Consider the following 555,890-nt stretch of genomic DNA (forward strand, 5'->3'; position numbering starts at 1 on the left):
ACCAAAGTTAAGGGACTTGCCCATGGTCACACATCAGTCAGATTCCAATGCTAAGACCAAAACCAGGGCATTTTCCACTAGATTACAATGACCTATATTTAGGTTCTTGCTCCTTCCTAATTATGTGACCACTCTAAATATAGGAACACATGCAAATTTATTTGTATGTTAAATATTGTGTGTCTAGGTGTGTGTATGTATGTATGTGTATTTTAATATATAAATATATATATATGTGTGTGTGTGTGTGTGTGTGTATATATATATATATATATATATATATATATATATATACTTATGACATAGACTCATCTACATTCTAAATGTCTATATGGATTATTTGTGCCTGACCTGTGATAGTGCATTCCAAGCTAGTAATGATCTGATCAGACACAGTTGGACAAACTGTACCTTTACCCCAAGACAGTGATATTAATTTGGTCCTCTTACATGTTGTATATACTTTTTTATTGCATAGACATAATCATATATATATGCACACACACATAAATATAAACAAATAATTTCATTTTTCTAGCCCTCTTTCTTATCTAAAATGGAAATAATAATGCTTTCACTAGCAACCATCATGCAGGATTGTTGTAAGGAATTTATTATTTTTATTATCATTGCTGCCTCTAAAGATTATAATTCAGTAAGCCAAGATCTTATCACTGACCATCATTCCTCCCATTTTCAAAGAAAATTCAAGACTCTGACAACCAAGAAAATATAGAAATCTTGGGCTATCAAAAGAAAGGCAGTTGCCCAAAGGAAGAGGGTGATGGGCCAGCCAGGGTGAGACCACATTGGAATCACTGTTCTAATGCCATATTTTATAAAGGACATAACCATCCTAGAAAGGGTCCAGACAAGGAGGACCAGGATGATAAAGGGGTCTGAGTCTGTGTCACCTGCAAACTGTTGGCTGGATCTGGGAATGTTTAGCCTGGAGAAGAGAAGGTCTGGTAAGCTGAGGGAAGGGACAGGACCAATGAGTTTACGTCTGAAGATCTTCAGTGTAGAATAGGGATAAATTTGAGTTTTATTATTTTTTTTTTTTAGCCACAGAGAGTAATGGGTAGAAAATGGCAAGAAGGGGTGGCTAAGTGGCACAGTGGATAAAGCACCGGCCTTGGAGTCAGGAGTACCTGGGTTCAAATCAGTTGAGATGGGCTGCCTCTTTTGCTGGTGGGTTTGTCTCCATTTGCATTCGTTAGTTTCAGGCAAAGGTTGAATGATTATTTGTTGGATGTTCTAGGAGGCACTTCTTAGTCAGCTATGACTTGGATTAGGAACCCTCAAAACTCCCTTCCAACAGGGGAGTCCGTGATTCTGTGCATTTTCTCCAATCCCTTAGCTAGCCAAAACTCTTCCACACCAAAGTGTTCACCTCCAAGAGAGATTGGAACCAGGATTTCATTTGTGAAGAATGAGCTCAAAATGTCCAAGTCTGCAGAGTTAAGCTTATGCTCATAGCAGAATTTTCAAGGACTGTAACTTGAATCTAATAAATCATGAAGATTAGTACCCTTGATGGTGGGCACTGACTTTGGATAGATTGAACCCTCACCCACAGTTTGGATTCCAACTCTGCTTTTGCCTGAATTTCCATGAATCTCTGGGTACATCCTCTGAAAGTCCTGCTCCCTCTGAAAAATAGGATGAGTAAATACTTAGAAAGCTCTTACTATGGACCAGTACGGTTCATAGCAGCCTTTCTATTTTACTTTCTTTTTTGATACCAACAAAATAAAAACACAAAATAGATGGCCATCATTTGGAGAAGGCTGAACTACTCAGTACAGCAATAAAATAGAACATTACTATAAAAAAGAAAATAGAGCATGAGAAAATTCAGAGCAACATGGGTAGGCTTTCTGAAAGGCTATGGAGAAAAGTAAATGGGACCAGGAGATTCAATCAATCAATCAATCAACACTGTGCTAAGCACTGGAGACACCAAGAGAAGATGGGAATTGTTCCCACTCTTAAGGAGCCTGCAAAGAATAACATCTGCAATGACTGTAATAATGTAACCAGAAACAACTCTGAAGGAAACCCAACCTCTGAGTAAATGTACTAACCAGTCTTGGTCCTTTAGAAAAGTTCTACCTTCTTTAGGAACAGAGGTGGGGGCAATAGGAGAATATATATATATATATATACTGTCAATTATAGTCATTGCATCATTTACTTTTGTTCAGCTGTCTTTCTTTAGTACAACGAAGGGTCAAATGCTTGGGGTATACTCTTTTAAAATGACTGTGATATAAGAACAGAAGATGGTGACATAATTTTTAAAGAGAGGAGACACAGAATATTAGCTCTAGAAAGAACTCTAAAGATTATTTAGTCCTAGGTTCTTAACCTGGGGTCTGTGAACTTTGGCAAAACGTATATTTTGATAACAATTCCAATGTATTTGGCCATAGTGATATATACTTTATTGAAAAAGAATCCATTGGTTTCCCCAACCTGCCAATGAACTCTATGAAATAAAAAAGGCAAAGAGCCCCTGATCACATTCAATCCCAATATTATACCAATGGGAAAAAATGAAGCAAAAAAGAGAAGGAATGCCTATCCAGAATCATCTAGATAAATGGAGTAAAACCAGGAGCAAAACTCAAAGCTTTTCATTTCCTGGCCAGGATTCTTTGCACCAGTTAAGGGATGGTCTTAGAAATAGTGGGTACAATAGGCCAGAACTTTTGTGTTATGATGTAAAGGAGTCTGGAAAGCTTGCCTGAATCCAAAGTTGTTTCCACCCACTGTTACGGTGCTTGCAATTTTATTAGAGATATTCCCATTAAAGACTTTTAAGCAAGTCACTCAATCTTTCTAAGACTCAGTTGTCTCATTTATAAATTGGAATAGGGGAGAGTGGACTCCTTAAAGTGAATGTCTAATGACCTTTTTTAATTCAACTATTATATGAATTTAAGTTTCCTATTAAAATGCAAATACCCCAGAGAAGATTGATAACTTTAAACCATGTCCAGCTAAGACTAGAGGGAACTTGAGGTTACCATTAGCTCTTTGAGTCTAGAACACAGAATCCAATTGGGTAGGATTAGCTCAAGGGGCAGAAAAAATAAGCAAGGTCACCATTAATGGTTGACATTGATTGAGATCATCAATCAACCTAAGAGATAACACTTTGAGACAATTACTACAGGTGGTTACCCAAATTTTATTTTATTTCACTTTATTTTAACTAACTTTTATTGTTCCTGGACTGAAATTAGCTTTATGGTCATCTCTTTGCAAATACTTACCATCAGCACTATAATACAAGATGACCAAATATTCCAGGAAATGATGTCTCTTGTTGCCTTTGAATGTACAATAATAGCAACTTCACTGATTCCTTTAATTTACTTCTCTAAAGAGAATCTGTGAGCCAACTTTCCATTTAGCTAAAACTTCCTTTTGTCTTTTGATACCTTTTATAGTAATAGTGTCAAGCTTTATATAGTTCACTTCCTTTAATGGCATGTCATTTAAGAAGTAGAAAGAGAATGTGCTGGACCTATGTTAGTTGCCATTTTATATTTTTCTTTGTTTCATGGGTTTCCAGGACCAAAGAATTCATCACCATATGGCCAATCTAGTGGTAATGAGCCTCTTGATATTTTGTTAGGCCAGTCCTTAGAAAGCAGACTTGGGCTGTTTCCAGGACTAGATCCAAAAGTTGTTCCAACATGATAGAACTTAGTATACTTTAGACTCTGATAGAATAGACTTCTAGAATATGACTCTAAGTCAAACCCCTATCATGACAAGGTAGTGAAGAAGGGCTTTTGTAGGATAGTCAGTCTGACAATAAACATTTATCAAGCAACTACCATGTATCAGGATAAGTGTAGGAAGCACACAAAGAAAGGTGAAAGTCCATCCCTGCCCTCAAGGAGCTCACAGTCTAATGGGAGAGATGACATACAGCAACTGTGTACAGGAAAATAATGGAACTATTCATCCAAAAGAAAGCACTAGATTTTAATGGGAGAGAGATTGGCAAAAGGAAGAAAGGGTAATGAGGGAGAAAGATCCACCAAGAGGCCATTGAAATAATCCAGGTGTGAGGCAGTGAGAGCCTGTATCTGGCTGGTGGCAGCAATGAAGGAGTGAAGGAGGAATGTGTGCTAGGGAGTTTGTAGAGGTGGGACTGACAAGGGGTGCTCCAGAGGTCCCTGACAAGGGGTGCTCCAGAGGTGGGACTGACAGCAAAGCAACCACTTTGGATATGGAGTCAGGGGAGGGGAGGTTGGAAGGAAGAGGCAAAAGATAGTGAGGATCCAGGATGATCTAGGATTGTGAGTTTGAGTGGCTGAAAGAGTGAGAATACCCTCAATAGTAATAAGAAACCTGGAAAAAATTAGGTAACTAGGCAAAGAAATTCTACAAAAAGCTTGATAAGAATTCCCCAAATTAAATTAAGATATATTGTGGCACTCTTAGGCTTTCAGAGCAAAAGTGAGATTAAATGAGGATAATGGAAAATATGCTGGAAAATCTGGCTAGGAAAAAAAGAATTAATGTTAGGGTTAGACATGAACTAAACACTAAATAACATCACAAAAATGAAACTGATCATATTTTGGCAGACAGGAAATGATGCAATACTGATGTTGGAGTCATTCCTGAGTAAGATTTCTATGTATAGTGAGACCATTGATTTATTGGAACAGAAATCAAAATTACTATAAAGTTAGGAGAGAAAATAAAAATGAGAAAAAATATATAGCATGCAATTAAAACTCCCATGTGACATATCTAAATGACTTATTGAAAATTAAAATTGGAATATGTAGTACTGAAATAACATAGGCATGAATTACAAAAATTCCATACAAAAGTTAAATCACTGTAAATCAATTGCCATAATGAGATCAAAAGAGCCTCAGAAGACCATTGTCAGCAAACACTCAACTTATTTGCCAAGAGGAGAGATTTGGCAGCCAAGGGCAACAAAGGTTTAAAAAATAACCTCATTTGTAAAATTTTATGAACGATTATTAGCAGTATTGCCTCATAAAATGGGGAAGGGTAAAACCACTTTAAAAAAAATTGGCAAGAGAAGCAAGGAATCAAAGTTATCCTGAGAGCACTTAGCAATGAAGCTGGAAGGAGGACAATACACAAATGAAAGATGGATAAGATCTGCCAAGTTTTGTTTGTTTGTTTTAATACAACAAACTGTTTTCACCCTTGAGGGGGGATAGAGTAATTATATTTGTATCCTAATAACATATTCCTGGAATTACTTAGAAAAGAGATAGAAGTGATCCTAAAGAGAATCAAAAAATCATTTTTTAAGGAAAATGAACTGGATAAGAACAAATGGAAGCAACATAATAGGAAAAGAAAGAAAGACATATTTAAGCATCTTCAAAACAAATATCACAGTTGAGGCTCATACATAACAACCCTGGGGGGGGGGGGGTTATGATTGAGAAAACTGAAGCAGACCAATTAAAACAAATCTTCTAGGGTAACAAATCTATTAAGTATTGTTTGAACTCAGAACTGCCCTTCTCCAGGTCCTGCATATTGTCCACTATGCTACCTAGCTGCCTCTTAGTGGAAGATAAATAAGGGAGAATATGATCATAAAAGCATGGAAATATCTCATGATCCTACTGTTTTTTTCCTTCCAATTTTCTCTCTGTCCCTCTGCCCTGGCACATTAGAAGAAAATTACTTAGAGCTTAGATTTGGTTTATGTCTTTCTTCCCCAAAAGGGAGAGAGAGTTACATAATATAAAATGGAAATCCAGTAGAGGAAGGCTATTAAAAAACACCAAAGTAGTGCATTAGAGACTTACTAACAAAAATTAACAAAAACTTAAACATGTAGCAACAACTTCTAGTCATTCAGTCAGAAATATATAACTAAGCATCTGCTATGTGATAGGCAAAGGCACATGCTAACTTTTATATTCTGTTATATTCTCCCAGAAAGTTGGGAATTAAATTTCAAAATATGAAGTAGTTTGGGGATCTACTGAAGCAAACACTCGTTTCCTTTTGAATTTGCATTGTCCAAACAATTTCCTCCAGGTCCATGTCTTCTGATAAGCTAAGGCAGGCCTGGAGTTCATCCTCCAACCAATGGTCATCTTTTCAAAGGCGCTATTTTTAACCTCTCGTTGCATAGATAAAACCTTTAGGAGAATATATATTGGCAGACATAACTCATAAGATCATACAGATATCTAGAGACAGACCAGAGTTTTAATCCTGTTTTAGACCTGCACTAGCTGTGTGACCTTGGGCAAGTCGCTTAACTTCTGTTTGTTTCAGTTTCCTCATCTGTAAAAATGGGGATGATGCCTCAGGGTTGTCATGAAATTCAGATGAGATAACCATTGCAAACTACTTTGCAAATGATAAAATTCTGTGCAAATGTTAGCTTTACCAACATATAATTGAGTAAAAGTTAAAGAGAATACAAGATTCTACTTGTTAATTGATTGCTGATTTTACTTTTAAAAAATACTTTTGATTTAGAAAATCAAAATGCCATCTTAAAAACTCTCTTCTAGCAATGTCTCTCCTGGAGGTCAGTTATCATCAAAAAAAATATTATCAAAAAAAATTGATTTGACTATCCACACAGGGAAAACAAAGTGGATGAAAATGAGTGCTTCCCAGACAATAATTAGCAGTCAGATGCCTCTATAAGGCAGCTTATAGTGTTTGGCCATCTACTAGGTTCCAGATACTGTTTCAAATACTCAGGATACAAAGACAAAGTAAAATGCCTACCCTGGACAGAATCAAATATTAGGCTAGAAGTCAGGTCCAGAATTAAATAGGCTAAGAGAGCAAGCTGGGTTCCTCATAAGAAGCTACAGAGCTCCCTTAATGACTCCTAACTTCTTGCAAGGAAGACCCATCTTTATAATATCCTACTGTTGCTGTGCTGGTGTTAAATCATTTAATTATGTTTCATGTCAATGTTCATTTTTACCTTGATTGGGGTTTTCTTGGCAAAGACACAGAATAGTTTGCCGTTTCCTTCTGTATTTTACAGGTGAGGAAACTGAGGTTGACAGGATTAAGTGACTTTTCCAAGATCACATAGTTTAATAAATGTTTGAAACCAGATTTGAATTCAGAAAAATGAGTCTTCCTGACTCCCGGCCTGGCATTCTATCCTTAATAGCTTACTGGTGGTATTTTATAGTTTCAAGACATGGCGTTTGAAAGGGACAACATACAATAAGCCTAGGAAAATATATTATTTGAACTATTAATAATTACAATGCACACTTAATTAGCTGCATTGAAATATAACATGAACTTCATAATAAATTATACTTCTAATAGAAAAATATTTAAATGTTTTTTGAACTTCAAAGAAGAATTTTTAGAAAGTCATGTTGATATTTTATTAAGCTCCCTAAACTTTAGGCCAGATATGATGCTGAGTGATGGGCACACACAGAAGGGGAAAAGGGGAAAAGTTTCTTACTCTCAATGTCCCTACTCACAATCTAATGGCATAGACGGCATATAACCAATGTGCAAATAAGATATTCAGGACAAACTGGAGTTTATCTAGGGGTAAAAGCTTCTTTAAAAAGGTGGAATCTCGGGGCAGCTAGGTGGCACAGTGGATAAAGCACTGGCCCTGGAGTCAGGAGTACCTGGGTTCAAATCCAGCCTCAGACACTTAATAATTACCTAGCTGTGTGGCCTTGGGCTAGCCACTTAACCCCATTTGCCTTGCAAAAAAACTTTAAAAATAAAAGCAACTATAAAAAGTTGGAATCTTAGCTGTGATTTGGAGGAACTGAGGATGGTTGTCCTCCATTCTTAAAGAAGACTATGACAGCAGGGGAGGTGATACCATTACAAACACATGAATTGGATTGGGGGGGGACAAAGTCACCAGCTTCACTTTCTCCTCCAGAGTCATCTGGGTCCAGTGACCAGGTATGGATCAGGATAATTGGAGATGGCCCTGGATGGGAGGCAATTAGGGTGAAGTGACTTGCCCAAGGTCACACAGCTATTAAGTGGCAAGTGTCTGAAGCTGGATTCAGCCTTCTGACTCGAAGTCCAGTGCTCCATCCACTGTACCACCTAGCTGCAGGGCAGCTGGGAGGTGGGATCAAGAAGAGAGAACTTTCCAGTCACGGAGACTAAGCTGTCAACAGAGGAACTTATATTTTACCTTATCCATGTTGGAAGTGACCACATACATAACAAGTCATGGGACCTCTTAGTAATGGTGGGGGGGAAAGACTCAACCAACTAATTCTAAGAGAAAGAGGATGCAGTAGGAAATGAGGTTCTAAGAAGACAAATTCATCTTAGTTTGCAATTTTGATTAAGAAGAAATCAACTGCCCAGCTGGATGAATCTTTTGATGTGTGTCCAGTTAAAAAATGCAAAATTAAATAATTCTTATAGAGATAGAAAACAATTCTGAGTCATGGGGAGTCCTTAATGAAGTAAAGAAAATCAAACTCTATGACCCAGAAACTCTGGGTTTGGATCCTGGCACCAGCATGAGCTCACTGAATTCTTTGGGGCCATTCCCCTACTCCTACTGGGCTCCATGTTCTTTATCTGCTAAATGAGGTCATTGGGATCACTAATCCCCAAGTCCCTTTGAGCTCTGAGAGTCTCTACACCAAGGGAGAGATACCCTCACAAACATAAGGAAGAAGTTCTTGGAAGAGTGCCAGGCCACTGGCACTGATATTTGCTTCAGTGCCACCCAGACCCTGTCAGCTGGGCAGCTGACAAGGATGGATGACAGGAGGATTCCTTAGTGGGTGTTGGACAAAGGAACAGGACTTAAGAAATGTGTTGGAAAGGGATGTCAAGCTGAGACACAACAACACAGCAAACAGAGTCCCAGATTTGTAGAATGTCAGAAGTGGGAGAAACCTTAGAACTCAGATGTCAAGACTGAAAAAAAAACACCTCATTTCAGCAGGTGAGGATCCTTGGCTTGTGATTCCTTGGAGACCTGAGTTCAAAGTCCAGTTCTGCCTGAGCTATTCTACATAAATCACTTCTCTGGGTCTTAACATCATCAACATATAGAATAAAAGGATCATCCCAAGGTGCATACACAGGGATCTGCTGCCTTGTGGTCCCTTCTCTAGGGGCATTGTGCTCTGGTTCCTGCCAAGAATATTAGCCCCAGGTTGGCCCCTTCAGGTGAGTGACAGGATGGGGATGAGGAACAGGTCTATGTCAAAGAGGGATTGGACCAGGAAGAGCTACCACATTACAGTCTTAAATTTTTTTTGTTATTCTTAAACACACAACACACACACACACACACACACAATAGCATTTCCATACACAAGCAGAACACATGAAAAAGATTATAAATGAAACTATGAGTCTTCATTCCATTTGTTCTTTTTTAAATAAAGGAATAAATGCAATGTGTTATTTTCAAAACTGTACTTCCTTCAGAACATCTTTCTGTAGTCTTTTTGTGGTTCTCTTTTTGGGAGAGGCATATATTATGAATCTACTCCTCCCACTCCCACTAAAAACTGAGGGAAAATCATCAGTATAGTCAGGTAAAACAAATCCATCCAATTCAAATTTGGTCTCAGATACATACTAGCTGTGTGACCTTGGATTGCCTTGCATCCAGAGTGATCTCCAATCCCCCTGATTCATATCTGGCCATTGGACTCAGATGTCTCTGGAGGAGAAAGGGAGCAACTCCTCACTCAAATCCAATTCACTTGCTCATCATGACATCATTTCCCTGATGTCATGGTCTTCTTCAAGAATAAAGGACAAATAACATCATTTTTTCTTTCAGTCCATCTCTTTCCTCACCAAGAGGAGGAAGGAAATCATTATCAGGTCCCAGGAAGCAAGGTTGGTCAATAATTTTTAAGTATTTCAGATTTGCTTTTCTTTACAATATTGTTGCCATTGTGTAAATTGTTTTCTTGGTTCTGCTTACTTTACTGCATCAGTTCACAAGTCCTCCCAATATTATCTGAATTTCCTCTAGGTTAATACTCTTCCATTATTCCCTTAGATCAGAATTTGTTGTTCTGTTCCCTAATTGATGGATACTCCTTTAGCTTCAAGGTTGTCCTCCCACCATCATTTTAATACTACCTTCAGGATTGGTAAATTTATTTTGTTTGCAACTATTATGTCCCCTGTGTGCCCTCTCTCTTAACCTCCCCTCCCTATTCCGATTATTTCTCTGCTCCCTGATTTCCTTTACTGGGTTCCATGTATTCTAACTTCTTTCTAAAGGACATTCTTGACCTCTAATTTTCTTGATGAGGTAAGGAGCTTATAAATGTCATGAGCTTATTAAATGTTTAACAAACTACTCTCTGAAAAATAAAGATGTTTGATTGGCATTAAAGGACATTTTCTCCATCATTTTCTTATGTCTAATCAATCAACAAAATAGATAGATTTTTTATGATTTGCCAATTCCTGAAGGGTAAATTCTCATACTGAAAATTTAATTACTGGCTTTCTTGAGTCTGTGTTAACTAGCTCCAGCATCCCTTCTGGTGAAGGACCATCTCTCTCTCTCTCTCTCTCTCTCTCTCTCTCTCTCTCTCTCTCTCTCTCTCTCTCTCTCCAATTCTTTCTTGTGTCTCTGTCTCTGTGTCTGTCTGTCTGTCTCTCCCTTCTCTGTCCTTGTCTCTATGTCTTTGTCTCTCTTTGTTTCTTTCTCTTTCCCCCTTTCTTTTTCTTTGCATTGACTCTCTTGGGAGTCCACCAACTCTCACTTAGATTCCGCAATGTCAAGTTAAGGAGTCAGAGAGAGAGTATTCTCCTACTTCCAGTGATGGGTTCTTCTTCTTCCAACAGATCCATCTAAGAAGAGCCAGGACAAATCCATAGGAGCTTAAGAAATGCTAGAAAAATGCCAGTCAGCTGACTGGTGCCTGGCTCCCTCAGTGTTTCCTAGGCAATGCATCTGGGGCAGGATGAAGACCATGCTACAACCACAGTAAAAGTGTTGGTTTAGGCAATTCATATAATGCCTTTCAACTCAAATTCCACAATCCTATAGGTCAGAGGAACTCTAGCCCTGATTCTACATGTGAAGCCTTGGACAAGTCATTTTCTTTCTGTGTCTCAGATGCCTTGGTTACAAAGTGAAGGAGCTGGATCAGAGCAAAGTTCTTTCCAACTCTAAACTCTGCAATTTAATGGTCCTGACCTGGGAGTGTTAAAGCTGGCAGTAGAAACAGGAATACTAAGGGAATGCTGACCAGTTAGCCAGCTGGAAGCAGCATTGATAGCTATACAAAGATAATATTTCTTCCAAGTACTATCCTTGAGGAGGAGGTAACATGTAGGTGGACTTAAGTACATCCAGGGTGGGCCCTGGTCTCTACAACAAAAGAGAAGCTATCTCCAGGGAAAGATGTACCATTGGATTAACTGAATTAATCATTTTCAGCCTATAGAAGAGTCCACCCCCCCAAAAAAAAATGATTCATCTACCCTCTGGAAGTAGTTACTGGGAAACAAATAAAATGTTTGTGTAAAATGTAAGACTCCATGGTTTCATGAAGGTCCTCCCTCTTCACCTCTGCTTCTTGGAACTCAATTTCCTTCCAAGCTCAGTTCAGAACCCACCTCCTTCAGGAAGCCCCCTTTGATCCCCAAGTGTTTGTTGGTGGTCTCTGTCTTGAAATCTTATCTATTTGAAATTTATATCTACATTTTTCATGTTTCTTTATTGGGTATGTGTATTTATTGAATTTTATTATTTGCCAAACATTATTCAAAGTAAATATAGTCTGTATGCTCAATGAAATTACATTCTAAAGCAGTGGGGTGGGGGGAGACTATGTACAAATAAATAGGTACATAGAAAATATGGACAAAGTGGTTGTAGAGTGGGAGAGAGAGAAGGGGAGTAAGGAGAGCAGGAAGGTTGCATTTGAGCAGTCATGAAGGAAGTAGACCTAAGAAAGGAGAGCTTTCCATGCACACAGGATAGAAGTCAGGGGAAGGGTTGGTTTTGTTTTGGTGTCTTCATAATTCCTGGAATCCCATAGATGCTTACTAAACCACTGTGGACTTGACCTGAACCAAACTAAACTGAATTAAATTGCACCCTTTTATCTACAAGATTTATTTTACATCAAACCTTCTGATATTCCCTCAGGATGATTACAGAGTCACTGGCCTTTCAAACCACATCCCTTCACTGTATGCCTTCTATAGGAGCTTGTATTCAGAGGCAGAGCCTTATAAGCACTTCCGTCCTCTGGCTTCTTCAGCCTCACCTGTCCCATTCTCTCCAAGAAAAACTCTTGTCCTGAGATCCTTCTTCTGATGGTTGATTTCCTCCTGGGAAGGACTCCAGTCCTGCTTCCCCTAATTCCAGTCTGGATTCCCCCTACTGGCATTGTCCCCACCCCAATATCTATCCTCCTCCTTCTACCTCCCTAGCTCCCTTTTAAGTGTAGTTAGGGTGATCACCCATTAGACTAGAAGCTTCTTGAATCCAGGGACAGTTGGGTTTCCTTATATTTATGTCCTCAAAAGTTAAAAAAAAGTGTTTTGTGAATGCTGTCTGCCTATCTATCCATCCATCTGTCCGTTCATCCATCCATCTATATCCATGTATCCATCCATCTATCCAGATCTACCTCTGACTTTCTGTCTATTCAGCTATCTATATCTCACATCTAAGTATCTGTCTATCCATCTCTCCATCTATCTACCTAGCCATTCATCTTTAACTTCTATCAACTATGCCTTTATCTCATGCTCTATCATCCACCCAGTTACTCAGTAGCTAGCATCCAGCTCTATCTATACATCTATGCCTCTTTCATTAATCTCTGTCTCTGTCTCTCTCTGTCTCTGTCTATCTCTGTCTCTCTCTCCCCCCGTCTGTCTGTCTGTTTTTGTCTGTCTCTGTCTCTGTCTCTGTCTCTGTCTCTGTCTCTGTCTCTGTCTCTGTATCTCCCCCTGTCTGTCTGTCTGTTGTCTGTTTTTGTCTGTCTGTCTCTGTCTCTCTGACCCTAACCCTAAGAAGTTCTGCTATGGACTCAAGTATTCACATGCTGCAGCTTGTCTGTGTAGCATATATGTTAACAGAACTTCCCCAAGACACATAAAAAAGTGCAAAGGTAGACCATGAAAGATCAGCTCCCTCTGCTCATCAATCTTTTGTAAGATAGCTTGTAAGATCCTAGGCTCTGGGTCTTTTTATACCCAGACTCAGCATCCTGACTTCTTGGCCCTTCCTTGGGCCCTCATTGTCTTTGTGTCTGAAACCTCACTTGAGATCTCCTTTATATTGTGACAATTTGTTTGCCCCTTTTTGTGAATAACTAGGCTCCAGGATTCCGACATGATTGGCCTTTTACTACAAATGTCTTAAGGGCTTTGTAAATGAAGGAGATCATAAATAGTCCAAGATGCAATAAAGAAATGTCCATAATGTTTAAAAATATTTTCTATGCTTGACATAAATATTAAGATAAATTGTACATACATATATTTACTATATAAACATATAAAATGATATTATGACATCTTCTAATCTAATTTCTTTAGAATTTTCTTGGCAGAGATCCTGGACCAATGGGCCATTTCCTTCTCCAGCTCATTTTCCAGATGAGGAAATTGAGGCAGACAGGGTGAAATGACTTGCCCAGAGTCACAAAGCTAGGAAGTGTCTGGGATCAGATTTGGACTCAAGGAGATGAATCTTCCTGACTGGAGGCCCGGCACTTTCTACACTGAACCACCTAGTTCTTCTTCGTTGTGTCTAATTATAATACATATATAATATATATTTATATATACTCATATGTATTGTATTTATTTAAAAGGGATTCATTTTACACACACACACACACACACACACACACACACACACACACACACATGCCTATCTAGGTCAGTCTGAGCCTGGGTTGGGTCTGCCCCTTTGGGGTTTATTCTTTCCTGCTCTTGAGTGAATGAGTCGCTCTCTTAAGGTGAATTTGTCTCTGCTTGAAGACATTGTAAGACTGAGAGGCCCAGAGATCCTGAATCCCTTTCCTTAGAGCTAACTCTTGGCAGTGGGGAGTCTCTGGAAATTCTAATACTCCAACATTCTTGGAGAAGACAACCATCTATCTAATGGGCTGAAGCCAAGTCTATTTGTACCAGAAGATGCATGTATATAGAAAGTACAGAACTCAGATAAAATGTGAAATGTTTATCTGATCATTTCACAAACGTATGTTCTGATGACATTTAAATATTAGAATAAATATGGTTATAATTTAAGTAATTGAGTCTTCCATTTTTTTGACAACGCACATTGTGAATCCTTGATGATATTTAGCCTTTCTCTGCTATGTGGGAAATAAAAAGCTGCCCCACACCCAATTGATATTGTTCATTGAATCTCTCTTTCTACTTTTGTCTTTAGAGAGACTTAAATAGGAATTGAAAGCCTAGCTCTAAGGACTTTTCCCTGGACCAGAGCGGGGATAGAAAGAGCCAGGAGTATGAGAATAGGGAGCCTCATCCCTCTCATTGCTCTCATAGGATTGAACCCAGTTCTCAGTTTCCACTCCTGCATAAGTCCAGAACACAGGGGCCCTTTAGGAAGAAATGAGGCTACAAAATATCCATGCCTCTTGGGTCCAGCACCAGTTTCTTTTTTTGTTTTTATTTTTTTAGGTTTTTGCAAGGCAATGGGGTTAAGCGGCTTGCCCAAGGCCACACAGCTAGGTCATTATTAAGTGTTTGAGTTCAAATTTGAACTCAGACCCCAGGGCCGGTGCTCTATCTATTGTGCCACCTAGCTGCCCCCTTTTCTTGCTTTTCTTGCAAGGCAATGAGGTGAAGTGTGACTTGCCCAAGGTCACACAGCTAGGTCATTTTAAGTGTCTGAGGCTGCATTTGAACTCAGGTCCTCCTGACTCCAGGGCTGGTGCTCTATCCACTGTACCATCTAGCCACCCCAGCACCAGTTTCTTTTTTTTTTAGGTTTTATTTTTGCAAGGCAAATGGGGTTAAGTGGCTTGCCCAAGGCCACACAGCTAGGTCATTATTAAGTGTCTGAGACCAGATTTGAATCCAGGTACTCCTGACTCCAGTGCCAGTGTTTTATCCACTGCACCACCTAGCCACCCCACCAGCACCAATTTCTTAATGTTAGAGAAGGGAGCTAAGAAAAGTTGACCATCATTAAGTAAAATAAAAATCTTATCAAAATTACATATATTTCCCTCAAATAACCTAAGAATAAAGTCAGGTGATAATTATAACAGCCCAACAAAAAGTATGAAAAGAAAAATGTAGCATAGAAACTAATTATCGCAATGTCATACTACCTCTGACCTAAGTTATTTACCACCTAATGGTGCTTGGTGCATATTTAATTTTGGTAAAATGTTGATTTTGATACGTATAAATGATCTATGTAAAATACATACTTATACATATACACATATGGGTTTTAAATGACCATTGAGTCATTAGCAATTTTGCTCAAGGTCTACCCACATGTAGTCTTCCAAAGGTAGAAGGAATGGTTTTGTACATGCTTAGAGATGAACCTGCTTATACTTTATTTGACTAATATATCTCTTTACTTATCTTGAAATCCATAAAATGTTTGCATTTCTTGATTCTAGTTTTGTTTCTGTATTTTAGCATGTTCTCATGAATGACTTGTTCTTCAAGAAGTATGTATTCTAAGGGGCAGCTAGGTGGCACAGTAGATAGAGCACCAGCCCTGGGGTCTGAGTTCAAATCTAACCTCAGACACTTAATAATTACCTAGCTGTGTGGTCTTGGACAAGCCACTTAACCCCATTTGCCTTGCAAAAATCTTTTTTAAAAAGTATGTATTCTAGACTTGTGATAGTGATGTCATTGAGATCTTCCCATGTGAAAATTTCCTCTGCTGATGCAGATTTGCCATTCTTCTATTACTTCTAGTCTGTCAGAGAAGTTTGTTGGCAATGACTTGCCCACAGTCACCCAGAGAGAATATGGCAGGAATGGGACTTTAATCTAGATTTTCTTGGCTCCACATATGAACTTCTATTGACTTTTCATTGCTGCTTAGCTCTTTCCATCACATCCAGATCTCCATTAGCCCATTTAAAGCTTGCTTGGTGAAGATAGAGGAGTGATTTACCAATTCCTTCTCCAGTTCATCTTATAGATGAGCAAACTAAGGCAAACTTCTAGACTCTACTATTTCTCTGCCTATTAAAATACTTCACTACTTCAAGGATGGCACCTTGATAGAGCAGTGGGTTCAAATCAGGCAGACTTCACCTCTTCCTGCCTCAGTTTCCTCATCTGTAAAATGAGGATCATCATAACATAGATCACCATCATTTCAGAACAAGAAAAGACTAGAAAGCATCAAGTAAAAGATACAAAATTACAAAGGAATTTCAATCATATTGAAATACAGCCATTAAATGAGATTAAAGGTTCATGGGTTCCCATGATTAGAACCCCTGTACTACATACACCATCATGCTTCTGTATGCATAAGGCAAATAATAGAACAATACTCCTATTTTCCCTTTTTTGTTTATGGCATTTTTGAGGGGCAACTAGGTGGTTCAGAGGGCTAGAGTATAAGACCTGGAGTCAGGAAGATCTAAATTTAAATTTGGCATCATACATGCTAGATGTGTGATTATGAGCAAGTCACTTAACCTCAGTTTCTTCATCTGTCAAATGAGCTAGTGAAGGGCATGGCCAACCGCTGCAGTATCTTTGCCAAGAAAACCCCAGGTGGAGTCAGGAAGAGTCTAAAATGATCAAACAGCCACAACAATTTTTTGAGGCTCACCCGATATGATTTCATGGTTCTTGGTAAGATCTTAAATATTATAGCCCATGAATAATAAAGTTGGAGATTCCAGGGGCATAGATTCACACTCTATGAAACTTTCCCTAAGATAAACTAATATCAAATGAGATGAAATTTGTAAATCCATGTACATTTGTCATATTTTTTCCTTCTCCCCCCCCCCATGATGAAACCCGTATTGGGGGGAAACCACCTGGCTAAGACTCCCACCTTCTAACACACCTGTCCTCTTGCCTTCATCCGGCACCTACCGAACAGTAGGAGTAGACCTTTCAGGAGTATGCTCACATTCGCAAATTGCTACCTTTATCAATCAGTCCCCAAGAAGCATTAATCACCAATGTTGTCTCATTCCATCTTCTCACAGGTAAGGAGAGTCAGCCATTATGATCATTTCCATTTTATAGCTAGGCAAACAGACTAGGAGAGCATAAGCTATCTGTTCACAGTCACCCAGTGATTATTAAAGCTGGGGTGCAAGGTGAGTCCTTACCGCTGTCAGGTCCCACCTGGCCTTCCACCAGAACATGCCACTTCTCATTGGAACATATCACATAGCCCTCTTTAATATGTCAAGCGTGAAAAGAAATTTTTTTCAAGACAACAATGGAACTCAAAAAGATTAACGCTTTTCTCGGACCTTTCAGAAACCTGACTGTGACCTCCTTATCCTTCCAGACTTATTTCAATAAACATAATTGCGCAAGTCACATCCTCTTCTATTATTAAGGATAAACATCATCATTTTACAATTCAATAAAATCTCCAAGTTCCATCCAAACTGGTCTGTCTCCATTGCCCAGACTTAGCCTATCATCTCCAACCTCCATGACTATGATGTATGCTCTCCTCATCTCCACCCCTTGGAATAGATAAAACTTTCTTCAGGGTAGGTGTCACCTCCTACAGGAAGCTTTTCCTGATTTACTTGTCACTGTGTTATTGATCATGTCAGCTCCCCATTTGGGACCACAAACATCCAATGGGATGAGAATGGAAAGGGAATACATAAAGGATACAGGACCATGACTGGAAGGGACCTTAGAGAGGATGCCTAAGACTCCCCCTGCTCTAATGTCACACCTATGAGGATTCACCTCCAATACTGGCAACCTTTTCACCCTGACCATCTAACCTGGACCAATAGGTCCTGCAAAAGTCCTCATCTAGGCCTTATGGATTCAGAGGGTCTACAACTGGAAAGGTGACCTAAGAGACTATCTAGTCTAAGCTTCTTATCTTGAAGATGGGGAAACTGAGGCACAGAGACAGGAAAGTGACTTTTCCAAGGTTCCTTACCTTATTCTGTACTGAACACTTGCTTTTTGTTTGTGTTTTTGTAAGGCAATAGGGTTAAGTGACTTTCCCAAGGTCATATAGCTAAGTAAATATTAAGTGTATGGGGCTTGATTTGAACTCAGGTCCTCCTGACTCCAGGGCTGGTGCTCTATCTACTGCACCACCTGGCTGTCCCAAGTACTCAAGACTTGTACTCAGATCTTTAACCAAGAAAAGCCCATTTCTGTACTAATGTCCGAGGGGAAATCATGCCGCTGGGTCTCTGGCTGAAAATCTCCAGACATCCTTAACAAGGAAGCTAGCTGCTGAATGTTACTAATGGCTGGATCATATTGTACAACCTGCTTATCTGACAGATGAGCAAAGAGAAAGGGTGGCAGTGACTTTCTCAATAGTCTATGACTGGAAAGTAGCCTTGTTGGGATTTGAACCCAGATCTACCCTAGGCCATGCTATCAACTGCTTCTATAGCCAAAGACACTCCCTTTGTCTGCACTCCATCCATATGGAGCCACTTCTCATATGGGCTCCATCAGGAGAAAACCCTTTCCAGGTTGATGAGAGAAGTGAGACTGAAACTATATTGTCATCTCCTTCCTCATGATAAATAGTCACTGGGGCCATTTATGGATCCGTGTTCCAAAATTTAAAACTGATTTACAGATGTTTTCCAGTCTCTTTCTACCTCTGCCAAGGAAGGATAGGAGCAGGGTGAGTAGCCCCAACCCGCAGAGGTCACTTAAGCAGACTAAGAATAGCTCTGCGTTGCATAAGCTGCATCATTGGGTTCTCACAACAACCCAAAGAAGGAGAGACTATTATTATCCAAATGCTCCAGATGAGGAAAATGAGGCTGAAAGAGATGATTTGCCCTGGGTCACACACTAGGAAGGCTATTGGGACAGGATTTGAACTCAGGTCTTCTTGAATCCACATCCGACACTATTCACAACGCTAACAGGATGGCGATTGGAACCAACTTGGCAATCTGAGGACTTTGTAAGCATTTGATCTTCACCTTCATTCATAATCTCTCGACTGGAAAGATAACCAGAGAAAATAACCAAGGAGAATAAAGACAAAAAAGGGTCCTTCTCTGGTGCTCTTTGGGGGAGAGAAACACTGGTGACATAGTGCACCCCAAATCACTGAGCTGTGACTAAAGAAACTGAGACTTGTGAATGTAAAGGAATATTTTTGAACCAAAAGAAGCGACAATTGTGAGAAATTTAGAAAAAAACGAGAAGAATTGTTTGAACTGAAGCATGGTGATAATCCAGAATGAGAAGAGCAAACACAATGAGTGCAATGACAAAGAACATGCCCCCAAATCAAGTGGTCATTTCAGGGACACAGATGTGGGACCATGCAAGCCTGAAGGGACATTTGACCAATGGGTTGGAATTGGAGGACTGGAGTTCAGATTCTGACTTCTACCTGTTGTCAGCCCGGATAATCCCTTGTCTGAATGTCATTTTCTTCCTTGGATAGATTAGATGCCAAAAGCCTCCCTAACTCTAAATCTTTTGAACCCAGTCATACACAGATTCATGTATAGACACATATCCAGACTCGCATGTACAAACACAGGAAGACACAGATATGTGGACATGCATACATGCTAACATAAGAAAATATATTTTGCAAATAAGGAGTCAGGCATGCATTCATATAGACAAACATACATATATGCAAATGGGGAAACTTAGTTTCAGAAAACTGCTTCCCCTTTCTGAACCTCAGTTTCCCCATTTGCAAAAGAAAAATAATAATATTGACCTTTCTTTTTTTTTTTAGGTTTTTGCAAGGCAATGGGGTTAAGTGGCTTGCCCAAGGCCACACAGCCAGGTAATTATTAAGTGTCTGAGACCGGATTTGAACCCAGGGACTCCTGACTCCAAGGCTGGTACTTTATCCACTATGCTACCTAGCTGCCCCAATATTGACCTTTCTTTACAGAGTTGTGCAGCAGAATGATCTCTATAGTTCTCAAAGGGGTCTAGAAGTTTAACTCTTTGTTGTTTTTTATTATTGTCATTATTTTTTTTATGAGATGTAGTCCTAGCTGAGTGGTGAAAGAAATGAGAAGACCTGAGTTCAAATTTTGCCCTTGATATCCACTCACTGTGTGACTCTGGGCAAGTCATTTCCTAAGGCCCCAGGCAACTCTCCAAGATTCTTAATTGCATAGATGTTGCTGATCTGAAATGGTGGAGAAAGATTTCTCATCTGGGAGTTACCTTTACCTATGAATCTCAGGTTCAGTCCATTTTCACTGGTTATTACTACAAAAACATAGGGAAATATGTAAATGGACATATATAGCTAATAATCATTATTCAGGTGTTGCTAACTCTTTGTGACCCTGTGGACCATATCATACATGGAATTTTCTTAGAAAAGATACTGTAATGGTTTGCCATTTCCTTCTCTAGTAGATTAAGGCAAACAGAAGTTAAGTAACCTGTCCAGGCTCACACGACTACACACACACACACACACACACACACACACACACACACACATATACATTTGTTTCTAATGGCAGTCATCTCTAGTGGGGGGAAGGGAAAAAACTCTATTATATGGATTGAGGATGGATTTGACCTCAAATTTTTCCTGATTCCTGGAACTCTGTTGTGTCACTGTCACCCTAGATGCCTATAGATAATAATAGCTGAGATTTATATAGCAATTAAAGGTTTGCAAAACTCCACATATGTTCTAACTAAAGTCTCAGCACTGGGGATATTAGTTATTGGAAACTAAGGCTCAGGGATGGCATGACCTTCCTCAGGACACACTGCCAAATATAACAACTATAGAGATTTCTCATTCTGCCTCTTGGTCCATCTCGTCTCTGAAATGAGGAAATGGGTCTTCTGAAAGCAAGCATGGACCTTGGATGCATCAGAGATTTTGACTTTGAAGTTGTTTGTCTTCTCAGTGTTATGGTATTCACCTAATTTGTTCTTCCAGTTGTGCTCATTTCATTCTTCATCAGCTTCTAAACGGTCTCCAAAGAATTCATTTTTAGAAGAGTAATTTTAATAATATTCTTATCGCTTCACCCTGTATCTGTTCATTCAAGTCTTTCCATGAATCTCAGCTCCAACTCTACCTTTCCTTTCCCTAGGACCTCCAACTCTTTAAAAAAATTTAGATTTATATTTTATTTTTAATTTATGGATTTAAAGAGCATAGTATAATAAAAAGCTGATTGCACACGAAACTGCAAATCTACTATGCCCCACTTGCCATTCCTTTTAAAGACATAATAGAGTTGTGCAATTTTTTTCCTTCCCCCCACTAGAGATGGCTACCATATGACACAAGTCTGTGTTTGTGCATGTGTAAAATCATTCTATACACCTATTTATCAGTTCTTTTCCTGAATGCAGATGGGGGCTTCTTTCATAGGTCCTTTGTATTTCATTTTTAAGGACAGCTAGGTGGTGCAGTGGATAGATCACTGGCCTTGGAGTGAAGAGGGCAGGAGTTCCAATTCAGCCTCTATTTCTTGACACTAACTGTAGCCTTGGGCAAATCACTTCACCCTAATTGCCTCACATCAGGACCATTTCTAGTCATCCTGATTCACATCTGGCCACTGGACCCAGATGGGGAGAGGGGAAGTGAGGCTGGGGACTCAGCACAAACCCCCCCTCACTCAAAATCTGATTCATGTGCTCTTCACAGCATCCCCTCCTTGATGTCACCTTTGAGAATGAAGGACAAACATCATCATTTCAGTTGGATAATTATAATAGTCAAGATGAAATATTCACTCGTTCTTGAGACGATATCACTGATCAACCTTCGTTTAATGCTTTCCACTTTCAGTTCATCTTCCTTTACTCTGCATTGATTTTGTTTGATCAGAATTGTTGGAGCATCATCTTCCACCATTAGAGAGTGAGCAACTTGAGCACAGGGATGGTCTTGGGCCTTTCTTTGTATCCTCAAAGCTTGGGGTGTAGAAGGTACCTGATAAATGCTAGTGGTTGGACTGACACCTGTATATGCCTATACCTGCGTGTACTCAGACATATGTCTTTCTCTAGATGGGACAATGGGTGCACCTGTGTGTGTGTGTGTGTGTTTGTTCTGTCCCCTGCCTTTGGAAGCAGGGTAATATAATGACCAGAATGATGGATCTATATTCAGGAAAATCTCTGCTCCAGTTTCAGCTCCCACACTGAGCAGTTGGATGATTATGGACAAGCCACTCCAAGGCCTACATTTTTTTCTGCCAAACCACAATTTAACCTCCCCATTTTATGTATGAATAGATTGAGGGTCAGCAAGATGAAGTGAGTTGTACAGGGTCACACGGCTCAAATTAGATGAGACATTTCATCTGAGGTCTCCTTACCTGGTCCTCCTCTGCTTCCCCATGGGAGAGTACAAGGATGCTAGGGTTTGCTTTTCTTGCCTCATGGTAAGCCCTTGCTCTGCCTCCCTGAGGCTAAGCCCAGCAGCATCCCCAGGTGAGGCACGCATGACCCTCCAACCTGGACCATCCATTTCCTAGGCTGTTTGAGATCACTAATGAACATAATGCAGGCCTTCACTCTTGGTGTCTACCTTTGAAAAAGCTCCAAATTGGAACAAAGGCTGGAAAATGGAATGGCAGCTGATTCTGGGATGTCTGCCTTCACACTTCAGAGAGAGTTGGATTGTCTTTCAATATTTTCCTCTAAATGAGATCTGTGACCTCCAGGTTCCCCCCAGACGTGGGTCCTGTTGTCTGAGAAGGTGGCTCTGTTCTGGCTCCACTGTAGTTCTGGCAGTCAGCACAGCAAGCTCAGTCCAAGTCAGAGCCAGTCAGGTCCCCAAAGTGCCCTCTCCTCCCTCCAATTAGGATTCTGCCCCATCCCCTCTGGCTTTCCAGGGCTGACTAGAGGCAACTCTTCCCCTTTCCCTCCAACACAGTCATATCCTCATGGGCGTGCACACATACACACACACATACACACACACACACACAAACCAACACACAAACACACACAAACACACACACACACACACACACACACACTCACATTTACTTTTAGAGAAACAGGACAGGATGAAGTCACCTCCTCTCAGATTGGAGGAAGTCAAATGGAAAGCAGTGTAGTCCTTACATAGCACCCACTATGAGGTGCCAGCCACTGTGGATAGGGCTTCACTAGCTCATCTCATCTGAACTTCACAACAACCATGGAGGGAAGTATTGTTCCCATTGTACAGATGAAAAGTGAAGGCCCAGACACATGAACTGTTCCACACAGAGCAGGGACTATTTATTTGTTTTTTCCCTTTGTTTATATCCTCAGAGCTTAGCCAAAAATCCAGCACACATACACACCAAAGGTCTGATCTGGGTCCAGACTCTGTCTATGGCACTGGTTCCCTGTGTGACTTTGATCTTGTCTGACCAAGTCTGGACCCTGTGGCTTCTGAGGTCTCTTCCAGCCTTCAGTCTGGTATCTCCAGCTCTTACAACTTACCTGAAACTCCATTCCTTCAATAAGATACACCTTGCACCCCCGATGATTCCTGAGCATCTTGGGAAAATAATGTCACCCACTTTGAGCACAATGGGGAAACTTTAATGAGAGAGTCAAGCCTTAGGGAATTATCAGGCACTATGTACCAGTAGTAGTAGTAGTAGTAGTAGTAGTAGTGGTGGTGGTGGTGGCGGCGGCAGCAGCAGTAACAGTAATAGTAGCAGTAGCAGCAGTAGCAGTAGCAGTTGCAATAGTTCTAGGAGTAGAAGTAGTAGTAGTAGTAGTAGTAGTAGTAGTAGTAGTAGTAGTAGTAGTAGTAGTAGTAGTAGAAGACACTTAGATGGTACAGTGGATAGAGCACCAGATCTGAAGTTAGGAAATCCTGAATTCAAATGTGGCCTCAGTCACTTACTAGAAAGTCATTTAACCCTATTTATTTCGGTTTCCTTATTTATAAAATGAATTAAAATAGGAAATGGCAAACCATTCTATGTTTTTACTAAGAATGGTGTCACTAAAAGTCAGCTAAGACTGAAAGGAGGAGGAGGAGGAGGAAGAGTGGCAGAAGTAATAATAGAACTATTGCTAATAATAATAGCATTTCTACACCACTTCAGGGTTTGCAAAGCACCTAACAAATATTATCTCATCCTATCTTCACAATAACCATGACTAGTAGGTATTATTATTTTCTCCATGTTACAGATAAGTAAAGTGAGTCAGAGATCATGTGTCTTGCCCAGGGTCCCACAGTAAGGTAATGTCTGCAGCTGAATGTAAACTCAAGGCTTTCAAACTCCAGGTCTAGTACTCTATCTACTAGGCAATCTACCAGCTTATCATTATTAATAGTAATACTAACAATGGTACAGACATGTATATGAAGCAAGACCAAAGAATAAGACCTGTAACTAGAACTAAGAAGTGAGAATCATAGAAGAGACGTCTCCTGGGTGCTTGGTGCAAAGTAGGTACTTTGTAAAAATTTGCTGATTAAAATCTTAAGATGAATGAATGGCTAGATGGATGGAGGATTGAATGAAAGCACTTTATTATAGGAGAAATCAGGATATGACTTCATTCCATCATGGAAAGGGATCCTGTCTTTGAGCCCTGGCCTCTACCACCTGTCAGTAGATTGTGCACATGAGCCACTGCCCTCTCTCACTTTGGTTTCTGCTGGTCCCCAGCACAGCTAGATGGTAGTAGTAGTTCTAATGGGATAGTCTATATCAGCCCTCCTCATCATCAGGTCTCTGGAATCCTGGTTTGTTATTTCCTCGATGAGAACTCTTGGATCTTCTGAACATTTTTCTTATAGTGTTATTCTGTAGAAATTGTTTCTCTGACTTTCATCTCTTCACTCACACACCCATTTCAGTCTCTTGGTCCCTCCATGCTGTCCATCTTTCACTCATTGGTTTTACTCTGCAACTACCTTCTTTTCCAGTGTTTGTTTTTTCCTTCTCATGAGTCACTGGTAAAAATGATGCTGGCATTGACAAAGCCACCATACCTTTTGGGTCACCTCCCATTATGAGTCTTCCAAGTCAGTCAACAAACACTTATTAAACTCCTACTCTGCACCAGTGTGATAGAGGATACAAAAAAGGGCAAAAGACAGACCTGAACTTCAAAGAGCTCAACATGATGATGATGATGATGATGTTTGTACTTCATCCTTGAAGGATGAAGACATCAGGGAGGTGATGTCATGACAGGCATTGGATTTGAATTGGATTTGAGTGATGGGCTTCTGTGCTAAGTCACCAACCTCACTTTCTCCTCTGGAGTCATTTGGGTTCATTGACCAGATATCAATGAGGATACCTAGAGATACAATCAAGCAACTCTGGGCAAATGAGTTATGGTGGGATCAATCAGAGAGAGGTTAGCAAGGCAAGACACTTGAGTCTTGTAGAAGATGAGATTTTAGAAACCAAGATGGAAACAAGATGGCGATGTTGCAAGACTCACCTTCCCAATTCCACTTGGAGCAGAATGGGAGCTTACTGAGGGAAGGAACTGTTTTTTTATTTCACCTTTGCATCACAGAAATCTAGTCAAGAGCTTTGCCATCCATATATATATATATATATATATATATATATATATATATATATATATAGTAATGTGTGTTGAAGGAGATTGCTTTGGACTGGGTTCAGCTGGATTAGAATGGACTCAAAAACACTGGTGTTTAAGAGCCAAATTTGTGAGTCTGAGTCTGATATAGATGATCCCATTAGAGGAACAATTAAGAAATACAATTTTAAGTGGGCACCATTCGACAATTTTCTTATCAATCCTTAACAAATTCTGGGACAAAGAAAACAATTAATAAATTCTTATTGATGGACTTCCTGACAAATCAATCATTGATTACTTTTAGCTTAATTTTATCCCAATGCTCTTTTAAAAATCTTTTCCCTCTTAAAACATGTGATTAACAATTGAGGAAAAGTTAGAGGAATGGTGGTATATGAATTGAATGGAATATTAGTGTTCCATAGAAAATGAGGTATGGACAGTTCAGAGAAACTGAGGGAGATGTTTACGAATTGATTCAGAGTGAAGAGATAAAAGTCAGAGAAACAACTTCTACAGAATAACGCTATAAGATAAATGTTGAGAAGATCTAGGAGTTCTGATCGAGGAAATGACAAACCAGGACTGCAGAGACTTGATAAGGGTGGGGGTGGGGGTGGGCTGCCCACCTATTAAGGGAAGGATGGACTGAGATGCACAATATGATTTGCATTTTTGAACACAATCAAGATAGGAATTTTGTAGAAAGTTCTTTGATAGTTTGTTATTCTTTTTTTCAAATGGGAAGAGGGGTCTCAGAGGAGAATAGAAAATAAGGGAAGAAGAGGATAGTAAGAGGAGAGGATAGTGAGAGGAGAGCAGAAGAGGGAAGGGAGAGAAGGGGAGGAGAGGGATCAATGTATTATTTTTTAATGCACAGAAGAGAAAACAAGGAAAGTCGGAATCACAGACAAGAAAAGCAGCTTTAGAAACTCTATATTTATCCTGAATCATTGTTCAAGAAAAGCAAGTCCTATAAGAGAGTTGGAGTTTCCTAGAGAATGTCCTTCTTCTGTGGTATTATGCTTATGGAAATGCCCTTTGTATTTATGTTCAAAAGAAAAACCAAATTATCCTCCAAAAGGAAAACAAAAGACTCTTCTTCCTAGCTCATCTTGGCCAAGCCTTCTCTGACTCTGACTGCTCCTAGAAAGGCTTCATCACAGCTCTGAGCTAAGAGCCCTTCCCAGCAGTCAGTTGGCTTTCATTAGCAGTTCGGATAATATTAGGGACCTGTTTGGCCCCTGAGATCAGAACCAGGGTACCTCTCTCACACAGCTCCCCTTCTTTTCCCTCATCTCTGGATCCTCACTGGTTGATTCACTTCTTGGATCCAGGTACCAGGGTCCCAGGAGGCTGCCATCCCCAAGCTGATTGCCACACCTCATCCATCAATCCAAGGCATTCATTAAGTATTGACTGTAAGCCAGAGCCTCCACTGGGTGCTATAGATAGAGAGTAAAAATGGAAGTGGCCCTGCCCTCTAGGAACTTGGGCATTCTATGGTGGAGGCAGAATGGGTACATCTCACTATGGTCAGCAGGAGGCACTCTGGCTGACTTCCATTTAGGAGAATCAGACCCTGTTACCAAAACATGGTGACTCTTTGGAGGAGAATGAGTAAGGATGACGCAGATATTAGAAACACCTCCCAATCACAAGTCGCTAATCAAACCAGTTGCATGGCTAGCATGCCTCAAATCCAAGTCCCAATTCCTTCTGACTGATTCTTTCCTGCATCTTGATTCCATGGCACCAGGTCAACCTTGGTGCGCATTCAAATTTGGATTCCCTCATGTCCCTTTGGACTGACAACTGACTTCTCCAAAGGTTCCCACCCTCTATCAATCAGCTGACAACCGATGGATGACCTCCCAACAGTACAGTTAGGCTTCTGCCACTCACAGTCAACAAATGGCATCCATATACCCATTTTCCATACTGATCTGCAGAGGAACACTAAAATTGAGAGATTTACCTGAAATAGCTCAAAGGGTCATTGAGCAAGCCAGAAAAACAATCTGCCTTCTAGCCTGTACCCCCTTTCTTCCTTCTTTTTAAAAATGTGGGGTGAGGGGGTTTTGTTTATCTAAATTCCCCTGCCATTTACATGAAACTATTCTGGGCTGGGACATGTTCAATTCTTAACAGCTGCCCAGCAACAGCCATTTAGAACAAAAAGCAAATAGCATCTTATCCTAGTCAGACCACAGGGGAAATCTGAGGTCAGCGGAATGTTAGGACACAGCCAGGAACTGGGCCAGCAACTGCCTCCTGGACCAGTGGGGGGGGGGGGCGGGGAGGGGGACCTTCCTTTACAATCCGCTCAAATGAAAATGAAAATGTTTTGCTTAGAAGAACAGATCGTAAGCTTAGAAATGGAAGATACCTGAGAGGCCATGGAGACCAACTCGTTCATTTTATAAATAAGGAAACTGAGGCAAAAAGAAGTGAATAAATGACATCCAGGGTCAGGCAGTTTGTAAGGGGCAAGATTTGAGTCCACTCCAAATCCAATACATCAAGTTCAACTTTTAGCTTAAACATTATTAAAAAATCTATTTTTGTGTGTCTGTGAATGTGTTTATATTTTTATATACATATATGTGTGTGTATGTGTGTGTTTATACATTTATTTTTAGAGACAGTATAGCATAATGGTTAAATGAAGGAAGGGACTCTTGATTTTCTAATGAGGAAACTGAGGCAAAGACAAGCAATGTGACTTTCTCAGGGTCATGACACCAGTGAGTTCAACAAGCAGTTTTCAACTCATGGGACATGCACAGGTGGGGTCAATTAGAAGTATATATTTAGGATAGTCTTGCTCCTTGTGTTGCCACATCACAATTCCACCGAAAGAGATCTAGAACTAAGGGTAGAAGATCTAGACGTGTCTCTTCCACCTCTGAGTTTTATTGTTCCATTGATTTCCTGGGAATCCAGGCTTTGACACATTAACTGTGACCCAAAGAAGACCCTTCTCCTCTCCCCACCTCAGTTTCTTCCTGGGGAGCAGGGGATATCACCTCACCCAAGAATCAGGGAGAGTCGAAACTATGTAATAAAGGCTCCTCAGAGAGTATAAAAATATTTAAAATAGTTGTTTCTTTTCCCTCCTGTGGTTGTTGTGAATAAAGGGCTTTATAAAATATAAAGAAGCTCTCTGGGTGTGAGTTAGGGTTATTATTCTCATTAATTCCCCAATGGAAGAATCTCAGCAGAGACTGGACAACCATTTGTGAGAAGAAATAACTTCTCTCTCTCTCTCTCTCTCTCTCTCTCTCTCTCTCTCTCTCTCTCTCTCTCTGTGTGTGTGTGTGTCTGGGTGTGTGTGTGTGTGTCTCTCTGTCTCTCTCTCTCTGTCTCTTTCTCTCTCTCTCTCTCTCTGTCTCTCTCTCTCTCTCTCTCTCTGTCTCTCTCTCTGTCTCTGTGTGTGTGTGTGTGTGTGTCTCTCTCTCTCTTTCTCTCTCTCTGTCTCTCTCTCTCTGTCTCTTTCTCTCTGTCTCTGTCTCTGTCTCTTTCTCTCTGTCTCTTTCTCTCTCTCTCTGTCTCTGTCTGTCTGTCTGTCTCTCTCTCTCTCTCTCTCTCTCTCTCTCTCTCTCTGTCTCTCTCTCTCCATCCTTTCTCCAGAATAGTAGGCCATGGCCCACTCTTTCTTCCAACTCCCTTGAGGGAACGGCTTTCCGTATTTTCCTCTTCCAATCTAGCAGCACTGGTATTCCAAGATGGCGGCTAAAGCAAATGCCGCCTAGATGATGACCACAATAACTAACATTTATATAATGCTTTTAGATTTGCGTGTACTTTACCAATTGCGTCTCATTTTATCCTCACAACAACCCTGGGAAGGGAGTAATATTATTGTTCCCCATTTTCAGATGTTAAGTATCCAGACCCTAAGGCTGGACTTGAACTCAGGTCTTCCCACCTCGCCACCTCACTTAGATGAACACCCCCCCCCAGACCTCTGGCTGCCTCTTTTCTCTGTATGTGTTTCTCCCAGAGCACAAGTGACCAGTGACTTGGAGATGAACATTTCCAGCCTCAGAGTTGAGAACTGAGATCTCTCAGCCAGTCCTGGCTACTTTTGAAAAAAAAATGTATTTATTTAAGACAATGGGCTATTTAAGGCAATGGCTTATTTTAAGGCAATGACTTGCCCAAGATCACATAGTTAGGTAATTATTAAGTATCTGAGGACAGATTTGAACTTGGGTCCTCCTGACTCTAGGGCCAGTGCTCTATCCACTGCCCCCCCCCATCCTGGCTACTTTTAAGGAAATTTAAACTATAACTACTCATGGGAAGAAAACATGATTCCCAACAGGGGAAGAAGCCCAAGCTTTGAAATAGTCAATCAGAAAACATGGATCGTGTAGAGGCAAGGTGACAGAAAAATGACTGTTCATCAAATCCCATGAAATGTCCCAGGGCCTGATGCTTTAAGTATTTGTCTCCTAGAAAAATATAACAAGAGTGATGGATTATAATGTTATGGTCAAGTCTTTGTAAATGAGCCGTTTTATTTTTGTTCAAGACTCTTAGGAGTCAGGCAGCCAGGTGGCGCAGTGGATAGAGCACCAGCACTGGATTCAGGAGGACCCGAGTTCAAATTCAGCCACAGACACTTAACATTTACTTAGCCATGTGATTTGGACAAGTCGCTTAACCCCACTGCCTTGCAAACAAAAAAGACTCTCTTAGGAGTCTTCTGAATTTTTATCATTTCCTTTTATGTAGAGGAAATAAATACCTGTCCTATTGCCTCTTCTATTTTCTATTTCTCCTCTCTTTGGGGGAATGAATGAATGAATTAAAATTAATTAAAATTAAGCACTTACGATATACAACATAAACTAATGCCTGTTCTCAAGGAGCTCATGCTCTAGGAGAGCCCATAGACATGAGTCAGACCAAACTGTAAGTGCTAGTTCCTAAGGGGATTCTGCACCAGCCCATAAAGAGGTCATTGTTTTTGTCCTTCACTCTCAAAGGCCATGACATCAGGGGAGGTGATGCCATGACAAGCAGATGAATTGGACTTTAGTGAGGGGGGCCTGTGCTAAGTCCCCAGCCTCACTTTCTCCTCTGGATTCATCTGGGGTCCAGTGGCCAGATACGGATCAGGACCACCGCAGATAGCTCTGGATGGCAGGCAGGCAGGGTGAAGTGACTTACCCAAGGTCACACAGCTAGTAAATATCTGAGGTTGCATTTGAACTCCTGTCCTCCTGACTCCAAGGTCAGACATAAAGAGCTAGTGAGTTTGAGAAAAAAACTATTCTAACCTCTTATTCAATGGTCAGAACCCAAATTAGAACTGAACCCAGGACCCAAATGAGTCCAAATTAGTGGAAGAGAGTGGAGTATCCCAGCTCCCTCACCCCTTTCCCAGCTCAGACTCTGTTGTTACAAACTGAATTCAAATCCCAAAAGGTGCTAGAATCAGCTATAATCCTCCCTCACCACCTCAAATAAAGAAGAAAAATGCCTAGCAATGGATGAAATGGAAATCATATGTCTGTTATTGTTATCTCTCTGGTGACCTCTTCAAGCTTCACTTTTCCCAAGGAAAATCCTTTGGGCTTCCAGATTGGACTAGGGAAAGTTCCCAGAGAGCTCAGAAAGTCTCTCTGGACCAAACATCAAGTCTTTATCAAGGACCCACCATGGGCCGGTCACCCCACAAGATGTGAGGGACCCAGAAGAAGCCAATTGCTGCTCTCCAGGAGCTTCTAGTGGAAGGGAAGAGGCAATCGGTGCTTCTAAAAGTCAGTGGACATCAACAAAAAGTGACTAAAGACAAAGAAATGGTTGGCTGCAGGAGCCAGCCGCCCTTCTCGAAATGAGGCCCACAGTCTGCCTGGGAAAATAATCAGGCCCAATCAGTCCACAGCAAAGCAAGAGGCAATCACCCTGCGAGAGAAAAGATAAATAATTCAACAAGTTGGAGATGCTCCCGTTCCCCCACCCCCTTCTGGTGTTTGAATCTGGATCATATTTCCTGAAACCATAAATGAGGAGATGAATTCACAAGCTGAGAAAAACTATCTGGGCCAAAAATGCGAGGATTTTATGACCATCCCTTCCCTGAGTCACCCCAGCCCACATCGACCTTTCCCTCAATTATAATTCTCTTAGCTGGGAAGAAGGGAGGGAGGTGGGGGGAGAAGGGGGGGGGGGGTTGAAGGGAGGAGGAAGACAGGACTCCCTATCAAGGTTTGAAAAGTCTAGCCCTACCAGTGGCCGTCCACTGAGGTTTTGTCCCCACGCTGGATGACATCTCAAAATTATGAACCAAGAACCAGAGGACAGAAAGTCTTCAGGCATTAAGCATATTTAAACATTTACTGAGGGTCACATTAAAAATAAAAGGTTTTGTTTTGACCCTTTCCTACACACACACACACACACACACACACACACACACACACACACACACACTCAATGTTGTTATGCCCTAGGCGACTGCCCCCTTTGCCCAGCCCTAGTTCTATCTCCACCCATGGCATTACAAACACAGACTCTATCAAGATATGACACACATACTTGATTCCATATGGTCTCTGGATCTCAGGTCATAGGGCTGAAGCTGGATGGGGCCTCAGAGGTCAAGTGGTCTAACTCTCCAATTTCCCAGATGAAACTGGTGGAGAATACTCCACAGAGGGTAAAGGACTCGCCCAGGATCACAAAGGCGGTATCAGGTTCAAGATCCTTCTCGGGCTATTTTTCATGTGATGCGTCACTTCTCTTCAGTTAGATCATGCCGTCCTCAAGGGCAAAGATGGCATCTTCTATTCCCTTGCTATTTCCCATAGTGCTCAGCAGAGTGGTGAGACCCAAGGAAGCCTTCAGTGAATAATTATGGTTGACATGGCAAAAGGAAGGCAAAACAAGAAGACACAATGATGAATGTAACGTAAATGAAAAGAACATTGAACCCTAACCAAACTCTGAGTCACGTTGACCAGCCTTGGTTCTGGAAGACAGATCATTAAAAAATATCTCCCTCCTCTTGTCAGAGAGGTGGTGGACTACAGGTGTAGACTGTTCCTTAGACTGTCAGCCTTAACCCCTGGGTCAGACGGTTTGACTTGGTTCTTTTTCACTGTTATAAAAGAGAGTTCTGTGCAGAGAGTGGCGAGGGGGCTATATCTGCAAATACAACATCAAAACAAATCACAGTTTATTTTTAAAACAACTTTTTAAAATAATAACTAATACCCACATGGTGCTTGAAGCTATGCAGAGTGTGATGGTTTGAGGAGTGGAGACTGAATCTGGATCGAGAGGACCTGGCTTCACACAGCACCTCTATCAAGACATGACACAAGTCACTCACTCTCCTGCATCCTCACCTTTAAAATGAAGCTATTGGATTGAATGAATGCAAAGGTCCCTCCCAGCTTTACACCTATGATCTTCTAAAATTCCCCTCTCTGATACTAACGAGGGGCAAGTCACTGAATTTCAGTTTCTTCATCTGTCCAATGGGTATAGTAATCATAATGAGAAGAATGGTTTATGTTGCAAAAAAAAATTACAAATATTATTTCATTTGATCCTCCTAGCAACAATGAAAGTAGGTGCTGTATGACCTCTTTGGACAGATGAAGAAACTGAGGCAGGGTCACAAAGCTGTAACTGTCTGAAGTTACATTTGAACCTACATCTTCCCCTAGTGCCCTATGGATTATGACAGGTTGCTTGGCAAAGAAAGACAAAAGGATCAGATCTTTTAAATCCATGTCTTTCCTGAGTAGAGGGATGGTGCTCTTACCATTATACCACAATATCCCCCTACAAAATCTGGAGTAAATGCACTTCATTGACTTCCAGTCTGGGTCTTCCATGAGTATCCGACCCTAATGCTTACTGCTCCCCCATCCAACCCTCCATCATCTTCCCTTGAGCACAACATGCCTCTAAGCCTTCCCTGGTCCGGAGCCTCCTGACTGCATCATGCTCTGACTATCTGATGCCCAGCTGGCCACTTCAGGGTCAGCAGATGCCAAGAGCCATACTGGACCCCCCCATTCCTGCCCCAGTGAGCTCTGCCTACTCTCCAGAAGCATCTGTCTATCTCTGCAGCTCCTCTGAAACTTAATCCAAGAATGTCTCTTCTCCTTAATTTATTATTTGGAATCAAATTGCAGCTAGGTGGCACAGGGGATGGAGCACTGACCCTGGAGTCAGGAGAACCCAAGTTCAAATCCTACCTCAGACCCTTCCTAATTGCCTGGCTATGTGACCTGGGGCAAGTCACTTAACCCCATAGCCTTAAATAAATATAAATTTTAAAAAAGAGAATCAAACTGCAACACCTCCATGTTCTCCCAGTCCAACCCTTTCATTTTGCAGAATAGTAAACTGAGGTCTGGAACCGAACCATCTTGATTAGTCAGATGCAAAGGTAAGAGCAGAATCAAAACTCTTCTCTAGGATAACGGACCCCTGAAATAATGCAGTTCAAGTACACCATAAACACCTATTAGATGGTCACTGACTAAGTAGGAAGTCCTGGCCCAGAAAGGTTCAATAATCTGGCCAGGGGTATCCAAGCCAAGATGTAACCCTAAACCCCTCGGCTCCAGAGGGATCCTGCTTCTCTGGTGCCACCGAATCTCCCTTATCAGGACCCAGAGCTGAAAGAGACTCAGAGATCAAACTTTCTAACCTCATCATCCATTTATACATCAGGAGACTAAAGGTCAAGGAAACCCTTAAAATGGGAATATTCAAATCCCAGACTTCTGACCTAAACCCAGCGCCATTTCCCCTTGATGGGCAAGAAAGGTAGAATGGCCTGGACTTTGGAATTAGCCTCCAGAAGGCCTGGGTTCAAATCCCATCCTTGAACAAATTATTTAACATCCATGTGCCTCAGTTTATTCATTTTCATGATAAAAGGTTTGCCCTTTAGCCCTAAACCCTTGCTTGGTCTCCCTTTCTTTTCCAGATTCCCAAGAAAAACCAGTCCTTTTCTTGGGGTAGGGCGAGCGGTCCATAAGTTTAAAGACCAAAGAAACATTTTCTTAGCCATGAGTAGCTATTTGCTGCGCTCACAGAGGAGATGATGAAGGCCCGCTCCATCCCTTGCATTCTGTGGGAGTTTATTTGGAGTCAGTCGAGGCAAATACGAAGCCTCAGGCAGCTTTCTCACTTGATCAAAGATAAGCTCTCCACTAGCCAAGGCTGTCTAGAATAAAACGGTCAGGAATTCCATTTTATTTTAATTAACTGACTGCTCACATAAAAGTTGGGAACATTTGGCATCAGGGCTCCAGAGAGCAGCAGAGCCAGGATCAGGGCCCCATTTCACAGTGGAGTCATGTCAAGAAAAGCATTTGGAGAAGCATGGAGAGCTAGGATCAGTGGATGACTGGGAGGCCAGGGCCTAAGGAAGATGACCTAATTGTACAAAGTTGGTCCTCCGGCTACACTGGCCAGAAATAAGGTCAAGCTACTCCCATGGCCAAATTCTTGGGAAGGGAAGAGCCTAAGTGATCATGACTTCCCCCAAGAAAGATCTCAAATTAATTCTGCAGGCCAGGGATCTGAGCAGAGATAACTGCTGAGGTTTGGAGAAAACAGCTAGATGAAATTGGGCAGGGAAGAAACTCAATGGAAACATTTCAGGAAGCTGAAGCAAGGCCTCTCAGGACCAGCGATTGAGGAGAAGGGCATGGTACATTACCGAGGCAGGGCGATCAGGGCCATACACCAAGGCGCTGAAGTTTAGAGGGTGTGGACATTTAAAATGATCGTTCAAAAGACTGAGCAACTTTAAGTGGTAAATTTGGAATGTTTGCATTAAAGTGGAGAGGATAAAAACCAACTCAAGGATTTACACTGTGCTAAGCTCTAGGGATAAAACTACATAAGAAAGACACTGATCTTGGAGTCAGAAGACTCCTATTTTTTTTATGTGTGACTTTGGACAGGTCATTGACCCTCCCTCTGTTTCCCCATATGTAAAATGCCTGGTCTGTACTAAATGGCCTCTGAGTTCTCCTTCAGGTCTAAAAATCACTGATGTTATTATTCTTTAGCAGCAGAGAAAGAACTAAGCCTAGCCCCCTTCTTCCCCAGGGCAGCAAAATCTCGACTTACACTTCTTATCATTTAATTGATGTTTATCCTTTGTTCTTGAAGAAGACCACAACATCAGGGAGGTGATGCCATGAGGAGCACGTGGATTGGATTGGAGTGGGGGGGGCGGTGCTGAGCCTCCCTTTCTCTTCCAGAATCATCCAGATAGGAACCAGGACAACTAGAGATGGCCCTGGATGCAAGGCCATCGGGGTTAAGTGACTTGCCCAAGGTCACACACAGTAGGTAGCAGATGTCTGAGACTGGATTCAAACTGACTCCAAGGTCAATGGTCCACCTAACTGTACAGTTGTGCAGTTCTTATACATTAAATCAAGAAATCCTATGCTTCTCACCCATAGATAGGATCCTACTGAAAGAATAGTCATGAGGACAGACAAACTGATAGAGCTGAAAGAGGTGGAATCAAGAGGAAACCTGGATTCAAATCCTGCCAGAGACCCTTATTTAACTGTGTGTCCTCCAGTGAGTGACTTCAGCTCTCTGGGTCTCAGTTTTCTCATCTGTAAAATGGGGTCCTAAAAGCACCTATCTCCCAGGGTTGTTGTGAGGATCCAATGAGCTAATATTTGTAAAATATTATCCAAATCTCTTTCTCTCAACACATTCAATTTTGATCAATGCATAGCATGGAAACAATGTAAAGACTATCAGACTGCCTTCTGGGGGAGTGGAGGGAGGGAAGGGGGGAGAAATTGCAAAATTCAAAACATTACCCAAAAATGATAGGGAGAACCCACTATTGTATATATAATTGGAAAACAAATGGAATATTTATAAAAAAATTATCCAAATTTTGAAGTGCTAAATAAATGCCAGGTCTTATTATTAGCAAAAATACCAGATAACAGGAAAAGCCCTAGATAGGAGGGTAGAAAACCTGAGCCCTAGCCCTAAATCTATTACTACCTAGCTATAGAAAGTTTGATATTTCCCCTCTTGAAGTCTTAGTTTTCTCATCTATAAATGGTTTGCCTAATATTGTCACGGTTTCTTTCTCAAGATTACTGTGAAGACTATGCTCAAGAACCTTCAAGGGTCCTCATTTTTCTGCTCTGTAAAATGAGAGTAGAAAGACCACATGGCTGCCAAGGTTCTTCCTGGCTCCAGTTTTCTAGAATTCTAATATGGATGGCAAGAACTTATTCAAATGAATAATTATCCAAATTTTCTCCTTTGTGTTACCAATGAAGACCTTCAAGAGCCGTTGCGTTTGTCTTAGCATATAGCCCATCTGTGGTATGAGTTATACGGCTCTCACACTAGCATGTAGAATTCTAATCACTTTCCTGTTAATATAATCACTGGCAAATGTTGGTCATAAATATTAAGTGTTAACAGGACCAGATTACCCAGTGGACATTCAGGAATGTGCCTTGTGGGTCATGGAGTCAATGCTCTACTTTCAGGAAGGGACAGGGGAGCCAACCACCAAGTCCTACCTCCCCCTGATCCCCCTCAGCTATTAGGAGGCCCCCAAAGTTCCCCTCCTGCTCTCCTTATAGAAGCCAAGGCCTAAGACCATGGGAATTTGTCCAGTTTGCTGGGCAGGAATAGTTCAGCACTCTGTGCTAGGCCCAGCTAACAAAAGAAACATCCAGACCCTGTCCACAATGCCCCTAAAGGGATCTCCCTGACTCCATTCTCTCATCCATCCTCCACCCAGTTGCCAAAAAGATATTCTCAAAGCATAGCACCTTCCCTGCTCCAAGAGGTATCATGGCTCCCTAGTTCCTCCAAGATAAAATACCAGTGCTTCCATTTGGCATTTGAAACATTCCACTATCTGGTTCCAGCCTCTCTTTTTCCATCTGATTCCAAATGAATTGCCTTCGTTCACTCTACATGCAACTAAACTGGCTGACGTCATGATATATCCCAACCATGTCTGTCTATGGAAACATTCATAATTCTGCCTCCACATCTTATGACTCCAGATTTGTAAAACTCAGCTCAGGAGATTTTTCCTGTTCTTCCCACTTGTTAGTAACACACCTTCACCCAGATTTTAATTTATTTTGTATAGGCTTATTATGTATATCCTTATAGTTTATATTCTGACTGTCTCCCGTGCAATAGAAGAGAAGCTCCTTGAGGACAAGAAATGTTCTTATTTTTATCTTAGGATGACCAGCCCCTAGAACAGTGTTTGAAAACTTATATTTCAAAATAGTTCTTGATAGGTCCTTAATAAACACTTCTTAAATGGAATTCTCTCTTTGGCTGTCTCTAACTAACTCACTCTCCAGGTTGTGAGAACAGTGTCTTTGCAAACTCAATAATCCTATAAAAATGTGTGTTATGATTACTGCTCTTGTGATTATAGCAAATATTATTAATAGTAACCTAGAGTTCTCATAGAAATAACATCGCTAGGCTTAGATTATTAGTTTTTCATTTAAGTGATCATTTTAATAAAGGTTTTTTGTTATAAACTTAATCATTCTGGAAACATAAACATTCTAAATATAAGGAAGAACACGAGAGAAAACTATAGAAAATGAATTTATATCATCTAAGGCTTGGGGAAATAATAATAATAGCTGGCATTTATTTATCGCTTTAAGATCTACAAAGCTTTACAAATATCCTTTCATTTCAATCCTGGTTTGTCATTCTTATTTAACAGATGAGGACACTGAGGAAGGCAGAAGTTAAGTGCCTCATCCATGGTTACACAGCTAACATCTGAGGATGGATTTGAACCCAAGTCTTCCTGACTCTAAACGCAACTCTATCCACTGCAGTAATTAGTTGCTATATTAAACAATTTGGTAATAATATCTGAGTTCTTCAGTTTAGAATATAATCAGCAGGGGCAGCTGGGTGGTACAGTGGATAGAGCACTAGCCCTGAAGTCAGGAGGACCTGAATCTGATCCGGTCTCAGATATTTAACAATTACCCAGCTGTGTGACCTTGGGCAAGTCACTTAACCCCATTGCTTTAAATAAATAAAAAATTTTTAGATTTTTTTTTCAAAGCAGTGTGGTTAAGTGGCTTGTCCAAGGCCACACAGCTAGGTAATTATTAAGTGTCTGAGGCCGGATTTGAACTCAGGTACTCCTGACTCCAGGGCCGGTGCTCTATCCACTGTGCCACCTAGCCGCCCCAATAAAATTTTTAAAAAAATAGCCAGCTTCGCAGTATGTAGAGGCAGGGTGGGGGGGTGCTTATTTTCCCAATCCTGGGTCATTCTATAGCTGAATTTAACACTGTGTTGTAATGACAAACCCAGATGGGCATGCATCAGGAGAGGTGAAAATCAATTGATTTTATTAAGCACAATATACAGTATTGTAAATGGCTGTGTATCAGAAAAAGATCAGATCTGATACCTGTCATCAAGCATCTTATAGTCCAATGAGAGAGACAGAATTCATTCAACTATTGTTTGTATATATAGTGTTCCTCTCTTAGAATGTAAGCTAGGGGCAGCTAGGTGGCACAGTAGATAGAGCACCGGCCCTGGAGTCAGGAGGACCTGAGTTCAAATATGGCCTCAGACACTTAATAATTACCTAGCCTCGTGGCCTTGGGCAAGCTACTTAACTCCATTTGCTTTGCAAAAACCTAAAAAAAAGAAAAAGAATGTAAGCTATTTGAAGGCAGAAACCATTATCCTTTTATCTTTGCAACCTCAGAACTTAACACAGGGTCTAACACAAAATGCCTAGTTTATAATTACTGATTGATCAAAATAACCCCTTATAGTAATACTTACTAACCATGTGACCCTAGGTGAGTCACTTAAAAATCGAGTTTACCTCAGTTTCCTAAACTGGATGATGGAGATAAAAATAGCATTTGCCTCAGGGCTGTTGTGAAGATCAAATGAGAAAATGTTTGTAAAATGTGCTTAGCAGTGTCTCTGGCAAATAGAAGGTGTTCTATAAATGTCTATTCCCTTCCTTCCCTTCTATCAGAAAGAAAAAAATTCGTATCATCTAAGTGAAGTCAAGTGAAACAAATAAAAACCGACTTCTCCTAGCGCTCGTTTTGTCCTAGGCAGTTAATCAGTGTTCCTCGTCTTCATCAGTTTCGGCAGTCAGGATTGATGATTTTATTGATCTCATAGTCTTTTAGTCTTCCAAAGGGAGAGATGTCCTTGAAATAAGAATAGGATGTCAGAATTTAAGGGTTCAGAGGGGATCTTTGAGGCCACTGAGTCCAACGTGTATTTGAAAAAGGGTGCTCTTTAGCAGACACGAGCAACCTTCCAAGGCAGCCCTTTTGGAGTTTGGGGTCTAATCCAATTCTGAGGACACCTGGCTCCTGCCCCTGTCTGGCCATTGCCCCATTTTCTTCTGGGGACAAGTAGAAAACAAATTAAATCCCTCTTCTTTCTGTTGCTGTTCAGACTCTTCATGACCCCATTTGCAGTTTTCTTGGCAGTTACTAGACTGGTTTGCCATTTCCTTCTCCAGCTCATTTTACAGATGAAGAAAATGAGGCAAATAAGAGTCAAGTGACTTGTCCAGGGTCACCCAGCTAGTAAGCTCTGAGGTTACATTTGAACTCAAGAAGATGATGTCAGGCTCGGTGCACTGTGGTACCCCCTGTTGCTTGACCTTCATTTTTGAAGAAGCCTGGGAAATCAGGGGGGTGATACCATGACAGGCAAGTGAGTTGGATTTGAGTTGGGGTGGGGGCATGCTGTGTTAAGTCACCAGCCTCCCTTCCCTCTCCAAAGTCTTCTGGGTCCAGTGGCCAGATAGGAATCAAAACAACTGGAGGTAGTAATCAGGGTTAAGTGACTTGCCTAAAGTCACACAGCTAAGAAATGTCTGAGACCAGATTTGAACTCAGATCCTCCTGACTTCAGGGCCAGCACTCTTCCACCTGTGCCACCTAGCTGCACACCAGCCTGCCAAATAGTTGAAAATGATTCTTCTGTACTTTCTTTTGTTAGGTTAAATAGCCTTGTTTCTTGGAATCAAGCATCCACCATCCTGGCCACCTCTCCTATGATCTTAACTCACTTCACCTCTCTGGGCCTTAGTTTCCTCATTTGTAAAATGAAGGAGAATAGACTCAATGGGACTCTGAGGTCCTTCCAGCCCATTTGGTCCTTTGGCACTCTGCAGATTATCAAGGTCTTTTCTGAAATGTGGAGCTCAGAATGGAACTTGGTAACATATCATTGCTGTCTGTCTGTGGAGTTTCGAACTTAGTGTCTGAACTCTGGGAGCTCAGAAGGGGGGAATCAGTGAGGAACTGGAGGGACCAGAAAGATGTCATGGAAGGGGAGAAAACTGGTTGTAGCTAAAAAAGGGAGACTGGGGTTTGTACCCATGGAAAGGGGAACTGAGAGGGTATCATGCTAAAGAGATGATATAGACAGTTTCCCATTCAATTCAATGCAGCAAACATTTATTAATCACCCAGATATGTGTAATACTTGATGACTCCGGTACTGAGATTTAGTAACTTACCCAAGGTCACAGAACCAGTAGGTGTGCTGTTATTTTTAAATTTAAATTCTATTTTTTAAATGTGAAAAAAATCAACTTACTCTCTTTCCCAAGCTCCTGTTTTCCTAAATTTCCCATTCTGAAGAGAGAATTAGAAAGAGGAAAGATAATATAACACCAACAGCCACAGTACCAACCAAGTCTTTTTTGGTTTTTGAGGTTGGTTTTCTCGTTATTGTAGCTAATGCCTCTGCAGCCAACACCTTCTCTTTTATTCCCTAAAATTAAATTTCCAGTGTCCTAGAGTAGACATTCTAAGAGGAGGAGGAGTGACCAAAAACACTATGTTGAGAAAAAGGGCTTATGATGGCCACTTCAGTGGCTAATGAAAGGTCCATCAGAGGACTTGTCACCAACCAGGGAATTTGTATAGAAAATGATTTAATATGAAAACATTTTTGAATTTTAATAATTTTGACATCTCATTTCTCTGATACTTTGCAGTCTGCTTAAAAAATCTTATGTTATATTTTGTTTGAACATTACTTTCACTAATAAATTTATCTCCCTTCCTCTCCATCTCCACTCCACAAAGAATTAAGCAAAGAGAAAAGGGGGAAAAAAACTATTTACCAAATCTAACCATGGTCTTCAAATCCCAACTTAAAACTCATTGTTTGTATGACCTTGCTGAAATCACTTATCTCCTTGGGCCTCAGGATCCTTATCTTAGACTAATGACCTGGAGATATCCTTTCCATTTCTATATCTATAAGAGAGTCTGATAATGCATGAAAAGCATGCCCCTCCCAAAAGTGAGAGACACTAGCAGAATAAAGACAGAGAGACTAAGGGAGAGAGGCGAAAGAAGGGAGAGAGGAAGAAAGAGAGAACCCCATTGTAACTTTTAAGGTCATTTTCCCGCTAAAATCCTGTGAAGCAGATAGTGCACATAGTACTGCTTCCATTTTATGTCTGAGGAAATTGCAACTCAGTCTATTGTTAAAATTGCTTGCTAGAGCCAATAGTTAAATTTACCTGCTAGAGCCAATTTTAAAATTTTCACTTTAATGATCACTTTAATCTGGGGAACTGGCAAGATAAGTTATGGCTAAATTTATTGCTCCGATGGTTCTCTACATGTAAGAAAGTGATGGAGAGAATGTTAATGGTATTATTTAAACTTAAAAGTGGGTCATATGAATTAAAAAATTTTTTTTGATCTGACAGCTGATTGTTAAGCATTGACTAGCACATTCCTGCTCAAAATGGGGAGGGGGCTTGCCTAGTGTTCTAGGTCCATAGAACTCATAAGAGTGAAGCCTGGAACCCAGGGCTTTTCCTATACTATTTCCACATTGCTATCCTAATAGAACAAAAAAATATGTAAATGTCCACATCTTCAAGATCACCTTTGTTTCTCTCCCTTCGGGCCTGCTTTGATCCACTTGGCCACATCCCCTTCCCCCTTTCCCCAAGAAGTGTTCTACAGTAGGACTGCTCTGTGGATCTCCCACATCAATGTCTTAAACACCCCTTCTTTTCTAATGGATCAAGGCTGAGACATGGCAGGAGGAATGCTGGCTAGGAGCAGGAAAAAAAAAAGATTTCATTGCTATCCTTGTAAACCCTATTAGAATTTCCCTAATCTAATGTTCTCATTTTCTAGGTGAGGAAACTGAGGCATACAGACACGAAGTGAGTTATGGTCCCAGGACAACAAACCAGGTGCACTCCCACCCCAGCCCAGTCCACCTTTCTCTCAGCTCTTTCACTGCATAAGAGACCGGTTTGTTGGCAAGCTTTCAGCTCTTTATCCAGCCCCCGCAAAACTTCTTCATAAAACTGTTTTAACCAAATCAGCAATTATACCTTCCCCGAGACTTCACATAAAGTTTCAAGATAATTGCATAGTTCTCTTTGTTTCTCCCTTGTCCCTAAACACTTTGGATTGGATTCAGTTCAAATACACACACACACACACACACACACACACACACACACACACACACACGTGCACCATATTCATACAGAATTACAGAAACAGAGGCCACCTTCTCAAACCTATAGCAAAACACAAAAACCCTGTAGTATATAATCATCATCATGATCATCATGGCTAATACTTAGGTTTTAAGGTCCTCAAAGTATTTTGTAAATATTTCACTTGATCCTCACAACCAACATGGGAGGGAGAGATGTGCTATTAATTTTCTCATTTTATAGATGAGGAAACTGAGGCAGACAGAGGTGGAGTGACTTCCCTGTGAACATGAAGATAGTAAGTATGTGGGACTGGATTTACAGACTCCAATGCCAGTAACAACACCTAGCAACTCAACAGTTGGCTACCTAGAACCTTCCTGAAGACCTTCGGGGGGGGGGGGGGGGTGAGGTCATTACTTTCCTTTAGTAGCCCATTCTACCTTGCATAGCTTTCAGTCATATGGTCTCTTATGGAGAGAAAGAACCAGCCGAGAGTAAGGTAGACTGGGCTAAGGTTTGTTATCCTGAGACTGTAACTAGTGAGAGAAACTCACACATTTCATGTCTTTGTGCCTTAGTTTCCTCATCCAAATGAGAACTTTGGATTAGGGAAATTTAACTGGGTTTTATAGGATAGCACATCAAGCAATTTCCACCCATTGGTCCTGTTTATCTCCTGTGGGGACAAGGAGTAAAAATTTATTACCACGTCTTGTAAAAATCTCTTTGCATACTCGGAGATAAAAATTAAATGCATACCCCCCCCCATCTCCTCTCCTCTAATCTAAGCATCTCCAGTCCCACCTATGGGAGACAATGAGAAGGCTGTGATTGGCATCCAATCTATGACCCTAACTGACCCTTGTGGTCAAGGACCAGCTCTCAAATCACAATCCTATACTGTAGCAGCAGCAGCAGCAGCAGCAGCAGCAGCAGCAGTCTTATTCTCAGACCCAGCTTCCTTTGGAAGATAATGGACAGACCAAGGAAACCTTCCAACTGGTAAGTTAGAGGAGCAGAAGGAACATGAATCTTGGAGCATGGTTGCCAAGAAACTCTATAGGATGCAGGTGCAAAGAGATTTTTTTCCCCCCTTTTCAAATTCAGACTCATTAAAATATGTATTTTGCAAAGGGATTACATTCAAACATCTGGGAATGGGGGAAAATATCCAAAATTCCCAAAGAAGGGTGGGCTTATTTTTCCTTCCCCCCCCACCTCTCTAAATGAAATGAAACTTGGTTTCAGAGTTGACATGATTTTCACCCCCTATTTCTTTATCGTCCTTATGGGTTGTTTGGAGATGGATCAGAGATGGGTAAGAGAAGAGTGAGAACTCAAAATCCACTCTGAAGGGCCCCCGGCCTTCTTCATCAACAGTCATAATTGTGGGAAAGTAACCTGAAGATGCCAGGCGACAGGAAATTACTAGAGAAATCTGTCAGCGCGATCAGCTGCTATTTTCATTGTTCTTTGGCAAATTTATACGCAGTTGGGAACACCTGGGCTGGCCGGCGGCCCAGGTTTGACTAATTGCCAAGGGAGAAGAGTCGTCATTTGTCTTCGGAGGGGTTTCCTCCGTTAGCTCCTCCAAACATGTGGTTTCACTTTCCCCCTCTCTCTGCAGGAAATAGCAGGACAGTGAGACGGGAAATAAATGAGTTCACTTCCAAGAGGTTGCCTCCTAAGAGGCCACTCCAAAAATAACTGTCTTGTGAGAGGTTGTTAATAACTGAGATTCGAGAGACTTGTCTTCAGAAAACAACATTTCAAAGCCCTAGCAATCCCTTCCCCCCCCCTCCTCTTTTCTTCCAGACTCCTGCACATTTAAAAAATAATCATTAAAAGGAGGGGGAGAAATGGTAGAGGGCATCAGGAGTCATGGCGGTCCTCAGTTGGGGGAATGGGAATGGCAGTCCTCTTTCTCCTTTGAAAATTCTTCTCCTTAGGTTGTCGGGTTTCTTTCCCACTTTGACTATCCTCAAATTTGTTTTTCTGAGCATGGGGATATAATGTGGGCAAAGGGTGAATTGGGGGCAATCATCCACCGTAGCTTTCTACCATGGACTGGACTGATCTCTTCTCCTAAAATGCCAATTAGATTGGGGTTGTGTTTAAAAGCATTCAAATTACTTAGGAACAGTAACCACCTGTCTTGGGATTTTAGCTCTGACAAGAGTGGGTTTGGATGTCTTAAGACTATTTGTTCATCAAGAGATCACGTCTTTATAAGAACCACCTGCCGGGATGACAGCCTTCCTCCTTACCTTCCTGCCATATTGTTAAGGTTAGCATACCACTATACACATATGCATGTGAACACACATATCTTTACTCCCTCTCATTATTCACTTCCATTCAGAGTCATAACTAGAGTTGGTGACCTGGGTTTTGTCCCAAAGCACCCACTTGCATGGGCACTGAGTCTTTTATTTTTTTGCAAAGCAATGGGGTTAGGTGACTTGCCCAAGGTCACACAGCTAAGTGAGTATTAAGTGTCTGAGGTCAGATTTGAACTCAAGTCCTCCTGATTCCAGGGCCAGTGTTCTATCCACTCTATCTATTCAGAACAATAATTAGAGCTGGTAACCTGCCCTTAACCCCAAAACACCTGATTTCATGAGCACTAAGTATTTCAGTGTCTTTTTTTTTTTCATTTTTGCAAGGCAATGGGGCTAATTATTTACCCAATGTCACACAGCTGAGTATTAAGTATCTGAGGACAGATTTGAACTCAGGTCCTCCTGATTCTGGTGCTTTATCCACTGCCCCTCTTTCAGAGTCTTTCAGAAGATGGAAACAACAGAATTTAGCACCCAATTAGCAAGAAGAATTAGTTAAAATAGGAAACAACTAGTCAACAGGCTGCTCTGGGCTCCTTTTCTACCCTGACTACTTCTTCCACCACCACCCTTATTCCAGCTCCATTGGCCATGCTTTGTTTATCTCGCCTAGGTGCCATTCACAAAATCTCTAGTCCAGGTTCTGAATCTACCCATCTAGGTATCAGAGCCATGTTTTCTCGCTATCCAACTTTCTTTATTGCTCTCCTTTTCACAAGGCTAACTGGGGAATGTCACAGTGGCCATAGGTGTGTTTGAGATTGAAACATACATCCGCCTTTACTCTATTTTCACCTGCATCATGTTCCACTTCCCCAATGATTTAGAGGGTTTGGCATCATGTCAACAGAGACTCAACTGCCATTTTCTTTTCTTTCTTTCTTTCTTTTTTTTTTAAAGCATTTAGAACACGCGGCCGGCCGGTCGATCATTACTAGTGTGGGTGAAGCCAACAACATTTGGGTTTCATTTGGTTTCTGTGGCAGACCTCTTTCCCCGAGTTGAGCTGCACTGTAATTCTAAACTGACCCACCTTCCCCCTTGCAAAGGTGAAAAAATGTTATGGAGCATTTTACAGCCCACAGCCCATCATTTATGCGGAAACACTGGTAGAGTTCAGACTTGGCTGATTTTTGCTAAATCAGAGATGTTTTGACATGTTTATTTGTTTAATTTGTTTATTTTGACTAGCTCTGATTATAATTGGCAGCAGTGAGCAGAATTAACATTAGACAGTGTCTTAGACTTGTCTGTTACAATAATGCAAAAAGCATGTGAAGGAAAATCGACCAGCTAAATAACAATGGCGGGCGGGCAGGAAAGCCTTGGTGGACAGTCATATAAACCTGATTCTAACAAATTTTTTTAAAAAATCACCACAATGAAAAATGTGCAAATTACAAGCTAGCAAGACCACCAGCATGAAGCCCAGTAAATACATCTGCTTATCCCCTTGTAGTTATGTTTAGACTCTTGGCTTCCCAAACTGACATTTTTAAAAATCAAGTCAACTTGTGGAATTTGTTTTAAGATCCATTTTATCAAGGGCCATTTTATTTGCCTAAAATTAAAATTACACTGCCACTCAAATAGCATAGCAGTAGAGTGGTCTCTGGAATCAATTCAGCTAACTGTGCTTCTCTAGGTTCTACACTGGATTTCTGAAATATTTTGATCATGAGCCTGGGCCAGGGAGGGTTGACTTCCACACTGCAGCAAATTAGGCAAATAAGGTACGTCCACACCTGTTCCTGGCCCCTGGAATGATGGCCACGTTTTCCAGTTTATTCTCTCTCCTCCTCCTGGATTGAAAGAGAAGCCCTTGTGAGCCGCCCACCAGAATGCAAAAAAAGATTCTATTTCCTAAGAAAATCCCATCTTCATTGTTCCCTTGGAAGGGATGGGAGAAGTCAAAACACCCCCAAATGTTTGGAAAGCATGAACCTGGACACTAAGCAATATTGTCCCCTTCAGCCCAGTTTGATCTCCATCCAGAGTGCTGAAGAAGAATCATCTCTGATCTCTCTGAGCTCATCTGATGAGACACATGGATGATGCTGCTAGGGCACAGCCCCTCAGGCGGGATCATGAGAAATCCATTTTCTCTCCATATTTGCCTGCCAATTATGCAGAGTGCACAAACATGCCTTGCTCACATTTATTCCCCCATAAATATTTTCCCAGTACGCAGTATGGTACGCCATAGTGTGTGATCCTGAGTTGGAACACCATATGTGCTCCGAGACAGGGGCCAAGTCAAGGTTCCATATCTACACAAGACATTCCAGAGGTCTCCTGCTACTGAAGATTTGTTATTGGGACCCAAGCTGTTGGTCCCACTGATCCAACTCCAAATGACATTCCTTCCTATTTTTTCTAAGATATCACAACCACCACCCAAGTCCATGAGAGCATGGGCCAGGATGGTTGCACGATGCCATCCCAGGAAAGGAGATTGCCTTCATTCATTTGTTCAATTCACCAAACATTTATTAAGGATCTACCGTGAGATAGATATTGTGCTATATACTGGAGAGAGAAAGATGAGAACTCAATAGAAACTGCTTGCACCATATTCTGTAGTAGTTCTCCTTCTATCTATGTGAGAAAGATGCTTTGGCTGTTCTCTAACTGGACCATGAATCAGGAAGACTTGAGTTCAAATACCCCATATTCCTACTAGCTAGATGACTTAATTAGACTTAGATGACTTAATTTGAGTCTAATTCGGTTTCTTTGATTATAAAATAAGGATAATAATAAGTTAAAATATTGTTTCAGAGACTTAAAGCACAGTGTCATTCTTAGTATATCATTCTTAGTAACGACTATGTGTAAGTCACGACATTATACGATCTGGATACAAAGACAAAACATGAAAAATCTCTGGCCTCAAGAGACTTAATGTCAGTTGGGTAAGAGGATGGGGAAGGAAATATGGATGCCACAGAGAGGCCAATACAAGGAACTTACAATGTAATTAATATAGAAATTCTAAAATTGAACAGACAAGAAACCTAAGACCTAGAGATAACTGAACAAAAGGATGGGGGGGGGAAGGAAGAACAAGAAAATCATCAGATAATTGGTGGCAGCTGAGCTGTGTATCTTCATGTATTTGCCAGTGAATCATCACCAAGCATTTATTATCAAGTCTATACCATATCCTTGGCAGTGTTAAGTGGTGGAAGAAAATTACCATGGAAAAGGAAAGAGAAAACCTAAAAAGGTAGTTGACAATAACCTTGGCCATTTTGGTGATGGTTGCCTCATGGAGGCAGACTGTTCAATTAATCAGGTTGATCTGATTCCTTGAGCACTCTATTGTCAGAAGAAATTGGTCTATGCCAACAAAACAAGAAGACCCGAATTCAGATCCTGCTTCTGATACTTACAGATGAGTTAGCATGGGCAAGTACCAATAGCACTTCAATAAAACTGAAGTAACAATCACATTTTATCTTCAGTTAATCAATCAAAAAGTTTTTGTTAAGTCCCTACTGTGTACCAGAGACAGGACCTGAACTCATCTTCCTTTCTCTAAGGCTGTCTAGTTATCCATTACACCACATTGTCTCTGCTTCTCATGTTGTTATCTGTTATTGACTGTAAACTAAATCATCTACTTAATTATTTAACTTAAAAAGCACTGGATTTCTTTTTTGGTTAACCTTCAAAATGAGGCATGAGCTCCTTAGAGACAGATGTTATATAAATACACAGTATTCTTATTATTAAAGTAAAACTTCTTCAGAGTACTTACCAGGGGACCCAGTTTTCAGAACATTGTGCACAGGAACAAGATTAAATAGGGGATATTCTAATGAAGTCTTGCTGTACGGGGCTCCAGGAGGGCCAGTTCTAAATCCAGTTGGATATCTATGTAATTTAAAATAAGGACAGCCAAGCTGGAAAAGTGACTGCTCACAGGCAGAGCCTGAAAACAATTTTATTAACTTCAAATAGAGCCTGATGACTTCAGCTAGTCACCAAGATCTTATGGTCAAAAATCTGGAGGCTTGCTCCAAGCATCCTTCATGAAGAAGTAAAATTTTTCCTGTGATGAATGTCCATCTGAAAAAGATCAGTCCTTATTTTTCTGGCAAATAGCTCTGTTGTTTGGAGATAAACTCCTGCAACCTCTCAAAATCACAGAATCTGAGTTGAAAAGTGACTATCTAGTCCAGCCCACACAGGGACAAGAGTTCTCTTACCATCATTCCCAACAAGAAGCAATCCCCACTTTGCTTAAAGGTAGAGGGGATTAATGGAATCTATTACCTTGTCAGGTAACTCCTTCCTCTAAATAGGCTCCAATATGTCTATGTCCTTCCTTTGATAGAAGGACTGAACACAGTTCCTTCAGCTGTGATCTGACTAGGACAAAAACTACAATGGTGATATAACTTCCTTCCTTCTGAATACCATTCTTAATATGATTTAAGATCAACTCAGCAGTTTTTGCAGCTGTGACCTATTTTAACCTTCCAATTCACAAAAATAGCTCTCTCGCTCTCTCTCTCTCCTCTCTCCTCTCTCTTTCTCTCTGTCTCTCTTCTCTACTTGAGCTGTTTCATAAGCATATCTACTCCATTTGATACTTGGGAAATTGATTTTTTGAACCCAAAGCTGAGACTTTACATTGATCTCTATCCAGTTTTATCTTATTAGATGTTAGCCATCATTCTTGACCTCTGTACTCTAAAATCTGAATTTTAAGAGTTAGATGGAATCTCAGTCATTATCTAACCCAATCCATATTTAAAGAATCCTCATAATGTCTTACTATGCCAACAAGAAATCAGGTCCCATTTCTGGCAATAGGGAACTAGGCAAGTGATAGTGCAATCAGTTGAAGAATTATGACACAACATATTTGTCCTAATATCAAAGGAAATTGGGAGTAGTTCAGTCTCAGTTCAACTATGTGGATGCCATAGGCCTACTTTTGACCTAACAACAAATATATCATGATATATACATATGGCCTGATATATCAATGCCCCATCACTTAGTGGGGCCTAACATCATATCCCTTTCATAAGCTCATGGACTCATATATTTAAAGCCAGAAAGGATTTAAGTTCAACCTTTTCATTGCATAGACAAGAAAGCTAAGATCCAGAAACTTCTTACCAAAGGGTAGCAGGTAGCCAAGAGAGGGTTCCATTCTAGATCTTCAGATTTCGAAGAAAATGTTTTTTTCACCATATTATACTTTCAATTCCTTAAACATATGACATCATAGAACAATCTAGAAATCTGATAAGATTCAAACTCATAGGGTATTACCACCCTTTACTTGTTAAGTTATAAAAAGATTAAGAATAGGAGAAAAGTGGGTGCCCATTATTTGAAGAATTGATTGAGGCAACTAGGGATTTTATTCTGGGCCTGAAGTCCTGAAAACTTGACTTCAGAGTGGACCTCAGATATTTAATAACTGTGTGATTCTGGGCAAACCACTCAGTTGCTATTTGCCTCACTTTTCCTTATCTGTAAAATGAAAATAATAAACATTTCCATAGCAATAATAATAATACCTCTCAATAATACCTATTGAGAATTAAGTGAGATAATATTTGTAAAGAGTTTTGTAAACCTTAAAATTTAGACTTAAGTGCTAAATATTTTACTGTATGTGATTATAATAAGGAAGGAAATATAAGCTCTTACATATTACCTACTATGAGCCAGGGACTGTATATGAAATAATTTATAGATATTATCACATTTGATCTTCACTACAATCCACAAGAGAGAAGTAACTATTATCCTCAGGTTGTTATCGAAGAAATTGAGGCAGAGATTAAGTAACTCGCCCAAGGTCATATTAATGATGATGATGATGAAGATGATGATGATGACAAATAACACCAACATTTAAATAGCACTGGCTCATCTATGAAGGGAGGGATACATCAATGACTGATTGACTTGAGTGAAATTGTTCTACAAGTGACTGGTTTGAATATCAATCAATCAATCAAAGTACATGTGTTAAACACCTACTCTTTGCCAGGGATTCCAATAGGCCTCAGCACACTGGGGATTCAGAAACAAATGAGAAGTTCTAAATCTCAAAGAGTTACATTTTATCTGTAGAAACTACATGTATATGTTTAAGTATCAAAATGACACACAGTAAACAAAATAATTGCAAGACAGTGGGACAAGTCTCTTATTTAATAGAAATAAATGTAAAGTTCCACACTTGGGTTCAAAAAATCATTTTCATAATTGACTTCTAGAAGATCTGGAGGAGGGAAGGGCAAACCACCCCAGTATCTTTGCCAAGAAAACCCCATTTGGGGTCATGAAAACTCCAACCCAGCTGAAACAACTGAACAACAACAAAATGTTTCTACATAAATCAGTGAAGACCTCATATAGGAGTCAGTACTGTGAACCCTAAAAAAAGGCTGATTTTTTGAAAGGAGTTAGAGAGTCTAAGAGGTAGAGATGTGGAGGAAGGGCATTTAAGCTATGAGTTGACAGCCTGGATAAAGGTATAGAGATGAGAGAGAGAGAGAGAGAGAGAGAGAGAGAGAGAGAGAGAGAGAGAGAGAGAGAGAGAGAGAGAACACTGTCCATAAAAAAAACAACCATCATGTCTGGAATGTAATTTGAGGAAAAGAATTCAATCTTGGTTAGTTGGTTGTTGTCCTTCATATTCAAAGAGGACCAAAATGACATCACTAGATTGGACTCAGTGTATCTGACTGTGACTGATCAGACCCATATGAGCTCAGGAGACCATAGTTCAGAACAAACTGTCCAGATGAACATTTGGAGTGGAGATAGCTTTTATTTTGAGTTACCATCATTTTGTTTCACTAATAGAGTCCATCATCCTCTTTAATGAAGGCACACCTTGCCAGTGCCAGTGTCTCCCATGTCTCCCATGTCTCCCAAACAATACCAAAATTCTCTAGAGAGAGAGACCTTGAGGGAGTTTTGTATTACTTTTTCTTATCCTCATGTGAGTACTTGCCTTGTATAAGTTTTTCATAAAATAGTCTTTTCGGCAAATATATGTTTGGCATTCGAACAATGTGACCAGCCCATCGGAGGTCTGTTTTTTTGTAGTAGAGTTTGAATGCTAGATCAAGAAAAGACCTCAGTGTCTGATATCTTATCCTTTCAGGTTATCTTCAGAATCTTCCTAAGCCAATTTAATGGAAAAGATTCAGATTGAATTAGCTTTGCCAGTTACTTTTCATGTGATCTTGGGCAAGTATTTTCCACTCTCTGGACCTCCATCTGCCCTTCAGAAAAGAGAAAGTTAGAATTCATAACTTGAGATCTGTGAACTTTAAAAAATAGTTGGATAACGGTATTTTCAAATAATCAACTTCCTTTGTAATCAAATATATTTTATTTTATTTAAAAACATGATTCTGAGAATGGGTGCCTAGGTTGCACCAGATAGCCCAAGGGGTCTAGAACCGCCAAAACAACCCCTGGCCACGTGATCCCTCAGGTGCATTTCTGCTCTAAAGTCAGGGGCTTTTCCCTCTTTCTAATCAGATGCCCACCCAGGGCTCTGTCTGAGTCTCGGCCAACCATCTGGATTTCCACTCCCAGCCCTCTGCCATGTTTCTAACTTCCCAAAAGGCACAGTCTGGCTCTTTCAGAGAGCATAGTAAACAAAGTAGGCTCGGCCACCAGGCAGATGGCAGCCAGCCTATGCCTGCCTAGTGCATGGGGACAGCCAGCTTCAGGGTGGGAAGCATTCCTCATTCCTAGCAGGTTGGCTTTCCAACAGGCCTGTAGAGAGAGGATGGGGGAGACCTGCTCACCCTCCCCAGTGAACAGTTTTTCTCTCTTTGCTCTTATCTCTCCTTCCTCTGGTCTCCTCCCTACCTCCCCTACTCCCTTTCTTCTTGCTCCCACTTTTGTCTTTCTCACCCTGATATCTCATGATTTTGGTTCCAATCATGCCAAGGTTCAAGTATTCCCTCTCCTCTCTTTCAGAGTTTTCTCTTTCATCCCTAGCTCTATCAAATAGACTTTGCCTCCAAGCTAAAGAGGCAAATACCAGTAGTAGAATAGAGATCCTGGATTGGCAGCCAGAGGATGTGGGTTTGAATCTTGGTTCTCCTATTTGTGACCCATAAGTGATTGGGCAAGAGATTCTCTCTCTCTCTCTCTCTCTCTCTCTCTCTCTCTCTCTCTCTCTCTCTCTGTGATTTACTTTCCACAATTTAATTTAAAAATCATTTATTGAATGCTAATGACAAGTAAGGAAACAAATGCTAAGGATGCAAAAGGAGGAAAAAGGAGTAGAAAATAGAACAGAAAAGAACAGAAGAGAAGATCAGGAAAGGAGGGAAGAAGAAAAGAATAAGAGATATAAAGGGGAGAAAAGAAAAGAAAATCTCTGCTTTAAAGGAAGTTGCATTCTATGCTTGTGATAGAACATATTCCCAGATGAGTAGATGAATCATGGGGTGAAAGAATAGTGTGAAATGGGAGAATAGCAGGATCAGAGGACCCAAGTCCGAATCTTGATTCTATTTACTATCTTTGTGCAAGTCATGTAACCTCTATGAGTCTCAGTTTCTCCCTCTGAAAGAAAGCATAGGGAGGTAGGGAACTCAATGAACCTCTTCTAGATCTAAATTGGTGATCCCATGAATGATGACAAATGGGAAGGGAAAGGCAAGACTTCCCATGCTGGGTGTCTTAAGCTGAGCATCCAAGGGAGACTACACTTCTTAGAGGCAGAAATGAGGAGAAACAACTCTCAGTCATGGGAAATCTGATTGGGAAAAATGTTCTGAGGTAGAGGATAAAGAATTCAGTTTGAAGAATAACCGAGTCCAATTTGTCTGGATGATGGAAGTCACACAAGGAAGGAGTAGGAAATAAGGCTGGAGAAGAGTTGCCATTTGCATCCAAAGGTAATTGGGCATCACTGCAACTTTTTCAGCAGGAGCATGACCTGATCAGACCAGTAAGAGAAGGAATTATTTTGGCTCTTGGGTAGAGAATGAATTGAAGAAGAGGCAGGGGAACCAATTAGGAGGAGACTTTGATAAAAGTCCATGAGCGAGGTGATGAGGGTTTAAAGCCAAATGTTGGCTATGGGCTGGGAGAGAAACAGAGAAGGGAGTTTTTGTGAAAGTAGTCATTCACCTAGTATTTATTAAGGCCTACACTATGCCAGGCTCTGCATACTTGGCAACTGCTTGGATGTTGACTGGGTGGAAGAAGAGGGAAGAGGGAGGATACCTGACTTGGAGGTTTCCTGAGTGACAGAATAAAATGAAGACTTTAGCCTGAATTACCTCAAAGCCCCTTCCTTTCCTGCTCTAAATCCTCAGATCCTCTTGGACACAAAGATCTTAGACATTCCAAAACTATCCAGCTAGTCAGGAGACTCCTCAGAGTGAGTCTTGGTAAAAGTCAGAGCTTATTATTCAGACTTACTAAGCTATAAACCATGTTCCCATCCAATGACTATGGGTCCCATGGTCTGTGTCCCTAGAGGTAGTCATTGCTACATGGTGGACTTGGCATTGAGATTCCTGGATTCAAAATTCCATTTCTGATGCTTGCTAGTTTTGTGATCCTGGGTAAGGCTCTTCACTTTTCTGATCTGAAAAATGGGGATGATCAGCCTTTCCCCTCCCCAGTTATGGGAATAGCAATTTGTAAATCCTACAGTCATATAGAAATGAAAGTTATATCTCCCAAATCCTCTGGCTTAAAGAAAGGAAGGTGAGTTTTACCTATATAAAAAAATATGTTTGGTGGATGGAAAATTTGGAGAGACAATGAAAACCCAAAGGAAGTGACCGACAGGCATAATGAAAAGCATGTTGGACTTGCAGTCAGACAGACCTTAATTGGAACCCTTCCTAAGACACTTGCAAACTGTGCAACCCCTGGCCAATCACTTAAGTTCTTTAGATATATGCCCAGCACATGGTAAATGTTAATAAATCCTTGTTGGTTGATTAACTGGAAAACAGGGAAAATGATAGCACCTACCTCACTGGGTTGTTGTGAGACTCAAGTGAGATCATGTGCTTTGTAAATCTTAAATTGCCATATAAACGATAATGATGGCGTCCAAGACCGATTTCCATAGTGATCCATCTAAATGCAACTAGAACTAAATTTAGTGGTTAAAAAAAAGTGGGGCAAAGAAAGGGGCAGGGGCATAAGGAGGGGGAGTCACCTCCCGAGCTTCGGATATCCCTCAAACAAATACGCAAGGTCTCCTTCCATTGAAGAAGTCCAGGCAATTTTACCAGAGCAATATTCAAGAGTTGGAGGGGCATGAGAAGCAAAAACAGCTCTCTGTTGCCATCTTGTGACCGAAGGTCAGAATGATGGAAGGACTCTCAGCTGAAAGCTTCCAGCTGTCCTCATCTGCATAAGACTCTGTTGTCTTTCTAGAGGATTACTTAGGAGCACCCCGCCTTCCTCATCCATTAGCTGCCTCTGTTTATCTTGGAGATAAAGCGTCTTAGCCAAGCTTCCCCCTTGCTGATTGAAAAACTCAGAACTCAAAAGGACAGTTGGACCAAATCTGAAGTTTCTTTAATTGATTTTCAAAATAGAGCAAGGTGGAGGACAAGGAATGAGAAACAAGGGAGCCAGAGAGAACCCCTCATGTCATTTCAGTGCCAAATGGCAAACAAACCCCTTTTATTGATTCCTCTGGCTGGATTTCGGTAAAGTGTGCTGAGGAAGGCAATCGGCCCTAATTAAAGAATTAGAGAAAGGCAGTTATAAATGACATAAAATTTGTCAAGAATAGGGCCAGTCTGGGCATTGCCATAGACAACAGACAATAGGGATAAAATCTGCAGTGAAGCAGTCAGGCCTGGATTTCCAGAAGGAATTTGGGAAGTCTCTCCTTTTTACTCTTTTGCCCCAAATGGAAACTTAGGGGTGTGGGTGGGAGCAACCAGAACCTGTCTGACAAAATTCTTTAATTATACAAGTCAATAAATATTCCTTAGATAGTTGAATGACCCAGATAAGATGAAGGAAATAAACTCTAAGAGTAGTTGTCAAGGATTCTTCCATTCAGCTACCTGAAGCACAAACCCCCTTACTCAATAACCTCCAGTGGCTCTCTATTAGGGAATATGGAAAATAGGGTGGGTGGGGGGGGAAGCAGTTATATGTTGCCAAGCACCATGTTTGGTCCTTTACAAATGTTATCTCATTTGATCCTCATGGCGACAATGAAAGGTAGTTGTTTATTATTATTACGTCTATTTTATAGATGAGGAAAATGAGGTAAAAGATAAGTGACTTGACCAGAATCACAGAACTAGCAAATGTCTAAGGCAGGATTTAAACTCAAGTCCATACTCAGGACTCTATTCAGTGGACCACCTAGCTCCCTCCAGTCAAAGATAAAATCCTTCATGATGTGGTCAAAGCCCTTCATGACCTGGTCTCCTGGTACTACCTCTACCACCATCACCACCAACTTTCCAGGTTTGTTTTATACTTTAATCCTTCCACATCTATAGTCTAGTGACACAGGTCTCCTTGCTTTTTCTCCCACATGAGACTCCATATTTTCCAATTCTTGGAGTTTTCCTTACTTCTCCTCCTCCTCTTCCCCTAACCCAGAGACCTAGAATGTTCTCTCTATTCACTTCTCCCCCCTGAGTTCTCTGGCTTCTTTAAAGATTCAACTCAAATCCTATCTTCTGAAGAAGGTCGCCCTGCACCATCTTGCCTCTGAGATCACCTCTGATTTACTTGATATATATTATGGATGTATAGAATAGTGTGCCTATTAGCTTCCCCATTAGTATCTGAACATCTTATTAATTTATTGACTGAATTGAAGTCAGACTGGAGAGGGGTCTCCAGTTGAGTCTCCAGGGATTGCATGACCCAGGACAGTCACTTTTCCTGACTTCTCCCTTTAGATTAGTACCCCCTACCCTGTCATTGCTTCAAGTTTAGTCTGTTTACTCCAGTTGGAAGTAGGCTCCTTGAGGACAGAGAATATTATTTGACCTTTTATTCCTGGCACCTAGCACACAGTAGGAATTTCATAAGCACACATTTAATTGAATCACATTGAATTATGCCCTTTTAACATTTTTGTCAATTGCTGAGGAAAAGACATCAAAATATAATGATCAAATCTTCAAAAGAGATTAGAGAAGGAGCAAATATGATATTACGTGTAAAATGCTTACCATAGTGCCCAAGTAGGAACTTCTTCCCTTTCCCTTCTTCAGATGGCACAAAAGGAGCATGGGCATTGATTCATTGGCTGAGATTTCAGCAATGGGCTAAATCTGATAAGAGCAAATGACCTAGGGATCAAAAGAAAAGCCTACATTTGGATCAGTCAGGCAGGCAACAGGTATTAATAAATGCTCCCCTATGGGCCAGGCACTGTGCTACACCCTGGAGATTCAAAGAAAGGAAGACAAAACAACACATGCTTGAGTAGAGTATGGGAAAGCACTGGCCAAACAGGTGCTGGGTGTGGAAAAGATCCAGGATTTGAATGGACTGCAAGTTCTAAATGATTGATTCAGTGGTGTGATCCAACAGCAACAACAACAAAATGAAGGTGATTCACAGTTCGGAAGGAGGGAGAGGAGTGTCCTGCTGTCCTCTGCCTTGGTCAGAGCACATCTGGTGTATTATGACCAGTTCGAGGAGCAACATTTTTCGAAGGACATTGATAAAATGGAAATTATACACAGGAGGGTAATCAGAATGGCAAAAGGGCCCAAGATCATGTCATTGCAGGCTCAGCTGAAAAAAATTGATAATGTTTAGTCTGGAGAAGAGAAGACTCAGTGGGGAGGGATGATGACTGCCATCATATATTCAAAAGGATGTTATGTGAGAGAAGGATTGGACTGGCTTTGCTTGGCCCTAGAGCAGAGCCATCACTTGGAATTTTTGTTTCTAGAAAAAGTTCAGATGGAGAATGAAGTAAGAAAGGTGATGGTAGCAAAGATATAGTCTGACTGTGAGTGCAATTGTACCAGTAGAGAAAGTGGTCCATTCCTCAAATCCAACCTTCATTCCTTTAGTAGCAGTAATGATAGGGTACTGGGCCTGGAAGCTCTGAGTTCAAATCAGACTGCAGACAAAAACTATGTATACACAAACATTTCTCTCTGCCTTAATTTCCTCAACTATCAAATAGGAATAATAATAGTACCTGTCTTACAGGATTGTTGTATCTAGTGAGTACTGGCTCCCTTCCCCTAATTTCTTTGGGGGTTTGGAGAGGAAGTCAGAATCTAAAAGTAAGGCACCAAGATAATAAGACCCCAGAGGTCATGGCCCTAGGGGACATTATATTACAGGTTACCTAGGTCAATATAGAACCAAGGGCAAGGCACAGAGATGGAATTGTTGCTGCAAGAATCCCAGATGTTGGTACCCTGAGGAAAAAGTTCCACTTCCCCCTTCACTAGTTATACTTCTTCCCTAGAGGACAAAATTTGCATTGGATGGAAGTTGCAAAAAATGTAAATTGGAATTGTCCTGAAGTGCTATGGGTTGACTTGGAAGGTTGTGAGTTTCCCTAGAGAATGGAAGATGACTTTTAGGGAATATTGTAGGGAATGCGGGGGCTGCTGTTCAGGCATAGGTTGAACTCAAAGGGGAAAGTTCCTCTGGAGACACTTCCAGAGGAGCTGATTCCATCACAGATGGCCTTTTCATGCCAAGTATCAATTTATCCTATAGATAAAGTATGTAGTTTAAATTGGTCCTGGGATTTGAGGAACTAAAAAGTAACTATTTCTATTTTTTTCCTTCTTGATTTTATACTCAGTTAATTTTCTTTGGGTTTTGAGTCCCACAACCAAAACCTGTATCTCATTGGACACTGTGGATCATAAAAGTATGACCCTTAAAACCTATACATTGCCTTAAAGTCTGTCAGACCTATGTCCTTGATAGGCTTCACTTTGTGTTAGTAAGAGTTGTGATGCAATAATCATGCATAAATCCTAGACATTTTCATATGGTTAAGCTTCTGATAATTACTTACTGAAACTTCAGAAAATTCTTGTAACATCTAGGAGCACGAGGCATCTCCTTAGGAATTCCAGAATGTGAGAACTGGAAGGGACTTCATCTAGTCCAAGCCATGTCCAAGAAGGAAATCTCACCATAAAGGAATCCCCAACTAAACTCTCTCAAACGCCATCTTACAAGGTCATGGAAGGGTTTCCATTGACATGGATGAAAGAAATTCTCACCTTGAGAGTAAATCATAGAACCATTGAAATATTTGGTATTTAGGAAGCTTTCCCCTGTGTCACATACCCCTCTGCCTCCTAGATCTGGTGTCTATCATTATTACTTTCTAGACTACAGCTGGTCTCCTGTTTTCATTTTGCCCATTGTTCTTTAGGAGAAATAGGAAAAATTATCCCTACCCAGCTTCTCATGACAGTAGGCACTTTGCACAATGAAAATGAGCTATTAGCATCAGGGGATAAGGTAAGCACTATGTGGGTAGATATTTAACAATCAGCTCTCCAACAATTTCCTTCTCTCTTCTAAGGTTCCTTCAAGCTTGTACCTTCTAGGATCCTATGAATTGCTAAAATATGCTTCTCTGCTCTCCTTCATCCAGAGGGCAGTCCCTGTTTCATGTGGAATGAGGTCCTGAAAACAACAGCTTGGCATAAGAGTGAGCAAGACTGGATTGCCTAGGTGGCACACTACAAACTAAGAGAAGTTAAATTGGCAGGTGCTCATGAAAGGTTTCTCAGTCTTTGTCCACGTGCTGGCCAGACACCAGACCTTCTGCCAGCCATCCTTCCCCAGTCTCTGTCCTCCTCTTCCTGACTAGAAACTTGATGCATAGGCAAAACTATTATTGTAGGAGTAGTTTTCTCAACTTAGGGTTCCCTAAAAGAGATCACAGATCTAGCTCATCCCTGATGTTCATGTTGTAAGAGAGGCAGCAGTCTGATGCAGTAGGAAGCGCACTGAACCAGGTGTCAAAATACAAGAGTTCAAATCCCATCTCTGATACCCATTAACAGAGTCTGGTCTTTTAGTTTCCTTATCTGTGAAATAAGGATAATAAAACTTGTACTGCTCTAGTTCATAAGGAGGGGACTTTAGAAACTTTGGAGTATGACATACATCCAAATTATTATTGTCATCATTATTGATGTTTTTAAAAATATTTGGTGAATATTTTAAATTTAAATTGACTTTTGTCAACATTTCTCATAATCTTTTCATTAAAAAAAAAACAAAAGAATGATCACTTCCTGTATTTTTCCATTGACTTCCCCTCCTCCACATAAAAAGTAGTTACCTTTGGAACAGCTGGTCCTGTAGTCAGGAAGACCTGAGTTCAAATCCAACCTCAGACACTTAATACTTACTAGCAGCGTGACCTTGGGCAAATCACTTAACTTCATTGTCCCATAAAAACAAAACAAAACAAAAGTAGTTACCTTTAACCTAGTGAAAATGAAGAGAGAGAAAAAAATCACATTGACGAACAAACTGTAATCACTAAAATAAGAATTGCCAGAACTTCCAATGCTCAGGAACAGGCTAAAAAAACTGAGAAAACACATACATACACACACACACACACACACAAACACATTTTATTTTCTTACATTAACTGCCCTGGATATCAGTTTCTTCATTTTTCAGTCAGTTCACATTTAATAAGCATTTAATATATTTAAAGGCAAAAATGGGTCTCTGAGGGGATTGACTAGATGACCTCCTTCAAGTTTGAAATTTGTGATCTTGTATGATCTTGTATGATCCTTTGTGATCCCATAATCCTGAGCCATGATTTCATGGTTTTGCACTTCTCTCTGATCCTCAATAAGGTTATTTATACAAGGGGAATAAATAGTTCATTTATTTGCCAAAGGTAAAAGAATCATAGATTTAGAGCTGGAAGGAACTTTTGAAATCCTTCTTTCCTATACAAGAATGATGGTGATAGGGGCGGCTAGGTGACACAGTGGATAGAGCACTGGCCTTGGAGTCAGCAGTACCTGTGTTCAAATCCAACCTCAGACACTTAATAATTACCTAGCCGTGTGGCCTTGGGCAAGCCACTTAACCCCACTGCCTTGAAAAATCTAAAAAAAAAAGAATGATGATGATGATGATGATAAAAGTAATCTGTAATTTCTACCTTACTTCCAGTAAGAATTTATATGTATGTGCATGTCACTTTCCAAACTTTAAAGGTGCTTCATAAATGGCAACTGCCAGTATTATTATTCTAATCATCCTCATTATTATTTTAAAAAATAGTGAGGTGGCACAGTGGAGAGAACACTGGCCTTGGAGTCAGGAGGACAGGAGTTTGAATCTGGCCATGGACATTTGAAATTTGCTGGCTGGGTAACTTCGGGCAAGTCATTTAACACTGCTTCACACCCAGGGCCATCTCCAGTCATCCTGATTGGCCACTGGATCCAGATGACTCTGGAGGAGAAAGTGAGGCTGGTGACTTAGCACAGCGCCCCCTCACTCCAATCCAATTCATGTGCTTGCCACGGCCTCACCTCCCTGATGTCATGGTTTTCTTTGAGAACGAAGGACAAACATCAAGAAGCAGCATATATTTACATATATATGAGATAAGGAAAAATCGTCAAATGGGAAAAATGTATCAAATGTCTTATATAAGGGTTTGGAATATATAGACAACTAGTAATAATAATAATAATAATAATAATAATAATAATAATAATAATAATGTTTGCCCTTCATTCTCAAAGAAGACCATGACATCAGGAGGTGAGGCCATGACAAGCATGTGAATTGGATTGGAGTTAGGCCGGGCTGTGCTGAGTCCTCAGCCTCACTGTCTCCTCCAGAGCCATCTGGGGCCAGTGGTCAGATAAGAATCAGGAAGACTGGAGATGGCCCTGGATACAAAGCAATCAGGGTTAAGTGACACAGCTAGTGGATGTCAGTTGTCCAAATCCAGATTTGAATTCCTCTTCCCCTGACTCTAAGGGCAGTGCCACCTAGCTGCCCTTATATAGACAACTATATATAGATTCAGCATAAATTCACAAGAAATGCGCGCGCACACACACACACACACACACACACACACACCCCTTCAATCTCCAAAATCCATTTTCTAATAGATATGGAGACAAAAGAGATAAGCAGTTATCAAAGGAAGCATTCCAAACTATTAGCAACCATAGAAAAGAATGTTTCAAATAACTAAGAAGAAATGAAAATCCAAACAATTGAGATTGAGGCAGAAGCAGGATTGTGGATTAGCAACATAATTAAACTCTCCCAGCATCCCCCCCCAAACAACTCCAAAATAACTCTTCAAATCAAATCATCGAGTGACAGAGTCAACAAAAATCAAGTTAAGTCATTTTTCTAGTCCAAAAGTACTTAGGAGGTCTGCAAAAGATGTCTGTAGCACTGAGTAGGACTCAGCCCAGAGGCAAGGTAGCAGCACCAGCAGTGGTCTGGAGGCAGCTTCAACATCAGCAACTTTGCAAGTTTTCAACCCATAAACAGGAAAGGCAATTAGACAACTGGTCAGAAAGAGATTAGCGGGGACTCTTTGCTTGCATTGAGTGCTGTTGGTGCTGACTGGCAACTCTATTTCCTATACTTCTCAGTTCCAGCTCCAGAGTTGAGAGGAGAACTTGTGGTCAATCACAAGGGACAGGACCCTGGTCTCGGTTCCAAGACAGAGAGAAGTCCTAGCACATGTGACTACAGGAGAGCAGAGGGCCTGATCACAGATCTAAGATCAAGAGAAATGCTTGCACTTGTGCTAGAGGGGCCAGAGGGCAGCTCAGGAGAGCAGATACCATTAAAGAAAGAAAAGGAAGGAAGGAAGGAAGGAAGGAAGGAAGGAAGGAAGGAAGGAAGGAAGGAAGGAAGGAAGGAAGGAAGGAAGGAAGGAAGGAAGGAAGGAAGGAAGGAAGGAAGGAAGGAAGGAAGGAAGGAAAGAAAAATGACCATAAAAAGCTACTACAATGGCGGGGAAAACAAAGACACAAGAGAACAACAATATGAAACATTTGAATGAATTGATCAGTTTTATAGATTTTTTTTTCTCTTTTTTTCTTTGGAAAATAATTTTTATGGGATATGGGAGTGGGTTAGGGACACTGGGGACATTTAGATGATGTAAAACCAAAAGAGATCAATATGAACTTCTTGACTGAATGAATCAACAGATTAAATAAAGATTGGTTCCTCCTTGAATCAGCTCTGCAGTCAACCAACATTTTCTAAGACTTATTTTATACAATTAAATGGGGAAAAGTCTTTGCAGCAAATTTCTCTGGTATAGGTCGCATTTGGTATAGGTCTCATTTCCAAGAAAAATAAGAAACAGTTAAATTTCTAAGAATAGGTGCTATTGCTCAATGGATAGATGGTCTAAGGATATGAACAGGTCTTCCCTTGAAAAGTTTCTAAGGATGAAACATAGACCATATACAGTGTTAGCTGATGGCACGGTGGGCAAGATGCTGAGCTTGAGGTCAGAAAGATCTAAGTTCAAATCCAGCCTCAAATACTTATGAGCTATGTAACCCTGGGCAAGTTACTTTGGAAAAACTGTCTGCCTCAGTTTCTTCAAAAGTAAGAAGAGGGGGAAAGTAATATAGCACCTATCATCCAGGGTGACTGTGAGATCAAATGAGATATGTATAAAAACTCTTCTATCCTATTATATATTTATATTATATATAAATACTTATTCCCTTCCCACTATCAATAGCCACAATTTTTAATGTTCCAAATCACTACCAATTAAAGCAATTCTAAGGTTTTATTTCCTATTGTTCCTCTATTTTTATTGTTTGAAAAACTATTGTGCAGGTGGATAAAATGATTTTTTTTTTCTTAGTGTTAGAACCTAGCATCATATTCTGTAGACTATTACAAAAGCCTCTTTGGGAATAGTTGGAGATGATATGAACTCTTTGCTGGTCTCACATGGTTTTGATTTTTTACACTAGATCAATAGATTGTGAAGGTTTTTCATCCCAAGAAGTTTGGAAGTCATAAATCTAGTCTGGTGATATCTATTAAAAACTTTTTTCTTTTGCTTATGTGTTATATCCAATGATTATATGTGACATCTTGTCATTGGTAGGAAATATTCCAGTTCCGTTGAGCTTATTTGTTGAATTACCAAGAATATTTTGAATATATATATTTGTAGTATGGATGTTTTATCATGCTGTTATTTGTCATCATCATCATCATCATCATCATCATATCATCATCATCATTATCATCACCATTAATGAGAACGAGGATCGCCAGCAATTCAAGGTTTGTGAGTGCTTTAACTTTTTATTTATTGATTTGTTTATATTTTATTTTATGCTCTAAGGAACCCAGGCAAGTAGTTACTATTATTATGTCCCTTTTTAGCAGATGAAACTGAGGCAGGCAATGGTCAAGTGATTATATAACTGGATTATTATTGTTATGATTATTATGATTATTATTATTATTACTGGATTTGAACTCAGCTTTTTAAGATTCCAGGTCCAGTGCAGTTCATCACCTTCTAGATGAGTGAGATTCTGGGGAATATGTCAAGCCAGGTCCAGTAGGTGCTACATTTTTTTTCAGGTTTTTTTTTTTTGCAAGGCAATGGGGTTAAGTGGCTTGCCTAAGGCCACGTAGCCAGGTAATTATTAAGTGTCTGAGCCCAGATTTGAACTCAGGTACTCCTGATTCCAGGGCCAGTACTCTATCCACTGTGCCACCTAGCTGCCCCTAGGTGCTCCATTTTTATAAACTACAGTAAGATATTTCACAATTTATACATGACTAATTGGTAAGCCTGGACTCCTTAAGGATGCACTTTTGACCATTTTATCTGGTCTTGCATTGCTATTTTAAACCTCATCATTTCTATAACTATATCTGCTTAATATAGCCATTTATTTTACATTTCCTTGTCAGAATTGTGGATTGAGTTCACGTAGACATCATCCAGGGAGGACCTTTTAATTCTGCATTTGAGTCTTAGCTATTTCATTATTCTCTATCTAGAGGTGAAATAGTGGTTATATTTGAAAATTTTAGTAGTTTATATCTATCATTCAAATGTATCATCATCCTTTGAAGTGGTGCCCATTTAGGAAGTATTTTTATGACATAAAGTCTAAGATCACCTATAAATCCTCTTCCTCCTTTCTGATAAGGAAGTGTTAATAGTTCTATGGCTACTTAGGGGTGGTGGGTCCTGTTTTGAAGGACTGGTTCATTCTCCCTACCTCATATGGAATAACAGCTTAGATTCCCAGAGCTTAGCTATATACATCTTCTCCATTGTATAGATACATCAATCCTGAGGGACTGAATCGCTCTAATATTATTATTATTTAAATGCCCCTATGTGATGTGTTCCCCAAATATCAATTGACTAGCTAAAATTTCTTTTCCAGAATCATCAATTAATCCCTTGATATCTCTTCAGTGCCAGTCAACCAACTGACAGCAATTAAATCCTACCAAGGATGTTTACAAAGAAAATATAACAAGGGTCAAAAACCCAAAATTTCAGAAACTGCAAGTGCGTTGTTATGTATGACTAGGATTAGATGGGCTGGCGGAAACTCCTAGACACAAACTCCTGTCTTATTCACATCAGTTTACCACTTTGTTGATGATGGAGTCAAAATTCTGTTTTTAGAAAAAAACATTTTTAGATAGATGCTGAATCTAACAGGCCTCTCCTCAGAGCTGGCTTCTCTGTCTTTTGACCCTTTTTAAGCCTAAAGAGTCTAATCTCACCCATCCCTCCTCAACACTCATTCGCCTAAAATTAAAAAAGAAGAAACATAACAATGACAAGATTCATTGGTGTCATGTGTTCACAGCCATATGGTGACCTGGGTGAGACCCATATGGAAGATGCAGTAGCACCTCCTGCTGCTGCTATTTCTCCATTCAACCCAAGGCTCCCAGCTTCTCCTCCTCCCTAACAAACTACCAGCAAGAATGTAAGCTGGTCTAAGTTCCAGCTTTTGATTACTATGGAGGAAACCCACAGGAAACAGTCAGACAATGTTTACAAATGCTCTCAAGCAATAAGTCAAAGGATTCCTCTATCACACATTTTCAGAAGCAGTTTTGTCAACCCCCAAATATGGGCTGACAACAAGAAGATACTAGATATTCTCTAGGGACTAGTCTACCATTGGCCAGTCCCGTTATTATATTAATATTCTATATGGTTGCAGATTTTTAAAATATATTAATAAAATATTTTCCTTATTATTATTTAAAATTTTAATAGCTATTATTTTTAGGTTATCATTAAAAAAATGAGGATCATAATCCCTCAGCACTCCACCAATCAGAAAGATCTAGATTCAAATCTTAGCTCAGATTCCAAACTTTGTTAACCTAGATATCTCTGATACTCTCTCTTCTCATCTGTAAAACGTCAGAATTGGGACCAATAGCCTCTATGTTCACTTCCCTCTCTACAGCTACAATCTTATATTCTGCAGTAATAATGCCACACTCAACATGCTGTGGACCCTGAATAGGTTTCTAATCACAGAAATAGATGTTCTGTATGTTGCTGTTTTTTCCCCCAGAAGTCTGGTCTTCTACTTACTGGGCTAGGCTGACTTCAGTTCAGCATGGACGGTATCATTTGGAATACATCAAATGTAAAATAAGAAGAAAAGCCACCTACCTAACAAGAATACACTAGGCAGGCAGGGTTGGGGCTCCCCTTTGGACCGTACTGTAATTTCTCATGAAAACACTTTCGGAAAAGCCAGCCATATATCGTAGCCTAAGTCTGAAACCACTGGTCCCCCAACCACACAAACCAGCTGTGCCCTCATAGGAAAGGTCATCGGCTGTAGTCATGTTTCTTTTTACTTTTAAAGAAATGTCAGACCATTTTTCACATAGGCCCTATGACAGGGTGCTGTTTATTGTATCACCAAGCCACCATAACTCCAGGATGAGGAAACTGCCATTATTTGGAGAGCATATATCTTTCTGACTTGCAGGAAAGATGAAAATTAAGAACGGCCCTCTTTCAGAGCGGGCGTAAGTATTCTTTGACAATCTACTACAATAATTCAAACATCTTTGCCAGACCCATAAAACTCGATGTTGGGGTTTCCCCCCCACTGGGCTCAGGTTAAAACTAAGGTTAGGGTTACATCTTGCTTTCCAGTGCAGCCCTAACACTGCTGACCCACTGTGTGGACAAACTCATTTGCTCTGTTATGCCCCCATTTTCTTTCCAAGGATATTGAGGTATGGGAAAAGAATGTGGTCTTGCAAAGAGCTTCTTAGGGTTGAAGAGATTGAAGTGACCTCAGAAAATGTTTAGTTCAAATCCCTCATTTTATAAATGATGAAACTGAGGCCCAGAGAAAGTGATTTAGCCAAAGTCACACAAGTAATAAGGAGGAAGGGGATGCATATCCATGTCCTCAGATTCCAGTGTACCCCACTGCCCCCTGGTTAAAGCCATGGATATGGACTGTGTATGGAAAAATGGGCACAACTCATGGCTGTGGTTTTATAAATTCATATGGATTCAATTGTTCGCAGGATCCTAGATCTAGAAGAGACCTAATAGGTCACCCACTCCAGCCTTCTCATGTTATAGATGAGGAAACTGAGGCACAGAGGAGTTCATGAATTGTCCACCAGCCAAAATATAAATCTTCTTACTCCAGAATCTCTTTCTTTCCACTGGCTTGTAGGCTCCTTCTATATTATTCATGCATATATATACTGCAGACATCCATGCATACACTCATTCATTCAACAAACATGCATTAAACCCTTAGCAGCAAAACCCTCAGCGAGATGCTGGGCAAGAGGCAAAGACCCAGCCGCCATCTGGGATGATTGTGGTGAAGGATGGGATACTGAAACCACTTTACAACCTTATTACATTCTATTGCAACATGTCTTCCAAGAGTGGGCTCATAGGATTGCTCCATCCTCCTTGAGAAAGCAACTTGTATCTGAGCCAAATTTATGAGTTGGAGCTGTAGGAAAGTGGTTAATGAGTCAACTTTACCATTTTATTTAAATTCATCATATTTCCCCCAAGTAGCTGGGAATCCCTGTTGGGAGGCATGTCTGGATTGAGTTAACAAGAGGGCTACAAAACCTTCTGATTGGGGAAAGACAGTCACAAGGGCTTGGGTTATTGCCATGGAAGAATGCCACCTGTGGCTAATTTCTTCTGGCTTCTATAAAAATTTGAGCTTGGTCATTCATTCAACAAACACTTGTTAAAAATTCAGCTACACATGGAAACCCTAAAAGTCTTCTTCTCCTGGATTGGGTTTTTTTTTGGGGGGGGGGGGCTCCTTTTCTTGCTTTTTTTTTCTTACCTCTCTTAATCACCGAGATAACCTGAGTGTCTTACCCTCCCAACCATTGTTTTTCTTCTTTTTTTTTTGGAACTGGTCCTTAGAGACCTTAGAAATCATCCAATTCAATCTCTCTCATTTTACAAGTGAGGAAACTGAGGCAAAAAATAGTTAGATGACTTGCCCAGTATCACACAACTAGGAAGTACCTGAGGTAGAATTCAAGTTCAAGTTTTCGTAAGAAACTGAGGTGGGGAAGCCAGTTGCCAGATTCAATCTAATTCAACAAACATTAAATAAAACTCTCTTTGTGCTAGATATGGAACAGATATAAGTGTTAGCTAAGACATGGTCCTGGTGAACTTAGACTGGAAGTAATCTGTATAAACTCTCTGCCTCCCTGCCTCATCTCTCTCTTACCTAACCTTAGTGACAGAATGGGTGTTACCTTAGTCAAACTGTGACCCTGGGAAGACCTAGCTAAGGTCTTTCACTGCACTCCAGGGTTATCTTCCCTCATCCTGATCCATATCCAGTTATTGGACGCAGATGGAAGAGAAAATGAGGCTGATGACTTGTCCCAGCCATCCCCTCACTTAAAACCACTTCACTTTCATTTCATGGCATCATCTCCCTGATGTCATGGTCTTCTTTGAGAATGAAGGAACAACATTAAAAGTGGTTTAATAGGGGACAGCTAGGTGACCCAGTGAATAGAGCACTGGCCCTAGAGTCAGGAAGACCTGAGTTCAACTCTGGCCTCAGACACTTAATAATTTCCTAGCTGTGTGACCTTGGGCGCTTAACCCCATTGCCTTAAAAAAAAAGTGTTTTAATAATGTGGAAAGGCAGGGATAGATGGGCAGTTCTTAGAGTTGAAAAGATCTGGGTTTAAATTCTCTCTCTGATACACACACAGATTATATGACTCTGGACAAGTCACTCAACCTCTCAGTGTCCCTGGAAATTCTTAAGATCATAAATTGCACAGAAAGGGCTGATCTGAACTTATAGAGAGATTCCTCATCAGGAACTCTCCATAGCTCCAGTCTAAAAGAAGTATCACAAAGTATGATGCTAAGGCACCTGGCGGAGAAAGAGAGAAATAAGAGATGTGTTTTGGATAAAGTGACTCTATAGTTCTTTACAATGCTAAAATTCAGTGTGCTGTAGTAAGTAGCATTCTGGATTTGAAGGGAGGAAGACCTGGGTCCAAATTCCATTGCATAACCATAGAGAAGGCACAACCTCTTCCGAGCCTGTGATTCCTCAAACATAAAAAGAGGATGAGGCTACTTGGAATACCTGTCACAAGCCTATGGGGAAATTTAACATATGTAATTCATTGTTATTCAGTGATATCCTAAACACACACTCTCATGGAGTTCAAAGTTCAAAAGATGAAGAGAAATAGAGTGGGATACCTCATTGTTATGGGTGGTGTTTAGGTCAGCTTTAACATTCTCTGAAGGGTAGCTAAATGGCACAGGGAATGAAGCATTGGCCTTAGAGTCAGGAGGATGGAAGTTCTAATCCCAGACAACTGACACTTATTAGCTATATGACCTTGGGCAAGTCATTTAACCCTGACTGCCTCTTCTCCAAGGCATTTCCAGTTGTCCTGACTCATATCTGACCACTGGATTCAGATGGTTCTGGAGGAGAAAGTGAAACTGGTGACTCAGCACAGCCCCCCTCACTCAAATCCAATCCATGTGCTTGTCATGGCATCACCTCCTCTTCTTCAAGAATGAAGGACATACGTCATCATCAATGACATTGTCTGAGCATCACCCACCTCCTGTGACACTGCTAATATCCTTATTCCAACATCTCCTTGCTGACTCCTAGAATTAGAACAGAGTAGAATTAGAATTCTCAGGTTTCTTGAGAATAGGCATTGCTTCAAGTTTCCCTTGGTCTCTCTAGCACCTGGACATCACTGCTCAATAGCAGGCACTTGATAAATGTTTGATTGATTCCTAATCACACTCTTTCTATGCTTTTCCATTTCTCTCTTGAGCCTAAGAGCACAGAGACATGACTTAGTATGAGGCAGGAGAGCTAAGCCCTTCACATTCTGGATTTCCAGTGAGGATACATATGAATTTTATTTAAAAACAAACAACCAAGCAAAAAAAATCAAACCTTTTGCTCTTAAGCCTCCCCAGATTGCACATAACCCTTAGTTATAATTCTTATTATCAAACCTTTTGTTGCATAGGCCTTGAATCTCAGGGGTCTGCTAGTAAATGTTTAACAATCTGCTCTGTGAGAAGCAGGACATATTTGAATGTTAATCTATGCTATTAGCATTTTCTCAATCACTTTCTTAAACCCAAACATAAGTACAAGAATGTATGAATGAATGAGTGAGTGAATGAATGAATGAAGCCCAGATATGCAGCACATGCTCATTTCTTTTTTTTTTAAGTTTTTGCTAGGCAATGGGGTTAAGTGGCTTGCCCAAGGCCACACAGCTAGGTAATTATTAAGTGTCTGAGGTCAGATTTGAACTCAGATCCTCCTGACTCCAAGGCCAGTGCTCTATCCACTGCGCCACCTAGCCGCCCCACACATGCTCATTTATGAGGCAGAAATGCTCACCCTGAAAGATTAACAACTGGCTCTCCAGAGTTTGTACACGTTGCTTCCAGTCTATGCTCACCAGGGCCATGTCTTAACTAAACTTTCTATCTGGTCCATATCCAGCAAAGTACACTGCACAAAGGGAGTTTTATTTCCTGTTTGTTGAATTCGGTTGAATCTGGCAACTGGCTTCCCCACCTCAGTTTCTTAGGAAAATTTGAACTTGAATTCTACCCCAGGTACTTCCTAGTTGTGTGATACTGGGCAAGTCACTGAACTACTTTTTGCCTCAGTTTCCTCACTTGTAAGATGAGATAGACCGAATTGGATGATTTCTAGGTCTCCTTATAAGGCATCTTATAAGAAAACAGTATGGAAAGACAATATGCAATATGGAAAACAAAATGCAATGGAAAGATTGAGAGAGCTGAAGTTCAAATCTCCAATCTATCCTACTGTGTTAGTAATGCTCCCGAACACACACACACACACACACACACACACACACGCGAGTGACCCTTGGTGTTTTCTCTTTAATATAAGAGAAGTCAACAAGATGACCTCTAAGATCCATTCCAGTTCAAAATCTATAATCCATTGACCATGGTCACTCATCCTTTATTCTGTGTGTGGTCTTTATCAGGTTATTTATTCCTTTCTGGCCTCAGTTCCTCCATCTAGTAAATGAGGGGTCTCTGAATATGGACTCTGAGGTTCCTTCCAGTTCTCAAATGATAATCTGTGAAATGAATGGGCTGGACTCAGTTACGTCCAAATTTCCTTCAGTTCTACCATCTTATGCTCTATAAAGATGTGCATTTCTTCCCCAACCTGCCTACCTGGAAGGTTTATCCTTCCCATGATATAAGGAAGGAGGAGAGATAAGGAAAGGCTTCATGTAGAAAATGGACTGCATAAAAAAAAAGAGGATGTGGGAGGAAATAGAGTCTAAACATGAGGGTCAATGCAAAGGCACAGAAATACACTTCTGTAGGAGGAAACAGAAAGTAAGAAAGATGGTTGGTTGGTTGGTTCTTGTCTTTCATTATTAAAGAGGACTAAAAATGATATCACTGTATTAGAGATGAGCTACAGTGTGTCTGACTATGATTGATCAGCTCAAGATGCTCTACTACAGGTCAGGCACAAATAGTCCATGTGAACACTGGGGTGCTTATTCTAAACTTACATATCTCTCTCTTCCTTAGAGCTGATTCAATCCTGCCTTGTTCCTAGAGCATAGCACCCTCACTGATGAGGGCACTCTATGCCGGGTAATCCTGTGCCAGTGTCTCCCATGCTGCCCATTCAATTCTAAAGTTCTTAAGAGACCTTCAAGGTGTCCAGGTATTGTCTTCTGACCCCCTTGTGAGCACTTGCCCTGTGTGAGTTCTCCATGTAATAGTCTTCTTGGCAAGTGTCTATCTGGCATTCTAAGAACCTGCCCAGCCCATTGTGGTTGCACTCTCTGTAGTAATGTAGGAATGCTTGGCATTTTAACTTGAGAAAGGACCTCAGGTGATCTTCAGAACCTTCCTAAGACAATTTAAATGGAAGCGATTCAGTTTCCTGACATGGCACTGGTAGACTGTCCAGGTTTCACAGGCAGAGAGCAATGAGGTTGGCAAAGGGCTCTCAGACTGTCTAATACCTCTTCTCTCCCATACTTTCTTTCTGAGCCCCCCAAATATTGAACTAGCTCTGGCAGTGTGTACGCCAATCTCATTATCAAGGTAGTGTGAACCTATCACAGTCTTCAAAACTCCATTTTCTGTAACTGATAATTCCACATAGGGATGGTGTGGTGTTGGCTGATGGAGCACTGCAGAGAATCAATCCATACTCTATTGCATCTCAGCTTCAGAGGCTGCATTGAGGGCACCACCATCTGCAAGCAGAAGACCATGTACCAATATTCCCTCCACTCTGGCTTGAAACCTTTTCAAGTTGAAGAATTTGCTATCAATGCAGTAGCTGACCTTGAAACCTTCAACTCCAGTCGAAGGTATTTTATAATGTGGCCAAAAACATGCTAAAAATGCATGAGAGCAAGGTCATCTCCTTGTTTCACTCCACTGGTGACCAAAAAATCACAAGAGCATCACCCACTATTCAGAACCCAGGCAAGTACGCCAACATGGAACTGACATATGTACTGATGAACTTCTCTAGACAACTAAATTTTGATGCAATTTCCCAGAAGCTCTCATGACTGCTGGTATCAAAAGCTTTGGTCAGAGCTACAAATGTTGTCTAGAGACCTTTGTTCTGTTCTGGCATTTTCCCTGGTTGTTGGGCAGCAAACACCATATCGACTGTTCCTTGACCCTTTCTGAAGCCACACTAGTTCTCAGGGCAGTGATCATCTTCTAGGTGAGGGATCAGCTTATTGAGAGCGAGAAAGGAGGGAAGGAGGGGGAGAGAGACAGGGAGACCCAGAGAGAGAGAGAGAGAGAGAGAGAGAGAGAGAGAGAGAGAGAGAGAGAGAGAGAGAGAGAGAGAGATAAAGAGGTACATATGAAGAAATAGAAACACTTGAACAGACAGCTAGAAAGACAAAGGGAAGGGGATGAGGGGAATGACAAAGACAGTGAAAGAGGAGAGACAGAAAGACTTAGAAAAATACCACAAAATGGTCAATTAGTCGGGGCTAAAAAGCGCATATGATAAGGATGGAAAGGAAGGCTGGAGCCAAGTTATAGAGGGTTTTAAATGAATTGAGATCTTAGGGTATGATCTCATTTTCTGGAGGCTTTCTGAAAACATTTTTGGGGCAAAGCCAAAAAGAATGAGTTCAACAATTATATTCAACAAATGTTTAAGTGACTACTCTATACAAGATCCATTAAATTTGACAATTCAGAGAGCTTTGATAACTGTGAAAAGAGTGGCTTTAGGTGAGTTGAGGTTGGAAGCTGTATTTCAAAAGGATAAAGAATGAGTGAAAAAAAGAGGAAGCCAACTCTATCTGAACAGATTTTTTCCTACTGGTTGAGAAAGTAAGGGGAGGGTTAGGATAGGGTTAGGATAGGGTTAGGGTAGGGTTAGGGTAGGGTTAGGATAGGGTTAGGATAGGGTTAGGGTAGTTTGATGGGCTGGCAAGGTCAAGTGAGGGGTTTTTTGGTTGTTTTTGTTGTTGCTGTTGTTTGTTGTCATTGTTTTAATGGCTAGGGCTGAGTGGACCGCGTTTGTGTAGATAGCAGGGAACCACTCAATTGGTGGGGAGAGATTGAAGATGAGAAAGGAGTCATATTTTTCTGGAGACAATCTGCCGGAACAAAGGGGGAATGAGATCAAGGACACAAGAAGATGCATTGACCAAGGAGAGTAGTACCATTTCTTCAGCAGAGACTGGAATATTGGAGATAATGGGGCAATGGTTAGAGCTGATTTTGGGGTGGGGGGGCAAGATGTAGATAGACTAGTAGAGAAGGAGTTTACTGCAAACAGATAAAAACTTTATTTGATCCTTTAAAGCTAGTTTCTCAATGCCACTGTCTTCCCTCTGGAGCTTCCTTCAATTTATATTCATTCTCTCTCTCTCTCTCTCTCTCTCTCTCTCTCTCTCTCTCTCTCTCTCTCTCTCTCTCTTTCTCTCTCCAAGTTTCTCTTTTCTGTCTTTGTCTCTGTCTCTGTCTCTGTCTCTCTCTCTCTCTCTCTCTCTCTCTCTCTCTCTCTCTCTCTCACACACACACACACACACCTATACACCCACACACATACATACATACCTACAATGTTCATAATTATTCACATGTTTTCTCCACCATTAGAATGGACTTTTTCTTCAGGGCAGGGATTGTATTTTTTTTCTTTTCTTTGTAACCACAGTACTTTTCATAATGTACCTCACAGTAGATACTTAATAAATTTATATTTATTGCTTGCTTTTCTCAGTAATGCTTGTGGCCAGATCTTATGTTTGCAGGGTCCAGGAAAGACATGTTTAAGGATAAAAAGGCTTAGAGTAGTCACTGTGGTGGGAAATGTGATAGAGAATCAATTAGGGATGAGTAAAAGGCTTGCTTCAATTCACTGAGGGACTAGCTAAGATGTAGATAACACTTTAATTTGTAATGAAGCCAGTGAGCATACAAGACTTGCTCCAGCATCATTCACCAACATTCGAGTGAGCTATCGGTGGGAGTGATCCAGGGCTGGGATTTGGCAAGGGACGATTGGCAATAGGACAGAGAATTCTAGGATGAAAAATTTAAAAGTACGGACAAGTATAGTGTTGACCTGATTCACTCAAGGGTCAAGCTTGGGAAGAGAGGAAAGAAAAGCCAGGGCAACGATGGTGGCCTGGGAGAGGTTTGAGCAGTGGAGGAAAGGAAGGTCATGGTTACAGCAAAGTATAGATTTCAGAGTGAAACAGGGAGAGATGAAATGGTAGGAGCTTCTGGCCAGATAAAGGAAGTCCAGTTTTCTCAATTACAAGGTTCATACGTGCGGCTGAGATAGGAAATGGGAGACAAGTCATGCTGAAGATCATATAACCAGTCCGTATCAGAGGTGAGACTTACATCGTCTTGTTTTCCAGGTCAGCTCTTTATGCTCTGCTTCATGTTAGCTAGTCCCTCCATTCAGCAAGTACTAAATAAATGTTTGCTGTGTTAATGAATGGAATGATTCTGAGAGCTGAAGACCGAGTCATGGGAATGATGTGAGCACTGCCCATAGATACAAAGGAGAGGATTGGCAAATACAAAAACGAAAGGAGGAAGAAGATATTAAGTTTGGTCTGGAGCATTCATGAATCACTGAGCATTTAATAAATGCCTACAATTTACTAGTCAGTGTCAGGCTCTGGATAGACAAAGACAAAATCAAAATAGCCCCTGCCCTCAAGTTGCTTAAAGTGTAAGAGGTGTGGGAGGGGAAATGAAATGTGGGTTTTGAAGTTACTGCTGTTATTCAGTCATGTCCAACTCTTTGTGACCCTGTGGACCATAGTTTACCAATACTGTCCTTGGGTTTTCTTGGCAAAGATACAGGAGTGATTTATCATATCCTTCTCTAGTTCATTTTATAGATGTGGAAACTGAGGCAAACAGGGTGAAGTGACTTACCCAGGATCACACAGCTAGTTAGTGTCTGAGGTCTGATTTGAACTGTGAGGCTCCTGACTGCAGGCCTGGTGATCTACCCACTATGCCATCTAGCTGCCTTTGAGGTGAGGTTTCAATAAATCATCTAGGTGGAGCTGTCCAGCAAAAAAGGTAGAATTGTCTAATAGTTAATGACAGTTGACTTTAATAAGTGTTTGTTCAGTCGGTCGATGAGGATGAACTGAAATAATATTTGTAAAAGAGCCTTGTAAAACCGAAAGCATTAAATAAATGTTAATTATTAGTAGTATGACTCGTATATCCAATTGAAATAGATACATGCGTGTCTCATACAATAGTCTAGAAACGTAGAGCCTTCCATCCAAGCTCCCAACTGGGGCATCCTAGAAAAAGGCTCTTCGTGTGCTTCAAGGAAGCAAGCTTGGGTAGTTATGATGGCCCAAAAGATACTTTGGAGGCTTTTGACACTGTTCCATTCACGCCTGGCAGGTTATGCTTGCTTCTAAGTGGTGAAGATGGATTTGTGTTCTTCCATTCCTGTTTTCTGATCCTTATCTTTGCCATTCCTTTATAAGGCAGCTGCTCCAAGCTGGCAGGTCATCAGGACTATAATGAGGTATGCTTTGAGGGTACAGCTCCATTTGGAGACACCAAGCTCCAGCTGGAGAACCCATCCCCCACACACACACCCCAGTTATGTATGAGGTGACAGGGGAGATGCTAGACAGCAGTCTGAGGTTATGGTCCTGTCTTATTTTACTCCAATGATTCTCAGAGAAGCCCCCTGAGAATCTTTGCATTCTCAAGCAACTTAAGGGGATTCTCCTTTGTTGCAGCAGTGTATTGATGGGTAAGGGGAACAGAGCTCCTCCCAGCTTCCTTCCTCCCCTGGCACCACCTAGGTGGGCTGTCAGTTAGCTAAATCTGTCCATTAAAAAGCATTCATTAACACCTATTATGGGTCAGGTGTCCTATGAAAAGGATGAACAACATAATGACTAGACTGAAATTTGAAGTCAAGAAAATCTGGATCCAAGTCTTGTCTCTGAGGCAATTTCGGTGTGACCCTGAGAAAGTTACTTCTTTCTCAGGTCTCTGGCACCTCTTTAGGACTCTTAAGTTTCAAAGAAGGTATAGACCTTAGTAGGTAGAGTTTCTACCCAGGAATTCCCTATGTGAAATCAGAGGTCCAATCTTTGTGATTGCTACTGAGTTTAGTCAGTAAGTAAACATTTATTAAGTACCTACTGTGTACCAGGTGAGCAGCTAGGCAGCACGATGGATAGAGACCTGGGTCTGGAGTCAGGAAAATTGGAGTTCCAATCAGACCTCAGACATTTACTAGAGGAGCAAGTCATTTCACCTCTTTTGACTAGGTTGATTTATCTGTAAAATGAACTGAGGAAGGATATGGAAAACCACTCCAGTATCTTTGTCAAGAAACCCCCCAAAAGGCATCATGAAGAATCAAATATCACTGAATTGATTAAAGAACACTGTGTAGCAGGACTCTGCTAAGTATTGGGATGCAAAAAGGGATAAAATGCCATCTCTTTGCTTAAAGAAGCTTACAATGGTATTTGAGAGACAACATGCAAAGAAAATGTATCCAAAGCAAGTTCGATATATATAGAATAAATAGAAAATAATTAATGGAAGGAAGGCACTAGAATTAAGAGGTATTGGGAGAGGCTTCCTGAAAAAGATAGGATTTTGGTTCAGACTCAATGATAGTTAGAAAAGTCAGTAGGCAGAGATGAAGGAGAAGAGTATTCAGGCTTGGAGGTCAGACAGTGAAAATGGCCAGAAGAGAGATGAAATGTCTGGTTTGTAGAATAGCTAGGAGGCCAGTATCACTAGATTAAAGAATACAAGGCAAGGAGTAAGGTGTGAGATTGCTGGAAAGATAGGAGGAAGCTTCAAAGACAGAGAGTTTTGCTTTTGTTCCTGGAGGCAATAGGGAGCCACTGGAGTTTATTGAGTCTAGGAAGTTGACATGGTTGGATTTAACTTTTAGGAAAATCATTTTGGTGGTTGAAAGTTGGACTGGAATAGGGAGAGATGTGAGGCAGGCAGATCCAGCAGTAGCTATTGTAGAATGTGCAGATGTGAGGTGATGAGGGTATGTATCAGGATGGTGACCCTGTCAGAGGATAAAAGGGGGTGAATTGGAGAGATACTGCAGAAGTAAACTATATTGGCCTTGGCAATAGCTTGGATATGGGAGGTGAAGGATAACAAGGAGTCCAGGATAACTCCCAGTGTTACAGAAATAAGGAAGGAAGTAGGAGGGGAAAGTTTGTCAAATTGGACTATGTGGAGTTTGAGATAAACCTCCAGTTGGAGATGGCTGAAATCATTTGGATTGGAGATCAGCAGAAAGATTGGAACAGAAGTTAGATCTGAGAGTCATCAGCAAAGAGTTGGTAATTAAATTCATGCAAGTTGATGAGATCACCAAGTGAAGTCATTTCAAGGGAGAAGAAGGGAAGGTCCAGGACAGAACTCCTTGATGGGAAGGTATGCTCTGCAAAGGAATCCAGCAAAAGAGACAGAGGAGGCACAGTCAGAGAGGTTGGAAGGAAACCAGGAGAGAGGGGAATCTGAAACATAGACAGAAGAGATCAAGAGGGAGGAGAGAGTGATCAACAGAGAGACCAAGGAGAATGAGGATTACAAAAAGGCCATTAGATTTGGCAACTAAGAGATTCTTAGTAACTTTGGAGAGAAGAGTTTCAGTGGGATAAAATCAGAAGTCAGCTTATTAAGGGTTAAGAAGAGAGTGAGAGGAGAAAAAGTGGAAGCACCTAAGTGTTGGAAATATGAAATCAAAAGTAACGAATTTCCAGGTGGGGGAGACATTAAGTATAAAGCAATATATATATATATATATATATATATATATATATATATTCAGAACAGATATAAATATCAGCAAACAAGGTAAGAAGGGTGGACCCTAGAAATTGGGGAAATCGGGAAATGTTTTATGAAGATGATGGTATTTGAGGAACAGAGGCTCTCCAAAGTAGAAGGGAGCAGGGCATGAATTTCAGGAATGTGAGATGTCCTAGACAAAGACATGGAGATGGGAGATAATGTGAAGAACAAAGAAAAGGCCGCCTTGACTACTGTGAGGAGTCTAGAGGAATGATGTTTCATGAGGCTGAAAAGATAAGATGATGTCAGATTGAAATGGAGGAGAGAGGATTTTGAATTTTATTTTGGAAGTAATAGGACGTCAGTGAATTTTATTGAGTAGGGATCAGATCACCACTTAAGCGGTATCTCTCTGGCAGAATTAGTAGAGTGGAGAGGTCCTTGAGGCATGTAGCTCAGTGATGAAGTCATGGCAATGCCATAGTCTAAGCAAGAGGTGATGAGTGCTTTTCTCTGGCCTTCATGAGAATCATCAAATCCTAGACTCTCACTTTTGGAAAGAATTTTAGAGGTCATCAAATCCAGTGGTGAGAAGAACACTAGATCGGAGTCAAAGAGTTTGAATTTAGATCCTTCCACCATTTTTATCGGTGTAACCTTGGATTCTATTTCTCCTCTCTGGAGATGGAGGGGGCTGATCAAGATGGTACCTATGGTCCCTTCTAGCACTGAATCTATGATCCTATAACATCTGCAGAGATCCCTTCTTCATCCACCCCAACACACACCACCTACCTGTTTCCCAGAGGTCCAGTGAGGCTACTAGAAGAGGGGAGTCATGCCATGGAGGCAGAGTGGGCCACCAGACAGCATGGACTAGCTTCAAGTCCCATACGTGCTGGCTGAGCGATGACAGACAAGTCTTCAACCTCTCTAAGACCATAAGGAAATGCTCACTGATGGTGTTCCCTTTATGAATGATATCATAACTCCAGGACCTGGCCCTCATTTATTAAGTTCATACTCATGCCAGGAACTATGTTGAGTATCTGCCCCCCATTCTATTGTGTGTGTGTGTGTGGGGGGGAATTCCATGTAAAGAGAGAAGTGAATACTAAATAATTTTAGACAGTAAGGAATTAGTTATTGGGGAGCCCAGAACAGGACTGAGGTAGAAACTGATGCTTGGAGCTGAGGGATGGAGGGAGCTCAGGGTTCTGAGAATCAAGGGTGAGGAGGAAGAACATTCAAAGCATAGGAAGCAACTAGAGATGGGGAAATGGAATGGGACAGACAAGAACAGCAAATAGGCCAGTTTTTCTGGAAATAACATATAATCGACCTGTAAAGACTGTCTAGAGATAGATTAGAAAGAGTTGTAAAGGCCAAACAGCAGGGTTTGATTTTCTTTCCTCAAGGACAAGAAGGAATCACTGTATGCTGGGACAGCAGGGGTGTGACATGGTAAGACCTAGGCTTCAGGAAAATCAGTTTGGCAACTCCATAGAGGAGGAACTGGGAGAGGAAACAGGGGAATTTGCCCCATTGGCACCATCTGCAATGTGGAGAGCAGATATTCAATTAATGAATTGGATCCGATGGCGCTGCCCTCACACTCGTCGTACTGAACATTGGGGATCAACACAGATGTGATGTGTACTATGTTGAAGTTTCAAATCAAACTGGGATGACCCAATCCAGAACCTGGAGATTTCTTTTTTGGAACAAGTCCCAGATATTTGGCTTGTTTTATACCATATGATTCTCATTCCTGATGTCAGAGGATTGAAAATGGGGCTCTATTTAGATCTCACATCACAGATGAGAGACATCAAAGCTGAAAGGGCCCTGAGCAATCATCTATTCCAAGCCTCTCATTTTACAGATGAGCAAACTGAGCCCCAGAGAGGACCGGTGATTTGCCCAAGGTCGCACAGCTCGTTTGATTGGGTCAGGCTCCACTTTATCTGGGTTTCACCAGAGCTGCTTAGTGGGCCAGTAAGTAATGTTAGCATCTGAGAAAGCTCCTCTCGGACTTAGACCATCCCCAAAGAAATCTTTATTAAAAATAAAAATAATAATCTTTTTGTTAGCAACATGCCCTCTCCAGTGGCCTCTGGGCTTCAGTGTCCACTGAAGTACTTACTAAAGAAGGATCATGGGTTAACTTTTGCCTGCCCGGGATGGGAACACTGACAAGGGACCAAAGGAAAACCTTCATCCAATTTTTTTCAAATTAAATCAAGAACGTCCATAATTAGTTTCCATCAGAGACATCTAGTGGGAAATGAAAAAACTGAAAAAGCCATAAACTGCCTGCTCTCTTTCATTAATATTTGCTCCCCAATGCAGGCCAGATAAACCACACTTGCAGTTTCAAATGAGTTACTTTAAATCTGATGAATTACTTTCTCTTTGGATTTACACCACCTGTCCTGGCTAATTACTCCCACTCCTTTCTCCCATCACATTTGAGGTTTTCTGAAGAATGAAGAAACTAAAGTGAGTTTCTGTTGAAATCTTAATAGGTTTCTTTTTTTTCCTCTTAAAAAGATTCTACTCACCACCTTTCTTTCCACTCTTACAGCCCACACTAAGCAGCTTGGAACCCAAAGCACAGATCTGGGTCCCTGGTGCAACAACAATGCAGTTTGTAGACGGGCTGAACAGATTGGGGTTAGACCCCTCTGATTCAAAGATGCCCTCTGTGGTTTGGGGAGCTGAGGCACAATCTGTAACTTCTAGAGCTGATAAAGCTGATTCATTTGCAACTTCAAGTGATAACGACTTTACAACTTAAGGTATCTGAGGAAACATGTCTAATAGATAAAGTGCCAGACTGAGAGACAGGAAGGAGATCTGAGTTCAAACCCTGCCTCAGATATCTACTAGCTGGGAGACCCTGGGTGAGTCACTTAATCTTGCTCAGCCTTAGCTATCTTACCTATAAAATTGAAATAATCGTAGTATCTACTTCCCAGGGCTGTTGGAAGGACCAAATGAGATAATATTTGTAACACATTTTGCAAATTTTGCTATATAAATATGAGATATTATTATAGTAGAAAGAGAGTGGGAGGTACAGAGGAAGTGACTCTGTACAGTGGAAAGAATGTGGAAATCAAGGCCCTGTATTTGACTCTCCATTCTGCTACTTACCTGTGTGACACTGGGCAACACACAACCCCACTGGGCTTCAGTTTCCTCTGTTGTCAAATGAGAGGGTTGAACAATCTAAGCTCTAATCCACCATCATCTGGTTTTGGATTGAGAATCTGGAGGCAACCGAGTTCAGATCTCACTACTGATATTCACTAGCCGTAGAATCGTGGGCAGGGCAGCTAAGCTCTCTCAGCTTTGGTTTCTTCATTTATTAAAAAAAAAAAATACCTTTAGTGCCTCTCTTGGAGTCCCTTGTTATAAGAATCAGTGAAAACTATTATGTAAATGATTTTGAAAACTCGTCTCTGGGTGAGGAGATTAGTGTCAGTGTCCTTTGCTCCTTACTTAGATCAACATATACACAAGGATCTTGTTTTGTGCTTTAAAAGTCCAAGGACTCCCACTTTGGCAGGGGTTATCTCCAATCATCCTGATCTATATCTTGCCAGATGACTCCAAAGGAGAGATGGAGGCTGGTGACTTTGCATACTTTTTCCTCATTTAAATCCAATTCACTTACAGTCATGGCATCACCTCTATAATGTCACGGTCCTCTTAGAGGAAGAATGACACACAACAACAACCCCATTGCATCTATTGTTTTTTGCCTTAGATGGAGTAGAGTAGATGGAACAGATAAGGCTGTGACCTTGAGCTTTGAAAAGTTATGAGTGGGGGCAGCTAGGTGGTGTAGCGAATAAAGCACCAGCCCTGGAGTCAGGAGTTCCTGGGTTCAAATCCAGTCTCAGACACTTAATAATCACCTAGCTGTGTGGCCTTGGGCAAGCCACTTAACCCTGTTTGCCTTGCAACCCCCCCCCAAAAAAAAGTTATGAGTGAGCTGCTGGAGGTCAAGAGATAGGAGATAGTGCCATAATTAGTGGGCATCCAAGAGAAGTCTCAGATTTGACCCACTATAGCACTGGCTCTGAGATAATCAAGAAGGAGATGCTATTTTATCAATTATGACTCATTGGGAAGTGAACTTTGTAAGGGATGAATGCTTTACAGAATTGCTTTCACTTTCAACCCACCCTCCATGGATGCCAAAATCATATCAGGGAGAAGGATTGGGGTGAATATTCTTCTATTCTTATTATATCTTTTCAGTAAATATCCCTTTGTAAAAAATAAAGAAAAATAAAATAAAATAATGAACCTTTTACATGTAAGAAGTACCAGGTTGTTCAATCAAGGAATAGAATAATAGATTCAGATTTCAGCAAGATTTAGATTTGGCCAAACCTTTAATAATCTCCTTAGGGTTACAGTGAAGGGCTATATAGGCTACATGTTAAGTGAATTTAGAACTGGCTGGTCCACCTTACCTAAAATGCCATTGATTCCAAGGGATCATGTGACCAACAAAATGGTACACTCACCTCTTTCCCTGTTCCCCTTTATATCTTATAAGGAAAAAACCCTCCAGAGAAAAAAAAAATTGTACCAAATATAGAGCAATTACTTTGGAATATACAGGACAAAAAGCCAAGAATACCAACCAATCAAAAGCTTTATGAGTGTACATTCGAAAAAATAATAATCCTTATGGAGCTTACTTAGCACTCTTATCCCCATCAGCTTCCTCACTCCACAACAGATGCCTGAATCAACCCATGGACTTATGCTCATGGGCTACATAGGGATTTGCCTTTGCTACAGAAAGTACCAATAAACCCCATTTTCCTATCCATCCTTTACAACTCTTTGCAACTTAGGAGAAGATATTGATATCACCCAATCACCTTGGGGTTAGGGGAAGAGTTGGAATTAGACTTTCTTATTCCTAGATCAGCCTGAGTGAAACCCAAGATTACAAAGATTATGAAAAATGCCCATTCAAATCTCTGCCAACAATGCAGTGAGTAGGAGAAGTTGATTCACTCTAGTCAAAGAAATAAAGAAAGTCAAGGAATAAACATGTCTGAGGCTGGCTCAAAATTCTGTACCACAGGGCGGCTAGGTGGTGTAGTGGATAAAGCACAGGTGGATAAAGCACCGGCTCTGGAGTCAGGAATACCTGGGTTCAAATCCAGTCTCAGACACTTAATAATTACCTAGTTGTGTGGCCTTGGGCAAGCCACTTAACCCCATTTGCCTTGCAAAAACCTAAAAAAAAAAAATTCTGTACCAGACCTGAAGGAATGGGAACTGGAACCAGCCCTATCTCTCAAAAGACTACATAGGATAGAGAATGAATCTCAATAAAAAGTAATACACTCACACACACACACACACACACACACACACACACACACACACACACAATATGAGGAAGCTGAGGTAACTTTGAAGTCTAAGACTTTTGTCTACTATTAAAGGGGGAAGAGTCAGAAAATGAATAACAAGGGAATATTAGATAAAAATACAAAAATACCAGTGAGAAGGAAAAGGAAGAGGAGGAGGAGGAGGAGGAAATAAGACAAAGAAGGAGAGTGAGGAAGATCAGAAAAAGAAGGAAAAGAATGAAGAAGAAGAGGAAGAAGGGATGAGAAGGAAAGGAAATGGAAGAAGAGAAGGGAAAGAAGATTTCATTTTTAAAAATAGAATAGATATATCAACAGGGAGGATATTAAAATTAGACAGAATATGTAATAAATTATCAAAAAATTACAAAACTCTTAAGAAATCTTATAAAAAACAAAGGAAACTGAACTGATGCTTGAGGAAATACAGGACTGTTTCAAATCCCAAGAGTTTATGGAGCAACAAGATAACCAATAATGGTTCAAAAGAGAAAAGAAAACCATAAGAGAAGTTAGAAGGGAATAGATGTCAGAACTTCACAGCAGAAATTAACAGACTGGGGAAAAATTAAATACCTTGTAGTTTCTCCATAAAAGAGAAAGCACAATAACAGATTTGGAATACTAAAATATTGAAATGAAGAACAATCTGAAAAACAGAAGCAAAAGACAATAATACAAAAAAGAATATAAGATCCCCATATAGGAAAAAGTCCTTCATGCTGAAGACAGGATGTACAGAGCCAATTTAAAGATCATCAGTTTCTATTAAAAAATGTGAAAATAAAAAAAAGCCTAAGCACAGAAATTCAGGGAAAATACATTGCTAAAGAAATAATTAGGGACAGTTGGATAGTGCAGTGGATAGAGCAACCAGTCCTAGAGTCAGAAGGACCTGAGTTCAAATCGAGCCTCAGACACTTAATAATTATCTAGCTGCAGGACCTTGGGCAAGTCACTTAACCCCACCACCACCACCACCACCACCACCACCACCACCACCACAATTTCCTAGCAAAAACAAACAAACAAAAAATAAATGAATAATTAAAAGAAATATTAACCAATATTAAAAACCAAAAGTCTAAAGATTTTCCCCTAAAAGAGAGAACTTTCATAAAAAGTGCAAATAATGATTCAAAAGAAAAAAATGGACTCTCCACATGACTGCATGAATATCTGGAAGAGATTAAACAATTTTTTTAAATGAGATAAAATTTATTTAGTTTCAAGGAGAAGAAATTGCTTAGAAATGAAATTGATAAACCTTAACCAATAGAATAGATAAAATATAAATCAATGATTTCATAAGATAAAAGGAAATGTAAATGTGTGTTTATAAAACAAATGACCCGAAAAATTTAAGAATCTTTGGATGCTCTGAAAATCATGATTGGAAAAAAAAAGCTGCCCAGATCTATTATAATCAGGGAACAAATTGAAGAGAGAAGGAATAAACCAATCATCACCTGGGAAAAACCCCTCAAAGGAAAAAGGCAAAGCCAAAATCTAGAGCATCCATATGGAATGAAATAATCTAAGAAAACAGTCCAGAATTTTTGAATGCAAAAAACAAAGCACCAATTGAAATAATCCACAGATTGCCTCCAGATGAGGGCTCATGTGAATGGGTCAATATTGGTGTGGACAGCCATCTACAGTGTAATATTTTGGAAGTCATACCTCTGTATACTCTCTCCTTTTCCATCCCCACCCCACCCTTATCTTTCAGTGAGTTGACTAAAGACATAGAAAACATGCTTTTTAAATGACATAATTAAGAGTGAGATAACAACCATTTTAGAACAAGTTATCTCTGTGTTATCCAGTCATTGACTAAATAAAACTAAGGATTAAATTGACAACAGACTAGAAGAAAAGATTTTTAAATGTGCTGTGTGCACTTTCAAGGAATGTGAGCAACAAGATGAAAGACTAGACATTTTCTTGATCTCATTACCATTTAAAACTCTCCAAAACAGAATTAATGTACATAAAATAAATCAACTTCAGCTGTCTCCATGGGCTAGAACACCCAGAATCCAAAATAAGGTTTAAAAGAAGAAGCCCATGACCTGAAGCTCATTGACCTGGAGCACACTCAGTCCTCCTCCTCCATCTCTCACATTATCAACTGCAGAGAGGTTGTGGTAGTAGACCCAACACCCTTATACTTCAGCTTTTAACATTCTCATCCTCCCTCTTTCCAGGGCAGTGAATATCCTGGTTCCAGGTTGCAGAAGTTTGTTCCAGGAGAGCCATTAGGACAGGAATCTTGAGGAGCAGAAGGATACTGGAGGCTGTGACAGATAGCCAGTGCTTCAGCAAACAATGCCAATGCACCAGGACTGCAAAGCTATGAACAGCTGATCTTGGGTCAAACATCAGTGCATCATCTCCCTGAATTGCTGGTACTAGTCCAGAGAACCAAGTAAATGAAGAATCTAGAAAGGACATTATGTATTTGGGGGGGGTGTGGAGGTGAGTAGAGTTGAACCCCACTAATCCTAAAGAATAGTATTCAACATTCATCTGGAGGCAGTTTCATCTACCCAAATCACTTGGGGCAGAGACCAAGGAAGGTGCATTGCCAGTATAGAAAAAAGGTTGCGAAACCTTGAGACCCTATCTCCAAGGAAACCAGAGAGGAGATAGAAAATGAACAATACTAAAAGGGCTGGTGGGTACTGAAATTCCCTAAGATCTAAAGAAGAAAAAAATCTCAAACTTAAGAAGATAAATCAACTGGGAAATGATGGTTGTCATCTTTCATTCTTGAAGAGTACCAAAATGACATCACTATGTTGGAATCAAGGTACAGTGTGTCTGACTCCAGCTGATCAGATCAATCTGAGCTTGGAATGTTCTACCAGAAGTTGGGCACAAATAATTTATATGAACATTTGAAGTAGAGATGTCTCTAAATTTGATCATCTCGTGGTTCTTTTGAGCAACTGCAATTCCACTTCACTCAGAGCAAAGACTTCTTTGATTCAGGCATACCTTACTGGGAAGTCCTCTACCATTGTCTCTCATGTCCCTCAATTAATTCCAAAGTTCCTCAGAGAGACCTTGAGAGTCTTGATTGAGTCTTCTTGATTGGGTTCCTCTGAGGACCAGGTGAGCATCTACCTTACATGAGGTTATCATAAAAGTCTTTTAGACAAAGTCCGAAAGTCCTTCAAAGTTGTTCTTTCTATAGTAGAGTTTGAATGTTTGCAGTTTATCTCAGTGCCCTATACCTTCTCCTGCCATGTGATCTTCAGAATCTTCCTAAGACAATTCAAATGGAAGCAATCCGGTTTCCTGGCATGGAGCTGGCAAATTGTCCGGGTTTCACAAATATACAACAATGAGATCTGCAGAGCCAACAATGGCTCTGTAGACCTTCAATTTGGTAGTCAGTCTCATGCTTCTTTCTCACACTTACCTTCACAGCCTCCAAAACACTGAGCTATCTCTGGCAAAGTATGCATCAGGCTCTATACATTATCAATTTCTACATTCCTGAAAATCATACTAACAAGGTAAGTGAACTTATCCACAGTTTTCAACATTTCTGCATTTATTGTAACCAGTAGTCCCACATATGAATAGTGTGGTGCTGGCTGATGGAGTACCTGTGTTTTCTTGGAGTTAATCTGGCTAAAATTAACACAAGAAGCAGAGAACTGATCCATATTTGTTGTATCTCAGTTTCAGTGACTGAATGGAGTGCACAATCATCTACAAACCAAAAAGTTATGCACAAATTCCTCCTCCACTTGGCTTGCATCCTTTTCAAGTTAAATAATTTACCATCAGAACAATAGTTGAGCTTGATGTTACTTTTGTCTGCATTGAAAGCACCTGACCACATTGCTGAAAACATCATGTTAAAAAGAATGTGAACAAGCACATAGCCCTGCTTCAATCTACTGGTGACTGGAGAAATGAAAGCGTATCGCCCATTATCTATAACCCAGACAAGCATGTCATCATGAAATTCTTGTACAATACTGATGAACTTCTCTGGGTTACCAAATTTTCACATAATTCTCCATAAGCCCTCATGAATAATAGTAACAAAGGTCTTGGTAAGATCGATGAACGCTGTGTACAGACCTCTGTTCTACTTCTGGCATTTCTGGGAAAAAACTAACAGAAGAAAATATGACCTCTAGTTCCAGTAAATAAGTTCAGGGATCTATAAATAAATACTGGAAAACAAAGAAAAAATGATCCAACAATTGATGAAATATAAAACCCTATGAATGTGAGAGAACTTGTAACTGCAATATGCTCTTTCTTAAATGAGAATTGAGAAACAAAAATTATGAGAGAAGAACGTATAGCCTCCACACACAAAATAATGAAGAGAATAGAAAATTGTCACCAAAGAAACAAAAAAAGAGAGAAAATGGATTGGAAATGAGAATATTCAGAAGTAAAGGATAATTTAGAAGAAGAGGAGCATAAAAAATTAAAAGAATATATGTATACTACGGAAGCAAGCATTCTCATCTGAAAAACGGGCTGCAGAGAGACAACAAATGATCCTAGGTCTCCCAGAAGAACACAACTAGTTGGAAAACCTGAACAACATAATGCAAGAAAAGATGCACAACAACTTACCCAGGACTTCTAAACATAGGGAAATGAAATACCAATTAGAAAGAATTTATAAATCCCCTGTGGAAAAAAAAAGGTTTAAAAAAGCCCAAGACTTTAAACTAAGAGTATAGCAGTTAAATCTAACAATTCAATTTGGATCGAGACTAGATTAGAGAGAGAGAGGATAGAGGATAAAGAGAGTGAGAGGAAAGAGGTGCAGAAAAATGAAAAGCAAAATTAATGAACAAGAGTATTTGAAAGGGAGGAGAGAAAGGAATCTAACCAACTGACTGAGGGGAAAAGGGGGACAAATTATATAACTAGATAAAAGCAGGAAAGAAAAGAAAGCTAATAAGCAAAACCCCAAAGGAAAAAGGGTAACAGATAATAGGAAGGGGTCAAGGGTGAAAGGAAGAAAGTCAGTGGGAATAGTACTGTCTTTTTTTTATTAAGGTTTTAAATTTATTTTTATTAAAGATATTATTTGAGTTTTACAATTTTCCCCAATTTGCTTCCCTCCCCCAGCCCCCCCCACAGAAAGCACTCTGTCAGTCTTTACTTTGTTCCTATGTTATACCTTGATCCAAATTGGGTGTGATGAGAGAGAAATCATGTCCTTAAGGAAGAGACAAAAAGTCTAAGAGGTAACAAGATCAGACAATAAGATATCTGGGTTTTTTTCTAAATTAAAGGGAATAGTCCTTGCACTTTGTTCAAACTCTGCAGCTCCTTATCTGGATACAGATGGCACTCTCCTTTGCAGACAGCCCAAAATTGTTCCCGATTATTGCACTGATGGAATGAGCGAGTCCTTCAAGGTTGAACATTACTCCCATGTTGCTGTTAGAGTGTACAGTGTTTTTCTGGTTCTGCTCATCTCACTCAACATCAGTTCATGCAAATCCCTCCAGGTTTCCCTGAAATCCCATCCCTCCTGGTTTCTAATAGAACAATAGTGTTCCATGACATACATAGACCACAGTTTGCTAAGCCATTCCCCAATTGAAGGACATTTACTGGATTTCCAATTCTTTGCCACCACAAACAGGGCTGCTATAAATATTTTTGTACAAGTAATGTTTTTACCCTTTTTCCTCATCTCTTCAGGGTATAGACCCAGCAGTGGTATTGTTGGGTCAAAGGGTATGCACATTTTTGTTGCCCTTTGGGCATAGTTCCAAATAGCTCTCCAGAAGGGTTGGATGAGTTCACAGCTCCACCAACAGTGTAATAGTGTCCCAGATTTCCCACATCCCTTCCAACAATGATCATCATCCTTCCTGGTCATACTGGCCAATCTGAGAGGTGTGAGTTGGTACCTCAGAGAAGCTTTAATTTGCATTTCTCTAATAATTAATGATTTAGAGTAATTTTTCATATGGCTATGGATTATTTGATCTCCTCATCTGTAAATTGCCTTTGCATATCCTTTGACCATTTGTCAATTGGGGAATGGCTTTTTGTTTTAAAAATATGACTCAGTTCTCTGTATATTTTAGAAATGAGTCCTTTGTCAGAATCATTAGTTGTAAAGATTGTTTCCCAATTTACTACCTTTCTTTTGATCTTGGTTACATTGGTTTTATCTGTGCAAAAGTTTTTTAATTTAATGTAATCGAAATCATCTAATTGTTTTTTGGTGATGTTCTCCAACTCTTCCTTAGTCATAAACTGTTCCCCTTTCCATAGATCTGACAGGTAGACTAGTCCTTGATCTTCTAATTTGCTTATAGTATTGTTTTTTTATGTCTATGATATGTAACCATTTGGATCTTATCTTGGTAAAGGGTGTGAGGTGTTGGTCTAATCTAAGTTTCTTCCATACTAATTTACAATTATCCCAGCAATTTTTATCAGAGGGAGTTTTTATCCCAATGGCCGGACTCTTTGGGTTTATCAAACAGCAGATTACTGTAATCATCTCCTGCTTTTACACCTAGTCTATTCCACTGGTCCAGCACTCTATTTCTTAGCCAATACCAAACAGTTTTGATGACTGATGCTTTATAATATAATTTTAGATCAGGTAGGGCTAAGCCACCTTCTTTTGCACTTTTTTTCATTAAGCTCCTGGCAATTCTTGACTTTTTATTTCTCCATATGAATTTACTTACAATTCTTTCTAACTCTTTAACATAATTTTTTGGAATTTTGATTGGTAGAGCACTAAACAGATAGTTTAGTTTTGGTAGAATTGTCATTTTTATTATATTAGCTCTACCTATCCATGAGCAGTTGATATTTGCCCAGTTATTTAAATCTGATTTAATTTGTATGAGAAGTGTTTTATAATTGTTTTCAAAAAGATTCTGAGTCTGTCTTGGCAAATAGACTCCCAAATATTTTACACTGTCTGAGGTTACTTTCAGTGGGATTTCTCTTTCTAGCTCTTCCTGCTGTTTCTTGCTAGACATATATAGAAAAGCTGAGGATTTATGAGGGTTTATTTTATAACCTGCAACTTTGCTAAAATTGCTAATTGTTTCTAGTAGTTTTTAAGATGATTTCATGGGATTCTCTAGGTAGACCAACATGTCATCTGTGAAGTGAGAGTTTTGTCTCTTCCTTCCCAATTCTAATTCCTTTAATTTCTTTTTCTTCTCTAATTGCTGATGCTAATATTTCTAATACAATATTGAATAGTAGTGGTGATAATGGGCACCCTTGTTTCACCCCTGATCTTATTGGGAATGCCTCTAGCCTCTCCCCATTGAATATAATGCTTGTTGATGGTTTCAGATAGATACTGCTAATTATTTTAAGGAACAGTCCATTTATTTCTATACTCTCTAGTGTTTTTAATAGGAATGGATGCTGTATTTTGTCAAAAGCTTTTTCAGCATCTATTGATATGATCATATGGTTTCTGATGGGTTTGTTGTTGATATAATTGAGTATACTAACAGTTTTCCTAATATTGAACCAAGCCTACATTCCTGGAATAAATCCTACTTGATCATAATGTATTATCCTAGTGATGACTTGTTGTAGTCATTTTGCTAAGATTTTATTTAGGATTTTTGCATCTATATTCATCAGGGAAATAGGTCTATAATTTTCTTTCTCTGTTTTAACTCTTCCTGGTTTAGGTAACAGTAACATATTGGTTTCATAGAAAGAGTTAGGCAGAGTTCCATCTTTCCCTATTTTCCCAAAGAGTTTATATAGGATTGGAACCAATTGTTCCTTAAATGTTTGGTAGAATTCACTTGTGAATCCATCAGGCCCTGGAGATTTTTTTTTAGGGAGTTCAGTAATGGCTTGTTGAATTTCTTTTTCTGAGATAGGGTTGTTTAGGTATTTAATCTCTTCTTCATTTAACCTGGACAACTTATATTTTTGTAAATATTCATCCATTTCACTTAGATTATCAAATTCATTGGCATACAGTTGGGCAAAATAATTTCAAATTATTATTTTAATTTCCTCCTCATTGGTGGTGAGTTCACCTTTTTCATTTATGATACTAGCAATTTGGTTTTCTTCTTTCTTTTTTTTACTCAAATTGACCAGAGGTTTATCAATTTTATTGGTTTTTTCATAATACCAACTTTTGGTTTTATTTATTAATTCAATAGTTTTTTTGTTTTCAGTTTTATTAATTTCTCCTTTAATTTTTAGAATTTCTAATTAGGTATTTAATTGGGGATTTTTGATTTGTTCTTTCTCTAATTTTTTTAGTTGCGTGTTTAGTTCATTGGTTTCCTCTTTCTCCAATTTATTCATATAAGCATTTAGAGCTATAATATATCCCCTGAGAGTTGCTTTGAATGAATCCCATAGGTTTTGGTATGTTGTTTCATTATTATCATTATCTAGGATAAAATGGTTAATTCTTTCTATAATTTGTTTTTTGGTCCACTCATTTTTTAAAATGAGGTTATTCAGTTTCCAATTTGTTCTGGGTCTATATCTCCTTGGCCCAGTATTGCATATGACTTTTATTGCATTGTGATCTGAGAAAGATGTATTCACTATTTCTGCCTTTCTGCAGTTGATCATTAGGTTTTTATGTCCTAGTACATGGTCAATTTTTGTATAAGTTCCATGTACTGCAGAGAAAAAGGTTATCTTTTTAAAAAAGATAAAAGTCCCACTATTGTTTGGTATAGTTCTAGAAATGCTAGCAACATCAGTAAGTCACGTGAAAGAAAGCAAAGGCACAAAAATGTAAAGAGGAGATAAAACTAACTGTACAGTGATAATATGATAAAAATTCCTAAGGAATCAACAAAGATATTAATTTAAACAATAATAGCTTCAGCAAAGTTTCAGGCTACAAATCAAACTCTTAAAAATACAAATCAGGTATTCCTATGGAACAAATAACAAAATTCATGAAGCCTCTAACAGAAAAGAAAGATCTCATTCCAAATAACTACAAATAACATAAAATGTCTAAATATTGATTTACCAAAGCACACAGAGGATTTGTATCATTTCAATTACAAAGTTCTCTTTAAAGAAACAAAGAGGGGTGGCTAGGTGGCGCAGTGGATAGAGCCCTGGCCCTGGACTCAGGAGTACCTGAGTTCAATCCAGCCTCAGACACTTAATCATTACCTAGCTGTGTGGCCTTGGGCAAGCCACTTAACCCCATTACCTTGCAAAAACTTTTTTTAAAAAAAGAAAAAACAAAGAATAACTCAGATGGTTTGAGGAATATTCAGTGCTCATGGAGAGGCATTGCCAATATAATAAAAATGGCAGTACCAAAATTATCAGACTTTTAATGTTATCCTAATCAAATTACCAGGGGAAAACATTATAGAAATGGTAGAATAATGACAAAATTCATTTGTAAAAGCAAAAAATATAGAATATTAAGAGGAATGATGAAAAGAAGCAGGGGTAAGGGAGGAATAACAGCTATTCAAACCTCAAACTATATTATAAAGTAACAATCATCAAAACTATCTGGTATTAGATTAAAAGGTAGAGAGATCAATGGTACAAAATGCAAAAGGAAGAATCAGAGATAATAGAACTCGATAGCCCAGTGTTTGATAAAGTAAAATAACAAAAACAAAAACAACATGAATTACCTAGGGAAAAATTTCTCATATGATTTAAAGCTACCAAGAAAACTGTAAAGCATTCTGACAGAAATTAATTTTAGAGAAACACCTTAAAACTTACTTCACAATATATTCTAAATGGTTATGTGCTGTTAATATTAAAGATTATGCCAAAAAAATTAGCAGATGACATGCCTGTCATAGCAATGAGTAGATGTATTCTTAACCAAATGAGAAAAAAAGCAATTACAAAATATAAATTGGTAACTTTGCATGAAACTGAAAAACTTCTGCACAGACAAAATTAATGCACCTAAGATAACAAGGGAAGTAGTCAAATGGAGTAAAAAAAATTGTATCAAAATTTCTCTGATGAAGATGTGGAAGTAAGATTAGGGGAAAAATTGTAAAACTCTAAATAAAATCTTTAATGGAAGATGTGATATCATAGACAGACATACAGACAGATACATACAACTGTTTTCTGATAAATAAATGGACAAAGAATAAAAACAATTCTCAAAAGAAGAAATACAAAATATTACAACCCCCCCCAACAGAATGCTCTAAATTACTAGTAATAAGTGAAATATAAATTAAAGAAACTTTGACGTTTCATCTCACACTGTAAAATTAGCAAAAATGACTTTAAAATCATAAGTCAATATTGGAGGGGTTGTAGAATGACAGCCACCCTGATATATTGTTGGAACTGTAAAATGGTACAACTATTTAGCAATTTAGAACTATGCAAATAAAATAATTAAAATATCCATACCCCTATTCAATTATAGGGATAAGTTCCAGGAAAGACACCAAAAAAAAAAAAAGAAATCCCTCATATTATTCTAAATATTTATAGCAATATTTTTGTAATAATGTATCAATTGAGCAATGGTTGATCAAATTGTGGTACATGAATACAATGGAATATTACTGTGTTGTAAGAAATTATGAACATCATAAATATAGAGAAGCTTTGGACGATCTATATGAACTGATACAGAAGGAAGTCCACAGAGCCAAGAAAAAAGTATATGCACTAACTAAACAATGTAAAGGGAACGAACAACTAAACCCCTCAAGATCAAAAGTGAATGTAACAGACTAAAATGAAAACATTTAAATGTTCTGTCTATGTAAAACCTTTAGAAAATTACTTGCTGTTGTGGGGAGGGAGCAGGGAGAGGGGTAGAAAAATGAAGAACTCAAAATCTTACAAAAAGATGAATGCCAAAAGTTGGTCTTGAAAATGTAATTGGTAAATAAAATAACTTTTAATTTTTTAATGAATGTAACAAAATGACAAGATAAAGCAGGTTTCAAAAAAAGATATTAGAAAACCCCCCAACCAACCCCTTTCTGAAGGTGAGAAATTTACAAATATTACACATCTGAAAACCTGTGGCTTTCCTGACTTTTTAAATGTATTGATGAGTTATGTTGATTTTTTTCCTTTAAAAATATTATTTGTAACATGAAATTTGGGATAACTATGATAATATAAGAAAAAGAAGTTATTAATAAATGTTGGTTTTAAAATGCAGCATATCCATTTATAGCGACTTCAACTCAGGCTGTTCAAACAACATTAAAAAAGGAAATAAATACAAAGACATTTTCTCTATCTGCATTGAACCAATGTAAAACTATTGTCCCAGCTTGGAGCCTAAAGAGCCCAGAAATCTCCTCTCATTGTAAATCATTAATCTCTCCCAAACAGAGACATGGCAGCTGAGGGCAGTATTTGTTTAGATTATAGACTCATGAAAAAAGAAGTAAATAATTTATAGAAGAGGAAATTAAAGATTATGTTCGGAGTCATATGACAAAATAGTCAACAGCAACTGTTGGAAAATGATCCTGCAGAGAGTTTGGCAAACAGATGTTTTAACCTTTTTGTTTTGCTCTCTTCTCATCAGCCATGATAAAGTAACAACCATAACTGAACCTAGGTAACAATGTAAGGGAGTGGTCATGGAACTTAAGACCATGAAGTCAGGAAGAACAACTCAACTTGGACACAAAATGAAAACAAGCTGAAGTGGTACCAGGTGTGTTGTGAGAGCAAATGAGATGATGCATGAACAGTCCTTTGAAAACCTGAAAGAACTATATAAATGTCAGTTATCTTCATCATCCTTATTATTAGTATTAGTATTATTACTACCACCTCTAATTCCCAGACTGCCAATATGGTAATGACATCATTCTCTTAGTCTTCTACTGATCTTAGTTGAGCTTAAGGAAATTTTATAGATCAGCATAAGGATGTACCGCTAAATGTTTAACAACTGGCTATCTTGTGTGTGTGTGTGTGTGTGTGTGTGTGTGTGTGTGTGTGAGAGAGAGAGAGAGAGAGAGAGAGAGAGAGAGAGAGAGAGAGAGAGAGAGAGAGAGAGAAATGACTCTTTAATAAGGAATATTTGACATTTGTAAACAGAATATTGCTTCTTCCTTTCTACCTTTGTTCAGGAGGCTTCATTTTAACTGCTAAGGGTAGAAACTAGGTCTTCTCTTGTATCCTTTTTAGGGATGCAAGGAGATAAGTAATAAAAGGAAAAACCTCAGGTACATTCTAATATTTCTAGCAGCATTTTTCATAATAGTACAGAACTAAAAAAAAAGTAAATGCCCATATTCAGTAAGTGAGGAGCTAAATAAATAATCAAGTTTTGTTCCATGGATATATTACATTATTATACATTATTACATTGTAAGAAATGATGATCATGACAAATACAGAGAAGTAGGTTAAAAACAAGAACTGATGTAGAATGAAACAAGCAGAAGCAGAATAACAGATGCAATTTGGGGCATAATATAAATGGAAAGCACAATAACAAAATAATTTGAATACTGCTAAAGAATATTGATCAAGCTTGCCTAGAAAGGAATATATGAGAAGATGTCCCTCCATCCCACCTCAATTTCTTTGTGAAGAAGGGAGAATATGAGAATGGAACTCTGCCTGTAATATAAGACTTTAATAGCAGATAGCTTTTTCCTGACTTTTTTTGCCCCCTTTTTTTATTCTCTATTATAAGAAATGACTCTCTGGGAGAGCATGGAGAGAGAGGTACAGTGAAAAATATAGGTGATATAAAAACAATAGATAAAAATAAAAATTTATTTTCCAAAAGTGTAATGTGTTTCCTAAACTGTTGTTTCAAAATATGCTCTCAAACGCTTTGTTACTAAAAATTTATGGCAACTCATTGATACCAACAACTGTAAACTGGTTTTGAGCAGAAATAAAAATATTAATATTGTCCAAGGAAAAAAATTATATTCGGATCTAAAAGTATTGTAGGAGCTCTATTTTTTTGGTGTGGATTTAACAGCAACCCTAAGAAATATTATTTAATGTTTATTTTTTCTGTGTAAAATATATATAACATATTATATGCATTCATGTTATACATCTTAATAATATTAATCTCTGTATACATAGATTACAAAATTATATTTCTTTATATTATATGCCTAAGAGTAATCCTTTTGTGTATATAATAAAGCACATAAAATATAGTTTTATATTTGTTTCCCTAATATTAATCCTTTCTGGATAATAAAATAATTAATTCTGATAAATTTCTGTTACATAAATATATTTGTTTATGTTATATATGCCTAATATCCATATTTTCTATGTAACATATATAAAATATATTTTTATTAATTTTCTGCATATTTTATTCATTATATTATAGAAGTGTATTTACATATCCATACTAATATTAATCTTTTCTAAGCTTATGGATATGGATGTATATTTTTGTGAAATATATAGTAAAATATTTATATATATATAGTCAATATATGAGCATATATATAGTAAAAAAAATATATATATATATATATGTAAACATGTAATTAGATAGAAATCCTCAATCATATTAACTTTCCTGAAACTACTTTGGATTGCAATTTTCATAAAGGTAGAACCCGTGTCTCATTTATCTTTGTATCTGTCACAATACTTTGCACAATAAATGCCTGTTTAATATACACATGTATGTATGTTCTGTGTACACATGTGCGTTTAATGTGTGTGTCATGTGTTCCTACATGTTATATATGTATATAAATATACAAAGCTTGACTCAAAAAGAATATATTTCTAAAGGCAATTTGGGTTGCTAGATGGAAAGCTGAACTTGGAGTCAAGAAGACATGGTTTCAAATTCCACATCTGGCATTTCCTTGATGTCTGACCCTAAGGATGTCATTTAACCTCTCGAGGCCTTTGTGCCTTCATTTGTCAAATGATGCATTTGTACTGTATTGTCTGGTAAACCTTCTTTCCACCCTGAGATACCCAAAGCTGTGGTCCCTTAAGAAGGACCTCTTTGCAGAGTTGTTCAACTAATAGAGTAGAACCCTACAGACAATATCAGATTTTTTTTCATGTTTATTAGTTTTGAGGAGATATAGGGGGTCCCCCCTTTTTATTCTTTATTAGAAAAACTGGTTCTCTGGAGGGGAGAGAACTGGGCTACATTGGAAAATATAGGGGATAAAAGCAAAAGATGTCAATAAAATGTTTTGCAGTCCAGGTTTCCAACAAGGCTACCACTTAGACCATGACTCCAGAATGGTGGAGAGAACGCTGATACAAGGCTGCATGTCTATGGAGAGGAGTTGGTATGAGAGTCCGGGAGAGGAAACATACATTCTTTTGAGAATAATCATGCTTGCACAATTTTGGAGAGTTCATTTGAGGAAGGAGAAAAGGAAAAGCTTTCAGAATTTACAGACAAGTAGGCAGTGGGTGCTATAGCTGGCTCAAAATAACCTGTTTTTAATTTTCAGTAGGAGCAGTTATACTTCAGAAATTGGACAATTCTACAAAGCAGGACTTAATTTTTTTATATCATTGGTAATCTAGATTATTAAAAGTGTTATTAATGCAGATCAAATTTAAAAGTGTGTTCTATGTACATTTTCCACCCCAGAGAGAGGCTGCAGAACATTCACCAGTATACTCTCATATAGGACAGTGGCTGACAGACTAGGACCAAATCCTGCCCCCCCACCCCACCCCAACCTATTTTTTTAATAAAATCCCAGATAAGTATGGCTTTTATATTTTAAAATACAAAACAATTTTATTATTTTAAGTATGAAAAAAACCAATTTTTATTCTCAGCTTATACAAAAACAGAATGCCTGTTGACTTGCCTTTGAGGAATCATAGTTTGCCCAACCCTGAGAGAAGGGGACTCTCAATATGTCCCTGATATTTTCTGGCCTCCTTAGGGACCAGGGCATTTCTACCACAGGGTAAAATCAGTTTCATTTCTTATTGCTGTTTTGACTGAGTAAGGTGGGTTGATTTGTCATTCAATATTGATGATGGTACTTCATGTAACCAAGAGCTGGTAGGAGTCGTCGAATTGGTGAGGGTAAGTTAAGGGTTAACTACCAGAAAGTGATTTTTGTTTTGAACTAAATTTGTTCTCTAGACTAGCAAAACTTATAAATGCAGGAAGCTATAATTCTGGCCTAGTAGCCCACACAGAGACTGGAGGAAAGTGGATGCAGACTTGGAAAACCCTTGTCTCCTTCCCTCAAGGCAGGAATCCTTGGATTTCTTGGATAAGAGTGAGTATCACTCCAGAGATATCTATCCTTACTTCCCACTTAGATGACCCATGTGGACACACATTTATCCTTTGGGGACCTATACACTTTTTTTTTAGTTTTTTTTTGCAAGGCAATAGGATTAAGTGACTTGTCCAAGGTCACACAGCTAGGTAATAATCATCTGAGACTGGATTTGAACTCAGGTACTCCTGATTCCAGGGCTGATGCTCTATCCACTGTACCACCCAGCTGCCCCCTGACTCTTTTTAACGGTCTACCTAATACAATGCTATGCACATAGTACATCCATGATGAATAATGAATGAATGAATAAGGATGTGATTTTAGTCATGATCAACATCTGGGGAGATGAAGGGAAAGTGAGAGGCTGAACTATGCCTAGCAATAGCTATAGCAAATTGTGGGGCCATAGGTATTTCTATGATATCTTAGCTATTGGAAGTGATTGAAAGGTCCTTTAACAGATGGCTCCTCTTATCTGAATGGTAGATCTAGAATTCTAAAGTCAGGCTAGAAGCATGGGTCCCATCAAAAAACATGAAATTTAATTCAGATAAAATTAAAATTATATTAAAATTTCAAAAAACTCAATTTCACAGATATAAACTGGGAGAAGGAGAGAGATGCCAGGTGGAAGCATATCAAGACCAGATCTTAACTTTTTTGTGCTGTGGGCTGGTAAAGTATATGGATTACTCAGGGCCATGTTGACAAGCATTTATGTTTATCCACTATGCATCATACACTGTGCTAACCTCTGGGAAAAGAAAGAAAGGAAAAAACAATCCCTGCCCTCAAGGAGCTCACAATCTAATGGAAGATTGACATGCAAGCATATTTGTACAAACAAGTTAAATCCGGTATAAATTAGAAATAATTAACAGAAGAAAGGCACTAGGTTAAGACACCTGGAAAAAAACTCAAGATGGGACTTTAACTAAGATTTAAAAGGAGCCAGGGAAGCCAGGTAGCAGAGAGGAGAAGGGAAGGAGTTCCAAAGATGGCAGATGGCCAATCAGAATGGCTGGTATCAAGAGATGTTGTATTTTCTATCAGGAAGAGCCAGAGGGCAAGTGTCACTGGATAGTAGGCAATTTACATTTTTATAAATTTATGATTTTAGTAAATTGGAGATTTCTCTGAAAACCCATATGCTTATGAACCTTCACTAAATTCATCTGTTTCAGAAAGTTGTTTCTTTCCTTGAGTGACACTTGGTCCACCACACTGATTCATCATTTACTTGTTCAGGATCTTTCTAGAAAAGAAATTATTTTCCAAAGCAGTATCAATAACAGACCTCGGTCCTGTCTCCTAAATGATGACTAGAAGTAGGACCAGATTCTCTGTGTGATACCTATAATCAAATACTCACATAGTTCTGAGCTAATAATTTTGATGAAGAACCAAATTCCCAATTGACAACTATGGCATTGCTCAACTGAAAAGACATTATCAAGATGAGATTTTAAACTCTTTTTTAATTTTTTTAAATTTATTTTTGCAAGGCAAATGGGGTTAAGTGGCTTGGCCAAGGTCACACAGCTAGGTAATTATTAAGTGTCTGAGGCAGGATTTGAACTCAGGTACTCCTGACTCAAGGGCCAGTGCTCTATCCACCGAGCTACCTAGCTGCCCCAAGATTGTAAACTCTTGGGTCAAAGACTATGACTTCTCTAAACTTTGTGTCTCCTCCAGGAACTCATACATAAGGAGCTTAATCAATATTGTATCAAATTCAATTCAATTCACTTCCTACTCCCTGATCAGCTACTGCACGGCATTGCCAAACTTCTTTCCCTGTATCATCATCTCAGTTATGGTCATGATTAAATCAGTTTTCCCATTGCTCCTGTAAAAGGGATGTCAGGATACATTCCCATGGCCTCAGTTTCCACATAAACTGGAATGGAATTAGAATGGAAACTCTTTGAGGATCTGTCTGTGGCTTATATATTTGTTTTCCACACCAAAGAAAATTACGAGGGAAATATTAAGCACCTAATAATTTTTTCAGTTCATTTCTCAATGTTGAGATTAAAATATCATCCTATGTAATATACTGCATCCTACATAATATGTAACTACTGCTGAAACCGGACATTTATATTCACAAATCAGACGAATCTCTCCAGAGTTTGCAGCTGCTACTACTTTACCCTTAAGGTTCTAATAATGGTAACTCTGAGGAGTTGTGGTTTCTAATACTGTAGCTCTTGGGGTCCCCACCAGTGCAGTTCCCATTGGTATGTAAGAATTGAATGCCATGTCAAATAGGTACCTTTTAGATACTTGAAAAATCCTTTTCGTTTTTACCAAGGATTTCTTGATTTCTAAAACTAGTGCCTATTTCTCATTTCTCATTTTCGTTTACCTATTTGTTGCATTTGAGGCAATTAACCATCTTTTCCTCTTTTCTCTTTAGACTTGCATGACACTATTTTCTTCGGGTTATCCTCTAGTATGTAGCAAAGGCAGGATTGAAATCAGATCTTCCACTTTGGGAGGGAAACACTTTTATTCATCTTGTTGGAGATGTAAAAAACAAGACCTAAAATAAATTAAAATATAATTGGGAAATATTTAACAACAAAATAAATAAAATATGAGAAAAAATATATCAAATTTTAAAACTAATTCAATATGGGCCCCACAGAGAACCAAATTTATAGATTAATGCCTTACCCCTTCTAACTGAGCTACCTCCCTAGTTTACAAGAATCAGTCTCCAAGACAAATATTTTACCTATCACCATTCTCCACATCCAATAAAACTGGTTCTTAGTTAAGTCCAATAAAATTGGTTCTTAGTTAATCAATAGGGAACATCGAGTTAGCATCTCTTATGTGCAAAACCACATGATAGATTCCAGGGAAGAAAAAAAAGACACAGGGATGGCTTGATAACATTAGGCTTTCCTTCAACCTTAGATCAAATAATGCCCAAATAAGAGTCAAGGTTCTAGGAGGGTCATTCACACTGACTCTGGTTACCCTTTGCCTGAATATCACAAAGATGAAATAGCATTGCAGAAACATTCACTATATAGTCTCATACATTAAGCATTTAAACAACCAACACTGAATTCATCAACAATCATGATTTTATTTATACTTTGATTTGTTTTGGCTCAGCCAAAAATTTCCTGACCTATTCCAGATCTTTTGCATTGCCTTTCTGCTATCTTAGAAATTATTTTACCACTCCCGCCTCCACACCTACCCTCTACCTCCTAAAATTCCTCATTTCCTTCCAGACAATTCAACTCGAACTATTTACAAGGAGTCTTGCCCAGTTCCTCTCAACTGTTAGAGCTTTCACCTCTAAGAATACTTTCTGTCTTGCAGCTATTCAAATATAAGCTCCTTGAGAGAAAGATCTCTTTATCTTTCCTTATCTGCTCAGGGTTTTATTACAGTACCTAGTAGAGAATGAGGCTGAATAAAGGTTTGTTGATTGATTATTATTTCAATTCTGCAATAATCGATGGGTTTTATTAATATCAATAATAATGCATACAGAGCTTTAAGTCAGTCTTTTTTTAAGGGTTTTTTGTGGGGTTTTTTTTTTTTTTTGCACAAGGGTTAAGTGGCTGGCCCAAGGCCACACAGCTAGGTAATTATTAAGTGTCTGAGGCTCCTGACTTCAGGGACGGTGCTTTATCCACTGTGATACCTAGCTGCCCCTCAAAGTCTTTTTAAGGCTTGAAACCTTTTTAAAGTTACATCAGAATATTAGCTCTGAGGACAGGGACTGTGTTTTTGCCTTTCTGTTTAGTCCCAGGGCTTAGTAGAGTCGGTGGTGTTCATTTTGACTGGCTTTACCCATCATGTAGTATCTGAATCTCAACAAAACATGGGGTAGAGGCAGGTCAGAAGAAAAGAGAAGTTGCAACAATTGCACAAATAAGCCAAGACAAAGTATAAATCCAGCATGCCAGTGGATTCATTGTTGGCTGTTTTCTGGCTTAATGTGTAAGATTGTTTCTACTATTTCATTTTTGTGATGATGGGGTGAAGGGCAGTTGGATTCAGTAGGAATGGCTTTTCTGGAGCAATGTATAACCTTTATCAGATCACTCGCTGACAAAGGGAAGAGGGAGGGAAGAGAGGAAGGGAAAATTACATGGAACTCAAAATCTTACAAGAAATGAATGTTGATAACTATCTTTACATGTTAATAGAAAAAAATCAAATAAAAATAAATGTTAAAAAAATCTGAAAATGGGGCGGCTAGGTGGCGTAGTGGATAAAGCACCGACCCTGGAGTCAGTAGTACCTGGGTTCAAATCCAATCTCAGACACTTAATAATTACCTAGCTGTGTGGCCTTGGGCAAGCCACTTAACCCCATCTGCCTTGCAAAAACTACCTTAAAAAAATCTGAAAATGCTACAAATCAAGTCTTGACACATTAGATTTTTTTATTATCCAGATTTAAGGAATGGAGAAAATTTTAATAATGCAGATTACACCTGGAAAAGTATACTGAGTGTTGAGTGAAGTGAGCGGAACCAAGAGACCATTGTACACATTAAAAACAATATTGTGAGACGATCAACTATGATAAATGCAACTTCTCTCAGAAGCTCAGAGATCAAGGACAATCCTAAGAGACCCCTGGCATAGATGTGGATGGCATAGACAATGCCATCCACATCCAGGCAAAAAACTACGGAGTCTGAATTTAAAGCAAACAAATCATATTCACTTTTTAAATTTTTCCTTTCTTTCTTATGACTTTTTCTTAGCTCTCAGTTCTAATTCCTGTTTCACAATATGACTACTATGGAAGTATATAAACAACTTTTACCAGATTAAGCCGCCATGAGAAGGGAGAAGGGAAGGGAAGGTGGTAGAAAATGTACAACTCATAAAATTGCAAATAGCTGCATATTGAAAACTGCATTTGCATGTAGTTGGAAAAATAAAATAAAATTTCAATAAAAAAGAAATATATCACAAGTATATTTTAACCCCTTCCCCTCCAAAAGCCAGTTGTTAAATATTTTCTAGCATACTACTGGCCTGGGGACTCCAGAAGTTCCCACAGAGAATTTTTGAGACACAAGGAAGCTATTCCACTCCAAGCACATTGTCGTGCAGGACACTGGGAGGGACACAAGAGCTGGACTCTGTACGTGAGCATCCACAACTGGGTGTCTCTTCTTTTCTTTGGATATCTTTGAGTTTCCTGAAGACAATCAACAAATATATAAAAGCCACTGAGTTAAACACTACATAAATAAAAAAAGGTAAAAACAGTCCTTGCCCTCAAGGAGCTCACATTCTAATGGAGCAGTCATAAGATATATATATATATATATATATATATATATGTATATATGTATATATACATATATATATGTATATATCATATAAACAGATAATCTGGAAGACCTTGACTATGGTAGTGGATGGGTGGGAACCAACCAGGGAGTCTTCTGAAGAAAATGGGATTTGAAAGAAAGCCAGGGAAGCCAGGAGGTAGAGGTAAAATTGCTGCTATCAGAGAGAAATCCATTGGTTGCCATCACAACTATGAGTAGCTGAATTAGTTAGTTAGTAGCTAATTTTCTGTAAGGTGACAGGAGTGTCTAGGATCACTCTTGTACCTGTGGCTGGAGATTCAGGAAATCCACCAAGACTCTCTAAAACCTGTAGAACAGAGATGATCCAGATGTAGGAATGGGAATTCAGAAATCACTCAACCTATTTAAAGTAATAAACAAAATTCTCTACTCCTTATATATGTATCAGTTGAGCTCTCTTTTGAATCAATTAATCAAACATTAAACTAATGTATTCCCTGAGATTCCCTCTGGGTTTTCTATAAAATAGCAGGTCTGTTGGTACCTCTCATTTTTGTGTTTGGCAGCTTAGAAGAGAAAACAAATGTAGCCAAGCCTCTGAGGCAGAATCATTTAGGAAGAGCATTAAGGAAAAGAGCCTCTATCTCCTTCATATACTCTCTTGTCCAGAGAAGAACCATGTAAATAAACTTCAGAGGGTTCAAAGATTTGGACTTCTCATCAGTATCTTAGCATTGTCCCAGGAAGAGTAGATGTTGACAGTAGTGTCTGTATTGAGAGAGAGACAAAGTAGACACACTGAAGGAAGGCAGTTTTATGGCTCTATCAAGAACTCAGACTTTTCCTATAGGGAATTTTTTGAGGATTTCAGCAAGAAGCCGTCTAGGAGTTCCGGGTTATTTTCTCTGCTACTTTTGTTAAAAGTTTGAACTCACATTTCCCAACACTCTTGGAAAGTGTGACAGATTTTTGGAAAGACATTTCATACCAACTGCCCTTACTTTATTACCTTAGTAAAACAGTATCTTTCTAATAGTTATCTGTTAACTGATAATCAATAGGGGAACACACCAGTGGGGGCTCAGGAATGATAGCATTGTAACTACACCATCCTTCCCCACCCCGTAGTCTTACAGATTTTCCTAGAAACCTGAAGGGAAGAGTTCTTGGGACCTGCCACTGAGAGTGGAAGTTGTCAGAGAACCCCACACCTATATTAAATGGATCAATCCAAATTCCATCACTGGAAACTGCTATAGACAGACCAGTGATCTACAGGGGAAGAAAGTTTCTGTCACTGCTCTTTCCCTTGTTATCCCTGGTATAATCCATGAGTCAGAATCCTATTTCCAGACACCCAATTCCCTGTCTACACTCTGTGGACACTTGTGGTTCAGGAATTCCCCTGAACATAGCAGAAATGGGAAGGCAAACTCAAAGAGTTTGGAGGAGGCAACTGGTGGCAAATTACTTCACACAGAGCTTCTCACATAGTAATAAATGTTTGTTGATTTTACTCATTGGCCTGTCATGGGAACATAACTTTTTTCCTTCTATTTTCTTTTTGCTCAATAAATTATGTAGTCATAATATAATCTAAGTTCCATGAATACAAAGGATTGTGGCCAGGGTGAGGAAAGCCCAGTTAAGAAGTAGAAGAATTCCAAAGGACAGAATTCAGATTTTTTTTTATCTCTAGGAGGAAAAAATCCATTTTAGAATGGATCAGAGGTGTAAAACAGCCAGTGTGCTAATAATATTTCTAATGATGTTAGAATCAGATTAAAATGTAATTGGGAAATGTTTAACAAAGCAAATAACGTAATAAAATCCATATATTACTATGTGCTTTTCTTTTTTTTTAGGCTTTTTGCAAGGCAATGGGGTTAAGTGACTTGCCCAAGGCCACACAGCTAGGTCATTATTAAACATCTGAGGCTGGATTTGAACTCAGGTACTCCTGACTCCAGGGCTGGCTCTCTATCCACTGCGCCACCTAGCCGCCCCCACTATGTGCTTTTCTAAGTCAGTATATGGTCCACTGGAATCCTTTTATACAGTGTAATTCCTTGTTTCTATCTTGAACCAGTAAACCTAGATACTCTAAACCTTTCTAGTTCAGAGGTGAACATCGTATCATGGGAAGGGGTCCAGGTATCTGCAAGTTGAAAACTGGTAAGCAATAAGGTTATTTTTAACCTTGAGAAAGCTGTACCAGTAGGGGGTTCCAAACATTTACCATAATGCCTAGCACTTTGTTGACACTTAATAAATGTTTATTGAATTGATATATATATATATATATATATATATATATATATATATATATCAATCACATGCTAAAAATGAATTGTGGTGGCTCTAGCAAAGCATCACCTGCTGGTCACCTCGTGTAGTGCACTCCCTCCCTGGATAATTAAATAGTGACATTCTGCCTTCCTACAGACATGAAATTACACAAGCAGATTTGGACTGCCTTTATTTACAGAATTCTCCTAGGATGGTGTTATGATGAGGCACACAAGTAATCTATCACACTTTAACTTTTAAAAAATCCTTTGAGGTACATAAGGAGGAGATATATAATTACCCCTACTTTAAGAATAAGAAGACAGATGCAAGCAAGGAATGAGATTTTTCCCAAGTCCACAGACTCAAAACCAGGTCACCCAATGATCAGCCCAAGGATTTTTCACTATAGCACAAGGTTAGAGATTTAGAACAGATTTAGAAAAGTAAAGAATCTTAGAATCATAGATTTTGAGGTGAAATTATCTGTATTCATTTTACAGTTGAGAAAACTGAGGTTCACACAGGTTACAAAATTAACAGAGGGTCACCTGGATAACGTCTGAGGCATGATGTCTTGAATTCTTATTCATCATCCAATTTAACCGTGTTATCTTACAAAGTAATAAAATGAGAAAGGGATTTTCTCAAGTACGTGTAGTAGCAGAGTTAGGATAAAAAACCAGGTCCTCCAATTCCAATTCTAGGTCTCATTTCCTTTTCTCATGATCCCTGTGCTTTTTCCTCCCACTCACTGTCCATTAAACACCCCACTCTTAATGGGTTTCCTTCCTTATTTCCAATGCCTACAAATTTGAGCAAAGGACCACCCTGCTACCTGGGCAGCCATCCTTGCAGGGTCCAAGCTGGCTGGAATTCTCAAGAAACTTTGACTTCCACCTCAATGCCTTCTACTCTGATTCCCTTAATAATACACACCAGGCTCAAGTCTTCAGGCTGATGTTTACATGGATACATGGGTTATTTCCAGACCCAACCATTACCAGCAAATGCGGTGACATTAATATGAGTAAATGCAGGAAAAAGGATGAAATAAAACATATCCTATTGAAGGAAATGAGAGCTCCTTAAGAAAGGAAAACACACATAGGAAAAGACATGGGCATATCAGAATACAAAGAGGACCCTGGGGGATTCCAGATTCCACAGGCATGATGTTATTGAAATAGCTGATACTAGAATAAGCACCTGCAGATATGAATTACATCCTTGTTCAGGCCACTAACATCGAAGGACTGACATCTCAGGAAACACTCATGTTATATCTCAAATCCCCCTGCCAACTGCGCAAATATCCAATAAATCCATCCAAGATATAAAGGACATTATCTGAAGGGCTTAAAATGTGGAGCAAGTCACCTCTCCTGCCGCAAAGCCGCTGCCACTCTGAATTTATTGGGGCTTCCCATGTCACTCACACCTCCATCCCCAAAGCCTTCTGAGGAGAAAGGAGAGCAGAGGGCAAAGCATTAACTTCTTCAGTGCTGGGCTGATCAAGAACCCTCAGGTTTAGAGTCAAGATGAAATGCTCATGAGCTCATTTGGACATAATATAAAGCAACCATCTGTGGGCCACAATGTGGGTAGTTGGCTAGGTGGCACAGTAGATAAATAGACCACCCAGTCTGAAGTCAAGAAGACTCATCTTCAAAGAGTTCAAATCTGATCTCAGCTGAGTGACCCTGGCCAAAGCACTTAATGCCATTTGCCTCAGTTTCCTCATCTGTAAAATGAGCTGAAGAAGGAAATGGCAAACTTCCAGTTTATTACCAAGCAAACCTCAGACAGGATCATGAAATGATCTGAAATTTGAACAACAACAATAAAAAGAATTATCTAGCACTGCAAATATGTCCATCCTTTAAAAAGTCACATCACCAAGGGCCCCCTTGGTATAGCTTTGCCTGTCCCCCAGATGCTGTGTTCTTGCCTAATCCTCCAACACAAGACTCCAGATCTAGAGCTGGAAGGGCCCTAGAGACCATCTATCCCAACCCCTGCTTTTTACAAATGAGATCCAGAGAGAAGGGACGTGGTGACAGAAGTAATGAGGAGCAGAGGCACATTGCAGAATCATTGATTTAAAGCCTGAAAGGATCGTCTAGATCAATCTCTACATTTGAGAGATGACAGATGGAGTGACTTCTCTAAGACCACTCAGTGAGGGGCAGCTAGGTGGCATAGTGGATAGAGCACTGACCCTGAAGGACCTGAGTTCAAATTTGGTCTAAGGCAATTACTAATGACCTAGCTATATGACCTTGGGCAAGTCACTTAACCCCCATTGCCTTGCACAAACAAACAACAACAGACCACTCAGCAGAGCCATTAGTCCACCATAGTTCCCTCTAGATCCTCCTTGATGTGGTGCCTTTCCTCTGTCTATTAGCTTGTTTGTAAGTTGTTCCTTTGTCAGACTGTGAGCTCCTTGAGGGCAAGGACTTGCATTTGGCCTTTATGTATATTCCCAATGCTTAGCATGGTGCCTGGTCCATAATAAGACTTCATAAATTCTATTTCTCTTATAAACCAAACTTGGGATACAAAGGACAAAACAAAAAGAATCACTGCCCTCAGGTAGTTTACATTTTATTGGAAAACTCCTCCTTAGAGATAGAAATCTTAGAGGTAGAGAAAACATTAGAAATCATTCAGGTCACTGGCCACCTCATTTACATTTTAGGACACAGAGGGCCAGAGATAGAATTTGCCTATGTCTGTGTAGCTAGTGAGGTCAGAGGTAGGATTAGAATCCAGAGTCAAGAAGATGTGAATTCAAACACAGCCTCTGATATTTACTGCCTGTGGTCTCTCAGCCTCAGTTTCCTTGTGGGTAAAATAAACATAGAATGTACCATTTCCCTCACAGGTAAATGTTAAGAAGCTCAAAGTCAGCCAGTCAATTAGCATTATTAAGCCAAGCACTACTCTAAGAGTTCTAAAGAAATAATATAAAATGTAAAATACTTTAAAATTTCAAAGGGGGGGGTGAATGCCAATCTTTGATATTGGATCTTTGGTCAGTGCTCTAATCTGTGGTCCACCTTGCCTTAGAGAGAGAGGCAGAAAAAGCCTCCGGTCCCTCAAGGTCATTCTTGGGTCTGCCCAGCCTGTCTGTGAACACAAAACCAGAGTGAATCATTGAGCAAAGGAAGCCCAAAGAGACCACTCAATATTTCATTTCAGGTTTAATTCTGATGTAAATTCCCACCAGATCAATCTGCTCACCCCCAGGGAGAATTAAGATAAAAATTAATTGAGGGTTATCGCTCACACTCCCTTCAATTTGTTTCTGAAAGTATGTGTCTTATGGGTTCTTTAAAAGTTTTACATATGGAACAATCTTCCCTTTTAATAATAAATCAAACTTGTTTCTGTGGCAATGTCTATCCTTGATGGTTTTATCCTCCTAAGATTCAGTTTGATTCAATGGACACTCAGGGTTGTTTTATTATATTTATATGTACAGTGTCTGACAAATAGTAGGCACATAATAAATGTCGATGGATTGATTGATTTACTCAGTATAATGCTAGTCATTGTGAAAAAGGAAAGACACACGAGGCGTGAATACAGGGGTCATGTAAGCTGTCCCCAAGGACGGAGAGGGTTGTCTGTCATTCAGAAGAGAGACTGGACTCATTCTGTCTGACCCAGGGAGGAAGGACTAGGAGGAATGCTGAGAGGTTTCAGAAAGGTAAATTTGGACTTAAGAGTTTTCTAATGATTCATGATGTGATAGTACAGTCATGACCCCATTTGGGGTTTTCCTGGCAGGGATGCTGCAATGGTTTGCCATTGCCTTCTCCAGTTCATTCTACAGATAAGGAAACTGAGTCAAACAGAGCTAAGTGACTTTCCCAGAGTCTCAGCACTAGTAAGTGTCCAAGATTGGATTTGAACTCAAGATAACTTCCTGATTCAAGCCCAGTTCTCTGTTTTATGGCACCACCTAGCTGCACCCCATGATTTATACAATTGTGTGTATATGTATATGTATTTATACACATACATATATGTATATATATATATAATATAAGATGTAAAAAACATATAACATGTTCTCTTATTTGATCTTCATAAACAAGCCTGGAAAGAAAGTGCTATTACTATCACCATTTTACATATAAGGAAACTGAGGATGAGAGAGATTAAGTAATTTGATCAAAGTCACACAATTACTAAGTATGTGAGGTAGGATTTGATTTCATATTTTCCTGATTCCAAATCTCTCCTTTTCACCATGAGAGCTATCTCACACTAGAATGGGCTACATTCCATTTCATTAATGTAGTAAACTAGAAGCTTGATGGGGGCAAGTTTTTTGGGACACTTTTAGATTTCTTCCTTGCAGAAAATGTGGTCACCAAGGGGCAGACGATTGATGCCCTGATAAGCTAGGCAAGGAAAGAAGGATCATCATTGATGAAGTCAACAGCTACCACCAGGAATGAATCGAACAGAGAAGGAAGTGCTTTCTAAATTATCCATGTTGATGAAAATCCCCAACTTCCCCACCCCAGTTATAACTTCACTTCAGAGACAGCAGAAAGATGAAAAATGGACCCAGGGGATACACAAGTGGAAGCTGCCTCTGGAGGATTAAACGCCTTCTCCCTCTAGGTTTTTCAAGTCCAGGCTAGATGGCTACTTTGAAATGTGGTGTGTTAGAAGGAGGATTTTGGTTCAGCAACAGATTAAACTACTTGGTAGCTAAGATCTCCTTTAACTCTGAGTTTCTATGAAGTCACCTCACCTCCCTGAGTCACTTCTGGAAAATTTGGATAATATACTTGAACTTCCTCCCTCATGAGAGAAAGTGCTTTGTCATCTCATTCTTATCTGCCTCAGTTTCCCCCTCTGCAAAATGGGAATAATAATAGCACTTATTTCCTAGATTATTATAAAGATTAAATAAGGGTGGCTAGGTGGTACAGTGGATACAGCACTGGCCCTGTAGTCAGGAGGACCTGAGTTCAAATCTGGCCTCAGTCACTTAATAATTACCTAGCCCTGTGGCCTTGGGTAAGTCACTTAACCCAATTTGCCTAGCAAAAACCTAAAAAAAAAAAATTAAATGAGATAATAATTGTAAATCACTCAGAACAGTGCCTGTCTATCTATCTATCTATCTATCTATCTATCTATCTATCTATCTATCTGTCTATCTATGTCTATCTATCTATATAGCTATAGATATATCTATATGATATCTATATGATATATATATATATATGATATAGATAAAATGAGCATCAAAGAGGCAGCCAAAATTGATAGTCCCTTTGGAAGATACTGGGCTCCTCATGATAGGTCAATTTGTTACAGAAAGGTCTCCGAAGTTCCCCCCCCCGCCCCCCATATCATCAGAATTCTCCCTAATATCTTCCATGTGGAGATACCATCTGAACAAGCTAATGGGGTCTAGATATATGCCAGATCCCCATTATAATTACAGAATGATCAAATTAAGGGGTGTTTTGGAATGCCTGAAATCTTCAGTCAATGAGGAGATCTAAAATTAGGAAGACCTGAGTTCAAATCCATCCTCAGATACGTAGTAGTCTGTGACCTTGGAAAAGTCACTTAACCATGGATTGCCTCAGTTTCATCAACATAAAGTGGAGATAATAATAATAATAATAATAATAATAAATAATACCCATCTCCCAGGGTTGTTGTGGGATCATATTGGCTTTTCATTCATTCTTTTCCACTCTGGTTTCACAAAGTGGATTCTCCATTCTAAAAATGAAGGGGCAGAATCAGGACAACATTGCACACAGTAACAATAATATTCTATGTTAATCAACTGTGCATGATTTAGCTATTCTGAGCAACACAATGATCCAAGACAATTCCAAAGGAAGCATGATTAAAAATGAGAGTCTGAATGCATATCAAATTTACTATTTTCACTTTATTTTTTGTTCTTTTGTCTGTTTCTCCTTTTACAACATAATTAATATGAAAAAATGTTTTATATGATTATACATATATAATCTCTATTAAATTGATTACCAACACAAACCAAGTCAACAGCAGAGAAACGTGGGGGTTCAGATCTATGAAAGAGAAAAGGAATAGAGATTTTTAAAGGGGAGGGGGTATAAGACATCTGGTCCAGAGGCAGAGTAACCCCAGCCATAAACTTGCCAACTCAGTGCTGCAGATAATTTAGTAATCTGATGGACTGATAATTATCCCCTCCAAACAAAGCCAGGGCAATTTCTTTCTATCAGTTTTTGTTTCAGCCTGTCAACAGCTCATTCAAATTCTTAATCTTTTTTTTTATAGAAATGCCAGTGCCTACCTTCATTGTTATAGATCGTTTAAGATCTCTAGAAAAGCTTGTAATAGTGAGATTGCTTCCCCCCATTCCCACCCTGATCCTCCACCCCAGAACTATATGTGAGGATCTAGGGATTTGTCTTTCATTCTCAAAGTGATGTCAAGACAAGCATGTGAAGTGGATTTGAGTGAGGCGTGCTGTGCTAGGTCCCCAGCCTCATTTTCTCCTCTAGAGTCATCTGGATCCAATGGCCAGATAGGAATCAGGAGGACTGAAGAAGGCCCTGGATGGCAGGCAATCAGGGTTAAGTGACTTACCCAGGGTGACACAGCTAGTTCTGGGCAAGTGTCTGAGACCGGAAACAAGTTTGTTCATGTGGGGCAGGCAGTTTTAACATATATATATGGAAAGTTTCCTGCAAACCTTAAACTGCTTTATGGTAACTGAGACCTACCAGAAGAGTGGGCTGGTTTTCAAAGAGGAAGAGGAACTAGAGACCAAATTGCCATTATTTGCTAGATTATGGAGAAAATAAGGGAGTTCCAGAAAAAACATCCACTTCTGTTTCATTGACTACACTAAATCTTTTGTTTGACTGTGTAGATAACAGAAAAACATGGCAAAAGAAATAGGAGTACAGATCATCTTATTGTTTCCTGGGGAACCTGCTTGCAAGCCAAGAGGCAACAGAAGACTCAAACATGGAACAACTATATGATTTAAGGTTAGAAAAGGAGTATAATATGACTGTATATTGTTACCTTATTTATTTAACTTATATGCAGAGTACATCATGTGAAATGCCAAACTGGATATGTCAAAAATGGGAATTAAGATTGCCAGAAGAAACAACAATCTCATATATGCAAATGATATGACTCTGCTAATAGAAAGTGAAGAATGGGAGTGGATAGGTGGTGCTGTGGATAGAGCATTGGCCCTGGAGTCAGGAGTACCTGGGTTCAAATCCAGCCTCAGACACTTAATAATGACCTAGCTGTGTGGCCTTGGGCAAGCCACTTAACCCCATTGCCTTGCAAAAACTTTTTTTAAAAAGTGAAGAATGAAAAAGTCTCTTGATGAGGGTGAAAGCTGACTTGAAGTTTAATATCAAGAATATTACGATCATAGTAACTAGTCTTATCACTTCCTGGCAAATAGAGGGAGAAGAAACAGAAGCAGAATCAAATTATATAATCTCAGACTCAAGGATCACTGAAGACGGCAACTACAGCCATGACATTAAAAGATGTTTGCTCATTGAGAGAAAAGATAGTACAAATATGCACAGCTTACTAAAAATATATATAGTCCAAGGGGCCGTATAGTAGTCAAAATTATGATTTTTTCCAAGTAGTGATGTCTGACTGTGTGAGTTGGATTATAAGGAAAACGGAGTATTACAGAATCGACACTTTCAAATTGAGATGCTAGAGGAGATTTGAGAGTCCCTGGGACAGCAAGAAAATAAAATTAGTTAATAGTTAAAGAAGTTAATTCAGACTATTCAGTAGAAGATCAAATATTGAAGCTGAGATTTAAATACTTTGAGAAGAAAGGTCTTCCCGGAGACGTTCCTAGTTTGGGGAAAGATTGAAGACAAAAGAAAAAGGATGAAGTGGATAGATAGTGCTGTGTTGAGTCCCATGTGCCTAGTTCTCTAAGTTTAATTGGGGGACAGGGTGGCATTGCAAAAGGATAAGATAGAAACAGATAAACTATAAGATATTCTGTTAGAACATTTTGGAGGAGGGAACGACTTTGTGTGTGTGGGTGTATGTGTGTACGTCTGTGCATGTGTGTGTGTGAAAAGACATGGGGTAGTGTCCAATAATTGTGAACATCCTGGATGGACACATGGAGACAGAAAAGGTGGGATATAATTAGAGGTCAGTTGCCCACTTAAACTGTTTTATCTATCCAGAGTAGACAACAGGAAGGAATATGAAACTAAGCTGAATATTTAGGTCAGAACCAGATTGTAGGGGTCTTTCATTTTATTTTACTCTTTATTTACTGTCCCTCCCTTAGAGTATAAGCTTATCTCTGGGTAAAGACTTTCTTTTTTTTATATATTACCAGATCTCAGCAAGAAAAGGAAATGACAAGCTAACCGTTCCATTATCTTTGCCAAGAAAACTCCAAAAATAGAGTCACAGAGACTTGGACTGAAACAACTCATCCACAAAAATACTAAATGATGCTTGGCATACAGCAAGTGTATAATAAATGCTTGCTGACCACTTTAGGAAAGAGAGAAACATTAATTAATGTGTTCTGAGCAGAGACACATAATCAGAATTGACTTCTAATAGCTTGGCCCTTCATGGAGCCAACTTTGCTTAGTTGGGGGTAATCCCTCCAACCAAGTTAGTATCTTCCATAGCTCAGTAGACAATCTGTAGGAGTTCCTATGTGGGGGTGAAAAATGCATCCTGAAGCCAATCTGGCATTGACTTTTTCTGGACATATCTAGACTGATTCTGGGACAGGAGATGGTTTGTCCCTAGGCCTGTGCTGGAGACTTTCATAGTTTGGCAGGGTCCTCCAGAGTCCATGCTTTGCTGGCAGACCCTTCAAGATTTCCAGCCTACTGATTGAACATCATAAAGGAGACCTTGGAGGAGGAATTGGCCATGGTGCTACGCAATCAATATGGATCCTGAAAAGTCAGCCTTTGGGATTATGAGGTAATTGAATCTCCTAGCGCTCTTTGATATACTAGTTTGTTGACAGTGATAATCAGAGCCCTGACCTCCTGGCCCAAAACAGGGGAGATGATGGGCTTGCTTTGAGGGAAGGAAACATACCCTGACCTGGATACACAGCCAATACTGTCACTCTATTAGAGATCTATGAGGATCCTGATCATTTATTATTTTATTTGATCCTCATGACAACCCTCTGAGGAAGACACTATTATTGTCTTTATTTTACAGATGAAGAAACTGAGGCTCAGGGTCACGCATCCAGTATCAAACTCAGATTTTCCTGCTTCCACCACCCAACAGTATGCCTCCTAGCTGTGAATTTGAAAACATTATTTTCCTACAAGGTCCCTAAGGTCATCTTTATGAAATACAAACTTTGGAACAGTGCCTGCCCTCAAGGATTTTATTTTCTTCTAGGAGGAAGGGGCATGTGAGTAATACAAAATGAACACCACGTATAATGGAGGGGGTGATAAGGAAAGGCTTCTTGTAGGAGGCAACCCTGTAACCAAGGAACCTAGGTGTTCCAAAGGTAAAAGAGAGGAGGGGAGAATCCTAGGCATGGAGGAGCAGAGGCATAGAGTGGCATGAATGGGAAAGTGAATTGGATTGGCAGTGATTCAAAGGGATTAATAGGCAAAGTCTGAATACTTGTCTGCCTCATAGCAAGGACCTGGGTATGATCATTTTGAAGGTCCCACTAGTCCAACATTCAACAATTTTGCCCAAATGAGCCAGGTCATCAACTGGATATTATTAATACAATCGCTTAACTGGGCTCGAAGTAGCAATGAATTTTCATTTCCCAGCATGGGCATTTGGTGATGAAAGTCTTCTCTGATCATAATGTGCCCCTTCTGCCAGGTAGTTCCCTCACAGGACCTCCTTTCTAGTCCATCAGCCTTTCTAAATTACACTTTCATGAAAAGTAAGTAAAGCCATAAGATGACATTCAAAGGCCATTCCAACTTTCCTTCTCTACTTAACTCCTACTCTGAGCTGAGGGGTGGGGGAGGGGGGACCTCAACAACTCCCACATTTCTTGCTGCCCTGGTTACTGGAAGGGAGTTGTTTCATCAATCATTAACATCTTTCTCAGAGACCCTGTTCCCAAGGAAGAAGAAACTCAATCCCTCTTCCAGTATCCATGGCCATCATCCCACGCGACCACCCCGATCCTCAGCTGAGACTTGACAGCCCTCATCTTTCTCCTCAAGGGAAATTAAAGCTCCTTTCTACCCTCTGCTTCCCACCCCCCTGAAGAAGACAAAGGACATCCATCAAAGGCTACACCTTGGTGTCTGCTGCATCTTAGCCTAGCTCGGGATCTGGTGGCATCACCTAACTGAAAAAAAATTAAAGCAGTCCAAGGAAAAACAAAAACAAAAAAAAAATGATACTATTCCTTTTCCTTAAAAAAAATCCCCAAAACAAACTTCTACAGGAAGGGAGGAAAAAAGCACCCTGCTCAGCTGCAGTAAGGTGAGAGGTTAAATGTGGACAGAAGACTAATACATAAGCAGTTTCTTAGTTCTCTGAGGGGAATACTTAAGAAGCTAAGTATGCTTAGATCCAGATGATCTGTGATCGGGTCCAACTTCTTCCTCCAAGAACTGAACCACTTCATGATGTAATGCTCCAGGGAGAGCATACTTCTCATAAGAGAGGATCTTTATGGGGACAAGGTTGAGCAAAACATCTTAACAGTGTTAGCCAGCTTTGGCCTGGTGGTACTTTGCAGGAAGGGACTCGAGGACAGTCCGAGAGAGGCAGGGGAATGAGTGAAGGAGGGACCACGCACCTCTAGAGGGTTTGGGGGTCTGCTCAGTGAGACTGTTTCCCACCAGTGGAGAAATACATTTGGAATCATAAACAAAGGCTGTCAAAGCTGGAGGGATAATCTAGTCAACTGACTTCACTTGGCCTGGGAGCCCAGAGAAGGAGGGACTTGCCCAAGGTCACACCACAAGGACCTGACCTATGTCTTCTGGCTCTAAGTCAGAGTGTGACCAGACAGAAGCATGGGCAAAGGACTTTTCCTTCCTTTGCCTCAGTTGCTGCTGTTATTGTTTTAAAATCTGCACGAGGGGAATGATAATCTTGGTACAGTCTAACAAATGGACCAGTGTGAGAATGGTTCTGTGGGACTTAAATTCAATGTTTCAGAAACATGAATTGATGATGATGATGATGATGATGATGATGAATGGCAAAGTTGTAACTAGGATGGGGCAGTTGAGTTCTTGTCTCAGGGGTTCTTGGAGGGAGGGTCTGCCTACCTGCTGAGGACTAGAGATCACACCACACTGTGTCTTCTGACTACTGATCTTCCAATAGTGATGGAAGTAGAAAATGCAGTTGATCTAAGAAGAGGGGGATCCATTATCCCATCTCCCCTCATGAATGTACCTATCATCAGATTCTCTTCCAGAGCCCACCTGTCCAAGATTCAGGATTCTAGCTATGTGGTTTCTAGCCAGAATTATGAATTCTAGGACTGATGAGACCAATTACTAAAAGAACTGGTAACTTTAATGAAGGGCCCTAGAATTAAATATCTTGGTTTTCTGTTATTTACATCAAAAAGAAATGAATGCCTCAAGGAAAGAGTTGTCTTAATCTGTTTAATTTTAAGGATAAATCAAAGGAGCATATATTTATTTTTAGAGATGGCTGCCTGGTCTAATTAGCTCATTTTACAGACATTGTTAGATTGAGAGTTGGGCTTCGGTGAAGAAGTTCCAAGTTCAAATCTAGCCTCAGATTATCTGCCAGCTGTGTGATCCTGGTCAACTTGCAACCTCTCTCACACTCAGTCTCCTCATTCATAAAACAGTGGTAATAAGAGCGCCTACCTCAGGGGTTTGTTGTGAGGATTAGATGAGATAATATAAATTAAATGAGAAAATATAAAATAATTGTTTAAATTATCTCATTTATGTTTTGTATATTTTTAAACTTTAAAAGGACTTTTCAGTCATGTCTGACCATCCATGACCCCATTTGGGGTTTTCTCAGCAAAGATACTGGAACATTTGCCCTTTTTCTTCTCCAGGTCATTTTACAAATGACAAACTGGGGCAAATGATAAAGTAACTTGTCTAAGATCACACAATTGATAAATGTCTGAGGTTGGGTTTGAACATGGGAAGATGAGCTGACCTGACTCATATATTATCGAATCAAAGAAACTGTAGCCTAGAGATGTGAAATAATGAGACTCAAGGTCACATAGGGCAGGCAGCAAAGATGGAAGGGAAATCAAATTCTGATGATTGTAAGAATTAGAACAAGACTGAATAATTATGTATTTTTATTTAAGCATTAATTTAGCTTCTTCTCCAAATCATATCCTGACAATAAGAAACCTCATAGTTTACTTTCTTAGGAACTCGTGTGGAAAGAAAGAGCTGTTAGATGATAAAGCCCTTGAGAACAGACATTTGGTTTTGCTTCATCTATGCCTTATATAAAAGAGCCCAAATTCCCTTATTTGAATTCCATAGGAAACCCTTTAGTCTAGTTCTCATCTTCATCTGCCAATGACCAAATCCATCCAATTCAATACAATGGATATTTATTAAAGAAATTGGGAATACAAAGACAAAATGAAAAATTACCCCAGTCCTCCCTTGAGTGTGGATTCTAGCCAGGGGTATTTACTGTAAGAATATGACTAGGTATGCCTATGATAATATAGGAGGAAGGAGAAAGCCCTCATTGGAAAAGTTTCCCAACAGAGGCAGCCCTTGAGCTGACCCTTGAAGACAGGAAGGGATTCTAGGAGGTAAAGGTAAGGAGGCACAGGTTGGAGTTGGGAGATGGAGAGCCGAACTCCTAGCCAGATCATAGCTAACAGCAGGGATGCTAAGTAAACGACTTGGCTTCTCTGTATTTCAACTCTCATCTATAAGACAGAGAGCAATATCTCTCCCCTGATCTCTGGGAAGACCAGAAGGCAAATGATAGATTGACAACTGAGAAAAATGGAAAGAACAATAACAATAAAAAATGGAAATGAACAATCTTTTTATTATGAGTAAGTTGGGTCCTAACTCAAAGCAAAATGAGAATACAACCTCCTCTCTTCCTTGCTGGCTAGGGAGTTAAGGGTACAGACTGGAGTATCAGAAAGTTAGACTTGAGTAGAGCCTGCTTAGTTTAACTGAACTTTCCTGTCCTTATTTCATTCTTTGTTGTTGGGGATTCTATGGTTGGAAACAGGAGGGAGGAATATTTTATGAAATGAAGTCTAAAAACAAAAAATATCAAAAAATTTTAAAGAATTTTATATATATATATATATATATATAAATTATGTATACATATATTGCTTTCTTAGGAACCCATGCACAAAGAAATAGCTGTACTATATAATAATATATGCATAAATTCTACATACAACTAGTCTAAAAAATAAATAAATTTAAATATAAAAATTATGCATATATACACATGCATTGTCTAAAAATATTATATATTATATTGCTTTCTTAGGAACCCATGTGCAAAGAAATAGCTATACTATAGAATAATATATACATAAATGCATATATTATTATATACAACATAAATAATATATACATAGTCTAAAAATAAAAAATTAACTATATGAATTATGCATATATATACATAGTCTAAAATATATTATATTGCTTTCTTAGAAACCCATATGCAAAGAAAGTTGTACTATATAATAATATAGACATATAGTCTAAAAAAATAAAAAAATTTAAATATATAAATTATGCATATATACATAGTCTAAAAATATATTATATATTATATTGCTTTCTTAGGAACCCATGTGCAAAGAAATAGCTATACTATAGAATAATATATGCATAAATGCAGATATTATATACAACATAAATAATATATAGTCTAAAAATTAAATATATGAATTATGCATATATATACATACATAGTCTAAAAATATATTATATATTATATTGCTTTCTTAGGAACCAATGCACGAATAGTTGTACTATATAATAATATATATAGTCTAAAAATAAAAAAAATTAATATATAAATTATGCATATATATAGTCTAAAATATATATTATATTGATTTCTTAGGAACTGATGTACAAAGAAATAGTTGTACTATATAATAATACATAAATACATATATTATTATATACAACATATATAATATATATAGTCTCCAAAAATTAAATATATAAATTATGCATATGTATGTATATACACATGTATATCTATCTATTTTTATATGCATGTCTGTATGTATTCTGTGTGTATTTCATCAGTTTCCAATGTGATAAAAGCTTTGTGGTGAGTCTGGGAAAAATACAAAAAATTTAAAGAGGTGAATGAGGGAAGAGTTTTGTTTCTTTGATTTTTTTGGTTCCCTTTGAAGGGAAAACAGAAGAAAGCAGTGGTGGGGAATATGAGAAGGGCTCTGGATTTTGACGAGTGAGGAAACCTCAGTTGTCAGGGCAGTTAAGAAAACTTTACAGTAAACAGGACTGAAAACTTTACAATAAACAACATTAAAGATTCCCCAAAGAAAGTGACTCTGAGTGAAAAGCAATTGTTTAGCTCTCCTGAGATTCAAGATGAACCTTAGGGGAAAAGTTGAAAATATTTTCATTTATCTTTATTAGTTCCACCTTCCTCACTACCAAGAGGGTCCAGGAAACAACACTCTGTGAACCTTTAAGCATGGTAGGCTCAGGCCTAAGAAGTCAAAGAAAACGTCACCTTTGGAAAATCATCCTTTTAAGGCTCTTACATTGTTTTATTTCCATTCCTCATTGAGGAGCCTGGTCCTCATTGGAGACTTGACAAGCCTGAGAGACATGGATCTCAGCAATACCTACTCACCAAGGTCAAGTCCATCCTATTTCCCACAATGCCTGATCCTACAGAAACTCTATTTTAAAAAATCTCTTTAAAATGATTTATATACGCCGTGAATGCCACTCGGGGTGCTTTATAGCCACCTCCTTTGACTTCACGATTGTTGCAAGGGAAATCTGCAAGAAAATCTGGAACATTCCTCCCCCTGGATGGCAAGTTTCAGGCAAGGTTTTTCTCTGTAAGGTTATTTACAGTATGAAATATGAACCTATCAGTCCAATTAGTTGCATCCTGATCATTTCCACTCATCCAGATGTCTGATACCGTTCAGCTCCAATTTTTGATCAAAGTCCTTATTTTATTTTTTTTCAAAGGGATTATTTCCATGGTAGATTTAAAACTTTGCTTCCATTGTGAGGTATTTGAGCAGGATGCCTAGTCTGGGAATTTATGTTTTCTTGGTGAAGGTACCTAGAGACCCCTGGGCACAGGTAACTATAAATTAGAAGTTATTATTGCGATTAATAATAAATACATTTTGTCAGACCTATAAAACACAACAGGCCTCTAGAAGATGAATTATCTCGTATATTCAAGACAGCTTTCTCTCCATCCATCCAAAGGAAGGAGTGGATGTACAGAGAAGGGAATTGAGTAGACAATACTGCTTCATAAAGGCAGCTTTGACTTTGGGGGCTCCACTGAATGTTAGGGGGCTAATTACTGGGGGTTGGGTGTTATTGACAATTTGCTGGGCTTTATGTTCTCAGGACCCTGGTTCTTGGTTTTCTTTATTCATTTAAATTCTGGAATTTCGGCATTTATCACCCTTCGGGGGCCTATGCAGAATTTATATTCATTTGGGGTTGCCATTCTCTGAAACAAGTTAATTTAACAAATAACAAAGTGTGTATTAAAAAAAAAACCCTGAAATGGAGCCCCACAATTGCAGCGCCTTCACAAGCAACAGTGAAACTTTTTTTAAGAGAAAAATCAATGCCACCTGCAAGCTGTAAATATGTGTATTTAATTTTTTTTTCTTTTCAGTATTTGCTTTGGCTCTGACCTATTCTAACATTCAGCTGAACAAGAGCTAAAAATTGTCAAACTAAATTCTTGTTTGAGAGCAGGACTCGTATGACTGCCAGGTTCTGAGGAGCACGGATCCAGGCTTGGGGAATGTGTTTTGTTTGTTTTGGCTGTGACATAGGGTAGAACAGTTTCCATCCCATCCGAATGCAGTCAAAAGGGTTTGAAATATTACACAATAAAAGTCATTCATTATATCTGTCTCCTCTCCCTTCCAAAAACAAAAATGGCTGACCAGTTCCAAATCAGCACAGGGGGCAGGAAGATGGGAGTCAAAGGTTCACTGGAAAGGACCCAAAACTAACACCAGGTTTTTCAGGTTGGGACTTGGGAATCTGTTCTGACTCTCCAGCCTCTACAGAGGCTGGAGGTTTTCTCTTCCAGCTTGCTTGGAGCCGCTTGGAGTTGTTGTATGAGGTTTATAAGACCTAATTACAGAAGGAAAATGTCGATCTTGTTGGAGCCACAGAGATTAAGCTAAAAAAATAAAATAGACCCAAACTCTACTTTGCTTGGAGGGTTAGCCCAAGAGTCAATCCTACTTCTGTCTTTAAAAACAAAACAAAGCAAATAAAATCTACCTTCATATGATTCTCCTGGAGTGTATGGATTTGGAGGCAGAATACTTTGGGTTCAAATACCATTGCTCCTTGGCAAGTAGGGTCCCCAGGAGGAAAAACACTGGCTCGGGAATCAAAAGGGCCCAAATTCTACTTCTCCCTCCATAACCTTCATGACCATGCCAAGTCATTCAACAGCCCTGGATCTCAGTGTCTACATCTGTAAAATGAGTTGGCTTCTACCCATATATCTCTTATTATAACTGTGATCTTATAAATTGGTGTCACTTTGCGTCAGTCATTTGGACTCGCAGGGCTTCAGTTTTCATTTGTAAAATAAAGGGTTAGAGGTAAGGTAAGAGACTAGTAAGGACTAGCTCTTCATCTAAGACAAATTTTATGGAGAACAGCTTCAATCCATTGTTCCAAGGGGGTAATGGGGAAAAGAGGCACATGTTCTCTATAAATATCTTGAAAGCCACAGAGCAAATCACCAAGAATTTTTACCGTACAGCAGACCATCTCTTCCTTTACACACACACACATGTGTACATATATTTATATATGCTAATAATATATATATGTCTATCTCCATCTATTTATCTGTCTACACACACAAATGAAACTTTGCTTGCCCTCAAGAAGCTTGCAGACTACCGGGGAGGTCACTACATAAATCATATTCAGAATATGCATAACAGACCGGTGTCCTCTCCACCTCCTTATTTCCTTCAGCCTCACCTAAAAAATCCCACCTTTTGCAAAACGTTCTTCCTTAGTGACTCAGTGTTAAAGGCTTCTCTCTATTGGTTATCTCAAATTTATCCCATATATACCTTGGGGGCTCATAAGCACGTGGTCTCCCTTAGGACATGAGCTGGTTTTGCCTTGCTCTTTGCCCTGATTACCAAGTCAGTCAGTTTATGAGGACCTACTGTGTTCCAGAGGTTGGGTCACCTGTCCTCTGCCTAAACTACCAGATGGTGTTGGAGCATGTCCTACTTTTATGCTCATGATCTAATGACAAGTGGGTCCATGACAAATTCTTATCGTGTCCAGTGGAAGCTACTATTCATGTGACAAAACTTACTCTTTGATTCTCTGCAGCCCCCCATACCTTCTCCACTCCCCCTTTTAGTAGGCGCCCTTGTCTCCTTTAACTGAGATCATTCCCGGTAAACCTTTCTCCAACTTTATCCCTCCCACCTCCCTACCCACATAGTTCTCTTTTCCTCTCCCTGTCTCTGACAAAGGGGTTGCCCTTTTCTTTGCCAACCACATTTCCTTCCACTTCAGAAACTTGCCTCATCATTCTTTACCTCACTCTCCCTCCCTATGGTTCTTTCCTTGCTTCCTAAAGAACTTGCTTAGGTCTACCCTATCCTAAAAGAATTTTTTGTCATTCTAAGCTCTCATCCTTTAGCCCTTCTCCATTCGCCAAACTTCTGCAAAGACTTGTCTCCCTTTTGACCTGCCTCTTTTTCTCCCCACCGAGCTTGTCCTGGAAGGTTACCAACAACTGCTGGACCCTGAAACCTTTACTTCTTACCCTCCTTGACAAGCTAGTATCAAGGCTGCCTTTTGTGTCTAGGCTGACCTAGGTTCAAGGACCTAGCTGCCATTCAAGAATAGAAGTTGAAGAGATGTTAACCTGAATTGAGGGAATTTCTGCACATGAAATTATAGCTCCAGGATCTTCCATATTTATGCACATGTTCTGGAACATACTCTTTCCACAACAAAATTTTTTTCATGAGACTAAATTTAGAACATGTTCTTAGAGAACTTTAGAGGAAGGGTCATGGTTTCTAGGAAATGGAAGTGAGATGGTAATGCATTTTTATTGGGGCGGGGAGCAACTTATGCAAAAGAGGAGGAATACTGTACAAAAAGAATAAATTGGTCAGTCTACCTGGAACCAGAGTTGCATAAAAAGGAGGGAAGTGTAAGAAGCCCAGGAAGGTAGGAGGGAACCAGTATGAGATGGGCTTTAAAGGTTTTCATTTGATCACAAAGGTAATCCACCCAGCATTTTCTGAGCAGGGCAAGATATAACCTTAAAGAAAATCACTTTGGCAACTACATAGAGGATAAATTGGAAGGTAGAGACTGGAGACAGGGAGACCAATTGGGCCCCTTGAAATAGTGCAGGCAAGAGGTAGTATCTGCTAGTATCATGATGCTCCAAGAGTTCAAGCAGAAGGTTATCCTGTTCATGATGAGGGGCAACCAGATGGCTCAGTGGAGAGAGCACTGGTTTAAATCCTGCTCAAGGCCTTACTAGTCCTTCCACCCTTAGGCAAGCCACTTCTGTGACAGCCTTAATCCACTCTAGGAGGAAATGGCAAACTGCTCCAATCTCTTTGCCAAGAAATCCTAATGGGCAGCATGGTCCAAGGAGTAATGAAGAATGGGACTAAAGCCCATGAAGATTCACCTGTTACTCCAATTCAGATACTATACCAACTGCACAACAAAACTTTCTCAGCAAAAAATTCTTACACAATTATCTAACCAGCTACCCTGTGAAAACAAAGTGAGTAATTACATGTGGTCCAAACTCTTGCATCCAACTAGACAGGTCCATTAATTCCTTCTCTAACATGTACATCTTAGACAGGTGTTGAAATTGGAATGAGATGAACCTGGAACTAGGCTAGATATTGAGAAAAGGGGAATAGTGCCCACAATGAAGGGATTTGGAGCCATGACCTCTGACACGTTTTAAAGTTTCCAGTGACTGTCTCCTGTCTTGTATAAAGAATTCTGAGCTTGGATGAGAACTCTGTGACTTGTTTGCTGCATACAATAGTTGAACCATTTAATCTGAATTTTTCTGATCTATAAAGGTGAAGAGGTGCTTCTACTATCCTTCCCTCACAAAGCTGAGGATTCAGTGTTTTATTTCTAACAAGCTGTCATCTGAAGTGTGAAAATGATCATTTGTTTCACGAAATTAAAGCAATTAGACACCAAATAAAAAAACCTCTGCTGTGAGCAACTGCTACTTTAAGGGGCAAGATGTTACCTGATTATCTCCTATGTTCTCCTTCCTGATTTGTAAACCCCTTAACACTTTTGAATTTTGTTTAACTGCAAAGAAACTCATTTTATCCATATTAAGGAGCAGAAATGTCCTAAAAGCTATAGCCAATCTTGAAATCCTACGGAATTCCCATATGCTACTAAAATTTTTCAAAGCTATGATTATGATTCGACAAATATTAGCTACCTTTTAAAATTAGTGTCAGTGAAGTACGAATAGAGACAATGTACAAAAATGCATAATCTAGCTGGCTTAATACTACCAGAGAAGTTTACTATGGGAAGTTGGGGTTTAAGTTCATCCTAAAAAAAAAAAAAAAAATCAAAATAACACAAAAAATGGTGCTAAAGTTCAAGAAGAGTGAAAAGCAATTTGTTTTATTTTTTCAAAACTGAACCAAAATTCTTAGAAAGTTAATAATTACTTTCTGGTTAATCAATTTTTTTCTGGTGAATTTTTGCTTCAACCTTTATTATTTTAAAAAATGTTATCACTTACTGCTCACTAAAGTCCAGTAAAATGGATGAATTGGAATCTTCCCCTCCTCTTTTTTAATTCAGCAAGTTTTTCCCAAAGCAATGAAAGAAACAATTAAGAGGCTGGCAGGAATAACAACCCTCCAATTCCACTTTTCTTTCTTATTTTTTTTACAGGTTCATTGACCCTAGATTTCTTGGGGACAATAAATAGTGTAGCTCTCTACAGATGTCAATTATCCTAATCAGCCTTCTGGTGTACAAAGGTCAAGCTCCTTCTGTTTAGGAGTGACCTAAGATTAAGATCACCTCCCTATTCTCTGAGGGGTGAGGGAGAAGGGGAGGATTTTCCAGGGGAAAAAGGCAAACAACCAAATTAAAAGGCAGAGGAAAAGACCGGTTTCTAAAGTAGAGAACTCTTACCTAATGTAAACCCTAACTAGCTAGTGATGGAAGGCATGAGGCAAGAGTGTCTACATGGCAGGTCCAGAAATGGAAGGAGTTTGTGAGGAATGTGCCCTGATCTCTGCAACAGACTGGGAGAAGTCCATTTTGGTTTTTGGACCCAATGTGAGTTACATCAGCTTGTTTTCATGTGACTTGCCTCTTTTTTCCAATATAGATGAAGGATTAGTAAAAAACATTTCTAGTTAGGTGTTCCAGTTGGACATCCATTCATGTAACCTCTCTGCACCTCCTGAGATTCCCCCAAATTAAAAATTTATCAGCTGTGATCAAATGCTATCTTTAAAATCTATTCTAGAGGCGGCTAGGTGGCGCAGTGAATACAGCACCGGCCTTGGAGTCAGGAGTACCTGGGTTCCAATCTGGCCTCAGATACTTAATAATTACCTAGCTGTGTGGCCTTGGGCAAGCTACTTAACCCCATTGCCTTGAAAAATCTAAAAATAAAAAATAAAATAAAATAAAATCTCTTCTAAACATCAGCCTTCACGATTCTGTGTCAAGCTGAAGGAAGACTACTAAAACTAAACACGGAACCTGAACCTGCTGGCCAGGGTTCCCTCTGCAGAACATGAATGGGGGGGGGGGGGGGGGGCACAATTGAGACGATCAGAGAAAAGAGGAGTTGGGAGACTTAAGAAGACTGACAAAGACCGTGGTGTGGGAAGCTGTCAGAGGCTGACTTGGGGGATCCCCAGCATAAATATGAGAAATATTATTTCATACCAAATAATCAAGAGAAAATATGATGAACAAATACTCAAAAAAAATCAGATGCTGCCCTGGAATTGTAGTGAAATACACACACAAAAGTCTCTCATGCCAGGCTGCCATCTTCTGGTACAAAAAAGAACTGACATCAAGATGAAAAGTAATTCAAAGATTCTATCTTAAGATTTTCAGATCCGGGAGATTCCAACAAAATATACTTCAAGTAAAGATGTTCAGCAAGAGAGTCAGAAAAAATGAACACAACATGAGCACATCGTGATTTTTGTTTTTACCACCCATTATTGAAAATTAAAAACCTTGCAAACAACTATGATCAAATACAGAAATCTTAATGTTTTAAAATTTTTACAACACAGAGTTTGTTGGATGAAATGGCTTCTAAGCTGCTTTAATTCTTCGGATCTTCTTGTCTGAGAAAACTGCCTATTGTTATCTGTAGAAACCAAGTAAAATATATTGAAATATTTTGAAACCAATAGCAATTCAAAAGTGTATACAGTACAATATTTTATTTTTATCTTTAGTCATAAAAAGACAAGTTTACAGTGAAGGGTCATTATGAGGAAGAAAACATACACATACCAATTATCTTCCCTCTCTATTAGTAAAGGCTGGGAATTGAAACAGAGAAAATTCAATTTTAATTCTTAAGCATAAAAGTTATCTGACCCCAGATTAGACTAAAGAAAACTGAAACACTATAGATTGTCAGGTTTTGCCTTCATCATAAAACAATTAAGAAACACAAGACTGAAAATACTGAGTTACTAAATTAATTTGGAAAAAATATAGTACAAAATGGAGTATTTTTTTTTGAGATACAAATGATTTGCTAACCATATCAACCATAAACAGGAAAAAAAAGTCCATAAATGTTTTATACTCCCAAAAAAACAAGCTTTGGAAATAATCCACCCTTTAGCAGGAGTTGGGATCACTTTGAGTGTTAATGTAAAATACATTAGTCTTAGCAGCAGGAGTCCCAGACCTACTGGTGCCAAGAAGGTAAGACAGTCTCTTTACAGAAGGGAAAAAAATGCTCCATCACAGCAGGGAGGTTTTTTTTTTCCTTGTTGTCTTATTTATAAAGAGTTCTATTTGTTAACAAATTTCTGCTATCATGGTAAGAAGGTTTTAACAGGACTTCAAAGAAAATGCTTTAAGGACACAATGATTTAAAATGCATTTTTATAAGTTCAAGACATACCAGAGTCTTATTAGCTCCTTGTGTCCATTCATCTACTGACTGATGAGACCCCAGCTCAACTAACCAAAACTAAGCTCACTTCTCTCTAGTTCAAGCAGACACTCTCAAGTGGGAATGACCCGGGACAAAGGAAAGGATGCTGCTTTGGAGGACTAAGACTGGACCCACTGCCATCAACATACCGGCAGACTTATTGCTCTTGGGGCCCAAGATCATTTTAAAGTTTTTATTGCAAATTAAATATGACAGCATCACTTCATGTTGAGAAGAAAATTTTCCATTAGTCTGAATTAACTGTAACTATCTGGGTGATTTTAGAACCGAAAATTACAAAACACCACATCTTAGCTAACTACCTATTTATCTGAAGAGAGAGAGAGCTTAAACTGAAAGCCAGCAATGTCTTCTAGTCAAGCTCATTTAAAAAATCCTCAATGGTGCATTTATTTTTTGAAAATAAAAAAAAAGTCCCAGGATTTTTAATAATTTTATGCACAATTTTCATTTGAAATAGACATGACATCAAACTTTTGAAATATAAAAGCAAAGTGGAGTCTAGATTTTATCAACTGCCTAAAAAAATTATTCTTCCTAGACAAAATTTTATAAGGTTATCTTTTTATATTTAGAAAGTCTGTCTCAGCCTTCTTACAGTGTTTTAAAAGTGAACACCAGAACCCTTCTTCTTACTGTCTTTTACAGACTTAGGTTAATTTGATTTCAATTTACTCAAAGAGTTCCTAACTCTATATAATGGATATCAGTTATGACTTTTCTGGTTAATTATCTAATTAGTGAGATTTAGATATTTAAAGGATCTTTTCCAAAAATACCACTGAATTTTTTTTTGAACTTTTGGATATTTACACAATAAAAACTGACTTAATATTAATGGGCTAAAATTTTCATTCTTAGTTTCAGTCTCATTAAAGCATCATTTACCTTTAAGAAGGGGAAAAACTGAATGATTTTCCTTAAAAAAGGTCAAATATGAAGACACACAATCTATTTTTAACTGGTTTAGTTTGCGTATCTTCCAAAGCATTCTGAAGGATGCCAATTGTAAAGAAACAATCTCAAACACAGTTACCGTCCCCTTATAAAATGAATGCTGGATATGTCAGATATCATTTGGCTTCTCCAAAATTTCCATTTTTTCAAAGTCATTTGGATGATTTTCCTCATTCCTCTGAGAAAGGCTTGTTCTTCTGCAGTATCTAGGTCGGGAAGTATTTCTCATCTCTGAAAGAGTAGATGCACAAAAGCTCTTCCTCCTGGCTCGCTGAGAAGCACCAGACACAGACTCACTCTCGGAGTTTTCTCTACCTGAGATTGATGACAAAAGACAGGGCCCTGATACAAATTCTCTGGTATTAGATGAACACACTGTCCTCCTTTTGGCTTTCTGAGAAGTACAGGAAGTAGAGGGGGGGCTTGGAAGGGAAACCCAAACAAGCCCCTGATTTTGTCCATTTCTTCGAAATCTTGTACTGCGTCTGACTCTTACTCCACTCGTGTTTAACCTCCTAAATGCTTGCTTGATAGACTCTGTTAAATTGCTAACAAGTTCAGAATTGTCAAAAGGTAATTCTTCCACTGAACAGGAGACAGGCAGATGATTCTGAGGCTCTTCAAAATGGGACCTCTCATCAGCTGGACAATAAACAGAGCTTCTTCTCCGCTTCTTGATGAGATTTTTATAGGTTAGGATGCCACCAGTGGCTTTGGGTTTTCCTTGTCTCAAATCCTGGCCATGAATTAGGCTTTGTTCTGCATTCTCATTCAGGCTGGCATCTTCTATGTGATTCAATCCTGCCTGGGGAGCAGAACTGGGGTTCTCTTCAGAAGCCACTAAAGCATCATTTGGCTTTTCACTTGACCTACTGAACTCAACTACTTGCTGGGTGATAGCAAAGACTTCAGATTCACCAACACTTTCCACATTTGGAATAATAGCAGCCGAATGCAGGGGCTGCAACAGAAAAAGACTGGAGTTGGGGACAATTGGAGCCATTCCTTCTTCTGTTTTAAGAGTTAACAACGGAGAGAGAAGACAGATATTTTGAGTTTTAGTCCTTTTCTTTGAGTGGTCTGGATGCTCCAGCTTGTCAGCGTGTTGAATATGGCCACTTTCACATACTGCGATTGTGCTTACATTTGAACCCTGATCAAAAGACAGAGGACCCAAGGATGAATCACCTTCCATATCAGAACTGCAAAGTTCAGAGGTGTCATTTTCTTTATATGTTAGAGCTGAGGTTTCTGGATTCTGGGGCAAATATTTATTACTGTGTATTCCACCTAGTTTATTTGTGTCTGAGTTCATGGCATCTTCATTTCTGTCACTGGAGTTGTTGTAATCCTCTTTTGGAAAATCAAGAGAATCTGACAAAAATGTAACAAATGAAAAATATTTAAACTTTAAAAAACTGTTGTATTCACCATGTTTGCACCTTATAAAACTATGATGCAACCTATTTCTTCTTGTAAGACAGCCTACCAAAGCTTTCACCCATTATATATGCTCTCCTTACAACCCCCAATTTCTCCCCCATCCCATAACAATAGCTTAAGAGGTAAGGTTCCAAAATGTTCAATGAGTCAATCTATCTCCTAGCTCATGAAAACAGTTCCAAGTCATATAATGCTTTTCTGGTGATATCCCTCATGTAGTCTACCAAAACTTGTGCAAGACCCATGTCTGTCACATAGAGAGATATGACCAAGGAGTCAGAGCAAAGAAATATGGCTAAACAGACTTAGAACTGTAAGAAAGGCAGAAGGGAGATAAGAGTTTCTGCAATTCTTTGATAAGAGTTTGTCTAGTTAACTCTTTCCTTAATATTAATTAAGATGAATTGCTATTAACACTGTCCAGTCTAGAGTGCTAAGTGTTAATCTAAATTGTTACCATACAAAAAATGAAACTAGAAAAGATCAGTCCTTTCTACTTGGGCTAAAGACTCCAACACAAAATAACATATAACACATAGAATTAACATGGGTAAGAACCATTCTCTGTTTATGTCAACCAACCTGTCTATGCCAATAAGCTGGGTTATTTATACAAATTCACAGATATATGAATATTTAGCAAGTTGTCATGAATTCCTTCTTACATACTGGAAAAGAGATAAAATTTTAAAATAAATTACTCTACTAAATAATTTTATCATATTATGTCATTGGATCCATTTATATAGATTGAACTGTACAGTGACAAAATATTTATTTCCAGTCTTTCAAATTTCATCCAATAATTAATTTCCAATGCATCATGTTTAGTCATAGAAGTTGAGAGAGAGAGAGAGAGAGAGAGAGAGAGAGAGAACAGAACCATTGGAAAAAAAATAATTATATAAAACTTTGATAATAAAAAGTAGGCTCAAAGAGTCAAGGTGAGAATTAAAAATCTTAAGTTTTTAAATTGAAGACTTTCACAGATCTTTACAGATCATAATCATACTCTGAATTCTAGAAGATGGCTTGATATTAAATATACAGGATTCTCAAGGTCCAAACTAGTAATTTTGGGAATAATTAGAAGTATTGTGGTCCAATGGCTGGTCTTAGAGGCTGGAGATCTAGGTTCAAGTCTTGATTTTACTTCCTACTCACTATATGATGATGGAGAAATCATTTAATCTTTCAAGTGTGCTGGGCAACTCTTGAAAGAATTTTAGTTACCAGGGATTTGATTTGTATCACCAGAGGTTCCTTAACAGTGAAAAAATCATGAAGTCTCCCCCTCAAAATGAATCAAACATAAATTAGCCAAATGCTTTTTAAAAATACGCAAGTTATTTGACTTAAAAACTTATAAAATTTAGTATTAATATGGAAATATGTGAATGATTACACAGATATATAACCTCTATCATTTGCTTGCCTTCTCATTGAGGGAGATGGTGGCAGAGACTTTTACATGGAATTGGAGAAAATAAAATTTTAAATTAAAAAAAGTTTATAATCTTTAGATAATACAAGGCAAAGTAATAACGACTTGATTTCAATTTGCTTCAGTGTAATAGTCTTTTTTTTTTGCAAGGCAAATGGGGTTAAGTGGCTTGCCCAAGGCCACACAGTTAGGTAATTATTAAGTGTCTGAGACCGGATTTGAAGCCAGGTACGCCTGACTCCAGGGCCAGTGCTTTATCCACTGTGCCACCTAGCTGCCCCAGTGTAATAGTCTTAATAAATATCCAGCAGTTCCACTCCAGGTTTCCAATCCTATTCAGGTATCTAACCGTCCAGTGTAAGCACTTTATCATTTCTGCCCAATGGCCCTCACTCTCCCTCCCTTGTTCAGAGAAGAAGAACAAAATTCAATTATTATCATTATACTATCAATTATTACCACTGGAAAATGATAAGAATTTAAAGATCCATGGTCTCTGTGATTTCCTAGAGCAGTTTCCCAATTTCCAAAAAATTTATAAGTAGAAACTTGTCAAGGGTGTCTAGGGAGATCATATGGTAAATGGTTAGGATAGGTCTACTGAAATATTCTAATAGTAGTGTTAGTGAAAAATGTGGAGGATTAGAGAATTGTAAATTGTGCCTCAATAGTCAGCAGCACTTGGAGAAATGCTTACTGCTGAACAATGTCAAATAGCTGAAAAAAAAGCTAAATAAACCCACTGGGGGCAACCACCCCCCAGGTGCCAACCCACCCCAATGAAAGGCAAACTAAAGTTAATTTATTTCTTATATCCAACAAGTATGGTCAACTGTACCAGTTATTTCCTTTCCTATCAAATGGGATAGAGGGGGAAAGATAAGTGAAAGTTCCATGGGCAGAGAGGGGAAAAGGTTAGAGTACCCAGAGAGCCCTCCTTCCCTAGCCATTCTGCCTCCTTGGACTGCAGCACATCCTCTTGGAGAAATGTTAAGATCCTTCAGGACGTATTTACCGTAGTATCTCTAGCACATAGTTAAGTGCTCAATAAATGTTTGTTGAACAATTTTTAAGCCTGTAGAGTATTCAAAAGAGAATAAATATGGACAAGAATGATATAATATATGAGGTGGAAATGGGTTGCAATCTTAACTTACTCAATTCACAGCAGCTACATTGCCATATTTAATATTTTAAAACAACAGAGAAACAAAAGGAAAAGTACCACATATACCTGAGCACCAAAAAATTGACCTATTCTTTGCAATGGATGCTGTTGTAGAAGGGCTCTCAGGGATCTCAGGAATAGGACTCAGAAGGGGTTTCTTAGAAGCTACCTCTCTTAGTCCATAGAAGGTTTTCTGTAAACTCTTTCCCCTTCCTTTCTTCCTCCTGCAATTTTTTAAAATCTAAAAAAAATATAAACCAAGTTAGAAGTAGAGATATTATCCTTTCTAATTTTTACATATTTTGTCTCACTTAAATTATTAGGTAATCTTCATACATCTGAAAATTTCAACAAGTTACCCCCATTTAATAAGAACCTGATTTAAAGCGTCCCTCTCGATAATGAAGGCCTGTGCCTGGTTTGGAGTTGACAAAGCTGCTTTGATTAAAGGTCCAGAATCTTGCAGTCTCTTCCAAATTAAAAAATATTTTGCTTCATCTTCTACACATGAAAACTCAAGTCAAAACAATGTCCATGGTTCAGACAGGCAACTGGATGGAACAACCCTCAGCACTTAGCTGGCAGCAGTGCATCTCTTTTGGACATACATTGTATAATGATAAAAAAGCGGGTCCCAAAATTGAACAAAGAAAAAGAAGGGAACCTGAATTACCTTTAGGAAACTACATAATGATTCCAGTGGTAATGTTGAATGGCTAACAAGTTTTGAAACAGCATAGTTACCAAAAATCTTAAGTGGAGACACCCAAAGAACATTACCAATGAATAATTTTGCAGAAGCAATAATGACCAGGATATCATTAGAGATGCACAAGCAAATAAGGTCATCTGGTCAAAGAGGGAGAAGGGACAGAGCCCGAGTGCTCCAGCGGCTCCTGCTGTGTTACACCATATCCAAGACCTGTAAAATGCGGATAGAACAAAGCAGTCGACTAGGATGGAGGTGTGGGTGGGATACAACATCTCCACTGGTGGAGATGGAAGCTGCCACCATCCTGACTCAAAAGAGGTTTGCCAAAACAAAAAGCAGAAGAACTTCATTGAGAATTGTTGAAAGTTATTTTTTATTTCTGCAAAATCCCTGACAACCTTCCCTTATCTCCTTAGGGATCATATGGTGAAAAGGGGACTGGATATTACATATTATTCTTAGTAATGACCACAATAATAATACTGCTCTAGATAATAAAATACATCACTGGATTACCACAACAACATTCAAAGTACAGTTGGTGTAATGTAATCACTTTACAGATGTGTAAACTGAGACTGAGTAGGCTCAATGAATTTTCCCCAGTGTCCTAAAGCCAGAACCAGGTCTCCAATTCTATAGTTACTTCTCTTTTGGACTACACAATCTTAACTACTGGGATGAAGATAGCTCAAACCTCCACTTTAGAGGGAGTTTTTCTACAGATCTAGGCTCAACATTGTGCAAAAAAAAAAATGACAAAATAAGCATTCACAATTATCTCAATAAGAAAAGTAAAGGGTCAACTCAAAGCTGGACATTAAGAGGATAAGATACAAAGTCTTGAATTTAGCTGATGTTAAAAAAAAAAACTAATCATAAATTGGAAGAAAAACAGGCATTTATTTAGGGATTGCTAGGTACCAGACACTGTGTTAAAGCTCCGAGGAGACAAAAGGAATGAAATCACAAATTTAACAAGAGTCAAAAGTAATAATATATGGCTGCTAAAATCTATAGGCATCTATATTTTAGGTCTTACTATAAACAAGTCCAGTAGTCTCCTTGATAAGAAGTATCATGCCTGGGAAATACTTGAAGCTGACACAGTGACCAAGCTGAGCACATGGAAGAGGCAAGAAAAGCAGGAACACAAAGAGCCTAGGAAGCATGGGGAGAGCTTCGAAGAGGAATCAAAGAGAAGCAGACTCCTGTGCACTGAACAACCAGATGAGGAGGTCACAAGACAGACTCAGCTAACTCTGGTTGCACACACTTACTTGTATCTTTTTTGATGCTGTTCTGTTTGCTTTCTTTGGTCCTTGAGTTTTCTTCCTATTGGGTTTCCTTTCCTTAACATTCTTAACATCTATCCTAACTAGATCACTAAAATCAGCCTCTTCAGCAACACTGACCAATTGCTGTAATAAATATAAAATCTGACATTAGAAAGACAATATTAAGTTTTTAAACTCACGTGTAAGTTGTTAACGAAGAGAATTTAAAAAAAACAAAAAAGCACATTACATCAAGCACATATATACAGCTCTATAGACAGATATTTATTATACTGCCCCTTTCCCCCAAATGCAAATTCATGAAATGAGAAACAAACATAAGACTTGACTTGAAGGAGAAAACTGTTGGAATGCTACATGACAAGTTCTCTCAAAGTTTCCAACCTCATCATAAACTGACACATCAAACCAGTACTGTTATCATCTAGTATACCAATCCCATTTAAAGAAAAGAAGGAATAAATTAATAATCCATCTGTCCAATTAAAAAACAAGAAATCAGAATCTATTGAAGTCATGAACCAATATTTACTACCTTGAATACTCAAATAGAAATCAGGAGAAAGGGGTGTTCAATTATTTTGAAATTACAAATAAAATTCCATCAATTTAACTTTTATGGAAAATTCAACTGAAATTAAATTTTAACTATTAAAGCAGAAAAGAGCTATTCATTCTTTAATGATAAAGCAGGTAATAAGTTCCTTATCTAGATCTACTGCCCCCAAGGTTGCCTGCACCTCATTAAAATTTCAGAATAACCACACAGCTACAACAAAAGGCAAAAAGCGCACAACTGAAACAAAGTTTTCATTAAACCACATCACCTGTTTGCTACATTTACAAATATAGGGGAAAATATCAAGCTTAAAGGATTTATTTCTCTTAAGGATTTTCTAAAAGGAAATAAAGAAAAAAACATCCATTTCATAAAGAAACATTTTTCACTCGAAAGTCCATTAACAACCAAGCTTCAAGTAAAAATTTTACCTTTAAAAAATACAAACAGAACAAAAAACCAAAAACATTACCTTTCTGTTGCTGATGGATCGAGTTATTCTATCAACTTTGGGAGAGGAAATCTTTTCACACTTATTTGTAGAATTAACAGCACCAATGTCTGAATGAGTAAAATAAAAGGCAAAATCAGAATTTTGATTAAGTAAAGGAAGATCAGAAGATGTCTTATACACATTAAAACATCGAACTCATAAGTTCTTTTTTTTTTTTTTAAAGGTTTTTGCAAGGCAAATGGGGTTCAGTGGCTTGCCCAAGGCCACACAGCTAGGTCATTATTAAGTGTCTGAGACCAGATTTGAACCCGGGTACTCCTGACTCCAAGGCCGGTGTTTTATCCACTATGCCACCTAGCCGCCCCCATAAGTTCTAATATAATAAAGGTATTGTTACCCTGACATCTTCCAGATACCCAATATAACTGAAACCTGAGCTTTCTCAAACCCTCCCAACCCTTGTTTCATTCACTTAAAATTCACCATAGGTACTAGTGGACAGTAATATGAAAGAATTAACAAATCATAAAAAGTAAACACCACTGAGTAGCCAGCCCATCTCCTTTTTTTTTTTGCAAGGCAATGGGGTTAAGTGACTTGCCCAAGGTCACACAGCTAGGGAATTATTAAGTGTCTGAGGCCGGATTTGAACTCAGGTACTCCTGACTCCAGGGCTGGTGCTCTATCAACTACACCACCTAGCCGCCCCACCAGCCCATTTTCTAATGGTGAATCGGAGTCTTGGCAAACAGACTAGAGTTGGACCAGTACCGTCAACCCTTCCAGTCTGGCAGACTTTTGAGGATAAAGCCTTAAAGATTCCAAAGTCACCTCCATGTATTAACAAACTGAAATAGTGGAGCCAATAATTAAAATATTATAGAAAAAATGCAATGGGTTAACTCTCATAAATAACAACATGCTATAAATAAATATAATGTGTGTTCTGATTTCAAGCAAGTCAATACAATGACATGCTAATCAGGAATGAGTAGACTGTTAAGCCTTTTGTAGACAGTCATTTTCATTTCTCTGTCTTTGGCCTGTAACATAAACATTTCCTGAATTAACCTGCATTTGGACACTATACTTTTCAAGTTTATTATATGGTAATTAATTTACATAGGTTTTTGGAAATTTTTAATTCAGTTCATCAGATTGAGATTAAAATATTTTAAATAGTATTAAGACAAAGGACATAATTCTTTGTGGGAAAATTCTTGTTTAAGAGTTACCAGGACAGAGAAGATGAGGTCACTTTAGATGTTTCAAAGCTGTCTTATTTAGGATTCTCTACCTAGCCATGCCATCTTAATCAACTCACAATCTTCCTGTCATCAAGTTTCTTGACAGTAAAATCAAGGAGACTAGATTGACCCTTAGTCTTTTCCATGGCTTTATACTTGATGAGCAGTGCAGCTATGCCCAGGAACTAGTACAACAGACAATCTCAGGACTTGGGAAAGGAGCAAGGTGCAGACCAAGTTCAGCATATTCCTAAACAAGATCTCTTCTAGACAATACCCAACAAGTGGGCATTTATTTGGTCTTTCTCAGCAGCCCTCCACTACTTGGAACCTAACGAAGGGACTGCTCATTCATTTGTGGACAAGTTCAATGGCTAAGATATTTTCTTCTGACATTAAGCCTGAGATTTCTGTGCAACTTTCATTCACTGTCCCCAGTATTCCCCTCTAAGGCCAGAAAAAATCGGATCTCCCTGTGCCTGGGAAGCTCTCTAGTACTTAAAAGCTAGCCATTGCGTGCCCTTTCCAGATGAAATCTCACTTCCTAAAGTTGATCCTTAAAGGGCATAATACCAAGGGACTTCACAATCCTACTTAATTCTCCTTGGAATCCACTTCTAATGGCCTTCCTTCCTAAATGAGCTCCTCGATGAACAGACTTTTACAAAACTGATATGAAATAAAGCCCCAGAAAAAACAGTAATGGATCATCACAAAATCAATAGAAAGAACACAAAGCAGTATTGGGTAATTAATAAAGACCAAGTTCTGCCCAAGAGGTAGGAAGAGAGAATGCAATTTTCTAGTCTTTGCATTCTTTTTCAGAACTGCTTTGGATAAATCCATCCTTTCAAAAGTAGTAACTAGGGGTGGCTAGGTGGTGCAGTGGATAAAGCACCAGCCCTGGAGTCAGGGGTGCCTGGGTTCAAATCTGATCTCAGACACTTAATAATTACCTAGCTGTGTGGCCACTTAACCGCATTTGCCTTGCAAAAACCTAAAAAAAAAAAAAAAAAATCCTTAAAAGCAGCAACTAAACTCTGTGTCTCTATCTCCACCATTTGAGGGCTTCATGACACATCTAGCTGGAAGCCCACATGAGAAAAGACTGTGGAATACTTTGCTCCCAAACAGATCAAGCCAGTCTCTTGGTCTCAGCTTTGTAACCCTGCCAAGACAGGTGAATGGACAGTTATCTGTTCTTAAGTCACACAGCTCTCTGGGATAACTTCTTTTTTTTTTTTTTAAATATATTTAAAACAGGCTAGAACTTTCCTGGATCTCAAGATAAGCGGAGGTGACTTCCCCATTCCCTTAATAATAAAACATAATCTTCATTGTTTGGCTTCCAAGTTCTCCCTTGCCCCAGCCTCAGCCTATCTGTCGAGTGTCACCAGATGGTTGTCTCCACTGTTCCCAGTCTCATTTGAACTCCATCACTCATCTCCCCACCTCTGCACTTGGGTCTGGAATGCACTCCTCCTTCCCAACCAATCCTTGCAAGCACCCCTGCTCCTTATGCAGCAGAGACTAGGGACACACTGCCTCCCCTCAATTCAATCAAAATTCTGGCTAGGAAGGCTCAGTTCATTTTTTGAAGATGTGCAGCTCGTTGGGCCAAGCAGAGACTCCCTCCCAGGCCTCTGCACTGCCAGCTGTCTTCAGCCCCTGGATTCAGGACCTTAAACTCAAGGACGGCTAAATCCCTGGCTAACTCCCCACATTTAGCCATTTGGGCTTTTGTCTTTTCTCTTGAACAAACTTCTTGCCAAGGAAAACAGGAAGCCAAGAAGGAATGGAGCACTTCTCTCTCTCATTACTGCGTCATTCACCCACAACTACAGGCCTAGTGATCTCTCTTGCCCCAATACACTAAAAACCATGACCCTCAGCTCTCCTCCTCCAGCTCCTGACAACTTCCCTGTGACCTGACTGATCAGCCCGAGCTTCTCCTCCCAACTAGCATTCTCTGAGATTCAGGCCATAAAGGCGCATGCTCCCAAACCAGGGAGTGGCCATGAGGAAAGGAGGAGGATGGAAGCCCTGGTGGTCAGCCTCTGAAGCAGCTGTTCCACGCCACTGGAGTGAGTCACTGGAGGTGGCTGAGAAACTGGCAGAATGACCAGCTCCCTCACTGGGTCCATGTTGACTTTAAACTTTAAACTACTACAGCAAAGACTTATCAAGATTACTTGGGCAAGACTTCTTACTGTGGAACTGAGGATAGCCTCTTTCAGAGAATTCTTACTACAGAGTTCTTAAAAATCCCCAAATATAATGCCTTCAAAGTTACTTCCAGATAGGAGCCATTTTAGACTTCACTGCTGGGTTGAGGAAACACTAAGAATAGCATTAAAACCAATAAACCATACCTTCAAAAGAGGATGAAGAATCTGTGGCAGGTCTTGGAACTGCAAAAGACACGTCAAGGGGTTCCATATTTACCTGGACAAAGTGGGGGTGAAAGGAATGGGACATTCAGATGATGATGATCTAGAGAAAAACTGCTCACAAATAAAAGTCTTACTAAAGAAGGATTCAAGTATGCTTAACCTAATTTCTCTAATAAAAGGAAAAGACACAGAAAAGAGGAGCTGCAAAGACAGGAGGGCAGGGCAGAAGAGGCAGAGGTGGGAAGGAGTCCAGAGCTTGGGCACTTCTACAATGGTTCCATTGGCACAAAGTAGGTTCCTTCTTGAAGTTTCACTTCCCTAATCTATAAAATAGGGAGTATATGCTACTAAATAATATATGATAATAAAAAATAATATGTCTGTTCTTTTTCCTTAGTAAACTATAAAAGCACACTATATAAACTATTATGATGACAGAAAAATGTATTTTCTGGTACCTTTCTGAGTAAATTGAGTTTACAGACTCATTGGCAATACATCAAAACAAAAAATTTAGAATCTTAAGTGACAAAATGCCTTTATCTACTATATTTTATTTGTAAAAAAAATCACTTTCCTTACACTTTCAAGAAATATGAGAAGTCTTCTTGAACATAATAAACTACTTACACAATAAATGTACAGTATGAAAAATGGCCTTAGATTCAATAATCCTAAATCTTACTGATTCCATTATAGGCTGAATGAATTTCACCTCCCCACCCCTGAATCTGCCTGATGAGAAGAGGTTCTGATGATTGATAGATTGTATGTGTGTGTGTGGTGTTGTGTATGTATGAGAGTTCCAGAGAGATAGCATTTTAGGGGCATAGCTTACAAATACATTTAATATTCCTAATAATTTTCCCACAAGATTTTATGAAAATAACTGTATTAGAAAGTCAAATATTTTGGTCATATTTTGACCCTATTAGATATCACAGAATTTAAACCTCAGATAGAAAATACATTAACTATACGTGAATATTTTAGGCCGGGGATTCTTACCTTGGCATTTGTAAACGTTTTAATTGATAATAGTATTTTTCAATATAATTGGCTTTCTTTGTAATCTCACTATTTTATTGTGTACATTTAAAAAAAAATTTGGCAGAGCTCCACTGGCTTCATGAAGTGCCAAAAACTAGGGTGAAGTGCCCTGAGCAATCTGAACCTAGTCTATTTTAATCACACAAGCCACCCTGGCACTCCATCAGCCAATGGGCCTCTGCACCACAGGGAGCCAAGGGGCCTTTCTCACTTACAAGTTCCTGTTCCGGCTCTTCAAAGCTTGGTTGAGCTATTGTCTCCGAAATGGGCAGTCTTTTGATAGAGGGATGATAAATATAGTTTACATTTTTATGTCGAGCAGGTGTGCCCCCTTTACACAGCGGGGTATTTGCTGGCAAAGATTCGTCAAATACTTCTGGGCTAAGTTCTTCTCCGAAAGTAACTCTCTTTTGGTGCTGTGCTTTATGGATTTTTGAACTGCATTTTTCTGTGGCAGACAAAAAAAAAATGGAAATAATCTTATACTTTGAAGCCTTAGATTGAAAAATTATGGACCACTGAGGAAAAAACAGCAGCAATGTAAGGTGAACTGCAAGGAGAATTTGGAATTTGTCAACGCTTTTGAATTTATAGAAGATGCAAAATTCTATTTAAAGTTTTGACACCAAGTGAATGGAGAAGTTGGCATCTTTGCACAAACTCAAGACTTAAGTCATCAGATATCCAGGGACAGGGAAGCAAGGAGTTTCTGAGCAACCCCTTGGAGATTCTATCAATCCCCAGACTCCCACCACTCCATTTCAGGCTCCCAAATAAGCTGTCAGTCCTCCCCAGTCAACACCCCCCTCCCCACCTCATTCCTCAGTGACTAACCACTCCAGTGATTCTCAACCATTATTCAACTGTTCGACCACCCCCATATCCTGTGTTCTGTGAAAGGTTTGCTGATCCTCAACCAATCAACTTTCATCTTCAATCTTTTTCACACCGAGACCTGGCCACCTCCTGCCAACACAATTTCCCCACAAGTTCTGTGGCAGATCCACAGCCCTGTTCTGCCTTCATACTAGGGGACTGCGGCCTCCACACTTGCACTTTCACACCCTTTCATTTCCCATGACTCATTCCCCCGCTACCTCAAATCAGTCATGTCTCCTTGATCCCATGAAGTGATCTGACAATCACCTGCTACCATTCCACTTCTTCCCAAGCCTTGCAACTCCAACCTTGTTCTTCATGCTCTAATCTGATATCCCTCAGTTCTTTCCCAGGTCATCATCCCCCTACCCTGGTTACAGTCCTCTTGTTTTCCCCATCTTGACCCCTCCATCACCTTCCTCTGTGACTTGTCCTTATTTTGGGACTTTGTTCCGCACAGCCTGTGTCTTGTATCCCTCCCATTTCTTGTCTTCACTCCAACTCACATTCCATTAAACCCAAACTGCTCCCTGGGACTACCATCAATTTATATTCCAATATCTCAACTGAGCCCTCACAGTGACAAGGCAATTCTCTTCAATATTCCCTCTCCACAGCTGCTCTCCCAAACCTCTCATCCCTCCTCCAACATCCCGTGACCATCCTTCCCTCTCTGACAGCTTAGAACCTTTTCTATTTCACTTAACAGGTTGAGGTCACTCCTCTTCCTCATATCACCATGCACTTCTGCCACTCCTACTCCTTCACCTAGTCTCCTAAAAGACCTCCTTGACTAGGCAAACATTTGTATTTTTCTTCAGAAGTCTACACCCCCCCTCTCTCATCCCCACTCTTCAATCTTTCCCTGTCTCTTGGTTGCTTCTCTAGTGCCTACAAACATGCCTGTGCCATCTGACTGGATCAAATCTGCTAGTTACTGTCTTGGAGAAGGCTCTCTAAAATGAGATGCCTCAAATTCCTTTCCTCTGGCCTGCAAATTCAACATTCATGAAAATTCTGACTAAAATTACCAATGATATTCTAATTGTTCAACTTAAGACATTTTCTCCACCCTCATCTTTCTTGACCTCTCCTAGTGCCCTCTCCTTACTAAGTTTTCTCTCTTGGTTCCTTCCTATCTGAGCCATCACCTTCTCTGACTCCTTTGCTGGAACTGCATCCAGCTCACACATATAATCCATGAGTGCGCCTCCCCCAAGGCTCTGTCTTGGGCCCGTCTCTCCCCCTTTCTTCCTCCATACTATTTTGCTTGGTGATCTCAACAGCTATCATGGATAAATGACCAGTTCTTCGTAGAAGATTCTTAGACGCCATGCCATCGCCTCCCTGATAATATAGTTGTCTTCAAGAATGAAGGACAATCATTCTTAGATGTCCAGCCCTAACGCCCTCTCGACCTCTAAATGCCTATTAGCAATCTCCAACTGGATGTCTTGTAGTATCTTAAACTCATCATAAATAAAATACAACTCATGGTCTTCCTCCCAAGCCCTTCCCCATTCCTATCACTGGTAGAACCATCATCCTTCTAGTCTCTCAGGCTCCTAACCTGGCTGTTACCCTCAATTCTTCACTTTAGTTTCCCATATCCTGGCAGTTCTATCTTTCTAACATGTTCACCTCTCTGGCCCCTGTCCCGACCTTGGTGCAGACCCACATCACCCCAGGCCTTCCCCCGGACTACTTCCATAGTCTGTTGGGTGGTCAACCCCTGTCTCAAGTCTCCCCACCCCCACCTCTACCCACCTCTCTCCTCTACCCAGAAGTGAGTCTTCCTAAAGTATAGGTTAGTCCAGGTCACACATCCCTCCCTCTCCCCCAATCAATAAATTCTAGCCTGGCCACTTCTTAACTTTCCAGTCTTATTACATTTTCCTCCCTCTACGTACTCAGCAAACCAGCACCACTAGCCTCTATCTGGCTCTTCCTTGCATCACAGATCCTCACCCCCTAACTCCAGTTATTATCATTGCCTGCCATATCCATGTCCTTCCTCCTGGCAAAGTTGAACCTCCTGCAGTTTTTCTAGATCCTCCCCAGTGTTTGTGCCTTCCCTCTGTCACCCACAATTTCTCCTGTCTATACTTTGCACATCTTTTGGGGGGTATGCACATTTTATCTCCCATCAGATTGGACTCTCTGGAAGCTGTGATAGTTTTTTGCCTCTGCTCTTATCCCACTGCCTAGTTCTCAGGCAGGCCTTCAGAAACACTCAGCAGAAGTTCAAAGACCCAAGGGACATGGATTGAAAAGAGCACCTACCAAATAATTATTGCTAACAAAAAACAATTCTTGTTCAGAAAACAAATTTCCTTACCATTTTTCAGTTCTTCACAACCCTTTTTAAGATCTGAGAATGAGAATGATCGATTTCCATCATAACCAGTGGTGTCACAATGTTCCTAATAAAACAAAACCCAATGACATAATTTTAGATCCTTAACATCATTTTGGACAGCAATTTCAAAGTTTTTTCTACCAAGAATATCATCAATGTTTATGACCTATGTGAACTTCAGTGGAGGTATGGACTGAGAAGGACACTGTGGAACTCAGATTCTGCTTCTTACTAGATGTGTAACAACCTTAATTCAGAACTTTATTTTGAAACAAAGACCTTCAGAGTAGAATTAAAATGGGACTATTCTGCCTCTTCTCTCCACTCATCTTAAAGGGACTAAGCATCTCCTTGCTAGGGACACTTGTCCTTATCATCAAAATATTCCTATTCTTTTTTTCCTCTTTTCATTGGACAATCTTTGCCTACAAGGATGCTTCCTGAAGTGCTCCTGCTGCCAGATGTCAAACCCAGATTTGACCTGGAAGGTCTCCTCTCATCTTGGATCCATGAGAAAGTATCTCAGACAGCTTGGCTAACAGAATCATCAGGAAATGGGATTACAACTAAATCTTGGAAGTGAAAGCTCATAATGCAGTAAATGAAAAGACAAGGGAAGATTAGAATTATATGATTATATAATTTCTAACAAGAAGGGATATTTTAAAAGTCTCTCTGCCTTTCAGAGAATACTGGGATTCAGAAGATAGTGAAGTTATAGAAATCTCTTCCTGCTGGTCACACCTCTGGTCTGCATACCCCTATTAGTGGAGAAAATTATTCATGTTCAACACCCCTGATCCTTGGTCTTTGCCTCCCAACTATGGAGGACAGACACTTGACAGAAGAGGGAGGACCTTGGAAGCCTAGGAGCCAGCATCACATGATTTCACTAGGGGAAAAAAAAGACCAAAGGAAAAAAGCTACAGAACTTTCTTCAACATTCAACTAGCCAATTGGTTTTCCACTACTGTCAACTCTAAATTTCCTAAGTGTGTTCCACAAAGACCCAACTTCACTTAATGCATTTCCCCAACAAACTCCTTCAGCACAACACAACATCACCCCAAGCTAGATACAAATAGGCATCTACCAGCTCTGTTTAACAAATATTTCTTCAGCACCACCTAAAATAATATAATATTAACATCATAGAATTCTCCACCTCAACCTCTAATCAAATAGCTCTGCATGTATTTTCATTTTCATACTTGATATTAAATATTGGAATGTACTTTTTCATTAATGCATGCCTACAAATAGGCAAATACCTCAAACTTTGTTCAGTTTGATAAAAAAAAGTTATCTTTTCTTCCACAAGAGAGCAGTATGATTTGGTGGAAAATTGCTGAACCCAGGAGTCATGATGTATTAGAATCCTTCTGTGTAACCATCAGCTATCAAGAGTGTCAACTAATAGGCCCCCACAAGGTTACCTAGTTCATTGTGGTGAACATGATTCTGCTAGAGAGTAGGGGCACTAATATGAGTTCAGGGGAAGAAGGGTCTATTTCAAAAGCACAATGAAACCAAAGTCCATAGAATGGAGTGATCATCTCCTCAATTTTGCCACAGATTATTGATTTATATGGTATTGAGGAATATCAACTTCTTGACATCAAAGGAGGAGGTAGTACTAGGTGATGTCTACTCACTGACAACTGAATTATTCTTGTGATCCTAAGAGTCAAGTTTGGAAAAGAGTATGGAACCAAGGGTCAAGCTCAGACAGAAGATCTCATCTCCAGTGCTCTTCAACCACTTAAGTTGTCCAGTGGTCCAGATCACATTAGAAAATTAGGAATTGCAGAAATTCCTGATCTATGTTAGAAGAGAAGCTTCCTCACTAGAGCTTTCCTGTACTGCTGAAATTCATAGGACAGGCCAAAAAAAAAGAAAAAGCACCCTCATCAAGTATATAATGACTTAGCAGATAGACAAAACTTTGATATCTTCTATGCTACTAAAGGTTCTGGAGCTCTATTCTTTGAATTGCCACCTAAAGGATTCTCTCCTTGCAAGGACAGTTACCTGTAGGCTTTCCAGAAGCAGCTTCACGGGTGTCTTCTTCAGCACAGAGCGAAGGTAGGAGGAATCAGAAGATGAAAGTTCCCCCTTGTACACAGATGCAGTTAGTGGCATGGTCTCAAATGTTTCTGTGCTCAGTTCTTTCTCAAATTTGCCTCTCCTTCCACAATATCTGGATGCAGCATTACTTGCTGTTTCTTCCTCTGCACAGCCAGTTCCGTCCTTCCCTTCAAAAGAAATACACAAAAGCTTAGAACTTTAGGGGTGGGTCAGGCTGGAATATTCAGAGAAAAATAACCCAAAAGGCATTGATTTACAAAGAAAGGAAGCTTTTGAGGGGATTTCCCCCTAATCTTTAAGTGAAATAGCTACCTTTATAGGGGGTTCTTGTCTGGAACACTGGGGAGAAAAGCAGCTGGCTTTAAAAGTTTTCTCTTTTTTCATCTGAAACAGAAAAATGATGCTTCTCCTAACATAGCAGGGGTTATAAATAAAGGAAACTATGAAAGGTACAGAAAAGGGAAAAATAAAGAGTAATCCAATCAACTGAATAAAGATGTCACTGAGAAAAATCAAAAACAGAAGACTGTTTTGGAGGAAAGATAAAAAAAAAACTTCATTGGGAAATACTGCCTCCAAAGGACAGTACTGATGTCCTCTTGGCTAAGTGGATATAAACCTCGAGTTTAAGTGGAAGTCAGAGATGAAAAAATATATTTGGATGTAATCGACAATTAAAGAAATGTGAAAAGATGCTGGCTGAGGCTGGCTCCTCAGGGAATCTGAACAGGTTGCAATGAAGAACAAGAGGGCAGAGAAGACTTGAGAATGAGGGTTACAGAGTCTCCCATTAAGGGGCACCCGGGACACCCCTGGCCTAAGTCACCACCTCCATAACAAGCAGCCTCAGGGACTAGTCTCTACCTGAGCACATACAGAGTTGGGAGTTGGCTACCAACCTACAACTTCAATGAATTTTTGGACAATCTGAATGGTTAGGAAGTGAATTCCTTACAGAGATATAAACTATAACTGCCACTCACTGTTACTGTGTATAGCAGGAGCAGTCTGTCACAGTGAACTTGCCTTACAAACATTCAAAATTTACTCTGATTTTGAGAATCACAAGAATATGCTGTCATTCAGGTAAAGGGAATTAAACTGATTGTATCTAGAACAACAGTTAAAATCTATAATTTCTGAAGAAGAGTAGGAACAGAAGGCTGATAGCAAAAGGCACAGAAAAAAATAAGAGAAATGAAGGCATGCAAGTGCACATTAAGAGTTATTCAAGTTAAGAGTGATAAACACGTTCAGCGGTTTTTTAGATCTGAAGAGAACTGAACCATTTAAACACAGAAAGGAAGACAACAGAGTATGAAGGTGGTACAGACAACAAGGGGATGATGAGATATCTCAAGGATTAGCCTTAGTGGAAGGAATGAGTGAAGATGCTGAGAGTTTAAGAAGGGAAATGAGGGAACTCATCAGGCATCTCAATCTTTGTGGAAATAGGGGGTTAGGATGCAGTACTGTGGAGAGCAATGGGTCAGCAAGGAAGCTTTTGAGCCTAAGTAAAGAAGAGAAGTATGGTTAGTTGGAACGTGAGACAGGGATTCAATGAGATTGATTAAATATGATTACTGAAAAGCAGTCTGGGCCTAATATTATCAAAGTCTAGTTTGATAGATTGTATCATCTGATATGAAACCTTTAGTCACATACTTACTATTCAAACCATGGTATCTTGTCCCTAACAAATAGATAGTTCTCGATATATTTGATGGGTCTTCCACATATTAAGAGATGCTACACAGGACTTGAAATTATTTTAATAGCTCTGGCTGAAAGTAGAACTGGAGAACAAAATTGAAAATAACATCTTCCCAAAACAGAATTTCTAAAATAACTGCAAAGGGCACAAAGTGCTGGTTCTGGTCAGTCAGGAAAATCTGAGTTCAAATTTGGATTCAGCTGGATGACCCTGAGTAAGTCACGTAACCCTGTTTGACACAATCTCCTCATCTGTGAAAAGGGCCACCTATTTCCCAGGGATGTGGAGAGAATCCAGTGAAATAAAATGAGAAGTATTTTGCCAGCCTTAAAGTGCTTGGTAAATGCTAGCTATTACAAATGTATTTTAAATTAAAAGGTCACCTGTAGAGGCTAGGTGGCATAGTGGATAAAGCACCGGCCTTGGAGTCAGGAGTACCTGGGTTCAAATCCAGTTTCAGACACTTAATAATAATTACCTAGCTGTGTGGCCTTGGGCAAGCCACTTAACCCCATTTGCCTTGCAAAAAAAAAAAACCTAAAAAAAAAAAAAGGTTACCACAATAAAAATGGAATTACCCCTTGTAGCCCCTGAGAGATTTTTCAGTGGAGTGTCCTCTAAAACTGAGCATCCAGACTCTGCAACAACGGACAGATCAAAAGAAGATTCCTAGAGGGGGAATGATACTTAAAGTCAACTGACTAGAAAATACAAAAGAAGCAATTTCTTGCCCAATCCAGTCAAAATACCCACATTTCCAATTGGATGTGAAAGCGGTAGCTGGGCACAGGCATGGTAATGAAGAAGCTATCCGCTTCACATGAAACAGCCTAAAGGGATCTTTTCAGTTTCTAGGTCGAATTGAGAAAATAAATATCTATTTTCTAGTCACCCTCTTTCTACAAAGCAGGCCAGATATTTGCTCAATGTTAAGGTCCATGTAAGGAGCTGTTTTACTTAGTAAAACATGTCTACATTGTAAGAACTGAAATCCTCAACCATGGCCTTATTCTTCATCAGGATTCTAGTGTACACATGTCTATTTTCACTAAATGCAATAAATTTTTTTAAAGTGGGAAAGTTCTATTTCATTAAAGATGGTCTCCTTTCAGATGGGCCATCAGATGTAACTAACAATGGAACCAAAAAAAAAGTTAAGGGCACCCACTGTGCAACCACACATGTTCAACAATACCACCCTCCCCACCTCACTTCTGCTCCTCCCCATCACTAACATACAACTGTCGTAATTAAGCCTCATGTAATTTTTACCTTAGAATGATCTGTTGTACAAGTTTCACTGGTAAATGTTTGGTTTGTATCAGGAAAAGTGGTAATATGGCATATCTGGATATCAGTCAATGTTTTTTCACCATCAGCTATATTTTCTTTTAAATCTCTCTGATAAGATATTCGCCTGCGTTTGGATGTTAAGTCTCCACACAGTTTGGGCTGGTCACAATGTTTTGGACTTTTGTTCTTAGCTGAATCCCAAATTTGGAGTAAAAAAAGACAACATTATTTAAACAATTCACCCTTGATATCTTTAAATATTTAAAATATATAGCTACATAAAAAAGTCTTATATAGATACATAAATATACATACATATCAGATTATAACAACTTTAAAGTTCTCTTAAAAATTAAATCATAAAAATTTAAAAAAGGAAAAGAGAAAAATTACTAAAATAGATAAAAAAGGTGACTTCCTCAATACAGAAAATCTCAGTGGTTTCTTCACCAAGCTAACAGCTTGTATACTGGTTAGAACCATCAAACGTTGTGCCATCTTGCTGCAAGACTTCAACTCAACTCCAATGGCTCCCTCAGTCTGATGTTCCCAGGAATGGCCTCTATATCATCAATCACCCTAGTACCCAGGCCTACTTTCTTCCCCTGCTCTCCACTTTAAATTCTGACATCTTTACCAACCAAATCAAATAAAATTTCGACAAAGTCATCTGTGATTTCCTGTCAAAATTGCCTCATTTATCTTGACTGCTTATTTGTTACAACAAGGGCATTGGGCAGAAGGGCCTGGTGACAGGGAAAGATGGAGGAAGTAGTCTAAAAGGAGAGGTCAAGAAAGCAGTTTTTTTTTAAAAAAAAAATGCACAGAAGAGATAATAACAGATCATAAAATATCAGATAAGGAGCTTTGAAAGTTACCTGTTAAATTTATTTTATATTTAAGAAGAAAAGCATATATAGATGTGGAAAGATTTATACTTTCATGTAATAATTCTTGTTTTACTAGTTATATGAAAATTAGAATTCTCTAGATTTTTATCTGAGTCCTCTATTTCAAATAAAATCTATTGGATAATAGATATGAATTAGCTAAGCTTTGTATTTCTAGCACCTCCTACAATAGCTGGCTTTTAAAATCTTTTTTCCTTGAATTTCATTAATCCTGAGATAAGCTATATTATAATTCAGTTCCTCTTATCTTAAAGGAATTTTGTCATCAGCAAATTTTTTGTAATGATACAAATGACCAATAGGGCAAAAGTACTGAAAAATCATACAGTTGAAAAGTAGGCAAAAACTAAGAAAAAAAAAATCACCAATGTGAATGGGTAATGTTAATTTCAAAATGAATGCTCTGGAGCAAAAGGCCTCAGTTTTTTTTGATTGCTATTAAAGAGTATCAGTTAGAATGCACTAGACTTATATTTGAAGATGGTTCCTTCCAAGCAACTACTGGAATGGAAGCCACCAATACTTTATCACCATGACAACAAGCACAGTAATGTCAAGTTCATTTCCTCTATTCACAGTTTTTGTGCTTCCATAATAAAAGACATTCACTGGATGATCAGTAGAGTTTAAAAATTGAGGAGAGGGATTATATATGATTATTAAAAACTATTTTTATTACAAAGGTAAGCAGCTCAAATTTCAATAACTATTTGCTGGCTTTAATGGATAAACAGGATTACTTCAGAGTAGGAAGCTGATGGGCAATGCACAGTCCTCAGGAAGTAGTCAGCAAACACATTTTTATGCTAGGTATCAGAGTTTATCATTTAATCTAAATACACATTCTGAGCAAAATTGTTTACTTACTGCAGTGTGCTGCCTGAGATTCTCCCTCTGGCTTTCCTTCGTTTTCCTTTACTTGGTGAAAAGCAGATCGGAAGGCAGAAATTCGCTCTCTTAACGAATCACCATTTCTATATCGAAAAGGGCTGGACTGCTAAAGTATATGAAGAACAGACTAGGTCAATCCAAAGTGTATGTTCTATAGTCATACCTAAAGCTGCACCATTTAAGCATGAACCACCACTTAAGAGAGATGATGATAAACTGTATCAATTACAGGACTCATGCTAATATGAGTTTGTTGAACAAACAAATGAAGGCCTTCCATCCTGGAAAAACTATTTGAAAATATTCTGCATGCAAACTTCTTCCCCAGACACAAAACCCTCCTCCCACCATAACAGCCAAAGGATTACTTGCAAAAATGAATAGAAAAAAGTTGGTGGAACCTTAATTAAGCCAAGTATCTAGGTTGACTTACATAATCAATATGGTACCATTAGCTGCAGCTTATGCAAAAAAAAAAAAAAAAGCAGGGGTAGCAATCAAAGATCTCAGGCAAAGTTCACCAGTATTACTCAATAGCATTTAAAATAAGTGTAGAAACAGAAAATGCCTGAGTTAAAAATAATTGTTTGTGGGTAGGACAAAAAATGTATTTTACTAATATACAATACACAATGGTAAAGAACTAAGTGACATTGTTGTCAAATGATATTTAAGTTTTAGGATAAAAATTCATTATTTGGTAAAAAAAAAACAAACAAATTTACTGGGAAAGTTGAAAGCAGTCGGCAGAAATTGGGCATAGACCAATACCTTAAAGCATGTACCAACATACGGTCAAAATGGACACCTGACTGATACATGGGAGATATCACAAGTAAATTAGAATATGGAACATATCACATTCATGGATAGAAGAATATAAGAAAAAACAAGACAAGAGAACATTTTCAAGTATAAATAATTTTGATCACATTAAATTAAAAAGGTCTTGAATAACTAAAACCAACGTAGCCAAGATTAGATGGAAAGCATAAAATTGGGAGAAATTTTTCATAGACAACTTTTCAAATAAAGGTCTAATTTCTGAAACATATAAAGAACTTGGTCAAATTTATAAAGATTATAAGTTGGGATTCCATAATTGATAAATATTAAAAGATCTGATGAAGCCAAAACTATACAGTTATATAAAAAAAGGTTCTACATCATTATTGATTAGAGAAATGAAAATATCTTACAGCTATCAGAATTGGCTAAAATGATACATACACTTCAACTGGTAAATGGCTAAACAAGTTGTGGTATGGAATTGTAATGGACTATGACTGATATGAGATGATCAACTGCATGATTTTAGAAAAACAGGGAAAGACTTGGGCCTGTGAAGAAATATGCTATCCACCTTAACAACAAAAATATCAATAGCATGTACATAAATGTAAATTTATTTTTTATACTGAATCCTCTCTATGGGTCTGCTGTGAATATGGAAATTTTTTTTCTCATTTTGTACTTAAGTTTCAAATGAATTTAAAAATTTTTTAACACTTCTCATTTTGGATACTCTATCTTTTTTGAGACCTAAAGGAGTTTATTTTAAATATGTTAAGGTAACAACCCATCTATGAGCTTTATCAGTTAAGATTAGCCCTATTTATTTTAAATAAGAAATCCATTTACAGAAGTTCTATCCAATAAGGTGGAGGCTGAATTCTTATTATATTAAGTATATGATGACACCATGAATTCTACTACTAGTTGATGTTGCAAAGGTGGATGGGAAGCAGGAATCAGACCTGAGAGTTATGTTCTCCCAAAACTCCAAGCATTTTTTTATTCAAGTTTCTTACTTAAGATGTAAAATCATCTACAGATTTTTTAACACATTTCAACCTTCAAACCTTAATGTCTCTTTAATCAGATTAACAACTACCTTGAGATAACCAGAATGAAAAAGGAATTTCAATTTTAGGATGGGTAAACTATGAAACAAGAGCCTTGGACAAAATGTAGGAGAACACCAGGAGGCAGTCCAAAGAGAGGAAAAGAGATGAAATACATTTTTTTCATTTTGCTTTAGGCTCTGTTTGCAGCTAGTAATGGATTAGGAGCACCACCCCACCCATCCTTTGGCTATGTGGACAGCTCTGCTGCTCTGGATGGTCCGCAAAGTCACCAGCCTTGCTGCCGTTGCCCAGATCCTCCTTTCCAAAACAAGCCAGCTTTGCTCCCATGGAGCTAGAGGCCTCCAGTACCACACAATCAAAAAGTCAGGCCTGCAAGGGGTCTCATTTTAGAGGAGGAAAGTGAGGACCAGAGAAATTCCGTGACTTTCCTTAAGTCACAAAGGGAAGAATCGGGAGGAGGATTTGAACTAAGTGAGTGCCAGACTAACTCTTTCCCTGGCTCTGCAAAGAATGCACTTGATGGGTCATATCATTCTCAACTATTTTTCACTTTAAGAATTTGCATGCCAAATTACTGGTGGTTAAATGGTAAAACTGGGAAGGGAAGAGGTTACTAATAAAATTGCTAATGAAACATTCAAAAACCGAGTTCATGTAAAAATGAATATGGGAAGATGGCTACCTCCAGTTTGGGTTTATTTCAGTGATCCTTAAGTTTTTCTGATGTGTGTCCTTCATCAGGTAGGTGATGCCATGACAAGCACATGAACTGAATGGGGGGGAGCACGAATGTGTTAAGTCACCAGTCTCACTTTTTCTCCTGCGTCATCTGGGTCCAGTGGCCAGAAATGACCACTGGAGATGCCCCTGGATGGGAGGCAATCAGGATTAAGTGACTTGCCCAAGGTCACACAGCTAGTAAATATCAGGCTGGATCCAAATTCCAAGGCCAGTGCTCTCTACACTGCGCCATCTAGCTGCCCAAGAGTTGGTGATTCCTACAAAATGATTAAGACAGATCTATTTACCTCCCTAAAAGAAAATCATAAATTTTTTTAAGGCACTTAAATAAACAAAAAAGCATGATGTAGAATGCTCCTAATAGTCTTTTAGAACAAATCTGGACTAAAATCTCTTAAAAGCAGCATTATGTTTCATTACTATTATTAGTAGATATTTTTTATAACTATTACAGGTGATTTTATAAAATGCCAATCACTGGCACAATTGAGAATCTGTTTTAATGTGGAATTAGTTGATAATATGAAATAAGCCTTGGTCTAAGAGAGACTGAACATCCTCAAAGGAGAAGGGGAATTTGCCCTTTCCTGTGATTTTTCCCAAGCTAATCCCATGTTTTCATCTATTTTCCATAATTTAAGAAATCCCTACCTCATTCAAAGTCCAAGTGCACAGGCATTCCAAGTTTCGGCAGCAATCTGGGGATGGGGACTAAACCTGTGATTTCACTTCTATAGGGAATGCCCCTCTTCTATAATTTAGAGATTAAGTGACTTGCCCACAGTTACAAAGTGACACGTGAACTCAAGTCTTTCTGACTTGGAGGCTAGTTCTTTCCATACTTCCTCCAGATTCTTCTAAGATAAACATAAAATAAGGCAACACCATTCAATAATAAACAGAGTAAGTTGGTCAAGTACCTTGAGATGAAAATATTTTCAAAGCTCAGGAATGAAAATATATGCAAAATATCTCTCTTCAAATATCCATTCAAGTCTGGGGTTAGCCAGGTCATTTTCTGTTTTCCTTAAACCTTTCTCCACAGTTGCTTTTGATAATTTTAATGATTTCAGAAGTGTTCCATGCTCTACATTGTATAGATAATGATTTGTTAAGAATAATAGAACTCTGGAATGAGGAGGAAAAGGAAGAAATCATTTGATTGAGCCCCCTCATTAGGCCCAGGCAGGAGAAGCACCAATGCCACAGAAAGGTGGGAAAGGCAAGGAAAAGTGGACATCAGCTCCACTTTGATATGATTTTCCATTTAAGCTCAAGGATTTACAGGAGAGGAAAAAAAAGAGATGTGTAGAATTATTTACAGATCTGAAACTTTTCTATTATATGTAGAGGGCGGCTAGGTGACACAGTGGATATAGCACCAGCCCTGAAGTCAGGACTACCTGGGTTCAAATCCAGTCTCAGACACTTATTACCTAGCTGTGTGGCCTTGGGCAAGCCACTTAACCCCATTTGCCTTGCAAAAAAACCTAAAAAAAAATGAATATGTAGAGTAATGGAGAAAAAAATAGCTAAATTATATACAATTTTTTCACATTTTCTCTTCTCATCTATGTAAGTGAAGTTCCAAGATGCATTAAAATATTTTCCTAATGCTCCTTATTTTCTTCATTTCTGTTCTTTTGAAAAAACCTAATTATACTATTTTTTTCCATTTCTATCGAAAGTTACACTAAATTAAGAGCATTTTTCCAATTGCAGCAAAGTCTACAAATAAAAAAGTTCCACCAAGCTTTCAAATTACCTCCCATTAAGCTCTAGAGTAGAAGAGCAGGCAGTTAAAATCTTGAAGCCATGTTGTTGGTGATCAGTTCACATACTGACATTTTTCTAAGTCAAATATGTTCATGAAACAAGGTCATTGCTACCAAATCAATTGGATGTTGAAATTCAACTAAGGTCATGCATATTTGTGATGTAAACCAGAGCTTTATGACACACATATTAAATACTGCCCCCAGTCCTCCAAAAGCCAGTATTCAGTCATGTCTTCAACAGTGTTTGCTCATGGAGGGGAACAAAAAGAACTACTTCAAAACAGATTACTTCTGATCTAGAAAGTGCTTTTCTATCTCCACCTGACTATGCCTAAATTTGATATTCTGGGAATAGACAGCATTTCAAACAAAACAAGGACAGAGCTGCAATAGCACTGTAGTCATTTCTCTTTTGAAGGACAAGTTCTTCACATTTTCTTTCCAAATCTTTTTCCTACTTCCCCAGTCTCAAAGGGACTAGGGACTAAAAAGCCTCGCCACACACAAAGTTGCCAAGGTCCTTTCTCCTCACCACAATTCTATTCTAGAATTCTATCCCTCTACACCTCCCCCTAGGTTAGCAATCCTCGATGTGGGATTCCTGTCTGTTGGCACACTAATTCAGTTCCTACTTCCTGTGGCATTTTCATCCATTTCCTCAAGATGGAATGAATATCTAGAGTCAAGAGGCTGAAGACTTTCTTTCCTTTAGACTTTCAACATGCCATGGGTATGGGGGTAGCATATGAGGGGTTCTTTTCACTCATTACATGGCTAATTTAGTTTCTGGATGTTTCCTGGCTCAAAACCCCTTAAAATGCAGATTATAACCACCTTGCCTGTGATGTCAACCAGGTTCTCTTTCAAATCAATCTTATGAAATCTAATCCAAGTCCTGGGATAGTGAAGTGTGAGGGGAATGTTCCTCACATTCTCCACATAGCAAAGACACCAGTAGAGCACTACCTTCTAGAACAAGTTCATGTTAGTGGCTCCACTGTAGAGTTTTCTGATCATATCCTTGAATATCATTGTGACTATGTAAATCCACACATTATATGCTGCAACAGGACTAGACCTATCCAAGATGCCTCTTCATAGCCATTTGAGGTTTCCTTGATCTCAATAATCTTGGGAAAGGAAAGCTTACTACTGCCTATATGCCTTTCCCTTGTTCTCTGGGTTCATTAGCAAGAACCTATCAAGTGCTTGGCACACTGGCCCTTAATAAACATTAACTGGGATAATTAGTGGTTCAAGTTGGACAGCCAGATGACATCATTCAAAATGCTGGTGCTCCAATAACAGCCCTTTCAGTTCCAAGGATTCGCCTTACACCTCACACATCGCCTAAGAGTCAAGGAGAGTCTAGGAGTCCATGAACTGACTAGCCTTTATGAAGTACCAGTTCAAAAGAAAGGCAGATGAGATATGCCATCAAGGGGTTCAGTCTTCTAATGAGAGAAGCAACACTTACAACCTTATAAACAAAATAAAGAACAAGATAAACTGGGAGGTAGGGAGGAATTATTTCAGAGAAAGGGTATTACAAGGAAGGATAACTGGGAAAGGTCACGAAGTTGAACTAGAGGAGGGATAGCATTCCAAACTGGAGAGATTCCTGGTGAGAGGAGACAGAAGCAAGGAAGTTAGTGTCATTGGTGTTCAGAAGATTGAAATGGTTGGAAGGGCCCAGGTTACAAAGCGATATTCAAAGTCAAAGGACTTTATATCTGATCCCAAAGGAGTTTACTGAATGAATGGGGGGGGGGGGGGGGCTAAAGACCTTTCATTTTGGAAGATAAATCTGATGGCTGAACAGAGTGAATTAGAGTGGGCACAGACTTAAGACTGGAAGACAAACTGGCAGGCTTTTGTATTAACACCCTAAATGTGAGGTGATGAGGGCCTACCTGGCCAATGGAAGTGATAGAAGAGAGAAGGGGGTCTAAATAAGAAATGTTATGAAGATAAATTCAATAGGTCTTGGCAAATGATTGGATTGGGAGGGAGGGTGGGTGACAATGAGTCCTCAAGGATGACTGGAGACTGGCAGCCCAGGTGATCTCAATAATAGGGAAGTTAAAAGAGGGGAGAGTTTAGGAAGCAAAAACGAGCTTAGTCTTTGCCATGGTAATTTAAGATGTTTGTTTACGGGATGTTCAGTTTGAGGTGTTTAAAATGAGATAAGGAAAATATGTCCTGAACAAGTAGATCTAAGAATAAAGCGCACAGAAATAACTGAAATCATAAGAGCCCCATGAGAAATAGCATAGAAAAAGAAAGTCCAGGACAAATATTTGAGAAATATCTACTGCTAGGGGGCATGATGTAAATAAAGACCAAAGGATGGGAAAAAGAAGGGAATAAGCCCTGTACCTTTTATGTGGCCAGTCAGTGTGCCATGACTGACTAGACAAGTATAAAAAGGGAACTGGGAGAGAGAACATGAAAAACAAAAAAGAGAAAATCTGGAAGAGGAGAAGAGGATTGAGAAAAGTCTATTAAATGATCATTAGTAACTTTGGAGAGAGCATTTTTGGTTGAATGACATCAGAAACCAGAATGCAAAGGGTTAAAAAGAGTGAAATGAAAGATAATGCATTACTATCACACCTATTACAGCCTTCTGAGAACATTTATCAATAAATAAGAATGGATATAGAGGACCAATAGTGAGCAGGGATGGACAAATCCAGTGAGGATTTGTTTTTTTTTTTAAAGGATGAGGGGGAAGAGATATGGGTATGCTTATAGGTACATTGTAGGAAAATAGTTGATGTTGGAGTAGAAAGGAACACTAACATAGCTTCTGGAGCAACCATTCTGGAAAGCAATTTAGAATTATGTCATGACTAAAATATCCATATCCTTTTGGCCCGGAGGCATCCCGGCAAGACGCATACCTCAAGGAATCCAAAGACTCAAAGAAAGGTCCTGAAAGTGCTCACAAACCATCTCCCTAATATTCAAGTAGCAATTTCAATTCAATTCAATTCAAGTAGCCTACTGTTCAGGGAATGGCTATACAGATTATGACATATGAAGGTAAGAAAATATAGTATCATGAGAAATAATGACTATGAAGAATGTGAGAAAAGGAAGTTTTTTATGAACTGACAATGCAGGGTAAAAATATATATAATATATAAATATATATAAATATAAAAATAAAAATATATAATATATAAAAATATAAATACAAAAATGTATATAATAAATTTAAGTGAAAAAGAACCAAAAATCATGAAATCAAATGCTGTAATTATGAAAAAGTAAGCTGGTCTCCAAAGCAATACAGAGGTGGGTAAATATGGGTTTGGGAATATGCTAAGCAGATTTCTGTGCTTTGCTAGTTTTTCCGACTTTGCTTTTTCTATTTGGTTACGAAAGGATGGTGTAATTGGAAACAGGCTACCATTAAAGGCTCTCAATTCAAATGTGAAATTCAAGAGAAGCTCGGATGTTAGAGGACAGCACAGGATCCCAGGAAGGAAAGCGAAGTTTCCCAAGGGCATTCCCTGGGGTGTTCTCTTCCATTTAATGTGTTTTACTGGTTGGCTTCTGGGCCCCCCAGCAGTGTTTTTCCTGCACCACAAGCTCAGAGGGCTATTCACAGATGAGGGTAACTCTTCAGGAATGGATTTTTCACTTTGACCCTACTCCTTTCTCCAATCAGATACCTTTATATTGTGCTTCTATTTCTCCATTCTCTATACCCCCAATTTGTCACCCCTCACCTGAACTACAATAGCTTCTTACCTGTTTTTGAGCCCATCACCGCCACCCCCCACCCCCCCATCATCCCTGCTCATGGCAGGGATCATTCTCCCATAAACTTCATTCTGTGTCCACCAATCTGCAACTTGTTCTTTCTCCCTAGATGCCTGGAATCTCTGCTGCTCATATCTCCCAACTATGAGAGCTCCCTCAGCACCCCCCCCATCATCTTATATTTACTTTGAATCTACTTTGCATTTAACTTCTATGCATATAAAATGTACACACACACACACACACACACACACACACGGCATCTTTCATTCAACAATTCTCTGTGATTTTCAGAAAGAAAGGCTTTACATAAAGATTGTCACATCTAGGCAGGATCATGCCTAGATTCACAGTGGAAGAAGGAATTCTCTGTGGACGGTAGGGATGTGATGGTGTACCTTACTGTAGGTGGGCTACTGTGCCATCAAGACAAAAGAATTCAGGAGAGGGGAACAATTCTTTTTTTTTTCCATTTTTTTTCAGATTTTTCAAGGCAATGGGGTTAAGTGGCTTGCCCAAGGCCACATGGCTAGGTAACTATTAAGTGTCTGAGGTCGGATTTGAACCTAGGTCCTCCTGACTCCAAGGCCGGTGCTCTATTCACTTCGCCACCTAGCCGGCCCTGAGGGGAACAATTCTAAAAAGCCACAAGCACTCCTCAAGTGTTGAGATGTACAGGCATGGGAATAAGAAGAACTAAGACCAACCAATGCTTTATCCCATCGATGAGCTTCTAGACTGTGAACCAGGGAGGCCCAATAGCTGGGAATCCATGTGGGCTACACTCCTTCCTTTTACCTCTATGTGGCAATCATTAGCCTTTCTGGCATCAGCAGAGAATTATTGGAGGAAAGAAGACACATTTACACAAACATTAACAGTATGCCACACTGACTGTATACTAATCCTGTATACAATATACATTAGGAAATGAATTTACAGGACAGGAAAAAAGCTGCAGCACAGATGTCTGCCCATAACCAAAACTATCAAAGAGAACAGAACAAAACTGAGACAATTTATATTGTTTGTTGCTAATAGATCATTCCAAGAACTTACCTGAATTGAAGACTCTACCAAAGGAGACTCATTTGCATTTTTTAAATTTCTTTGCTGAGCAATGTATCTAATGAGAAGATTTGTTTCAGGAGAACCTCTGACTCCAATTGTGGAACGGCGTCTCGCTTTTTTTAGCAAGGATTTTCCTGGAATGAAAATTTTTTTATAACTTAGGAATCCCCCAGAAAAAATATTCAATTTTTAACATGTATAAATGAAGATTATCTTGGTTCGAATTTGGCCTTTCTTACTTAACTATATGACCTTAGGCAAGTCACTTAATCCCATTGCCTTGCAAAAATCCCCCAAAAAAAGTGAAGTTCTTGCCCTCCAGGACCTTACATTCCTTGGAGAAATCACCCCCTCACATTTAACCATGTGCAGCCTAGGGAGGGGAGGAAATCATTTGCAGCTGTAGATAACAGAAAAGATCTATTATAGTACTTGAGCTAAACTGAGAAGGAAACCAGGGTCCAAGAAAGCAGATATGGAGATGATAAGAGATTCTAGGCAGACAAGATGACTTCTTTTCTAGTTCCACTAAAAGACCAATGAGCCTGTAAGGTCCAGGTACCTATTCATTATGCTTATCCCTAGCAATGATCGATATCAATCTACTTCTGACACTACCCTACCTCCTGACAGAGAAAAGTTACAATATTAAATTCTCATATAGAAAATGTGAGAAATTGTTTTGATTTTTCATGTTCATTAATATTCTTCCCCTTAGGGGCAGCTAGGTGGCACAGTGGATAGAGCACTGGCCCTGGAGTCAGGAGTACCTGAGCTCAAATCCGGCCTCAGACACATAACTAACTAGCTGTGCGGCCTTAGGCAAGCCACTTAATCCCATTCATTGCCTTGCAAATATATATATTCTTCCCCTTAAATGGAGGAGTATAGGAAAGAGAGAGAAGTTAGAGAAAAAGTAGCCAAAAGAAGAGTCAGTAAAACATATCTTTTTTAAATGCACAGAAGAGGACAGAATCAGAAAGAATCATAGATAAGTAGGAAACTTTAAAAGTTATATATTGAATTTATATTTAAAAAGTAAAACACAGGAAAGGTTAATAGTGTCAGGAATGCTTTTCCTGTTCTAATATGTAGAGAGAGAGGGAGGGAGGGGGGGGAGGGGGAGAGAGAGAGAGAGATGCTTATTTTAGTGTTTATTAGTAAATTTTTAAAAGTAAAAAAAAAAGATAAAATAAGTTACTTTCTCCCTCAGAGTCAATTGACTGGTTAGTCAGATCATATTCACTAGCATACTGATCAAAAAGCAAATGAGGTGGCACACGTAAATCTCTGGTCAAAGAATAAAATTTTAAAGACATCTACTTGGTTTTTAAGTTCCTGGTAAGGAATACTTAATCTACTCAATTATTGTTTAGGATGTCCCAGAAGTGTTAATTTTTTTTTAAACAGAGCTTTAAGTTTTAAAACTATAATAAGGTTTTTGGGACACCATATAGTAACACATTCAAAAAATAGATATACTCAATTCATACAACATCTTTTACTTGGAAAATCTCTCTGAATTTGTCTAATCTATCAATCCATTACAGAAATATCCTTATCAACATCAGTCATCTATAGTGAAATCACTACTTTTCAAGTTAATCCATGCTACACTGAAAATTAATGTTTAGCCAGTACTGTTCCTAAATATTAGTGAGTTATTCCTTGCACAGATGCTTAATGAATGAAAGAAAAAGCACTTATTGGTTGTTTGCCATCCTTTGTTTTTGAAGAGGATCCTAAATAACATCACTGTTAGAGACAAGCTAGACATGGCAGATCAGAATACTCTTCCATGGGTTGAGCACAAACATTTAGGGTGGATTCTCTAAGTGTGCACGTCTTTCATTTCTTCTGAACTAATTCTTCTTGCTCATAGGGCACAGTACCCTCCCTATAAAAAACCTTGAGAGTGTCCCCGCATCACTTTTTTCTGATCACCTTATGAGCCCATGCCCTGTGACTGACTTCAACCTGAGATAAAATGATCAACAGCTTCATCAATGACTGCTGATGGTTTATTAAGTCTTCAATCTGTTTCTCAAGAATCATGTCCCTGTCACTAATCAATGTGGCTCCATCAGTACTGATTAGGTGAGTTGCACCATAGGTCTTTGGTCCCATAAATAGTCTACAGGACATCATAAAAGTGGTTTGGATTGTTACTATCCACACAAAATGGAATTTCATCCACCTTCTTACAGAACCAAGAATCCTATCTCTCCAAGCTTTGCTTGTACTTTACTTTTGATGGAATTAAATACTGCCTCTTAGAAGTAGAAAAAACTATACTGCAGCTTCCATTTTTCATCTAGCTTCTGAAATTCCCCATCATTTTCATTAAACCAGTCTTTCAATTATTCTGACTAGAGCAAATACAGTGTTGTACACCAAATCTCTGAAAACTCCTCACTCCTTTTCTGCTCCCACTGTAGTCAACTGTGTTGGTGCAACTTTTCTTCCCACTTTAAGATGCACTAGAATCAGTTGCTATTACTTTTTCTGGTGGCCATTTTGCCTTGGAACCACCACTTTGGTTAAATGTGTGAATATTTAGTTCGGAGAGGATGAGTCTATGGTCAGTCCAACACTCTGCCTTCCTCACTCTCACATCCAGTCTCTCTTCTCCTTACAATTTCATACTCTATTTATTAGGTGTCACCATTTGCTTTGAGGATGAATCCAGAAAGTAGTGGAGGTGATGAGGGGGTCACACAAGGCTTCAGTAGTAGATGGCCATTTCTGTTAGTTTCCACCTCCATTTCTCCCAAGAACTCCCTGCCATGTCTGGGAGTCTGAGTCTACTCTTGCATTAGTCACCCAGAACTACAAGCTTGTCCTCTTTGGGCACATGGATGATAAAGATTCTCCAGGTCTTCATAACATTTTTACAAAGGGCCAAGCACAGTGTGAGGGAAGGACCAGGGACCAGACAAAGAGATAAGCCAGGATTCCTGTCCTCCAGTTACCTTTCTAATTGGATGAGATAAGAAGAAGCAGAGAGTTCAGCAGCAGGGCAGAGAGCAAGGCGCAAAGGAAGGGAAAGACAAAAATTCACCCAACCTTCTCCTCACACCCCCTTCTTTCCTGGCAAAAACATCAAAAACCCTATTCAGAGTTCCTAAACTCTCAAGAGTCTTTGGGATCCTAAAATAAAAACTCTCCATTACGAAGGCAGGTGCCCTTGCTTCACAAGTTACAAAGCTCTTTGCCCCCATTTTGCATACATTTTCCATTTACTTATTGGTGTACTTGGTTGTCTTTTCCCATCACAATAGGAGTTTCTAACGGAACCTTTGTATGTCTAGCATAGTGTTGGTCTAGCAGAGATTCAGAATTTAGAGGTCATCAGGTCCAATTCTCCTCATTTTACTGTTGAGGAAATGGGGCCCCAAAGGGGTAAGGCAACTTGGCCAAGAATGAGCAGCTGAGACAAAATCCAAAATCAGTCTTGTAACAGCAGTCAAACTCCATTTGCATTTCAGAGACTGTCATAACTCATGGATTTGTGGGAACCCTGAACTGTCCACAACTCTTTTCTTATCCTCATTCTATCTTCAAATGTCTATGACAAACTATACAAACTCGTAAGAAATTCCAAACTGACAATCATTCTATCATATTTTCTCTTCATGAATAATTACATACTGAGAATGAATTCCAAGACCCAGGAGAGGACTTAAGCTCAGGCACAGAACCCAAGAGATCCACGAGAGTGGTCAGTGCCATGATTTTCTGTCTGTCCCAAGTAGAGCAAGCCATTCAGAGTGCCACAAGGATTTTCATAGGAAAATCAGCAAGGGCAGGGCAGGGTTTGCAGCACAAGAAGCCAATCCTCAGCAGCAGGTCAGGTTCTATGCATTCACCTTGTTCATCTTGGCTCTAGAGATCAGAACCCAGGTAGATTAGCACTTGAGTAGAAAAGGCAAAGGAAAAACTGAACCTTGATGTCAGGCACACTTCCTAAGGTACAAAACTGTCCCAAGGTAGAGGGGGGGGGGGCTGCTTTAGGACTAGGGATATTCCTTCCTCACTGAAGTCTTCAAGCAAAAGTTTGATGAATACTTCTGACTACCTAGTAAAGGTTATTTTTCAGAGGTGGATTAAGGCCTGGGTGTCTTCTAAAATCTCTTCACTCTCAGAAATTTCTTTGTATATATATTCTGTGAGCCTAGATCACAAGACTGCATTAATTATCCTGTGAAGCTTGAGGTCAGTCTTTCTAATTTGTTATTCAAGTCTAGCATAATCCTATTGTAACTAGATAAATGGGGTAAGAAGCGATAATGAGATTTCTCTCCTTTAGGATATTTTGGGAAATAATCTTCCCTTCCCAACCATAATAAAAATACTCAGGAGACCTTCAGATTGTCCCTGCAAAATAAGACTTGACAAGATAGGACTGGGCATTAGAGTTGGGGACCATCCAACCAACAGAGCTTCACTATTGTTATTTATTTATTGGGCATCTCTAAGTATTTCCATTTGATTTCTTGTGAGAACTTTCTTGTACAAAAATACCCTCAAATTAAGCAGATAGTATGCCAGGATCACTTTTATCCAAAGATATAGATATGTAGCAATACAAAGACATGTGTGTGTGTGTGTGTGTGTGAATTTTCAATCTGGCTTTGCCTGCTCTTGGACTTTTTATTCTGCAAAATACCATCCCCTGGAGACAAAGTATGTTATGACTATAACTGCTCTCCAATCTAGAATGACCTGACTGGGAATCTGAATCCATTTAAGAATATTAAGCATCTCCCCAAATCCTCTTCTACTTCACTCAAATATGGCGTTGACCTGGATTCTTGAAAACTGATGGCAGGCACCAAGCGAGGGAGGAGCTAATCCAACAGCACGGGTCTTACGCATCCAGGAGCCAAGTTTGGAGACCAAGCATAGCCAGCTTGCTGGTCACGAAGCTCCAGGTTCTTGTGGCAACAGCAATGAAAACTGGTCATGAAATCATAGATGAATTTGAGCGGTGGAAGGGGCTTCACTGGTCATCAACTCATCCATAGAAGGAATGGCCACCCAAGGTTCTCCCCAGGCAGCCTGCTCTACTTGTGAAGGCTTTCTGACATCAACTAAACTGGCTTCTCGGAGGAAAGACCGAAAAAGCTCACTTTCGTGTCTACTTGATTTCCCATCAAATTCTTGCCAACCACTCACGTGACCTTCCCAATCTTCTTTAGCCAATTCTCTCATGACAGGAGCACCAGGCCCTTCCCAGTCCCTGCTCTGGATGAGGGCTGGAGAGAGCAGAATGCCAGGGCACAATCAGTTCCCTTTACCTAGAGACTATGCTGCTCAGCACCGTCTTAAAACTGTCTTTAGGACTAGCACAGATGAGCCCAGATGCCTTCCAAGAACTGCTAATTCTAGTCTAGTCAACCTAATGCTCTAGAGTATCAACATCTTTTTGGATTCTAGCTATCATCTGCAGATCTATGTCACCTGCAAACCTGGTGAGAATGTGGTTAATTTTCTGAGCCATTGACAGAAGTAATAAAAAGCACAAGATCAAGCACAGAATACTGGGCTTACATCACTGAACCCCTCCCACCAAGGTGACATTGAACTATTAACAACTTTCCTTTGAGTTTGACCAGTCAACTAGTTCTGAATCTATTTACCTGTATTATCAGCAGTTAGGTGGCTCAGTCAGAAAGACCTGAATTCAAACCCAGCTTCAGACATTTACTAGCTGGGTGACTAAGCAAGTCACTTAGCCCTGCTGCCCTCAGCTTCCTCATCTATAAAACAAGCTGGAGAAAGAAATGGCCAACCATACCAGTATCTTTGCCAAGAAAACCCCAAATGGGGTCACAAAGAGTCAGATACAACTGCAATAACTTGAACAAACCTCTATTACCTTGTCTACATTTATGAGAGAATTTATCCAAAGCTTTGGCAAAAATTCAGTATTTTCCTCATCTACTATTTTAGTAATCATGCTTAAAAAGGCAACGAAGAGGGGCTGCTAGGTGGCGTAGTGGATAAAGCACTGGCCTTGGAGTCAGGAGTACCTGGGTTCAAATCCGGTCTCAGACACTTAATAATTACCTAGCTGTGTGGCCTTGGGCAAGCCACTTAACCCCATTTGCCTTGCAAAAAAAAAAAACCTTAAAAAAAAAAAGGCAACGAAGTCACTGGGGCTCACTCACGGCTCCCCTTTTTGTAGGCCCACATTATTTCAATTGTCAAAGATACTGCAGAAGAGTCACAGATTCAACTGTCAAGGTATCGGACTCTAGAAAAGGGAGACTCCAAAAGGAGGAAATCACAGATAGTCTGAAAAAATGAAGCAAGAAAATTCCCATAATCTCAAAAGCTTCCCCCCTTCCAATAGGAAAGGGACTAAAAAAATCTGGTTCAGTGAGAAACAGTATTAATTCCAAAAGGACAAATTGTCCTCAGAAAAAGACTGAAAATGTCTTCTTGTGAAAAGTAGTCTAAATGGTAAAATAAGTTATTGCAAACTAGATAACTGCTAGAGGCAAGATGGATGTTTAAAAAAAAAAAGGCTGCCCAGTATTTCAAGCTGTACTCTTAAAAAAGTGAACTAGAAAATCATCATTTGCTCTTACCTGGTGAATTTTTCACAAAACTGTCTGGTGTGATTCCAAGCTGCTCCACTGTTATAGTAGAAAAATTCATTGGGGTCTTAGGCTTATCTGGTGTCTTGAAGGTTGAGTCCATTGCTGCTTCTTGGTTTTGGTGGATTAAATGTTTCTCATCCTCTAAGGACCCATTTTCTAAAATCCAAGGCAGTACATTGTACAATATGATTACAGCACAAAAATGATTGATTCCCAACTCCCAAATTCCAATATAAAAAACTGATTCCCACATACCAATACTGCTAATAACAGGTTCCTTGATTTCAAGGCCATCTGTGACTTCTGCAATGACATCCATCTAAAAAATTAGGAATATGATGACTGCTGGAAAAGGTCTAAAATGGCTCTCTGATTAATTTAGGAGACTTAGCTAAATTCTTAGTATAATTCAATGGACATAACAACAACTCCATGCCCCCTTAAACCTAAGGAAAGTTTAGAACATAAAATAGAAAGGCTAGAAAGTAAAAGATAAGAGATCAGCAGCATAATATAAAGAATTTGATTTTAGCAGCTCTTTTTGAGGTTACAGAGTACTGCAAACTGAGGGGTCTCCATCAACTGAGGAACAGCTAAACATGTTATGGCATATATATGTGAGGGAATGCTACTGTCAATAAGAAATGAAGGAGAGAAGGCTAGAAAGCTTTGATTGATGGAGAACTGAATAGAGCCAGGAGAACAATTTATATAGTATCATTACTGTAAAGCCTTTCTGATCACAATGCAAATACATCAATTACAGTTAACCTAAGATTCAACATCAAACATACTCACTTTTTAATAGAGAGGTGATAACACAGAGAGGTCAGATTGAGACATGAATAATGAGGGAAATGTGTTTTTGCCTGACTATTTATGTTTGTACCAGTTTTGTTTTTCTTCCTTTCAGTGGCTTGGGAGAGGGAGGGAAGGGTTACAAAGAAGGGAAGGGGGGAAAAAGCAGTTTTTAAAATTAAAAAGATCAAATTTAATTAGAGTAAAAAAAGAAAAAATAAACATTGAATTTAGAGGTAGGCTCAAGTTTTAACTCTAAGGAAACATCTGGGTGGCTTTGATCAAGTCACTTGTGAGCCTCAATTAGCTCAATCAGCAAAACTATTTCAGTTGCTTTTCCAATCTTGACTGATTCATGACCCCATCTGGAGTTTAGTAAAGATACTGGAGTGGTTTGTCTTCTTCTCCAGTTCATTTTGAAGATGAGGCAAACAGGATTAAATGACTTGTCCAGGGTCACATGGTCTGATTACAGGCCTGGTACTCTATCCACTGTGCCACTTAGTAGTAGTGTTGGACTAAATGATGGCTAAGGTCCTTGTTAGCACTTAATCCTTTGAAAATCCCACTTTTCAAAGGGAAAGTGATTTTGAAGGCAGCAGGTCTGGAAGCAAGGATTTAGACCCAGGGGCCTTGGTTCCAAATGCAGAGCTCTCTCTTTTGACTACACTACACCTTCACAGCAAATACAAGCTATGTCTGAAGTGCTTGTGGAAGAGACAGAAATCACAAAGCTTTGATTCAGAAATAAAATACCAATATATAATCATGAATTGATCAACAATCTCATTCCCTATGAACATTCTGCTACACTACAAATCATACTCCATCCATTTTTTCATAGGGTAACCTTATCTCCCATACTCCCATAAGTTTTCTTTTTTTTAAAAAAACAGTGGTTGGTACCTCATATTCTATTACAATTATATACAGTCTTATATTCTGAAATCTATACATGATCACACAAACAAATGCAGTTTTCCTTTGTCAGCAGGACAGACTCAAATATTCTGAATTGCTCAGCTGGTAACTCCTGTGCAAGGAGGAAGGCTCATGTGTCACCATCAACTAGCTGAGAACATGATGCAGCAAAAATGTGAGGTCAAACATCCTGTGACATTTGATGTCTCCAGAAGGACAACAGGGGAGCTGTCCAAGGCAAGCAGGAGAGCTCAAATGAGACTGAGGAATAGTCCTGGGGCTCTGCTGACCACTCTTGACCCCCCCCCCCACAATTCAACAAAACAAAGGGAAGATGGAAGCAGCCACTTCAGAAACAAGGTAGCCAGTCAGAAGCTTGCTGCACAAAACAATGAGGACCACATGGACTGGGGGATGGTGGGGAGTGATGGAGACTGATCTCAAAAGCACTTTTTTCTCACCTGAGGAGTTCAGGCAATAAGCCATCTGTTATCACATCCAGTTATAAAAAAGGTGAGATGCCCCCAAGTGGGAAAGAGAACAAACAAGGATGGTGGGTAATTTTCTGAGCCTTTCAGTTCAACACCCTTGCCAAGTAGATCTCAAAGTCCAGACTGATTTTAAGAATGAGATACATTCATACTTGATAGGCCAACTTTAGTCTCATGAGGTCTTTAATAGCAATTTCCTATTATCAGACAGAGATTTGGTGCTCAACTTTAGTCTAAAGAATAAAAATATGCCATGTGGCAACTATGATGTCAAAGTGGCAACAATAATATATTAGAGGGAAAAAGCTCACAATTCACTCTATTGCTGTGCAGATGGACAAAAAACAAAATATAAACTTAGGATTTGAAATTCAATAATCCCAGTTGAGTGTGAAATTCAGTTATCAAGGAAATTTAGGTTGGACCAATGCCTGGGAGACTAGCAATCATATGTGGGTTCATGGTTAGTTGTGGGTTACAGGCTCATTGACAAAGGTTGGGGAAAGCAATTTTCAACAAGTTCTAAGATTGGACTTTCCTAAACTTAAGTTTCCCAAATATGACATTTGCAAAAGGCTCACCTGGCAGAATTAAAATCTGGCTTGAGACTTTTGGTCATTAAATGAAAAACGACAGTTTTCCTTTCCTATGTCCTTGGTCCGTGTGGGGAATTCTTGCAATCACGTTAGTGATCCATAGAAATTTCCTTGCACTAGTAAAATCACAGATCCCTTTGTCCCTAACCTTGTTGCTAATTCTGGTAAATGCTAAAAATAATTACACAGATATGATGCAACAAAACACACGGCCTTTGCCTGAAAGAAGCTCCTGTTCTAATGGGGGAGAAACAAATAATGTCATTTCCAAAGGGACTTGGCTTCCTGACTCCCACTGGAACACCACCTGCAATTCCCCAGTCCAAAAGATCAACACAGGGTTGGCAGCAAGGTCAGGGACAGGAAAGGGGCCACAAGGAAATTCCTGGGGGAAGAACCTCCTTCTAGCAGAGCGAGACCACTAGTACGTAGTCTTAAGAACAAAGGCAGCTTGGAAGAAGAAACCCCACCACCAAGTGTCCTGGGCCTGGAGGCGTCCCAGGTGGAGCAAGAGGCCTGACAAGTGAAGCCCATGAAGTCAACAGGGGCCAAGGAGAGAGATGGCAACTCAGCGCCAGAGAGTGAGGTGGGGACGCCCAGGGAGACAGGAGGAGACTGCTGGAGAGATGCCAGGAGGGCACAAATGATGCAAAGTGAGAGCCCGGAGCAGGAGGAGGCTCAGAGAGCAAGATTCCAATGAAGGAGATAGAGAAAAACAGGGAGGCGAGGGACAGGCGGAGCAAGGATGCTCGGAGACAGACGTGAAGATGCAGGTGAGAGACAGAAGGAGGCTCAGAGACAGACGGACGGACGGAAGGAGGCTCAGACCCGCGGAGACAGACTCGGGCGAGGGACGCGTGCAGGTGAGACCCCCCGAAGGGCAGATGCTCCGAGATAAGTGCACTGAGACAGGTGGGAGAAGCGACGGCCAAGGAATACAGATGAACTCTGGGGTACGGGGGAGGCCACGGGGGAGACGCGGGGAGCCCCCGCCCCGACCCCGGCCGATCGGGCGCCGAGGCCCCGCCGGGGGGCACGAAGGAAGCGGCCGCCGCGTGCCCGGGCCGTGGGGGCCCGCCGCCCCCGGCCCCCCGGCCCCGCCGCCCCCGGCCCCACCGCCCCGGCCCCGCCGCCCGCCGCCCGCCGCCCCCGGCCCCCCGCCCCCCGGCCTCCCGCCGCCCCCCGGCCCCGCCGCCCGCCGCCCCCCGGGCCCACCGCCCCCGGCCCCGCCGCCCGCCGCCCCCCCGGCCCCGCCGCGCCCCCGGCCCCGCCGCGCCCCCGGCCCCGCCGCCCCCCGGCCCCGCCGCCCCCCGGCCCCGCCGCCCCCCGGCCCCGCCGCCCCCCGGGCTCCCTCACCTCCGGCCGCCGCCGCTGCCATGTCCCGCCGCCGGGTTCAAACGGCCGCCGGCGTGCCCCGCCCCTCCGCGAACGCGGCCGTCTACGCGGCGGCTCTCGCGGCCAACGGCCCGACCTCCGCGGAAGCCTCCGCCGGCCCTCGCGCGCCTGCGCACTCCGCGGAGCCTACCTCGCGCCCCTAAGGACTATTTCACCTTCTCGGCGGAACGATCCTTTAGAGGGGCCGGCGACCGGGGACGGCTCTTCCCGCCGCCCGCAGACACTCCTCTCGGTTGGCTCCCGCGATTTCGAAAAGTAGCCTTCGGACCAATCGGCGCCGAACGCCGGGGCTCGATCGGAGCCAATGGGCGACGCTGGAGGGGCGTCGCTTCCGCGATTGGTGGGCCGAGGGGAGCGAGGGGCGGGACGGCGGGCCTGGCCGAGGAACGGGTCGCCGCTCCTCCTCCTCCGACTCCCCGGGTTCCCTCGCACTGCTTCACGATTGGACGGGCGCCGAGGCCATCACCCTCCGGGCTCCCGCCCCGAAGCTGCCTCGGCTTCCGATTGGCTCCTCTCTTGGTCCCACTTCGGCCTCCTCCCGCAGTCACGTTCCATTCGGTCCCGCCTCCGCCTCCTCGCGATTGGGCGAGCGGCCCCCGGCCCTGCTCTGCGATGGGCCCGAGGCGCCGCCGGTCTCCCCGAGGGCGGGGTGAGGGGAAAGGCCAGGAACGGGCGGAGTAGTGGGGTGTGGAGAGTGGGAGGGACGGCTCTCGGGGGTGTGTGTCGGGGTCCGGGGCCGCGGGACCCCTCCCCGGGGGGCGGGTCAGGCTGAGGGCCGCCTCTGGGCCCCGGGCGGGCGGCGGGGGCGCGGGGGACGGCGGGGTGGCGGCTCCCTCGGGCCCCGGCGCGGGCAGCGCGATGCGGCGGGTCACCCTGTTCCTGAACGGCAGCCCCAAGAACGGCAAGGTGAGGCGGGGGGCGTGGGGGGCCATGGGTGGGGGCCGGGGCGTGGGGGTGGGGAGCCGGGGCGGGAGGGGGGGGCGCCCTGTTCCTGAACGGCAGCCCCCAGAACGGCAAGGTGAGGCGGGGGGGCGCCCTGGCCCCCGCACACGTGGCTGCCCCCCCCGAGGTCGGGGGTCCGCGCCGCAGCCCCGGGGTGCAGGGACAGTGGCGGGAGGGGCGGGGCCCGGGGCCCCCCGGGAGCAGGAAGACCCCCCACTCGCCGGGCCCAGCCCAGCCTCCCACGTTGGGGCCCCCCGAGGGCCCCCCGGACCCGGCCTGCCCTGGCGCCCCCGCGCCTGCGCCCGGTGGGGAAACTGAGGCCCCCGGGCCTGGCCTTCCTTCTCTGGACTCGGGGGTCCTGCTGGGCTTGTGCCTTGAGTTTGGGTGAGGGCCACGGCGCCAGGCTGGCCCCCCTCCAGGAGCCCGGCTGGGAGGAGTTGGCCCCAATGCCAGGAATGGGGCAAGTGACTCGCCCAAGGCCACAGTGCCCGAGGCTGGATTTTAATGCGGGCCCGGACTGGTAGAGCCTCTGGGTCGCGCAGTGGCCAGAGCCCGGCCGGGCATCAGGAAGACTCCTCCCTGAGCTGGTCCAGCCTCCAGCACCTTGTGGCTGTGTGACTCTGAACAAGTCACTTAACCCTGGTGCCACGGCCTTTCTTTGGCCTGGCCAGTGGGGATGGCTGAGGGCAGGTTTGGAGTTCTCCCAACTCCATCCCCGGCCCTGCTCAGGTGTTGTCTTTAGCAAATGACTTCACCTTCCTCTGAAAAATGAATGACCTAAGGCCCCTAGATTCCTCAGCCTGATCTCAATCTTGCATATTTCATATTTCTCTTCTGTAAAATATTGATATTACTTGTGCTGAGAACGGTAATAGAGGCTAGCGCCCTTGGGGTTAGAAAGACCTGGATTTCAGTTGGGGGGGGTATCAGGTGCTCTGGGCTGAGCATTCTGAGGACTGTCTGCACTCCCTAATCCGCTCTTCTCCCCTTGGATCCCACACAGGGCTGGACCAGGGAAATCCACTTTATCTCCAAATTGTTTCTATAGCCCAGTGCAAATGGGAACCCTGTCTAGTAGTTACAGTTGTGAAATCTAGCCTTGTAGCTGGAAGGGATGGGGAGGGGAGCCAGACCCTGGATCCTCACCAACCATGTGGGAGTTAGGTGCTATTATGTCTCCATTTTATGGATGGGGAAACTGAGGTACAGAGATGCTAAGTGACTTGGCTAGACTCACACAACTAAGCTAGTATCTGTGATTGTGCTTGAATGTAGGCCTTCCTGACTCCAGGTGAACCATGTCAGCTAGCTGCCTTCCAGAGACAATAGGTGACTTCTACTTTAAACTTTGCATTTACAGCTGGGAGAAATGAGTCTCCAACAGGTGAAGTGATTTACACAGGGAACAACAGGTAGTTCCGGTTGCAGAGCCAGGATTCTGAGCTCCAATCCAGTATTTCCAGCTTATTGTTGGGGGATGGGGTTGGAGAAGGCATTGGAGGCCCAGAGGATTCTCAGGAAGAATTCGGCTGGCTGTAAGAAGAATCCTTTTTGATCATCTTGGGTTAAAGTTTGCAACATTTATCTGTCTCTGAACTTCTTGGCATTACAGTGGTCATAGAGTGGTTTACTTTGGAAACTTGGTCAGTAGATAAAGAAAGTATTCTTTTTGATGAGATAGAGGTCTCTGTGGATCTGACTTGGGGCCCAGAAGATACAGCCATGAGGAGGGCAGGTAGCAGGAACGTGTTTGGGATGCTAAGTCTGAATCACCCTGGGCAAGTCACTTAACTCTGCCTCACATCCAGTGCCATATATCCTGGTTCATATTTGACCATTGGACCCATATGACTCTGAAGGAGAAAATGGCATAATGGAGGACAACCAATCTTCATCATCATCATCATCAGGTCTGAATAGTTTGTGGTAGGATTTTAAGACTGGGGGGGGGGCCTTCCACAACAGACTAAAGTTAATGTGATTCTTTTTTTTGTTTGTCATTAGATTTTTGATATACTTGGACCATTCCTAAGTTCAATTAAACCTAAAATTCTGTTGGCCACTGGCATTTATTTATTAACTCTTTAGATTTTGCTACTCTCCTGGGCCCTGGGGAATCCAAAGAAAGAGGAAAGATAATCCTGTCCTCTAGGGCTTCAACTTTCTCTTTCTGGACATATTAGGTAAATGTATAGGTTTATCAGATATCCAGACTAGATAAAGGTTGTACTAAAGACTAGGAAAGGCCTTCTGCCTAAGAGGAAATGTAAGCAGCAGAAACTTTCCAAGCTTGGGGCCTACCCAGGGTAAAGTTTCTGAGATGGGAGAAGCAGCATTTGAAGGAGAGTAAAGAGCTTGGATCCTTGAGGTTACTGGGAACCACAGGAGAAGGTGACAAGGTCAGATTTATGATTGATTGAAGGTTGAATTAGAATCTGCAGAGACTGAGGGCCCAGAGACCAGTTAGAAAGTTATTTCATTGGACCTGGCTGCAGGTGATGAGGGCCTTAACCTAAGGTTGTAGTTATGAAATGAAGGGAAGGCCACACAGAAGAGATGTCATCAAAACGATAAGATTTGGTACATTTGAGTCAGAGATAGTAAGGAAGTATCACCAAGAAACTTAGATTCTGGGGAGGGAGGGGCAGTGAAATCTGTTTTCAATACCTTTGGAGGGCATGGCTTAAGGGGTTGTCATTTGCTCTTTGTACCCCTTGTCTAGCTGTGACATCCCATCTACTATCCCACTGCCCCTACCTTCTTGCCCCACCCATCACTAGAAACTATTGGTCTTTGGGGGGATGTTTGCTATATTTGTTTGGTCTCTGAATGGCAGAAGGGAAAAACTGGATTATTAGAAATTGTCTTGTGTCTGTGTGACTGAGAACCAGTCTTTGTATGGGACCATGCATTTAGACTGAAGCGTAACTTATTTCATTGACTAGAAAGTTCTGTTTTTCTTCTTCCTAGAATTGACAGAAACAGGGTTGTGGGGTACTGTTGAACGTTCTCCAATTTTGGGGGGGCGGCTAGGTGCCACAGTGGATAAAGCACCGGCTCTGGAGTCCAGAGTACCTGGGTTCAAATCCGGTCTCAGATACTTAATAATTACCTAGCTGTGTGGCCTTGGGCAAGCCAGGTAACCCCGTTTGCCTTGCAAAAAAAAAAAAAAAACTAAAAAAAAAGTTCTCTGATTTTCATAAATATTAAAACTATTCATAGTCAGTCTTTTTCAACATTCAAGTTGACCTTTACATTGCTATTTCCAAATACAAACATAAAACCAAACTAATAATAAAGTGGATTTTTTTTTTAATGTTCATCAACTCCCAGATTGTGGGAATGAAATATCTAATTAAAGAAGACAATTTTATGCTGCTTTAATTTGGTCTAAGTTTTCATCCTCTTTGAGCTGCTTTTTGCAGATCCCTTTTTCTATTATTCAAAATATGGAACCATTGTATTGTCACTGGAAAAAATGACTTAGTATATGCAGAGCAATAAAACATTTTTGTCTCTAGAAACAGGCCTCAGATCAACCTTTTGCTTATCTAACATCTCTGGTATGTTACTGCTGGTGAAATGCCAACTGGCTAGCCAAAATCCAAGGCCTGATCCTGGAGACTTAACTATATTCTTCATCTCCATGGAATTACAAGGGTTTTTTTTGTTTTGTTTTGTTTTAATTTTTTTTAATGCTAAAATTGGCTGAGTTATTCTCTACCTATATTTGTTCAAGGAAGTTACTTTTCTTTAAAAAGGGGTCCTGAAGCTTTTGAGGTTTTAGATTAAGAATAAAAACTTACTTTAATTTTCACTTTTTATCTTCAGAGAATTTTAGGATAGTAATCAGCATTTCTCAAGTTTTGTAGAAAAATATTTCCAGATGTGGCTAAATTTATTCCAGAGGGATTACTTTAGTAAAAGGTGGAGACGATTGATATTGCAAAGGAGCCTCAGAAATAAATCACACTATAAACCTTAGTTAACCCTTTTGTGTAAAATATCTTAAGATTTCTTCTGTCATAAAAAATTTTTGTAAAAATTTTATCTGTCATTTTTTAAAAAATGATCAGCAATATAGAAATGTTTTGCATGGCTGCACATATAATCTATATGAAATTTCTTGCCTTCCTTAAGGGGGGGGGGAAGGAAAAGAATCTGCAGCTCTAAATTTGTTTTTAAATGTCAATTTTTTTCCTTTCCATGCAAAGTAGAAAAACAAAAATGAATTAAAAAAAGAAATGATAGGAGAATTAAAATTATAGTTTCTTTTTTAATGAAACCCAAAACTTCCTGGCCTTATTTTAAATACATCTTACATTGTGTGAATGTGGCTTTGTTCCAGGACTTAAGCTCACTTAAACAACTCCTTCCGAACCAGCCCACAAACCTTTCCCTAATCCTAACTCAAGGGTGCTATGAACCTTTCAGTCTCCCTTGCTCAAAACCTAGGTGTCATCCTTGACTCCTTACCTTCATTTCCTGTATCTGTATCTAATCTGTTACATCCTGCCTATTTTACCCTCTTAACATTTTACAGATTATCCTCCTTGTCTCCTCAGCTTCTACCCCACTCTAGTATAGACCCTCATCTAAAAGCATTTAAATACTCTCCTACTCAATAAATTTCTGTGACTCCTCTCATCTCCAAACTCTGATACAAAATTTTCTGTTTGATGTTCAGAGCCCTTTATATTCTGATCCTGAGTTTTTTCTGTCTTCTTTCACCTTACTCCATGACATAGATCCTTCAGTCTAGTGGCTCTGACCTCTGGGCAATTCCATGGCCAAGATCCTCCATCTCCTTACTCTCCTGCTGTGTCCTCCCTTTTCATCTCCACCTCCTGACTCCCTCCCAGCTACAATTCCACTTTTAGCAAGACTCTTCTTAATGCTGGTGCCTTCCCTCTGCAGTTTCTCCAACTCTTGGTATTTTAGAAATTGGCTTAAGATCATTCAAACTCTAACGAATCTCAGCTGGGTCATTTCTGCCCTTATTTTCCACTAACTTTGGTCACAGTGGGCCCAAACAGCTGCATCCACAGTGCTGCTTCCCCAGAACTCCAGAAGTTCATGCATCATCACTGTGATTCCTATTTTTGGAGATTTAAATATGCTTTAACTTCATGGTACCTATGTTAGTGAAGGCCTCCCCTTCATTCTGCATTTTGACAGTTTTTCAATACCTTCTGGCAAGTAAGGACTGTTTCCTGTTCAGGTTATTGATGTTAAAAAGTACAAAATTATGAACTCCTGTTTTGGTAAAATAGGAGGTTTGCATTGTTGAACTATTTCCAGTTGAATATTGCACAAAAAACAAAACAAAACAGGGTGCTGTCACATTAATATCCTTTTGAGTTGGTCATCTTTTTGTAAGGAAAGATGGTTTGAGACTTCATTGTTTTACTTGTTATTTGACAGACATCAAAGCAAATTGATTTAACCTAACTATTAAATATAACCAGTGGTAGGTGAATTGGTTAGCATTATTCCAAGAACTGTTTTATGGAATGTGGCCTCTGAGGACTCTTCTGGGATTAGGTCTAGGAGTTAATAATTACTAATTGACCAGAGTCTTCGTAATATCGACATGCATTTTTCAACTTTTCAATCTTCAGTAATTTAAGTGTGCTATGTAGACAATGCATCTAAAGTGCATATATACAATTGTTCTCAACCGAGCAGGCCGCTGGCTCAGCCATAGATGGATGTGTTCTGGTCAGTTATATAATGAAGCCTCTCTTCAACTGTCAGAGAGTTGCTTTGAAATGCATTCTACAGATGCCCTTCCAAAGATGAAGTGCTTACTCTGCATATAGAATTCACTTTGCTAAGTGTTAGGCACAGATCTAGGTTTAACTTGGCCAGATCCCTGCTCTCCAGCAGCTGCCCTTCTGGGGAAGTCACCCCATGTATCTAGAGAGAAGCCAAATCTAAAGCAGCAGATGAAAGAACAGAGTATAGTCCTCATCTCCCTTACTCCCAAATTCAGTATTTTTCTTTTAAAAAAAAATAGTTTCTTGAAACTTAAATTATTGAAGTTTAAAAGGTAAAAATTAAACAGATATATACCAACCACTGCTATGTTCTTTCCATTACCAGATGTCTATTGAATGTATCCTAAATACTTATTGAAATAAATTCTAGCAGCCTTATCTAAGTAAAGGACACTATGAATACCAATATCCTAAGACTATCCATCTTTCCCTCCCTCCTCAAGCCCCCTGCAAAGCTGACAAGTTCATTCACTAGATTGCAAAATGGAGAGAGCCTGAACTTGGAGTCAGACATCTGGGGTTCTGTTACCTTGGGCAAGTTCTTGGACCTCTCAGACCTTGAGACGATCCTCCTCTGTGAAATGGAACTAATGATGGCCCTTGCCTCTCTCAGAGGTTGTTAAGGTCAGAAGAGGTCAGACTTCTAGAGAGTTTGCAAAGCTTAAAACTATAAAATGTTATTTAAATGAACCTGAAACCATTTGTCTTGTTACCATCCTGTTTTTTGTGGTTGCTCAACGTGACCCTCCGGTGTCCTCCATTCCACACACTTCTCATTTCTGTCACAGCCCTTTGGCAAAGTATGGTAAATAAAAGTGTCACTCAAGGTCTTTGGTGTCTCTGTATGGGAGTGGATGTCACCCCAGGCTCTTGAAGGCTGGGTCAGTGGTCAGTGCCATCTCTGACTCTGTTCTAGCAGACCAAAAAGAATTCAGGGAGGAGACTTACAATAGATTGGCTTAACGAACCAGTCTAGCTCGAGGCAGTCATGTCACCAAAAGGTCGTCCCCTAAGGTAACCCAGGTAGCACAGTGGCTAGAATATTGAGTCAGAAACATTGGATTTCAAATGTGACCTTAGAAACAGATCACTTCTTTCTGTCTGAGTTTCCTTATCTGTAAAATGGGAGTGATAAGAATCAATTCTATCTCCCCAGATTATTGTGAGGATAAATTATTTGTAAAATGCTTTACAAATCTTAAAGTATGTCTGAAATTGTTGTTCGGTGGGGTACAATTCTTAATGAGGTTTTAGGGGTTTTCTTGGCAAAGATACTGGAATACTTTGTCATTCATTTCCTTATCCAGCTCATTTTACAGTTGAGGAAATTGAGGCAAACAAGGTGAAGTGTCTTGCCCAGGGTCATAAAGCCAATAAGTGTCTGAGGCCAGATTTGAATTTAGGAACTGGAAACCCCTCATGCTATTTGTTGTGCTCCCTAGCTGCCCTAATCTGAAATTCTAGTTGTTCTTCTCAGGTAATAATTGTTTTGGCCACTACATTTTAGAAAACTCATTTTCTCAGCTCTGGAGGACTTGCTCCTAAAGACTACTTTGTCTAGTGAAAGTCTGAAATGAAAATACTACTATTCTCATGCCATTGCTTGTTTCTGTTCAAGTGTTTAAGATAAATATAAAATACCATTGATTCCTTTTCAGATAAATACTTTTAGAATTAAAAGGTCAGCCTTCTCTTTGAAACATCGTCTTCTTCTTACTATGTCAGAGCACTTTCTGCCTTTATCACACCCCCTGTGTGTTACCCCAGAGAACCACGGATTCAAAGAAACTTAAAAAAAAACCAAAACATACCTGTCCCTGTCCTGAGGGAGCTCATTTTTTAAAAGTTCTAATGTTCAATTTAGTTTATATTCAATGTCAAGGGGAGAATTTGAGCATGCCTATTTAAAACAGATTGCCCGTCAGAAATGTGACTTGTGGTATTAATTATATTGATCCATAAAATCAAGCTGGGATGAAAAACTATGGAAAACAGTATGGGTTAAGGCTTGCTTGGTCTAGCTTTGGGGAAATTTGTAAGTGTTAAGGCTTCTGCTATGATTGGTGTCTGTTTTTCAACCCTTTTCTTGAACTGGTAGTCCACTGTATATTTTATTGCACGGTAGATTCTCAAACTGCTAGACTTCATTTAATTAATGTATTTGTCAAAACTAGAAGCCTTAGGGAAAATGACAAATTTTAGACTAATCAAAAATATCTGACCCTGAGAAAAAGCTGGGTGCTTCCCAAGCATTAAAGCTGGCTCATAAAACTTTAAAACCACCATTTGGCCAAGTGGAGCCTCCCATTTCCAATAACTCCAAAGATATTTTCTAGATCTCAGGGGCTGATAGAGAACATAAAGCTAAATTAAATATAACACTCAGGAACATACTTGTTCAGCCATGCACATCAGCCTTGTCCTTAGCTATTTGCCTGTGTACTTTAAAGCTAATGATTTATGACAGTCTAAAGCCAGAGAATGTTGACCCATTCAGTACTAACTGCTTAGTTACAATAGAAATCAGATTGGAAACTATTTTGTGGAATGACAAATATGATAAATTGTGTGTGTGTGTGTGTGTTAGAGAGAGAGAGATACTTAAATGAGATGTTCTGACCCATCTCTCACTTTGGGCTTTGTTTTGGAACTATTTTGCTCCCTAGAGGAAGACTCCTCTTGGGCTCTGGTTGCCTCATGAATCAGCTTTTAGTGTGCTGGGTAGGTTTGGGGGTTTATGATAGATTTTTCCTGTTGCGTGCACTAATCTGACTTGAACCTAGGAGGAAGATGGAAACTCCCCAACTCTTAACCTAAAACCAGTAATTTGGTTTTGAAAGACCTTGTGTGGACTTCAGCAGCTTGTTATTGTGAGTCTCAGTCTATGCTGAAGAGTTATATAATGCAAGTTGCTAAGACATCTGGTTTTAAACTAGAATTAATGTGATTATTTCTGAGTATTGTGCTTGATTTCATTCTCTTCTTTAGAAGAGTGATGTGGAACTCTTTGTTTCAAGAATCACTGACTCTCAAAGGAGAACTAAATGGAAGGAAAAGTCAACTTAATTTCATTTGGGTGTTTTTTTTAATTCTCTCTTTTGAATGGTGAACTCAAGGGTCCAAAAAGTAAGAAATCACCTTTTTTTCATTGAAGAAACATATGTTTTGATTTGATAAAATAGTATCTTAAAGGAAATACTGTATGTAATGTCAGATGTCAGTCAAGGAAGGAATGGAAGGAATAATGGAAGAGAATGCCTAAAGGGGGAGAAAAATTAAGGGGAGGAATAACTACAGAGAGGCCAATTAGACCAATAGAAAGTGGGAGAAAGAAGGGAAGATTGATTGATAGTCAGGAGGTTCTGAAACAAATCCAAGTGCTGACTTTGTTAAGGGACCCTCTGCCATGTCATTCCTCCCTGTGCTTGAGATCTTCTGCTCTCCTATCTCCTGATTCTACCCACCCTCACTTCTCCCAAGATTTGGTATGGCCATCTCTGAACAGATATTAGTTTAGTCTTACCATCATCTTCCTTAGAATTGGACATTTGTCATTCTGATCCCTCCTGTTTCTCTTTATGACCCTTTTCTGGCCAGCTAGTATCTGTCTTCCTTACTCCCTGTTTTTAAAAAAAGGTGTTAACTCTAAACCAAACTTTATTTTCTTTACTGTGTAAGCTGCTACCCATCATTCCTGCCACATTTCCACCATCTCATGTTAAAGTTTCTTGTGTACATACAGTGTAGCACACTCACCGTCCTCTACTTTTCCCCTTAAAGATAAACAGTAAAGTCTTTGAGGACAGAAACAATTTGTTTTTTATATCTATCCCACAGGTAGCAGTCACTTAAGAAGTGTTCTTGAGTAGATTATCCTAATTTTCAAAATAAATCGGGTCCCTAGAGAGATTCTCTGCCCCTTGTTTGGTATTTGTAGATGCTTTCAATCATCTTATTGAGTGGTTGATCATAAAGGGTTTTATATATATCTTCTGTTTTCTTTCTTTCTTTTTTTTTTTTTTGCAAGGCAAACAGGGTTAAGTGGTTTGCCCAAGGCCACACAGCTAGGTAATTATTAAGTGTTTGAGGTCGGATTTGAACCCAAGTATTCCTGACTCCAGGGCTGGTGTACTCATTCCTCTTTTTTTTTCCATTCCCCTTCTGAACCGGAAGGCAGAGCATTCCCACCAGTGATGCCCCCCCCCCCCGGGTCCTTGCCAACTGCCCTGCTGCTGGGACCTTACAGACAACCAAACTTTTCCATCTATCTTGCAGTCAAACAGGTATCATCTGCCCTAATTGGAATAGGAGCTGCTAGAACTTTTCTCCTGGCCCCTAATGGCCCCATTACTTAGTCCAGGTCATGGCTGACATATTGTAAGCACTTGATGGAGGTCTAGTCATTCATTTGGATGCTCAACCTTTAGTCAGGAAGACTCTTCTACCTTGGTTCAAATTCGACCTCAGACACTCACTAACTGTGACCTGGGCAAGTCACTTCATGCTGTTTACATTTATTTCCTCATCTGTAAAATGAGCCAGAGAAGAAAATGGCAAAGCACATCTTTGCCAAGAAAATCCTCCATGTGATCACAGAGAGTGCATGCCTACAAGTCTTCCTCTAGGGATTATCATCACCAGACTTGTTTCATCTATCTTCTGTTACAAGTCTTGAATAGATTTGGTTTCTGGTGCAAACAGATTTATTTATGGGTGATGACACTGTGTTAGCTAACAAAATATTTTCTTTACAGGTGGTTGCTGTGTATGGAACTTTATCAGACTTGCTTTCTGTGGCCAGCAACAAACTGGGAATCAAAGCAACAAGTGTGTATAATGGAAAGGGTGGACTGATTGATGATATTGCTTTGATCAGGTAATTTTTATGAAAATTTAATTCAACTTTCATTGTGCTGCCAATCCCCAATTTGTCCTTCTAATCAGCTGATCATTTCTGTATCTGTCTCTGAAAGTGTACTCTAAACCATAAGGGTGGACTCTGCTCTAGAAGGACCTTTGTGGCCCCCTAGGCTAGTTTTTTTTTTTTTTTTTGGTTTCCCTAAAAGAATGAAAGTGAGGATGCCATTCTGGGCAGTGCAGTGAGCATAGGTACAGATGAATCAAATCATTTGGATTTTTCTAGGAGTTTGTTTAGAAATTGTTTTCTTTGTCACCAAAGCCATAATGTTTGGCAAATAACTTGTCTCTCCATTTATCTCTCCTGTTAGAACATAAGCACTTTGCAAATAGAGATTTAATGAATGCTTAGTGACTAGATACCAATTTAGTTATGCAGAAGTTAGCATAGGTAAAAGTTTGGTCACTACTATTTGCATCTAATCAGATGAAGTTGGGAAAAACAGAAATTAGATTCGTTGGTCTCTTAGTCATCTTATCCCTTTAATTCAAATGCTGGGCCAAATACTTTGGAGTGACTTTGGCTCTTATTTTTAGGATATACTTCTAGGAAATTTAATATTACTCCAAAAACAGGACTTTTTTCTTTTTATAAGAAATCATTTTTTATTTATATTTTTATTTATTTATACATTACTAAAATAGTCTTATAAGAGTAAACATAATTCGCCCCACACACAAAAATAAAAAACCTTTTGAGGAAAAAAAATGTGCTTCAGTCTCTGTCCTGATACCATCAATTCTGTCTCTGTGGTGGATCGCATTCTTTATCATAAGTCCATCAGAGAAGTTACTTCCACAGTTGATGTTGCTGATTGTAATTCCCTCCATCCATTTCTCCCCACTACCAATTTTATATTTTCTCTCTCTTTTCACTCTGTTCCCTCATCAAAAGTGTGCTATGTGACAGCTGAGTGGCACAACAGATAGAGCACTGGCCTTGGGGCTAAGAGGCCCCAAGCCTACATCCCACCTCAGAGACCCAGCACCCACCCATCCCCTTGGTCCTGGACAGGCCATCTAGTCCCACCACCTTGCAAAATGTAAAAGAGAAAATGTATTATATCTGACTATCCTCTCCCATAATCTACCCCCTCCTCCTACCTTCTCCCTTCCCCTTTTTCCCATCCTCTTTCTCTTTTTTTTTCTAGATTTCTATGCCCTATTATATATATATATATATATATAATTTCCTTTCTGAGTCATTTCCAATAAGAGTAAAGGCTCCCTCAATCTCTCTCACCTCCCCCCTTCTATATTATTTCTTGACTTTTTTTACATGCAATATTTTAGTCTATTCTACCTCTCCTTTCCTTTCCTTTCTCCCCAGTATATTTCCTTTTCACCCTTTGACTCCATTTTTACAATATATTTTACCTTCAAATTTGTCTCCTATGTCTTGACTATTAAGAGCTCCTTCTAACTGCTCTATTAAATGAGAAAGTTCATGTGAATATTATCAGTGTCATTTTTCTATGCAGGAATACATGCAATTCATCATCATTAAGTCTCTCATAATTTGCCCTTCTCCACTCTAATGCTTCACCTGAGTCCTGTACTTGAAGATCAAACTTTCTGTTCAGCTCTGGTCATTTCAACAGGAACATTTGAAATTTCTGTTTCATTGAAAGTCCATCTTTCCCCCTGAAAGAGGATGTTCAGTTTAGATGGGTAGTTGATTCTCAGTTGCATTCCAAGCTCTTTTGCTTTCCAGAATATTATATTCCAAGTCCTACGAGCCCTTAAGGTGGATGCTGCCAAGTCCTGGGTAACCCTGACTGCAGCACCATAATATTTGAATTGTTTTGTTCTGGATGCTTGTAGTATTTTCTCTTTGACTTGGGAGTTCTGCAGCTTAGCTGTAATATTCCTGGGGGTGATTTTTGGATCTCTCACAGTAGGAGATCAGTGTATTCTCTCAATTTCTATTTTGCCCCCCCACCCCAAACAGGGCTGCTTAATGGAAATATAAATTCTTCCAGAACAGAAAGTCTCAGCTGCACCTTTCTGAACTGTAAAAGGACCAACTCTAGGCTGCATAGGTAATAGGGTCTCCTTCCAATCATAGGCACTAGTGGAAGAGAACATATAGATAAAGATCATCTCAAGCAGCAGTGTGTGATTCTCATATCACTCGCCTTTGAGGTAAATAGACTTTAGGATATTGGTCTCATTGTTTTTTTTCTTAGTGAATTTTTCAATAACTGATAACTTGAATAATTCAGAAATATATATATATATATACATATATATATATATACACATACTTGCATGCATACCTATAGCTAGCTAGCTAGATATGTTTAATAAGGAAAAAATATTGATGGATTACTAATGATATATAGAAAATGTTAAGATGTGACTGTGGTTTTAACCATGTCCTTGGAATGCATAAGTATTTTTTGAAATTGATAAAATTAACCTTCAAATGGATGGTTTTATTGCAAGACCAACGGGTGACAAAATGCAAAAAAGTATTTAAAATTTTATATACTTTATTTGACTTCTTGGCATTAGTAGATGTGACGATGACTTGGACCCATAAATTTTTTTTAAAAATATTTTTAAACCGTATTTCAGTATGATTATTTCTTTTTGTAATGCCATCTATTTTATGGATATAAAACATTCTTCTGAGAAGAGATTCATAGGCTTCACTAAATTGCCAAAGTGGGCCAGGATACAAAAAAAGGTAAAGAACCCAGGCAGCTAAGTGGGACAGTGGATAGAGCACTCACCCTGAAGTTAAGAGTTGCTGAGTTCAAATCCAGTCTTGGACATTTAATCATTACTTAGCTGTGTGACCCTGGGCAAGTCACTTAATCCCAATATCTTGTAAAAAACAAACAAAAAAGACAAAGAACCTCTACTCTACCAAATCAGAACTAGTGAACTACTATCAATTTAAAACAGGCTGAACTAAATTTTACTGATAGGATTTTTTTTTCCCCCCTTCCAGAGATGATGATGTTCTTTTTGTATGTGAAGGAGAACCATTTATTGGTAAGTGACTTAAAAACTAAACTCTTTTGATGAAATGTTGATGAAATTAAATGAAAGATGTAAATGTTGAGATTGGGGAAAATTGGACATTGAAAAGGATTTTGTGATAGGCCTTTTGTACTTGAGTCAGTATTCTGACTTGGCAGAAAGAGATGGTAATTTTTTGTTGGGAATGGCTCTTTTGAGTGTTTAAAAATGTGGCAAATAGATCTTGAAATCAAAAAGAAGATTATTCTGTTTTTAGAAACTTTAACTTAATCTTCAGATTGTCTTGGTGATAATCTCTTTAACTCTTTTTAACATTTTGTGCTTTGCATGACTGAACATGTATAACCCATAGCACCATTGTTTGCTTTCTCAATGAGGGAGAGGGGAAGGAAGAAAGGAGAAGATTTGAAACTCAGAAGCAGTTGTGGCTGAGGAAGCAATGGAATGGGTCACTTTAAGGCAGGGAGTATTTGGGGGCAGGGCTGGCCTTGGAGTAGGTGCCTCTGATGTGAGCTGGGAGCCTCCAGAGTCAGGCAGGAGCCAGATGAAAAGTGTGAAGAGGCCACTTGAGGCAGAAATAAGTTTGATTGATTTTAGAATTTTGCCTTGAGCTAGCTCTGCTTTTGGGAAAGAAGGAGCAAGTTTTCCTGGACTCCTTTTATTCTTAACATAGTTTTAAAAAATTGTAGATTATAAAAAACTTTTGTGGGGCAGATTGGAGACTTCACCTTATTTCTAATGCCATTTCTATGGGAAAATCCATTCCTTGTTCCAGTGACAATAACTACTGCTTTTGGAAACCCAGCCTGCTTGCGAATTAGAACTCCTTATGCCTCCACTCTGCTCCACTTTCTCTGCGTCTCTGGGAAGTCAAATCCATACTTCTTTTATTTCCAGATTCAGGGTGATGGTGGTGTTCTCTCTTGTTCAGGACTGAGAATAATTAGGTACTATCCATAAGGAACCACAGAATTCCTTAGAGACAAGTCCAGATGATCTTCTTTCTCCCCTCTGTAGATCCTCAGACAGATTTGAAACTCCCTGAAGGACCAACGGGAGCTCACACAGACTGGCTAACCCTCAATGTCGGGGGACGGTACTTTACAACCACACGGTAGGAATACACCTTCCTATAATTTTTTTTTTTTTCAAAAACAGTAGGCTATCTTGGGTTATTTGGATTACATTGTTCTCTGCTTCCCAAATCCTTCAGGTGCTCTTTGCATAAATAATAGCAAACCATTTTTCCATCCTGGGAGTGGCTAGCTAGAGAGAGTCATTATCTGGGAGCCTTTGGTTCATCTCACTCATTTTGCAGAGTAAAAACTGAGCCAGGGAGGTGAGACAACCTGTCTTAAGATCTCCCAACAGAAAAAATGATAAAAGACTTTCTGTTGATGGGGAGCTTCACCTCGATCCTTTTCAGAGAGTATGGAAGACAGGTGAAGGGAAACTTTCAACATCAGTTAGGCTTCCAGAATGCATTGTCCCACAGCCTGGAGAATGGCCACTTGTGTCACTTATAGAGTGAAAGAATTCAGCTACTTCTCTGAAGCCAATGGGAAAATTGGGGGCTGTAGTGATCTCCCCTGTTGGATTATAATAGCTTCCCAGGAGGAGCAGTCCAAGCAAATAGCAGTTAGGACCTGCAGAAATGGCAGTTCACTCCATAGGAATTGTCTCAACAGTATTCCTATGAGGTCAGCTCATGTGTCTTTTGAGAGAACAGCTAGGGTCCCCTAAACTCTTAACTAAATATGTTTCTTTATAAAGACAAAGGAGCAATCATATATTTTCCCCTGAATTTTTAGGAGCACTTTAGTGAATAAAGAACCTGACAGTATGCTGGCCCACATGTTTAAGGACAAAGGTGAGTAGGACACAGCTTTACCAGACTTTGTGGGATCTCTTGGTGGGATGACTTCTATTATTTTCTAAAATCTAAAATTTTCTAAAATTTGATTTTGCCTTAATGGGACCCCAGGTGCTTGGGGAAATAAACAGGATCACAGAGGCGCTTTCCTGATTGACCGAAGTCCTGAGTATTTTGAACCTATTCTGAACTACCTACGTCATGGACAGCTCATTGTAAATGATGGCATTAATTTATTGGGTAAGTCTTTCAAGGTTTTAATTTCCTTTAAAATCCTCATGGTTTAGGAGCATTGTACTCTATACTGGTTTGGTTTGGGTTTTCCCCCCCACGATGGTAAAATTTCCTTTTATTTGAAAAGAGAATAGTGTTTGCCTGGATTCTGCCCACACATTGTGAGCTCTGGTCCGGCCCAGGAAGCTGAAAGGTTCTGGAGATGGGCCCCAAGGCTGCTTGCTGAGGCTTGGCCTTCCCAGAGGAGCTCCAGGAGGAGCTGAGAGGTAGGGCAACTGCAGGACAAGCATGGGTCCCCTCTGCCAAGGGGGCTGTGCTCCCACAGATGGCAAGCCCTGAGCCCTGAAGCTTTGCTGTGATCCTTCTACTAGATAGCAGGCATTATGACTGTGCAGCAAAGCAGTTGAAATGAGGGTGTCTGACTTGGTTCTGATCCAGTAAACAGCATTCTGGTTCTCAGGATTATCTGTGATTTCATCCACAATGAAGGAGTATTCTCTCTACTAATGCAGATTGCAGCTTATCCTGGCCTGCCTGTTCTGGGGAGCTCTCATCTGTGTTTGCCCCCAATGCTGGGAACCTTCCTTCAGCTGAACACCACCAGAGCCTATGGGGGGGGCAAGGCGTCATCCACCTCTGTGTCTTCATTCCTTGTTTGTTCAGGGAACACATTTCTCTCGGGGCATCTCTGTCTTTTATTTTCCTGTAATTCCTCAAACACATTGAATGCCTGATATACTAGAAGTGCTTTTGAGAGTTATAAGAAGTCTGTCTTGTGAGGCCTGAGCAGAGGTTGCCACCTCCTGAGGAGGTGAGGTTTGACAGAGGCCATGCCTGCATCAGACTCTAAAGGACGAGGCAGGCCCAGGAGTGAGCGCTGACCAAGAGAGGAGACCCATCCTCTGCCAGCAGGAGTGTCTCGGGTACAATGGGGCTGGAGCGACCCTGGGCAAGTCACTTCACCCTTTTTGCCTCGTTTTCCTCATCTGTAAAATGAACTGAGAAGGAAATGGTGAACCACTCCAGTTTCTCTGCCAAGAAAACCCCAAATGGTCTGAAGAGTCAGACACAACTGAACAACAAAAACTGCTGCTGCTCTTCTACCTCTTTCCTCTCTTGCCCTCTTCCATTTCTTCTTCTTCCTCCTCCTCCTCCTCTTTTGATGCCCAGGGTGTGGTGGCATTTTCAGACAAAGTTGGATCCCAAAAGGTACATCCACCTTTGGAGATGAGTCCCAAGAGTTCTCTCCTTTCAGAGCCTCAGGTCTCATCCCCTTATTTGCAGGAACTACAAAAGACTCTAGAGGCAGGCAGGGGCCCAGGCTACTGTAGAAACACCCAAGTGGCATCTCTGGCCACCCTGAGGAAGCCAGACTGGTTAAATTCCTGTCAAATCAAACCAGTTAAAATTGGTCAGAGAAAACCCAATGCAGGGGTCGTAACTTTAGGGCCAGATGTGATTGTAATCAGTACAACAATTTTAAATTCCCAGATGTTTAGTTCATGAGAGAATCTGTCCTTTAATAATCCTAATAGTAACATTTCTTAATTATAACATAGGACACTTAAAATACCATGATCACAGTTATGCCTTGAAAAACTAAAAAGCTTCAAGTTAATACAATATGTTTTTAATAATGCACAAAGGATCAGCCCATACATATACACGTGTGTGTGTAGATACATATATAATAAATATGGCTGTTCAATTAACAGTTAATAGGTAATATTAATAGACTGAATCTTGGCTCTGAAAAACTCCTACCACCTTTTTTTTGTTTAAGGTTTTTGCAAGGCAAATGGGGTTAAGTGGCTTGCCCAAGGCCACACAGCTAAGAAATTATTAAGTGTCTGAGACCAGATTTGAACCCAGGTACTCCTGACTCCAGGGCTGGTGTTCTATCCACTGCACCACTTAGTTGCCCCACCTACTTTAATTTCTAAAGGGAAAGATTATCTTTGTAGTTTCTGACTGAAGCGAAGACACTTATTCTATTAAACATTTCCTAGCAAGGAGCTAGACCCTGAAATCTTAAAAATATTGGCACCCTAACTTAGGTGGTTATTTGCGATTGCTTATTAATTTTAAATTTTTCTTTTTTTAAAACCTATCCAAATCCCAAGCATATAAAAGGAGTAAGTCACATTTTAGAACTTTCATTTCATTTAGACTGGGTTAGAAATGAACTCTATTGCCCATGAATTTTATTTCACAACTGTTATCAGATAGTTAGAGTAATGATTTAGCATGGAAGGAGCAGAGGGAAAGCTGTGCAACCAGGTTATCAGGACAGAAAAAAACAAGATTCTAAGAATTCTAATTTTTTTCCCCCTCCCCATTTTACAGCTGAGAAAAAAAATCATAGAAGGAGAATTACTCTATTTTCAGAGAGAGAGAAAGACAGGAGGCCACAGCTGGCCAATAGCTTTTGACTTTTGCTTGCTGCTTACTAGCAACTTTGGAGAAGGGAATGAGAGAGAGAGAGAGAGACAGAGACAGAGACAATACCATGCCCGTTAGTGGGACCAGAACTTAAAACAAACACCTTCAAAACACTGTACCAGAGAGGCCCCTGAATTCCAGGGAAAACCCACATTGCTCTCACTCTCAAAGGGTCCCCAAAACACAACACAAAGGCAGAAATGCCTCAAAGGTCACTTTAAAAAAATTATTTAAGGCAATGTGATTAAATGACTTGCCCAAGGTCACATAGCTAGGCAGTTAAGTGTCTGAGAATTTGAACTCAGGTTCTCCTGACTCCCTGGGTCACTTCTTTTTAAACAACACTTCTTTCCCCTCCCCTGCCCCCTCCCACCATTCCTTAAGTGATCTTTGTGCCCATCTCTCAGCTTAGCACTTGAGGATACATATAAAGAAGCAAAAAGACAAACAGGGCCTACTCTCCAGGAGGTTACAGGCTGAAGACAGCCCTGCCCAGCAGGCTGGAGAGCAGAGTGTATTGGAAAGGCTCCTGTACAAACAATAGTGGTCTTTTTAGACAGATCCCAAACTCCCCACCCTCTTCCTTTTTATGAGAATTATTTTTCTGTGTGTCTTAAGAATGTAATTTTTGAGAACTTTTCACCACCTTCTATATGAAGCACTTCCTGATCCTCCAACTGCTGGTAAATTTGCTCCCCAAACTATCTGTATAGAAGAAAAATTCATGTGATTCTCCACATTTTAGGCATGTCTGCCAGAAACAATTTGTATTCCTTTAACATTGTTCTAAAGCCAAGCCTTTCCAACAGAAAGGAAGAAATATCCAAATGGCTCAGTCTCTCCATGCCCTTGGGCATCTTTCTACTCTAAGGCAAATTGAGGTGACAGGTACAGGAATACTGAACCAGGCAAATTTCATATGTTATGATACAGTTTGAGGGAACCATTCCAGTGCTATAGTCACCTAATAATCTACTAGAATTCCTCAGTTCCTTCTTTGGCTCTTCTCTTTGGAAGGCCTTTTCTGAGAAGGTAAGGGAAAAGAGACCAGAGAAAGATGGATGGATGTTACTGTGAGCCAAGTACTTCGGTATTGCAATACAAACTCCAGGGAATAGGACCTTCCCTATCCTAAAGGAAGGAGGAAACAAAAAGTCTAGGGCAGAGCCTTTTTGAAGTAGGCAAGACTCCAGGTGGTTCTGACTCAGGAGGTCACAGGAAGGAAGTCACCACTGGTTTCAGTTTCCACCCTGGGTCCATTTCCTTGTCTTCAGCCTACTACTCACTTTCCTATGAGTCTCCTGGGGGGTGGGGGAGTTAGACCATAGAAGTTTTTACTTCTTAACATTATTAGAAAATAAGGTTTCTGATAAGCTTCCCTATCTGTAAGGAATGCTCCAATCCCAAAGTAGTCATCCAGCCTTTGCAAGAAAGCTTCCAGCAGGGGAGGAACTCCCTACTGCCCATGCCAGCCCAATCCACTTTGGAGCAACTCAAATTGTTAGGAAGTTTTTTCTGAAATCAAGTATGAATTTCTCTGTGAACTTATGCCTGGCCCTCTGGCCAAAAAGAACCGAGATGGATCATTTAAAGCAAAACCCCTCATTTAAATAGCATTCAGTAGTAGTCAAAACATGTTATTCTTTAGTAAATAGACTGCTCACCAGAGAAGGGAGTGGGAACACAGCCTATTGCAAGGAGTTATGAACCACGACTGGGGTTAGCAATGTTGGATCAGCTCCTTTTGGGGAAGATAGGGTTTCACCCTTTAGTCATATGCCATCAGAGGTTTGGGAAGTTTTTTGGGGTTTTATTAATAAAATTTCAGCTAAAAGTACAAAACTATTTCAGCATATGGCATATTTTACTATACACTTCTTAAAATCAACAGTTGTAGGAAAAAGAAAACATTGTCTTCCTCCCCATGTCTCTGGAAGATGCTACTGTTCCCCAATTGGCCCCCTCTGATTGCTCTTGGAGGAGGGATAGTGGAGCACCTAGATTGTTGGACTAGAGTCAAGAGTTGGACCTCTCTGACAATTAGTCACTGTCTGGACACAAACAAGGCAGAGGATAATTGCTTTGGATTAGAAGGAATCTTAGATGTCATCTGGTTCAATCCGTCATCTAACAGCTGAAGAAACTGAGGTTTGTCCATGGGTCCCCCAGAGATAAGTGGCAGAAATGGGATTCAGACCCAAATCCTCCAGCTCTAGAGTCTGATCCAATTAGTATTAGGTTCAATTAATATAAAGAGAAAATTCTACAGTCTGACAATCCTTCAGAAACAAATTTCATTGGCAAATCAAGTCAGCAAGCATTATTTGGTGCCGACTGTTGTGAGGTCTTGTGCAAAGCACTTAGCATATCAAGTGTGGCCACAGTACTCTGTCCTTGCTTTGGAGGGCATTCCCTTAGAACAAGTCAGCTGGCACTGCCCAGGGTCAATGGAAGGTAAGCTCTGAGGGAAGTGGAGACTTCCAAGCATGGGAGCCGTCTATGCTACGAGGGGACAAAAGATTACGAAGTCTAGAAAGGTAGGAAAGGGTTGGAAAGCCCCAAAAGAGGATTTTATATTTGTCGTTGAGGCTGTTCTAGAAATCTCAATCTAAGTGGCCTTTTGTCAATCCCCATCCTTCTTGACCTCTTTGGGCCTTTGACACTGTATATTGTTCCCGTCTCCTCAATACTCAACTCTTTACATTTTTGGGGTTCTTACTACTCTCTGCTGGCATTGGTCTTTCTGCTTTACTGGTTCTTCATCTAGGTCCTGTCTGCCATGTTACTTAAATATGACTTCCAGAGTTCTATCCTGGGTTCTCTTTTCTTCTCTCTAGACACTTTTTCACTCGATAATCTCATTAATTCCCAAGAATTCAATTGCCATCTCTATTCTGATGCTCACTGGGTATACAGCTGTAACCTCTCTGCTGACATTGAGCCTGACATCTCCAGCTGCCCTGTTGGGTGATCCACAAACATCTCACCCTGAACCCATTCTCTGTATCCTTTAACTCTATACTCTTCCTCTCTTTTTTATCATTGAGGGTGCCACCATCTTCCCAGTCACCCAGTCAGTTCCAAGTGTCATCCTTGGCTCCTCAGTGCCTCATCCCCATGTCCAATTTGTGACCCAGGTCTTTAGATCTTCCCTTTTGTAATAGCTCTTTCATTCTGCTCCCTTCACTCCTTGGACTCTGCCCTGTTGGATGCCCTTATCCCATCATGCTGACACTCCTGCAGTAGCTGCTGCTGGATCTACTGACCACAAGTCCATCCTTCACTCATCTGTCAAAATGTTCTCTCCAAAGTACTTGAGAACGTCCCATGCTACACCCCTTCTCTTCAGGAAATGCCAGTCTCTTCCTATTACCTTCAGTATCAAATGTAAAAGCTTTTCATAAGCTCTCCCCACCCCCATATAGACCCCACACCACATCATCTGCCATATATTCCCCTGGGCCTCCTTGCTGTTCCTCAGTTAAGATTCTCTTTATCCTGCTGCATATAACTTCCTCATACATGGCTGTTTGCACTTGTCCCCCCCCCCCCCCCCCCATCAGATTGTGAACCTCTTAGGAGGACAGATTTCTTTTTTTCTCTGCTCTTAGCACAGTGGCTAGTAATATGTGGTTATTACCCTCCTGACTCTTGAGAAAGGAGGAGAACATGGTCAGGCCTCCATTTTAGGAAGCTCTCTTTGTGAGCTGAGTGGGAGACTTCCCAGGTGGGAGATAGTGTGGGCCTGCAGGGAGGTAGGGGGAGGAAATGTCAGAGGAGAGAAAGGGAGGGCCGGGTCATTAAAAACCTAGAGAGAAGAGGTTGGGGGGGGGCCACTAGATTTGTGATTAACAGATCATAGGTAACTGGGTGGGACCTGCCAGACCAAAGAAGGTGAGAGAGAGTGAGGGGGGGGGAAAGTGGATGTGGAGAACGTAGATTGCTTTGCTACCAAAGAGAGGAGATATGTAGGATTAATAACTAGAGGGGATGGAGAGAGAGTGAGATGGGCAGAATTCTAGAGGGCAAAGAAACAACCAGTTGATAGAGCTTGAAGTTTAATGAGAATGGCTAAGACAGAAGGCAGGGGGACCCAGATGATTTGGCAGAAAGAAGGGCCACCTCTTGTGTGATGGGTAAGGGTATTATTGACTGACATGATTCCCTGGCTCATTTCCATGATATGACAAGGGATGGTTAAATAAGGAAATAAATCTACTAAATCATAATTTGTGTCAATTTAAGAAAAGTAGATGATAAAGTATTATGTATTTGACCACCCTTTAAGAGCTGTCAAATCTGGTTTCCAGTTTCAAAAATGTTTAAGAAGTGGAGGAGAGGGGCAGCTAAGTGGCTCAGGGGATAGAGCACTGTTCCTGGAGTCAGAAGGACCTGAGTTCAAATGTGATACTTAATACTTAAATATCTTTGTGATTTTGGACAAGTTGCAAAAAATAGCAACAAAAAAAGAAGTGGAGAAGAAACTTTATAAATCTTACTCATCTCTATTTTGAAGGTTAATGGGGTTTTTGGATTTTAGGTGTATTAAATATCTTTCTTAGAATCCCAGTCAAACAATATAATTCTATTCATTTTTGTTAATGAAAAATTTTTCCAATGTTTTAAAGTTACAGAAATGATCGGAAATTCATTTGAAGTACATACTTAAATCCAGTCTAGTAGTCTTTTAGTTTCATTTTTTTTTCTTACACAAAATAAAAACTGTTTCAGAGATTCATTCTCTCTAAGATTTTGTCTTGGGGATATGTGGAGCATCCCTAATTTCTCTCCTATGTTGAGTAGTAATCTGCTTGCTACACATTACATTTTTTTTTTTGACAAGGCAATAGAGTTACGTGACTTGCCACGGTCATGTCATTAAGTAAGTATTAAGTGTGTGGGACTGGATTTGAACTCAGCTCCTCCTGACTCCAGGACTGGTTCTCTAACCACTGTGCCACCTAGTTATCCCCACATGATGTTCTTTAACATATCCTGCATTAAATGATGAAGGTTCAAAGATAAATGGAGACTGTAACTTTTTTTTCCCCCCAAACACCAATTTCTTGTCATTGCTTTGGTAGGTGTGTTAGAAGAGGCCAGATTTTTTGGTATTGACTCATTGATTGAACATCTTGAAGTGGCAATAAAGGTATTTTTAAACACTTATTTATAATATAGTAGTATTTAGAACACGAAGACAGCATCCTAAGTAGCTCAGAAAAGACTGACATATTTATATTTCCTTCCTAAAGAATTCTCAACCACCAGAAGACCATTCTCCAATATCTCGAAAGGAGTTTGTTCGATTTCTGCTCGCCACGCCAACCAAATCAGAATTGCGTTGCCAGGTATTTGAGCAGCCTTTTCCTTCAGCCCTTGCTCCAGTTAGCAAAGCTTTCAATCATTCAACAGGATGTTTTTACAAAACAATTACATCAAGCTTTGTCTATTGTTTTCCCTTCATTTTGTTTAATTTCCTTTTGAACACAGTGTAAAAATCTTAAGCATCCCAGCATCTTAATCCTAAATAGTGATTCTCCTTTTCTTTCTTTTTACAAAAATTCTTTGTTACTAAATTATGCAGTTTCCTCATCTATGCAAAATATACCAGTGAAAAGCAAGCCCTCCCAATGACCAGTTGAGGTTGCATGTGTCCCTATAGTACATTGGTTGGAGCAGGCACATAAGATTCTTTTTTTTTTTTTTTAACAAACCTTCTTTACTATTTGCTAAATTGGAGCAAAATACTTAAAACCTATTCCTGTTTTTCACTTAAAAGCCTGCATCTTATTTAAGAACATTGAAGAGGCAATTTTTGTTTTCATATGTGGCCTTTTTACTAGAAGGAAGACTTTCTGTAGTAATTTCTTAACACACTCCCCCATTCTTTTCGCATGATGTCTGTAAAGACATTTATGGCCGCAAAATGGAAAATTAAATGGAATGTTCAGCTTCGCGAGTGAGAGTTTATTTGTGTTTCTTTTAGGGTCTAAACTTCAGTGGTGCTGATCTTTCTCGTTTGGACCTTCGATACATAAATTTCAAAATGGCCAATTTAAGTCGCTGCAATCTTGCGCATGCTAATCTCTGCTGCGCAAATCTTGAACGAGCTGATCTCTCCGGATCAGTGCTTGATGTAAGAACAATTTCCACTCCTTAAACCTGGGCTTTGGGGCATTTTCATGGTCTGTCCCCTGACCTGGCTTCCTTCAAGGCTCCCCAGGAGGTCTTCCCCAGGCCTCAATCTGGACTCTCTCCTAGGTCCACCCTTTGGACCATAGCTGCCTACATGCGGCCTTTCCCATTAGGCATGCACTCGGCCTTGTGCCTTTCTTGTTGACTCAACAGTCCTGGCTCATCCTTGCTGACTTATGATTGTGTCAGATTAGATGACCAGAGAGTAGGAAGGCATGAGTAGTGCCCCCATTGGATCAGGCCCTAGAGATAGGAATTTAGAAATGGAGTGGTGTCTGACCCCCAGGAGGTGATCCCGTCCACTATTTGATTTTTTTATGAAGGAAAAACTTCTAAAAATGATGAATCCTCTAGTGCCCTGCTGGTGTATTTAGTCACTCTTATAACTGGTAAGGTCCAAAGTGGTTGAAATTGGGCATATTTGCCATATATCTTGTCCATTATTTATCATGTTGTCCATGTGGTGGTGGTGGTGGTGGTGGGTGCCAGCTAATGCTAACAAGTTCAAATGATACTAAGTTTTAAAGAGCCTTGAATGAGAAGCCAAGGAGTTTGAAGTAATAGATATGACTTGAGTTTTGAGTATAAAAGTGACTGGATCAAAGACTTAAGAAGAAAAAATATTTTGGTTGTAGTATTAAAGATGCACTGGGGAGGAGGGGTTGTGGAAAGGCCTACTTAACAGAAAGACCTATTTCTTTAACCTCCCTGAGTTTAACAATATATGGAATGGGTGCCAGAGGCGTTGTGAAGGTGAGATCAACAAGCCAAAGTAAGTGAGTGATTGGATATAAAAGGTGAGTGAAGGAAAAAGAGACAGAAACTTTTGTTGTTGAGTCTGGGAGTCAGGATGAATGGGGGTACCCAGATAGAGTAAAGAAAATCAAAAGGAAGAGCCAGGTTAAGGGGAGAAGATCATAACCTACATCTTGAACATGTTGCATCTGAGATGCCATATTCTCTGAGGATTGTGGGATTAGAGCTGAAAAGCAGTGAGGGCTGGGGATCACCCAGATGGGGTGACAGAGAAAGCCATGATTTTTGCCAAGGGAGTGCGTATAGCCCGGAGAGGATAAAAAAATCAAGGGTCTCCCTTGAGTGACGACCATATTCAATCTCAGAAAAGGAAGAATGAGGTAGAGAAGTAGGAGAAGTAGAGAATTCAGCCAAAACATGAGGCTAGAAGCAGCAAAGATGACAAAGTCTCTGGAGAGACTTGAGCAGGTGATTACAAGAAGGTTGTTAGGGTTGGTTATTAGGTCTCTGGTATCTATTTAAATAATTTCATTGGTGTCCTAGGAGAAGACAAATTGCAAAAGGTTGTGGGGAGAGTGGCTTAAGAGGCATTGCAGGCAATGGACCTAAACTGCTTTTCTAAGAATTTTAATCATGAAGGGTAAGAAAGAAATGGGTGAATAGCCAGAGAATATAATAAAGTTAAGGGAAGAATGGAGGAGAAGCTCAGGAAGATGAGTGTCTGTGGATGGTTGGGAAGGTGCCAGTGGGAGACAGAGATTGAGCATGCAAGATGGGGGGGATAAGTTTTGGAGTAGGAAAGTCTTGGAGGAGTTTGGAGAGGGTGGGATCATGGATATAGTTGCAGAGATTCATCTTAGAGAAGAGCTCAGTGACTTCAGCCATCTCATTGAAGTAGGAAGTTCACCCACGTTCAGTCAATTGAGATATTGAGTTTGTGTGGGGTGGAAAAGAAAAGAAAAAAAAGTTTGGATTGGAAATCCTCCCCAAATTGAGTTCTGATGGGTTCTGGCTGGAAGGTGTTGAGTTTCAGGTGATTCTGGGATATCTAGCTCAAGATACCGATAGCCCCAAGCTCAACATGTCCCATCTTACAAAACTCTGGACTGGCTGTCATTATATGACACCTCACTGCCAGGCTCTAAACTATTGAGGCAAAAATTTGTTTAATTCTTAAATTCCAGGGCTTGTAGGATTTGAGTAGTCTTAGCTCGTTCCTCTGTCTTTTTAGGACAAAGATCATAGTTGCTATAGTCGTGCTTGATTCTGTGAATTCACCTTTTGAAAATCATCTCTGGTAGTCACTGTTAACCAACAGTGGTGGGCAGGAAAAGACTCTGCTTTGTTAGGTTAATTAATTGACTTTTCTTAAATCAAGGGTGATGATAGCCTCTTGGAAGTCCATGCCCATTTGTTGGTGCTGCCCATCAGGAAATCGGGGCCCACTCCTGGCACTGAACTTGACTGAGTTTCATGGCTCCGACACTTGGGACCTGGGATTGGAGTCCATTCTGTTGCTCATTTGCAAACCTCCTTCCTACCAACCAATTTGAAAAGAAACATTTATTATTAGAACAGAACCACTGTCCTCTGTACTCATTGCATCCAGTGCAGGGTGGGCAGAGTGGAAAGAATGCTTGCTCATTGTAGGGCCTCTGGAGTGGGGGGTGGGGGTGGGGGGCTCTGGGCAGGTCCTGACGGGCTCCAGGTGAAGAGGGCCCAGAGTGATGATGCTGAGTCTCCCCTATCAGAGCAAGGCAGATCCAGTGAAGTCCCATTGGTAAAGTGCCTAGCACATAGTAAGTGCTTCATGACTAGACCCATGATAAGAAATCAAGAAACACGCTTTGCAAATTGTAAAGGGCAGTGTCTAGATGAGAGAAATGTGTTCTACTGATTTTTAACATGAATTATCTTTCTTCTCCTTGAGCCATAATGTTCTCCTCCAGTTTAAACTGCAGTCTCCTTATAATCTGAGCATTTTCCTTTCTTTTGACAGTGCGCAAATCTCCAGGGGGTGAAAATGCTTTGCTCTAATGCAGAAGGAGCATCTTTAAAGTTGTGTAACTTTGAGGATCCTTCAGGCCTTAAAGCCAACTTGGAAGGTAAGATTGCAGTTCAGAGTCCTCTTACCACCATAGAGGAGTGAAATCAGGAGAATGAAAATGACTGATTCCCCTGACAGACTTGTGGAAGACTAGAGGCCTGGGCCTGGAGTTGGGAAGACCTGGGTTCAAATCCAACCTCAGCCACTTGATAGCTGTGGGAACCTGGACAAGTCACTTCAGCTCTATCTGTAAAGTGGAGATAATTCTCATCTGTAAAGTGGAGATAATTAAAGCCCCTTCCCCAGAGTTGTGAGACTCAGATGGTCTCATTTGTAAAGTGCTTATTAGCCTCATGCTTCATGTCTAGGCTCCTAATACATATTCCTTTCCTCCCTCCTTCCCTTGAATGCTCAACAGCAGGGAGAAACTCTAGTCCACCAGATTTGAGTTTGGGGCAGCTTTCATCTGAAAAACCAAACTTCATACTTTTCTCTTTTTTTAGGTTTTTGCAAGGCAGTGGGGTTAAGTGGCTTGCCTAAGGCCACACAGCTAGGTCATCATTAAGTGTCTGAGGCTGGATTTGAACTCAGGTTCTCCTGACTCCAGGGCTGGTGCTCTATCCACTGTGCCACCTAGCTGCCCCAAACTTCAACCTTTTCAGTACAAAAAGAAGAATCTTTGTTGTTGATGAGCAAGTCACTTTTTGTTTCTGTATGCCTCCACATAAAATTAATCATCCCTGAAAGTCATGAATAAGAGGAAATATATCACCATTATGTTACAAAAGTGACCAGTGAGACCTCATTGACAAGTACACTGCTTATTTCATGTCCCAAGCTCACAAAAAAGATTTTTAAATTCATTGTTAATCAGATTAGGTGATTTCAAGCTTGCTCCAGTAGTTCAAAAAACTGAACTTGTCTTATCATTTTAATCTGAAATGTTAATAAAATAGTGTCCTTTGTAATTTCATGTTTTATTTTATGCATATAAAAACATGGATTTTTTCCTGATTGTTTAAGACTGTTTAGTTTGACTTTTTATACTAAACAATTATCACCATTTACTAAAATTGCACTTTAATTTGTAGGAAAGTTTCTATCTTCTTGCCTATTCCCACTGCAAATTGATTAATCCTGTGTGGTTCTGGGAGGTGGGAATCTAGTGTAAATAGAAAAAATTCTCACAGTATCATCCCTTTCTAGGTGCTAATTTGAAAGGTGTGGATATGGAGGGAAGTCAGATGACAGGGATTAACCTTCGTGTTGCTACATTAAAAAATGCAAAATTGAAAAACTGTAACCTTCGAGGAGCAACTCTGGCAGGGACAGATTTAGAGGTGAGTCGGTCTGGAATGTTTGCTGTCCCGTTATTGAACAAGAGAACTGTGGTATGTAGCTTCAAGTAATTTGCTGGCACAACCAGAAGGAAAATGATCATTTCAATTGAATTTGGGTTTGTTTTTTTTTTTTTTTTAGTAAAAAAAATTTTGTTTCATATTACCTACATTTTCAATATGTCCTTTCTCTTTCCTTTTCCCTTTCCGGGGGGGGGGGGGGGGGGAGGCATGGCTAAGGGGGGGGAAAGAGGAAAAAATTCAGCAAAATGAACCTATTTGAAAAGAATTATGCCATTATATTATTGTGTCCCTCTGCAAAGAAGGAACATTTTTTTTAAACAAGCTTTACAAAGCAGAAATTAGTCCTGAGCAACATGTAGTTAGAATTCTAGGTACACATATAGAAATGTATATACATACATATATATACATACACACACACACACACATTTGTGTGTCATTGCGTATTGGGAATTTGAAAACTTCTCACTTTTTCTCCTGTTTTCCCCGAGGCTTTCATCCATGTGACCTGAACAGGAGCTATATAGTATTCTAAATTCTTTTAATTTTCTTAAGATTATTTCTTCAGCAGGACCAAATCCTTTAAGCTAGCTTAAGCCATTTCAGTAACATCTGGGTTTAACATCGGATTCCTGATACATCTCTGGTCATTCGTTTTCATAGCCAGACTTGACCCCAGCAAACAACCTGAACTCTTATCTTTAATCAACCATCTTGAAACCTCTGCTGTACTTCTCTATTTTGATGGTAGTGACATTGTCAGTGGGTCATCTAAGCACCAGGATTCAAGTGTTAACCAAGCCTGGCTTGGACGGATCCAGAGAGAGACTGACAGCTAAGCTTTGTTTGGCCTTTATGAGAGTCCTGATCAGTTGATGAATGTTGGGTGCAGGATATCATTCACAGTTTAAAAAGAGACCTGGATTCAGGGAGATGTTCTCATAGTAACATAGGCCAGGAGTGTGGCTCGCTCATTTCCAACTGCCCCAAAGTATTGGGTATCTCAGATCCTTGTGATGTAGATGCCCACAGACATTGTCTGATCTGGTGGGTCATGAGGGTGATAGCCACAGGGAGGCCTTCCTTTACTGTATCAGAGGTTCTTTACCTGGGAACCCTAAACTTGGATGTGGAAAAAAAGTAGCCTCTTCATTTCAATAAAATGAATTTCCTTTGTAATCTCATGTTACTTTATACATATAAAAACACTGATTTGGACAGCTGGGTGGGATAGAGCACCAGTCCTGGAGTTCAGAAGATGTGAGTTCAAATTCAGCCTCAGACACTTGCCACTTACTGTCTGTGTGACTTTGGGCAAGTCACTTTACCCTGATTGCCTCCCATTCAGGGCCATCTCCAATCTTCCTGATTCAGATCTGTCCATTGGACCCAGATGGTTCTAGAGGAAAAAGTGAGGCTGGTGACTTAGCACAGCACCCCCTCACCCAAATCTAATTCATGTGCTTCTCATGGCATTAACTCCTTGATGTTGTGGTCTTCTTTTAGAATGAAGGACAAGAGGGCAGGTAGGTGGTGCAGTGGATAGAGTTCAGGCCCTGGAGTTGGGAGGACCTGAGTTCTAATTTGGTCTCAGAAACTTAATAATTGCCTAGCCATGTGACCTTGGGCAAGTCACTTAGTCCCATTGCCCTAAAAAATAAAAATTAAAACAAAAAAGAATACTGAGAATGAAGGACAAGCAGTAAGACTAATCATAACCAAAAAAAAATTGTTTAGGGGTTTGCAGTTAAATTAAAGGAATGTATTACAATTTTACTTTTAAATAAGCTTTAAATGTCCAAACTCTTCCTCTTTCACCATTGTGGATCCCTGTGATAAAGAACTACAGCCTCAACCAGAGTTAGCAGGAGCCACAGTTTGAAGTTCAGGTGGAACTCAAGTCCACTGACTAACTTGGCTCTGGACTTTGGGAGAGAGGGTGAGAGAGGATTTACTATTAGATTAGAGTGGATGTTTATTTCCCAAAACATGGAAAGAATATTGGAGTAAGAAGCAAAGTGGGGACAGCCAAGTGGATAAGTGCATAGAGCAGCAGCTCTGGAGGCAGAAGTTCAAATCTGACCTCAGACATTTAATATAATTACCTAGCCACTTAACCCCACTACCTTGCAAAAAACCAAAACAAAAAAAGAAGCAAGAGTGGTATGCAAGTCCTGGTTTGGGTACATGCTTTGTTCCTTGGACTACTCATTGCTTCCCTGGAGCACCTGCTTTAGTGTCTTTATTTGTGAAAAGGAGGATCATGATATTGGCTTAACTACATCTTGGGGCTTTGTAACCTATAAGATGTAAGATGAAAGCTGCTCTCTATTTTGTGGAAATCATAATAATAGCAACTAAAGTTTCATCCGTTTTCTTCAGATTTTCACTGGTTTTTGTGGTTTCCTTGTAGAATTGTGATCTTTCAGGCTGTGATCTCCAAGAAGCCAACTTGAGAGGCTCCAATGTCAAGGGCGCCATCTTTGAAGAGATGCTGACCCCCCTGCACATGTCCCAGAGCGTCAGATAAGAGGGGGCTGGAAGCTAGGTGACTTCTTCCAAACAAGAGGAGATGCGAAGTGTTTTCCTTGTGACACATTTTCTCCATCTACTCAGTAGTCTAGAAGAAATAACACTGTAAAAGAATTACAAAGCAGTTAGACAATAATGTATATTCTCAGTAGTGCCTAAGGAAAAAAAATCTTCACTTTTTTTTCCTCAAGTTGTAAAGAGGAAGCATTTACTTAATAGCTGAATGGAAATTAGATTTTATTGCTGCCTTTCGAATGGGCTGGGAGACATGGCCTGGCCTAATAGTCAGGAATAGTATATAATAGTATATTTGCTTTGAAATCAGCATGTTATGGAAATACCATCTGGGTTTGAAATTCATTGAGGATTTTAATTTATGAAAAGCACAATATATGCAATTATTTATTGAATCTCTAGATGCAATATGGATATTTAAACTGTTAAAGTTTGTGCAATTGGGGGGGGGAGTTATTGAGGTTACAGCTAGCTTTAGGATCGCTACTGTTACTTTGATTGCCTGTAGAAATTATCAGAATATATGAATGTGGTGGAGCAGAGCTCCCCAAGCCTCTCTTTTCAGGTACATTTTTCATAATGTTTATTTTTTTCGAACAACACAACAGCTAAACTAAAGAAATTCTCAGTTCTAACTGAGGTGGGAGTGGGGGGGTAGTTGGATGGGAAGATTCATTATATATCTTTGAATTCAGGTGATGGGATGGAGTAGAGACAGCTTTTACAATGTGCCAGAACCTAAGTCAAAATACAGAAAGAAGAATTTCTTTTCTCAGAGTGGGGATTAGCTGGTAGCTCCAACATAACTGGATGGTCCTGGTTGAATAGGATTTTTACTCCAGGCAAATTCCCCTCATCCCCAAAGCAGAAGTTAAGTGATGTTCCCCAGACCCAGTTATTGGTTATCTCACAAGGTCAAGCACAGGAAGATGCTTGAATAACCAAAATACATATATACATTTATATGTAAATCTCAAGGTGCATCAATAATAGTCATTAATTTCAGGTGCTGATGAATCTAGACAATCACCACTAAGGAGTGTGGTGAATCAAATCCAAATACATGGCAATGAGTGTTGGGAAATAGGAGTGAAGAGGGGAGAGCGACGTTCTTGGGATGACTCCCGAGAACACCGTGTCATTGCAGTTTGGACTTTATAACAGGGACTCAAGGATTGAAACTGATGCTCTGATCACCCCCCACCCAAATTGACAGCTGGCTGATCCGAGATGAGATGCCAATCTGTCTGCACCTGTGGCTCTCCTTGCCAAAGATCTGGCCCGCCTGTTTGCAAGCGACCTCTGGTCCCAATTCTAGCTCTCCCAAGACCGGGTGGAGGGCCTGTTCTTGAGATTCAGAAGGAAAGACTCCTCAGCCCTGGGCAGTAAGCTATTGGACAGGTTTGCCTCCTGGAGGAGAAAGGACTTGGGTTCAATATTTATGTTGTCTAGTCTTTTCTACATATGCAAAGCTTTCCTAAATGATAAAGACCATGTGCATAAAGAGAGGAGATCTGGATCTCTCTAACTGAGGGAAAGCAACTTCAAAAATGAATTATTTTCTTTGATTTATCATTTTTTATTAAGACAGAGAAGTAGAATATTGTATTGAAAGAGATCTATTTTCATAATCAGTATGTGTATAAATTATATTTAAATAATTCATTTTATTGTTGTATTATATTTTCAGTAATTATAGAATGCATCATTCATTCACTTAAAGGTACCTCTTTAAACATGACTTAAAACTGCAGAAGACTCTAAACCTGGTATGTTCAGAAACTGCAGATTTCAAGTCTAATGTAAAGTGTATTAATAAAAAAAGCAATCTGAAACATGGTTTGTGTATGTTGGGGGTGTTGGGGGCCGGGGGGGGGGGCGGGAAGCAGCTTTGTAAAAGGCAGGAAAGGAAAAGGGCTGGTTCCAGAAGAGGAGGGAGCCAAGACCTTCCCTGCATGTTGGTGGGTGGATCTTGATAGAGATTCTCTGGAAGGACATGGAAGAGAATTGAAATGACAGAGGGTGAAGAACCTCTTAGCTGGTGGGGCATGTGCACCCAGTTAGATCACAGACTCCAATGGGAGCCCCTCCATTAACATCAGACCTTGATTTTTCCAGCCTGGGAGAACAGCTGGCCCTGAAGATCTAGGGTGAGAGGTATTTATTTGGTTTGGCCAAATACGCAACCAGATCCATCCAGCTCACCAAAAAGAATTAGTAGGTAAACTAAGGAAGCCTAGACATTGAAAAACAAAATTTTCTAAGAATGCCATGTTAACAGGCCTTTAAAGAATGGTCAACAGTTACCAAAGGAAGGTTAAGTGACTTCCTCACAGTCACGTAGCTACTGCATTGAGGTCAGATTTAAGTTTCTCACTGGTGGTGGTGCTTTGGCTTCAAAAGAATCTGTGACTTTGTGACCACCCAAATATTGCCCTGTTCCGCTACCTACCTGTCATTTGACCGAGCCTTTTGACATTCCTCTTTTCTTTCCATCAGGTCCCCTCTCTGAGTCCCAGTTTCCTCAGCCATAAAATGAGTCTCTCAAAGGCCTGTTAGCTCTCAAGCCTGATCTTTTTGTTCCAGTTTAATCCAACTGGATACCCACCTTGAATCTTCCTCTTAATGTGCCCCCTTCTCTTCCTCCCCCCAGTCCCCTAACCTTCCCTGGGAGGGACCCTTTAGCCTCTCTCCTCCCTGTTCATTGATGGGGGGCTGTTCCCCTCCACGCTCCCTCCCCTATGGGAGAGACCCACCAAGGTCCATGGCCTTGCCATCTGCCCTGCTGCTGTTCCTGAATACCTTATCTCTCCTGCCACTTTCCAATAGAGGATAAGCTCTTTGAGTGCAACAATACACTTCTTTTTCTATTGTATTGCCAGGGTCTGGCTTAATGCTTGGCCATAAAAGTGACTTAAGTTTTTTTCACTCATTCCTCTGCTACACTCAGCTGCCCAACCCCATCTCCCACTAAGATTAGTCATTTAAAGCCTTTTCATGAGCCGATGTGAACGTGAGATTGATTTTGGGCCAGTGGTTTATTTTGACAGCAGTGCATTGGATTGTCCAACAAAGTGGGGTGCTTCTACCCTTCCTACCTGTCAGATGCTGTCTACCTGGACAAAGCTTGCTGTCTCCAACATACAAAAATGCAGTCTTTTCCCTGAAGTACCCATATTACCACCGTTAGATGATTCTCTACATAGATAATATGCAGATAACTTGTCTTTCAGAAATTACTCTCCAGTTCCTCAGAAGGAAAAGAATTATTTTCTCACTTTTTCCCTCTTCAGCATCCAGCAAACAGTAGTAGTAAATTTAATTTTTTTTAATTTCTCCAGTGTCACCATCATAAATCAAGATTTGGAATATTTGTCCTGGTTACCATCTTAAGATGTCTATATTTACACTTTGAATCTACCTTCTGATTTACTTCCTACCTTTCCTCAGATGTGGCAAGCTTCTAAACCTTTCCTTAGATCCCCCGGGGTAGCCATAATTGCAAAGTTAATTGGTTGCATAATTTTGTTTCTACATAAAGCATCCTCTACCAAAGATTATTTCTTTTTGAAAACCTTTAGCACCTTAATTAGACATAGCAGGAGTGAGACATGTTCTTCCTGCTGAGATCTTACATTAGGGCAAAAAGAACTTTTCATCTGTCATTTAGAAATCACCAAGACGTGACAGTTTGAATCGTTTTTGAATTTCTTTAAATCCATTTCTAATCTTGAGTGAAGTAGACTAGCTTAAAGCAAAATAATTTTTCTTGTTACTTCAACTTGCTAGATGTTACGTGTGATCTCATAAAAAAACCAAAGTTCTCAAATTCGCTTTTCTATTTCTTGTTCATCAGGTTGTGCTTGCTGTGGGCTGTATCCCTACTCATAGTGATAACCTATTTGAAGGGTTGGGGTTGTTTCCTCATTGGCTAAGCCGTGAACCCCAACCTGTGTGCCTCCCACCCTGATGATTCACAAAGCTGACTGGGCAGCCAGACACAAGGCGCTTTGAAAAGGAAGTATGTATGGACTAGAGTAGTGCGTCGCCCTGTCACCCTGTGACGTAGTGAAAGAATACCACGCCTGGAGCTGGGGAGATTGAGCTTTCTGATTTCAAAGCCAGCCTCGGACGCTCAACTGGCTGTGTGACCCTGGACAAGTCACCGAAACCTGTTTGCCTTCGATTCCTGCTCTGTAAAGTGAGCTGAAGAAGGAAAAGGCAAAGCACTCCAATCTCTTTTCCAAGAAAATCCCAAAAGAGGGACATCAAAAAGACCCTAGAGAGTCCAGGGAAATGTAGGCTCGGGACCAGAGAGCACTGAGAACTACTTCAGTTCCTGGTAGCATTTTTGCCTTAGATACAGTATAGCTATAGAACACTGGCTTTGGAGACAGGAGGACAGGAGTACAAATCCAGCTTCTTGTCACTTACTAGCTGTGTGACCTTGGGCAAGTCACTTAATCCTTATTGCCTCACATCCAGGATCATCTCCAGTCATCCTGATTCCTATCTGGCCACTGGACCCATATGGCTCTGGAGGAGAAAGTAAAACTTGTGACTAAGCACAGAATCCCCCCACTCAAATCCAATTCATGTGGTTGTCACGGCATCATCTCTCTGATGTCATGATCCTCTACAAGAAGGAAGAACAAACAACATCATCCGATGGAGCCCTGAATCTGCCTTTCCTCAATGGGTCTAGCTTGCCCTTACTCACTAATATAGGCACAATTATCAGCTATTCTGGGACACTGCTAAACTTAGGATACTGCTGGAAAATTGTTTATTGGGGGAGGGGGGTATATTAACTTTAACCGGCTAGTAACAAAATGCCAAAATAGACAGCTAGGTTGCAAAGTGAATGCAGTACCAGGCCTGGAGTCAGGGAGATTCAAATCTGGGCTCATACTCACTTGGGCAAGTCAACCTAACCTTGTTTGCCTTTGATTTCTGATCTCTAAAATGAGCTGAAGAAAGAAATGGCAAACTACACCAATATCTTTTCCAAGAAAATCCCAAAGCAGGGGTCATGAAAAAGAAGACAACTGAAAATGCCTAAAATTCCCCATTTATGTCTTCTGAACTGCTGGTTTTCTTTCATGTGCCTTGGAACTGAGAGTCATTGTGGCTTGGTAAAATAGTCAATTGGCCTCATAACTGAGAAGACCCAGGTCAAGTGGTAGAGAATGTACCTACCTACCATCACTGGTAGAAGGTGTTTTCCTATTGAGAACTCTGCTCCAAATGAAAGTCACAGGTCCTGTGCCTAGCACGAACCTAATTCTGTAGATTTATTGCAAGTGTTTTTAGCTGATACTGTATTCAATCTCCTGAATGTCCAATGACAAGGGAGAATTTACCCATGAGTATCATCAACACATTCAATCCTGTTACCTGTTATTAGGTGCTATGCAAAACAAGAGAATGCAAACTTACCTGGTCTTTGCCTTCTGGATATGAAGGGACAGAAAACACAGAGGCAGAGAACATCCCAAGAATGAATATTCAGATTGTATTGTAGTGACCTTGATCTAAAGGTTTGAAAAGCATTTAAATAAATAATTGACATGTTTGTAGGCTTTCAATAGCTATAAAATAGTTTCACATACATGATTTCATTTGAGCCTTGTAACATGCTTCCTAAATACTTAGGGAATTCTATTTTAGAGGTGAGGAGACTAAGACTTGGGTTCAGTGACTTGCCTAGCAGAGGAAAAATTTAAAAGATATGTCTTCCTGACCTACTGAAAGGAACTTCAAAGTTCCACCCATTTTAAAAATTAGCAGAGGCCAAGTCACTTAACCCATTGCTTTGCAAAAAACAAATAATAAAATTAAAATTAGCCGAGACTCAAAGTCGCACAAAAGAGTATCAAAGATGGGGGAGGAACTGAGGTCTTCTGACTAGAGCTATGCTACCTTTTATATCCACTATACAATAATGGGATGGAAGGAATTAAGAGGCAACTAAATACTGAGAGAGTCAATATTGTGTAGTGGAATGAGATCCAATCCAACCCCATTCGGGGGTTTTTAATGGTTATGAGTTCAAATACCACCTTTGCTCTAACTCTGACCAGAGACAAGTTACTTAATCTCCTGGGCTTCAGGTTCCTCATCTGTAAAATAAGGGGGTTGTAAGAGATGGCTTTTGATGTCCCTTAAGCTCACTCTTCTATGCTCCTATTTTTTAGAAGACTGCATGCTCATTATTAGTCCAAAGTGTGACATGACAGCCCCCCCAAAGGCAATTGAATAGTAGACGGCATTAACATCTAAGGCAAGGAGTGATGCTCTCCGGGTCAGAACACCATGCTATGGTCATTCAGTCTCTTTTTTCTTTTTTAGGTTTTTGCAAGGCAAATGAGGTTAAGTGACGTGCCCAAGGCCACACAGCTGGATAATTATTAAGTGTCTGAGGCCGGATTTGAACTCAGGTACTCCTGACTCCAGGGCCGGTGCTCTATTTACTGGGCGCTGTGGTCTTTTGTAAGAACCACATATTGGGAAGGACATCAATGAGCTGGAACATATGCCAAAGAAGGTGGCTGAGACAATTGAGGATTGTAGAGAGCATTAACAATCACAAACACTGAGTCTACTATTATGAGGCACATGCCATATAATGAATCTGGGCATAGATTTTTTGAAGATATAATTTAACTTGGAAAGAATAACTTTAGGGGCGGCTAGGTGGTGCAGTGGATAAAACACCGGCCCTGGAGTCAGGATTACCTGGGTTCAAATCCAGTCTCAGACACTTAATAATTACCCAGCTGTGTGGCCTTGGGCAAGCCACTTAACCCCATTGCCTTGCAAAAACCTAAAAAAAAATAACTTTAGATTGATGTCTTTTAACATCATTTATATTTCTCAACATATCTCTTTCTTTCCCCCATTCCCCTGACACTGACACAATCTTTTATAACAGAGAATATGAAAGTTTGTGTGTGTGTGTGGAGAGGGGAGGAGGGAAGTCCACAAAAAACTAAAGAACTTATCAAAAAGTCTGATAGTCTATGCAGCATTCCTCATCTGCAGGCCCGACCTCTACAAAGATTGGGAGCCGTCTTCTCAGAAATCTTTGGAGTTTGGCTCAGTCATTTTAATTTTAAAGCATTCAATTTCTATTGTTTTATGGTTGTTTCCATCTACACTTGCAATCATTCTGCTTGTCTCATGTTGTATCAGTTCATATAACTCTTCTCTGACTTCTTTTGGAGAAGGTTATTTTCAAGAATGTGGTATTTGCTCGTGTTTGATAATTATAATAACAATAATATCTAGGATCTAGATAGTGTCGGGTGCTTCAAAACAGTATCTCACAATTTGGGAGGTGGGTGATTAACATTATCCCTTAAAACTGAGGAGAAAACAGGCAGAGAGGTTTAGTGACTTGCCTAGGGTTCTACTTCTAGTGTTGACATCAGATACCGGCACAGAGGTTTAAATTAACAAGGCCATATTTGCAGGTAGCCTCACTTGGTGAGGAGGCTGCTCCAAAGTAGTTTTCAGTTGTTTTTCAGTTATGTTCCATCTGTGACCCCATTCGGGGTTTTCTTAAGCAGAGATACTGGAGCAATTTGCCTTATCTTTCTCCAGCTCATTTTACAGATAAAGAAACTGAGGCAAACAGCATGTTGTGACTTGCTCAGGGTCACATAGCTAATAAATGTCTGAGGCTAGATTGACCTCAGGTAGATGAGTCTTCCCGACTCTATGCATTATGCCACCTTGCTCCTTCTAAACAATAACACAAGAAGCTGCATCTTTCAACCACAGTATCTCTCAACCATCTATTAAGCTGTAGAAAATCTGCAGCCTGCGCTGGTGGAGGGAGGACTGGAAGGAAAGAAAATGCAATGAGGGCAGTACCTTAACAAGAAGATTGTGGGAATGGTGGGACCCCAAGGAGCTTTCAAGAAGAATTAGGAACCGGTGCCAATTGAACCCCTGAGTTCAATCAATCTACTTCCCAGCCAAGTCTAAACCATACTATGTATTCTCCACAGGAAACTTAAGTTCCACCCTTGGAACTCTGTTCAAAGAGCTTTTGCCCTTATCCAAGCCTCTACCACCTTTCCTGACCATCTCCAAATCATGTGGTCTTTTCTTTGGCCATCTTGAGTGTCTGAGGCCAGATTTGAATTCAGGTCCTCCTGACTGCAGGGCCGGTGCTCTATTTACTGGATGCTGTGGTCTTTTGGAAGAACCACATATTGGGAAGGACATCGATGAGCTGGAACATATGCCAAAGAAGGTGGCTAAGATGATTGAGGATTGTAGAGAGCATTAACGATCACAAACACTGAGTCTGCTGTTATGAGGCACATGCCATATAATGAACCTGGGCACAGATTTTTTGAAGCTATAATTTAAACTCTGAGAAAGTTTAGAATGGTCAAGGGAAGCTGATCCAGGAGATCTGAAAGCTAGCTAGCTCCTCCAAATGATTGAAGGACTACCATGAGGAAAAGAGGACAGACTAAAGAGAGAGCTTGGCTCTCTGGGATTAGATAGAAATTGCAGTCAGATTTATGCTTTTTTAGTCATTTAGCTGTCTTTCTTATGCCTAAGATAAGATAGGATCAGTTTATATTTCCTTTAAGTTAGTGTCTGTGTCAGATACTAATTGTCCCTAGGTAAGTCACTTCACCTCCATCTGTCTGTTTTCTCCTCTGTAAAATTTTAAACAATTTTTTAAAGTTTTGAGTTCCAAATTTTCTCTTCATTCTATCCCTTCCACCCTCCTTGAGAAGGCAAGTAATTTCCTATAAATTATAACTGGCTACTCATGTATTTTCCATATTAGGCGCATTGCAAAAGAAAACGCAAACCAAAAACCCCCCAAGATAATAACATTTTAAAAGGTATTTTTTCAATCTCTATTCAAATTTCATCAGTTCTTTCACTGGGGTGGACAGCATTTTTCATCCTGTACCAGCTACACCACTTTCCTTCACCTTTTTTCCCCATTGATTCCCTTGATATATTTGACCTTTTATTCTTCCAGATGAATTTTTTCTAGCTCAATAAAATAATTCTTTAGTAGTTTAATTGGTTTGGCACTGAATAAATAAATTTAGGTAGAATTGTTATTTTTATTATATTGCCTCAGGTTATCCATGAACCATTAAATTTCTCCAATTGTTTAGCCCCAACTTTATTTGTATTAGAAGTATTTTGTAATTGTGTTCATGTAGTTCCTGAGTTTGTCTTGTCAGGTGGACTCCCAAGTATTTTGTATCCTCTTCAGTTGTTTTAAAAGGAATTTCTCTTTTTCTCTCTTACAACTGAATGTTGGAAATCTGCAGAAATGCTCATGTTTTATGTGGCTTTTGTTTTATATCCTGCAACTTTGCCAAAGGTTTTCATTATTTCAGCTAGTCTTTTAGTCGATTCTGTGATGATTAAAAAGCTTTGAAAGACAGTTTCTGGATAATTGAATCATTTTGTCCCCAAGACCAGCAGATTATTAATAAAAGGATAATCGTTTAACTGTCTTTCTTATGCCAAAGACCCCTAGTGGAGATGGGGTCAGCTTAGGTGCCTTTCAAAGAGGTGTTCTTGAGGGAAACCTAATCATTTGTGATTAGCTAATCAAATGGAAGTTGGGCTATCTTGGGTACCAGACCTTGGTCACTCAAATGGTGGTCTAGGAGACCATATAGTTCGTCTTGATAATAGGGAGAATCCACATTTCCCAGACCTATTGGAGAAAACACAATGAGCAGAAAAACACCCATTATTAGTCTAAACTGAGAATGTCTCTTACTGTCTGCTTAGAATTCAGCCCAGGTAAACCTTTAAGAAAAATTTATCACACCGGTTGAAAAGGTAGCAAAGGATGGGGCAGCGAGGTGGCACAGTGGATAAAGCACTGGCCCTGGAGTCAGGAGGACCTGAGTTCAAATTTGAGAATTACCTAGCTGTGTGACCTTGGGCAAGTCACTTAACCCCATTACCTTGCAAAGGGGGAAAAAAACCCAAAAACCAGAAAAAGTAGAAAAGGGGAAAAAATCTTGACCTTAATACAATAGTTATTAAACAAGAGAGAACTATTCCTTTCTCCCAATTCTCTAAGTATTCATAATCTTCTGAGCTCTGTTGTTCACACATGATAGAGCATCTCCTACTCTCCACCACAAAATAATAATGATAAATAGGAAGAGAAATATACCTTTCCCCTTCCTTCCTGATCCTGAAGGACCTGTATTGTACAACTCAGACCTAGGATCTAATCCTGGAAAAGACTATCCCCCTTATTTTCAGATAAGGAAACTGAGGCCCAAGGAGGTGGAATGACTTCCAGGATCACATGGTGTTTGAAGCAGGTTTCAAACTGATTTCCCAGTACCCTGCATCTAGTGTTCTAATCACTAAACTCTCATTTCTCGCTTTCCCCTTCAACCTGGATATCTGACAGTTAACCCATCTAAATTTGTCAGCATTTGGTCCATCAATCAGCTAAACATGTTCACTCTGTCTGGTTTTCTCATCCTGAAGGTTACTTGACCCTTCTGTTTCTCCATCTGTAAAATGGGCCTAATTATAATACCTTTTGAAAAATAGAGATGAGCATAATTCCACATAGAAATATAAGCTATTGTAATATATATGTGTATATTATATGGGTAGTAAACAATCTAGACGATATGTATATTTAAAAGACTACTGAAGTAATGGGGATTATCTCTTTTTCATCCCCCCTCTCCCAGAGAATACTGTTACTGGCTTCACTCATGCTCCCCACCTTATTTCCCTTCCCTAGTTGTGGCAAGATGAAACCCTGGGTAAACCGAATAATCCCACCTAGTTACCCACATGGAGACTTTTGGTGACGAAGGACCCATCATCATTCTGGTTATTTTTCTGGGCTTTGCTTACATCCTCACAATGAACATCCATTCAATGCTCCCTGTTCTGCTTTTCTCCTTTTCCTCAAGTTTTCCTGCAAAGTAAATTCTTGTGACTAGAGAAATTCATTTCTTGAGTGAAGTAAGAAATCTAGAGAATTAGAAAATCCTTTAGAGTGTTTCTAGATCCTGAGAGATTCGTCTGTTCTAATACTAAAACTCATTCCACTGGAAGAAGGAAGAGAGAGGGACTAGGCTACATCTCTCTGCAGCTTGGAGTTAAGAGACTTACCTTGAATACTGAAGTGAGGTGACTTGCTCAAAGTCACACAACCAGTATATATCTGAAGTAAGACTTGAATCCGGGTCTTCCTGATTCCAACTGTGGCCTTAGTTGAGTCAACATTAGACATTTCTTTTTGAATTTTCAGTCATCAGGAATCTATCTTATACCAACAAGTGATCATTCAAACCATTCTGGAGAGGGAACCCACCTTCTCTGTGTCTTTTGGACAGTTTGCAGCAAGTTTTTATGGACATTTTTCCTCTTTGTAACAAATAAGTTATCTTTGAAGATGCTAACTTTGATGTGCTCTCAAACAATATTATCTTTCTGAAATCTTTAAAAACAAATTGCATATTCACCTTGCCTCATTTAAAATAGACACTGCACTTGGGAAAAGAAAAAAGGAGAGAGAAGCCCCTCAACCTACTCAGTGGGGGTTTAATCTCTGATTTGTGATGTTGACCAGAAAAGGCTTAGGTGAGATTTGAGCAGCAGGATGCTGCCTCACCAGGGATTCTACAATTAAGAGTGCTATTAAAAAAGTGGATGAAAAATTGAAGGGGGGGGGGGAAAGCCTGCAAAGCCATTATGTATGAAATTAATTTACCAACAGTAATGACTTTTGTGCTGTGGCAGCTGCTCTTATAAAAGGGGGGTGAGAAGAACAACGAACAATATACCTACAGCACGTCTTGAAGGAAGGAGGACGTCCAGAATTCTTCCCAGTCTTTGCCTTCTAAAAGCAGGTAATACTTTAGCCAGAATCTTCACCTAAGGTAACAGGTCCAGGGGAGTTGAGGTACCATGCTTAGTGTAGCAATGCTAGATGCTAACTACTGGGAGGTGAGGTCTTCTTAATAGCCCTGACAAGAAGGTACAGTCAGCATCCCCATTTTAGAGATGAGATCACTGAAGCTCACACGGTGGTTTCATTATTTGCCCGAGGTCACCTTAACCAGGTCCTCTGAACCCCAAGTTCAGCTTTCTTGCTACCCTGGCTTTCGTTCCTTTGGAAGTGGTCTTCTTATTGGTTGAGCCTCTGCTACATAGGCACTGTGTGAGACCTTCTGCCTTAGTTTCCTCATCTGAAATGAAGAAATTGGACTCTAAATCTTCCAAGGTCTTTCCTAGCTCTAGAGGTCTGATCTGAGAATCATGGAATATCAGAACTGAGAGAGACTTTGAGGTCACTGGATAGGAAGGTGACTTGGGAGTCACCTTACCAAGGTCACCCTTCTTCTAACTCAAGTCCTGTGATTCCAAGTTCAGACTTCTTTCTCTAGCCTTCTTTCCAATACAGACATTTCCTCCAGTGGAAAGTAATATTTCCCAGACAGTGGAAGGTGGTGGTGTTCAATCCCTCCTGTGAGAATCTGGGTTCTTGGAGGTCATTTTTGATACTGGCAATATGTATTTATCAAAAATACTGATTTGTTTGGTCATTTTCAGGGACATGAAAAAGCACGTTTTCAACTTTATTCATCTATTACTAAAATTTCTACACATACAGATATAAAGACCCATCTATCAATTCATAAATTCTAACTATAAAGTCCCAGGCCCAAATTAGGGAATTTTTTTAAATGCTGCTTTGGGAGAAGAAGATAGGCTTCAGGAGGAAAAAGGACCAGGGTTTGGAGATCCAAGGAGAAGAAAAGAACTAACAATTTGGTGAATGTGGAAGGAGGTCGAGAAATACCAGGTTTCTGAGTTCCAACCTCGACTTAGCCACCCACTTTCTGTACCAGGACTAATTACGGTGTGTCTCATTGCCTAGTTACTTTTTTCAGTAAAAATGTGGAAGACCTTGTCCTGTCTTGTGAGGTTAGCTTACTCATTTCTGGGCTCTTCGCCAATTCTAAATAGTTTTTTCCCCTCTCATTTAATGCTATTTCTTTATGATTGTATTTGTTCATTTTTTTAACATCCCACAGAATGCAACTGATGCCGAAGCTCCTAGCAGGATGCCTTCTCCTGACTGTGTGTGTGATGATCAGCTCTGGCCAACACTGGTCCTATGGCCTTCGTCCGGGAGGGAAGAGGGATGCTGATAATTTGATTGATTCATTCCAAGAGGTGTGTTTGTTTGAAGGAGAGGTGATGGATTCAGGGTCCAGAGGAGGTAGAGCTTTGGGGGTTTGGCCTGTGCAGGACTTGGTTGTTCGAATATGCATATTTTTTTGTTCTTCTTCAGTCATTTTACTTGTGTCTGACTCTGTGACCCCATTTGGGATTTTCTTGACAAAAATGCTGGAGAACCTTGCCATTTTCTTCTCCAGTTCATTTGACATGCAAGGAAACTGAGGCAAAGAAGATTAAGTGACTAGCAACACCTTTAACAAAAGCAAAAATGTCTGAGGTCAGATTTGAATGTAGGTCTTTCTGACTCCAGGCCTGACTCTCTCCACTGGGCCCCCATGCATATTTATTACCAGAGCTTTGTTTTTCTCTCCTCCCCTACAAGGAGAAGAGTGGGGCAAAGTGGGAGAGAGAGAAAACAGATTTTAATTGGGTGAAACAAAATTGTTAATTAAAATGAAGAGGTATGTTTCCCTAATTCAAAAATGGCACTTATGATATTTAATTCAATTTATCCAAAATTTGTTAAGCATTAGCCATGTGCCTATCAATTAACAAACATTTATTAAACACCCACTATCTGCCAGCAACTCTACTAGATGCCAAGGCCCTCAAGAAATGCACGTTCTATTAGAGGAGACAAATGTACTCCCAGAAATAGATGCAAAAGGAGCCACATTTTGGAAGGGAGGGTGGGTATGAGCAGGTTGGGTGGAGGGTGGGGGGCAGATCAGGAAGTTTGGTTCAGCTCTGTCAGACAGTCTTTCCCTAGAGATTCTTATCATTCAACAAAGCTGTCCAGATATGAGGTCTGGTCAAACCCCATCTGGAATATTCCATTCACTTCTGGTTACCACATTTTGAATAGCTAAGTGGCTCCAAAATATGCATAGCACAAGCCCTGCAGTCAAAAAGACCTGAGTTCAAATCCAGACTCAGACACTTTCTAGCTGGGTTATCCTGGGCAAGTCACTTCACTTGTTTGCCTCAGTTTCCTCTTCTATAAAGTGAGCTGGAGAAAGAAATGGTCAATGAATCCAATCTTTGCCAAGAAGGCCCCAAATGGTGTCTAGGAGAGTTGAATGTGATTGAACACCACCACCACATTGTTGCTTCATTTTAGGAAAGATGCTGACAGAGTAGAAAGTGTCCAAAGTGGGACAGTGAGGAACTTAAAGACCCTTGAGCCCATGCAGTATGAGGATTGGTTGAAAGGTCTGGGGAGTTTAATTCTTTTTTTTATTTTTTAGGTAATGGGGTTTAGGCAAATGGGGTTAAGTGACTTGCCCAAGGCCACACAGTTAGGTAATTATTAAGTGTCTGAGGCTGGATTTGAACTCAGGTACTCCTGACTCCAGGGCTGGTGCTCTAACCACTGCACATCTAGCCACCCCGGGGAGTTTAATTCTAAAGAAGAGAAAATTCAGCAAAGACAAGGTAGCTAGATTCAAGTATTTGAAGGCTAGAAGAAAGATTAGTTTTGTTCTGCTTGCCTCAGGGGGAAGAACCCAGAGTGATGGGAGGAAGATGGAAAGGAAAATTGGGGAGACTTAACAATGCAATGTGCTGCCTCAAGAAGTCTTGGGTTCCTCTTCACTTGTAGACCCTTGAAGAGAAGCCTAGAGGGCCACTTGGCAGCTATGGGATATAGATAGGGAACTTGCAGAGATTAGAGCCTCTGAAATCTGACCAGATTCGGAAATTCTCTAAGTCTAGAGACATATATGAAAAAAACAGAGAAAGAGAGACAGGGGAGGGGGAGGGAGAAAAAGAGTCCAAGGTAGCATGTTTAAACCAGGAAAGTATTTGGGTGCCATTTGCCTGGAAATAATTGAAGCCAAGGGATTTGATGAAATTTCCAAGAGCAGTTATCATTACATCAGCCTTGGGTCAAGTTCCTGTGCAAAACAGGGACTTTTTACAGAGTTAATACATGCCACTTATCTTTCTGACATATTTCCCATTCTCCTGAGGCACCCTTAAGATTCACGTGCCCTGAAAGCATGCAATTTCTTAGCCTTGGAAATATATTTCCAGTTTATTACCTCTGTGATTTTTCTTTATTATTATTCCTTTTATTTTTAGTTCCAAACCTTCTTCCACACATTGAGAAGGCAAGAAATATGATATGTGAAGTCACGTAAAACATATTTCCATATTTCCATATTAGTCACAATGCAATGCCTTTAACAAAAGCAAAAAGCAAGAAAAATAAATCTGCACCCAGAATCCATCAAATCTCTCTCTAGAGATGGATGATATTTTTCATCATGGATCCTTTAGAATTGTCTTGGATCATTGTATTGGTCAGAGGAGCGAAGTCTTTCACAGTTAGTTATCTTTATAATGCAGTTGTTACTGTGTACATTGTTTTTCTTGGTTCTGCTCACTTGGGTTTGCATCATTTCATGTAAGTCTTCCTGGTTTTTTCTTAATACAATATGCTCTCCACTGAGCACTCCTGTGTATGTCTTGTGGGTCTGGTCACAGTATTTTGGAGGAGACGTCCCCAAGTTCTTTTTCTCCTGTCCAAGAATTTTGTTGTTTCTATTCAGATGGCCAGTGAAGTGAACCAGATGGTGGAACCTCAGCGATTTGAATGCACCGCTCACCAGCCACGTTTACCCCTGAGGGATCTTAAGGGGGCTTTGGTGAGTAAAACAATAGAATTCTCGAATTCTAGAGTTGAGAAGACCCTGAGACATCCTCCAGTTTCCTTCTTGAGGCAGAAATTAAATCAGAAATTCTTAATTTAAGATCCATCAATAGAAATAGATAATTTGTGAACTGGTGTGGGGAGGGGGAAGATGGTGTCCTCATTTTCACTAACTTCCAACTCAAATTTAGTGTTTCTTTCAGTTATTTTAGTTCCTTATTCTGGACTTTTTTCCTTTTTTCTTTTTTTGCAAGGCAATGGGGTTAAGTGACTTGCCCAAGGCCACACAGTTAGGTAATTATTAAATGTCTGAGACCGGATTTGAACCCAGGCACTCCTGACTCCAGGGCCTGTGCTCTATCCACTGTGCCACCTAGCTGCCCCCTAGATCCTTATTCTGAACAGGGGTCCATAGGCTGCCCAGTTTGGTATACTGCTATACTCGACACTCTGAATAGTGAAGAACTCTCTTCTCTAGGATCCTTTGATATGTTTCCCCCCACCTTCATTTTTTCTTCATGTCATTCTTTTTCCTTATTGATCATTCTTACTGTTAGAAAGAAGGGTTTAGAATTTTCCCCCCTTTCTTCTGATAATTCTTAACATCTGTCAGGAGACCCTGTACACAGAAAATATTTTAAATTATCTGGTGAATAAATTAATGACTTAACTCCTTCTAGGAAATCAAGATCTCCTTCTGCCTAGTCTCCATCCACTGACCCTAGATCTGACATCCAGAGCAGTGCCGAATAATTTGACATTATTAGATATATTTGCTCTTTTTAGAGGTAGTTTAATATAGTATAATAGAGCACTGGTCTTGGAATCAGGAAGGTCTGAGTTCAAATCCTGATTGCTACTTTTGTTACTTGGGTAAGTCACATTACCCCTGCTGCCTCAGTTTCCTCATCTGTAAAATGGACATCATCATAGCACCTACCTTCCAGATGAGATCAGATATATATTCCTAAAGTGCTTTGCAAACCTTAAAAGAGCTAGAGTTGTCACATTTAATAATAATAGGTAGCATTTATACAGTATTTTAAAGTTGGCATAGAACTTACCAAAGACTGTCCCATTTGGTCCTCACAATAACCCTGGGAGGTAGCTGTTATTGTAATCCACCTTTTACAGAGGAGGACATCGGGGCTGAGATGTCTTCCCTTAACTAACATAACTAGTTAAGTCTCTAGGACAGGATTTAAGCTATGGTCTTCCTGACTCCAGGTCTGATGCTTAGTTATACCTATTCTCAAGTCTTCTTTGCTCTGGTCTATTGGAGACCCAGACAGCTTTAATGCCACATAGTTACTGGCAGAGCCAATATTTAAACGTGGGGCCTCTGGCTCCAAATCCAGTCTTCTTACTATATCATTGTTCTGCTTCCCTCTAGTTTATAAAATTCGACTAGATCCCCTAAATTACAAAACTTCAGGAAGGGAGTCTGCCATATTGACTTCATTCCAGAGAGAGAGAGGAAGAAAATGGTCACGCCTTTGGAATACTTTGGGAAGCCAGTAAAGTCAATTATACTTAATGTACACATGTTTCATTTTCAGGTCAGTCTGATTGAAGGAGAGACTGGGAGGAAGAAGGCTTAACTCCACCGAACCAAGGGACTTTCCCAATATAGCTCTGTAGTTGAAACAGGGACCCATTTGATGATGACTGTCAAAATGGGTTGTGATGCATCTCCAATCCAAGGCACATTTCTGCATTGAAAAGATCTTGGAATTGAGGGTCCCTTTGTGAATAAAGTAGTTATCTATGTTTCATCTGATTCTACAGACGCCAGAGTTCTGTTTATGTATGTATGTGTATGTGGTGTGTGATGTATATTATGTGTGTGTGTGTATGTATGTATGTGGGAATCATAGAGGTGGGAAGTTCCATTTCTCAGTAGATTTTAGGAGGGGGATTGTTTTTGCTCTTCTGACCTGAACTGAAAGACTTGGGGGGGTGAAAGCTGTGATTAGCAATAGTTTTTATCCACCATCCTATTAAAAGTTGCACTCTTTTTCACACTCATATCTCTATTTGCCTTTCCAATATCTATAATGTCCCGTGATTTACTTTAACATGATGGATCAAGCAAGCAAGCAAGAAGGGCCTACTATGGGTTAAGTAAAGTATTTCATACTCAGGATATAAAAGGCAAAACTATCCTCCTGTATTCATCTTTCATTGCTATTCTTGCTTCCATCTTCAGCAGAAGGGACCCATTGCCCAGCCCCAGTGAGTCATAGGTAACCTTTTGTTATTCGAGCCATAGTCAAATCTGGAGAGCCCAGAGAGGGAGTAAACAGAGTAAACAGAAATCACATATGTTGGGTTACAGAAGGATTCCATAGGGAAAGAACTTTGTGTTTCTCTAACAACTTGAAGCTTCTCTCAAGAGTCTCTTATTCTTCTGAGGAGTCCCCTTTGGAGAATATATTTGAAAGGTGGTTCCATTTTTGACTTAACTATTCTATCCCACCTCTAACCTCATCCCTGGGTCTGGGGGGATACTAAGTGACATCTAAATAACTCCCATTAGGCAACTGAGGCTGGAACCACTGAAACTAATGCTAATCTCGGGTCCCTGGTGACTCACCTGTAAGATATCTTCTTAGGGCAACATCCTTACGATGGTTACAGGATCAGGTAGACTTGATAATGAGCTGGAACAGAGGCTACCATGAACACATGACTTTTAAGACCAATGTGTTTGAGATTGGAGAAGGAGATGGGGAGAGTGTGATCCTCTGGTAGAGACAGGAGAAGTTTGCCATTTGCATCTCCAGTTCATTTTATAGATGAGGAAATGGGGGTGAAGAGACTTACCCTGGGTCATAGAGCTAGTAAGTGGGAGGCAGATTCCAACCCGTGAAAATGAGTCTTCCAGCCTCCTGACCCAGAACTTTATGCACTACTGTCCCTCTAATTTGAGTAGACCATGTATATGAGTCCTGCGGCAATGTATATGAGATCCAGAAACAGGTGTGCAGCTCCAGAACAGAGGCGAGAATAGCAAGGTCTAGGCATCCTTACACGGGGACAGGATTGCCACCACCTGGGAGTTTTGAACCCACTAGCACTCATTTCTTGCCCCCCCCCTTGTTTTTAGGTTTTTGCAAGGCAAACGGGGTTAAGTGGCTTGCCCAAGGCCACACAGCTAGGTCACTGTTAAGTGTCTGAGCCACTACGCCACCTAGCCGCCCCTTCTTGCCCCTTTTTTGATAAAACATCCACATATGAGTATTCTATTAGAATGTAAAGTGGGAAATTAGACTCTCCATGGGTTGGAGGTATCTGCTAATTTAGTTATTAATGATGATGAAATTAAACCATCCATATTTAAATAGAAAGACCTAGACAGAAATCCAAGAAGGGTTACCACAGGCACCTGGGGAGGGGTGTGTGTGGTCTGAGAGGACTCGTTGTCAGCACAGTCATCCATACTAGAACCTCAAAATTTGCTCAGGAATGCAGTGAAATCAGATGGAGTGCCATCTGGTGTTGTCCACAGGTACTGTTCTCCAGGTGGTCATTTTAGAAGTCATGGGGAAATTCTGGCCCTGGTCAACATTTCTGAAATCTAAACTAGTTGATGAGTTGTCTTTACATCCATAGTGATTCCCTTAAAACATGCCCTTGGAGGAAGGCAGATAGCACAGAGGAGGATGCAGTGTTGGGCCTAGAGTCAGGAAGACCTGTCTCTAATCTGGAGTCAGACACTTAATCAAATCTGGCCTCAGACATTAACTAACTGCAACTCTGGATATGTCACTTAACCCTGTTTGCCTCAGTTTCCTCATCTTTCAAATGAGATGGAAAAGGAAATGGCAAACCACTCCGGTATTTCTTTTTTACATAATAGATTTAATGTTTTTTTTTTATTACATTTTCCACTTGCTCTTAATCCTAACTATACACTTTAATATTCAAACTTCTTTCGGAAAGGAAATACTTTAACATAAAAATATAAATTCTGTATATTAAAAGTACATACACCTTGAATAATAAAATATACAAATAGGAGGAGTCATTGACAGTCTTATGCACTTATCCTCAATCATTTAAAATTGTCTCCTCCAGTCTCAGATAAAGACATCCTGCCTCCCAGATTACTGACAACTCAAAATTATTTATAAGCTGATGTCAAAGATGTGAACCAAATCGAAATGAATGTTTTTTGTGTGCAGTGACAATGACGTGCATCTATGACCTCTCTAGTATTTATATCAAGAAAACGCCAAAAGAGCTCTCAAAGAATTTGACTTGACTGAAAAATGACTAAACTAAAAAAACCCCCAAAATCCTTCATTTTTTTTTTGGTGAAATCCTACCTAATCTTTCCCTGAATCCTTTGAAAACTCTGCTCTCATAAAATCATGTTAGACCACATACAGCTTTCCCGTGATAAAGTCACATCATAGATTCCAAGATGGACTAGTTACTTCCTCCTACCTCTCCCAGTTTCATAATGTCCGCACCAGCTTTTGTTTAGAGGTAGAAAAGCAGATAGATTATTATAGTTCCCTCTCATTACATCATCCTTTTTGGTGTTCCTAGCTACCTGGACTAGCCTTAGAAGGCATCTACTCAAAACCTCTCATTCAAAAGTGAAGAAAAACAGAGTAAGTGACTTGTGTTGGGTCGGTTGATTTTTCGTTACAATAACCAGCTGGTTGGTCTCCCTGCCTCAAGTTTCCCTCACTCCAATTCATCCTCCACTTAGCTACCAAATGAATCTAAAGCTTGGATCTGACCAAGTTCTCTCCAACCCCCAATGTACCAAACCTCAGAGGCATCCTATCCTCCCCAGATCAAAAAACCAAAATCCAGTTTGCCTTTCCAAGCCGCTATAACCTGCCCCTTTTGAACCTGTCCAGTCTTCCTACACCTAACCTACCGCCATGCTGTCTACAATCTAGTGACCTTGGATCCTACAGGGATGTCATCACAGATTGTCCGTAAGAGACCCTCCAACTCTACACTGACCATTTTTATGGGTCTTGCCTTCCGAGTTTTCTCCTTACTCAATTTTCCCTTGTGCTTTTCCTGCTCTCTCATGATGCTAGTAGCTACTCTGAGTATATCCACAATTTATCCTTTAAATAGCTTATATATATATATATATATATATATCATATATTTGATGTAGTTTATCAGTATAAATGTGCAATCATTTGCATGCTGTTTTCCCCATTACATTATGAGTTTATTGAGAATAAAGAGATCCATAGACCTTAGCAAATGGTAGGTCCTAAATCAATGCTTGTTGGCTTCACTTTTAATGAGAAGAGATAAAGGACAAAAATGAATGAGGATACTTCCTGTGTCCAACACAATGGAGAAGAACACAGTTTTCATCAGTCATTCACTCAAAAATTACATTTTATTCAAAAATGAATTATTTACAAATTGTACAATTCTTAATACAATTTTCAGCAAAGAAAAATAAAACTGCACCATTTGGTTTACTATCTCATTTACCAACTCAGGAAGTCATATTCTGGATTTCCCAAAATTTGGAAGCTAGCAAGGCCAGGGGAAAAACACCAAAGAACCTCCAGTTCTTGCACAAACCTGGGTTTCAGAGGGGAGGGCTGACTTCCAGGGATTTTAAATGAATAAATGGTCCAAATGATCCAGGAGAAAGAGGTTCATTACCTTGTGAAGTAAGAGGTGCTGGAGAGCAAGCTAAATCAAATCTAGAATCAGAGAGTTTAGAGATGGGAGGAACCTCTGGTCCCATCTAGCGCCGTCTCTTTTAAAAATGAAAAGTTCAACATTTCCTACACCTCAAGACCCTGAGCAAATCCCTTCATCTTCTGCCATCTCAGTTTAGGGATAATAATGTAATAACAATGGGCTAGACTATTATGAGAAAAATACAGAGAAATGTGAATTATTATTTTTGGAGTATTATTTTTCCTAACGACATGGAAACCATTTCAGATACCTCCCCTAACAATGAACCCCCTTCATTCCATTGGGAATTCCATCATGATGACACATCTCCTCTCAAAGTAGATCAGCACCTACTCCCTTGTCCACAGTGCTAGAGTTGCCTGTGGGGAGCTGGGAGTGGTCTCTAGAAAGTTCTATGACTGGCCCCAAATCTTTTTTTTTTTTTTTTTTTTTTTAGGTTTTTGCAAAGCAAACGGGGTTAAGTGGCTTGCCCACAGCTAGGTAATTATTAAGTGTCTGAGACCGGATTTGAACCCAGGTACTCCTGACTCCAAGGCCGGCACTTTATCCACTACGCCACCTAGCCGCCCCAAAATCTTTTTTTTTTTTTTTTAGATTTTTGCAAGGCAATGGGGTTAAGTGGCTTGCCCAAGGCCACACAGCTAGGTCATTATTAAGTGTCTGAGGCCAGATTTGAACTCAGGTACTCCTGACTCCAAGGCCAGTGCTCTATCCACTGCACCACCTAGCTGCCCCTTGGCCCAATATCACCAGACAGTTCATTCCCAAGGTCTCCCTGGATGCAAGGTCAGTTCTTTCCCTTTGAATCATGCTGTTTCCTCAATACCCATTTAGCTCTTTATGGTTCTAGCAAGATTTCATACACATATATAGCATATAAATATTATATATAAATATATATACTATATATACATATATGTGAAGATTTATGCATGCACATGCATATATATGCATATATCTCTACATATTTACACACACATATGGTTAAAGTAATTACTGATGGAGGAGGCATCCACTTAGAACAACAGAATATTAAAATTAAAAGTCTTTAGAGATGGCCCCTCTCATTTTATAATTGACCCAGCAAATTTATGGCAAGGCCAGGACTACCAACTCCCAGGGCAATGCTACATTATACCCTCCCCCCAATTTATGAAGATTTTACTGAAAGATGTTGTTCAAAAGATCAGGCACTTTTCGTTAAAAGGGTAGGCATTTTCTGGATAGGAAGAGAGAAAAATTATAAGGGAAAAGTTAGGTTAATTTTTAAAAATTCAATGCAAATTTACAGAAATCAGAAAACGTCATTAAGAGCAGTTTGAACAATAGTAATTATTATTGAAAGTATTTGGTTGGATTTTAGATGAATCCTGTATAATTCTAGAGACCTAAGATGTAGTGGGCTCCAGATTTGTATGTAACTAGGATTGGATCAGCAGGCCTTTGCTACCAGGGCGGGTCGTTTTGAGGTGTTGGCATCCTCCTGGGGTGCACTTCCCAGCTGAGGTCTGGGTGAACCTTCCATTGGTCCCGGGTGGCATTATTTCAGGTTATGACAATGGGAGGATAGTTCATCTAAGCTCTTAGAACATAGATTTTGAATTTAATGGCCATTAACTTTATGGATATGGAAACTGAAGCCCAGGAGAGGGAAATGATGGGGAGAGGAGACAGGAACTTATCTCCTCTTAGAAGAGTCCCTCCCCTGAGACTCCAAGTGATTCACATAAAAGTCATCCATGGTATTTGTTCTCGAGAGACAGAGAGAGACAGAGAGACAGAGAGAGAGACAGAGAGAGAGACAGGCAGACAGACAGAGATAGAATGTGCCACTGAATTGTAGCTTCAGAGATACCTAAGGTAGGTGATGGGGAAAAGGGGAATAACAAAGGTCAGGAGGTGTCACCTCTCTAAAGGAAAGCTACCAGTCAAGCCATAAAACACTTCAGAAAATCAATTCCAGGTTTAATTTTAAAAAATAAATAAATAACAGCAAATCTCAGCAAAAAAATTCCAGCTTTTTTAAAAGCATCTTTCCTAACTAGGGGTTTAAAGAAGTCCCCCAATGATCACACAGAAGGAAGGCATAGAATCACAGAATCTCAGAGTGTGGGGGAACTTTTCCAGTCCTTTAACTCAACCTCTGCCTCCAAAAGATTCCCCATTTCAACTCAAGTGTATGTGATGCGGGCACCCAAATATTACTTAATGATATCCAATGAGGGAGATTCCCCCAATCATCCAGGAACAACTACTTTTTCTGATGGTTGCTTCACAATTTGTATCCACTGTTCTAGTTCTTTCCTCTGGAACCAAAGAGAAAAAGTCTACTCATTCTTTCCCAGGACAACCATGTAAATGCTTGAAGAAAGGTATCTCTTACACCCCTAGCATGCCTCTTCCCCCAAACATGCCTGCTTTTGCTCAAGTCTTCTTGGTTCTTTCAATCAATCTTCCCAGCGAAGGACCTTGATGATTAGGACAAGTTGTTGGTGAACAATCAGAAGTGTTGTCTGATAGAAATATTCCAAGGCTGGAATCAGCCTCAATGTCTTGGAAGACTGTAGCAGTTTCTCTTTTGCCTCCTGGATGAACCAATTCTCTGCTTTTTAGCAAGGAAATGAAGTGTGGGGATGTTTAGAGCTGGAAGAGCTTCAGACCCTCTCACCCCAACCTTGCACTGTGTATCTATCTGCCCTCCTAAAAGTCTGTATCTCATCCTCATTCAATTCCTTCATTCTACAGATGAGGAATCTGAGGTCTACTGAAGGGAAGTGACTGTGGTAGGTCACAAAGGCAAAGGCAAAGGCAAAGTGCAAGAAATTTCCATGATAGCTGTCACCAAAGAATACCAATTTCCATGGTTTGGGGCTTGAGACTGTTGATTCTTGCTTTTCTAGTTTCTTCAACTCCATAATTAAATCCTAGTTCAGGGGATGCAGAAGGTACCAAAAGAAGGCAAGTAGGAAAATCCAAAGCACCAGTTTGCTCCTGCTATCTCTCTAGCTGAGGTCCTTTCTTGATTCTTTTGGCCTTTAAAGCAGAGGTTCTCATTCCTTTGATGTCCTGGACCCCTTGGAAAGCGTGATGAAGTCTATGGGAACATTTTTAGAATAATACTGGTCGCCCATATTCATAACTGAAGGAAATGCCATATTTTAGAGGTTGGTGAAAATGAAGATGTAAATTTTTTTTCTCCAATCCTAGTTAATGTATTTCAGGTTCAAAACCCTGGTGTCTAAGAAAAGACCCAACTACATGGGTTGAATGTGACTCAGGTGGAGTTCCAATGCAGAAGAATACACTTTTTGTTTTCCTGCTAAAACTTGGATTGGGTGGGGCACCTCCCCATGTAAACAGTCCGTTCACACTCAATCTCTGTCTGTTGAAATCATATATTTCCTTTAAATCCCACTTTCCTGGAGAAAACCTCTTCTGAACCCTTTCTTTAGTCCTATTGGAAATGGTCTTGATGGTTGATGGATTGAAAAACTGAACAGCTTTCTGCGGTCAAAATATTTCCATTGCTTGGGTGTCAAAGTGACTTGGCCAAGGTCACATAGCTAAGAAAGTGTCAGAGCTCCAGATATTTATGAGTCATCTGCTACATGCAGATAGAAAGGAAATGTGGTCGACTGGATAGAGATCTGGTAGTTCAAGCCTTACTTATGACTCGTACTGATCAGGACCAGAGTACCCCAGATACCTCTTTAAGACTATGCTTCTGAAGGGTCATTATGGATTTGTAAGGACAAGAGATCACCATATTGCAGGCTTAAACCAAGAAAGACAGAAATTTTTAGGGCACTGTGTAGGCTCTGAAATTTCTTGCAAATGACTTAAATCTATGGAGGAATTAAGAGGTTCATTTTGGAAAATTTTTGTAGATTTTAAAAGACAAAAATCAAATGTGTAGAAAGAGAAAGTGTTAGATCGGATCCTGCTAAATATATATACATGATTGGATCACTGAGTCATGGAAAGGGAATGGAGGAGATTGAAGGTCAGATTTCATTGAAAGAGGGATGGAGGAAACTGAAGGTTGGATTCTATGGAAAGTGAGATGGAGGAGAATGAAGACTGAATTCCATGAAAAGTGGGTTGGAGGAGTTTAAAGTTCAGACTCCTTAGAAAGTGGGATGGGGGAGATGGAAGTTTGGACTCCATGAAAAGAAAAGAGGGATAAAGGAGATTTGAATTTTGAATTCCATGGAAGGTGGCATGGAGGAGAATGAGGGTCTGACTACATGGAAAATAGGATGGAAGACACTGAAGGTTGGACTGTATGCAAAGTGGGACTGAGGAGACTGAAGTTGGCCTCACTGGGACAATGACATTAACATTCAGGACCCTACAGTCGCCTATTTCACACCAGCTCAGAGAAGATAATGCAATGGGACTGATTGTGTGACAGATGAGAAAGTAGGAGGCAGTTACAACAAAATGGGGCTTCTCCAGGCTCCCTGCTTTTCTTCTCCATGCTGCCAAGTCTCCTTTCCCCCCTACACTTTTAAGTGTTGTCTTCTCCCATTGGTACATAAACTCCTAGAGGACAGGGTCCTTATTTCTAATTGTATTTGCAATCTCAGTACTTGACACCATGTCTCACCTACTGTAAGCACTTAATAAATGTTGACTTAGAATCCCCAGAACTGAAGGTCACCAGTCAGACAAGCAATGTAGACTCTCGGGAGAGCAGATAAGAACCATGATGTAACCAGATCATCCTGAGAGCATTCCACTTAGGACAAAGTCTTTGCTTTCAGTTTTTCACATAATCAGAATTTAATATTATCTTGGCTACTTAAAAATCTTTGGGTTTTTCTGGCTAATGAAGTGAAGTGGGAGAATTCCACCAATCTTTTCATTCCAATTCACAGGCACAATCAACATGGCTCCTTATGGGCTGCCCACCAACTCATGGAACTGTGCGATTTTGAAGGTACCTCAGCAGCCTTCTAATTCAATGCATCCTAAACAGTTACTCCTTTTACCTCACCAAAAGATGGTAATCCAACCTTACCTTTTATCAAAGAGCACACCATACACACTAATGAATTATTGCTACGTTGGCGATAAGAAATAGCCCAGATGTGAGTCTCTCATTGTTAGATACACAGGATATGGTAAGTCCATGTGAGGAAGAGAATCCCAACTTAGCATTGTTTTATAGAAGCAAGACAAAAAATGCCTCTTATAGACAGGGAAAAAACTCTAGGGTCTCTTCTGGATAACCAGGAAACTCTTTGGAGGTCCAAATGGCTGTGGGTTGAAGGTAAATGCTTAAAGATCATGTACAGGTTGTAATCAATTTTAGAATTCTGTAAGTGAGTGAAGAAAGTATGCAATGGCCTTGGAACATGGCCTTGGGGGGGGAGCTTTCAAAAAAAAATCAGTCCAAGTTCAATGTCATTCTACATGAGAGGTGATGGAAAATAAAGACAATGGCGCATTGTCTTTGGGAGGCTGGTCTTGAGACAGACCTTCCGTGTTGGCAACTCCCAAAATATTAGACAGATCCTGAGGAAGAGTACAGCTTCATTGTGATCCTGGCTCCGATGAGAGGACTCCGGACTTGCGGGCCTTGGGAGGGGGAGGTGGCGGGGCCTTGCCTTCTCGGCGGATGGGAAGTGGGGGTGCAACCTGAGAGAACAGATGTATAATGGGGCAAAGTCAAGAGAAAAGGACTTTCTTTCTTATTCCTATCTCATGGGTTACTTATTTCTCTACTATATTATTTCTCTACAATATTTTATTTCTCTATTATATATTTATTTATTTAGGCCAACCAGGCCTTCAAATGTTTCAAATCTCATATAGCCACACACTGTGCACATCAGCCAGGGGTCTGGTCTGGCTGCCTACCCCTTCTTACCTCCACCCATTTTTCACTTCTTGTTCTGGGAACATTGATAAAAAAATTAATCATGTCTTCTCTAGAACCCCATTTATTATTTTTGTGATTCCCCAGAGCAAAACTCCCTTCTCTGAGCACTCCCCAAGGGATTGTCTCGATTTTATTCTTTTATCCCCAGAGTTTGGAATCTAATAATTGCCTAATGGATGCTTTTCCTCCCCTCCTTTCTTCTTTTCTCTCTCCATCCCTTCCCTCCTCCATTCTTTTCTTCTATCCTCTCTTTCTTCTGTTCTTTCTTCCTCTCTCTCTCCTTCCTTCCTTCCTTCCTTCCTTCCTTCCTTCCTTCCTTCCTTCCTTCCTTCCTTCTTTCCTTTCTATTAGCCACTCAGAGCCCTAGATAATTCTTCAACATTGTAAGAGTTTCAGTAAAATTGCTGATTTGTACCAGGAAAGGGAATTTCCCTACCAGAAGCTCCCCTCAAAACCCATCAAGTCATGGGTACTGACCCATTCTTCATCCCACCCTTGCTACCCCATCTCGAGGAGAAGATGGAGGATAAGGCCGCTTGTTTGTTCCAGACGTGAAATAGGAGCCAGTCAGATAGAACTGTCTCTCCTTACGGCAGCCTGGGAAACTCCCTGGCCAGTGAAAGGATCATCATTCTTGAGCTAGGACTTCTCCAAGCACCATCAGCTCCAATCCCTTACCTCAACTGAATTCCTCTGGCTACTGGTCTCGTAGGGCTTGCTCTTGGGAGGGGGTGGGGGTGGGACAGAAGACACCACTCCATCTGCTTGCAATGTTGGAGAGCCTGGAAAAGATGGAAATAAAAGGTCACATAGGGAGAAAAGCAGCATGCAGATTAAAGTTTGGGCCCTGGCATTTGGGAGGCTCCTTTCTATTCATCTCTATTAAAATTCCCAAACTCCAACTTTGTTCTTTGTTTGCTTAAATTGAACTGAAAAGATCTGGTCAACCCAGATGCTTATGATTTCAATACTTTTTAGCAAGGATAAGTCTCTTTACCTCTTCGAAATTTAGTTTCCTCACTTGCAAAATAGGGATAATGATACCCATGCTGCCTAAATTTAAAAGATTGTTCAAATTGGTTCAGCAGCTATACATTATTAAGTGCCTACTGTATGTAGAATACCACACTATATATTGGAAGACTCAAAAATGATAGCATCCTGATCCTTACAGAGAAGGGAGGAGATGAAACAGTCATAAAAAATAATATATAACATATGGATTGGGGCCACATAAGCTATGTTTTATAAATAGCTCTCAGAGAGAAAAGTTGATAGCTGTTGGGAAAATCAAGATTACCTTCATGGAGGCAATGGCTCTTAAATTGGGAGGAGAGGTCAAAGTTCAAAAGGGGGGGCAACTAGGTGGCAGTGGATAGAGCACCGGCCCTGGAGTTGGGAGGACCCAAGTTCAAATGCAGCCTCAGACACTTAATAATGACCTAGCTGTGTGGCCTTGGGAAAGCCACTTCACTCCATTGCCTAGCAAAAACCTAAAAAAATAAAAATTCGAAAGGGAAGAGGGCAAGGGAGGGCATTCCACATAGAAGAAGCAGTGCAAACAGAGGCCTGGAGATAAGGCAACACAGAGCAGTTGTCAGCTTTATGGAGTGAAGAGAGCCTGCAGAAATGGTGATAGGAGAAAGAACAGTCAAAGCAGATGAGGCCTAGAGAGTGTGGCCAGCCAAGCAAGGCAAACTTCACTAGAAAGGGGAATTACACCTGGACTCTAGGACAGTACCAGTCTCAAAGTAAGGGGCCTATTAAGCTTCTTGAGAATAGGGATTATTCCATTCTTTGTACCTGGATCCCCCGTCCTTAGCATAGTACAGGGCATAGTAGGAGCTTAATAAATCCTTGATATCTTGATAGCTGAATTTACATGAAATTGAAGTAGGATGACTGAGGAGGGGATTAGTGAAGTAGCTGAAGTGCCATATTGGCAGTTAGCAGCTAGGTGGGATAATGGACAGAGGAATGGCTCAGGGCTCAGGAAGACCCAAGTGCAAATCTGACTGCAGGCACTCTACTAGCTATGTAACCTTGGGCAAGCCAGTGAGCCTGTTTCCTTAACTGTCAAATGGAGATAATCATAGCGCCTACCTCTTGGTATGTCTGTAAGGTTCAAATTTGTAGAGCACTTAGTGCAATGTCTGAGACATAGAAACTGCTATGCAAATACTTGCTATGATTAATTCATTTGCTTATTTAGGCACCATGCTATAGGCACTGGAGGTATGGATGCTATATATGAAAGTCTCTGTCTTTGAGGAGCTGACAATTCAGGTTTGTACAAAAATGGAAATAGGAATGGAATGAATGGGACAGGTGAGAACAGGTGTATAAGACATGGTGAGTGATGGAGAAGAGAGAGAGAAAGATCAGCATTATCAAAGATTTAGGGCTCAGAGGGACACTTAAGTCCAAATTTTATATATAGGTGAGGAAACAGAGGACCAAAGAAATAAAATCATTTGCTTAAGGTCATCCATGTATTAAGTGGAAGAGTACAGGATTTAAATCGAGGACTCATGACTCCATTATTCTTTTTCCTGGATCATGTCTTTCCAAAAGTCAAACTTTGACTTGAGTATCAAATGAGTTCCTGGGTATTAAAGTGTTTTGTACCCCGAATACACAATATAAATGTAGGGTATTATTGAGGTTACTATCATTCTTCCTTTTATAACTGTTGTCAATGGCACCAAACAGATTTAGAAGACCCAGATACAGCACAGACATGGTGGCATGGATGATTATGTTCTTCTGTCCCCAAGAGTTGAAAAAATGAGAGCGAAGAGAACTTACTTTGTGTTTTGGGTGTTTTCGGGGTCAGCGGCGGTGGGCTCAGGGGCATAGATGTGGGCAGGGGGGACAATGTCAGCCGACTGTCCATTAACTGGAGACTCTTGGGTCTTTGTACTTTGCTACCAGGACTCTAAGGGAGAAAAAGACAAGGAATAAAAGGAGCAATATTGCCTCAATGTGGAGGCCAAATGACTTTCCATATTTGAGTACTTCCCTCTGGACAAGAGGAGTGATGGAGAAGCGAGAGTATATCAAAGGCTTTCATCACTCTAACCAAAGAATACAATGGAGTGGAGTCCAATATGGCTAAAGTTTTTGAAAGGATAAACTGATGTTCAGTGGGGTCTTCCTGGACCAAAGGAGCATAGATTGAGAACTAGAAGGAGCACTGGGGGCCATTTCATCCCTCTCTCCCACCTCCCCCCCAGTTTTATAGATGAGGAAACAGAAGCATGCAGAGGTTAAGGAACTTGCTCATGGTCACACAGTGGGAGAATCTCTGAGGCAGGATTTGAACTCAGCTCCTCCTGATTCTAGGTCTAGAGGTTTATAATGTAGCACATAGTGACTGGACCTCAGTTTTAGGAGTATCAGAGTTTAAATCTTGCCCCCTTGGATATGTAATTAACTCTGTGACTTCTGTGTCTACTTAACATTGAGAGCCTCAGTTTCCTCATAAACTAAGATTTGGGACCTCTAAGATTGCTTCCACCTCTAAATCTATGATGTTATTGTGACTCTGTGATTCAATGTTCTTTCTAGTCTGCATCATCCATATTCCCTTTTCCTCCCAAAGTGGCCCAGGAAAAATAACCACAAAAACCCTCTATGTCTCCCCTCAGCCCCTGTTAAAGAGTTTGGGAATTGAGTCATGAAGCAGGAATGCAAAGGACCACGGGCTAAAGGTCTGGTCCCACTCACTGACATGAGAAGCAAGAGCTGGTGTCCACCAGGAACCTCTAGCTCTTGGGGGATCCCTTGGTCTAACCCCAGTGGCCAGTAGATCCACTGGGAAATGAGCTGTAGTCTGGGTTCTAACTGGAAGTCATGGTGATGGAGGATCCATCCCTGACTCCAGGTTCCTATTCTTCCAGAGAAGATGGGCTTATGTCCACTGTGACCTTACCAATAACTCAGCTTCTGGCTCTCTCTCAGCAATGACTTGGGATTTGCTGATGTTCCGGTCTTTCCGTTTGAACTTGCTGATCCGGTTATCACTGTCTTCTCGGAGGGACAGTTCTTCCACCCTGGCACCTGATGAAGCTCGCCGCTCCAGGAGGGGTTCCAGAATGGATCTGTGGTCCAGGCAAAAGGATAACATCTCATATATTTATCCCTCTCCCCAAATCCCAGGTCACTCTCCCTGCCAACCATCGACCTGAAGGAGGGATCTGGGAATGGGTATTGAACAGGAAGTGACAGTGTCTTGAAAATAACAGATGTTTATCATAATTAAATTTTATTTTTTAAAATTAATTAGTAAATTAATTAAATTAAAAAATAAAATGAATACAAATTAAATTATAAAATTAATTATTAAAATTCTATTAATTTAGTTCAGTTAACAAACGTTAACTGAACTAAATTCATAGAATTGATTTAATCCAACCCTAATTTGTCTTAAACTTTCTATATTTCATTCACGTGGTAGAAAAATATTCACAAAGGGACTCAGGTAGATGGTGCGTTGAAAGAATGTAGACTTTGGAATCTGGAGGACCTGAGTTCAAATCTGGCCTCAGACCCTAGCTGTGTGACCCTTAACCCGGATTGCCTCCAAAAATAGAAATACCCTCAAAAGATCTGGATTTTGATCTTGAATCTGCTAATGATGCCTTATGGGATCTTTGCTTAGCCATAAAATAGGGGTCATCAATCTTGCGTTCCTTTACCTGGAAATATTGTGGTAAGGCTCCGACAGGGAGAACAGAAAATCAGTACAAAAGGAACATCAGACTTATTTTTATAACTGTTATTTGCAGCTTCACTTAATTCTCCCCAGGGTCATTGTTACTTGAGAGAATGAAAACAACAACAGCAAAGGACCTCCAACTCGATATGACACTAATACTGGTTTCTGCCCCTTTGCTCCTTTCAGTTTTAGGAAGTCTACAGGGAGGAGGTGGGTCCTTCTACTCCTGCAGATCCTTTTCTAGTTAGATATCCTTGGGCCTATGTCATTTTAAAGCTTTCCATGACACGATCTCATTCATTCCTGAAGCCGCCATATGAAATGGCATTGTCGTCATTCCTGTTTTACAGTTAAGAAGACTGAGACCGAGACAGGTTACGTGACTTGTCTAGCACAACTCAGCTAGGAAGCGACTGAAGCAGAGTTTTAAATTGGAGTTTCTTGATTTGAGTTCAAGGCCCTGTGTTTTAAGCTGTTTTGTCTCTTGGAAATGCTTGATCACATCATCACTGAGGGACAGATGATGCAATGGAAGGAGCTATGAGTTTGTAATCAAAGGAACTGGGTTCAAATTCTGCTTCTGCTATTTGTGACATTTGTTGATGCTGTTTAGTTATTTTCAGTCCCACTCAACTCTTCATGATCCCATGTGGGGTTTCTCTGGCAGAGATGCTGGAGTGATTTGCCATTTCTTCCTCCAGCTCATCAATAGATGAGGAAACAGGGAGAAATGACTTGCCCAGGGTCACACAGTAAGGCAATGTATGTTAGATTTGAATACAGGAAAATGAGTCTTTGCCAAGAAAACCCCAAATGAGATCATGAAGAGTTGGCTACAACTGAAACAACTGAACAGCACGGATACTATAGATAGTCACTGTGCCGAAGGCAACCCCAAAAACAAAATCAGTCCTTCCCTCAGGGCCCTTATATTCTCCCCAGAGGCTGCAATAGCAGGTAACTGGAAAGGTTATTTTAGGAAGGAGAGAACAGTAACAAGCATGGTAACTTCCCAGACAGGGGCTTTTAAAAACATGTTTAACGTTTTTAATTTAATTTAATTATTTAATTTTAGAATACATTTAATATTTTTAAATTTAAATTTTAAAATTTAAAAATATTTTGATGATTATATTTCGGTCTAGTAGTTTCCCTTGTAATCCTGCAAGTTTTATTTTCTGTATTTCAATCCATGAGTCTGAGAATGGGTACAAAGGTTTCCCCAGACTAATGAAGGATCCAGAACCCCAAAGGGTTAAGAATCTCTGATGCAAGGACAGTGTTTAGGAAAGAGCCTAGGGATGTGAGGGGAGATGGATAAGGAAGACAGAGGCATGAAGGCAGGCAAGAGTTCTCCATTTAGGGAACAGGTCGGCTGGAAGCCAGAGTGCCTGGAGGGACAGCATGTGAACTAAGAATGTTATGAACATTTTGTTTTTGTCTTTTTAAGTGGGAGGGAGGGACGTGGGAGGAAGAGAAAATAGATTTTTGTTAATTAAAATATGAAAGAAAAATAAATTCGGCATGTAAAGGTAGGCAGAAGCCAGGTTGCAAAGCTTTAGGTGCTAAGTTGGGGAGATTGTATTTTATCCTAGAGGCAACAAGGAGTCATTGAAATTTCTAGGGTAGAGAGCAATATAGTCAGATGTGTGTCTTAGGAAGATTCTTTATAATAATAAGATGATGTTACAGCCTGAGGAGGCCACACACTGTGTTGTTCATCAGTGACAAGTATCTGCGATGGATCTATTCATAGTCCTTGTAACCAAAGGCTCAGTTTTTACACGAAGCAGTTACTCACCCATCTGATCCTGGCCTGGAGGGAGTGCTATCCGAGGAGGTGGAAGATGTAGAAACCACCGAGGAAGCCACCGATGTGACAGACAGTCTCCTTAGGGTGGAAGACATGATGTATGGCAGCACCACAGACCCCGTCCGGTTCTGTTTCCTCTCTGTCAAGGTGGGAGGCTGAAGAGCATAAGAAACATCAAGTCTATGGGCACAATCTGCGGTGGACTCGTTTAAGTCAATTTCCAGGAGGTACCAAGGAGAGGGAAAGTAGAAGCAAGGGCATCCCATCCATGGAAAAGGGGGGAAAGGACCAACAGCAAGAACCTTGATCGATAACCTTGATGTATAATCAAGATCTATAATCTTGATGACTGATGACGATTTCTCCTCTTGGTAGAGAGGTAGGCAACTATGGGTGGGAAATGTTTCACACTCTACTGAATGTAGCTAAAGTGTCATTTTGCTCAACTTAACTGTTGTTCCATGTTAAAAGTTGAGGTTGTTAGATAGGAAGATGAAAGTGATGTAAAAAAATTCAAAAAACATAAAACAAAGCAATATCTTTGTCTGTTGGTCAAACCTCAAAAATTCCCTCAGTCCTTCTTCTTCCAATTTTTAAAGAATTTTATTTATTGAAAGCAATGGAGTTAAGTGACTTGCCCAACGGTCACACATCTAGGCAATTATTAACTGTCAGATATGAACTCAGGCCTTCCTGACTCCAGGGTTGGTGCTCTATCCATTGTACCACCTTAGCTGCCCCCTTTCAATTTTTTTTTTAATGAATACTGGTAGAGAGGAAGAATGTTGAACTGAAGTTATAGTGATGGATGTAGACCTTTCAGTTACAGTTTTGGAAATAAAGGAACATCTGGCTCCAATAGGAAAAAAGTCAGATTATACTCAATAAAGGATGTGTAACTTGGTTATTACTAATCAACAGATACCTGTTTGTGAAGCATGCTTGAATGCAATGGACATTTCTGAGAAGGGTCACCAGGCCCCTGTTAGGTCAGGTACATAGTCTCCTTAGAGTTCTCACTTACCTAGAAAGTCACTTAAGCTTATGACTGAAAGGGGAAAGAAATAAGCCAGTATATGCAACATTTTTCACCAAGAGGCATCTGTCTTATGGCCAAGAGGACCTAAAAGTACCCATTCTCTGGAACAAAGATTAGACATTGCAATTATGTCATATTTCAAAGCATATTCAAAATCGATACACTCTGGATATGTCATTTTATGATCATGTCATGAAAAGTTAGGAAAGAAGCTTGAAATGCCTCTTTTAGAGGTAAGGGTAGAAAAGGAGAGTTCTCAAGATCTTAAAAACAAGTGATGGAGGCAATTACAAAAAATAGAAGAGATTATCTTAATGGCATGAAATTTAAAAGATGAGAAAAGATAGGTAGAGTTAATGTTGGAGGAGGCAGACTGATGCATTGCTGGTAGAGTTCTGAGATTATACAACCATTCTGGAAAGCAATTTGGAATTATGTAAATAAAGTGATTAAAATGTCCATATCCTTTGACCCCAGGATTCTCTTGTCATTGTCACTGACTAAAAGAAAAATCTTCATATTCCCCCGTATATTTATAGCAGCACTTTTCATGATAGGAAAAACTGGAAATAAAGAAGGTACCTATGAACTGCAAAATGGCAAAACAAACTGTGGTATAGGAATCTAATGGAATGTTACTGCATTTTAGGAAAAGATGAATACAGCGATGCAGAATATAGAAAAGATTTCTATGAACTGATGAAGGATAAAATTAGAAAATCCAGAAAAATAAATATATAGTGTCTTTAACAATAAAAAAATGGAAAAACAAACCCAAAGCCATTGATGTTGAGAAAACAGAAAGACTAAGATTGACCCCCCAAAGAGATATGAGAACATCCTATTTCCAACTCCTTTAAAGAGGTGAGAAAAGTGGCAGTGGGGCAATTCATGGGTGTGGAACATTGCATATTGATGACTATTTTTATATCTAACTATTGATTGCCATTGCTGAATTTTTTCTTCTCATTTCTCTTTTTTATGAAGAAATCTGGGCAATAACAAAAGATTAAAAAAGATATAAATAATATCTTTTAAGAAGCAATAAAGGCATTAATAAAACATTAAACAAAAGAAGGAAATTGGGGGATTGCTATGTTGTAGTCTAGAGAACCTGGAGGTTGGATATTTAGACCATCCTATTCTCAGACAAAAGCTTACCAGAGTGATCACTCCATAGAGTTTCTCCACCTTCTCCCTGAGCTCCCGGAAACAGGTGGTCAGCCGGTCATGTAGGGGTTTCAGCTGCTCTGTCAGCTTCTCCCCATGAATTCGGATTCCTTCTCCAAGGAGGGGCATCTGGAGAAGTGAACACAGGAGCAGGGAAGGGGGTCAGTTTAAGAATGGGCATTGTTACACGAGAGGATAAAACAGGATCCAGTCTCAAATCACATATTTTGACAAAGGGTCATGGAAGTAGAGCTAGAAAGTACCCCAGGGAGTAGTAATCCAGCTTACTCATTTTACAAACAAGGCAACTGAGGCACAGAGTGATAAAATGATTTTCCCAGGGTTCCACAACTAGTAAATATCTGAGTTGAGATTTGAATTCCTCCCTTCTAAGGTTTTACTATTTAACTACAGGCAACTCTTTTTCATGCCAGGGAAAAATGAACCAAAGGAGGAACATTTTTCACCAAGAGGCATCCACCTTAGGACCAAGAGCAACCAAGAGTACCCAAGAGTACCCATTCTGTGGAACAAAGATTAGTCATTGCAATTGTGTCATGTTCCACAGTATATTCAAAATTGATATGTCAGTTTATGATCATGTCATAAAAAAGTAGGAAAGAAGCTTGAAATGCATTTTTTGGATTCACATGAGAACATGAAGTCTCAAAATGGTAATTCATTAAAACTCAACAGAAGGTAAAAAGATACTCTTGGTCAGTCTAAAATCAGGGTCCCTAATGGCCAAGTGCCTGGGCCCTCCTGTGTCATTGACTGGTAGTTTCCAAGATCCTTTGTGGTCTCTAGAATATCCAGTGTGATCCACTGGATGGGGATGATTCCCTGCCCATTAGAACTTTTCCTCTGCAGGACAGTCATCTCACAGTGCATACCTGTAAGGCAATTAGGTGTTTGAGCAACTCGATCTTCTCCTGATCCTCGGGATGCTCTTGTTGGTACTTTTCCGTGAAAAAGGCCTATGGACACAGAGCAGAGAAGAAGCAAGTATGAGACATACCCACCTGTGGATGGCATTCCAAGGTGTTGGATGAAGTCTGTGAGGATTTGGGGAACCAGAAATACAGGGGTACTTTCTGTGTGAGAATCACACAATCATAGAATTTGGAGCTAGGAAGAATCTCAGATGATATCTGATTAAAATCCTTTATTTTACAAATGGGGAAACTGAGGTCCAAGGATACGAAGTAATTCACTCTAAGTAACAACCTGAACATCGTTTTAAAAAGTGTTCGGGGTGGGGCATAGCTAGGTGGTGCAGAGCACCGGCCCTGTACTCAGGAAGACTTGAGTTCAAATGTGACCTCAGACACTTAATAATTACCTAGCTGTGTGACCTTGGGCAAGTCACTTAACCCCTTTGCCTTGCAAAAAAAATATTTTTTTTAAAAAAAAGTGTTCTGGGTAATATGATCAGAAAGGACAATGATCAATGTTGGAAGGGATGTGGGAAATCTTGGACACTGATACATTGTTGGTGGATCTGTGAACCCATCCAACCTTTCTGGAGAGCAATTTGGAATTACACCCAAAGGGCAATAAAAATATGCATGTCCTTTGATCCAGCAATACCACTACTGGGTCTATACCCTGAAGAGATCATGAAAAGGGGGGAAAAATCACTTGTACAAAAATATGCCCTGTTTGTGATGGCAAAGAATTGGAAACTGAGTGAATGTCCATCAATTGGGGAATGGCTTAATAAACTATGATATATATACATATATGTATATGTGATAAACACTAGTGTTCTATTAGAAACCAGGAGGGATGGGAATTCAGGGAAGCCTGGAAGGATTTGCATGATGCTGAGTGAGATTAGCAGAACCAAAAGAACAGTAACATGGGGGTGATGATCAACCCTGATGGACTTGCTCATTCCATCTATGCAACAACCAGGGACAATGTGGGGCTGTCTGCGATGGAGAATACCAGTTGTATCCAGAGAAAGAGCTGTGGAGTTTGAACAAAGACCAAGGACTATTAGCTTAAATTTAGAAAAAAAAAACCCTGATATCTTATTGTCTGATCTTTATATCTCTTATACTTTATGTTTCTTCCTTAAGGACATCTCTCTCTCATCACATTCAATTTGGATCAATGTAGACCATGGAAACAATGGAAAGACTGACAGAATGCCTTCTGTGGGGGATTGGGGGAGGGAAACAAGATTAGGGGGGGAAAATTGTAAAATTCAAAAATAAGTAAATAAATTAAAAAAAAACTTTAAAAAAATAAGTGTGCTGGAGAGGCAGCTAAGCGGCGCAGTGGATAGAGCACTAGCCCTGAAGTCAGGAGGCCCTGAGTTCAAATCTGGCCTCAGACAATAATTACCTAGCTGTGTGACCTTGGACAAGTCACTTAATCCCATTGCCTTCAATAAATTAAAAAAAAATTATAAAGTGTGCTGGAAGGGACCTGGAAGGCCATGTGATTCATCCTCCTCATTTGACACGTGGAAAAACTGAGGCCTACAATCATAAAACATCTTACTCATAGTCACATATATTTGCATCTTTTAAACTCAAAGAGACCTGGAATAATCCCCCCGTTTAATGAGTCCCCAAAACACGGCCCAATCAAATACAGAACTAGACCTGGAGTCAAAAATTGAGTTTAAATCTGACCTCTGATATTTACTGGTCAAGTCCCTTGACCTGGATTTGTCTGCCATGTAACAGGTGCTAGATAAATGACAGTTATTATCATTATTACTATTACTATTATTACTACTACTACTACTACTACTACTACTACTACTACTATTATCACAGGGGAGGAAACTGGATCCCAGTGACCCTCTTGCCTAAGGTCAGACAGGTGATTATTGTCTTTTGTAACTGAAGAAGACCATGACATCAGTTGAAAGATGGCATGACATGCACATTAGGTTGATAAAATGAGGGAAATGTTCTGCATGGGCGTCCTTCTTACTGTCTCTTCCAGGACCGTCCACACCCCGTGGCCACAGTATAGGAATGCAGAGCAGTAGAAATGAACAAAAGTTGGATGTCCACCTAAGACAATTTGAGAAGACCCCAGAAAAGGCCTCAACAAGCATTTATTAAATACCTCCTACATCTCTCAGATAATGAGGGCTTCCACTGACAAGGGACGAGGCCCACCAAGCTCATTTGGCTGACCAGATGCATCCTAGGTTATGACTGCAGGGAGAAGGAATTGGCACATACCTGGTGAGAGTAGTAGAAGGGTGAGGACCCTGCTGGCTCCAGGTACTCGTAGGATAGCAGAGGCCCTAATTTCAGTTCCAGGGCAGAGAGCATAGCTACAGTTTGCAGCCTTTCAAGGAACCACAAGAAGTAAGATCATTTGTGGGACAGTGTGGCTGGGGGCCCTAGATCTGGCTTATAAGGGAGAGTTCAGGTTGGGTCCCATCTGAGACAAACCTCAGGAAATAACAGCAAAAAGTATCTGAGGCATCGGGGATCATTCCCCATACTTTGGACTAGAATTTGATTTACACTACTGCTAAAAACAAAAGACAAATAAATAAAAATAAATAAGCAAAGGAGAAGGCAGTCCAACCATAGATAGCTATAACGGGGATAGGAAAAATCTGTGTTCATATTAGAGGAAGATAATGGAGCTAAAAAATCAGGGAAAGCAGTGGAAGCCACTCTTTTTCATTCATTTTCCAAGCACAAAAAGAGATCTTTGAAATCTAGAGGTTTTTGGGGAAATGGAAATTGTTATATTGAATCCTTTCTCATATTCTTTTGTGTACATAGCAATTTTTTTCTTTTCTCATTTTGTATTTAAGTTTAAAATAAATTTTAAAAAATTATCAAAAAAAAAGAAGAAAAATAAAATGGTAGGATGCTCATCAGGGCTTAGCACAGTGCCTAGACTACAGTAAGTAGGTGTTTAAAAATGCCTGGCAACTTAGAGATCATAGAATCATAAGCTCTGGAACTGAGACTCTACCTTGACTCAACAGAACTGAGAAATTAGGAAAGAACATGACTGAGAGGGTGGTGACTTCTATGGGGAAGTAGAAGATTTAAAAAAACAAATGATGGAAAACCACAATGAAGTAATTCCTAAGCTAACTTTAGCATTTTTTCTTTTTTCTCTTTTCTTTCTTTCTTTCTTTCTTTCTTTCTTTCTTTCTTTCTTTCTTTCTTTCTTTCTTTCTTTCTTTCTTTCTTTCTTTCTTTCTTTCCTTCCTTCCTTCCTTCCTTCCTTCCTTCCTTCCTTCCTTCCTTCCTTCCTTCCTTCCTTCCTTTCAGTAAAAGTTGTACATACCCATTCATAGGATTTTTTCTTAAATTTCTATTATAAAACTTATCTCCCTTCCTTGTCTGATTCAGTCTCATTTTTGAAAGAGCTTTTGATTTCAAAGTCCCCTTCATTTTTTTTCCTTTTTGATGCTGTGAAAACTATTTTCTTATAAAGAACAAAGGTTCTTTTTTAACAAATTTTTAAAAAAATCAAATGATGAAAGTAGATGATACATTTCATATGGGAAACAGTCTCTGTGCCCTTTTTCTGTGACTTGGCAAAGAATGGATATATTTGGAGCTCAGGAAGGGAAATCTCAGACTGATTGTAAACCTCAAAAATAGTTGAGCCAGATTATTCCATTCCCTCATATCCGGTGGCAAGGGATTTGATCTGATTTTATTTTTTTAGATCTTCATCTGCTTCTGGCTGTCACAAAATTTCAGAATTTTAGGTTTTTGGAAGGGGACTTGGATCATTAATCTAAACCATACTGGAAAAACAAGAGCCTTTCCAATGTCCCTACCAAGAAATCATCTAATCTCTTATGTATAACTCCCCCTACACAGTCTGGGGTCCAACTCTCTTGGTCTCCTGCATCACCCAGCTTTTCTAAAGATTATATCCTGGGTCTGAAATACTCTCTCTCTCTCTCTCTCTCTCTCTCTCTCTCTCTCTCTCTCTCTCTCTCTCTCTCTCTCTCCCTCTCCCTCTCCCACACACACATCAATCTCTTAGTGTTTGGTTTTCTCATAAGTAGGAAACCATGGTCAATGCCATCACCTGGAGTTACAAAAGTTAAAAAGCAACTATGTTGTACATATCTTATATACATTTTTGTCTACATCTGCTTTGTATAACATAGCTTTGTTATTACCTAGATGCTGTTTTCCCTTTTAGACTGGAAGCTCCTTGAGGGCAGGGACGGTCTTTTACCTTACTTTGTACCCCTAGCATTCATCAATGTGTAGTATATAGTAGGTGCTTAATAAATGCTTGTGGATTTCCCTTGATTTTCATTTAGGGGAGAATTAGGAAGGCAAAGGGAGGAGGTTTTCATTAGGTACATTAGTAAGTTGTAATTTGAGATATTCCTGGAGGACCTGGGTTCAGATCCTATCTCCTGCAATGAATACTTCCAGGGTCTTATGTGAAGCATATCTTCACCCTGGGTCTCAGCTTCTACCTCTATGAAAGGAAGGGACTGGACCTTCTTGATCTTTAAGGTCCCTAATGATTCTATTGGTTGCGTGATTGGGGATGAGTTTTTTAATGAGTCTGTTTGCAGTGGATAGAAGGCAAATCCTTTCCCCTCTCCTACTGAGGAAGGAGCCAGTCAGTTAATAAACATTTATTAGGAATAACTACTCTGCTAAGACCATAATGCAAAAGGAATATGCTCACTAACCTTTACCTGCCTGAACCTCTTGCTCTGGATTCCCAATGCCATAATTAATGGTTACCTTATTTACTTATAACAGCTAAACCTTGGCTTTAACCACATTATATTTCCCTCAGCCATATCCTTGACTACTACCATTCTATCACACCTGTTCGCCCTTCTCCTCCCTGCTTTGCAGGTCTGGGAACATAATCCAATCAAATCCATCATTTTTCCTGCCAAGCCTGTCAATCTATTCCCCAGGGTACTACCGCTCATACTTGTAACTTTCTAATATAATATACCTGTGTGGTCACTGCCCTATATTGCTGTCTTTCATTTTAGAAGGAAAGTTCCTTGAAGGGAAGGACTAACTTGATTTGAAAGCTTGGCACACAGTAAGTAATTCATAAAAACTATCCATTCAGTCATTTGTCCATCCCCTTGGCCCATGCATCCAGCCATCCTTCTTCTATTAGGCCCATGCCTACCTTTTCATAGTTGGAATATCCACCCATGACTGCAGGGTCTACAATGCCATTGAGTAACATGGATAGCGGGTGCAGGGAGAGTGAGCGGTCCCATGCATGCTGTTGGACGCTATTGCTGATCTTCTCATTGGTCAGCTCCATGGTCTCAATGGCGTTCTCCAAGGGGCTGATTTCTTCCTGAGCAGTAAGAAGCAATAAGGAGGATAAGAGTCATTTATGAACCACACAGCAAGACCAATCACAACAGTCATATTTTAAACCAGGCAATAGAGTGGCCTTTTGGAACTAAATTTAATCTTCTGGAATGCCCATGAAGTTTAATTATTAAAGATAGCTAATAGATTCTGCTACATATTGACTTATTGCCTGAATGACCTTGAACAAGTCCCTTTTCCTTTTTGGGTCTCATTCTTTTCCTCCATAAAATGAGAGGATTGATCACGATAAACACATCTACAATCATTAGACTCCCCCCCCCCCCAAGTAGAAGTTGATGAGAAGAAATTGGTATAGAACCTTCTCCAATGGATCTCTTGTTCCATATATGTTGCTTCCGTGATTGAGTCAGTGAATGATTATCTTACTAATTAGGAAGTTGTTGTTCAGTCATTTCAAGTCTTTGTGACCCATCTGGATTTGTTTGTTTGTTTGTTTTTGGCAAAGATACTAGGGTGATTTGCCATTTGCTTTTCCAACTCATTTTACAGATGAGGAAACTAAGGCAAAGAGGGTTAAGTGACTTGCCCTAGTCAGGGTCTGAGGCTAGACTGAAACTCAGGGAGATGAATCTTCCTGATTCCAAGCCCAATGCTATATTCATGGTGTCACCTAGCTGCCCAATTACTCAATCAATCAATTAATTAATTTCATCAATCAGGAAAACCTAGGCTTAAATGTATTAAGTCACTCTCCCCGAGACCACTAGGGGGTGCCATACTGCAAAGAGAATTGGGGCTGAAGTCAATTCAAATCCCACCTTAGACACCACCTAGCTGACTAGACAAGTCACTTTGCCTCTTTCTGCCTCAGTTTACTCCTCTGTAAAATGGAACTAATAACAGCACCTCCCTCCTAGGGCTGTTGTGAGGATCCACTGAAACAGGTGCTGTAAAGTGCTTACAAGAGGGACTGGCACAAAATAAGGGCTAGATCAATGCTCTTTTCTTTCCCTGTGCCCTAGATACCGCTCTAGGGTTTGTCTACAAAGTTGTAGAAAGGCTGCAGTTGGGAGTGGTGGACTGAGTTCCCATCACTGACCAAATCATTGATCATGTGACTTTAGAGTGTCCTCAGGTGTAGTAGAGCCCAGTTATTTCAGGCTGGGGGACCCCCAATCTGACTCTGGCTCCTCCGGTTCACAAGGAAGTGGAAAACTAGTGTGGGGGGGGCATCGCAAAGGGCTCTACATCGACTTCAACTCCTTCAGTGGACAGTGAATGAAAATTCCGACCCAAAGAGAAGAATGACTTATCCAAGGGCCCAGAGAGTTTCCATCAGAGGAAGAATTCCAGTGCACTTCATCTTCCTTCCCTGTCTATCTCTGTCTGTTATACACACACACACACACTCATACACACACACACACACACACACACACATACACTCTCATACACACACACACACACACACACACACACACACACTCATATACACACTTTAGATAGTTCTCCCTGGAAGCAGGGGATTAAGTAGAAAATATAACTGATATAAAAACAAAATATATCAATCAAATTTTATTTAAAAAAATCAAATTTCTGGAGTTGAACTGAATTATTTACCAGAATTGATCCTGAAAGACTTCTGGGTATTTCCCAAAATTAAATCTACTGCAAAGGATGAACATCTGCAACCTTTGAAAATATTCAAAACAATGTGCTGTGGAGTCTGAAAGCAGCCACCACCCACGTTTTGAGCAATAGAAACTTTGGCTGAAATAGAAAACTGAATGTACAGTTCTGATGTGTTAAAAAAAATCCTTCACAGCACTTTAGCACCATAGCTCTTCGACAGACGATTGGAAGAAATGAAAGCCAACTGATGCTCATCAAGTCCCTATGGTGAATGGAGCACTGTTCTGGGTAGGAGGGAACCAGGGAAGAGATTCACAGAGCATCCCCATGTTCAGGGTCCCTTACAGAGAAGATGCATAGTAGAACATAGGATGTGTAGAGCAGAAGATACAAAGCAGAATGTGCACAGCAGAATGAACATAGGGTGTTCCAAGTGCTAAGTCCTTGGTAGAAGGTAGGAGGTAGGCTGCTCACAGGAGAACATTCACAGTAGAATGTAGGGTGCTTATAGTAGAATGGGCAATGTCAGAACCAGAAGAGGACACAGAAGGCAGAATAGCAGAACTCCTAGGGACCTCAGAGGGCCCTTAGAGAGAGTTGCCTCATTAGAGAGACTTGCCCAACGTCATCAGGTGACAGCACCTGAGATGGTGCCGATTCAGGGCTTGAGAGGAACGGTTGGCCAAGGTTTCTAATAATGCTTGTTGTGAGTGGATGGCTTAGAGGGGCTTCCAGGTGAACTGTATCCCATCAAAGCTTTGGTCACATGGAAACTCAGGAGTTTTTTTCCCTATTCCTAAATTATCCCATTTGAACTAACAAGTGAACCAGGCCCAACTTGGCTGCCACTGTGTCCACGACTACTGTAGGGCTCAGTCTAGTAGGGCTGGGTCAATTAGCCACTGTAATTACAGATGAGGGAAATTAGATGATTAAATGATGAGTGATGGTTTTCTGGTCACTGACACACAAATAGTTCAGGGTTTTCCTTTTTTTTTAAGGGTCTGTTTTTTGCAAGGCAATGGGGTTAAGTGACTTGCCCAAGGTTACCCAGCTAGGAAATTATTAAGTGTCAGTCCTGACTCCAGGGTCGATGCTCTATCCACTGCACCACCTAGCTGCCCAGGGTCTTTCTTTAGTGAAAAAGCAGCCTGTTGGAACATAATGCTGAGGGTAGGGAGAGATGTGGGCAGTCCTAATGAGATCAGTGGGAGCTCTTGGGGTCTGATGGATATTCCAGAAAGGGCCTTGAAGAGGACTCACCGTGGTAATTTGCTTGACTTCAAACCACTTGAGAATCCCAGGAAAGGTGTAGGCAGTGGTGTAGGTGGTCCTCTCAATCCACATGGTCTGGGAGCAGAAGAGAGCAAAGAAGGCCATTGAGCAAAATCCTAGCCCTCCCTACCCACTAGTGACCTGGTCAGAATAGGAGCAAATTTTCTCCAAAATCTTTGAATCGCAAAATGTAAGAGCTGGGAGAGACACTAGAACATGGAATGGGAGAACCAGTAGGCTTAGAACTTGGAATGGGAGAGCTGGGATGGACTCTAGAACATAGAATGTCACATTTGGGATAAAGAAGGATGGACCTTGGAACAGAAGATGTTATAGCTTAGAGGGTCTTAAAGTGTAGAAAATGAGCTTGGGAAATGTATATGATGTAGCTCTGAAAACAAAAACCCAGAATGTTAGACCATAGTGGTGGGGGGAGGGAATAGAATGGAACCACCCTCTTTTTTTCTGGGCATCACAGGTTTGGTCAATTGGAGCACATTGGGCCCTTGGGGTGGCTATTTGTTTGTTAGGTGAGGAGAGAAGATGGGACTCACTGCAAACTCATTGTCAGGATCCTTTTCTCCTTTCCGAAAGGGCCGGGAATGTTGGAACTGCTGAACCTCGTTGGCCCTATAATAACTGGAGAAAAAAGAACATCGAGTCAATTTTTTCCTGATAGACAGCTCACCCACACCTATCGTTGATATGGCATCTTTCTGTTGGCAGAACACTCTATAGATGTCATTTGATTTTCACAACAGTCCTGTGAGATGCTTGCTGTTTTTACCCCATTGTACTTGGGGTAATACTTTTACTTTTCAGGAAACTGAAGCCAAGAGAGGCACAGGGACTTGCTTGGGATCCCGTAGCTAGGATATGTCTAAGGCAAGATTTGAATCCAGGTCTTCATGACTTCAGCTCCACAGCACCACCTAATTAAGCAAAATATGCTGCTTTTCTAGACAGTAATTTTCCTTCATAAAGCCACAGACTCAACGGAATGTCAAGGCAGCAAGAGAGCTTAGAGATCTTCTACCCAATTATCAAAAGAAGAATGATAACAATAGCTGTTCCTTCCACAGTGCTCAAAGGTTGGCGAAGTAATTTATAAATGTTCTTTCATCAAAATTACCATGACACTGGGATTATTTTGTTTTACAGAAAAGAGTTGAGGTCCCAAGAGGTTTAGGGACTTGTCCAAGGTCACATAACGAATGTATCCTTTACCCCTTAGTTTGAAGTGTACCCAACGATATCTTGTGCATGTCTATCTAATACAGTTGTCACAGAATCTTGATTTAATTTAATTATTTTGAGTTTTACAATTTCCCCCTAATCTCACTTCCCTCCCCCCACCCCACAGAAGGTAGTCTGTTAGTCTTCTTATTAATTTGATAGTTTTTTGCTTTCCATTTTATTAATTTCTCCTTTAATTTTTAGAATGTCTAATTTGCTATTTAATTGGGGGTTTAATTTCTTCTTTCTCCATTTTTAGTTGCATATTTATTTAGTTCATTGATTTCCTCTTTCTCTCATTTATTTGTTGTTTCATTATTGTTGTTATCTAGGATGAAATAATTCTTTCTATAATTTGTGGTTTGATCCACTCATTCTTTAAAATGAGGTTATTTAGTTTCCAATTAGTTTTGGGTCTCTATCTCCCTGGCCCAGTTTTGCATATGATTTTGGTCAGTCTGTTAGTCTTTACACTGTTTCCATGCTGTATGTTGATCAAAGTTGAATGTGCACAGCATCTTGAATAAAAGAGGCCATTTACCCTAGTCAAAGGAAGTTGGTGGGTCATGAAGTGAGACAGAGCGATAGCCAGCTTGGGCTGTGAACAGAGAAAGGCCTCATCACATGGGGCAAGACTTTGCCTGATTATGGATACAATGACCTGGATGAGAAGACAGTCCCACAGGAGGGAGGGGAGCAGATGGGTTGGGGTCCACTTTGGTGCTGAGGACTGAGATCCAAGAAAATGGGTGTATGCCTGGACATCTCCCACAGAATAAAGTCTGTTTTATTGAGTGACATACAAACTTTAATATACATATACATATATACATATATGCCTATACACACATATAATAGAAGCAGTGTGACAAAGTGGACAGAGAGCTGACCTCCGCCTCCACAAGACCTGTTTGACATGTTTGGATGCTAGCCCTAGTGATCCTCTCAGTGAGTGGTCACATCGAAGGAGCTGATTGGCATCTGTGGAGGGAGCTTTCCTACTAGGAGTTCCCATAGTAATGAAGTCACAAGTCTAATCTCAACCTCACACGCAGATGTAATATATAAATATATTGGCACATCAATCCTGTCCTTTTTTGATTCTACCATTTCCCTTTGCTTTGTAACCCACACCAAACCACTTTTTATTCTCCTAAAGAATATAATCTACTTGATGGCAGAGACTGACTCACTTCTAAGTTTGTATTCTTTGTACTTGACAGTGGCTTGTGATTCAATTCAATAAACATTCATTATGTACCAACTGGATACCTGAAAATAATAGATACCCAACAAATAGATACTGGATAGATGCCCCCTTTGGTTCTGCATGCTTGGGGGACTGGGGGGGGCTTGCTAGCCAGTTCTGTTTGGCTTGGACAACCTTGGCCCTTCCAACTCAACCGTGCCATCTTATGATTTTCAGCAAAGGGGACTGCTGGACTGGTTTTATAATCACTTACTTCAAGATCTGCTCTGGTACAGGTTTGTCCTTGTAATTTGGAGGGAGGTTCATCACGGGTTTCACCGTGAAGCATTGCATATCTGAATCTTCAGTCAAGGAAGCAATGTGTAGGCTGGTCCTTCCATTCATCTCCCATGCCTCCATATCCACACATAGCCATTCTGTAGCTCCCCCCCCCCCAGTAATAGGATAGCTCTATTATTCATGACCAGTATACCTTATTAATCAACCTACCTCCAGAGTTTGTGGTTAGCAGTCTTGTAGATAGCCCTGGTTTGAAAACCCCAAAGGAGAGTTAGGTAGCAATAAAACAACAAAGAAAAATGGTGTGACCTATTATCTTCTGGATAAACCTTTCTATTAGTATCTAGAATTAGAGGAGTGACTTCCCCACCTTCTTGGGGACAGTAATAGCCCAAGGACCTCAGTCCAGAGAAACACTGAAGGAAGAAGAGGGCCGACACCAGAGACACCACTCTAGCTGAATAACTGTGTTTCAGCGGATCTCAAGGAAGACCCATGACGTGTTGACAAGTCCTTCCCACCTGCTCTCCCCTCCTTCACCTTCCTAGGGTTCTTACACTTTATACCTTGCCCAGACATGTATCATCAGTCCAGAAACAGTGACCTCCCTGCTGCTTATCCATTTTTCATCTTTGTGCATTTTTACTGTTGGTCCCCCATGCATAGCAATCCTTTCTTCTTCATTGTCCTTTCCTGGTTTCCTTCCAGTCTCCACCAGGAAACCTTTTCTAATTTTCTCCTTAATTCCTTAATAATCCTTCTGTGTGTAGTTTGTGTGTAACTGGTTGACTGTTGTTTCCCCCATAAGACTGTGAGCTCCTTGAGGGCAGGAACAATCTTTAATCTTTCTTTATATTCCCAGTGCTTAGCACTGTGTTTTAATAAATATTTATTGACTAATTGACAATGTTATGGTACTTTACATATACTGTTTCTTTAGAGTCTCATAACAATACTATAAAGTTGGTACCACAATAGGAGTTGGGCTCATTTTACAGATGAGAAAACTGAGGCTAAAGAAAGTAGTATGATTGGCTTTGTTTATTCAATCTGACATGTCCAACTCTTTGTCATCCCATTGGGGGTTTTCTTGGCAAGATACTGGAACTCATTTTACAGATGAGGAAATTGAAGTAAACAGGGGGAAGTGACTTGCCCAGACACATCAGGTAAGTGTCTGAGGCTGGATCTGAACTCAGGTCCTCCTGCTCCAGGGTTAGCACTCTGTCCATGACTCACTTAGAGTCACATACCTAGTAAGTGTTAAGAGATTGGATTTAAATTTGGGTCTTGACTCCAAATCAAGTACTCCAAAACCTCTACCCACAATGTCTCTTAAGAAGGCTCATTAACTTAACCCCACTGGCTTACAAAAAAACCCCCAACTAATAAAAAGAAGGCTCATTAATTGAACATTTTATTTCTACCACCCAGATCAAAGCCCATTCCTAGAAGCTTTCCGTGAAGAGAGACATTTATTAAATACTGACTGAATCAAGCATGCGGGAGACAGATGGAGACGTGGGGTAGTTCCTGATCTCAAGGAGTTTCTTTTCTGATCAGATGAGGCAATGTATATAACAGGGTTCAGCTGCAGGGTGGGTGGACCGGTCTAGTGACCCCTAGAGTCTAGCAGCTGGGAGGATGGCAAGACAAAGGGGTCAATGGTCACTTCTCCTGGACTGTGAAATACCAGGTGGTCCCTACTCTTCAAACCAGGGTCACTGAATTTTGGAGTCTGTCCTAGGGGTGATGAAATCTTCCCTTTGGGGCAGAAAATGTATCAGAAAATGCTAACACATTATTACAGGCTCAAATGAGCTTGGGGAAGCAGTAGGGAGTGGATCAAGACTTACTGATAGCCAAGAGTCATTACATATGAAAGCAAAGAGTCTGAAGCTTTGATTCAGATTTCAGGCCACAGCTGCTTTCATTCAGAAGTGAGTGGGAAGGAAAAACATAGGAAACAAATCTGCTTTTGGTGTATTTCAGGGTATGTTCTGAAGAGTTTTAGAGAGGACCATCCATTGAGCTAGTTTGGGCTAAGTTGAATTGTAATGAACTGACAAGTGGGAAGCATCATTGGTTCCTTTTTTTTTTTAAGAAATAGTCTATTTATTTATTTATTTATTTATTTATTTATTTATTTATTTATTTGTTGGTTTGTTTTTGGTTTTTGCAAGGCAATGGGGTTAAGTGACTTGCCCAAGGTCACACAGCTAGGCAATTATTAATGTCTTTGGCCGAATTTGAACTTAGATCCTCCTGACTCTAGGGCTGGTCCTCTATCCACTGTGCCACCTAGCTGCCCCACATTATTGGTTCTTATGCTTTTTTCAGTCTGTAGATGGATTTGGTTGAGTTCAAACACTCAATCTTGATTGAATGTCTATTTGTACTTCTGTTATTCTACCCCTGAGAACAAATGGGAAGACACTAATGAGGGACTTCAGGACACCAATGACTCTTTCAATGAGCTCCCTCCAATCTCATCAATGTTGAAATCCTTGCCATGTCCTCAGTTAAGTTTACCAAAGGGGGCTACCCAACATGTCAGAGGTCTTCCTTGAGTTCACCTGATATCACTGAATTCTTTTGAGTTATCACATTTTTAATGGGGCACTAATATTCCAATTACATTCATATACAATTTGAGTAGTGATGCTCCAATCTATGTTTGCTTTGTTTCTTCCCCTCTAGGGGACTAGTAGGGAAGGGTTGTGATGAGCATGGGGGGGAGGGGGCTTCTGTTCACATACAAAAGTGATTTCTGCTCATAAACTAGTAAGAGAAGGGAAGGGTATATAAGCTTTCACATGGCAATGTGCTAATGATTTTCAAATCATATGATTTTCACTATTATCTTTACAAGGAAGGTGCTGTTCTTATTCCCATTTTATTGAGGCAGACAGCAGTCAAGTGACTTGTCCGCGGTCATTTAGCTAGAAAATGTCTGAGAACAGATTTGGATTCAGGAATATCTTTTGGACTTCAGGTCAAAAGACAACTGGTGATCACATGAACTTGTGATAAATCATCAGTTGAGCTATCCTGTTAGATCTAAAATGACCTTCGAAGCAGTCTAAGGCAATGAGACAGAGATAGACTCATTGAAAAGTTATAACAAAGAGAGCTCACCAGGTTCACTCTCCTTTGGCTTTTTTTTTAGGTTTTTGTTTTAAGGCAAATGGGGTTAAGTGGCTTGCTCAAGGCCACACAGCTAGGTCATTATTAAGTGTCTGAGACCGGATTTGAACTCAGGTACTCCTGACTCCAGGGCCGGTACTCTATTCACTGCATCACTTAGTTGCCCCTTAAGTTCACTCTCAATCTTCTCTATTGGTCCATCATCCCATATCCCATCCTCACTGGGGTCTTCAAAGCTCTTTACTGGTCCTTTATCTTATTTCTCTTTACATTTTCTATCTCAATAATTTTATCAACATCACTGAGTTTGATTATTATGTCTATTTGGATGATCCTCAGACCTAGCCACTCAGCCTTGGTCTCTCTCTTCAACTGTTCAACAACCTGGGTGTGTTTTGTAGCCATCTCAAATTCAACACATCTCAACAGGGATTAAGCCTTCTGCTGCTCAAATCTGCCCTTCATCCAAGCTTTCCTGTTTTCACTGAGGGAAGCAGCTCCCTTCCAATCAACCACATTTGCAGCCATGGAGTCATCTCATACTCTTCACTTTTCCTCACTTACCATATCTGATCTCTTCAGTCTTTTTGTTTTAGGTTTTTGCAAGGCAGTGGGGTTAAGTGGCTTTCCCAAGGCCACACAGCCAGGTAATTATTAAGTGTCTGAGGCCGGATTTGAACTCAGGTACTCCTGACTCCAGGACCAGTGCTCTATTCACTGCGCCACCTAGCCGCCCCTCTTCAGTCTTCTTTATCCAAACTCCATTACCCACTTTGAATCCATTTCCTTCTCTCTACTCATAAAAAGCTCTACCTTAGTTAAGCCCCCATTATCTCCCTTCTATAATTCTGTCCTGATTGTTCTTCAGGTTCCTTTTCCTTTTCCAATTAATTTTTCCATACCTACTGAAATATGCATTCTAAAACATGTCTTATTACCTTATTCCACTGCTTAGGCATCTTTAGTAACTCTCTATTGTCTTTCTTTTACATCTGGGAAGGTTTTTGAAGGCTAAAAGTGGGGAGTGATTAAGAAACTGTTGGTGAATTTTAGGTGATCATTCTTAGAAATTATTCAATTTTGCTCAAATATCTGGAGGAAGATAGGATAGGCATCCAAGGGCCTGTGATTTTAATGCTATATGGAAGGCCCAGGTGAAGAAACTCCCTCAACCTGTCCAAGTGAACCATCTCTGTACCTTAAAATTATGTAGTGTGGCCTAGAGCATTGAGAGATTACCAGACTTATCTAAGATGAGATGTGTCTGGTACCCTGCTAGGCTGAACAAGAAGACCTGGTTAGTAATTCTCCTTCTAGGATGGAGAACATTTGAGTTATACTTGGAATTTCAAAGAATCATAGAATCTGAAAAGTGGAGTCTATTTAGTCATTTTTTCCCCCATGATGAGGAAATGGAGGCTTCTGTAGGTTATATTGGCCCAGTCCCAGATAGCTAGGGTTGATTGAAGACTAGATTGAAAGCCAGAACTTCTGGCTCCAAGTGCTGGACTTTTTCTCCCATCTGAATCCAACTTCCATGTTGGTTCTTACTCATCATCTGTCTTCACTAAAATAATGTATATATTTTATAGTTATTTATCTGTATACATTGTATTTTTGCCAGCAAATTCCTTGAAGGCAGGGAAAGTTTTGTCTTGTCTTTGTATCTTTGGTACCTAGTGCATTGTCTGGCACACAATAAGGACTTAATAAATATTTAATGAATGAAAATGAATCTAATTATCAGAGCTCAGATATTTTATATAAAGGGAAACTGAGAGAGAGAACTGAGGCAAGTGGCTGATGATCGCAGGGAACCTCTTAGTCTAGTCAACTGAAAGCCATAATAAAGGATACGTTGTTTGGGAGATGATTTGATATCTTCTCCTGGAGGAGTTGTACTGGTCATCTTCTCTGCATTGGGAAACTGAGTCAGCAGCTTCAGGTTGAAGTCTTCTCTCCGTTCATACTCTTTTCCTCGATAGATGAAGATTTTATTCTGGATGTTCAAGGAAGAGAAGAGAGTTAGAATAAAACTAGAACTAGAGGCAAGGTGCAACTGGAAAGGACAGATGTAAAATAAAGAGGAAAATATGCCAGTCAGTGATGAGGCAGCCAGGTGATGCAGAGGGCATGGGCCTGGGATCAGGAAGTTGTTGCCATTGAATTGTACTCTATCCACTGTACCACCTAGCTGTCTTGTAATGAAGCTGGTTTTTTTTTTTTTTTAGATGCAGGTTGGGTCTAACGCTAACCCATCTGGGAGAAGAACGATGACTCTCAAGGTCCCATCCAATTCCAATTTTTTGACTCATTGAGGAGGATTCAGAAATACCTGAGATATTTGGGGCTAGAAAATAGAGGATATTGATGGTGCCATCAAGGAAAAATATTAGACCAAGAGGCAGTGATGATACCATACAGTTGACTGGTTCCTATTACATTGAAATCACAAGTCTAATGGTTGCTACCTCTATCTCTATCTTTATTTACCTTGGAACAACTTCTAAAGATGAGAAAGTCTTCCCTTTGGGAAGACAAAGGAGTAGAAAATGTTGAAAAATTAAAATTGGGTCATTCTTTCTGGGAGATTTTAGACCCATGGAAATTCTTTGCAGACTTTCTAAGAAGCAAACCATATGGAAACAATGAGTGTCAAGTTCATTTTTGGGAGACTGGGTCACTGATAAATCTTGATTCTCCTGAGAGAGAAAGGTTTTGAGTGTGGGCAGGTGATGGATTATCATGCCAGTCCATTACTGGAGTTGTCCCAATCTTGCTCAAAGTGAGTCCATAGAAGGTCCCAATATTCAATTACAAAAAGCAACCATTTTTATCTACCTCTGAAATAGACTACAGAACATTAAATATGAAAAATGATGACTGTTAGTGCTTCCTTTCTAAAGAGACTTTGGGGTTTATTTTACATGTACTTACAAAGACACATGTGGTGTCTCCTGATAGAATGCAAAATTTTTTTGGGGGGATATTCTCCAGTGTCTATTTACTGCACACAGTAGGTAATTAATCAATGATGATTAGCAGGTTAGAGACTTGTCTTAGGACCCTTTCTTTTTAAACTCTATTTAATAAGACTTTAATAATGCTGCTGCTGTTGCTGCTGAGGATACATGAGACTTCTGATTTCAAAGTAATAGGAAACTCCCAGGTGAAGAAACTTTATTTACTAGTATAGTTCATCACCTTCTCAGAAACTTAGGAATTGCCTAGTGCATGGAGAGATTAAGTAACTTGAACCCAGGTCTCATACATATTGTGGGTAAGAGGTAAGATTTAAAAGTGGGTCTTCTGGCTTCAAGGATCTGCATGTCCTATATCACGCTGTTTATCATAATAATATGATAAAAAAAAAAGGACAGCTAAGTAGTGTGGAGGATAGAGCACTGGCCTTGGAGTCAGGAGGATGGGAGTTTGAATCCAACCTCAGACACTTGCATTTACTAGCTGTGTGACCTTGGGCAAGTCAGTTAACCCTGATTGTTTTACATCCAGGACTTTCTTCAATCATCCTGATTCATATCTCACCACTGGACCCAGATGGCTCTGGAGGAGAAAGTGAGGCTGGTGACTTAGCACAGCTCCCTCTTCCTCAAATTCAATTCATGTGCTTGTCATGGCATCACCTCCCTGATGTCATGGCCTTCTTTGAGAATGAAAGACAAGCCTCATCATGATCATGATATAAGATAAAAGGAATCATTGATTTAGACCTCCCCATTCCAATTGGTGAGTTAGAATTCAAACTTTCCAATTTTTCAAATAAGGAAACAGAGGCAGAGGGAACCTAGATAGCAGTTGTCTGGGGTGGGATTTGAACCAGTCCCTTGACTCTGGAAGGCCTTGCTGCCTTCCAGATACGACTTTGAGGCAATTAATAATAATAATAATAATAATAATCTCATTGAAATTGAATTTGAGAAGCAGCCAAGAACCCTGAAAAACTGTGTTGGGAATTCTATATAGTCTTTAAAGACTTTCATTCAGAATTCAATTCAATTGTCATGCTAACTCTTATGAAGTAGGGAAGCAGGAAAGATCGAATTATTGCTATTTCTCAGATGAGAAAACCTAGTCTCTGTGATTTTAAATACTTGGCTAAGATCAGAGAGGAGAAGGGGCACAGCTTGGATCAGAAGAGCCTGTACTCCCACCATACCACACTGATTTCTCATTAAAGGTGTGAAAAACTCTGGGGAAATCAGTGTACTTTCCACAGGTTTTAAGGGAGTGGGTAGATTGTGTATTTTTAGCCAATTTCAGCCCAAGACCGAGGCCAAACTGTTTTCAATTTTTGTTAGAAACTGCATAAATAAACAAACAATTAACTGGCTCTCCCTTCTTTCCAGCCGGACATGGCAGTGGCCTGTTTTCTCCATCTCATTCCACCTGGGACACGCCATTTACTAAAAAGTTCTGCCAGAATGTTGGTGGTGTCTAGGGATAGGAGGTGAAGAAGGGGGTGGAGATGCTGGACAGTTCCGGAACTGTTTTTCTCCCTTACCACCCACATTGAGAAGGAACCACACTCAACAGATGCTAACACAAGGCAGTGGGGGGAGTGAACCAGGGATGATGAGAATAAACTCTTTTCAGACTTGGACATGTCGAGCAGCCTCAGAGTCCACTGGGATCTCTTACCCGAAGAAACGATGGGAAGCCTTGCCCATAGTAGCCGACAGCAAAATACTCTGGTTGGGGTCTCATTGCTTTAATGATGTTCTCATAAAATGAGGCTCTTTTTTTCTGAAATGAAAGAGAGAATGGAAATGTTGGTAGTAGGAATCGTGGAGCTTAGAGATCACACAGATAACTTTAGTGAACAAGGGGAAACAGAACCAAGAAAACCATTAATACCAAGACCATGGCAATGTCAATGAAGAGGACCACCACCACGAAGTAATCTGAGATCATTGTTACAAAATGACAAAGATACACTTGTTCCAAGAAGCCAGGAAAAGACTCCCACTCCATTCCTTTTTAGAAGTGGGGGGCAGGGGTCCATGGGAGTTACCCATGGCATATATATTAGATTTTTGTCAATATACTGATCAGTTGTGTTGAATTTTTTCTCTTCTTCCCTTGTAAAATTGTATTTATTATAATGGATGACTCTTTGGGAGAAGATAGGAGAATGGATACAGGGAGATATTAAATTGATATGAAATCAAAGTTTATTTAAAAAATAACGAATAGTAATGGAGTTTGGAGACTATATGGAGACTAATGTAATGAATTTCAAGGTTTACGAGCCACTTTTTATAGCTGCAAAGAAGTGAGGGGAAAAAGCAGATACTCAACAAGAGGGGAATGTCTAAGCAAGGTGTTAAATAAGATAATTCTGGAATATCACTTAGCAATATAAGCAACAAATAGGAAGAATGCAGAACCAAAACACAGTATACATGATGATGAGAACAATGCATCTAAACTACATAGATAGAATGGCATCTACACGCAACAAAGTGGAATTTTTTATGGTCCTAAAGAAAAAACCTAAGAAGAAAATCCCCTTTGGTCACCACCCTCTACTTTCATAGAGGTGAGGGATTATGGGAACACTGGCTATTATACCAGGTTTTGTTGAGATACCGGTTAGTTTTCTTGTACATTTTTCTCTCCTTTCTCATTTTTATTCTTTATTATTCACTCTCTCATAAGGAGGAGGAAAGAATTGTGTGAGGAATGTAGATATCAATAAGGTTTTATTTTTTAAAAGAAACAAAAAATTTCCCTTTCTTTTCTCTTTTTTAATTTTTAAATTTTTTTTGCCTTGTTAGAGTGACTTTCAGGGAAGGAAGGACACTGAAGAAAATTCTGATAACATGAAAAAAACCTCAAAAGCATCAATAAAAATTGATTTAAATAATATAAATAAAAAATGAAAAGATAGCAATAAAATTTATTTTCTAAAAAATGTAAATGAAGATGATAAAAACTAAGAAAACAAAACACTGTGTTTATAGTAAATGATTAAGACCCTGAGAAAGAGATGTCAGAGTGTATCTCTTTCCTTTCTTTGTAGACCATGGATGTGGACAGTGCATAAATCAAGGGACTTGGTTTCCTGTTCTGTTTTTTTAAATTTTAAAAAATTTCTTGATACAAGGACTGAGAAGTTGGGGAAGAATATATTTAGAAATGAAGGTGGTGAACAAAGCACAACTACTATTTCATTTGTGCTTCATCTTGTGAGATAGATTCCACATGTATTATTATTTCCATTTTAGTGGTGGGGAAATTGAGTTGCAGAAAGAACAAGTTACATACTTAAGCTAATAAGCATCTGAGGCTGGATTTGAACCCAGTTCTTCCAACTCCAAATCTAAAACCCTTGTTTTGCTTTTTACTAAGGATGAATTTTGAGAAAATAAACCAAACTAAACCAAAACTTTCCATGTATGACCAGTGTGGACTAGTCCTGCTACTTCCCTAATTCAGGCAATAGCTAAAGGTCTCAATGGAGACAAATGTTAGTCAGCAAAACCCGAGGTACCATCTTGCCTTAGACAATGACCAGCTGTGTGAACTTGGGTAAATCAATTTTCTTCTAGACTCATTGTCCTCATTTTGAAAGTTAAAATGAGCTAAGATGTTTGAAGCATTTTGAAAACTTCAAAGCATTATATAAATGCTAACTAGCACCCTCCTCCTTCAGAGATCTAAGCTTTGGGATTTTTTGGAGCAAAGAGGATTACCCTCAAAGGGTTTGAGGTTGACTGCCATTCTCATTTTCTGTCTCAGAGACCTTGTCACTACCAAAATGTTTCCCTAATTTTGAAAACATTTCAATGAAAACAAATCTAAGCAAGATCTTGAATGGGGGGGTCAAATGGAAGTGATCTGGTGACCCTCTAGAGCCTCGCCCAGAGACTGCCCATAGTTGACCTCCCCAGAGACTCACCAGGAGGTTGCCAAGCCCTTCATAGTCAAACACTTTGCTCTCGTAGGTCTCGGCCAACTCCTTGCTGAGTTTGATGGCTTTCTCCCACATCTTCCGGAAGATGAAGGTCATGATGGGATAGGAAAACAAGAGATGATTGTATCAGCTGCAAAAACCATTCATGAGCATCCAGGAGAAGCAGCAGGCCGACAGCTGGGTTGAGTTACTGCCGACATTCCTGGCTGCCTGGCTCTCTTGGATTGGCTTGACCCCTCGCTGACATGAGAGAGTTTCTATGTCTCTTGGCCACTTAACCAAGGAGGTGTCTTCCTCTACAGTCTGCCTGCCAGACCCTGAGGAACACCAGGCCTGCCATAACAATGTTGGAAAGAATTCGGAGGACAAGGTACAAGAGACATTAGAACCTGGACAGTGGCCAAGTCCATTTGATGAGAAAGCCAGATCTGGCTGAGTGAGTAAAATGACACACAGAGAGAGAACATGGTGAGACAGGAGCCCTGAGTTCTAATTCTGAATCCACTGGCCATAGGAGAATGATGATCTTCCCCTCAAAGATTACCTTATATCCTTTCTGTATGGAATTCCTATGCACTTCTTTTTATATATAGATTTATCCAATTAAGTATAAACTCCTGGAGGGCAAGGTCTGTTTTTACCTTTCTTTATAGCAGAAAAAATGCATCTTAATTGCTTTGAAAAATCTTAAAGTAAAAGAAAATCATCAGGTAATATACTATTCTCTACTAGCTGAGAGATTGAGGATAAAAGATGAGGCTGGACCAGAGATTTCATTGGAGTCGTTAGAGAGAAGCTTAGAGCAGTGGGCCAAACTTGAACATTATCTATGTTCTACTGTATTTTTATTTATTTTACAAGAAATTCCCCAAGTACATTTTAATCTGGTTCAGGCAACACTCAAGAAAATATATTTCAAGGGCTACATATTTGATGCCTCTGGTCTAGAACCCTGAGAGATGTTAAGATAGTTTGTGCCAAATGCATCTAAGACCCGAGCCCATGTCTTCCTCATTTCAATTTATTTATTATGTCATGATTCCTTCTCAGTATCAGGAATTACAGATGGAAGAATCCACATTCTTAATGATTGTTTCTCGTCCTGTTTCCTGGAGACCTAGTTTCAAAAACTGTTTCAGTCACTTATTGTCTGTATGACCACAAATAAGTCTGTAAGACTATTTAAGCCTCAGTTTCCTCATCTGTAAGATGGGAATGGCAAAAATTGCCCCAACTTTAGAGGGCTGTTGCTGGGGTCTCAACTCCAACTTTGCAAACTCTAAAACTTCATTAAAGCTTAAATGATTTATTTAGCCATAAATGTATTTTGAGGAGAATTTTGATAATGAAGAGGAAAATAATTTCTTTTTTTTTTAGGTTTTTGCAAGGCAAATGGGGTTAAGTGATTGGCCCAAGGCCACACAGCTAGATAATTATTAAGTGTCTGAGACTGGATTTGAACCCAGGTACTCCTGACTCCGAGGCCGGTGCTTTATCCAGTACGCCACCTAGCCGCCCTGAAAATAATTTCAAAGACACATTATATTGTCATATCAAATAGCTCTCCACTATCCTCTCCTCCTCACCACACACATACCTCTAGATGAATGCCAAACTGTGCGTGGTAAAGGAACCAAGCCAACGCTAACAAGAGAAGAGGCAAGTAAGGCTGGAGCCCCCAGAGAGTTGTCCTCTTGATATTAGTCAGACAAGAGGTTGGGAAGTGCAAAGGAGGAGATGGCCTGCTTCCACCTCTCCAGTGTCTCCAACAATCCTCATGATGCCTCTTTAGTTTCTTTTTGTAAGATACCAACAGCAACAGTTGACATTTCCTCATAGGGGCAGTCATAGGGGCATGGAGCTGACAGCTATCAAGGACCTGAGAAATCTTTGATGTCTTGCCACTCATTTTACAAAATGAAGAATCTGCGGCTTAAAAGAGGAAGTGGTCTATATAAGGACAAACATACAAAGTAAGTCATGTTCCCACTTTTTGCCAATGGGAGGGAAAAAAATAAACAAAACCCTGTGGATGTCAGTGGTTTTGCTCAGGCAATTTACTGAGAGAATGTCAAGCCAGAATTAGAACCCAGGTCTTCTGACTACGAGAAGAATGTCTTTGCACTTTATTCCCTAGTCTAGCTGCAGAGAGGTCTTTGGGTCACCTTTGTCCTCTCGAATTTGGCCAACTAGACCCAGGATCATGATCCCGCTGGCCTTTCTTCACTTCATTTCTTAAGGGATTTGTGTCACTTTTTAAAGACAATTTAGGGGAAAAAAAAACAAATAAAGAGGGTCTAGAGAAAAATCAAGAAATGAATGAAAATGAAAGAATGAATCACAGGAAGTCAGAAGAGTTGTTTTTCTTTTTGTCTTTGTATCTCCAGTCCTAAGAGAGAGCCCGGAAAGTCACAAATGCCTCATAAATGTTTATCTGATTGAATTGAATTATGGACCATCTGGTCCAAATCCATCAAGGGACCCAATGGAGAGAAGTAGCCATACCAGGACTTGAACCATAACTCCTTCTCAACAAGATACTCACTTTTCCTTTGTCGAAATATGAAATGATTTCTTGGTACAGCTTCTCTTTGAGCTCTTGCTGGGAATAGACCTGGTAGCTATCTCTCTGAAGCAAGTGGGGCACACAAGGTTTGTCTGACCACTAGAAAATAAAGGAAAAAACCAGATATATGAACCAATATCAAATAATTAGCACAAATTCAAAATGCTTGCACCCCCATGATGACTTCAACTGAGTTTTTTCCTCCAATGCTCCTTTAGTTAGAATCCTCTCTGACATCAGTGAGTTAGTTCCCTTCCCTCATTGATGAATTCATACAGGGCTTCCATTTCTAGGCTAGTCAGTCTTTATTTCCCTCTTTGCTATGCCTCTTCCCTTCTGAACCCCAATACCATGCCCACGTATGGCACCCTTTCGCTTTCAATTCCCTTTTGTGCTTTGTCTTCTTCCATTAGGATATACATTTCTTCTCTTTTTATAATAGTATTTTTCCCCCACAAAAATTTTTACAATGTGTAACTGAGAAAAAGTATATAATGACCATTTGATAAATTCAGAAGGATCTCATAGTTTTGTGTCTATGAAATGGGGTCAGATGTCTCATTATGCAGAGCTGCCTATTTCCTTCTCCTATTTTCATCAAGGATGTTTGTTGTTCAGTCATTTCAGTTGTACATGACTCTGTGATCCCATTTGGGTTTTTCTTGGCAGACATACTGAAGTGATTTGCCATTTCTTACTCCAGCTCATTTTACAGAGGAGAAACTGAGGTATCCAGAGTTAAGTGATTTGCCCAGTTAAGTATCTGAGGCTGGATTTGTACTCAAGTTTTCCTGACTTCAGGCACAAAACTCTATCCCATGAGACACCTCTTCCTCAAGGATACCTTTGATATATGTGTAAAGCAATTGCAAAAAAAGAATTAATGGAGACCTTTGGCAGTAATTGCTGATGTCTTTGGGAGCCCCTTTCTGAATATCTTTACAGCATCCATTCTTATTCATTGGTATTTGCTTCACTTTGAGCACATGACTTTGGGCAAATTATTAAGTATATGTTTCTTTCTCTGGAAACGAACCAATGGACTACAGCGTTACCTAGACAAACTCCTCTGTGAGGGGTGGTCTTCACCAGTTGCCCAACGTCTATCAGGTTTACTCAGGTCAGCCTGGCTTTGAGGCTGGCTCTGGAGTCATGCCTCCTTGTTACATCTTATAATAACCTGAGAAAAATCAGAGGATCCTAAATTTCTAGCAGTCCTGGACCATGGAGGTCAAATCCACCTTAATGAAGTGTGCGGCATTATAATGATGACCATGGTAACAGTTGTTACTATCACAAACACATTTTATCCACATGGTCTCTCCTACCTGGAGGAGCTCTGCATGCAGTAGAAGGGTATAGGCGGCTTCTGTATAATTCTCACAGTCCCGATGCAGGTCCCGAAGCTTGTACAGGTATCTGGGGAAAGAAGGACCAGGAGGGAGCCAAGTGACCCTTAGAAGAGGTCATTCAAGGTCTCCCACCATCTGCTGGGGCTTTATTACTTCAGAACATGTTACCTTCTCAATTGGACTGGGAGCTCCTTGAGGGCAGGGCTTGCCTGTTGCCTTTTATTAAAACTCTGCCACTTAGTAGGATGTCTGGCACTTAATAAGAATTTGTTGGTGAATTGTTACACTCTAATTAATTCCATTATCTGACTGTACCTGATGCTTCATCAACTATCTCTGTTACTGATAGAGTGATAGATGGGAAATTGCCCCCCCCCCCTTTGCAAGGCAATGGGGTTAAGTGACTTGCTCAAGGTCACAGAGCTCAATAAGTATAAAGTGTCTGAGGCGCAATTTAAACTCAGTTCCTCCTGACTCCAGGGCCAATGCTCTATCCACTGTGCCACCTAGCTAATCCTGCCCCACTCTTTCAAATCATCCTTTACCTCCAATTCGGCTAATCAAAATGTCATCAACTATTCCAGGCCTTGTTCGATATTCCTTTATTTTTGAGAGGAAATAGTTCTAATAAAAACACTTGGATCTAGAATTGGAAGAGACCTCTGAGGCTATCCTAATAAGAGTTAATTGTTGTTAAGTCATTTCTTTTGTCTAGCTCTGTGAATACCTTTGGGGTTTTCCTGGAAAAGACACTGGAGTGTTCTGCCAGTACCTTCTCCAGAGTATTATATAGATGAGGAAACTGAGGCAAATAGGGTTAAGTGATTTGCTCAGGGTCACACAGCTAGGAAGTGTCTGAGGCCAGATTTGAACTCAGGAAGATGAATCCTCTGAATCCAATTCCAGGAATTCCAATACACTAGGGCATTACTTTCGCTACCCACGAGCCACTTAAGGCAAATATCACTATTCTCATTTTACAGAAAAGGACGTCAAGGTTCTGAGGAGGGTAAGAGGTGTGACCAACTTCACATAACTCTACATGTTGAGGCTGGTATTCGAACAAGCTCTTTCCTGTCTCCAAGTCCACAATTATTCCCATATTTTTGATGCTTTGCTGTCTAATTGCATATGTTATGTCTGAGAGGCAGGATATGGTGGTATCACAGTCCCAATGCAGGGGGACTTGGGTGTAAGAAGCTGTAGGTTCGGGTCTTAACTCTGATAGAAGGTGTGCGCTCCTGGACACAGGCTCCTAGCCTCTCCAGGCTCCTAAGGACATCATTTATAGAAGATTTGCTGATTTTCTTCAAGAGAGGGAGTTTCTAGGCTGGAAGTTTGTTACGTGGATGAAATTCCAGGTCCAGATCAAGAAATAAAGTCTTATGTTCAGTAGTAGCCTTTAATCTCCTTTTTTTTTTTTTTTTGCAAGGCAATGGGCTGAAATGGCTTGCCTAAGGCCACACAGCTGGGTCATTATTAAGCGTCTGAGGCTGGATTTGAACTCAGGTCCTTCTGACTCCAGGGCTGGTGCTCTATCCACTGTACCACCTAGCTGCCCCCCTTTAAACTCCTTTTGAGAGAAGGCCTATTAACTCCTATAGCCACTTCCCTCCCATCTGCCTCTATACGCTATTGCTAAAGAACTGATGAACCAAAGACCAGAATGAAGATGAGCCACGACAAACACCAATTTCCCCCAGCTTACCTTATATAAATGTCCTCTCTCTTCTTCTCCTTGTAAAAGTTCTGCCGACATAAAATGAGAAAGTTGCATTCTAAATCTGGGATTATGGATGGGCTCTTCATCAGTATAATCAAATGATCGCCATTTTACCTCTCATTAAACACCTACAAAGCAGTTTTTACCCTCCCTCCATCTTTGTCTTTCCCAGAAATGCTGACCCACCCCACCAGGGGCTGAGGAAGACAACACCCCCAGCCAGATGAGACACAGAAACAGGAAGCCATGGAGGAATGGCCTTGGCAAAAGAGTTGGCTCAGGAGCTTAGGTGGCAGGTTTCTGTCCCCGATTCTTAATTTATCCTCAAAGTTAAAATTATGCAAGTGTCCTCAGCCATCAGCTGGTGCCAGAATCAGCTAGTTCTGCTAGAGTCAACTCAGCAGGGCTGAGGACCAGGCAATGGTCATTCCAGGGGTCACTAGTGGCTTTGGCTGTTGGGGGGGATGGATCAGCCAGGAAGGCTAGAAGGTCTCCTGGACTTTGGTATTTGTTTTTATATTTCAAGCATCTCTCTCTCTCTCTGTGTCTCTATATATACACATTCAGGTAATATATGCAGTCAAACTGAGACCTGATAAAGACCTTAGCTTGGCAAGGCAATGGGGTTAAGTGGCTTGGCCAAGGTCACACAGTTAGGTAATTAATAAGTGTCTGAGGCTGGATTTGAACTCAGATCCTCCTGACACTAGGGCTGGTGCTCTATCCATTGAATCAGCTGCTTTAAAAACTATATTTGACCAATGGACCCAGATTGTTCTGGGGGAGAAAGTGAGGCTAAGAACTTAGCACAGTCCTTCCTCACTCAGATCCAATTCACTTGCATGTCTTCTTCAAGACTGAAGGACACACAACAACAGAATTCATATATATATATAAATACATGCATGGACATGTGTATGTGGAACTAGATGTACAGGCTTTATAGAAGAGAATGCAAGCTCTTGGAGACTAGTGACCAGCTCTGTGTGAGTGTGTGTGTGTGTGTGTGTGTGTGTGACACTAACATTTGTTCCTGCCACTAGATGCCAATGCTGTTAGACTGGTGGGGGGAAGGAAAGGGGTGCTTCACATACCAGCACATTGACCGTACAGCTCATACGGTTCTCCTTGCTTTCATCATGCATGATGGTCCTGTAGTCCAGTAGATTTTCCAAGAGGCTGCTGACCAGGAGGGCAAAGACTTCTCCGGAGCTGGCGAGGTATTTGTGTTTGCGGCAGTGTTCTAGGAGCCTGGTGGGGAGGAAAGAAGGGGAAAATATCTCATGAGTTCAAGGGTCCCACTTGTTTTCTCCCCACTTCCTCCGGAAACCATTCTTGTTTAAAATCATCAGCCAAAGACCCAAGATGTAGCATTTTGTTATTCAAGCATGTCCAACTCTTCGTGACCCCATTTGGGGGTTTTCTTGACAGAGATACTGGAGTGGTTCACTGTTTTCTTCTCTAGCTCATTTTACAGATGAGGAAAATGAGACAAACAGGTTCAAGTGACTTGTCCAAGATCACATAGCTAGTAAGTGTCTGAGGGAAGATTTGAACTCAGGAACCACCCAGTATGAAGCATTGTTGATACCTTTCAGTAGATCAGCAACACAGACACAACCCTCCATGATCAATGGTGCTTCCCTGACTGGTTGTTTTGGATTCCTCCTTATATTTAAGGGAGAAATGCCCTCAACCTAGTGGATGGAACTCTCTGGAAAATTTATGGAAGGATGTGGTCAGTAAGGTTATGGAAGGTTAATTAACAGGGTCCCAGCATAGTGAACGAAGTGCTGAGTCTAGAGTCAATAAGATCCGAGTCCCAATCCAGCCTTGGACATTTACTAGCTATGTGTTCCCCCTCAGGGGAAACTTCTGTCTGCCTCGATATGTTCATTTATAAAATGAATTATTTACCTCCCTGAGGTTTTTTTTTTTTGGGGGGAGGCAAAGGAGTTAAGTGACTTGCCCAAGGTCACACAGTTAGTAAGTCCCTCCCTGAGTTTTTTTGAAAGCAAAATGATATAACATTGCAAAGCATGGTGTAAACTTCAAAGCCCTCTATAAATACAAATTGTTATCAAGAGTCACACATGATAGCCAGGCATGAGGAGGATGCAATCTGCAATACTGGAGGGAATGTCTTCATCACAGTACCACTGGGGAATCGATAGAAAGGATATATTGCCTGGGACATAGTTTATATTGAACATAATGTGCATAATTAATAACTAATTAATGTTCAAGAATATAGCTTATTATTTTATAGTTTGCCTTTTTAAAAACATTTATGTTATTTGAAGCATTCCATGAGGGAGGTTCTAGAAGTATAAACTGTTTTGTCAGATGGAAACCTTGAGGCATTTGTGAGGCCAACCAAGGAATGTAGGTGAGAACCTGTGAGGCTCGGAGTTCTCCAGGGTGGTCTCGGAAGGAGTGGACAGAAGCCAGATCCAAGAGCTCTGGTGGAGTCTGAATTGCTAGACCCAGCCCCGAGGGCTCAGGACCCTTCAATGTACAAGAAGAGGTCGGGAAAGGAGGCCCAAGGTACATGTTGGAGTGTATGTTGGAGGTTTATCTTCCCCTGTCTCCATTTCACAAAGACTGACCAAGCTGTCCCTCAGAAGTCAATCATCTGGAACCGTCAAGGGAGAAAACAGCTGGCGGAGGCTTTGGTTTAGAAATCAGCAGCTGCTTAGTGTTTCAAAATACCATCCAGGGGTGTGTGTGTGTGTGTGTGTGTTTTATGGTTTGGCTTCTTGGCTGCGGGAAAGTCATCAGGAAGGGTGGAGCAAAGGGAAAACAGAGGAAGATTCCGAAAACCTGCTCTACAGACTAGGGTCAGTGCTTCCATTTTACAAGCAGTCATAATGATAGCGGACATTGATTTGAAAAGCATTGGATGGATGAAGGATCATGGGTCAGGAGATGGAAGGATCCTCAGAGCTCATTTGGTCCTACCTAATTTTACAGATGGGGAAACTGAGTCACAGAGAGGTTAAGTGTCTTACCCAGAGGAATGTAGCTATGCTACATCCTGTGAGCTAAATCACTGGGTATGATTATCTTCATTTTATATGCCCCCATGTCCAATGCTTTTTTAAAAAAATGTCTTTTCTATATTGACTATTATTTTTTAAAACAGACCCGTGATTTGATCAGTATAGGGTAATCCCATTGAGAAAAGTCCCTCTAATAACTTAGTTGTCATAGAGAGCTTCTTGGGGGCTCTGAGAAATTAAACAACTCACCATCTATCTCCGTCTCTATCTCTCTCTCTCTCCCTCCCTTATCTCTCCTTCTATCCCTTTTATTTTTGCTCTTTGAGGATGTTGATGGGCATAGGATCCATCCCTAAACAGCTATGCTAAAATTGAGGAGAGAGACCCCCACCCCCTTTGTCATCTCTAAAATCAGAGCAGCTGCCTTGCAGGGTTGTTGTGAAGAGTAGATCCCCTGGTCCTCCCTCCTGCTTCACAAATGTCTCTCAGCATCCCCAAGCTCCTTCAGAGCTCAACTCCAACACCACCTCTCCTCCACGGGGCATGACCTGGTGCCGGCCCTCTCTCCCATCTGCTCAGGTCTCTTGGGCCAGGCCAGTTAGGGACAAATTTGGAACTTCTGACTCATCATCATCACCTGAGGCTGCAGCCGATGGCGTAAGTTCCCAGTAGCCTGAACCATTCAGACTGATGACCCTCGTGATTGTGAGTCTGACCCCAAATTCCCTACTATGCCGGCCTCGGAGCCTGCCTCAGGTTTGGGTTTTGGGAACACTCACAGCTTCTCGAGAAGGACTTTGTACTGTTCATCACCCCGGCCTCCTTCTACCTCCTGGTCCAACTTTGTGATCAGTTCATTCTCAAACTGAAAGGAGAAAAGCAGGAGACACGGGACAGACAGTGTGAGACTCTCCAAGGGTTCTGGAATCCATTCCCAGTCACCATGTCCCAGTCCATCCCAATCCCAGAGAACCTAGATGACACCCAAGATCTGAATTGATCACTGTGATCATGGGGCCCCAGATGGAGAGCGGCCACACGCTGTCCAATTCCCAGATCTTGTTAATTCTTCATTGGGGCTTCCAGAATCAGCTGGAATTTAGTCCTCTAAGGTGCAAGCTATAGACCTAGAAGGGCCCTTAAGGCAGGGTTCTTAAGCTGAGGTCCATGAATATAATATGTGTGTTTTAATGTAATAGTATAATCATATTATAACATAATATAATGTGTATAATAGCATAATATGTGATAATATAGAATTATAAATATACTATAAGAGAATGTGTATGTAGTACATGTGATAATATATGACTAACATAAAACTACGTGTTATAATTGTAATACAGTATAGTCTAATATAACATAGCATAATATAATATTCATAACAATATAATTAATGTAATATAATAGACATTTATTCCTTTGTATTCTCATGTATTTTAATTAATGCAGTTAAAAATGTTATTCTCAGAAGGGCCCTATAGATTCACCAGATTGTAGAAGGGTCCAGGTCATTAAAGAAATTACAAGCTCATCTCTTGGTGGCCAGGACTGTGAGAATAAAGGAAAGGACTAAGTATCTATATAGTGCCTACCATGTACCAGCACTGTCCTATGTGTGAGTTTTTCCGAAATAGGATCTCACATGATCCTTACAACAATCTTCTAGGTAGCTGCTTTTGTTAGTAACTCCATTTTGTGGTTAAAGAAACTGAGGAAAACAGAGGGGAAATGACTTGCCCAGGATCGCACAGTTAAATGAAGTATCAGAGGTCAAATCTGAACTCAGAGCTTCCTGTCTCCAAGCCCAGCACTCTGTGCATTACTTCATAGCAAGCAGATTCTACATTACCTGGCCTCATTTTACAGAAGAAACTGAGGTCTAGTGAGGTTAAGTGAGTTACCCATGGCAGCTAGGTGGCACAATGGAGAGAGGGCAGAATCAGGATTCAGGAGGTCCTGAATTCACATCCTGCCACAGATGCTTTACTACTGTGTGACCCTGGACAAGTCACTTCACCCTTGTCTACCTGAAAATGGAGATAAAGATGATGCCTAAATGGAAATAAGGAGTTTGCCTCCTTCTAGGGCTGTTGTGAGGATAAATGAGATCTATTATAAAGATCTTTGCAAACCTTGAAAGTGTGATATATTTCTATTATCATAATTTGACTTTTACTGTTACTATTAATCACATCAAAAATGGTATCTGAACCTAGGTTTCATGGACTCTAAGCCTGGGGCTCTCCTCTCAACATCTTAAGCCCTCTCTATATCACATGATTAGATATAGATATATGGGGATATACATCTGATTCTGAAGGTGTACACCCACACATAGCCATGTATATGGCTCTCCTTTGCCACATCCTGGCAGCTAGGATTATGGCACCCCATGGCATGTGGACAAGTAGTGTACCATTTTTTGGCCCCCCCTTCACATCAGAGAAGAAATCTGAATTATTGTGATATGAAAGGATAAAAATAGTGATATTATACAATACTATCTCTATATTTTTTGTACATTTCTGAGTTTCTAAACCTTTTTTGTGTCATCTGTGACTTCCACAAAATTCTCTCCAATTCCCACTGAATTTTTTTGCCAACACAGGCTATCTCAAAACTGTGATCAGAAATGTCTCTGTGTGGAAGGGATAACTTTCTTTGTATAAAAACACACACATATATATTTATCCATACACATATAAAATTAAATAAATGCTAAACATGTTCATCTCTACATGAACAGATGCCAATAAAATAGACACACATACACATAACACGATACAGATACAAGTATGGATAAACATTATAACTAGTGTGTTTATATAGACACACAGATGTCTAGAGATCTATTCTGTTCACATGTATAAAAAACCATTACCCCTTCTCCTAGATGACCTGGACTGCTTCCCCTCCTATATTTCTGGCCACTATCTTAGTCTCTGCTCTACTTGGGTTGAAGAGAGTAGGGAGTGTGTGTGTGTGTGTGTGTGTGTGTGTGTGTGTGTGTGTGTGTAGTATAGTATGAGTGTTTTTGTGGTATGGTGTGGGTGTGTATGACATGTGTGCATGTGTGAGGGTAGGTAAGTCAATCACAAAATATAGTGTTCTGCCCCTCACTGAGATAAACACACCCCGAACTCACACTAATAGACAATTCCCCCTCATCATATGCACAGTCAATCACACACACACACACACACACACACACACACACACAAATACACATACACATGTTTGTGTTTATAATGATTAACAGTGTATTTGCTGCCCAGCCCTTGGAACAGTGCCATTTCTGCTGACCTTCATACCTACAAAGTCTTCTGGGTCATTCTAACAGAATACACATTGAGGATACTGCGTCTCGGAGCCTAATGAACAAGGGAGTTGGCCAAAGGGGGATGGCATGGTTAATTTGCCAAACTGATGGTCCCAGTATTCCTTACCATCTGGAAGTTGTGATTTCCACTGAAATTGAACTCACACTGCATCATGTCAAAGAAGATGGGGATTGTGGCCTTCCGGAGTTCTGTCTCCGGGGTCAAGGTCACCTCCAAGATGGGACCCACCATGGAGGGAATGAACTTGATCTTGTGGGGCCCTGGAAGAAGAGGCAGAAAAGATACACTGACAAGATGAAGGATTGAAGTCAAAGCCAAGAAGATGGTTTGGGCTAAATCAATGTATTTTGGAAAAGGAACCATTAAAGGATGTATTCAATGGCCTGGGGCCACTGGAGTGCTTGTGGCCCAGCAAGCTGTTCCTTAGCTGGGTCAACACAATCTGCCCAGGGCTGGATTTCAGGTTTGGTCGTGAAAATAATGAGGAGAGGACAACAGGTGCTGGGATTCACCAGCCTGCCTCTCAAGAGACCCTATGGTAAGGACTTTTGCAGATGAAGTCACTCCAGCCCTTGGTAATGACTAAAGGATTTTCTTGGGCACCTCGAGGGATGGGGAGAGGGACTAAGGGATACAGGAAGCCCAGCAAATGACTATAGATAAAACAATTAAAAGAAAAGGTATCAGTAAAACTTGGATCAATGAGGAGATGGTTGGGGGTGGGGTCTGCCAAGAAGACACACTCACCCAAGTTATACCACATATCTCGGATTCTAAAGCCGATTTCCTTTCTCATATCCCCGTATCTAGAAGGAAGATTGGCATAAATAATTTTAGGGAAAACAAAGAAAGAAAACAGATTGAGACTTTTTTTTTTTGGAATGCAAAGGACTTTGGCCAGAAAGACACATACTTAAGCAGCATGCTGAACTTAGGATATCCTGGAACAGAAGCAACTTGAACATAGATATCTGTGGTTTTGGCATCATCATTTGCATTTATATAGTGCTTAGTGTTTTGAAAAATGTTTTACAGATATTGCTTCTTTTTTCCTTCACAATAACTTGGGGAGTTAGGTGTTATTATCATCCCCATTTTACAGATGAAGCAACTGAGGCAGACAGAGGTTGAATGACTTGCCCAGGTTCCCATAGCTCATGAATGTCTGGGGCAGGATTTGAACTAAGGTCAGGCTCAGCACTCTACCCATTGGTCTATCTGGCTGCCTCTAGGTCTTCATGTAGAATTGTTTTAGAAATTTTTTTCTATCCTCGTCTTCTATTTCATATTCCATATATGGAAATGTTGATTTGGGGCCATTGTTAAGTTTGACAGACTAGATCAGCGATGACTATTTTTAAAACAGTGTATCACATGAACTCTGCAATATCAGAGATGAAGACTATTATCATTACTAACAATAATCATAACATTTATACAGCACCTACATGAACTAGATTCTCATGAGCAGTTATTATCATCATCATCATCATTCTACAGATGAGAAAACTGAGGTGAGCAGAAGTTAAGTGACTTGCCCAAGGTCACATAACTAGTAACTGTCTGAAGTCAAAATTGAACTTAGGCTTTTCTGACTCCAGCCCCAGTGTTCTGTTCATTGTTCCACCTACTTACTGACTGTATTCACTCGGGTTAACAGAATGCTGGGTTGGAGGGAGCTGTGGGTCCTGGCTGACTGTTTAGAAGAACAAGGGAGCTTATTAGCCTAGGCTAATTCTAATCCAGTCATGCCCTCCTCTGGGAGGATTTCTTGTCCATCTTCTTTCAAAACTTTTCCATGGAGAATCTGTCCAGTATGAGTGAGGATTTCCTTTGAACAGCATTGTTCTTTTAAGAAGAAAAATCTTATGATTGCCATAGATTTTTATTTTGGAATTAGACTGGAGGATAGTTTAATGCAAGGAAGTAATGTAAAAAAAGGCTTGGAAGGTCCAAAAGGTGGGTTTTGCATTTGATCCTTTGGACACTGACATTCCCTCCAATCCAGTCCTTCCTGACCCACTGGGAAGCCTCATGGTATTCATTCAAGAAAAGAACAAAGACTCTCCTGTGCCCCGCAGTGGGATCACATTATGGGAGAGCCATGGAGAAGGAATGACTGTTGGGTCAAAGAAGAATGTCCTATAGTCTTAGGTGAGAAGCTCTTATCTTTCCCTCCCGCCATAATGAAGATCCCAGAGGCACTTACTTCTTGACCATTTTGGTGCGCTTGGCTTGAGAGAAGGTTTCCAGTTGAAGAGATTCATGGGTGAGGAACGCAACGGCCAAGTGGAAATAATTATTCCAAAGCTATAAAGGATTCAGTAGCAAGTGGGGGTGGGGTGGAGAAAGTAGAAACCAAGTAATTGAGCATCAGAACCAACATGGTAGAATGATACAGACTGAGTATCCAAGAAGAATCCACCCCAAGTCTGTAAAACTTTCTGTTCCTCCTAGGACCGTTATTGAACTCCATTCTTTATTGAAAGGGTTGAGATTCAGGAATGAGATCTATAGAATTAGTTTGGTACAGGGGAATATTGTGCTATATTTTGGAGTCAGAAGATCTGAGTTCAAATCTTAGTACTCCTTGATACATGAGTGACTCAGCACCTCTCTGGACCTTAGTTTCCCATTTGCAAAATGGTTGTGAGGTCCTTGTAGCTTTACACCTATGACCCTAAGACCTATGATCTCATTAATCAGATTGGATGAATGAAAAATTTTGATTTCTTTGGTCAGGGAACTCCCTCCCCAACCCATGGAGGACTCAGAGGCAAGTTGCTCATTAGGTTCTGAGAGATGATTAGAACTTTCAACCAATCAGCAAACATTTATCAAGCACCTACTTTGTGCTAATCACTGTATTGGGGGCTAGCGACACAAGTTATTCCTTCTCTCAAGGCGCTTATATTCAGATGGAAGAGACAAGAAGTCTCTATGAGCAATATGAAAGGATGACAATAGTATGACATAACGTCATAGTATGTAATATGACCAATACATTTCAATGATATATTTCATATCGATACAACTGTTTTTAATATTTATAATTAATAACAGGATATAATCTAATGTGTTTTAGAACATGTATCAATATAGCAATTTTTTATTAATAATATATTAAACAAAAGATAATACAATAAAATAATATAAGTATAACATAGATCATATGAACATACTATATTATACTATAATATGTGCTATCATACAGATATTATTGAATAGTAACCACATAGAGTATATATGGTTATATATGTAAGTTATATAATACAATGAGTATGATTACATTCTAGATAATGAAGTATGTTGTTATATTGTATTGCTATATAGTATTTCTAGTATATAATAATATAATACACATACACACACTCACCATTTATACACACACATATTTACACATGTGTAGACCACATGTGTACATGCACACAATGTAGATACATGCGTGCCTATATGTTCACACACATGAAATAAAATGTTGTGAATATATACAAATAAACACCAGGGTAATTTAGTGGAGGATACAAGCAGTTGGGGATAGGGAAAGCTCTGCAGAAGATGGTGCTTTGTCTAAGATCACACAGGGAATAAGTAGAACACTACCCCCTATGCCCCACTGCCTCTTAATGACTGAGTGCATAGAAGTCCTAGGTTGTGACATATTATTCCTCCAACCACCTGGTTCAAACTCTCTCTGCTTTGGAAGATGACAGTATAATGTCTTTCAGTTCTAGAGAAGTTTGAGATCACTGGTGACCAAAGCCAGTGATCATTTCCTGCATGAAGGGGATGAAGGTGGTGGATGCCTAAGTTCAGAGGGTGCCAAATCAGAAGAATATGCTTTCTGGATGTATGAAGAGAATGGAAAGAGAATGTCTCCCAGGAAAAATTGCTTTCTTGACCATGGTGGCCACTTAGGAGTGATATAGGGGAATGGCACCTTACCTGGAGTTCAAAGCTTGTCTGGTCCATGAACAACTTTGTGAGAACTTCAGCAAAGAGGTTTATAGACCGGAGAAAAACCCTAGGAGAAGAAGCAGTTTTGTAAAGAAATAAGCCTTATAATCACCAGGACTTGGCCTCCATACATTCAGAGAACGAGTCTTGGCTAGAATCCTAGCATCTTCAAGGTGGCGGGGACCTTAGAGATAATTTACTTTTAAGTCAACTTATTTTTCTCTTTTAATTTTTTAACATTTTTAATCAAAGTTTTGAGTTAAAAAATCTGTCCTTTTCCTCCCTCTCATAGATTACATGTAGAAAATTACACAAAACATTTCCACTTCATTTTGTACAAGACTTGAGTAAAAGAAAAAAAGAAGAAAGTGAAAATTAAAATGTTTCAGTTTGTATTCAATCAGTATCAGTTCTTTCTATAGAGGAGGATAATAATGCTTCATCATTCGTCCCTTGAGATTATCTTGGACCATGGTATCCTCGAACAGAGCTAAATTGTTCATGGTTTTTCATTAAACAATATTGCAGATACCATGTATAACATTCTCCTGGTTCTGTTCACTTCACTATGCATCAGTTCATGTGAAACTTTATAGGCTTTTCTGAAATCATTCCACTTAATATTTTTTTTATAGCACAATAGCATTCTACTACAATCAAATACCACAGTTTGTTCAGCCAATCCCCAATTACTGGCATTCCTTTGATTTCTAATTCTTAGCCACCACAAAAAAAGAGCTGCTGTAAATATTTTTTGTACAAATAGGTCCTTTTCCATTGTTTCGGATGACTTTGGGTCATAGACCTAGTGAAACTACATTATTTTTCAATGTTAAGCATTTATAAAGCACCTATTGTTTGTCAGGTACCAAGGATATGCAAATGGAACAAAAAATGGAATTTGTGATTAATGGATTTACAGTCTGAGGTTTCAGATGAGGAAGATTGAGGTCCTGAGCAGTTAAATAACTTGTTTGTGATCACACAGTTAATAAACAGTAGAGGCAGTTTTTGTGATCCCTAGACCTGAGTTCTTATCACTATACCATATTGCCTCCTCTACTCCAAACTAAGATTTCACATTAAATCATCACTATAGTTTTGGTAGAAGTGGATTCTGTTGATCATAGGATCATGGAAATGCCATAGGAATGGAGCCTGGGTCACCTCATTGCACTGCAGTCATCATAACAGTCCTCTGAAGTCCAAAAGTCAGCTTGGTCTAGTAGAAAGATAGTTATATTTGAATAGCTGGAAGGATTTGGATTTGAATCCTCCATTTTATACTTACCAATTGTGTGATCAGAAATCAACTGGGTACTTAACTTTTCTGAGACTCGTTTTCTTCATTTGCAAAATAAGGATTATAATATACATTCTATTGACTTAACCAACTAAAAAGCTGAAAGAGTTCTGTAAATGTCACCTATTAAAATGGAGTTGTGTAATCACATCGGACTCATGACCTCATTTGGTGTTTTCTTGGAATAGCTGGCCATTTCCTTCTCCAACTCATTTTACAGATGAGGAAACTGAGGCAAATAGGGTTAAGCGACTTGCTCAGAATCACCTAGCTAAGAAGTGGCTGAAGTCAAATTTGAAATCAGGAAGATGAGTTTTTCTAACTTCAGGTCTGGCATGCTATCTACTGTGCCACCTAAAATAGGGCAATTATTTATCATTTAATTCAATGAACATTTCTTAAGTGTCTGCAATATGGAAGGCTAATTGTCAGAGATACAGAGGAAAAATGAAACCAGTTCTCATTGTTTTGGGGTTTTTAAAAAATTTTTGGATGGGGAAGGGGACGGAAGTCACTGATATGTGATTTCTTTGGTGTAATGATTTCTATTTTCTCTCAAAGATGAATAATTATTATAATAATTTAAAACCTTAGAGTTGCTTGGGGATATTTAAAAATTTAAGTGATTTGTCCAGAGTCACACAATTAGTATGGGGTCAGAGATTGGACTTGAACTTGGCTCTCATTAAAGCTGAGGGCCTTTTGTTTGGGAACATATCTTGACTCATCATATTCAGTGTGGTGGTAAGTGGTGGGTTGGAGAATTACCATTAAAGTCTAGCCAGCTCAGCCCCATGAGACCACCATGATATGAACCCTGAGTGCCTCCAACTAGAAAAGTTGCCACCTTTACCTGTTCTGCATCATATTCATGACCATCCAGTCTGGGGGATACACATTCTTCCCAATGAGATCCTTAAACATGATGAAGGTTTCCATCAGGAAGTCCTACACAAAACACAGGTCAAGAAAAGTCAACATTTGTGTGGAATTATAATGATCAAATCTGACTTCAGAAAAGAAGTGAGGAAAGTCACCTCCCTTCTTCCTTTCATTATAGCAGAAAAGGATTATGGGTATGGAGCAAAGCATACAGATTCTGGTATAATGAACTGTTTTAACTTGTTGAATCAATCAATCAAAAACTTGAATGCCTTCAGACAGTCAACAGATATGTATCAATAGCTTACATTTTGCATTCACTGTGTCAGATCTAGAGACAAAACAAAGGCAAAAAACCAGTCCCTGCCCTGGAGAGTTTGTATTCTAACAGAGGAGAAAACAGGAACAGAATAGATGGAAGGTGCTATAGAAGGGAAGGCATCAGCATCTGAAAGGCCTTGGGCAGGACAGAAGAGAAAGAAGCTGTGGATACATGTACAAAAATATTTATAGCAGTTCTTTTTGTGTTGGCAAAAATTTTGAAATTGAGGGAATGTTCATCAATTGGGGAATGGCTGAACAAATTATAGTATATGAATGTGATGGAGTACTATTGTTCTGTAAGAAATCATGAATTGGGGCAGCTAGGTGGCACAGTGGATAGAGCACCAGCCCTGGAGTCAAGAGAAGCTGAGTTGGGATCTGGTCTCAGACACTTAATAATTACCTAGCTGTGTGACCTTGGGCAAGTTGCTTAACCCCATTGCTTTGCAAAAACCAAAAACCAAAACAAAACCAATCATGAATAAGCAGATTACAGAAAAACCTGGAAAGTCTTACATGAACTGATGCTCAATGAAGCAAGCAGAATCAATAAGAACACTGTACACAGTAACAGCAACATGATGTGATGACCAGCTATGATAGACTTGGCTCTTCTCAGCAATACAATGCTCAAAGACAATTTTAGAAGACCTGGGATGGAAAATGCCATCTACAACCAGAGAAAGAACTTGGGAGTCTGAATGAAAATCCTTTTGCTTTTTAAAATTTGGTTTTGTGCCTATTTGATTTTCTATGATAGATGTAAGAAGGTGGTGACTAAACTCTCTCATTCTTACATTTAGATGAGAGGGAAATGGGGTTGAGGAAATTAACTGGGGTCATTGATGGGCTAGATTATGCTTCTTAACCTGGGATTCATGAGCTTTTTAAAAAAATATTCAGTAACTCCATTTTACTGTAACTGGTTTCTTCTATAATCTTCTATATTTTATGGATGTACAAATGTTATTTTGGAGTCATCAGAATACTAAATGGGTCCATAGCTTTTTGTTATTTTATTTTATTTTTTAGTTTTTTGCAAGGCAATGGGGTTAAGTAGCTTGCCCAAGACCACACAATTAGGTAATTATTAAGTGTCTGAGACTGGATTTGAACCCAGGTACTCCTGACTCCAGGGCCGGTGCTCTATCCACTGCACCACCTAGCTGCCCCCCTCCATAGCTTTTTAAATAAAAAATTTCTAGATAAATGAAATCCATAGCAAAGTGTCCTGGTTATGGTCTTTAATATCTGTATGATCTCCCAGGACACCGTTTAATCTATTTCCATCTCAGTTTTTCCATTTGAAAAATTAGGGATTTGGATAAGATGATCTCCAAGCTCTCTTCAAATTCTAAATGTCCTGATGATCCCATATTAGGAAAAAAACTTTCTTTTAACAGTAACTAAATGGTCAGATTTGGTGGCAGCCAGGTGGTGGTGTGGATAGAGCACTAGATCTGACCTAAATTCAAATCTCACTAATTCTGTGACTCTGGACAAGTCTTTTACATTCCCTCATCCTCAGTTTCCACATCTGGAAAGTGCAGATAATAATAGCATTTGCCTCCTAGGTTGTTGTGAGGATAAACTGACAAAACTTTTAAAATATTTTGGAAGGGGTGGCTAGGTGGCACAGTGGGTAGAGCACCAGCCCTGGATTCAGGATTACCTGAGTTCAAATCTGGCCTCAGACACTTCATAATTACCTAGCCATGTGGCCTTGGGCAAGCCACTTAACCCCATTGCCTTGCAAAAAACCTAAAAAAAATATTTTGGAAACCTTAAAGTACCATGTCACCATCCTCATCATCATCAGTGGCTCATGTAGTCTCTTTGTGATGAAGGCACCAAGAGGAAGTAGGCTAAGAGCAGGCAGCAGAGAGAGAGCGCCATGGTGACATGGAGTTTGGGTGACACAGAGTTTGGGTGACATGGAGTTTGGGGGACCCCTAAGACAGCTGGATAACAAGGACTTGCTTATAAGTTATTGGTTCCACAAGATGCTTCATCAGCTTTGCAATCCTCCTCCTCTATGTATTCTGAATAAATTCAATCAATGAGTATTAATTAGGCATCTGCTGTGTTTCAGACACTATGTTAGATGTTGGAGATACAAAGACACAACCCCATATGACAGATTTATACAATGTGTTGGAATTTATAAAGCCCTCAGACTCACAACAACCTGGGTCCCTAATACTAGTATTACTGTACCCATTGAACAGACAAGGAAACTGTGGCAGAAGTAAGATTTGAACCCAAGTCTTCCCTGGTGCAAGACTAACACTTTCTCTCATTTTATTTTGAAATGGAAAAGGCAGGATGAGATCAGAGATCAGATCCAACCTTCTGCACTTCCAAGTAGAGACTGAAGGCTATAACCAATGTGTCCTGTAGGGGGTGATATTGTTCAACAAAAATGGGCTGAAATCCTCATGGGGGGTCCTACTGGGTCAGCTCCCAGGGAGGGAGATGGCAAAGTGATGGAAGGATCGGCTGAGCACAGGAGGGAAGCCCAGGAAGGAACCCACTCATCACAGATAAGGAACCTGAGGTCCGTGGAAGTCAGGTGAGCCCCCCAAAGTGTATTAAGGCTCACGGGCAGGATCTGAACCCATGCCCTGTGACACTGATCCAGTACTTGTTTCCCAGTAGCACAAAGGAGATTTCACAATCTCTCCTTCACAGCCCTGCCCTTTGTGGAAGGGAAGAAGAAAGCACTGCGTCCACTCCCCAGCAATTGTCAGCAATTCCCTTGATCTATAGATAGTGTGGCTCAATCATCCAGGCAGCAAAGGCTTGTAGGCTGCTTAATCATTCAGAAATGTCCGACCCGTTGCGTTTTCTTGGCAAGGATATCGGACTGGTGGGCCATCTTCTCCTCTACTGGATCAAGGTGGAGCTTAAGTGACTTGCCTGGGCCACATAGCTGGTGTCTGAGGCTGAATTTGAACTCAGGTCCTGTCTCCAGGCCTAGCACTCTATCCACTGCAGCATCAACTCGTTGCCCCTCCAGAACTGCACAGTCAAATGCAATAACCCTTTGGAATTTGTTGCAAGCCTTTTTTTTCAAAGGGCCAGTAGTCAAGAAGGAACAACAAATGTTCTCCCCATTTACAAAGTCAGATGGCCATGATGTTGAAGGCTATGGAAAGAGAATCTGGGTGTGTTCCTCCCCAGGCTCTCCTGTCTACCTTGCCAGACGTCCTCCAGGGGCTCATCATCCTCATTGCCATAGGTATTCTATCTCCTGTCTTCCTGTGAGCTATTGTTTAGGATGTCGGTCCCCAACGCCTACCATTCACTCTCTCTTCCCCCAACCTCCCTATGAATCTTTCACTAGCATCCTTTAGGGCTCACTTCATGTGCTGCCTCCTACGGCTGATCTCCAGTTTTTCATGCTCACTTCCTGCTCACACTATCAGATCTAGTCTGTCTACAGGCTGTACCTGCCCAGAAAACATAAAACTTCTTCAGGGGAGGGGCTGTTTTGTCTTTCTCTTTATGTCTCCAGCATCCACCACAGTGGTCGGCATATTGGAGGCATTTAAGAATAGCTTTTTGGAGTAGATCAAAGATTGAAAAGTCCCCACTTAGACCAAAACATTCACCGCACCACTCCATTTCATAGTGGCAGAGAACTGGAAATAAAGCAGATGCCCATTTCTTGGAGAATCACTAAAGAAGAAGGATTATATGAACATATAGAACCATAGACATAGGATGAACATAGAGAAGCTCAAGACTTATATGAACTGATGCAAAGTGAATAAACAGAATCAAAAACAAGATACAGAAGGATCATAACAATGTAAACCGAGTGAACCACAAACAAAACAAAACAGAAAGCCATGTTATTGTACTGACCAGGCTTGGTCCTAAAGAAGAGATGGTGAAATGCATCTCTCTCTCTCGGTTCTTTGTGGACAAAGCAGAATACAGCAGAGGATTATGTACATTTATATGCTCATATGTATTTATATGTGCAGATATTTTAGAGGTATATTGTCTGTGTGTGAGAATGCATGTGTACCATGTGTACACACATGTATACCTCCTGAACCTATATCCTCTGTACATACATATACATGTCTGTGTATATGCACATGTGCATGAGTAGATACTTTGCAGCTATATTCTGTGCATGAATACATGTGTGTGGGTTGTATTCACATGTGTACATATGTGCACAGTATGTCTAAGTGTTGTGTCTATGTACAGAGGAGTGTGCGCATGTTCTGCTGTTCCACAAGCACATGCATACGCATAGGTGTATAGTCCTGCATGCATGAAGTGCCTATGTGTTCACATGTGTGTAAATACAAACCCCACACATGTGTGTCCACCCACAGAATGGAGCTGCAAATGTGCATATGTTCATGCATGCACATGTGCATGTGCATGTGTTATATTGTGTGCTGTAGCATGTGTCATAATGTGCACTATAGTGTGTGGTGTAGTGTGTGCTGTAGCATGTGGTGTAGTATGTACTGTAGCATGCATTGTAGTGTGTTGTAGCATGTATTGTAATATGTGTTATAGTATGTGGCATAGCATGTATTGTAGTATATATTATAGTATATATACACACATCTATGATCTCTCCAGATGCATGCATGCACCTATATCTATTGAATACATTTTCACACTCAGTGGATATGCTGGTTCATTACACTGAACAGTATTTATTATTCTTCGCTGAGTCAGTAGGGGGGTATGGGAGATGCCAACAAAGGTGAAACGAAGACACAAAGGTCTAAATATAAACTTCTAGAAAGAGTGTTGAAAGTGAGGAAATGGGCCTAGAACAAAAAGCAAGGAGCCTCTGACTCTGGGATAATGTTTCACGGTTGGGGGGATGTGCTGATGACAACTTACAATGATATCTTGCTTGGTCTTGAAAGTGCTGATATAGTGGTTATAATGGAAATCATCCATCTGCCGGAGGATGGCAGTCATACAAGACACAAAGCCGCCCTGGAAAGAGAAAAGAACCGTCAGTTGAGGTTCCCTCAGTGACGAGCCCTACCCAGGGTGTCTTGGGAAGACTTCACTGCCTTCAGATTTGTGTCTATGGGATCCTACTCAAATGGAAATGTATTCAGTGATGGGTCTCCAGGACGTGACTCACACTGTGTTCAGTTCTTGTGAAAGTTGGCGCCTTGGTACTCAATCCAATATTATTCTACCTCCTCTAGGTGACTGGTGGTGGAATTACTCTGCACTCTACACAATATCTGCCCATCAGGCCACTGGGAAGGCCAGTGGTCAAGATCATGAGTGGACTTACTGTTCTGAATCAGTTATCTTTGCCAGTGGGATGGCCCTTGGAACATCCCTCAGTATGCATTTGCAATTCTAAATATGTCTTGATCTAAAAATCAATCACTGTCATTTTTTGAAATGGATCTCTTGTTTTCGCCCTGTATCTCTCTAGTTTTCCGTCTTGTTTCCCTCGCCCAACTTGTCTAGAGATGTAGCCTGTGTACTGTATGACTGTCCAGAGACAAAAAAATCCCCTTGGGTGAAGTTCTTAGAAACCCTTGGGAGCAGCAGTGGGCAGTGACCAGTCTAGTTTTGCAGGTCTCGGGCAAGGATAACCCAGGTCTTGGAATTCTGAGGTCCCTAGGGTCAGCTGAGAGAACTGCAGAGATCTTGCACTCTGATCCTCAGAGTTCCAGGGGATCCTACACCCAGGAGGGAGAGGTCATCACAAGAACCCCCCGGCAGGACCGAGCAACCTCAATCACCGCATCCACAAGTGTGGCAGAGGGAAGAGTCTAACCTTAGTGCAAAGCCTTAAATTCAGGATCTAAACTAGAGAGCTGAGCAAATCCAAGAAAACACTGACCAGTAAGAATTTTTTTTCAAAAGAATGAAATTTTTTTAGAAGAATGAAAAACCAATCCAAAACAAACCAGGTGCTCTCTGAAAAGGTGACCAAAAAACACCTTTCTCTTTCCGTCTTTGGAGAAGTGAGCGTTATGGTAAGTATACTATATATATTTTCAGGATCTGTGGATGTATTCATTCGTTTTCCCTGATCTCTTTAAATTCCTTGTTAGAAGGGACAGCTGGAATAGTGGGAAGAAGAGGTCTGTATTCAGATCTGTAGAAATGACAACATCAATTTAAAATGTTTAAAAAAACGGTTCTCACTATGTGGGGAGATTGCCGACTCATTCCAATCACAGTCCGATTGATCCTCCTCAACAGACGCTCCATGATCAGTTGAATGTGTTTCGCGGTTGGGCCCTGAGGGAGAAATATAGAAAGAAAGGTCTAGCATTTCATTCTCAGCCAGATTACTGTACTCCAGAGAGCTCTGCATAGAACTGGCCTGCCTCCTCTTTCTGGAACTCAACTGACCTCTTCCCTTCAAAGAAAGAGACTGTTGACAAAAAGAAAAAATCATTGAAAGAGTTCAGTTGAGAAAATGACCTTTGGGAGAAAGAAGAATACCAGATCTGGAAAAACAGTCCTTTGTGAAAATGTCATAATGCAGAAGTCTTATCATTCATTCATTCAAAAAATATTTCCTGAGTAAGTACTATATGAACCCAATTTATCAAGACTAGAAATCATATCTTTAGGTTAAATAGTGTTGATTACATCTGATTTATTAGTTTATGATCATGATATATGTTATTATTATTATTATTATTATTTTATTTTTGCAAGTTAAGTGAGTTGCCCAAAGTGACACAACTGGTAAGTATCAAGTGTCTGAGGCCAAATCTTTGTTTTTTCCAAGGTAATGAGAGGCTAAGTGACTTGCCCAAGGTCACACAGCTGGTAAGTATCATGCCTCTGAATCCAGATTTGAACTCAGGTCCTCCAGTCTCAGGGCAGTGCTCTAACCATGTAGCTGCCCCCTCAGCTGCTTCTATTTCATAGTCTATTGTTGTTCAGTTGTGTCTGGCTTTTTGTGACCCCATTGGGAATTTTCTTGGCAAAGATACTGTGGCTAGTCATTTCCTTCTTTACTTCATTATACAGATGAAGAAACTGAGGCAAAGAGGGTTAGATGACTTGCCTAGGGACACACAGCTAGTGCCTGAGGGTAGTTTTGAACTCAGGACCTCCTGACTTCAGGCTTGGGGCTCTGTCTAGAGTTGGCCCACCCAGTTGCCCCATTAGAAGCACTTTTCCCCCAAACCTCTCAAGGTCACGGTGCTTTCCTTTTTACTTTATTGCATTTATTTACCTCTTCGTGTCATCTCTCTCTCCCTGAGTTAAATTCTAAGCTCCCTGAGGGCAGGTCCTCCATTGGCTTTCACACTGACCAGTGTCTGGTACGTCAACGGAGGGCTGTAGCGTTGCATAGGAAGTTGCAACAGCTACCTTTCAAACTCCACTTTGAGGGCACTTTGCTCTTAGGGGTGGGCCCCGCTCAGTCCCACAAAACGGTCTCTGCAATCGTGCTAGGAGGGCAGGAGCTGGCGGCGGCTTTATCTCCCCGTGCAAGGCTGGGGTGGGTGGGGGATGACTTGACTCACCACATCCTTCCTGTCCAACACTTCCAGGATGTTGCTGAGGAGCTGCGAGCTTGCCTCATGGTCAGGTTTGTTGGAGTTGTCATCGAGCTGGCCACTGAGCTGGTCAATGAGCAGGGGCAGCAGAGCATCTCTGCACTCTGAGGAAGGAAATGGGGACACCACACTGCCTGCTGCGAGCTGCAAACTCCCTTTGGCAACAGGCGGGCACCCTGCCCTCTGGGCAAAATCAAACACTTTTCCCTGTACCCATGGGCTCCAACCCTAGCTAAGCCATCAACTGGTGGTGTCATCTTTGACATCTCAGTATATTTTATATTCATTTATTTTCTCTTCTTCCTTTGCTCAAATCCTTCCTCAATTTTTTTCCATTTCTCCTCATTTCATTCTTCCTTTTCTTCACAATTTTTGCTTTAAAAAAATAAATTTTTGCATGGAGAGGCAATGAACTAAACCCTAGGCTTAGAGTGAGGAGATGTGGGGGCAAAGTTTCCTTAACTGATTATTAGGTGAGACTGTGGTTAAATCATTAAGCATGCTCAACCTTAGTTATATCATCTGAACAATGGGGTTAATTCTTCATATAAATGAATGGCTATATAAACACAGACACGTTATTAGAGAGCAGAGCAGGTCAGTGCTTTGTGATCCATAAAGACATGAGCAATAGATGTTCAATATCCAAACTGAGGTCTAGATAGGGAAAATAATCTGTCTAATGTCACATAGCTTAAAAGTGCTTGGATTTCATGAATATAAACCAATATATTTATATATACAATATATAATAATATATTAAGAGTAAATATTAATATAAACTCAGGTTTTTGGAATGTTGGAGTTTTAGATGGGACCTTTTCAAAACTTCCAGGCTTTTAGAAGTTAAGGTTTCAAAATCATTTTAAGGTCACAGTGGAAGGTTCATGAGGGTAAAGAGGGCCAAAATCCCACTCTCCGGAGAGCTCGTGTGGGGGCTATATCCCACTTGTAGGGCATCCCTGCCCTGCTGCAGTTCCACAACGAGCTCAGTGGCTACGGGCATAATCACCCCTCTCAGGTGGGCCGGGTTATTGTACTTGTCATACTCCTGCCACCTTGCCTTCAGACCTGCTCAGAATGTATCTGGGGCAAAACACTGAGGAACAGAATCCAACTCAAATGTTGCCTCTCCAGGCATCACCTGCATGGCCTCAATGGAGAACATCTTCAGACCCTGCACAACACTTGAGATATTATAATTTACAACAATAGGTGCTGGCGTCATATACCTCTCATAGGCTGGAAACTACTTAAGGACTAGAGCTATCTTATTTAAACATGTCATGCCCCCCCCCATGAAGAACCCAGTGATCTGAATACAGCAGGTGCCTAATAAATGGTATTTGTGGTTATAATTTAGTAGGATGCCTTTGTCACTGATGCAGACAAAATGGTATGGATTGTAAATATATTTATTCCATTAACTTCTCTGGGCCTCAGTTTCTTCACCTGTAAAATGATGGGGCTAGACTTGAAAGTCTCCTTCCAGCTCTAAATCTATGGCTGCTTTACTAAATAATAACCTGAGAGCATCATCAAGATAGGTAGAAAGGAAAAAAAGCATTGTTTGTTGTTTTTTAGGATTTTGCAAGGCAATGGGGTTAAGTGACTTGCCCAAGGCCACACAGCTAGGTAATCATTAAATGTCTGAGATCAGATTTGAACTCAGGACCTCCTGACTCCAGGTCCACTGCTCTATCCACTGCACTCCCTAGCAGCCCCTGGAAAAAGCATTGTTGAGTGTCTACTATGAATCAGGTACTTTACAAACATCCTGGGGTCATACAGGTGGGTGGAGGTGTTGTTATCATCCCCATTTTACAGACGAATAAATGAAGGCATCCAAAGGTAAAGTGACAAGTCCAGGATTAGACAGCTAGTAAGTTCTGAGGTTGGATTTGAACTCAGGTCTTCCTGACTTCTGGCTGTTACCTGGCCTAGCTAGTGTCATCTAGCATTTAGAGTAGAAAGAATCTTTCTACACTCCTCTCCTGCCTCTGATGCCTACTTGGTCTTGCTACTTTGGCCAAGTCATTCTACCACTCCAAGCCTCAGTTTCTCCATCTCTAAAATGACCAGATAACCTCTGGGATCTCTTCCAGCTGCAGTTCTATGATCTGAAACGTAGGCTAGAGAGGAGAAAAATTAGGCAGGAAATGAGGGTGTCTCCAAGTATATAAAGAGAAACGACCTTGGATCTGTTCCCCTCCCCCAACAAGGCAGAATGGGAAGCAAAGGAGGGGTGTTAACCAAGGGGCAGAGCTCCACTTATGGTAAGAAAACCTTGAGTAGTTACTGCTGATCTGTCACTGGTTGGGGACATTGCAGACCCTGTTCATACATAGGAAAGGTTCGTCTAGGCTCCTTTTGGGGTTCCTTTCAACTCTGAGGCTCTCCTGAAGTATATGAAATCTCCATGGGTTTCAAAGGGTTAAAGATCACAGCTTCTAGGGCCTGTAGCCTCCGTGCCAGCCAGACTCTGACTATAGCCCCTGAGAGAGAGCCAGGGTTTATTTTTAAATGAATGGTTTGAAGTTCCCTGCCTTGGTTTCTGAAGTTGTAGCCTACATGGGGAATCAGAAGAGAGTACTTAAAAGGCTCCCCACTGTCTGCCCCTTCCTTTCCATCATGCTGGGAGCAGGGGGAGGGTCTGTGAATAGAGGAGGATACTGGTTGATTGTTCTCAGAAAGATGATACAAGTTCTGAATGTTTGGGGAACCATGGAGACTAATCTCAGCTTCCCCTGAAAAGTAGGTTCCCAAGAGGACCTGGGGCACCTGTAAACAACACCTAGTCAGGACCCTGGCGAATCATCCTGGGATAAGGGACCTTTGACTTGTGGAGGGGCTAGACTGGCATTTCAGCCCTCAGCACAGAACCTCGACTCTGCAGTCTAATCCTCCTGGGCTGAGTAGAATCCATCCTCCATGACCTCGGACAAATTCTTTACTTCTTTGATCTCAGTTTCTAAATCTATAAAATGAGTAGATTCAATTAGCTGTGCTCTAGAATCTTATCCCTCCCAATTCTAGACTAGTTTAGGACTCCTGGGGATGTCAGAATGCTTTCTTTAACCTATCAACTCCCCTATCCCTATCGCTAGGACATTCCCCCCCAAAAGAGCTCCTACCTTAGGAGTCTGGCATCATGATTTTTTAGTTCTTTAGAGGTGGAAACTTTGTTATTTTTGTCTTTTTGTCTCCAGTTCTTAGTAGAATGCCTGAAAGTGACTATTAAGGAAAAGAAGCCAGCTCAACACCTTGATTTTACAGATGAGGAAACTGAGGTCTAAAAAAGTCACCTTGGAGTGTTCCATGGCTGGCAAGTGCATAATGATGGTTCTCTGTTCTCAAAAATGGTAGCATACTCTACATGAATACAAGTCACAAGATCTTAGATTGAGAGGCAAGAAGCACCCTAGGAGCCCTTATTTTGTATTTGTAGAAACTGAGGCACAGGGAGGTTAAGGACCTGTTTAAATAAAATGTAACCACAAAGTTAAGGGTCAGAAATGTACCTAGAGATCATATAGCCTAATCCCTAATCTTACAGAGGAATTGCCTTGTCTATGGTCACATGGTTAGTACACGGCAAAACTGAGATAAGAGATCTCTGACTCCAATCCGGAGTTTTTTCTTTTGTTCTGGGTTGACTTAAGTTGAATTGGCATGACACTCACCTGTCTGGTGAAAAAGGTTACTTTCCACTATTTTGGTCATACAGTTAAGCTTCTGTCGGACCAGTTGGTTATCAGGGATGCTTTGGATGAAATTACTGAAGAGGACACTACAAAGAGATCCAGATTCATCAGAAACTTCCCTCACCTATCCCCCACCTAAGGCTACACTGTTAGGGGCTGGTCTGTCCTTCACCACCCTCTCCAGGACTCAGGATGATAGGGAGCATTTCTTTCTCAGGGGGAAAAAGAAGACCAGATTTTTGGAGCCTTTCTGAAGGTTCAAGACAAACTCTCCTTTCACTCATTCATCCCATCTTGATATATCTCCTTCCGTCAGGTGCTTTCAAAAACATCTCTAATGGCCCTCTTCCTGTCTCTCCCCATACCAAGAAGATTCTGGCTTGGGTCTTCCCTTAACCCTTGGACACATGGTCCCTATTTCTTTCTTCAGATGGATTAGGAATGCCTCTTTTGGTCCATTTGTGTCCCAACCCCTATACATGTGGACTCGGTAGATGCTGGTCAACTCAATGATAAGGGCATTTTTCCCTTGTCAATCCTAGGGGCAATGCCTAGTCTTGGTTCCATCTGGATGGTCAATGCACTCCTCTTTACCTGAGTTCAACAGGATCAAAGACCATTTTGACATCATTGATTATATTAGGAAGATACTTCAGAGCTGCACCCTGCAAGAAAAGGAAGACAGATGGAGACCCAGAACCAACTCCTACAATTCTACAGATGAAGGAACTGAAGGTGAGACCATAAATGACTTGATCACAGTCTCAGAAATAGTGGGGGGCTAGAATGAGTTTCACACTCAAGTCCTCTGAGTGTTTAACTTGCAGCCAGAGAGATTCCCAAGAGAAAAATCAATGAGCTTCTGGAATGTTGGAATAGGCTCTAGGGACAGATTGATAAAGTATTATTTTGAAAACAACATACACAATGACTACAAAAATGATCAATAAACATATATTTAAAAAACTCTCAGACCAAAAAAGCAAATATACAAAAAAGAAAAGATCTTTGAAATTCAGGATTAAATAGATGTCAGCATTCACTTTCTCCCAGGGTTTTCAATCTATAAAATGAAGAGAATGGTCTCTGAGGTCCTTACTGAATTGAGATCTTTGTAGGATCCTTTGAACCCCACTGGGTCTTGGATTGCAAAAATCAACAAAGAATTTGATTTCTCCAAGGCATCAGTAATATCCTCCTACCTGGAGTGGTCTCCTAGATGTGTTGTTCTTGGAGTCAAAAGAAGGCATTTTTAACAATGTAAAGACTAACAGACTTCCTTCTGGCGGGGGAGGGAAGCAAGAATAGGGGAAAAACTGTAAAACAAGATAAATAAAATCTTTCTTTTTTAAAAAAAGATATTTTCTTTTTGGAAAAAGAAGTTTTCTATTTCTCCAAGGAAGATGCTCATTTCTGCATTCCTAGGACCATCCAATGGATGGCATCAAGAAAGAAGACCTGGTCCCACTGACCTACTGGGTCCTCACAATTCTCTCTAAAACTCTCAGAGAATTTGTATCTCTCTTTTGTACTTTTTGTATTTCCCTTTGAAATCTTAATTTGTGTCTATTATTCATCACTTCTACTAAATTATGAATCTCCCACAAGCAGAGAAAGTGTCTCATTCATCTTTAAATTTCTCATGTAATCAATGCACTGCTTTATACCTAGTAGGGAGATAATTGAGGCTTCCTTATTGAATGAATAATAGAGAAATGAATGAATGAATGGAGAATGAATGAAAGCTGAATGAATAGGAATGACAATTACAAATGCTTGCCTCTCTTGAGAAGGGGAGGTTCTCCAAGGATGGGAAAACTATATGTGTAATGGCAGTCTTAACAATTTTCTGAATCTACACACATCAAAAAGAAAGTGAAGGCATATGAGCAAATATATTTTGTGTAAAACAGATGAATAAAACACAAGGAGCATTGAGAAAATTAGCCATTCCTTCCATAGAAAGACCTATAGTAAGTTCTCCAAGCGCTCCTCCTACATTTGAATTTTATTCCTTTTGGCAAAAAAAAAAAAATCTATTTCTAGGCAATTCTCCAGGAATGTGTCCAGTGTGTAGGTTGAGGGATGTTAGTGAATATCGGACTAACCTTGATCTTAACAGCCTCCTCCAGGGGTCTGTCCATCAGATTATTGAAGGACAGAAATAACTGCCGGATTGCATTGTTAAATTCTTCCCCTTCTTCACTTTGACCATAAAATCTGAAGGAAAAAAATCAGAAAGTAAAGTTAATAATCAGATTCAAAGGAAATCAAGGGTGGAGCCATATATTTAACAAATCTAGAGCCTTCCCAGTACCTCATTTTTTATCTCTTCTTATCTAGGACGAAAACAAGAGGTAACTAGGTGAGACAATGAATAAGGCCTTAGATCTCTTAGTCAGGAAGACCTGAGTTCAAATCCAGTCTCAGATACTTATTAACTGTGTAACTGTAAATGCTATTTAAACTTTGACTGCCTTAGTTTCTTCCTCTGTAAAAAGAACATAATAATAAATAGCACCTATCTCCCAGAGTAGTTGAAAAGATCAAATGAAATAGTATTTTTTTTTGTCAACCTTAGAGTGCTATATAAATGTGAGCTATTGATTCTTTTAGATTTGATAGGATCTAGGTGAATAACCTGAGATGGCTAAAATCTGGAGGAAAGCAGGGAAATATTTTGAGAAATGCTAGTCTGTAACCAGTGCTCCCCATTTGGCCAAGCCTGGAATGGCAAACCATTAATTAAGCATTGGGGACATAGAGAGAAAATGAGATTGTCCCTGCTCTGAAGCTACTTGCATCTAATCTGAAGAATCAAAACAGTGGAAAGGCCAGGGAATACTTAGGTTCACTTAGATTTCACTAGCAGGGCTGATGGCTAGGTCCTCAGCACCTTAGGAAGTAATGGTGGGACAGATGGTGGCCTGACTAACGATGACAAGGATCAGAATGGAGGGAGCTACTCCAGAGGGAAGGGGGAGATGAGGGAGCCGGCAGCTGATTGAGAGGGACTGTCCAAGACCTACAGGGAAGTGTGCAGTGTAGCCATGGTAGTTGGACTGGCTAACGGAACGGTCTGTAGTTTGTCACAATGGCATCAGATAGCAGCATTCCCTCGGTGAAAGGAGGTGTTGAAGAGGATGCCCCATCATGGCATCCCTGAATCTCAGTATTGGAAAGGACCTCAGGTATCATTTTAGTTCAACCTGGATCTGAATGAGAATTGTCACTGTAACCCGCCCTACAATGAGTCAGAGAGAGAGAGAGAGAGAGAGAGAGAGAGAGAGAGAGAGAGAGAGAGAGATAGGAACATTGGATGGGATAGATGGATAACACTAGCTAGCTAGTCACCGATAGATGATCGATAGATGATAGATAGATAGTTGGATAGAAAGACAGACATAGATACAAGGATGGATCAATCTATAGATGATAGAGTTAGTTGGATAAATAGAGATAATTACTTGGATGTATAGATGCATGAACAGATAGATAACTGATATTAAATGAGATGTTTATCAAGTGCATAGTCCAGTGTCTGGTCTAAAGTAGACACTCTATAAAATGTTTATTCTCTTGTCCTTTACTTCTTCCCCCCAGTAGTCATTTAGCAGCTTCTTGAAGAGCTCCAAATGATTGAGGAAGAAGCTACCATCTCCCAAGGTAACCTGCTCTCTTTTTGACAGTTCTAAATCTTAGAATGCTTGTCCCACTCGAACCATTTTTCTTGTAAAGAACCAGTACCAAGGTTTGATCTTAGTAAGGCTGGTCAAGTTTGGACACCCAGACCATGAAAAGCAGACAAAAGGATGGTTATTCTTTAAAACCAGAGAAAGGATTTCAAAGACAGAAAAGGAAAAGTGAACAAATTAGCAAAGAAAGGTCCTCATGTATCTTGGGATTCATTTCCATAATGGAAGGTAATAGGAAGAATCCTGACCCGGGAATCAAAAGCTTTGGGTTCAAGTTCCAATATCATGAGTAAGTCCCATACCATAAGTAAGTTTTCTGAGTTAAAAAGAAAAAGAAAACTACCTTTTTTTCACTTTCATCTTTTGATCAGACATTTATTAACAATTGAAACCAAGTCCTTATTCTAAAGGTAGCACACTCTAAGGAAGGAGACAATTATACTCCTTGATAGCTGGCTTACTATGTGATAGAGCCTATTGTGTGACAGGCCTTGGTGCTAAGTACTTACAAATACAATCTCATTTTATCCTTCCAACAACACTGGGAAATAGGCTTTGTTACGAACCCTTTATTTCTGTTCATTGTTCCAGTTTCATGAATACCAACAGGAACAAATGTTATTAGTATTGTTGCTCTAATTATGATTTTTAGCCTTTGTAATTTGGGCCAGAGTCTTGAACTCATGTACCATAGCTCGGCCTTCTCTCACAGACTTAACTGTTTTGCCTCTCCATTCCCTCTTAATTATGTCTGGCCGACTCCTTCTTGGTTGCAAACCGTCCTCCACAGAAGAGAAGCTGGACAGTTCTTATTCCCTCTACCAGATCTTGCCACACCTTCCTCAAGCAATGGGTCTTTTCCTTCCTTATTTTTACCCTGAACTACATTTGGGACCATCTCATCATCCTAAATCATATCTGGCCATTGGACCCAGGTGGCTCTGGAGGAGAAAGTGAGGTTGGAGACTTAGCACAGAGCCCCCTCACTCAAATTCAATTCATTTACTTGTCATGGTATCACCTCCCTGATGTCATGGTCTTCTTCAAGAACAAAGGACAGGGGCAGCTAGGTGGCACAGTGGATGGAGCACTGGTCCTGGAGACAGGAGGACCTGAGTTCAAATCCAACCTCAGACACTTAATAATTGCCTACCTGTGTGACCTTGAGCAAGTCACTTAACACCATTGCCTTAAATAAATGAAATTTTAAAAAGAACAAAGGACAAGCAACAACAACATTACCCTGAACTAAGTTTTTGAAAAATCACAAGTACCCATTCACTGTCTTCATTGTCCTGGTCAAGCCTCAGCTCATTTGAGCTTTTTACCTTATTGACAAAATGCTTATGTTCAAATCGTTATACAGTATTGGGCACCTCCTGTAGGCCAAGCACTCAGCTAGGTTCTAGGGTTAGAAAGGCAAAAGGGAACCAAGCCCTGCCCTTCTTCAGCAATGTCAGCTGGACACAACGGGAACCAATTGGCTGTGTGACTTTATTTTCATCTTGTCACCATCTCCTGGGTCAACACGTTACACTCTCTCATCATTTCATCATTTTCTACCTCATCAATATAGAATTTCATTTTTGATGTAATAATTATAATTCCCCTGACCTTTCGGGAATATATTTTCCTCAGGTCTATCTATGACCCAAATTAAGATTGATAAAAATTATAATTAGAGCAATAATGCTAATAACATTTATTGCCATTGTTGTTGTTGCTCTTGGGAAAAAAATGGTGGAGTGGTTTTCCATTGTCTTCTCCAGCTCATTTTCCAGAATGGGAAAACCAAGGCAAACAAGGGTTAAGTGCCTTGCCCAAGGTCACACAGCTAGTGACTATCTGAAATGGCATTTGAACTCAAGAAGATGAGTTTTCTGGACTCCAGGTCTAGCCTACAGGAAGAACCAAATTCAAATCTTATTCTAACAGCACCTACCTCTACAGGTTGTTGTAAGGACTGAATGAAATTATATTTATAAAGTATTCTGCAAATCTCCAAGTGCTACCTAAATGCTAGATATTCTCAGATGACTTCTAACAGATTTAATTGCATCATTACAAGAACATCCCCTTACATTTAAAAAACCTCTTATGTTGAGTGTCTCATTGGATCCCCACATGAACCTTTTCTGAGGCTTGAATCAAGACACATAGTAATATTTTCCCCATTTTTACAGATAGGGAACTAAACCCTTGAGAGGTTAAATGACTGGCCTGAGGATACATAAAAGTGAATGAAGGGTCAGTCATAGCCCTGCACTTTTTCCATGATCTCATTTTTGCCACTCACTCTTAAGGAATTTGCAGGTGTGGTTGTGCAATGAGAATATTAGCTATAAAGCACCATTGAGTACAGGAGATACAGCATGGGGAAATCCAAGGGGAAAAAAGGTGGATTCCACAAGTGCGTTTGATGTTAACCCTTAGAAAATTCTAGACTGGGAGAGAAAGCAGATGGTTTACAAGAATTTAGAAAGGGAATTGGTAATTACCAGGTGACAGCAGGGATTCATTATGGATAGGTTATTCTGAACTAATCTGATAAATGAACAGGCTATGGCAATTCTGACCATCTCTTCAGAGGCTCAATGAATGTCTCCCCAGCCCCTTCTCCACCACCTCCAGTTCATGGTACATTAATTCAACCAATAGTGCTATTGTTTCTAGAAAGGGTGTGTTCATTGATTGCCTAGTGGATCCACTCCCCATTCCTCATATCTTCTCATGCCAACCCTCTCTTCCTGAGTCACCATTCCCTTTTTTTGAGTTGTTTGCTCTTTTGGTATGGGGGTAGGGATTATCTTTCTTGTATATTTGTAGCCCCAACTATAATCTATGGATCGACAAGATAACAAGAGTTCCAAAAGTACCTATAATATGGATCTTTGTTTAGCATGGTTATAGATATAGAGTTTATATTACATTTTTTTTTCTATCAGGAGTGGGTGGAAGGAAGGAGAAAAATGTAAAAAAAAATTGCTGAGGGGCAGCTAGGTGGCACAATGACTAGAGTACCAGCCCTGGAGTCGGGAGTAGCAGGGTTCAAATCCAGCCTCAGGCACTTAATAATTACCTAGCTGTGTGTCCTTGGGCAAGCCACTTAACTACATTTGCCTTGCAAAAAAAAAAGCCTAAAAAAAAAAGAATTAAAAAAAATGATTGTTGAAAACTACCACTACATGAAAGTGGAAAAATAAAGAAAAAAAATGAGGGAAAAAGTACTGTATGCATACCACTGGGAGAAAGAAAAAAAAACTTCAGAAAGTAGGATTCCTCTCCCCCAGGAACTCGCATTCTAGTGGGAGGGATAACAGGAGATAAGTGCCTGCTAAATAAAACTTTTAAAAATTCATTCATTCATTCATGCTGGATCAGGGCAATTTCATGGCTATGCTATATCTGAATTCTAGGAAAGTCACTCCTGATATAGTCACTCCTAAGATGCAGACAGGGATCCTGGATAATTAGAGGGATTCATAGCTAGTTCAATAATAGGGCAACAGGGTTAGCAGTCTGGGATGGTACATCCCAAGGATCTATTCTCAGTCTCACCTTGTTCAATATTTTTATAAACCCTTGAGAAAAGACATAGGTCAGAGGGTTATCAAATTTAGAGATGATGCATCCAATGCAGCGAATGACTGAATTGAAATTCAAAAAGTCTGGATAAGAGATTAAAGAGGACTTGCGCTAATTTCCTGCAATAGGAAAGAAATTAGCTGATGTAATTTAATAATGAATCCTTTGTCCTGTACTTAAAAAAATCTCCCCAAGTACAAGAGAGGAAGGACATGAAGTTAATAGAAGGGTTTGTGAAAAAGAGATTTCAAGATTTTTATTTGCAAACTATGTATGTGAATAAAAAAACAGTCAAACAAACAGAAACAAATTCCAAATGAAATCTAGATACTAGCAAGACATTTCACTAAGTTTCTCATCATAACCTCAACCTCACTTACAAAATAGAAACCAATACAATCAAATGAAATGTTCCCACTGTACCCTGTCCTAGTAAGGGCAATGCTCACAATGTCATAAATTGAGTGGCATTGAGGGAGATTGAGTGAGTTCCCTAGAACAATGATATCAGAGAAAGAAAAAAAAGGAAAGATAAAGAATAAAAGAAAAAATGAAAGGAAAAAAGAAATAAGGATGGAAAGAAGAAAGGAAGGCAGTTCCTATTATGTTTCAGGCACTGTGTAAAGTGATAGCTATTTAAAACAAGGTGGGACTTATTCAATCCATGGTAGATTGAGTTCTGCACTTGTACTCTAAAAGTCCTGGGTTCAAATCCTGATTAGACATTTAGAAGGGGTGCAACCATGGCAAGACCACTTAATATTACTGAGCCTCAGAAAATAATAATTTAGCATAGGGCAGTAAAATGCTCTTAGTGGAAGGAGTTCCTCCACTGGTGAATTCATAGGCCCTTAATGAATTATAAAGTGTTCTTGAATTCAGTTCTGGAAACCTCATTTTTTATTTGTGGGGACACTGGCAACTCAGATGTATCACAAAGGGGGCAGCTAGCCTACTCAGGGGTCTTGAGATGAGGCCTTGGAGAATGGAGAGGTAACCTGGGGTGTAACACCTAAAGAAGAGATTTAAGGGCAGCTAGGTGGCACAGTGGATAGAGCACAGGCCCTGGAGTCAGGAGGACCTGAGTTCAAATCCGGTCTCAGACACTGAATAATTGCTTAGCTGTGTGACCTTGCGCAAGCCACTTAACCCCATTGCCTTAAATAAATAAAAGTTTTTAAAAAAGGAAAGATTTAAGGCACATGTGAAAAAAGACATCCTTCTCTGAGGGATGGCTTTAGCATATCAACCTCATGTAGAGGCTTAATAATCAATTAATTTGAGTAATCAATCTATAAATTGATTATATTATTAAAAATAACAATGGGGGTGGCTAGGTGGCATAGTGGATAAAACACTGGCCCTGGAGTCAGGAGTACCTGGGTTCAAATCCAGTCTCAGACACTTAATAATTACCTAGCCGTGTGGCCTTGGACAAGCCACTTAACCCCGTTTGCCTTGCAAAAGAAACCTAAAAAAAAAAAAATAACAATGGAAGCAAATGGCAGTAATGGAATCTTTTAAGGAAGTAGTTCTCACATTGACTGGACCATCAAGGACCATGGTGCACCATGCAGTGACCTTGGTAATACAATGGAGGAAATGGGAGAATCATGTGATTTCCCTTGAATACAAACAATTGTTTTTGTTGGGGAATCCTTTGGAAATTCCAGATTTGTAGACCAGTTTTGCTGATATGCTGGACAAGATGAAATTAATATTAAACAAAATAAAACATTTCCTCTTATGGGCAATAGTACAGCTTCACTCCTTGAAGACCACTGCCTTATATCATTTCCAATGGATTTCATAGGGAATGGTTGTCTGACCACTGTCTGCATCTTCAGTTCTGAAAAGTTTACTCTGAGAAGTTTCAAAGGGCAGCTCTAGGACAAACTCCTCAATGTTCCAAGGATGAAAATTTCAGCACCTTTTACAAAATAGGAGCCATCTTAGTATAGATTAAATAGCTGACCTAAGACCCGAGTTCAAGTTTTGCCTTTGACGTATCTTGACCATATGACCTTGGGTCAGTCATTTAACTATTCAGTGTTTCAGACAGCTCTCCAAGACTATAAGTTGCAGGGAACGTGCTGACCCGCTTTGGTAGAGGTGGTTTATTCACCGAGGAGAAACTGAGCCAGATAACTTTGCACAACTCTCCCTCATTTTTAAATCTAATTCACCTGCAAGTCAAGAGAGGGGAGACCCTCTGATACAATTGATCCCCTTCGGGAATAATCAATGAACAATAAATTCCTGCCTTCCAGTAAACCACTAGTTTGATGTACATCCCTAGTCCCAGAAATAATAATGTTTCTCCAATAATCTTAATTTTCCAAAAACTGAAAGAGTTGCCTATCAAATTGTGAGTTTGCCATAATTTTCAGAACGCACAAAAGACATCTCATGGGCCTGGGACCCATAAAGACCCTGCCCTCAAGGAGCTTACTGTCTATTGGGTCATGGAGTAGATGAGTAGCAAGGAGCTCTCTGGGAGGCAGAAAAAGAGTGTGGTGGGGAGATAGTAGAAATGAAGGGAGAAGTTAGTAGAAGGGAAAAAGGAGACATGAAAGGAAAAGAGGAGGGAAAGAAGAGAGAAGAAGATATGTGAAGTGAAATTGAAGTAAAGATGACTGAGGAAAGAAGGGAAGGGAAGAGATGGGAAGTGAGGAAAAGGGAAAGGAAAAGAAGGGGGAGAGAAAGTAAAGAAAAAGAAAGAAGGAAAGGAATTGAAAAACCATCTATCAAGGTATTCTTGCATGGGCCAGAAAGTTGGATTTGAGACTCCTACTCTATGGTCCAAGGCTTCGAGGTACCAACCGGTTTAACGTGCATTCATTACCTGAGGTACAGGACACGGGACTGGACAATGAATCTGAAGAGATACTTCAAAGCTTTCAAGGCAGCAAAGAGCAAATCTGTCTTGCTAGAGTCCTCAGCATTACCCACATAATGGTTCAATACTTTGGTGAGTTTCCTTAGAAGGACAAGAAAAGGGGAAAAAAAGAGAGAAAAATCACATCATAAAGTGAAATCTGAATAACATATCCCCCCCACTCTGCTAAAAAAGGAAACCCGGCCCCCCTGGATCGAGGGGATAAGGGCTTCTTAAGAATAAGTTATGAGTAAGCAAAAGCAAACTCAATTCTCTGGGACTCACTTTACCAACCTGTAAACTTGAGCATGCTCAATTCCTTATAATTATCACCTCACTTAATCTTTATGCCTTCAATAGTTTCTTACTGTCAGCCTGGATAAAAGACTAAGCCACCATCCAGCTCCAACCTACACTGGCAGTCTTACTTAGCATGATTCTTCTTTACATGGTCTAGGATTCCGACAAACTCTAAGACCGGGGTGCCCCCAAGTCTTCCTCTATGCCTTCACACAGGGTCCTTGCCCCAGATGATCCTTAATTATAGATCATGGCTACCTAGAACTTCAAGGTTTACAAATAAATAGTCATGATTGTTAGTCTCGCATTAATACTAGGAGAGAGATACTTTCATTACTCCCAATTTACAGATGAAGAAACTGAGGCTGAGAGAGGTCACATAAGTTGCCTAGGATAGCAGAGGTGGTAAAAGTCAGAGATGGGAGACGGCCCCAGATCTTTCTGATTGCAAATTTAGCTCCTTCTCCCTTCTCATCTTTGCTCAATGAGTCTTCCCTTTCCTTCCAGGTCTGATTCTAATGGCATCTCTCCCAATATCCCTCCTCTTATTAGCTGAAACTCACTGCTTTCTACTCCAATTTTTCCAGCAAAGCTCTTTTTCTGGACTTCTTTTCTCCATCATTATTCTTTTTCTCTATTTTCTATAAAAGACCCAATTTCCCCATCTATATAAAAAGGGAATTGCTCAGAGGCAAACTTTAATGTGTTAATTATTATTCTTGTGGTGATCATTGTCCCCCAACCCTTAGCAGACTGCAAGGTCCATGACTGTGCCATCTTTCATTTTTCATATATCTAGCACCTTACTAAATAAAAGGAGGTTGTATGCAAAGTGGGTTGTAAACCTCAAAGTATTATTATTGCTAGCAGCAGCAGCAGCAGCAGCAGTAGTAGTAGTAGTAGTAGTAGTAGTGGTGGTGGTGGTGGTGGTAGTAGCAGTAGTAGTGGTGGTTTCTAAAAGTAGTAGTGGTTGGGTTTTGCTTTTTTTTGCAAGGCAAGGGGGTTAAGTGGCTTACCCAAGGCCACACAGCTAGGCAATTATTAAGTGTCTGAAGTCACATTAGAACTCAGGTCCTCCTGACTCCAGGGCTCTATCAACTGCACCACCTAGCCGCCCCATAGTGGGTTGTTCTTACTGTTGTTGTGGGGCATCTAGCTGGATAAAGTGTGACACCTGTGTTCATATCTGACCTCAGACACTGGGCAAGTCACTTGACCCTACTTGCCTCAGTTTCCTCATCTGAGAAATGAGCTGGAAAAGAAAAATGGCAAGCCATTCTAGTATCTGTTCCAAGAAAACCATATAAAGGGACATGAAGAGTGAGACACAACCAAAAACAAATGAACAGCATCAAAAAATGGTAGTAACTGACCTTAAAACAATTCTGCAATTTATAATCTGGTGCTAACCAATGAAAAGTGGGAGGGAACATGGTGGGGAATACTTTATATGCATAGGATTCATTTTGCAGATTTTCCCCCTCATTCTTTCTCCTTTTCAATTGTATTTTGTTTAGTTTGTTAAAAGGGGTAATCCTTTAGAATCAGATTGTAAGTGCTGCCATTAGTCTGTAAACTTCTCGAGGGTAGGATTGCCTTTTTTTTTTATTTCTAGTGCTTAGGACATGGTAGATACTTAATGGATGATTACGAATTGATTATTGATTGAGTTATTAGTTTCACTGTAGTCATTCTAACTAGAGAACTAGTGGCTCATCAAAGTAAGTTGAGAGGAATCTCCTGTTGAGGATTTGTGGGAAGACCCAGGCCAAGGTTGCCTAAGATGGGCATGGGAGTCAGGGGGGCAATTGGCAGTATCCTCATTAATGAAGAGTAGAGCTCAAGTATTTCTTTTTTCCCCCATGTATTTTATTTTTTAAGAAAGATTTTATTTATTTTGAGTTTTACAACCCCCCCCCCCAGAGCTCAAGTATTTCTATGTGTCTGTGGTTTTACATCCTCTTGGTCAGAAGAATGGAAACTCCTTGAGAAGGTAGGCAGGCAGGCAGGTATTGTTTCAAGTTCTCTCTGGTATTCCGAGAAGCAAATACAGGGCCTGGAACATGATGCTTATTTTTTTTTAAGGTAATTATTTCCTTTGTTTCTTGCGGCAACCATGAGAGATAGGGATAAGGATCTGACCAATAATTAATTCATTACCATGGCTACTCCTGGGTGAAGAAACTCCCTGTACCAGGGTAGATTGGCACTTCCTCCATGGCTGATCATCTTCCAGAGTTGCACAGAGCGCCAAAGGTTAACCGATAGAAAAGAGCTTCCTAGGCCCGTTTGTTTGTTTGTGTTTTTTCTTTTTACTTTTGCAAAAATGGGGTTAAGTGACTTGCCCAAGGTCACACAGTTAATTATTAAGTGTCTGAAACTGGATTTGAACTCAGGCCCTTGTAACTCCAGCTGCACTACCTAGCTATCCCTTAAGATCCATTCCTGATCTTCTGGGGTGGTCATCCCCACTTTGTAGATGAGGGGAAGGGAACGAGCATTTGGTAAACACCTACTGTATTTGATATTATTATTCATGATTTATCATTTTTTTTTTATTAAAGTCCTTTACATTTGCAGAGAGTCCTTTGGACAGTCTGAAGCCTACGGAACCTCACAAAACAAATATAATGAGTTCCAAAGGAAATCAATGGCCATATGTGTGTGCATATATAAATATATTTACACATATACATGAACACACATACACACACACACACGCACGCCCACACACAGAAACACTGTGTGTGTGTGTGCCAAAGTTTATAGATCCCAGGTTAAAAACTCTCACTCTTGTTTGAATCCTTTTTTTTAGGTTTTTTGCAAGGCAATGGGGTTAAGTGGCTTGCCCAAGGCCACACAGCTAGGTAATTATTAAATGTCTGAGACTGGATTTGAACCCAGGTCCTCCTGACTTCAGGGCTGGTGCACCACCTAGCTGCCCCTTGATTGAATCCTGATTGAAGAGACTCAGGAGAAAATGTGTTCAGAGCCCTAGTAAACTTCCCTGCTCCTTTTGGTAGAGATGAATGGTACCTTCTTTGGTTCTGTTAATGTTATTTAATTCGATTCAAAAAGCATCCATCATCCAAATGCCTACTTTGTGGTCAAGGATTCTTTTAGGTGCTTGGATATAAGGTGAAAGGTCTAAAAAAGTTTCTGCCCTCCAGGACCTTATTAATATGGGAGATATGATATGTAAATAGGGATTGGACCTGTGATTTAGTTCATTGGTGTAAGGATCTCCTAAGTACAAAGTCTGGAAAACTGAAGTTGTTCAGTTATACACAGCTCTTCATGACCCCCATGTGGGTGATTTTTTTTGGGTAAAGAGATTTTGAAGTTGACTGTTTCCTTCTCCAGTTCATTTGACAGATGAGGAAACTGAGGCAAACAGGATGAAGTGACTTGTTCAGGGTCCACTCTTACTCTCACCCCCCCACACGTCTCTCTCTCTCTCTCTCTCTCTCTCTCTCTCTCTCTGACTTTCACACACCCTCACATACACACACAAACACGCACAAACTCACACAGGTCTCTCTCACACACCTACACACACACACACACACACACACACACACACACACACACAAAGGTGTCTGTCTCTCTGACTCTCTCATGCACACTTACATACATATGCAAACACACAAGTGTGTCTATCTCTCACACACATGTATGTCTCACTCATACACACGTGTGTCTCACACACACACGCACACACACAGACACACACAGAGGCATACCCCCAGATGGGCTCAGCTCACACCCATCCCCGGTATCCAAGGTGACCCCAAGCCAAGGGATTGCTGCGAGGGCCCCCGTTTTGCTACTTACACGTAGGCCAAGGTGGCGCTGAAGTGTTTGTAAATGTAGGTTTCAAGTACAGGATTAAAATGCTGGAACTTGATGTCTCCTATCAGCGAGATAATAAACACCTGCCAGAGGAGACAACAATAAGGCTCTGCCATCCTGCATGCTCTTCCCATTGCGCCTCGCCTCCCCACTCCCATCTAACATGGATCTCTCTGTCTGGGCTTGATCTCCCTGTCCCCTTCCCCTGTTCCATTGTAGGGGGAAGCCAAACCCGGGGCTTCTGCGTGTGACAAGGTTGAGACTTGCTAAAAAGGTTCCTGGTCATTTCCTCCTGAAAGCAACTTGCCAGTCCCCAAATCTGGGCTGCTCTCCCAGGGCCCCACAGAATGCTCCAGGCTCATCCATAACCTGCCCTCAACGTGAGTTTCCTTTTCTAGCCATCCTGCGCTGGTTGAGCATAACCAAGTCTAAGTTCTTTGGGTCAATCAATAAAGGGGTTTTTACTGGTCCCTTTCTCCCAGCCCCCACCTGAGGAGGCATGATGATTGTTGGACCATAGGAACATTGACTGAGCCCTGGAAGAAACCTCAGAGGACATCTCGCCCAGCTCCTTCATTTGCTAGAGGAGGTAAGATGCAGACCTTCCTGACCTACCTGGGGACATATAGTTATGGAACATCCAAAGTGGGAACTGAACCCAGTTCTTATGTTAAAAGCTTAGCAATTTTGAACTGGAGCGACTCCTGAGGCCACTGGTGCAACCTCCTTATGCTACAGATGAAGAAACTGAGACTCAGAAAGGTTAGGAAGTCACTGCAGAGTTGATGCCACAGCAGCTTCTCTTAGAGGTCATCGAATCAAGTCTACACTCTGCATCTCCACTCCCAGTGAGTTACACCAAGTAGCCGGTTAAATGTGTGCTATTGTATTTATTTTTATAAAGCTGTAAATGATGGCCCGACAAAGAACACTTTATTTTCTTAGGAAATGAAAGTCCGAGTCTTCCTCTTGGGACCCCCCAAAGCAACTTTTCAAATACACACTAGAGGAGCCACAGGCAGATTGCAGTTTGGCTGAAAAAAGGCCCAGGGGTTTTAGGGAATGGTTGAAATGAAAGTAAAGAGGGGCCAAAAGCTCAATGTGGTGGCCGGAAAAGCTAATGTAATCTTTATGTTGCATTAATAACAGAGTGCTAGACTCTAGGAAGAAGTAGGAGAAAAAAATAATCTGGCTGGGTACTCAGCAGAAATACTTCAATCACCTCAAATGGTTGGAGGATGAGGTAAAAGAAACCAGGAGATGAGGACTTCTCAGGGTGGTAATGAGTCCGCCAATGGTTGCTGAATTGAAGTAGCCAAGAATAACCATCTAAAGTCCTACCTCGTCAGTCCTGGCCACTTGGCTATCACAGAAACTAAGAGCTGGAAGACCATTTAGTCTAGTCCATGAGACCAAAAATGCTACCTAGAACCATGCTGACAAATGAAAAGCCCAATTCTACTTGAAGGTCTTCAATGAAGAGGAATCTACCACTTCTCCAATTCACTTGGGATGCATCAATTAGGAGGGGGGCTTCTCTTTATTGCAATCTATGTCTGTATTTTTGTAATATCCAACCATTGACCTGAAACTTAGGACCCGTGTGACTGTGGGCAAGTGGATTGGGTCTGATCCATCGCTTAACTAAATCTGCAAAATGAAAAGTCACATTATATAATCTCTGAGATCCCTTCCAACTCATTAAAAATGATTTTAATCTCTAACTAATAAACCCCATTAAAACAGTAGCAATTATTTTATAGAATAGTTTAAGGGAAAAATAGATGATTATATTAAACCTTTTATTCCCCCTGCTTCATGGGGAATGGGGTGGGAAGAAACTGCAATTCCATGCAGGAAAGTAAGTAAAGGATTAATATCTTTGTTCTACTTTATTCTTTAGTTACTCTCTTTTTTTAGAACCTATTCTGTCATAATCAGGTAAAGCTACAAATTATACATTATCTCCTGTGGCCTTTAAGATATGAAAGCAGAAGAAAATAATAGTCTATAATGTAGAATGCAAAATAACATCTGACCTCTGTGGCTGATTGGGTAGACTTTTCTAGAAATAATTATTATAAATTTTTAATCTCATCATTACTTTATTATACCATAAAAAACTTGTCAAACCAAAAACAAAACATACACAAAACTCCTAAGTTTTTTGGGGGGGGTTTGCAAGGCAAATGGGGTTAAGTGGCTTGCCCAAGGCCACACAGCTAGGTATTTAGTAAGTGTCTGAGACCGGATTTGAACCCAGGTACTCCTGACTCCAGGGCCGGTGCTCTATCTACTGCACCACCTAGCCGCCCCTAACTCCTAAGTTTTTAGTAATATTTTTGTGGTGGCCAGTCTTCCTGACTGCAGACCCAGCACTCTGTAGATTGCTCTGCTGATCTATCTTAGATCCAGATCTTTTGGCTTTGAGACCATCTCTCTGGGAGATACCCTGGCAGTGAGTGTCCCTGGATTTGGGTTGACTGATCCTTAGTAGACAGACACAGAGTCTGTCTCTATGCTTATGGAGGAAGTTTACTAGTTTGACTGTAACGGCCAAGGTTTTTTGATTCACTGAAACAACCTTTTAGAATCAAAGTTCATCTCTAAGCCTTAAGGAGGTTATTCTAAAGCATAGCTTTTAACCTAAGCTTTGACCCATGAACAACTCTCTTCATCTTTGTGTGAAGATGAAGTGTGTGAAGCTTCCTCTTTTATAAAGTGAGAGATTGGACCAGATGATCTCCCAAATTGGAAGCTATGATCCCCTGTCCTGGTCAGACCAAAGCTGGTCTATGTTGAGAGGTACTGGGTTTCCCTTCATGGAGGTCTGGTTGATCATGCTTTCAGATAGTGTATTCTTGTTAAGGTACCAGTTAAAACAATTGACTTTTGAGGTCAATTCTGATTCGGTGACTTGATGATTTCCTCAGACAGAGGGAGGGGAAACAGCTAAAAGGGACCACTCCTCTGGGGCCATCTTTGAGATTCATGCCTTTCTATGATCTTGGGTGCTCATCACTTACCAGTGCATCAAATACAAGGAAATCATAGGTTTCATTGTCAGACATTTCCATCATTATGTTAAAAAGTGCATCAAGAGTATCTTGTAGGAACTAGAGAAAAAGAAGAAGAGTTTGTTTGGATTCACTACTGTGACTTGGTAGGGGGACAGGACTGGAGAGGCAGTTTCTTCTGACTCTAAAATTGTCTCTGACACTTAGTACCTGTGGGACGCTTAGCAATGTAATCTCTCCAAACCTCAGTTTCATCATCTATAAAACAGGGTAATAAGTGCATTGACCACATTGAATTATGAAGATCAAATGAGATGATTTGAAAAACTTAAAATGCTAATAAATGCCAGCTGTTGTTCTTACTATTTCTATATTATGTTGTCCCAGATGCTCTGAGAAGTGGAGTTGGATCAGATTTAGAATTAATATTCTGGATGATGATGATGTTTGTCCTTCATTCTCAAAGAAGACCATGACATCAGGGAGGTGATACCATAACAACTCCATGAACTGGATTTGATTCAGGGGGTGCTGTGCTAAATCACTAGCCTCACTTTCTCCTCTGAAGCCATCTGAGTCTATTTGTATATAAATGTATGTATCTGACACATGCATCACATACGGCATAACAATAGGAAAAGTGCTCTCAGAAGAATTTTTGGATAATAATTATAATTATAAAGAGAATGATGATGTAACTAGAATTGAGAAATATTTATCATTTCATCCTCATAACAACCCTGGGGGATAGGCACTGTTATTATCATCTCTTTTTTATAGCTGAGGAAACTGAGGTTTAGTAACTTGATTAGAGTTACACAGTCATTCAGAACCTCAGACTGGATTTGAATTCAGCTTCAACTTTAAAAAAAATATAAATTAAGTTGTTTTATTTGTGGTTGGGCTGACTTTCATGACTGGAGACTCTTGGGGAAAAAGACATGGACTTTCTACAAGGGATAGTATATGTGGCGATTAGAGGGAGAGGACCTTGCATATAATTTAAATAAATATTTTTTAAATAATCTTAAATGCTAAACTGAATTATCTCTGTTTCTGGAGAATGAATGGTCTTTAAAATATGACATTCAAATCCATTCTGTTTATCTCATTAGATTATGATCCGTTTAAGGGCAGAGGCTGCTTTGACCTTTTTGGAGATACTCAGGACTTTGTTTATTAATTGACTGATTGACAATTCCACTCATTAGAGCTCCCTACTCACCCCCCTGACAGATGGCAAAAGAACCATGAATACAGCCAACAAACAACAAAATCATGATTTCAAGTGAATGGATTGATTGAGAAGTCTATGCAAAAAAAGACATTTTTAAGCTTGTATGCACACACACACACACACACACACACACACAAACACACACACCCCTACCTTTACAATTTCTCCCCCATCCACTTCCATTAGCTTCTTTAAGTTGTGATTTATGTTCTGGGAGTTGGAACGCCAATTTAACAATCCCAACAGATCAACTAGAAAGGAAAACCAGGAAAGTGAAAACATTAGGAACCAATCAAGAAACAAATGTATCTGCTTCAATTATAAAAACTGATAACTAAGCACATTGAAATAGTGGTCAGTCTTAGAAGAGGGCTGTGTGTATTTAATGGCTCTTATCTTTGCCATGCTGGACCTGGAGTCAGAAAGACCTGAGTTCAAAACCAGCCTCAGACACTTGCTAGTTGTGTGACCTTGGGGAAGTCACTTCATCCACTGGAGAAAGAAACGACATTCTAGTATCCTTACCAAGAAAATCCCGTGGACAATATGGTCGGAGACAACTGTATAACAACATCACTGAATAGAAAAGATCCAAGATTTAGTTGAAAGGGACCTCTTAGGCCCAACCACCTCATTAGATAGTTGAGGAAATGGGCCTAGAGGGGTCAAGTGACCCGTCCAAGATCATACATCTACTTAGGGTCTGCGGCACGACTTGAAGTCAGGCCTATGGGAATGAAGTGAAAGACCACTACGTGCTTTGCTACCCTTGCTGGTCTGCTATGGTGCACCAAGTTCAGGTCCTAGTAAGCCTTTCTGCACTAGGACATTGAATCATTTCCTAAGAATTTCAAGAACAGATCTCTTGAGGAAAATTCACATTTATTGAAACTTGATCTCAGACTCTTATGAAATGCAAATAGAAACACAACAAAGATTTTGTGAGAATGGGGTGAAGCCCTAACAGTGGAATCAGGAACAGCCTCAGAAGAGGGTGACACATGAAAGGAGGAAGGAATTGCAAAAGGTGGCGATAAAAAAGGAGAACTTTCCTTGTCCTGGGGAAGAGCCTGCACAAAAATGTGGAGATGGAAAATGGGAGAAGTTCAAAGAAACCAGTATGGCTGGAACTCAAGAGTTTATGAGGGAAGAATCCATGTGTTCATTCTGGACCAGGCTCTGAAGGCTTTAATTCTAGTTAGAGGAATTTGCACTTCACTCTAGAAGCTGGTGAGGCAACTAGACAGGTGGTGCAGTGTGGAGAAGAGAAAGAAAAGAAGGAAGCACATAACATATTCAATCCCTAATATAGGCCCAGCACTACAAATATCATCCCATTGAGCCTCATAACTCTGTGATAGGTATTATTATAATTATTATTTCCATTTGGCAATTTTGGAAACTGAGAGGCTTACTGACTGATTCTAGGATTTTAAAGTTACCTAAAATCGCATACCCATTTTTTTTTGCAAGGCAATGGGGCTCTATCCACTGCGCCACCTAGTCACCCCTACATACCCATTTTTAATCAATTCAGTTGGCATTATGAAGACTTGGACAGTTATCTGCATGTGGTGTCCCCTAAGAAAAGATAAATTCTTTGAAGGCAGGGAAGATGGCCTTTTTTATCCCATTATGCCTGACCCTGGGAAATTAATTAATAGGCATTTCATTAATTCTTACTGATCTGACTTTATGAAGCTCACGTCATTTGTCAGGCGGGATCAGGTGTTGGGAATACAAAAAAAAAAATGGAAAAAAAATTCCCTGACCCAAAAGGGGAAGTGGCCCTCCCAGGTTTATTTACAGAGTTGTAGAGAGACAAAGACAGGATTCAAGGTAGGTCTTGGCTCCAAATCTCATGCTCTCTCTCCACCACACATCGCTGCCTCTCATATAACCCTCTATGCAAAGTGATTTGTTTGTTCTTTAGTATTAGATAACCCAAAAGGGATTAGCTCTTTCCCCCCCATCTCAAACACTTCACACCTTTACTATAACTTCCCCAAGGTGTGGCCACAGGAGAACAGCTTAGTAGGATTGTATTTTGGAAATCCAAGAGGCATATCCAGGTCACCGGATATGCTCCCTCACTCAGTGCTAAGGTGTTTCTGACATAGGTTCTATCAAGTACAACCTTCAACCTTCAAGCTAATAGACCCTTGGGTGAGTGCCAATCTTTGGGTGGTCACTAAAACAAATGACATAGAAAGCTGAGGATTATAGGATCATAGATCATAGGCTTGGATGGGGAAGAGACCTAGAGATAGAGATATAGACCAGACAATGAGATCTAGGGAGTTTGACTCAGTTGCCCAATGTCAGATAAAAGGTACCCCAGATAGTGTTGGAACATAGGTCTTCATGATTCCAAAATCAGGGTTCTCTCCATTGGGCCTCTCTGTCTCCTCAGCTTTAAGGTTAAAATGGCTCCTAGGGAACACTTAGCCCAACCTCTTTATTTTCTTGATGGGGAATCTAAGCTCCAAAGTGTACAAATGAGTTGTCTGAGGTCAGACAGGAACAGATGTGGAATTCTAACCCAGGTTCCTTGGCTTCAAGTCTAACATCTCAGCTGATAAAGTCACAAATTCTGAAGAAGTGACATTGGAACCACAATATGGACAGAGCTTTCTACAGCTTAGAATAGACAGAATAATAATAACTTCTATGAGATCATAGATTTAGAGTTGAAGATCTTATTAGACGCAAGGTCCCATAATGGACAGAGCGCTAGATTTAGGAGATAGAAAGACCTGGGATCAAATTCCACCTGAAGTTTCTTAGTTGTGTGTCCCCGAACAATTTATTGGTAAGCCTCAGTTTCTTTATTTCCAAAATGAGGATTGGACTAAATGATATTGAATGTCCCTTCCGGCTCTATGACCCCACATGCTTAATTTCTCATTGGCTTCTCATTCCTTGCTTTCCTGCCATTCCCTTGAATCAGTGTTTTCCCTAGCTGCCCTATTTCTGTCTTTCTTCTGCCATTAGATTGTAAGATACTTGAGGGCACAGACTTTCTTTTTTTTTGGTAATGAATTTCCAGAACTTTGGACAATGTCTGCCACTTAGTAGGCATTTAATAAAAGTTTATCAATGGACTGATATGATCATATCAGACTTTTCGCTATGTCCTCAGGTTCACAAAGTATTGAACCCATTTTTTCTTTAGATAATCACAATAAACATGGGAATTTAGAGCTATGGTTATTACTGTCCCCATTTTACTAATGAGGAAATAAACTCAGAGGAGACAGACTCCTTTTTCATATAGAGTTCTTGGAGCAATGATATACTTCATTCCTCTGTATGGGGTCTTCTGTGACTTTCAGAGCATTTTTGGCAATATGGCCCAAAGACATTTTTTTGCTCTCTGGGACTTAAGGAGATTGTTTTGATTACCTTGCCTGTGTATTGGCCTAAACTCTTTCCTCTGTTGTGTCTGGCTACTTCCCCTAAGTTGAAATACTAACCCTCCAGCCAAAATGATTCACAAAAATAGAACCGATGCTGGCTGCTCTTGGAGATCAAACTGTGATTTGATCCTTGGGTGGATTTTATATCTAAAATCTTTGTAAGGACATAATCTTTTGTCTGGTCCATATCCTGACAAAGAACTCTACCCAACTTCCAAGATGGCAGAATGAACAAGCACCAAGCACTGCTTTTTGGGAGAAGACTTTACAGGCAAGGGACTGGGTTGGAATCCATTGGTTCCTTACCTGAAGAATAGAACATAGGAAGCCAAAGGGAGTATGGGTAAAGGTTCTGGTATCAGTGACAGAAGAATTGGGTTCAAAGACTGTCTTGGATCCATACTAGCAACACAAGTGCTCAACAGATCACCTAATAGTTTGAGTTCCAGTTTCCCTTTCTCTTTGTGAGATATACTTTGTAGTGTATCTCACAGGTCTGTAATGAGAGCAGCATGCTATACACTGAAAGTTTTACAAAAATGTGAATTATTCTTATGAAAAAGAAAAACATCAGTCTGGGAATCAAGAAAGCCAATTAGGAATCCGACTCTGTCACCGGCAGTGTGATCCCTTCTCTGAATTTCCTTTCCCTTTCAATGAAAGAAGGAGGTGGCTGAGAAGGTTTGTAGAAACTGAGGCAGAGAAAAATTAAACAAAATCTGGAGAAACAATTTACACAATAATAACACTGCAAAGACAAACAAACTCTGAAAGACTTAAGAATTCTGATTAATGCCAGAGAGGTAGGATGGAATCCAAGATGTAAACTATGGCTTTTTGATAAACAATGGGATAATTTGTTTTCTTTGATATTTATAATATTTAGCATAAATATTTCATATTTATTATGAGCTTCCTTCCTCTCAATTTTTCTCTTTCTTTTCTCTGTCTCTGTATATTTGTCTGTCTCACAACTGGGCAGGACAGAAGTTCAAGGGAGGAAAAAATTGATTAAGTGGAAAAATTAAATTTATCATGTAAGTAGGAGTTGGAATAGATGATTTCCAAGGTCTGTTCCAAATCTGACATGATCCTGTGTATCTACAAAGAGAATGCAATTATTGTCATTTATACTATAGTGGAGGTCAATGGGAGTCACAGAATCTTGGAGTTGAAAGTAAGGCTTGGTCTAGTAGTAAGAGGTTAGGTTAGGAATCAGAGGAACTGAGTTTATATCCTGTGGGACTTTAAGCAAATCATTTCCTTTCTCTGGGCCTTAATCTCCTCATATGTGAAATGATGGTGAGATTGCCTCTAAGAGGAAGTCTGAGTTTCTGGTATTTTTGCTGTAAATTTCTCTTTCCCAGAGGTGGGCTTGGAATCCCTGCTTTTTGGTGTCTGACTGAGTGTCTTTGATCTCAGAGATTAATTGGGGGGGGGTCTTGATGATCTCCAAGGTCCCTAACAAATCTTAGTCCTATGATCTTTTTTCTTCTTCTCTTCTTTTAAGGGTTTTGTAAGGCAAATGGGGTTAAGTGGCTTGCCCAGGGCCACACAGCTAGGTAATTATTAAGTGTCTGAGGCCAGATTTGAACTCAGGTCCTCCTGACTCCAGGGCCGGTGCTCTATTCACTGCACCACTTAGCTGCCCCAGTCCTATGATCTTGAGCACTAATTGGAGAAAAGGTTTTTCCTACATGACAAGCACATCTGCCAGTGGTCATAGAGATGTCCTATCACACTGTCTTCGTCAGGTAGAGTTGTTTTGGGGTAGAAGGGGGGGTGACCAGGGAGCCTGAGTCCCAGGGATTCTTGCTGTAGATTTGTTTCCCCAGATCTAGAGTAGGGTTTTAGTAGCTTAGAGAGTTTGGTGCCTGACAACAGAGAGAGAAAATGCTTCCCACCGATGTTGGCTTGCCCCCTCGCCTATCCTGACCCCATCTGGGGCTACTTAGCTCTGCTTTGCAGGCCTGATCTGGACTCATAGATCAAACTTGTCCCTGAGAGCATCTGCAGCTCTTTGACTTCACAGCATTTATTAAGCATCAGCAGGCTGTGTGGTGAGCACTAGGCAGAAGAGGAAAAGTCCAAGATGGTCCCTAACCTCAAAGACTGTATGATTGAGCATCCCCTAGTCTTAGTACCGGGGATAGCTTTTCACTCCTTGTGACCAAGTCTTTATTCAGACCTCGAAGACTTGTATTCCTCTGACAAAATGTCTGAATGCCTCATCAAGTAATTCTATTCTATTAGGGAGATAAGGCATGTTCATTGATAGTTTTACTTGCTCTTACTCAGAAAAGACATTTCATTTCCCACTCAGGTATCTGTATTGGCCACTTCCATTCTTCAAATGTTTTCTCTCTTTACTTCCACTTTTTGCAATACCTAGCTCTCTTCTAGACTTAGCTCAAAAGACCTTTTCTGATTATCATAGTTATTGAAGTGGATACGTTGTAGTTCCCTAAGAGAAAGGAAGCTCCATGAAGGAAAGGCTGTTGACTTTTGTCTGGGGTCCTCAATTTTTAGCAATAATACCTGTTGACTAGCATTCTTACCATGAAGTCCAATGGTTCAATGGTTACATTTAGAAAAATCAACTCTGACTTACCATTCTGGGTTAGTTTTGTGGAGCAAATAATGGTGGCAATTTGGAAACTGTCCTTGGTGCTATCCTTGGTTGGGGTGAAGGTGGACAAATGCGTATTTTTGCCTGGGGAGAAATCCTTGTCTTCCATCTCTATCTTTGTACTGGGCAGGGTCAGGTAGAACTTAGCATCTTCCATTTTTTTATTATCCCCCTGAAAAAAAAGCCATACATAGAGTGGTTTGGGAATGCTAAATAAGGAGGGACAATTTATTATTCATGAGCCAAATGAGGTTCCACTTAGTCTTTGCCTTCATTGTACATGATTTAACAGCCTCCGAGTTAGGATTTTTATTTATGACCTCAAAGTTCTACTCCACTTCATCTGCAACCATCTAGGCCAAAGCCTTCTTTAGAATTGGCTCCTTTACTTCTCGGGGCCTTTGCATTTTCCTCTTTAAGATAAAGTAACCTCTAAGGTTCCTTTCAGCACTAGACTTAGAAACCTATGACAGAAGAGAATATACATCCTTATCAATAATTATCATCCATAAATAAGGGCTTTAGATTAGAAGGTTTTTTACATTCCCTTTTCATTCTAAATCTAGGAACAAAAATAAAATAATGGCCACATATGACAATGCATACCCAGTTTTGGAGATGGAGCATTTTTGAAAAGATATAAACAAAAAGTCCATGGGCTAAGAACTCTGAAAAGTTCCAAGTCAAAGAGATCAAGAATTCATCAAGGATCACCCGAGGGAGTTTGATGAATAAGGAAAGAACTGTTGTCAGTCATTAGAGATTGGTTTTATTGCTCTTACCTTATACACTACCAGGTTATGCCTCCCATCCTGTAATGTGGTTCCATCTGAGTTCATCAACTTCACAAAGGCCACTCCAAAAGCTCTTTCAGATTTATCTCTGGCTGTAAAGTGAAGAAAACTTTGCTTCTGAGTAATACAGAGAGACCAGTGATAGTAGCCCACCCAGATGGCCTCCTACTTCACTTAATTGTCTTTGGAGAATACCAAGGAGAAGGGTATAGGGCAATCTCTTCTTTCATTAAGTGTGCAATACTTGTAAGACAGGCTGATGAAGGAGATGACAAAGATAAGTTGGAGAGAGCATCCCTCCTGCAGTCAGGAGGATCTGAGTTCAAATGTGACCTCAGGCACTTTCTAGCTATGTTACCCTGGGCATGTCACTTAACTCCAACTGCCTCAAAAAAAAATCTAAAAATAAAACAGAGATATGGAAGACTCAGTCTCTTTCCTCATGGAGTTAATAGTTTAGGCGAATAAAAAAGCTAGGCACAAAAATAATTAGGGCTCAGTCCTAGGATTTCATAAAAATAGGGAACTGTAGAAAAAGGAAACTTCCCACAATAATTCAATTTGCAATCTTCTTAGCCATCTAATCTTACAGTCGCCCACACCACTGAAAGGTGACTTGTTATACAGTCAGGATTGGAACCCAGGACGTGAGAGCTTAGAGGTCAAATCTTGTGTCCATCTCCTGATTTCTCTGAATCCATATAAGATTCACCACAACCCCCAACTTCAGCAGGTTTTGCAAGTGTTTGGCCCTCTGAGATAACCTCCATTTAACCTGTATTGATCTCAATTATATATAATTATTTATACATTGTCTGCCCTATGAGAAATTGTTGAAGTTGGACCTGTATCTGTCTTTCTCTGTAACCCCAGGGTTTCCCAAAGTACCATAATAAATGCTTAATATATGATTGATAGTCCTTGATGTCTCTAGTCAAAATTCCACATGTTCATTTTTCAAGCTAGCCCTTCTCTAGGACTGGCTCTCTATCTATCATCCCCCATAACCTCTATTATAACAATAAATATAGTAACCAAAACATACTAAGTGCACCAAAGAAAAGAAGTCCTTTGAGGGCAGGACTATGTTTTGTTTTTGAATCCTCTCCATTAACACAATGTCTTACCCACTGGTAAATGTTCAATGAACTGACTTGAACAGAAGAGAAATGAACATGGTGCTATGAAGAGTTCAGTTGAAGGACAGATCCATAGAGGCAAGAGGATTAATATGGCAATTTCCAACTAATGTCAACTTTAATAGTGCCATATGGAAACAGCAAACTTTCAAGAACTTGGAAATCTGCCTGAAATCCATCAACTTCTCATCGACTAAAGATGACATTTTCTTTAGCTTGGTCATGTGGAATTTGGAAACTCAGAAACATAAATAGTCCCAACTCCTTCCTTAGTACCAGGGAAAGATCAGCTTTGAAGGCTGAAGCTGCCAAGGGTTGGACTTGGCCATGTCTAGTTTCCAAACACAGTCAGTCTCCAGGGCCCTCAAAAAGTACTGTGAAGCAAGAGTCAATATTGTTCTTGGAGAAAGTCTGTGGCAGACATCTTGATACTTACATTCCTGAGATGACCTGTGCCGGAAAGTAAATCTTAGATGACAACGGGTGACCTCTTCAATTGCAATGGATACCTGCATATTAATAAGAAAAGACAGAATATTTAATACAGTTCCCTACCTCTGTGGTTAACCCTATTGGACAAGACAGTTTATCGAAATTCAGTGTAATCCTGCATCCCACAGAAAGCAATCTGGTAGAAGGAAGCCTTATTTCCAATCAAATAAATTGCTATTTAGAACTAAGAGGAACTCAATGAAAAGTTGGTTTGTCTAGATATAACAATTTGTGCCTTTTGACTCATTGATCTCACTTATAGGACAGGGATTGCCACCTGAAGGAGGTCCAAAATGAAAAACTATCTATCATCTGTATCTATCTATCTATCTATCTATCTATCTATCTATCTATCTCTTATGTATTATTGTATTACATTAAATCTAACAGCATTTTTTGTGCTTATAAAAAAACCTCTAAAATAAAAATAGTTGCCCATTGACTGGTAAATGACTAACCAAATTGTGATATTAAATATAATCAAAAGTTGTAAGAAACACTGAATAGAAGGAATTGAGAGAAATACGGCTAGACGTTTTCAAACTGATGCAGAGTGAAGTAAATGGAACCAGGAGGATTCCATATGCGATATCTGACTATTATATGGGTCACTGAACTGGGATGGGTCAAGAGATTTGTCATGGGATTTGGTTTGTAACTTGTTTGACACTAGTCATGATGTTTATAAGGATAGAGAAGGGTCTTTGATCTAACCTTCCTCACTCTGGGGAATAAATAAATTTCTATCACTAGCTGGAAAATAATGTATGCACATATTCAAATCTTTACATAATTATATACTCTCTCTCTCTCTCTCTCTTTAGAATGAGAGCTGATTAAAGTGAGGACATTTAATATTCTGAATGCCCAGAATGGTTGTAGAGACAAAGTAGTCTCTTAATAAATGCTGGTTGGATGGTTATTTTTCTCCCTCAGTTAAGGTTTTTGTGAATTCTGAACTTCCTAAACCCCTATTATACAATCTGTGTTTGAATTCCTATTGAATAATTCTAAGACGGTTGGAAGACAAAAAATATCTTCATAAGATCTGTTGTTTCATTGGATTATAGACTGAGAGCCAGAAGGGATACCAGAGGTCATTAAGTCTACTTTAAAGAGAAGGAAACTGAGTCACCCAGAGTCATACAGCTATGAAGTAGTAGAGTCAGGAATTTAAACCAGGTGTTCTGAGTCCATGGCCAACACACTATTCACTCCACCAAAAGCAGATGGAAAGATCAGGGAATGAACTCCAGCCATCCTCTTCTCATTAGCCAGACTCTACCCCAGAACTGCCCAGAAAAGTTTTCTCAGTGTCAATTGGCTGTACCCTCTAAAAGCTAGGAGATTCATGGAGGGTAGTGAGATCACCTGGGGACCAGAAAGAACTTCATGCATACTGCTTGTGGGGAACTGGCCAAGTCACATATTCCAGACAATTCTGGAAGATTCTAAAGGGAAAGGTGAAGATGTGTACTGATAAAGGAGCCTTCCTTAACTGGGAATTCCCTATCCCCAGTAAAATCTCAGGTTCAGTTTTTAATCCTGTAAATAATTATTGTTTCTTCCTTGGGAGATCAATTCTATCAAACCACTGAGGAAGAAGTATACCACCTGTTGCCTATGTATAATCATTACAGGGTTTTGTTCTTTTTCCCTTCTTCCAATCTCTCTCTCTCTCTCTCTCTCTCTCTCTCTCTCTCTCTCTCTCTCTCTCTCTCCCTCCCTCCCTCCCTCCTTTCTCTCCATTTCTTTCTTCAATGATAGAGGGTGGGAAAAATCAATTTTAGTTAATTGAAAAAATAGCTCAGTTCTAGTTTAAATTGGCTTGCTTGGTGACTTTGGATTAGGTTCTGATTTGATGCACAGTTCAGTAAAATATACATATCTATACATTATATTAGACTGCAATCATAGTGTTTTTAAAGTGTTTTTTCTTTTTCTTTTACTCCTAAAATCAGCTGAGGTCTCTCATTATTCTCCCTCAATTATAAATTCATGGATAAGAGTCCCTCTGAGCTCCACATAGAAAAGACCCTCTCGCTAGCTAGCCATGAATAAGAAGTATTCTGATCAGACACTTTCATTCCTCTCAATCAATGATTATGCTAAAAAAACTTTTAAAGAAAAAAATCTGGGAAAGAAGTGACAGATATCACCTCACTTCCGAGCAGTCATCATTCTGGAACCTATCTCCTCTCCCCCAATGAGGGAATATTTCAAACATATATGAGAGGTAGAAGTGTTTCCTTTTGGAATGGAAACACTTCTAACTCTTACATATGTCAGAAAGTTGGGAAATCTCTTTGGAATTGGAGTTGCTACATCAGCACCCCAGTCTTGGGAACTACCCAATCTGGAAGAAGATTTGGAGACCCACAACGCCCCATTCTTATTTCTAATCAACTACGATCATTAACCATAACCCTTAATGAATCTCTAGTCAAGAAGGTGAGTTGAGTATCAAACCTGAATCCATCTGCATGGGGATGATATATCATGTGTCCAGTTTTTCCTGGGGGGTAAGGATGGGTAGATAGAGAAGACATAATGTTCCTTGGAGTCAAACCCAGCAGAGTTGACGATGGAAAATGACATTTACTCCAAAACTGAACTGGGTAAGAACTGATCCAGTCTCCTTTCCATTTAAAAACTTTTCAGAGCCTTCAATGTAATCAGTGCATTGAGAATGTGTAGCTAACAGAAAAGGAGCTGGAGCAAATGTAAAAAGTCAAACCATCACCTTGAACATCATCTCCCATCAGAGGCAATAGAGATATCCGAGCACCCTAAACCTAAGAGCCTTGGGAATAGCAGTACTTCCTGACTACAGTCAAACTTGCAGTCCCACTGCCATCTTAGAGAAGTAGATTCTCATCAAAATGTGAACTCCTTGAGAGAAGAGACAGTCTTTTGCCTCACTATTATCACTAGAACATAGTATAGTGCCTGGAACATAGAAGGTAGGGCCTCACTTTCCTCATCAGTCCCAACAGCAACTTATGACCAACTACCACCAATGGGCAGGAAAGTCCAAGAATGCTTGTAGCCCTCAGCTTGCTGGTAACATTTCTAGTCCCTATGGAAACACAACCTTGTCACTACTTCTAAAGGTACTAGAGTCAGAGCTACTAAAAACCCTAAAGGAAAATTCCTGCTGCCAATGTCCTTGATGCTGACTACTGCTTCTACATCAGAAAGTAATATGAACGTATGAGTAGAAATGTCATTAAAGAAAGGACCTAACTATCTGCTCATGCCACCATCCCTGAAGACCTTGGGACCTTTCCATTCAACTTGGAGCTGAAGCATCCCACACATGCTGTGCCCCACATTTGCATAGGAGCTCCTTGAGAGTTTTTCTCTTTGGGTTCTTAGTGCCTACTCTGCATTATAGCTCTTATTCATCCATTGCTTTTTTATAGCATCTTTTCTTTTTTTCTCAGCCTTATGTTTCATCCTAATGGGGTAAGGGCAGAATTTAATGAAAAGGAGAGCTGCATCTGAAAAATAAAAAGAGTGAACTTCTAGATAAGCAAACTATTAAGGCTTGGGTCTACACCCCAGGAATGGATTGGAGAAAAATGAGAATAGATTTCTGTGGTCTAGAAAGGGACCCTTGGAATATATAATTCAAGGGAAAAAGGAGGAAGGATGGGAGATGAAGATCCCTGGAAGAGAAGGAGACAATTTCAAAGCAAAGACAGGGAAGTTTAATACTGCTGAGGATGGAAGTGAGGAAAGAAGAGTCAAGACTCAGAGTCTATGGAAACTATCTATTGACTGGTAGATTAATAGCTGCAATTTAGAAATGATGGTGATAGTGCTAACAGCTGTCAGTTATAGAGAGCTTAAATGCAGAACCTCATTTGCTCTTGTAATGAATCTCCCCTCCATTAGACTAGTTTCTTAGAGAGCCTGACACATGGAAAATGTTTACTAAATGCTTGTCGATTGTCCAACAAGGATCTATTTTACACCTATAGAAACAGTCCAGAAAGAGGAAAGGACATGTCCAGGGCCACATAGCTACTAAGTGCCTATGTCAGGATTATTGCTTTGGAACTTGTTATTCAAATCCAACTGCTTTATTTTACAGATGAGGAAACTGAGTGTCGAAGAGAAAATGTGACTTATCTAGGGTCAAACATCTACTAATTAAGTAATTAGGAAGGAGCCTGGGATTATAAATTTAATTAGAAGCATCATAGGTCATTTTAGTCCCAACATTCACATTTTACAGATAAAGTCACACACTTAATAAGTAATTAGGAAGGGTCATGGAATCATAGATTTACAGGTAGAAGAATCATAAATCATTTAGTCCAATGTCCTCATTTAACAGATGAGGAAATTGAAGCTCAAAGAGTTAAAAATGATTTATGTAAAAAATCATAGAAGTAATAGACAATAGAGTCAGATTTCAGTCAGGTCTTAGTGGCTTCCAGTCTGCTCTGTATAATTCCACCTCTCTAGCTATGTGACTATGGGAAAGTCACCTAATCTAAGAAAATCTCAACTTTCTCACTTACAAAATGTTAATAAGCAGGGTTGTGGTTGGACTGTCCAAGGATGATGAAGAGTTCAACAAATGAAACAAATCTTAACTGATATTTTAAAAATTCTCTTGCGCAGAACAATCAAGGTTACGGAACCCAGTAAAATAAAATGGGATGTTGAAACCGACATGAGGTTCTGGAAATTTCATTAGAAACCAAGGACAGAAAATATCAGGAAATGGCTGTCAGGGCTTGAAATAGTCTTTCCCAAGAGCTCCTTTCATTTCATCTTGGACTGTAGTATTTTAGCCATCACCTGAGCCAAGAGCTGTCCTCTGTGGACTTCTGGTTCAAGGCAAGAGCCGACTGCCCAGTATAGTGGTACTTTGCTTAGTTAACATTAAGTACTGTCCTAGTTTCCAACATGTCCCCAAATTGAAAACCACAGGAATATCTTTCTAAACTTTCATGAAAAAGCAGAATGGCAGGGAAAGGTGGAGGCAGAGCGTAAAGAGAAATAACCATCACAATGGTATGATTGCAGTGGTAACATATGGAAGGACAGAATTGCCCCAGAAAGGATTCTCCATGCATAATTATTAGCTTCCCTGCCTTCTGAACGGTCTCACCTTCACTTTGTATATATTTTATATTGGTTTATCTATGCACATGTTATTTTCCACTAATAGACTGGAAGCTTCTGGAGGGTAAGGATGATTTCATTCATGCCTTTATATCTCTAGCACCTAGAATAGTGCATGCTTCTTAATAAAAGTTTTTGGAATTGAAAGGCAGAAATTTTTTTTTTAATGAAAGAACAAACTCACCTTGACTGTCTCATACCAGCAGGGCTGTTTAACTTGGTAATACACAACAGACTTGTATTCTGAAATGCCTTCATAGCCAGCACCTGGATGAATAGCTTTCTTTGGATATAGGGGAAAAAATGAGGAATAAAAGTGAATAAAAGATCCAGTAAGGACACATCCATTTACTGCCAATCATATATCCTTCCTCCCCCATGTGGTCACCATTCTTACTTTACTACCATTTTGAACACAGTTGGAGATAGAAAAGACTTGAAAGAGACAAAGGCATTAATCTATCACTTTTTCTGAGGATCTAAAGCTGTTTGCCTCAGTTTCTTCAAATGTAAAATGAGTTGGAGAAGGAAACGGCAAATCATCCCAGTATCTTTGCCAAGAAAACCCCAACTGGGGTAACAAAAACTGGGACACAAATGAAGCAACAAAGGTCCAAATATGGCAGCATTGAAAAAAAAATTACTCTTGGTGTTCAGAAAAGCAATGATGGCTGAATATTCTTTCTGGACCTGATTCTCTAAATCAGAGACTACCCCTCCCAAAATAATATTTTAGGAATGACCCAGTCATGCTTCACTTCCCTTTCTTCTCTCTGGCTACCTCTTCTACAACTTTTTTAGGAACAGGATAGTTACTCTTTACTTTCACTCCCTCTGCCCTTCCCCTTCCTATTTCTACAGTTTTGGAACCATGAACCAAGATCAAGTCAATTCTTGCCATTGTCCCTGGATGGGGTGTGTCAATTTGCTTCTCTATGATCCAAAAGACCATGCCATTAACTTTCTAAGCTAAAGTTTTCCTCACTGGCTTCCTTGCCCTGTGTATGTTGGTTTTTTCCATTAAAAAGAAAGCTCCTAGAGCGTATGTTGGGTGTATGTGGGCAACTTGTTTTGCCAGTGCTTGGCATAAGTGCTAAGCTTATTGACTTTTTATTCATTTTATCAAACATAGAGATATGCCTCTATATAAGGTCATGAAAAAGAGGATATGATTCTTGTCCAGGACTATCCTGAGTTTTTCTTGCTTGGGTTTCAGCACAGCATCTAGTCTTCAGTTTCATCATCCATAAAATGGGGATAGAGCATTTAGAGCAGAATGTCATCTCTTGAAGATAGGGACTATTTTTCTTAAGTTTTTGTATTTCCAGAGTCTGGCACAATGACTGGTAGAAAATGGGATCTTAATAAGTAATTTGGGATTAGATTAGGGTTAGATTTAATAACCTAGATTACTAGTAGTAGTAGTAGTTAAGTATAATGATAAGGAAGACTACTTCTATGAACACCCCCCACTGCTATCACCTGTACTATTTTACCACCACCATTACCATCTCTACTATTACCACCACTACCACTACTACTGCTACCATCTCCACCACTACCACTATTCCCTCTACCACCACCCTCATCACTACTATTATGATCTACTTTTATTACTACTACTACCACCACTATTATCACTACCACCGCTACTTGTACTACTCCCATCTCTACCACCTCCATCACCTCTACCACAACCACCACTTCCACTATGACTATTACTTCTACCTACCACTACTACTACTATTACTACAACTATCCACCATGAAAACATCTACTAATATCACCTCTTACTACCACCAATACTACTCCCACCACTATCACTATTACTACCACCACCACCACAATTACTCTTAATACCTACTTCTACTACCACTACTACTACTATCACCTCCACTATTACCACCACACCCATTGCTACTCACACTATTCCCATCTCTACCACCTCCATTACCTCTACCACCACTACTGACAACTACTACTGACTACTACTACTACTACTACTACTACTGCTACCACCCACCACTACCACCACCACTGCCACTATTATAACTATTATCCACTGTGACTACTATTACTACTTCTAACACTATTGTCACTGCTACTACTACCACCACTACCCCCAATATTCCAACCTCTGTCACCACCACCACTACTACTACTAGTACAACATGACTATGACTACTACTACTACCACTAGCACCACTACTACTACCACCACTACCACTACTACCACACCACCATCACCACAATTACTATTACTACTACCACAGAGCATTTATATAATGTTTAATGGTTTGCAATGGGCTTTATGTATATTATCTCATTTGTTCCTCACTAAAATCTGGTGGGGTCGGGCTATTATATTACCAATTTTACAGATGAGGAAATTGAGGCTAAAATAAAATAAAGTGATTTGTCCAAGGTTATACCAAGCAGAATTCAAACTTAGGTCTTTCCAACTACTAGTCCAATACTCTATCCATTACACTTCTTAGCTGTGTACCAATAGTCTACTGGCTTTATCACCAAATGGACTCTCCAGAAATATCCTGAATATACCAGATCCAAAACTGATCTCATTATTTATCTTTGGTAAACATTGAAGGCACCAATCAACCCACTTTCTTATCTTTGACTCTTCACTCTCTCACAATCATAATATTTATTCAGTTGCCAAATCTTGTCATTTCTACCTCCACAGCATCTCTCACACATGTAGCCTCTTTTCTCCAATCACATTTCAGCCATCCCACTGGGTTGGGTCCTTGTCATCTTTCATCTAATCTATTGAAAAACCACCCCTCATCAATCTTCCTATAGACTCTGACCATTCCAATCTATCTTGCCTCAACTTTTAAACAAATATTCTTAAATAGCATGTATGAACACATTAGGTCATTGCTCAAGAAACTCCAATGGTTCCATTTGCTAAAATGTGAAATGTTAACTCCTCAATTTGGCATTTAAAGCCTTTGCCAACCTTACTTAGGGCTCTATTTCTATGGTTATTGAATCTGACTGGCATCCAGACCTTCTTCTGTCTCTTAATCAGGCATGTTATTCTAGCTCCTATCCTCATGTCCTCGTACAATTTCAATTATGCTCACTTCCCCTTTTTGCCTAGCTTCCTTCAAACCTCAACTGAAATGCCACCTCCTGGAACAGACCTTGTCTGATCCTTCTTGCCACTAATGCCTCTTTCCACCCTGGGAAATCACATAGTATATTTTTTAACATTTCATTTTTTTTAGGTTTTTGCAGGGCAGATGGGGTTAAGTGGCTTGCCCAAGGCCACACAGCTAGGTTATTATTAAGTGTCTGAGGCCGGATTTGAACTCAGGTACTCCTGACTCCAGGGCCGGTGCTCTATCCACTGTGCCACCTAGCCACCTCAATATTTCATTTTTTATCTTCATTCTGTTGCTCCCCCCACAACAGAATGTAAACTTCTGGAGAACAGTATCTTTTTTGACTATGTATTCTCAGTACAAAGCATACTGTCTAGCACATATAGATTTTTATAGATCTATGTACATAAAACCACGTAAATGCTTTTATATGTCATCTATTATTGCCATTATTATTATTGAATCATGAGAGACATAGTATTGTATTGCATGAGAGGCGTGGTATTGATAAAGTTGTCTTGGAATGAGAATCAGAAGACTGCCTTGTTGTGTGACCTTGGGTAAATCACTTCACTTCTGAGTCTTAGGTTCTTTATAAAATGGGAGAGCTAGATGAGAGAATCTTTTTTCTTTCAGCTCCCAAATTTGAAGAGAAAAAGAATATCTCTGGCTCTGTTAGCCCTAGGGAATCCAAGTGTAGAAAATGTTATTTGCAATTAAAAAAATTCTTTCAAATGATCTGCCCTCAAGGAAGGGACTTGAAGAATTTGACATGTTTAAAAGTGATTCATTAACTTGAAAATGTCAAATTCAAGTTGAAACATGAAATTACGAAGGAGTCTTGGCCCCTGTCTCTGAGAAGAAATGATACTTCTTTCAGTGTTATTGCAGACATCATCATGAAGCCGGGAACCTTGGCATTGGAGGTGCCAATTATGAAGACTTAACAGACTCTCACTTGTGAAAATAGCAACAACAGTAACAACAATAATGATTGATTTGGCCTTCCAGGCCCTGCGTTAAGTACTTTTTATGATTAATTTTGATCCTCACCAGCCTTTTATCATCTCCATTTTACAGATGAGGAAACTGAAGCAACAGATTAAGTGACTTGCCCACAGTAAAGGAAGGCTAAAGTCCCATCACAGAATCTATCACCTAAGACCTACCTGGTCTCCCTGCTTCCAATTTTTCTCTTTAATCCTTTCTCCACTCCAAAAATATAGGTCTGATCATATCACTCCCTCATTAAAAATGCTTTAATGGCTCACCATTGAGTCAGGATTAAGTTTAAAATTTCTCAAGTTGGCTCCTTGCTCCCTTTCCAGAACTCTTCCCTTTTATTCATTTGATGCTGTAGTCATGCTGGGATATCAAAAAATCACAGCATTTTCATAACTGGAAGAGACTTCAATGGTCATCTAGCTGGAGCTGGCAAGAGCTCTTTCAGTATCTTTGTCAAGAAACCTCCAAATAGGATAGAACAGAATCAGACACTATTGAAACAACTGAATATTCCATTGTTAGGAAGGTTTGTGTTTTTGTTGTTATTTGATTTGGAGACATCACCTGTCAGGGAAAAACTTCTGAAGGTCCAAAGTCGGTAGTTGCATATCTGGGAAAAATAACGTACCTCAAGCAATGTGCCATCCTCATCGTATACAGACATGGTCACTTCTACATTCTTTGGTGTCTTCTTTTTCCCTTTGTCAAACTCGCCATGGATCAGGGTGACATAGATGTCATTCCTAACATCACCTACAGTGTGGAAACAAGGAAGGAGTGAGTCCCACAGGAGTGAAGGAAGGAAATCTAGAAGTTGGACAGTCTAAGCCCTTCTTTTGGTAAAAGAAGAAACTGAGGGCAGGGACCCTTTTGTCTTTTTATCCCCTACGCTTCGGAAATAGCTGACCCAGTGAGCATATAATAATTGTTGATTAATCAATCCCACGAATCAGAATCATTTGTCCATTTCTATTTTATTAATAATCTTTGACTGATTTAAGACGTACAGCACATGTGGTTACAATTATAAGAGGAGATCTTTTTTTATACAGCCTTGAACCACGGGTGGTGTTGTCTCATCTTTGCGTGATCCTAGAGTTACTTTATTCTCTCCAATAAGCCTTGCTGCTGAAAGCCCATAGAGTATTTTATTTCAAACTAAAACAGCTTGATTCAATTTTCTGTCATCTCCAGAGGAATTCTCTCTTGTGTGTTTTGGAAGTCAGATCAAGTTTTTAGGAGGCAGAATTCCTTCTGTGGTTGGCACGCCAATATTCACCACCACCCGGACTGGAGGGAGAAGCTCAAGTCCGGAGACAGTTGAGAATGGGTATATTTGAAGTTAAATAGAAATAGCCAGAATATGATCTAGGGAAAAGCATTTCAACACGACTGGACAAACATCGTTCTTGAACCATCCAGTCTTTCAGAGGCTGAGCGTGCTTGATGCCACCCAGCCCGGAGATGGGGAGATAAACTAGAAGATGTTTGAGCATCCCCCTCCCCTACATTTATTCAGCAATATTCATTTTGCCCAAAGACTTTTCTAATTTAATCAGACCGATATCAGATATCCTTCTGGAGGAAAAAATAACTATCTTCCAGTATAAATATAATCGGTTCACAAAATGATAGTTCGAAAGACCTTAATTACTATATAGTGCAAACCATACCCCCTAAATAAATCCCATTTGCTACATGTTCAATAAGTTATTTAGTCTTGGTTTGAAAAATTCATATAAGGGGGAAGAGAGAGACCATTCTACTTTTTGATACTTATAATTCTCAGAAAACTATCTTTCCAACATCAAACCTAATTGTTCTTTGTGCATCCCATACTCACACTGATCCTAGCTAGCCTTGCCCTCTGGAAAAAAAAATACAACCTGAGACTTGGTGTAATTTATCTTTTCTAGGCAATTTATGACTCAAAGTTTATCATATATTTGATTTTTAGTTCTTCTGTTCCAAGTCTAATTAATTGATCACTTTTCTATTTGTATTAAAAAAAACCAGAGCCAAATAATCTTGATGATTATAGCTTTATATTAGAGTTTCAAGTGTGGAAGTACCATTTCCCCTTTATTTCTACTTTATTGTTGCTGTTTCCTTTGGCATCCTAGATTTTTTTATTCCTCAAATAAAGTGTTACTATTTTGTCAAATTATTGCTCGAGTTATTTGATTAGCATTATTCTAAATCACTAAAGTAATCCAGGTGCTTTTGTCATCTTTATTATGTTGGCAAGGTCTAGCCATGAGCACTGATTATATCTTACCAGTTATTTAATTTTTTTATTTTCTCAAGGAGTATTTTGAAATTATATTTGTGTTCTGGTAGAATGATTTCAAGATATTTTATATATTTTGCAGTTATTTTGAAAGGAACTTTCTTTTCAATTATCATGACCTTTTAAAAATTATTATTGCTATATGGAAATGCTATTGATTTTATGGTATTAATTTGTACTGAAGATATTGACTCAATTATATCCTTACTGGCTTTCTAAGTAAGTCATCATGACATCAGTAAGTAGTTCTTTGTCTGACTTTAATGCTATGGCTAACATTTCTAGAGCCACAGATAGTCCTTCCAATGTTTGGAGAAATCTATGGTGTACAGTGTTTTTCTGGTTCTGCTCATCTCACTCAGCATCAGTTCATGCAAAGCCCTCTAGGCTTCCCTGAATCCCCATCCCTCCTGGTTTCTAATAGAACAATAGTGTTTTATGGCATACATATACCACAGTGGAGAAATCGATGGAATTTGTGATCAATATTTTGATGCAACACACAAATATATCTTCTAGATATCTGGGAATATGTTCAAACAGAAGGAATCATCTGCCCCAGAGTAAGAGAGAAGTCATTGTTATGGAAGTTCTAGGACATAGATTGTTTGAAGGTTTTTTTCCAAATTTAATAGGGAGATTTTAGTGGGGACTTAAAGGAAAAATAGAGAAGTCAATAGGAGATGAAGAGAGAGAACATTCCAGGCAAAGGGGATAGCCAGAGAAATTGTCTAGAGTGGGGAAAAGACCCACATGTACAAAAATATTTATAGCAGTTTTTTCATAGCGGTAAAGAATTGGAAATTGAAGGCATGCCCATCAATTGGGAATGACGGAACAAGTTATGATATATGAATATTATGGGGTCCTATTGTTCTGAAAGAAATCATGAGCAGCCAGTCTTTAGAAAAGCCTGGAAAGATTTGCAAGAACTGATGATGAGTGAAGTGAACAGAACTAGAACACTGTACACACTGTGAGAAAGATTAACTATAATGGATACAGCAGATCTCAACAACTCAGGGATCAAAGACAACCCTGAGGAACCTCTTATGGAAAATAACCACATCCAGCAAAAAAAAACCCAACAACAACAAAATATGAAGCCTGAACACAACTTTCTAATTCCTCCTTCACAACATGACTAATAAGGAAATACGTTAAACACGATTCTACATGTACAACTTTTATCAGATTGTTTGTTGCCAAGGGGAAGGGGGAGAGAAAGGAGGGTGGCAAAAAAAATGTGGAAATCATAAACTTGTAAATGGATGAATGTTGAAAGCTACCTTCACATGTAATTGGAAAAAAATGAAAGTTTTTTTGAAAAGCAAATGCCTCGGGCTGAGAGATGGAATGTCTTGTTCATGGAACAGCCTAGAGGTCAATATCACTTGGTTTAGGAAAATTTGATGAAAAATAGAGTGTAAAAAGATTGGAAAGGTGGTGTAGGCAGGGTTGGGGGTGGAGGGGTATGTTATAAAGGTCCTTAAATGCCAAATAGGATTTTGTAATTAATCCTAGAGACAAGAGAGTGTCACTGAAGTTTGTTGAGTAGGGGAAGGTAAAATAATTGAACTTGATCTTTAGGAAAATTGTTTGATTAATTGAATGGAGGATGGATTGGTATGATGTGAGATTTGAAGCAATCTACCACCAATGCTTAAAACTCAAAGGTCTTGGTGGTTTAGATAATTCAAATGTGAAGTTCATAAGGGGCCTTTACTTGAATAGTAGTATCAGGGGAGAAGAAGCAATGTAATTGGGAAATGTTGCGAAGGTAAATTTGTCAGATCTGGTAACAGCTGGGAAGCGGGGAGCTGAGAAATAGTGAAGAGTTGAGGACTGGGCTTTGTGTGTCTGAGAGCTGACAGTATGGTGGTGTCTTCAACGATAATGTGGAAGGTAAAAGGAGGGGTACAGTTCAGCAGGAAAGATAATGAGTTCCATTTTGGACATGTTGAGTTTACAGTGTCTGCTTCATGATATCTGAAAGACAGTTCAGAGACAATAGACTGGAAGGTGGTAGAGAGGTGAGGGCAATCATCAGCATAGAAACAGTGATTAAATCCCAGGGAGCTGATGAGCTCTCCATTGAGAAGAGAACCTAAAATAGAATGTTGTGGGACACCTACACTTGGAGGACATTATCTGAATGAGGATCCTGTGAAGGATAAGGAGGGTCAGATTCCTTCATGAACCTACACAGGAAAATAACCAATTCTATTATGAGACAAAATCATAGTAAGGTTTCTTATAAGGTCAACAAATGGAGACAAAAGAGAGGTCTGAAGATACTGGGAAGTGTGCCATACAGAGCATTATAAAGTGGTGACTGAATGACACCTATTGACCTGAAAGTATACCATGGTTAGAAGAGATCTCAGACACCTGACCTTGTACAGTAACAGGTACCAATGGACAGTTCTGTCACCCAGGACCCCACTGTTGAGTCACAGACACAGTGTGAACTAAGGAGGGGAATTGGGTCTAGGAGCTGACAGTCCAGGGTAAGGAATCAACTTGAGGCTCTAAGGTCCTAGGCCGTGTACTGAGAGAGGAGCACAGGAGAAATCACAGAAGTAAGCAAATCTCATAAATGGAGTGAGCTATTAGATTCATGCCCCAATCTGAAGTCTGCAGTGAAATAATCAGAGCAGGAACACCAGACCAAAGGGGTGTCTGCATTTCCGTCACTCGGAACTTACAACTGGCTATAGCTGATCTAGTCTGCTGCCAAAGGCTGAGTCCAGTAGCAGTCTATTGAAGCTCCAACCAGGAGCAAGTCAATAGTTAGGTTCCTCAGATGCCAACCTAGGTTAGGAAGTTGAAGAACTCAGGCCAGGAAAACAACACTCAGATTGCATCATGAACTAGATTGTTTAGAAAGCCCACAAGTCCCCAACCTGAATTTCCTGAGATTCTAGAACAACACCACACTCAAGACCCTGAGAAAGCAGCAACACAACTGAAGAATGCCCAAGACCAAGTACTGATCAATCATTACTTCTAGACGTGTACAGTGCTTACCTCTTTAATAAAAATTCCAAAGTTAGGAAGTAAGGTTAGAAAAATGAGTAAACAAAAAATTAATTCCTCCAGAAAGAACCATTATGGTAACAGATGCTCAAAATAAAAACCCAGAAGAGGAGAATGATTCCAAAACATCTACAAGCAAAGCTTCAAGGAAAAATAGCTTGGAATGAATTCAACTAGAATTTCTGGAAGAGATCAAGTGAATTCTTTTTTAAAAAAAAATAAGAGTTAAAATTATATTGTAAATGAAATGAGAGTACTAGAGGAAATGGAAAAGAAATAAGAACAAACTAAGAAACAAATGGGAGTTTTGGAAGAAAGAACTGGAAAGAGAATTAATAACTTGGTGCAAAATTTTATGCAAACAACAGACTCCTTGAAAATGAGAAAGAAGCAAATAGGAATGAATGATGACATTAGACAAGAAATATTAAAACAGTCACCATGGGCTCATATTCCCAAGGAAAATAGCAATAAGATGGAATTTCTCATACAGAACAAAATATTTATGACAGTATATTTTATGATAGCCAAGAATTGGAAATAATTAAGATGCTAATCTACTGAGGAATAGCTAGACAAAGTGTGATAATTGAATACAATGGAGTATTAACAGGCTGCAAAGAAATGATATGTAATAAAAAGAAAGGATGGAAAGATTTACAGGAAGTGATGCATAGTGAAGTATGTGGAGACAAGAAAACAACATATACAATAACTACAATGATATAAATGAAAAGATCACCAAAACAAGCAAAAGGGAATGTAACAAAATTATAAGGATTAAACATGACTCAAAGGCAGAGATATGAGAAGAGAGCAGCAGCCCAACCCTTTGTGGAGGTGGGAGATCCACAGCTGTTACATATTTCATATGATTTTGGACTTTCTCAACATAATTAATTGTGCTGATTTTTTTACTCTTTAAAAAACACTTTTTTATATGGGATAATTCTCAGAAGGGGGTAGAGGGAAGAATATAATAATGATGTAAGAAACATAAGACAAATAAAAATATTATAAAAATTAGTAAGGAAACGAAAGAAGACACATTTAGCACCTGAACGTACTGGACTCTAAGAAACCTAAATATTTGGGGTTATTTTAGGTCTTCCGATATCCTTATGGAGATTAGTTATGGATTTAAAGGAATTTCAGTTTTTCTAGTTAACATTTCTATGAGTTAATCAAATTAACCCAACCAATAATGGAAATGGAATCATTGTTGAGAATGAAATTACCTGGAAGGATGATTTCAGGAAAACCCATTTTTCGGGCTATGGCTGTGGTCCTGTCAACCAAATGTGAGAAATCTTTCTGTACTTGAGTGAGGTCACCAGGGAGCAGCTTCAAAGAAACCCAAAGACCTGGAAAGAAAGGAATGAACAAACTATGTAAGCACCAAAATGGGCTAAATTTGCAACAATGGTGTCTGGAAAAACAGAATGGACAATGTGAAAAATACTGGATTTGGAGACACAAGATTTGCCTTTGAATTCCACCTCTGCGACTATGGGCAAATCACTGAACCTCAGTTTCTAATATGTTTAAGGAGGGGGTTGGACTAAAATGGCATCTGAGGTCCTTTCTAGATCTAAATGATACACTCAATCTAAAGATAAAAAATTTATCTAATTAATTTATCAGACTTCTATCTTCCTGGAGGAAATGAACAAATAAACAACCTTCAGTCATCAAAATAGTCATAAGCAATGCCTGGAACAATTTTTAGTACAAATGAAGAACTCTCACCAATGACTCATTTTTTTCAACAAGCTTTGTCCCACACCCAAAAGAAATATTAATAGCAAACTGGCAGACAAAGGATCCTTCATGTGCATAAATATATGCTTTTGTTGCAAGTTTAAAATCAATGAGTTTTGCTTTTCTTTTGATTTTTGTAATATAAATTCTTAAAATTTCAAGCCATCATATTTCCTTTTCATCCAGGACCATGGTGAATAAATAATAAACTGGCACCAAAATATCAATACTTTTATTCAGAGTTGTGATTCACATTCATTTTGCCTGGGGCAAGCTTAAAAGTTTCCTGTAAATAAACTTTTTCCTGATTTATTCCTTTAAAATTATTTTATTTATTTCATCAATTATTTCTCAATTCATGTAAAAAAATTAAGGATGATCTATTAAAAATTTGGAGTTCTGAATCATCACCCCTTTTATGTCTTTCCCTTTCCTTGGGAGGATAAGCAATTGATTTCATCTATACATGTGAAGTCACACAAAATATATTTCCAAATGGCCACATTGCAAAAGAAAATATAAACAAGATAAAACAACAAAAATAAAGTATAAAACATAAGTTTTAATCTGCATTCAGAATGCAATCTCTTTCTCTGGAGATGAATAGGATTTTTAATAGTGAATCCTTTGTAGTTGACTTGGCTAAACTTGTTGAGCCCTTTATGATGTTTTTTTCATGCTTAGCCTTTTTATGCTTCTCTTGAGTCTTGTACTTGAAAATTAAATTTTCTATTCAGCTCTGGTCTTTTCAACAGAAATGCTTAATAGTCCTCTAATTCATTAAATATCCACTTTTCTCCATCTGAAGGATTATACATAGTTTCTCTGGGTAGGTTATTCTTGCTTGTAATCCCAGGTCTTTTGTCTTCTGGACTATTATATTCAGTCTTCTGCTCCATTTTTAATGTGGTCGCTACTAAATCATGTGAGATCATTGCTGTGGTGCAATGGTAGTTGAATGGTTTCTTTCTAATCTTGAAGAATTTTCTCTCTGACCTGGAAGTTCTGGAATTTGGCTCTAATATTCCTGGGAGTTTTCATGCTGGTGGTGAGGGTTGGCAGATTCTTTCAATTTCTATTTTACATCTGGCTCTAAGATATCAGGACAGTTTTTGAAATCTGATGTCTAGATTCTTCCTTTAAACAGTTCCTCTTGCTCTATTTTCCAGGTTGTTTTTCCTTTGTGATTTTTAAATTTTTTTCCATACTTTTGACTTCATTGTATTATTTCTTGATGTCTCAGAAAGTCATTAGCTTCTACGTGCCCAATTTGAATTGTTAAGACATCACTTTCTTTGTTGAGTTTTTGAACCTCTTCTTTCACTTGACCAATTCTAATTTTAAGGAGTTATTTTCATCAGTGAATTTTTCTATCTCCTTTTTTCTATTTGGCTAATTCTGCTTTTAAGGTGTTATTTCTTTTCTTTTTTGTTGAAGGTCACACAGCTAGTAAATATCAAATGTCTGAGGCCAAATTTACTATGTCAAACTTTAGGTTTTTCTGTCCTGTTGTTTTCAGAGTTAGCTCTGGGGTATGAAAGTTTTCAGTGCTTCCAAGGTGGTGTGACCTGGCAGAGATTTGGTTTCTGCTCTCTTGATCAGGATTTTGGTCCTTACCCAGGAAGGACCCCTGATCCCTTGGGACAGCAAATGATGCTACTCTTCAGGAACTTTACTTCTTGGGTCCAGAAATGATAATACCCTCCATTCTCTTGACCAAAAGGGCTCCTCTCTGCCCTTCAACTTTGATCTATGATAAACATGGAACTGTTTATAAGGGTCTGCTTCAGTGCTAGTACAGGGGAACCTTGAAATCTCTGACAAATTGCATGTTCCCTTTGCAATTTCTGATTTGAGAGCTCCTAAAACTGCTGTTGTGTCTGTCACCATCACTTACTCCCATGTGGATTCTGGGTCAGCCTCCTTCCCCAAATTGTAGATCTCTCCAATGTTGTCTTAGGATGGAATAATGGCTCACTCTGACCTTTTGTTGGCTCTGCCCTTCCAGAATTCAATCTGAGGCATTATGCTGAAGTTCTTTAGAGAGGAATTTTAGGAGAACTTAGCTGAGTGTTTTGTCTATTCTGCCACCTTGACTCCCTTAATCATGAAGAAGGTAGGAGAACTTGGGAAGACATCTTGGATAGTAAAGTCAAAGACCTTGAGTCATTGTGTCTTTATGGTTAGAGCAAGTCTATCTAACCAAAGGAGCAAAATTGGGCTGATTAGAGGATGACTTCACCATGAAGTAGTTAAGGAAGATTTCTACTCTAATTCTAAGTGAGTCTTGCTAACTTGATGTTTTAAAGGTATTCTGAGTGCTCTAAATTTTGGAGCAAAGCCTCAGTTGCCTCAGTCCAGTTATAACTCTGTTTTCAGATTAAGGGTTTTGCATTCCAACAAGGTAGATCACTACTCCTTCCTGTCTGAGAGTCTCCATGAGTCTGAATGGTCAATTATCATGGACATGTTGAAATTGGTACCCCAAGGATATCATCCTCATCCCTTTTGTCTTTGAATCTCCATGAGTTTGTGTGGTCAATTATTGTGGACAGTGTTGAAATTGGTACCAGAAAGAAGTCGATTCAAATCCTTCCTGGGATATAAGTTTATGTGACATAGAAAAAATTGCTTAAAATCTCTGGACTTCAGTTTCTTCATCTGTAAAATGATTAGATTAGTATTTTTGTACTATTGATTCACCCTAAATTCATGGTACAGTAAAACCCTCCAGATCTTTTTTTCAGAATTGCTGTTTAACTCTTGTCTCTCTTTTTTATATTTGGGAAACTCATTTTATTATAAACTTCAAATCCAAGATCAGTTCACTACTTTATGCTTATCCTCATTTGAGCATATCAAATGCTCCTTTCAGCTTTTGGAAAAAAACTCTGAACAATCCTATTGAAAGCACTGGCATATATGGAGGCAGCTAGGTGGCGCAGTGGATAAAGCACCAGCCCTGGAGTCAGGAGTACCTGGGTTCAAATCTGGTCTCAGACACTTCATAATTACCTAGCTGTGTGGCCTTGGGCAAGCCACTTAATTCCATTTGCCTTGTGAAAAAAAAAACTAACAAAAAACAAAACCAAGAAAGTACTGGCATATATCCCAATAATTTCAAGTTAGGTAATTTTGTCAGGTCATGAGTTCTCTCTCCATTGTTGTAGGTCACAACTTTTCTTTCAGAAGGCTCATAGGATCATAGACATTTAGTTCAACTCCTCTATTTTACATTTGAGGAAATTGAGGCACAGAGATTTTTTTTGGATAAGGATCACATAACTAGTGACCGCCAGAGGTAGAATTTGAACCCTGATCATTCTGACTCCACGTGCAAAAACTTTATTTATCACACTGTCCCTCAAGTATTTGAGAGATGTCTTAGATGGACAGCTAGGTAGTGTAGTGAATAGAGCCCGAGTCCTGGAGTCAGGAGGCCCTGAGGTCAAATCCAGCCTCAGTCTGTTGACACTTATTAGCTGTGTGACCTTGGGCAAGTCACTTAACCACGATTACCTCCCATCCAGGGTCATCTCCAATAATCCTGATCTAAATCTAACCACTGGATGCAGATGGCTCTGGAGGAGAAAGTGAGGCTTGGGACTTAGAACAGTCCCCCATCCCCCATCCAAATCACCTGCTTGCATGTCCTTCATTTAGTCAGGGTCATTTCTAAGCCAGGAAGAAGACAAGTATAGCAGAAATCTAGAAATTGAAATATTATATCTATAAATCCACTTTCTCCTTTTTAACTTGTGTGACCCTGGACAAGTTTCCTCACCTACAGAATAAGTTAAGATGGCCCTGAGGCCTCTTCCAGCTTCTGCTCCAAGATTCTAGAATTCTTTTCCATATTTTTTCCAGAGATCACACTGACTAGAAGACAGAAATACTAGAACAAATAGGATCCTCTAAAAGAGTTTTGTTTATTATGAGATGATGTTGAGTAAGTTACTAAGCTCCTGGAGCCTCAATTTCCTCATCCGTGAAAAAGGGAAGCTGAATTAGATTAGTTCTGGGCTCTCTTCCAGACTGATGTCTACAGTAGAGGGGCCTACAGAAGCAAGTTGCTAATTTGGTGGCTCTCTGAGTTCACTCTTGGGGATCCCCAAGACTTGTTTGGAAGGTTAATGAGGTTAAAATGACTTTCATGATAATACTAAGATTTTTAATTTCTAATCTAGACAATAACATTAACTACAACCACATAAATAAAACCCTCAAAGGGGTTCTACAAAAAAAAGTTTTTGAGTTCATTCCTGGGGATCTTAGAAATGGAATATCAGAGATAAGAACATAACCACCAGGAGGTTGCTAAGACAAGGATAGCCATCACTCAGTACAGTTTGCAGTTTGCCAAAAAAGTCAACACACTGAAAGGGAGGAGTCCAAGGTCCACCTCCGAAAACATCATCCCCTTCCCCAGATCCACTCTCTACCCCCACCCTTCCCAGTCTCCCCCACTTTGGTACCTTGTCCTTTATGATTCACTTCCTTGGCTGCAATCACTTTATTTAGGACTGATGTGAGGGGTTCGTTCTCCCCGATCACATGGGAGGTTATCAGGGGTGACATGATAAGTTGTCTCTGTCGGATGTAGGTTTCCATAGCAATCCTGAGAAACAGAATAATAGGGAGGGGAAGGAAAGAATGAGTCCAGAGTACAGACTGCTCCAGACCTGGGCCCCCTGGGAAGTTCTGGAAACATGAATGTGGTCACACCTACTCTCTCTCCCACCAAGGATGGTCGTCTTCTTGTTACTTCTTTAACCCTTGTGTATCCTCTCCTCCTTGGGGGTCAACTTTGCAGAAGTAACTGCTCTTTGTTATAATGCAATATCTACAGTAATGGAACTAGAGTCTGCAAGAGTTTAGAAAAGGAAGCTGGTGTGGAGGAGACCTTAGCAGATTGAATACAGACTCTTAAGAAATGTGGTGGCCATGGGCAGGTTACTTACAGGGAAAGGGGAAAAGCTGGAGCAGACCTTAGAACACAGAAACTCATAGCTTGGAACAACCCCCAAAATATAGAAAATGAGAGCTTTGGAGGCAGCTAGGTGGTACAGTGGATAGAGCACCCACCCTGGAGTCAGGAGGACCCAAGTTCAAATCCGGCCTCAGACACTTAATAATGACCTAGCTGTGTGACCTCAGGCAAGTCATTTACCCCATTGCCTTGCCAAAAATACCCCCCCCAAAAAAAAACAAAAAAGAAAGTGAGAGTCAGACAGTTGGTTGATAAGCATTTATTAATAAGTTCTTATGATATTCTAAGCAATGTGCTAGGTGATAAGGATAGACAAGACATGGTTCCTACCCTCAGGGAGCTCCCAATCCAGCGGGGAAGACAGTAAGCACACAACTATGTACAAACAAGCCATAGAGAGAATAAATAGGAGATAATTAACAAGAGGGACTTAAATTGAAATATAAAATATCAGATAGTGAACCTCCTGGCAAAAACATGTAAATTCTAGGAGGGATCCTAGGGACTGAATGGCAAAAAGAGAATATGGTGTGTCACTGAGACCTTAGAAATGGAATCTCAGAGGTGAGAGCATTGGAACCTTAGGGTTACTAAGTGTGTTTTATGGAGGAGGATAGTGGAGCACAGGAATTAAGGGGTTTGTCCATGGTCAGGTCAACAAATATCCATGGCTCACTGTGTTGGACACCATGTTAAGCCATGGAGAACAGGAAGAAAGGCAAATCCAGTCCCACTCTGAAGACTTCTTGAGCCCCTATCAGTTGGATCTGAATTCCCCCTTCTACCCATTATACCATCTAGAGGGCCATCAAACCTCAAATATATCCCAGTTTAAAGGCTCCATAGGATGAACAAGGGAGCTAAATGTCAGACTTGGGAAGGACCTTAGAACCCTGAAGGCTCCATTTGGATGAGACCTGAGAATCTAGAACCTCAAAGCGAGGAGACTGTCAGAACTTCAAAGGACCTTAGAACAGAGAATGTCATAGTGATGGGAATATTAGAATGTTGGAAACTGAGTCCCAGAGCATCAAAAGGACTTGCCCAGAGTCAGTCAGATAGGAAGGAAAAGATAATCATGAATTCTCTTGAATTTGGAATCCCTGTCCTCAAATTCCCTCCTCCCTCTCATGACAACCTTATCCCTCTCTCTGTGAATTGCCACAATTGGGAACAGGACATTGACACAGTTGGAATACTTTAATTATCATGTCACATTGAAGAGCTAATGGGGCACTTAGAGACCCCCCCCACTGGCATTCTGGAGATGCAAAGCTCCCTGGCCCATCAGCCCAATATGCTTTGACAGGCTCTAGTCTCTAAGCTGGAGGCTTTGTTCTCCTGCCCGCCAGACATGCCAACTTTCTTTGCAAGGCTCAAAGCTAAGGTCTGACAACAGGGAAAGAAATAAACTATAGGGTATTCACAAAAATGTGCTGCCATCTCGATCATGCCCACAGAACAAGGCCTTTTCAAAGCTTCCAGGGGCTGGCAGAAGATACCCAGAGACCCTCTCATCAGCCAGCACACTGTATGGCTTTTGTGGTGTGTTTTGAAGGACGCTGCCAAAAATGTCAGTGGGTTAAATGCCAGAGACTGCAATTTGCCTGGTGAACAATTTGCAGTGGCCACTGGGAGCAGGGTGAGCAATAATGAGATTAAGCCCGAGTTCCCCAGAACCTCAATGACTGCATTATGACAGAGAGGGGAGAGTCATCGCCACTGGGGAATGACTGGCTCCAACACCAAGCAAGCGGAAAAAACCAACACTGAGGCAAAGGGATCATGGAGGGTATCGTTCTCCACTGCAGATGATGAAAGGCAGATCTCTCCAAAGAGTCACTCTCAAAAATGAGACTTGGATGGGACTCTCAAGATCACTCGGCACAATCCCCTCCTCTTAGAGACTCCATAAAAAGCCTTGGTTGTCCCACGGACCCACAGGTATCAAGATCAGAGAAGGGAGGCAGAATTCTGCCTCCAGATCTGTGCTGCAGTTCCTTTAGGTTCAACAAATGTTTGTTAAAGGCAGGATGCTAGACCCTGGGGATTCAGGCTGTTTTGCATTCTATTGGAGGGGGAAATTGTATCACATTTGGGCAGTTCAGCAAGTGCAATATATAGAAAGAAGGCAAAGGAATTCTATGAAAGAATCCTGGCTTGAGAACTTTGCTTCTGAAGCAAAAGGAAGTAATTCAAGATAAATTAGAGGCAGTTCAGTGGATAGAGCATTGGGCTTGGATTTGGAAAGGCCTGAATTCATATTCAGTCTCAGATACTTAATAGCTGAGTGTCCTTGGGCAAGTCATCTGACCTTTGGCTGCCTCAATTTTCTCACCTGCAAAATGAGGATTATAATAACCCCTATGTCCCAAGGTTATGGGGAGAAATCAAGTCAGATGATAATTTTAAAGTTCTCAATACAGGATGTGGAGTATAGAAGGCATGATATTAATGCTAGTTATTAATATCAAGAGAGACTGATTACAAATAACTCAGTAGGGCAGGGCGAATCTAGAAAGTTGGTGTAGAAGGGAGGGAATCTGGGCTGTGCTTAGAGTGAAACTCAGGCTTCTGTGCAGCAAAAAGGAGGGAGGCCTATATTCTGGGTTGTTGAAACAAAGCTACAGAGGTGGGAAATAGAATATCAGAGACATTAAACATCCAGTGAGAGAGGGAAGGTGAAAGGGAGCCTGGAAAGGTAGATGGGAGCAGACTGTGGAGGACCTGGAGGGCCAGGCTGAAGGGCTGATATCAGCCTTACCCATCAATAAGTATCTCTACCCCTCCAACCCCAGACCCAATGAAGGATTAAATGTGTGCACTGCACCATGGGATCACAAAACTAGAGCCAGAATTCAATTGGGTAAATGTCTAGTTCAAAGCCCTTATTTTACAGATGAGGAAACTGAGACCCACCAAGGTAAGTTAAGTGATATAAGGTCAGGCAGACTGTATTGGAGATAGAATTTGAAATTAGAACCCCTGATGCCAGAGTCAATACTCTTCCGTGTATGACTGTCCTTGATATTATCATAAAGCAGGCTCCTTGAAAACTCTCAATAAAGAGGGAGTATCATGGGATAATTTGATATATTTAGACCAGAGTCTTCTGGTCTCTGAAAGACACCAAGAATACTTTTTCCGTTCTCGGTGAAAAGTTTGATTTTGAACACCTTGAAACCAGTCCTTGGATTATGATTTATAAGGTTTTACTTGCCCTACTCTTTGAGCTCTAAAATCTAAGATTCTCCCCTGAAATTCCAGGGCAGATGGCTGATTAAATGGACGCTATTTATTCATTATAATGTCTTATCATATTATATTTTTATATTATACAAAGCTATATTATACTGCTATGTAAATTATACTATACTGTGTTACATTATATTGCATAATGTTACATTGTTATATTATGCTATTATATATTTCATATCATATATCATATTGTATGCTATTTCTTATAATGTCTTATTCTCTTAGTGAGCAGTAGTTCAATAAAACACATTTCCTTTCTATAGTGAAATTCATTCTGCATCCCATTTTCCCCATATATTAATAACCTATTATTCCCCATCCTGGGGCAAAATAAAATAATTAAATTAAGTGACACATCATTCAAAGTGTTTGATAATTCAACTGCAATGACAATATGTATTCACCATGTGATTTCTCCAATTCATTCTGTCTATATCTTGCTGGCAATCTTGTCTTTCTCCCATTAGAGTGGGAGTTCTGTGAGGGCAGATACCCTGGGTTTGCCTTTCTTTGTATCTTCTTTGTTCTGTTAGCCCAATGTTGAACATATATTAGATGTTTAATAAATTATTGTTGGCTTGCCTTGTTGACTAAAGAATGGAGACGATTTCATTCTCTCTTTGTATCTCTTGTGTCTTGATAAGAGATAGGTGTTGAAAAAGTGATTCACGACTGATTAAAACCCAGATCTCTGGACACCAAGCCCAAAATTAGAATTATGGGGAATTACTTTATATGGAGGAAAGGAAAACTAAGAGAGATGAACAATCTTCCCCAAGTCACTCAACACAGTGCTTTGTACACATCAGGAGCCTAATAATTGTCTATTGACTATTAGCTCATTGTTTTCACAAAGGAACAGGATCAGGGGAATAAAATAAATAACTTATAGTAACTTATAGTTACTATATATAACTATACTATTGTGTGTGTGTAACTAACTTCTAGTCTTTTCTAATTTAGGAAATTTTAACTTTTTTTGGAGTACCATGAACCCCTTTGGGAGCCTTGTGAAGCCTATGGTTCATTGCTTAGAATAATGCTTGGTGCATATATTCATAATGGAAGAAAATGTTAAATTTTAGATAGAGGTTAGAGAAAATAAAGATATTTATGCATATATATGTGCATATTTATATATGTAAATATACACACACATATATTTTTTTCTTTTTCTGGTCCAAACTTATGGAATACTTGAAATCTCCCCATGGTCATCTTGAGGGGAGGCATCTTAAGAGCCTCCTGTTCCAAGTCTTTCCCATCACTAGCATCACCTTGATGAGTCGGAGTCTATTTCTCATTTATCATTTTTACCATGGATTCAGAGATCAACCAGAAGAAAGAGTTGTTTCCAGCCTGAGGCTTGTGGACCGATCCTAAGTGAATCTTCCATCTCTAGAACTGCTTGGCCTTTCTTTGTTCACATCATGGAAACCTAACAGATGTTTCCTGAAGAAGAGCTAAGAGGAGAAACCACCTCAGCTACTTGGGAGAGCGACAAGGTGCAACAATGAGGAATGTTGCATCGATTTTCAGAGTTGGGGAGATGGACTTGTTCATTTTGTCGTTTTTTTCCCCTTTATTCATCATTTTTCTGTATTTAAAAAAAGGACTTCTTAAATTGGAAAGTTCTCTATGAAGAGGCAAGAGGAGGGATGCAGAGGAAGATATAAATTTAAACTTTTTTTTAAAAAAGATAAAGCAGATTAAGAAGCTACTTTCCTTATTTCTACCGATCCTACAAGGGAAAATAACATTAAATGATTGTTGACTCCCCAACTGGAAGACTTTGAGCAGAGGCTGATGGTCACTTGTTGGGGAGGCTGTAGACAGGGTTTAGGACATTGGTCTGGAACTCCTGGAGACTTTGTACTTATCTCAGAGATGTTTCCTATCTCTTTCCTGACCCAATAATAAAGGGCTGCCTACCTTCATATGAGCCACTGGCTCAATGACTGAAGGGTTAAGACAGGGTCTAAATCGTCCGGGAGCCATGCCAAGGTACTTACTGCTGAAAAGGAATGAAGTGTTGTTTTTCTTCATCATCGACCTTCCCATGTATGATATCGGTAATATCCATCACTAAGGAAGAGATAAGGGCAATTAACGAGACGAATTGCTTCATGTCTCCATTAATTACTGTGGAAAATGATCTCATCACTTCTCCCTCCCTCCTGCCAAACACCCAGCACCAGAGAGGAAAGATACTTGGCTTAAAGTTATTTCTTCTTGTTTCGTTGATAATGGGATTTCCAGTCATGTTACACAGTAAAGGATAGGGCAATCTTTTGTCACGACTTGACAGAGGCAGTTGAACGTTACAGCAAAGAGAATGTTGGACCAGGAATCAGGGAGACCCAAGCTCAAATCTGGTCTCAGAGAGTTACTAGCTATGGGATCCTGGACAAGTCTCTCTAATTACCTCAGTTTCTTCATCTCTAAAATTGGGATCATAATATCACCTAACCTCTTCAGATTGTTAAGATAAAATGAGATATTTATAAAGGATTTTGAAAACCATAAAGTGATATTAAATGCCATTATTATTGTTAGTATAATTATTATTGATGCTGGAACTTTAATTCTTTCAATTCTTTGATATCAGAAGGAGATTTGAGTTTCATAAGGTCACAGCATATGTGAAATGGAAGGGAAATGTATTGGGTCCCAATCTCTGATTTCACTAGTATATAAAATGTTGCTCTATCAACACAGTTCGGCACCTGATCAGCCATGTGAATGCCTGGGGCCTTTTGGCCCAGAATCCCAAAGCAGAACTCAAACCCAGTTCTCCCTGGCTCTGACATCAACTCTTTCTATTAGCCTCTGGGTTTCTTACACTACAATCCCCCTAGAACAGGGACATGGTGGTGGTCTCACCCATACAATTCACTAAAAAGATTTCACTGTACCATAGATTTAGAGCCGGAAGAACCTCAAATGTCATCTATTCAAAAAGTCCTGATTCTACAAATAAGGAAACTGAGGCCCAGGGAAATTAACTGACTTAACCAAGATGACAAAGATAGAAGAAGTACTGGCAAGATTTGGAATAGAAACCTCTCAAAAATGAGTCAGGCAAGGTAACAGAGCCAAACAAAATATTAAACAGAGGGCTTTTCAGGGACCATATTGGATGCTCCCACCATTGTATTATCATGTTCTTAGCAGCCTAACCTTCCTCTGCAGCAGACCAGACATCCTGAAGGACCTGCCCCATCTCCTACAAGTGTCTACTTTCATGGAACGCTTGCGTGAGCCCAGCTGCCTAATCACAATGAACAATGGAAGGGAACACTTGGAGCCCAATCTGTAATGTGACTAGTGCAATGGAGCAGTGGATGATCTCTCATCCAAGCACCAATGTATTAAGGCTGGAGCTATCTGCCAACATGATGAGGGTCCCCAGTGGGGTCCTTTGTGACTGTAGCATCTCTTGGAAACATCTATGAAAAGTAACATACTTGGGAGCAATATTAATATGGAAGTCTATCATCCGTGATAACCGATGAATGAAATCAGTCTTCTCTGATCAGTGAAATCTGATGCCCTTTCAAGGAAATCAGAGTTTTTTAAAGTATAGAAAAGTGCTGAAAAATACCTTAAACAGAATATGTAGGTGTCTTATATACACATATCCATGAGTATGTATGTCTTTTCATGTATGCATAGACAAACACATTACATGTGACTTAGAAATACATTTTAGATTCCACATATGCATATACAAATACAAAACTTTTAATATTCATGATTGTGAGGATTCTATACACACATATGCACATACAGATGTCCATAATACACGTGTATAAAGTTTGCCATATACACATATGCAGGTATATGTTTTCATGGATACATGCATGCATGTATATTTCCATGTGTATGTGTGCATATATGTCCATCTATCTATCTATCTGTCTGAGTAATGTGGCCTTGGAGTCAAGAGGACAGGAGTTCAAATCTCGCCTCAGACACTTGACTCTTACTAAGTGACCTTGGGCAAATCACTTCACCCTAATTGCCTTGCGTCTAGGGCCATCTCCAGTTAGCGTGATCCATATCTGGCCACTGGACCCAGATGATTCTGGAGTAAAAAGTAAGGTTGGGGACTTAGCACAGCACTGCCCATTCAAATCTATTGATAAGCTTGTCACGGCATCACTTCCCTGTGTTGTGATCTTCAAAAAAGAAAGACAAATATTATTCTCTATCTATCCATAGCATTTCAAGACAATCAAAGTCCATTAAGACTGTTAGTAATTAACTTCAAGTGAGGAAACTGAGCTCAAAGAGGGGCTGATTTGGCTCAAAGTCCAATTAACTATTTATTATTTATGTAAACTTAGATTAATATACTGTATAACTGGGGCAGCTAGGTGGCACAGTGGATAGAGCACCCACTCTGGAGTCAAATCCAGCCTCAGACACTTAATAATTACCTAGCTGTGTGACCTTGGGCAAGTCACTTAACCCCATTGCCTAACATTAAAAAAACTATATATAATGGATAATTGAAGGCAAACACTTATCACATATTGTACAGTCATTCTGGTGTACAAAGGATGCATTTGCAATGTAGCAGAAAGACCTTCTTTGGAACTGGAGGGTCTGAGTTCAAATCCTAATTCTGCAGCTTACTTGATAGGTGCTATGTGACTTTGAGCAAGTCATTTTGCCTCTTGGTCTGAGTTTCTTCGTCTATAATATAAAAGAATAGAGACTCAACTGACATAGAGTGAAGTAAAATGGATGAGAAAAACCATATGGAAAAGTGAATACAACATTGCAGATGGAAAGAACAGTCACATATAACCAAAGCCGAGTTGCAAGAGTATGATGACCCTGCTCGGTCCCAAAGGGAGCTATGTGAAGGCACTTTTCCCTTCTAAAAAAGGGGATGGGGGAACCAAGAGTATGGAATACTGCATATAGCACTATATTCCTCATGTGACTGCCCCCCCCCATTTTTTCATGATGTGAAAGATTTGTAAAATTTTTTACTACTTTTTTAATTAACTATACTGGCCTACAGGGAAGGGATGGGAGGAAGTAAATAAGATGTGTAGATAATGCAAAAATAGAAGCTCTCAATAAAATTAGAGTTTTGTACAAATAAGGGGGCTGGAATTGATGATTTCTGGTCTCTAGCTCTTGGTACTGTACCTCTCTCTCAGGGAACATAAAAGTTGATTTGCTGTAACTATCAGGCCTCTCCTAACTAGACAAATTGTGGAGAAATTTAAGAAACCCAGGATGATAAAGAAGACACAGTCCTGGTCTTTGGGGAACTCACCTCTCCTGGGGGAGATGGAATCAAGCCTGGCCAGAAGAGGGGACAAAGGGAACTCCCTCCCTTTTTGGCAGGATGATGCACTATGGGAGCCTTGGATTTACTGTCAGACTTGGCTGGAATGCCTGTTAACTTTGGCTGATGGCTTTGTTTCCACACTTTTCCTTTCTTCTCTAACTCTTTAGTACAAAGGAGGAACCCTGAGAATAACTGAGAGGAAACATTTAAGACCAGCCAAGTGGTTCTGCTAATGCCTGTAGTTTGAAGCATTTCTGTCTCCTCCTCCCAGATCCCATTTTCTTACCAGCCACCCCAAAGGGCCTCCGTAGGCCACAGGTGTGCTTTTTCCCCTCCTTCAGCTCCATGTGGCCCACACGGACGATCTGGCACACGAGGCTGATCTTGGGCCGGATGAGGTCGGTGCTGCTGAGATCCTGGGGGGTAGACAGAGGAGAGCGGAGTCTGGGCAGTAAGGAGGGGAATGTCCAAAGAGTTTTTGCCTTTTGTTCTGTCCCTTCATCTTCCCCAACTGAGCATTAGGTAGACACTGCTTAGGATTAGGGGTCATAACTGAGCACTGTTGGGGGAGTATAGATGGACCATCTCACTGCCTTCAGCTAAGTGTTCTCATCTGTTATATGAGGGACTTGGCCCAGATGCTCCCACCCATCTTCAGAGCTTGGATCCTTCTCTCATCTTCCTTTTCAGATCGTGTCTCCTTTCCAATGTATGAATCGGCCTCCATTTCTGAACTGAGATGAATGATTTCTTCCCCTCCCTCTCCTCCCAACACATACCCAAGAATGCTAATGGCACGAGAATGGAGAGCTTTGTACACAGGAATACAAAGAATTCCCACCCCTACGCATGACTATTTCTCTCTACTATACCAATTCCCAAAACAACAGATTCTCCTCAATTCAAGGAAAACTGAGTCAAAGGAGATCCAGTTATCAGAATACCAAATGGCCCCAGTAGGAGTTGAAAGGCCACGACTCAGCAATGGATGTCAGTCAACCCAAGGCGGTCCTTGCCCTTGTTATTTTAGCATGGTTGGTTTTAATTTTATTTCTGAGTCTAAGGAGGCAACATGGCCTTGGAGGCAGAAATTCTAGGTTTGGAAGCTGTCTCTGTTCCACAGCAGCCACGTGAATGGAAGGAAGGGATAATATGGCTCAGCTTCAGAAGTGTGCTATGAATGCAGTGGTAAAGGGTGTGTTAAGTCTCCACGGCCCTTGAGTTGGCCTGGAACAATAATGGATCTAGGAATTGGGCAAGGTGCCGTATCTTATTTTAACTTGTCTCCAACATCACTGGAGGTGATGGATATATCCAATGGAGTCAGTGTGGATTAGTGGATAAAGAAGTGACCTCAAAGCCAAAAAGACCTGAGTTCGAATCCTGAGACCCATGATACCTGGGTGACTAAAGGAAGTTAATTTCCCTAAGGGTCTAAATTGCAGAGAAACCAAGTTGGTAGAAAAAGGATCCATTCTCCGTGGAACCACAAGCTTAGTCTCAACTTCAAATACTTGGAGAAGCTGTGTGACTATAAGCAAGTCATTTCCCACTCTGACCTTTAGGCATTCCATCAGTAAAATGAAGACAATCAGACTGGTGACATCTACTTAGCAGGATGCTTTGCAAATAAGGAAATTTGGACACTTCATAGCAAATGATAAATCCTATTTCTTAATATTCCACATGAAATTACCTGAAGGACAGAGACCCTGTTGGTTATCAGAGTTCATTTCTGGCAAGGGTTAAACACAAGACTTATCATCTTGCTTTAGTGATGAGCAAGGAATGGGGGGGGGGGGTGTTCAGGAAAACCTAAAACAAAGACCAGGGAGGGGCTTGACGCTTAGGCTGCCTCCCTCTCCATCCCTATTTTAAATTCTAGGGGACACACCTCCAATAATCTATGGAGTATAAACCAAAAACAGAAGGGTCAGTCATATAGTAAGACTCCATTGGTATCTAGGAGTTGGAGAGGTAGAAGACCAAGGGTCTGTATCATTGCATACACATTCATATGCAATCTATCAAGTGAATGGTTTCTGTTAAGTTTTTTTCATTATTACAAATGGAGAAGTGGATTACTGCAATAGCTGTTGGTGGGTCTGCCTGCCCCTCATCTCTCCTCAGTCCACTCTATTCTCTATTTAGCCTCTAATGTGATTTTCTAATCATATCCTCCTTCTCTACTCAATAAACCGCAGTGGTTCTCTGTTGCCTCAGGATCCGATACAAAATATTGTGTTTGGCATTTGAAGCCCTTCATAACCTAGCCCACTCCCACCTTTCCAATCTGTACACCTTGGTCCCCAGTTCATCCTCTTTGACCCAATGACACTGACTTCTTGGCTGTCCTCCAGGTATTTCTCTGGAAGTCTCCCATGCCTGGAATGCTCTCCCTCCCCTATTACAAACAGCTACTGACCTCCCTGATCTCCTCTAAGTCCCAACCAAAATCCCTTCTTCTACCTCTTTGGCCTTCCCCAAAGGGAAATAGATAATGCATTCTTCTTTCCAGTATCCTCTCTCAGTTACTTATTTCCTATTTAGCCTGAATTTAGCTTGTTTATCCATTATTTGTTTGAGAGTTATCTCCTCATTAGATTATAAGCTTCTTGAGGGCAGGCACTATCTATTTCCAATGCTTAGCTAAATGCCTAAGTATATGGGTGCTTAAAATATGTTTAATGATCGACTGACCAAATAAGGGAAATATTCAGAAATAACTGTGATACAAAAACAAATAGCAACAACTTTGTTTTCAAAAGAAGAAAATTTGAAAGATAAACTTTGTCCATGACTCAAAACTAAATGAAAGTTAGGTAGCACAGTAGATAGAACACTGGCCCTGGAATCAGGAAAAATAAATGAATGAGGGATGTTGGGATGGTGAAAGTGTAGTCAGGAAGTCCTGAGTTCAAATGTGACCTCAGACATTTACTAGTTATGTGACCCTGAGCAAGTCACTCAACCTCAAACCTCCTGAAAAAATGAATGAATGGGAAAAAATAAAAATAAAAAAAATGAAGGGCACAGCTAGGGATAGAGCACCAGCCCTGGAGTCAGGAGGACCTGAGTTCAAATTCAGCCTCAGACACTTAATACTAACTTAGCTGTGTGAACTTGGGCAAGTCATTTAACCTCATCACCTTAAATAAAATTTTAGAAAAATGAATGATTGAATGTAAAAAAATAAATACATAAATAATTTGGGAGGGGGAAGGAGACAACTCATTCAGTCCACTAAATTTCAAGAGGACCCGGATAAAAATCCTCCCAGGATGGTCTATGATTTTGTCCCCATTATTGAAATCGTGGAATATTTTTCACTGGGAATATATAGCACCTAATGAAAAAAAAAAGGAAAGGGGAAGAGACAAGACTAGAGATCTAGGACTCACGGTGAAGACGGCCTGAAGATTATTGAGCTTCTCGATCTCCTTGGGCATACCGTTGCTGCCCCAGCGGATCAGGTAGTTCTCACTGGTGAGATTAAAAAAGGAGAAATAAAAGATTTGTCATCAGGGCAAGTCCAGGAGGTTCCAAAATGTCTTCTGAGCAGGTTGGAGGGGGTGGGGACTGGCATAGGATTCATTAACCTTAACTATTGGACAGGAACCATGACAAGGTCATTCTTTTTTTGTATTAGAGCATGAAAGTCATGAAAAACTGAGTTCTAAGTTTTGTGTGTGTGTGTGTGAGACCTTGAATAAGTCATCTAAGCTCTGTCTGCCTCAGTTTCCTCAACTGTAACCTAGGAACAGTAAAAGGATCTACCTCTCAGCATTACTGGTAGGAAGCAAGGGAATAATATATCTATATCTATATCTATAACTATATCTATATCCATATCTATATCCATATCCATATCCGTGTCTATATCTATAGCACATTATAAACTTTAACTATTAAAATGCTAGCTATTTTTATGATTATCATCACTATTAGTGGTATTAGTACTAACAATAGTCCTTGTTGTTGTAGTGAATGAACAGTCACAATCCCGGGGTTTAGCTCGGTGCCTGCATATGGTTGCACTTGGATCAAAGCTTTGCACTCCTGGCCCTGAATCTGATTTTCTGGATTTCAAAACTAGGCCCCTCCTGCCATCTGATCTTGGAACATGCAGTCATCCTGAGGGGGTTTAACTCTGAAATATCCCCCTCCCTACTGATGAGTTTCCTTTGGGGGGGGGGGGTCTCCATTTTATGGAGTGGGCTGGGATAGTCAAGCATCACACCCTGACATTTCTCTCCAAGGCCTGGTCCTCGCTGTTTGGACTTCAGAACCATCAACCCCTCCTTCGGTGTGTAGACTTCTTTCATTAGACTCTAAGAACCCAGAGGGCAGGGAATGACTTCCCTTTAGCTTGCCTTTATATCTCCAGGCTTTAGTTTAGCTCAGTTTGACAACAAATTCTCCCTCCTCCCTCCTTGGTCTCTCTTTCTTTGTCCTCTCCCTTCCTCCCCTTCTTCCCTTCACCCCATTCTTCCTTGCTTTCTACCTCCCTCTCTTCCTCCTTCCTTCCATCTTTCTGCCATAAGTGAGTAATAATCAGAGTATGGGGACCTAGCCATCTGGTCCAACACTCCCTCCCTCTCCTTATCTATAATTGCTTCTCAGGCTCCCTACAGGGCTTTGGGGTGTGTGAATTGGGTGCATTCTCAGGGTACATTGAGACTTGTGTTACCTGATAAATCTGGACTGATCCGGGTCATAGAGGGCCATGAGCAGCTCGGCATCCTCCCCAATATTGCAGACAAAGTTCTTGAAGTTAATATAGAGGCAATAGGTATGCATTGTATTGAAAATTGACTGGCCCCTCAAGTCCAGATTCTGGAGGATGGACTGAGGGCAGGAGAAAAGAGAAGATTAGTTTAACTTAGGAAGGAAGGAAGACTTGGGTTCAAATCCTTCCCCAGATACTTCACTTCCTAGCCATGTGATTGTGAAGAGGTCACTGAACTCATCTAGAAAATGGGGATAATCATACTTATTTCTTCCCTTTGCCTAGCAAATAGTAGCCAGACCTTTTTTAGTCTCAGTTTTTCCATCTGTAAAATAGGGATAATTATAATACCTACTCCACATTACTATGAAAATTAAACAAGATTTTATAAATATATGTAGATATATGTGTACATCTCTCTCTCTCTCTCTCTCTCTCTCTCTCTCTCTCTCTCTCTCTCTCTCTCTGGATATATATGCATTTAGATAAAGAGGAATTTTTAAGAGCTATATAAATGCTATCTATTTTTTTTATATCATTCCCCCTTTAATTTACCGATAGAGGACATGATTTTATTTTCTGTTGTTTATTGCCAAGCCACTCAAGATGCCGATTCTTAGCCATCTTTAAAGTCAACAGTCAACATGCAGAGGAGGGCCCAGGGAAAGTGAAGCCCCCACCCCAGCTCAGGGAATGTACCTTTTCTTCTTGGATTCTTTCTTCAATCCGCTGAGAGGCCACTTCATGGGCCCTGAACAGAGCGATGGTGCTGGTCTCATCGGGATCCAAAATGTTTCCATTGTCATCTCTCACCACGAGGTCTAGTCCAAGCATTCTAGGAAGAGATGGGGAGGGCTGATGTGGTCAAAGACTCCCATGTGAGAAAGCCCCTTCTAGAAGAGGATCGCTGCTCAGAAGCCTCTATCATGGCCAGTCGTGTCGACATCACTCAACCAGAAGGGGCAAGGCCCACAGGACAGAGCCCTGACCCAGGAAGGACCCCTCAAAATCAATTCCCAGCCCTGCCACCCAAGTGTTGGCTGACTGAGCAAAGGGTTCTGCTTTCTCCCAGTTTCAATTGGTGCTTTGAAAAACACCACGTCACTCAAAAATTACTAATTAAAAAAAAAAGATGAGAGATAAAGTAATGTTTCATGCTGAAGCTAATAGGGAATCTAAATTGGAATTTAGTCAGTCGGGGATGGTATGATCAGATCTGCCCATGAGGGAGATCACGTTTACCACTCAGTGGTTGGTAGAATGGAGTGAAGAAGGGCTTGAGACCTGGCCCATTGTTGTTGTTTATTTACTCAGTTGTGTCCTATTCTTTGTGATCCCAAGGACTCATCCCTGGGGTTTTCTGACAAAGAGACTGGTGGTCTGACAGTACCTTCTTCAATATATCCCCATTTTATAGATGAGAAACTGAGGCAAATAGGGGTTCAGTGGCTTGCTTGGTCACATAGTTAATAAATGTCCAAGGCCAGATTTTTTACCTAGATCTTCTTGCCTCCGGGTCTGATGAGGTATCCACTGAACCATCTAACTGTCCCAACACAAAGTAAACAACAAAATTTGACTGACTGACAAAATGTCCATTGGTGCCCCCTCGTCCTCCTGTAGCTATGAGGTTATCTGGAGGGCTGGATAAGGGATACATGAACCTGAAGGAGAAGGAAGGAGGGTGGATTTTTCCTGTGCATCTGATGGTGTGGCTCCCAAAGTTATGCTATCACTACAGAGAGGCCAATATCTGGGGACTGGAAGGGGATTGAACAGCTATCCTAACTGATTGGGAAAAGGCTTTCCTAATAATACATCAAGGGGATGCTTTGGCAGCATGGCTCCAAATTCGCTTATTTATAGAGGGTGGGTAGATGGAATATAACTCATATTCTCACCCTTTGGTTGGATGAAGCTACCACCATTCACACCACAGTGCCCTCACAGATGGCCAAACTAAACCAAAGAGCCTCTGTGATCTCAATGAAGGGAACATCCATCATTGGAAACACTGTTAAAAGCAGTGTGTCCTATCAGTTAGGGACATGGAGGGATAGCTAGGGGGCCCGGTGGATAGAGAAGAACCAGGCTTGGAATCAAGAAGACTCATCTTCCTGAGGTCAAAGCCAATCTCATATATTTATTATCTGTGTGACCCTGAACAAGTCACTTAATCCAACTTGTCTCAGTTTCCTAATCTGTAAAATGAACTGGCGAAGGAATGGCAAACTGCATTAATATTTCTGCCAAGAAAAACCCCATGGAGAGTTGGACAAGACTGAATCAACTCAACAGCAATAATAGGTTAGGACACAAAAGCCCGAGTTGGAAAGACCTTGTTTCCAAACCTTCTTCAAATATGTATTTTTTTAAGTTTTGGAAAGGCAAATGGAGTTAAGTGGCTTGCCCAAGGCCACACAGCTAGCTCATCATTAAGTGTCTGAGGCCGGATTTGAACTCAGGGACTCCTGACTTCAGGGCCGGTGCTCTATCCTCTATGCCACCTAACTGCCCCGCCTTCTTCAAATATGGAAGAAAGACCTGTTTCATCCAGTGTCCAAAGTAATATTGGACAAAGTTGTGGATTTGGAGTCAAGAAAAACCGATTCAATTTCTACTTTAGTCATGTACTAGGCAGGTCAAATAGGACCTTTGTTCCTCCCCCATAAAATAAGGGCCCCAGAGTCCAATCTCATCTAGTTCTAGCTTAGAATCTTTCCTTACTAGATTATTATAAGATTTATTCTTCATTTTTTTTTGGCTTTTGCAAGGTCACACAGCTAGGTAATTATTAAGTGTCTGAGGTCAGATTTGAACTCAGGTCATCATGACTCCAGGGTCAGTGCTCTATCCACTGTGCCACTTAGCTGCTCCTTATTATAAGATTTAAAGCATGTAACATAAAAACAAGGACATTTCAGATAATAACATGCAATAGAAACACCACTCAGTGTTCTCCTTATTGTGATGTTTTAAAAGACAAAGAAAAATCAAATCTTTCTACTAAAAGATCACCTACTAGCACCTAGGGACATGGCTATCTTATTGGTGGAGAGTCTGCAATGATTACAGATTTTTCTAAGGATTAAAATGTAATTGCTGCTATAATGCTTAATAATTACCTCATAAAACATGATTCCTTTGACAGAATAATTCCAAAGATCAGCAAAAGAGCAAGTCTGTTTTTTTGTTTTTTTTTTTAGATTTGGCACAGAGAGATCATCTTGGTTTCACAAACCAATAACCACAGGCCATTGCTTCTGGGTCCAGTTTGTAACTTTATAAAGCCATATATGCACCCCTCCAAAAATTAGGGACATAGGGAGGCACAGTCATTTGTTCCACTTAGCCTGGGAGTACAAAAGGGAGCCCAGAATGCAGCCTTCTCCTCCTATAGGCTGGGCTCCAGCTATCAGAAACTATAAATGACAAACAGAGGAAAATGACCCTAGAAAATAAAAGCCTCTCATTGCCAAGGCCAACCATCTTCATTAACTTATCTGAAGCTAGAGGAGGCTTGGCAGGCTCTGCTCTGAGTCAGCCAAGTCCACGGGCCACCTGATTTTTTTCTCAAAGCCATGAAATTGGGGCTTGGCTGAGGAGAAGGCCTAAGCCCTGGCATGGTGATGGCACAGCTTCATTTCCTGCCTGCCGTCCAAGGGCTGGCTGGGACAGGCAGACACAAGTCGCTCTGCAGGGGAGTTGGATGCCAAGGTTCTTGGGCCCCAAAGCCCAAGAAGACAAGACTGGCTCATGGGGAGGGTCAGAATGACCTCAGAAATTTGGAATCATACTGTGGGCACCACCAAAGTCCTTGGGAAGGGTGAAAAAATATCCTTCCATGGGTTCTGGGAACCTTCTTTTATTTGTAAAGTCCTCCTCATATGTGAATTCCTTCAGGCTTCACCATAGTCCAAGGAAAAAGGATCATAATTTCTTAGATTTGGAGATGAGATGGAAGGAATATTAGAAGTCACTAAATGAAGTAGAGAAATTTTACAGGTAAGGTAACTGAGGAAGAGTTATCATATGGCTAAGGTGGGATTTAAATCCAAAAAACTATCTTCACTCACCTTCAAGCAGTTGATGAAGGTAGTTACAATGAATATCCCTCTTCATTCTCAAAGAGGGGACCTGAGGCGAAGAAATTTACCCCTGTTCATACAGCTAGCAAAACGAGAACTCTCAGACCTTGTGACTCAAACCTGGGAGCTTTTTAAGAAATGCCACAGAATAATTCTATTATTTTATCCACTTTACAGATAAGGAAACTAAGTCTTACAGAAGTAAAATGACTTGCCTAAGACAATACAGTTGATAATTCCTGGAATCAAGATTTGAATCCAGGTCACTTCTGTTTCCAGGTTCAGTGTGCTTTTCATATCACCATGATAGGGGTCAAAGCTGACTCACTGAAGAAAGGGGAAAAAAATCATCTGAGAGAATAGAAGGCTTTTAAAATAAATGGATGGGGGCGGCTAGGCGGTTCAGTGGATAGAGCACCAGCCCTGGAGTCAGGAATACCTGAGTTCAAATCTGGCCTCAGACACTTAATAATTACCTAGCTGTGTGGACTTGGGCAAGCCACTTAACCCCATTGCTTTACAAAAAAAAAAAAAAACAAAACCCCAAACTAAAAAAAAATAAATTAAAAAATAAAATAAATGGATATCCATTTATTTAATTAACTAATCAATCAAAAAGCATTTATTAATTTCTATTTGACAGGCATCCTGTTGGATGATGGGGATATTAAGACAAAAATGAAATAGTGGCTATCCTCAAGAAGCTTCAATTCTACGAGGCATACATATGGGAAAATATGTAAAATAAAGACAAGATCATTGGGGAAGAGAGATCATTAGGAGCTATTCAGAATAGCAAAAACTCAGGGAGGAGGTGGCACTAGAAGTAAAGTTTTAGGGCAAGAAGGATTGTTAGAGTTGTGGAGTGAGTGTAATCTAGGCAGGGCAGTTGATCAATGCAAAGGCTTAGAGGTGAGAAATGGAGACTTATAGGCAGGTTGGCTGCCATGGAGGCATCAAAGTGTGTAGAAGGGAGTCAATTGTAAAGGTTAGACTGGGAAGAATATTCAATGTCCAAACAATTAAATTTTATCCCAGAAATAATAGGGAAGTAATGGACTTTGTTGATGGTGTTGAAGTAGCATAATCTACATTTTAGGAAAATCACTTTGGCAGTGAAATACAAGACTGATTGGATAGTGAGGGGTCTATTAATCAACCAACTAACAATCATTAATCAAACATTCACTTTGTATTGGGTCCTGGGGCCACAGAAGCAAAGAATGAAACAATTCTGACTCTCAAACCTACATCTGGAAGACAACACACGTTTGCATATATTTGCACATAGTTTGTATAGGATAAAGACAAGAAATAGGAGCAAGAAGGTCAGACTTTGTCTTGAAAGCGAATTCTATGAGGCCAAGGGCAGGAAAGAGGGCTTGCAGGAATGAGGGATAGCCTGGGCAAAGTCACAGAGGTGGGATATGAATGCCAAATGAGGCCTAGAGCGAAGAGACATTTGACTGCATGGCAGTGTGGTAAACAGAATATTGGATAATGTCAGACAGGTTCCTGTGAAGGACTTCAGTCTTATCCTAGAGGCAAAGAATAGCCATTTGGGATTATGGAGCAAGGGAGTGATGTAGTTGGGTTGATAGTGGAGAAAGTCATTTTGGCAGCTGTGAAGAATGGATTATAATGGAATATATATGTGAAAGATCAATTAGGAGTCTAGTGCATTAGTCCAGGAAGGGTGATGAGGATATCAACTAACATGGTGTCCCAGCTAGGAGAGAATGATATTGTGGAGATGGAAACAATAAGACTTGAAAGCTAATCAGATCTGTAGGCGGAAGGAGAGTAGACAATTGAGAATAGTGTTGAGGTCAAAAGGAAAGACAGTAGTACCTCCAACAGAAACAAGTTCATTGGGAAGAGCGGTATCTTTGGGAGAAAGACAATAAATTCTGTTATGGATATCAAATGGGGAGCCACTGAATTTTACTGAGTAAGGGAGAGATAGGGTCAGATTTATGCTGGTATGGAATGTTGAATACTCTGTCAAAAATGGTCCCTTTTGGTTTTACTTGTCTCTTTTTATTTCCTTTGAGCAAATGGCCACTGGGTAGAGGCATGTATGTGTATGCGTGCGTGCGTGCGTGCGTGTGTGTGTGTGTGTGTGTATGTTTGTGAGAGTAGATCCTAAAATAACTATGATACAGAAGCTAAAAGTATCTTTAAAATTAATATTTTTAAAAGACTTCAGATTGCTAGGTAGGCTCCTTGGGTTTAAGCATAAATACTTCTATAGGATAACAGCAGTCTCTGGCAAAATTTGATCCCGCCCAGCAGAGTATAAGGAACCAGGAATAAGCTATATTTAACTATCTCCAGTTAATTTTTAATCATTTCATTAATGGTCCTTTATTGAAATCATTTTTGTTGTACTCTAGCTAGTAAAAGATGCATTTAATATTTATGCTTTTCTCCATTAGCTTATAATCTTTTTATGGCCTAATAGATGATCAGTTTTCGTAAAGGTACCAAACACAGTTGAAAAACATGTACGCTCCTTTGTATTACCATTCAATAATCACCACAGATCTATTTTGATAGTTTTCTAAAATTCTATTCAGATAGATTCTTCCCTGGGTCCTAAACTAACAACTGGGGATCTCCCAGAGCTCACTGTCCAGAGCTCAGAGACAAGCCTATCCCATAGTGATGTCCAAAACCAATCTGAGACTAATAGGGCAGCAGGATTACAGAGTCAATTAGGCCTAAGAATTGAGAGGTTTTATCTTCCAAGTTACTCAAAACATAATGTGGACAGAGCAAAAAGGTCAGCAGTGTGGGCAGCAGTAGAGGAGGGTCTATCAGAGGGGCATCTTTAAACCATATCACTGAAAAAATTAATAGGAAAAAAAAAACAAATGAGAGAAAAGGAGTTTTCATGAGGCAGAGCTGTCCCAAGACATTATCTATAAAATATTTTACAGCAAAGACCCAAAGAAAAGCAGTTGACCATAAAATCAATAAAAATTTGAAAAAGAAATTATTTGAATTAAAAATGAATTAAAACAGCATAATAATGACACAAAAGTGATACAGGCAAGATGAGGAAAATGAATGAAAGTTTTGAAAGAGAGACCTTGTGAGATATTTAATAATTGGATACTAACTGTATAAAACTTTACCTAAGTAACAGACTCACTAAAATGGAGAAAAAAAAGAACAAAATGGACAAAAATCCTTGTCACTGAGCTACCTGAAAGTCACAATCAAAAAGATAAGAACCCAAATAGAAATTTTACAAAATCACTAGGACAAAAGCCCAGATCTCCTAGTACTAGAGAGCAATGTGGGAAGAGAAGCATCTGCCAAGAAAATTACTTCCCAGGAATATGATAGCCAAAGTCCAGAACTTCCAGGTTAAAGGGAAAAAATGCTTTGAGCAAGGAGTCACTGTCACTGTCCAGCTCATACAAGACTGAATGACTTCTATTTTAAAGGACCAAAGAGCAATGAAATGAGATATTCTGAAAATCAAAGATGTGGATTTCCAACCAAGAATAACCTGCAGGGATTTTCATTCTTTTTCCCAGTGTAGAATGGAGGAAGGAAGATCCCTGGGAAAGAAGACTGATGCTCATTAATTGAAAAAAATTAATAAAAAAATTAAAATTGGAAAACATTTTTATTCAGGACCTTAACTTCTTTTCTGTTGCTTTTCATTAGCTTTCATAACTTTGAAAGGGAACCCTGAGGTCTTCCCAATATTATAGTTTTGCTACCTTTCTCCTTGTAATTCATTTATTTGTTCTTTATGTGTTTAGATACAATAGCATTTAAGTCAGAAGTTCTGGGGTCTTACAGCACTGCCATAATTAGTAGTCACTTCCTTGTCTCATATCTCAGTTTCCTCATCTGTAAGAGGTGTATAATAATACTTGTTGTCTACATCTGGGGAATGTGTCAAATGATTTGCAAAAACAACAAAATGCTTTTTAAGTCTGAAAGTTTTACTATTCACTAATTGATTCATTCTTTATTCATCAAACACTCCAGTTTCTGCTGCCATTGTGTTCTTAGTAAGCACTCAAAAAGATCTGTAATCCTATCATTGAGTGTTCCCCATGGTGCAGACAGTTTGACCAGTGGAAAGCTCCGTGGATGAAGTATCAAAGAAGTGAGGTTCAAATCCTGCCTCCAACTCTATCTGGGAAGTCACTTATCCTTTCTGGACTTCAGTTTTTCATGTGTAAAATAAAGTAGGATTGGGCTAGCTGGGGGTCTACCCTCCATCCCATTAGGGACTCTCATGTTCTTCTTCATAATCCCAGGGTTTAGCACAGTTGTTGTCCCAAAGGGTCCTCTGAGGTCTGGCACCAAGGCCATCTTTAGGGCTCTCGGAATGGCGTGAAGCTTCACCAAAGATTTTCCTCACAACTATTCCAAGGAGGAAGTACATGTGCTACTGCCCTCATTTTATAGAACAGGAAACTGTGGTTGAGAGTTAAATACTCTCTAAGGCTTTGCAGAGGGGAAGGAGGAATAGGGCTTCCGTTACTTTTTAAGAAAGTGGTAGTGTCAGCATTATTTGTCCATCACTAATAAGGTCAACCATTTTTCGAGTGGTCGCTTGGCTTCCACCCTGGCTTACCTGTTGCCATGATCAATCTTGGCTGTGACCTTCTTCTTGAGTTCAGCCAGTTCATCCTTAGGGAGGGTTCCTGACAAGATCTGAGACCTCCACTCAATGAGACTGTAGGTCATTTGCTGCAGTTGGCGGAAGAGGGAGACCTTGTTGTTCTGCAGGGAGAAAAGGAAAAAGACTGTAGATCCTGGACTGGAGTAACTCTGGGCAAGGACACAGACATGGCATTTGTGGTCATTCCCTTGGAGCAGGGTGGGAAATCTGAGCTCCCCCGACCCCTTCCTTCTCGTGGAAGAGATGAGTTTATTCTGCCACGTTCACATTCTGACCCTGGTCTTCCTTGGGACCAATGATGTAAGCCACACTTAGCAAAGGATCGCTGGATTAGAGTCTCAGTGTTAGAAGGGACCTTATAAGCCTCATACATTTTGCAGATGGTGGATAGAGACACAATGAGTTTAAATGACTTGCATAGAGTCACACAGTTACTAAGTGTATGGAGTGAGATTTGAATCCAGGTCTTCCTGATCCCAGTGCCTTCCCTGGACCATTCTCCCTTTCACCCAAGTGGCCTGGCAACTCTGCAACCTTTACGGTTTCTTCCTCCAATTGCAGGATTCACCTTGGGAATCTTTTCTTGAAGAAATAGCCATGGCAGCCATGTGCACTTGAAACTCTACCCAGTCCTGGACTCCCCAGACTTTCTAGACTCCTTTCCCACCCGGATCTCACCCCAGGATCCTCCCACACCCTCCCTAGCTAGGGGAAAACACTGATCAGCCCTGATTTCTAAAGATATCAGGATAATGACAGGCCTAGAGACTGCAACTTGGGAGCTTCATTTGAAGAACTACAGTTATATGACTTAAAAACAAACTCTGGATAAAAGGGAATCAAAATCCTTTCTTCAAAGGCCATGAAATGATTTTATGTAAAAGAGAAATGACATTTGTTTGACTGATCCTAGAGAGGAGAAATGGTGGAGGCAGATTTTATTCCATCCTAAGAAAAAAAGAGACCACTGGAAATTGGACCTTCTTAGGTGGTATAGACTTCTCACTTCTCTCCCCCCCACCCCCAACATCCACTGGAAGACTTTGAACAAAAGGAGAACCACTACTTGCCAGGCATGTTGAGATGATTCACTTTGGGGCAAGAATTGGAGGCAATATCCTCCAAGGTCCCATTCTTTAACTAATTCTAGAACATTTCTCTTTTTTAAAATCTTGTCAAACAACCAGGCTCCAGAAAAGTAAATAAGAACATAGGGTTATTTGTATTTTTGTTGTTAAAACTTGTTTCTGATAAACAGTGGCCCACCCGTTCTTCTCCGGTCAAGCTAACATTTTCCTGGGAAACCTCATAGGGGGTGGTGGTGGTGGTGAGAAATCAAGCCTGCAGCCTACTTTGTGCCATCTGAGATTCCTAACTAGCTTAAGAAAAAAAAAACACAATCTTTTTATTCATAGAACCCCAGATTCTTCAAGATGAAAAGAATCCCATGAATTCTCCCTGCTCCATTTCTTCTGAGGTGATTAGATAAAAAGCTTGTTAAATGATCTCTTCATTATACATGACATGGGTTCAAGAGGCCCCAGGAATATGTGGCAGTCACTGCTTTGTTCTTGCCCAGCTTCCTTCCTCTCTAGTTTCAATTAAATTAGACCCTGTCAAAGACACATTAATGAAGACTTATGCATGTCAACCTTATGGGCCAAGTCCTCACAGAGCAGGGTAATGGCAGTTACTCTGTTTAACTTTCCCCTGCCATCAGAAATCTCAGTAAATGAGCTGAAGGTCTCAATTGTCCCCTTTACTTTAAAGAAATTAATTTAGCGTGCTTACTGAAGAGAGGTCCCATAGAGAGGAGACCACTGGAAGAGGATGCCCATGAGAACAGAGACATGGAAAAAGTCATTAGACAGTACTTCCAAGAAAGTCCTGGAAATGGATCATAGCTCTAAATAGAGAAGGAGCCTTAGTGGCCAGTAAGACTGACCACCTCATTTTTCAAATGAAGAAACTGAGTCCCACATTTGTCCAGGATTAAGTTCATTGGTTCATAGAAGAATGAACCATAGAAGCTATCTCATTTTACAGATGAATAGATTGGGGCTCAGAGAGATGAAAGGAATATGAACCACAGAGCTAGAGCCCAAAGGGTTTTATAAGCCTTGCAGTCTTCCCTTCCTCATTTACAAACAAGGAAACTAAGGTCCAGGAAGGTTACAAAATTTGTCCAAAGTCACACCGATGATAATCATCAAAAGTGGGATTTGAACCCAGGGCTTTTGCCTCCTGAACCAGGGCTCTTTCTACTGCCACATTATAAAATCCATCAAAAAAAAAAAGTCAGAATGGAAGGGGAGGGAATGGGAATCCAACCATCACTTTTCTCTTTACCCAGTAATTACCATGTCACATCTCCACTCTCATTAACTTCAGAATTGAAAGGGAGAATGGGGGGGATGATTCTTGCAAATCACAAATAAAATATTTGAAAAACTGGTTGAAGGTTTTGATAGGAATGTTCATTTCCTGGTAATAAAACAGTGGGACCTAATTTGGAACTCTCATCCTGCTGAAATCACTCCTGGGAGCATAATCCTAGGGATTCAGTGGCCACCATCAGTATAAAAAAAAATCAAGTTTGAGTCTGATTAATCCTGATGGAAATGTGACCACCAAATAAAGAATCAATCATTCTGGTCTTCAAGTCCATAGCACCATAGATTTAGAACAGAAAGGGACTTTAGAGCCAATTTGGTTCAAAAGGATCATTTGATGGATGAAGGACCCAATACAATTGAGTGAGGTCATAAAAATTTAGAAGAGCAGAGTTGGGCACCCAAACAGATCTGTTGATTCCTAGTCCAGTCCCATTCCCCTGAATTGCACTATTCTCCCCACTGCTGTTTTCTTTTTTTGTTTGAAAAACTGAAAAAGCATTTTCCAGGTGCTTCCCAAGGGCAAGTCCAACAGTCCATGTTTCTCCACTAGATCTCTGTGTAACTATGACCTGATCCTTCCAGCTCTATGTTTTCCAACTTTTCAGAAAGAAAGGTTTAAAATCCTATTCATTGGTTCTCTGTACCTCATCTATCTACTGAGATCTCTCTAAGGAGGGTCCCTCCCTCTTTTAAAATAAAAACAAATCAGAAGAGGTCAGGGGACAACTGCCCATTGTGAGATGTTCTTTGAAGTCCCATATCAATGGGTGACTCATTGTAGGAGGGAAACTGGCAAATAAGGAGCTTGTCCAGGAAAGGGACTTCGGAAGGTTAAAGACCTAGAGATCAGGAATAAGTGTCTGAAGGATATTGGAATGTTTAGCCTGAAGGAAAGATTAAGATTTGAAGTAGATATGCCCAAAAGGCAATATAAATGCCTTTGACCCAGCAATACCACTACTGGGTCTATACCCTGAAGAGATGATTAAAAAAGAGTAAAAACATCACTTGTGCAAAAATATTCACAGCAGCCTTGTTTGTGGTGGCAAAAAAATTGGAAATTAAGTGAATGTCCTTCAACTGGGGAATGGCTGAACAAACTTTGGTACATGTATGTCAAGGAACACTATCGTTCTATTAGAAACCAGGAGGGATGGAAATTCAGGGAAGCCTGGAGGGATTTGCATGAACTGATGCTGAGTGAGATGAGAAACACTGTACGCCCTGACAGCAACATGGGGGTGATGCAACCTTGATGGACTTGCTCATTCCATCAGTACAACAATCAGGGCCAATTTGGGGCTGTCTGCAATGGAGAATACCATCTGTATCCAGAGAAAGAATTATGGACTTTGAACAAAGATCAAAGACTATTACAGTCAAATTAAAAAAAAGAAGCATTATCTTATTATGTAATTTTACTATCTCATACTTTATTTTTCTTCCTTAAGGATATTATTTCTCTCTCATCACATTCAACTGAGATCAATGCATAGCATGAAAACAATGTAAAGACTAACAGACTACCTTCTGTGGGGGGTAGGGGGAGGGAAGCAAGATTAGGGGGGAAAATTGTAAAACTCAAAATAAAATCTTTCTTTAAAAAAAAACAATAAAAAATGAGGAAACAAAAAAAAAGATTTGAAGTGATTAGGAGAAGCAGCAGCAGAAGTATTTCCAATAAAGTGTGATACTTTATTAAAGAAATGGGTGGGGGCAGCTAGGTGGCATAGTGAATAGAGCACTGATCCTGGTGTCTGGAGGACCTGACTTAATACTTGCCAAGCTGTGTGACCTTGGGCAAGTTACTTAATCCATTGCCTTGTAACAACCATAAAAATTTAAAAACTTTAAAAAATAAAAAATGCTCATTAAAAAAAAGTAGGTGGGAAGAACCTGGAGGCAGATTTCAGGTTAAATTCGAATTTCAGGGAAAACCTCTTAAAATGTAGAGTTGACCCTGGTGGGACTGAGTTTGGAACAGGTGAAAAGGAATGGGTACCAGAACGAGAGGGAGGACTTAAAATCATGCCAAAGAAGAACTTCTATGGGGGCACCGAGTATGTTCAGCCTGGAAGAAATGGAGATTTCAGGAGAGAAAAGAAGATATATATAATTTCCAATCATTATTGAAAAAGTTGTTTAAGGGGCAGTTAGGTGGCACTGTGAATAGAGCACTGGCCCTGGAATCAGGAGAACCTGAGTTCAAATCCGGCCTCACACACTTAATATTACCTAGCTGTGGGGCCTTGGGCAAATCACTTAATCCCATTGCCTTGCAAAAAAAAAAAAAAAAAATGAGAACATAACCAGCAAGAAGGAAGGCAATGGGGTGAGGGAACTCATGTGACATGAATGTAATGACCGACCAAAGGAAATGAGAATGATTAATCCAACAGAGAGAAGATCCAGGACACAGTGAATCACGAACACAGAGCAGAGGAGTATTAAAAGTTAGCTCATCCAATCCCCTAATTTTGTTGAGGGAGAAACTGAGGCCTAGAGGAGTCATTTGATGTAGAAGTTTAGGAGGTGCTACATTAGGAATTCCCTTTTAAAATCTCTTTAGGACAACTTCTATTGCACTATTTAAAATCTTTGAAAAAAGAAAGGGGACAGCTAGGTGACAGTGGATAGAGAGCACTGGCCCTAGAATCAGGAGGACCTGAGTTCAAATCCAGCCTCAGACACTTAATGATTGCCTAGCTGTGACCTTGGGCAAGTCACTTAACCCCATTGCCTTAAATAAATAAAAATTTAAAAAAAGTTTTTCAAGAAACTGACCAATGGTGTGGTTGTTGTCCCCCTGCCTAGATCAAATGGCTTCTTAGAATGGCCCCAAATTTTCTCTCTCCATTCTAAAATATTAGTGTCCTGAAGATGACTGATTCCAATGTTCTCTGTATTTCCTTGTCCCCTCTCCTCCAGGGATACTTAACCATTTTTGCATCATGGGGCCCTTGGGCAGGCTGGTGAAGCCTCTGTACCCCCTTTTCAGTAGAATACTTGCGGCCTACATTCAGAGCTGAAGGAAATGTTAAATTTCAGTTAAGGCTAGTGAAAACAAAGATGGAATATGTTCCCATCTAAGATCATGAACTCCTGAACTGTGGCCCCAAGATGAAGAACCCATGTGCTACACTATTATCTTATATGTTCTGATCAGATTGTGTATGTGAGTGAGTGTGTTGCATGGTGATTCTCTCAGTGGAATGAGGGCAGTGAGCTGCGTTTTTCTTTCTTTGCACATATAATAAACGCTTGCTGATTGATTGACCAATTGATAACCCAATCTGTGGGTTATCAAGGAAGGAGACAGGAAGGAGACATCAGGATTTAGGGGATTCAGGTCCCTAACTCCTGGTCCAATATTCTAGTTCAAGGCTTTTTCTACAGAACCACAAGATTGTGGCCTTCAAATAATCCAAAGCCTGAAACATGATAAAGGGATTTGACTTAACTATTGGATTCTAGAATCATAACTAGATTTTATAGCTGGAAAGTTGCAGGGAAATAGGCTTTGGCTCAGTAGAAGAAGGAATTTTCACTAAGAAGAGCTAGCAGAAAATGGAATGGCCTGCCTTGAAGGTAATGTACTCTTTGGCATTACATGGCCCCAGGCCGGGGACAAGGACAAAGGCCTGACTGAATCTATCATTCCTTTCTGAATCTCTTATACCTTAGACAAGAATTCTCCTCCTCTGCAATATGACAGAGATAAACACAGCCTCCAGCTAAGAGACTGCCCCAAGATTATCTGAGTCGGCACCAACTACCAAGGGATGGATTGGTGCCAGCTCTGCAGTCTATTTGTCCAAGAAGGCTGCCTGAATCTTTATTGAAAGAAACCCTGAATATGAGATTGTTGTTTGTAGTTTTTCAGTTGTGTCTGACTCTTCGTGACCCCGTTTGGGATTTTCTTGGCAGAGATACTGGAGTCGTTTGTTGTTTCCTTCTCCAGCTCATTTTTCAAATGAAGAAACTGAGGCAAACAGGGTTGAGTGACCTATCCATATAAGAAGATGAGTCTGACTCCATTATGTTATCTCTATCCATTAAGTCATGAGAATAATGTATGACTATGAGATTAATCTAAACCTGGGCTTGGTTCCCCACCCAAACCAAGAGCTGACTTACTGGATCCCCATGTTGGAAGGGTCGCTGTCCCAAATTGGAAAGAACACCCAAATGAGGGGTTGGGACACCTAAGTTCTGGTTCACCAACTTCTCTCCTGGAGTAAAATAATCTGGATTGGAAGCTGGACTCTGTTACTTATTATCTGTGTGAAAGCAAAATAGCTGAGTCATTTCTTCTCACTGATCCTCAGTTTTCTTACCCATAATATAAGATTCTATGATCTCTAAATTTTCTCTTCTTCAGTTAAAAAATTCTTAGTTCCTTTGATCATTAGGGTAGCTAGGTGGTTTAGCTGACAGAGTACCAGCCCTGGAGTCAGGAGGACCTGAGTGCAAATGTGACCTCAGACACTTGATACCTTCTAGTTGTGTTACCTTGCTTAACCTGATTGCCTTGACTCCAGGGCCATCTCCGGTCATCCTGATTCCTATCTGGCCACTAAAACCAGATGACTCTGGAGGAGAAAGTGAGGTTAGTGACTTAGCACAGCTCCCCTCACTCAAATTCAATTCACTTGCTTGTCACAGCATCACTTCTGTGATGTCATAGTCTCCTTCAAAAATGAAGGACAAACATCATCAGTTCCTTTCATCAATCATTAAAACCATATTCTTTCATTATCCTCCTGCTGGAGCTGTGTATACCCCAGATTGTCAATAACCTTTTGATATATAGTGAAAAGAACACTGGATTGAGAGTCTGGGGACTTTTCTAGAAGATTTCCTCTACAACCATCACTCCTCTTCTCTCCTTTTCTTCAATTTCTTCTGGCTTTTCCTCTGTCACACACACACACACACACACACACACACACACACACACACACACACACACACACACACACACACCCTCCATGACCCATCCTTTAACAAAAGGTCATCAAAGGCAACCTTCCTTGATGGTTTTTCTCCTCTCCTCCCCAGAATGCCTTCAGAAAACCATCTATTCTCAGTGCCCTCCCACTTCCTTTCTCCTCACACTTTCTTAACCTTTGCAACCTGGCTCCATAGTAATAACTCAACTTCCCAATCACTCATTTCTTCTCCATACTCATTCTTCTTAATCTCCCTCTAATATCCAACACTACTGATCCTTCCCCCCAGATAGTCTTCTCTGGAATATCCTGAGAGTATTCTCACTTGGTTCTCCTTTCCACCTAATTGACCACTGCTCAGCCTCTTCGTAAAGGTCATTATCTGTAATATATCCCCTACATCATGGCAACAGCTCCCTGATGTCATACTCTTAAGGTTTTGACCTGTATCCCCTTTCTCTCTAAACTCTCAAAACTTAGTGACATTAGCATCTTAAATTTATTTAATTTTTACTTCTATGTAGATGAGCTTTAGGTATAGAAATAGCTAGCCCAAGGGTTTCTCTGGAGCTCCAGTCCTATTTGAATAAATAATTCCACTGATAACTGGATCTTCTGTAGGAATCTTACTCTAATCATGTTGCAGAGGGGATTCATGGGTTCTTGTTCAGTCTCAAATTGGGCCTCCCAGGTCCCTTCCTGTTCTGAGATTTTATGGCCCTGTATTGCCAGAGGTAAGGAAGGGTGGAACTTAACTCTCAAGTATCTCTAGGGCAATAAAAATTTTCCCAACCTCTCCTTGGACATTACCTAACCACCCTTGCTATCATCAGCTCCTCCTTCAAAGCAAATATGTGGGGGGGGGGAGTTGGGGTGGACAGCAGAGGACACACCCAGAGTTCTTAAGTCCTACTTTTCTCTAAAGGACTCTCTTAGCTTTCCTTCAACAAATAATTCTTAAGCTCAAGGCTTCCATCAAAAGAAAGAAGGCATGTACCAGACTTATCTAAAAACATTTCCTGTTCCTTCCCCAGCAGCTGAAAATGCCCTTAGGAGATGGTGAGGCAGCAATCAGGGGGAGCAGTCTGCATGGTCACACAGGATACCCTCCAGCTCTGAAAACAGAGCCTTTCACTCTGGAATCTGATCCCTCCCCTCTCCTGCAGAGAACTCCAGCAGTGTCCCCCTGGACCGTGGCCCAATCTCAAGAGGCTATCTCCACAGACGAATGCTTGGCCTTGTTACTGGGAGTCCGAGGCCACTAGAAACTTAGGCCACAGTCTTGAATAAGATGTTTGGTCTCCTCTTGAGCATGATTCAGGTCATAGTGAGACAAAGACTAACCACCTTTGTAACCCTGGTTCAATCACTAGTCTCCATTTCCTTCTATAAACTGAGATCCAAAGAAATGAAAGTCAATGATTATGCTAAGTGAAGGGGATACAAAAAGAGGTGAAAGACCTGCCCTCAAGTTTAGTTTAAGGGGAGAGAGAAAATAAGCAAATACAGGAGTGGGAAAGAAAAGGAAATAATTAACAGCATGAGAATTTAGAGGATTGGGAAAGATTTCCTGTAAAAGGAGGGACTTTGGCTAAGACTGAAAGGAAGGCAGAAGGGAGGAGAAAGAGCCTTCCAGACAGAGGTAATAATAGCCAGAGAAAATGATGGGAGCTGAGAGATTAAGACAGAATTTGAATCCATAACTCCACAGTTGAGTTATCACTGTGATGTTGCATCTTTGATCCCCTCATTTGGTAGATGAGGAAACAGAGGCTCAAGGAGGGCAAGAAACTTGCCTAGGGGTCACACCTGGAATAACCATCATGGGCAGCTACCAACTGAGAATTCAGTAATGTGACTTTAAGGTGAAATTTAAAATTTAAGATGTACAAATTCAGTGCTGTATCTCTCAGGAAAATACAGACAAGTTCCAGTGGAATGAAGAAACTCCCTCCACAAAAGAAGCTAGTGACATGGTAGGGGCATGGAATGACCATTGAGCACCAGTGGCAGTCAGAGTGGTATAAACCTTTGGGGTCTTGCCCGGGTCTATTACTAACTGGTATTGTCACCAGTCCAATGAAGGCTTTGGTATAACCACTGACCGAAAATCTTCTAGCCCTAAGATTCTATAATTACACGAGATGATGGTTGATACTTTAAGAAAGGAAATGCTAGGATCCCATTAAGTAACAAGAAAGATGGAGGATGCCATTTGTTGATAGTTTCCTGTTTAATTTATGAGTCCATATCTATAGTCCATATCTATAGTAGGAGCAGGCTACAGATCCATCATAATTGTTTAAAAGAGTTTTGCTGGCTTATCACCATTGAGTCGATCAATAGCAGCCAAGAGACATTTTGAAATATCGACAGATAATAAAGCACACAGTTGCCTTTCAAGAAAAAAAGAAGAGGCCCCATGGAGAGCCAGGGCTCTCTGAGCATTTCATTTCCTAGCAAATGCAATGCTTCTCATGGAACAGGAGGCTTCCACGGAGGCAGTTTAAAATATTAATGTGGGTAGCAAGGTTGAGAAGAAGAAACAAGAATGGTTTGGGAGTCAAAGAACATAGGATCTCATGATTCTACGTCCTGCTTTCAGAGCTTACTTACTATGGAACTTTAGGCAAGTGATTAGACCTCTCTAGCCCTCATTCTTCATCTGGAAAGGAGGGAGTTAGATGAGACGGGAAGAGATATCTGGTCATCCAATTCTATGCCTGTGTGCTATCTTGTTGTCACCTAGAATGGGTTCTGGCCTCACAATCTAAATATGAATAAAATGCTGAGAATCAGGAAGACTTGGATTCAAATCTCATCATGGATCCTTACTAGCTAAGAAAATCATCATCTGTGACTTTGTACAAGATGATCTAAAAAGTGCCTTTCAACTTCCAAGTCTTGATTCCATAATTTGACCAATACTTCTTTGTTGCTGCCCATTCTAACCAGTAGGCCTGGCATGATTATCTAGTAGACACAATGAAGCTTTAATCTATTTATCATTCATATATTCAAAGAAAAAATTTTTGAGAGATCCTTGGACAGCAAGGAGCGGCTCAAATCAGTCAATACTAAAAGAAAACAGCTCAATTAATTTCTGGGAGGTCAAATACTTAAGTTGAAGTTTCAATACTTTGATCACATATGGGACTCAATGGAAAAAGACTCTTATGTTGATGATCTTTGTCCTTTGTTCTCAAAGAAGACCACGACATCAGGAAGGTGATGCCATGACAGGCAAGTAAATATGAGTGAGGGGGTGTTATGGGGCCATCAGTCTTACTTTCTCCTCTGGAGCCATCTGAGTCCAATGGCTGCATAGGAATCAGGACAACTGGAGATGGTCTTGGATGTGAGACATTCAAGGTGAAGTGACTTGCCCAAGGTCACATAGTTAGTAAGGTTGGATTCAAACTTTCATCCTCCTGGGTTCGAGGACAGTGCTCTATCTACTGAGTCACCTAGCTGTCTTAAGGCAAAAGGAAAAGGGGATAGATGGATAATCAGATGGGTAGATAGAGTCATGTAAACAATGAATGTGAACAAAGACAGACTTTGAGAGACAGTGAAGGATAGAGGGGTCAAGAGAGCTATGGTCTATGGGGTCATGAAGGGTTAGACATGAATAAACAATTATATTCAAAGAACAATTATTCAGCACTGTTACAGTCTATATCAAGCACATGGTTTTGGATAAGACATGGTTCCAGACCTCTGGAACTTATGGTCTAGATTAAGGCAAAGTAAGACATGAACAAATAAAAAAGTAAGGTATCATATGTTCGTGAAGTTCTAACCCAGATGTGACCATTTAGAACTAGAAGGCATTCCTCCCACTCACTCTAGGGTCCTAGTCCCACTTCTTGTAAGCACAAGATAGAGGATCCCAGGCAACTTTCTAAGATGAAAAAACTGAAAGTAGACATAGTGAAAATATACTGACTAAGTACATGGTAAAAAAAGAAGAGAATTGTGATGGTATCTCCCCAAACTTCTTTGCAGAGGTGGAGTTCTGTGGGCAGAGAATCCTATATATAATGTCAGTGTTGCTCTGGGCCTTGGGAGGTTACTCACCACATAGAGTTTGTGCCAGATGACCGCCCATTCTCGAAGGGTAGATGTGAGCTCCTGCACCAGGGGCACCTCACTGGGAATCACAGTTTCATGTTGCCTGGAGAGCGAAAAACAGAGTCACAGGTTTTCTCAAAGGAGGCCTGGCCAGTGGAATTCAGTAAGAACCTCGTTTTCAGGTTGGGATAAAGCAAAACTTGGACCCTGGGAGATATCTAGAAGGAAACTCAATGGAATCTTTGAAATTTGAAGGAAAGACTCACTTCTCTCAGATCTCAGGCAATCCCCAAACAGGGCCTGGTCCTATGTAAGGGCAAGAATCCAGAGCCAATGGATAGAACAACAGCCCTGGGGTCAGGAGGATCTGAGTTCAAATCTGACTTCAGACACTTAATAATTGCCTAGCTGTGTGATCTTGGGCAAGTCACTTAACCCCACTGCCTTGCAAAAAAAAAAATACATGGCCAAGGTTGTCTCCTTGAATACCAAAGTGTATTAGCTAGATAATTATCAAGGGGTATAAGACATGGGGAAAGGAGAATAAGGGAAGGGAATTTATATAGTATCATTTTGTGCTAAGTAATTTTACTAATATCCCAGATACACCTCACAATAACCGTGGAAAGTAGGAGTTTTTATTATCACCCCCATTTTACAATTGAGAAAATAGGCAGACAGAGGTTAAATGGCATGCTCAGGGTTACTGAGCTAGTAAGTGTCTGAGGTCATATTTGAACTCAGTTCTTCCTAACTCCAGGACCTCCATTCAGTGCACTGTGATACCAGTTGAGAAAGATATATAAGGAACAAAAGCCCAGACCACCCAATGGAAAGCTTGACTGGATTTGGACTCAATGGACTTGGGTTCTAATTCCTATTTTGTCACCAGACCCATCTTGGCCAAGTCATCCAAACTCTGTAGATCTCGGTTTCTTCATTTGCCAAATGAAGGGGTCGGACTGGGTTGATGGTTCTCTAGAGGGGGAAATGACCACAGAAAACTAGTAGGGTATGAGTTTCACTAGATGCTCGCCAGTCATTTGACAAAGTAAGAGTGCCACTAGCTTTGTTAACAAGCTCCTTGGAGCTTGAGAGATGGTCCCTGCCCTCAAGGGGCTTCCAGTCTTATGGACTTACCATTGAAGCTTACACACAAGACTTCAACTCAACCCATTCAAGTATTGGGACTCTCTGGGCCATGGACTGAGAATCACTGGCCTAGATCATCAAACAGGACCCTATGCACTCTAAATATTATGGATATTGATCCCTTTTTGCCTGGACCATGTCTCCTCACTCATTCTTTCTTCCCATACAGACCTCAAAGATGGCAGTTTTAGTCTCTGGAGAGAGAGACAGGGGAAAGTAACCTGATTGCCCATCTACATCCCAGATGCCCCTGACAGAAGCATCCTTAGGTCCTTCATCCTTGAGAACCCACAATTCTCTTGGCCCCCAATACTGCCTACTGAGAGGCCTAAGGCCCACTGGATGCTCAGTCCCTTTAGGACTCCTGGGCCAACATCTACTTTAAATCTTTAGCCATCTTCTTCATCCCCCTTATCCTTAGTGCTTTTCCTCTGAGACGACTTCTCATTTACAAGTTGTACATAATTACTTGCATGTTGGCTCTTGATTATATAAACTTCTGGAGAGCAGGGTCCGTTTTCACCTGCTTCTGTATCCCTATCACTTGGCACAATGCCTCACACAGAGCTGGCAATGACTAAAATCTTGTTGACTAACTGACTGATTCAGAAAAAATATTTTAAAAAAATAAATAGAGAAAAGAATGACCCAGGGCAGCATGCCTTATACAATCTTATTTTTGAGTCATATTCAGTCATAACTGACTCTTTGTGACCTCTCTTATGGGGTCTTTTGGCAAAGATATTGGAGTGGTTGCCATTTCCTTCTCTGGCTCATTTTACAGATGAGGAAACTAAGGCAAACAGGGTAAAGTGACTTTCCCAGGGCCACACAGCTAGTCAGATTTGACAGGAAGAAGCATCTTCCTGATTCCAAGACCAGTGCTCTATTCAGTGTTTCACTGGTTGCCAACTTTATATATTGCTACTCCTCAAATAGGGAAGTGGGGTTGGGTTGAGGAGTGAAAAGGATGGGAAATTCATAACATCTGGTATTTCAGTAATGTTAAAATTTTACAAACATTATCTCATTTCATAAATGACCACCATAGAGCTAAAAGGAACTTGAAGGTCACTGGTCAATGTCTCTATTTTCCAGTGGTCCAAGGAAGTTAACTGACTTGTCTGAGGTCACTGAGACCACAACACAAACCAGGGGCTGAAGCCTGGCCCTCAGACTATTCATTCAAGGCTCCTTGCATCACACTCACCATCACCCTGTGAAGAAAGCACCCTCATCCTTATCTCACTTATGAGAATGGTGAGGCTCAGATATGAAGCCACTTGCAATGGTCACCCAGCTGGCCAGTCTTTAAACCCACTGTCCTCTCAGGTAAACTCAGGAGCACTCACCCCAAATCCTCTACGGTTGCCTCCTTCAAATGGATGTAGGTTTCAGGGAAAATCCCCTAGAAAGAGAAGAAATGAGATTAGTCGGTAGTAAAACCACAGTCTTGAAACACAACCACAATCAACAATTATCTCTTATGCATCTACTGAGCCCTGGAAATACAATGATAAAACAATAAAAAGAAAAAATTCTTCCAATTAAAAAGCTTACCTTCCATCAAGTGAGAAAACATACAAATATATAAATGTAATGAAATATCCAGAAGGCAGCTATGGTGCAGTGAAAACCTTGAAAGCCTTAAGCCCTGGGTTCCAGTTTTGATGCATAACTGCTGTGTGGTCCTGGGTAAGCCAATTATCCTTAACAAGGCTCTGGGCATTTCTCTAAGACTGAAGAAGCAGAGAAGGTCCTCACTTTTGTACTCAATTGATAGAGGAACTCCCTATACTATGAGATCCAAGGACCAGCCCCTATCTCCAAGGTTGTAGCTAGCACTGATTAGTGGGAGGGGATCAAGGAAAGTCTGGTGCAGAAGGTGGTGTTTTTGCTATGCCATCAAGGAAGCTAGGGATGCCAAGAGAGGGAGATGAGGAAGGAATCTGCACCTCTGCAAAAATGTTCTAAGAATGGCGACCACCTGTGCAGGGGGGCAGAGATGGGAGAAGGAGAATATGAAGATTATGAGACTTACAGCAAAGCCAATAGGAGAAAATCAGGCAAGCATGGAATCTGCCAGTTCACAATAATGATTCCATTTGGTAAGAAAAATACATCAATGGACTTCACAGTTTTCCCAAGACCTATAAAAAATCTCCTCATCCCCTTCACTCCCCCACCCCCAAATTCCTATCCGGAATTCCCTCTTTTCTGTCTATTTGAGGGAAGGATCCTTTTCTCACTGGCATGACCAAGGCTAGAGATTCTGGATGAGTTCTTTCTAGGACAATGAGAATAGAATAGAGGCTTCTAACCCATCCCTTGGCCATCTTAGACTTGTGTTCATGGGAGTAACAGAGGGCATCAATTCATATTCATAGGCTCATGGATTTAGTGCTCTAAGGGACTTTGGGGATTAATTAAATACAGTACCTACATTTTACAGATGAGTCCATTGAATCATTTCAGTTACTCTTTGTTGTTATTTAGTCATTCAGTCATGTCTGACTCTTCTAAGCCCTATATGAGATTTTCTTGGCAGAGATACCTGAGTGGTTTGTCATTTTCTTCTCTAGCTCATTTTTACAGATAAGAAGTCTGAGGCAAACAAGGTGAAGAGATTTTCCCAGGTTCACATAGGTAGAAAGTGTGTGAGGCTGGATTTGAACTCAGGAGGAGTCTTCCTGATTCCAAGCCTAGTGCTTTAGCTACCTAACTGTCTCCACAGACGAGGTACTTGAACCTAAGAGAGTGAAATGACTAGCCTAGGGGCAAGGATAAGTGGAAAAGCTGAGATTTGAACCCAGACTCTCCAATTCACTTAGTCAATGAGTCACTTACCATACAACAGGAATCAATAAAAAGAAAGTTAAAATAATTTCTGCCATTGAGGAGCTTATGTTCTAAAGGAGTGGGAGAATGATATACAAGTAATAAGATCCATACAAGCATTCTTTCCACAGTACTCCATTGAGCCTCTCATCATCCAACCAAGATGAAGACATAAAGATCCTGATATGATGGCTTCTGATGGACCTTCCAACTCTGGCATCCCACCATACTGTGGTCCTTGAAAGACTCAGTCATGATCCAATGAGGCAAACCAACGAATGACTTTTTAAAAAGTGACTTGCCAAGATTCTATCATCAGGCTGAACATCTCCAACACTGTTATTTTTTCATTAGATTGTAAGCTCCTTGAGGGTAAAGGCCATCTCTTACCTTTTTTTTTATCCCCAGTGCTTAGTAAAGTATCTGACACATAGAAGATGCTTAATAAACATTTCTTGATGGATTGAAATCACAACTTTTCTGGGCTTGGTATCTGAATCATTCCTGAGTTCAAATGTGCCTCATGCCCTTACTAATTGTATGATTCTGGACAAAGCACTTAACCCTGTTGGCCTCAGTTTTCTCATCTGTAAAATAAGCTAGAGAGGGAAATGGCATATCACTCCAGTATCTTGATCAAGAAGACCCCAAATGGGGTCACAGATATTTGGACATGATTGAAAATGACTCAACACCACCACCAACACAACAATAATTAGCTCTTACGATGCTGTGCTCTCCGAGGAGCCCTTGGGGGCGAGGGGGGTTAAACAAGACGCAAGCATCTTTAGTGCAAGTCCATTTTCTCACCCAAGGAAATCCAATATCAGGAAGGAATTGGGTCAATTAAACTTGGCCAAGCATCCTACATTTGATGACTCCATTCTGTAAACTAGTTCATAAAATGCCAAGGAAAGAGGAGGGGGCCATGTAAAACCACCAGCATGATTTCAACCTTGACAAAGAGACCATAAACCATAAACTTCTAGGTAGCAAACATAAAGGGATTTAAAAATATTGTATTCTCTTACCAAAACATAATTGTATGCATCATACACCCAATTACAGAGCTTCTGGGTAAGCCTGTCCTAAGCATACTTATAAAGGCTACATAAATTCTGAGTAGGCCAGGTTATGGAGCTGATTTACATTGCACCTTGCCCCAGTTAAATCCCCATCCACTAAAGCTACCCATTCACTTGAAGCAAATATTGAGCTAGAGACTGGCCAGTCATCCTTCCCATTCAACCTCAGATCAATAAATGAGGCCTTGAAATGAGTACGTCTGCCCCATTTTATCACCCACTCCCCATGGAGAGGGTCTGCTTCTAAAGGACATCAAAGTCCCCATTAAAATAATAGACCATCCAAATGGACTCTCAAGGCCTGAGAAGTCTGGGCATCGGTTACGGTAGAGCTTAAAAGGATTTCAAAGAGGTCCCCCACCCCCCAAGGAAGAAGTAGACGCAGATAAATCTTGTCGATGGCAATTGGCAGGACGTTAGTTTATTTTTCCTGGATCAGCTCTCCCAGGAGAAGACTTCGAAGCTCCTCAAAGGGAGTGTGTGAACCTCTCTTCACCACAGGAATTTAGTGGGAGGGAAAAGTCACCTTGAACAGTCTCAGAACAATTAAGATTTCTCTTGGCAGAGCTGCTGTAAGAAGCCACTGGGCCTTAAGGTGGAAAGCAAGAAGTATCTCCCTGCCCACTCTGATGTTGGTTTAGAAATGAGCGCATATGCAAACATTGAACACAAGTTAACAGAAATAGCTTCATAAGTCCAATGAACTTCCTTCTGTTGTTTCTCTAGCCTCCCATACTTTGGGGGAAAGGATCTTGTACTAACCACAGGATCAGTGAATGTCAGAGCTGGGAACCAAGAATGTCAGAGCTGGAAGGAATCCCAAGGTAGAAAATAGAATGGTGGAGCAGGATAGGTCTTACAACAGAGAATGTCAGAACTGGGAAGGGCTTTAGAAATCCTGACCCAAGGAAATCATTTAAACTGGACCTTGATTTCTCCATCTGTCAAAAGAATGGGATTAGACTTGAAGATTGCTAAAACCCCTTCCATATATAGAGACATAGGATCCTTTGATCAAAATCGGATGGGAAATAATGGAATTCATTTTTTTTTTTTTGAGGTGAGAGGGTTAACCTTTCATTTAAAGAAAACTTCCATTTCAGGGTGAATTGTTGAACTGCATCATCAAATATGTGTGTGTGTGTGTGTGTGTGTGTGTGTGTGTGTGTGTGTGAAGATGAGAATTCAAATGGACTTAAGGGAAGATAATCTAGGAGATAGGAAGAAAGTTTTCCCATTTCCTTCTCCTCATCATTTTATAGCTGAGGAAACTGAGGCAAACAGGGTTAAGTGTCAGGGTCACACAACTAGTAAGTATCTGAGACCAGATTTGAACTCAGGATGACTTCAGGCCCCACACTCTATCCACTGTACAACTTAGCTGTCTTGCAGTGGGATTGACTTAAATTTGTGACCTAATTTTCTAGGTAAACCAGAGTCATAGGATAGCAGATTTAGAACTAGAAGGGCCTTAGAGGGTGTCATGCTTATCATCTATTTGACAAAGAAACTGAATCTGAGAGGTCAAGTGACTTTAGAGAATCATAGATTCAGAGATGATTTAAAAAACACCCAATTCAATCCCCTCGTTTTAGTGAAGAGATTGCACATGATGGAAATGAAGAGCTAGAATTCACACCCAGACCTTTTGACTTCAGACCCAGAACCCTTCTGCTAATTAGAGGTAGTTTCTAGCCCAGGTGTCCTGACTCTCAAATTCATCACTTCCTTGAACCATTCTTCCAGATTTATTGTTGCTTTTGGAAATTACCTTAACTGACCACTTCAAAAGAACTGTGACATCCTGGTTAGAGACCTGCTCAACCAAATTAAGATGATACCCCTCTCTCCACACCTTAGGTACAGTCACTGGTTCACTGTAGATGCCAGCAGTGGGTCTTGCAAGGATTAGCTGGACATACCCTGGAAGGATAATTTCCTGTGGATACAGCACCTGATTTCCTCCTAGTTCCATAGAACCTTTCAAAGCTTGTGGTCCCCTTGCAAAGCCTTCAAGAGTCCAACATTGCCCCTATGAGCCAGTGAGGTAATTGAGAAGGACTCTAGAGAATGGCTTTATTAAGTCTTGAAGTGGGCAGTGGAATGCAGTCTAGATCATTTGCAATGAGAAAGACATCAAGACTCAGGGTCCTCCCCGAGTTTTGGAGTCAGTGGAGAATGGGGAGAACCACTGTATCCTCACCAAAGCTAAGAGGGCTCAAGTAAAGCAACACCTATTGTGGACTCTTACAACAACTTTATTCCAGGGAATACAGAGGAGTAAAAGGAGCCCTTCCCCTGCCTTGAATGACCCCTGATCTTTCCCCTTAGTGTGACTTACTTTCCCTTTTCCAAACTGGTAGGTTGGATACAAGGTCACTTTTTTTTTACTTTTTTGCAAGGGTTAAGTGGCTTGTGCAAGGCCACACAGATAGGTGATTATTAAGTGTCTGAGGCTGGATTTGAACTCGGGTCCTCCTGACTCCAGAGCCGGTGCTCTATCCACTGTGCCACCTAGCCACCCCATATACAAGGTCACTTTTATCCGAAGGGAAATTCCCAGCTTAGCCTATTGTCGGTGTTTCATAAACCTCCATTGATAATTAATGCTTCCTTGAGGATCATGTTTACTGTCTTATGGGAAGCTGTATTAAGATCTGGGAATCTGCTTCAGTTTCTAAATGAGGTAAAACCCAAAGAGAAAAATCAGAGTGGTGTCTGATTAGACAGTTTATAATGCAACTTGTAATCTAAACAATGCAAAGTAGGAAAAAAAAATCAGGAAAAAAAGGCAAATAAAAAAACATACCTTCTTAGCCTTATTTCTCAGCGTATATCCTCTGAACCAACCTGTCAGGGAAGAAAAGAACATATAATCCTTTATCTAAACAAAGGCAATCCCCAAATCTTGGCAAGATGCATTCTGATTCTTCCATCGCCAATGTTGGCAGAGAACTAGGGAGAAAAACAAAATTGACTGGACATGGTGTATGAATTGGAAAGGCTCATTTTTCTTGGAAACTTACTTGGTCATGAAGGGTCTAGGATTTTGTCATTGTGGAGGAAGTTCTAGCTTGAGAATTCCCTCCAAGGATGTCAATGCAGACCCACGTGACGTACCTTTTAGGTACCCCCTCTGAGTTCAAATGAGATAAAGTGGGCGATGTATTTTTGGAGACTTCAAACATATTAATGTCCACTCATTATTATCATTAGGAATAGAATTACTATGATATTATTATTTCTAGCATAACCACATTTTTTTATTAGGAAAAACTGCTATACCTAGACCCCATTCTACACTGTCACTTTGGAAGCTTACCAAAGTGTCCTAGGACAATGATTTGGGAAACTGCAGGGGACTTATCATCTCTGGTTAAATTCAACAAATTAATGTTTTATTTTTAAGGCAGTAGGGAGAAATGACTTGCCCATTTGCCCAGCTAGGCAATTATTAAATGTCTGAGGCAGGATTTGAACTCAGGTCCTCCTGATTCCAGGGCTGGTGCTCTAACCACTGTGCCACCTAGCTGCCCCCAAATTCAACAAACTTTAAAGAAAAAAAAATTTATGATCTTATTCATTTACGAATTTATCTTTCCTCTTTTCCTAGTCAGCTAGTCACCCCTTATCAAAAAGATTAAAAAAGAAAAGACAGGGAAGAAGCAGATAATCAAAACTAATCATTGCATACAAAAATCTTGACAGTACAGTCCATACACCCATAGTCTCTTGTTTCTTCAGAGGCAGGAGGGAACTATATTTTCTAATCTCCCAGGTCGAGAAGGATCATGGGATTTTATATCTCCTGAGCTAATACTGCAGTCCAAACTCCTTTTGCAGTTTCAGTCAAATGAAGTCCAGGGATTCCATAATCAGACTTCTACAGCTGGAAGAAGCTCTACAGGTCATCTAGTTTACCTCCTTCACTTTGCAGACACAGAAACTGAGGTTCAGAAAGGTTAAGTTACTTCTCTGAGGTCCAGGTGGGTCTAGGATTTGAACCCAAGTCCCATAATTTCAAGTTTGTTGCTTAAATAAGAATTAGAAGTAGGTTTGCACCCAAACTGCATTAAGTTCCTTATCCAGAACCAACCCCAGTCACTAAAATTACAATGTTTTCTTCTTATTTCTTTTCCTCCAAACTATTGTAGGCATTACATTTCTTTTCTTTTCTTTTCTTTTTAGGTTTTTGCAAGGCAATGGGGTTAATTGACTTGCCCAAGGCCACACAGCTAGGTAATAATTAAGTGTCTGATGTCACATTTGAACTCGGGTACTCCTGACTCCAGGGCCGGTGCTCTATCCATTGTGCCACCTAGCTGCCCATCATTGCATTTATTTCAATAAAAATGTAACTCCCTTCTATGTCAAAGGCACTGTGTGAGTCATGGAGGATTTGAAGATAAAAAAAGAGGAGAGGAGAGACAAAGGAGAAGACAGAAGAAAAGAGCAGAAGAGACAGGAGAAAAAAAGTAGGACTTTTTACAAATGATGAAAGTGAAGCAAGATGATACTATAATAATGATGATGATAATAAACTCCCAGGCTTAGGAGAGCCACAATAGACTCCAAGAACTTGGCTAGTCCAGGATGGCTCTTGGACCCATTTGGAAGTTTGGGGAAATCTATGAGCCCTCTAAATATATATCATGCTTTTAAATGCTTTTTAAATGCATAAAATAAAATACATGGTATTACAAAATTATTTGAAATACAACTATCAAATTATTTTAAGAATAAGTTCATAGTCAAAGAAAGAACTCTTGTTCTAGACAATTGTGGATTGAAAGTTAGAAGGGACCATCAAGGTCATCTAATTTAACTATCTGACTTGGCCCACATCACCCTGCCACTATCCAATGTACCGCACTACCCGGAGTTAACCAACACTGAAAATTCCCACTTCTCCGAAGGAACTGGGTCCTCCCTTCCTGAGTAGATGCACAAAAATAATCCCAAAGTATCTCCAAGTTGGAAGATGCCTCCCAGGTCATCTACAACAACTCAGACATGAGCAGGAGGCCTTCAACATCAACATATGGTTATCCAGGCTAGGAATGAAAACACCATCATGACCTGAACTTAGCAAGGGCAGCCAGATGCTATTTGACCTGCTAGCAGATTCTCTGTGATTTCCACTGGTTGAAAACCATTTTTTTTACAAAATCTTTCCTAGGAAAAGATCATTGTCCTTGGAAGAGGAAAACAAGCAAAATAGCATCTTGTCATCTGCCCTTCCTCTGCGCATAGAGGCCATTCCCATCCCACTCCCCAGCCCACCTCCACTCCTGTGATTCTCCTCCTCTTGTTCTGTGAGACAATAAACATGGCAATATTCCCAATGCTTCTGCAAAAGAGGCATTGATCAGTTCTCCTCTAAGCTCCACTGGCTCTGAATTCTAGGGTAAAAGAACTCCTCCTTTCCTGGTCATCAATCTCCTAAATGGATCATCTTGTCCTATTGGTATATAAGTTCCGAAAAGATTTTCCTCCTTTAGTATTTAGATCTTCAGCACATAACAGTTTCTGTGTTAATAAATGATCCTTCCCTCCCTCCTTCCCTCCTTCCTCCCTTCCTTCCTCCCTTCCTTCTTCCCTTCTCCCTCCCTCCCTCCCTTCCTTCCTTCCTTCCATCTTCTTGGCAACTAACATTTATTGAGTTGCCAAGGGAGACTCAAATGTGAGCCCTGGGGACTTGTCCAAAGTGACACAACCAGTATGCTCAGGAGTGGTACTAGACTATGGGTATGCTCAGGAGGTGATACTAGACTATGGGTATGCTCAGGAGATGAAACTAAACTATGGGTATGCTTAGGAGGTATTAGATTAAAGGCATTCCTCACTCTGAGACCAGCTTGCTATCTATCATCTCAGAATGACTCTCATATATGGAATATTCTCTTTCTTGATTCATTAGATTGGTTTTTTTCTTCCTTGGCACAAGATAAGAGAAGAAAGCAACCTAGTCTAGTGATCTGGCCTTTCACTTATTACCCATGTGACTTTAGACAAGGGATCTCGTCACTTCAATTTGTTCCCCTATAAAATAAGGGGTTGATTTTGAGTCTGTTTCCAGCCCCAAACCTATGATCCTGTGACGTTAGGTTTGTTCCGAGCCTGTTTCTAAATTTTCTGCCAATGTCTCCCTTCCACTTTATCTTCCTGTCTAGACACTGACTGACTCCATCCTCCAATAACCCCTACATTTTCCTACTGGAAGAGATCTAGAATGTGGACTCTATTACTACCCTTTGGCCCTCTCATCACTTCTCATGGCTGGTTGTGCCCTTGCAAGCACCCTCCTTTTGAGGGCAGATGTATCAACGGAGCTCAAGGATTCATTGGTTTGTACCTTACTCGTCAGTCAAAAATTACCTACTATATGATAGACCTGGAGAGACAAAAGGATCTCACACTCCAATGGAGACAATATGAAAACAACTTTGTATATAGAGGATAAATGGGAAATAATCACCAGAGGGAAGGTGCTAGAATGAAGAGGATTTGAGAAAGCCTTCCTATAGAGGGTGAGGTTTTATCTGGGACATGAAGGAAGTCAGAGATGGAAAATCTTATGAGAGGAACAGTAAAGGGGGCAGTATCAGGGGACTGAAGACTAGGAGGATGATTGAGAAGGTGGATGGTGGGGGCTATGGTATAAAGGAATTTGAAGGCCAAACAGAAGATTTTGTATTTGATCATGGAGGTAATAGGAAGCCACCAGGAATTTCAGGGAGTCAGGGGTGACATAGTTGAACATTGAGCTTTAGGAAAATCACTTTGATGACTGAATAAGAAGATGGACTAAGGTGGGAGGGACTTGTGGCAGGCAAACCAACCCAGCAGGAGATTAAAGTAGACCAGTTGTAGGGCAATGACAGTTGGGGTGGAGCATCAGAGGAGAGAAGTGGGGCACATTCAGAAGATGTCACAGAGGTGCAATCAATGGACTAGCTTAGACTTAGGGGTGTTAGAGTCACCATCTAGGTTGGGATCATGGAACCCTTGAAGGATGGCGGTGCCTTTGACAATAATAAGGAAATGTGAAAGCAGAGAGAACTGGGGGAGGGGGGAGATAATGAGTTCAATTTTGAACATATTACTGAATGTCTAGCAGATGGGAAAGCAGACAGTTTAGGTCTCGATAAGTAGATTGGAGAATCAATTGTACTGAATTGATAATTAAATCTATGGGAGCTGATAAGATCACCAAGTGAAGTATTATAGAGTGTGTGTGCATGGGTACATATATTCTATAATATTCTATATAATTATATTATCAAACATTATATATAGTCTACATCATAGACTTTATATATATATGAAATAATTATAAATTATATTCTAATGTAATGTTTTCATAACACTATATAATATAAATGTATGATAACTGGACCTTTCTATCTCTATCTAGTAGCTGAAATATCTCCTCTGCTTTGTTTTCCTCACCTAGAGTGTAAATCCCTTGAGAGCAGGGATTGTCTTCTTTTTTCTTTTCATCTCAAGTGCTTAGCCCTTAGTGAATACTTAATAAATAATAAGCTTTTCATTCATTGATCTGATCGACTCTGGTATAGACAAATCACACCATAATGGATAGAAAGCTGAGCTTGGGAGTCAGTTCAAAACCTGCCTTTGTTGTCAAGGGCCAGCTGTGTGAACAGGGGATGTCCTTCCCTTTTCTGTCTCACTTGGCTATTGCGCATCCCAAATGAGATCATGTGTGCCAATTGTGGGCAGACCTGAGGGCCACTCATTTAATTTACCTTCAGTAAAGCAAATGGCAAATGGCAAATGTATATGGACAATTACTGGGATGTCTGCAGGAAGAGCTCAGATCAGTCATACGGCCTTGAGAATAACAAATCCCAGCCTTTCCCATCAGCATTCTCAGCTGGAACAGAAGCCGATGAAGGATGTTCTAAACAATCCTTCCCCAAGGCAGTGAAAGCAAGATAAACATGTTCAAGGGGCCTGGTGGCATGGAGCCACTGAAGTAATCCTATGATCCCCCTCACCATGGGAGGCTATATCTGTTGGGGCTTAGAGGGTAGAAACATGGGAAAGATGTCACCAAACTTCTATCATCTGTAGAATCAACTGGTTTTATGGGATGGGGGTTCAGGAAAGAGGCTAGGATTGTTTATATGGATCTGGAAGTTATCTGTATAGAGAGGATAATGGAAGCTATAGGAGTGAATAAAATCACCAAGGTAGAAGAGGGTTTAGCAGAGATCTTTCCTCCCTCCCTCACCACCCTGCATCCTTCTCTCCCTCCCTTTGTCCCTCCTTCCTTCCTTCCTTCCTTGTGCTGAGCCTTCAAAGAAGTTAAGAATTTGAGAGTAAGTTGAGGGAGAATGCTTTGCAGACTAGCAGCTCAAAGGCTTGAGAGTGAATGCTTGGGGCCTCCAGGTGGCCCAGTGGATAGAGTACCAATCCTGGAGTCAGGAGGACCAGAGTTCAAATCTGGATTCAGATACTTAATAATTACCTAGCTGTATGACTTGGGGCAAGTCACTTAACCCCATTACCTTGCAAAAAAACCCTAAAAAAACTGAATTTCAAGAAAGAGTCACTGGATAATGTTGGTAAGGATGTAGAGTAGATGAAGGGAAATAATTTGCTACAAACTTGGAAAGGCAGCCTGGACCCAAGCTATGAAGATTTTAAGTGGATTAGTTTGCATTTTATGTAAAAAGAAAGGCATGAAGGATTTTTTTAGATATGATATGGTCAGGTCTATGCTTCAGTGGCCACTCTGTCTAGAACTCATTAGAAAAAGAAGAGACTTGGGCAGAAGCATCACTTAGGAGTTTACTGCAACAGCTCCAATAAAAGAGGGAAAAGGCTGGAACTAGTGTAGGAAGTAGAGAGAAGGCAGCCAACGTGAGAGCTGTAGAGACAGAAACAAGAAGATACTTAACTATGAGCTAAGAAGGTTCTACGGCAGAGCTTCCTGAAATTGAAAGGTAGTACTCCCCTTTCCCCCTCCTCTTGAAGACCCCAACTGGACCATTATGTTTGGTTCTAGGAAGGCTTTGATATACCAGAGACTATCCAGAGCAGGGCAATGAAGTGGTTGGAGGGCATAAAGAGTACAACAGAAGTAGAAGAAAATGAGGGGGGAAAAAGAAGACTCAGAAGGAGAAAGAATGTGTTCTGGTATTTTTAGGACCTACATGTAGAAGAGGAATCATACATGAGTAAAGTTACAGAGAGACAAATTGAGCCTTGATATAAGGAAAAAGAATTAGAGCTACACAGAAGCAGGCTAGGTGGCCTTGGGAAGTACTGGAAGTCCTCCAGTAGAAACTTAGACGTCCCATCTGGGGTATGTTATAGAAGGGAATTTGGAGAAGGTAAGTTGGACTGGAAAGAAGTAGCTTGGAGCTAGGAAGGCTTGAGTTCATGAATGCCTCTGTCATTTGCTGACTGTGTGACCCTGGACCATTCACTGAACCTTGTGGTATGACCAGGCAACTCCCCAAATCTAGAAATTAAAAAGCAAGGACTCACTTGCACTGGAAAAGGGAGTTTGACCATTCCTCTCATACTCTGTCCTACTTGGGAGTTTCACGATATTGCTTTCTCTTGGTATTCAACCAGTCAAGAGAAAGGATGGGGATCTCTTCTTAGTCTCAATGATCATGTCTATGTAAATGACTCCCACCTCTACATATCTAGTCATTCCTCTCAAACTTTAGAAGGTCCAAAGTAGAATGATTTTTTTTTCTCCCTAAACTTGATTCTCCTCCATCTATTTTGCCACCCAAATGCAAAACTTTGGGAGCCTAACCTTTTTCCTAACCACTCTTTCTCATGCAATCAAACTGCCACATCTGGTCACTCTGCCTCCATGTTTATTCCCTTCTCACATATAGTATCAGTCTAGTTTAGACCTTAGACTGTCACAATCCTCTTTTAAATGGTTTCCCGATATCTCTGTAAAGCTATCTCACATACACCTGCTACATTTCTAATGCGTGGATCTAATAATACTCCTCAACTCAAGAATCTTCAATGGTTCTCTGGCGTATTCCAGATAAAATGCAAATTTGTTGGTTTGGCACTGAAAGCCCTTCATGATCTGAGAAAAGAGAACAAAAGTGCTTTGAGGAAGTTGTGATGGAGAAGTCCCAAAGCACCCTAGCTAGGTGGAAAATGCCTCTCACTATTATAGTGAGTTGAGCCCTCTCCAGGACTCTTGAGCTGAGTCAATTTGGATCTTAACAGAATAAGCCATGGTTTGGGGGAAGGGCTGGAAGGAGTTTCTTAAACATGGCCAAATGGGGAATTTGTTTGACTATGCATATTCATTACAAGTGTTTTGTTTATCTTTTTTTTATGGCAGGGGATGTGGGAGGAAGAAAAAAATAACTTCTTGCTAATTGAAAAGTTAAAATATATTTGTTATAAAAAGACTCCTTTATAAAAAAAAGTTCAAAGTAAGGAAAGAAACATCTACATGAGGGAAAAATCAGATGGTGATGAGTAGGAAGTCAGGAGGAAATTTTAGGCAGAAGACACTGATTAATGAGAAGCTTGAAAAGAAAATTAAATACAGAAAATATTAAAGATTCAGAAGATTGGCCAGTGCAGGTTATCTCAAACCAGATTAGAAGTTTCTAAGGGCAGAATGAATCTAGAAATGACATTATTCCCTGAAATAGGGTTTTCTTGTGTATGATCTAATTCTGTCTCCAAAAATGGTTCCTGAACCCTGAGCAAGAATCAAGAATAGAACCTTGGAGAAAACGGCTACCGCTATTGGGGAAATGAATGAGACAGTTGGATCTCTGCCATGTTATTTCTTCCTAATTTAAATTGTTGTCATGTTTTTCCCTGAATGTAGGCATCAACCTGTCTAGTTTAAACAATGGGTTATGGTTTTATAACCACATGCAAAATATATAAACCAGACTTGTCTTCCTTTGGATTGAACTCAATCACTGTTATTGAACAGAAAGCCCTTCCAGTACTGGCCACTTAACAGTGTTCAATAAATATTTGATAATATTGATAGAAAAAAGTAGAAAGGAAATATATGGAAGGAAATATGGAAGGTGAATAGAGTTGGAAGGGTCCTTGGAGGTTCATCAAGTCACTGTTCCTCTTTAATTCTAGTTCTCTGGGCCTCACCCCATACCATCTCACCTCTCAGTGACTAGATCCTTCCCTTTGAGATGACTTTAACTATGCAAGGTAAACAGTTTATCTGTTCCCAGTTATTTATATGTTATCCTTATAAATAGAATACAAGATTCTTAAGAGCAGGGACCATATTCCCCCCACCCCCATTTTTGTATTTCTAGTGTTTTAGCTTGTTCTCTCTGCATTGTTGGCTACCTGATTTTAGAGATGAACAAAGAGATTAATTGATCTGCTGCCCAAAGTCACATAGAGAGTTAGTGGGTGAGACAGGTCTTCCTAACTCCAAGGTCAGAACTTTCCAATAAATCTCACAGAAGAATGCTGAATCTTAAGTCAAAGGAAATGGATTTGAAGCCAATCTGTTAATTTCTATAAATAAAACTGGTTTCATTTGTAATCCTATATATTTTATTTTGTGTAAAAGCAAATGATCCATAGGCTTTACCAGAATTCCGATGAAGTGCAGGACATGTAAATGATTTCTTAAAAAAAACCTCACCTAAGCACTGGTCCTGGAGTCAGGAGGACTTGAATTCAAATCTGACCTCAGACACTTAATAATTACCCAGCTGTGTGACCTTGGGCAAGTCACTTAACCCCACTGCCTTGCAACCCCCCCCAATAAAATAAAAAGCCTAAAACTCACCCAATTCCCTAACACTCTTCACCTGCACCCCCACCCTCACATTTACTTTTGGCAAAGTACTTAGCAGATGCATTCTGTTCAGATTAGTCACCAGTATGAATTTAGTCCCTACTGTGCCCAAAACACCTATTGAGAAGTAGCCTTAGCAGAACACACCTGAGAAAGAAGAGGGCTTGGAATTGGGAAATCCTGCTTCTGACAAAACTGTGTGACCTCGAGCAAGTTCCCTCACCAACATACCCTAAGCAACCCTCTAAGACCAAAGGTTTCAGAGCAAATGCCAATTTGTATTAGGTAAAGGAGTTTTCTCATTTGGGAGTCCATCGTACCAATGAGGTCTGGAGGAACAGTCAAAAACAATATGCTGGAAGATGCTAGGGATATGGGTGGAAAAAATTGAAACCTCCTGCCCTTTAGAAGCTTCCATTCTATCAGGGGGAATAACCAAACAAATACACAAATACATGAGAGCCAGAACAGAGTCTCAGAATCTGGAGAGTCTGGGTTCAAGTCTTGTCTCTGAAAAATATCAACGATGGAACCCTGGCAAGCTTTTGTTAATCTCTCTGTGTCCCAAGCTAGCTCTCTGTCTCTGTCTCTGTCTTTCTGCCTCTGTCTCTACGTCTGGCTCAGTTTATCTCTCTCTCCATTCATCCGTCTATCTCTGTATTTATCTCTCAGTCTCCGTCTCTATCTCTCTGTTTCTACCTCTGCATCTGTCTATCTATGTTTCTATCTCTATCTCAATTTCTGTATCTGTCTCTGACTATATCTATCTATTTCTATGTCTGTCTCTCTATTTTTAACACTGACTATAGCTCTCTTTTTCTATATCTATCTGTTTCTATATCTACCTCTCCATTTTTCTATCTGACTATATCTCTCACTATTTCTTTATCTCTATCTCTTTCTATCTCTATATCTCTCTATTTCTCTAACTCTGACTATATCTATCTCTCTATATCTAACTCTGTCTCTATATCTCTCTTTCTATTTCTATACCTGTTTCTCTATTTCTATATCTATCTCTGTCTCTATATCCAGCTCTTTATTTCTGTCTCTACATCTATCTCTCCATTTCTCTATCTCTGACTATATCTCTATTTCTATATTTATCTTTGTATCTATCTCTATATCTCTCTATGTCTCTAATTCTGACTATATCTATCTCTCTATTTCTGCCAACATAGCTATCTCTCTATTTGTGTATGTATCTATCTATCTCTATCTTGGTCTCTAGCTCTAGCTCTGTCTCTATCTCTGACTCTCTATCTCTCCATTTCTGTATTTCTCTCTGTCTTTCTTTCTCTATCTCAAAGTTGAGAAGGGAAGATGTACTTTGCCAATTCCCAGGATCATGAGTAGAAGCATTAGGTCACCCTGTGTCTTTCTTACAAGGTCAACTCTGAGAGGAGACCACAGAACACTGGGGGCATTTTTGATTAAGCACTCTTGTAAGCACATTCCTCCTGCCCCCCCCCACACACACCCCTCTGAACAGCCACATCAGCAATCTGAACCTTCCTGACTAGAGCCAGCTGACAAGTGGAACTCAAGGTGAAGGGCAGACAGATGTGGGAAGTACTGAAGCCTCTCCCAGCCAAGTGCAAAACAACAAGCTGATCCATAGTCAAGGGCGACGGAAAAAGTTAGTCTTGCCTTGGTGGCGGTCAAAATCCACACTCCAGTCCATGAACTTTTGTCAAGTACCGACTATGCACTCCACCCAGGGGGAACAGAGAAGCACTACCTGCCCGTTGGAGCGGGACAAACAACATTAACCTTATGAATTACTAATGAAGATGATGAACAAGGGGGCTTGGTGGACAGTGCCTCGGAATAAGGAAAATCTGGGTTCAGGTCCCACTTTGGACACATACCAGCTAAGAGATCCTAGGAAACAACTCACCAAAGCTATATGGGGCAGAGCAGGTGCTGACCTATACTGAGGGAAGAGGGCCCACGTTGGACTTGGCATCAGGAAGATCTGAGTTCAAATCCCTGCCTTTAGACCAGCTGGGGAATCTTGGGCAAGGCATTTCATGTCTCTGTACCTCAAATTCCTTCCATGTGAAATGGGGCATAACAATAGGGCTCCTTAACATGATACATAGACAAATATAGTGAGATCCACAGATAAATACAGATCATGCATTGCAAATCTTTAAAAAGGCTTCACACACACAGAGTCCTTTCTCTCAGGGACTTACATCCTATCAAAAGAGAAACTGACAAATATATATTTATAAATAACTATTTATCATATTAATTTATTAACATACAACAAATGTCTTCATTTATAACATATATAATGAGGGAGGTATGTGTATTTACTTAAATATAAACACAGATAATTTGTTATATTGACTCATTGTAATAAATAAATATAATAAAATATATACAAATAAAGAAAACACACACACACACACACACACACACACACACACACACACACACACACCCTTTCTTTTTTAGGCTGGAAAACTCTGACTCCCTCTCAATCAGCACTCCACTGCCCCACCCTCCCTCTAGGAGGTTAAAATTCTTCCAGAAGCTTCAACAGTTCAATAATTTGTGATCTTTGCAAGGATATGAGTGCTCATCTCCTCATACTATTGTGCATTCCTTTATAATAGTGCAGATTCTTCAAGAGTTTCAGTGACCACAATAAATGCAGTGGGACTGTCCTGGATAAAACTCTGGATTTGTAGTCATGAAGACCTGGGTTCGAATCTCATTTCTAATATATACCCACCATGTGTCCCTGGAAGAATCATTTAACCTCTTGAATTTTCAGCTATGTCTTTGGTAAAATGAGTGGGGTGGCATTGATGGTCTCCAGTATTGTTTTCAGTTCCTAAGACATGACCTTGTTATCTTAGAAACAGCAATATTTTTATCTCCAAGATAAAATGAGTTAGACTGCACCTTGGAGAGCAGATTCTTGTTCATACTTGAAGACTTTCTGACTTGGCAGGACAAGTCAGGGTTTAGGTTTGGCTACAACTACCTTCAAGGAGGCAATAATAAAATCCAACAATAATTTCTTTTCTTACACACCTACTATGTGCTAGGCAAAATGGAAAGAATCCTTATATTGACTCGAGCAGCTTATATTTTAAGGGGATAGATTCAAGTCTTTTCATTCATTCTATCATCCACTCATCAATCAGTAAGTCCAAAAATTTAATAATTTATTAAGCTTTATTAATTTTTTAATTATGTACCTACTAGGTGCTAAGGATTATAGTGATATTCCTTACTTTTAAAGCAATTACTTTCTAAAAGAGAATACTCCCAATAATTCAGTCAGTTCAGTCTTCTCATTTTTAGGGAGAAGAAAACTGCAGCCCAAGGAGGGATGAGATGCCCTACCCAAAACGACAGAACTAGCAAAAGGAAGCAAGTTGTCTGATTCCTGATCCACGAACTTACTAGTGAGTCAGAAGCGAGGAAGAGCAGCCCAGAGGGTATGTACTATGCTCCTGGCTAAGGGCAGGAAAGATGACTCAGTGCAAGTCCAAAAGGAGGTAGAGAAGTCTTAACATTCTTGACTTGCAATTTCCTTGAAGACATTGTTAAAGGCCAGGTGTGTGTTTATTCCTTAGATTTTCCCAATTACCTTTTGGGTGAACCATTCAGTGACAAAGGCAGAAACTGCTAAAGGAAACAGAGTTGGATAGCAGAACATTCCCCATTAGGACCCAAGGCTTCCATGAAACTAAAGCTTGAGTACTAATCTAGTCTCAGTCCAAAGGGTGGGGAAAGTTCTGAACTTGGGTCACATTGACAAATGAATAAAGCAATTATTAGGCACCATCTATATACTTATTATTGTGTTAGGCACTAGGGATACAAGAACTACATTGTAGTAATTTGGAAGTGATGCTTGAAAATCCCAAGGTTCAAGGTCGGCACTTTCAGGGGAGTCTGGAGTAGTTGGACAGAAGAAAATGCATTTATTTCTTGATGATATCAATCCAACCACAGTCCTCCAGCCAATCTTTTTCAGAAATCAGGACCATGGAGAGCCAGTCTGAACCCAACCTCTCCCATTCAAACCAATTTGGAAAATCCATTGCAGGGCACTGGCACTCCCCTCCCTCTTCCATGCCCCAATTCAAGCTATGTTCAGAGTAGCAGTGGTAGAAAAGCCAGATTATTAGTCCACTCTCAAAAATTCAATAGATCTGTGACCTCACTGATCATTTGGAACTATCCTTCATTACGGATGCCCTGCCATCCTATGCCACCTGCATTCTGACTCCAGACCTGCACCACCTAGGAGTAGACTTTTTCACTTTCTTATGATATCATGAAAATAATAGTAGAGTATGTGGGTTGACTGTCTGTGATCTCTTCCCCACTACACATTATCATAGGATCACAGACTTAGAACTAGCAGGTGCCTTTGGGAGCAGAGCCTAATATTCTTTTATGGATGATAAAACTGAGGTCTAGTGACATGACTTGTCCAGGTTCACGTAGTACTAATCTTCTAAGGCTTTTGATTTTCTAAGAATTCAGACTCGGGTCTTCCTGATTTCAAATCTATCCTTTATCCACTATGCCACACTATTTCTAGAAGGTTAAATTTCTATGGTTGAGTGAAATCAAGTCAATTCAACAAAAATGCAGTAAATATTTACTGTGTGCCAGTTTTGGGTTGACCTTAGTATATTCTTAAGAAAACCAATGCTTGGTCTTAAGGATACAAAGAAAGTTAAAAACAGCCCCTGCCCTCAAAGAGTTTATATTCTAATAGGGAAATGGCACTGAAATGACTATGTACAAATAAGATGTATATACAAGGATGAACTGGTGATCTCAGAAGGCACTACCATTAAGGAGGATGGGCTGACAGATGGACTATTGGAGGGAGGGAAATTGCATTTATTAAACACCTACTAATTTAATTAATGAATTAGATTTAGTTATTTAGCCAGGCATTCTGCTAAGTACTCCACAAATATTATATTATTTTATCCTTACAATAGCCCTAGGAGAGAGGTGTTCTTATTATCTTTATTGTACCATTGAGGAAACTGAGGCTAATAAAAGAGGCTAATAAAGAGCAGAGCTCTTCCTAGATCCAAACTTACCATTTGTTTTTGATTGTTATGGCTCATGTTTCCTTGATAACAGCCTTACTCTTTCTATTCTTCAGAGTTTTTTGTTGGTTATATGTTGTAACCTGTTCAAGCCAACTATGGGCCTCTCTGCTGTAAATTTTTACAGGATAACAAGAACAAATAATAATCATAATCATAGCTAATATTTATGGAGTGCCTACCATTTAATCACCATCATCATAATGAACATTTACATAGCCGTGCCAACCGTGTTATTTCAACTGATCTTCATAAGAGCTCTGGGAAGTAATATTACTTTTATTCCCATTTTACAGTTGGGGAAACTGGGGCAAAGAGAAGTTCAGTGACTTGCCCAGGGTCACACAGCTAGAAAATGTCTAGGGTTAGATTTAAACATGGGTCTTCCTGATTCCAGACCTGCACCACCTAGCAGTAGACTCAAAGACAGAAGGGACCCCACAAAACTAACGAACCCCTTCATTATAAAAAGGCAAAAATGAAGATTCACAGGCGTAAATTTACTTGCCCTAAGCCACATAGTATGGGAATATCAGAGCTAGAATCTGAACCCAGCTTTTTCTGTTCTAGGCCTAATAGTTTTTTTTTTCTTTTAGGACAGTAAATAGGTCTTCATGGAGAGGACTTGAAAAGAGGGAACTGGAGAAGCAGAGATATGATGCACACCAATTCCAAAGGAAGGGTGGAACCCAGTGTGCAGAGTGAGAAGCCCCAGAGGCAAGTTTTAAAGGAAACTAAAAGAAACAGGGAGAGTCCCTGGGGGCCAGGAAGCCCTGCCTGGATTACCCCCAAAGTCCATTAGCAAGAGTTCTCTGTATTTCCATTCAGCTTACTTTTCTGTTTTATAAAAGGAAAGAGAAAATAGCTGGGTGGGTGGAGAAAGTGCAAACAAACCTGTGTTCAGCATTTTCAGAGTTCCCTTTGTGGGTGCAAAGTTCTCCTGACATCACTCCTTCCTACAGAGCCTATAATCATAAAGGGCCAAGAACAGAGAGTGCCCATCCATGCTTGCCCAGGGGCAATCACCTGAGCTCACCTAGCTGGAGAAGACAAGCAGGGCTTTCCTTCTTTTCCTTCCAATCCCACTAACTAAGCTTTTTGTAAACCTGTCCCACCCCCGGAGAGGGTGGTTGTGTGTGAATGTGAATAGATCTTTTGGAGGGTCATATTCTGCCTGGGGGAAGACTATGTTATAGTCACCCACCACCATGACTATGCCATAGATGTCCATGGTAGCTTTAGTTTTCTGCAAAGGAAGCTGATGGTCTTTCTATGGTCAGATCTTCCTAAGAACCACCTCCCCCCACCCATGTTTCAATATATGATCCCAGAGTCTATTTTGTTTCTTAGAAAAATCCTGTTCTGTCACCAAGAGTGAAAGAAAATTGGATCTGAATCTTGTCCCTGAATTATTGGCAAGTGAATGTAATTTTTTTTTGGACTCAGTTTCTTCATCTGAAAGATGGGTATAATCTTATCTCCCTCACAGATTGTGATTTCCAATGACACCACATCCAAAAAACACCAATGAAGACATCAAAGAGCTAAAAAATATCCCCTCTTCTTCATTCTTACTCCCAGAAAAGCCTTAGAACTTGAAGGCAAGAGGAAATACTTTGAAGATGAGTACACCAAGGCACAGGCATATCCTGATTATAATAGGATAAGCTATCTAAGGTACCTTAGAGACCATCTGGCTTCTAACTGAGGGAGATTAAGTAACCTGTCACAGAGTCAGTAAGATGGGGATAGAGAATTGAACATGGAGTCAGGAAGACTGAAGTTCAAATCCAGTCTCAAACATTTACAGTCTTATCACCCTGGACAGGTCACTTAAAGTCTGTCTCAGTTTCCTCATCTATAAAATATGGTCAGTAAGAATGCTTACCTCCTAGGCTTGTTGTGAAGATCAAATGAGATAACAGTTGTGAGGTGTCATATCACTGACACTATCACTGAGCATCAGGTGGTGAACCCAAGATTTCTCATTTTATAGACTTTTTATTAAGTTAAGTAAGAATGAATAGAGTCTATAATGTGGAGTCAGGAAAATCAGATGTAGGATCTGAACCCAGGTGTTTGGACTTCAGAGAAAGCGCTCATGATCCAGTTCTTTGCTGGTTCTCTAACAATACCTCACTTCTACATCACACTTCCAAGCTTACCAATACTTTTCTTCAACATAGTCATGATGTAGGTACTCAGAGTATGGCAGCTAGGTGGCACAGTGGATAGAGCACTTGCCTTAGAGTCAGGAGGACCTGAGTTCAAATCTGACCTCAAACACTTGACCCTTACCAGCTGTGTGACCTTGGGAAAGTCCCTGACTGCCTTGCAGGGCCATCCCTAGTTGTCCTGATCCATATCTTACCACTGGACCCAGATGTCTCTGAAGGAGAAAATGAGGTTGGTGACTTAGCACAGCACACCCCCCCCTCAAATCCAATCCATGTGCTTCTCAAGGCATCATCTCCCCCTGATGCCATGGTCTTCACAGAAAACTAAGCACAAATATCATGGTATATACCTCCGTTATAGGTGAGTAACTTAAGGCAGACAGAGATACTGAAGACTATGCTTAGTGATCATGACCCAAACTGAGAACTTTTGATTCTTGTACTAAGTTCTCCTGCCTCTCTAAAAATCCTAGATTGTCAGAATTCCAAAGATTTAGTCAAAGGAAAATCCTCTTTTCTCCCCAGGCAACCTTACTCTGGTCTCCTTTGTGTGATTTTTTTTCATCCCATTCCAAAACACTCAGTGATATGATAACCTCAGCATCATGTCATCTTCATTAATCAGTCTCGAAACTCTACCTCATTACTGTCTTCTGCCTCTCTGATTGGAGAGTGGGCTCATGAACTCTTAAGCCTCCATATAAGGAGAGTGAACAACCCAGACTCTTCATATTTCACCTGGTTCCACACAGAATTCCCTAATCACTTCCCAAGACAGTCTATTCCATTGTTCAAATTACAAGGAGCTTTTTCTTTCATTTTCTTTCTTGGATAAGTCCAAATTTTCCTTTCAAATAGTTCTCTCCATTGCTCCTATTTCTACTGTCCATGGCCAAGAACAAATCCAACACTCCTTCCACTTGGGAGTCCTAAAAACTCTTGAAGGTAACTTCTAAATTCATGTCGGTTGACTTTGGCATATACTTATGAAGACCAACAAGCCATATAAAAAGATTGGCAGCTTCATGGCCAATGCTCTTTGTTCTACTATATATGTGGAAATGTTCATTTCATTTGATGTTTTAATTTTGGAAAATATTTTAAAAGATGGCTTCTCTGCCCTCCCTCCTTCCCCCCACTTTTTCTTCTCTAGGCTTAACACTTAATTCCTTCAGCCAATGCGAGTGGAATGAACCAAAAGCCTGTTTCCATTTTGCTTGATTTCCCATAAAAATCTCATTCATCATTGGTTTCTCCTAAAATGTGGCATCTAGAATTGAACTGTTTTTTGGTCAGTAATTTCAGTTGTGTCTGACTCTTCACAACGCCATTTGAGGTTTTCTTGGCAACAATACTGGAATAATTGCTATTCTTTGTCCAGTTCATTTTCTAGATGAGGAAATTGAGGCATCAGGGAAAAGTGACTTGCCCAGAGTCATACAGCTTATCTGAGATTGGATTTGAACTCAGATCTTCCTGCTGTGTCTCTCAGCTGCCTCCTAAAATTGAGTCCAGCTCTCTTGATGTGGTCTGTCTGACTAGGGGAGAAGATAATGGAAAATTACCTCTTCCTCCTCCTCCAGGGCACTAAGCCTAAAATTACAGTAGCTCTTTTGGCTTCATGAACATACTACTGACTCATCTTAAATTTGTAGTCTACTAAAATGCTCAAATCTTTCTCATAAGAATGCTTAGTCATACCTTCCCCATTTTGTATTGGGGAAGTTGGTTTTTTAAAACAGAAGTGTTAAGTCTTTATTTACATATATCTTTATTAAATCTAATCTCTTAGATCCATCACTATTAAATTAAATTCTCTTCAATGCATCATTCTGGACTATTAAAAATTGTGTGATGTTAGTGGTACCATCCAACAGCTCTAAATTACCTGAAAATTAAATAAACCTGTCAGCTATGCTTTGGTCGAAGTCATTACCAAAATTGTCACCCAACATAAACTTCTGGGATACTTGGAGAGTCAAGGTAGCCATTTATCCATAATGACTACTCTTTGACTTGAATTTCAAATATAGAATCCACAGTGTCAGTTAGTCAATATTTCTATAGGTTTTCAAAAGAATTAGCATGGGAGTTTTATCAGGTGCTCTGCTGCAGTCAGGCTATGCTGTGTCTGCAGTACTCCCCTGTTCTTGCAACTTTGTCAGATAAAGAAATGATCAATCTTGATGTCCTTTGCCATAAACTCATGCTGGCTCTCCCTGCTATTTCTCTTTCTATAGACTCAGAAAATATTCCTTCAGTAACACACCCTAGAACTTTCCAAGAGTTTCAGTTATATTAGTGAATTTATAATATTCTGAAACAACTCTCATACATTTGAATAATTGAAAATTGGGCCTTTTCCAGTCCTAGGCCTTCTCCTCTCTTCCTTTCTCCATGATTCTTCCAAGATCATGTACAGGGATCAATGTTCATATATATTATGGCAGTTGTTTCCATAGTGTGGGGTCTAATTTATCCAGCTCTAGAGTAATTTGAATTTACTAAGGAAAGCCAGTTGCTTTTTTTCTATCTTCTTATTTATCTTGGGACTTTATTAAACACTTTGGTCTTCTCTCATTCTTAATCCAAAGATCCTAAGATAATAGATTTAAGGTGGGAAGAGATGTTAGAAGTCATTTAATCCAGCTCCCACTTTTTATAAATGATGAAATGGAAGTCCGAAGGCACGCCCAAGAGCACATAGTAAACAGTAGAAGCTGGATTGGAACTCAAATCCTCCATAAAATTTTGCTGGCAAAGAAAATTTGAACAATTTGAGGGCTGAGTAGTTTTACCTTCTCTTGGTCATCTGTTATCACCAATCTGTTGCTTCTGACATTGTGTGTGTGTGTGTGTGTGTGTGTGTGTGTGTATCCCTGTTCATGTTGCTTTCAGAATTACCTTCAATCCACTTTGATCTTTATCACAAGATGCTTCTCAGATGGTATTCTCGTTTATTATGGCCACATTTTGCTAAAATCTGAATTGACATTTGAATTTAGTCATGTTTTCAGATCCTTCCTCCTGTCCATAGAACCATTAAACTGGGAGTTACTTGATTCTTATTTAACCCTACTAGGACTACAAACTCCCCTCAGCTCTTGTCTGTTTGAAGCTCTCAAACAAGAATCCAATCACCACAAAAGGTTTATATGATTCACTTTAATTATATTCCATTCTTTCTAATGTCTTCTTTTTTTTTGCATGAAAAATGTTTATTGCCCAGATTCAAATAGACAGACAATCTACACAAGATATCCTAAACTTCCTCGAGCAGCCTTGAACCTTCATTATCAATTTTTGTTCAGTGTCTTCTTGCAGATAGTGTACTCTTTCGGTTTCCTTGAGATCCCACTGGTCCTCTAATTTGCTTTCTCAGTCTTGTCAACAGCTTCAGTGACTGAGCCAGATTCCTGTTCAGGGGTAGAATTATGGGGCTGCTTGCCCCTTGAGCCTTGAGTTTTACTTACTCAAAGTTAAGGAATAATTAGAAAGGACATTCCTTTTCCAAGGTGCCCCTGGGGAGTGAGCTGGAGCAATAGAGTAATTGGGGAGAAGGACAGCTTCGGGATCAGGAGTCTTTAACTGGAAGGGCCCCCAGTGACCACCAAATAATTTTTAAAAATGCCAAAATTCAAATTTTTAGAGGGCAAGCTCTTTACTCAAGTCCTAAAACTAGGATACAACCTCAAAATATCTGGTTTCAAAGCCACTGTCCTTCATTCTATTATGACCACCTTCTCTGGAACAATGGAAGAAATAGAAATATGACCCAAGTAGGGGCGGCTAGGTGGCGCAGTAGATAGAGCACCAACCTTGGAATCAGTACCTGAGTTCAAATCTGGCCTCAGACACTTAATAATGACCTAGCTGTGTGGCCTTGGGCGAGCCACTTAACCCCATTGCCTTGAAAAATCTAAAAAAAAAAAATGACCCAAGTAATCTAGTTCATACCAGGTATGTCTTATGGCTACCTTCTTTCTAATTCTCCATCGGCTATTCATATTCAATGGCAAGAGAGATCTTCTTTCCATTATACCTATGAAGCCAATGAAGACCAGATTTCATTACCCTGAGGAAATCAAAAGTCCACCAAGGGATGGATGGCACAAAATGTACCCACAATAAATGAGAATACCACTGGAGAAGCATGGTGTGATAATAGCATTATCCAATCTGTGCTTGAAGGGGTCCCAGAATGTTTTCAGTGAGTTTACGCCCTTATCCTATTATCCAATTACAAAACAGTGCTTTTTTTCCCCATCTATGCTAGGCCCAGGAGACAGCAATGTAAAAAAGATGATAGACTTCTAATTGAATTAAGAAAAGATCACAGGATTTTGCCATTGTTAAGCTCAGAGGGGAGAGGGCCCAAACCCCCTCATTTAGCAGATGAGGAAACTGAGGTCCTGAAAAACTGCAATGGCCTACCCATGGTTACATAGCCACAGAGTATCTGAGGAAGGATTGGAATATGGTTTTTTGGTAATACCAGTTGCCTCCAATAATCACAATATTGAGTCCTAGTTAGCATTTTGAGGTTTAGACATGATTTCATTTGATTCCCAGAACCTGATGCAGAGGCACGATGAAGCCCAAATTACAGATGAGAAAACTGAAGCTCAGAGACATGAAGTCATTTGCTCAGGGTCACACAGCCAGCAGGTGTTAGTGGTAAAATGGAAATCTTGGTTTTCTCGACTATCCACTACCTCCTGTGGATGAATGGGGGCATTGGTCAGAGGAAGTGGTTCAAGTCCTGATTCTTTCACTTCCTACATATTGAATCACTTCTACGGGTCTCACTTGCTAAAGTCTATAAAATGCTCAGACTGAATGGCCTCCTATGAATTGTTCCTTCTACCCCAAAATCTGGACCCTCTGAAGAGCTAGGAAGGGGGCTATCTCTAGTAAATGAAACAGTCAGCTTCAGGGCTTCTAAAAAGTCCTTAGGCATGAAGTTTTACAACATAAATCCTTCCTGGTGTTGGGATTGCAATATTTCGGGGGGGGGAAGGCCAGTAGGCTTCTAGAAGCCCCAAGATTAATCAGTAAACATTGTTCTTCAGAGACCTTTGTCATCCAATAGCAATTTGTCTTCTGCCTTACCTTCGTACATCTCCAGAATGTGAACTGTGTCCCCGATCTGCAAAGACAGCTCCACGTCTTGGGATGCATTATAATTATAGATTGCTGGAAAAGGGAAAAAGAAAGATGTCACCCAAAAGGAAAAAAAAAAAACCAAAAACTCCTCTTAGAGAGTAACTCACACTTGCCCAGACTAGTGTGAGCAGAGTAAATCACTTAAAGGTGATGGGCAAATAGTAGGAGCTTAATGAATGCTGGCTGCTTGATTGAAATTTCCTCTGTGCCTGAGATATAAGGAGAATCACTGTAAATATGTATATTTATTATGAATCTAAAATGTTTATAGAATTATGAGGATCATAAGATCACAGGATTGGATTATAAGGCTATAAAGAGATAGAAATACAGAACGATGGCCACAGAATTAGATTAGGAAGGGACGAATCATTGCTAGGCAGCTAGGTGGATAATGCACTGGGTCTGGAGTTAGGAGAATTCATCTTCCTTGAGTTCAAATCTGACCTCAGATACTTCCTAGATGTATGATCCTGGACTGGTCATTTAACTTTGTTTACTTTAGCTTCCTCCTCTGCAGAGTGAGCTGGAGAAGGAAATGGCAAACCATTCTAGCATCTTTGCCAAGAAAACTGTAAAGGGGGTCCCGAAGAATTGGACAGAAAACGACTGATCAAAATGTCACTCCCTGCAGCAGAAGCTGCAATTGGCTTGCTTTGAAAAGGAAAAAAAAAATCCTTTTCCTCTGAGCATGGCTTTTGTTTTTGTTTTGCAAGGTAGTGGGGTTAAGTGACTGACTTGCCCAAGGCCACACACCTAGGTAATTATTAAGTGTCTGAGGCTGGATTTGAACTCAGCTATTCCTGACTCCAGGGCTAGTGCTTTATCCGCTGTGCCACCTAGCTGCCCGCTGAGAATGTTTTTTAAAGATTTCCCCAGGGTGCCTCAACCCTATTTTCTAGATCATTCTTGTTCCAACCAAAATGCCCAATTTTCAATGATGGAATGAGAGACATAGTTGACCTTCAAGGTTCTCTCCTCTAAATCCCCTCATTTTACAGTCAAGGGTACTGAGGCCAGAGAAACCAAGAAACTTTCCCATAGTCACACAGCTAAGACATGTAATTTGGAATTTGAACCCAGGTCCTCAATATTCATACCCAGCATTCTTTGCTGCAGACTTTACACCCCTGCCTATACAACTATATTCCCTCTCCATCCTTTGTGACTTTTCTCAGACTCTGCCCTATGTCTGCAATTCTCTTCCTTGTTCCTCAGAAAATCCCCAATTTCCTTCGAGACTCAGCTGATGAGACTTATTCTGATGTTCACACAATGCAAGTCCCCTCATCCTAGAAATTACTTTTCAGATCATATAGATTTAATTTCTTCATACAAGCTGTTTTCTCCTAACAGAATGTATACTCTTTGAGGGAAGGCTGGGACTTTTGGGGTTTTTCAGTTGATTCTGTAGTTTTTGTATACCTAGCATCTAACACTTATTAGGCATTTAATAAAAATTGACTAGATTGAATGGAAAGGCACTGATGAGTTCTATCCCATGTCAGGGGTAGGATTCATACCCAGAGCTCATACCCATACTCCAAATGTAGTGCTCTCCTTTCTAATAACATGGGGCTAGGGATGGCACCCTTCATAGAAATAGACATTTAGGGCATGTCTATTTGAGGGACAGTAAGGGGAGGGTAGAAGGAAATAAAATTGGAATCAGGGAGACCTGGTAACCCTGGGAAATCACTGAACTTTGCTTCAGTTCCTTCTAAACCAATGGCAGCTCCAGCTCTTGGATGATTGATCTAGAAACCCGTCTCACTTCATCCTTAAGGATTTACATCTTACAATGACTCTCACTAAGTTTGCAGGCAACTAATTCTCCAGTTTCTTTTTTTCACCATTGCCATCTAGCCATGCCTTCCTCATTCAATCACAAACTGTCCCGTTGCTTTTCAGTTTTCTTTTCCCTTATGTACTCTCTGTGAGTACAGAGACTTTCACTTCCATCACTGAATTTCCAGCATTTAGTATACACCTGACATCTTTGATGAATAGTTAGCTTTAGGAGAACGGCTTTGATAGCCAAACAAAGTAGCCCCTTCTGTTAAGACGCTGTCAAATTTATTCTGATATGGTTTGTTTTTTTGGCTTGACTGATGAGACTACAGATGTAATGATTTTAATAAGTTAAAAAATTATAAAATACAACTTATTTATTTTGACAACTATTCCTTGGCAGCCAACAAAACCATCTTCTGACCCCATCTGTGAAGAAACCAAAACACACACAGCGGAGTGAGACAAATGGTACCATTGTGGTGACTGCCTCCATACTGGAAAAGAGGAAGAGGACTGGGTTGTATTTTCCAGTTAAAGGGAGACTTCTCCTCCTCCTCCTCCTTCTCCCCTTCCTCTTTTTTTCTTCCCATATCGCATTCTTTGCCCACAAAGGGAGAACCAAGCACCAGATTATAGGGGCATAACACTTGATAGAAAGAACACTGGACCAGCTGGAAGACTAGGATTCAATTCCATTCAACTAGTATTGATGTAGTCTTGCTACACACAAGGAAGGGATATCAAGATAGAAAAGCTAAAGACCCTTCTCTTAAAGAGCTATGATCTAACAGGGGAAACTAAATAATTGACATAAGAGAGAATAAAGTCCAAAGGAGAGGTGGGAATCAGACACGCTCATTTTCAGATACGGCCACAGTGATGCAGATCTGTTTTGCTTGACTTCTCTGGTTACAAATAACAAGCAGAGGTGGAGAGGCAGGGAGTGAATAAGTGGGAAGCCACAGAGATGCAAGAAAAAAAAGCAGACCGATAAAACACTGGAAAAATCCCCAGCATGAAAGGTTCAGAAGGGAACAAAGGAAGAGGGCAATTTTGTTACTACCTTGGTCCCTTTCCTATATACTTTGTTGAAAAGAACCATTCACAACAGGAGTTCTTGATTTTACCCATTATGTTTTTTTCATAGTTGTGTATCAGAATGTTTGTGTTTGTGGATGATTGTGTTTATAGTGAAGAAAAGGAGATGGGAGGCTGCCCGAGGAAGTGACATAGGCATATACAAAACACACACACACACACACAAATATATAGATACACATTTTTAAAGGGACCTGAAAAACAGGAAGGCAAGATTGCTTTCAGAATAGGAGTGAGGAAAGGATTGACTCTTCTCTTGTCTCTTCACTCATTTAGCTGTGTGATCTTAGACAAGTCAAGTGACTTGTCTTTTTTCAGTCTTTATTCCCTCAAATTTCTCAAAGGGCTTAGACTAGAATAATGATACTGATGATTGTGATGATGATGATGATGATGATGTTGATGGTAAGAATGATAGTTAATATTCGTACAGCACCAACTGTTGCCAGATCCTGGGCTATTTTATAAATATTCTCATTTGGTTCTCACAACAACTACAGGAGAAAAGTCAATGTGGAGTAAATACCCCAGGTGTCCACATGGACTATTTATGCCTGACCAGTGCTAGAGCTTCCCAAGCTGGTATATTAGTCTGATCGGCTACAGTTGGTCATTTGCCTCTAACATAGTGATGTCATTCTGGTCTTCTTTAATAATGAAGGACAAGAACCAACTGAACCAACCAAGGAGATAGGTGTTATTATTATTCCTATTTTACAGATGAGGAAACTGAGGTGGGCAGAGGTTAAACAACTTGCCCAAACTCACACAGTTTGTACATGATCTCAGATGGCCCTCTTAACTCAGACATCCTCAGTTCTGGGGTCTCTCTGATCCCTGGAATTTAATGTTCTAGCTCTGGTTACATTCTAGGCTCATGGTTATTCCCAGTCCTGGCATCCAATGATTCACTCAGTTTTGATCCTAGGAAGAGGAAACAACTTGGGGAGTTTGGAGCCAGCCGGCCTCATCACAATCTCTTGTTTGGGCTGAAGAAATCAACCAAGGGCAGGGAGTCATGTGGAATCTAAATCTCCAGGCTGGTTGGTGAGAAGTTACGCAAGGCCAGTTGCTGGAATTCTTCCCTTGCGGCTTGTAGCTCTAATCGTTCAAGCCTCATTTCTCAGGGAGCCAAGATGACAGTCCGTGAACATCTACAGAGAGCAGAATTGTTTGCCACCACCTCCTCCCCCTCCCTTTTCATTTGACCTTTAAAAAAAATGAAGGCTTGAATATTTGGTAGAGAAAATCACAGTCTAAAAAGGGAAACATGGCGTATCTGTCAGATGAGGATGACCCCCCCATCCCCTCCCCACCCCAGAATTGTTGTACAACACCAGAACAAAGAGAAAGTTCCATCTTCCCCCAAAGGGAGGGCCCAGCAGAGCAGCATGGAGTAATAGAAAGGATTCCAGACCTGAGATGGGAAAGCTGTAGGATTCTGGGTAAGTCATTCCATTCAACAAATCTTCATTCAATGTTTACCCGGGTGCTATGCCCTGGGAGACAAGAAGGCAAAGGAAGAGGAAAACCACAGCAGTCCCTGCTCTCAGAAAGCTCACTGATGGAAGCAAGGATACAGAAACAAATTATGAAACAGATATACAAATTATAAGAATAGATTCTTTTGCTGCTATAAATTGATGCATCTAACACCTGCCCCTCCTACTGAGACAGGGTGAGAAGCATACCGGTCTACTCTGGAAGCGTTGTGGCAAGCCCTCATCAGCTGACGCCCATCCCCACAAAGAATGCTTGCCCAGTTAGGTAAATAAGCCTCATTGGCAGGAATGCTGAGGTTGGTGATCTCATTTTGATCAGCTGGCATTGAAGCTTTCAGAAGCCTTTGATCCAAGTGCATATTCAGCCGCCCCTGGTGATCTCTTAACCCACAGGAGACTATCTAGCCCATCCTCTTGTGAGAAACTGGGTACTTTCGGGGGCATTGGTGCCTTGGAAAGAAGACCTCAGCTCATCAGCTCTACTAGTTCCTATTTTTCTGGATTTAGGAAATTCATTTAATCTTTCTAGATAGCAAAACCAGTTCTCAGGGGTCTCTATAGTCCTCTCTACCTCCAAGAATCCACAATCTAACCACTTATCCAGGTTCTCTTGGATGAGGGGGGATCCTGGGGTGCTGAATACTGTCTGTGTGTTCAGAGTAAAAGAGGTAAATCTGGGGGAAGTTGCAATAGGGAAGAACAGGGAGTGTGTTGGAATGAAAGTTTCATCACCTCTCCCTAGATTACTGCAACAGCCTCCTCATATAGCAATCCATGGACACGGCTGCCAGAGAGAGACTTCCCTGGGACTCTCTACCCAAGCTAGTTCTTCATCCTCCTCAAACTCCTCTCAAAGGAGCCTGGGACTGCCCACTCCTGGGATCTCCTCAGCTTTCTCCATAGCACTTTAATCAATATGAATCAACTAATTAACAATTAATTAAGTACTTACTGTAGGCCAGCCACTAAATTAAGATTCTCCCAACTATTTGCAAACTACATAGTCATAGCTAAGATTCATCCCTCCCCTTCTGACTTTCTGGTTCCCCTCTCATTAGATTATTGATGATGTTGGTCCTTCATTTTTGAAGAAAACCATGACATCAGGGAGGTGATACCATGTGATTTGGTTTTGAGTGAGGGGGTGCAGTATCTCACTTTCTCTTCCAGAATCATCTGGGTCCAGTGGCCAGATATGGATAAGGACAACTGGAGTTGGCCCTGAATGCAAGGCAATCAGGGTGAAGTGACTTGACCAAGGTCACCTAGCTAGGAAGTAGCTGAGGCCAGATCTGGACTCAGGTCCTCTTGACTTGAGGGTTGGCACTCTACCCACTTCACCATCTAGTGTGCTTATTGCAAGCTCTGTGCAGAATAAATGTAAATGAACGTGAAGTGCTAGCATTCAGGGGATCAGGAGGGGCTTCACTGTGTCTTTCTCTATCTAGTCAGCCCCTCTTTAATCTGTTCTTTTCCCTATTAGAACTTAAAGGGAGGGATTGAATAATCTTGTTTCCTTATCTTTGTGTTACTCAGAGAGCAGAATTGTGGGTAGGAATGTAATGGGGTACTTAGGACAGTACTTGGGACATAGCAGATGCCTTTTATTCATTCATTTTCCATGACTGTGGCTGAGCATGACACTGTCCTACTCAATGGACTCCAGTAGCTCCCTTTTACCTCTAAGATTCTCTTCTGAATTTTAAAATCCCTTCACAACCTGGCTACTGTTTATCTTTTCTTTCCAGCTCCACTGGCCACGATATCCCATCCCGCACTCAACTGTCCTGACAAACTGGTGTCTTTTCTCCTCTAAAACCTAATACTTAAGAACATACGTGTGTGTGTGTGTGTGTGTGTGTGTCACAGAGACAGAGAGAGAGAGAGAGAGAGAGAGAGAGAGAGAGAGAGAGAGAGAGTGTCTAATGGGGAAAAACAACACATAAAAGGGAACTAGAAGGGAGGGAGGAAGAAGGACACCCTAAGGGGGAAGGTTGTCATTTAGGAGGTAGAGAAGTTCAAAGAATGAGCAGTGGAGCCTAGCATGAAGTGAACATGGCTTGGGCAACACACAAAATGGTGGTTTAGGCCAGAGACTTAACCATCAGGAGAGATAGACTCAGATACTTACGGTTTACCCCATTGGGATGGAGCCTAATGGAGAGCAGGAATTGTTAGATTCACTCTGTCTGCATCTCCCAGAGGTTAGGCTCAAAGCTTTAAGTAGTAAGTGTATAATATTCAAAAAACTTGACTGTTTTAGAAGAAGCTAAAGAAGAATTGGAGGGGCAGCTAGGTGGCACAATGCATAGAGCACTGGCCCTGGAGTCAGGAAGACCTGAGTTCAAATTCAGCCTCAGACTTGATAATTACCTAGCTGTGTGGCTTTGGGTGAGTCACTTAACCCTATTGCCTTGGGGAAAAAAAAACCCAAAAAGAAAGAAGAATTGGGACCCCTGGTGAAGCTAATTAGGTCAGGTCCCCTGATAATGAAGTCTTTTTGGTTGAATTCTCTGCCAACTAAAGTTCTAGATAGCAAGCCATCTTGAAGACCTACAAAATGAGGTGTTTTTGAGTCTCTTTGCTAACCTTAAACTTTGATATAAAGCTAGCCACTGCCATGATAAAGCAAATGGTGCCTTTCTTTCTAGGTCTCTCACCCTAAAGGACTCAGGCTACCTAAAAAACTTTCAGCCTAAATCGCCATCTTTTCTTCCGGGGCATTTGCCCAATAGAAAAGTGTCAGTGTTGAGGTATTGTTATTATGGTTAATTATTGTTGTCATCACTGTTGTTTTGCTCACCTTCGCAATCAGGTCTTGGCGGGTTAAATGGCCTTTTCTTTGTTGCTTTTCTCACATCTTTTATTATATTCTTTCACTAGACCAAGCACTAAGAATCTGCTAAAAGTGTGGCTTCACACATAGCATTTAAATTGCTGTAGGATGATCCTTCGGGCCATGTCCAAACTCGCCTAATGCTTCAGCATATCAACCTGTGCTATTTGTGACAAGCCAGATCTCTCTGGGTCATCGGTTTGTGCCTTTTCCACCCAATAATGTTCCATACAAGGCCCTGATTCTTCTTGGAAACTGGAGCACCCAGGAAGATCCAGAGATTGATACTATTAAAAACAAAATTCTGTATTCACTGGTGGCATGAAAGAGGAGAGCTGTGGAGCATCAGGACATGGATATTGCCCTGGGTTGGCACCTGACCAACCGTGTGGCCAGGGACACACTATCTAGGCTCCCTGGGTTCAGGTCTCCTCACTTCTAGACAAATGGGGGGTGGGAGGCTCCACTGGCTGCCTTCAAGTCCCAGCTAAAATCTCACTGTCTGTTCGAGTTGAGATGCTATAAAGCTGATCTCATTCTTCAAATCATATGTAGAAATCTTATAGGAGGGGGCTACTAGGTGGCATAGTGGATAAAGCACCGGCCTTGGAGTCAGGAGTACCTGGGTTCAAATCTGGTCTCAGACACTTAATAATTACCTAGCTGTGTGGCCTTGGGCAAGCCACTTAACCCCCGTTTGCCTTACAAAAAAAAAAGAAAAGAAAAAGAAAAGAAATCTTATGGGAGAAAGTCAAGGATCTTGGTAAGATAACCAGAGACTGGAGACAAAGTGGTGGTAGCCAGGAGAGAGCACTGGCTGGAAAAGGAGAGGTCTTAGATTGACCCTGGTCAACTTGTATCTATTTCTTCAATTGAAGAAAAGAGAAATTTCAGCTAATTCAGATCCTATCGATTCCAGAAGCACCTATTATTTTTAGATACTATGAACTAGGCCTGAGAATGAAAAAGGATTTTGTGGCCCCTCCAAGTTCTGAACTCACTTGTTTGGGGAGATGGAGAAGCTCTATGGATTTTAAATGCTGCTTGTTCAGTGATGGAAAATCCACCCTTCCTCCTGAATTCTCCAGTCCCCCAGTTCCTCCATTCACTCAAGTTGGCAAGGTGCTTGAGGCCCTTTTCCAATTCCCCAGTTACATTATCTATTTTTTGCAAATATTTATCTGTAAACATGCTGCTTTCTCTATGGAGTTTAGGTTCCTTGAGGGCAGGGGCTAGTTCATTTTCATACTATGCAAAATAAATGCTTATGAATCATTTCTTCCAGATAGCACATTCATATTATTACTTATCTCTTCTATATGGACTGATGTTCTATTATTAGTACATAATCTTTTGTGGTGGTTGCTCTTTGGTTGGTTTATTGTGTCCCAACTCTCTGAGACTGCATTAGAGGTTTTCTTGGCAAAAATACAGGAATGGTTTGCCATTTTCTTTTCCATCTCATCTGACAGCTGCAGAAACTGGGGCAAAGAGGGTTAAGAGACTTGCCCAAGATCACACAAGTGTCTAAAGATGGATTTGAACTCAGATATTTTTGACTCCTTGTCCAGCACTCAATCCACTGAAGCACTAGTTGCCCCATGGAGTCTTTCCTCCCCCCTTCCCTCCACCTCTGTCCCTAAATCACTTTGTATTTCTATTTTTCCTCTATTCTTTACTGATTTATGTGTGAACATGATTTATTCCTCCTAAAGTACAATGCAAATTTCCTGAGGACACCTTTGAGATATCTACATCCATATAAATCTAGATAAAGATATTTATTTATTTATTTATTTATTTTGGGTTTTGCAAGGCAATGTGGTTAAATGACTTGCCCAAGTCACACAGTTAAGTAAGTGTCTGAGGCTGAATTTGAATTCAAGTCTTCCTGCCTCCAAGAGCCAGTGCTCTATTCACTGGGCCACCTAGCCCCCCCCAAAGACACTTTTGAATTTGAATCTGAAACTCATACAAAGAAAATATTTATTAAATGATTGTCCATTGGTCAAGTCACTAATTATTGCCTCTTAATTTGTAGAGCCATAAAATTAAAAAAGTAACTTTAAAAATGTCTCATTTGAATGAAAATATGAGAATCTAATAGCAGCAGATTCTGAAAACACCCTATTTCCCAGCAGATCTTTCTATCCAAAAGATTTCCCAATGACCATCTATCTCAGTCTTGTTTGTCCTAAACAATGGCTGGCATTCAGAGGGTTCACAGTCTTGGGTCTCAGATTGATTTCCCAACCCATTTTCATAAGCTTCTTTCAGAACTGAGAGATACTTACATGAGTATAATGAGGGCAGGGAGGGAACATGAGAGATTGAAAAGCTGAAGAAGGAAGGGGGGACAAGAGAGAAAAAGAAAGAAGCATATCCTTAGATGGGAGAAGAATTTTACAATCTGTTTTAGAAATATTGAGCTTCTAGAAACCATGAGGGCAGAGTTCCCAACCCAGCTCAATTACTGTCTCTACTGGAAACCTTTTACAAATACCCAACCTCTCTGCACCTCAGTTTCCTTATCAGCATCAGACCATAATGTTGTTTCCTGAATTAAATTTTATTTTTGCCTTGTACCCATATTGAAGTTTCTGGGACAATAACAAAGACAATATAAGAAGAGCCTGCATTTATACAACATTTTCGAATTTATAGAGTCATTAGTACCCCTGGGACAATGCAGCTAGCATTACCATCTATATTACAGAGGCAGATGCTGAAACCCCAAATGACTCTCCCATACATTCATGACTTGCAAGTATCCGAGAGAGGATTCAAACTCAGGTCTTCTTTACCCTAGCTATCACACCGTCTGACTTCCCCTTCTGTGATAATAAAGTGTGACAGTCATCAAATAACGTAATCTAATTCATAGAGACAGAGTCCTGGATTGGCAGAAAGAGGACAGGAATTTCAGGGTCAAATCTGGTGCATATTAGATGTGTGTCCTTTTGCAAACTGCATACTCTGGTTTCTAGTTCTTCATATGGAAATGAAGGAGGTTGGATTGTAAGCCTTCAAGGTTCCTGTTCATCGATGCTGCCTCAGTTTCCCCAGATCTAAAATGAGAGGACTGCTCTAAATCTACAAGATGTCTAAAGCCTAGCTGTTCCTACTAACAGCTAGGTAGTGCAGTAGATAAGAGAGCTAGGCTTGGAATCAGAAGTTCTAATCTGAACTCAAACATTCACCAGCTAAGCTAATCACTATACTCTACCTTAGTTTCCTTAACTTCCTGGGGCTAATGATAGCTCCTATCTTCCAGAATTGTCGTGAAGCTCAAATAAGATAATAGTTGTAATATACTTAGCAGAGTTATTGTAGTTTAATCCTTTCAGTCATGTCCATGTGGGTCCTATTTGGGTTTTTTGGCAAAGAAGTAGTTTGCCATTTTCTTTTCCAGATCATTTTACATTTGAGGAAACTGAGGCAAACAGAAGTAAGTGACTTGCCCTGGGTCTCACAGGCAATAAGTGTCTGAAGCCAGATTTGAACTTAGATTTTCCTGACTCCTGGCCTGGGAGGTCTATCTACTATGCCACCTAACTGCTCACTTAACAGTGTTTGGCACATGGTAGGTAGTTAATAAGTGCTTGTCCCTTTCCCTTCCTGCCTTTACATTTCCATTTCTAAATCTCTTGACTTATGTTTCTCATTAATGCTTTTCTACAGATTCACTATAACTCAGAAATCTCAAGTTACTTGGGTTTGGAAGGCTGTGACACCAGTACAACCTTTGTCAGGTTCTTACCTGCTAAAAGTCATTTTTTTGAATTACCACAAACAAAAGGAAACAAACAAAAACACACTCTCTCCCAAAGGTGCCATAATGGGAAGCAGTTTCAATTTGAAGCCAGAGGAACCTGGGCCCTGCTTCTAAAATTTCAATTATCTTGAATGGGGGTAAAAAAAAAATTACATCAATAGGCCAAGGCTGGACAAAATGGCCTTCAAGGTACCTTCCAGTTTCTAATCTGTGGTCCTAGATCCTTTCACCATCTCATGGATAAGAGAATGCCCCAGACATTAAAACTGGAGGCCATAGATTCATCCTTTGAATCTGAGATTCCAGAGCCAGGGGCCCCAAAGTCCAAGTCCTGACTTGGCATCGTTTCCTTGATGACCCTAAGTTGTTCAGTTCTCCTTTATAGATCTCAATATCTTCAGCTGTAAAATAAGAGGGTTGGGTTCTCAGATCCTTAGACAGCTTGAGAGCTGGGATCCATTAATAGAAAATATCTAGGATCCTTTCTAGGGGTAGGGCATTGGGTTGTACAACTGTAACATGGTTCCTGCTACCAAGGAGTTTCCAATTTATTCTATTCAACAATCTTATTCATCCCAACTAAGAATTATTTCTCCCTTTTTATCAAGAGAAAAACTGATTAGAAAATGACTACAAGTCAAGGCTGGAGGCAAATCACACCTCAGTTTGCTACTTAGAAGATAATAGTTGTTACCAGTTGTTACCAGATAATAGAAGTTACCAGTTGACCACAATATTTCCATTTTTTTGTGGTTAAAGTGTCAAGACCATTCTATATTAGGCCATAGTAAAGAGGATGAACCATTTTACCGAGACTGCTTATCACGGTTTTCAGTGCCCTTGATTCATCTCTTTAGGTGAAACATGGACTTCTTTCATCAAAATGGTGGCTGGGTCTAACCCTGTGTGAGAACTATGAGCATTGGCTTCGGAGTGTTGGCTTTTCTCCTACACCTGGAGCTTTGCTACACTATTGTTACAAGCAATCTGTAAAACCTGAGCCACCAATTAGAAATGACTACAAGTCAAGGCTGAAGGCAAATCACACTTCAGCTTGCCAGTTAACGACTAATGGGCTCACCAGCTGACCACAATATTTCAATTTTTTTGTGGTTAAAGTGTCAAGACCACTCTTTATTAGACCACAACAAAGACAAACCATTCTACCAAGACTGCTTATCACTATTTTCAGTGCCCTTGAATCATCTCTTTAGGTGAACTATGAACATCTTTCACCAAAATGGCAACTGGTTCTAAGCCTACCTGAGAAATACAAGCATTTGCTTTAGAGTGTTGGCTTTTCTCCTACACCTGGAACTTTGCTACATCCTTGTTGTAAGGAATATGTGAAAAGTGTGTTCTAAGCCAAGCACGATGAAATAGACTAGAAAGTATAATTATGCTTCATTCATGACTTTTGGCCAGGCCCAACAGGATTATATGTTTTGCCAAGAAAAAAATTTCCCTTTGAGTCTGTTGACTATCCCCTGAGAAGGGAAAGTATTCAAAATTGAGCCAAATTGTGTGATGGAATAAGCAGACAGTGTCCAGGAAAGAGACAAGATATCGTCAATTCAATTTAATTCTACAAACATTTATTAAAGTTCTATCATGTGCCAAGGACCACATTAGCTACTGGAGATACAAAGGCAAAAATCCAAGTCTCTGCCCTCAAGGAGTTTATTTTCTTTTGGGAAATAGCATGATGAGGGCAGAGGTCCAAATTCAAAAAAACAAGACAGCCCCTGCCCTCAAGGGGGTTGCAGTCTAACATTCTCATAGGGAAAGTCACAATATGGGGAAGGATTCCAAGGAGGAGTGGTGCCCCCGACAAGGCAGAAAGAGGGCAGACCTAATGAATGTTTGGCACCTTGGAGGAGCCAGAAAGGAAGACAGGAAGGTAGGATGTAGGAAGGAAGGGAGGAAGGAGGGAAGGAGGGAAGGGAGGGAGGGAGGAAGGGAGGAAAGGAAAAAAGTGAGGGAGGGAGGAAGGGAAGGGGGAGGAAAGGAAGGAGGGAGAGAAAGAGGAAGGAAGGAATCTCAGATCTGAAATAGACCTTAATGATCATTTAGAGACTTAAAATGTAGTTGTCAAACATAACTACATGCAGCCCACAACATTCCCAAGAACCAGAAAAGCATTAAAATATAATTGGAAACATTTAACAAAACAAATAAAAATATAACAATATAGATAACACATTAGTTTTTGAAACTAAATCAACATGCAGACCCCAGGGATATTTAAGTATGGATCAGTGGCCTCAATTTCTATTTGACTTTGGCACCAGGGATCTAGGCCAAATCATACTCCTAAAGAGGGCCCTTATCACACCCCAGTAACCAAATACATTACTAGCATCTTCTTGACAACATCCAAAGAGAGGGGAATTAGAGGCACTAAATATCACTGATAAGGCTCTGGACAACTTGGTTAAGAATATCTGGGCATTCAAATCATGTCTAAGACCCTTTCTGTGTGATTCTGGGCAAGTATCTAATGGAATCAAAGGCACTTAAGATCCCTTCAAGCATTAAAAGTATGATATTAAGAGAGGAGGAATTGAGGAAGTTTTGCTTTCCAGAACTGGAAATTCAAATACGGGGTGGTGAGAGAGGGGATGTCCAGTTCAAAAAGGAGTCTGATTTGGTTGAGACACAGAGCTCCTTAAGGTATATGAAATAAAGCTGAGAAAGGGAGTCCTACAAATGATGGAAAACTAAATGCAGGGGTTTGGATCATATTTTAGAATGAATGAGTGGGGGAGAGAGAAAGGCTAAGGGCTGAGGCAGTAATTTGGAAACTTGATATTTTGTGACTCTAACCACCTTCCAAGGAAAGGCTCTGGGAAACAGACATGCCGATCTGAGTTTCCTGGTGATCTGTAATCATCAGCCTTAGGGAACGATGGCTACTGGCATGACCAAATTCTAATTTTTCTAAGACAGCAGGAGTTTAATAATACTCTTCATCCTGTATTTGGACAAGTTTATTCAAAAGTGAAATAGGATTTGCTAGGCTTATTTCAAGGCCCCAAATATGCCTTCTGTTCTTTGACTTGGAGCAAAGGTAATGAATGACCTTCCTGTAATGGGGTGAAAGGAAACCTGGACACAAGAGAGGAAGAACACCCATTGCTGACCCAAACCTCACCCTAGACTGGATTTCAAGTTAATGATAGTGAGCCCATGAGGAATGTCCTTCATTATCTGAAGGCTTGCACTGGCATTGCCTTCAAAAATTGAGAAATCCACACCAGAAGGCAGCCATTAAGAAACTATGGGAGGTTATGAGGTCTAAGGAAAAGGTCACAAAAGGATGTCATCTGGACAGGAAATTAGGCTTGTTCCGACTGGCCCACAAAGTAGCACAAAGAGAAACCAGGAGGAAAGGGCAAAGATGAAGATTTAGATTTGATCTAAGGGAAAACTTAACAACTGGATCTACCTCCATGTGGAAAAGGCCAGCTTTGAGATATGGTGGATTCTCTCTCACACAGGATGTCTCCAAGTAAGTGGTGATAGGGTAGAACAACTTTTCTTCTAAGAAAAGTTGAATTAGAGCCTTTCTAATGCTGAAGTTTTGTTTTTTTTAGTTTTTTTTTTTTCCGCAAGGCAAATGGGGTTAAGTGGCTTGCCCAAGGCCACACAGCTAGGTCATTATTAAGTGCCTGAGACCGGATTTGAACCCAGGTACTCCTGACTCCAAGGCCAGTGCTTTATCCACTACGCCAACTAGTCGCCCCCTAATTCTGAAGTTTTGTATGGTTCTAGAGGAGATAGATAATCCCATCATTAGGACCAATGTGAGTAATTTACATGCAGTGGAGTCAGAAAGACCTGAGTTCCAATCTAGTCCCAGACATTTACTAGCCGTTGACCTTGGACAATTCAATTTATTTGCCTCCATTTCTTCAATGTAAAATTGGAATTAAAAACCACTTATTTCCCAGGGTTACTGTGAGAATCAAATGTGATAAGTGTAAAACACTTAAGATCTGGAACATAATAGGAGCTCTATAAACATTAGCTTTCTTATTAAATGTTTAGCTAAATATATTTCAGAGGTTCCAATTAATTGGCAAAGAGATATAGTGGGAATCATCAATGTTGAAAGGATTGTGGAATGGCAGACCATGAATGTTCTTTTAGTGGGGTGGCAAAGTGTGGAAACCATTGGAGACCCAAATGTCCATCTGAGTCAGATCCCACGGAGGGCTCCGACAAAAAGAAAAGCTTTATAGACTGTTTACAGTGACATTCCTGGTAGAAAAGAATTAGAATAAGCTATATAAATTATTATTGTGTTGTTAGGAGCATCAAATAAAATAAGAGGAGAGATCTGGGCTTAAAGTTGGAAAGGAATTTAATAGTCATCTAGTCTGAATCTTCCCCTTAACTTTACAGATGAGGAAACTGAGGCAGGCAGGTTAAGAAACTTGTTCCAGTTTACTTAGGAAGGGACAAAGGCAACATTTAAAGCCAAAGTTACTAAGTCCAAATCTTTTACTCTTTCCACTTTATTATAACCAAGATGTGTAAAAGCTGTTATCTTTTTAATTTCTCAATTTTTTGTTGTTAACAATAAAAATTTTTTATCAGTAATTTAATTTGATGCACACCAATAAATATGAGTATTTCCATATATGCTGTACAGATAAGGAGGATTGTAACTAAAACCATGAGTCTCCATTATGGAGAACTTGGTGGGGTTTCCCCCCTTATTACTGTCTGTTTTACTTGGAACCTTCTTTTCTCTTCAATACATTTTTTAGAAACTTCACTTATTCTCTTAGTCACCCTTCCACCCATCTTATCTCTTGCCCAAATAAAAAAAAATACATCTTCCTTGTAACAGAAAAAAATAGTCAAGTGAAGCAAATCCACAAAGCAGTCATGTCTAAAACAACAGTTTTGTACTTCTAGGCCATCACTGTGACTTTTGGAAGGATACTTCCAAATTGTTTTCCAGCATGTTTGGACCACTTTACAGCTCCATCTAAAGTGCATTAGGAATGAATGTTGAAAACTATCTTCACATGTAATTGGGAAAAACAGTAAACATTAAGTGAAAAAAAAGGGGATTAGTCAGAGGCATGTGAGTAATGTGGTAGATAGAGCACTGGCCCCAGAGACAGGAGGACCTGAGTTCAAATGTGGTCTCAGACTTATACTAGCTGTGTGACCTTGGGCAAGTCATATTGTGTCTATCTTCCCACAACTCCTCTAAAAAAATTGTCATTTTCTATTATTTCACCTTTGCTCATCTGACAGCTGTAAGTTGAAAATTCAATGTTGTTTTAATTTTCATATTTCTAATTATTAATTATTTGGAACATTTTATCATATGCTTAAAGTTTGTTTTTTTCTTTTCTTTTTGCAAAGCAATGAGGTTAAGTGACTTGCTCAAGGTCACACAGCTAGGAAATTAAGTTTCTGAGTTCGGTTTTGAACTCAGAGCCTCCTGACTTTAGAACTGGTGCTTTGTCCTCTAGATGCCCCTGGTTTTCTTCTTTTTAAGAAAAGCTTGTTTATTTAAATTGTCCATTTATCTTTGGGACAGTGAATAGGCCATATTATATATTTGTATAAAATAGGAGACATAAGACCTTTATCAGAGAAATTTAATAGAAGAATTTTTCCTCCCCCAAATTTTAACTTTAGGTAACCAAAAGTGTTCATTTATCTATAAGAAGAGTCTTTCCCCAATAGAAAAATGCTCAGGATAAAAACAGACACATTTTCCAAAGGAAGAATCTAAGACATCAACCAATACATTGGAAAATTGCGCTAACCCATTAATAATCAGAAAAAAATGCAAATTAAAACGACCCAGATTCTAATTCAGATTCATCATATTGGAAAAGATGACAAAAAAATGGAAAGTGACAAATGCAAGAGGGGTTGGAACACACCATTGTGCAGCTGTGAACTGGTCCAGCCATGATGGAAAATATATACTCCTAAGAGATAAGACAGAGAGAAAGGACCCATATGAACCAAATTTTTGCAGCAAATCTTTTTATTGTTATAAAGAACTGAAAACTAAGGGAATGCCCATCAATTGGGGGAAGGCTAAATGAATGATGATTGATATATGAATATAATGGAATATGGATGTACTTTGAGAAAAGATGAAGATTCTTGGAATTCTGGAAAGATTTAAATAAACTGATAGACTAAAATGAGCAGAACCAAGACGAATTTAATACAACGACTACAATGCTATCACAAGTATAATAATTAAAGAATAAATTTGAAAGAGTGATAACTATAAAACCACACAATTCTATGGATCAATAATGAATCAGCCTACCCATCTCCTGCCAGAGCTCTTATAGATACCATATATAGAATGAAATCTACATTTTTAACATGAAGGAAAATAAATTACTTTCAACAAACAAAATACCCATAACTGTTATTTTCTTTTTTCTCTCTCTCATGTTTATTGCAACCAACCTTCATCTTAATCTCATACTTCTCTTCCTGTGAAGGAGAAATGTTCCCATGTCACAATCATTGTGTGTCTATCAGAGTATGAGAATTGAGAGAGGATCAACAAAAGGTCAATAAAAAGGCATATGGCAGGTCTGAATAAGATGATGATAAATAAGGAATTATAAAAGAGAAACAATGTAAGAAATATCATCAAGGAAATTTATGACTGGAAAAAAAGATGGACCAGTAATTTAAGCAAGATCCAGAAATAACTGATGTACTGCCCATGTGCTACTCTGATATCCACTCTAAGTCAGGAGAAAGTACAGAAAATCTGCAACATGTTGGGTGGACTCCTTGATGCAAAAGTATGAACATAGGAACCAGGGTCACACAAGATGTGGAGATATGAAAGGTTGCCATCTACATCACTGGAGGGAATGAGATCACAGATCTCCTTCAGTATGATAGCATGATAGTATGATAGTATGATGCCCAAACTTATGTTGAGAGATATTTAATGACATGTCCAGAATCACACAACTAAGTAAGCATCTGAGGCTAGATTTGAATCCAGGTCTTTCTGACCCCAAAGTCAACTCTTTCTCTTTTTCTCTATGCTTCCTGTTATTGAAGTTTAGAGTCAACCTAAATTTAAATTCAACCTTATATACGAGTTGTGTACCCTTGGGCAAGTCAAATAAGCCTGTTTTGCCTCAGTCTCCTCAACTGTGAAAGGATCACAATAATGACACCTATCTTCTAGGATTTCTGTAAAGATTAAATAAGATAATAATTGTAAAAGGTGTAAAAAGGTCTGGAGCATATTAGGGATACTTGAATGTTTATTTTCTCCCTTCTTTATAGTTACTAATTCAGCCATTGCCACATCGTTTTCCTTGGAACCCCCTTCTTTTCTCTTATGTACATTTTTTAGAAACTTCACTGACTCAGTCACTCTTTCTACCCCATCTTTCCTTTTTCCCCAATAAAAAAATTAGATCTTTTTTGTAATAGCAACAAAAATAAGAGTCTCAAGAAGCAAATCTACCCAGTGGCTAGCAGCAGCAAACCATAAATAATAAATCTCCTTTAATGAAAATAACAATCCACATTTACATGGCACCTTAAGGTTTGCAAAATATTTTATATCCATTAACTTATTTAGTGGTTAGAAAATCTTCCGAGGGAAATACTATTCTTATTTTAATTTTATAGAGAAGGAAAATCAGTCAACAACTTCCCACAGTAACACAGCTAAGTTTCTGAATCCGAATCCCAACTCAGGTCTGTCTGACACCAAGTTTGGAGCTCTAACCACTGACCCACCCTACCTCTGTGTTTCTGTACTTTTTATAATTTAGGATATCTTTCTGTATGGATTATCTCATTCAATCCTGCACAGTATAGTAAATCCTGGTTGCATTCTAAGGATGAGCAAAGTAAGGTCTATGCAAAGAAATGACTAAAGTTAGGAGAGTGACTCGGTGATATATGCCTGTTCCTAGAACCCAGGTCTATTGACTTGCAGTTCAGTCCTCTAGCTGTCTGCCCCCCTTGACACTCAGAATCTAACTGGGGAATTGTAAATTTTAAGTTTCCAGGATTTCACCCAGGCTCCCCCAAAACGAATTCTTTTCCTTTTATTTTGTCTGACAATTACAACCCTTTAAAATGCATTATTGTCATCATCTCTCCTTTGTTCCTTTTTCATATTCCTTATTTACTCAAGGCAGGATGGGGTGACTGAATGAGACCTGCCTTGGGAGTCTAGAGTCCAAGGCTCAGTATTTATTATTTCCACAGGGAAGTCATAAGCTTAGCTTCAGGTTCCTTATTGGGAAAAGGAGAGGGGTGAACCCAAACTGGCTGCCATCGGAGGGTCCTTTCCAGCTCTTTTGGCAACCCCAAAAGATCCAAAGAACTTTACTTAATAGAGATTTCACTTTCTATTTTCTCTTTTGAACCTAAGTAACCTGCTTTCTTATGAAGGTGTATAGTAAAAACAATACTGAGATATAAGTCAGCAGACCCCAATAAGTCTCATTTCTTCTCCTGAATGCCCATGGTCCATTTGGGGAAGTCATCATACCTTCTTTCTATGTGTTTACATACATAAAAAATGAGAGAGATGCCTGTCGACAATCACCCAGTGTCCTCTTCCAGTTCTGATATTCTAGGAGCTTTTTGATAAATGAATATTGTTTTCTCTAAACAATATTTTTAGTCAAATTCAACTCAACAAACCTCATTATGTTGCTACTGAGTATGATATTCGACAGTCCCTGTATTCATGGAGCTTACAGTCTAATAAGGAGATAAGATAGGAACACAGGTCACTACAATATACAGGAATTAATATAAACAGGCTAGCAAAATAAATGGGTTAGACAAGAGACCCTCTTTCAATAGAGTCAAAGGACAGGTATAGGCAATTAATTTGCAAAAGGAGAAAAGGCAAATTATTTACAACCAAATGAAAAAAAATACCCTTAGTCCCTAATCAATGAGTGAGAATTCATGAAACTATGTTGGGCAAGTGAGGAACTTGGGGTTAGAAAGACTCACATTCAAATGCTACCAATGGAGTTATTTGTGAAGGTTCTGCAAGGCAGGCTACCTAACTTCTCTGAGTCTCAGTTTCTTTGTAAAATGGGAGGGGAGAGTGAACTAAATGGTCCCTTTGACCCTGTGAACCTTTATCTTATATGAAAATGAAATCATCTCAAAGGTCTACTGACACCCATCAGACTGGTAAAAATGATTTTTCTTTAAAAGAAAATGGCAACTGTGGGAAGGACCTAGAGAAGTCAGACACTGATGGTGGTCTAGTCATTCTTGAAATTCATTTGGAATTATATCCCGGAAGACTTTAAATTGTACATTCCCTCTGACTCAAGAATACCACAACCAGGCCTATAGCCCAAAGACATCAAAGAAAGAGGAAAAGAGCCCATATGTACAAACATATTTATAGAACTGGAAACAATGGGCTGGCCATCAATTTGGAAATGGAAAAACGGAAAAATAATAAGAGAAGTAAACTAAAGAGACATAAAACATCGATGGAGAGGTCCAATGAGGAATTGGGAGTTAATTAGCTCAAATGGGTGAGTTCTTATAGGAAGTAGCCAGAAAGAAGTAGGAACTCAATAGTTGAAAAGTATGGCAGACTGTGGGGCACTGAAAAACAAAGGCCATAGAAAAGAGAATTAACGAAGGAAAGGGTGGGACATCAGAAGGGGTTTTCTATGGAAGAAAAGTGATACATGGATTAAACCCAAACTATGAGCTGTTCTTCCACAAAGCAACTGATTTATATGATGTCTATCGTTTAAACCCAACTCTCAAAAGCTTCTAGTCAATATTAAGACTATTCTACATTACTTTTTATAATTTAGGGTGGGGTCAGGAACAGAGATTTGCCTCTAGAATCAGATGACCAGGGTTTGGACCCTGGCTCTGCCATTATCTACTTATATAATCATGGCCAAATTATTGCTAGTTCGAGGATCCTCAGGTTCATCAGGTGTCCTGCTGGATGGCCCCTAAGGTTTCTTGTCTTCCTTCCAACCCCCCATTCTTCTGCTCAATTTTCCCCTACCTTTTAAAAGACATTTATTTCCATAGAAAAGAATCATCTTTTTTTTCTTGAGAATGTTGAAGACACAGGAGCATAAACTTAGATCTGGAAGGGACCAGAGGTTCAAAAACCTAAAAACCTTCATTTTAAAGCTGTTGAGGGGGTTGGGTGGTACAATGACTGGACACCAGGCCTGAAGTCAGGGGTACCTGAATTCAAATTTGACCTCAGACACTTGAAAATGACTAGTTGTGTGACCCTGAGCAAGTCCCAACCCCAACTGCCTCAACCCCCAATAAAAAAACATTAGTCATTGAATTGAAATAGTTCCAGAGGAAAGAACTAGATGAAATTATTTAAATTAATTATTTGCAAGTTACGAAGAGGTAAAAAGTAGATTTGATAGCAGAAAAAACCTTCCTAACAATTCTGACTATCCCAAAGGAAATGGGTTGCCTAGATTGGATAGGTCTCCCATCCCTAGAAGTCTTTAAAACAGGGATAGGCATCTGACTTTTGGGAATGTTATAAAGATATTGCTATTGAAAAGTGGTTTTGATCACTCAGTCCTTGAGATTCTGGAATCTTGCAATGAGAAAGGCTTTTGATCATTCCTTTTGTCAGTTGAATATAACTGGATCATGAGCTCAAGAACCAGTTGGACAGTAGCTTCCAAGCCTGAACTATAGAGGCCAGACTAGCTTTTCTAGCAGTAACAAGACCAAGCACCAGGTGGAAAGGAAAGAGTGGGGGTGGGATTGATGACCATAAATCTCTCTATCATGTGTCTTTTACTAAGAAGACGATCTGGTCAAAGAAGGGCATCACTTGGTGATCCTTCCTCTTACCACTTCATTCTTTCCAGGAAGAAGAACTGTCTCCTTTTGGCTGTGTCTCCAACCAGAAAGTCACTAGGATGTTTTTTAATGTCTCATCCTTTTCTGAGTACAGGGTAAAGAGGTTAAAAAGTGGCCCAACATTTTACAGACCATTGAAGTTCATCTCAGATGTCATCTAGACCCTCAAAGGTGCATAAATTAGAACTTCTGGAGACATTATGTCTTTGGTTTTTGCCTGGTAGACCCAAATCCAATAAATCTAACCCACCTTTTGCTATCAAGTTCCTTCCCAGCCTTCTCTTCTTTAGGTTAAACAACTGAAGCTTCTTCAATCCATTTCCAAGATGCCCATGGAAGGATTTTATGCTCACCAAGTTTCCTAAAAGATGCTACCTTTCTGAAGAAAATGGCCATGGAAGGGACATTTTTGCTGAAAGGATGAGTTTACATGGGGAATGTCCCTTGTTTTCTGGACCCCTCTAATTCTCTAATTCCAGTTTCTCTCTCTCTCTCTCTCTCTCTCTCTCTCTCTCTCTCTCTCTCTCTCTCTCTCTCTCTCCCCTTTAGAAGCAGTCTTACTAATTACTAATTCTTTTATTTTTTTCCCCAATTACATGCAAAGGTAATTTTCAGTGTTCATCTATTTGCAAGTTTTTGAGTTCTACTTTTTCTACCACCCCTCCCTTCTCTCCTTGCTCCCATGACAGGGAACAATCTGGTAAAAGTTGTATATATACAATTGTGTTTAACATAAAAGTGACTTTAATCTTACCAATTCTTGAGAAAATGCATTATTTCATTTTTATACCCTTGCACATGCAGCAATCCAGTGGTGCTTAATAAATGCCTGTTAACATTACTTGTACAAAAATACTTATAGCAGCCCTGTTTGTGGTGGCAAAGAATTGGAAATCAAGTAAATGTCCTTCAATTGAGGAATGGCTTAGCAAACTGTGGTATATGTATGTCATGGAACACTATTGTTCTATTAGAAACTAGGAGGGATGGGATTTCAGGGAAGCCTGGAGGGATTTGCATGGACTGATGGTAAGTGAGATGAGCAGAACCAGAAAAACACTGTCCACCCTAACAGCAACATGGGGGTGATGTTCAACCTTGAAGGACTCGCTCATTCCATCAGTGCAACAATCAGGAACAATTTTGGGCTGCCTGCAAAGGAGAGTGCCATCTGTATCCAGATAAGGAGCTGTGGAGTTTGAACAAAGTGCAAAGACTATTCCCTTTAATTTAGGAAAAAACAGATATCTTATTGTCTGATCTTGTCACCTCTTAAGACTTCTCTTCTCTTCTTTAAGGATATGATTTCTCTCTCATCACACCCAATTTGGATCAAGGTACAACATGGAAACAAAGTAAAGACTGACAGAGTGCTTTCTGTGGGGGGGGGGAAGCAAGATTGGGGGAAAAATTGTAAAACTCAAATAATATCTTTAATAAAAATAAATTTTTAAAAAAATGCCTGTTAACTATTAACAGTTAACTCTATACTGATCTGTGTCCATGTTGTTGTCCTCAATACAATGTAAAATTCTTGAAGGCCAGGTCTGTTCCCTTTTTCTGTTTGACTCCCCAGAACTTTGCATATTGTCTAGTACATAGTAGGAATTTAAATGTTTGATGGTCATTTACTTTGTAATTTGCTTTTACCTTTTTTCCCCCTATGGTGTCTCCCCAATAGAATTTAAACCCTTTGATGGGATGGATGGCTTCATTTCTGTCTTTGTCTCTCCATAATCTAGCACATAGTAGGAGATTAATAAATGTTTGATGATTACTTACTTTGTAATTTACTCCACCCCCATAGTATCTCCCCAATAGAATGTAAGATCTTTGAGGGAAAGAAAGTGTTTCATCTCTGCCTTTGTCTCTCCAGAGTCTAGCACCTAGTAGGAGCTTAATAAATGATGATCATTTATTTTGTAATTTGCATTTACCTTTTTTTCCTATGGTGTCTCTCCATTAGAATTTAAACTCTTTGGGGGCAGAGAAAGTTTCATTCTGTCTTTGTCTCTTCAGAGTAGAAGCTTAATAGGTGTTTCATGATTTGTTTACTTTGTAATTCATATTTATTATTTTTTTCCTATTCTCTTTGAGGGCAGAGAAAGTTCCATTTCTGTCTCTGTCTCTTCAGAGTAGAAGCTTAATAGGTGTTTGATGATTTATTTACTCTGTAATTCATATTTACTTTTTTCCCTATTCTCTTTGAGGTCAGAGAAAGTTCCATTGTTCCATTTCTGTCTTTGTTTCTCCACAGTCTAGTACATAGTAGGAACTTATGAAGTGTTTGATGATTATTTACTTTGTAATTTGGATTTACCTTTTTCCCCTATGATGTCTCCCCAAAAGAATATAAGGTCTTTGAGGGCAGAGACTGTTTCATTTCGGTCTTTGTGTGTCCAGAGACACATAGTAGGTGGTTAGGAAATACCAGTTGATTGATGGAATCCTTGGACTCTTCTAAGGCTTCTCTTCAGAGGCCTTTCCCAAATGTGAAAATCAAAAGAGGAAGGAACAAAGTCCTGAAGATTTACTTCCCCAAATACCAGGATATTTTTGGGCTGGGGAACAGGTTTGCTGGCCAAAGCCTAAAACTTTGTTAATCTTTATGAAAACACATGAGGCCTCTTCACCGTGCAAATGGCACCATGTGCTGGGAGGCTGAAAGATTCCAGTCCAGTTCCAACAATTTGAAAAGTCAGATGTGTTTATGATTCGGGGATTAGGATGGTTATAATATTGGATATTATTTTAACTGGTGGTATTATTTTTCCTCAGGGGGAAGACGGAAACAAAATAAAAAGACTATTTCTCTGAAGGTTGTTTGAGTGGAGCCTTCTCATAAAATACTTCGGTATTGACTTAAGGGGGACAAAAGAAGAGATATCAAGTTCAAGGGCAAACAAAAAATTCTTCTTCCTCACTGAGTGTTCCCCAGTTTTTCACATTCTGAAAACCTTTAGGGAAGAGGGAAAGCCTAAAATAGCCATAACACAGAGAGAAAAGTCTCTGAGAGCCATTTCACCGGCCAGGAGATAAGAAAACCCAGAGATTATCGGCTTCATTTTGTTACAAGAGCTGCTTTCTTTTGGCCTCCTAACTTTTTTTAAAGAGAAATAAACAACTGTATCAAGATGCGGACTTTGGAAGAGAGAAGACACCCAAGGGAAGCTCCTTGTAACCTAAACCTGGCTTTCCATGTCCATATTTGATTTCAGTCTGGGAAGGGGGAAAAAAACCTCATGCCTCTTGGGTCTCTGCTCTTCATTAGCCTCCCATGGAGTCTGGTGTTTAGCTTGCCAGCTCTCATTCCCATCCCACACACTCAGCCACTGAGCCCCTCACTCCCTTCCCCTCCCACAGCCTGTGTCATAGATCTTTTCAAACAAACTTGCCCACCCACAAGTCTTGCCTGATCCAAGGGAATGGTTTCAAGAATCAACCCTTCCCGTAACTAAGCATCAAGCCGTCTTTGAAAGAGCCAAAACATATTCCTGAAGTGACCCGATGACCACTGTGAAGAGGCTTTTGCCATTAATAATGAGGCATTTCTCGTAAAAGGTGGCTGGCACCCATCGATTACCAAAATAGCTTAATGACAGTTACCATTTGTATAGCTCTTTAAGCTTGGCGAAACACTTAACAAATATTATCTCATTTGTATCCTCAAAATAATCCAAGGAGGTAGGGGCAGTTATCATCCACATTTTACAAATGAGGAAACTGAAGCAGACAGAGGTTAAATGATTTGCCCAAGGTCACAAAGCTAGGAAGCATCTGAGTCTGGCTAAACAGCTTTAGTAAATACCCACTCTATAAAAGACCCCAGGTTCTAACCTGGAAATACAAAGACAAAAATCAAACAGCAAACATATATTAATCCCCTACTTTAGGGAAGACAATTGCTTGTTATCTCCTAGGGTGACATGAAGAAATGAAAATTTATGAAGTATGTATTAAGTATGGGATTTAATGATGGAAACCACAGGATCCTGGACCTGAAAGGAATCTCAAGAGTCTCTCACATTCAAATCCTTCAGTTAATCATTGTGGAAACCCAGTATATGATAGGATCAGAATTTGAACCCAGACCTTGATGCCAAACTCAGCACAATTTCCTTTGTTTACATGACCAAACAGCTTTTGAATCAAGAAGTTTGTGCTTCTACTGGGTCTATACCCTGAAGAGATCATGAAAAAGGGTAAAAACATCATTTGTACAAAAATATTTATAACAGCCTTGTTTGTGGTGGCAAAGAATTGGAAATTAAGTGAATGTCCTTCAATTGGGGAATGGCTTAGCAAACTGTGGTATATGTATGTCATGGAACACTATTGTTCTATTAGAAACCAGGAGGGAGAGGAATTCAGAGAGGCCTGGAGGGATTTGCATGAGCTGATGCTGAGTGAGATGAGCAGAACCAGAAGAACATTGTACACCTTAACAGCAACATGGGGGTGATGATCAACCTTGAAGGACTGGCCCATTCCATCAGTGCAACAATCAGGGACAATTTGGGGCTGTCTGTAATGCAGAATACCATCTGTATTCAGAGAAAGAACTGTGGAGTTTAAACGAAGACCAAAGACTATATTACCTTCAAATTAGAAAAAAAAAACCATTATCTTATTATGTAATTTTGCTATCTATCTCTTACATTATTTTTCTTCCTTAAGGCTATGATTTCTCTCTCATCACATTCAATTTAGATCAATGTATACCATGGAAACAATGTAAAGACTAATAGACTGCCTTCTGTGGTGGGGTGAGGGGAGGGAAGCAGGATTAGGGGAAAAATTGTAAAACTCAAAATAAGTAAAAAAAAATTTTTTTAGGTTTTTGTGAGGCAAATGGGGTTAAGTGGCTTGCCCAAGGCCACACAACTAGGTAATTATTAAGTGTCTGAGGCTGGATTTGAACTCAGGTCCTCCTGCCTCCATTGCTGGTGCTCTATCCACTGTGCCACCTAGCCACCCCAGTAAAATCTTTCTAAAAAAAAAAAAGGTTGTGTTTTCACCTATGTGTATTATGCACATATGTATGATGTGTTTTGTATGTATTTTTTACTTATTTTGAGTTTTACAATTTTTCTTTGGTGCCTAGGATCATCATAGCTTCAGAGTTGGAAGGTTCTATTCATAAAATGGGGATAATATTTGTCCTTTTCAGGTCACATATTTTGCAAACTTCAAAGGCTTCTAGAAATTTGAGTTATGATCATCAGCACCAGCCAGGTGAAGTTACTTAAAAATACATGACCTTTCCCTTAAGAATGAATCCCTTGAGGTTCAGCTCTTGTGAATAAAATCCATGGGTCCATGTTTGGTCCTGGGATTAAAGTGGTCTTTCAGGAGAATTCAAAGGCCAAGAAGATATGCAGAGGTAGACAGAGGTCATAAGGTAAAGTTCCACTCACTCTCTCCCTTTCCCTTACCTCCTGGGTCAAGGAGACTATCTCCAAACTAAGTCACTGCACTGAATCCCTCACTTTGAAGTCAAGGCAGCCCTTTCAAAACAAGTCAAGAAAAGAACAGGAAAGAGAGAAAACTAAGGCTATCACTAATGGCCTTCAGAAGTTGTGGTAACAGGAGGGAGTACAGATGGTCATCCCAAGCTCTCCTAGAGATGCTACCATCTCCTTCAGGGCATCTTGTTTTGGAATATCTCTACTGTGGGGATAGCTGTTGACCCAAGCTGGACCCCCTCTCATTTGTCTCAAACATGGTGGTGCCATTTTGGTCTTCTTTGATAACAAAGGACAAGAACCAATGTCCTCAGGTGGTGAATGAGGACAGGTTAATTGGCTCCAAAATGGGTCTGATTGGTTTCCCAGCTCTGCGATCATTTTTATATAGAGGAACCAAAGAGTTAGGAGAGAACTGGAAATTTCTATCTTGCAAGTTTCCAGGACAAAGAAAATATAGAAGAGGGAGTTTCCAGGAAAGGGGAAGAGGGACAAAGCTACTAGATAGAAGGATAGGAGAATGGTGGTTAAGACACAGGCAGCTTTTTGAATGGACAAAAGAAGAGGACCACAGGAAAACCCGAGTTTCGTAGGATCATAGACAGAACTGGATGGGACTTTAGGCATCTTGTCCAGCTTCTTAAATTATAGATAAAGAAACAACCCCAGGAAGGCTTCACTAGACAATAAAACCATATTGATACTTTCCAATGATTCAGATGAATTTTTTTTTTATTTTCTTGGATATCACATTCCATGTTACACACACTTTTCATTTGGAAGCAGATTTAATGGCCACAAAAGGATCAAGATCCTCCACATGGATGCTCATTTATTTCTGAGGAAAGCTGATATCTAGATGGGTTTCACATTCATGAGACTCAGAAGACCCCAATATTTTTAAACCCCACATCTCTGTGAGATGGTGCAGTGTGCAGTTGTATGCACACACTTCTATTTATAAGCTGTCTCTTCCTAAAGAATGCAAGTTCTTGGAGGGTAGGGCTGTTTCATTTCTGGCTGGTGCCTAGTTTTCCTTCTCACCTGGGGGTCGGGTAAAAATGTCTCCTTCACCCCGCCCCCATTAGCAGCCTCTCATGGGTCCAAGCAGCATGGAGGCTTTGGACCCATTCCAGTTCTGACCTGGGCCAGTTTATCCAGTCCAGTTTCCTCTTTCCATATGGGTTTGGGGTTTACCATATTGCTCTTAGCTTAGCGCAGACACTAAATTAGTTTTAGATTGGAACACTCCAGCTCAGAGGGTGAAGCAGTCTTTGACTCCTCAGAGGCAGCAATTATAGGTATGGCCCACTACCCCATCTGCAAATATGGGGATATTACTAAATGTAGGTCTGTTCATTGAGATCTGGTGACTTGAGAGATTTACTTAAGAGAACTTTTTGTTTTTGGATTGGTCTCCTGATCTCATTGCTCTGTGGAGCCACAGGGAAGGAAACTTTCTCTACCAATTCAATAACAGTCTTAGAGTGTTATCTCAGATAATGGGAAATGTCACACAGATTCACTTGAACCCTAAGCTCAAGACTCTATCCACAACATCCTTTGTCTTTCCTGACAAGAGGAATTATAATAAAAAATAACAAAAACCATGCTTTAGGGTGAGAGAACAAGTTCAATTCTTCACTCTGACAATTGATACTAGATGACCTTAAGGAAGTCACTTTACTTTGTCTAGGCTTCAGCTTTCCCCAGCTGAACAAAGATAGGGCTGGACAAAATGATCTTTAAATCTATGACCCTAGGGAAGTAATCAAATTTGGGTTCTGATTACTTCTTGAGGGGCACAGAAATTTTCCTGAGCCTCAGTTTCCTCATCTGTAAAGTGAGGGAATTGATGACTTCTGGGATCCCTTCAAACACAATGCCATGATTTCTAGGGTCCTGTTTATCACACCTGTGTGAGCTTGGGCAATTCACTCTGTGACTCAGTTTCTTTATCTGTAAAAGGATGAAATTAGATTACATGATCCTTAAGGTCCCCCACTTAGTTCTAAATCATTGGATCCTGTTTATTTACTTGGCTTTAATATAGAAACAATTAAAAAATTAAGATTTCTACCATCCTCTCCCTAGTTCTTTTCATGTCTAGATACCCTCAAATGAGATTTTCTCCTTAATTTATGATATAGCCCCAGTGAACCCTCCTTACCTAACCTTTATACACACACACACACACACAAAACCTGCAAGTTCATTTTCAATCCTCATTCTTTGAAGGAACAAAAGGAACCCGGGTTTAAAATGTATTCTAACTGGGTTGGATCTCAAACTAGGCTGCAATACCGTCTTAGATACTAACTGAATGAATGTTCACTTTGAAATGACATCATTGGTGCTGACTGAGAGACCCCTCCCAGCTCTACCCTCCCTTTATTTTTTTTTAGGTTTTTGCAAGGCAATGGGGTTAAGTGACTTGCTCAAGGCCACACAGCTAGGTAATTATTGTGTCTGAGGCTGGATTTGAACTCAGGTCCTCCTGACTCCAGGGCCGGTGCTCTATCCACTGCATTACCTAGCTGCCCTCTATCCTCCCTCTATTAATGAAGATGGCAGACTTATCATCCATTAATTGGGAGTCTCCCAGAGTTGTGGCCAAACACATGGCTCCTCTAACAGCCCACTTAGCAGACATAGGAGGACAGTTGATGGTGTTGATTTGGGGCCAGGAAGATCTGGGTTCAAATTTGGCTTCCATATGATCCAGCTTCTAGATGACTTCTATATGACTCATCTGTAGAACAAGAATAAAAATGCCTGGAAGACCCATCTTAAGATTCATATAGGGATTTTAAAGAGGAAATCTCTGTAACATGCAATTCAACTCTTAAAGTATTGGACAAAAGTTAACTGCCACCATTCTAGAAATTATCAATCACCTTTTTTTATTTACCTTTTCCCAAAATAAGCTATGCTGGTATTCAGATAACAGATAACCCACCCCTAGGTCTTCATAGGTTAGTAGAACCTTGGAAAGGATTATGGAAAACTATAGAGTGGACTGGCCTTAGAGTCAAGAATTAATCATCAAGCATTTCTAGAGTTGCCTATTATGTGTCAGCCTTCATCAAGTAATGGGGATACAAAGACAGGCAAAAACCCAGGCCTTGCCATCGAAGAGCTTCCCATCCAATGGGGAAGATAGCATGCAAACAGCTATGCATATATGAGATTCATATAGTGCCATATAGAAGTTAGCAACAGATACTCAAAGGGACCTCCATTGCCCATTGACCCCAAGACTAGGCCTTTAATAGTCAGAAGAGAAGAGAAAAATACAAGGTAATTAAAGATCCAGGCAGTAAAGGGATGAGAAATGAAGGGGAAGAGCATTCTGGGTCTTGGCGGTAGGCAGTGACCACTTCAATTATCTTCCCTTCAACTTTGCATTCTACCAGCACCAGCTTCACAGAATAGGGAGAATCTGAATTAGTCCTTGAAGAATACCAAAAGGCAAAAAATAAGGAGGAATTGTAGGACAGTTTACGAGGCCATTCTGGTAAGAATGTGCAATATATGAAAGGGAAGAACATGAAATAAATCTAGAAAGGAAGGCTGGGGTTAAACTATGGAAAACCTTAAATGCCAGCCAAGGAATTTGTATTTTATTCCACAGTCACTAACAGTTTTTGAGGAGACAAAATGGCAGATCTGTGCTTTAGATATTCTTAAGCAAGATTCTTGAGCCCCTGTGTGAAGGACAGTTTGGAGAAGGGAAAGACTCAATGCAGGAACCCAAATGGGAGTCTGTTTTGTAGTCTGGATCAACTGGGAGGAACTAGGGTATTGGGTGGATGATTGGAGGGAAGGATTTAGAGATGGAAGATGGTTCAGTAGAGTAACAATGGGGAGTCGCTTCCAAACCTCAGACACTGGAGGATGTGAACACTTTTAACAGTCACAGAACTTATTAGTTTTATTAAGAAAAGAAACTCTAAATGGAAAAAACCTCCTTGAACCGAGGTAGATGAACTCCTGCTCTTCAGTTTGCTTGGAGCATTGGGAGGAAAAGGGATCTGTCTGTCCAGCTTGTTCAGTCTCAGGACTTGAACCCACTACACCATCACTCGGCTGACAACTGAAACTAACAATCCCTGGGGTATGAAGGAGATGAGGAATGCAAAGTGATTCACCAACGCTAAGGTCTGTGCTCTAGAAAGGGCAGTTACTTTTCACTAGAGGGGCTGACTCTAACATTTAATTCTTTGTCCATGTAACCATACAATCATGAATGACTTTTCCCTTTTCCAGCAAGGAAAAACTGTGCCATTATTCCCCCACTGGGTGTGGTGAAACCATCGCAGTGGAGTCAGCCTGGGGCTTCTTGGACAAGGGATTTGGGACCAGACACAATCCAGAGCATCTTCACATCCCTTCCTCTCCCAGACACTCTGGTCAAATAAAGAGCTCATTTTCCTGCCTGTCATAAATTGCAAATCCCCCTTCCCCCACTGATTTTTATCAGGATGCTGTCCAAAGAAAAACAGCCTTCCCCTGAACACACCCTCTCGACTTCTTTCTACAAAACTTTTTTTAATTCTTTAAAAGTTTTATTGATTTTTCAACAGTACATTCATTTCCTGACATCCTCTCTGCATGCACGCATACACACACACAATGAACCCTTGTAAAAAGAAAAAAAAACTGACCAAAAATGTATGCAACATTCTGTTCATAGTTCCCCACATCTTTATTGAGATGGGAAATGTCTTAGCAAATCTGGTAATTGCTTTTCAGCAGAGCAACTTCTAGACTAAAAAAAAATCTGGAATAAGTTTCTAAAAAGAAAAGAGAATTACTCTTATGGGGATGGGGCAAGAGAGCAAATGTAGCCTTTGATGGTTGCACTCCATTTGTTTTCTCCCTTTGGCCCTGAGTCTTTAGCTCTTGTTGGGTTCATTATGAGTGAACAAGGGGGTCACTCTAAATAACCTCTCCAGAAAAGGACAATGTGTTGACTTGTTGACCCCAAGGGTAGATCTTTAACAGTCAAAGAGGAAGGAAGAAAAATACTCAGATGACCCTAAGCCATGCAGTGAAACATCTCATTCTTTTAGCATGTATAATCAGAAGTGAAAGCCTGCAAGAACCTACCTAATCTCTGCTCTGGACAACACCGCAATATAAGAGGAAGAGAGCTGGGTTCATATCCTTCTAAGCCACCTACTACCTGTCTGATGTAGGGCAAGTCCCTAAACTTCTATGGACCAAGCTTTTTGCATGTCAAATTCAACATCTCCCAAACAGGGAATGCATTCTTCTCAACTCACCCCCCACCACTCCGCAAACCCTACCCCTTCCGACTTCCCTATTTCTATTAATTGCACCAATCATCTTTCTATTCATCCAGTTTTACAACTTAGGAGTCATCCTTTCTGTCTCAGATCCCCTTCCCCTCCCCTGTTCCCCAAAAGTCCACATGCACAAATCCAATCAGATACCAACTCTTTATCAATTCTTTCTCAGCAGTAGCTAAAACTGTGGCTAGTCTATAATTTCAATCATGTCCAACTGTTCATGACCCAATTTGGGGTTTTCTTGGCAAAGATATTGGAGTGATTTGTCATATTCTCATTTTATAGGAGGAAATAGAAGCAGAGTTAAAAGGATCACACATTTAGAATGTGTCTGAGGCCGTATTTGGAATCACAAAGTTGAATCTTGCTAACTCTAGATTTGAAGCCAAGTCTTCCAAACTTCAAGCCCGACACTCTCTTTACCATTGAACCTAACTTAGCATTTTTATAATCAGGGTCTCATCAGCTATGACATGAACTAATGCAATGAACTCCTAATTGGGTTATAAGCCCCTAGTCTTTTCCCTCTCCAACCCATCCTCCACACAGGTCAAAATGATGTTCTGAAAGTTCACACTAAATATATCACCTTCCTATGCAAGATGACTCTCCATTGCTTCTGGAATAAAATGCAAATTATTCAGCTTGTCATTTATAACCCTTCACATTCTGACTCCAACAAATCTTTACAGGTTGATTTCACGATGTTCCAAAAGGTCAAGGTCATCCACTGCATCCTGGGCCATCACTAGTCATCTTAACTAGGACTTGGATGAGTCTCAATGAGATAATGAAGCTGAAACTATGCCTCACGAAAATCCAACCCACTGCCCTTGTGATATCATTGGTCTGCTTCACAAATGAAGACACAACAACCGCCACAACATATCATACATTCCACAGTCCAGCCAAACTGGTCTAGGCACTATTTAATTTTCTGCCTCTGCCATTAAAATAATCTGCCCCTTCCCCTCATGTATGCCATTCCTGCAATGCTTGCTTCTTGGAATTACCTCCCTTCAAGACTCAATTCAACCCAGTATACAGCAAGTGTTCAATAAGTGCTTATTATCTGGCTGACTGACCTGTTATAAAAAGTATTTCCTATTAAACCATTTTGGTAAAGATTTAAGAACTCTGATCAACCTAAAAACCAGCCATAACTCCAGTGGACCAAAGAAAAATGTTACTCACCTACAAATGAAGAGGTCTAAATATGCAGAAAAAGATACTCAATTCCAGACATCATCAAAATGGGAATTTGTTTTGCTTAGTTTTCTTTTCTTTTCTTCCCCCAGTTGGGGAGTAGGAAAAAGTGAAAAAAGATGCTTGCTAATTGTAAAAACAAAGTTTGCTTATTTTAAATGTATTCTCTTATCCACTCTCTTCTGAAGTTAACTTGTACATACATTCTTTATGAGCCTGCCAACCCCCCTTCAATAAAATGAAGTCCATTTTTGATTAGCTATGACTTAATGTTTATGCAAATATAGTAGGAAGTGCTTAATAAACAGTTGGACTGAATCTGTAAAAATAGGGGGCTAGATGACATAACTTCTAGGGTCTCTTTCAGTTCTCAATCTGTGATCCTATGTTCAAGGAATAAGAGGATTCTGGAAAGGCAGCAGGCTCTGTGAATAATCCACAGCTAGCACTGGACACCACCTAGGAAGGGGGTTGGAAGGGCCAGGGTTAGGCTTAAGCCACTGGGGCAGCCAGGACCCGCATGGCCAAGAAGGAGCCAAATTCCTCCTCCTTAGTTCATGCCTCCCCCAATGGAAGCTGATCCACTGAGAAAGGGATAGGAGAGGAACCCACAGTCGAAAGTCAGTTGGGCCAAAATCGGGGGCTCAGTTCCGGGGAAGGTGAAGTAGCCATCCTACCAGGGATTAATGTAACTACATCCAGGCTAGGAAAGATGGGTTTGCCAGCAAGTACGAAGCATCTGACTGTAACTTGAGTGGCCTAGAGGAGGCCACAAAGTGCTAGTCTTTGGCTGGCCCAAGCTGCTGGCATCTTAATGATGTTTTAAAAGTTCTTAGCCAAGCCTGGCTCATCAACATTTCCTAATTAAGTTTCTGGGAGGTTTTGTCTTGTTTTAAAACTAAAAACTCCCTTGCAATATACTGGAATATGGGTGAGAATGGGAGGAGAGTGCAATAAGGAAACAGGGACTCAAGTTCCTTTTACATAGAGGTAAACTGAGGCACAGAGCTTAAAGTGGCTTAAGTAGCAATGCCCACAACTGAAAAGCAAGAAGCAGAGAAACACCTAATTTTTTTTTATTTTTTATTTTTATTTTTTGCAAGGCAAATGGGGTTAAGTGGCTTGCCCAAGGCCACATATCGAGGTAATTATTAAATGCCTGAGGCCGGATTTGAACTCAGGTCCTCCTGACTCCAGGGCCAGTACTCTATCCACTGCGCCACCTAGCCACCCCAGAAACACCTAATTTTAAAGATGGAATTCCAATAAGGGCAAGTCATCCAGGCCATCTCCCTGATGTCATAGTCTCCGAGAATGAAGGACATATATCATCATCATCATCATCATCATCAAGACATCCAGGAAAGGGAACTCAGGCAGTTGAGCCTTTACACATGTGACCGACCCTCCCTGGAAGTGACTCCCTCCTCAATACCTCCTCCCAGAAGGCTTCTTTAAACAAAGCTTCCCTTTGAAAGATTACTTCTTAATCAGTCAATCAACATTTTTTTAAAGCTCCAATGATGGGCCAGGTCCATGCTAAGTCAATATTGAAACAATCTCTGCCCTCAAGGATTCTCTTACAGGAGAAAGCGGTGACATAAAAGATTTTTAAAAGGATAGAAAGTAACCCTGGGGAGGATGTGACTCTCACATCACCCCCCCAGTTGCCAGAGCTCTTTCCTTTTCCAAATTGCTTTGACAGTAGAGGCACTTTGGGGGCACAGTGAGTAAACCGCTGGGACAGGAATGGGGATTTGGATCTGCGTTCAAATATTGTTTCAAACATTTACTTTGTGAACCTGGATAAGTCACTTAACTCCCCCAGGCTCAGTTTCCACATTTGTAAAATGGACATATCATCACCTCTCTTATAGGATTGTTGGGAGAATCCAAAGAAATTATGTTAAAAAGGAGATATTCTTGGTATTATTATTATATAGTTTTATTAATTTATCCTTGCACATGTATTATCTCCCCAGTATTTCAAATGTAAGCCCTTAGAATCTGGGAGTTTTCTTGTTCTCCTTGTCTCTCTAACAGCTAGCACATACTCTAATATACAACATAGATAACCCTCAACCACCATCATCCTCTGCAATAAAATCTCTGAGGGGGTAGCTAGGAGACAAAGTGAACAAAGCACCAGTGCTGGAATCATGAGGACCTGAATTCAAATGAGACCTCAGTCAATTACTTAGTTGTGTGATCTTGGGCAAGTCACTTAATCCCTTGCAAAAAAAAAATAAAAAATTTTTGTTACTAAAATCAAATCTCTGTAGAGAATCTGGCAGAATGCCCTCCACTCATACAAATAAGTGTTCTGTCTGTAATTCAGAGCTTTATTGGACTTTCTAACTCAATTATTATCTGGAGGAACATCATGATGTTAGCTAACTTGGTTATAGTCAGTTAGTCAATATGTGTGGGATGAGGATTTGAGCCCTGGCCTTCCCGAATCCAAAGTCTGCCTTCTGCCTACTGTGCCACAATGCCTCTTACAAGTATTTCATCGTTAGGATGAAGATATTGTCCGAGAAGGCTCCATTACCATCCTGGTAGATTCCCAAGCTTCCATTGAGCAGCAGCTCCTCAAGGATCAGCCATAAACTATTTGGCATTGAAAGTTCTTTCTCTACTGGGCCCTGCTTTTCTTTCAAGCTTTCTTACTTGTTCCTTCTCTCCTCGAACCCCACATTGCAGCATGTTGATCCATTTGGGAGTCCCTACTCCATCAGCCCTCTCCATCTCCAGGCTCTAGCTGTACCCAGTGACTAGAATAGTCTTCTTCCTCACTTGTGGCTCTTACCATGCTTGGCTTCTTTCAAGACAAGGATTCAACGCCATCTCTGGAACAAGAGGGAGCCTTCCTTGATTCTATGCCAGCTGGTAATGCCATCCTCCCCAGGGTTACTTTCTATCCTTTTAAAAATCTTTTATGTCCCTGTTTTCTCCAATAAGATAATCTAACTTCCTCGAGGGCAGAGATTGTCTCAATATTGACTTGGCATGGACCTGGCCTATCACTGGAACTTTAGAAAATGTTGATTGACTGATCAAGAATTAATCTTTCAAAGGGAAATGCTTTTATTGAAAAAAAAATGTCTCTAATGACTTGCTTGGAGCATTCAGTAATCCTCTATGATTCCTGTGACTACAGGGAGTTGCCCATGGTCCCCAAGGCCTCATGGCCAAAGGTAGGATTTCAAGGTTAGACGTTAACCACTGCAGCAACACCAAAATTAATATAGAGCTTAGTCAGTATCAAGCACTGGGATAAATGCTTTTAAATTATACTCTTATTTGATCCTTCCAACACTCCTGGAAGGTAAGTGCTATTATTATTCCCATTTTACAGAAGAGGAAACTGAGGGAAATAGAGGTTAAGTGATTTCCCCTGAGGTTAAGAAACAAAGAAGTATCTGAAGCTGGATTTGAATTCATGTTCTCATGACTCCAGACCCAGACTCCAGAAAATGCACTGAAATCAGACTTTCTCATTTCTAATCTAATGAGATGTCTCCTGAATAGTTTCAGTTTTCCTCCCTAAATGTGAAAACTTATCTCCGCTACTTAAAATATGAAAATTTCACAAATAATCCTGGATGGGGGGTTGGAGAGGGTGAGGGCAGGTGTGATGGGGAGAAGAGGGAGCGATGATTTGCTGGAAACCAAAATTCTATGTCTCAGTCCAAACACAAGATAATCACAGAACTGCCAAAAACTCTTTCAATGAAGGCAGTCACAAGAGCCCTGGCGATCGAGGCTCTGTTTTGTCAAGTTTACAACCTGGGATCTTTCTATATGACCCAGAAGAGCTGCTGTGAATGGTTGAGGCAGGAAGATAAAGCTAAGCATGACGGCAAGTGGTGTGCCTGCCTGGTTTGAGATAGCCCTCCGACTTCCTCTGGCTATGGCTCTCTGCTCACAGTCAGAGGAACAGAGAACCACAGACACTATTTCACACATATAAGTTGTGCAACTGGACTTAAGCCTTTCCAGTGTGGTTTTTTGGTCTAAGGTACAAAACTAAAAATATGAATCAACTTGTTCACCTTTTCTAAAAAAGAAAACAAAAAATAAAAATATTTCTAATGGATTACCCCCCCCCCCTTCTCAGTCCATTCCCCCCCCCCCCAAACAAGAGCCTTTGAAGGCAGCATCTGAGAAGTGGTTTTTGGTTTCCTTGTTGAGAAGTTGGACTCTGGTATCAATGCCAAGTCAATGGGCAGCTCACATTTCTATGAGGCTCTAAAACCGATAAAGCAATTTCCTTACTACTTGGTTGGGGAAAGCATTGGATTTCAGAAGGGAAAACCTAGACTTGATAATAACAGTTAATATTATGGTATAGGCCAGCCACTATGCTCTACATATTACATTACTATCTCGTTTAATCCTTTGTAAGGTAAGTTCCAAAGCAAGTTCCAAGTTTTCTATTATTATAAGCAATTTAGAGAGGAAGAAAGTCCCAAATGAAGTGAGGTGACTTGCCTAGGGTCACATAGCTTGTAAGGCTCTGAGGCCAGATTAGGTGATATTATTATCCCCATTTTACATATAGGGAAACTAAGATAGACAGAGCATAGGGTCACACAGCTAGTGTCTGAGGCTGAATCTGAATTCAGATCTTCTAGATGCCAGCCTCTCTATCTGGGCACCTTGGCACCCCTTAACTATCCCCACTCAATAGCTCGTGTGACCTTGGGTTAGATGTTTCCTATCAGTGCCTTCAGTTTCACAGAATCATTGATTCAAGACTGGAAGGAAACCTAAAAGTTATCAAGTGCAAACTCCTCTTTTTAAATATGAGAAAAAAGACCCAGAGAAGGGATGTGACTTGTCTAAGGTCACATTTATATTATGTAAACTGAATTGGGATTTGAAACCAGATTCTTTAACTCCTCCCTTCCTAATAATTAGGGTGGCTCATACTCAATAAATCAATAAGCAATTATTAAGTGCCTATTGTGTGCCAACTGGGCTGTGCTCTAAGGATTCAAAGAAAGGCAAAAATTATTCCCTGTCCTATAGAAAGTCCATTGCAAAGGGAGAGAGGGAGAAAATAATTGTAAAAGTCAAAACCTGGCAAAAAAATGATTGGTAGAAACTACCATTATATGTAATTGGAAAACAAATAAAATATTTCTATAACAGGGGGGCGGGGGGACATCAATTATAGAGAAAGGCAATGTTCAGAAGTTAAAGCAGTCAATTTTTTTTTTAAAGTTCAAACACCCCTAGCTTAAGAAATTCCATCCAGGATATAACTTTTTTTTTTTTTGCAAGGCAGGCAAGGGGGTTAAATGGCTTGCCCAAGGCCACACAGCTAGGTCATTATGAAGTGTCTGAGGCCAGATTGGAACTCAGGCACTCCTGACTCCTGGGCAGGTGCTCTATCCACTGCTCCACCTAGCCACCCCAGGCCCTAGTTTTTTATATACATATTGATTCCTTGATTAGAATGCAAACACCTTGAAGGCAAAGACTATTCCATGTTCTATACTTTTATCCCTGGTGCCTACCTAGCACAGTGCTCCAGCTGTACAGATTGCAGGCTGACTAAAGGGGAGTCTTATTAAGGGAGAGAATGGAGGAAAACAAGCTATCAAAGCTTGAGGCCCAAAGACCTAGCACACAGTCTGAAACTTTGTTTAGAAAAGAAAAATTTAAAAAAATGAAGAGGATTAAAATAAAAGGACATGTCTCTTAGCTTAGATGGTAGCTCAGATATGAAAGGAATTTCTCCCTGAAAAGACAGAAACCATTGCATTCTCAAGTAGAGAAAGATAGCTTTCACCAGCTATCAAGTATTTATTTTAAAGGTTTAGAATGGGCAATGAGGCCCCATGATGATGGTGTTGTTCAAAGACATCTCTATGACTATGAAAGCCGTGGTGAGAAAAGTTGTGAAGTATGCTCACCCTATGGACAGCAGGCTACCCCCCCACCCCGAGACTGGGCTGATTCAAGGATTCAAGGAAGCAAAAGTCTGGGGTTTCGTCCTTGGTAGTACATTAGTTTGGCTGTTTCAACCAGTCCTACTCCTCAGCATCAACAAGGCTGAGTCAGTACGGTTTGTTATACAAATCCTTAGGCTTTGGATCACAAACCTCTGTCCAGTAGGGCAAGCTACCTGGGGGGGGGAGGGTTGAGGTGACTACCCTGATGAGGAAAAATGAAGGTAAATTGCAGAGAACTCTGGGTGTTCCCTACATGTACCTTCATAGTCTTTATGCCTTCTAAGTTTCCTGAATGCTCTCGGCTCTATGGAGTTATCCTAAGGAATTCAAATCTAGCGACTCTGAAATAAAATTTCTTCCTCCACCAAGTTAAGGGTAAACATCAAAATTAATTGGTACTGGGGCAGCTAGGTGGCGCAGTGGATAAAGCACCAGCCTTGGAGTCAGGAGTCCCTGGGTTCAAATCCGGTCTCAGACACTTAATAATGACCTAGCTGTGTGGCCTTGGGCAAGCCACTTAACCCCATTTGCCTTGCAAAAACTTAAAAAAAAAGTTAATCGGTACCATGAAGGGATTGATAGGAGTCTTAGTTTCTCCTGACAGTTTATTAAAGATATAAGAACAAATAATTGTCAAGAGAAATTGCAAATGAGAAATAACCATATAAATACTTGCTCCAAATGAAATACAAGAGAAATATAAAGGGAAACTAAAGATAATGATAATCAAAGTTGGAAGTAATAATGAAAGGCAGATTCACTAATTTACCATTGATGGAGCTATTGGTTTAAGCATTATGAAAAATGATTCAATTAAGCAGAAGATGACCAAAACATCCATAACTTTTGACTTAGAGATCCAAGTGCTAAGAGTATTCCCAAGGAATTTAATGAGATAAAGAAAAATAATGACTTTGTATGAACCCCAACATTTATTCACCTCAATTATCATTTTAAAAATGGAATATGCCCTTAAGAAATAATAATAGATGAGATCAAAGATGGCAGAATAATAGGAACAATATACAGTGAGCTCCACTCTCTAAAAATAAAAGTAAAAACACACCACCAAAAAAAACCTCCAAACAAATTTCGAAAATGAACTAGACCAAAACCTGATCAGAAATCCAAAAGAAGATCAACCTGAACCATTTTTCTAGTCCTGGGTCAGCACAGGTAGAAAGAAAGATCTGTTGATTTCTGGGTAGAAGTCAATCATGTGCAGTGCTCTTGTACAGGAAGAGGCCATCTAAGCAGGGTCACAAATGCAGCATTGGGAGAAGGGGGAGTCTAAATTGATATAGGTTACAGGAACAGATACCAATTGTCAGTTCTGTCACTCACTACCAAGTTCCAAGTTCCAGTTTCATGGGAGACCAAGAAGGGAAACTATGCCTACGGTGGCCTTCCTAATTGGAGAAGTCTTAGTCCTGAAACAGTAAATTAAGAAAGAAGCAAATTTAGAACAAAAGAGTAGCTGTTTGTATCAGACCCAAGAGCAGAACAAAGTCTCTGAACCAATCTTCAGACAAGTCTGAAGCCTATCAAAGATCCCTGAGATCCTGGAATAACATAGTACTGAGCATCCCAAATAAACAACAGCAAGACCAGTCCAGATATCCCTTCAAAAATTATCAAAAGCCTACCTTATCATAATATTTGAAGTAAAAAAAAAATAGGCTGGAAGAATGAGAAAGCAAAAAAGGAATCTCACCATATAAAGCCATTATATTGTCTGGAACACCAAAGATGCAAACCACGAAGAAGGAAATTACTCCAAAACATCTATGAGCAAAGCCTCCAAATAAAACAGTTTGGTAATAAATTCAACAAATATTACCAGAAAACATGAAGTAAGACTTTTTTTAAGTTAGAAAAATTTTTCTAAATGAAATGAGTACAAGAATAAAAAAAATTAAGAAGAAATGAGAGCTATGGGGCAGGGAATTGAAAAAGGAATTAACAGTTTAGCACAAGAGGGATGAGAATCAAACTCTCTGAAAATTAGAATAACTTATATGGACCAAATGACTCCATAGAAAAACATTAGAATTAAGTCAAAACACTGAAAAAATAGAATAAAATGCTAGGTATCTCATTGGAAAAATAAAGCGAGCTGGAAAATAGATTGAGAAAAAAACTTAAGAACCATTAGATTACATAAAAGTAATGATCAAAAAACAACTCTAGCTATCATATTTCAAGAAATAATGAAAAAATAACACAACTTCTCAGATCTTTTAGAACCAGAGGGCAAAGTAAAAAAGAAAGAATCTATCAGGCATATTTTGAAATAAAGTGCCAAAATAAAAACTAACAGGAATCCAAATCCAAAGCTTCCAGGTCAAAGAAAAAAATAAACAAGCAATCAAAAAGAAAAAAATCAAGTCCCACGGAACCACAGTCAGGATTACACATAATGTAATAACAACTACTATAAAAGATCAGAGAGCTTGGAATATGATATTCCAGATGGTAAGGACATAGGACTGCAACCGTGAATAATTAAGCCAAAAGAAAAGGAGTATAGTTCCACTGGTGAAAATATAACTTAAATGAAAAAGAGGATTTTTAAGCATTCTTGACAAAAAGCCAGAACTATGTAGAAATTGTGAAATGCAGACATAGGAGTTAAGAGAAACATAAAGATGTTCACATTAACAAATAACCATAAGACATTAAACAAGGACAAACTGCTTACATTCTAACATGAGGGGATGATAGATGAGTTCCCTCAGAATATCATCAACAGGGACTATAGAGGGAATCTAATTAGATGGATAGCCTGGGAATGATTTTGTTATGTTATTTAATGAGCTTAAAAGAAAACTAGAAAGGGAAAAGAGAAATTTATTAGTGTATGAAAGGGAGAGAGAAAAAATAAGAAAATATCACATCTAGGTCTTTATCCTAGAGTCAAAAACATAAAGTAAAAGGACTTATATTGCAAAAAATAAATATTTATAGCACCTCTTTTTGTGTTGGCAAAGAACTGGAAGGTGAGGAGATGTCTACTAATTGGGGAATGGCAAAATAAGTTGTGGTAAAGAATTGTGATTGTGCTATAGGAAATGATGAGCAGGATGCTCTCAGAAAAACCTGGACTTATATGAACTAATGTAAAGTGAAATGAGCAGAACAAGGAGCACACTGTATACAGAAATAGCAGAATTATAATGGAATCAACTGTGGATGTCCTGTTATTCCTATCAGCACAATCATCCAACATAATTCAGAATGATATGATGAAAAATGCTGTTTTCAGAGAAAAAAATCAATGGTTTCTGAATGAAGATCAAAGCATTCTTTAATAAACTTTATTTTTCTTCTTTTTTATCTGTTTTCTTTAATAACATGACTACTTATGGAAATGGTTTTTCATGACTGCACATGTATAACCTTTATCAAATTTCTTGCCTTCTAAAAGAGGAGATACTTAAGGGAAGAAAAGAGGGAAGAAGAGGATTTGGAACTCAAAATTTATGCTAAAACTATTTTTACATATAAATGAGAAAAAAATCAAACATTAAATATATTTTTAAAAGAGGAAACAGTTTCTCATAGAATCACATTTTCCAAATCAGATGGCTATACAAACAAGGAGAAAAGGATAAGGAGGAATGGTTGACATCTGTTGTCTGAACTTATCAAAGGAAGGGAAAATAAACACAAAGTTGAGTGAAAAATGTATTTTACTCAACAGAATAACAGGAAGGAAAGGATAAAGGATGCATAGATTATGGAGGGGTTAGTGCTGTGAAAAACAAACTAAAGATGCATAATATTCATATTTCTTTTTGCCAAAAGCAAAGAATTGGAAACTGGGGGGTGCCTATCAAATGGGGAATGGCTGAACAAATTACAGTACATAAATGTGATGGAATACTATTGTATTGTAAGACATAGCAGATTGCTTCAGAGAAACCTGGGAAGACTTGTATGACCTGACATAGTAAAATGAGCAGAATGAGAGAATGTTTTAAACAATGAAAACAGCATGGCAAAGGCAAACAACTTTGAATGATTTTAGTTCTTTGATTAGGATGAAGCTGAACCACAATTCTAGAGGACTAATGATGATTTTTTTTTTCCTCAAGGCTCTGCTCATACATTTCCAAAGAGGAAGAACCTACCACCTATGGAGACAAATCATTCTAGGTCTAAACAATTCTAATTTTTAGGAGTTTTCTTTTACAATCAAACCAAATATTATCTCTTTGAAGCTTTTCCCCACTTCTAAGTTCTGCCTTCTGGAAGAGGCAAAGCCAATCCAATTCCCCTATCCATATAACAACTATCATCACAGAATTCTTTCCACCACACCATACTGGCTTCATTAAATTCCATGTTTAAGGGAAGTGATATCCTGGGATTTCTAAGGCTAGGCTGGTGAAATTCTAGCAGGTCCTACCTCCCCAAGTCAGAGGAGATTTAAATATGGACTAGATACTGCCTCAAGGACTAGCTAAATTGAAAAAAGCTCATTGATAGACTGGCAACAAGGAGATGAATGTTTTTTGTCTGCAATCTGTCTGTGGAGAGAACTTCACAAAAGGAAGCACACATTTTTGAAATATGGAAGAATATCCTTAATTTACAGAATCTTCATTGGCTATTAATTGCAGAAAAATGCATACTTGGATTGGGTTTCTGACCAGAAAGGAAGTATTGTATTAGTATATCATTAGATAAAATTAGGTTATTTACTTAGGTGTATAATGCTGGGCCTCAGACACTTACTAATTATATAACCCTAGGCAAGTCACTTAACCTCACTTGCCTTGGTTTCCTCATTTGTGAAATGAAGAAGGAAATGGCAAATTGTTCCAGTATTTCTGCCATAAAAACACCAAATGGGGCCAATGAAGAGTTAGACATACAGTAACAGTAACAACAATATCCAGAAATGGCAGCTCTATTATTACTTTGAGTCTGCATCATGAATTAAAGAGCTGACCTAAGTCAGGGAGAACTAGGGTCTAGTTCCATCTCTGAGAAATACTGTCTTTCAGTTCCTCAGATCATTCTCCCAAGACATAAAATGTATTCAGCATGACTTAAGTGGTTTTCCAAACCAGGAGATGCCCAAAGAAAACCTAAGTCTGGACTAAAAAAAAAAAAAAAAAAAGAAAGAAAGGAATGAATGAATCAATGAATGAATTACCAAAGGACATATTTGTTCAAACATAACCATACCATTTATGGCTAGATTTTTCTTTTCCATAAGTTTATGTTACACCCATATAAACCATATAAATGGCTTAAGAAGACAACAGATCTATTCCCAAATCTGACCTATTAGGTCACCAATGCTCTAACTTCAGTTTAAACTTAAAACAAAGGCATAATTCCTGGGAATTGGGATTTTTGTTTTGGTCCAGACTTGGGTGAATTTATTGGCCTGGGGGACTTAAAATCCTTAATAAACTAATCCCTCCTTTCCCACTACTTTTCTTGGTCCTTGTGAAATCCATTGACACCAACCTCCTTGTCATTCCTCAATCAAGACATTCTGATGCATATTTCCATTGCATGCCTAACATTCCTGGAACTCTCAATCTCCTCTCCTCCATCTCCTGGGTTCCCTAACTTCCTTCAAGATTCCTCAACTAAAATCCTACCTCCTGAAGGAAGTCTTTCCTAATGTTTCTTAATTCTGGTGCCTTCCCTCTGAGATTATCTCTAATTTATCTTAATATATCTGGTTTGTATGTTCCTCCTCATTACACTGTGGGCTACCTGAGGATAGAAACTATTTCTTTTCTTTCTCTGTATCCCCAGGGGTTTAGTAAGTCAATAAATATTTACTAAGCTCCTACTATGGGCTGGGGATACAAAGAAAGATTAAAATACAACCCTAGTTCTCAAAGAGCTCACAGTCTGATGATATTCAAACAATTTAAAACTATATTCAGAAATAGAGGGAAAGCAGTACAGTTGAGTGGAATCAGTAAAAGTTTATTGGAGAAGATGGGGATTTTTGCTATAACTTGACAGAAGCCAAGATAGTCCGGGGGTAGAGATGAATGGGGAGAGCACATCATCAGGGGAGATAGCCAAGGAAATTCCCAGAGTGGAGAGATGGAGGAAATTGAGTGGGCTGGCGGTAGCTGGTGGCATAGTAGATAGAGGGCTAGACCTGGAATCAGGAAGCTGTGGTCACTGTTGCTGATCAGTTGTGTCTGACTCTCCATGACCATAATATGCCAGAGCCTTCTATCATCTACTATCACTCAAAAGTCTATCCAAGGGGGCAGCTAGGTGGTGCAGGGAATAGAGCACCAGCCCTGGAGGCAGGAGGGCCTCACCTCAGATACTTAATAATTGCCTAGCTGTGTGAGCTTGGGCAAGTCACTTAACCTCATTGCTTAAAATAATTTTTTTTAAAAAGTCTATCCAAGCTCATGTTCCTTTCTTTCATGACACTTTCTATTCCTCTCATCTTCTGTCATCCCCTTTGCCTTTTGTCTTCAGTTCTTACCTAACATCAGGGTCTTTTCCAATGAGTCCTATGTTCTCACTACATGGTTAAAGTATTTAAGCTTTGGCTTCAATATCTAACCATTCAGAGAATAGTCTGACTATATTTCTTGAAGTGTTGACTGATTTGATCTTCTATCTAAGACTCTTGAAAGTCTTTTCCAGCACCACAATTTTAAAGCATTAATTCCATGCCACTCAATTCAAATGCAGTCTCAAATACGTACTAGCTGTGTGACCCTGGGCAAGTCACTTAACTTTGTTTAGGTCACTTTTCTATTTACCTAATAATTGCATCTATCTCACAAGGTTGATGTGAGGATAAAATAAGAATTTTTATAAAAGCCCTTAGGATGGTAGTTATGGGTATATAACAGGTTACATATAAATGCTTATTCCTCACTCTTCTCATTGGATCACAGAGGGAAGGCATGGGGTGGGAGATGGAGTGTAAGATTTAAGAAAATTGGAAATAGAGATTGGGGGAGTGAGATTACAAAAGCTTCTAAATGCCAGGGGATTTTATATGATCCTGGAACTGATAGGAAGCCACTAGATTTTACTGAGAAGGTGGGAAGGAAGCAACATTGTCAGAACTGAGCTTTTAGGAAAGTTCTTTTGATGAGAAGATGGCCTGGAGTGGGGAGAGCCTTGGGTCAGGGAGACCAAACAGGAACTATTGCAATAGTCCAAATATGAGGCTGATGAAGGTTGGAACCAGGGTATGGCTTTATCATAAGAGGGAAGAGGGCAAATAAGAGAAATGTTATGAATGTAGAATAAATCAACTAGCCTTGAAAACAGATTGGCTATTCAAGATAAGAGAGTGAGGAATTCAGGATGATGCTTAAGCTTTGAGCCTGGTTGACAGTGATGCCCTCAACTGTATTAGAAAATAGGGGAAGAGAGGAGGGACTGGAGGGAAAAGAGGAGTTCAATTTTAAGCACATTAAGTTTAAGATGTTTATGGGACATTGAATGTGAGATGTCCAACAGGCAGTTGGAAATGCAGACTGTAGACTAACAGAGAAGTTAGGGCTGGATTGGAAGATCTGAGAATCATTCCGCATAGACATTAATAAAAGGATCTGGGAAGCAGATGAAATAGCCATGTGAAACAGTAGAGAAAGAGAAAAGCTGAGGGTCCAGGACAGAGGGCTGTGAGGTAACTTGGTTGAATGGACATGAGCTGGCGGGAGATACTTACAAGGAAACTGAGGAGTGGTCGGATAGATAAGAGAACAACCCAGAAGAGAGTGAGATACCCAAAATCTAGTTAAAAGGAAGCATCACTAAGAAGACTGTGATGGGCATTACCTGTCATTGATGCTTTATAAATGCTTGATGTCTTGGAAAACTCCCCCTATCGATAGAAATCAGCAAAAGTGTCATAATTTAAAGTTTTAGAGCATTGCCTCAAGAGACATCGAGAGGTTCACTGAATTGCCTACTGCAGACTCTTGGGAGATTCACAACAATGAGCCATTCAACCTACAAGTGTTTATGTACCTCTTAAGAGATACTGTGTTAAGGATATAAGTAAACAAGTCTATACTGTATCTATTTCATTACTTCAACATATATATATATATATATGTATATACTGTTAAGTATGTAAGTATAGTTATTTAGTTACTTCTTTTTTTATTAAAGGTATTATTTGAGTTTTACAATTTTTCCCCCAATCTTACTCCCCCCGCCCCAGAAAGCAATCTGTCAGTCTTTATTTTGTTGCCATGTTGTACCTTGATCCAAACTGAGTGTGATGAGACAGAAATCATATCCTTAAGGAAGAAACTTTATTTACTTCTTAATAGATACTGTGTTAAGTATTTAAGTATATAAGGTTCCAATCACCTCTTAATATATACTGCAGTAAGGACTGGAAGTTTAGGAAAAAAAAGAGCCAGCCCATCCTTGCCTTCAAGGACCTCATATTCTAATGTGAATAACATGTAAAAAAAAAACCGGTCTGAATAGCTGAAGAGGCAGGTGAGCATCAGACTTACCTTCATGCTTCCTTGCTGCCTTCCTACTTATTCTCACTGTTCTTCCCCACCCCAATTTCCACCTCTAGCTGTAGGATAGGGCAGCTGGGTGGTACAACGGACAGAGTTCAGGGTCTGGAGCTACAAAGACTCATATTTGTGAATTCCTATCTGGCCTTGACACTTCCTAGTTTTGTGACCCTGAACAAGTCACTTCCCCCTGTTTGCCTCAGTTTTCTCATTGGTCCAATGAGCTGGAGAAGAAGTGGCAAACTACTCCAGTATCTTTGCCAAGAACATCCCAAATGGGGTTATGAAAAGTCAGACACGACTGAACAAGTTCTAGGCCAGGGATAGAGAGCTGCCCTATTATTTCATTGGTGTAATGATCCAGGCAGATGAATACTTTGTCAGGAATTTGGAGGCAATAAAAGGGTATCTGACTAATCTAGGGTCATTCAGCTCCAAAGCTCAGTGTAGAGGAATCAGTTTGCCCTAAGGTTCCAGTCAGAACCCCAGTGACTTTCCTCTTCCCAGGCCACAACTCCCAAGAATAGATTTTCTTCTTCAAAGAGAAAATATAAGCTCCTAGAGGGCAGGGACTGTCTCTTTTGTAATGGAATTGCTCAGGTCTAGTAATATATTAAGTGGGTTTTTTTTTTCCCCTTCATCCCTTCAGTTATTTATTTATTTATTGAGGGACTTTCCTGAATGTCATACAGAGTCTAAGTGGCAAGTTTCCATACTCCATATAGGAAAATTTCCATACTCCAAGTCCAATATTTTTTTTGTTACATAATGTCCTACTGAAAATTCCCTAATCAAAATTACATTTCTAAGTAAGATATAAAGTATTTTCATATCATATGAATTATTCATGTCTCTACTGATTGATATTTATTCAAATCAATCACCAATCACTACCAGGCAAGGGGAGGGGAGAGGAAGCCTTCCAAAGAGAAAAAGAAAGGCAATAATAATCAGTGGGAAGATTCTAGAAAGAAAAGAACTGGTACTGGGGAAGAGGTGAAGAAGGGGTCCAAATCCCAATGATTAAACAATGTTGAAATTCTATTCTACTCCTATCAAATTAGCAAAGACATCCATAAAAGGAAAATTACATTGGTCTGTCCTGTGCATGCTTCCCTATTTCTGCTCTTCTGTTTCAATGAGCTATCTCATTGACTCCATGAACCCCATGATCATCTCTGCCAAGATGATTCCCACATCCCTATAGCCATCCCTAGCCTCTCTCCTGAGCTGTGATCTTCTCAGGGTCAGTCAGTCACCAATCATTTATTAAAGACCTACACTAGGCTAATTGCTAGGAGATTAACCAAATTCTCAAGCAGGTCTCAATCTAATGGGGGGAAACTACCTAATGAATATCTTGTTTGGGTTTTTTTTTAGGTTTTTGCAAGGCCATGGGGTTAAGTGGCTTGCCCAAGGCCACAAAGCTAGGTAATTATTAAGTGTCTGAGGCCATATTTGAACTCAGATACTCCTACTCCTGACTCCAGGGCCAGTGCTCTATCCACTGCACCACCTAGCCGCACCCCCTACCTAATGAATATCTTGGAAAAAAAAATGATGTCCCATATGCTTCCCAGACTGAAGATCTTACAATCCATTGGAAGGAAGACAACAGGTACAATTATATATATATATATATAAGAATATGTAAACTTGATAAAAAAAATTCTTTAAAAGAGAGTAATAATCAGGAATCATCTATCATATAATTTTTGTTTAGAAGATCCTATTCCCTTGACTGGAAGTAAGCCAAGACTAGTGATTACAATACTGAGATGCACACTCAGTTTCCTTCTTTGTAAAAGACTAGATGGACTCTCAGTGTCCCTCTTTCAGTTGTAAAATGTAGGATTCTTTGATAGTCTAGTTGTCACTATATAATGTCCCCTGCCTCCAAACTCAGCAAAGGGTCTCCCAGCATCCCTGAAAATGCCATTTATCTTCATGATGACTTGTGGTCAAAATGACAACATTCTCATTTTAGAAATCAATAATGTTCTGAGAACAGAAGACTCAGTCCTATAGGTTGCCAGACCTTAAAGACTAGAGCCACTAACAAAGCAAGTGGTTCAGTAAGAGAAGCCACAACTCTCCAGGTCCAGTTTGTTTCTCCCATAATACCTTCCCAGAAAGACTCTATAAAAAGGGGGGGGGGGGACAGAGTTTTAGGTGTATTTAGATGTCCTCAAAAGACATTGAACATTTTCTGTGAGATTAGGAGAAAAGTACTTGTCCTCCTGGGCATCACATAAAGAAAGACACACAGACACACAGTTGAAAAGACAACAAAACAAAATGAGGAAGTAGACTAGGTAATTCCTTGAGTCCCATCCAGACCTAAAATCCCATGATAATATAAACATCAAGGCAGGAAAAGTAGCTTCAAGGTCAAAAGATAGGAATGGGCAACTCTCAAAGGAAGGAAAACAAACCATCAACATGGATAAGGAAAAATGCTCCAAATCATTAACAAGAGAGATATAACGAAAATCAACTCTAAGGTTCCACTTTGTACACACCAAAACTGTCCAAAACAGAATTCCTTCTCTTTTCCTCCCCAATCCTCTTTCTCTTCCAGCTTTCCAATTCCCAGTCCAAGGTCCTTCAGGCTCATAGTCCCAACTGACTCCTCACTCTCACTCCCCACCCACATCCAATCTGTTGCCAAGTCCTATTTATTTTGACCTTCAAAACATCTCTCAACTACTCCCCACCCCCACCCCAACACTGCCCTCAGCCTGATAGAGGCCTTCTTCATCTCAGGGATGGCCTATTGTAATAGGCTTCTGGCTTTCCCTCTAGTCTGTCCTCCACTCAGCTATCACAGTGATCTTCCCAAGGTTCAGGCATTACCTTGTCCCTTCCTCTTCAGTGGACTCCAGGATGCCCTGATGTCATCAAAATCTTCTGTTTGGTCTTCAAGTCCTTCACAACTGAGCCTCCTTCTACCTTTCCAGATGTTCTACACTCTTCTCTTGTTTCAGATAATCAACAATCCAGTTTCACAGGCTTCCTTATTGCTGGGTCCTGAATCTTTACCTTTGTCCTGCCCCCCCACCCCCAAGACTGGAATGTTCTTCCTCCTTGCTTTTATGTCCTGTCTCAAGACTCAGTCCAAATCCTACCTCTTATGATAGGTCTTTCTTCCCTTCCTTCAGGGTAAGTATCTTCCTTTGAAGGTTTCATTCTATTCACATGGTATATGTCTGGTATGTATGTATGTATAAATAGAAAGATAGGTAGGTAGGTAGTTAATTATACCCCCTTCTCTTACTCATATTTATTTTCTATAAGATTTTGTTTAATTAAGGAGAATTGGGAGAGAAGTAGGAGGGTTAGGAATTAGTGATGCTGAAAGAAAAAAGTATCATTGAAACATTTATTTAAAAATGAGTCGAAATTCAGAAGATTAAGAAAGCTAGAAAAATGTTGGTACTGCCATATTCCATTGCATATATCTATATCTATATAGATATAGAAATGATTCATATATATTTCAAGCTAAAAGTCGTAGAATTCATTGTTTCAAAGACTCTTTTCAGGTCTTTCATATGGAAATGTTTGTGTCAATGATTTTCTAGTTTACAACAATTTTTTTAAGAAAAAAAAAGGAGAACAGACTTTGAAAATAAAGACAGAGGACAGATGACTCACATCATTTCAGGCTTAGAAAAAGTACAAAGAATTGACAATTCATTCTATGATCATTACATTAGTAGTCAGCCTGAAGGAACTAAAAGAAGCCTATATTTGGAGTAGCAAGAGCACTTGGCTCCACTACTTATTACCTGAAAAGAGCACAGAAAAGTCTGAATCCCTTTCCAGGCCACATTTCAAATTTCTACATAATAATATGGCTGAACAAAAGGGCTACTAAGCTCCTTTTGATCTCTAAAGCTGAGATCTTCAGTCTCATCTCATCCATGGAACAAAACACAGGAGCCCAGAGAAGGGACCACTGGACCTGAAGAAAGAGGATCTGAGTTTGACTCCCAGTTCTGCTGAATCTGACTGGGGTAGCTCTGAACAAGAAACTTCCTTTCTCTGGTCTCCATTTCTCAACTCGTAAAAATGAGGGAGGTAGAGTACTTGACTCCAGACTGTGGTTCTGTGATCCCATGCCCTTACCTCATGTATCCTTCAAGAGTATCTATGTTCTTCCAGTCTTCTGGTACATATCCTTATTTACCTTGGCTGAGAAAAGCTATTTTCAAGACTGAACTAATTTTCATCTTAAGTTTCCTCCCTGTTATAAGAGTTTTAAAGGATCAAAGACTTGTTTAAGGCATCCAAAGACTGAAGAAAACAGCCAGAATGGACATTTACAATTGTGTCTAAGCAAGAAGTTTAATCCAATGTGGAAAGACCATAAAAACAGTGCTCGTAGAAAAGTGGGAATAACAGGAGGGCATCTGAACAAGAGGACCGTGAAAACACTGGGATGGCACGGGGCTCTGGGGAAAGACAAAACCAGCTTTTGTCCCTGGATTTGGGAACTGGTGCCAACTATCCTGACAATAGCATGAGGCCTGGAGAAGAGCCAAGGATACAAGGGGACACGGCCTGTACATTACTCTGAAAATAATAAATGAACAATTAGCACAACACTGATTTCCCTTTCTGGTCTGCCTTTCTGCCTCCCCAAAAACAGTCAACAAAAGTCCTTTGGACTGAACTTTGGAAAATGACAGTCATTCTTCTAGTATGATGTGAGTTGTATGTTGGGCATTGCAGTCATTGCCCAAGAGGTTCCAAAATGGAAGACAATGATGATTTTAAAATACTGGACTCATGGTATAGGAACTCCTTCTGCCAATGCACTGCTGCACCTCCTCCACCATTACAGCCTGGGAAACATCAAGGAGTTAAATGAATTAAAGAGCTAAGAGCATGTATATAATGGAGGCAAGGTTTGAACTGACTCCAAGGCCAGTTCTCTATGGACTACATCATCTTGTCTCTTATTATAATAAGAAAAGGTAAGAGATATGATGCAGGGAGCAAAGGGAAGGAAATAATCATTTATGTGATGCCTACTACGAGCTTGGTCCTGGGTTTTTTACAAATATTATCTCATTTGATCATCCTGAGAGGTAAACCCTATTATTATTATTATTATTATTATTTTTATCATTATTATTATTATACCCATTTTTACTGTCTACTAAATCGTAAGTGATTTGAACTCAAACCTTCCTGACTGCAAGACTAATACTGTATTCACTGGTCCAGCTATATAGAGGCCTTGAAAATTTGTAGAGAGCATCATACACATCATATCACTTTTGTGGATCCCTCATACAGGTATTTTTAATCCTGATTTTACAGATAAGGGAACCGAGGTTCATAAAGGTGAAGTGATTCACTTCAGATTACACAGTAAAGACATCACCAAAATGTACCAAATCATTGATAGGATGACAAAATTAGTAACAATTCACATTTCTATGTGTTTATAGAGTTCATGAGTCAAATATATCCGAAAGACCATCAAAAGGAATAGTCTTTCTCTTTTCCCAGTCAACTAAGTAACTCTACAACTAAGAGTTCCACTGTCAAAAATTATGCTTTCATCTTATGTGTTTGCCAAGCATACCCCTTGATATGTGCATAAATCATTCTTATGATGATTTTATAGATCTGAGAAAGAACTGATATAAAATTGGTAATTATTGATAGAAAATGATCCCTGATTATCTTTAAAATCATAGCCTCAGAAATTGGGAGTCGAGATGTTGAAGAATAGATAGCAAACCCACCTGAATTCTCCCAACATTTCCTTCTAAACAATTTTAAACTAATATGTCAGAGCAAATTTTTGTGCATTAGAGTAAACACAAGGTCAGAGTGAGACATTTTTCCCGCCCAAGATCATTTAACAGGTTAGTGGGAGAGGTCTATAATACCACAGTGGGAGGCAGGCTAGAGGGTGGCAGCAGTACCAGCAGTGGGTCAGTAAGGCAGTTTTGACAGTGGCGGCAGCAGCACCAGCTTCAGAGGTTTTCAGTCCAAAAACAGTAAGTCAGATCAGAAAGAAATTGAAGGGGGAACCCTTTGCTGGCCCTATTTACCAAAAACAGTTTTTGGTTCCAGTTCCAGGGTGAAGAGGAGTGCTTGTGATTGTTCACAAGGGAACAGGGACCAGGTCACAGTTCCAGGGTCAGGAGGAGCAACAGTTCTTGTGGCTTCAGGGAAACAGGGGCCCTTCCTGGGTAAAGTCTAGAGAATAGAGCAGGAAAGCAATGACCACACCTCTCCCAGGAACACAGCATCTTGAAAGTTCTGAAAACTTAAAGATCCTCAGAACTAGCCCCCAAAATAGAAACCTAAAAAAGCCTGAAGCTTGGGACAGTGCCTCCCCACCCCAAGACGAGCAGAGAGCAATTTTAACATAAAGTTCAAAGTCAAGAAATAGACTGAAAATGAGCAAACAACAAAAAAATTGACTATTAAAAACTACAACAGTGATGGGGAAGATCAGGATAGTGGCTTCAGAAAAACATGACAAGACCTTACTGAACTGATGCAACATGAAGTGAGAAGGACTGATGGTTCATTGTATACAGTACCAGCAAAGTGGTAATGATGATCAACTGTGAAAGAGTACTCTGACCAATATCCAAGACAACTCCAAAGGACTCATGATGAAAAAAAAAAGGCTGACTACTTACAGGGAAAGAACTGATGAACCATAGACACATTAACATATAATTTCTTTTTCCTTTTTTAAAAAATAAAGTCAATGCTGAAATGTTTTGCATGTTTTTACATGTCTATTGGATATTATATTATTTGCCTTCTCAGAGGGTGGGGAAGGGGTGGAAGGGAGAGAAAACCTGGAACTCAAATTTTTCAAAAAAGCATGCCGATAGGGGCGGCTAGGTGGCATAGTGGATAAAGTGCCAGCCCTGGAGTCAGGAGTACCTGGGTTCAAATCCGGTCTCAGACACTTAATTACCTATCTGTGTGGCCTTGGGTAAGCCACTTAACCCCATTTGCCTTGCAAAAACCTAAAAAAAAAGCATGCAGATAAAATAAGAAAATAAATTAGTTAAAAATATTGGAGGCATAGTAAAAATGGATGAATGTAATTAAACATGAATTTGTTAAAGTTTACCTGGTTTCATCCATTCTTGTTGACATCTTAAATGCCATTTTGACCTTATATGATATACTGAAGACTGAGCTGGAGTACAAGTGTGACTGCTTAAGTTGTTCTCCAAAGTAAGAAAATAATATTATTACAGATACATAAAAACACTGTTCCACTGTCTTACTATTTGTTGTCCTAATTTCTTCTATATGACCTCCTTGAATGAGATGACTAAATTTTCGACTTAGTGACCTGGCATTGCTCTTATTTTTTTGACTGTTTGCTGAGTTATTAATGCTCTAAATCTTTTGTTATCCACCTGTAGTCTTAAGCAGAGGTGTCCAAACCCATAACACTTGAAGTTCAGCTGAATCATATTAAAATACAATGAGACATGTTTAACAAAGTAAATGAAAATAATATAATTGTTGTTCAGTTGTGTCTGACTCTTCAGTGGCCCCATTGGTGTTTTCCTGGCAAAGATAGGAGTGATTTTCTATTTCCTTCTTCAGTTCATTTTACAGATAGGGAAACTGAGTTAAGTGACTTGTCTAGTCACATAGTAAGTGTCTGAGATTGGATTTTAACTTGGGAAGATGTCTTGCTGACTCCAGGTCTGGCACTGCACCACTTAGCTGCCCAAAATACAATAGAACACAGATAATATTAACATGTTTTTTCTAAGAGGCTCAAAGTGTTCCTCATGTATGCCTTAGCAGCTTGCGGCTTCCCTTTCTATTTGAGTTTGACATCACTGATCTAAAACCATTGTTACCCATGTTGGGTTTTCTCTTTTTTGGTCAGAGAGAACAATGGTGCTTCCTTTAGAGTGGTTAAACTTTTATCAGTGATAACCCAAGTCAATATCTTTACCTTTATCCATATTTCCAATAGGTCAGGATGGACAGCTCACTAGAATATGCTAGCATGGATCTGTTTTTACAACCTGCAGTACCTTCTCATACAATCTGCCATCGACTCTGACCTTTGCTCCAGGCTAGGGAATGGACTGTGCACAGATATCTGACTTCGAAGTGAGTCACACACATTGTTTCCTGTTTCTGAAGATACAGTCAACTTCATTCTGAGTGATTTTTTTTAATGCAACATTTCTATCCATTTCTATGTCTCTCTTGAAAGTGATATTTTCTTTTCTTTTTTTTTTCTTTTTTTTCCAAGGCAATGGGGTTAAGTGGCTTGCCCAAGGCCACACAGGTAGTTAATTATTAAGTGTCTGAGACCGGATTTGAACCCTGACTCCAGGGCCAGTGCTTTATCCACTGTGCCACCTAGCCGCCCCCTCGAAGGTGATATTTTCAACATGTGAGTGGGAGAATTGATGGTAAATTCAAATTCTTTCTTTTCTTCTTAATCCTGTTGCCTTTCATAAGTCATTTCACTTTTCTTTGCCTCAATTTCCCCCTGTGTAAATAGATGGGAGTGGCCTCTATTTCTTCTCCAGTGCCTTCCAGATCTAAATTTATGATCCTACTGAACCATTCTGTCCAACATATCCTTTGAAGTTGTGCTCAGGCTCACATGGAAGTCACCACACATAAAGGGAGATATTGATTTGGTTTGCAAGAACAACTTCCTAGGATTCATCTCTATCTCCATCGTCTATGAAAGATGTTGGCATGTGATTCTATCTTCATATTAATCTGTCTGTATCTCTGGGTATATTACTCAAGCTCTCACATTCCATCTCTCAGTATCAGCCAGTAGTGGCCTCTATTTCTTCTCCAGTACCTTCCAGATCTAAATTTATGATCCTACTGAACCATTCTGTCCAACATATCCTTTGAAGTTGTGCTCAGGCTCACATGGAAGTCACCACACATAAAGGGAGATATTGATTTGGTTTGCAAGAACAACTTCCTAGGATTCATCTCTATCTCCATCGTCTATGAAAGATGTTGGCATGTGATTCTATCTTCATATTAATCTGTCTGTATCTCTGGGTATATTACTCAAGCTCTCACATTCCATCTCTCAGTATCAGCCAGTATTCTACTAATTCTTCCATTTATTTAATCATTCTGCCTCATCTTTGAACTTCCTCTCTAGTTGCAATAATATATTTGACTCTGGTAAGGTAACTAATTTCTAGGAATAAAGGAACCCGTTTCACCATACTATGTCCTGATCAGACAATGTCTGGAGTAAGGTGTTCAGCATTGGACACCACAAAAGTAGGAGGACTCTGAGAAGCTGTAGGGTATTAGAGATAGGCAACCCAGGAGGGGGAAGGTCCAAGCCCATGCCATCTGAGGATTGGTTGAAGGAACTGGTAATGTTTAATTTGGAAGAGATTTGGGATGTGGATGGGGTAGATGATTGCTGCCTTCAAATGTTTGAAGGACTGTCATGTGAAGGAAGGATTAAATTGCTTCTAATTGGGGCGGCTAGGTGGCATAGTGGATAAAGCACCGGCCTTGGAGTCAAGAGTACCTGGGTTCAAATCCGGTCTCAGACACTTAATAATTACCTAGCTGTGTGACCTTGGGCAAGCCACTTAACCCTTGCAAAAACCTAAAAGAAATTGCTAATTGTCAGAACCAGGAGCAAAGCATGTATATCAGAAATGGGCAAATTTATAACTTGATGGAAGAAAATATTTCCTAACAATTGGCATTTTCTGCAAGTAGCATAGATCAGATAGCTTAGTAGATAAGAGCACTTAGTAGATAAGGAAGATCCAAGTTCAAATCTGACCTCAGAGACTTATTAGTTGGATGATCCTGGGTGAGTCTTTAAACATGTTTGTCTCAGTTCCCTCATCTATAAAATGACTTAGAGAAGCAAATGATAAACCATTCTAGTATCTTGGCCAAGAAAGGATTGAACAAACTGGAAATGACTAAAAAATAATTCCATAATACTAAGGCAGACTTCACCAGTGGGAGTATGACAGATGAATGGGTTACAACCTGGAGAGAAGCAAACATTTTCAAATCTCTCTATCACCCTCTGACTATGGAAAACACTGTATTGTATATATTTTTCAATTCACTTTTCTAGTATTTCTCCAAGTTGTTCTCCAAAGTAAGAAAATATTATTACAGATACATAAGTTGTTCTTCCAAACCAAATCAATATCTCCCTTTATATGTGCTGACTTCCATGTGAGCTTGGGGACAGAATGCTTCAGTAGGATCACAAATTTAGATCTGGAAGGCACTGGAGAAGAAATAGAGGTCACTCGCTTCTATTTACACAGGGGGAAATGGAGGCAAAGAAAAATAAAATGACTTATGAAAAGTAACTGGATTAAGAGGAAAAGAAAGAATTTGAATTTATCATCAATTCTCCCACTCACATGTTGAAAATATCACCTTCGATATCAATTTTCTAGTTTTTCCTCAGTCGAATATAAGGTCTTTTCTGTCTCCGTATCTTCAGAACTTAGAACGGCACCTGGCTACAGGTTAAATTCTTAGAGGACAGGGATTGCTTCCTTGTTATCTGGGTCTCCTCAAACTGAGCACCCAGTAGGTTCCTTAAAAAGTTTTTGGTTGTATTTAACTGAATTGAACAGCATATTTTATGAAATATCTCAAAATTCCACTGTTGGAGGGGGCTGGAAGACCAAATTATCCATGAAGCCCAATCATTTCACTGATGATGGAACCACAAGTGTCTGAGGCGGAATTTGACCTCAGGTCTTCCTGCTCCAAACTGTACCAGAGGGTTCAGTGATTAAGTCACTTCCCAAAGTCAAAAGTAGGAAATGAGTCCGGGTCAATTTTTCCTAACTCTTCAGCAGTACTAGTAGAAGATGCTCTTACTGAAGCCAAAAAAGAGACAAAAGATCTGAATTCAAGCCCCTGCTCAACCATTTACCTGCCTATGGGACACTGAAGAATTCATTTAAGTAGCTATTTCCTCTGTTTAAATGAAGTGGGAAAGAGATGGATTATCCCTTCTAAATCTATGAGCACTTGACCTGGGTTCAAATCCTGACTCAGCTATTTTTTCAGGCAAGTGACTTCCTCTCCAGGAGACAGTTTCCTCTATTATATTGTTTGTTGTTGGTATTTTTAAAATGCACTTAGCTAGATCCCTCATCTCTCCCAGATCTCTTCTAGTCCCTTTAAGCCTTTCATAATCTATTTCCAAGCTCATTTTCATTTTTTAAAATAAATATAATAATTCATTAAAGAATAGAGACAAAAAATAGTAAACATTCACTTGTGCAATAAAGAAAAGAATGGCTCTGGTGCTGATTCATTGACACAAACCATAAAAAACCTCCGTTATCCTCATTTACATTTCATCTATTAATTTCTTGGAGCATTTAAAAAAAATTGTTGCTAGCTTTCAATTCCTTTGAAAACTCCTCCCGTCTTGTATTTAGAAGTAGAAGGAGGCACAGAGGTCACAGAATTCAATCCTTGCCTTTTAGATTCTTTGAGGACATAGGTCACATCTTGATTTTTCTACTGGGGGGTGGTCTTAGTGCAATGCCCAGCAGGCACAAGATACTTGCATTGAATGGAAGAGAACAAGTATTTGCTGTCCTCCTAGATACTGGTAGAAAAGCAAAGGGGAAAAGAGTATTTTTCTAATCAAATTCCAAACTACCTTTCTAGAGAGATTTCAAATCTCTCTCTCACCTGTATTTCAAGTTCCAGTCAAATTGCTGTGTTGGCTATGACCCTGTGGAAGAAAATATCCATCTCCTGCTTCCATATTTTTATACAAACTATGTCTAGAATGTTCTCCCCCTTCACCTCTGCCTCTTGGAATTCCCTGCTTCCTTCCAAAACTCTGTTCAAAGGCCCTCTTCTCCAAGAAGCCCTTCCTGCTGGTGCCCTTTCCCCTAACTATGGTACAGATTTCCTGGCTTGTTCTTCCTTCTGATCTCCCCCTCTTCAAATCGAGAGATATTTCCAAGGCTGGGAAGTCTTTCCTGACTCCTCCTCAGCAAGAAGCGGTAAGCAGCAGCCCCAGAGTTGCTGTGTGTGTGTGTATTTGTAGACACACATAACATACATGTACATGTGGATATAGATATGGTCGATCTTTATCATGCAAATATAGTGTATGCAACACAGATGAATCTATGTAAAATCTGGACTTCCCCTTGCATCCATTACATGCACACAGAATATATGCATATATAATATGTATGCATGCATATGGATATATTAAATCATTAGGGTGCACCTATGGTAGATGCATCTACACATATAAGTGTGTGTGAAGGTGTTTGAACTTCTCTATGTGTTGTATGCAGATAAAATACATACACACGTAATGAGCCTATCAATACATACCTAGATATATGCACATATATACACACATCATACACACATAATGAGCCTATCAATACATACCCACATATATGCACATATCTACATATCATACAATCTTTGTGATACACATATAATATGTGCATGTATGCATAGGTGTGTTTATAGATATTTAAACTTCTCTGTACATATGTTATGTGGACACAGAATGTTGATTTTCTGAGGACGGGGAGTTTCTTTGAGGATAGAGCCTGCTGCAAAATACATGCTTTTGGACTTTAATTATTTCATTAATAGTGATAATAAGAGAGCTATAAGCTTGCAAAGCGTGTGTGTGTGTGTGTGTGTGTGTGTATGCGCGCTATCTCATTTGATCCTCACAATAACCCTAAGAAGGGCTGTTGTTATACTCATTTTACAGATGAGGATACTGATGTTGGGAGGTTGAGTGACTTGCCCAGGGTCACACAGCTAGGAAGGGTCCTGAGACTGGAATGAAACTCAGGTCTTGGAGACTCCAGATTCAACACTCTATCTATGATGGGAAGATCAGAGATTTTAAACAGAAAAAGAACCTCAAGGGGATCGAGTCTGATCCCCTCATTTTTGGAGATGAGGAATCTGAGAATAAGAGTAACCTAATTGGGCTCACCAAAGTAGAAGCTTGGCTTTTTAGTCCTTCCATTGGAAGTAAGCATAGGCTTCGAGAGGAAAGACTTTTTTCTTTCATAAGTAAAATGAGCAGTTACCAAGTAAACTTAGAGGAGATGTATGGACAGAAGAGGAAATAATAAATTCTTAAACACATACACGCACACACACACTGTGTTTACATTAAAGAATTGCTGGGAATGTTTAACTGCAGGACTAATTGTATGACCCTGAAGCAGATACTTTCTAAAATTTCCCTAAACTCTTACCCCTCAAAAAAATCTGACTCTAGTAATACACATTGCACCACCCTATTTTTCTTCCAAGCTGAGAAGTTTGCACAATAATTTATAGCTAAGAATAAATCCATCTAGAGGGTCAGCTAGTTGGGGCAGTGGATAGAGCACCAGTCTTGGAGTCAGGAGACCTGAGTTCAAATTCGGCCTCAGATACAGTTATTACCTAGCTGTGTGACCTTGGGCAAGTCACTTAACCCCACTGCTCTGAAAAAACCAAAAAAAAAAAAGAATAAATCCATTCCCCACTGGAGAAGAAAGCTTCATCATCATCATCATCATCATCATCTTCAGCATCACCATTTAAATATTTAAAGGGAATAAGTACCTTCACACCTACCATGTAAGAGAATACTGTACTAAGTATTTTTTTTAACAAATATCTCATTTAATCCTTACAACAATTCTTTGAGGTAGGTGCTATTATGATACTCATTTTACAGTAGAGGAAACTGAGATTGACAGAGGCTAAGTGACTTGCCCAAGGGAACTCAGCTAGTGTCTGAGGCAGGATTTGTACTGGCCTTCCTAACTTTAAATTCGGCACTCTATCCCCTGAATCATCAAGCTATCTATTTCTAGACTTGGAGTAAGGAAAACCTGGGTTCAAATCCCACCTTGGACCTGACTTAACCTTGTCATTTCTATTTCTCACTTCCGTCAAAGGAGAGGATTGAATTCTGTGACTTCTGTGCTTCTAGATACTTCTAAATACAAGACGGGAGGAGTTTTCAAAGGAACTGAAAGCTGGCAACAATCATTTTTTAAATGCTCCAAGAAATTAATACAAGAAACGGAAATGAGGATAACTGAAGTTTTTTAGGGTGTTCATATGATGCTCAGAAGCCTCAGATGAAGGGAACCAAATAAAGGGGATAGTCAGTGTTGGCCAATGAGTTCAATACTGACAAAAGTACATGTGAGAAACCAAGGGGTGAACTGATCTATGGCAAAGCTGAGTCATTCCAACTGATCTGGAAAACAATTTGAAATTAAGAGGAAATAGTTACTAAAATGGGTCATACTCTTTGACCCTATGATCCTATTAGCAAGGAGGTCACAAATGGCAGCAAAGGTTTTCCATACACCAAAAAATTTATAATAGTATTTTTTTGTGGTAGCAAAGGGGAAAAAAAAACCCATGGAAAGCAAATGATCGCCAAAAGACGCTTGCCCCATCAAAAATATCTCATTGTAGTGGCCAGCATGCTCGACTGGAGTCTGGAAAATCCGGGCTCAGCTCTTATCTAATACAACTACTGCTATGTATGTCTGACTCTTGATGAATCATGGACCCTTGTTGTGCCTCATTTTCCCTCACCTCTCTCTGTAATTCCCTCAATCAACTACTAAATCTATGATCCTATCAACCTCCTAATATGAGAAACTCATGAAGTCTTGTGGGAATGGATACAAAACGAAGGGTGGAATACAAAGAGTGCGTTAGATATTATGGTTGAAAAAAGCAATCTAGGTGGACAGTGACCTCATACATGCACTCTCTGTGAGATCCTGGACAAGTCACTTAATCTTGTTTGTCTCAGTTTCCTCATCTGAAAAAAGGGATTGGAGGGGGAAAAAAAAGGCAAACCATTCTACTATCTTTAGCAAGAAAACCCCAAATGGGGCAATGAACTGAAAAAACAGAATAACAAAAGACGGGGGGGGGGGGGGGGGGGTTGGATGAATGCAATGACTAAAACCTGGGGCAAGTGTCTCTTCCCAGAGCCTTAATTTCTTTATCTTTAAAATAAAGGGGGGCAGCTAGGTGGCGTAGTGGATAAAGCACCGGCTCTGGAGTCAGGAGTACCTGGGTTCAAATTCGGTCTCAGACACTTAATAATGACCTAGCTGTGTGGCCTTGGGCAAGCCACTTCACCCCATTTGCCTTGGGGAAAAAAACCTAAAAAAAAATGAAATAAAATAAAGGGGTTGGTAGGGGCAGCTGGGTGGTGCAGTGGATAGAGCACTGGCCCTGGAATCAGAAGGACCTGAGTTCAAATTTGACCTCAGACACTTAATAATGACTTAGCTGTGTGGCCTTGGGCCAGCCACTTCACCCCATTTGCCTTGAAAAAAACCCCTAAAAATAAATAAATAAAAAGCCTAAAAATCAACAAACAAACAAATACATAATACAAACAAGGGGCTGGACTAGATGCCCCCAGCTTGGAGATAGAAGCTCAGATCCTCTCCACAGAATGAAACTGCTAAGTATGAGCCGGAAGGTATGAGGAGGTCTGGTCTGACTCTTTTTTCTTTGTTCAGCGGGGAAGGGGAGAGGAGATTTCCAGTAAGTGGCCAGGATCTAAGCAACAACAAAAGTATGAAATCCTCCACTGCTTTTTCTTTACAGATCCACGGCCACCTGCGCCTGCAGAGGGAGAGCCAGTGATGAAGTCAGAGGCCAGAGGGCACTGGGGATCCGCACCCTTGGTACACAGGAGTGCGAGATAACCATATGGGCTCAGAGGTGTCCCTGGATGGGATGGGCAAGGCTGACTCCGGAGCAGGACTCGGGCGGCCGGCCCGGGGCTCCCACGGCCCATGCCCCCTTGCTGCCTCCCTCGGGTTCCCAAGCTCCCGTCTAAAGCCCCTTCAGAGCCCTGCTCTCCTGCGGCTGCACCCCAAGCCCCCCCCTCTATTTGGAACACTATGTTTACTGCGCCCGGTCTCCTTGCGGGTGGGGGTGGGTTTGAGTGGAGGCGTTGGCGAGACTCAGAGTGCGAGGTGGGCCAGCCCCCCCCCCCCCCCGCCCCGAGGCTCAGTTTCCAGGCGGATTAAACGTTGCCCCGAAGGCTGGGACACACGACCCCGCTTCAGAGGCGCCAGGCGCCGGCAGGGGGGCGGCGCGGCTCCCGCCCAACAGGTGAGAGCAACTTCGGGGCCCTGGAGGAGGGGAGTCCGCCCCGCCCGCCCGAGGCCCGGGCTCCAGGTTCGAGTTCTGCCCCGGGCTCCTCCGGCCCCCGCCCAGCCCCTGGCTGACTTTCCTGCCTCGGAAACCGAAAAGGCTGGGGGGGGTCCGAGGGTCCCGGGGGCGGCCGCCGCCGCCGCCCGCCGCGCCCCCCGCCCCGAGCCCCGCCGCGCCCCCCACTCACCGACGCCGTACTTCTGCCTCTTGGTGGGGATCCAGCGGGCCATGGCTGCGGGGGCGCCGGCGCCCTAGTCCCGGCCGCGCGGCTCCGGCCGCCGCGCGCCGCCCGCCTCGCTGGCCCGGGCCCCCGGCCCCGCCGCCATGTTCGCGCCGCCCGGAGCTGGGGCGCCCGAGAGTGCGGGCTCCTGGGCCCCGGGCGCCCGCCCCGCCCCCCGCCGCTCGGCCAGTCAGCGCGCGGGGCTGCCTCCCCGGGCCTCCCTCCCGGCCCGCCGGCCCGCGCCGCCGCCCCCCGCACCTGCCGCCGCCGCGCCCCCGGCCCCGCCCCGGCCCGCCCCCGGCCCCGCCCGCGCCCCGGCCCCGCCCCGCCGCACCCCAGGGGCCGGCGCGGCCCCGCCCCCGCCCCAACCCGGCCCCGGCCCCGGCCCCCGCCCCAACCCGGCCCCGGCCCCGGCCCCTGCCCCAACCCGGCCCCGGCCCCCGCCCCAACCCGGCCCCCGCCCCGCCCCGGCCCCGCCCCGGCCCGCGCCTCCCCTCGCCAGCCCCCCACTTTCTTCCCGGCTCCCGCGGGATCCCCCCACTATCCTGCCTACTTTGCTCCCCCTACACGAGCCCCCACTTTCCGCCTCCGCCCCGAGGACCCCCCACTTCCCAGCTCCCGCGGGGCCCCCCACTATCCTTTCTTACTCCCCCCACTTGCCCCCGCGGGCCCCTGCCGCCCCCCTCCTTCGCTGGCCCCCACTTTCCTCCTCCAACCCGCCCTCCCCCAGATTCGGCCGGAGCTGCTGCTGCTGCCTTGGCTGGGGCGGGGGGGGGGCAGTCCAAGTGGGGTCCGGCCGCCTCCTTCTGAGCCTCAATCCTCCGGATGGGGAAACTGAGGCACGGAGCCACAGCTCGGGCCGCTCTGTCGCAGAGCCCGCGTCGGACTCCACTCGGGACACTTGCCGGGCTCTCCCCGGGCCTCCGCTTCTTTTCTGGGAGCCGCGGTCCCCAAGGAGGGCCTCGGGGGCTGCACTGCCCTCCCGAGGGACAGCCGGGGGGGGGGGGCTCTCGAGGTTCTAGGAGAAACCGAGGCCCCGACGTCCTCCTCCGATCGATCTGTTCCTCTTCGGGCTCTCGCCTCTTCCTCCAGAGGCCCCAAGTGCATGGCTTGGGCCCTTCTAGCCCCGGCACCCCAAACTCAGACCTAACTGGGCCAGAAAGGCGCTGGCTCTTGCTTCCTTTGGGGGGCCCTAAAGAGACATTCCTTCCCAAGGACGGCTCCAGCACAGCTCTGGGCATTCATTACTACGAAACGCTGGGGAAGGGACTGGGAAAGTTGGTGCCCCACGGAAAATGGGGAGGGCGTGCCCTTGACTAAGAGGGCTAGCATCACAGCTGCAGGACGGAAAGGCACCTTGGAGGGCGTCTAGTCTGACCCCGCAGTTTTCACATTGGACTGCCCTGCCTCGGTAAAGTGACTGGCTCAAGGTCACACAGGGAGCAGGGGGAGCAATCTGAAGCTGAATTCTTATTCGGCTCTCCATTCCATCGCGCAGCCGGCAGGGAACAAGCATTCCCCTGTCTCTGTCTCTGTCTCTGTCTCTGTCTCTCTCTCTCTCTCCCCCTGCTCCCTGTGTGTCTTCTACTCTCGGTTTCCTGCTCTGTGTCTGTCTTAGTCCCTGTCTCTGTCTGTCTATCAGTCTCTCTCTGTCTCCCTTACTCTCCATCTTACTCTGTCTCTTTGTCTCCTGCTGTTTCTGTCTCTGTTTCTGACTGTCTCTCGTCTCTCTCTGTCTCTCTCTCTCTCTCTCTCTCTCTCTCTCTCTCTCTCTCTGTGTGTGTGTGTGTGTGTGTGTGTGTGTGTTTGTCTTCTACTTTCTGTCTTAGTCTCCGCCGCTCCGTCCCAGGCTGTCTGTCTCTGTGTCCTTGTCTCTCTCTTTCTCAGGCTGCTATTTATCCAGGAAGGAAAAGCGGCTGGGAAGGTCTTTTTTTCCCTTTCCTGGCCCAGTTGCAAGGTCCCAGGGAGGAAGTTATCCTAAGGAATTTTCCTGGGTCCCAGCTGTCTTTCCAGGCAAAGCCCTTGGCCTGGAAGGTCACCACCCCCTGGTGGAGAACCTGGGACCTGGGTACTCGCCGGCTGCCTAGCCATTGTCCAAAGGAAGCATCTGGGACTCCCACTTTGGCCGGCTCCCACCATCCCTTGGAGGAGGGTGGTCCGCTGGCCTTTGGGTCCGTGACTACAAGGCTGCCATTGTTCTTGGGGTCTCTAGACATTTCCGGCTTTATCTGAGAGACAAAAGAGAGAATATAGTCAAATATGGTGAAATGGGGTCAGAGATAGTAAAGTGCATCGCTCAGTCTGGGGAGTCTTTAAGGAAGCAGCAGAGAAAAGCAAGAATTGCTTTCTATCAGTGCAGAACTTACCCACTGGCCCGCCCCCCAGCACCCCCCTCCCAGTCACAGTCACTATCTTCCAGTAGAGGCAGCCTGGTTTAGTGAGAAGAGAAGTGGACTGCCCTTAGAAGATGCCCAACGTCCTCAAGAGATCATCCCGGCCAAATCACTTTTTCCAGGTCTCAGCTTCTTCATCTGTAAAATGGAAGGGTTGGACTAGAGCAGAAATGTCAAAGACTCATACAGGCCAAAACACTCCCAAGTGGGGCCCACACAATTGAAAATGGAATTCCTCTCTGATTCTAATGTGTTAATAGATTAATAGCCATATGTGGTTTGCTAAGTCAATAGGCAGCCTATAGGGATCCTGATGTTCAGTGTTTTTGGCCCCTTCGTTTCTGTTTGAGTTTGACATCACCAGACTGAATGACCCCAAGACCCCTTTCAACTCTAAATCTATTATCTTATAAACCGTCTATCCCTGCCATTCAAGGCTGCTATAGTAAACAGACTGTAAACATGAAGAAGCAGATCCTGCGTATCATCAGAGAGAGCACCAGATCTGGATTCAAGGAGAACTGAGTTCAAATTTGGTCTTAGACCCTTTTTAGATGTATGACTTGGCTGATTATTTAACCCAGTTTGACTCAATTTCTTCTGTCAAATGACCAAATATCAGTTGAGGAAACTGAGGCAAACAAGGTTCAGTGACTTGTCCAGGGTCATGCAACTAGTTAGTGTCTGAGGCTGGATTTGAACTTAGATCCTCCTCACTCCAGGCCCAAGGTTCTATTGCCTGCACCACTAGCTGCCCTGTTTCTTTAAAGATGGTCAAACGTTTTGCCTACGTTATTTCGTCTGGTCCTTACAAGCATCCTGCAAATCCATGCTATGGCTATTTTTATCTTCAATTTACAACTGAGGTAACAGAGGCACAGAGAGCTTGTGATTTGCCTGGGGTCACATATTAGTGAGTATATTCTCTAACCAAATTGGAAGCTTCATAATTTCAATAACTTTTCAACTTTAGCATCCCAAAAGATGGAATAAGCTTTGGTACCAGTGATACTCAGACCTTATTAGAAACCTCTAAGGGGAGGGGGTAGAACAATGAGCTCCAAAACCTCCTTTTACATGGAGATGGGGTGTCCCAGGGGGCCCAGAATTCCAATCTCTTTATTTCCCATCGAACTGCATTCCTTTGACTTCTTTACCCACACTTCCTTGCAGGGTACCTCCCCCTCCCCCTTTGCAGGTTTTCATTTTTGTATTGTCTGCCTGTTAGATTGTAAACTCCTTGACTGTCCTTTCTTTTTTGTTCGTTTTTGCAAGGCAATGGGATTAAGGGACTTGCCCAAGGTCACACGGCTAGGTCATTTTTAAGTAGCCAAGGCTGGATTTGAACTCAGGTCCTCCTGACTCTAGGACCAGTGCTCTATCCACTGCACTACCTAGCTGCCCCCTTGATTCTCCTTTTTATTTGTTTATTTATTTATTTAGTTGTATTTGCATCCTAACTGTATCGGGCACATATTTTTGTCCACTGAGTCCAGAGACTTCAGAGATGAGTAGTATACTAGTCAGAGGAGGATCGTGAACCCACAACAACAGGATTGCTGAATCTTCAGGTGAGGAAACTGAGGTTTAGTAAGATTAAGTGGTTTGCTCCAAATTATATAAGGCCTAGGCACCAGAGGTAACTTACATTGGAACCTAGAGCCTCTGATGTCTGAAGAGAGAATGTGCTTAATTTGGGATGATTTCCTTCTCCCCATCTCCAAAGTCTTTATTTGGGGCTTATGCTTCATCACTTCTTCCATCCAAGCGTTTGGCCAATTCTAAACTCTCCCAAATTCATCCCCGCCATCCCTGCCATCCCCCAAAGCTCTTCATATATCAGTAGGGCCACCATCATCATCATAGTTGGTATTGATATTGCATTTTAAGAGTTTGCAAAGCGCTTTATGCATTTTCACCCATCTGATTGTCCCACATTACTGATAGGAAGTTGTTATCTTCATTTCACAGAGGGGGAAACTGAGGCTGGGAGATTATCCACTTAAGAAGTAGAGAAGGTTCCCAAAAGTCTTAATGTAGTTTTAAACTATTAAGGTGTTCAACTACGCAAAGACTTTTGGAACACTTTATTAAGTCGGGATTTAAGCATAAGTATTTCTAGCCGGCAGTTGGAAATCTAGCTGTTTCCATAAGCACTAACAAGCTCTATTTATCTCCACATTTCCCTAGGATGACCCAGTTCTGTAGAGTTTGATATCTGCAAAGCCATCATTTCTCATTTGATCCTCACAACAACTCAACCAGCTTAGGCATTATTCCTATTATTTTCAGTTAAGAAACCCGATATTCACTCAGAGAGGTCAAATGACAGGAAATTGCAAGGGGCAGTGATGGAATCTAAACCCATCTTTCAAGCCCATCTTGCTTTCTTCTATAGCATACTATATGAGAAATTTTATAAATATATATTATATATAAACATTTATATATGTATATCCTATTTATATATGTATATCATATATATTATTATAGATATATATAAATAGACAGATAGATATGGGTAAATAGACAGATATAGATATGGATATAGATATATAGAGATAGACAGACAGATAGATGTAGATAGATGATAGATAGATAGATAGATAGATAGATAGATAGATAGATAGATAGATAGATTGATAGATATAGATAGATAAATAGATAGATAGCTTTCCAGGTTAAGAAGTTCCAATGACTTTCATTATTCCCTATATTAAATCTAACCTGAATATCTGATGTTCAAGCCCAGTTGCATCCTAAATCTAGACCCCTGCTCTTTGCTAGAGACTCAGTCATCTTCCAGGGCAGGTAGGTGGTGCAGTAGATAGAGCACTGGCCTTGAAGTCAGGAGGATGGGAGTTTGAATCCAGCCTCAGACACTTGACACTAGCTGTGTGACCTTGGGCAATTCACTTTACCCTGATTGCCTCTCATTCAGGGCCATCTCCAATTGTCCTGATCTGTATCTGACCACTGGACTCAGTTGACTCCAAAGCCCCCCCCCCATCCAGTCCACTTGCTTGTCACAGCATCCCCTCATTGTGGTCTTTTTGGAGAATGAAGGACAAAATACCCCCAACACCAGTCAGCTACCAAGATCAAGCCTTCTATTAAACCTCAAGTTATCACTCCCTATTCATAGAATCATTCATTGCTGCCTCCTTGGCTTTGTCCATACTCCAGCAGCCTGGAATTATGTCCACAACTCGGTATTGGACACCATGAGCCATCTTCTTCTTGATCTTTTCTTGGTTTCCTTGACTCGATACAGAGCTAGGGAGTGTCTGAGGCTGAATTTGAACTCAGGTCTTCCTCACTCCAGGTCTGATCCTTTATCCATGGTATCTGTCCCTCAGTTGTTCCTATTTTATCTTAGTCCTTACTCCAAGGAAGGAAGATCCTAGATTTAATGTTGGCAGGAACTTTAGAGGTGATCCAACCAAACGCTCTTATCTTGGAGATGTCCAAACTCAGTCCCAGAGGAGAGAAGACAATTGCAGATACTAAGGGAAAGAGAATCTGAACACAGGTCTTCTAATGCTATGTTCACCACTCATTCTGCCATACCAACTCATGATAATATTATTTCAAATCTGATGATCCAAGGACACAGGAAGGGAGATTTTCTATAAAACTGGTTTTTAAATGATCAATATCTACCTCCCTGGGTTTGTTATAAATGCTTTGAAATCTTATAATTTCTGTTGAAAATTAGTATTGCTGTTCTTATTAAGTATTATCCTGATATTTCCAATTATTGTTATGGTATATTATCTTGAAATTATTTCCAGGGATCTAGAAATTTTTCCACCTTCCTGTGCCAAAGTCTCTTGGTCTTCCAGTTGCATTGACTTTCCTTTCCAACATTTTGAAGCTGGGTAGAAAAATCAGAGCATTAAAAAAAAATCAGAGCATTTTAAGTTGATGAAAATTGCCTTAAGAGGCTTGGGATAAAAGGGAGAATTTTAATTGCAGCTTTCAGGGATTTTCTTCTTTGTCCTTCCAAACTGAGGTTTGCCCATTTTTTTTTGTTAGATCATATGGTTAAAACCCAATTTGAAAGTCCATTTAAATTATAAAAGCCAAGCTGTACAAAGTCTCTTATTAAAATGAGGCTTAAAATTAGAGAGTCAAACAGATGGTAAGGGGTATTGCAGCTTCATTTTCAGGAGTGCCAGTGACAAGAGGTAGCATGGTGTCTTGGGAGACATCAGAGGATCTGGGTCCTTGACCTTGCTTTGGTTAGCTATGAGCCTTCAGCAAACCCCCTTCCTCTCTCTGAGCCTCAGTTTCCTTATCTATGAAAAGAGTGCTGCAGACATCTCTAAAGTATCTTCCAATTCTAAATCCAAGAACTTTCTCCTTAATTTCCTTTTCAGGAAAAAAAATCAAGCAAACCCATATTCCATTGGCAGAGATCATCCCAGACCCTACTAATACCTCTTGTCCCATCCTTAAACTGTTCCTCTGGGTTTACTCTACCACAGACACCTAAGTGAAGGGTCCTTGGGTTTGAAGTCAGGACCTTCTGCAGCAGAGATGTTTTGGGGATTGCTTTAAAACCCCCCAGTATACAAAGCAGAGAACTCACATTAAACTTACATAGTTATGTGCTCTCTTTTGTGGGCTTCCTGGCCACTAAGTGTAGGTTTGTGTGCTTGTAATTCAAAAACTGGGGATGTGTCTAAATTCTTTGCTCCTTAGCAAGACTTGGCCAGGGTCCTGAACTTTCTGGCTCACCACCTCTAGTGACAGCTTCTCATGTACCCTGAAAAAGACCTTGAAAAGACTCTGAATAAGCCCCCCCCCCATAACTGACTTTTGTTAGTTCTTAAATTTATTTGCCATCATCTAGTCATGGTATATAATGTCACAATCCCTGGATATGTTGGTGGGTTTTTCTCAATTTTTTTTTGTTTTCTTTCTTTCACTCTTTTAATCTAAGGAAGAACTGGGGGAGGGGGAGTATATTTTGAGAAATGATTGTGATAGACAAACAAAAAAATGAATAATTTTTTTCCTAATGAGCTTTCATGAGCTTCACAACAGCCCTGGAGAATTAAGACTACAGGTGATACTTCTGTTTTTACAGATGACTTTTTTTTATTATAAGTAATTTTACTACAGATAAGCCCCCATTTTACAGGTGTTTTTGCTTTAGGGAATGCCTTCATTTACAGGTGATTTTTGTTATATGTAATTTTACTACAGGTGATACTCCTATTTTTATAATGCCTCCATTTTACAGAAGAGGAAACTGAGACTCAGGGAAATAAAGTGACTCATGTGGAAACTGATAGAAACCCAAAGGTTTCCTGATTCTATCAATTACTACCTCATATAATGTCAGCTATTCTGTCCATAATCAAGGCTAACAGCAACCTGGTAATCTCATTAAGAAAAAACATCAGTTCAGTTCAACCTAATCCCACAAGCTTTTATTGAGTACCTACAATGCTAGATGCTAAGAATTCAAAGATAAATTGAAAATCGAGTTTGCCCTCTGGGAGGTTATCTTCTATTATAGAAATAGCATGTTCACAAATAATTTGTACAGAATAATTTGGAGAGGTTGAGAGCACATCACCTAATAATGGTTTGGCACTCCTTAGTAGAAGATAGTATGTTAGATGAGCCGATTCCTAGAACATTTATTATGTTAACTGTGTACAGCTGTGTACTAAGGGGGGGTTATATCTAACAACAAACAAGACCATCCCTGCTCTCAAAGAGCCTGCATTCTAATGGGGGGGGGGAAGAAACTAGAGAAAGGAGAGCTACAAAGGGGAGGAAGTGAGAGGTATAATGGCAGATAGATAAAAGAAAGTCATCTTGGGCAAGTCACCTAACCCTGATTTGCCTCACATCCAGGGTCATCTCCAATTGTCCTGATTCGGATCTGGCCACTGGCTCCAGATAGCTCTGGAGGAGAAAGTGAGGCTGGTGATTTAGTACAGTAACCCCCCCCCCACTCAAAAAGTCCAATTCCTGTGCTTGTCATCACCTCCTTGATTTTTTGAAAATGAAGAACAAACCTTATTATTATATAAAAAAAAAGGACCATTGGAAGAATATTGACTCCAGAGTTGGAGACCCTCACTCAGCTTGAATCCAATCTCTCTTGTGATCTTATCTACTGGACCTGAGGCAAAATCACTTCATCTTCTTAGACTTTGGTTTCTTCACCTGTAAAATGGGGGAGTTCTTGGAGATGACCTTTGAGGTAACATCTTGATCTGTAAATGCAAGCATGTCAAGGGAAGGGACCATCTTACTTTTGGCAGGAAGGTCTCACACAGCCTAGAAAAGAATAGGGCCTTCATAAATGTTAATTAAATTGAATTGACCCCTCTTGCTAGCCTTGCCAGGGACTGGCTCTATTCTTTCTGTGGCTTTGGATAGACTGGGTACTCCCTGGCAAGTGGGCAGAGTGCCCTTCAGGAACTCACTCCTCACTCATCTCTCTCATTCATGGCAAGATTCAGGCTTGGTCAGCATTTAACTCTCCTGGCTAGGAAGCAGACAAAGGGCTTTTAGGGCTGATTTCAGGCTGCTTCTTGTGGTCAGGACTAAGTGATCCGAGTTCCCTCTTGGGGGATGTTGATGAGATGAGCAATTATAAGTCATTCGTGTTTTACAGTAATGAGTCAGGAGCCCAGGTGGGATAGAATCGAAACCTGTGACCACCAAACTATGGAAAGCCTAGCTTGGCCCAGTAAAGACAGAAAGTAAGAATAATACCTTAGTTTGACCTTGATTCAAGGTGGAACTGAGACTTCTCTCCTTGTGCCCTAGGATGAGCGAACTTTTCCTTCCTATATTCAGAAGGTGGCTGCCATTCATCTTCAGTTGGCTTTCCCCCAGCCCCTTTGATCAGCCAAGAAAACAAGAGTCTGATTCTGAGATTTTTCTTTGTTGAACAACCAAGCCCATTGTAGAGTTGCCAGCTGGGGAGAGGGTGTGGGAAGCCTTATGGGACTAAAGTGGGAGGTTGCTTCTTCAGGGGAGAAAGAGAAAAGAGGTAAACAAGGGAAGAACAAAGGTAAGGCATCCAGCAAAGAAAGTCTGGGTTCAGATCCTAGTCCTGGGTGACCTCCAGCATTCCAGTCTAGTAGTCATTTCTGAAGCAAGAATTATTTTGCAGGCTCTATGAGCAAGGCAGAATTGAAGGTGGTCAAAGGAAAATGAGATGCATAAGTTTAGGGTAATCACCCAAATGTTTACATGGACTATTTGTGCCAGACCTATGGTAGAACATTCCAAGCTCATCATGAGATGGAGTTTAGACTGATGATCTCCTTGGGGAAGGAAAATACAGGGAGAGGAAGCTCCTTCTCCTAGTGTTGAATGAATCATCAAGTGAACGCTAGTCCCCAGGAACATAGGTAAAAAACATCCAAGGACCTAGAATTCTATTGAGGAATTCTACTTATATGGAAGCAAGTATACTAGAAAATACATTGAGGAGAAAGAAGACTAACTAGGAAGACTAGGAAAGACAGCTAATGGTGGAGCAATCAAGCTAGGACATTCTCAAGGGTTGATTCCATTATTTTCAGTCAATTCTCTCTCTAAAAAAAAAATTGAATAGTGTAGTGGATAGTGAGCTGACTGGATCATACATGTCTGGCCTCTGAGACAGACTCTGAAAGGCTCAGTATCCCAGGCAAGTTATTAAGACAATAGTGTATTGAGCTGATACTGGTCTGCATGGATAGAAGGAATTTTCTTATCAGATGTTCCTAATACGAATGGACACGTCATTGAGCCTCTCTAGACCTCAGTTTCGTCATCTGTAAATGGAAGAGTTAGACTCAATGGCTCTAAAGTCCCTGCTAACTTTGAGACTATGACCTATTGAAATCCATACCATGAAAACTAAGCTAAAGTATTCTACTTATGAAGGTGGGAATTTGAATGGAGACATTTTAGGGAGAGTTTCAACAGCAAGGAAAGATTCATGAGTAGATGACCTCATACTGGGGATTGGGAAGTAGCAACACATGAAGCAGTTAGGGATTGTATTAGGTGATCTCTCAGCTTCCTTCTAGCTCAGAGATGCTAAACTCTTGAAAAATGAAAGCTTTTCTGGGCCGTGGATCATTTTTGGTGGAGGTGCTTTGAGACCATTCTCCTCTCATTTAAACCTCATTGGATCTCAGTCAATCAACCAGGGACCATCTGTTAGGGAAGGTGGAAAAAAAAGGATCCCTGTAAACATCATTGATTCTTAGATTTTGAACTATGGGCCCATTTGATATGAGTTCTTAACCTGGGATCTGTGAGCTTGGTTTAAAAAAAGTGATAATTATCTCAATGTACTTGATTTCCTGTGTGATCTTATATATTTTACATTATACATTTAAACATGTTAATCTGAGCCTAAGTCCATAAGCTTTGACAGACTGCCCAATGAGTCCAGAAATCAAAGAAACCAGTTAAAAACCTCCTCATCCATTCCAATCCTCACCTTTTACAGATGAAGAAACTGAGGCACAAAGAGGCAAAATGACTTCCATAAGATTATAGACCTCATAAAGGGCAACATTGGAATTTGAATTCTGGATCTCTGATTGCATCTTCAGTATTCTTTCCATCGGAGGTCTGCTTGACCTCTTGGATTATTTCTAAAATGGAAAATCTACAATTCTGTGACTCTCATGACCAATCAGAGAAAGGTTTTCATTGCTTCTTATCTAGACTATTGCAATGGACTCAGTGGTTCCAATGCCTCCAGTCTTTTCCCATCCCAGTACATTCTCTATATGGCATCCAAAGGGATTTTGTTTATGCACAGATCACTCTTCTATTAAATAAACCCCTGATACCCTTAAGATAAGTCTCAAACACCTCTGCTTGGCTTTCACAATGTGACCACAAGTTCTTGTTTCAAACTTATTATACATCTGTCCCTTTCCTGCACTCTACAGTCAAAACTGTTCTTTCTGTTACTCACATATGGCCATGATTTCCTGTCTTGGGAATTTTGAATGAGCTGTTTTCCATGCCTGGAATTTGCTCCTTCCTCATATCCAGTGACACTGGTCCCCTGACTGTCCATCAACAAGATAACCTCAGTTCCCAGCATTTTCTGTAGCTGATTCCCATGCTTGGAAGCCTCTCCTAGTCTGCTCCAACTTCTGACCTCCTTGGCTTCTTCTAAATTGCTGCTAAATTTTACCTTTTATCCCAAGCCTTCTTTGACTCCTCTTAATTCCAGTGCCTTCCCTCTGTTAATGATTTTCTATATAGCCTGTATAGAACTTACTTTCTATATATTTCTTTACCTGTTCTCTCCCCCAATAGACTGTAAGCTCCTAGAGGGCAGGGACAGTCTTTTGCCTCTTTTTGTCCCCCAATCCTTATTGAGGATGATGATGATGGTTTGATCAACCCTACTTTCTCCTCTGGAGCCATCTGGATCTGTTGGCCAGATAAGAGTCAAGATGACTAGAGAAAAGCCTGTGAGTAAATCCTTAGTACAATGTCTGTCACACAGTAGGCACTTTACAAATGTTTGTTGAATTGAATGACTCTCTTCCTTCAAGCCTTAGTTCAGGGTTTGTATCTTGCCTCTATTTTTTTTAATAAAAACTTCACAGTATCCCTCCAGGTAGAATGTAAGCTCCCTGAAGACAGGAACTGCTTCATTTTTGTTTTAACATCCTCAATTTCCAGAACATGAGGATGGCAATAAAAGACTGAATTAGGGATTCCAATAGTATAGGGAGCTAGGATGAAGCCGCTCTCTCAATCAGTGCACAACAAAACCCTCTCTGCTACTTAGAGTATTAGAAAGTTGCCTAGATCATTATGAAGTTAAGTGACTTGTCTAGGGTCACACAGCCAGGGTGTATCAAAGACAAGACTTGAACCTAGATCTTCTAAGCTCTCAGACCAGCTCACTCTCCATTATGCCACTCTGCCACTCTGGGGTTACAAAATCTAAACAAAAACAAAAACAATAATTGATTCCCTCAAGGAGATTACATTTGGTTGGATGGGTAACAACCTCAAATACCTAACACGGGACCAACAACAGAATAGGTCCTAAATAAGTGCTTGCTGAATAAAGGAATAATTGAAGGTCACTTTTCTTGGCCTTCCCTTGTAAAATGGGGGGTTGGGGCTAGATGATGTCAAGATTTACCTTCATGTTTAAGAAACCTGATGTGGAGGTTGGAATTCTTCCAGTGAATTCTCCAGTGATAGACCCCAGTTGGAATGTTTCCTACTTTAACACTAAATGAATCACTCTGGTTGTCTCAGAGAGCACATAGCTACCACCCTCCACCCAAAACAGGAAGGTCATTCATTGATACTGGCAATTGTCATATTTTCATGTAACATTAAATCAGGTTGGAATCAAAATCTTTTTTAGTTGATTAACCCTCTCTACTTTCCAAATTTGGAATGACTGTCTCCTTCTCTGTCCTGAGAAGAGGTGCCCTGGTCCTAGGGCTTAGCATTATTGTGATCTAAGGGGTGTACAGCTAAGTAAGTATCTGAGGCTGGATTTGAACTCAAGTTCTCTTGATTCTAGGTGCTATTACACATACACACACACACACACACACACATACACACATATATGTTGCCACCTAGCTGTCCCTAGAAATACATTTTAAAAAAAATTATTCAATGCTTACTATATGTCAGACACTCATAGAGTCCCTTGTTGCCTTCAAAGCACAGTTCAGATGCTACAGCCCACAGGAAGCTTTTCCTGATTTCCCCTTCTCCCACTTGTTGATTCTTCCTCCCCCACCTTCCTTCTGTCCATCTCTCTCCCCCTTTTCTCTCTTTCTCCTTTCTTTCTTCCTTCCTTCCTTTCTTTCTTTCTTTCTTTCTTCCTTTCTTTCATTTTTTAAGGCAATGGGGTTAAGTGACTTGCCCAAGGTCACACAACTAAGTAATTCTTAAGTTTCTGAGACTATATTTGAACTCAGATTCCTCCTGACCCCAGGACCAGTGTTCTATCCACTGAGCCACTATCTACCCCTTTCTTGTTTCTTTCTCTTCTCTTCTCTTCTCTTCTCTTCTCTTCTCTTCTCTTCTCTTCTCTTCTCTTCTCTTCTCTTCTCTTCTCTTCTCTTCTCTTCTCTTCTCTTCTCTTCTCTTCTCTTCTCTTCTCTTCTCTTCTCTTCCTGTCTGTCTCCTCTTCTTTCTCTTTATATCTCTTTCTCTCTCTCTCCCCCTCGCTTCTTCTCCATCTCTTTCTCCTTTCTCTTTTCTTCTCTCTCTCTCCCTCCCCACTTCTCTCCTATTTCTCTTCCTTCTCTCTCCCTCTCCCTTTCTTTCTTTCCCTTTCTTTGTTTATCTCTTCTCTTTTCCCTTCTCTCTCATGTCTCCCCCTTCCCCTTCTTTCTCTCCATCTCTCTCTCTCCCTCTCTCTCTTTCTCTCCCTTTCTCCTCTCTGTCTCCTTCTGTCTCTGTTTCTCTGTCTCTATCTTTCCGTCTCTGTCTCTTCTTCAAATTATTTGCATCATTCTATATATTTTTGGTAAGGGAAAGTGGGCTGAATTTGGAGTTGGGTGACCTGGGTTCCTATCCAGACTTTACCACTTACTAGTAGCTAAAATGCATACAGTGCTACTATGCTCCAGAGACTATAATAAGTGTTTTATAATATTCTCATTCCATCCCCACAACAACCCTGGGAGGTAGATGCTATTATAATCCCCCATGTTTTACAGACAAGAAAACTAAGGCAAACAGAAGTAAAGTGACTTATCCAAGGTCATAATAAGTTTCAGAAATCAGATCAAACTTAGATCTGACTCCAGGCCCTCTTCCCTCTGCCTCAGTTTTCTCATCTATAAAGTTGAACTCTCTGGCTTCTAAGGTCCCTTCCAGGCCTAGATTCATGATCCTATCTAGATGTATATGTCATTTCCTGTAATAGAACATCATCGATTTGAGGGCGCAGGCTCCTCATTCTCCTGAAACAACAGTTAGTCCACAAGCATTATTAAGAATTTACTTCCTGAGAAACTCTGTGCTAAGTGATGACATGTTACAAGGACAGGTGAAAAACATGTTCACATTTTAATAAGGAAGATAACACACAAATAGCTATGCCTATAGGGCGCAAATTGCAAGTAATCTTGTCAGGAAGAAAGGTAATAAATGTTCATTAGAGTTTTTGAATTTTTCTCTTCTGAAGTCTGGTAACAGCAATGCCTAGCTCCAAATTTCTCGGCACATGGGCAGCAGCCTGTTGACCTATCTTGCGTGCACACACACACACACACACACACACACACACACACAGCCTAGAACTTGGGGCATCTTGCCAAGCTAGCTTGATTGTGCGTCATTTGAAGACAATCTGAATGCACCCAGTTGGTGCCTTGAAGCCAGGTGGAGCCTTCATCCATCACCTGGCTCAGCCAGGTCCAAGAAAATGCAGCCTCCGGCTTCATTCCTCCCAGTGTCTTAGTCATGGTGGAATGTTCCCAGTTAACCAGTCCAACCTTCCTCCACTGAACACTCATGAGACTCCACAGCCAAGAAACTAACCCAAAGCACTTTATTTGGATGCTAGAAATGATCTAATATTTCAGGTTTATTCTGGGTAACTCTATCCAGACTCAGACTTCAACTAAGTCAGCAAAGTCCTGGGGAAAGATGTGATTTGATTGTTGTCTGTAACTCGCCACACAACTGGAGAGACTTAAATTTAGTCTTTATTTGTATATTGATGTCATAGATTTGTATGTTGATGGCATAGATTTGTATATTAATGTCATAGATTAAGAGTTGGGAAAAGGGGCGGCTAGGTGGCGTAGAGGGGTGGCTAGGTGGCATAGTGGATAAAGCACTGGCCCTGGAGTCAGGAGTACCTGGGTTCAAATATGGTCTCAGACACTTAATAATTACCTAGCTATGTGGCCTTGGGCAAGCCACTTAACTCCATTTGCCTTGCAAAAACCTAAAATAAAAAGAGTTGGGAAAAAAAAAAAACCTTTGGGAGAGATTAACTTCCTCTGTTTTCTTACAAGATGTGTGACCTTGGGCAAGTCACTTAACTCTGCCTCACATCTAGGACCATCTCCAGTCATCCAGAGGCTGGTGACTTAGCAGAGCATCCTATCACTCAAATTCAATTCACATTCATGTCATATCATCATCTCCCTGGTGTCGTGGTCTTCTTTGAAATGAAGAACAAAAGTGCAGAGAAGGTAAATTACTTATCCAGGGTCACACCAAAAACTGGTATTTAAATCCAAAGATGAGTTGGCCTAAATGACCAGTGAGAGCCCTTACAAGGTTCAAATTCTGCATGGGGTCTGGAGAAAAGACCTGGCTCCAAGAGACATCAGCTGCTGTCCTTGGATTTTATGGAAAGGACTAAACTGTGTGTCCCTGGAGAGATTTCTGAGTCTCAATTATCTTCATTTTCCCATTTGGCTACTTTTTAGCACTATCATAAGGTTTAATGACTAAAATATTGCATATAAATTATGTTTGAAGATAAAAGTGCCTTAATAATCCTGAAATAAGAATAACTGAAAATTATTTTAGCCCCTCCCAACTCTACCATTCTATTTTAAGACCCTCCCAGCTCTGATATTTTATGTTCTAAGACTCATTTTAGCCCTTACATACTTCGTTCTACTATCTCATTAGCTCTAAAATAATCTGCTCTAAGGGTCACTCTAAATTCTAAGGGATCTCCACTCTCTCCTAAAGTTCTGCCCATAGACATCCTATGACCTAAGGGCTCCCTGGCAGTGATGTTCTTAGGTAGGAATTCCTAAAGTCTCTGGATTCCTCAGAATGATGACTTCAAAAGCACAAATTAAACTATATGGCATTACAAAGCAAACCAATGATATTGAATACCAGTATCTCTATACATATATATTCATTCATCTATCATCCATACTTCTATCCATCTATCATCTATCTATCTATTGATTGATCCATCCATCCATCCATCCATTCCATCTATCCATCTATCCATTCATCCACCATCTACCTACATCTACCTATTTACCCATCTTTTATAGAATAAGGAAACATTTACTAAGGCTTACTATGTTTTGAACAATGGTCTAAGAATTCTTCCTGCTTTGCCATTTTCTGTTCTATGAGCCTTAATAGATCTCCAATTAAATGTTCTAATGTCCCTCTCACCCCTCTTCTTTGCTATTACAAGGGATAATTCTAATACTGATACTAACAACTACATGTATTATTTTAGTTTTGTAAATTCTACAAATACACCTCCTTTTATCTTCACAATATTCCTGGGAGGCAGATGTTTATTGCTATTATCCTCACTTTAAAAATGAGGAAGCTGAGGCCGTTGCCCAGGGTGAAAAATGTAGTAAATGCCAGATTCAAACTCAAGTCTTCTTGACTCCAACTCTGCACCATTTAACCATTTTACATCATATTCTTGTCAAATCATGACCAATGATGATGATGTCTGTCCTTCATCCTCAAAGAAAATCATGACATCAGGGGATTGTGATGCCGTGACAAGCACATGAATTGAATTGGAGTGAGGGGAGGCTGTGCTAAGTCCCCAGTCTCATTTTTTCCTCTGGAACCTTCTGGGTCCAGTGGTCAGTTGTGACCCAGATGTGAGGCATTCAGGGTTACATGACTTGCCCAAGGTCACACAACTATTACTATTAAGTGTCTGAAACAGATTTGAACTCAGGTCCTCCTGACTCCAGAGTTGGGGCTATCATGACTCTGAGTTCCAGCCTATACCTGATCCCCTTAGTTGTTAACACTCTCCCTCTTACTTCTATGATCAATGTTCAATTACTCAGTCTTTTCGGTGGAATGTAGGTTCCTTGAGGGTAGTTTGACTTTGTATCTCTTGTGCTTTACACAGAAGATGCTACTTAAAATTCAAAATAAAGAGAAATTTTAAAAATAATTTTCTATCAGTTACTCAATAGTTAACAACTGAGTAAATTATTTACTTTTTCTAAGACTCAGTTTCTTTATAAAATGGGCATGATTTTTAATTAACTCTGAAAGTCTTATCCCTTATTTGAAGTATTGAGTAAAATCCCTGTAACTATGGCTCCATTTCTCCCTCAGGGTCTAGGGATACCCATGAGAGGTTTGGAGAATCTTTTCTAATGTCACTGGCTGAAGCTTCTATTCCAGTTTGTTCTCCTCAATAGCATTCATCAGTGATTAGCAACTTAATTGTATTGAACCAATTAGCAACAATTAGTTTTTACAGAGGGATAATTACTGAGAAGACAAAGCAAGAGTACAAAGTCGTCCCCCAAACCCTCTCAATACCAGCTCATTCCCTGCGGAAAGTGGATTCCAGCTTTAAGTATTTGCTACAAAAACACTTGTCTCCACCAAGTTCACTTAGCATGACGCACAAAGTAATAAATGTTGACTGACTTCCAAATTAAGGATAACCAATGGACAAAGATGTTCCAGAAATGGAACATTGTCTGCTCTGAGCTAGGTAGGTCAGACCTTCCTCAGGGTTGAACCTCTAATGAATTCTCCCAACCTTTCAAAACTTCCAGTTGTAGCCTCGTTCTTTCCATCTCTAATACTCCCCTCCCCAATACAAATAAAAATAGATACTCATAAAAGAAGTAAAAGTACTATGATCAGGACTTCATGTTTTCTTACTTAGGGAGACTAGGCTACTGGGGCTAAATTTCTTTCTCCCCACCAAGAAGCTTATAGAAGTCCTTTCCCTGTCATTTCCATGCAATTGTTAAGGAAAGAAGGTTGAGCTACTTCAATGGTAGACTTGTGTTCCAGATCAATGGCCAATGAAAAGTTTGCTGGAACTGCGAATGCTTTGAAAGGGAGAGCTGGACCTTTCATTCCCCATCACCCCATTCCCATGCTCATCCCCAAAACATGAATTCTCAGCTCTCATTGGTCAGGATCCTATTCCATTGTTATAATGTCAATAAGGCAAATAAGCTTAATACATGTTTGGAGGATTGGATTTCATGTTCCAGGCATGACCCCTGCATCATCAGAGATTATATGGTGTCCTGGATCATTTTCTTTTTTAAGCAGATCTAATTGAAAGTTTTTAAAATAAGCATCTTGGGTAAAGCATTTCTCAATTCATAGAAAAGCAGAGTGTGTGTGTGTGTGTGTGTGTGTGTGTGTGTGTGTGTGTGCTTGAAGAAAGGTCAGAGACCAGTTAATTTGGAAATACATTACAAATAAAGAAATAGAATTCCTTAGAGGCACAATGACTTACCCAAGGTCACAAAACTAGTTCATGGTGAATCCCAAAGTAGAACCCAGCTCTCCTAGCTCCCAATTCAAGATTCAAATTCTGTGTCAGATAGAACCAAAACAATTATCCCCCCCCACACACACACACTCCTATTTGAACAAATGTGAAAATGAATGCTTACTATACCCTATTTTGGTAGGTTTTTCACAAACTCTTTTTCTCTCGTCTTATAAATAGCTAATATGGTGCATTGGAGAGAGCCTTAGATCTGGAAACAGGAAATCTTGAGTTCAAATGTAATCTCAAACATTTATCATCTGTGTGATCTGAGCACTTCTTTTAATTTCTGTCTGCTTCAGTTTCCTAAAGTATGAAAATGAAAAAAATAATAGTACCTCCCTCATTGTTGTAAGAATCAAATGAGCTAATATTTGTGAAGTTAACAAATTGACACTTCGATTTGTCATATAAACACTTATTCCTTGCCCTCCCCTTTCCTTACTTTAAGATTTGCAAAACATTTTACATATAAAACTCAATTGATCTTTTCAGTTATGCATGCTAGCTCCTAAAATTACTGGGCAAATTTTCATATAGGTAAGGACTGCACTAGGGATTTCATTGTTATAGAGAACTCTCAGATGGGGAAATTCTTGTACCAATGTAGGTTGATACCTTCTTTGTAATTGTAGTCTTAAATAATTGTCTAGACACACACTTTGTAACTTGTAATCTTTCTTTTGGCAAGGCAATGGGGTTAAGTGACTTGCCCAAGGTCACATGGCTAGGTAATTATTACGTGTCTGATGCTGGATTTGAACTCAGATCCTCCTGACTCCAGGGCTGGTGCTCTATACACTGCATCACTTAGCTGCCCCTGTAGCTTGTTGTCTTAAATAATTGTATAGACACAATTGCCCCACAGTCAGTATGTGGATTTGAACCCAGACCTCCTTGGTCCTGATGACAGTTCTCTCCCAACTAAGTCAGGTTACCTTTTGATAAAATGAAAGATGGGAACCATTAAAATGATCCATTAGATTCCTTCTGTTTCTGTAGGTTGTGGTTCTCTGGCTCAGTAGATCACTCAAGGGGTATGAGGGGAAGCCTGCACCTGGGTATAGGAGGTGGAGGGGTACATGGGGCAACCCTGCAAAAGGGGAGCTTCCAGTAAGTGTGAAACCAGTCTCCTCAAGTGTGACTTCCACTCACAGCACCATCCACCAGTCCAGGCTCTGTGGTTCTAAGAGAGGGGAGGTTCCTGGAAACATTACCCCTTCTTTCCCAACCACAGGACAATACTTGTGAAGGGGAGCAAGAGTTCATTAAAAGTTCAATTGTTTAAAAAATGAATTTATTGCATCTTTAGGATACATATTTGCATGGAGAAGGGTTGTTCATCTTCTGGGAGTGAGTGAATTCTTTGAAGCCACGAAGATACCATTTAATGCACTGGATGCTCATGTACAGAGAAGCCCAAGAGACTTGTGCAAATGAAGATAACAAGTATAGGGTGATAGTCTGGGTTCATGAGCTCATCATATGAACCTCAGGGAGGAAACTGTCACCACCAATACAGATCGACACCTCTGAAACTTGTGGTCTTAGAGGATTGTCCTGGGCTATTGTTGTTGGTTCTTTGTTCTCCAAGGTCAGGAAGGTGAAGACACTTGCAAATGAGTTGGATGTAAGTCGAGGGGGTGCTGTGCAGCCACCAGCTCAACACACTCTGCTCTGGAGCCGTCTAAGACTGGGGTCAAAGATGGACCACGATAACTGGAGACGGCCCCCATCCTGTACTACTCTAAGAGGTGAGATGACACAGGCTGTATGTCAGAGTTAGGGTCTGAATCCAGGATGATGTTAATGTTGTTTGAAAACTCACATTGAACTTAACTCCATTACCTTAAACAAACAAACAAACACATAAATAAAGGATTCACATTGACAAATCACTTTTGAGGATGGCAAAACACTTTCTTAACAAATCTGCTAAGAGAGTACAATTAGATCATGGAATGAAAGATTGGATTTGGAGTTGGATCATCAGAGAAACAGATTTAGAGCAGGGATCATGGACTTTATGACCATAGAGTTTAAATTCCAACTTTGTCATTAACTATCTGTGTGACCTTGGGAAAGTCACCTGCACTTCAGTTTCTCAGCTATAAAATTGAATTTCATAGAATTCTCCTGGGAATCCATCAGGATTCAGGATTGTTTTTTTCCCCCCTTTGGTAATTCCTTTGCAACTCATTCTATTTCCCGAGGTTAGGGTTTGATGGTATTCTGCCTCTGTCCTTTGTGCCTATCCTTTGTGGATTTGCTCTTTTCAGCATCTCCCAACTATACCTCCTTCTGTCCTCTTACACTCCTTCCCCTACTACTCTGGTGCAATCCTTCATTACCCTAGGGCTGAACTATTGCAGTGGCTGCTAGGGAGTAGACTGGGATGGAGGAGAGGATATGCCCACTTCACGCTGCCCACTCCAATCCGGGTTCCTAAGCTGATAACTTCATCTACCCCATTCAATAAACTCTAGTGACTGCTAGGTAGAGCAGTGACTAGAGAACTGGTCTTGAAGCCAGGAGGAAGGGAGTTCAAATCCAGCCTCAGAAGCTTATTACTTACTAGTTGTGTGACCCTGGGTAAGCCATTTCACCCTGAATGCCTTGCATCCAAGCCTATCTCCAGTTGTCCTGATTCATATCTGTCACTGGACTTAGAGGACTGTTTTTTTTTTAACAAGGCAATGGGGTCAAGTGACTTGCCCAAGGTCACAGAGCTTGGGTAATTATTAAATGTCTGAGTTCCAATTTGAACTCAGGTCCTCCTGACACCGGGGGCTGGTACTTTATTCATTGCACCACCTAGCTGCCCCAGACTTAAATGACTCTGGAGGAGAAAGTGAGTTTGATGATTTAGCACAGCCCCGCTTCCCCGCTCCCCAACTCAAATCCACTTCACATGCTTGTTAAGGCATCACCTCCTCTGATGTCATGGTCTTCAAAAATGAAGGCCAACCATTATTATTATTGGTGACTTCCTGTTGCTTCCAGGAGCAATGTGGCAGTGCTCTGTTTTACATTCAAGCCTTTCCTGACCTGCCCTTCCTACCTTTCAAGTCTTCTTGTACTTTATTCCTTTTCATACACTCTCCCACAGTCCCACAAGCTTCTTGGTTGTTCTATGAGTAAGACCCTCCCTTCCTCAACTCCAGGCTTTCTCTTTGACTGTCCCCTGCACGTGAGATTCTCTCCCTCCTCTGCTAAGACAACTGACCTCTCTGCCTTCCATGAAGTCCCAACTAAAATGTCACCTTCTATAGGAGTCTTCCCTCACTTTTCTTAATTTTACTTCCTTCCCATTGTTCATTATTTTCTATTTATCCTATATGTAGCTTGCTTTGAACACATTTGTTTGCATGTTTTCTTCCTCCTTATACTGCAGATTCTCAAAGGCAAAGATTGTCTTTCACCTCTTTTTGCATTTTTTAGAGTACTGCCCTGGAATTTAATGTTTATTATTCCCAGTTTTGTTAGCATAAAACTGCATTGTAGGTCCTGATTCTTCTTTTCATTTCTTCTGATTTTGTTGTGATTTCTTCTTCATTTTCCATTTTACTGATTTAATTGCCTGCCTTCTTTTTAGAAAGATTGACTAAAAAGTTTATCAATTTTATGAGTCTTTTTGTTTTAGTTTTTGCAAGTCAATGGGGTTAAGTGACTTGCCCAAGGTCACTCAATTATTAAGTGTCTGTGGCCCAATTTGAACTCAGGTCCTCCTGACTCCAGGGCCAGTGTTCTATACACTGTACTACCTAGATGCCCTTGAGTCTTTTCAAAGAACTAGCTTTCAATTTTATTTATTATGGTTTTTTATGTTCAATTATTGGTTTATGGTTTACCAATTTGTCCTATATTTTTCAAAATCTTTCTTGGATTTGTTTTCAGTTTGTTTGTTTGTTTGATTAAATTCTCTTGTGAATCCATCAAAATCCAGATTTTTTTCCCCTTTTAGTAGTTCTTTATATATGGTTCTATTTTCCTTTCTGAGATTGATTTCTATAAGATCTCTACAAGTCTAATTTTTAAAAATGCATTAATTTTTCTTCTATTTTTTATGTCTATTTGTAAGGATATGATTTTCCCCGGGGATTGCTTTAGCTTCATCCTAGAACCTTTGGTATGTTGTTTTCTCATTGTTTTATTCTTTCATATAATTATTAATTATTTTAATGATTTGTGTTTAATTTATTCATTATTTAGGAGTTCATTGCTAAGACTTCTTTTGCATTGATGTCTTTTGTTTGTGTTCCCTGAATCCATGGCTATTTTCTCTTATGTTATGGTCCATAAAATATACATTTATTATTTCTACCTTTTTATATTCATTAGCATTATCTGTAAAACTGAGAGAATTAGACTGGGAAGCAAAGTGGCTCAGTAGAATCAGGAAGACATAAATGAACAATCTGGTTTCAGTCACACTAGTTGTGTGACCCTTGGCAAGTCATTTAAACTTTCACTGCCTCACCTCCCTCGAGTGCAAAATGGAGATAATGATGGTAATATAGGGTTGTTGTGAGTACCAAAAGATACTTAGCACAGTGCTTGGCTTGTAGTAGGTGCTTAATAATTCTAAAAATCAGCTCTAAATCCATGGTTCTTATTTTGCAGACAAGGAAACAGAGTCAGAGCATTTAAGTGACTTGGCCATGATGGAATAAGTATTTAAGACAGGATTGGAACCTACCTTTGACAACATGATAAGATCGTAGATGTTGAGATGCAGTACAACATAGTCACTTCTGGCCCTGGAGGACACATCTAGCTCTGAGAGACTTGAAATGCAGTGGGTTCCCCCATTACATAGATGGATAACCACTTGTTGAATGCGTTGCTTCTTGTTCAGTCAGTCAACAATCAATTGTTAAGTACTCAGTGTGTTGAATGCCAAGGATACAAGGAAAATCAAATCCATCATTCCTGCCCTCTAGGGGATCACCTTCTAATGCTGGATGGGTTCTGATGCTGGGCTTGGGTTATACGACCCCAGAACTCCTTTGCAAGTCAAAGACCTTGAGATTCTGGGATTCTAGATCTGGTGGCTCCATCCTCCCTTGGTTCCCTGGATTGGGGACATTGCTCAGGGACCAGCAGCGCTAGCTCCTGATGGGAGTCAAATCTCACTGGAGGCAGTGGGCAAGACTTCAAGACAAATAAAGACATCCATTGGAAACCAAAGTTATGTGCCCTTTTAAAATAGTCACTTTTCCCTTCATGCTTCTAAAAATATCCTGAAGCCACATAAAGCAACTCCTTAAAAAATCCCAGCAGCTTAGGGGAAAGCTGCTACTGGTCTTGGGAAGAAATGATGGACCTCGGTCTTCTTATCAGAGGCCCAAGAGTAGGGTTGAGGCCTGGGCTTCTAGCGACACCAACTGGCGAATATCCGAACTGCGGGAGAACAGCAGGCCGGCTCTCAGTCTCGCCAAAGCTTCTCTAGCCCAGCCCTTACTTACATGGAGAGCATCTCTGCCCGAGAGACTAGACAGTTCTACACCACAAGCGAGGCGGCCCAGTGGGGAGAGTGCTGGCGTTGGTCTCTAGAAGACCCAAGTCAAATTCCAGCTTCAGATACATCCTAGATGGGTGATCTTGGGCAAGTCCATGGACCTTTGTCTGCCTCAGTTTTCCCAATTGTATAATGAAGATAATAATAGCACCTACCTCACTGGGTTGGGAAGATTAATCTTTTAAAAGTAGCTGCATATTGGAGGTACTTAACAAATTCTCATTCCCTTCCCTTCCCTTCTCCCTCTTTCCATTATACTCCAGGACAACTCTGGTTGTTAGTTAGTTGGTTTTTTTCCTCTTCTGTTGACTGCATCTTAGTAATTCCCACCTTTACTCTTTGGGATCCCTTTCAGACGTGACAGACTTTTGGGTACTTGAAGGCAGCCCTCCCATCCCAACCCCTTGAATTTCTTCTTCTTTAGCTCAAACACCCCCAGTTCCTTCACTGAACCTCCCCAGAATGATACTAAGAGCTGTCACCATTTTGTTTATCCTCCTCCAGACACTCCAACTTGTCCCTGTCTTTCCTAAATGGTGGCAGTCAGATCCGGATTCAAGACTCCAGATGTGATCTGATCTCGGCAGAGGACAGGGAAATCATGTCAACCTTCTTCTTCTAGGGAATCAAAATAAATGATGTTTGCATAATAATTCATTTATGCCATTTGATTTTCATAGCAACTCGATGAGAACAATGCCATAGACTTTATTATTCCCATTTTATCAAGGAAACTGAGTCTCCAGGATGTTAAGGAACTTACTCTTGATCACATAGCTAATAACTGTGAAACATGAGTTTTTTATTTTATTTTTAAATTAAAATTAAAACAAAATAAGTATTTATAATACTCCTACTATGCACCAGACACTATACTTAGAGCTTAAAAAATGTTATCTCATTGATACATTCTCCTTGAGAGTCAAGTGCTACTTTGAAATTGAGGCAAAAGAGGTTAAGTGACTTGCCCAGAGTCACACAGCTAGGATGTGTATAAAGGCAGATTTGAACTCTTCTTCCTTCATCAGCAATATAAAGAAGAGGAGCAACTAGGTGGCATAGTGGATAGAGCACCAATGTTGGAGTCCCGAGGATCTGAGTTCAAATGTGACCTCAGACACTTCATAATTACCTAGCTGTGTGGCCTTAGGCAAGTCACTTAGCCACACTGCCTTGCAAAAAACAAAAAACAAATAAAAAGAATAGGAAAAGACAATTATAAGTGAAATTCTGTTAGGAAGGTACTCATTTTTTTTTACAAGAAGTGCAAATTAAACCTATCAGCATAGAAATAAAACTATTTTACTTGTTTTATCGTCTTCTGAATTTCTTTTGTATGTTGTTGTTTCTTTGACTCCTCTCTATCTTCAATTCCTCCTCCTTATTCAATATCATTCCATCAAAATCTGGGTTGAAATCCTACCTTAGATACCAGACAACATTGGCATTCTAATCAGATCAAAATGGGTTCAGACTCATTTACTAATTGTGAGACCCTGGGCCAGTCACTTGACCTCCTTTTGTCTCAGTTTACTCATCTGTGAAATGGGGAATAATAATAGTATTTACCTCCCAGGATTGTTATGAGAATTTAATGATAACATTGGAATTGCTTACATTATGATGCTTCTATTTCTTTGTCCCAAATTTGTCCCCGGAAGTCCTGTCACCTGATCTGTTTCTTTGAATAACTCCAGTGCTTTGCTGCCCTTGGAGTTACAAAGGCGCGTCTTAAAATCCTATCTCAGACACTTAGGAGCTGTGTGACCCTGGGCAAGTCACTAAATCTCTTGGAGCCTCACTCCATCTGTAAACTAGAGATACTTATCAAACCTTCAAATATTATTATGAGAATCATTATTGCCATATTATTAGAATTAAGGTGCTTTGACCTCTTACAGTCTCTATAAGCATGAATTGCTATTATCACAATGATTAATATTATTTGTTGTTAGGTATGGAGTACTGAGGCAGGAGCTGGGTGATCTTTGTAGAATAACAGCTTGTACAGCTTCATGTACAGACATGAAGGGAAATAATATGAAATCATTCTGGAGATGTAGTCTGGTGATAGAAGGTAAGCTACCTGAAGGCAAAGACTTTTTCTTTTTTTTTGGTTTTGTATCTTCAGTGCCTATTGAAGGATTGATCTTGGTGATGATGATGATGATGATGATGATGATGATGATGATGATGATGATGATGATGATGATACTGGTGATGTTTGTCCTTCATTCTGGAAGAAGAGCACGGCATCAAGGAGGAAATGCCATGTCATATATGAGAGTTTGATTTGAGTGAGGGGATGCTGTGCTAAGAAGTCATCAGTCTCACTTTCTCCTCTGGAGCCATCAGGATAAAAAGAAATGATCCTGGATGCAAGGCAATTAGGGTTAAGTGACTTGCCCAGGGTCACACAACTGGTAATCTCAAGTATCTGAGGCCTGATTGGAACTCAGGTCCTTTTGATATGAGGGCTGATGCTCTATCCACTGTTCCCCTAACTGCCCTATGATTATTGTTAACATGAACAGTAATAATTTCAACTAGGAATTGAACTAATGTAAATTAATTGTCCCCAAGAGAACCAAAGATTCCAGAAAACATTTTAGTCAACTAATTTCTATTAAATTTCTAATTTGTAACAAATGCAAAATGCTTTGTAATCCCTAAAGTGAAGCTTTCTCACCATCATCATCATAATCACCTGCCAGATTGAAAGAGATGACTGCCAGAGACAACAATGGGTAAGAAAAGAAACTTTGCTGTAAAATCTTACAAGGAAGGATGATGGGCAATTACAAGCAGTGTCATTTCATGAAGCAGAGAGAAGCAGTGGGAGGTAAAACCAGTCTAAATAAAGCTGGGTAAGATAAGCATAGACATTCCAAGGGCATCCAAGGATGAAAATAGAAAGCACTACAAACAGAAGAAAAAGAGGGAAGATTTTCAAACACCATTTCAGCAAACTCATTCTTCAGCAGGGAAATGGATCAACCTCCCTTGGATCTGAATATCACAGACTTTTAGGTTGTTACAGAAGAGTGAGAAATGGAAATAAGGAAATCAAAGATGGGAAAATCAGTTTGGCTGCATCATCTAACTATCTAGGATGTATTGAAAAAATGATCCTTCCTGGAAGTGATAAAATTGTAAGAGCACTGGGGAGGTGATTTCCAAGGTATCTAAAGGAGGAGAAGATACCAAAGGGAAGGAGTCAGCATCAGCAACTCAACTGACCCATACACTTTGTTCCCCCCAAAACACTGTTGTTTAGTCATTTTTCATGTCTGACTCTTTGTCATCTGAGATTTCCTTAGCAAAGATACTGAAGTGGTTTTTCATTTCCTTCTCCAACTCATGTTATAGATGAAGAAACTGAGGAAAACCATTTTTTCAGGTATCTCTTTATTCATAGGAAACAGTAACATTTCCCTAGGAAGGCAAATTTCCTCTGTGTCCTTTTCCCCAAGAATAACCCCAATTTCCCCTCAATAGATCCTGGTATTTGCAAGGGCATTCCTACAGAAATGTCAAAATCAGCCCCAAACTGGAAAAGACAGTTAGAGGTAATAGAAAATAGGACCAAATCATATTTTTATGAAGAAAAATTTCAGCTTCGCATATTAGCCTCATGTCAACACATAAAGTAAGTTTCAGTACATAAACAGTCAATAAACCAACAGATGCAAAAGCTTGCAAAAATTATCACAGAAGCAAATAGACTGATGCTTAAGGTAATATACTGGAAAGACTTCTGTGCAATTACTGTCTTAAAATAAAAGGAAAAAAAATGACCATTCAAAAATTATTGAATAATTCAACAATGAAGTCTTTAGGGTTGGAGAATGAGAGGTACTGGGTTTAAATTCTGGATGATTGCCCAACATGTAGCCTAACTATGCCTTGAAGATTCTAATCTCAACTCTCACTCTCACAGATGAATCGGGTTCTCAAGGTTTTGCTACCCTTTTCCTCCTTACTTGGTTCTGGGATACCAACCAATGAGATTTGCAGATTTATACCTAAGTGTGCTCCATGGGGTAGTCACCAATCCAATCCCCTCCCTCCAACACACACACACACACACACACACACACACACACACACACACACACAGTGTAAATATTGGAGCAGTTAGATGGCACAGTGGATAAAGCATTGGCCCTGGAGTCAGGAGGACCTGAGTTCAAATGCAGCTTCAGACACTTAATCATTACCTAGTTGTGTGACCTTGGGCAAATTTTTAAAAAGATCATATAAATATTGGTTACTTTCAAGTTAAGATGACTCCACAAATGAGATTTGTCCTAAAATTAAATAGTATTCAATGAAATGACTTCGATGAGTTTGTAAAAAAACATTCTCTCCAAGATTCACTCATTGCTTGTCTTCAACATTCTCCTTTCCCTTTCCCACAGCCAAATACTCATAGCTAGAATTTCAGCTACTTTAATTAAGCCCTAAGGAAACTCCGGCTTTCAAGTTAGGCTAGTGAAGAGCCTGCTCAGTCACCATAGAATGCAAGGGATAAAAGAAATGGGGCATGACATCACCAAGCTGTTATTTCTCCTTTGTCTGAAATCTGGAGAAACGGACTCAAATTACTCTGCAGTTTGAATGTGTGTGCACATGTGTTTAGGCATGCACACACAATATATATTTAATGGACTAAATGATGGCTTTTAAAAATATAATTTCAAGTGTTTTAAATATCCTAGAATATAAGATGAGAAGGATTCACCAACTTGAATTTTTCTCCCATGTTTTCTAGGGGAACGTTTAGAATCACTTTATTCTTGTGATAAAATATAGAAAAACAGACTGTTTCTAGATTTTAGAGAGAAAGAATTTTTAAAAAGATAGGAAAAGATAAAAAGTTTTGCCAAATAACCCCTATTCCCAATCCAGGTTGTAGTAGGGATGTCCTTTGTATAGTGGAGAGGACATTCATTGGTGGAGTAGATGTGGCTAGCCAATTGGCTCTTGTTTCAGAGTGGGTGTGGTGGCAAACTCATTCCAAACTTCAGTTTTGACATCTTGAAAATTAGGTTTTATTACTGATTTGTTTATAGGCTTCCCAGATTCTTCAGGTCTGTGCACTATTAACCATGCCAAAGAGATCTTCTCAGGAAGGACCCCTGGATGCGAATTTTGGGCAGTCAGTAGAACTGATCTCTTCATACACAAAGGGGATAATAATCCCCCAAAGTGATTGCATGTTTTTGAATTCACACTATATATTTACTTTGGGCTGGAACCAATCACCATAGTTTACATAATTACAACTTTGAATAAGGAAACTTTGAATCCAAGAGGACTTCAGGGTATTCATTATTCTCAGTAAGTGAAGACACTTTGCTATCTCCAAAACATTTTGAGAGTATGACTTCTGAATCTGTGATGAAATGGGACCTCCCAAGGCCTCATTTCTTCTACTCATAATTGGACGACTGTGATTTTGAACCTGAATATACTTAATGTCTTCCAAAGTTCTACTTAGGTTGTAAGTTATTCCTTGAAACTTTTGCTGATTCTCTTAGTTGTGAATTTTTTTCCCACAGCACAAGTCACTTTGCTTTTAGTCTTTCATATAGTTTATATTCCCTAATCAAAATATTAACTTCTTAAGGGCAGGAGGTGTTAAATTTGGATTTTTCTTTTCCCCAAACCTATCATTACTTCATTGCACATGGTGGGAATTCAATAAATGTTTGTCCTAATTTGTTTTTTTTTTATTTTTTATTTTGCTTAATATCTTCAAAACAGAAGATGGTGTTTTAGGCTAAGAATACAACCCCTCCCTCAATCCACCCCAAATAGTTTCTATCTTAATGGAGTTTACACTCTACTGACAGAAATCAAACTCAATCAAGGCTAACCAAACTCTTGGATATACAGACTCTATACTCTATCACTATCTATATAGAGAGTACCTGTGTGGACACTAGTGATACAAAGACAAAAAAAATGAAAAGATGAAGGTGTCCTCAAGGAACTCATTCTATTGAGGGGATGTAGTGTGTTCACAAAATAATGAGAACTCATACTTCACCTGAGCTGATTTTTCTCTCTGATTGTTGGACTGGAGAGGAGAACAAAAAAATATAATGCTCTTCCCTCAGCCTTCCTTTATAGAGAGCTCCAAATACTTAGCCATCTCTTCATTTGTCACCAGCTATTCTGTCTAGTTTTGACTCCATCAATCTTAAGGTCCAACAAGGATAAATTCATGACCAGAAAAATATCATGAAACTCATCATTGTGGAAATGGAGTCATCTTTGCTATGATAAGCCTCATAGCCTCACAATTCTATTTCTCTGATTGGAGAGTTGAACAAAAATCCCCTCTTGAAAGAACCTTCTTTTATAGAGGGCCCTAAATGCCAACTATTTCTTTATTTGCCCCTGGCTACTTTGCTTGGTTTCACTATCTTCCTAAAGTCTTTGTACCTGGTACCCTTTGGCATCCCTCCCCTCTTTTATGTATTATGTTCCCTTATTAAACAGTAAGCTCCTTGAGGGCAAAGACTGCATTTCATTTTCTTATTAATATCCCCAGACACAGTGCTTATTCAAATTTTTTTATTATTTTTTTGTAGAACATTTATGCAGAACATTAAAAAAATGTCATTCAGTTGTCTTCATGACTCCATTTGGGGTTTTCTTGGCAAAGATATTGGAGTGGTTTGTCGTTTCCTTCTCTACCTCATTTTACAACTGAGGGAACTGAAAGAAACAGGGTTAAGCGACTTGCTCATTATCACACAGTTATCAAGTCTCCAGGTTCCTGTTTGAACTCAGAAAGAAACATCTTCCTAATTCTAGGGTCAGCACCCTATCCACTGTGCCACCTAGCTTGGACATATTTATATAGAAGTATATCTTCATAGAGAAGTGTTATAGAAAGTTAGTTATATAGAAATACTAGATTCAATTTGGGGAGGGAACACACGAGCAGCTGGGGCCTCAGGAAAAGCCTTCATGTAGGAGGTGGTACTTGGACAATGACTAGACAAATGTTAGGGGTTTTAAGAGGCAGAAATAAGGCAGACTGATGACAGACTTTCCAAAAGGTATAGAGACAGGGGAAGAAGTGGTGAGTCAGGGAACAGCTGAAGAGAATGCACAGTAAGCTCAGGCCAGCATGGGGCCACATCAGAGCACAAAGAACTGGAAATACTGAGCTGAGTTTTATCATTATCCTAAAGGAAATATGGAGTCATTGATATTTCTTGAGTGAGGGATTGATGATATGATCAGATGTGTGTTAGGGAGATTATTTTGGCATCTTGTGGAGGATGGATTGGAATGGGGCTAAGTTCTGGACTTGGCTGTTGGTCATGTGGGTGAAGAGGGGATATATAAGAGAAAGGCCTTGAAGGTAGAATTTACAAAATTAGGCAACTGATCTTGTCTGGGAAAGGAGTTAAGGGGAGAAAGAGCAGAGGATAACTTTGAAGCTGCCTCGGTCACCACTGTAAGAAGGAATGTGATACCCTCAAAGAGAGGTGAGTTTTGAGGGAAGAATTGCTAATTGAGTTGGAGACATCTATGGATCTTCCAAGCAGGGACCTGGGGGACAGTTGATTAAAATGGGACTGAAGTTTAGGAAAGACAGGTTCTTTTGGCCTCAGTTTCCTTATTTGTAAAATTATTTTCTTGGACTGAATGATTATTCCCTAGCTGTTGATTGTATGAGTTTTGTAACAAGAGGCAGCATTTCCTTGTGGTTCTGGGCAGCGCACATGCCTTCCGTGTTTATCCCTTTAAGGAATTTTCCTCTTTGTCCCAGTAGCCAGTGAATCAGCAAGTTATACTTGATGAATTAACGTTTTCTCCATCAGCCAACCGAGTGCAGAGTCCTTTCATCTTTGTTTTTAATGGAATAATGTCGCTGCCTGTAAAGTGAGACAGTGTGACCGGCGATTTGTACAAGACTGAATCCAGGGCTGTCAGCTCCAGGATGGATTAGGCCAGGTGCATGGGAGGCCTTCGCCTCCATGGTCCCCCATGAATGATGGGCCTTTCAAAGGGAACTGACCACTTTAATGTGGAAATTTCAACAGTGAATCCACACTTCCTTACTTCAGTCTACCCCCCTCCAAACTGTTCCAAAAAACAGAGCCTCAATGTGCAGTAAAGAGAGAGGGGGAATTAAGGGGGATCCGTTAAGGATTCCACCTTGGTCCCACCTTACTGGCTGGTTGACCATGGGAGAGTAACTTAACTTCAATTGTCTCATCTTTAAACTGGGTGTGATATTTGTCCTACCTAACTCATGGGTCTCATCTTAGGAGAATGCTTTATGAATACCAAAGTACCTCCAGAAATGGGAGTTATTTTATAATCAAAGAGGACATTTCCTGAAGATTAGTGAATTTTTATTTCTGCCTCAGCACTCAATAGACATGTTACTTTTCTTCTTCTCTTTCTCCTCCTCCTCCTTCTCCTCCTTCTCCTTTTCCTTCTCCTCCTCCTTCTCCCCCTCCTCCTCCTCCTCCAACTCCCTCTCCTCCTCCTCCTCCTCCTCCTCCTCCCCCCCCCTCTTCCTCTTCCTCCTTCTCCTTCTTTCTTCTTCAGGGAATCTTATATCTTTCACCACTTTGTATGGACTCAACAAATATTCATTAAATGTATGAATGAAGGGATGGAGCTACTTATGAGGTGCTTGCTTAAGTGCTAATTAGGACAGTGCTAGGCATTAGTAGGTATCAGATATCCAATACAAGGAATGAATGAAGTCTTCCTCTCTAGGAGTTTAAATGAATGAATGTATGAAATACGTACTTGGAGGAAATAATTCCTAGTTCTGGCTTTGACTTTGAGTGTTAATGTGGGAATGGTCCATGTGAAACTGCCTGCTTCACAACTTTGCCTGTGGTCAGTCTTCCTGAGAGCTAGAAAAATACCATATTATGGTTAAACCTGATTTATGTGCTCTATCTCTGTCTCTCTCTGCTTCTACATCTCCATCTGGATATCTATATCATATATCATATCTATATCATCTCTGTATATATATATTATATATATATATATATATAGAGAGAGAGAGAGCATGTGTTGTGTCTATTTCTCTCAGTCTCTCTCAGAATCAATCTCTGTCTCTCCATTTTCATGGGGATATATTTATATCTATAGCACCTGCATATACAAACAAATATATATTTCTCTCTCTTCTGATATACCTATATTTCTATGGGTGTGTGTATACCCATATAGAAATGTGACTAATGATATATGTATTTAGATAAAGATATAGGCATAGCTATAGATATGGTTACATCCATATAAATATAGATAATGGCAGATATATATTTCAATATAGATATGAATATAGACATCCCCATATAGATGTTGATATAGATATAGCTATAATATAGACATAGACAGAGAAAGAGACAGTTGAATGAGGCAAAAGAAAATATTCTTGAGGCTGGCATATTTTGATTATTGGTTTAGGAACATCCAATATGAAACCTATATATGAGTACCTTGGTAGAGTATCCCAGACATTCTTCCCTATCTAATGCAACGAACATGAAGATTTAAGTGCAATTTTTTTTATGAAAAACATATTCAAGAACTTCCAGTTAAAAACATTGCTCAATGTGATTAAAAGTGACTATCGGTACAAATGGATTAAAGTAGAGGAAAACAGCCCAAGAGGAGCTTAAAAACAGTTTTAAAGGCAGTTCTCTAGGGTCCCCAGATCTCTTCTGCAGATTCCTTTCACTGGCTTTGTAGACTCTGATCTAGGCACCTGCCCAACCCCCTGGGCCCATGCTCTATGGCATTGTGGCTCATGACAGCCTTAGTTGATGTTGGGGCAGTGTAGGGTCTAAGTCAGCTGCCCCAGTTCCACTACTGTTCTGGTTTTCAACACTGAATCACCAACTCTGGGGATTTTGTATTCTCATATGGGGCTGAATAAATTTAGAGCCAGAGAAAATCAATGTTGATAAGTAGTCCATTTGTGATCCAAGTGGAGTAAAGAGGGGGTGATCTTAAGAATAAGTTAGTTTATCCTGTTCCCTTCATATTTCCTCTGAGCAGCTCATACAAGTATGGAAGGAACAATGATGAGGGTGTCTCATATCAGATTCTCTACAGTCTGGACCGTGCCAATGATAAGTTTCTGAGCTCCCCATGCTTTTTTCTCCTAAAAGGATAAACTGGGATGGGGGGCACTGGGTGAGCTGGGATGAGGAAGAATCATCACACCTGTGGTCACCCCGTTTACAAAGTTCCTCCACAGTTTTCTGACTCATGAACCCTGTCTGTTTTTTATACTGAAAGGACGGACCAAAGACCAAAGAATCCAAGAAAGACAGATCCAGAGCTAGTAAGGTCACCCTTCCCATTTAATAGATGAAGAAACTGAGGTCCAGTATCTTATCCATCATGTCATAAGTAGCATCTCTAGTTCTTTAGATAATTCAAAGGTACCATGATAGACTTTAAGCTATCTATTGTCTCTTATTTATAATGCATGATCAGCTTAACTCTTTCCCCATTTGTACATGATTTGGAGACCCTGGCCTCAGAAGGAGGCATTTTGATGGTATAGTAGAAAGAATGTAGGATTTGCAATCTGAAAGACCTGAATTCAAATCCTGCCTCAGACCCTTATTATTTGTGTGATCCTGAGCAAGTCATGTAATCTTTCTGCCTCATTTCCTCATCTCTAACTGTACCTACCATCTAGCATCATGAGGATCAAGTGAGATAATATTTGTAAAATGCTTTGCAAGCTACAAAAAACAATATAAATGGCAGTTACTGTAATTACAATTCTATCAAAGAAATTTGCAAGCCCTGTAACAAATTCTTTCATTCCTCATGATCTCCTGCCTGTGGGTTTGTTGTGATTGGCTTTTGTTTTGCACCTGCTTGTGTTCATGAAAAATGTCTTCAGGAAATGAAATTGTAAACACAGCAGCGTGTAATCATACTAAGGGACTTTTGTTGAAATACAAGATGTTTCTAAATGAAGAACTGGAATGTTGACTTGCCAGGAAATAGAATTCTAATTAATTGGAAGCCAAGTTCTGTTGTTGTGATTTTTTTTTCAGTAGTACAGAGACATCATTAATTCAGTATAGTAGTAGTTCACTGCCCCTGGAATCAGAGGATCTGAGTTCAAATCAAAGTTCTAGGGACCTTAGACAAGTCACTTAAGTCACTCAAAGCTCAGTTTCTTCATCTATAAAAATGAGAGCATAGGGGCAGCTAGGTGGCGCAGTGGACAGAGCACTAAAGCTAAAAAAAAAGAAATTGGAAGGATGACCTTGAAGGTCATCTAGTACTATGCTTTCCTTTTTTTGAGGTTTTTGCAAGGCAAATGGGGTTAAGTGGCTTGCCGAAGACCACACAGCTAGTTCATTATTAAGTGTCTGAGACCAGATTTGAACCCAGGTACTCCTGACTCCAGGGCTTTATCCACTATGTCATTCTTCCAATTTCATAATCATTATCTGATCTCTAATTTCTGGGCCAACTCAAAACAGTCACTTTAACTCAGTGTTTTTTCACTAGAGTAATTCAATAAAAATTTATTCAGTAAAAACTTCAATAAAAATGTAATTCCCTACTCTGCAAAGACTTGTAGACATGTATCTTAAAAGCACTAGGCTTTTAAACCTAGTATATTAAAATGGAAACAATTGGATTTTAAATACCACATCCCAGCATTCCCTGAGATCAACTTAGAAGAAGCCCTGAGAGCTTCTTCTGAACCTGAGTGTGACCAGCAAAGGAGAACTGAGGGCAGAAGTTGAAATATCAGGAAACTTGAAGAGAAGTGATCTCTCCATGGTGGAGTTTTGTGATGGAGAAAGGGATCCCAAGTGGCATCCTCAGATGAGCTGGGCCAACATTTCAGGCTGTGGGGACTGGAGGTAGAGGCCAGCTAGAAAGACAGAGTTGGAAGTCTTGTATGTGAGTACCAGCAAGTAGAGAGTGTCTAGGGGAGGAATATGGGAGAAGACTGGAGAGTCAGCAAAGTTTGAACCATAGAGAAGAAATGGGAGTTCATGGAAAGTGATGTAGACAAGATGTAATAGAGACCTGAAAATAGTGGGGACTGAGTATATGGGAAGAAGAGGACATTTGTGAGAAATGCTATGGAGACAAAAACAAGAAGACTTGGCAACCCAGAAGACGCGCTGAACGATATGATTGCTAGGAAGGAAATTAAGATTGAGACATCATGGGATCGGTATGGCAAAGACCACATCTCAGCATTCCCTGAGAATGCTGCATAAGAAGTAGTGAGAGAGGGACCAAAAAAGGAGAAGTGAAAGTAGAAGAAGAAATATCAGGAACCTTACAGAGAAGTGATCTCTCCATGGTAGAGTTTGTGATGGAGGAAAGGATTCTGGAAAACTCTCAAAAAGATGATGTGTAGTGTAATGGAGCCCAAGACTGGAATGAATATTGATAACCTTGGGGTCAAATGAAGAAATCAGAGGAGTGTAGGTTGCTTTTAGTGAATTATAGGGTTGGAAGAGGCCTTAGCAACATAACTATCAAAAATGGTTTAAATTGGGCCACCTAGGTGGTGCAGTGGATAGAGCACCAGCCCAGAGTCAGGAGGACCGGAGTTCAAATCTAGCCTTGGACATATAATAATGATTTAGCTGTGTGACTTTGGGCAAATCACTTAACCCCATTGCCTTGCAAAAAAAGAAAAACCAAAAAGAAAAGGTTAAGATTTAGCTTTGATGTTTGAAGAGAGAAATCTAAGTTATCCTTTCTCTGGGATACCTTATTTATTCCCTATTGATGCCGGATGGATGAAGCAACTCTTACTATAATAATGATACCATGCTATACTCCTATCGCCCTCTCTGTCTTTAAAAAGCACTTTTATCTCATTTGATTATCACATAACAGTAACCCCACAAGGAAGCAAATCTTTCATATAGGAAAACTATTATTTGTATTGGACTGAGGGCAGCCTAGGGCTGCTCTGAATTGCACATAGACTCTGGGATATAATTATTACCCCTAACTGCTATGAAGTCTCATTTTTGGAGCCTTAGGATTAACTTGATTTTGAAATAGGCTAATAAAGAGGAAGACCACAGAACGGTCCTCGGACCTCTGCCTGCGGGGGCTGTATGGCTTCTGTTACAGGCAGAATAACAAAAAATGAGGGAGCGTTCTGAGGGTGAGGTTAAAGATGCAGTTTGTGATGCAGAGACCAGAACTCATAGTCCTTTGGTTGTTTCTCTGTCTAAGATCTCAGGTAGCTTGGAGCACCTCCCAATACTCGAGACTTCCCAAGGGGCACACATAATGCAGAGAGATACAGAGATATGAATTCAAAAGCAAAGTCCTTCAAATAACCAGACTCCCTAGAACCACAATCCAATCAATAGCTCAATTTTCCTTAAGAATTAGCCTTTAAATTAAAAAAAAAAATGTTTTCTATTTAAATTGCATTATTTTTCCATTTTATTTAATTTCTAGGTAGTCCCACCCCTGGATAAGGGGGCTTGGGGCAGTTCTTGAAGGACAGCCCTTGTTGCAGGATAGGAACATGGAGGGAGATAGGACTTGTGACTGAATGGAAGGTTGGTTAACATGCTATGTACCTGCTGAGGGAGTTACCAACCCAGGATGCAGGATGCAGGGAACCATGGGTATAGGGAGTGTTGAGCTCAGTTGAAGACAAATTTTGTAAGGCTTTTGTTTGCATTGTTAAGGGAAACTGCATTCTTCCTTTATCATCTTATTTGGGCCAAGGCCTGAGGACCTGACCTTCAATCTGATCTGGATTGCGTTCTCTTTTCGTCAAGGGCAGCCAGGGGCACAGGTGCTGGAAACACTAAGATCACCTATAAGAGACCCCTCCTCAAAAGGCAAAATCTCCAATGTGGAACGTGGGACGCTCCCAGGTCGCCACCCCTCCCATGGATCCTGGGGGGGGGGAGAATTTAAGGAGATTTAGGGATGGGGCTGCATCTCTCTTTTACTTTTCTATCACTTTCTTTTGTGCTATTCTTTGAATAAATCTCTCTTTCCTTTCCATACCTGCATTCCCCCGGCTCAAGGGAGGCTCTGCACAGGCCATAATGGAATTCAAGTGGGAACATTTTCAGGCATTCTTGGGAGGGACATGTGGATAAGAACCTACTGAGGAAGAGATAGATAGATTGAGAGACAGAGAGACAGAGAAACATAGAGAGAGAGAGACAGAGAAAGAGAGAAAGAGACAGAGACAAAGACAGAGATAGAGAGAGAGGAGACAGAGACAAAGAGAGCCAGAGACAGAGTGAGAGAGAGAGAGAGAGAGAGAGAGAGAGAGAGAGAGAGAGAGAGAGAGAGAGAGAGAGAGAGCAGGGGAAGTCTTCTCCTATCAGTATCTAGAATTGCAGACCCTGGAGATCAAGAATATGATAGGTTTGGTTCCCATAATGTCTATCTCTTAGAGGAGTTTCATTCACCATTCAAAAATCTCTCTCTCTCTCTCTCTCTCTCTCTCTCTCTCTCTCTCTCTCTCTCTCTCTCATCTGTCTTTGTGTCTCTGTGTGTATCTCTCTGTGTCTCTATGTCTCTGTCTCTCTGTCTGTCTGTCTGTCTCTGTCTGTCTCTGTCTATCTCTCCTTCCTTCTCTCCCCATCTCCCAGTTTGAACTTTGATGTTTGAAGAGAGAAATCTAAGTTATCCCTTCTTTCTTATGTACCCTTCCTCTGTGAAGGTCTCTTGTTTTTCCATTTGTGTCTATCCTAGAATATTCTAACTGTAGAATTCCATTTGCTACTCCACTTGGAAAGAAGAATGAAGTCACAAGTCGCTCCTTTTGATGGTCTTTTGCCTACCTGGGAGAATCCCTTGAAGGGATTGCTAACCTAGTTAATGTAAACAAAGCACTATCTGGCAAGCTAAAGGCTAATTCCCACATTAAGAGTGATTGGGGAAGCAGCTTTTCTTCTGATACCAGATGCATGACCTAGATCAGACATATTTGAGAGGTGACAGATAATTATAATTTGAGTCCAATAGCCCTTTAGGTTCCTCCAGTGGAGGAACCATTGCCCAACCTTAGTTCACCAAAACCTTGACTGTCTCTACCCAGCTATTTGGCTGGTCCTTCTCTTACTCTGCAAAAGTGGGCCAGACCTCAGATCATATTTACCCATACTACTCCCCAGCTAGGGGGTTTCAGCATTCCTCTGTCCCCATATATCCTATATCTGATATTTCAATTTATTTTTAAAAATCAAATAATTCCATTAATAAAAATTTATTTTCTTTCACTCCTTCCACATGGAAAAAAGTGAAATCCTTGTAACAAACATATGCATGCATGCATGCATTTACATATAGCTATTCATATGCATGCAATCAAATACATATATGCAAGTAAGGATATGTGCAGGCACATGTGTGTCTATATATGCATATATTCATACACATACATACATAAACACCCTTTAGTTTCTTCCTCTTCAGACTTCCTGAAGTGTAGCTTTGACGGGGGAAAACAGAACCAATTCTTCCTCTCAAAGTGGCTCTTCTGGCTTTTTTTTTTAAATTAGGACCCTGGGGGGAAACTCCTATCTCTAGTCTGGTACTCATGACTGATTCCTCCAGTCTCCATTCCCATAATGGAGGGAGTAAGCATTCATTAAGCACCTGCTGAATATCAAGAATTACTCGAAGTTATTTGATTCTCACAACAATCCTATGAGGAGCTCCTATTATTATTCCCATTTTATACTTGAGGAAGCTAAAGGAAACAGAGATTAAGTGACTTGCCCAGGCTCCCATGGCTAATATGACCTGAGTATCTGAACTCAGGCCTTCTTGACTCCAGATCCAGTGACTAGACAGTCTCTATAGGCTCATGGACAAATATTGCCATGATGACTTACATTAGCATGGCTCCAGATTGCTGGATCAATTCCCATCTCCCCAACAGTATAATTGGTCAGTCAGTCAAGAAACATTTATTAAATGTCAACCCTTGGGGGTGGCTAGGTGGCGCAGTGAATAGAGCACTGGCCTTGGAGTCAGGAGTACCTGGATTCAAATTCGACTTCAGACAATAATCATCTAGCCATGTGGCCTTGGGCAAACCACTTAACCCCATTGCCTTGAAAAATATATAAAAAATGTCAACCCTTGTGACAAGAATGAGAGATAAAACAAAGGCAACTGAGAGTTTCTGCTTCTAAGGAATTCGTGGTCTGATGGGGAAATTGTCATGAAAACACTATATGTAAACAAGATATTGTACCCTAAGTAGGAGGAATGATCATCAGGAAGGGCCCTGCAAAAGTCTTCTGGCAAAAGATGGGTTTTTAATTGAGACTTGAAGGAGCCAGAGGTGAGGAGGAAGATCATTCTAGGTATGAGAGTCAACCAGGGAAAATGTGTCTAGAATTCAGAAGATGGCATGCCATGTCTTTTGAAGAGCCAGAAGGCTATGCTGGGTGATCAGAGAGGATGTGGAGTGTAGTTAAGTGTAACAAGACTAGAAAACCAGAAAGGGCCCCAGTGGTGAAAGACTTAAAGAGCCATGAAGCAGATTTTCTAGTTGATACTGAATAGAAGCACTGCATTTCCCAGAATAGATGTTGATGTGGTGAACCTTCAACTTTTAGAATGTCATTTTGGTCAATGAATTGAAGATGAATTGGTCTGGGAACATTCATGAGGAAAGGAATAATTTAATAGTCTAGGCAGGAGGTAATGAGAGTCTGAAACCGTATGATGGTTCTTAGTCATGGAAAGAGGGGAAAAATAGATGAGAAATGTGAAAATAGAAAGAAGCATACTTGTGGACAGATTGGATATGTGGGGCGAGTGTGTAAGAAGCCAAGGATGACACTGACACTGAGAATTCAGGACATAGAGAAGATGGGGATTCCTTAAAAGTCATCAGAAAGTATAGAAGGGGTTGGGTTTTTTTTGAGGGAAGAGGGGATATAAATTCTATTTGACACATGTTAAGTTTGAGATATCAATGAAACATCCAAGTCAGGATATCCAAAAGACAATTGGTGATGTGAGAACAGGAGAAAGATAGAGCTACATTTATAAATCTAGGAGTCAGCTCTAGAGAGATGATAACTGAATCATGAAGTATTTTCAATCACTAAGAGAGATAGTATAAAGTGAGAAAAGAATAAGCCATAGCCATTAGGCATGATGGATGAAAACCAGCAAGGGAGACTGAGAAGGATCTGGACAGGAAGGAGAAGGAATGGAAGTAGAGTACTGTCATGAAAACCTAAAGAGAGAAGAAGACCCAAGAGAAGAAGGAGATCATCAGTGCAAAGGCTACAGAGATAACAACCAATGAGAACTGAGAAAAGGTCATTAGATGAATCAGTTATAAGATCATTAATAACTTTGGAGACAACAGTTTCAGTTAAATGATGAAATTGGGAAGTAGACAGCAAATGATAGAGAAACAAGAGGAGAGGAAGTGAAGTATTGATTGTAGATTACTTCTCAAGGACTTTAGTCAGGAAAATGATTAGAGATGTAGGAGCAAAATCAATTGAGAAGTTTAAGGATAGGAGAGATATGAACATGTTTGCAGTCAGCAAGGCAAGATTTATTAGACAAGGAGAGATTGAAGATTAGAAAGAGAGTGGTAGAGGGAGAAACTTATTGGATATCATAGTATCAAATAAAAAAGGGGTGCATATAGAGAAGAAAACGGAGCTCTAAGTGAAAAGACTTTTTTAGTGATACATTATGCAAAGAGTATACTATATCAACTATCAGCTAGGTAGAAGCAGTGGATAGAGTGCCAAGTTAGGAGTCAGGAAGACATCTTCCTAAATTCAAATCTGGCATAAAACACTTACCAGTTATGTGATCCTGGGCAAGTCTCTTAATCCTGTTTACCTCAGTTCTTCATCTAATAAATGAATTGGAGAAAAAAAATGGTAGACCATTTCAAAATCTTTGCCAAGAAAACTCCATAAGGGATCACAGAGTTGAGCACAACTGAAAATAATTCAACAAGAAAATTATGTAAAATCCTAAGTGGAGAGGATGAGTGTCAGAGCTGCCTGAAGCTTGAGAAGGGATAAAGGTTTTAGACAAGTTTCTGTGGTAAGGGATAAGAAGAAACCAAACATTAAGGGAAGTGTGAAAGAGTTCCCTTGCTGCAATAAGGGCCTAGTTGAGATTATATAACATAAATTTGTCATAGGCCCAGTTAGCATGGTTTCTTTACTTTTTGAGGTTCCATTCAATAGTAGAGTAGAAACAAAGGGAGCTGATGGCAGAATAATCAAGGTTGGAGTTTGGCAAGTCATGCTTGGTCATAGGTCAAAAGCAAGATATATCAAGTTGAACTGTTTCATCAAGGACATAGAATATTATACACACATACACATCTACAAATGTACATGCATTTACATTATGCATGTATATGTTTATATATAGTAAAGATTGGGAAATGAAAAGTGCAGAGCTGATGGCATGGGACAGAATGGCAGGGATTAGTGGGAATAATGGGGAGGGGGGTAATATGTCTACAGAATATGTCTTAAGCAAAAGGAAATGCAAAATGATAAAAGATTATGATCATATTAGAGAATTTTAGAGTTCATGAACATGGTAATATGTCTTTAAAATGACAGTAAGATCAAGAAGATGATGATCCCTTTGTGTCAGAGTGGAGGAGTAAGATATAAGAATTGCATAAATTGAGGAACTGGGTAAGTATTTGAGGGAGTAACTGTAAGTGCGGTGTAGTCTCCTAATATGAGAGTAGGAGTTGAATAGAAAAAGTCTGTGTGCCAGTCACTGAACTCAAGAGGAAGCAAAAAAGTCCAAGGGGAAGGAGATTTGAAAGAAATTGGATTGGCTGATTCATTTAAATAGTGTAAATCTTCAAAGGAGAAGTTGCTAAATAATACTTATAGTGGAGTAGGGGGAGAATCTGCAAGTAGCCATGTGGGACAAGAATTATTTGGACTCCCCAACATGACTGGACTCCCCAGTCAAAACTGGGGGAGAGCATTGTGAATGAAAACCCTGGAAAGGGTGGCCAGAAATACAATTACAGTAGAATTAAGGAAAACACCAGAGACTATACCAGTTCTTTCTATATTTTAACCAAGCAGCAATTATTTCTGCCCTTTGTCATCTTTGCCAATTTGGGGGGTATGAGGTAAACCCTAAGGATTATCTTGCTTCTGAACATTTTCACATAGTAGCTAATATTTTGCATTTATTTCTATTTCTTTTAAAAATATTTCTTTTATTTTTAATTTACAATTTCCCAAACATGATAGTATAAGAAAGTTGATTGTAAATCTATTATGTACAAATTGCTATTTCTTTATCTAATAAATAGAATATGATAAATGTAATGAAGTTATATAACTTCCTTTCTTTGTAGAAATTTTTCTTAATAATGCTGTATTACTTTTCTATTGTGAAATTCATTTTTGGTCTTACATATTTATGTTAGTTCTAAATATAGGGCAGCTAGATGGTGCAATGGACAGAACACTAGCCTTGGAGTCAGGAGGATGGGAGTTCAAATCCAGCCTCAGACACTTACTGTGTGCCCTTGGGCAAGACACTTCACCTTGATCGCCTTGCATCCAGGACCATCTCCAGTCATCCTGATTCATATCTGGTTACTGGAACCCAGATGTCTCTGGAGGAGAAAGTGAGACTGGTGACTTAGCACAGTCCCCCCCTCACTCAAATCCAAGTCATGTGATTGTCAAGGCATTCACCTCCCTGGTGCCATGACCTTCTTTGAGGATGAAGAACAAATACTTATTAAACCTACATATCTTTAATACTACATTTTTACTAGAAATATTTTTATGCAAAGATTGTTTTTTTAAACAATGAACAGTTTCCCTTCATACCCTTCCTTCACTGATATTAATACAAAAGTATTTCAATTTAATGTCACTGAAATTAGGTTTTATCTTTTGTGATCTCCTTTATTCTTTGTTTGCTTAAAAAGTCTTCTTTGGCTATCATTGTGCAAGGCATCTGATCTTATCATCTTTTAATTTTTCATGGCATGCATATTTATAGAGGAAAAGACCAGGGTCCAAGTCCTATTTCAGACACAGACTGACTGTGTAACTTAAGTCAAGTAACTTATTCTCTTGGGGTTCAAGACAATCTTCTAAGTTTCAGAAAAGGTGCAAGTCTACCTTGGGAGAGGTAACTTCCTCAACTGAGAATTTCCTATGCCAGTGAAATCATAGATCACTATAATGATTTACATTTAGGTCACATTCATTTTGACTTAATTCTGTAACATGAAGGTGCAGGATAGGGGTGAGCACTTTATATGATACAGCAAATGAGAAACTTCAAAGGGGACCAAGACTAAGAGATGCCATCAATCAACCATGTTCTGGATCAATAGAATGGCCTGATCATGTAGCATGGGTGAGAGATTATAGGTAACAGGCTGTGAGTGTCTACTGATATCTTCGACATGTCAGTTGAAGGCAAACAGGGACACTGGCAAGTTTGGTAGCCCCTCTGGGCTTGCTCAGCCTATGGAAAGATATGAAGAAGAGTCATACAGGATGGGTAGAAATCTGTAGCATTGGAAGAAATAGCCAAATTAATGAATTCTTATATCTATTGTATTCTTTGAGGGGAAAGCAGATCATTATATTGGTCCAAACCCTATTTTTTTCATATTATTTTCAAGTTTTCTTAATGGTTTCAGCCATATATTTCATGCCTTTAGCAAATTCCGGGTTAATGTGTTTAAGAAATGATCTTTTTATATTTTTAATTTTTATTTATTTAGAAACATTTTATTTATTTTGAGTTTTACAATTTTTTTTCCCTAATCTTGCTTCCTTCCCCCCCCACAGAAGGCAAGAGTCTTTACATTGTTTCCATGGTATATGTTAATCTAAGTTGAATGTGATGAGAGAGAAATCATATCCTTAAGGAAGAAATATAATATAGATCTTTTGATATTTTATACTATATTTTTGATATGCTTTTAAATGAATTTCTGCCTGTGTAGTAAATATTAATTCCTGTGTGTATCTTTTATCTCATTCTATAAATGCAGGTCATACACATTAAATGGAAGAAAACCCACTCAAAAGTTATATCCTCCCCCCCGCCCTGGCCAGGTGCTGGAATGTCACCTGCACCTCTATTTGGAACATTTCAGTATTATTCAGATATTCATGGTGATATTTTCTGTCTAGAAGGTCCTCAGTATTAAAGGACTCACATGGACTCAACTTTACGAATGAGCCTATTTTGGAGGGTTAATATAATCAACGAACAAAACTGCTTCTAAGGAATGAGTATTCATACTAAGGAATGAGTATTCATACTTGGACCAAGCTGAGGTAGGGAAAGAAGAATGGCATCTGAATTGGGTTCAAACAGAGCCTCTGACTCTTATTAACTGTGGGGTCCTGTGTACTTACTTTGCTCCTTTAAACATTAGTTTATCTATTAAATGGAGATAATAATTGTGTTGTTATTCAGTCATTTTTCAGTTGTGTCTGACGCTTCATGACCCCATCGGTCTGGAGTAATTTGTCCATCTCCTACTCCAACTCCTTTTACAGATGCAAAAACTAAGGCAAACAGGGTTGTGACTTGCCCAGGGTTGGATTTGAACCTTTCTGATTCTAGACCTAACACTCTTAATGACTGGCCTACCTATTTACCTTCCCACTTCCTAAGTTTGTTTTGAGGCTCAAATGAGATTTCATATCCACATTTGTTGAAGTAGAAATATCTTCCTAGCTTTTTTTTTTTTTTTGGTTTTTGCAAGGCAATGGGATTAAGTGACTTGCCCAAGGTCACACAGATAGGTAATGTCTGAATCCAAATTTGAATTCAGGTCCTCCTGACTTCAGGGCTGGTGTTCTATCCAGCTTTTTAATATTAATTCTTAATTAAATGAATTAATAAATTAAATCAATAAATACATTAACATAAATATTAAATAAAATACTAATTATAATTATTACTATTAAGAAAATATTATTTGAGCTTTTCTGATATTTTCTGAGGGTTTCTGACCCCCTTTTCCATGTAAACTTCTGATTCAGATTGTTCAGCATAAGCCCCCCTCAGAGGTAAATTCTCCGTAATTGTTCAATGTAACTCCTTTATTAATGGTACATTCACCAAGATAAGAGCAACCTCAGACCATCCCTCTACCCCTCCAATTTCCTGGCTCTCTATCTTCCAAAGAGTGGACCTGACCCCAGTCATGTAGAGGGGGGAGGTCACCCTTTAACCCTTTTTAGTTTGACTCCCCCCCCAACAGGAAGTGAACAAGTTTATAAAGGTTTGGCTCACCTTCCCCTCCAGGCAGGACTTGCTGGGTCAAGCCCAGATATTTCTTCAGACTACTTCCCTTTTTTTCCTCCCTTTCCTTCAGGCATTCTTTCCATCTCCTTTCTCTTCAGCCTTTCCTCTCTCCAGGTAAAGTTTAACCTATGGACTGTTTATGCTTTGCAGGTCTGTGATGAATTTTTTAAGTTTGTGGATGAAAAAATCTGAGCATTTCCACCTCTGGGAACAGTGGTATGCTCTTCTCTTTCAAGAACCCTGATCTTTGGGGTGATGCCCCCCAATTCTCCATTACCACATTTACACACACACACACACACACACACAGAACTTTGCAAAGTTCAGATATCAATGTGTGGATAAAGGAAATCATCCTTGTTAAGATCAACTCTTATGAGCTCTCTCAGGGGAATAATTAATTTTCTCAACATTTTTGCATTAAACAACCTAAAGAAAATTCCTTGAATATCCAAGGGAGGAGATGAAGATGACCAACACTATCAGACGCTAGAGAGAGAGGATGAGAATAATGAGGACTGTAGAAAGATCGGTAAAGTCAAATGTCTGACTCATCTTCAAAGAGAGAGTTTTAAGCATTTTTGAAACATATTTGAAAGAATCATCTTTGATATTTCTATCAAATGAGCAATAGAAGACAAAAGCTCTTTTTCACCCATAGGCCTGGGGAGGCAGCTCACTGGATTACCATATACCAGTTGATAATTGGTTTTATGATGGATGGTCTTGTCTTTGAGTGACCTCAGAGTGATGGTACATTCTGTTTTATTTCTATCTGACTGTCTTCATCTATTCATCTTTCTTTGTCTTATGGTTGGGGAAGAGAAAATTAGACTGAAGTCACTAAAAAAGAATGTTGGTAGAAAACATGGCCCCATCAAAAACCAAACAATCAACCAACTTGTCATATTATCAGGAGACTTCCTAATTGCCTCCAAGTAAGTCAGAAATTTCAGAACTGACCAATGAACTTAGGCTAGAGTTTCTAGAATAATAGCAATAAAAGTTTTTAAAAATTAACTGGCATTTTAGAAGAGATTCAAAGCTTCTAAGTTGCCTTATTTCATTCAATTCTCATTGGATTTTGAAATTAGAGAGAGTTCAGAATTTAGTCATTACTGTTATCTTATTTTACAATGATGGAAACCAAGACACCTCCCCCCACCCAGTTAAATGATTTGTCTAAGGTCATTCAGGAAACAGATTTTAGACCCAGCTCTTCTGGCTCCAAGCCCAGATCTTTTTGGTCTTCATCAAGAGAAAAAATCCATATAATCTAGTGTTCTGGAATGAAGGGTGTCATTCACTTCTGAGGATCTGAGATCATTTTGCACAGTCATTCGGGCTAGAAGGGGAGGCCATATTGGGTCTATTGAAATGTCGACAGAATCAGTAGTGGAGGAAATGCAAGTGCTGCCTAGTCTAGAATGGGGGTTTCTATCCCAATCGTTTTTTACTCTGTCAATGAACTCTTTCAGTATGAGCTCCCGGGGCCTTCCCACAAGCTACACCTGAACACATACCCAGGGGAAGAACCTGAAAAACTCTACTGGACATAGAAAGTAATAGTTTCCTAGTATTGCCTTCCCTTCACCCAGGGATGTGTTTTTGAGGGTAAAAATGAGCAAAGTTGAGGTGGCTCAGACCCACAGAATTCCTGGAGTTGGAGGAATACATTTTGGAAATACAGGATCTTCATAAGGGACAAAATGGGACTTGCAAAAACTTTTATAATGACTATATTATATAGAATCTTATATAACTATAAAATCAAAGTCAAGCAAAGTCAATCCCTGCCCTTGGGGCAGACTAAGGTAAGAAATGAGATAGTGGTGATGATGATGATTTTTTTGTCCTTAGTTTAGTTATCAGTGTTATCAGGGAAGTGGTGCCAAGACAAGCACATGAATTAGATTTGAGTGAGGGGGGCTGTACTAAGTCCCCAGCTTCACTTTCTCCTCTAGAACCATCTAGGTCCAGTGGCCTAGATGAATGAATCAGGACGACTGGAGATGGTCCTGGATGGGAGGCAGTCAGGGTTAAGTGACATGACCAAGTCACCCAGTGAGTAAGTGAGCAAGAAGCTGAATTTGAACTCAGGTCAGGGCCAGTGTTTCTTCCCCTCTCCTCCCCATAAGAGTGGTAGGACAGGGAGGAAGACCTTAAGGTCTAAAATTTCAGTTAGGGTGAGGGAGGCCATAGATGAGCAGATTGACATACCCCGTCCAAGAACAATGGCAGAGTTTTTAAAGGAGAGCTGGGTATGCCAACCAGAAGTGAAGGGTCCCAGAATAGAAATTCCATAGTTGAAAGAATTCAAGTCTCCCCAACTTCTTTTAAGACCTAACTAAAATTTCATCTTCTACAGGAATCCTTCTCTAATCTCTCTTAATTCCAGAGCTTTTCCTCTTTTAATTATTTCCTATTTATCCTCTATAGCTCTCCGCCTTTGTACTATAAACTCTTTGAGGGGAGGGACTGTCTTTTGCCCCCTAACACTTACTACGTTACTACATTTACACTACTACAGGGAGGGCAATTACAATGGACTGGACACATTGTTAGAATGCCAGACATACACTTGCCAAAAAAACTATTTTATGGAGAACTCCCACAGGGCAAGTGATTACAAGGGCATCAAAAGACGTGACACTGGACACCCTGAACGTCTCATTGAAGAACTTTGGTATTGATGGTACAATGGGAGACACTGGCACAGAACCACCCAGCATGGCATGCCCTCATCGGTGGGGGGAGGCTGTGCTCTATGAAGAAATCAGAATTGAAGCAACTCAAAGGAAATGTGACATCTGTAAGCTTAGAGGACCCACCCCAGGTGTTCACATGGACTATTTGTGCCCAGATGGTAGAGCATTCCAACTCATATTGGTCTGATTAACCATAGTCGGACACACTGTCATTTGTCTGTAACATAGTGATGTCACTTTGGTCTTCTTCAATAATGCAGGACAAGAACCAAACCCAACCCTAGCACTTAGCATATTGTCTGCCCTATAATTGGTGCTTAATAAATATTTATTGAATTAAGGGAAGCTGACTTTTGAGATAATGTACCAGAATCTGACTATGCTTTAAATAATGATGAATGCAAAGAAGCATGAGAAGATTTATACAGACTGATGCAGAGTAAAGTGAGGAGACTCCAGGAAACAATATACATTATGAGTCTAACTATGTAAAAGAAAAAAACAAGAAGAAAACAAAACTGAATGTTGTTATATTATATGACCAAACTTGGTCCCTAAGAGTATCTCTTTTTTGTAAGGCAAACTGGGATAGTAAGTGAGAGTTTTCTAAATCTCATTGGCTCCAGATCTTATCAGTTTTCACTTTTGGCTATCTTCTTGCCATTCACCCTGCTGCTCCTACACTGAACAAAGGGAATATCCTAAGATTGCTCCACGAGAGCCTAAAGACTCTCAGTTTTAGAGTTCCTGCCCAAGGACCACACTGTCCTAACTGGGGAGAGCCTACAACATCTGGACACTTTGCTCTTATTGTCTTCCTTGAAATTACACATACAAGCTCCTTCTTTTGACCCTGGGAAATATTGCATTAGGAATAATAATCAAATCACTATTCTCATTACTTCTGGGAAAGGCCTTTTTATTATGCTATTGAGACATTTTGTATATCGTTCCTTCAAATTTGCTTCTTCTTGCCTTGTTTATTAAGTAGTCATCATACCAGAAAGTTCATTGGCTCTCTTAGGGGTTCTTAGCTGCTGAGGAAAGACTTGAGTCTCTTGGTGATGGAGAAAAGAAACAAGGAAATGCTAAAAATTTAACTGCTGCTGTCTGGGACTCCAGATAATAATCCAGGACAGATGAATGGGCATCAGTGATAAAGACATAAGGTTTCATATTTCTTAAAATTCTTCACATTCCATTATGTTCATATGCCATTTGTTCTGCCATTTCTCAATCTGTAGGCACTTAATTTGTTTCCAGTTTTTGCTATTTACCATAAGTATCTCTGACTGTTTGGGTACAAATATGACTTTTCTTTCTATTATAAAGTTGACCTCTCTCATATGAAAAATTGCTCCATACTCATATAAAATTGATCTCTTTATTGTATAAAATTATCATCGGGGAAAAAAAGAATCTAAGGTTTTGTTTTTCAATTGTGTCCAACTCTTCTTGAGCCCATTTTTCTTGGAGGAGTTTGCCATTTCTTTCTCTAGTTCATTTTACAGATAAGGAAATTGAGGCAAATAGGGTTAAGTGACTTGCCCAGGATCACAAAGTTAGTAAATGTCTGAGGCCATATTTGGACTCAGGAAAATGAGCCTTCCTGACTCTGGGCCTGGAGCTCTATCTACTGCTCCACCTAGCTGCCCATAAATCCATTATCAGAAGAAAAGGACCCAAGAATGAGCAGTTTAATAACTTTCATCACATAATTTCAAGCTTATTTCCAAACAATTGGATTCATGCACAGTATTATTGGCAGTTCATTAGTGTGCATCTTTCCATCTTTTATCTTATTTGTCAAAGGGGTTACTGGACATAACTTGTAAGACTCAAATGAGAAACCAGAAAGAAGAGTATTTGGTAACCCTAAGAGACAGATGTCAATCATGTACACTGAGGTCTTGTGCTACTGGCAAAACTACTGGGAGAGGCCTGAAGTGGATTAAAATTTTAATTGTCAAATATATAAATATATATAAATAAAAAATAAATAAAATAAAATAAATAAAAAATAAAAATATATAAAAATTCAGTAAAACATTGATATAATTTATGCAATATAACAATTGATAAAACATATTTAATATACATGATATAATATATTCAATATATTATAATATTATTTTAAAATGAAATTCTTACACAGCTCATGGAGATTTTCATTGGTGGTTTAGTGGCTTATGTGTTAATTTAAATTTGATACTGATAAAGTAGAAATGTTTCTATACTGACTTTCTTCCTACCAACCCCATCTTATGTAATTTAAGGGAATATTATGTTTTTTCTAACATCTCCGGAAAATTTGTTTTGTGTTTCTCTTTGAACTGATATCTCGCATATTCTGTATCTGATCAGAAATTTTCCCTTATCATGTACTTTGTATCCTGTAAACATTTCCACATGCCTTATGTCAAAATTGCTGTGGACCAGAACCATCTGGCCCACTGAGGCACACAAAGAATGTGGAGATAACAATGTTATCCAAATAATGAGCAAACTATTCTTGACTATTTCTGACATGATTTTATAAACCATACTTGCACAGAAAACGTCCCCTCCTAAGCCCTCCCCATCTCTTCCAGCCCACTCTCCTTAGTTGCTTTTCTATTTAAAAGCTGTTCATCTTTTTATAAATTGTTAATGCTTAGAACTCAGCCTACTTGGACAAGCTACACCTTTGTTTAAGAGTAAATAAGCTTACCTAGCCCTCATAACTCTGGGTCTCTGAGTCTGCTAATTCTTCACTCTGCTCAACCCCAAATTAGATTCCAAGGATACCTCCATTTCCTGTCAATCCTTCAGAATCTGAACTTCCTGCCAGGTTCAAGTCTAGTGCCGTCTTCTACCTGAAACCTTTCCCGATTCTCCTAGGTGACCATGTGGACAGCAGTCGATAAAGCCCTGGGCTTGGAGTCAGGAGGAGAGGACTTTGAATCAGGCCTCAGACACTTGATAACTTACTAGCTGTGTGACCTTGGGCAAGTCTTCCATCCAGGACCATCTCCAGTTGTCCTGGACCCAGATGGCTCTGGAGGACAAAGTGAGCCTGGGGCTTAGCACAGCCCCCTCACTCAAGTACAATTCATGTGCTTGTCACAGCTTCATCTCCCTGATGTCATGGGCTTCTTAAGAAAACGAAGGACAAAACATTAGGTGACCAGTGTGTTTCAAATTACTTTGTATTTACTCAATTTAAATTGGGTGAGAGGCGACATGCCACAGTGGATGGAGAAATGGCTTCTGAATGAGGAAAACCTAGGTTCAAGTATGGCCTCTGAATATCTCGACTGTGTGGCACTGGGTAAGTCATTTAACCAACCCTTTCCTATTGCCCCTAGGCCATGAAAAAAATGTTGGCTCACTCTGGTAGAGGGAACTTCTTCATCCGGGAGGAATTTGCACCCTAGAAACCAAGGATCCATTATCCCATTTCTAGTCATTAGAGAGTAGAAACCTTCCTCCCCCTAGCAAATTATCAGTTTCTCCTGCTTTGGCCTTTGGGAATCCAGGACCTAGCACATTTCCTTTTGCATTTTTGGCACTCCATATATGTTTATAATTATGAATAGCAAAACAATAGCTTAAATATGACATGAAAAGATTTTCAAATTATTTTCCATAAATTACCTCATTTGCATGTATAATCGAATCCAATCAATTAAAGGTCAATCCAAATAGAATGATGTCATGGAGTTATGAAGAACGTAAGACTCTCCACTACATTTGTTTTCTTGTCTATCTCATGCTCTGGATGGAGCTGAACACCTAATGGCTGAGGTAGGCAGCTCTGAGTAGACCTAAACACACAGAGTTCTTTGGTGAAGCCTCCAGAGAGTCTTCCCTGGCTCCTTCGCCTCCCCATCCCTATTTATTTCAGGAAACAGTACCTTTTGGAGTCATGGATGTCAGTAGAGGCATATAGTTTCACGCTCAATTTAGAGTGGATCCAGATGCTGCTAAATGATTGATTTGGCCCCGAGCTAGACTGTGGCTAGAAGAGAGTTTTTCAATGGCCTGGGTGAGCATGCCATAGATCAGACCCAAAGAGGATTCAGGGAGCTTTTGAAACTAGGCCCTAGGTGGGGGCTGTGGGGGGGCTGGGGTGAGAGGAGGGAGCAAGGATTTCAACTCAGATTGCAAATGAACAGTCATGTAGGGGACAACCAGGCCCTTCCTGCTGCTCCGCCAGTCCATTCTTTGAGGAAAGCATCACAGGGCACATTTGTTTTCAAGTCCATAGATTATGTTGGGCTGCCAGGGGTCAGGGCAGCACCTGAATAAATAGACCAGGGCTCCAGCAGGCACCGGATTTGGGGGTACCTGAGCATCAGTAGCTTGGATTGTGCACAGGGAAAGAAGCTTATTAAAATAGAAAGTTCTTTAATGCCTGTGGCAGCTCTCAAGGGACCCTCCCCCTTCTCTCCCCCGACCCCTACCAGATTTCCTGAAGACATTCTGAATAAGTATCCACATGGTTCTTACTTGTCTTTTTAAGTTTTCCATAATGCCAACTATGCCTGCCCTTCAGCTCTCCTCCACGCAAGGCTCCTACTCGGTTTTTGTTTTCAAGTATTCTAGAAGTTTTCAATAACGCCATTTTTCTTCAAATTTTCTGTAACACCGACTGTATACCATTTAACTCTCAACCAAGGCTATTGTTTCCCCCCCCAGTTTTTTATAATACCAACTATATATCTTTCAGCTATAAATTAAGGATCCTTTCTCATTTTTTTCTTCAAGTTTTCTATAATGCCAACTGTATACCTTTCAGTTATCATCCAAGCCTCCTACTTGCTTTTTTGTAAGTTTTCTATGCCAACTGTATACCTTTCAGTTATCAACTAAGGTTCCTATTTATCTTTTCAAGGTTTCTAAAATGCCAACTGTGCCTACCTTTCAGCTCTCATCCAAGACTCCTATTTTTATTTTCAAGTTTCTTGTAATATCAATTACGTCTACCTTTCAACTATCAATCAATGGGCTTTGGTACTGGCAATTGCAATGTGAGCATTCTCTGCGAATTCAGGGAAAAATGTCTCTCTCTCTCGGTTCAGAATTTCTAGATGTGTAGTGTCTTGTTGGCATCGCTATTATTTTATTTTTTATAGGAAAAGCCAGTTTGTGGTGGAGTTAGGCACATCTCTTCACAAGAGGAGCACAATGATTCTAATTAGCCTAATTCAGAACTAGTAATTTAGCAAAAGTGAGAGGAGAAGGTAGGAAGATTTTGTTTCAAAGAAATTAAAAGAAGCTTGGGGGGCAGCTAGGTGGCTCAGAGCACAGAGCACTGGCCTTGGAGTCAGGAGGATCTGAGTTCAAATCCGACCTCAGACATGTGGAAATTGCCTAGCTGTGTGACCTTGGGCAAGTCACTTAACCCCGTTGCCTTAAATAAAAAACTTAAACAAACAAAAAAACCTTGGTAAGCAAATGAATGGCTCTTTTGGAAAAAAAAATCTATGCATAAGCTTTCAGGGCTCCAGTATTAATTACCCTGCCACTGACTAGGTGTGTGACATTGAGAGTCCTTCCAGTCCTTCCACTTACAGGTGGCTGCCTGCAGGAATACATTTTGTCCCTTGTGCAATAAGGGAACTTTAGTCAATCCATTTACAACAGTAAATGCTCCATTCATATCAGTAAATATTTAGAAAGTTTCTGAGTGCTAGGTGCTTTTTAGGTACTGGGGGGATACAAAGGTAAAAAATGAAACAGTCCCTGTCTTCAGGGGGCTTGCATTTTATTGGAGGATGTACAAAATTACACAGAAAAGTAAACACAAAATATTAATTTGGCTCCCTGAGTGAAGTTTATTTCCCTGCTTTATTGCATCATAGTTGGTTGAGTCCTCAGAAGGGCAACTAGGGGTTTGAGGGGTAACCCTAAAGCAGTGTCTTGTTTCTGAGCCCTAAAAGAATGGTGGCCACTAACAATTAGACAAATGTAGTTAGCTTTTCGAAAAGGTATCTATTCAAAGGGGTACAATAATAATAGTTGGCAGACCCCCCCCAAAAAAAACTTAGGGATCACATTAACACAACTTTTAGTGGGAATGTGGCCACAAACTTTAAGTATAAGTATAATGGTGGTTAAACACACATGTGGCAAAGGTGGTACCATGGCATCACCATACTTGCTGTTCTTCATATGCTATTCCATTTTCCATTGCTGAGCAGTTTCTCTGGCTGTCCCCCATGCCAAGCACATTCTCCCTCCTCATCCCTGTTTCCTTTCTTCCCTGGTTTCCTCTAAATCTCAGATGAAGTCTCATCTTCTGCAAGAAACTTTATTTTTCAGTTCTCCTTAATCTTAGGATATTCCTTTTGAAACTACTGGGTGAGGAGAGAGAGAGAGAGAGAGAGAGAGAGAGAGAGAGAGAGAGAGAGAGAGAGAGAGAGAGACAGAGAGACAGAGACAGAGAGACAGAGAGACAGAGAGACAGAGAGACATACAGAGACATTCAGAGATATACAGAGAGATATACAGAAACAGATACAGACAGAGAGACAGAGATGTGTGTGTGTGTGTGAGAGAGAGAGAGAGAGAGACAGAGAGAGACAGAGAGAGGCAGAGAGAGACAGAGAGACAGAGAGACAGAGACAGGAGAGATACTCACACAAACAGAAACAGGGACAGAGACACACACAGAGAGACTGAGCAACAGTTTGAGATGATTGGAATCAGACTTCTCTCTCCATTTCCAATTTGCTTGAACCAGAACCTTGAACATATTCCAAGGACTGGCCACAATAGTCCATTCTACCAGTGCTGCATTTACAAAGTAATTCCCAAATAGGGAACACTTATCACTGGCTAGATAAGAAATGATTCCTTAGTGGAAGAGATGCTAACTGGGCTGGGACTGAATCTCAGTTGTGGGACTCTCTGGAAAGTCATTTTATTCCTCTGATCCTTCTCTGCAGAAGGAGGTATTAATATTCCATTTCTTATCTATTTCAGAGAGTTGTTGTGAACAAAAGCCTGTAAACCTCAAAACTACAGAAAAAGGGGAAATGTAGCATGTTTCAAAAATCTTAGGTTTTATTAAAACTGCATTATATTGTAATGACTTTTACATCAACTTGTATTATGATTATACCTCATGGTCTCTCTGAGGTCATGGAAATATTTCTTGTACATTTCAACCAAAAGATGTCAGAATAATCTTAAAGAAAATCTGACAGGTGTGACCTTGGGCAAATCACTTAATCCCATTGCCTTGCAAAAAAACCTAAAAAGAAAATCTGACATGAATGCAAGGAAATAGGATAAGGCTTTCCCTTTCTGTTGGCTTTTTATTGGAGTCTTTCTATTTGTTGGTAAAAAGCATTAAGAAATTGCTTGGGATAACACAACTACTATCTGGGATTGGATTTGATCTTGTCTTCCAGTCCATTGTTCTATCCATTGAGCCACCTATAAGCGAGGATGCTGTGGCATCTCTTCTAGCTTAGAAAAGAAGGGACTATGACTCAGAAGAATCTGAGCTTGTATTCATTGCCTGTGGGACCTCAGAAAAGTTAATTAACCTCTCTGGACTTGAGATTTCTCAAATCTAAAATGAGGGAGTGGGACTTGAAACCCTTTAAAATCTCTACTAACTGAAAATCTATCATCCCACAAGTTTGAAAAAAGCTTTGATCCCCTGGGTGACAATCTACCTAGTTTGATTTCTTGTTTTGCTCCTCAACTTTACCTGCCTATTGGTTTATTTTTGAAATTCTTTTTTTTTCTTTTTTCTTTTAGTTTTTGCTAGGCAATGGGGTTAAGTGACTTGCCCAAGGCCACACAGCTAGGTAATTATTAAGTGTCTGAGGCCAGATTTGAACTCAGGTGCTCCTGACTCCAGGGCCGGTGCTCTATCCACTGCGCATCTAGCCGCCCCTCTTGAAATTATTTTAAGAGAGCATAAAGTCCAAGTGGAGGTCACTCTTTACATAAAATATAAAGTACAATCTCCAATTCACACTAAAGCGTAAAGGAAGGATAGAACAGAAAATCTGAGTTAGCTAGGACCTCAGAGTCAAGTAGGTGGCATGGTAGATAGTATGCTCAGAATCAGGATCATTTGAATGCAAACTCTACCTCTGATGTAAATGTGAACACAGGCAACTTTTCTCAACATCAGCTTCCTCAGCAGTAAAATAGTGATAATTATAGCACCTGCCTCATAGGGTAATGAAGAAAATGAGATAATATTTGGTAAATATTTTAAAATACTCTACACTTATGCTTTCCACATGGTAATTTTCCCCGTTGTACCTTCAATATAGCTTGCATTAGCATAAGAAATTAAATGGGAATTTGGGGGAAGATTAGCAGAAGGCACAGATGATACAGAAAACATTTAGAAACTTAGAAATTCATAAAATGTATCAATATATTTTCTTTTTTAACCATCAAAACAAATTTTTTATTGTTTTAATTTTTTTAATTTTTACTTTCTTTTTTAATTTAATAAAGGTTTTATTTATTTTAACTTTTACAATTTCCCCCCCAAACTTGCTTCCCTCCCCCCACCCCTCATAGAAGGCAGTTTGTTAGTCTTTACATCATTCCCACAGTTTGCATCAATCTAAGCTGAATGTGATGAGAGAGAAATCATATCCTTAAGAAAGAAACATATAGTATTTTATCTTTTAATACTGTAAATATACTCAGTTTTTACAATAAGTTACTGTAAACACCCCATAAAACAAAATGAAAAAAAAAATCAGACTTCTTCTCTGATAGAATAGGAAAGAAAAAATTAATTTACATGAATTTTCCAGATAGAGAGGAAGTCATATCCCTAACCACAGTGATATGGAAGGGATGACTATATTTAAGTTAGCTATTATTATTAGTCCAGCCCCAAGCTGGAGCATGACTGGCTTTGCCCGTCTCCAAAAGACATTCAGTCTGTAGGTAGACTTCTAGTGATGGAGGACTCACTACCTCTTGAGATCGCCTTTGGATAGTTATAGTTAGAACCATAGAACTTGAAAAGACTTTAAAGGTCATTTAATTGAACTCCTTCATTTTATAGATGACCACACGGAGGACTTGTCCAATGTCTCCTAGCCAGGAAGTGACAGAGATAAGACTGAAACTCAGAGATTTTGTGACCAGCTCTAGAAGTCTTTTCATTGTGAGGAAATTGTTCATAACTTATGTCAAGTCTAATATTCCTCTTTCCCATATCCAACTTCTGGGTCCAAATAGAATACAGCGAATTCACATGAGACTTTTCCCTTGGAGGCAAGTCTTAGTGGTGGTGGTAGGAGGGCAGATAGGGCAGGATGAGGTGGGCTATGGACAAGACCAACAGAAATCATAGAGACAGGGGACAAGAGAGTATGGGGTGGATAAGAAATCTCCCTGACTTTCTCATTTTGATTCTTTCTTTCAGGTTAATAGTCTTTTTTTAAATAGAGTCTTTAAACAAAGATTCTCTCCCCAAGCAGTGGAGGGTGATAGTTGAAGGATGTTTCCAAAAACCGAATGGAATTAGGTGGGTATAATGATTTTAATCATTTGTGGAAGGCTCCAGATATAAGATATGAGGAGATTCTAAGATATTAAAACTCAGCAAGCACTTTGTTTCCAAGGGAGGGAAAGAGTGAAGGGAGCAGGGAGCAGAAAGCTGCTGGTTTTCCCAGAAAAATTTCTAAATTCTCTTTGTAGGTGCTTTTGGGGATCATTCTCTTTCCAATTTAGATTCGGCCTATTTCTCCAACAGCCACTGGGTAACTTTCTTTAAGGAGGCTATTATCTCTGAGAAGTTGTTACTGCAAGGTTGAGATGCTTGCTCCCCAGGCCAGGGCTCAGATACCCCTCTTACCACAGGGACCTGCCACAGCATGGGATTTGGGCTGTGCTTATTGGAGCAGTGAAAGTTGAACTCTCTCTTTTTCTGGGTTGTTCAAGCCCTGGCCCTTGGAGATCCCAAGGCAGCCATTTCATTGCTAATCATGGAGTGAAGGAGAAAAATTATTTCCTGTGGTGCTGAGGGAAAAGAGGTTATACATAACTTTGAAAGGGGTGCAAAGATTTAGAGTCAGAAAGGACCTTACAGGTCACAGACTGACAGAACCTCAGCATCAGGAGGGACCTCAGTGGCCATTTATCCCAACCTGTAACTGTTTAAAGAATCCATTTGGCCAAACTGTTGACCAGTCTTGGCTTGGGAAAATTCAGCCAAGGCAACCAATTTCTTGTTGAGGAAATTCTCATTGTCCCAAAATTCTACCTTCTAGCAAACGTAAATTAGTTTTTTTTTTTCAGATCCCCCCCCCCTTTACTCTCTGGTGTCAATGAGAACCGATCTAATCCCTTCTCTATGTGACAGATTCTCAAATATTTCAAGACAATTGTCTTGTCTCCCATAAGTCTTTTCTTTCAGGTTGAATTCCTTAGGGGTTGGGATGCCTTCTTCTATTTGAGGGGCCCCAACTATGACTTCTCATTAAGCATGTCCATTCTTAGTAGTCTGACCCCTAAAAGATAGAAATCACAGTCTCTTGTTGTTTCTTGTTGATTTATTATTCCTCCAACATAGAGTGGAAGTCCGGGAACAATCACTTAACCTTTAGGATTGGCTCATGTTCCTACCAGCGATCAATAGATTTCCTTCTAGATAGGTACTCAGTGTTCTAAGAAAGAATGGATGAATATAAGTATGCGTAGAATAATTTTACACACACACACACACACACACATAAATAGATTTGTGTCTAATGATAGCCATCTCTAGGGTGAGGTGGGGAGAAGGAAGAAAAAAATGAAAAAAATTTACATGAGAATTCTTTAATATATGAAAGGAATAGTAAATTCACATAATAGAGTTACACTTTCACATATAATCACCTTTTTTGTTTATTTATTTTTTAAGATTTTTGCAAGGCAATGGGGTGAAGTGGCTTGCCCAAGGCCACACAGCTAGTAATTATTAAGTGTCTGAGGCAGGATTTGAACTCAGGGACTCCTGACTCCAGGGCCGGTGCTCTATCCACTGTGCCACCTACCCGCCCTCATAATCACCTTTTTATTACACTGTGCTCTAGAAAATTGTTTTATTCCATAATTTAAAAGTAAAAATTTCCAAGTGGATCAGGTATACACCAGCCATTTATTTTTCTCTACCACAAAAGAAGTTCTTATATATAAATATAAAGCACTCATTAACATGCATTTGTACAGCAATCTATAACTCTTCTGATACCCATTTGAGGTTTTCTCAGTAAAGATACTAGGCTCCTGCTCATTATTACAGATGAGGAAACTAAAGCAAACAAGGTTAGGTGACTTGTCCGGGGTCACATAGCTGATAAATGTGTCAGGCAAAATTTGAACTCAGGTCTTCTGAACTCCAGACTTAGTACTACATCACTGTGCCATCTAGCTGCCAAAGCATTCATTGACAAAAATGTATAGAGTTCTACAATAATTCATGATTCCTATCATCTTCTTCTGGGAAACTGAAATTTAAAACATTAAAACAAGATAGACTTTGAACAGACATTTTGCTTTCATCTCAACTCTCAACTCTTCATTATCCATGTCTTTTTGTAAGCCAGGGCATGGCTCATCCTCCAATTGGGCTTATCTTCTCCTCTGGGGAATTTTTATAGGATCTATAGTTAACAGGAATCATTTCCCTCTAGGCAACCAGATCCTAGACTCAGGAATCCCTAACCTCTTAAAATTAAGATTGCAACCATCCTTCCTTGAGACACCCTTCTCAGAAGCACAGTTCAATCACTTGCACCTGGGTAAAGAAACGAAATCCAAGGGGACAGTCAGAAAATGGAGGTGCTGTCTCAGATTTGCCTAGGTAAGGCATATTCAAGCAATTGACATTATTGTTGGCCACCCCCAAATCCAGATTCCCAGATGGGAATAGGGACCTTGAGAAGGTGAAGTTGCCAACTTGGAAGTCTGCTGAGTAGGTTCAGTGTCTAAGGTCCATCTTCTACAACGCAGCCCCTTCCTTTCCTCATCCCTTCTTGCCATCATGAGGACCAATGGACAAATCAAGGAGTGCAGCATCATCCCAAAGGGAAGATCCTTTAATGTTTAACTAAGATATATATCAGTAATAGGAACCACAGACATTCTATTTCTTCCATGATCTATCCTCCAGTTGGAGACAACTGGGTGACCTAGCAGATAGTGTGCTGGGCCTGTAGTCAGGAAGACCTGAATTCAAATACAACCTTAGATAATTACTAGCTGCATGACCCTGGGCAAGTCACTTCCCTTCTGCTTCCCTCAGTTTCCTCAACTGTAAAATGGGAATGATGGTACCAGCTATCCTGAAGGGTTCTGGTAAAGATCAAATGAGATAATTCTTGTAAAACATTTTATAACCCTTAAAATGTATTATAAATGCCAGTTGCTATTCCTAGAGAAGATCAAAAGGCTCTCTTGATTATCTCCATTACATTTTTTTTTGTCTCTGCATTCTCAACACCTACTGTCCTCAGAGCAGGTGCTCAATGACTCTCTCATATTGGCCAAGCATTCACTTCTCTAAATCTCAGTTTTCTCATTTGGAAAATGGGTCAACAATCCCTGTTGCTCCTAGCTTATGGAGAATTTGAGAATTCAGTGAGACAATGAATAAATCAAGGATCAAACTATATCAAAGTATAAAAGGATGGAATTTCAAACTTGAACTGGCCAGGAAGAGGACAAAGGTATCCAAGAAGCAGGGATATGGCCATGGAGGATCAAGTCTCTAACTGTTTATTGACTTGAGTCCTGTCTGACACTTCCTGATCCCACTTGGGGCTTTCTTGGCAAAGAGACTAGAGTGGTTTGCCTTTTCCTTCTCTAGCTCATTTCACAGATGAGAAAAGCAAGGCCTACAGGGTGAAGGGACTTGGCCAGGATCACACAGCTAGTAATAAGGGTCTGAGACTGAATTTGAATTCATGAAGATGAGTTTTCTTATTTTCAAGACCAGTCCTTTATCCACTGAGCCACTCACTGCCTCACTTAGGGGTCATGTTTAGCTTAGAGATAGTGATGAAAAATATTGTCGGCTAGTTCTGACAGACTACCTGAATGATGTCTTTCCCATTAAAGTCAATCAGACTCCAATTCACTTGAAACTCTGCACAATGGACTACTACTGCCTTTTGGTTTCTGATGTTTTACTTGATCATTTAATCACAGAATCAGAATGAGAAAGGCAGAACCATCTAGTGCATGTCATGCCTGAAAAGGAAGCCCTGCTACAGTAATTCAACAAGTCGTTATGCAGCCTCCATTGGAAGACTTCCAGAGATGGGACGCTTCCAACTTTCCTCTTCAGGCCACTGCCTTTTGGGACAGCATTAATTTAAAGAACATTGTCTTTCCCTGATTCAAATTCATTTTCCTGGTTTCCCTCTATTTGGGCTAGTTCCACTTTCTGGGGTCAAGCAGAAAAGTTTTATCCCTCTTTGGTTTGGAGGTGGCCCTACATGATGATAATGACAATGAGGAGGAGGAGGAGGAGGGACAATGAAGATGACAAGGATGAGGATAATGTGTATGTCAATGAAGATGAAGATGATGAGGATGACCATGATGATGAGGGTGATGAGGATGGTGAGAATGCCAATGAAGATGAGAATGATAATGAAGACGTTAGGAATAGTAATAGCTGGTATTTATGTAACACTGTAATACTTTTCATATCACTTTCTTATATTCAGCATTTAATACTCATAATAGTTCCATAAGTTATGTTCCTCAGGTAGAGTATTTCCATTTTATAGATGAAGAAATTAAGTTCAAGAAGGGTTAAATTAGGGTAGAAGTCTAGAGTGGGCGTGTTACTTTGATTTTGGGGCTCATTGTGCAGGGAGACTGAGAAATTCAGGGATGGTTAGAACACAATGCAAAAACCTAGGATTTTGTTCTATTGTTTTGTTTTTTGCTGAAGTTGACAGGGGGCAGGCATTATTAAATAGGGCAATGGCAGGATCAGGAGGGTAAGGAACAATGAATGTGCCTTCATCTAACTTTATTCTTTCTTAGTTCACCATTCCAGAGAAGATTTTCAGAGTCAAGACCACCTCATAAAATTCCCATAGTTTCTTTGAGGTTGATTTGATAGAATCCACCAAAAAAAAGGTTTTGAGAGTACAGGATGCAGACAAGACATTAAACAGAAGTCAAAGGAAATGTCTTACTTTGCCAGTTAACTATCTGGGACAAAGACTCCTTTTCACACTTAACTGAGCATATCCAAGGAATACCTCTAGTATGACCTCAAGGCACAGTTTTTGATTTGTAGGTGACTGCCCTTAGTTGGGGACACAACCCTGTGAGATCAGTCTGAGAATTTGGCTCCCAGCCTCAGCGGGAGTAAAGGATTGCTAACTCTCCCTTATCGGGAAAAACTTTGTTAGAGAATGCTAGGTTTTATTAGGGTGGTGCTTTCTGGTTCCTAAAGTAACACACAGATAGATGACCCTGAAGAGATCAAACCCAGAAGCTGAGAGTAGAGAGTAACTTGGTGACCCTGAGACCAATGAAAACTCAATGGAGAAGAGACAATGTGATATGCAGTGGAGAGTGGAGATGCTTAATACAGACTCCAATTCACTTGGAACTTTGCTCAATGAACTACTGTCTCTGATTTCAGATGTTGTATTTGATCATATAATCACAGAATCAGAATTAGAAAGGTAGAACCATCTAGTGCCTGTCATCCCTGAAAAAGCCCCTCTACAGTAATGGTTATGCAACCTCCATTTGAAGACTTCCAGAGGCTGCATGCTCAATACAGAGTTGGCATGACCAGCCAAGACAGAGAACAGCATGCCAACTCTACCCAAGGACATCAGGAACCTTGCCGTGTTAGAGGTGCCAGTTGTTTGGCCATGTATATGGATACTCTGGCTACCTAGGTGGCCCAACCACATCGGTTCCTGAGATATGCCTCTTTATGCAGGTTCTCTGATCACACATGTACTTAGTGTGTGTGCCTTTCTCCAGTGTTGGGGCCATAAGTAACTTGTCGAAGTGTAATTTAGATCAAATTATAGTTGAAGCCTCAGCCCAGTCCCAGGAAGGTTTGGCAATTTTCTGAGGGACAGTGTCAGGTCACTATATGAGGGGAAGTATATGACTCCTAATTAGAGAGAGTTCTCAACCCTCAGTCCTGTAGATTTACATAAGAGAAAAGCCAAGGATTTCAGAGCCAGAGAGACCATGGGGAGAAGGAGAGATGGAGGTTGAGAGAGATGAAGAAAGAGAAGGTGATCTTTTGAAAGGCAGATAGATCTCCCTGGAGATAGACCTCAACGCATCCCCTGACCTTCAGTTCCTGAAATCCTAGAAACTGCCTAGAGGAGGTTTCCCTGGAGAGATTCTTCTTTCTCCTTGGTTCAGCTGATATTTTATCTCATCCCCAGCTAGAGAATTCATTATTCTTGCACATTTTTTTTCTATTTTGGCAAAGATACATTTTTTTTTTCAGCTCATTTTATAGACGAGGAAAAGCAAGGTGAAGTGACTTGCCAAGGATCATATAGCTAGTAAATATCTAGGGCCAGATTTGAACTATAGCCCCAGTATTCTATCTACTGCACTACCTAATGTGTGTGTGTGTGTGTGTGTGTGTGTGTGTGTGTGTGTGTGTGTGTGTGTGTGTGAATAATTTTGGGGTTTTTTTTTTTTGATGTACTAGCAATTGATACGAGAGAACTAATCTGGTAAGAATAAGCTAAATTTTACTCTTCCCTTAAGTGACCAGAAAAAATATGCTTCCTCCTGAACCCCAAAGTATCATCTTGTTCCTTCAATTGTAGACATTCATGTGTGGTGGATTAATAGAATTCAGCTATAAAGCAACATTTATTTATTTATTTATTTATTTGTTTATTTATTTGGGTTTTTGCAAGGCAATGGGGTTAAGTGACTTGCCCAAGGCCACACAGTTGGTAATTATTAAGTGTCTGAGGCCGAATTTGAACTCAGGTACTCCTGACTCCAGGGCCAGTGCTCTATCCACTGTGTCACCTAGCCACCCCTTAAATCAATATTTATTAAGTAGTACTATATACTAGTGGCTTTGCTGAGCACTGTAGTCAGATGGAGTTGAGCCTAGAAACAGGAAGAACTGAGTTCTAATTTGGGATCAGATACTTACTGGTGGGCAAATCAATTAATCTCTGCCTCAGTTTCCTCAACTGCAAAAAACAGGGATAATGATAGCATTGTTTAAGGTTGTTTTGAAGATGAAATGAGATAATGAGATAACATAATTCTAGTTTGATGTCCCAACTGGAGAAAGGACAGTGGAGAGATCTCCCAGCCCAATGGCTCTGTAGCCTGCTTGTCCCTTTCTCATTGCGTTTTAGGGGTGGCAGAAATAGTAATTCTCCTTGTCTCCACCACAGGAAGAAAAAAAAAATCTCACTTGGAGATGGAAGAGTCACGATCCTAAATCAGAGATCTATCCAGTTGTTATGTAGACCAAGAATCTCATGCTGTTTTTTGACAGCCAGATGGTTCAGTGGCTAGAGCACTGGCCCTAAAGTCAGGAGGACATTAGTTCAAATCCAGTTTCAGACATTTACTAGCTCTTTGTCCTTGGATAAGCCACTTAACCCTTACCTCCATGTCTATCTTTAGTCATCCTGAATCATATGTGGCCATTGGACTGAGATGGTTCCAGAGGAGACAGTGAGGCTAATGACTTTAGCACAGCACCTCCTCACTCAAGATTCAATTCACTTACTTCCCAAGGCATCACCTTCCTGATGTCATGGCCTTCTTCAAAAATGAAGGATGAACATCAGGTTCAGTGAGTAAAGTTCCTATCATTTCCTCATTTTGACCCAGTGAGGTCAGAAGTCAGCACTTTGAGCTAACCTTCTCCGAGGTTACATCAGTTTCTTATTTAGTATTTTATATTCAGAAAGCATCTTGCTCTCATTTGGCAACTTTGGAGACACATATTAACAGTTTCTGATATATTTTGGCTTGAGTAAACATAAATACAAGTATGGGGCAACTAGGTGGCACAGTGGATAGACTGTGGGACCTGGAGTCAGGAACACTCATTTCCCCGAGTTCAAAGCTGGCTTCAGACACTTATTAGCTCTGTGAGCCTGGGCAAGTCATTTCACCCTATTTACCAGGCACATAGTAGGCACAGTATAAATGTCATCTCCCTCCTTTTCCTGTCCCCTTCTACATGAAGCTTTTCTCTTTCTCCAACTGCTTGTGTCTTTCTCTTAAAAATTTCTCGTATTCACTTTTGTATATTTTATATACAATACATTTGTGTATATTGCATATATATAATATTATATATATATATTACATAGGAATATTCATTTGTTTTCTATGCTGATGGAATGCGAGGGTTTTTAAGGCAACTGCTATTTAATTTTGATCTTAATTTCTCCAAACTCGAACCCTCCAGGAACCAAGTGGTCACCAAACCAATGCTCATTTATTGATTATAAGTTGACTAATTCATTCAGGATATTTTGAGAACTTGGATTAACTAGCTCCCTAAAAGAGATTTCTGAGATTAAAACTTTTGTTGTTGTTCAGCCATGTCTGACTCTTCTTGCCCCGATTGGGGTTTTCTTGGCAAAGATATTAGAATTGCTTGCAATTTCCTCCTCCAGGTCATTTGACAGATGAGGAAACTGAGGACAACAGGAGGAAGGGACTTGCTTAGGGTCACACAGCTAGTAAATGTCTGAGATCAGATTTGAACTCAGGAAGATGAATCAGCCTGGCTCCAGTCCCTGTTCTCTATGCTCTATGATGCCACCTATCTGCCCGAATAAAGCTATTCATTTCAATTCAACATACCTGAATTCCAAAGAAGACATAAAAGTTATATAAGACATGGTTTTTATCATCCTCTTTCTCCTCCTCCTCGTCCTCTTCCTCAACATCTTTATAGCTTGTTTCCAAAAGATTTTAAAGTTTTCAAAGCAGAGGGCTTTGAATGTGCAGAAGATGCTTTCATCTGATCCTCTTAATATCCTAGGGGAGGGCTATGACCGCCATTTTACAGATGAAGAGACCAAGACTTGGAGGAAAGGAATGGTTTGCTCAGAGTCTCATCCTTAAATATTAGAGTTAGGACTTGAGCCACGGTTTCTTGTGATTCCTAATGCAATGCTCTAGAAACAACAACAGGCATTTAAATAGCTCTCCAAGGTTCACATCCATCATATCCTTTGACTCTCTCACCAAATCCTTGGAGAAAGTATTAAAGATATGCTAATTACTTTAGTATATTATTATGATGCCCGTTTTACAGATGAATAACTGATTTCTTAAGGATACCAAGGTATTGTCAGACTTTTTATCCCTGTTCTCACTTCTTGTCACATGATTGACCTACCTCCTTTTCCAATCATATCATTCAAAATGTATAGAGTTGGGGCAGCTAGGTGCACAGTGGATGGAGCACTGGCCCTGGAGTCAGGAGTCTGAGTTCAAATCCGGCCTCAGACACTTAATAATGACCTAGCTGTGTGGCCTTGGCCGAGTCACTTAACCCCATTGCCTTGCAAAAAAATCTAAAAAATATGTATAGAGTTCATAGTCTGATAGGAAGATTGATGATGATGATGATGTTTGTCCTTTGTTAAGAAGATCTTGACATCAGGGAAGTGATTCCATGACAAGCACATGAATTGGATATGAGTGGGGGGATGCTGTGCTAAATCACCAGCCTCACTTTCTCCTCTGGAACCATCTGAGTCCAGTGGCCACATTCAGGATGACTAGAGATGTCCCTGGATGCAAGGCAAAAAACTAATACAATGAGCTCAAATATACATTCACGCAAGAAGCATTGAGTTAAGTATCAACCACCATGGTAGATTTTGAGAATATGAAGACAAAAATCATAGCATCACTGCCTTTAAGGACCTTGAATTCAACTGGAGAACCATATCCATGGAAAATATACATGTAGCCTATAGGCATCCCTGTGGAGCCAAGTTGGCTGGGCACATCATCTTTTCTAACTCCCCTGGCATTCAGAGCCTTAATGAAGTCTAGGATGTCTGAACTCTCAATCTTACTCTCCCCACCCAACTGATTCCTGACTGTCACATTCTCCCTTGACTTTCTACTCTCTTGACTCTTTGATTTCAACTGGCTCCATTATTTTACCATATTGTATATGGTCAAGCCCCCTCAGAAGGCTTGGCCAAGACCCTGACTAATCTGAATTGACTTCCTTTCACATCTAGGGAGATAACCAGGCCTTTTTCACATCTAGTGAACAACAGAGATGTGTTTTCATCTGTTACATGTATCAGGTCTAATTGAAGAGGGGAGGTCCTTTCATCCTCATCCCAATGGGTCTATCCTTGGAGAGCTACATATTCTTCTAGAAAGAATAAATATGAGAGAGGCAACCCAAATCCAGGCACAGGCTTGTGTAGACAGGATGTGCATTGTAGATACCAAGTACCTATGGCTACAGGAGCACAGTCGCTCTTTTCCCAGTCAGTTCTGGGGAAACAGCTCGAATGATTCCCACTCGTGATTCCAATAGGAAGAGAGGAAAGAGGAGGTGGAGGATGGGGTTCCACAATAAATGAACCATCTCTGATATAATCATGAATCATCAGCTCCTCTCCCATCGCCAGGAGGAGACTCCTAGGTATTCTAAAGTGCTCTCCTTGCTGAGTCAAGCATGACCCAAAGGAGAGCTCCCCAACTTCCACTCTTCCCCTAAACTCAGGAACAGTGATTCTCAGCTTATTCATTGGGATGACTCCTGACTAGATTTGTAAAGTAAATACATCTTAATTTTTTTTTGAAAGGGAGGAAGGTATTAATAGCTGGGGGATCAAGAAAGGCTGATTCATATAGGAAGTATTCCTGAGCCAGACTTTGAAGGAAGGGAAGGATTCTAAGATGCAAAGGTGAGGAGACAATGCATTTCAGCCAAAGGGTCTAGTCTATTCAAAGGAAGCTTGATGAGACATCAAATACGAATAGTACCCAAGTCAAACAGCTTAGAGCACCATGGAAAACAAAACACTGTGTGGTCAATCTGGAAAGGTAAATCAGGGTCCCACTATTAAAGCTTTGAAATGACAGAGGGTTGTACTTTACCATTCTGTAGTATTGGGGGACAATATCACATGGAACATGCATTGGAAAAGTAAATAATAGAAAGCTTAAGAGAGAAGGTCTCATCACATGGGCAATCCTGAGGACTTTGGGGCTTATAGCTTAAATAAAACCTAGGTCCTGGTGACAAAAGAAGAAGGGGAAAGGAGAATAGAATAGGGCTGGTGGGTATCTGGTTCAGCCAGTTTCTTTTTTCCCCTCCCACATCATCTCTGAATCATCCTGGGAAGCTCACTAACTCTTAGGGCCTTTTCAGAGATAAAGAAGAAGAAACCAATATCTTGGGGGCAAAGATAAGCTAGGATTTTGTATCCAGGAAACTTTGATTTGCTTCCATATGTCTGGAATCAAAGCATTCCCTGAGCCTGGGGTCAACCACAGCCTGTGGTGCCTTTACATAATGCCCTTTGGGTCTGAGTCTCTTATCTAGTTAACTTCGTTGTAGTGGGCTGGGAAGCACAGGGATGAGATCAGCAAATATTTGCCAGGAGAAAGGGTGGGGGGAGGAAGGAAGAGAGACAGAGAGAGAGAGAGAGAGAGACAGACAGACAGAGAGAGAGACAGAGAGACAGAGAGAGACAGAGAGAGACAGAGAGACAGAGAGAGACACAAAGATGGAGACAGAGAGACAGAGAGAGACAGAAAGAGACAGAGAGAGACAGAGAGAGACAGAGAGACAGAGAGAGACACAAAGATGGAGACAGAGAGACAGAGAGAGACAGAGACAGAGGAGACAGAAAGAGACAAAGAAAGATGGGGAGAGGGAGGGAGAGACAGAGACAGACAGACAAAGAAACAGAGAGATAGAGAGAGAGACAGAGAGAGACAAAGTCAGAAAAACAGAGACAGAGAGACAAGAATAGGGAGGGAGGGACAGAGACACACACACAGACAGAGACAGAAAGACAAGGAGAGACAGAGACATAGACAGAGACAGAGAGAGACGGAGACAGAGAGAGACAGAAAAAGAGAGAGATAGAGACAGAGAAACAAAGAAAGACAGAGACAATAGGCAGAGAGACATAGAGAGACACACACAGAGACAGAGAAACATAGACAGAGACAGACAGACAGAGCCAGAGCCAGAGCCAGAGTCAGAGAGACAGAGAGGCATACAGAGCCAGACATATAGAGAGATATAGAGACAGATACAGACAGAGATGAGAGAGAGAGGCAGAAGAGAGGGGCCTAAGTATTCAGAGCAATAGTTTTTTGGATAGGAAAGACTGGGATTGCCTTTGGGGTAAAGGACTATGGGTGTGTAGTAGATGAGGTGACTTGGCTTAGCTTTGTAGCGAAGGAGAGTTGATTGGACGTATGAATTGGGAAATGATTGCAGTGTCAAAGCAGAGGTGATATCAATAAAAACTGCAAAAAAAGCTCATCACAACCTCTTTTTTGACCAAATAGTCTCGAATGTAAGCAAATCAAGACAGAAACTTTCTGTTTTCAGTTGGAGATAGTCAGTTTACCAAAGTGAGCCAACCTTCTGAGCATCCTCCAGGTGAACTGCCTTTGTTTTCTCTCTCTGCATTTCCTTTCCTTATGTGCCTCATTCTCCACAAAGAACACTTCATCCAGTTTCAGGATGCCCCACGATGGGTCAGCACCCCAAAGATAGCCCAGATTGCTCCTGGAGTGACAGAATTAGCCAAGTTTTGAGAAGCCATTTATTGACTAGTCCACAAGATGTTAAAGCCTCCAGGAGCCCAGGGGACTTTTTCCTGTTGAAGGGAAACAAGGATAAATGGGCACCTGTGAATTTCAGAAGACAAAGACATTTTTGGAAACAGCTAAACGAAGTAATATTCTGAGTTCTCCAGCTCCCAGGGGCCTAATTCTCTGTTGTTTGAAATTACAGGGGTGCTCATTTGGAGATTTTTGTCATCTCCTAGTGAAAGACATCCACTTTCTCCTCCTGAATTAGTTGCTGAGTAGGATGTGATGCTGAGTTGAGTAGTGAGGCCATCAGGGGTGGGAAGGAGTGAGGAAGGAAGAGTGATTGAACCCCATTTCTGGGGGAAGCCCACACAGAACAGCCTGGAGCTGCAAAGTTTTATCATAAACTAATTACAACTACCCAGTCCTTATCTGAAACTCCTGATTTTATCTGAATTAACCATATGGGGGAACTCCTACAGGACTGAAGTCATACAGGATCTGAGGAGGCTAGGATTCAAAGGAAAAAGGATGTCAATAAAATGGATCTTTTCCTTTCTCTCTCATTTTTGTTGGCTTTGGTCATGGGATCCCATTTGGGGTTTTCTTGGCAAAAACACTGGAGTGATTTGTCATTTTTTCTCCAGCTCATTTGACAAATGAGGAAACTGAAGTAAATGGGGTTAAGTGACTTGCCCAGGGTCATGCAGCTAGTAAGTGTCTGAGGCCAAATTCAAAATCTAAAGCAGATGAAACTTCCAGACTCCAGGCTCTATCCACTGTGCCACACAGCTGTTGCCTTACTGTATATACATTCTATGAACTCTTTCCTAGTTCAGTTTTCTTTTTCCTACATCAGTTCACATGGATCTCCCAATGCGTTTTTGAATTTCATATATTTTCCCTTCTATTGGTGCAATAGGACTACAGAACATCCATATAGCATACAGGTGGTAGGAGGTAGACAGATGGCCTTGGAGGGAAGAAAGAAAACCCTGTCTCTGACTCAGACTGATTGTGTGATCCTGGATAAATCATTTAACCTCTCAAAATCCCAGGTAGCTCTCTGATATTACTCTAGGCTTCAGAGGAGATGGCAATATATAGATGGGGTTTCCTAATTGGACACTCAATATACAAAGGAAACCCCAAGTCCAGGAAACCAAAAAGGTTCCTGTACTAGATTATCTACCAATCCCACCTTTCCCATATACACCCAAACTCCACATTTTTGGTGATTTTTCATGTTTAAATTTTATCCTGTTTTCTGTCTTTTTAAATTTCAGATAAACATTTTTTTTAGGTTTTTGCAAGGCAATGGGGTTAGGTAATTTATCTAAGGCCACACAGCTAGGTAATAATTGTCTGAGGCTGGATTTGAACTCAGGTCCACCTGACTCCAGGGATGCTTATTTACTGCACCACCTAGCTGCCTCTAGCCTTAATAAAACTGTTTTCTCAGTGGTTAGTGGGATGACAGCAGTTCAGAGAGGAGAGCCAGAGTAAAGACATGAGATAAGAGATAGAGTATTGGATAAAAGGAATAGAGAAAAGACCCATTTAGTGGAGTGAGAGACTTTAGGAAGAGGAGACGTGCACACAGGGACTGGGCAGGTTTGGACAAAGTTGTCAAGAATCTTAAGAAACAAACAGAAAATAAGGTAGTTTATTGAAGATGGTCAGATATGTTTTTTGGAAGGACCATTTTAGCAGCAGTGAGAAGGATGGGAGGGAGGGAGATATGAAGGAGGGAGTCCAATTAGGACATCATTACAATATTCTAGGTAAGAGGTAATAAGAACCTGGATTTGGGTTCGGAAGTTTGAATAAAGGGGTCAGATTTGAGACAATTAATTGGACATGTTAAGTGATGCAGAGCAAAGGGTTGAGGACAATGCAGAAATTATGACTCTGGGAGTTAAGGAAAATACTTATGCCTCTGAGAGAAATAGGAAAATTTGGAAGAGGTCGAGGATAGGGAGAAAGAAAAGAATTCTCCTTGGATATGTCACATTTAAGAAGTCTGTGGGGATAGCCAGTTTGAAACATCCAATAGACAATTGGTAATGAAGGAGTGAAGTCTCAGGAAAAGACCGAGGTTGTATACCTATCTACCCAGATGATCATTAAATCCATGGAAGCTGATGAAGTCACTGAGAGGTTGTAGAGAGATAAGGGAAGAAAGAGGTTTTATTGCATAATTACTATATGGCAATGTTATCTGGTAGGAATTCAAATATAAACAAGTAAGACTTAAATCTAAGTTGTCTTCAGGGAGCTTACATTCTAATGGTAGAAATCAACATATTAAGGGATATTGGAGAATATATGTGAGGAGGGAGGTGCCAAGAGATATTCAGAGAGGTAGGAAATGGTGAGAATACCCAGTGCCCTGCAAGATAAGACTTATCTTTCAGAATAGAGGCACTAGGTATGGGCTCAAATTGGAATCAAGTTACCAGGAAAGAGGAGATAGAAATGATGATTTGACTGGAGAAGGCATGGAATGGAATGACTAGGAAGAAAAGAACCCCGGACAGCATGAAGATGATCTAGCAAAGGAGACTGAGAGGGAACAGACAGAGAGGCAAAAGAATTGAGAGAGGATTAGCCTAAAGCCCCAGCTCTGAGAGTGTTTCCAGGAGAAGAGGGTTATCCACAGAGTCCAATACTGAAGACAGTGTAAGAAGGCTGATTGGGAAAAGACCAGTTGATTTTACAATTGAAAGATTAATTTTAATATTGGAGATGCCAATTATATTTATCATAGGAGGACAGAACTCAGATTGCAAAATGTTAAAGAGTGAGAGGTGAGGAAGGGAGGAAATGAGTGATGACATCTTTATTTGGAGATGACTGAGAAAGGAAGGAGAGACAGAAGGATGATAACTTGAGGTATGGTAGGGTCTGATCAAGGTTTTTTGTTTTGTTTTGTTTTGTTTTTGGCAAGGCAATGGGGTTAAGTGACTTGCCCAAGGCCACACAGCTAGGTAATTGTTAAGTGTCTGATTCTGGATCTGAACTGGGATCCTCCTGACTCCAGGGCTGGTGCTCTATCCACTGCACCATCTAGCTATCCCTCTCGTGTAAGTTTTTTAAAGGATGTCTATGAACTGTGGCAGGTAGGTCATTCAGTGGTTAGAACACTAGTCATGGAATCAGCCACTAGCTCTGAGTCCCTGATCAAGGCACTTAAGCTCGCTTGCCTTAGTTTCCTCACCTGTAATATGAACTGGAGAAGGAATGGCAAAACCATTTCAGTGTCTTTGTCCTCATTTCTTTTTTTTTTTTTTTTTAGGTTTTATTTTTGTAAGGCAAATGGGGTTAAGTGGCTTGCCCAAGGCCACACAGCTAGGTAATTATGAAGTGTCTGAGACCATTTGAACCCAGGTACTCCTGACTCCAGGGCCGGTGCTTCATCCGCTATGCCACCTAGCCACCCCTTTTTTCAGTGCTTTTGTCAAGAAAACTCCCAGCAGGGTCATGAAGAGTCAGACATGACTGACAAACAACAGCCAGCGTTTATTCCTCAAATCATATATTTAGACCAGGCTTTTCTCTGCTATTTTACCTTCACAAAGAGAGAAGGGAGATAACGTTGAAGTCTTGGATAAAGAGAGAGTCAGGCTTGGACTTCTAAAGACCTAGGTTCAAGTCCTGTCTGTAACACCTGCTAACTATGTTTCCATGTGTGAATCCCTAGGAAACAATATTAAACTCTAAGTGATCACTGAGTTACTAGTCTGAGTTGGTGAGTTTTCATATCAAGAATGTCTTAAGCTTATGAAATCAGATCCCCAATCCCATTGTAATCAGATGAGGTAAAAGGAAATGCCTCTTTCGTTCATCACCATCCTTATGATACAAAACGGTGCAGATTACTGTAGGCAGTAATAAAAAAACTGCTCTGTGTGAACTTAGACAAGTCACTTAACCCCCCTTTGCCTTGCAAAACCAATAACAAATAGATAGATAAATAGATAAAAAGGAGCTGGCATGCATATAGGACTTTATATAAATGGCGTAGTATTAAGAAAATGTGCTTAGCAAAGTGCATTTGATGCTCATTGCAATGCTGGGATGCAGGTGCTGTTATCATAATTATATGCTTGTACAGGAAATCCTCTCATTTTACAGCCAACAGAAATGAAGCCAACAGAGGTTAAGCTAGTAAACGTCTGAGGTGAAACTTGAGCTTGTCTGCCAGATATCTGCCAGATCCGGTGATCCATCCCTCGGACCGCATAGCCGCCTGGATCAGGTCTCAGCAGGGTTTGAATAGAGATTGTTTCATTTTCTTTTTAATCTCTTCATCCCTCATTCTTAGCATACAGTAGACACTTAAATGAGTTTTTTAGTTGAAACTAAACTTTTTTTTTTTTAAGTTGAACTAAACTGAATTGAATTAAACTTAGAACAGAAAGGGACTTTAGAGGTCACTTTAGAGGTTCAATGTCCTCAATTCTTGGGTGGAAAAAAATGCACCCCCACAAAGGGAAATGATTTGCCTGAGGCTCCATAACTGGTAAATGGCAGACAGGAGATGAGCAAACCCCTCCTGTAACCCTGATCTGGGACTTGTCGTGCTACACCACATTGCCTCCCAGTGGTCTCTGAGAGTAGACCAAGGCAGAGTGGATTTCTGGTCTCAAGTGTTAAGAGAATCAAAATACAATCAGCAGCAAATGAACTGGTTATAGAGCCCATAGGGTCCAGGAAACTGGAACTGTCTATCCTTTCTCTTAGTATTACCTGAGAAAATCACTGAACCTCTTGCAAATCCATCTTTTCTGTAAAATGAAGAGAGCATCTATATCACAGACTCTCTGAGCAACAAAAGAGTTAACGTGGAAACGTGCTTTGTCAGTCTTGAACTGCTGGACAGATATTAGATTATCATCTTTAAAAGAAAAAATTGTCCCCATTGTGTATAGCTTGATACACATACATGATCCATCCCACATGGTAGCTTCAACTATGTCTTCTTGTCTTGGCCACCTTCTGATTTTCCTCTTGTTCTCTCTTAGCAATGCCTCAGGGATCCTTTTTCTTTCTTTTCTCCTTTTTTTTCTGGTGGGGGGGGGAAGGGAAAAGCATCATTTCCACTAGTACCCTCTGCTCTTTGGAATGTTTTCCTATTGAAAGGAACAGTGACTTAGCCCACTGTAGACTTCGACCTCTACCACCAATGTAAATCCCTTTTAACTATGGGAATTCTTCCTCTGATTCAAACCAATCTAATTCAAGCATTTTCTGAGTTCCAGGCATGGAGAATGTCTTCCAAGGAACTGATCCAAGGGTAGAGGTGGAGTGTGATACTGTTCCTCTGAAATGAGAGGACAAGGGTGCAAATGAGATAAAATTTGTAAAGGGATTAGTTCAGTGTCTGGTAACTATGGATGTTTATTCCCTTCTCTGAATTATACTACCTATGTTGCCTTAAGTATATTACTTTTCTTCCTCTGGTCTCAGTTTCCCACTCTGTAAAAGAGGATGTTGGACTTGATGACCTCTAAGGTTCCTTCCAGCTCTTAGTTCTGACATTAGTCTGACATTTGCACACACACATATACACATATATGTAAATATGTATATTTATATCTATTTATATCTCTATATATCTATCTAGATAAATAGATATAGAAATATACATTCAGAGAGAGAGAAGTTCATCTCCCCCCACCCAGTTGATCCTCTGCTGTAAGTCATCATCTCTCACCTTGATTATTATAATAGTCTGCTGGTTGATTTCCCCGTCTCAAGTCTACCCCCTCCAACTAAATTGAATATTACCATGATCATGAATATACCATGAATGATATAAGAAGTCAGGGTAGGACAAATCCTTGACATCCTGTTCAGTTTCTTCTGATGCCAAATCTGCATATTATTGCCGGGCTTCCAATGGACCATCGCATTTTTCTATTTTATTCCTTTATCTTCCAAAATTTATAATGTGGTCATAAAAGTTAATCATTCTAGGATGAATCTTGTCAGGTGTGATTAACTGGTAATTAAGGTGCTGTGATTATATATTCTTTTAGTGCGAAGGACTGATGTGTGCCCAAACCCATCTTCTCAAACATAATATTGTTATTATTTCAGCATGCATGGTAAAACAGGAATAATGTTCTGGCATTAATTGATGAGCTGGGGAAGCTCAGGAAAGGTTCATTGAAATGCAGAGTTTCTACTAGCATCTGTGATTGCAACTTTTGGTTTGGGAGATTCAGAGGAGTCAGATCGGAATTTTAGCTCTTCCCCACACTATCCGTGTGCTTTTGGAGTAGTCATTTTATTTCTACAGTTCTCAGTTTCCTCCCATATAAAAAGGAGAAATTGCACTCAATAATGTGCCAAGTCTTGCTATTTCCAAACCTTACACACACACACACACATGTATGCATATTCATCTCCCCTTACACAGTTGACACTGTGCTGTAGGTCCTCATCATCTCACACCTTGACTATTATAATAGCCTGTTGGTTGATGTCTCCATCTCAAATCTAGCCCCCTCCAGATAACCTCCATTTAACACTCAAATTAATCTTCCTAAAGTGTTTGGCTGCCTAGTCACCCTCCTCCTCAACAAATTCCAATGATGCCTAATTCCCTTCAGAATAAAATATTAAATGCTCTGACTTTTAAAATGCTTCATAATATGGCTCCTTTTAAATTTTTTTTTCAGACTCCTTATATATATTGCTCTCCTCTTTGTTCTCAAACATGCAACAAACACTGACTTCCTTGCCTTTCTTCACATAAAACATTCCATCTTCTGTATCCAGGCACTTTTGTTTTTGAGGGAATTGGGATTAAGTCATTTACCCAGAGTCACACAGCTAGCGTTTGAAGTCAGATTTGAACCAAGGTCCTCCTGACTCTAGTTCTATCCTTTGCACCATCTAGCTACCCTTCTATTCATTTTCTTTCTTTCTTTCTTTCTTTTTCTTTCTTTCTTTCTTTCTTTTTCTTTCTTTCTTTCTTTCTTTCTTTCTTTCTTTCTGTCTGTCTGTCTGTCTTTCTTCCTTCCTTCCTTTCTTCCTTTCTTTCTTTCTTTCTTTCTTTCTTTCTTTCTTTCTTTCTTTCTTTCTTTCTTCCTTTCTTTCTTTCTTTCTTTCTTGAACTTAGGACTTTCTGTCTCCAGACCCAGTGCTCTAACCATTGTGCTACTTAGCTTCCACATACTAGATATTGCTAAGGTATATAAATTTTCCTCCAATCCCAATTTTTTGTTTGTGTAATTAGAGGTAATGGATTGAGAGGATAGAGAGGCGGGGTGCTTACATCTGCATTCAGACTATAATTCTTTCTCTGGGTTTGGATGGCATTTTCCATCTGAAATCCTTCAGAATTATCTTTGATCACTATATTGCTAAGAAGCACTAAGCCCATCGGGTTTGACCATCACCGCATGTTGTTGTTAAGGTGTACAATGTGCTTCTGGTTCTGCTCACTTCATTCATTTTATGCAAATCCTTCCAGACTTTTCTGAAATCTCATCCCTCATGATTTCTTACAGAACAATAGGATTCCATCACATACATATACCACAGTTTGTTCAGCCATTCCCCAATGGATGGGCATCCCTTCAATTTCCAACTCTTTGCCACCACAAAAGGAACTGCTATGGACATTTTTATACATGTGGGTCTTCTTCTTTTATGATTTTTTGTGGGGGGTACAGAACTAGTAGTGATATTGTTGGATCAAAAGTTATGCAGAGTTCCAGATTGCTCTCCAGAATGGTTGGATCAGTTCACAACTCCACCAACAGTACATTAATGTCCCAGTTTTCCTTAGCCAATCTGTCAGGTATGTATGAGACAGTACGTCAGAATTGTTTTATTTACATTTTTTTAAAATTAATGGTAATTTAGAACATTTTTTCATGTCACATAGATAGCTTTAAGTGACTTCTCCAAGTTCACACAACTAGAAAGTATCTGAGAACAGATCTGAACACAGGAAGAAGTTCCAAGACCTGTGCTATATGGCAGCTAGGTGGTGCAGTGGATAGAGCACTGCCTTGAAGTCAGGAGAACGGAAGTTCAAATCCGGCCTCAGACATTTAACACTAACTGTGTGACCTTGGGTAAGTCACTTAACTCTGATTGCCTCATATCCAGGACCATCTCCAGTTGTCCTGATTCATATCTGATCACTGGACTCAGAGGGTTCTGGAGAAAAAAAATGAGACTGGAACTTAGCACAGCATCCTTCTTCACTCCAATCCAATTCATGTGCTTGTCACAGCATCATGTCCCCAATGCCATGGTCTTCTTCAAGAATGAAGGACAAATATCATCATCATCATCATCATCATCATCATCATCATCATCATCATCATTTTAGAGAGTTTTAATTACTTCAATTGAAAATTGCCTTTTCATATCCTTATTTATCCATTGGTGAATGACTTGTAGGCTTATAAATTTGACTTGGTTCTCTGTATTTTAGAAATGAAGTCTTGGGGCATCTGGGTGGTGCAGTGAATAGAGCAGTGGCCCTGGAGTCAGGAGGACCTGAGTTCAAATCCATCCTCAGACAATAATTATCTGGCTGTGTGGTCTTAGGCAAGCCACTTAGCCCCATTTGCCTTGTAAAAAAAACCTTAAAAAAAAAAGAAATTAGGTCTTTATCAGAAACACTGTAAAAACTGTTTTTCAATTTTCTGCTTTCCTTCTAATCTTGACTGCATTTGGTTTTGTTTGTGTAAAACCTTTTCAATTTAATGTACTCAAAATTATACATTTTGTGTTTCACAATATTCTCTATTCTTATCTCTTGTCTTAAACTCTCCTTGCCAAAGATCTGGCAGATAAATGATTCCTTGTTCTGCTAATTGGCTTCCAGTATTATGTGTACTCATTTTATCTTGATATGGGATATAGGAAGACGCCTAATTTTTGCCATACTATTTTTCAATTTTCCCAGCAGTTTTTGTCAAATAGTGAGTTCTTACCCAAGAAATTGAAGAGTTTTGGGTTTATTGAACAATAGATTATTATACACTCATCTTTTTGAGTTCAAATCTGGCCTCAAGCACTTAGCTCTGTGACCCTGGGTAAGTCCCTTTACCTTGTTTGCTTCAATTTCTTTATTGGCAAAGTGAGCTGGAGAAAGAAATGGCAAACCATTCCAATATTTTTGCCAAGAAAAGCCCAAATGGGGTCATGAAGAGTCACACATGACTGAAACATGATTGAACAAGAACAGAATTTTTGGCAACTAAGAAAAATGATTAAGCAAAATGATATGCGAATAATATTCTATCCCTGTGGTATATCATCTTTCTGCTAGGAGGAAATGTGCTTTAGTACATGTTATCCAAAGGAAGAGTCAGAGATTATATGCCACAGGAGGCCTTTCATGCTGAGGAATCTCTGTCTTGGTTTCCCTAAGGAGCTTCATCTTGGACATTTCCCTGCCCCAACTGACCACTTTAGGGTAGACAGCCAATTCTTAACATCAGCAGAGTTGACATGGGTTTGAAGACCTTTGTCTCTGTCTCTGCCTCTGACTCTCCCTCTCTCTCTCTCTTTCTCACTCTGTCTCTGTCTCTCTCTCTCTCTCTCTCTGCCTCTCTTTCTCTCTGTCTCTATCTCTGTCTCTCTCTGTCTCTGTCTTGGGTCTCTGTCTCACTCTCTGACTCTCTCTGTCTCTGTCTGTCTCTCTCTGTGTCTTTGTCTCTCTGTCTATCTGTGTCTGTGTCTGTCTCTCTCTCTCTGAGATTGAATGGGAAGAGCTGGGTTCTCTTTCCTCTTTCTCTCTGGACCCCTGCCCCTACCTGGACTTTCTGGACTCCACCAGGATGACCAGGCAGGTAGAGATCCATGGCTGTTCATGCCATTTTGATGAGCTGGGAGTTACCACCCATGGTTCTCTAAATCCTTTTGGTTCTATCTGACCTGATGTTATGTCCTCTGAATTGCATTTTTTTTTGCCAGCTCCCGAAGTTCCCATGAAGGGAGGAGCGTACAGACAGCTCTTAACAAAACTGGCCTCCATTCTGGGGTTTGATTATCTCTCCCTCTGAAATAGTTCATTTCTGGTAAGTGCCATAATTAGAAGAATGTTTTCACTTGGCCTTCATTCCCCACCAGTTACTGGGAACAGCCTCAGCTCTGGCTTCTTTAAGCCGGAAGGTTGACTTTATATAACTGATCCTACTTGGTCCTTGGTTCTACTTTAGGTTCTTTCTCTCCTTCCCCTCCTTTTTTGTGTTATCCCCCCCCCCCACGTTAGATTGTAAGTTCATTGAGGGCAAGGATTGTTTTAATTGGTTCATATTTCTATCCTCAGAACCTAGCACAGTGCTTCGTACTTTGTTGTTGTTTAGTAATGTCTGACTCTTCCTGTCCCCATGGGGGGCTTTCTTGACAAAATATTGGGGAGGCTTGCAATTGCCTTTTCTAGAGAATTATGACATAGAGGTGCAGGGTCACATAATGAGTGTCTGAGGCCAGATTTGAACTCAGGTCTTCTGGACTCCAGTACCTGTTCTCTATCCACTATGTCCAAAACAGACAGAAGTTGAATTACTCGCTCAGTGTCTCACAGTTAGTTAAGTTTCTGAGTCTAGATTTGAACTCAGGTCCTCCTTACTCTGGAGCAGCTGTTGGCACAATGGATAGAGTCAAACATGACTGAAATGACTGAACAGCAACAACTTCCCGACTTCAGTTCCAACTCTCTATCCATTGAAGCATCCAGTTTTTTTTTTTTTTTACTCTTGTCAGACACAGGTTAAATGGGTTGCCCAGGGTCAAAAAACTTGAGTCTGAATTCAAATTTGAACTCAGGTCTTCCTGACTCCAAGCCTAGTGATTTTTCCACTGAGCCACCTAGCTGCCTCTTTCTGCTAATAGATGCTTACAAAATGTTTATTGATTGAATGAGTCAAGGAAGTTAAGTGATTTGCCTGAAGCCTCATCATGAGCAAGTAGGACTTAAACCCAGCCTCTCCTGGGTCTAGAGCTCTCAGTCTCTTCCTTAGACTTTGTTGCCCCTGGAAAGAACACTGGCAACTCTCTCCATTTAGAATTTTAATTTTCTGATATCCAATTGATTTTAACAGAATTGTGTGTCTATCTACTGTCTGTCTGTGTTCATGTATGTATGGGCATATGTGTGGTTCTAGACCTATCTTATCAATGTTTGGGTTCCTAGTGTGGAAACTCCTTTCCCAGATCAGTAATGTCTATATAATTTATAATCTGAGCAAGCTGCCTGGGCTACTGAAATGCCATGACTTGATCATGATCTCACAGCCAGGACGTGACCTAAGGATCTCCAGCTGACCCTCTCTCCATTATGTCATGGGGAAGAGAAAATGGGGTGAGAAAAAGAAGTTTCTTTCTGGCAGATGTTGGCTCAGGTTCTCCCTGCTTTGGAGAGTCTTAAATGAACCAATGATCCAATCATGGCTGATCCTTCACTATGGCCACAGGTATCATTCCATTTGGTTGTTCATGAGATTGTGATCGGCATCAATCCACACTCCAGCAATATAATCCCAGAGGCAGGCTTTATTATGGTGGATGGCATTATCTGACTGAGTTATCAAAGGGTGGGCCATTTTAGGTCCACGGACAGTCAGTTGTAACCTATTCTCTATTGATGACATGATAATTCCATGATAGAAGAGATTGGTGACTCATAGGAATTCACCTTAACCCACTGGGAACAAACCCAGTTCAAGTCTAGCTTTTCCTGACTTCAGGAAGAGCATTCTACTCACTGGGTTAGATTGCCTCTCCGCCCTTTGGGTGGATTGTTTATTTACAAGAGAGAATTTCATGCCTTGAAAAGAATTCTGTTCTTAAATCAGAGGTTCTGGGGTCAAATTCTTGGTTTCTCCCTTTCTGCCCCAAAGGTCAGATCCTTCCATTCTGTCACTGAGCAGTTGACTTCAGATGTACAAATCTGAGGAAGGGCTCGCCTCCTTCTTCTTGTGATTTTGGTCATTCTCCAGTAAGGAGCTGGAAAGGGTGGACTCTTGTTAAAGGTGCTCTGGACCTGGGAAAGTGAATTAGAAATCAGAATGTTGGGTGATGAAATCAGAGCAAGGGACAAGTCAAGGGGTGGGGGATGAGGGAGACTGAATGATAGTGTGGGACTTCTCCCAGAATCACAGATTCTTGGATCCTCCTTCCCAAGCTACCTTATCTTTATTTATTTGGTAGGCATTTGCTATAATAATAGCAACAATAGCAATAATAATATTTGTCCTTTATTTTGAAAAAGAGCATGACATCAGGGAGGTGATGCCCTGACAAACACACGAACTGGATTTGAATGGGGAGGCTGTGTTAGGTCCCCAGCCTCACTTTCTCCTCCAGAGTCATCTGGGTCCAGTGGCCAGAGATGTGTCAGGATGGAGATGGCCCTGGATGTGAGGCAATCAGGGTGAAGTGACTTGCCCAGGGTCACACAGCTAGTACGTGTTGGAGGTTGGATTCAAACTCTCATCCTAAAACCAGTGCTCCATCCACTGCGCCATCTAGTTGCCTAGGTATTTACTGTATATTTATGCTGTATAGATTTAATGTTTACTTGCCTCCCTTATTGGAATTAAATTCTTTCTGTGGGTCAGTTATGAAGGAAAGAGGAAAAGAAAGAAGGAAGGAAATTGGGGAAGGAAGGAGGAGAGGAAAGAGAAAGGAAGGTGAAGAGAGAAAGAGGGAAAGGGAGAAAGGAAGGAAAGAAGAAAAAGAAGGGAGAAAGGGAAATAAGCATTATCTCAACACTTTAGTGCCCCTCTAAACATTATCTAGACATTGCTGAAACCATCCAGTCCAGGGAGCTCACTACCTCACAAAGTCATGTTTGACTTTGGGGCATCTTCAAGTGTTTGGAACATTTTTTTTTTTTACTGGAGAAAATGTCTTGGGTCTCTTTAAAAAGGTTTCCTTAAAAATGTCATCCAGGCTTGCAATTAGTCACTTCTTTACCAGGTACTGTCTGCCTATTATTTAGAACACTTGATCTATACTGACATGTTCTTACCCTTCAGATCTCCCCCCAGATTTCCATATCAACTCCAAAGGCTTCCATCTTTCCCCACCATCAGAATTTTGTGCCCACCACAATTCAGATTACGATCAATTGATTTCCATTTCAGACTGGGGCTGGATAGAACCTTGGATGCCTTGACAAGACTTGGGACATTACCTCCTGTCTAGAAATTCTCTCTTATCAGGACTTATTTTCTGGGAAGGTTTCCACAGATGATGTATCCGTCTTCTCATCTGAATTCTGATTCACTTACTAAGGTTGTTTCTTAACCATGCACTTGTCCTTTTACTTCCTTGGGAATAAATTGAGTCCACATGGATCATAAGTAGGGGACTCTGTTCCTGAAGAAAGAACCTCTTGGCATCACAGGAGCAGAGTCAGAGCTGGAAGGGAGCTCAGAGGGCACCTCCGCCAACCACTCACTTTACAAAGGAACACATTTGTTAGCTGAGAGGCTAAGGGACTCATCTCAGGGTTCAAAGGCAGGAAGGGAGAGACCAAGGATTTGAACCCAGAACCTCTGATTTTAAGAACAGAATTCTTTTCATAGTATGAAATTCTCACAATCATCCCAAAGGGTAGAGAGGCAACCTAACCAGTGGGTAGAATGCTATTCCTGAAGTCGGAAAGAGCTAGACTTGAATTAGATTAGACATGAGCTGTGGCATAGTGGTTGTGACATCCTCCATAACCTCTAAGCACATTTGTTCAAAAGGAATCAGCTCTGGTAGCTAGGGCACAGTAGCCCTGGAGTCAGGAGGACCTGAGTTCAAATCCAGCCTCAGACACTTAATCATTACCTAGCTGCATGACCTTGGGCAAGTCACTTAATTCCATTGCCTTGCAAAAAACAAACCAACAAGCAAACAAAATAAGTAGAATCAGCTCAAGAAAGCCTTCACTGGCAATATCTCAATGGAAATGTAACTGTGGATGCAGAAAAACATCATTATAAAGACAGAAGAGGGGGGAAGTCCACAAGCTATTGGTTCCATGTCAGATAGGGCAACAATCATTTTAATGACAATGACCTGAGGCTGAGGAGAGACCTGGATTAAATACAGTCAAGGGTGGAGGTGTGATGTTTCTCAACCTGGAAGGATCCTAATTTCCAAGATACTTTTAAAAAATTGTTCAGTCTTTTCTATTGTGTCTGACTCATTCCTTAATTCAAAGGCAGCAAGGTGGTTCAGTGCCCGTGCTGGAAGACCTGAGTTCAAATCCAGTCTCAGACACTTCCTAGCTGAGTGATCTTGGGCCAGTCACTTAATCCTGATGACATTGCTTTCAGGGTCATCTCCCCAAATCAAGTGCATCTCCCTGATGTTTTTGAGAATGAAGGATAAACGACAACTTAGTCCAAATCTCAGAAATTTAGCTGTGTGACCCCAAGCAAGTCACTCTTAGCCCCAGTTTCTTCCTCTTAAAAATACAGGTAATAATAAGACTCACTTCTCACATTTGTTATGATGATAAAAATGAGACAATGCTTGTAAGTACCATTCTTTCTGGCTATACCTCTGCAAGCAATAAAATTGGTACAAAGAAAACTTTCTTTTTGCAAGGCAATAAGGTTAAGTGACTTGCCCAAGGACATACAGTTAAGTGTGTATTAAGTGTTTTAGACTGGGTTTGAACTCAGGTCCTCCTGATTCCTTAGAGACTTAGTGGCTTTCTATACCAACTAGCTGCCCCCATTCCCATACTTCTTTTTGCTGGATTTGACACATCCATTTTAATGTGTAGCCCATGGAAAGTCACTTAACCTCTCTGACAGTCAGGTGATTCTGGACCATATGATCATAAGCTGTGATAGATTATAATCTGTTTTCACAATAGGAGCAAATCGTAGATCTTACAGATATGTATTGACATATTTAAAAAGGACATGAAAAAACCAAGAAAGCATTAGAAAAACTACTACCTCATGCTACCACCCTATCACAAAACCCTTTCTTCATTCTAAATAAACAAAATATTTCAGTCATTTTCAATTATCAAGGCTCTTTTCCTTTTTCCCAACTCCTCAATCTAAATGGGGGAAAAGAAAAAAATAACAAAACCTTTGCATATGCATAATCAAAAATATTTTATATTATCCACATTAAAAATGGATATTGCAATTTATATACTGGTCACTCATCTTTTGGTCAGAATGCAGCTACCATTCATCATCATGGGACTCATAGAATCATGATTGATCATTGTATTATTTGAAGCTTTTAAGTCTTTTAGAATTGTTTATTTTGGGGTAGCTAGGTGGCATAGTGGATGGAGCACCGGCTCTGGAGTCAGGAGTACCTGGGTTCAAATCCAGCCTCAGACACTTAGTAATTACCTAGCTGTGGGGCCTTGGGCAAACCACTTAACCCCACTGCCTTGTAAAAAAAAAAAAGAAAACCATAAAAAATTGTTTATTTTTACATTAGCAATTAGAAAAGTTCTCCTGGTTCTGCCCCTTCCTTCACTCTACATTAGTTCCAGCAAATCTTCTCAGGTTTCTCTGAAAACATTTCTTTCATCATTTCTTATAGTACATGAGTTTTTAATTACATGCATGTATTTGAATTTGTTCAGCTATCCCCCAGTTGATAAGCACCCCCTTCAGTTTCTCATTTTTCCCCACTACAGAAAGAACTATAATAAATATTTTAGTGCATATGATTATTTTCCTTTCCTTTGATCTTTTTGGGGGTTATATGCCTATAATGGCAGCAGCTGGGTGACTCAAAATACTCACACACACGGTAGTTTACGTATGTGCATGTGTTTGCATGGATTTGTGTCACTTTTTTGTGTATCCTTCCAAACTTCTTTCCAGAACAACTGGAACAACTCACAGTTTCACTAACAGAGCATCAATCTTCTCAAAGTCCCACTGTTGTTACCTTTCTTTCTTATT

General features: G+C 40.2%; 4 protein-coding genes and 1 pseudogene across 9 annotated transcripts; 3 read left to right on the forward strand and 2 right to left on the reverse strand.

Moving 5' to 3' along the window:
* Positions 1 to 131,085: 131,085 nt before the first annotated feature.
* Positions 131,086 to 173,160, reverse strand: CDCA2 (cell division cycle associated 2). 4 transcript variants are annotated; one of them, XM_074195249.1, is made up of 17 exons: positions 173,018 to 173,132; positions 169,111 to 169,174; positions 168,844 to 169,011; positions 162,236 to 162,381; positions 152,992 to 153,121; positions 151,193 to 151,404; positions 150,499 to 150,589; positions 148,519 to 148,545; positions 148,150 to 148,373; positions 146,098 to 146,182; positions 143,096 to 143,328; positions 141,810 to 141,882; positions 138,209 to 138,297; positions 137,160 to 137,300; positions 135,234 to 135,408; positions 133,138 to 133,223; positions 132,402 to 132,486 (listed from the first exon to the last, which is right to left on the reverse strand). In XM_074195249.1, the coding sequence occupies exons 2-16, from the start codon at positions 169,172 to 169,174 to the stop codon at positions 133,192 to 133,194; spliced, it is 1,890 nt and encodes a 629-aa protein (XP_074051350.1). In that variant the 5' UTR covers positions 173,018 to 173,132; the 3' UTR covers positions 132,402 to 132,486; positions 133,138 to 133,191. The 4 variants fall into 4 exon arrangements, with proteins under 4 accessions (XP_074051348.1, XP_074051343.1, XP_074051345.1 ...); XM_074195247.1 differs by lacking the exon at positions 133,138 to 133,223 and having other exon boundaries at positions 131,086 to 132,486; positions 173,018 to 173,160; XM_074195242.1 differs by lacking the exons at positions 133,138 to 133,223; positions 148,519 to 148,545 and having other exon boundaries at positions 131,086 to 132,486; positions 173,018 to 173,125.
* Positions 173,161 to 173,885: 725 nt separating this feature from the next.
* Positions 173,886 to 206,983, forward strand: KCTD9 (potassium channel tetramerization domain containing 9). 3 transcript variants are annotated; one of them, XM_074195259.1, is made up of 12 exons: positions 173,886 to 173,962; positions 184,533 to 184,654; positions 187,655 to 187,698; positions 188,704 to 188,800; positions 189,498 to 189,556; positions 189,671 to 189,799; positions 197,320 to 197,387; positions 197,491 to 197,586; positions 198,225 to 198,374; positions 201,189 to 201,294; positions 202,443 to 202,576; positions 205,011 to 206,983. In XM_074195259.1, exons 1-12 carry the CDS (start codon positions 173,915 to 173,917, stop codon positions 205,125 to 205,127), a joined length of 1,170 nt encoding a protein of 389 aa, XP_074051360.1. In that variant the 5' UTR covers positions 173,886 to 173,914; the 3' UTR covers positions 205,128 to 206,983. The 3 variants fall into 3 exon arrangements, with proteins under 3 accessions (XP_074051360.1, XP_074051370.1, XP_074051366.1); XM_074195265.1 differs by lacking the exon at positions 173,886 to 173,962 and adding an exon at positions 179,193 to 182,499; XM_074195269.1 differs by lacking the exon at positions 198,225 to 198,374.
* Positions 206,984 to 216,773: 9,790 nt separating this feature from the next.
* Positions 216,774 to 222,775, forward strand: GNRH1 (gonadotropin releasing hormone 1). The gene is made up of 3 exons (XM_074221930.1): positions 216,774 to 218,365; positions 220,924 to 221,019; positions 222,584 to 222,775. Exons 1-3 carry the CDS (start codon positions 218,225 to 218,227, stop codon positions 222,623 to 222,625), a joined length of 279 nt encoding a protein of 92 aa, XP_074078031.1. The 5' UTR covers positions 216,774 to 218,224; the 3' UTR covers positions 222,626 to 222,775.
* Positions 222,776 to 224,899: 2,124 nt separating this feature from the next.
* On the reverse strand, positions 224,900 to 469,055 carry DOCK5 (dedicator of cytokinesis 5). The gene is made up of 52 exons (XM_074195275.1): positions 468,967 to 469,055; positions 404,184 to 404,267; positions 382,793 to 382,833; positions 377,413 to 377,468; positions 374,915 to 375,011; positions 363,439 to 363,587; positions 355,444 to 355,579; positions 354,706 to 354,863; positions 353,417 to 353,498; positions 350,302 to 350,431; positions 346,717 to 346,789; positions 340,932 to 341,074; positions 335,934 to 336,059; positions 329,995 to 330,119; positions 325,415 to 325,513; positions 320,033 to 320,105; positions 318,446 to 318,549; positions 317,646 to 317,835; positions 311,769 to 311,866; positions 310,388 to 310,477; positions 307,344 to 307,444; positions 303,177 to 303,311; positions 295,160 to 295,271; positions 293,646 to 293,716; positions 293,031 to 293,137; positions 289,315 to 289,451; positions 287,975 to 288,070; positions 286,694 to 286,792; positions 281,460 to 281,554; positions 279,292 to 279,370; positions 277,556 to 277,656; positions 276,094 to 276,152; positions 275,452 to 275,606; positions 272,782 to 272,867; positions 270,095 to 270,251; positions 268,986 to 269,026; positions 267,254 to 267,344; positions 265,905 to 266,024; positions 263,345 to 263,434; positions 261,082 to 261,186; positions 258,280 to 258,421; positions 253,250 to 253,331; positions 251,105 to 251,189; positions 250,539 to 250,625; positions 247,486 to 247,662; positions 242,247 to 242,330; positions 241,345 to 241,482; positions 239,133 to 239,299; positions 236,546 to 236,714; positions 235,420 to 235,549; positions 233,290 to 233,393; positions 224,900 to 232,367 (listed from the first exon to the last, which is right to left on the reverse strand). The coding sequence occupies exons 1-52, from the start codon at positions 469,007 to 469,009 to the stop codon at positions 232,263 to 232,265; spliced, it is 5,604 nt and encodes a 1,867-aa protein (XP_074051376.1). The 5' UTR covers positions 469,010 to 469,055; the 3' UTR covers positions 224,900 to 232,262.
* Positions 469,056 to 531,671: 62,616 nt separating this feature from the next.
* Positions 531,672 to 555,890, forward strand: part of LOC141509424 (methyltransferase-like protein 22 pseudogene) — a 60,703-nt pseudogene continuing 36,484 nt past the window's right edge.

This window comes from Macrotis lagotis, chromosome 1, assembly GCF_037893015.1.
Source record: "Macrotis lagotis isolate mMagLag1 chromosome 1, bilby.v1.9.chrom.fasta, whole genome shotgun sequence".
In the NCBI taxonomy this organism is placed as follows: domain Eukaryota; kingdom Metazoa; phylum Chordata; class Mammalia; order Peramelemorphia; family Peramelidae; genus Macrotis; species Macrotis lagotis.

What these genes read in the sequence shown, in the direction of transcription:
- CDCA2 (XM_074195247.1), bottom strand. Translation starts at nt 169,174, where the DNA reads ATGGATGTCATTGCAGAAGTCACAGATGGCCTTGAAATCAAGGAACCT. An exon ending in ACCTGTTATTAGCAGTATTG is followed by an intron (nt 169,012 to 169,110) that starts GTATGTGGGAAT and finishes CTTGGATTTTAG; the next exon opens with AAAATGGGTCCTTAGAGGAT. An exon ending in GTACAACAGATCATTCTAAG is followed by an intron (nt 150,590 to 151,192) that starts GTAAAAATTACA and finishes TTCCCCCTCTAG; the next exon opens with GAATCTTCTTTTGATCTGTC.
- KCTD9 (XM_074195259.1), top strand. Translation starts at nt 173,915, where the DNA reads ATGCGGCGGGTCACCCTGTTCCTGAACGGCAGCCCCAAGAACGGCAAG. An exon ending in GATGATATTGCTTTGATCAG is followed by an intron (nt 184,655 to 187,654) that starts GTAATTTTTATG and finishes CCCCCCTTCCAG; the next exon opens with AGATGATGATGTTCTTTTTG. An exon ending in TGATGGCATTAATTTATTGG is followed by an intron (nt 189,800 to 197,319) that starts GTAAGTCTTTCA and finishes TTGCTTTGGTAG; the next exon opens with GTGTGTTAGAAGAGGCCAGA.
- GNRH1 (XM_074221930.1), top strand. Translation starts at nt 218,225, where the DNA reads ATGCAACTGATGCCGAAGCTCCTAGCAGGATGCCTTCTCCTGACTGTG. An exon ending in TGATTGATTCATTCCAAGAG is followed by an intron (nt 218,366 to 220,923) that starts GTGTGTTTGTTT and finishes GTTTCTATTCAG; the next exon opens with ATGGCCAGTGAAGTGAACCA. An exon ending in GGGATCTTAAGGGGGCTTTG is followed by an intron (nt 221,020 to 222,583) that starts GTGAGTAAAACA and finishes TTTCATTTTCAG; the next exon opens with GTCAGTCTGATTGAAGGAGA.
- DOCK5 (XM_074195275.1), bottom strand. Translation starts at nt 469,009, where the DNA reads ATGGCCCGCTGGATCCCCACCAAGAGGCAGAAGTACGGCGTCG. An exon ending in GAAATCACAACTTCCAGATG is followed by an intron (nt 272,868 to 275,451) that starts GTAAGGAATACT and finishes TTCTCCTTTCAG; the next exon opens with TTTGAGAATGAACTGATCAC. An exon ending in AAGGGCTTGGCAACCTCCTG is followed by an intron (nt 261,187 to 263,344) that starts GTGAGTCTCTGG and finishes CTTTCATTTCAG; the next exon opens with AAAAAAAGAGCCTCATTTTA.